The following is a 508,330-nucleotide window of genomic DNA, read 5'->3' as shown; positions in this document are numbered from 1 at the left end:
GAGCTGCGCGTGCCACGTCCAGCACGAGCGCCCTCTTTCCTCCCCCGCACCCGGGCGCCTTTGGGTCTTTCCCCATCCCGCTGTGAGTTCTCCCGCTCAGGCCTGCCAGCCTCCCGGTGGGACCTGGGGATCTCCCGGAATGGCAGCTCCCTTCCAGAATGCAGAAACCAGTTGCCCTGGAGACAATGGTTGCCTTGGAGGGCGGTATCTGTGGCATTACACAACTCTCTGGTCCCACCCCACCCTCTGCAGGCGCCACCCCTAAAGTCTCCAGGTATTCCCCAACCTAGAGCTGGCAACCCTACTCCCACTGCCTGTGAGCCTTTTGCCCGGAGGCCTTGGGCAGTGAGGGTAGCTGGAGCCCACTGGCGTGTTAGCCAGGGGAGGGGGAGGGGGGGCTGTGTCTTGTAGCAAAGTGTCAACAGCTGAATCTGCACCTGCAGCCCCTGCTCCCACCACTCATGGGGTAGGGGGGTTGCTGGCAGTGCAAAAAGGGGCCATTGCTTTTTGCAGCGTGTGTGGCCTGCAAGGGGCAGCATTCAAAAGGGGCCCAGGGTCTCTTCTTTGGAGAGCAGATGTGCTAGGCAGATGCCAGGGGCAGGGGTATTGCCCTCCTTGGAACTTTAGGCCCAAGTTCTGATGTTGGCTTGTGGAGAAGTTCCTGCCTTCATTCCATGTCAGAAGGGTGGACTATAATCACGGTAAACAAAAATCAATATTTGTAGCAGATTATATGCCAATGACGTGGACTTCCATCCGACTTAAACACAGGACAAAGTTTGCATCCAGTGGCACCTTTTAAGACCACCAAGTGTAATTATGGATATAAGCTTTTGTGTGCATGCGAGCTTAGACCCAGAATTAAACTTGTTGGTGCCACTGGATGCAACCTGTGTTCTCTTGCTTCAGATCACCTGAATCTAAACTTGGGAGTTTTTCATGTTGGTTATTTGAAGGCTTAGCAAGTTCCAGGAACCTCTGTTATCATCTGTTTTAATCAAAATTTGCTCCAACTTGGAGGTTGCGCCCTGTAAACAAGATCTTATTGGTTAAAGAGAGAGAATTCCAGCTGCTCTTGCAAATGGTTCCTTCTTGAGAACAAAGAGGCAGAGCTACTGTCTGAGTAGCCGAGATTTTCCTGTTACAAGAAGGGCATCCAGAGCTTTTAAAACTCATTCTTCTGCCTCGCCCAAATTTCAGCCCGGGCTAAGAGCACCAAAGGACTTCTCTTGGGGTCTGAGAAGCTAAAGCCAGGTGAAATGCTAATTTCGCACTGTTCCTGCCCACACTTTTAAAATGTCAAAAGCAAGTGCAGGGTCAAATAGAAGTAGGCCAGCCTAGGAAATTTCTGGGGATTGGGAGTTAGAAGGGGGAATCTGGGGAAAGATTTCAACCGGGATTTATGGTATACCATAGAATTTGTCCTGTGAAGCTGCCATTCGCTTCCAGGAAACATAAATGTTGTCTGGGGATCAGATATAACTCCAGAAGATCTCTAGGCCTCACCTGAGGTGGTCAGCCCTATGTGGGAGAGGGGTCAGCCCTTTTCCCCATGCCGTGGTCTCAATGCAAACTGCACTGTTGCTATAGTGACTTGCTGCAGGTAACTCAGCTGCAGAATATGCTTTCTTTTGCTGGAAAAACTATAGCAAAAGAGCGTGATTTGCACTAAGAAACAGATTGGGCTAGAGATGTAAAATTTCTGGAAATTTTGAAGCCACGGGAAGGGGGATATGCTTTTAAAAAAATGCAGGCATGTGTGCAATATTTGCTTTTTTATGACCCCTAAACATATTTCACTTTTTATAGCATCATCTGCATATAACTGGTACTTTGACTTTTATATGAAATTTAGAAGCCTAAATATACCTTAGTTTTCAACAAGTAAAATTAGCAATATACCCAGTGGACTGCAGACTGCTGCATCTTTGGCTGCCTTTGCCCTTGCATCTTAATTTTTGTCCTCTGAGAGGCAGGCGGGAAAATAACATTGAAACTTGAAAACAAATGTTGTAGTATACCAAAGAAAAATGTATTACCGTATATACTCGTGTATGAGCCGTGTTTTTCAGCACAGTATTCACACTGAAAAAGTGTTCCTAGGCTTATACCCTATACCTTACGCGAGTATATACGGTAATTGAAATAACAGCCTGCTCCCAGCCAGCCAATCCTTACATTGCTTCTGCAAGCTTCCTGCAAGCTGAAGTTTGCTTGCTCTGGCTGCTTGTAGGACAGCAACGGTTTGACTGTCTTCCAAATCTTCCAAACTATTCTTTTGGTTTCTGTGGGCGAGGTGGGTTTTGGGGGTGCTTTGGGATTTACTGTTTCTCCTAGTATTAATTTCTTCTTTTTTCTGAGGGGCAGCATTGTTTGCCTTTTCTTCTTGGGGTTGTGTTTCTTTTAAAAGTTGATTTTACAGTTCTTTTAGTGTTGAGTTTTACAGATCTTTATTTCAGTGTTTTTGTTCTTGGGGGGGGGGGGCACTGTAGCTGTAGTCCATTCTCCCAGTTTGGTAGCTGTTGTACTTGTTGTAATAGGTTGCCAACCTTGGGTACTGTTGTTCTGCTCTGGTTTGCTGGCCCTCTTTTGTACCTACAGAGCTAGTTTACTGTTTTTTCTTTTAAATAAGTATTCAAAAACACTTAACATACTGGTGCCTCAATTAATGTAAATTTACCAGTAACTGCTGCATTTTCCACCCTTGGCTTATATGAGAGTCAATAAGTTTGCCCAGATTTTGTGGTAAAATTAGGTGCCTCAGCTTATATGTTGTTTGGCTTATATGCGAGTATATACGGTATTTGGACAGAAACAAGCTGCTTCCATCTGGGTGGTAAACTTAGCCATGGGTTGGGGGAGGAACCATGCCTTAGTACAGAGCATCTGCTTGGCCTGCAGAAGGTCCTAGCAACCTACAGCTAAAAGGGCCAGGCAGGAGGTGATGGGGAAAACCTCTGCCTGAGACCCTGGAGAGCTGCTGCCAGTCTGAGTGGACAGTACTGACTTTGATGGGCTACTGGTCAGACTTAGTATAAGGCAGCTTCATGTCTTCATGGCTTTCAAACTAGAGTGGTCTATTTTGGAGCAACATCCTTCCATCCTTCCTGTCTTCCTTCCATCGCATTCTGCGATTTCCTGTGGTCTGGCCCAATATTTTGCAAACCTTTTCTCTGATTGTTCTGGATGGATTGTTTTCAAAGGGCTGTGCCCACCATGTGCATGGGAAGGCACCTCCTTCCTCAACACCATTTCTCGGTTCCCTCTGTCCAATATATAGTGAGTAGGGTTTCCGACTGGGCAGGGGATAAGCAGAAGCTTGATAAGTTGACATTAACAGGTGAAAATCTTTAGGTGGGAGAAAGACAGAGCTGGATTAACCAGGATTCCTTTCTGAGTTCTTGGGAGCACGTCATCCCGAATGACTGTATATTCCCTATCATGAGTCAGAATATGAGGGAGGGAGGTTGTCTACAAGTCTCAAAAACAGGCCCTGAACTGGAGGTGTTTGGCTCCTGAAGGCGCCCAGTTGCTCCTCCCAACAGCAAGAATCCTGTGCTGCATGTGCCCCTTTAATTATATTGAAAACAGGCAGCTTCTTTCTTCCAAAAGAGATTTTAAAACTCTTAGCACAGAGGAAAGCCAAGAAGACTCTCTTCGATCAGAGATGGACCTGCTGCTAGAAGCTGTTGAGCTTCTCTGCAGCCAAAAAGGCACTCCGAATTGATGCGCAGAGAACCTCTGATTCATTCGAAGGCTGCCCCCCCTCCCAACAGCTGCCAGGCCGGCCTGTTCTCCAAAGGTGGACGCCGGCCAGGTTCGGTTCCCTCTTTACTCCCAAGCACATTCTTGAAAAATGGTCCAATTATGAGCATTGTTGTTTGTTTGGCTTTTAAAAATTAATGTAATCAGAAAGGGTATTTCTTTAAAAGGGAAAACATGTCATTAGCAGGCACCCTCCCCCCCAAAAACCACAGATGCACAACACTTGTACTTCCTTAGAAATCACTGCTAGTTCCTTAGAAATCACTCATTCACAGTTGAGTCCTGCCGTGAAGCTCAGTTTATTCTGGCTCCGTGAGGGCCCATTGGTACTTTCAGGGGCCCCAATCCCCAGTTGGTTCTTGTTCCTCCAGGGACACTCTCAAGGGTTGATATCGGGGAGGAGAGGTCTTTTCGACGAGACCTGAACTGTGGGGTTCCACAGGGTTTGATCCTCCAATGTATGCAGCCACTTGCTGAGATTGGCTTGGAGTTGGGTGCCATTGATATGCCAGCGACACTCAACTCTTCTCAGCATTATCCCGGTGCCTGGATGTGGTAGTCCAATAGCTGACTGAAGTAGAATCCATCCATGGCGGAGACTGTGGGGCTGGGAACAACGGAGATGCTAGCTCTGGGTCACTCCCGAGGCTCGATGTCGTAGACTCTGTAAGGAAGCTCGGGGTGTGGTTGGATCTGCGCTATGATTGGATAAACGGACGGTCTGTGGTAGCACAGTGCTTTTTCACCTACGCCAGGCCGACCAGCTGGCTCCTTATTTGTTTTGGTCAGACCTTGCCACATTAATCCATGCAGCAACCACTTCCAGATTGGACTATTGCAATTCGCTCAGCGTAGGACTACCCCTGAAAACGCTTTGGGAACTGCAGGTGGTCCAGAATGCAGCTGCCAGGTTGCTGTCAGGAACATCATGGACGGCTCCTTTTATTCCGGTTCTGTGGCACCTGAACTGGCTACCAGTTAGTCTCCAGATCCAATTCAAGGGTTGATGTTAACCTACAAGGCCATTAATAGTCTATGACTCTCATACTTCTGGGTCTGCCTCTCCCATTTTACAACCGCTGCCCTACCTTGGGGCATTGTCTAGTATTAAGTCAGTGATCAGACTCCAAGTCTTCAGAACAGCTTTTTTTATTTAGCAACTCCAGCAACAGACTACAACTACTGAACAGAGAAAAGCAGGCAAAGTCATGCATGTTTATACCTTTCAGGCAGCCAGCTGCTGCCTCTAATTGGCTCTAAGCAGAGCAATCCGATTGGCCCTTAACAGAGCAATCTGATTGGCCCTAAGCAGGACAATTGGATTGGCTCTAAGCAGAGCGATCAGGTTCCTTTGATTGGTTAGTTCCTTGGCTGGCAGAACGACCAGTGGTCTTACCTGTGAGAGGTCCTTCTCCCCAAAGGTACAGGAAGACATCTTGGGTTGTTTTCGTCCCTCGGTTCAGGGAGGCAGGCTCACACAAACTTTTCTTCCTCCCACTTCCTGTGTGGGCGTGCCTGTCTGTGCCAGTTCGAGACTTCCAGCGTAACAACCGAGGATTCTTCCCAAAGGGCCCACCTGACCAGCGAACTACCACTTGTACATCTAAACACTAGAAACAACTGGAAGGAAAGAGAACTTAAACAAATATAACTTGCTTGCTAACAGGAACAGAAACTTTTTTAGATAGCAACTTCTAAGGGAGGGATGAAGATGTCTTTCTGTACCTCTGGGGAGAAGGACCCCTCACAGGTAAGACCACTGGTCGTTCTCCCCCAGAGGCAGAAGACATCTTGGGACCTCCCCGAGCAGTGTCCCTAGGGTGGGAAGTTGCTCAAGAAATTACCTCCTGCAGTACTGCTCTGCCAAATGAGGCAGTTGCGGAACTAAACACATCTACTTTGTAATGTTTCGTGAAGGTAGAAATTGATGACCAAGCGACTGCTTTGCAAATTTCTTCTATTGAGATCTGATTATGTAATGCCGCAGTGGTCGCTGCACTACGGACTGAGTGGGCCAGAATACCCGTTGGAACTGGAACATTTGAAGCCTTATAAGCTTCTACAATACAGTCTTTTAGGCATTTACTCAGGGATGATTTAGACATCTTGGACCCCTTGTTTGGGGTTGACACTGAAATGAAAATACTTTCTGTCTTTCTAAAATCTGCCGTTCTAATCAGAAAAGCCTTTACGGCCCGACGCATGTCCAAGGTATGCCAAGCAATTTCTAGTGGGTGCTTTGGATGGGGACAGAAAGTTGGTAAATGGATCTCTTGGCTCCTGTGAAATCTTGAGTTAATTTTTGGCATAAATGAAGGGTGCAATCGAAAACCTGATCCTTATGAAAGATGCACAACTTTGGATTCACTGATAAGGCGCCTAATTCAGAATTGCACCTAGCCGACGTGACCGTGACTAGAAACAGTGTCTTCATCCTAAGAAATTTAAGACTAATATCCGAGGTTGGCTCAAATGGTTTCTTAGTGAGAGCATTGAGCACTAAGTTTAGGCGCCAAGTAGGAAACCTATGCTGAACAGGTGACGAAAGCAGAGACGCTCCCTTAAGGAATTGTATAATGTGAGGATGATGAGAAAGCCTCTTCCTCTTGATCTTCAGAATAACGGTGAAAATGGCAGCTATCTGCCTTCTTAAGTGTCCCAGCTTTAAGACCTTGGTCAAGGCCATCCTGAAGGAAAGCTAAAACATCCTTGATACCAGGTGACAGAGCCCGAACATGTTTTCTTCTGCACCAGCGTTGAAAGACCTTCTAGGAATAACCATAAATGCGATTGGTAGATTGACGCCTAGCCGCCAACAGGGTTCTGGTGACATTATCGCTGTACCCCTTCTTTAAGAGATGCTCCCTTTCAACTTCCATGCGGTCAAGCGAAACCACTCTGTATTCGGATGCCACAATGGTCCCTGCTGAAGAAGATCTGGTACTGCAGGTAGAAACAGAGGCTCCCTGGTTGCCATCTGAAGCAGAATTGAAAACCACAGCGTTCTGGGCCAGTATGGAGCAATAAGAATGACCTCCCCCTCCAGAAACCTTATTCTTCTTAGAAGTTTTGGAAGAATTGATAGAGGAGGAAACGCATATAGTAGGCCCTTTGGCCACGGTGTCAGAAGCGCATCCGTCGCCTCCGCTCCCTGTTGATGGAATCTTGAAAAGAAGTTTGGAACTTCGTGGTTCTGGGGAGATGCAAATAGGTCGACTATCGGTCTTCCCATCTTTCCAGTTACTAGATTGAAAACTGACTTCTTGAGAGACCACTCTCCTTCTGAAATCGTCTGCCTGCTTAGCCAATCCACCTGTCAATTTTGAACACCCTGTGTGTATTGTATGTATTCTGCTCTCAGAGATGTCAAGTGGACTTCCACCCATCTCAAGACCTTTAGGGCCTCTAGGTGCATCTGGGCTGATCACGATCCCCCTTGATGGTTTATGTATGCTCTGGTAGCTATGTTGTCCGTCCTTACCAGGATTGATTTGCCCTCCAGAGTTGAAGATAGGTTCGTTAGACCTAGAAATATCGCTCGCATTTCCAGAACGTTTATGGGAAGTGTTTTCTCCCTGCGGGTCAGGAGGACAGCTGGAACGGGTGTTTCCCATCTCTCTTTGAGGGAGGCAGGTCATTTGCATATTTTGCCTTCCGGTGGGAAACGCCCCTTCATCTCCAGTCTTCTTCCTGCCTCGCGAGGGAGCAGACGTGACCTTAAGGGTCCCGTTTGGCTAGTCAGCAAGGAGAGGAAGATAGAGAGTTGAGGGCTGCTTTAAAACGGCAGCCGCACATTCCGTTTTTGGGCCGCAAATCAGCTGCGCTTCGGGGGCCGCTTTCGACGGGCTAGAGCTCTCCCTCATCGGCTGCGCCGGATCGGGCAGCAGGAGAGAACTCCGCGGCGGTGACCGCGTGCTTGGCTCGTGCTCCGGCAGCCATTTTGGAGCGGCAGTCAGCGAAATGGCGGCAGAGCGCTGGGAGGGCGCCTTTTCCTCTGAGGAGGACGTCGGACTCCAGGAGCCCCCTGGTGACACCGGGGGTAAGGAGGCTGAGACGGGCGGGCCTGATCCAACAACTAAGGTGGCAGCGGAGCAAGGACAGCGCTCCAGGGCTGCCAAGGCCAAGAATCGAGCCCGTCGCCCCCCAAAGCTGTCTAACTCAGCGGCTAAGGATAAGGGGCCTGATCCAGACGTGCCTAGCGCATCGGCCAGGAGGCAAGCAGGCACTGAGGATTCCACCACTTCTATGCAGACCGGGGACCGGCAGGACACGGGTAATGTTGAGGCCAGTTCTGGCCAGATTTCTTTGCCTGCAGAATTGTTGTCCATGATTAAAAATACGGTGCAGACAGAAATTGCCAAAGTATGTCAACAACTGTTGCCTAGTGTGTCCAGGCCCTCATGTTCCAGGTCCAGATCCTCTTCCCCGGAGTCCAGAGCATCCAGGAGGAGCTCTTCCCATAGGAGGTCTCCCAGGGAGCAACGCCCCAGGGCTAGCTGGCCAACGAAGGCAGCGCAGAAGAGGCCTCATTGCTCTCAGCAATCTCCTTCCTCTGAAGAGGAATTGGAACTCAGGGAGAGGGAAGAAGGTGAATTTATCACAGATGAGGACGAGGTGGAGCCAATTCAGGTACCTCAGCAGACTGAACGTTTTTTCAATGCTGAGGATTTTCAGTTTTTGTTAAATAAATCCATTTCTATTTTGGAATTAAAACAGTCAGGCTCAGAGGAGCCACCTGCAAAACAGGCTAGGAAGTACTATGGCCCGTGGGGCAGCGGTGAATTTTTTCCTAAGCCTGAGACAAATTTAAGCCTCCGGGGAGGGCGGTATAAAAGTATGATAAATAAATAAAAAAAATAAATAAAAAACTTTCCTATGCCAGAGTCTTTTGAAAGAAAGATTAGGGCTGAATGGGAGAAACCGCTAGTGACAAAGCAATTTCCAGCGTTCATCAGAAAGATGTATACCTTACCTGATTATGCTGAGTCCTTTCTACAGGTGCCAATCATAGATGGACCAGTGGCAGCGCTCCAGTCATCAGGACTGGTTTCTGAAGATGGGGAAGGCTTCCTAAAGGACGTGATGGATCGCAAGTCCGAGACTGCTTTGCGTAAGGCGCACGAAGCGATGGCCATGGCCATTAGGGCAGCTACAACAGCCTTGGTGGTGGCCAGAGCGTCTATGGCCTGGTGCAAGAAGCTGACTTCCCTTATTCCAGAATCAGAGGGGCGACTGCAGGAAGGGACCAGCAGAATTCTCAAAGCTTCAGCTTTCAGTGCAGATGCCTCTTTAGATATCGTGGTTTTCGCAGCAAGAGCTATGGCATCGACAGCAGTGGCCAGGAGGCTCCTATGGCTCAAGGCCTGGCAGGCAGATCCCCACTCTAAGACCCAAGTTGTGGCTTACCCGTTCCAGGGAGATAAATTGATCGGGGACTCCTTAGATCGCGTATTGATTGAGACCAGGGACAAGAAGAAGGCTTTCCCTAGACGCATCCGCAGGGATGGGAAGCCCTTTCCATCAGCCTTCCGGGGTCAGGGGTCAGGTCCCAGGTTTAGACCAGAAGGCAGAAGGGGGTCCTGGGGTCAATCACGGCAGTCCTTCCGCAGGGGGACATTCAATAATAGAAACAGCAGATTCAGACAGCAGAGATCAGATCGCACAGAGGGTGACAACAAGGGATCTCAGGCGTGACGCCCAGAGTCTGCCAGTGGGGGGAAGGCTGGCGGAGTTCTCGCAGGAGCGGCGGGACTCCAGAATAGACAGCTGGTCTCAGGAATTGGTGCAACGGGGGTACAGAATAGAGTTCAGACAGGTTCTTTCCTTCCCCCATTTCGAAGGACCCAGTAAAGAGGGAACACATGATTCAGGCCATAGATCACTTAGTGGCCATCAGGGCGATAGAGCCTGTACCGCCAGACGAACAGGGACAGGGAGTTTACTCTCTACTGTTCACGGTGCCCAAAAAGACAGGGGATTGGAGGGCCATCCTCAATCTAAAGTATGTAAATTTGTTTATCCCGTTAAAGAAGTTCCGGATGGAAACGTTAAAGTCCATAGCAGAGGCCTTGCAAAGAGGGGAGTTTCTGACATCCTTAGACCTCAAGGAGGCTTATCTGCACTTCCCTATAGCAACAGAACACAGAAGGTTCTTGCGTTTTTGCGCCGGGGGGCGGCATTATCAGTACAGGGCGCTCCCGTTTGGGCTGTCCACAGCTCCCCGGGTGTTCACGAAGCTAGTGGTGAATATGGTAGCCATCTTGAGACAGGAGGGAGTACACATTCACCTGTATTTAGACGACCTGTTGATCCGGGGCCCGTCGCTCGAGCTAGCGAGCCAGTTCACACGCAGGGCGATCGTGGTGTTCGAGCAGTTTGGGTTCGTAGTCAACAGGGAGAAAAGTTCCCTGGCCCCAGCGCAGAGGCTAGAGCATCTGGGGGTGGAGATAGACACAGTGAGATGTGCCCTGTTCCTTCCTCAGAGCAAGCTACTGAAAACAATTCAGTTAGCGTCCCAGGTGATTCAGGCCAGGCGGTCGTCGCTGCTGCAGCTGGCGAAGGTTCTGGGAGTCTTGGTATCCAACACAGAGGCCATTCAATGGGGCAGAGCTTGGGCCAGACCTCTTCAAAAGGCACTCAGACCGTTCCAGGAGCGGATATCAAAGAAAAAGGACGTGTCCGTGACACTAGATCAACAGGTCAAGCTCAGACTGAGATGGTGGACGGTCAAATCCCATCTGAACAAAGGGAAGGTTTTCCTCCACGAGCAGTTGCAACAGGTGTTCACGGACGCAAGTCTCTCCGGCTGGGGGGCGATGTGCAATGGCACTCCGGCGCAGGGAACGTGGTCCCAGGCAGAGAGCAAGCAGCAGATCAACGTGCTGGAGCTTTGAGCGATTCGGTTGGCACTGAGGTTTTTCAGCGACAGCCTCAGGGGCAATCATGTGTTAGTAAGGACAGACAATGTAGCAGCGAAAGCGTACATAAACCACCAAGGAGGTTCCAGGTCAGGAAAACTGCAAAAGGAAGCCGAATTGCTGATGGAGTGGGCGGAGGCTCACTTGGCGTCGATCCGAGCAGAACATATCCAGGGCCTGGCAAATACTCAGACGGATTGGCTAAGCCGTCAGTGGATACAGGAAGCGGAGTGGTCTCTCAGCAGAGAGGCTTTCCATCTCATCACGGTACAGTTCGAGTCGCCAATCATGGATTTGTTCGCGACGGCGCAGAATCGACAGGTAGAGAGGTTTTGCAGCAGGTACTGGCATCCAGAAGCGGAACTGACAGACGCGATGACAGCAGTGTGGCCCAGGGGCCTTTTGTATGCGTTCCCGCCTCTTCCGGTGCTACCAAGATTCCTTCGAAGAGTCCAAGAATTGCGGGCAGAGGTGATCCTCGTGGCACCGTGGTGGCCCAGAAGATGGTGGTTCTCAACAGTAGTACAGCTGGCAGTCTGTCCGCACCTGTCGATCCCAGTCACGCCGGAGCTGTTGGCTCAGGGTCCTTGCTTTCATCCCCATCCGGGATGGTGGAACTTGACCGCGTGGCGACTGAGCGGGCAGCGTTGAACTCCAAAGGCTACAGCGCTGCTGTGATGGACACCATCTTGGCTTCCAGGTGCGATTCTACGACAAGAATTTACAATTGTTCCTGGAAGGCCTTCGTTAGATGGTGTAGGAAGAGGGCGGTGACGCCATCCAGACCTAGAATTAGTAACATTTTACAGTTTTTACAGGATGGCAGAACGGCAGGGCTTCGTTCCGGGACTCTGTGCAGGCAGGTGGCGGCCTTGTCTACGGTCCTAGGACTGCAGGAGGGTGCTTCGTTATCTAAGCATCCCCATATTGTGAGGTTTCTGAAGGGGGCCGCCAGCCTTGAGCCACCGCCTAGACACATGTTTCCGACCTGGCGGTTGGGACTGATTCTGTCATCCTTGACGAAAGAGCCGTTTGAACCCATTAGGGGCATTCCCTTGAAGTGGTTAGGCATGAAGACCATATTTTTAGTGGCTGTTACATCGGCCAGGAGGGTTTCGGAACTGGGGGCCCTGTCGATTGACAGGGAGTTGTGTAGGTTTCGCAAGTCCAGGGTGGTCCTGAGGGTGAACCCTTTATTCCGGCCCAAGGTAGATTCCCGGTTTCACATTTCGCAAGAAATCAGTCTACCCACCTTTTTTCCTAGTCCGGCTTCTGACCAGGAGAGGGAATGGCACAAGTTGGATGTCAGACGTGTCCTTAAGATTTATGTTAGGAGGACAGCCAGTATCCGGAAGTCGGATTCACTGTTCGTATTCCTTTCAGGGTCCAAGGTGGGAGAACCCATGACTAAGGCAGCCATCAGCAGACAGGTCAGGGCCTGCATCGTAGAGGCTTATAGGGCTGCGGGGGAGGAGATTCCACAGGGCATTACGGCGCATTCGTTGCGCAGTGCTGCTGCTTCAGCGGCTTTCGCCAGAAACGCCTTGGTGAAAGAGATGTGCAGGGCGGCTACTTGGGCTACTCCTTCCACATTTGTCAAGCGTTACAAAATTCAGGAACGAGAGGCAGAACAGGCGGCCTTCGGGCGCAGAGTTCTGTCGCACGTGATGGACCATGTTGGACCCTCCCTGGGTTAGGGACTGCTCTTGTAAGTCCCGTTCCAGCTGTCCTCCTGACCCGGAGGGAGAACGACCACTGGTTTACATACCGAGAGGGGTCCTTCTCCTCAAGGGTCAGGAGGACAGCTGGTCCCACCCATAGGGTGGTCCATCACTTCGCTTCACAGTTATTGTTCAAAATAAATAAATAAATGAATAACGAGAATCCTTGCTTACGCAGACTAGCTGAGATTTGGTGCATATGTGGCTTGTTGCCTTCCATGTTAAGGGTTGTGTTCAGGGTAATACAGATTGCCTTTCAGAGTAAGAAGGTGTTGATCAGATGTCCGCAGATGGACGGAATGGCGCTCCGGAAGTTTCGACTGGAGATGAAGGGGCGTTTCCCACCGGAAGGCAAAATATGCAAATGACCTGCCTCCCTCAAAGAGAGATGGGAAACACCCGTTCCAGCTGTCCTCCTGACCCTTGAGGAGAAGGACCCCTCTCGGTATGTAAACCAGTGGTCGTTTTCCTGGTTGGACCACAACCCCTGAGTCAGGCTCCCCAGAGCTGTGGCTCCCCAACCCTGGAGGCTTGCTTCCGTAAAGAGCTGTATCTCCTGTGTGATCAAGAACTTCTTTCCCGCAGAGAGATTGCTTGGAATTGTCCACCATTGTAGGCTGGTTTTGACCTTGCGAGGTACTGTCAGAATTAAAACTTGTTTTTGGATAATTTTGCCATGATATGGGCGGAGGAAGGTCTGTAATTTCTGGAATGTAGCCGAGCCCACTGCACATTCAAAATTTCTTCGACTGAACTGGGCGATTGAGTCACTTCAAATCCAATATGGCTCTCCATTCGCCGTTTCTTTTTGGAACTGTGAAGAAGATCGAATAGAAGCCTTGGCCCATCTCTTGTTGAGATATCTCCTCTATGACTTATATGTAGTAGGTGATTGATAGCGTCTAGGGTTCTTTGACGCTTGTCTGGGCGTTTGCTTAATGGAGATTGAAGAAATCTTGCTGGAGGTGTATATTTGAACTCTATTGCGTATCCTTGTTCTACCACCTCCTTTGCCCAATTGTCTGTGTTTTCATTGGACCAGGCCATATGGAATAGCTGTAGCCTGGCCCCCACCGGATCCCCGGCGTAGTCAGTCCTTGGCTTGTTTAGAGTCGTGTCTGTCATCAGTTCTCTGGTTTTTGTAGAACTTATTAAAGTTCCTTCTCTGGAAGTTTGGTCGAGACTGGTTCCACAACTGTCTTCTGTCCCGCCTGTTCCTAGGAAAGGAGGAGTTATTGCGAAAGGAATTATTAGAGTAAGGCCTTGTGTCATTCTGATGAATTTTGGCATTGCTCCTTTCTTCTCTTTGGAGTCTGTTAGGACTCTGTCCAATGCCTCGCCAAATAGTCTTTCTCCTTGGAAGGAGTAAGCGGTCACAATGGCCTTTGATCTGAGATCCGCCTGCCACGCACGCAACCAAAGGACCCTACGAGCCGCAGATGCGATGCTTCTGCCGTTGAATATGGCGGAATCTAATGAGGCATCAGCTGCAAATGATGCTCCCTATAAAATCCTATTAGCTCCTTCTAAAAGTCGCTTATCTTGGTCTCCTAGGAGTTGAATCATCTTGCGTGACCATACTATGGTAGCACACATCACTATGGATGCGATGGAAGAAGCTTTCAGGGCCATGGCTGAAGCCTCATGCGCTTTGCGTAGAGCGTAATCTGCCTTTTTATCCAAAGCATCCTTCACAGATCCCTCGCCATCTTCAAAAAGAAGCCCTGGTGCTTGTAAAGCCACGACTGCAGCATCCACAGCAGGAACTTGAAAGATTTGTTCTGCATAGTCCTGTAAAGTGTACAACTTTTTTGCATGAGAAGGGAATTGTTTATTGGCCATGGGTTTTAACCATCCCTTCCTAAATTGTCTCTCAAAATAATCAGGCATTGGGAAATTTCTAAGAGAGGTTTCCTCTAGAGGAAAAAAAATCTGAAGTGCCTTTAGGGCGCTTTGGTTTACTGGTACCCTCCTCTGGATCCACCCCAGGAAGAGGTTTCAGATCTAAGGCAGCTAATGATTTGTCTAGCAGAGAGAAGTCATCTTCTATTTAAAAAAAAAACCTTTTAGAAGGTTCTGGTAATTCTATGTCAACCTCCAGTTCTTCGTCAGTAAGAAAGGCAGTCTCAGCCTTAGAATTAGTGTCAGAATCAGAAGAGCACCTGTCCAGGTCCCTCCTGTCAGGGCTATGCTGTCTCTTTCTGGCTGCCTTTGTGGGCCATGAACATCTAGGGCAGGGGTAGTCAAACTGCGGCCCTCCAGAGGTCCATGGACTACAATTCCCAGGAGCCCCTGCCAGCGAACGCTGGCAGGGGCTCCTGGGAATTGTAGTCCATGGACCTCTAGAGGGCCGCAGTTTGACTACCCCTGGTCTAGGCTGAGAAACATCAGTGTCATAGCCTCTATTAGGTGGAGGGGAGGGTGAAGAGTCTGATCGGTCCCTACGCCTATCCCCCAATGCTTGCCATAAAGGGCGCAACTGAGCCTCAATAGACTTATTAATAATAGAGAGCAAATCAGTAGCAAGTAAAGGGTGCCCCTCGGGCCTTACTGTGCCTTGCTCCGATGTCTGCGAAGCTGCAAGAGAGCCCACCATTCCTGGATTCGCCTCAGGAGAAGCGCTGGACTCCTGCGCCGCAAGATGGCGGCCGCTGGCAGCCTCGCTGGAGGAATGGCGGCCAGGCGTAGTGACTGCTGTTTTAGCACGTGAATGATCCCGGCCGCCATTCCCTGCTCCGACCTGACACGGGATGGTCCCTGTGGACGCGCCCGCTGGCCCCGGGAGTTGCTGTCCTTCTAGGAAATGTGCTGCCACGTCCTCTTCTAACAGAAATTTCTCATCACGATGCGTAGACATCCTGTCCCCCACAAGTTCCCACCAAGGGAAAGGCAGTTAGAAGTAAATCTAGGCCAGGTCTGATAGGCCGCGATTTTAATGCTCTCAGCTAACAGCGAAAAACTACTTCAGGAGTGCCAAAAATAGAAGGGGGGGGGGAGATAGGAGTCAGGTTAGAGGGAGGAATAGAATAGAAAAAAGTATGTATGTATGTATATGTGTGTGTGTGTGTGTGTGTGTGTGTGTGTGTGTGTGTGTGTATGTATGTATGTATGTATGTATGTATATTTCTATACTGCCTTCCCCGAAGGCTCAGGGAGAAAAAGAATGGAGAAAAAGAAGAAATAGTGAGAAAGCCTGCTAGCATGCGAAAGGCTGCTCTCCCTGTTACAGAGGCAGGAAAGAACGGGCACGGACAGGCACGCCCGCACAGCAAGTGGGAGGAAGGAGAAAAGTTTGTGTGAGCCTGCCTCCCTGAACCGAGGGACGAAAACAACCCAAGATGTCTTCCGCCTCAGGGGGAGAAGCCCTCATTTGCATCAGTGGCCAAATGCGCACAGACATAACTTCTAGAGTAGCCTTTTGATGGTGGAGGAACCCCTGAACTATTTTTCAGGCTTTGAGGAACCCTGATAGTGGTGGCTGCCCCTTCAGAGAAGTGGGCCTGGAAGTAAGATGCGGGAGCCAGTCACTGACTGTTTCCCTTGTGCAGAAAGAGACTTGGCCTGTAACGCAGCAGGAGAAGTAGGTCCCAGTGACATTGAGTGATGTCAGCAGCCATCCAAACCTCTGGGCAAGGCTGCATGACCCCTGGGGAACTCTGGCGGAACCCCGGGGTTTCCAAGAACCTTGGCTGGGAATCCCTGGTCTAAACAGAAAAGAAACATTGTTCAGTTGTTTAAGACAACACATGTCTAACTAGTCAGGTAATCTAAAGTGTTGCAGGTACAAAATTTCTGTGCGGGGAAGGGAAGGGGGTATCTGGAGGGCATTTAAGTGTAATGAAGGAATAATGTTCTCCACCTCGCAGGTTCACCATTTTAGGTAGAGCATAAATGCGATTTTTCTCAACTGTTTCAAATGGAACGTTGGCTATCGTGCTAATGGGAAGAAAGCAGAGGCGCCAGACGCTGTATTGCAAATCCCACAAAAGTGCAGGAAAAGGAAGTGGATTCTTCTACACTCACGGGATTTGCTGCTCTGCTTTCAACTCTGCTGCAAATGCAGAGACATGCCTGGGTGTTTGCTGGGCACTTTCTCAATTTTTTTTTCTCTTCTCCCTATGGGCCATAGGGATTGCATTGGCTTTTGGTGTGTCGTCATCATACCATTGCTGATGTGGTGAATTCTGTGACGGAAGTTCTAAAACTTGGTAAGGTTCAAGAGTGCCTAGAGATGATGATGATGTCATCCGTTCAGTCGTGACTGGCCCTCAGCGAATCTATAGGAAAGTTTTCGCCATACGTTTCTGTCAATGATGGCTTCTTTTAGTTGGTTCATGGTCATCCGCATGTCGGCTTTGATCGTGTCAAGCCAGCAGGTCCTTTGGCAACTCCGTTTCCTTTTGCCGCTGATCATGCCGAGCATTAATGATTTTTCTAACGAGTTTGATCGCATGATGTGTCCAAAGTAAGTGAGCTTTAGCCGTAATATCTTGCCTTCTAATGACATAGTTGGTTTGCTCCTGTCTAAAACTGTCTTGTTGGCAACTTTGGCTGTCCATGGTATTCACAGCATTCATCTCCAACACCATAATTCAAAAACATCTATTCTCCCCTTGTCTTCTTTCTGTCTGCAGCAATCCAGATGTCCATGCACTACAATTCCCACGAGCCCCTGCCATCATACTGACAATTGTAGTCCATGGACATCTGGAGAGCCACAGTTTGGCCACCCCTGGGAGTGTCCGTCATCTTAGCTCCCTGGAAGCGTACCTTAGAATGGTGGCTTCAAAACTTTGTTGGGCTGCTATCCCCTGTGCCCCCTCCCACAAACACATACCTCTTTCCTGTTGGTAGGTCTACTGTAAATTCAAAACACACTGTATTCCCTACACTTTTTGGGTTGTTGTGCAATGGCCATATTTTAGTCTGGGGAAAAATTTGTAAGTTCCTTCTAGAAGTGATTTGTAATAGCCACTTGGGGTCCTTATTGAGAAGAAAGAAAGATGGGGAAAGAGAGACAGAAGGAAGCAAGCAATGGAAAATCGTACAGTCAGGAGCAAGCAGGAGGCAGCTTTGCCAGCCCCCCAAAGACTGAGACTTTTGGAGAAGGGTTGCCAAACCTGTGTTAAGAAATGTCTGGAGATCTCAGGTGGAGCCTGGGAAGGGCATAGTCTGAGGAGGGGAAGGAGCTCAGCAAGACCCATTCCGCCCCAGCGGCACTACGCTTGGTTGCTGCTGAGTGTTCACGCCAGGACAAGCTGCCCCACCTCCTCCTGGGTCTGTATGGGGGAGCACTTTCTGTGCTGGACACGGTCAGCCCCAGATTTGTGACTCTGGAACAAGGCAGCCGGGGTGGCAAGGTTCCACCATGCTGCGGGGCAGCAGGGCCAGGTTTTGATTTTCAAGAACAGGGAATTGCTACAACGCAATACCCCGTTCCTAAAAATAAAAATGGCCCTGTCACTGGACAAGTGGTCAAACAGGGCAAATTCCCAGTGCGGAAAAGGTGCAGGAATATGATCCTCTCCAGCTCACCTTCTGAAGCTATTGTTTTCTCCAGGAAGTGAAGCAGGGTTGGCCCTGGCCAGCAGTGGGATGGGAAACTACCAAGGAAGTACAGGGTCACTGTTACCCAGAGGCAAGCAATGGCAAGTCACCTTGGAATGTCTCTTGTTAGGAAAATGCAGCCCCAGCAGACACAGTCAAACTGCTGCCCCCTACTACCCCAAGTTCCTCACTCCCCCCCCCAGATCCTTCCACAGCCTCCTAGGGGGTGAGCCACCCACTTTGGGAACCCCTATCTTAGAGCAACCCCATTCATTGCCATTCCACATTGAACATCCTGGCAGACTTAGTTCCTTTTGGGCAAAAGATAGCCAGCTTTGGACCAGACCCCCCGTTCATGTAAGTTCAGAGCTTAATAGAGGCGGGACTGTATTTTACATGGCCCTGATTGGTAACAGTAGCCTCTGATATCTTTGCATGAGATTTGCTAAGGCAGAGTGTTACTCTTAGAAAGGATTCTGGCTTAGATCCAATTCCATCTGCTATAAATATCTGTGTTGGAATGAGCAACTCAGCATGCCTGGACATTGGTGTCGCCACAGCACTCTTTAAGTTGTCTAGATATTATCTCCTTGAATGAGATGTTTGTCTTTGTCTTAACTAGGACAGTGGTCCCCAACATTTTTATCACCGGAGACCGGTCAACGCTTGACAATTTTACTGAGGCCCGGGGGAGGTCGCCGCTGCCGGCTGAGCCCCTGCTCCACTTGCTTTCCCGCCGGCGCCCCTGGATTTCCGCCACTTGCTGGGGGGTGCTGCTAGCAGCAGCTGCGCAGTGCCACGCTGAGGGGGAGCCCAACCATGGCGGCCGCTGGAGAACACCAAAGGTGAGCCGGCGGCAGAGTGGCAGGGAAGCCCCTGAGGCAGCAGCCGGGGAGGAGGACAAGGAAGAGCCCGGTACCGACTGATCCATGGACTGGTACCGGTCCCCGGACCGAGGGTTGGGGACCACTGACCTAGGGAGCCACCCTCTAACTCTTCCCCTCTCCTCCTTTCTCCTCTCCCACACTCCACATGGCCTTCCAAGGAGACACATGTCTCTATGGGTCTCTTCTGTAGAGACTATGCCCTCGTACTCCACAAGCAGAATGCCGGACAAGCTGGTCATTTGTGACAGGGACAGGTTTCCCAGCAAGCAAAGACTTAATTTCCCCGTTCCTTTTGTAACATCTTCCAGCTCCCGCTTTGTTGTTTTCTATACACTCTCACACACATATACACAGACACTCACACTATAGTGCTGTACAAATGGTGTTGCTGTGTCTGAAGAGCCTTTTGTTTCCTTTGCCTGTTATGCTCACGAAGCTGGCTTTATGGTACCTGATTGTACAAAAATGTCTCAGAACTCCCTCCAGTGACATGGCAGGGAAACAAATGCAGAGCAAATGGCACCCATGTGGGCAATGTGGCAAAAAAAAAAAAAGCCCCTTTGTTGGGCTTTTGTTTTTCCATGGAGAATGAGGGAGCTGCTCGACCTGCCAGATCCCAGTGCAGAGCGGATACCTCTTCCGGTTTATCTGCTTATTCCCGTTCTTTTCCAGGGTTTGCTCTCTGCTGCCACTAGGCAGCCATTAAAAGAAGTGCAGGATTGAAAGCAGAGGAAAGCAGATGTTTGCAGAGAAGAAAAGGCAGATTTTCCTCATATGTGGTGAGACTGAAGAAGAAGAGTTGGTTCTTATATGCCACTTTTCTTTACCAGAAGGAGTCTCAAAACAGCTCATAGCTTTATCAGTGCTGTGATGAGCCCAAGGTCACCCAGCTGGCTGCATGTAGGAGAGCGGAGAATCAAACCCAGCTTGCCAGATTAGAAGTCAGCGCTCCTAACCACTACACCAGTCTGTATTAGGGCAAAATGTACTGGGAGACGGTGATTAAAATAATTTCGATAAGCTTAGAAGAAGGCATTTGTATGAAACCAGAGAGAGTTTTATTAAACTGTATTCCTGAACTGAAAGGAGAAATTCTATCTGTGGCCCTCCATATGCTAACAGCAGAAAGGACAAATTTTGCTAAAGTTTGGAAGAAGAAGAATCCACCCAGTTTGAATACCTGGGACAATAGCGTTAAAGAATCATAGAATTGGAAGCGGCCTCAAGGGTCATCTAGTCCAACCCTCTGCACAATGCGCAAATAAATATATTTATACTTTGATTAAATTGACATTATACCAGAAGCACAAAACTGTGGAGAGATTTGAGAGTATCTGGGGACCCACTATGAAGAATAGCGAAGTTGTTAAATGCACTAGATTTTGATGATCGGAATGTATCTAATTAGAGTTCAGCTTGTTGTTAAATGTGTATTTAAATAATTGTTTTGTTTTTGTGAATTTTGTAACATTGTGTGGATTACCAGTTTGCTATTGTGATGTGGATGGAATGTTCTTAATAAATAATTTCTTAAAAAGGAGAAGGGCTGGATGGCAGCAGGCTGCCAGACATACAACAGGCATTCAGTCTGCGAGGGGGGAAAATCATAATGTGGACAAGGAAAACGTTGCAGCAGCGATTCTCAGCCTGGGGGTCAGGACCCCTTTAGGGGTCCAACAACTCTTTCACAGGGGTTGCGGCAGGCCAAGCAGCTTGGCTGGGCGGGTGTCATCCACACAACAGCCTTGCAGAGTAGATCAAGATAGAGCGTTCGTCTGTAGTGGCAGAAAAGAGCGAGATCAGGATGGTGGGATAAGAGGCAGAACTGAACTGAGAAACTCCGGGGGGGGGGGGGGGACACAATCCTGAACCATGGATCTTCACGCCATTCGTTTCGGTTTGATTTCTATGAAAGAACCCTTGCATAATTTTATGGTTGGGGGTCACCACAACACGAGGAACTGTATTAAAGGGTCGCGGCATTAGGAAGGTTGAGAACCACTGTGTTACAGCATCTGAGGACAGAGAAAACCATATAGGTATACATGGGCAGATGTTGCTGACTGGCTCCGTGTTAGTTATTCTGGGTCTGTCCATCTCCGATTTACCTCTTCTCCAGGAGGCAAATCTCCCAGAAGTGCTTCCCCCAAATGCCTGTCTCAGGATGGCTGCCCCCCTTCTTGGTCACACAAAATGCCTCTTGTAAAAATACACCAAGGGAGAAAAAAGAGACGCTTAAAATCCATTGGCTGCTACTGCCTGCATCAGTGTTTCCCAACCTATGGATCGATTCAAGTAAGAAGCCGTGTTGGTCTGAAGCAGCAGAACCAGCAGCACCTTTCCCCACCAAAAACGGGTCACAAAGCCTCTGAAAGTGGGTCGTGGGTCAACCCACCCTGATAGCTGGCCCTGCTCCTTCCATTGCTCTCTTTTGTATTTTGGGAACCAAGGTCTAATCTGAGAAAGAGAGCCTTCCGTGCTATACCTCGGTTGGTATATTTCCTTTCCTGCATATCTACGATGATCATGTCCTGAGGGTCACTAGAACAGGGGTGGCCAAACTGTGACTCCCCAGAGGTCCATGGACTACAATTCCCATCAGCCCCCATTGAAAATGGAATGCTAAACGAGATGAGCACCATGGTCAGAATTTCAGGCGTGTAGCCATGTTGGCCTGAAACAACACAACCGAGTTTGAGTCCTGTGGCATCTTTAGAACCGAAAAAGTGTGCCCAAAAGCTTATAGCCAGGATTAAACCTTGATGCTCTTAAAGATGCCACAGGACTCGTTCTGTGGTCATAGATTGTCTGGGGTGCCAAGAACCCTTGGGAAACAGCTCCTCCTGTTGCACTTTCTCGTGCACCCCTCCTCGTGCACTTTCAGCCTCTAGATCAGCCTGTCTAAACTTTTTTACTGTTGAGAATTCCCTGAAACGTTCTTCAGGCTTCCAGAAATCCCAGAAGTGGCCCGATCATGCAGAATATGACTAGGCAGCTGCCCCACCCCGTCCCCCCTCCAGGCCCATCATTGGGTGAGCTGACATGACCATATATGTTCATATCATGCAGTAAATTTTAGCATTTTTAGAAATATATAACAATGAATTAACTCCCACCCATTCAGGAAACCCTTCCAGTACTGTCAAGAAATTCTGCTCTAGAAAGATGCTTCCCTTACACGAGTCTTTGATTGAAGTATCTTCTGGATGACCAAGACAACGGAGTCTCACGTGTCATAGAAAAGTTCTGTCATATGATGAGGATGATGTTATCCGTTCAGTCATGTCCAACCCTCGGCAATTCTATAAGGAAAGGCTGCGCCATGCACCCCTGTCTCTGACGGCTTCTTTTAACTGGTTCATGGTCATCCCTGTATCAGCTTTGATCATGTTGAGCCAGCGGATCCTTTGGCGATCCTGTTTCCTTTTGCCACTGACCATGCCGAACATTAATGATTTTTCTAATGAGTTTGATCACATGATGTGTCCAAAGTAAGTGAGTTTTAGCCGTAATATCTTGCCTTCTAATGCAGTGGTCCCTAACCCCTGGTCCGGGGATCGGTGCTGGTTCGTGGATCAGTCAGTACCGGGCTGCGGCTCCTCCTCATCCTCCTCCCTGGCTGCTGCCTCAGGGGCTGCCCTGCCACTCTGCCACTGGCTCACCTTGGTGTTCTCTGGCGGCCGCCATGGCTGGGGCTCCCCCTCGGTGTGGCACTGCACAACTGCTGCTGGCAGAGCCCCCCTCAGCGGGAGGACAGGGCGCTGGCAGGAAAGCAAGCGGAGCAGGGGCTCAGGTGGCAGCGGCGACGTCCCTTGGCAAAAGACTACCCCCCCCGGGCCTCAGTAAAACTGTCAAGCGTTGACCGGTCCCTGGTGATTAAAAGGTTGGGGACCACTGTTCTAATGACATAGTTGGTTTGCTTCTCTCTAAAACTATCTTGTTGGTAACTTTGGCTGTCCATGGTATTCACAGCATTCGTCTCCAACACCATAATTTGAAAGTATCTATTCTCCTCCTGTCTTCCTCAGGGTCCAGCTTTCGCATTCATAGGTTGTTATGGGGAAGACAACTACATTTACTAGCCAGCACTTTGTATTAAGGCATCCTTACTCTTCCATATTCGGTTCATGCCTAACATTGCGTTCTGGCCCAGTGTTATTAGCCGTTTGATTTCACAGCTGCATCCACCGCTTTGATTGATCATAGAGATCTGTAAACATAAAACACTCATGTGATAGAGTAACTGCCAACAACAATGCAGGTTTTGTAGTCTGGATTCCATTTTATACTCATGTTGACTATGCCGTTCGATAGACATTTCTTCATATGCATAGCTGATTAGATTGTATAATTTCTAATGTATGTTTTATCAGATTTAATGCCCGCTGGTCCAGAACTCACACAGCTTAGCATTGTAACTAAATGTCAAATGTGTTTTTATATTTGCATGTTGGAAATTTGCTGGTCAGTGACCATCATTAAATTGGAATAAATTGGAATTTGGTTCTATGGTCATCATTTGTCTGGGGCGCCCAAAACCCCTGGGACAGCCTCTTATGGCTTACCATACGAAGTCCATTTGGATCTGTTGGTCACCGTACTGAAAAGGCTGGGAACCTCTGGTGTGCCTGACCAGACCAGACCAGACTCCCGCCTCCCATCTCATCTCACATTGCAGCAGCTGGCTTCCTGGTTTCACAGCCTTTGTTCCTAGCTTGGAAACTGGAAGGAATCAAGAAGGGGAAAGAGAGAGAATTAGCTCCTTATTTTAACAAGACTCGCTGGCCGAGCAATTTGAGCTTAATCCCTATGCCACAAACCCATGGTTCAGTGTGCAAAGGAAAAAAATACTTACATTAGCCTTTGGTTGAAGAGTCAGGACATCAGGGGCAGGAACATGATGACCCATACCTTCAGCATCTTAATGCACCTGGACTGCGTTCTCTCCAAAAAGGCCTGAGTGGCAAGCTTGGGAGACGGTATACTTGATAAAAGATGGGATAGCCTTGGGGTAATATCCCAGCTCTCAGCAGGATACTCCACCTTCTTCTTCTTCTATTATTATTATTATTATTATTATTATTATTATTATTATTATTATTATTATTATTATTATTATTATATTTATATCCCGCCACTCCCTTGCGGCTTGTGGCGGGTAACAATATCACAAATCCCCATTAAAACCCCACAAAAACAATAGTGTAGCAGAGTCTGAAGTTTCTTCATCGTGGATAGTGTGGGTGTGAAGCTGAGTTGAATGGTTCCATGTAGATTTCTTCAAGTTAACTTCCACAACAGTATAAAAGCCATCCCCTCAGGAGAGAGGCAGAGCAGAAGAAAACGACCGTTCAACTGGAAACACACACAGAGGGGAGGGGCTGATTCCGGAGCAGAGCCTTCAGCCCCCCCCCCCCCTTCCTGGAATTTTAGAGACTCAAATTAGGCTCCCTACAGCAGGGGTAGTCAACCTGTGGTCCTCCAGATGTCCATGGACTACAATTCCCATGAGCCCCTGCTAGCGAATGACATCCATGCTCTAGATCAGGGGTAGTCAACCTGTGGTCCTCCAGATGTTCATGGACTACAATTCCCATGAGCCCCTGCCAGCATTCGCTGGCAGGGGCTCATGGGAATTGTAGTCCATGAACATCTGGAGGACCACAGGTTGACTACTCCTGCCCTACAGTACTGAGGAAACTGGAAACAGGCTGGTCAGAGACTCTTGTTGTCTGGAAGCTCCAGCTGCAAAGTCAGGGAGTAGAAAAGGCTCCACATAGAAGCAGCCAAAGTGATACGGAGGGAAAGCAGCGGTGTGTCCGGACAGAAACACAGGAACCTAGTGGCAGTGGGCATCAGGGCTTCCTTCAATATTCCCAATCTGTTGCTGCTGGTAGTGTGAAAAGGGAACACGTCTGCAATGGATGCTTGAGGCAGGTCGTGTCTTGGTGAAATGGCAGCCTTGGAAGGGGACTGTACAGAGCGTCGGACCCACAGATGGGTCTGCAGGTGAAGGGGCACTGGACTCTTGCCAAAGGATGTGGGCAAGACGGCCCCGATCCAGCCTGATGGAATGAGCTGCCAGCAGAAACAAAGGTCCTTATGGAGCTCCAGAATTCCAGAGGGTCTGCAAAACAGCACTCTTCGACTGGTTATTTGGTTGGGGGTCAGGCTGCACCTCAATTATCCATCTGGGCCCCCTGCCTACCCCTGTTTTTAGGGTTGCTGTGGATGGGCACCCCTCATCACACCAGGCCTTTCCGATATACCCGCCAGTTTGTTTGCCTGGTACTTCGGCATGGTCATCCTCAGAACAAAGCGGGATAGTGGGAGCAAACGAAACTGGTTTTAGTCTAATATTTAGAATTGTATTCAGATTTTTGTTTATTGTAATTTGCATTTTACTGATGTACCCCACCCTGAGACCAGTTCTGGAGAGGGATGGGTTAGAAATCTAGATAGACAGACAGACAGATCCACAGGATCTAAGTGAGAGTTTGGAGGCCCTGATCCCCTGTGCTCACCTTTTAGCTCACGTGTATTGCATCTAGCCAACTGCCAGCCATCATCCTGCTATTTATCCCCCCGCCTTTGCCCTCCGACTCCAAATTAGACCTCTGAAAGTGTCACACTGTGGACCTTACCGCATGCAAGAGTCTCCCAACTTAGTTTTCTAAAAAATGAAAAGCTGCTGGGCTGGATCGGTGGAGCAAGTCTGGAACCTTTTCTTTGCAATCTTCCATTCTGATCAAAATTGCACATACCTCAGCCCCAGGGGGTGGGGGAAAGGTGGCTTCCAGTTTCCGGCTCTCTCGTGGCTAGGAAAGCAGGGGACCTGAAACACAGGCATAGCGGCTTGTTCTGCTGTTGCTCCAATAACATTTATTGCAACTATTCTGTATTTAGACAAAACACCGTCGGGAGGCTGCTGCATGCATCTGCTGCATTATCTAAGAAAACAGGGGCCATGGAGGAGCTATGTAGATTGGATCCCACAAAGTAAACAGGTCTCAAAGAAGAAGGTAAAACCTGCTTCTCACTACCAAACTGGGGGACACTAGAGGCAGACTGGACTCCTCCTGCACTGGTAGAGTTGCCAACCCCAAGTCAGGAAATTCCTGGAGATTAAGGTGCAGGATTTGGGGTGAGGGACCTCTGTCTCTCTCTATAGGGGGAAGTGTTCAGGCCTGTTGGCAGCACAGAAAATACTTGGCAGTTTCTGCTTTTCTTAAAACAGGCCAGGAGGCACTGCAGACTATTCTGCTACAAGGAACGAATCATTGTCTCTTTGTCTGTTTCTTGACCACTGCTCTTGATCCACCTGGCTTGCAGTCGTTTACAACAATAAAAAACAAATAAAATAAAACCCAACACCCAATAACTCTCCCTCAAACAAACTACCCTACAACTAACTCAATGGACCCCATCTAGCCCAGGGCCTCAGGGTAGGTCCTCAGGTGGACAGAGGAGGGACCCAGTAGATCTTCCTTGCCCTGGCCTCAACTAAATGCTTGGTGGAAGAGCTCTGTATTACAGGCCCTGTGGAACTGCACTAGCTCCGCCAGGGCCCTTAGCTCCTTCCACCAACTAGGGGCCAAGATGGAAAAGCCCTGGTCCTGGTCAAGGCCAGGTGTACCTCACATGGGCCAGGGATCACCAACCTATTCAAATCGATTTCTATACCACCCTCCCAGCAGACTGGCTCATGTTAATATAATGACATTAAATAAAAACATAAAATAAAATAAGATTTATACTGTAATTAAATTGTACAAGAGAGTCAGCATTGAACCAACAAATATTATAGTGTTCAATTCTCTTTGAACTAGATTGCAGCCTGGAGGTGGCTTTGATAGGGGAGGCCCAGTAGATTCACTGGCCCCAACCAAAACCCTGGTGGAAGAGCTCCTTCTCACAGGCCCTGCGGAACTGCACTGGTTCTGTCAGGCCCCTGATGTGCCCTGTGAGCTCATTCCACCAGGTGAAAGACTGGACAGAAAGTGCCCTGGCCCTGGTTGAGGCAAAACATGCTTCCTAGGGGCCAGGGGCCACCAAGTGGTTGATATTTAAAGAATGGAGAGTTTTTCGGGGGGGGGGGGATAGGTAGGTGTTCTCTCAGATATGCAGATGTCATGGTGCTCCTTACCTGATAATTTCAGGCTTTTCTGGGGGAGACAGACTGTTCTACCCTACATCTATGCTTTCAGGTAAGAAACCGGAGATTTCATAAAAAGTGGCCACGTTTGGATGACCTGTAAAATAGGAGATCCTTGATAAACACCATTGATAAACAATTTTAATTTTCAGATAGTGGTTCTACATAGATACCTTTTATTTAATAGTATTTGATAGACTTTCTGGTTTTATATATCCTGTAACAGTATTTTAAAATATATATAGTTCAGTGTTGCTTGATTTGTTATGCGACTTCTATATTCTGGCCATGTGCCATAAATAAAATATATCTGTCTATCTGGGCCAGAGTGCTCAACCCTAAATGTTAATCCTTGGCAGTCTCCCATCCAAATACCAGCCAGAGCCAACCCTGCTTCACTTGCGAGATCCGACGAGATTGGGTTAGTCCGGTCCAGATCCAAATCCCATCTCAAAACAAAATTCAGGCCTTCCACAGATGGCAGGAAGCCACTGCTATCTTAAGGCCACATTCCATAAACAAGGTGACGAAAGAGTCACCTCCTAAGATGCTTCCTAAGGCCGCCAACCTCCAGCTGAGACTGGAGAAAGACCGTTGATCCAACAGAGATGTGAGCCGAGAACAGAATCGACAATGGCTCTCCGATAAAGATATTCATTTCAAATCAAAGTGAAGGTTCCCAAAGTTTCTTCATATACGTGATACACACCTTCCAAATGACAACGAAGAACGCCAAAACAGGTAACTAGGTTTCTACCACGCTTTCAGAAGAAACCCTTCCTCAATGGCTATTCCCTTTATAGATGTATAATAAGTTGTATAAGTTGTATAGATGTATAATAAGTTCAAAGCTTATCTGCAAAACATCTTTTTCCAGAAAGTATTACAGGGGCTCCAAGCTCTCAAAGTAACACAGAGTTCCACGTCTCTTGCTGGAGAGACTGCTTTAACAAGAGACACGGAATTCTCCGTTGTTGATTCTGCTCTTGGCTGGAGAGGAGACGGTTTGGGGAGGGGAGGGTCCAATGTCGGAGAAGCCATTTTCTCCAGGGGAATCAATCACTGTAGTCCGGAGATCGGTTGTCATTGCAGGTCGACTCGGCGCTTCACCTGAAGGTTAGAACAAATGTATAAGGCAGAGGTGGCCAAATTGTGGCTCTCCAGACGTCCATGGACTACAATTCCCATGAGCCCCTGCCAGCCTGCCAGGGGCTCATGGGAACTGTAGTCCATGGACGTCTGAAGAGCCACAGTTTGGCCTTTCCTGGTACGAGGGAATGCACAGAAAGAGCAAGCACCGGCAGAACCATGGGTCTGTGTCAAAACCATGAAATTGATACAAATAATTCATATGGGACAACCCTTTAATCCCCGAAATAGTTTTCATGTATGTTGTCTTCGGGATGAAATCTTATGGAAAATACAACGTAAGCAATACAGATATAACACCCTGACTTTCCCATGTGCATAGAACACTATTATTATCTCTCCTTGCTTGATAAAGCCCTCATCAAAGGAATGACAAGCTTGGTCAAGTGTTATGAAATCTCAGGAGTTTGAGTCCTTTGACTGGGAAAGGGACTTTGTCCTTCACAGAAGAGCCATGGGAGGTGTCTAAAAGAGAGAGAGAGAGAGAGATTTCTGTGATTTTTCCATGCGAAGACAGTTGGAAACTTGGAAGATCTGAGGGAGAGAGAGAGAGGAAGGAGGGGAAAAAAAGAAAGAAAAGTCTTTATCAACACTGGTTTTCGTTTCAATTGCATTGCATATGACTGAGTGTTATGAAAATTAGTCCTGCCTTGATTTCCCATCCCTCTCTTCAGTGATCACTCCCCTTGAGATAATGGCTCCTTTGCAGGGTAGACTTTTGGATATTGGACCCTTCTGAGGTCCCTTCCTGCCCTCCCCAGGCCACACCCCTGATCTCCAGGAATTTCCCAGCCTTGGGTTGGCTTTTAGCCACCAGGAGGAGTTCTCCTGCCCCCTGCTGGCTGTTCCCACTGTCAGTCAGCTGGCTGACAGGAGGACATGGGGTGGGGTGGGGAATGGGAGTGAATTGAAGTGGCTGCTGGTGTGAGAACGTTTCTTCCGGCACAACTGTTGCCAGCAGCACTATAGTATTTGACCTACACTGTGGTTAAATCGGCATTTTGGCAGAACACTACGGCATCACTGGCAATGCAACGAGGTCACTTCTGGATGCAAGACTATGTCACTCATGAGGTCACTTAGTTGCTGGCAAGGGTCCCCACCCCCCACTCCCTGGTGTGGCTACTCCTGCCCGTTGCCAGCCTTGTGTTGTGAGCCCTTCTCTCACTCTTCCTTCCCAACCGCAGGGCCAAATGAAGAGCAGATCGGAGGCTGGAGATGACAAATTCTGTTTCTATGACTGGTACTGGACATCTCGCTGAGGGATGGCTTAAGTCTGTGAAGATCCCCACCAGTAGAGAGCAAAACCTGATCAGGATCCCCACCCCCAAAGACACCAAATTGCCCTCACCTGGCCCCGGCCTGGTGGAACGCTCTTCCTGGGACCTTGGACAGTTCCGCAGGGCCTGCAAGACAGAGCTGTTCTGCTAGGCCTGCGGTTGAGGCACTAAAAAGAGTGCTGAAATCCTGGCCTCCCTCTTCAGAACCCCCCTCAAATCATGTCTGAGCCTGAATACCTTGTAACGGGAGCACTACAAGAACAGAGCTCCCTTGGACGAAAATGGCTGCTTTGGGGGTGGACTCTAAGGGCCCTTCCCTCTCCAAAGCTCACCTCCGCAGGCTCCTTCACAGGGCTGTTGCGGGGACAAAAAGGAGGAGCGGAGAAGACTCAGCTGCTTTGGGGAGAATGGCAGGGGATACACAAAGCGAGTTGCCCAGGTTCCAACAGCAGCAGAGGGACTGAATCCATGGGCAGGGATGCAGCAGATGCCTGAGTCCAAGTGCCCAAAAGGGGTAGTCCTTCAGGTCTATGGGACCCAGGCTTTCTGGGTCAGCACCAGCTTCTTGACTTGAGCTTTGATGTTCATCGAACTCCCCCAAAGTAAAACCGGGAAGCGGCCAATTCCTCCACCTTTGCAGCAACCTTGAGCACAGAGCCAGTTTGGTGTAGTGGTTAGGAGGGCAGACTTCTAATCTGGCATGCCAGGTTTGATTCTGCACTCCCCCACATGCAGCCAGCTGGGTGACCTTGGGCTAGTCACAGCCCTGATAAAACTGTTCTTACCGAGCAGTAATATCAGGGCTCTCTCAGCCTCACCCACCCCACAGTGTCCCTGATGTGGGGACAGGAAAGGGAAGGCTATTGTAAGCCACTTTGAGACTCCTTCAGGTAGAGAAAAGTGGCATATAAGAGCCAACTCTTCTTCTTCTTCAGTAATATCAGGGCTCGCTCAGCCTCACCTCCCTCGCGGGTGTCTGTTGTGGGGAGAGGAAAGGGAAGGCGACTGTAAGCATATAAGAATCAACTTCTTCTTCTTCTTCTTCTTCTTCTTCTTCTTCTTCTTCTTCTTCTTCTTCTTCTTCTTCTTCTTCTTCTTCTTCTTCTTCTTCTTCTTCACACTTTTGTACCCAGACAGCTACAGGACTGAAAATAGCAGAGGAGCTGAAAGGGCTCTTGGGCCACTGGCTGTGGCCCCAGATGGAAACATCTGGCTGTGATGCCAAGCAAGAGGGGACCAAGAGACAGCCCGGCCTGGGGTCACCAACTCCAGGGTGGGGCATTCCTGGAGATCTTGGGATGGAGCTTGGGAAACCTAGGGTGAGAATATGTGCCCAGCCCATGGTCTCCCAGTGTGCTCCCAAGGCAGAGTGGGGATTCGAGGTGGGCCTCTGAGATCTCCTCCAGGACTCTAACTGCTACACACACACCAACTCTCCCTCATCAGTTTTAGGAAGGCATGTAAGGCTGAGCTCTTTCATGAGATCTCGTTCTCATTTTGCTTGGGCTGTGTCTGTTTCTTGAATCTTTTGACAAATGATTAGCCCTGTGTGAGTTTGCCTCTTTATATCTGATGATAGATTGATAGATAGATAGATAGATAGATAGATAGATAGATAGATAGATAGATAGATAGATAGATAGATATAATTTTATCTGCATGCTGCCTCAGAGCCTAGGAGAAAGGTGGGTAGGAATACCGATAATACACAAAGAGAAGCACTGGAAACCGCTCATTCATTTTAAAGTTTCTTTCTTCTAAGGCTCCCTGGATTGTCCTGGTTTTACGCAGGGAAAACACCCTGTGAGTGCTTCTAACGGGTGTTTCCCACCTGCAAGCCCTGTGTGGAATGCAAACTGCATGTGGCTGCAACTTCCAAGGAGAATATCCTCCGGATGTATACAATGACTTTTATGTGCACTGTAAACACAGTTTTCTTTTTATTGCTTTCCCCTCTGTCTTAAAAGTTCTCCTCATAACTCCTTCATTGTCCCGCTGCAAATAAAGCTAGCAGCAAGGCCAGGTCTCTGTTTCAGTGGTGGTTTCTCTTTTGTGCTCCTCTTCTGCAGCAGGGAAACATACAAAACTATTAAAAGATTAATCCCCAACCAAAAAAGCAGTGTCCATTCCGCCCGCCCTAGCCTTGCTGTGGGGCACCCCTTCCTTCTTGGAGGGCACAGAAATGGTGACCTTTGTGCCAAATCTTTGTTGACCTAAACTATTCAGTAACTACAACAAAACCAGAGTCCAGTAGTACCTTTAAGACCAACAAAGATTTATTTAAGGCGTGAGCTTTTGAGTGCAAGCACTCTTAGTCAGAAGTTAGTCTGAAAGAGTGTCTGACTAAGAGTGCTTGCACTTGAAAGCTCACGCCTTGAATAAATCTTTGTTGGCCTTAAAGGTGCTACCGGACTCTGATTTTGTTGTGCTACTCAGACCAACACAGCAACCCACTTGAATCTATCCAAGTAGTAGTTTTAGCTGATTCATCAAAATTTCAGGAAATTAAAAATCATACCTACAGGAAGAAATTTTGGGATCTCACACTGACAGCTGTGGGTGGCAATCACGCAATTTCTCTGGGTAAGAATGCCAGCGGAGGATGCAGGGCGTCTGTAAAAGGCTTAAAAACATTAAAACAAAATTATAATGAAGGCTGAGCGAAACCATGCTCTGGTTAGCTAGGGCCCATTCTGCACATTTTGGATAATGCTCTTCCAATGTGGTTTTGCATCGGGATTTTCTTGTGCAGAACAGGAAAATCTACTTCTAAAGTACACTGAAAGTGCATTATCTAATGTGTGCAGGTGGGTCGTCATGTTGGTCTGAAGCAGCAGAACAAAGTTTGAGTTCAGGGGCACCTTGAAGATCAACCAAGTGTTGGCCAAGGTATAAGTGTTTGTGTGCTCTTACTCCTAGGACTAAAACTTATCTTGTGTAACAGCAGACCATAAAAACCAATTCATCGCTTGACCAGGCAAGCATAGGAAAATATCCCATTTCAGAGCTTTTGTGGATTTATTAAAAGAAACGTGCACCTGAAAATTAGGTTTTAGAAAATCCCAGAGAGCTCCGAGCAAAAAAACTCCCGAGGCAAGTTGACATGAAGGCTAGGGGTCATCATGATGTCATTGAAAATGGGGGAAGACACGCATAATGCTACCAGTCAGGGCCACTAGAGGGCACTTCAGGCACGGTCTTCTGGAACTGATTTCTTCCCAAAACAGAGAGCAGCAGAACAGCAAGATTCCACACCCCCCCCCCAACACACCCCTCTGACTCATTGTTGGCACAACTGTTAAAGAAATAAATTCAAAAGAAATTAGGGTAATCGTGCTTGAATGGGAAATCACTAGCAAGTTACAGAACACTTCTTTCAATCTTTTCAGTGAGTGCCATTTACCACCCGAACTTAAGAAAGAAAAAACAATGTTTTAATCTAGTGGCACCTTTAAGACCAACACAAGTTTTATAATGGGCGAATCTACATTAAAGCAAGGCAATATTAATTTTTAAAAACATGCAATCTCGCCCGTTCATCCTTTATCCAATTTGCAGTTTATTACAGCAATTTTGCACATATGATTACTGCTTACTGATTTGCCAAGGGTCATTTCTGTCAGGGATAAAACTCAGGTTTTGTGTGTGTGTCACGTGCTGTCAAGTTGTGGCTGACTGATGACAACCCCATAGGGGTAGTCAACCTGTGGTCCTCCAGATGTCTATGGACTACAATTCCCATGAGCCCCTGCCAGCGAATGCTGGAGGACTGCAGGTTGACTACCCCTGCCATAGGATTCTCAAGGCAGGAGACTGGCCATTGCCTTCCTCTATGCGATGACCCAGGATTCCCTTGCGGGGGTGGGGGGGCGTCTCCCATCCAACTACGCACCAGGCCTTAGCTTGCTTAGCTTCTGAGGGTGCACTCCACAAACAGGGGCTAATACACTTTCAATTTGCTTTTACAGCTGGATTTTCCTATGTGTAACAGGAATCAGAATACCTTTATTGACATAGAGAATCGACAAAACCAAAACATTGACATTAACATCTTATGCAGTTACAGAGCTCAAAGCCAAAAAGTTATCTCTTACAATCGCCAGGATTGAGGCAACTGTTATAATAGGCAGAAGATCTGTCTCCCCTAACATAATCTTTTCCCAATATTTCTCGTCTACACAAAGGAGGGTTGATTTCTTCAGATGGTTGGCTAGCAAAGGTCGGTAATGAGCAAATTTTGGGCATTCTAACCGTATATGAATTAGTGTGTCTGGGACTTTGTGCCTGTGAACCTGCCCTGGGATTAATTTGATGGGGAAATATTTAAACGGGCTAACAGGTGTGTTCTTTTGAATGAGTTGACATCCAAAATATGGAGATACATTGGCAAGGTTTTGTATAAAAATCGGATTTCCCAGAAACGGGGAGAACTGGGCATCTATCTCTTCCAGTCTCTGAGTTATTCGCTTTTGTAATGCCACTTCCTCATAAGTTGAAAGCATTGAGATGTCAAGGCCAATAGTCTGAAGTTTCTGAGTTATTTTTTTTAAACCAAAGGGATAAGTAAGAATCAAAAGTTTGAGTAATAAACTGTTTGGCTGAGCATGATAACAGATCTTTAGTCAATATTTGAAGCTGTGGTTTCTTGTCTTTGCTGACTAAGTTCTGCGACTAGGGATGAAACAGGAATCTCTGCTTCTAAAGTGCATTCCAGATCTACTCCTATTGCATTGAACGTGCATTATCCAAAGTGAGCAGAAAGATCTGAAAAGATCAGCCTAGCCTGGGTCATCCAGGCCCTGTTTTACTGTGTGGCAAAACCAACATTTCCCAGTGTCCATTCGTCACATTTTTGACTTGAGGCCTGCAGCTACCATTCCTCCACACAAACCACAGTTGGGAGGGGGGATTTCTCCCCTCTCCTCACCCCTGCTGCATGCTACCTTCTCTCTTGTTTGTTCAGCTTCACAAGTTGCTTCAGCATTTGACAGGTGGAGGAGAGGGCAAGGCAGCCCTCCCCCAGACCATGTTGCTCAAAGACTGGATGGCCAGGGCACTCTGCAACATCTGCTCACTGGGAGGTCTTCTTTTCACTGTTTTTCTCTGTCCTACATACAGAGAGAAGAAAAGACATCCGATGAACAGGGCCTTTATGAGAGTGGCAACCGCTGTGGAAGAGTGCCCAGTTCACGTATACTTGGAGGGGAAGGGGGGGACTGGGAGAGGGAGGTGGTGGTTGTGGTGAGTTCTGCATGTTCTGCACCTGCCTCTCCAGTCTTCCTCCTCCTTGATGCTGGTCTTGATGAACCTTTATCACCACAGTGCAGCAGCCTAAGAGCATGATACCTTTTACATGCCCTGACCTGGATGCCTGTTGAGGCCTCAATAAGCAGACTCATCGTGGGAAAAGAATGTCTTTATCATGGGAAACAAATGAACCGAGGGCAAGGCTTTTCCTTGCCACGATTGAAACCCCAAACTACAACCCCAAACTACAAGCCTCACAGCCCCTCCCCCCAGTTCAAATCTTGGTGGGCTCATAGCACCCCAGGATCTTGTTTTCCCAGGCCAATCTTCCCAAGCTTACAGTGCGTGTTAACTCCCAGTCACTACTTGGCATTCCTAAGGACACAGATCAGTTCCACAAGGTCAAGATGATAAACACCTGCAAGAGAGCTGTGAGAAACCATTGTTTAATTAGACACAGGTTGAAGATAGTTCAAAGGTAACATCTTTTAGCCAAAGCATAAAACAGGTCAAGCAGAACATGACATATTAAACAGATCAAAAAGCATTCCATGGCAAGATCAGAATGCAAGATCTTGACAATGGTCCTGCTAGCCAAATCTCATCAGATCTCCAAAGCAAAGCAAAGTTGGCCCTGATTATTATTTGGATAGAAGACCACCAAGCCCAGGGTTATTATTTAATGGAAGACCACCAAGCCCACAAGTCTGGTGGTTTCTGGAGTGATGCTCTACCTTCACATTTGAACATCCCTGTGAAATTAAGCCGTGGGACTTGGGGAGCAAAGGTTTGCAGTTGTATCCCTAGTATTTTGAGTGCCTAAGTATGAGACACTAAATAACCACAGCCATTGCAATTTATTTTTTAGTTTGTTGGTTTCATAATAGGCTATTCAATCAGAGAGGGCACATCCCAAGAAGAAAATGACTCTCCAGGCCAAGAAGTCACAACTGGAAGTATAGCGACTACTGGCCAAGGATTATATCTTGCAAACCGGAGAGAAGGAAAGTGTCAGAGAATTCCAGCTACAGGACATCCCCATCCGTGAGAAGGACTCACAATGGTCCAGCTAGCCAAATCTCATCAGATCTCCGAAGCAAAGCAACGTTGGCCCTGATTATTATTTGGATGGAAGACCACCAAGCCCAGGGTTGCTTTGCAGAGGCAGGCAATGGCAAATCACCTCTGGACGTGTCTTGCACTGAGAACCTTAAGGGGTTGCCCCAAGTCAGCTGCGAATTGACAGCATTTTCCTCCAACACCTTTTACATCATTACTGTAAGCTTTATAGTGCCTGTATATTGTCTGTATCATTAAGCAATTTGATAATCTAGCTAGGAAGAATGGCCATGGCACTCCTACAAGCCATAGATAAGACTGTGGCCAGAAAGGTTTTGTTAGGGGGACAATTTTTTCCCCGTGTGTTTGCACAGAAGTCTGAGCTTTCATGCTTATACGTTTAAATAATTGTTCAGTGATACGTTCCTGGATACCTTAGGGCAGGTGGTCCATACAAGGTAGACAACTCAATAAAGGAAGCCATGGCTCTCAGTCTGCAAGACCAGAGCAAGGCTGTTAAGGATAGGATGTTTTGGAGGACACTGATTCATAAGGTCACCATGAGTTAGAAAGGACAGAAGAAGAAGAAGAAGGGTTGGTTCTTATATGCTGCTTTTCTCTACACGAAGGAGTCTCAAAGCGACTTCCAATTGCCTTCCCTTTCTTCTCCCCACAACAGACCCCCTGTGAGGGGGGTGAGGCTGAGCCCTGATATTACTGAAGAAGAAGAGTTGGTTCTTATATGCTGCTTTTCTCTACCTGAAGGAGTCTCAAAGCGGCCTTTATTTTCCCCACAACAGACACCCTGTGACGTGGGTGAGGAGGCTGAGAGAGCCCTGATATCACTGCTCGGTCAGAACAGCTTGTTCAGCACCCTGGCGAGCCCAGGGTCACCCAGCTGGCTGCATGTCGGGGAGTGCAGAATCGAACCTTGTTCACCAGATTAGAAGTCCGCACTCCTAACCACTACACCAAACTGGCTCTTGCCCACACATACCTTTTATTGTAAGTAGGAAGGAGGGGCCTTTCTAGGGCTGTTTTGGCCCCACAGTATACTCCTGTCCTTCTTCCCAACAGCTTTGCTTCCCAGAAATCAAGGCTTAGAATGTTTGGCAGTACTGCTGTGGTTGCCTAGCAACCCCCCAACAGCCACGGAATCCAGTGGGCATACTTAAAGCGACAGATATTGTCTCTGTCCTTTCAAGGAGTTTTGATTCCACAACATAAGATTTTCCACTGCTAACTTGGGACTCCTTCAGGTTTGAATGAAAATCCCCACCCCACCCCCAGTCTACCACTGCCTACATTTTGCTGTTCTTCTGTGGCTTCACCAATGAAAGGCCAATGAACAATTTCTAGACATTCATGACCAAGACGATTGAGCCTGACTTGGCAGTAGTGGCTCTGGTGCCCGAGGCCTGAGCTGATAATAGTAGCAGCCACCACGCAACTGGGACCTGCCCTGGTCTGGCAGCCCCCATGCAACTGAGTCAGACTTTTTGTAGGGGGGCCATCATGAATAGGAAGGTGAGGGCAGCTCAAGACAGGGGAGCGAAGCAAAGTAGATTGGCTGGTGAGTGGGAAGAAGAAGAAAAGGAAAAGGGATGAGGCCATAGGGGTCTCTGCCTTTTAACCTCCATCTATAAGTCTGAACTGATTATTTTCATTCCATGATATTGTATCTGAGGAAGCTCATATCTTGAATGAAACATTGTTCTGCTGCTTCAGACCAACATGGCTACTCACTTGAATTTATTTTTATTGTGTTAACATTCTGCTTATATCAGTCAGTCAAATTTTATTATAGCAATTGCCAGTCATAAAAAAACTATAAAACAGTAAACTTAGAATAAATATTAATGGTTAATAAAACAGATCAACCAAGAGGTAAAAACTATACAGAAGCTATACTTGGTTGTCTGATATTAATTAAAATTGCACACTAAGGTGGTGGGAGTGAAATCTCCCATGAGGAGATTTCTAATCCAATCCTTGTAAACTAAACATGAGCAGGCAGTGTGATGCAGCAGTAAAAAAGGCAAATGCCATTTTGGGCTGTATCAACAGGGGCATCACATCAAAACCACAAGATGTCATAGTCCCATTGTATACAGCAGGGGTAGTCAACCTGTGGTCCTCCAGATGTTCATGGACTACAATTCCCATGAGCCCCTGCCAGCAAACAGTAAGGGGTGTTGGGGTGGGCTCAGTCCATGATGAGGAAGGGCAACAATTGGTCCCATGGCCCTGGACTGACAAGTGGAGGGGCCAATCGGAAGACACAAAGCGCCTTCTGATTGGCCCCTCACTAGGACAGACCAAAATTCCATCCAGCCAAGGGCAATCTGGAGACATGGTTGCCAGTCTGCTCCTGACCACCAAAGGGAGAGGAGGTCAGTAGGGCTGCCAAGTGGGATGAGAACAGAGGCTGCGCCAGCCCTTTTCACCCCAAGGCTGCCCTAACTGTCAAGTCCAACTGCCAATTGCCTCAGAACCCTGACAGAGCTGGCTGGAGGCTGCAGAGTGCTCCCCCTCCCCCCTTCAGGCCTGCTGCGAAGGAGCCTCTGACAAGCCCTGACTGAGGGGAGGGAGGCCTTTCCAAGAGCAATGCAGGGGAGCCTGAGGGCCTTCCTTTTCAGGGGGGGGGTAACATTCCCCTTCTGTCAAACAGTTGCCTGACAGGGAGGGCACAGAAAAGCCCCTTCTCACTTAAAATACTGCTCTGGCCGGGGGTTAGACACAGCCAAGCCATGTGTCTTTCTTCTTTGCAACTCTCTGCAGATTTGAGGCCACTGCACAGCGTTATTCTGCAGAGGAAACTTTTTTTTGTCTCCTGTTTCATCTGCACAACAACCCTGTGCAGTAGGCCTCAAGTCTTTCAATTCAACAACAACAACCTGTGTGGGAGGTCTTAAATGTTTCTTCTCTACCACAACCCTCTCCAAAGTAGCCCTTTCTGCCTGGGGAGCTGATCTTTATACTCTGCAGGTGAGCTGTAATTCCAGGAGCTCTCCAGGATCCACCTGGAGGTTAGCTACCCCTGTGTTGGAAATATTCCTGGAGGTTTGGAGGTGGGACTTCAAAATCGTACAATGCCTCAGAGTCCAGCCTTCAAAGGAGCCAGTTTTACCTGCAGTTGGGAGGGAGTGGTGCAGGAGTGTCCCTCCTGGGCTATGGGCTATGGCCAGCCCTTATCAGCAACTGTTTGTATTCTGGGGTGCAGACAGGCAGACCAGCATCAGTCCTGTGAGTCTGGAAAGTGCAGGAAGATCTAAATAAATACATCCTGAAACTGTAAATAGGGAGAGGAAGGGAAGATGCTTGGAAAATGCTTTGAGACACCTGCGGCCTGTTGGGTCACTGCGGCCCATTCCCAGTTCTCTCAGACTTCTCACAACCCCACGTACCTCACAGGTTGACTATTGTGGAGAGACGGATGGAAAAGGTGTTTGTGAACCGCTTTGAGACTTCTTTGGGTAGTAAGCAATAGGGTATAAAAATCCATTCTTCTTCTAAGGAGCAACCATGAAAGAAGCATGTGGGCACATAACATTTTATCAACAGTGAAAAAATGGAAAAGAAGGAGCAGGGTGGACACCTGTGTACTGTGACTACCACATGTGTATTAGGGCAGAGGGGCATTTCGGTGTCTGTGGCCTAATTCCCACAAGAAGGGAAATGACGCAGAACTGGGAGGAATTGGTTGCCATGTAATCTTCCCCTAAGAAGAGTCTCCAGTCTGATTTTCCCTTCACATATCTGAAGACATGGCTCTGGAAAGCTCATCTGTAACCACTATGCCACAATTCCCAAAGGTCAGTCTTCTCCCACACTCAATGAACATTCCAAACCACAGGTTCTTGACACCCATATCTACACACCCATGCCCTCATTTGCCACCACGCCACCACAACCTCCCACACAACACACACATTCAACCCCATGCCCTTACAGACTGGACAACTCCTCCCCTTCCTCTTCCCACTGCCAAGCTCTAGCACCCATTGTATTCTTGGTTACAATGGGCTTTGCCCCTAGTGTATGCCATCAAAGCCCCTTAGCACTGGGATCTACATGTGCATTTCTCCTGGGGAACCCATCGTTGGTGCAAGTAGCACATTAACTGGGCTTTAGACCAGGAAGCAGCAAAGATTCCCTCAGAAGACAGAGTCCCCTGAATGTCGGAATGCATGATACATGGTGGTCCTGCTCTTTGTTTCTCCACCAGGATGAGATGAGCTTGCAGGCCAACAAGAGAGGAGGAGAGCTAATACAGGGAAGAGGGAGATATGCAGATGTGTGGGAAAAGCAAGAAGGCAAGTTCTTCCACGAAAGCAGGAGGGCTTGCAGCGTGAGCAGGATGCTCCTGATGACATTGGCTGACAGAAGCTGTCAGCAGCTGCCTGGGGGAAATGGGATATCCATGGAAGGAAGCTGGGGGGGGGGGGTTATGTGTGGACAGAGAGTGAAAGCAAATGGAACTCTGTAGGCCCATCTGTCCAGTGGGACAGGGCTTGAGTTCTGGTCCATGCAGAAGAATGGAGTGCAGGGCTTGTCCCTTCAGATAGATGGAGCTGTCCCTTCAGATCAGTGGTTCCCAAACATATCTGGCCTACCGCCCCCTTTCCAGAAAAAATATTACTCAGCCCCCTGAAAATTAATTTTTTAAAAAATTTAATAGTTATTCATCGCCCCCAAATGCACCTGTGGCCCATCGGCGCCCCCTGGATTGCTGCAGCACCCACCAGGGGGCGGTAGTGCCCACTTTGGGAATCTGCTTCAGATGGACAAGCAGATGGATATCTCAGGGACAGTCTGGCAAGCTGTATTGACACGAGGAGGAGAAAGAGGAGGAAGGAAAAAATATTCATGTATTGACTGATTCAGTCTCACAGTGCAAATATCTGAAGGACAAGTTGTTGATCTGGGGAAGTCAGCATGGATTTGTGTCCAACAGGTCCTGCCAGACCAACCTGTGAGCGAATGGACAGGGTTTGAGTGCTGGTCTCTTCAGGTGGATGGGTCTGGGGTGCCTGTTCCTTCTGGTGGACACAGCTTGTTTGTGTATGGATGGGGAGTGAATGCGATGGGCAGGGACGGGCTCCAATTAGTTCACAAACCAGTTCATGATGAATTTTAGGCTATTTTGTCAGCCAAGTTTGTGGTGTCAGCCAATGTTGTGTCCACTGTCACAAACTTTCATGAGCTTTTCAAGTGTTCATGGCGGTTCATATTTAGAGCAGAAAGCAGGGGTGCAAAGGGACCCAGGGGCCTCCCCTGAAACCACTGCCTAGCTGTTTCTTGCAGCCTTCTTGGGGACCAGAAGACAAAGGCTGAAAGGGATTCTGAATCCCTTCAACTCGCTCACTTTGTCTACCCACCACTCAGCAGCTTCCATAGAGACCAGAAAGCAGGAGTTAAAATCCTTTTCAACCCCTTCTTTCTCCTTCCCACTGACCATCTGGTTTGTGGTTTGGCTTGTAGTCCCCTGGTTGGTTCCCATGTCAAGGGGATGAGCTGATTGGAGGTGTGAATGGGGGGTAAAGGTGGTGGCTGAATGGGGCATACAAGCTCCATTGCAAGAAAGCATGGTGCATGGTGTGTACAGTTGAGGGATGAAAGAGAACTAATGGACATACATGGCTTGAAACCAGTGCAGGTGGCCTGACAGCAGCTGCTTGATGTTGACCAGCTGAAGGCAGTGGAAGAGCTTGGAGGATGTCCATGCAAGAGCCAGTCTACTTACCCAGTGTTTGCCTTGCACGGATATCCGGGCAGGGGCATCTTGGTGGGGCACGCCTGCAAGCCATCAGGAGAGTCATGACGTTTAAGGCAGGTGAGCAAAGTCCCCAACTCCACCCTTTCTTTCTTTTCCTCCTGGGGAGCCCTGGTTCACATCCACACGAAACCATGTGGCCCCTGGCTCTGGGCAGTCTCTGTCACTTGGCCTGCCCTAATGGTCAGATGGCTAGGAGAAGCCCATTGTGGTGAGCAAGACCATGTGAGGGATGACATGGTAACCCAAAAAACGAGAATCAATGCATTCTGGAGTGCTGGGCATTCGTCTCATTGTGTACTCTTTCAGGGAGTCGGAATGGGAGCAGAAGGGTCACCCAGCAGGCAGAGGTGAAGTAGCCCACTTGTTGGGTGACACCAGTAGAAAACTGGAGTTAGTGATTAAACAAAGAAAAGAAGGTTGCATTTATCATTTCAGGTTTCAGTTACTGGAAAACGATGGCTCCCAGACTTCTTTAATACTGAAAACAATGTTAAGTCCTTGAGAGGACTTGGATTCTTCTCTAAGTGAACAAACACAGGGTCAAGAAACATTGGCAGGATCCCCGAGGTGCCCACAGGTGGGGTCCCTTCCCAGCATCTTTCCATCTTCACAGCAAACATCAGAACCTTCCCTGGGAATAAGATTTTTATGGGTTAGCATATATTAGCAAAAGGAGATCTGTGCTCACTTACCTCTGGACTGAAATTCCTTATTATTTGTCTCATGTTCCGTCATAAATATTCCCTCCAACAATAAGAGTTCTCTTGTCTCTGTGCTTTCTTTACTTTCTTCTGAGTCTGCTTCAACACCTTTTCCATCCTTTCATTCCTTAAACACTCTCTCTGGCTCCAGCATGCTTTCACTCTTCCCCGCCCCTGCAGGCTCTTCAAATCAGGACTCTTCGGCCCTGCTAACCCGCTAATTCTGTTCTAGACGCTCCTTCCTTTTTGACACAGGAAATTTCCACTTGAAGGATGGTGTGACACCAACCCCTCTAGCTCAGGGGTAGTCAACCTGTGGCCCTCCAGATGTTCATGGACTACAATTACCATGAGCCCCTGCCTGCTCATGGGAATCGTAGTCCATGAACATCTGGAGGACCACACGTTGACTACCCCTGCTCTAGCTGATTGGAGGGGCGTGAGAAACAACTGATGGGGGAACACCCCTTTTTGCAGCATCCTGCAATGGGTGCTGTTGAGGTCTGTGTTCTCAAACCTTGAGCATTGAATTCCGCACTCGTCCAAAATAGCACAATGGTTACAAATTGAAATCGCTACAGTTTTGCAGTTATGCACAACGTCGTTGACAATCTGCAACAATCCTGAAACCGATCCATAAAAAGCGCTTCATTGTAGCGCTTTCAGGGAAATCCCAAAAAGTGGATTAACCCTCCGGAAAGCGCTACACTCTTGGAACCAATCTGCAACACTAGCGGGAAAGTTCTGTGCATTACCATTGTTGCGGTTTCTGCAAAGTCCCTCCCCCTAGCTCTCTCCTCTGATCTTCCGGTGAAACGATCGCCATTTTTTTTTCTCCAAGCAAGCGGAGATCAACGCACCAGCGAGCCTTCGTTTACCCAGCGAGGCTTCCCTGGCTGCAGAGCTGTTTTAAGTCACCAAGCACGAAACAACACACAGCCCCGTTTGCTGGTTTATTTTCCCTTTATTTTTCACTGTATTTTCGGCCGAAAATCGCGCCCGTGCCGGGGGGGGGGTTAATTTTTTTTCACTCGGGGGGAGCGTGGCAATGATGAAACTGCAGCTCAAACACCACCTGCTACCTAGATGGGTCTCTCCGTTGCAACGAATCAACAGATTCGTCACAACGTGGTTTTTTTTTTTTAACTTCCTTAAAGGGAAAGAGGCTTTTTGGGATCATGATAATGGCCGCCCATTGGCTGCTTGACAGCCAGGGGTGGGACAAGCTCAGCAATATTGCTTCCTGGCTAACAATTTTTGCTGAGACCGGAAACCTGTGGGAAACGATAGAAATGCAACTGGATTCCACCACAAAGGCAGGTATGCATAACGACAAATTCCACTATTTAAAATGGAGTTTTTTCGTCCCGCAACCAATTTGCCAAATAGATCCTGGTGCGGAATGGCCCTCAGTGTAGGTGACAAACTCCAAGGCACAACACAGATCAAGAAAAAAACACACAGTGAAAATGGAAGGTAGGGGGTCTCCACTGGCTCACAGCACACATTTTTAGACTGCAGATGGAGACTGGAAAATGTTTTTAGATAACAGGTGTGTTACAGATTTTACTGTGCTTCCCCCCATATTTTAATGGCTTTTAGTATCTGCTCTGAATTTTTCTTTGTTTATTGTACATTATTATGTGCACCTCCAAGGCATAAAGGTGGGATCCAAATTGCCTCAGTAAATAATAGTCAGGAGGCAATAGATAAGGACAGCAAATGTGTCGTGAAAGTTCCTAAAGTACATGCCAAATCGAGAGTTAGAAGGGAACGGTAAGATATTCAGAAGATGGGACTCTTGATTGCCATCGTAATCATCACCGTTTTTCATTGTGTTTATTTCAGTATCATATTGATAAGCTGCCTTTAATCTGTCATCTTTCTTCTGATTGGGAAATAAAACCCTACACTTGAAGCAAGTTTCTTCTATGTATAATAGAGGCAGTTTTCCTAGAGCAGGCTGTCTCAACCAGGGTATCATGAAACCATGGGGTTTCTTGATGGCCCTGGAAGGGTTTCCTGAATGGGTGGGCGTTCATTAATGTTTAGATATGTTTTTTAAATTTGTTAAATATTTATCATGTGATATGTACATATGAGCCTCTTGTGGTACAGAGTGGTAAAGCAGCAGACATGCTGTCTGAAGCTCTGACCATGAGGCTGGGAGTTTGATCCCAGCAGCCAGCTCAAGGTTGCTCATCATGCCTCATCATGCATAGGAAATAAGACGGAACCAGAGTCTTACAGCATCTTAGTCTTAACTAGTTTTTATTCTAGACTCAGGTTTTGTGGACTAGGACCTAATTCCTCCCTTTCTATGTCAAGCCTGTCTTTGTGCATTGCCATATTTAGATAGCAGATGGGTGTGGTCACCCATTGACTGCATACTACATGCTGGGGAGGTGGGGGGGTGCGGTGAGCAAGCCCCTCACTACATGCCCAAGTCCTGGAATAGTGCTGCGTGGACAAAAAGATACAGGAAGCATCCAGTCTTGTTGCAGAGTTTGGTACCAGGGCAAATGTCTGTCCATTTTTACAGGGGAGTAAATATATTAGTATTAGTATTATTATAAGTAACTCCTGTGGCGCAGAGTGGTAAGGCAACAGAAATGCAGTCTGAAGCTCTGCCCATGAGGCTGGGAGTTCAATCCTTCCGAGGTCGGTAAAATGAGTACCCAGCTTGCTGGGGGGTAATGAGTGGGCAAGGGAATGGCAAACCACCCCGTATTGAGTCTGCCATGAAAACGCTAGAGGGCGCCACCCCAAGGGTCAGACATGATTGGGTGCTTGCACAGGGGATACCTTTACCTTTACCTTTATGTACATATATGGTCATGTTGACCCATCCACCCCTCCCAAAATAGCCAATGATGGGCCTGGAGGGGGTGGGTAAGGGAGAGGCCTTGGGTGGATGTGTCCACACCTTTGCTTCCCAACCAAATTCTGCAAGATTGTGCCACTTCTGGGGTTTCTTGAAGCCTGAGGAATGTTTCGGGGGTTCTCAATGGTAAAAAAGTTGAGAAAGGCTGACTTAGAAGGATTATGCCCACCAAAGAAATGAATATATTGGTATGTCATATTTTACAACTCTGCAGAGTATCGTTGAACAAACTGAGAAGGAGAAGAATTAATTGGAGTTTACAGATATAGGTCAAACACAGGGCTCAAACGATGTCTCAATATGAAACTCTTCTTAGAAAATAGATATTGAGATAACATTTCTCCATCTTTTCTCTCTGAATGAATGGAATTAGCACAAGTCAGTGTTAGTTTTCAGAATGTCAGTGGCTCAAATCCTTTTAGATGAAAAAAAACCTTCACTATGCACAAGAAAAACGATCCATGCTTGTATTTCTGCAAGAAATACATTTGACCTAATGTGATGCTTGCATGTAAGATAGTATTTTCATGGATGAACTGAATATTGAATTCCTAGAGTGAAAAAAAAGAAGCAGCTACAATCATCTGATGACAAAATATTGATCAGGCTTATCAGCATAAGGCTAAACCGTTTTGTTGGAAAATATACTGAGATCAAGTTGGATTTATAAAAGTCAGAAACACAGGGATGTCCGTGTCTTTGTGACAGAAGACTTGCTCTGCATATAGGAGAACTCATGTTTAAGCAGCACCAGTGCAAATCTTCCTGTAACAAATGCTGGGGTCAACAGGCTCAAACAGAAATATTTAAGAAATTAAATGTTGGTGTGATTTAATTTTAATCAAAAGATTATATGAGGATATATGTACATCATTATAAAAATGCTACAGAGTTTTTGGGGTCTGCACATGTTCCCAGTTCTTGGTTGGCTCTTGTGGCCCTTCACCACTACTCTGCATGACGCAACTTAGACGGACAGCAGTAGCTTCTTAGCACTTGAGGAGGACAACTTTCTACAAAAACAGGACCTCTATTGAGGAATTGATCTTCCTGGAGGATGCTAAGAACTAGAAGCAAAACCATGCACATTTTTAATCAAATGTATTCCCTGTTAATGACTTTGAATTTGGCCATTTTAAAAGATTTATACAAGTTCTTATGGGAAGAGGATTTAGTCTTCAAAACTGGCAAGAATCCTTGGGAAGGGTCTCTAAGGGTGCCAGCCTCCAGGTAGAGCCTGAGGATTGCCTGTAATTACAGCTGGTCTCCAGACTACAGGGATCGGTTTCTCTGAAGAAAATGGATGTTCTGGAGCGTGGGTTCTGCGGCGTTGGGCTCCACGGAGGTCCCTGTCATCCCCAGGCTCCATCCCTAAATCCCCAGGACTTTCCCAACTTGGACCTAGTAGCCCTACCCCCCCCCCCGCCCCATCCCCAGCTGGAGGGAGCTGGCAGCACTCTCTCTAAGGACAGACCAATTTAGCTATTGGGTAGGTTTTTACAACACGGTGTTCTTCCATTTGAGTTGCACCTGGAAAAGCCTTAAGATCGACTGGAGATCTTGAAGTACCCGTGGAAACACACCCATCATGGTAAGACGTGGCTGCGTTCTTGTGAATGGCAGGGTGTTCCTATCTCAGAGATAGCCGGGCTTCTAGCACCCCACAGGCATCCAGCCTGGATGTTATGCAGGCAGGAAAGATGTGGCAAGGTCTTCTCTTTCCAGGAGGGGGAGCTGCTGGCATATCAATCAAGGCTGGCAAAAAGAGGCTCTGAGCTATGGGGACCCCCTGCGGCTTGGGCGCCTGCCCAGCTCTCCTTTTAATTCTTCACTTTTTAGCTCACAGTCCCTGCTGACCTGGTTATTAGAGCCGATGAGTTGGTGGCCGGGGTTTTTGTGCGTTTATTTCAGAACAACACTGGGAGGCTGACTAATGCGGGGCCTGCACACGAAAGTATAGACCCAGAATTAAACTTTGCTGAGCTTGAAGGTGCCCCTGGACTCCCACTGTGTTCTGTTCCTCAACGCTTGCTGATCTTTCGTTTTCATATATGGAAATTTAACCCTGGAACATACTGGGAAAGCTTGGATAAGTTACCTAATATAAAACTTCTCTATTAAAAAAAAATTATTATCAGATTTATAGATTCAAATGGGTAGCCGTGTTGGTCTGAAGTAGCACAATAAAGACACAATAAAGTAGCACCCTCAAGACCAGGGGTAGTCAAACTGCGGCCCTCCAGATGTCCATGGACTACAATTCCCAGGAGCCCCCTGCCAGCGAATGCTGGCAGGGGGCTCCTGGGAATTGTAGTCCATGGACATCTGGAGGGCTGCAGTTTGACTACCCCTGCTCAAGACCAACAACGATTTAGTCAAGGCGTGAGCTTTCGAGTGCAACCACTCTGTGCTTGCACTCGAAAGCTCATGCCTTGAATAAATTTTTGTTGGTCTTAAAGGTGCTACTGGACTCTGATTTTATTAGATTTATAGACAGCCCCTATCAGATCTCTGCCGTATCGGGGCAGTTGACAGCTTTTAATAAATGCATTGAGATTAAAATCATTAAAAGTTAAAAACCATTCTACAATTGGTGACTTCCCTGTACCGTTCTTCTACCGTTCTGCAGCAGGGGAGGCCCTTGATGTTGGCATACTCCCTTATCCAAACTGATCTCAGTCATAGGCAGAAGAGCTCTATCTTGCAGACCCTACGGAACTGTGATAGTTCCGTTAGCGCTCTGATGTTCTCGGGGAGCTCATTCCACCAGGTAGGAGCCAGGACTGAAAAAGCCCTGGCCCTTGTCGAGGCTAATTGGATTTCTTTAGGGCCAGGGACTAGCAGGCAATTTGTGGCCGCTGAATGTAGCACTCTCTGGGGGACAGCTTTCCTTAATATTAGGCATATTACCCATGAAAGATGCCTTTGTAAAGGAAGTCTCACTGGTTCTCACCATGTCCTGTTTTGCTTGTCTGAGGTCCAGGTGGATCAAGTCAACCTCATGGCTCCTTTCTAGTGGACCTAGAGTATGAGTCAGCCCAATCAACATGCCAGAAGAAGAAGTCATCAGGGCCATGCATGGAGATGATCCCTGAGCTCAATGTGACTCACATGTTAAACCAAACATTGCGTTCTAGGGTGTGCGGTGTCATCACACAGAAGTGAGTATTGGTGCCCTCTGTTTTGCTGTATATAATAATTGGTCTTTTGATGCTAAATCAGTACCTGTAAGCATCATGCTAGGAAGAAGTATGTTATCATTCCCATCCATTCGTCCCCCCTCCCCGGCCAAGAGCTCTGTGGCAGGTCTGTATCTCCTTTGACCTTTCTCAAGCTGCCAAGCTGCAGCCCACTCACTCACGGTGTGATCCAGGAGGGGTTTAAAGGCAAGAGACAGTCAAAGGCAGCTTGCCATGTCCTGCCTCTGCATAGCAACCCTGGACATCCTGGGGGATCTCCCATCCAAGTACTAACCTGCTTAGCTTCCACGATCTGATGAGAATGGTCTAGTCTGGGTCCTCTGGTCAGGGCAAGACACAGTCACCGTTACAAGATTTGGCTGCAGGTTCCATGTTGCGGAGGGATTTAAAGTGCATCAGGTTTAAGTAGCATAAGGGGCAGAAGAGCATAGATGACACCTGCATGAGAAGGGTCCTTGCTTTCACACGAGCTGCCATAAGGGCCAGAGTTCAGAATCAAACTGCCCTGTAATTGAATCCTGCAGTGATTCTGAAGCTTTTAGCTTTTGACCACTTAATCATAGAATCCTAGAATTGCAGGGGGCCATACAGGCTATCTATCCCAACCCCCTGCTCAATGCAGGAGTAGGCTCAAGCATCCAGGAAAAGTATCTGTCCATCCACTGTTTGAAGACTACCAGAGTACGGGAGCTCACCACCTCCTTAGGCAGCCGATTCCACTGCTGAACTACTCTGAAATTCCCCCCTCCAATATCTAGCTGGTACCATTCTATATGTAGTTTGAAGCCATTACTGTTCTCCTCCAAGTGGCCACCTTTGAAATACTTAAAGACAGCCATCATGTCCCCTCTCAACCTCCTCTTCTCCAGTCTGAACATTCCCAAGTCTCTCAGGCTTCTGGTCCCCGAAGCCATAAAAAACAGCTGAGCATAGTCTGACTATGGCATTTTATGATTTTGATGTGATGCCTCTGTTGATACACCCCAGGACTGCATGTCTTCTTTACCATTGTACCACTGACTTCTCATATTTAGCTTACAGTGCACAAGAATCCCAAGATCTCATTTACCCACACTACTACCCAGAAGTGTGTCTCCCATCCAGTATGCATGCTTCTCATATTTGAGACCCACATGTAGAACTCTGCACTTCTCCTTGTTGAATTGCACCATGTTCAGATTTGCACACTTTTCAGGCATGTTCAGATCTTGTTGGACTGAACAGAGCTTTCCCACCCCTCTTCTTCAGTACGATGACTTGAGGTAGTCAGACCCATATTAATATTTGGTATTTCAGGCTGGCGGACTTCCAGTGATCTTGGAGGCTGAAGATAGAAGAGAAGCCAGCTTTGGTAGAATCTGTATTGGCTGTAAGGCAGGCAGATATCATGAGAACAGCTCTTCCTCAGTAGAGCTCACCTATACAACTCTGTGGTGACTCACAAGGGGTGACCAGCTAGACCAGTGATTCCCAACCACAGACCCCAACGGGTCCCCGAGTAATCTGTAAGGAGTCCCTGGCTTTCCCCCTCCAGCCTTAATGGATGTTTTCAAAACTTGGAAAACATTGCTCTAAAGCAGACTTTCTCAGCAGGGTTTCAGGAAATATTGAGGTTTCCTGGATGTACTGGAAGGGTTTCCATGTTTGGGAGGGATACATTAATTTTTTGTATTGGGTGAGAAGGGCATACGTGGTCATATCAATCCACCCCTCTCCCCAAATGGCCAATCATGGGCCTGTAGGCGTGGAAAGGGGAGGGGTCTTGTCCAAAAGCATCCTTGCCGGCTGAGGCATGTGGCACAACTAACGATTAAACTCCAAACAGAGAGATAAGTTGTTTTATTTACTTAATCTTAACTGCAGGGTGGGTATTCAGAGGGGCAATGAAGCAACAGCTACCTTCTCCTGGTGTGTTTGGGGACAAGGGTCTCAGTGGGCGATGCAGCCTCCTCCTCCAGCCTACTTTGCATATTTTATTGATGGGGGGGGGGCAAAGCAGCCACCTTCTCCAGGCCTGTTTCAGGAGTTAGAGGTGGGGGTGATGGAGGCTGGGTAATGCAGTCACCTTCTCCAGCCCCCTTCATGCCTTAGAAGGGGGTGGGCCTCAGCTACAGGGCTGTTTTGGCGATGCGTGGGGGTTTCTGTATGCTTTTGACTGGGAGCAGGAAATGGAGACAGGAGGGCGGGTGTGAGGGTGGGACAATGCTGCAGAGACTATCGTGCATCCCCCCCTCCATACGGGCTTACCCCTGGTTGCTCACTGATGGCATAAAGGTAAAGGTAAAGGTATCCCCTGTGCAAGCACCGAGTCATGTCTGACCCTTGGGGTGACGCCCTCTAGCGTTTTCATGGCAGACTCAATACGGGGTGGTTTGCCAGTGCCTTCCCCAGTCATTACCGCTTACCCCCCAGCAAGCTGGGTACTCATTTTACCGACCTCGGAAGGATGGAAGGCTGAGTCGACCTTGAGCCGGCTGCTGGGATCGAACTCCCAACCTCATGAGCAGACAGTTCCAGACAGCATATCGCTGCCTTACCACTCTGCGCCACAAGAGGCTCATACTGATGGCATACACGATTGTAAATCTAGTTTTGGTGAGTCCCCTAATTGCGATTTAAAAATGGCTAAAACTTGTCCCAGCTACTGGACAGCCTTGGGATACAGGCGGGATAAATCATACCATGTAGCTATGTGTGTGATTTAAAAATTTGGAAGTCGCCCTGAGCTACCTGCTGGGAGGGGCGGGGCACAAATCCCCATCTTTAACTGCTCCTGTGGAGTGGATATAATAAAACATTAAGAGCTGTGTGGGTGGAGAAAGGGCGGGGCCTGTCCGTGATAAAAACTCGGAGGGGCCAATCAGGAGCCTATGAGCGGGGAGCAGCCTCCACCGGCCGCCCCTGCTCTGCCCATTTTTATAACTGGGCTTTAATTCTAGTATAAATATAAATAAGTAAAAATCTCAGATCCCGACTCAGCAGTTCTTTCTCACCTATAGAGAGCACTGCTGTCCTTGCCAGCCTCTTGAATCTCACTTGCTTTACCGCTTATCGTCTCCCGGCACCCTGCATGTAGAACAGGCGGGCTTCCAGCCATGGGGGCGGGATACCTGAGATTCTGGGTTTTCCTGATACGCACAGCTCCATCTGCCTCTGTCTGTCATCTGCCTGCCAGCCACACACACATTAAGACTCCCTCAAAAAGAAGGTGCTCTAATCTGTGGATCCTCAAAAAGGAGGTGCTCTAATCTGTGGATCCTCATTAGGGTGAGGCACGGAGCCCAGACCCTACACCAGAAAGGTGGGCAATGGTGTGAGACTCACTGGGTTATTTTCAGTCTCCTTTCCAATAGACACAACATTTGCCTGAGCTGATGTTTTTGCGGAGTCTTTCACCTCCCCCAACTCCTTTTGATGTGGAACAATGGTCAGTTGTTTTACATAGACAGTATGTTCAGATCCCAACACTGTGCAATTGGGTTGTCAACCTCCAGGTAGCACCTGGAGATCTTTTGCTATTACAATTGATCTCTCGATGGTCCAGATCACTTCCCCTGCAGAAAATGGCTGCTTTGGAGGGTGGCCTGGATGGCAGAAAGACCCTTCCTCAAACTCTGCTCTCCCCCTAACATCTCCAGGTATTTCCCAGCCCAGAGCTTGCAACCCTACCCTGTAAGTATTACGCCGAATCTCATCTGTCGTTCTGTGACTCATTCATCCAGATGGGAGATATTATTTTAGAGCTGTTAACAATGTATAATTTTATCCCTAATCCTAAGAGTTGTCCAATATCCCATATTTCTGTTGGTTACTATCTTCATGGAGGGGTGTTTGCGTGTGTACATATAACACTAATACAAGGGAAGCAATAAATTACTCTTATCGCAAAATCGACACTGAGTGTCTCAGCCTGATCACAGGATATTGACCGTTTCAGAAGTAGCAGAGGGGGCAGGTTTTCGTGGCGAAGGCAGAATCAGCTCCTGTTCATTTGCTGATATAGACATCGATGCTTGCTGAAGTGCAGACAGAATATGGTCCCTGCCCTCTTACTGCTGTTGATTCTCACCTGCTATTCCCTGGCCCACACTGACCCCCTCCTTTTCCTTTTCCAGGGACATCAAGAAACAAACAAGACCTCTGGGAAAAGAAACAGAACTCCACAGCAGTGTTCGGAAGTGGCTCTACATGTGTGCAACCAGGTTGCGCAGCAAAAAATTGGGATCCCGCCCACCTAAAAACTAAATTCACATGAGATCCATGCATTAGCATGTGGCCTGGGTACATAGAGTCTAAATCCATATGATTATGACACCTCAATATTGGGGGGCAATGACTGCACTGATTGCATTTTAATTCTACCTTCTCATTTCTTTTGAAAGACAAAAGGCAAGGCATGCAATAAAAAGATCCAGGAACAACAGTAAAATAGAGAGGTTTTCCCATACAGTTACCATTTCATATTGGCATATTGTCAAATTGATATTACACGACAATAAGCAAGCATCTTCAGAGGTGGCCAGACTGTGGCTCTATAGATGTCCATGGGTATTGCATGTGCTGGCAGGGGCTCATGGGTATTGTAATCCATGGACATCTGGAGAACCGGGTTGGCCACCACTGGTAATACATCCTTTTAAAAACCTGCCATGAGCCTTACTGGGAGTGGTGGGTAAGAAATCTAATAATAATAATAATAATAATAATAATAATAATAATAATAATAATAATAATAATAATAATAATTGGGGAAGGCACTGGCAAACCACCCCGTATTGAGTCTGCCATGAAAACGCTAGAGGGCGTCACTCCAAGGGTCAGACATGACTTGGTGCTTGCACAGGGGATACCTTTACCTTTAATAATAATAATAATAATAATAATAATAATAATAATAATAATAATAATAATAATACTCTTCCTATATTTTGGGTTCCCGACCTTCAAATCCTACCATCCTAAAATTCCAGAAGAAAACAGGCTTAGGCTTACCCGGAACTGTTGTTCATCAAGGTCTTTCGTGCAGGGTGGCATGTCTGCACGTGTACAGTCCAAATGTGGGGCTGCACACAGAGATGGATGATGAAACCCAGTTCCAGCAACAGCAGAAATGATGTCTTGAATGATGCCTACTAGAATTTAAACCACAGATTTCTGAAGAACAGAAGTCATTGTTTATCAACCCTGGCCTATGTTGCTGTTCCATTGTATGAAATGGTAGGAAAATCTCTGGAGCATAATTTGAACAAGCAGAGGCCACCATGGTTCCAGGAGGGAAGGGGGCTGAAGGGTCTTGGTGGTCCAGAATCTGCCCCTTCCCTGTTGGTTTAGTTTAAGTGTTCTTTGTGGAGTCAACAGACCCCCTCCCCTCCCCCCTGGCCTCTCTCCTGGTGTAATGACTGTTTTATTGTTATGAGGTACATTTTAAGAAACCTTCTACGTGTCAATAGTTATTAAAGTCAGTCTTCTTGATTTTGCAATTGTGTGCTATATAGGAACTCATCCCCACTGAAGAAATCTGCAGACCCTGCTACATTTGTAAAGGAAGGTGGAATAGTTGGCATTCGGTGAATGCTGGGATATTACCCCAAGAGAAGAGTTCCTTTTTCCTTTCTCGAATCGAAACACAAGGCCACCGTACATTATGCAGAAACAAATGAAGAAGAAGAAGAAGAAGAAGAAGAAGAAGAAGAAGAAGAAGAAGAAGAAGAAGAAGAAGAAGCGAGCAGTGACATATGAAAAGCTCAAACCCGGCCATACATTTTGTTAGTCTTTATACTCTTGGATTCTTGTTCTTTTCTACTGCCACATCTTTAAACCGCCACGGATGAAATAAAAGGCTAAGGGATTCTAGGGCGGGATGTGTCCGTGATGAGGAAGGGTCCGGATTGGACCCTTCCTCCGGACAGACAATTGGAGGGACCTGCCGATTGGTCCCCCCGATTCCCAGCCCCCCAATTCCCAGCTCCGCGAGGCTGCCGGGGGCTCCCTGCACGGCGGCCTGACACAGCGAGAGACTGTGCTAACTTTGTAGCATGATTTCTTAGTTTTAAAATAAAATTCATGGTCTCACCCAGTCACTGACAGATCTTTTTGGCTTTAGTCAGTCCTGGAACTTCTGGGAAAGGTGTAGAGCCCCTTTTCTTATAACCCTTTATCAGAAAGGCATTGAGGTGTAACAAACAAATAAAATATTTTATTTCCCAAAGAGGAATAGGGAAATTGGAATGAGGAAATCAAGCGTTTTCTATATATTTTACAGTTAGAAGCTCTTATTTACATACGTTTCTAAGTTTTTCTTTCAGGTGTTAAGATTTCTTTTAAACTGAGAGGGTTTGTTATTGTGTCTATCTAAAAAAATGTCTGTTTCTCTTTAAATTTTTTTCTGTTGAGTTCTTCTGAACTCCCCTGGCTCCTAGAAAGTGAACACTTTCCCCTACTACCTCTACTTTTCCTCCCTAGATGAGCCAGCCTCCCACTGCCTACTGAGGAGCCTGAAGTGCTGTCTTTCATACACACTGGTCTTAGGAAACACACACACCAGTTTTTTTTCCTTTCTAACTGGGCAGTGATCCTAGAATCATAGAATCATAGAATCATAGAGTTGGAAGGGGCCATACAGGCCATCTAGTCCAACCCCCTGCTCAACGCAGGGTCAGCCCAGAAAAGTGTGTATCCAACCTTTGCTTGAAGACTGCCAGTGAGGGGGAGCTCACCACCTCCTTAGGCAGCCTATTCCACTGCTGAACTACTCTGACTGTGAAAAAATTTTTTCCCTGATATCTAGCCTATATCTTTGTACTTGTAGTTTAAACCCATTACTGCGTGTCCTTTCCTCTGCAGCCAATGGGAACAGCATCCTGCCCTCCTCCAAGTGACAACCTTTCAAATACTTAAAGAGGGCTATCATGTCCCCTCTCAACCTCCTTTTCTCCAGGGTGAACATTCCAAGTCCCTCAACCTATCTTCATAGGGCTTGGTCCCTTGGCCCCAGATCATCCTCATCGGTCTCCTCTGTACCCTTTCAATTTTATCGACGTCCTTCTTGAAGTGAGGCCTCCAGAACTGCACACAGTACTCCAGGTGTGGTCTGACCAGTGCCGTATACAATGGGACTATGACATCTTGTGATTTTGACATGATGCCCCTGTTGATACAGCCCAAAATGGCATTTGCCTTTTTTACCGCTGTATCACACTGCCTGCTCATGTTTAGTTTACAATCCACAAGTACTCCAAGGTCTCGTTCACACACTGTGTTACCTAGAAGCGTATCCCCCATCCAGTAGGCATGCTTTTCATTTTTCTGACCCAGATGCAGAACTTTACACTTATCTTTATTAAATTGCATCATGTTCTCATTTGCCCATTTTTCCATTGTGTTCAGATCTCGTTGAACTCTGTCTCTATCTTACGGAATATTTGCCAGTCCTCCCAATTTGGTGTCATCTGCAAACTTGATGAGTAGTCCCTCCACCCCCTCATCTAGATCATTAATAAATACGTTAAAAAGTACCAGACCGAACACCGAGCCCTGAGGTACCCCGCTACTCACCTCCCTCCAGTGATCCTCCTTCACTCTTGAGAAGAATTCTCCTAATTTGGCCTGAATTGGGAGTTAACACCTCTCTATCCATATTCCCATTGCTAAATATCTACCCTAGTTGCCAAGACACTTGATGGATTACCTCTCAATAGAAAACTCACTTCTCTAATTAAAATTTATTCTCAGAGTGAATGGTCAGCTTAGGATCTGTCAAACTGCCCTCTGAACCAACATCTGAATAAGAATAAAATCAGACACAAATCAGAATGACTATCTCATTCTACACATATTGGATAATGCATTTTCAGTGTGCTTTGCAGGTAGATTTTCCTATGCAAAATAGAAAAATCTACTTCTAAAGTATGTTGAAAATACATTGAAAGTCCATCTGTGTGCAGAATGTCTAGCACACTGCTAGAATATATTAACTTCTTCTCAGCTCTTGCTGGCCAATCAGAGGCTTAGAGTAGCCTGTTGCTCTGGATCTTTCTGCATAGTGAATATTCTTAACTTACTGTCACTGCAACTTCAGCACTTGGAACCTGACTTTAGTGCTGTCTGTCACACCATCTTTTGTACTTAAGACTGTTTTGTTTTAGTTTAATTTAGTTTTGTTTGTTTGTTTTTGCCCTAGCAACATCACATAAGGAGCTACACAACAGTGCTTTGATTGTGATAATTCCCAAAAGATCGTATATTGGGGGAAGCAATAGAAAGTGGACAATTAAAGATGCCGTTGTATGGATATTGAAAAAAAAAACAAAGCCCTGCCACAGTTTAGACACAAAACCAGAGCAAAACCTCCATCAGGAAGTAATCCCTGTCATATTTGGCAATGATGCTATCTTTTTCTATTTGCTTGTTTGCTTAAATCAGTGGTTCTCGATGTGGGGGTTGGGACCCCTTTGGGGGTTGAACGACCCTTTTGCAGGGGTCATAGCAGGGCAAGCAGTTTGGTCGGGGGTAGGGCACAACAGCCTTGCAGGGTAGATCGAGATAGAGTGTTCGTCTGTCTGGAGCAGCAGAAAAGAGTGAGATCGGCATGGTGGGACAAGAGGCAGAACTGAACTGAGAAATCTCGGGGATAAATCAATTTATATACAATCATGAGCAATGGATCTTCATGCCATTGGTCAGTTTCAGGTTAATTTCTGTGAAAGAACCCTTGCATAACTGTATGGTTGGGGGTCACCACAACAGGAGGAACTGTATTGAAGGGTTGTGGCATGAGGAAGGTTGAGAACCACTGGCTTAAATGATTTTGGCTTTCAGTGTTACTGGGACACTGTGTTGCACTGAATGAACAGACATCACTGGAATATTTGAGGATCTGCATCTGTCTTCACCTTGTAGCTGTACTTCAGCAAAGTTTGTTTACTTGCAGTCACAATGGGCTTCTGCATTTGGAACGTGCAGTCTGCAAATCCCAGGTGGATTCCTTTTCCTTGGCATTTTACCTTGAGTACACATTGCCCCAGTTGCATGAGGAAGACAGTATCAGTTTCTGTTTGACTTGGCCGGTGGAAATTTTGCTGCCGCATTTTGTATAATGTTCAGAAAGTCTGCACAACCCATTACATTAAAGGATGTATCATTGTCTGCTTCACATGCAGTTTCATGGTTGAGTTAGGAACCCAAAGTTTCTCAACAGGGTTCTATCACAGGGTTGTACAAACTATCTTGGTTAAGTATGCATCCTTCTGATGTCATGAATGTGGAAAAATGTCACATTCTCAACTGCTGCGCAGATCGTCATGACTCACGTGTCTCAAATGGTGGGTAAGTTTAGTCTGCTTAGAATATTTGTGAACTCTGATACAATGGTTCCTTCTTCCACAGCTCCTGCATATGTCAACGGCTGGGCATTGGTCAGGATTATGTTACTTGTTGCAGTATCCACAACTTTCGTTCTGAGATCTGCAGGATTCATCACTTTTCTTCTGTGATAGCTTTTGTTGAGCATTGTCCAGGGCTTTTTTAAAATTTGCTTTCAGTTCAGATGAGTAGAACATGCACATTTGTGCTTCAGCTTGGTCACTAGCTTTGCATATGTCAGGGTGGCCAAACTGTGGCTCTCCAGATGTCAATGGACTACAATTACCATGAGCCCCTGCTAGGCTTCCCAAACATTCTAATTTATATTTCTTCTCAATGCCTATAGTCACTTTCCCACTGGTCAATTCTTGTTTAGGAATGCCATCTGCACATGCGTCTGCTATTCAGCACAGACTGGCAATGTAACAAGTGGTTAGTTCAGCAGTTTCTTGTTCACATGTATTGAAGGATAACATTCATTATTTCTAGTAAACTGAAAATGCTAATGATTGGAAGAGATCTACTGCTGCCGTATTCAAATGCTGCGGAGGCAAGTGACATGCTTTTTCCATTTTGGACAGTTCTGCGAGCCTGACTCATTTGCCTTTGCTCTCTAATCCTGTCCCAGGTTCATAATTCTCCCACTTGGCCATGGGGGAAAAAATCCAATCACTGAAGAAGGCATCGGTCATGGCTGCCATTGCCAAAAATATTTGGGACTCCGGTCTGCCGATCTTCAGCCAAGCACCTTCATTTTTGACACTGTGGTGTAACAGTGCTTGTATGACTCAAAGAACTCATCACTCAAAGGTCTAGTTCCAGTGATTCCAGTTTCATTGATTTGGGCGGCGATTCTGACTCTTCCTCTAGCCTATGTCCTGGAGTTCTAGTTCCTTGCAATGGGAGCAGTTAAAATAAATCAGGGGACCCACGTATCATTGGAACTTTTAGGCCTGCCAGCTTGCAGCAGCTAACAACGGATAAAAATAATAAAATACATAAAACCCCCACAATCCCAGTTTCAACAATCATAACCAACCCAAATTCCTCCTCCCCTCCCCCAGCCTGCCTAGACTCCAGGGATGATGCTAATAGAGAGGAGCCCCAGAGGAGGGACAAGATCTCCTATCAGACTGGCCTCAACCTCAGCCTGGCAGAAGAGCTCCCTCTTGCAAGCCATGCAGAACTGTGTGTCAGCACCAATGCAGCTGCGAATTATGACCAATGATGTGTGTCTAATGATGTGCAGATCCCCTCAATATCATTGACATGTGTTTGCTATTTCACAACTTCTCCTGTTATCCTGAAACAGCATCCCAAGCAGAATTTGGAAAGATTCTAAGTTTGCTTAAATAACTTTTGGATGTCCCTGTCTTAGTACCCCTGCATTTATCTTTATGGTACTACATAAATCTCTAAGTGGAGTCAAATATTCAACTTTAATTTGTAGGTGTTAGGGATAAGGGTTAAAAATTACTCCACCCCAAATAGTTTGGGTGGAATAATTTATGTTTTATCTTCATTTTGGACTCTCTTGACATTTCTTGTTAGGAAATCTTATCAGTGTAATAACCAATGTAAACCATATTTTAAAGAAGTTTTTAAATGGTCTTTTAGTGGGGGCCAATTTCCTTACACTTGAACATTCTTAACAGCTAGGAATGCCAACCTTCAGGTGGGACCTGGGGATCCCCAGGAATTGCAGCTCATCTCCAGACTACAAAGATCAATTCCCCTGGAGAAAATGGATGCTTTGGAGCAGGGGTAGTCAAACTGCGGCCCTCTAGATGTCCATGGACTACAATTCCCAGGAGCCCCCTGCCAGCGAATTGTAGTCCACGGACATCTGGAGGGCCGCAGTTTGACTACCCCTGCTTTGGAGGGTAGAATCCATGCCATTGGACCCCACTGTCCTCCCCAGATCCCATCTCCAAATCTCCAGGAATTTCCCAATCCAGATCTGGCAACTCTCCTCCCCTCCCCCTCCCCTTGTCAGTGGCCAGGGAGTCCCAGCAACCCTATTAACAACATCAACCATGTTAACTTCTTTAGAATATTCTTAAATCTTGGATTCGTTTATAACCCTATTTAAATAATAGAATCAGAGTCCAATAGCACCTTTAAGACCAACAAAGGACGAAGAGTGCAAGCACTCGAAAGCTCACGCCCTGAATAAATCTTTGTTGGTCTTAAAGGTGCTACTGGACTCCGATTCTATTGTGCTACTTCAGACCAACACCGCTACCCATTTGAACCTATTTATTGTGCATTCTCCCTGTATTCTCTGCATTGGACACCACTATTAACTGTCCGAGCATATGGTAGCGGAAAATGGGTATACTTTATTGCAGCCCAAAGGGGCATGCCCAGTCTTCAGCTAATGACCATGTTATTGTCGATATGTTATTTCAGAAATAAAATTGGATCTTTTCTTCCATGATCTATGAGACTGCAGTAGTAGGATTTCTGTGTGGAAAGGGTGAAGTAAGACAAGGCAGCATGATATGGCTCACTCTTGTCAGAGCTTGGAGGCTAAGTACAGTTGGTACTTCGAAGGGAGACTGCCAAAGAAGAATCTGCAGAGGAAGGCAATGGAAAAACACCTCCACTTCTCACTTGCCTTGAAAGCTTCTCGTCTTGAGTCACCATGAGTTGACTGCAAATGGACAGTGCTCGATACAGACAGATGAGGTAGACCTTGGTACAAACTTGTACCAAGAGAAACGTTGCATGGACTCATGCATGAAGATTCACATTTCCTCAACATCTGTGAAGGCTCCTCAATGCCATCAGGAACAGATGATTCTACCCAACCACCCGAGGTCCTCCAGCTGTTATCTTCAGCAAGTACAGCCAAGTAGGCCAATAGCACAGCAGCAGAGGTCAAAACAAACAGTATTCTGAAGTCAGGCAATCACTTATGACTGGGCTAATTTTTCATGGACCACATTTTACGGTGGATGTTTTAGCATGACCATATACATTAAACGTGCTTCATCTTGTGTCAACTTAATTTCCTTTTCTTATATGGTATTTCTTGCAAACAGGTCTAGAGACTCAGCCGCTCCCATTCAAACCTACCAGCTGGAGCTAACTTTCCCAATGCCTATGTGAAGTCATTAAACTTTTGGAAGTAGGTGTTTTTATATTAACATCATTGTTGCTCTTTTTCCGTATCAGCATATTTTTAATTTTCCATTTGTATGCAACATAAAATAATATTTGAAATCCAGTCTCGTCCAATAACATAGCAAATCGTTCAGTGTCGCATAGATTATTTTAGTTACTGATGGGGAGGATTTCTTGAATACCTTTGGAATCACCACAGTGACTGTGACTTATGTACAATGAGAACTTACTATATCCAGTGTGAACTTATTAGGGACACTGAGAACCTGTGAGACCACCTCTCCTTGTATGTCCTCCAAAGAGCCAACTTGGTGTAGTGGTTAAGAGTGCGGACTTCTAATCTTGTGAGCTGGGTTTGATTCTGCACTCCCCCACATGCAACCAGCTGAGAGACCTTGGGCTCCCCACAGCACTAAGAAAGCTGCTCTAACTGAGCAGTAATATCAGTGCTCTCTCAGCCTCACTTCCCTCACAGGATGTCTGTTGTGGGGAGAGGAAAGGGAAGGCAAACGTAAGCCGCGTTGAGACTTCTTTGGGTAGAGAAAAGCGGTATAAGAGGACCAACTCTTCTTCTTCTTAAGATCAAGCAGATTGGCCTGGACCAGCACTACAAATGTGGGATGGGTGATCAACATGCAGAGCAGCAGAGAGTTCAATTTCCTATGTCCCCAAAGCTGTTTCCATTCTAACAGAGCATTGCTTTATCTACTTGCAGGTCTCCATTACAGATACCTGGAAACTGCCAACCCCACTTCAGCTATCAGACAAGTATTCTCACTTCCTCTACTAGGCACAGTTTCTATAGGCTCCTTCTGATCAAGAACTCTGTATAACGATCCAGCTACAAAAGGAGTTTTGGCAATTTTTTATATTAATCAAAAGGAAAATGAGGCTTGTGTGAAGGGCTTTGGTATCCTCAACATGACACTTAAATGCTATGCTTGGAGATCAGCCATTTTCAAATAAAAACACACTCTATGGCAGTGGTCCCCAACCTTTCCGAGGCTGGGGACCGGCAGGGCATCGGGCCGCGCCCCCGCGGACCGCGCCCGTGCGGGCCGCGCCCGCGGATCGGGCCGAGCGGGCGTGGCCCGCACAGGCGCGGCCCGGCCCTGATTCCCTCTCCCCGCCTCCCGCAGTAAGAAGCTTCCCGGGCCGCAAGCTTGCGGCCTGGGAAGTTTTTTACTGCGGGGGCGGGGCGGGGAGACGGAGCCGCGGCCCGGTGCCATGGCCTTTGCGGCCCGGCACCGGGCCGCGGCCCGCAGGTTGGGGACCACTGCTCTATAGGGTCGCGATGGGTCAGAAATGACTTCGTACCTAACAACAACAAATATTTTAAAAATCGTGTTCTACCCTATATAGGCTTACTATGTTCATTTCCCTTGATTTGACCTTTTTAGGAATTTGAGGAATCGCATTTGAGAAATCGCATGTACAGGGGGAAAGAGCATCCTGTGACCTCCATGTCTTCTGCTGACATACGTTTGCAACATGTGCAATCAGACGGCTCAGTCTTCTGCATGGAGCATAAATAATAGAAAAAAGTCAACACTCACATACCTCTTATCCCATTTGTGAGCACATTTTATGTCTGATACTTTTTTGGGACATGGTTTCCCATTTCTTAAATTTTAATCCTACAGCACTGTTTATTAGATATCATCCCGTTTGACTGTGTTATTTTATACTGAGTCTCCGTGAGGACGGCAGGCTATAAATGAAGGAAATAAATGAAGAATTGAAATAAATCTTGTCGTCCTTCCTTTGCTCTTATTTCAGTTTGTTAAACCCTTATTCAACAGAGAGCACCCAAACAATGCTAGTAGCAGTAATAGTTTATATGGCACATGTCAAGTACCCTATTAATTTAGTAATCCCCACAAGAACCTTTCAAGGCCAAGCAGGATTATTATCCCCATTTTGTACACAATGCCAGCCTGTGAGCATCTTTGAATGGGCCCCCCTGCCTGCCCCTGACCTCCCTCCATTTGAAACTTGGGGGATTGTAAAATCCGTCTGGATCTATTTACGCCAGGTTCATGGGGAGTTTCTATGACAGAGCAGTTTGTCTGACGTTTTTAGGATTTTAAAGAAATTCCCAACAGGTTTATATATTTTTAAGAATATTTGCCTTTGATTTTAACGATATCGGCTGCACCCAGCCCATTGTTGCAGAGGGGTGGCCTAAAAACCTCATAAATAAAATAAGAAAGAGCTGAGTGAGAGAACAACAGTTGCCTCTGGCACCTGCAGCTCTGAGTCGGAGTGCCTTTGAGACCAAGAGTTTCAGCGGATGAGCTTTCGAGAAATGATGCTCCCTTTGTTGCAAGAAGAGAGCTTTGAAGCTTGAAAGTTTATACCCAAAAAAACTTGCTGGTCTCTGAGGGCTACAGGACTCAAATCTAGCAGTTCTACTGCAGGCCAGCATGGCTGCCTTTGGAAACAGCAGGAACTCTTTAGGTCAGCTATGACCCATTTTCTGTGCACAGTCTCTTGACTTCACCATTGGGAAGCCCTGAAACATTCTTCAAGCTTCAAGGAACCCCAGAAGTGGTATGATACTGAATATGGTTGGGAAGCATAGCAGTGGACACCCCACCCAGGACACCTCCCCTTCCCACCCCCTAGGCCCATTATTGGCTAAATGGTCATGTCATTTGATAAATGCTTAACAAGTTTTTTAAAATATATATATAAAAATTAATTACAAAATTACATCAATAAACCTCAGGGTTTCACAAAACCCTGGTTGAGAAAACTTGGTCTAAAGAATCTCATTTGGAATGCATACGCCACCTTCCTCGTGTTTTCTTCTCCAAGCAGTCTTTGTAATTTCCCTTAATCAGTTTATAAATCATGAATGTATGCAATGATTTGTTATATTTTGTACAACTGAAAGGGGGGAGAGGGAGCAGTTAATCAAGTTGCTTATTACCTCCATAGCCTATAAGGCAGATCAATAGTTTTTTGGTTCTAGGAGATGGGTAGTCTTTTGCCGTATCTCTTTGTAAGAAGGGATTTGTTAAAGTGCTCGTGTCCAATCTCAAAGACAATTGAGCAAACTTGAAGCAAAGCAAAAACTTTTTTAAATGCTGAAGTTATTTTGATATTGAATAGCTGCATATAATCACCATGAGCAACTTGATCCATGGTATGGTTCCATTTCACCCCTCGGTGGATGTCCAAAGAGGAAGCCTGGAATGGGTACATGTGTTTAAGTTACTACTACTTTGATATAGAGCCTCTTGTGGCGCAGAGTGGTAAGGCAGCAGAAATGCTGTCTGAAGCTGTCTGTCCATGAGGCTGGGAGTTCAATCCCATCAGCCGGTTCAAGGTTGGCTCAGCCTTCCATCCTTCTGAGGTCGGTAAAATGAGTACCCAGCTTGCTGGGGGGTAAACGGTAATGACTGGGGAAGGCACTGGCAAGGCCACCCTGTATTGAGTCTGCCATGAAAATGCTGAAGGGCGTCGCCCCAAAGGTCAGAAATGACTCGGTGCTTGCACAGGAGATACCTTTCCCTTTACTTTTGATATGACATCAAGAGCATCAGACCAGAGGGAGGAGTCGACTGAAGATGGCGCCATAAAAAGCTGGACTTCTGTTCAGCTCTTCAGCCATGCCGAGGGTCAGGGGCTTCTGCACCTGGCTGACCTGAGCAGATATGCAAATCTGCTCGCCGGTCGCCCCAGGAACCGGGAACGGCATCCTGAGGGTCCTACAGATCCGTGGGGAGGTAGGGGGACCGAATTCCCCGGATTAATAGCAGCATGTGCTCAAGGTCACGATGGCGTCCTTGTCGCAAACAACTTTACAAGATTGAAACGACCAGCTGACCCTACATTCTTCCCAGACCATTTATTACCAGATTGACAGAAGCTGGAGTCTGCAACAGTAAGAATTGAAAGCTTTCTGGCTCTTCCCTTTCTTTTTCCACAAGCTCTTCCCCCCCCCCCCCCTTCCTCAACCAATTTACATGTGAATTCCCTCTTTCGCCGAGTGAGAGACTCCCAGCTAATTATACCCACTAACCAAACAAAGAAAAAACTTTGAAGTTTTGTTGAAAAAAGTTCAGTGGGGGTAACTGACTTGATACGGAGATTGACAAACTGATAATTTGGGATCGCCCGTGCTCCCGCGAGACCGTACGAGACTTTCTGTTTCTAATTTGTGACTGCCTGGAACTATGGAGAAATTAACTAAGGCACAGCTTTTCCATTTGTTATGCGAAGGGAACTCAAAGATACTGAAAGCAGTCAATAAGCTGGAAAAGGAAATCCGTGGGATTAAGGGGGAGCTTTTGGACGGAGAGAGAACAGCTGATACAGCTTTGCCAATAATAAATCAAACGAAAACTCAATGTCTGGAAGTTAATCAACAGGAGAGGGAGAGAGCCAGAGATGTAAAAACCCAAAGTACCTTTGAAGAACCTGGGAAAACAGATTCAAGGAAGGAAAGCACCGAAAACCTGGAGGTCTATTCAGAGCAGGAAATGATTTGGATCAGCAAAATAAAAAGAGTCTATTCAAAAGCGACAGCAACCAGGAAGCTATCAGGAGATATTCCTGTGCGACCAGAGGAAGAGATCCAGATTGATAAAATATTCAGAGCCAACTCAAAGGCGACTGGCAGCAAGAATCAAGTAAGAGATTTCTCTGGCCCTGACAGAAGGACAATCAGAAACACTCTACTATGGAAAAAAAACACAATTTCATTTTCTGCGACCACCTGAAGGATGAGTTGAACAATGGAGTATTCTCCTGACTTCCTGTGGGAAAGACAGCAGCAGTAACTTTTAGGACAGGACCAATATATGAAGGGAACTGATTTTATATCATCTAAGACAATAATAGAATATATCCTTATAATAGATTATACTCTCATATGTATCAACAACTACTTTGCTAAGAAAGATGGTAATAACTCCTAGATCAGGATTAATATGCGATGGGAATTGAATATGTATGTCAATATGTATGCTAAAAGAGGATGACAAACCATACTTCATAGGCATTAACAAGACGGCAGTAGTAACTCTTGAGTCAGGGCCAATTTATGAAGGGGACTGACCTAATATCATTTAAGATAATAACAGAATGTATTCTTATAACAGATCATACTCTCATATGTATTAACAATCACTTGGCTAAGAAAAATGGTAAAAACTTCTAGATTAGGAATAATATGTGATGGGAACTGAATATGTATGTTAAAAGAGATGGCAAACCATATCAGCTGGTTGCTTTTTCTTCTCAATTTTTCTGTAAATGCTTTATATAATAATAAACAAAATTATAAAGAAAAAAAAAAGAGCATCAGACCACGTCAAGTGGATTGGAAGAAAAGTCAATACGCGTCAGAAAATATCAAACATCTGAATTTAGCATATTAAGACTAACCCGAAGAAGTCACGGCTTATAATCAGCATATTGAAATATTACCATCATTCCACAAGTAACAAAATGCATATGCAACACAGATGCGTGCAATAAAAACACAATGATATAAAAATAGCTGTATGCCCAGGTATCCAGCAGGAGAAAAAAAAGGAAAAACTCAAAACCGCCCTGAGCCTTCGGGGGAGGGCGGTATATAAATATAAAATATAAATATAAATAAATATAACATACGGGGGCTCTTTCACAAGGGATAGCAAACCAAACCAAATCCAACCCCAACAACACCTCCTTCTAGTCTGGAACGCATCACTTGTAAATGGTATTGAGACCCAAAATGTCACCTTAGTCCGGGCTCATCAGATCCTGGAAGCTAAGTAAGGTTAGTCCTGGTTAGTACTTAGATGGGAGCCTACTAAGGAAGTCGTGAGTTGCTATGAAGCAGCGACCACCTCTGTCCATCTGTTGCCTTGAAAACCCTATGCGCTTGCCATAAACTGTATGCATCCATCAAACCAATGCTTCAGATCAACACTGCTCTACAACAAATCACACTATGCTAATTTAATACATGTAAGGGGGGAAATCCACAAAAAACTTTGAGTCTCATGTCTGAGTTTACTTGTTTAGAGACAGGGTGCTTGTGATCATCTTCCTGTGACTCTCCCAAAATTTTAAGATACACAACCCTTTAAACCCACCTATTGTAAAGCTGTAGCATCTACCATGAGGGACGAAGGTCCACCCACATCAGTATGGCCTTACCTCTTAGCAGTGGCTCTCCAGGGGCTCACGGATTACTATTATTATAATGATTATTTTACAAAATGCATATCCCACCTTTCTGTCCTCACAGAGAACTTCATGTCACCTACTACCCGATCCTTTTCCTTTAAGCTGGAGATGCCTGGGAGTGAACCTGGTAGAAAAACTCTTCGGTCAGGCAACGGTTGAAGGGCTTGCTTGTGTGCAGTGATTATTCAAATGCTCTGTTTTTATCAACACACTTAGCTTAAGGTGACCAGATTATCCCACTTTTGGAGGGGCCTCTGGGGGCACCTGGCAAATTGTACTTGTTGAAATTAAAAAATATATATCACAATACTATTTTTGCATTCTATTTTGTTGCTCCATATTGACCAATTTTTTAATCAAGACCCCCCCCCCCCCCCGGTCAATGGTGTCCTGCTTTACCAATGTTAGAATCTGGTCACCTTAGCTTAGCTTGCTCCTAATCTTTCCTTATTTGGAGTGAGCACGTCATCTTTTAATGATGGAAAATATTATTCCATAACACTGTCAGGGATCTTGCGGAAACATACAATTTGTGTCTACCCTCTGGCTCGATGTTAAGCAAATTCGAAACTTTAAATTGCATGAGCTGAAAGATGCTTCTAAACGTTCTTAAAAAATCATCACTAAGATCCATTTTAAATCAAATAATTTATTAAGTAATTACATGTAAACACTTTATATTGACTAGCAAATACATTGGTTGAGTACCCCCCAAAAGGAAAATACCCTCTTTATAAACAGATTGACTAGTGATATACATTCTACTGTACAGTGAATGTATATACAATCAACACCTTGATTTTCCTTATTTTATTATTCGTTTTAAAGTGCAAAGGAGATAAATTTGATCAGCATTGCATGACAGTGTCAATGGTAACTTTGGTCTATCGAGTGAAAACTAGATAAAATCCCTCCCACGTGGATTTTGAAAAAGCAGCTAGAGAAATCAGGCCTTGTAGGACAATCTTTAAAAAAAATAAACTTCTTTTCTCATGTAACGGAAAATATTTTTAGATGGGAAAGTTACTATTCTGAATAAATGAAACAAGCATGTTTCGTACTTACAATTTAGAATTAGTAGTTACATACAGACATTTACACAAATACATAATCACGTAATGTCTTAACTTTTGCCATTAGGTCAAAATACAACAGTTATGAGATGGTAGCCAGATATATTTAACACAAAAGAATAGCAGCTATTTACAAAAAACAACCCCCCCCCCCAGTGCAACACTCAAACCCTCAATTAAATGCAGTCTTACAGTATATGTTTTATGGTAATCATATAGTTACAGAAAACATAGGTCAACCAACAGAAATCAGCACATCTAATCAAGATAAACTAGCAAACTCAAGAAAAAGGAATATGCAGTCTTGAGTCATGTGTGAAAAAAGGTATCATAGAGTCTGCCCTTGTCTATAGTAACGGAAAATGATGTTTCAGGCTGGTTCTGGTGGTCAAGCCCCACCATGCAAACCTGTACAAGACACAGAGCCCTGGAGAGAATAGGGGGCACAACTTGGGGCTGCCTTTCCCCCAACAGTGGCATTCCTGGGGACAGCTAGTGGATCTCCACTTAGAGAAGAGCCTGGTCCCTTTTGCATGCAGTGCCATCCGAAGCATGCAGAACTCCCACCAAGTTCAGAGGGCCTTATTCCCGAATAATTGTGCTGAGGATGGCAGCCGTGGCCATCTACCTCCATCCGTGCCTGGCTCTTACAGCACCCTGTTATCAGAATACTAAAAAGTTGTGTGTGAGCCATCAATGCCCAGCATCGTAATAAAATAACAAACTTCGAGGATCGCCTCTGCAGAAACGTGATCATGCAAACACGGGACTTTCAGAAACTATTGCCAGGAGAGTCAGTGGAATCTTTCCCAATTATCAGCAATAACTAGGAAAGGTTCTTGATTAAAAAAAAAAAACACACAACACAATAAAATCCAGGTTTTATTTCCTTGTTCTGTGGTTCTTGAGTAACTAGGATATATAGTGGATAATGATAGGGATGCACACGGAGGGCTAAAGCTGTATCCAGGACGAGTGTGTTACGCTTGTGCAAAATTCACTGAATTAAAGGCTTTCCACTGGTAGGATATTTGGGAGACCAGAGGAAGCTCTTTCTAAACCCCAGCCACCTGCCACTGGACTGTTTGTAAAGGAAACTTATTGGTACAAGGTGAGCATCAAGGAAAAAACGGATCAGATCCCATACATCTGCTCTTCCAGCAGAAGTGCTTCTCTGCAGTGGATGGAGAGTTCTCCTGAAGGTTACATGTTTGGGAGAAGACTCCTTTCCCTGGACAAAAGTACCTTTGCTAGTGGAATGGATCAATGGGATCCAGCCGGCGGTCTTTTCTGATGGCTTCACTGGCCATGACCAAAAGAAAAGGCTCTCTTTTCATGACCCCACACAGTGTTCTAATCAGGCTTGTTAATATAGCTATTCCCATCGCAGTTGACACACAACAAGAGAATTCAATCAATTTGCTTTAGACTTTTGTGTTGGTTCCCTCCCCTCCCCAAATATCTTAGCCTGGTGAGAGAAGTTATTACGTACAGAACCACCTTCACCTTTCTAATAAAGAAATCTTATTTTGAGAATATGCTATACTCCCTGCAACAAAGAACATGGAAATGTGGAGCACCTTGGAATAAACGTTAATATACACAAATTAGCCACATTAAATAATTAAATATTGACAATATTACAAAATTACAATATTGACAGTAAAAAAATCCCCCAGACTAATATACATTGTTAATAGAATCTCCTCTCTAATTTGAATGGCAAAAGAATTCTTTAGATAGGAAAGGCTTATAGTTTAGGTTTTCTGCATTGTAATTGATCAATGCTGAAGATCATTTATCTTGGGTGTTTAAAATAAGTGGACTTCTCGTGGTGTGGGCTCATTTGTGTTCCGGGCAACAGGAGCTCTCTTCAAGTTTTCTGAAGATCTCGAAGAAGCACCAATGTCAACTGTTCAGATTAAGATGGCTACCAGTTTATACTGCGCAACCATCAGAACCCCAAAAGTTAGCTGAAAGAGGGGAGGAAAAGTAGTTTTCAAAGTGGGATAACATATATCCTGAAAAATTCAACAATTCTAGGGAAGCATTTTGAGTTGTGCAAACAGTAGATGCTAGAGACCTATTCACACATTCGTAAAACTGGGCAAGGGAAGCAGGGTGAGGAAGCCTACACAACCTAAATTGTCTAAATGGTGCAGACATGCATAGAAGCCTACGTATCACTGCCAGCACATGCCGCATAGGACACTAAGCATACACACAACATTTAGGAAGGATATCGGATATCCCTCAGCCCCACTTAATATTGGTTACCTTAACTGGCAAATATGTGAAGAGGTCTGGGAATGGCATTAGTAGATAGCATTAATAGAGGACGTTACAAGCCCTAAAAAAAGAAAAAAGTTAAGTTGATGAGTAGAAAAATGGTGGTTTCATTAATAATTACAGATAATTCAATCTTCAAAAAAAAATTCAATTATAGTTTTAATCTAATTAATTGACACTTTGATCTGTCGCCATTTGACCCCCAAATTCAAGCCACAGCACTACATGGTGCAACTCTGCAGAAGAAATCTACATGCCCCAATTCATATATCTGTGTAAAACATGTTTCAAAATTCTACAGAACTTGAATCCCAATGGCTAATGAGTTCTGAGATTTCACTAGCAGAATTTCTTTAATATTTCCTTAGGTAGACCTATATGAAGAGCCTCTTGTGGCGCAGAGTGATAAGGCAGCCGTCTGAAAGCTTTGCCCATGAGGCTGGGAGTTCAATCCCAGCAGCCGGCTCAAGGTTGACTCAGCCTTCCATCCTTCCGAGGTCGGTAAAATGAGTACCCAGCTTGCTGGGGGGTAAACGGTCATGACTGGGGAAGGCACTGGCAAACCACCCCGTATTGAGTCTGCCATGAAAACGCTAGAGGGCGTCACCCCAAGGGTCAGACATGACTCGGTGCTTGCACAGGGGATACCTTTACCTTTACCTATATGAGACATACTGAAAACAATTTCTTCTCCCCTCAGTTGCACTGACTACATGATCTTCTAGTGCAGAGTTGCAACTATAAAAATAAAATAGTTATGTTACTGTCAAATACACACACACACGCACATTCATATTAAAGAATCTATCATCATTTACTGGGTTTCTTCAGCACTGTTAGAGGGATGTAACAATTTCTAGTATTGACAAAAGCATTTCCAAAAATTTAAAAATTCTAGCTCAGCCAAATCCACAATTTGAAAAATGCTGCAAGTAAGCTAGAAAGAATACTTTGTATTTTCTGTTACCTGAACCACAACAGAACTTGTACATAGATAGGGACAAAAATAGGAAATGAAGACTGACCTTATAAACAAAGAAATGTTTAGGGCTTCTGGTTTCAGGAATAAACCGATATTTACTGGTAAAAGTCTGCCAAAAAAACAAAACAGAAAGACAAGATTACTGGTAAATATTGGTTTATATGGAGAAGAGATCTTATCAGTAAATTCCCTGTTTTCCTCAGAGTGTTCCATTTTTACTATTGTTGTTGTTGTTTATCCCTGAAATATTTTTGGCAAACAACGACCACAAACCAGAAGCCTTGTGCTGTCAGAAAAGAAAAACTACATATCTTCAGTTTGCCAAAACTTTAAAAATGAACTTAAACCTCTGACTAATGCTTGTGATGCTAAACTTTATCAATTTCAGGCTATCTGTGAAATTTTGAAAAATATTCAGAATATTCATGTTATTATTTTCATTATTACATATATTCAAGAAACCATCACTATAGCTTATTAAAGAATGGTTTTTCTTGAAATGGAGCACAATCCTATTCATTTTATTTGCATGTTCAGCTATTCCCTGAAACAGTGGGGGAAACCCTCACTTAAAAACTGGAAGTGCCTGCTCTTCTTGGATCCAGCAGTCACTTGGCCACTGCTCTAGCGTACCACAAGTCATCCATGCCATTCAGGAATTCCTTGTTCCTCTCGCTCCATACTTGTGCTTCACCCTCCCCCATGTCCCCTCTTTTCCCCTACTGCTACATTACAGAAGTGAAGGGTTACCCTTTCAGTGATTCATGTAGCTCATAAAGTGCTGCTAAAGATGTCAGTCCCTAATATTCTGTCCCACCCTAGCAGGACAACCCCCCCTCTCCACGGGGGTGATGAGGAGAAAGGGTGATTGATTTTTAGAAAACATGATCACCATTCCTAGGTAAGATGGGTATGATGTCCTGTAATCTGGGTCTCAGGAGCGAAGTATGCCAGATTAGGATCTGGGAGGTGCAGGTTCAGATCCTTACTCTGCCATGAGGGCTCACTTGGAAGAATATGGGCCAGTCACACACGCTATCAGTCTAACCTACATCATAGGGAAATTGATATGATAAAATAGAAGAAAGCAGACTGCTATAAACCACTTTGTGTCCCTATTAGGAATTTTAAGGGTAGATTTATCTCCTCTGCCAGTGTCCTTCTTTCTTCCCTACGGTTACAGGCATCCCTATGAAGAGGAGTAAAGTTATCCTTGGAGACACGCTTGTAGCAGGGGCAAAACCAAACCCCATTCCTCATCCACAGATATTCAACCCCCCACTCAGATACATGGAGGGACAGGAAGTGTACTACTCCTCACCTGGAAGCAGGTGGAGGTTTTGGGGTAGGCAACAGGCTTCTAGTGCTTTCCACCCATGCTGAAGAAGAAAGAGATACAGTTTTTAAGAACTGGAGGAAGCATTCCGTTTGGGTGTCAGGACACAATCCAGGGTTTTGAAAAGCAGAACTTGCTCTATGCTCTGGAATAATGTTTTTTTCACAGATAAATGTATCCTGTCCTTTGCCATTTATTGTGGTGGTCAGGAATTTGAAGAAGAGTTGGTTGTTATACCCTGTTTTTCGCTATTCAAAGGATTCTCAAAGTTTCCTCTTTCCACAACAGACACCCTGTGCGGTAGATGGAGCTGTGAGAGCCCTGGGGGAACTGTGACTAGCGCTGGAAGGGTTTCCTGAATGGGTGGGAGTTAATTCATATTTAATACATTTTAAAAAATTTGTTGTCAAGGACCTCATGTGGGTGTGTATGCAGCTATACCTCCTAACCATATTCTGCACGATTGCACCTCTTCTGGGATTTCTCGAAGCCTGAAGAATGCTTCTGGGGTTTCTCAATGGTAAAAAAGTTGAGAAAGGCTGAGCTGGTCTCAGACTGTGGTTCAAATCCCTCCTCTGCCATGGCCTTGTCAGATACTCTCTGGCAAGCCTCCCCCCCACATTAAGGGGATAACTATAGTGACCTTTCATATGGCACATCAATCTAACGTCTACCATGCACCTCGAATACGCACAAGTGTTATATCAATGGTAATTTTTTTCTTCAGAGACTAATGAGAAAAATCAACTTTAGCTATCCTAGTACTTTTTGTTTACTAGAACACGATATAAATAAATGAATATGGGCTTAACGTGGTTAATCATGGGCTGGATGCAGGGGACCATTCTGTTACCAGAAAAAGACATGCATCATCATGCATAGGAAATAAGACGGAACCAGAGTCTTACAGCATCTTAAAGTCTTAACTAGTTTTTATTCTAGACTCAGGTTTCGTGGACTAGGACCTAATTCCTCCCTTTCTATGTCAAGCCTGTCTTTGTGCATTGCCATATTTAGATAGCAGATGGGTGTGGTCACCCATTGACTGCATACTACATGCTGGGGAGGTGGGGGGGGGATGCGGTGGGCAAGTCCCTCACTACATGCCTAAGTCCCGGGATAGTGCTGTGTGGACAAAAAGACTCAGGTAGCATCCAGTCTTGTTGCAGGGTTTGGTACCAGGGCAAATGTCTGTCCATTTTTACAGGAGAGTAACTATATTAGTATTAGTATTATTATAAGTAACTCTTGTGGCGCAGAGTGGTAAGGCAACAGAAATGCAGTCTGAAGCTCTGCCCATGAGGCTGGGAGTTCAATCCCAGCAGCCGGCTCAAGGTTGACTCAGCCTTCCATCCTTCCGAGGTCGGTAAAATGAGTACCCAGCTTGCTTGCTGGGGGGTAAACGGTAATGACTGGGGAAGGCACTGGCAAACCACCCCGTATTGAGTCTGCCATGAAAATGCTAGAGGGCGCCACCCCAAGGGTCAGACACGACCTGGTGCTTGCACAGGGGATACCTTTACCTTTAACTATATTAGGTTAGGCAGCTGCACATAAGCACTGCTTGTCCAAAACCTGTGAGAAGTAGCATCACTATATGGAATGTACTGAACAGGCAGATATACTGAAGTGATTTTTGGTGGAAGCGGCAAATTACAAGAACCGTCTCGCTTTCACTTTGAGCCTGGCCTATAATAGACTGCCTCTGGGAGTCTGCCTAGCCTTGTCAATCTTCCCTTCACCGGCTAGATACTGGAGTTTTAAGAATGCCTGATGGCAAACTTTGAGGTTGGAGCCCTTTCCAAAGAATCGGAACACACCTGTCAAAAGTGGCAATATTCAGGAGCCCTGTGGTAGAACCTTTCAATGTCCTAAAAGTCACCATTCTTCAGCAAAGGAACCCCAAAGACCGACTCAAATGAGAACCTGCCAAATTTCTCCAGGTGGAATAAGACCAGCCACACACAGCTGACACTTTCACAGCCATGAAAGGCACTGCTCAGTTTAACAAGGTCAGCCCATAACCACCAATTAACAGCTGGTTGTGACGGATGGCTGTGTTTTTTTATAGCTTGGAATTTTGTACATAGATGTCTTGCCTTCCATTAACTATTAATCCCTGTTCACTTTTTGGGCCTCTCTATATAACTGAAGCTTTACCATGCAGCTGATGATCTGCAGTCCATCAAAGTTTAGAGGTCAGTACATGTTTAGCCTCTATGATGACCCAAATGAGATGTCAGGGCCGGGGCAGGGGAAGTCAGGATGTGAAAATGTGTCTGTGGGGACGGGGGACGGGGGGGACAGGACTTAAGCCCTTTCTCAGAATTGGGCCCTGTGAATTTAGAAGCATGGAATTTCCAGCACATATGTGATCCAAAGTCCATGAGGACTTTGTATCATGTGACTCAGCCCTCAGTAGTGCTGTGGGATCTCTCGCTCTGAAAAACAAAACCCTAAGAACCAAACCAGACACCACCCTGGGAGTTCTGAAGTTAGCAGTTCCAAGCATTTGTTCCTTTTAAAGTAGGAGGCCTATGGGACTCTGATTAGGATCACGGATATGATGGGCAACCCAGTTGTTCTGCAGAACTGTTTCAGGGGTTAACTAATTTCTGTTCCCCAAATGACAGCAGCAATCCGCATGGGGACTTACTATTTAAATGGCGGCGCAATGGGGGGCTTGGGAACTTGAGTTACAAAACTTGAAGCATCATGTCTGTTTTGGTCCTGAGTTGACCGGTCTGTCTCCACCAGCAAGCACAATACAAGCTGCCACCAGGAACAAAGGGAGGGAAAACTCCATTAGCCACCAGGACTGTTTCCACACTGGAGGCTCTGTGTTGGGCTGCAGGCTACAGTTTGAGACAGGGCAGGTTTCCCCACCTCTTCCGGCTTTCGCATGGGGGAGCATTTGGTTCGGTGCACCTTGCCTGCCTCAGATTTGTGCTCCCATATGGGAGGAGAGGCGGCAAAGTTCCCAGTGCAGAAGCTGTCCGGAACATAAAGCAAACACAACTGGTAGTATTGACAGACCAAACACATAGGGTCATGGCAGAAGATCTAAAAATCCATCTCCAAAACATTGTTTTACTGCTAAACAGCAGCAGTGGAGATTCAGATTAGAACTGTGGCATTGTGTGGGTGGACTCTTCCACCCAGTTCATTTACATCAGGAGTAGTCAAACTGCGGCCCTCCAGATGTCCGTGGACTACAATTCCCAGGAGCCCCCTGCCAGCGAACGCTGGCAGGGGGCTCCTGGGAATTGTAGTCCATGGACATCTGGAGGGCCGCAGTTTGACTACCCCTGATTTACATGGTTGCAAATGGTCCTTCCAGAATTTGCCATTTGCCCTCCTGGTGCGAACATATAAACTAGGCCTTAACCAGTGTTGTCTGGCTCTCAGAGCCAGCCAAACAATTTAGGCACCAGGCTCATTTTTCAATCTTGGGGCTTTCTTATAATAATTAACATATTTTCTAATTTTCCCTACCACAAAACCTTTAATTTTCTTGTCATTTATTAAAGCTAATGATGATGACAACAAAATCAGAATCCCGTAGCGCCTTTAAGACCAACAAAACCGTTGGTCTCTGGACTCTGATTTTATTGTGCTACTTCGGACCAACACGGCTACCCATTTGAATCTATGATGATGACAACAATTGTGTATATAAATAAAATATATGCATAGATAGCCCTGGTTATCGTTGCTACAACAAAAATCCCACCCTAACTTCTCCCTTAGTTCTGACAACTCCATTATTGCTTTAAAAGCTCAATTTCATGAAATATTAGAGCTAGTACAGAAAGTAAGTGCTTAAGAATGATTTCAACTGCCAGTACTGAATGATGTTGCATTAACATGCAAGGACAAGAACTTCAAGAATATGCATTTTTATGCCATACAATAAAACATTTTCTGATGTGGGATGATAAATAAGCTATGTATTTCTTAACGAATCAATAAAAACATTGCTCAAAAATACTAGGCACCACAGTGAAATTTGTAGATGCCATAGGATTTGTTGAGCCCTAATGTAAGCATTTTCTACTTTTTCTCCAGCAGTTGTGGGAGATGGGGATCCAAAATCAGGATAACCTCCTCCAATCCAAAACAGGGTCTCCCGGGGCTGCTCTTTCGCAATAAAAATGTGATGGAGAATGGGTTCGTGCTTCCTCAAAGATCCTGTTTGATTTTATCCTGAGAAATCCACTGATGAGACTACAATGACCCAGCTGTGGTAACATGAAAAGTCCATCCAGGAAATATGCTGGAAAAGGTTTCTTCATGTCCTCTATGCTGAAGTCTAAGAGAGGCCTGCTCTACTGACATCTGTCAAAAACCACTGGCACTTAACAGGAACTTCTTAGAGTTACTCTGACACAAACGCACAACACACGTGCTGCAAATCTACCTACACCCTCTTAATACAGGTCTCAAAACTGCTTTAAGTAATCAGCCCCAAATAATGACTTTCCAAAGTTCACCAACATGCAAATGCTTTCTGTTTTTATGTCTTTCCCATTGTCTTTATTACCTTTACTTTTCTATATTCACTTTTCTTTTGCTATAGCCTTGCCACCTTAAAGCAATTTAGCTTGCCTGATTGATGACACCAGTTTCCTTTTGATTTTTCAGTGCAGTGCTCTAGACTGGTTTTGTACTTTGCCCTTGCTGTTCCAGTACAACTCCTTGCACAACTGTGTTTTTGAACTTGGCACAATATCCTCCTCCACCTCCTGTAAAGACAACTGCTGCAAATGCACGGCACATGACACTGAAAATATTGCACCTGTGTTACTGCCATCATTCTTAGGTATACTAATTCTCACTGAATTCACTTCCACATAAATGTATGTATAATAAACCATATAATCAGAGGGACTGTCAGTCTAACACTCTGGACAATATTAAGTGCTGTATGACAGTAAAGGCCAAGGCAACTCCCTGAAATTGACCAGAGGGAGGAGCTAAATTTCATCAACTCAGATAGCACCCCAATACTCTCACTTGTTTTCTTTCTGATTATAGGGAAAACTCTTGTCAACCGCCTAATCACAGTATATGATGTCTGAGGAGTTCAGTAGTAAAACCAAATCATCATACACACTTTGGAGGGACAGAAACAGTAAAAGACACAGCTCTCACAAATACTATTAAAGGCAACTTTCATATTCTTCTCAACACTTCGACTCCTACTGAAAAATATTTGGAGAAGCATTCCTGCATTCAGTGTATTATATGCAGTGCATCAATGGCTGAGAATGCCTTAAAGTAATCAAAATTGTTCAGATTTAGGTAAAGAAGAGTTGTTTTTTTATACCCTGCTTTTCACTACCCAAAGGAGCCCTACCTTTCCCTTCCTCTCTCCACAACAGACACTCTGGGAGGTAGGTGGGGCTGAGAGAGCTCTGACAGAACTGCTCTGTGAGAGCAGGAATAGCCACTTGCTTACTACTTGCTTTTACCCCGGCACTCCTTTTAAAATCATAGAAGCATAGAATAATAGAGTTGGAAGGGACCTCATGGGTCATCTAATCCAACCCCCTGCACTATGCAGGACACTAAAATCCCAATCACTCATCTACTGTAACCTGCCACCCCTTTGCCTTCACAGAATTAGCCTCTCCGTCAGATGGCCATCTAGCCTCGGTTTAAAAATGTCCAAAGATGGAGAATCCACCACCTCCCAAGGAAGCCTGTTCCACTGAGAAACCTCTCTAACTGTCAGGAACTTCTTCCGGATGTTTAGATGGAATTTGTTTTGAATTAATTTCATTCCATTCGTTCTGGTCCGTCCCTCTGGGGCAAGAGAGAACAATTCTGCTCCATCCCCCTTTTAAATGATGGTTATCAGATCCCCTCCCAGTCGTCTCCTCTCTAGGCTAAACAGACCAAACTCTCCCAACCTTTCTTCATATGTCTTGGTCTCCAAACCCCTCACCATCTTTGTTGCCCTCCTCTGGACACGTTCCAGTTTGTCAACAGCTCTCTTCTACTGGGGTGCCCAAAACTGAACACAGTACTCCAAGTGAGGCCGAACCTGAGCAGAGTAAAGTGGTACCATCACCTCTCGTGAGCTGGACACGATACTCTGTTTGATACAGCTCAAAACCCCATTAGCCTTTTTAGCCACCGAGTCACACTGCTGACTCATGTTCAATGTATGGTCTACTAAGACTCCTAGATCCTTTTCACACATGCTAATGCCAAGACCAGACTCCCCCTTCTTATATTGGTGTATTTGGTTTTTCCAACCTTGTAGAACTTTACATTTGTCCCTATTGAACTTTTTATTCAGTTTAGCCCACTTCTCAAGCCTATCAAGATCATCCTATAGCGTGTCCAAAATGGTGGAGGTCTATGTGGCACAGTGAACCACTACCAGCACCAAAACTCATAAAGTATTTATTAAAATGAAAATGTTCACAAGTCTATTTTAGCACAGCACCAGATAAAACAAGCAATTCAAAAGAAATGGGATGAAATGCTACACACACACCATATATATATATATATATATATATATATATATATATATATATATATATATATATATATATATATACATATATATATATATACATATATACATACATATACATATATATACATACATATACATACAGATACACACACACACACACACACACACACACACACACACACACACACACATATATATATATATATATATATGTTTCCATTACTGCAACTATCTAGGCCAGCAAATGGTAATGGCCATCTCCTCCAGACCTCAGTTAAACATTCTGTCTGCTCTGATGGACACGGCACCAAAGAGAGCTTCTCCTTGCTCCCCTTTTATCCCCTTTCCAGGCCAAAGAGGATTTTCATAGAGAACTCCAGATCCTCCCTTCCCAAAGTCTCTCTAGTTTTATTTCTCCCAATCTCTGTTCCCTGCTTGGGGAGAAGGGTGCTTAACCATTCCATTGTCTAGACTTATTAGCATTTGTATGAAGGTGGGCTGAAATAAGATTGGAAAGCAACTGAACTGACTTTCCCCTTCTTGCCTGGTTTCTGCCCAAGGGGGGGGCATTTAAATTTCAGAAGATTTTGCTCATTTTAAGCCTCCAAAGTTTTAAAAAAAAATCCATTTCTTCACACAAAAGTTCTATTTCAAGGAAACTAAATTTCAAGGTAAACAAGAAGGCACACATGCTCAAGACCTAGAAACTATAATATATGAAACTCCCAAATTCAAGGTAGCCAATTTACAACCCAATCAAGTTAACGTAACTGATAATATTTAATCCAATTCCATCTGAAAATCTACAAATCCACTAATCTGGTTTAGATGGTGCAGTTATGTAGCATACAAAGATCTGCCTTAAGCTAAGCAAGACCACTGATCAATCTGGACCAGTACTGTCTATTCTGGTAACAAGAATAAAGACAACAACAAATTTGCCACTTTCATTTGATGTTTTCTACTACTTTCAAATTTGACAATAGATTCCCACAGGCCTTGTTACTTTGGATTTTGCAGACATCAAATTCACCCTCAGAATCATAGAATCATGGAGTTGGAAGGGGTCTCCAGGATCATCTAGTCCAACTTCTTACAAAATGCAGGAAATTGACAACTACCTGCCCACCCTGAGTGACACCAATTTCATTCCCAGGTGCCCCTCCCCCAGAAAACCCCAGAATTCCTGGCCAGTTTGGCTTAGAGAAATTCAGCTCCCAATTCCATAGTGATAATTGGCATTTCCCTGGCCATCAAGAAAGGGCCACAAGAGCCAAGCTTTCCTGCCCACCCACTCACAATCTGTTTACAGAATCATGATAATTACAAATTTAAAGTTCCAAATTGCGGTATCAAAATAGGAATATGCAGAAACCGGTGCTGATTACAGAGTTTATACCATCCTGGAGGGATATATGTTTAAAATTCAGTAGAAAAAACTTTTGCTAGGGTAAACTTTAGACAACTTCTAAGGAAAATAAATAAAAATGCTAACTTTAGGAAGTAGTTAATGTTGTTGTGAAGTGGTATTTCATTTCAGTGGCAAAGCTCTTTGAAGTATATATATGCTTTTTCCAGCACTTGCAAGTGGCAAACAATAAGACCTAAACAAATAAATCACAAATATCACAAGCTATTTATTCCACCTCTTGTGCAAATATTTCAATCAATAGTATTTCAGGGAAAGTGGAAATTAACTGTGGTACTAAACAAGGATGCCCTCTTTCCCCATTACTTTTTATTCTGGCTTTAGAGCCACTAGCAAATAAATTAAGAAATAATCAGGAAATTAGAGGCTTTAATTGTGGTGGGGTGGGAAAGTTGTTAACAATGTATGCTGATGATATGTTGCTATCAATAGCAGATTTAAAATCATCTATAAAACCTATTAAGGAAGAATTTCAAAATTTTAGTCAAATTTCAGGGCTAAAGATAAACTTTTCAAAATCTAGTCTGTTATGTAGTAATATTAGTCCTAAAATACAGCTAGAGGCTTCTCAGAAATTAACTATCCCATTAGTTCATAAAGGTTTCAAATATCTTGGTATAACAATTACTAAAAATTTGAATAAGATGTATCAATATAATTATAAACCATTGTGGAGACAAATAAAATTAGACTTGAAGAAATGGGAAAAACAGAATAGTGATACATTCACTCGAATTGCATGGGTTAAAATGTTTATTATCCCAAAATTATCATATTTATTTTATGTATTACCATGGCATCTTTCTGATAAGATCTTAAGGAAATGGCAAATACAAATAGACCAATTTCTTTTTAGATCCAGGAAACCGAGAACAGCAAAATTATTGAGATACCATTCAGTAAAAGAAGGAGGTTGGGGAATCCCAAATATTTCTTTATATTATGAGTCGGATCTATTAAGACATATAATTCCTTTCCTATCTCAAGGGAAATTAACAGCTCAAACTTGGATAATTATATTTTGGAGAAAATAGGAGGTTTCCAAGTTTTATTCGGCAAGATCACTGGTAAAAATTTAAACATAAACTCTTTGCTTACTCTTCACAGCCCGATTCTTGTATGGAAAAAATGGGAAAAGAATCTATACCCTGCAATCTCCCCATTAACACATATTTTCTGCCACCCAAAATGTTTAGCATTTAAAAGTTATGGATTAGACATTATAGGAGACCTTGGTAAAATCCTTCTTTAAAAAATATTCATACAAATTTATCAGAGGTTAGCGAGATATTAAGACATGAAAAACATTTTCCAGAGGGATGTAACTGGATGTTAAAACTTCAAATTTCATCCTTTCTGCAAAGGAAATAAATTCAAATCCAATTGGATATACCATTAATGGATTCTGAAAAATTAATCAACAACATAGATAAAATAGAAGGGAAACTAATATCGAAATTATATAAAATATTATTAGATCAGGAAAAATCAGCATCACAAACAATAAAAAATGTGGGTATTAGACCTAAATATCACTATTAATGGGATGGAGTGGAATAAGATATTTAGGCAAGTTCCATTTAAGTCAATATCAAGGAAAGTCCAAGATCATGCAATAAAGGTAATACAAAAATGGTATTATACCCCCATTAGGGTATATTGAATGAAGAAATCTGGGGATAAAATATGTTGGAGAGGCTGTGGAAAGGAGGGAACTTTTATTCATATGTGGTGGGAATGTCCAGCAATAATGAAATTCTTGGAGAAATTATTTTTAGAAATTAGTAAAATTATAAAAGTGAAATTGGAACCTTCGGTCCAGTTGGTTCTCCTCAATCTATTTCTCAATGAAAATGCTCTATGTAAGCAGAAAATATTGGTGAACTTTCTCATTGTAGCTGCCAGGATGTTAATTGCTACTAACTGGAAAAACGCAGATAATATTAGATAATTGGCGAAAGAAAATTAGGCAGTTTATGATGTTGGAAAAGTTAACAAATAACATTAAAGTAATTCAAGGGGAGAAAAAGATTGAGGATTTCAATATAATTTGGCTTGATTTGGCAAATTACTTAAGGAAATTTTCAGACTATAAGGTATGTGAACCAGTGTTGTAATGTGTGACTTGGAATTATGATGAACAGTTGAAATGTAATAGATGAAATAGACATTGTCTACAGGATTCAAATGGTTTATGAAGCTACAGAGTTGTGTTGCGGTGAATTTTGTTTTTGGTGTGGCCTTTCTGTTGATTGTCTGTTATTTATTAATAAAAAAATAAAATAAAAACAAAACAAAACAAAAACAAATATCACTTTCAACAACCAGGACTGTCCAGCAGCTGAAGGATTTAAAAATACAAGAAAGATAAATGGAATCTAAGATCAACTTGCTTAGCCCAAGGACATTTAGAAAAGTCTTGCAATCTTTCCAAAAAGTGAGGATGAAATACCGTCTAACCTAAGAACATAAGAGAAGCCATGTTGGCTCAGCCTAAGGGCCCCTCCAGTCCAATACTCTGTGTTAGACAGTGGCCAAAACCCAGGTGCCATCAGGAAGTCCACCAGTGGGGCCAGAACTTCAGAACCCTTCAGAACCATTGTGGCCCCCTAAGCACCAAGAATACAGAGCATCTCTGCCTCAGTCAGTGTTCCATCTATACCTTATGGCTAATAGCCACTGAAAGACCTCTGATCCATGTTTCTCCAGTCTCCTCTTGAGGCTGTCTACTAAACATTTAAATGTAACATTTCTAGGTACAAATGATCTAAGCAGGTCAATGAAACATCCTAGCAGTCAACATTCTAACCATAAGAAGTGAGACTTTGTGCAACAGAGCTGGTGGAACAGGGCCTGTTGGGGGGGGGGTTATCTACATTATTTATCTACGCCAGGGGTAGTCAAACTGCGGCCCTCCAGATGTCCATGGACTACAATTCCCAGGAGCCCCCTGCCAGCATTCGCTGACAGGGGGCTCCTGGGAATTGTAGTTCATGGACATCTAGAGGGCCGCAGTTTGACTACCCCTGATCTACGCATTTGTTGTAAGCTACCCCAAGACCATTCTGGGGAGGGGAGGCCAAGAAGGCTAACAAATGAATAAAATAAATAAAATGTGGATCCCAAGCTGAGCAAGGTTTTCAGAACTTGGAAGTTTGGAAGAAAAAGGGAGTTGTGTACTTGTTGCAACACATTCCACAGGTGTGTTTACCTGCCCAACACTCACTAGACGTGCAATAGCCTTTTACATGGGCTGCAGTTTCAGTGCTTTCAGGACAATCCTAAAGTACAGCACACTACAGATAATATAAAATTACTATCTTTGTCATTTGTAGAGCCAGCATGGTGTAGTGGTTAAGAGTGGCTTACTCTAACTTTGATTCCCCGCTCCTCCTCCACATGAAACCTGATGGGTAACCATAGGCTGGTCACAGTCCTTGCAGAGCTCTCTCAGCCCCACCTACCTCACAGGTTGTCTGTTGTAGGGGGAGGAAGGGAAAGGGGTTCATAATTTGAGACTCCTTTGGGTAGTGAAAGGCAGGGTACAAAAAAACCCATCTCTTCTAGAATACCCAAATGCACTTTGGGATCATCAAAAATCCTCTCCCAAGGTCCATACTGGTGTGAATTTCACAAGAGTCATTGGCCTACTCCGTTTTGATTTTGGGAGTTTTCAAACCAAGCTTCTCCACAAAAGTAGACTGGTGGAGAAATATTTTGCTTTTGGCCATCACAATCATACCCAATCAACCCCTGCTGATTAGACTTCTTTTTACATGGTCATTGTAAACACTGCCTTTTGCAAAGCCCCCTCTTTTGGCAGAATGTGCACATTGAAACAGCCTCCCGAGTCTCGGCAACAAAATAAAAGATCCCCCCCTCCGCCTTTTAAAACCCCACAAACAGGTTGCTTCAAGGTGGCTATCAATATACAGCAGTAAAGCAGTTGCTCCCTGTAACTGGACTCTCTCGGAATGGTTTCCCCGGGTCTTTGCGTGCGGAAGGGTGAGAGAGGTGCCGCTTCCCATTGTGACTTTTGCAAAACTTTGCAAAACTCAAATTTTGTATTGTACAGGATAGAGCAGACGTGGAAGGCAGTGGAAAGCTTTAGGGGCAAAGCAGGATGCTTTGCGAATTGTTAACTACTTAAAATCCCAGGGAGTTAAAACAAGCCAACCCCATCCCATATACTGTCAATTGTTAAACATCTGCTCTGAAGCAGACACTGTATGACCACTTCGATTACTGAAACAGAGTAAGAGAGAGAAATGTTAACGTTGAATGGAAAATGTGTAGGTTATTTTTCAAGAGAAGGTGCAGGGTTGGTTCCAGCCAGCTTTTTTCTCTCCCATTCTGAGTTGCACTGTTTGTTTAGAGCAGGGGTGGGCAAACTGTGGCCCTCCAGATGTCCATGGACTACAATTCCCATGAGCCCCTGCCAGCGATTCGCTGGCAGGGGCTCATGGGAATTGTAGTCCATGGACATCTGGAGGGCCACAGTTTGCCCACCCCTGGCTTAGCGTGTCAGATGCCTTTAGATGAGGTTTGAATCCCCACTCTGCCATGAAAGCTGGCTAGGTAACTGTGGGCCACTCACACTCTTAGCCTTGTGAGGATAAAATGGAGTTGGGGAGAAGGCTTGTAAACCACCTTGAGTCCCCAATGGGGAGAAAAATTGGTATAAATGAAATGAATTAATTTAACCACATGCTGCTCCCTTCACATATTGTTTCCATCTCACATGACCTCTGGCATTTTTGGATGGTTTTTGGATGGTCCAAAAGGACCTTTTCTTCCCCAAGAAATTTGGTTGGATCAATCCCAAAGCTTTAATCCTATGCAGAGTTACTTGGGATTGAGCCTCATTGAACACCATGGATAAATATGCACAGGATCAACAAACTGCATTTTTAAATCACATGTGGAAAGGCAAGGGGGGCAGGAACTCATTTTAAAAAAAACTCTGAAATGGTTTTCCAGACTTATTAGGTAACACCTGAAACACCAGATGAGAGGTAAAATAACCCAGGAGATTTTGTAATATGTGAGGCTTGCATTCTCTTCAGTTAAGCCCATAAAGCTATTTACCACTGAAGGCCTAGATCCACCACAACCATTTATATGCACTCAAGGAAGAAGTACTGGGCTTGCATGTCTCCAGCAGCAGACTCCCTAAGAGCACATGAACGTCTGCAATCCAAAGGAAAAAAAACCTAAAATATCATAAGTGTCCAAGACTTCGATATACCTACAGTAGCTCTCTGGATCTTGTCCAAACAGTTAACTATTTGAAATGGGCTAAACTCACAGGTACAACATTCATATAAAACATTCAAACAAGCGTGTTTTAGCATTTTTGTATATCAATGCCAGGATTTCCACCTTTTAGCCTTTCTGATTTTGGAAGAAACTTTGAATATGCCTCTGAAATTTGAAAGAGGAAGCCCAAGGTTTTATAAAAAGCAAGTCCCCATGCAAAAATTGCCAGCTGGGCAAAGTGTGGGTGGACCTAACTTAAGTCCTCAATTCAGAATTTCTGAGATTAAAAAAAAATTTAAATCAGTATATTAAAATTTGATAGGCTAAAACAAACTTTGTAGATGAGAACTTTTAAAGAGGAGGCAGTATATCCCTTAGAAGAGATTAAGACCTTATGTTCAAATACTGAAAAAAGGGATGTAAGGAGAAATTCCAACAGCTGCCTGGATGTCCCTAGGCTTTCATGCATAGAAATAAATGTAACTGAAAAACTTGAAGATTTGTTTCGGGTGAATATGAAAATATTTTAACTGATTTAATAAAAATAGGAATCCTGCTCGTAGTCATTGGCTGCGAGAGCTAGCCCACCCACTCTTGATCTGTAGCATACGTATTATCTCCATTGCCAGTTCTCTCTAGCTGTAGTTTGCCATATAAGAATCAAATAAAGCACTTATATTTAATACTGAATCTTCCCACTATAGTTAGTTAAGTTTACTTCAGACCAGAGCTTCAAAATCATGCCTGGGGGCCAGCACTAATGAGTCTCCCCAGCTTGGACTGCATAGCAATCTAGGGTTAAAGGAAACAGGGTTAAAGGTGGCAGGAACTGGCCGGGGAGGGAAGAATACGCAGCCTCTGCTCCAAGCCACAGGCTGGAGGATCAAAGCAGGATTTTTTAACTGGGCCATTAAGTATTAATAAATGTTACAGAAACTTCCAACACAAAAAAAAAGCATTTCAAATTTGTAAAGTTAGCATTTATTCTTTAACTCCCTGATTTTTCTACCCCTCCAGAGTCTGGCCTCCTGTTTCTCAGGACATACATTAACACCATGGCATTAGAACATACAAGAAATGAAAACAGAGGGTACAACCGAAACAGATCCATAGACTTTTTATTACAAACATACTCGATCACTTGGGTTCAAAAAGATATACCATAGCCTATTTTATGAATGTTGGTACAAAGTAAAAACTATTTTACAAATTAAATACTTCCAACTGACAAAAATAGTATTTTAATGGAATACAGTTATAAAATATTATAATCCCATTTGAGGAAGAAGTTTTACTCTTTCCAGATCACCAGAAATCAGGGTTTATAACATTTTACCCACGTAGCTGAATTCAGAATAGGTAGATTTGTTATAGTTTGATGTTAGCATTAAAAAGTCACACTAATACCTATAATTATATATATTCCAGTTAGTGCACAAATCCTATCCAATTGTTAGTTGATCACATTATACAACAGTTTGCATAGCTTAAAGAGGGACATGGCTACAGTGCTGTTTTGAGAGGCAAAGATATAATTGCTCTCAAATGACATTATTTGGCCTACTGTAGGCAGTGGTACATTTTCTTCATTGCCCGATATAGTTTTCTGTCTGCATAGCAGATAGATTTACTATATTTTTAAAAGTTCTGGGTGGTTCTGTTTCGCAGTACATCTCAAAGAGAGCTACACAGAGCAAGAATCAACCCCTGCAAGGGATACTTCAAAAAGCGACACTGTCAAGTATTTGTCAGTCAAAGTTTTTAGAAGTTCTCCACTGTTGGTATGCAAGCTCTACCTATGAAGATGGAATCATCTGTACCTCTGCCCTCACTAACTGCTGTACTCCCTCCCCCCTCCCGTTCATTTCCTCTGGCACATCCTCAAATTAAACAATTTCAGCACTATTAAGGTTTTGTCCTAGTTTAGCTCCCCCAGTGGCCGAAAGCTGCATTATGCAGCATAAAACAATAAAGAGGCATGAATCAACAGGGTCTAATTTTTAAGTTGTTTATTTAATTTCTCAGACAGCATTAAAAAAAAACAAGTGGATTTAAAATGAGAACATTGTTTGCCATGCTGTAATCACCTGAAAGGGTGGTCATGTTTTAAATGTAAGTTACTTGACAGTGTCCCTTTAGCGTAAAAAAAAAAAAAGACTTATGTTTCTATTGCAGTGGATTTCAAGTTTTCTTGTACTTTTTTATATAAAGTAGCATTACGACCTTGGATATTTCCTACAAGACACGGAAAAGCATTTTAAGGAAAATAAGGCATGTTTTCCAAAAGCTGGATTGCTTGGCACATTTGAGCATACTGTTTTTAGAACACGAAATATGGTCAAATATACCCTGACGTTTATTCTTCTGGCCTTATACAGGGGTTTCCCACTATCGCTCATCTTAAACACTGAGCAAAGGAATGAGCACCTCATATGGAAAAAATGAAGCTTTAAACAAGGCAATTTATAATCACGTAACATTTTATCATTGCCACTGATCAAGTCCTTGAATATCTACAGCATATCTGTAAATCAAATGTTCTCAAGCCTCAAGAAACAGAACTTTGCTTAAACTGTGGCAAGAAGTGATGGTACAAGCAGAACTGCACAACCCATGCACACTTTTGACCCAGCCAGATCAGATGTGTGGGTCAAAGAGAGTTCCCTTTAATCAATTTAGAAACTTGGGGGAAGCAAGTAAGCATAATGTGGACTATATTAACTTCTATGTATAAAGTAACCTCAACTTTGGCTGGAATCAAATGATAGTTTTTTTTCCCCTAGAGAGCTGAATGCAGTTTTTAAGAGTCCCGCCATTTTTGTCTTTGATAAACAAAGTTTTGGTATTGTTTCCCAAAGTATGGAAAATTGACAGGGAGAGGCAGTGGGACAGAATGAAAGGTACATGTACACAAAGGAAAGCAAAACCACTCTAAAATACTTTTAGCTCTCTCAAAAACTATTTGTCTGTTTCCAGCCTAGCTGGGTTTTGCTGTCTTTTTCTAAATTCACATCATTCCATAAAAAACAAAGAGTCACTTTGTGGCATATTCACTGACCCACGTAAGTTATTCCTTGAAAATAAAACTTTTGCCTGAATGATGTGTGCCAATCTGCAGGACGACAACTTTTAAAACTGTAGCAAACAGCAGAACCAGGACAACCAAAGAACAAAATCACAGCGATTTAACCTCCCTAGGTACCTGTAGCATGGTGAATGCAGTCCTTTCCACATCACAGCTGAAATACAATACAAAGCTGCTCAGCAAACCCTCCAAATTAAAACAAAGCAGATTTACCAATCAATGTTTACATGCAGTTGAGAACCATTTCAGTTACCATGTTATGCACTATGGAAGCTTATTTTTGCTATGTGGAAAAGTGCACCTTAAAAAACAATGTAATAAATTCCAGTGATCGTTAAAACAAAAATTCCTAACTGCTATAACATTATTGCACATTTGGTGCTCTATGAACACCAGTAGCAGGCTTGTTTAACGAGAAATGGGTGGTACAACAGAAACAGATTTTTATATTGATACTTACAGTACATCTCCAAAATAGGAATTATACTTTAATGAAAACAAAATACATTTCCTTTGAACAATCTCTTTGTCCTTCCTAGGCCCAACCCCTTACAATCAAAGCAAAGCATTGAAAACTTCTGTTCCTACAGGTGGCATCTTCTACATACAGCAGTTAGGTCTACATTGTTAAGTTTGTCAAGGATGTTAAAATATGATTACACTCCAGAAACTCAAACAGATTCTTGTTTTGTAAAACTCCTCCTACAGGTTTCCAACTATTTTTTTTCCTACTGTTTAAGGCATCATTTATAACATATTCTTTTCACTTGCAATGATGATAGTCATGCAGCAGTTTAATGATAAAAATATATTAATATTTTACTATACAGCAGCAAGAAGTTAGTCAATTAAAAGCACACAAACATTTTTAAAGAAAACTCTGTAAAGTGTATTACTACAAATAATTGCAATTTGGAGAACACCATTTGACAGATTAGTGTTCTGATAGACTCTGTTTTCATATCCTACAGTCTTAATATATCACACAAAGTACATACTTTTAACTGAAGGCTTGCACGAGGGGGAAGGGTGGGGAGGTCACTACTACATAAAATATGTAGCCAGCAATAACTAGCACCACAGCTACATGAAAATTTCTTTACAACACACCAACTTGGCTTTCACTTTTAAAGGAAACTCAAAATCCATGGCTCAGTAGGATTACTCAATAATCATGTTGCACTGATTTCTATGACAGGCCTACACAAATTAGTTAGCACTAGCATAAACTGGAGTTTCAATTCAGACTTAAACAACTTGGGGGGGGGGCAGTGCCAGTGGCCATAAAACAAAACAAAAAACCCCTCACCACCACCTGTTATCCAAAAACAGGTTTACTGGAAATTTCTGTATGTTAAGTACACATCATAAAAAAAATATATTATTAACAATACAAGTACATCTGATATACACAATAATGACAATATACCTACTTAGTTGTAAATCAAACAGGTGCAGAAAAATATGGGATATTATTTTCTCTCTCTCTCTCTCTCTTTTTACTATTTGAATAACTTTGGTTCAAACCGTAAAAATCACAAGTTAGCAAATTTCATTTAAATGCCTTTTTAATAATTTTTCTTCATGTTCACAGAAGTTTCACTGACCATTTTATATGTTTAAGGATCAGATGCAATGCATATTGTATAAAAGAGAGCACTTATTGTTTACCTTGCATGAATTAAACCTACGTACCTTTTAACTCTACAGACTTCTGCATAACATTTAGACAAAGCTCAGACACACAGCATGCCTAGCCCTCAAATATATATACACATCTCTAATCACAGGTATATAGGGTGTCAAATATACTATAATAACCTCCATGTAAGGTTCTGAAATTTGGTAACAAAATGAGAAGAAAAAACTAAAAATATTATTTTACGTGTTCTAAAATATCTCTTTTTTGTGCTAAAGTCAAATGTTAGCTCAACATGAAAAGGACATTTTCTCTTTTTTAATATAATTCAGCAATATTTTAATCTTGACCATTTTTGCAAACACTTTTTTTTAATAATAATAATAGCTTAAACGTGTACAAAAGTTCTTGGTTAATTAGGGAAATAAACACTCAGTTCTTTATATTTTTAATCAAGTAGGAAACACAGTTCATCATATATAATGTTATTACTTTTTTGTATTTTTTTTTGTTTTTGTTTTTTTTTGTTTTTAGCAGCTGCTTACTGTTTTATACGATGGGTAAGAGTGGAAGGAACAATCCAGCGATGGGGTGGAGAGAAAGAAGTTGCTTGGTCGGCTGTCAGTTTGGTGATGGGTGGTTGGTTGGTGCTCCCCTTTGGAGTTAGAGTAACAGGCATAGTTAACGGCATGTCTTAATTTCGGTGTGTGGGTGTCGGTCCTCTTTCTCTCTCGCTCGCTTACAGTATAAAGTCTCTCTCGGTGTGTGTGGCTGTTGTTGTTGTTGTTGTCATTATTATTACGAGTGTCTCTGTGCAGCAGGGCAGGGAGGAGGCAGCCAAGTGGGGGGGAGGAGGGGAGTGGGGGCGAGGGAGGGGGCAAGGGAGGGAGATCAATCCTCCTCGGGCTCCTCGGCCTGCAGCGAGGCTCCGGGCGGGCCGGGGGCGGCGGCGGCGGCGCTGCTGCTGCTGCTCTCGGTCTCCGGCGGCTGCTCGCCTCCCCCGGAGGACGACGAGGAGGCGGCGGCGGCGGCCGCGGCGGCGGCGGCCCGCTTGTCCCTCTGCTTCTCCTGGATCTTCTTCATCTCGTCCGAGTACTTGCAGAAGGTGTGCCCGAACTTGGCCCACACCTTGTAGGGGACGGTGATGGAGTTGCGGTAGGTGGGCTTGACCTCGCTCACCCGCATGAAGACGCCGTACTTGTTGGAGCCCACGTCGAAGAAGAAGCGCTTGTTGTCCACCGTCAAGGAGGTGCCCTCGGGCAGCTCGGCCGGCTCCTCCTCCACGCCGTAGTCGTCGATGAGCTTGGCCAGGGCGTCGCGGAACTCGATCAGCCCCTGGGCCGGCAGCGCGATGGTCTGGCCCTGCGTGGAGCCCAGGCCCGGGCCGCGGTTGACCGTCTGCCGGATGCGCAGGAAGCGCCCGCGCTGGTTCTCCTTCAGATCCATGTAGTACTTGCGGTTCTCGCGCACCAGGAACTCGCTCTTGAGGGCCCGCCGGGGCTCGTCCGCGGCCTGCGCCAGCTCGGGCGGCTGGCTGGGGCCCAGCTGCGCGTAGTGCTCGATGAAGTCGCCCAGGTAGTCGCGGAACTCCACGGCCACCGACATGGAGAGCGTGAGGCGGCTCTTGCTGCCCCCGGCGCCCACCTCGGCGATCTTCAGGAAGCGGCCCTTGGCGTTCTGCTTGACGTCCAGGTAGAAGCGCTTGTTCTGGATGTCCACCCGCTTGGAGGCCAGCTCCTGCGTCTCGTGCTGCAGGCCCACGCCGCCGCCACCGCCGGGCCCGCCGCCGCCTCCGCCGCCACCCGGGCCCGAGCCCGGCGCCCCGCCGCCGCCACCGCCGCCGCCGCCACCCTGCTCGCTGCCGCTGTCTCTGTCCGCCATGATGCCGCCGCCGCCGCCGCCACCTACTTCTCCGCCGCCTCCTCCGCCGCCGGGCCGCCCGACGCCCGCCCTCCCGCCTGCCTGCGCCCCCCGGCCGCCGCCGCCGCCGCCTCCTCCACCGCCCGCCGCCGCCGCTACTGCTCCTGCCGCCGCCGCGCCAACCCCCTCCGCAGCCACCACCGCCAGCCGGCCGCTCTCGCGAGATCTGTGGGGGAGACAGAAAGAGAGCGCGCGGCTAACATGGCAGAGAGCGGCGCGCGACGGAAGGCTTGGCGCGGCGGGGAAGGGAGGGGGCCGAGGGGGGGAGGGGGAGAGAGAGAGAGAGGGAGGGAGGGAGGGAGGGCGGCCCCCGGGGGCGCGAGGCGGCGTCCTGCGGGGCGGGCGAGGCCAGGCGAGGCCAGGCGAGGGCGGGGAGGCGCTCGCTCGCTCGCTGCGGCGCAGGCCCCACCCACCGGCCCACCGGCCCCTCAGCCCCTCGCGCCTTCTGCTGCCGCTGCTGCTGCTGCTTCCCCTCCGCGCCGCACTAACCCCGGCCGCCGCCGCCGCCGCCCCCTCAGCCCAGGCCGCCGCTCGCCCGCCACGCACGCCCCGCCCCGCCGCCAGGGACCGAGCGGCCCGCTGACCTTTCCCTCAGCGAAGCGGGCGGGCGGGCGGCTGCTCCCCTCGGGTGTAAACACGCGCGCCAAATTCGCCTCAGACCTCCGCTTGCCTCGCGCCCCGGGGCGGGGGAGGCGGAGGAGACGAGGTCACGGATGGAGCCCCCCCCCCTTCCCAAGGAGAAGGCCGGCCGCATTCCTGCCCCTCACGGCCGCCCGAGCAGCGGTTTCCTCACCCGAAATCACCTCAGAAGCCTCCCGGCGGCGGGCGACACGTCCGACGCCTCCAAAAGCAGCTTCTTCCTTCGGCGCCCTGCCCTGGGCCGGTGCTGCTGAGTCCGCCCTCCCGGGCCTCGCCCCTCTCGGAGGGCGGCGACGTTTCCCGCCAAGCCCCCCCCCCCCCCAACGCGGGTCTGGGATGCGGCGGGCTCGTGAGGACGGGCTTGGGGTAGCCGAGGCGTTCTGCGGAAGGGACGTGGGCCCCGGGCCTCGGCTTGTTGGCGGGCCGCTTTGGGCCTTGCCGCGGTCAGAATTTGCGCCACTTCTTTTCCTCACGCTGGTCAGCCTCCCACGAAGCAGGCCTAGGCCTCGTGGGGACCCAGGCGACCCCAACGGCGCTGCGGCCTGCCCTGGCCGGGGAGAAGGAGCATGTGCGGCCTTTCTTGGGTGTTCACACGAGCGCCGGGACGCCCGACACGGGACTGGCGGCTCGCGGCAGAAGCCTCCTCCAGGCTCCCTTGCGCGTATAATGCATTGTCCGTGTGCTCTGGCAGGCAGGTTCGCCTGCTGTCTAAAAGCGTGTGCCGAATGGGCCCGGAGAGGCCGGATCTGCACTGTCAGGGGGGTTCATTCAGCACGATTTGAGTCCATTCTGCACCCGTTGGATATTGCACTTACAGTGTGCTTTGGCAACTGGATTTTCCTGTGCGAAACAAGATGATTTGCTTCTCAAGTGCATTGGTAGCGTGTTATCCAATGCGTGGCAGAGCGGGCCTTGGGGTAATGGACTTGCAATGCACTTTAGAAGCAGGTTTTCCTCTCTTGCACGAACGGGTTGGACGATGCACTTCAGAAGCAGATTTTCCTGTTTCGCACAGGAAAAATCCAGCTGCAAAAGCATTATCCAAAATGAGCAGGATGTGTAAATCCAACCTGGGATGTATGCTCCTGCCAAAGCAGCCCCGATAGTGCATTCTCCTTGGTGTGCAGAATGTTTCAGGGACGGCCCGGCGTTACAGAGGAGAAGCGTAGGAAAAGCGGCGGGTCTTGGTCGAGACGGTCGGCTGCGCCGGATCCCGTGGAGGGCCCGACGGCGCTGCCCGGCTGCTTGCGCCCCTCGGACGGGAGGACGGGACAGGCAGCGGCGGCGCAGCGCCCTTCCGGGGCTGCGTCGGGCTTGATGGGCCCGGCCGGGATTCGGAGCACAGTACAGTCGCCCAGCACCCGCTCCCTGCGCCCGACAACACCCGATGGGGCTTGCAGAGACCAAGGCCGGCCAGCGACGCGTGCTCAGCCCTTGGCCCGTCAGCCCTGCCGACGCGGGCCCGACTGGCTTCGTTCCTGCGGCCCAGCAGGCCCCCCCCCCCCCCCAACGTCCGGGGAAGATGCGCCAAACAGGCCGGGGATGCCGACGCGCCCGTCAAGGTGCCTGCAAACGCGTGCAGCGCTCGAGAGGCGGGTCTCCGGGGAAGGCCGCGCAGCACCTGGAGCGGCAGACTTTCTTGCAGGGCCGGAGCCAAAGCGCCGGGGAAGGCTGCAGCCGCACCAAGCCAGGCTCGGGGAAGACGTTGGAAGGAAGGCCCTTTCAGGTGAGTCACCTTGTCGGTCTGGAGCAGCAGGGCCAAGCTTGGGTCCAGCGGCACCTTGAAGACCAACTAAGTCCACTTCTAGACAGCAGCTTCCGTGGGCATGCCTTGGGGGAGCTCCTGCAGCCGAACAAGCCTGCGGCACGCAAAACCTTACAGCCAGAAGGACACCTGGTTGGCCTTGCGGTGCTGCCGGACTCCACTTGGTACTTGGTACAGGTAAAGATAGAGGCTTTTAGGGACTGACAGCCTCCCAAGAGCTGCACCAGAGCCTGGACTTTCCTTAGAGCAGCAGCGGGCAGGCCTTGCTGGTCTAGAGTTTCGCTGGGAGGAAATATTTGCGGTCTTTTATTGAAAAAGCAAGAAGGGGAGGAAGAGAAATTCTTACGAATTTAAGAAGCCTTGGGTATACCCTTTTGTCCTCTCTTCTGAGCAAGTGACTAGCATTCTTAACACAGGTCTGTTGCTCTTTCAGGTACACTGAAACTGAGATTTCATCTATTGGGAACATAGTTTATACAGTTTAAATCATCATGTAATTTGCAACTGTCCTTTCTAGAGACACTATTTTAATGCCTGCTTTAAAAGTTTATTTCTAAACAAAGGAGAGGGTCTCCAAATGGAGTTACTTCAGAACACAAAACGATTCCATCAGGGTGCCTATTATAAAGAAAGCAGCAAATTCAAAGTTTTTAAAGACTGCTGGTAAGTTTAAAAAACAAATAGCAGACAGACAATAAGTAAAACAAGGAACATTGAAGAATACATGTTTGGAATGAGTTGAGTCCTGTTGCCTTACAATGCAGGAATAGACTAAACTGTGTTTTTTATACGTACTGTTTCAATAAATCTCTTAAAACATAATTGGTGTTGTATGAAGAAGTAGATGCTTCCGTACCTATTCTGTGCAGAAAAGTACTGAACACCTTCAGAAAAAATTCACCCTCTAATTCTCTTGAAATCTTTACTGAAATTCTCATGCTAAAATCAGAACTGAATCTAGCCAATAAACTCCTCTATTTATATTCTACTGTATTTAAAATAAATTATTAGAAATATCCTTCACTTTTTGCGTAAATAAATATTGTAAAAATAACATTCTAACTTCAGACAAAACCGGTTTCTTTAATTTTTATTCTAAGGCAGAACAAATTAAAAATTATTCCAATTAGAATATAAATTGTGAAGTGCATACAAGCAAGGCTAGAACTATACATTTCTGTTATCAAATAAGGCATTTATCTCCTAATATACAAGATTAAAATAATTTTGATATGCACTAAAATACAACATAATTTTTGTGTGCACATTTAAATTCTGGCCCCTGCCATACATTTAGAAAGAAAATTCTTTTGGACTTCCACTAAGACAAAATCTTCCTATGTCAACTTCAAGGGCTCAAGAATATAACTGAATAAACTGGAGACATGCTCATCTTAAGAAAAATAGTCCCCCATAAAACAATGTATGGACATAACCTGCAATATGCAAAACCATTTTCATAAACATATAAAATCATAATTTCTTTTGAACTTTTAATGGAAATTAGATTTTAAAAGAACTTTTCTCTGAATCTGCCAACCACTATGCCAGCCAAAGAAAAGAAGAAAGTGGGTCTACAGAAAAACAACAATTATTAAAGGACACAAACATGTGATTGTTATAAATAAGGGTATAAAATTTCTAAATTTTAAATAGAACAATTCTCACATGCTCAGTCAGCAACAAAAAATAGAAGAAAACAAGCTACAAAACCAATAATCACAAGTTACAGTTTTTTGTAATTCCGGCTGAAGTAGGGCATTGGAGATTTTGCTGAAACAGAAACATGTTTTAAAAACTTGAAAGAACACATTACTAGTGATTTGAAGATCCTTACACACAAAAATTGATTAAACATTGGTTAAAGCCATTGTAATAAAGTTTTGATTTCAGAACACTCACTGTAGTTCTGTGAAAATAATACTTTTATTTAAAATATTTCAGTGCACTTATTTTATTGGTAATGATTCTTTTAAATTGATTCTTCTAGGTTAGATGGAAAGAATATGTTGGAGATGACCAGAATTTCTCATGCATTCAAACATAAAACAATTTATATCTACTGTGTTAGAACTTCGTTTTAAGTCTTTCAGTATCATTTCTGAGGATATTTGCCTATGGATCTTGTGGCTGTATCAAAAGAATTCAGTTTGAAACAGGAACAAAAAGAAACAACAGGAGACAAAAAGAATGCAGTTATGATTTTTATATTTACAAATTATGGCAAAATTCATGCTACAGTAGAGAAACAAATGTATACTATGTACAGGGAAATGTAAAAAAATATTTTGGCTATATGCAGTGATATTGAATATGACAGTGTGATTCTGAGCAAATTTGTTCTTGGTTAAAATGAGACCATGGGCTAAAAGAGTGATATTTATCAGTACAGTTTGCTTTTAGTACTTCATCTGAATGATTGCAGCCACTAATAAAATAATATTTTGCAGGTATTAATGAATGCACCATCGAAAACATAATTAGAGTCCTGTCAGAAGAGACTCTCAACAGTGAAAGCTTACTATCAATTTAAACTGTGCACTTTAAACTTTTTTTTAGCAGTAATCTGAAATGATACAGTGACTCCCTCCCACACGAGGAGAACTACATAGATCAGTTAGAACATATTTAGAGTCCAGGTTTTATCCAAGGGATGAGCTTTGGTGTGCAGGCACACAGGAAACTTCATCCCTTGAATAACACTTGGTTGGTCTTAAAGGTGCCCCTGGAGTCTAGATTTGTTTTGCTGCTTCAGACCAACACTGCGACCCACTGGTATCTATCAGTTAGGATCATGTTCCTGTGAATGAAAAAGGTGCAACCCTTAGTACTTACCTCGGTGGAAGCCTCATGGAATATAATCAGGAGAAGGGTTTGCAGTTCAGATTATTTAACATTCATTTAATGCTAGATAAATTCTTTCCCAGCACCTAAAGATCTAGTGGCCTGCTTAGGAGTTAAACGAATCATTCCTATGTATAAGAAGTTAAAAAGTTTAAAACCAACTCGTTTGAATGTAGGGGGGGATAGGTATATTCCCTACCAACCGTTTTTTTAAGCCACACAGGAATCTGAAATTAAGGGCAAATACTGACCAAGGGTCGCACACGACTGAACGGATAACATCATCATCATCATCATCACTGGTGATGTTCTCATGGGATTGACATGGGAAGAGAATCCCACCCTTGGGCCACCTTGCAAGTCTGCCGGCTGCTTAAAAGGCGTCTGTTGCTCCCACGTTGCCCAGGGACTGGACACCCCCCAGCCCCGAAATGCCCCTCTCCCCCTTGGCGCTCCGTGCCCAGAGGGCAATGCAGACGGGCGCCCCTGGCTTCCCAAGGCGCTGGGCGACTCTGCCCGGTCCGACGCTTGGAGCGGGGCCTGAAGAGGCTGCGGCGGGGAGCGTCTCGCCTGAACGACCCTCCTCCTCCTCTCCCCCCTCCGGCGTTGCCCCCTGGGGGGCGGCTCCTGGGCAGCGGCCACCGGGCGCAGCGCGGGGACTCCCCGGGGCGGGGGTGGGGGGCGACGCCTGCCTTTGCACCGCAGCCGCTGGGTCTCCCCGGCCAGTGCGCGCCCCCATCGGAACCCATCGAGCCGGCCGGGCTGCGCTTTCCGCTGCGCCGCGGCGGGGAGGCTGTGGGATCGCGGGCGGCCCTCCTCCGGCGGGCGGGCGGGGTGTCCTCCTGCCTCGACGCGCTTACCCCGGGCTGCCCTGGCGAGGCGGCGCCAGCGAGCCAGTCTGCAACCCCCGGCAGGCCTGCGGAGCCGCCGCCTCCTCCTCCTCCTCTCCAGCGAGTCGTGGCAGGCGAGCGCGCGGCGTCACCCCGCACGTAATCCGCCGCTCCGTCCTTGGCAGCGCCGCCGCCGCCGCCCTCTCCGGCCGCTCCGCCGAGGCCTGCTTTTGTCCGGCCCGCCTGCGCGCTCCGCCGCGGAGCCTTTGTCTCCCCCGAGCCCAGCGGCTAAGCCTTGCAGGGGCCCCGCCCGCAGCCTCCGAGGCCCGCGCCAAGGCCGGTAACCCCCTCCCCCGCCCGCAGCTCCCGACACCCGCAATGCAAGGATCTGCGCTGAGCAGGGAGGCCGGCCTCCAGGTGGGGCCTGGGGATCCCCCGGAATGACAGCTCCTCTCCAGGCTACGGAGACCAGTTCCCCTGGAGAAGGTGGGGGCTTTGACAGGTGGACGCTGCGCATTGCACCCCACTGGGGTTCAGGGATGCCGGCCTCCGGGTGGGCCTGGGGATCCCCTCCGCTTGGAGCTCCTCTCCAGACTACAGAGATCTGTTCTCTTGGAGAAAGTGGGGGCTTTGGAGGGTGGAATCCATGACATTGCACCCCACTGAGGTTCAGGGATGCCAGGTGGGACCTGGGGATCCCCCAGAATTACAGCTCTTCAGACTATGGAGACCAGTTCCCCTGCAGAAAATTGATGCTTTCCCCACTGAGGTTCAGGGAGGCCAGCCTCCAGGTGGGACCTGGGTGGGGATCCCCTGGAATTACAGTTCCTCTCCAGAGTACAGAGATCTGTTCTCCTGGAGAAAATGGGGTCTTTGGAAGGTGGAATCCATGGCATTGCAATCTATAGGAATCTCTTGAGACTCCTTGTACCGGATATCTAAAAAGGATGCATTTGATTTAATTAAGCGCAGACTGCTAGTCATAGAACTGCAGGAACTTAGCAGTAAAGCTAGAAATACCTGCTCTCCAATGAGCTTGGGGATCTTACTAAATTCTCAGTCCCTAGCTGCATATTTCTATCATCTAATCATCCCGCCAACAGCGTAGCATTTATATTATCTAGAACTAAAGCTCTACCTTGTGCTGTGCTATATGGGAGATTTCCAAAGATTCCATATCCAGCTAGGCTTTGCCCCTGTGGACAATGCTGTATAGAATCAACCACATGTTTTTTTCCATTGTCCGTTTTATTTTGGGATCTGAGCTAATTTCTTCACTCGATGCTTTGTAAAAGAGAACTGCTTTTGGATGAATGTAAGATTCAGTTTCTTTTGACATCCCAGACCCCTGATCTAAAAAAGAGCCTCTTGTGGCGCAGAGTGGTAAGGCAGCTGTCTGAAAGCTTTGCCCATGAGGCTGGGAGTTCAATCCCAGCAGCCGGCTCAAGGTTGACTCAGCCTTCCATCTTTCCGAGGTCGGTAAAATGAGTACCCAGCTTGATGCTGGGGGGTAAACGGTAATGACTGGGGAAGGCACTGGCAAACCACCCTGTATTGAGTCTGCCATGAAAATGCTAGAGGGCGTCACCCCAAGGGTCAGACATGACCCGGTGCTTGCACAGGGGATACCTTTACCTTTACCCCTGATATAATTGAACCAGTTGCAAAGTTTTTATATCTTGCGATGAGAGATCATGGATGTATTTTGGACCACTCCAAAGCATGATATCTTTAATATTTAAATTTTAATCTTCATAGAGATTTGTTGCTCAACCTCCAAGTTCCTGACTTGATTCCTATCAAACATGACAACAATACAAAGCACTGGCCTTGACGTTACCATGCATCTGTAGTGGGGGGTCCCCAGCACAGTGCGCATGGGCACCAAAGACCCCACCCACACTTTCCTTGGTGCCTGCCAAGTATATTTAGAATGTGAATGGTACCAGTTGAGGCTTTGGCCCAGCAAGGCTTCTGGAGGGCCTGATTGGCTGGGCAGATTTCTTAAGAACAGCACTGTGATTGGAGGTCGATTGCATTGTGTGGCTGGCTCCACCTCTCATCACAGCCATTTTGTGGCTGTGCCAAAATTCCAAATGTACCCTAATGTTGGAAACCAGGGTGGGTGTCAGTGTATGGGGGAAGAGGGACCTGTCCAGTCCTGGGGCTTCTGGCAGAGCTGTCTGCTTTGGACATTTTTGCTAGCTCTTCCAGACTCCCAGCTACAAGTGCTGCGCAGTGCCACGGTGTGGCCAGCAGGAGTGCTCACCAGCTGGTAAGGGATGGTCACACAGGTATGTAGGTGGGGAGTGAGGGAAGGAGTGTGGGTGGAGGCCCGGTAAGGGTGGAAGAGGGGAGAGGACCCCGGGAACTCTCTGCTCAGGGCCCCTCGACACCTGCCCCTGCTGGGACCTCGGCTCTCTCGAATAAAAGCATTGGCCTGCCTGCCCATCTGGCCCCCAGAACTCATGATAGGCTAAAGCTGGGAGACTCAGAAATGGCCACTTGCTTTGGGGTGAAGAGGCAAAAGTGGAAGCCATGGGAGCATCCTGGCCCAGGTGACATCTGCTTTTTGCAAGGGAAGCTCTCTTTGTGAGAGCCAGAACTTGTCAGAAAATAAGGCCACCTGTTTGAAAACTGGCCACCGACCTCGGAACAACGGTGGAAGTTGCCAGTTGCCGTGCTGAAAACAAAGGGGATCGGAACACCCTGGGTCCAGGTGATCTTCACAACAGGCAGTGTGATAAGAGAGCTTGTAAGCAACCTGTCATGCTTCAATAATATTTCCACCCCAGTCTGCTAGGGAGGGTAGCTTGGTGACGTGCTCTTGGCCAGACCTACCCTGCCAAGGGGGTGGATAGGATAAAATGGAGGACGGGAGGACAAGGAAGCGTTGGGCTCCCACAGAGGAGAAAGACTGGGCATGACCTTTGTTATAAATCTGGTTTCTAGAGGACCGTCATCATGGAGTCAAAAAAGAAAAAGAAATGCCACTTTTCTTTCCCCGAAGGAGTCTCAAAGCAGCTTACAGTCACTTTCCCTCTCCCCACAACAGACACCCTCTGAGGTGGGTGAGGCTGAAAGAGCCCTGATCTTACTGCTTAGTCAGAACAGCTTTATCAGTGTTGTGTCGAGCCCAAGGTCACTCAGCTGGCCTCATGTGGGAGAGGAGCAGGGAATCAAATCCAGCTCACAGATTAGAAATTGGTGCTCCTAACCAGGACACCAAGCTGGACCAGTTTTCCTCCCTATTTCTAGATAAGCTGCCTGCCAAAAATGCCCTCTGCATCTATTTCATTTGCACAGACTGCACCTTTCCATATGACACTCTAGCACCAAATCTTATATTTACACACACAGATACCTACCAATATAAGTTATGCTTGTTACATCTGATGAAGTGGAGTCTTGTTTACAAAGACTTCATGTCGGTTGCAGTAATTCTTTAGTTAGTCAATCAGTAAGAAATCTGTTTCTGTTTACCCTTGGAACTTTACCTACCACAAAAACAGCAGCAAAGTGGGTTATGTAGGGGTGTAGGATGAGAAGTACTGGGACCAATGGAATTGATTTTACTGACATTAAGAAGAGTACACCGTTCGTCATATAGCAGAGTAGCTGTCATGAGTCAGCCTGGCACAGGAGGACTCCTTGGGAGACGAGGAATCTGGCTGTATCAGCCTGGATCCAAACAGCCTGAAGCACAGTATCTGCAGAGGGATTCTACAGAAGGTTCGTCTCCTAACGAACCTCCCACACCTGAGCCATCAGCCCTGCCAGAAAGGCAAGTACCCAGCCCACCTGAAGCACGTACACCATTACATCAAAGGAGTCAACAGCAAAGAAGAATGTAAAGAGAGAATATGTAGTGCTTGTCTACAGGTTGGCTATTGCAGGGAACTGGAAGAAGGAGGGACATCTTTGCAGGATGAGGGCTGAATGCAAGGACCCAGTTAGGCTTCTGCGCCTTGGCAACCGAAGCGCACAAGCCTAGACCCAGTTGCTGGAAGTCATTCCGGGATCAGGACTTGCCATGCCTTATATGGTTTGCAGCAGCAGGTCATTGAATGCAATGTGTATAAATACTGAGCCACCTTTGCAAGGGCCCATCTGGCCTGCTCTGGAACAATGGCCTTTACCTGTTGGATTGCTTCTGGATGATACCTTGACGACCTGCCTGCTTCAATGATTGGCCTAGTCTCTGCCCATTCTCCTGATTGCTGCCTGCCCTGAACTTGGACTGGATTCTGACTACTGCTGGTCCTGACCTTGGATTCCATCTATGACTTTGGATTGGAACCCACTGGAACTGTGCCTATCCTGCTAAGCGCTACAGTAGTCTTTACAAAGGGCAGTAAAAAAATTGCCTGCCAACAGAGCAACCATGATAACAACCCAGCACCTGAACCAGAAGTTCTAACTTTTGTTTCACATGTATAACGACTACAACAGATTAGTGTTCCCTTATTATGCATGCAAAGAGCCTCTTGTGGCGCAGGGTGGTAAGGCAGCGGTATGTTGTCTGAAGCTCTGACCATGAGGCTGGGAGTTCAATCCCAGCAGCCGGCTAAAGGTTGACTCAGCCTTCCATCCTTCCGAGGTCGGTAAAATGAGCACCCAGCTTGCTGGGGGGTAAACGGTAATGACTGGGGAAGGCACTGGCAAACCACCCCGTATTGAGTCTGCCATGAAAACGCTGGAGGGCGTCACCCCAAGGGTCAGACATAACTCGGTGCTTGCACAGGGGATACCTTTACCTTTACTATTATGCATGCAAAGAGTGGAGAAGAAAGGGAGCGCATTTTTATATTGGGTTAGATGATGGAGGGATATTAACACTTTTTTCATAATATTCACAAAGATTTACTTCTATAACTACTATAAAGTGCATTCTAAGTTGCCGAGCAGGATAGGCATGTGAAGAAGTTGAGACCAAGAATTGAAAATAAAGAGGAGAAGCACAGAAAAATACAATGGAGGAAGAAAACTGAATAAGAAAAATGTGGGGAGGATGTGAGAGAAATTAAGGAAAAAGAGTTGATTTATTTTGCTGCAACACACTACTTCTTTGCAAGATTTGCCTGGGCAGGCAAAATGAGCTAGGCGTAAGGAAAAGAAGAGGGAAGGATAGAGTACTAGAGACAATGACCTTGCTAGTAGGCTGGCAATTACTGTAGCAATCTTCATCTGGATTAGCTTGCCTTGCTCCAATGCTGGCTTGGCTGATGGATTTACCTAGATCTGTTACGCAAGTTCGCTTCAGTCTTGCAGACAGGTGAGTGTACCTTTAACTGTGGTCAGACTTCCTTGTGCCCCTAGTGGCTGCAGCCAGAACTGCACTACGAGTAAAAGAAATGGGAAAGCATTTGGTTTGCTGCAGTGGGACCCTGGTTTCAGGGGGCCACCAGCTGACTTGGGCCTTAGGAATTCCACCCCCCCCATCCCCCCTTCCACTTTTTGGTGGCCCTGTTGACTGCAGCAGGGACAAGAGCTTTTAATAACAGTGGCAATGTGCAGAATGCCCACAAGGACCCTATTTGTAACCCCACCCCCTGAATGATATGAAGAAATGCTGGTTATTCCTCCTACAGGAAAACAGGGAGCTGAATATTCTGCTAACATAAAAAACATAAGAGATGCCATGTTGGATCAGGCCAATGGCTCTCCAGTCCAACACTCCAGAAGCCCTCACCCTGTGCCCCTCCACCCCCCCCCCCCCCAACAGCACCACAAAGACAGCATGATTGCCAAGCCGGAATGTTCCATCTTTGCCTCATGGCTCATAGCCACTGAGGGACTTCTGCTCCATATGTTTATCCAGTCTCCTGTTGATGCTAAGCCTCCATTCACATTTAGAAGAGCTGGAATATGCTGTATGATATTCCTGTGTATGAAAAAGGACCCATTGTGCCCCACCAAATAGCTGCTAATTTGAAAGTATTTTCAAGTAATACCCAGCAGAAATAAATCAGAAACTTCACTTTATTGTTAGAAGAAGAATTGGTTCTTAGAAGCCGCTTTTCTCTACCTGAAGGAGGCTCAAAGCAGCTTACAGTCGCCTTCCCATTCCTCTCCCCACAACAGATACCCTGTGGGGTGGGTGAGGCTGAGAGGGCCCTGATATCACTGCTCGGTCAGAACAGCTTGATCAGTGCTTTGGCGAGCCCAAGATCACCCAGCTGGCTGCATGTGGGGGAGTGCAGAATCAAACCCAGCTCGCCAGATTAGAAGTCCACACTCCTAACCACTACATCAAACTGGCTGTTAGGATAAAATGGAGGATGGGAGAACAAACATTTTACAACATGCAGCAGTGAGTACATTGCTTGCTAAAACTGGGCTTCAGAAAGGCAGACCAGGGTGATCCTGGCAGCAAGGCTGGTCACTTGGGCCAGTGCAGTGGAGTACGCCCCCCTGAACTCTCCATGAAGCCAAAAGGGTAGGGAAGATGGGGCAACCATGGCGGAGCGTTCCTGGATGGCCCTTCCTGGCCTCCCGGTAGCCAGGAGGATGGGCGGGCTGGTGTGGGCACAGCAGTGTGTCAGGATGGCTGTCCTCAGGTCCCTGGATTATCTTCTGCCATTTCTTCCTCCTCATGCCAAGTGCTGGAAAGTGAAGGAGGAGGATGGGGGCGGGGAACAGCCTCTGATTGGCCCTTAGTGAGGGAATGCCATCACCCTATTGGGGGTATGTTCCCCAGTGAGGGCCAATGATGATGAGGCTGGCACATCATCAGAAGGACCAATGTTTTTTTATGAATTATGATGATGATGCTATAGAATGTGAATGTGAAAAGCTACATTGGCAAAACAACCAGGCCTTAGAAACAGAGGCTCTGAACATAAAAGTAATATTTCTCACAAACAAATTGATGCTCCTCTCGCCCGGCATTTCATCATCATAGAATATAATCGCAAACTCAAAGATTTCAGGTTTACTATTTAAAGCAGACGAGATGATATAATTTTATTAAGACAAGTTTATTAAGACAAGAAACGGCTTGGATTTTGAGATTGGGAACCTTATACTGGAAAGGGTTAACAGCAGCATTACTTGGTAGTCACTTTTATAGATACGGATTGGCAACTCCATGGATAGCTCATTCAGTTTAATATTTACAGAAGGGGAAATAACCTTTTACGGAGAACCTGAAGGTCAGTGGATGTATGTTATTTCAGTTAAACATCTAAAATTAATTGTAATATGATTATGTATAACTAAACTGTTTTATCATGCTTCGCTGATATGTTAAATTATGCTCTATACATGCTCTGTGTATCTGTTCTCTATTGCTGAATATTTTACATTTATTTAAATTTTATAAAATGTTGTATTGGATATTGTTTTTATTCTTATCTTGTTTCAGTGATATCCCCTGAGGAAGCTTGATGTAAAATGCATTGGAGTTTCACAAATGCTACTTATTTATCTGGAGATTTATATACCGCCCTTCTCTGATAGCAGCATTTTGGTTTCTCTTTGTAAAGTACACCGAATTCTATGGGATTGATTGGCTGTATTTGGTTGTGACTGTCTACTGATGTAACAGAATTGATTTTTGCTATATATTCACTGTCATGTAAAAAGATCATAGTCTGAGGAAGAGTGCATGCACTCGGAAGCTCACACCCTGAATAAATCTTTGTTGGTCTTAACGGTGCCACTGGACTCTGATTTTATTGTGCTACTTCAACACGGCTACTCATTGGAAAATACCATCCTTCTTAGTAATACCATTTTGGGAAGATTCATTCAATATAAAATTCGATAAAACCAATAAATGTAACAAATATAAAATTAAGATAATTTAGAATAGCAATTATAAATTTAGAATAGCAATTATAAATTAGATTAGACAATTATCAGTGTCAAATCAGCAGAGCAATAGGTAACTCGTAGCCAGCTTAATGTCAGAATTGGAAGAATTGGGGAGAACAGACAGTTCCTTCAGGGTCCGGCTCTCAGCTGGCAGCTCATTCCACTAGGCCAGAGTCAAGACCAAAACATTACAACCATTTGTGTGGATTTGGCCTCCCTTTTCAGACCCCCCACTTTACCCCTCATTCAGTTGCTTGGGGCTGCCAACCTCCAAGGGCAAGATTTTCAGCAAAGGCAGGGGGCAGGGAGGTCAGGATTTATCAAGGGGGTGGGCTTCTCCAGGGTTTGGGTCACCTCCCTCCCCACAGCACACAAAGGGCTGCTACCAGAGAATGAGTTACTCTGCTCTATGAGTGCTCTTCAATTGGGAATGAATGAATTAGTGCCATTAATCACTGATCTTGACATTTTTATTCTTGCTACTGTTTTTTGAACTGGGTTCAAGGACTGATAACCTGATAATCTTATGAATCAGACTTTCTCAACCACGGTTTTGTGAAACACTGAGGTTTCTTGACAGCCCTGGAAAGGTTTCCTGAATGGGTGGGAGCTAATTCATTTTAATATATTTTTGAAATTTTGTTAAGCATTTATCAGGTGATATGACCATATATGGTCATGTCTACCCACCTGACCAATGATGGGCCTGGAAGGGGAGGGGACAGGGGTGGGGTGTGTACACAACTCTGCTTCACAACTGTGTTCTGCACAATCATGCTATTTCTGGGGGTTCTTGGAGCCTGAAGAATGTTTCAGGGGTTCCTTGATGGGAAAAAGTTGGGAAAAGATGACTTAGAGTGGTGGTCCCCAACCACTGGGCCCCCTCCAGAAGGCCCTGGCACTGGGTCGCGGCTCCCTGCCTCTGCAACTTCAACAACACTGAACATTTAATCCAGGGATAGTCAAACTGCGGCCTTCCAGATGTCCATGGACTATAATTCCCAGGAGCCCCTGCCAGCATTTGCTGGCAGGGGCTCCTGGGAATTGTAGTCCATGGACATCTGGAGGGCCGCAGTTTGACTACCCCTGATTTAATCATTCACTATTTAGCCATTTAACGCTTGGACCATAACCCAATAGATGGGTCAGATTGGTCCAGTGGGCATATCTGACAGGAGGGGGTCCTGGAAGGCCCAGTACTTGCCCCCGCCAAAAGCTTGGTGGAAGAGTGCTGTTTTGCAGACCCTGCAGAACCGTGCTAGTTCTAGCAAGGCCTGGATCTCCTCTGGGAGCTCATTCTACCAAGATAAGGCCAGGACGGAGAACAACCTGGCCCGGTCGAAGTTTAAGACCAAAGTGCATGCAGGTGAAAGCTTCTACTCAGAATAAAACTCGGTTAGTCCTGTTGCTTCAGACTAACAGACCACCTGAATCTGACAAAATATAAAATCACCTTGGCCACAGCACCTAATATAAACAAGCAAGCGATTACAGACAATTGCTTCCCCCCCTCAGGTGTGTCTGCACACAAAAGCTTCTATCCCAATTAAACTCAGTCTTAAAGCTGCCCCTGTTGCTTCAGGCCAACGCCTGAATCTAAAGTTAGAGCAGTTAAAGGTCTTTGGGTTATTTAAAGATCTTTCAGTTTCAGAACCCATCAACAAGTTTTTCCGTTCTTGTCCGGTGGTTTCTTCAGTCACTGGAAAGGGCCTGCTCAAGCGCAGGAGTTTCGGATGGGGCTTCTTTGACATGCAGCCCCCCTTTTCTCTCTGTGCACCTGGCCAAGTTGAGGACAAGCTTGGTGATTTCCAGGGTGGAGTGACCCTCCCTTAATTTCTGCACTTCTCACTTTGGGATTCAAGATGGGGCCGTCAAAACACAGAGGCAGACAGATGGCACCCCCGGAAGGCAGGCAGCAATCCAGGAAGGGGGCCACGAGAGTCGTGTTTGAATGCAGCTCTCTCTAATGCTGGGATCCGAGAGGATGATGTGGCCCATGAAGAAGAAGAAGAGCTGGTTTCTTATACCCCACGTATACTACCTGAGGGAGTCCCAAAGATGCTTAGAAACACCTTTCTCTTCTTCTTCCCACAACAGATGCCCTGTGAGGTAGGTGAAGCTGAGGGAGCCCTGACAACTGAGCCTGGCCCAAGGTCCCCCAGCCGGCTGCTTGTGGAGGAGGAGTGGGGAATCCAACCTGGTTCTCCAGATTAGAGGCTGCCACTCTTAACCACCACACCATGCTGGCTCTCAAGGCAACGTGGAGGAGAAGCCGGCCTTGAGAGGAAGGTATTGCCCATTGGGCACCCAGAAGCTGCCGTCTAAGATGGATTCTGGCCCTGGCAAGTGGAGCAGTAGGACAGAATGAAGTGGAAGTGGTTAAGGAAACCCAGGGGGAAGTACACTTTCAGCACCACCAGTTGATAACCTGAACAGCAGCTGTGTAACCACATCCCATGTTAATGACTAGGCTCCCACCACCACTACACACACTCTGGTGCCATTTTGTTGGAATTTGCAAGATCTTCGGTGTGCATAATTGAGCAGCATACAAAGGGTGTCCTCTAGGGGGCATTGGAGGAGTAGTATATTTAGCATAGATAGGATAGGAACTTCCTGATTATTTACGAAGTATCTCTTCCAGGGTCCTGCCTGGCTCAAATGGAGACTTCCTGCTCTTTGAGTGCACCTTCTGCTTGCCTACAGAACAGCAGTTGAACAACAGAAGAATGGCTGCAGATAACAGTAGCTAGAGAGTCAGGTCTCTCCTCTTTCTGTCCATAATTGTTTCTCTTCTGAATAAAGACTTTTATTTTGTAAAGCAGCCTGGTGCTTCACCATCTCTGCATATTCAAACTCTGCCAACACATTCACCATCTGAGAATGTGGGACACATTGCAAGAGGAGGGAGGCTTTTGGCATGGGTGTGGGAGACTTCTCTGGTGGAAGAGGAGATGCTCAGGGGTACAGGGCTGATGGCGAGGAGCCCTCTAAGCCCCCCTCTGCTCCCTTCTGCAGGCTGCTGAGAGTCAGAAGCAAGACTTCTCTCCCCCTCTGTTCCTGGATAGGAGCCCCTCTGCCTGGAGGGAGAGCCCCACTTAGAAGACAGCTGTTATACAGGGAGGAAGATGGACCCCCCCCCCAATCTCATGGAATGGTCTGCAAAACTGGATTATTCAAGAGGGGCTTCTACACAGGCAATAGAGTAGCCCTGTGCAAAAGATGTCACAAAGTTAGTTGGACCAACCAGAACCAGCATAGCATAGTGGTTAAGAATAGCGGCTTCTAATCTGGCAAGCCGGGTTCGATTCCCTGCTCCTCTACATGCAGCCAGCTGGGTGACCTCGGGCTTGTCACAGTCCTGTCAGAGCTGTTCTCACAAAGCAGCTCTGTCCAAGCTTTCTGACCCCCACTTACCTCACAGGGTGTCTAAAAACCAACTCTTCTTCTATTGGGGATCGAGGTCTGTGCTACAGTGTGCTGCGGGTTGGAACCTCGTGTGTAGCTCTGCACCGTTTCCTGTACTTGGCTTCAGTTCTGTCTTTAGACTTCTGGTGGGCTCCATCAGCTCTCGGGGCCCAGGGTCCTACAACCCAAATCCTCTTTCCTGAACTCCCCATCTTGTGGGTCATCAGGATTCAGTCCGTTTTAATCTTCCTGGAGTCCATGTAAATCAATCCATTTGTATATAAACAAGAATTCTCCTGGCTGGTGGTCTTAAGCATCCTTGGAGGCCCACCACAGCTCCCCTCTGTGTGTGTGTGTAGCTGTTTGGCTTTATGGATTTTACACTCTGGAGGGCACCTTACGTCTGTGCTGTTTGACCCACACATGAAACCACTTGACAAGGTTATCTGAAGACAGGATGAAGTCCAGTCAGGATACCTACCTACGGGACTGCCTACCTCCTTATGCCTGCTGCAGGTACTCTGCTCTGTGAGTATGAATCTGCTGAGGGTTCCCAGAGTCCCGGGAGGCATGCCTGGCCTCGATCAGGGCCAGGGGCTTTTTGGTCCTGGCTCCTACCTGGTGGAACGAGCTCATGGACGAGCTGCAGGCCCTGACGGGACTCTCTGAGTTCTGCAGGGCCTGTAAAATGGAGCTCTTCCGCCAGGCGTTTGGTTCAGGTTGGGCAGGGGCCCTGGGGTTTGAGATGGGGTCTCCTCCTCCCCTTGGAGCCAGGAGCCCTGCTGTCATTCCATTCTAAGTACCAATCACAGCTTGTCATCTTGACCGATCCCAATGAGCGTGGGGAGAAGTTTTTAAGTTAAAATTGTGTACCGCCATGATGGTATGGTGTTGGGGACTGTTTTTAGGATTATTATTAATATGTGATTTTATTGGATATTGCTTGTATTCTTTTTGTTTACCGCCGTGAGCCAGCTTCCTGCGAGCAGCAGTATACAAGTTTAAAAACAAACAAACAAATAAATAAAAATACAGGTATTCCTTTGCTTCGTTTTGTTGTCCCCCTCAGTGTATGTGCAGAGAAAACATCTGCTGCTGGATGGGAGTGAGTGACACAATCTGAAAAACTGCATTTCCTTCCCTTTCTATCCTGCCTTACACCCCAGTGTGGGCCTAAATCAACTTACGTTGTTCCTCCTTGGTTTATCGCCACAACAGCCCTGTGAGGTAGGTTAGGCTGAGAATGCGGAACTGGCTCAAGGTCACCCAGCCAGCTTCTGGGGCAGAGAACCACCTGAGCCTCCCAGATCCTGGATCCCACCACTTCCCACGGCATGTTGAGGGTATGGCGACCAGAGCTCATGACCTGGATGCTATACTTGATGGGGGCACACTGGGCTCCATCAAGCCCCTGTGGGTGAGGGGGGCTATGTGCCCTGAGTGGCCTACACAGGATGGCTTGAGTGCCTGTGTGCTGGCCCCTGCAGCCAGCCCCCAAACCGACTCTGGGCATGGTGGCCCGGCATGAATCCCTGCAGCCTTTGCTCTGGTGTTCGCATCAGTGTGGACTGCCCCTGATGGCCTCTAGTCCCCTGTCCCTCCTTCTCGATGGCAGGATGAGCTGAGGGACTCCTAGGCTAAGGTGACAGGGTGTTGGGCAGCAGGGAGGAGGGCCAGTTTGTGCACAGAGGCCCCGCCCTGTTCGCCTAGCCGCTTGCCCCAGGTGCAAAGGAGAGTAGGTATGCCACTGACTGCTACAGAAGCAGAATCTAGAGAAGATCAGCCACTCAGGGATCGGTCAGCTGCACTCCCCATCCCCTGTTTGGTGGGAGTCAGGAAAGGGCTGCCGTGGGAAGCTCTCCGTGCACAGATGTGAAAAGCAACAGAGGAATTCTGTACTGCCTGCTTTTGTCTGTCGGGCACTTGACAAGGCTGAAAACAAAGAATATTTTATCCCAGATTTTGGAATGCAAGCGCTGTTTTCTTCAAGCAGGACATGCAAACAGCAACGCTTCTTTCCCAGTCATCACACGATAGCAGAGCCCTGCTGGGTTGGACCAGTGGCCCATTTTGTCCAGCATCCTGCCTCATGTAGCGGCCAACACAAGTGACCGGCCTGGGGGGGGGACAGCAGACAGGGCAGAAAGGCCAACCTGAGCTGGTTTGCTTGCACCAATATGGAGGCTCCCATGCTTTTGATCTGGATTTTTTTGGGGGGGGGGAGAGGAGTTGGCAGTGTTATACACAACAACAGACAAACCTCAAAAAACCAATTCATTTTGCCGCAACCAAAAAGGTTTCTCTGGAGCTGAAACAGGGAAAGACATCTAGAGAATACAGACCAGGGGTAGTCAAGCTGCGGCCCTCCAGATGTCCATGGACTACAATTCCCAGGAGCCCCTGCCAGCGAATGCTGGATTGTAGTCCATGGACATCTGGAGGGCCGCAGTTTGACTACCCCTGATACAGACGAATGGAGAGTGGTTCCAGTCCACAAAGCACTCTGGATGGCTGAGTCTCTGGAGATGCTGCCGATCTTTGGGGAAGAAGCACCAGATTCCTTCTCTGCATCTTCGGCAGGTGCAGGACTGCTGTGTTCACATTCCTGGCCACAAGCGGAGATGCTTTGAAGAGCAGGTAGGAGTGGTGCATTAGTGGCCATTAGCCATGGAGACTTCAGGTAATTGCCACATTCAGGGGTAGAAAACGGATGAATAGCCTCTGAATGTCTACGTTAGGAGGCTACATCATGGCCTCGATATCCTCTTTCTTGACCCTCAAAGGCACATGGCTGTATACCATGTGAAAGAGGATGGTCACCTGATCTTTCAGGGATGCTTTTATGTTCTGCTTGCAGTAAACCATTTTGCATCTAGTGGACTCCGATAATCTTTGGATCGTCCTCCCAACATGGCATCCACTGGGTGATTCCTGGGTTAGACCTTATAAAGAGGTCACTACTTTCGTGGTCTTCTTCTGTATCGGTCTTTGGTGATATTTATGTTTTCTTCTGGCCTTATGACTGCAGGGCCTTTCTTTCCCACATGTAGAAAAGTGGGTTAGAAATGGAGTGGTAAAATAAACACATTCACCATTCAAATCCATTTAAAAAGATCTGCCTTCCTTCCCTTTCAACCAATCGCAAAAAAACATAAAAGCTTGTCTCCTGAACATAGTGAGACAATTAACAAGGTTTTTTTTTCTCCCTTTAAAAAACATCGAAAAATAACCAGTAGCAGCAAAACAGAAAGCAACTCTGAGGAAATCGAAAATGTATATTTCAAAATAAAATTAAGTGTTTCTGCTACCCTCTAGTGGTGATGTCAAGAATTGCAGATTAGAATATTTCCATGAGAGCCAAGCCCAACAGACTTCTTCCTTACACCTTTTTTTGTTGTGGTTGTCCAAAGAAAGCTCTGTTTTTCACCATGTCTCCCCTGGGGCCATTCTGCCCACATTGGATAATGCACTTTCACCATGCTTTTACAGCTGGGTTTTCCTGTGCAGAACAGGAAAAACTACTTCGAAAGGGGATTGAAAGTACATTATCCAACATGTGTGGAATGGGCCATCTGGTCCTTTGGCAAGGTGGCATCTGAGCACCACTGAAGAAGAAGAAGAAGAAGAAGAAGAAGAAGAAGAAGAAGAAGAAGAAGAAGAAGAAGAGTTGGTTCCTATATGCCACTTAACCCAAAAGAGTCTCAAAGCGGCTTACAATCGCCTTCCCTTTCCTCTTCCCACAACAGACACCCTGCGAGGGAAATGAGGCTCAGAGAGCCCTGAGATTCCTGCTCGGTCAAAACAGTTTTATCAGTGCCCTGGCGTGCCCAAGGTCACCCAGATGGTTGCATGTGGGGGAGTGCAGAATCGAACCCAGCTCACCAGATTAGAAGTCCGCACTCCTAACCACTGCACCAAACTGGCTCTCTCTCAAGCACATCCAGGTTGGAAGAGCCACTCATGCTGACCAAGTGGCTCCTATCCCAGTCACTTTGGTTAGCAATTCCCCTGTGCTCTGCTGCACTCAGGGGCTTCCTTGCGACCACGTGCTCCAGTTCATCCCAGAGAACCTTTCCCTCTCACCTTCCCCCCCCCCTGCCATACAAGCTGCATAGGCGATAGGGCACCTGCAGCATTCAGGAAGCTTGTGTAACCTGAGCTGCCTTCTCGACCCCATCTGTGCAGTGGAGGAAGCCCTCTGTCTCTTCCTAGTGATAGTCCTGGGCTGAAGATTGTGGAGGTCTGTCAGAATCCAGGGGTGGGAGCTTATCCCTTTCCACCAAATCCCAAGCAAACAGACACACAGATGTGAAACACTCCATCCATTTACTGAACCTTGTCAGACCCCGAATTCTGAACACAAGAAGAGTTGGTTCTTATATGCCTCTTTTCTCTACCTGAAGGAGTCTCAAAGCAGCTTCCAATTGCCTTCCCTTTCCTCTCCCTGTGAGGGAGGTGAGGCTGAGAGAGCCCTGATATTATTGCTTAGTCAGAAAGGGCTTTATCAGTGCTATGGCGAGCCCAAGGTCACCCAGCTGGCTACTTGTGGGGGTGCAAGGAATCAAACCCGACTTGCCAGATTAGAGTCTGCACTCCTAACCACTACACCAAGCTGGCCCCCAAGGCAGATAAAGTGGATTCTCAGGGCTTGTTCTAGGTCTGAGGGCTTGGCCACTCACCAGTTCAACTCATGTCCTGCTTGTGATTATTTTGATGTTTGGTTTGGGGTGATTCAACAATTTGCCTCATGGTATTCCTTCCTATAACCGTACAGTAGATTGCAACTGACTTTTTTACATGCACAATCTTACACAGCTCAGTTTTGCAACCTGAAGAAGAAGAAGAAGAGTTGGTTCTTATATGCCGCTTTTCCCTACCCGAAGGAGGCTCAAAGCGGCTTACAGGTGCCTTCCCATTCCTCTCCCCACAACAGACACCCTGTGAAGGAGGTGAGGCTGAGAGAGCCCTGATATCACTGCTCAGTCAGAACAGTTTTATCAGAGCCGTGGTGAGCCCAAGGTCACCCAGCTGGTTGCATGTGATGGAGTGCAGAATTGAACCCAGCATGCCAGATTAGAAGTCCACACTCCTAACCACTACACCAAACTGTGGCCAGCAGGCCCTGCTGCATCCTGCTGTCTTGGGTTTTCCCAATACTGGTGGGTGGGTGGGCTTTCCCCCCTCTCAGTTCCATCCCCACCACAACCCAACCTTTGTAGGACTAGCCCACTGGGAGGGTGAGGTCTCCCAGCTTCTCATCCACATCTCTGTCTTCTGTTTCCCAGAGTCTGGTGACCACGAGAGAAGTAGCCGCTTGCCAACTGACTCTGCCCTCTTTAAAATAGGGTGTCCAAGATGGTGAAGGTCTATGTAGCACAGAGAACCACTGCCAGGGTCCAAAGTTATAAAGCATTTATTTAAAAGGAAACGCTCGCAGCAAGGGATTCAAATGAAAAGCATAAAACACAATTCTCTGGAGTTTTGTTCTGCTGTCTCCCCCCCTCACTGCACTACTGCTCCCCACAGCCTATGGTTGTTTAAACAGACAACTAAAACAGCCACAAATAATATAAATCAGTCATAAACATTGCAGTCTACACAGTCCCCCAGTCGGTGGGCTGTAAAGCCTCTGAAAGTGGCTCATGGGCCAGCCCTCCCTAATGGCCATCCCTGCCCTGTCCATGGCTCTGAGGTCAAGAGAGGAGCGTGGGAGCCATAGATTCCAAGTCACACATTAGCTGTCATTGTTCTTCTTCCCTACACATACGTATGGATCCAGTAAAACGTGTCCTGACTGTCACCAGAGTGAGTTTCTAAGCATCTTAAAGGAGAATAGAGGGGGTCATGAGGAAGGAGAGGGTAGCCAGAGGCTGGAATGTCACCTCCCCATGCAAAGGGTGGCGTATGTCAGGATGCCATTGGCTTGGGGTTCATAGTGGGGGCAGCTCTGCCTTTTCTGTGATGCTTGTTGGTTTATCAAGCATGAGATGGCTGCCCAGGAAATGGTTTACCTAAGACACCAAAAGCCTTGGAGCTTTGCCAGTTAGTCTTGACAACATGTCAAAGGGAAATCTTCACTAAGAAAGGTGGGAAGTTCTCTCCTACATCCTGGCTGTCTTGAGCTGCAGTTTCCTTCCGTCATCTTTCCTGCAATGTAGCTTGGAAAAGGCCTAGATTGCCTCATACCTCCCTCTGGCCTGAGGAGCCCTTCCTCCAATGGAGAGGCTCTCCTGCCATCGGTGGAAGTCTTGGGCTGTTGGCGGAAGAGCCACTTCCATGGGAGGAAGTCTGCTTGGACCAGAGGAAGAATTCAAACTTGGCTAAGCAGCATGGCAGGACACCAGCGACTGTGTTCAGGGAACAGAACAAGATTCCTTTACAGGTCTTCAAGGTAATCAGAAGACCTTGCTTCAATGGCTAAACCAGGGGTAGTGAAACTGCGGCCCTCCAGATGTCCATGGACCACAATTCCCAGAAGCCCCTGCCAGCATTCGCTGGCAGGGGCTTCTGGGAATTGTGGTCCATGGACATCTGGAGGGCCGCAGTTTCACTACCCCTGGGCTAAACTAACCAGCCGACTCCATAGGGAATCCCTGGAAGGTTTTTGGCAATGATGGGAGTATTTGCTGTCCCGCAAAGGAAAATCTCAACCAACCTCAAGAAGAGATGTTAATGCTATAAGGAGATGCTCAGGTCAGTGTGAAGGAGTCCAGTCTGGCTTGTCTTTCTCTTTTCTAGATCACTGGGGGCAGCACCAGGGCCAAATACGGAACAGGAAGGCTGCCAGACAGCAAGGATGTCTCCTGACAATCTTCTTCCAAGAAGGGAAGAACATATACAAGTGAAAAGGAGACCAAAAGATACCCAGTGCTGGACTGAGAAGAATCTCTCCCATACTACGACCAAGCATGAACTCAGCGGGTTAAAAGGACAGAATGGTGGGGGTATAGGAACTGAAATGCATCAAAGAAGACTCCAACAGATATATTTAATATATTTTTATTTAAAGGTAGTCTAAATGCACATTTTAATTTATGGAATCATTACAAAAACAACAATTAAAACATATTAAGAGGGGGGAAAAGATTCCTTTACAGACCAGTTTCCCAAAATTCCCCAAATTCCACCCATTTTCAAGGCCAACCGAATCCACTTGGGGCCAGTCGTCTGGTGGGAGGAAAGAGGACAAGAGCCACACACATCGCACTGAGCAGCAGCCAAAATGACAACAGCAGACATTATTTTGCCCACTTTTTTCTGGCCCCTCCTCCAAGAAGTTCAAGATACACTGTGCCCCTCCTCTTTTATCTCCCTAACAGCCCTGTGAAGGAGGCTAGGGTGAGAGAGAGCACGACTGACCCAGGGACACCCGGCAAGACTTTTGGCACGGCAGAGGGTCAAACCTGGATCTCTAAGCAGTGGCACTCCAGCCCCCCTGTGCATGGTTGGAGTTGTCTTCTTTGATTTCATTTTATTTATTCTTTTAAAACTGAAAGCATGGGATGGAAATATCTTAAAGAATTGAACATCTTTCTGAACAGTTACCAAAGCCATAAACTCTCTCTCTCTCTCTCTCTCTCTCTCTCTCTCACACACACACACACACACACAGCAGTGAAAGGAAAGGCCTTGGTATCAATGGCTGCCATTTTTGCCTACAAGAGGTCTGTTTTGATGGGATTCAGTCACTGTTGATTAGTCCTCCCCACATCGTGGTACCAATTCGAGGCATCAGTTTAGATCTCCCTCACCTGAATCACGTGACCTGCTATCCTGGCCCAGGATCCTGCCCTTCCCAGTGTCGGATCAGGGTGCGAATGATAAGGAGGGGTGGTGGTGGCATGAACCTACCCAATACAGACCACCGTGGAAGATGAGGATGAAGAGCCCCCTGCTCTGTCCACGAGGAGCCTGAGGATGCCCCCTACCCTAGTTGCTTCCTTACCCCATCTCACAGAAGCCCTCAGCACCAGGGAACCTCCCAGCCCTACCCAAGCCTGCGCCTCGCCCCCTTTAACCTGGGCAGGTCTGTCCAGTGAACTGGGGTCCTCCATGCAGGGCTTCTTGTCCTCAGCCAACCGCCGCACATTGTTGGAGCATCCCTGCTTGGCAGCCAGTCTTGCCGAAAGCTTTCTGTGCCTGCTCTGTGAGCTATCCATGGTCCTGACCCCTGACTTTGGGTTCTCCAACTCAGTGCTGGCAAAGAGGCGCTCACAGGCTCTTGTCTAGAACAGGAGAGCTTGCTCCAGTCCGAATGCATGGGAGGGGGCCCCTGCTAGATGACAACCAGGTCTGTCAAGCATGATGAATGACAGATGAAAATACAGTCACAGCTTCTGCTGGCCGAGTCCAGATGTAGGCCCAGTCTACACATCTTTGCGGAGAAAATGCTCAGTCAGTCCAGATCTGTAACATTTCTCCCCAACTTCCATTTTTCATTAGCTGGGCAGTCCCTTTCCTTCTTCTTTCTTTTGCTGTCCGTTCCACATGCTAGTTTAAATGCATGCAGATATATAGTGGCCCAGCCCAGGGAACTGAGGAACTGACCAAAATCCTTTGTCTGTATATGTCACATGATGACACAAGAGAGGCATATTGGAATTCAAAACAAAACTGCTTTCACTTTTGTAGAGGAAATGGTCAGGTGGGCATCAGGTTTGGAACTTGGCAAGTGAACAGGCAACAGGAATGAGGTAACTATGAAATTATAAGTATCCTTGAAGAATTCAAAGGATACCAAAGGGGGTTTCTGTACTATCTGGTTCTTGGAGTAGCTGAAAACAGAATTATGGACTGAAGGTTTCCTATTTGAAAGGAAATGTGCACATTTGTGTCACCTGAAACTCTGTGGGACAATGGAAGAGAATATCTAATGGCAGTAATGTATACTGCTTGTGTCATCTCTGTTTTCCAGAGCTGGGCCATGGCATTCACTGGCCCATCAGCAGCTCCACAAGAGCCATCAGGAAACCATTTGGATCTACCATCCTTCAAGGGTGTACCAATGCAATTGATCCCACAGTCCAGAGCAGGATCAGGCCTTTCCCAATGCCCCATGTTTTACTAAGGCACTTCAGAGACCGCAGCAGTGGTGGAGGCAAAGCAGAATTACTTCTCAGCCACCCTGGCATTTGTTCAAAGGCATTCAATGGAGCTGTTCAGGACTGAGTGTGGGTTTGCCCCACATGATGCAATCTGGGAATCTCTTGTGGCCCTTCTGCTAAGAACTACCCAGATAAATCCATTTCCATCTGCCACCCCTGAGATGTCACAATATGGACAGTGTTCTTGGAGTTTGTCTAATTCAGTTGACTGGGTCACCCTCAGTTAATGTGCCCTAAGAGTGTGGAGACATTATCTGGAGAGGTCCAGCCCACCTGGTCGGTACTCAACCCTCGCTCTTCCTGGTTTGTTACATCCAGCCAAAGAGATTTCCCAAAGAGATGAATGGGTTGCCAATGAAGGAGGAAGTAATCCCAGCCTCCTTGTAAAAGGCCTTCCGATATCTAGGAGATCTGAATAATTATCACCGCTTGCAGAAATTTGGCTCATTAGCCAAAAGCAACCAAGAACTTAGAAGGAGATCAAGACTGGTAAGGACAGCCATAAAGGGCCTAGAAAAGATTCTTAAGGGTAAGGATGTACCACTGGCATTCAAGATAATTCATGCAATCTTCTCTGCTGGTGACACTGACCTTCTGAGCCAGTTCCATTGAGACCATGCAATCCAGAGTCCCATCAGTCAAGGTGACCCAACCATATTGGAGTCTCAGTGGATATGCTTTGATAGTGCTGATACCTCCCCAGACATGTCTGCATTTGTTGGTATCCAGCAAATTGCCAATGGGCTCAGCTGGAACGTCAAGGCTGACCACCAACATCCCACATTTTAAGGGCCTTTCCACACCCGTTAAATGCAGCAAAATCCTTACATTAGGTAGTCATTATATTCTGGGCGCTCTGCATGACATCACCCACATCCAGCATCCAGGCAGCAAATGGCTGGCTACATCCTCCATTTAAAAGCACTAGTTGGGGAATCACATAATGTGGATTTTCCAACCTAAAAAGCTAGAGGAGAGCAACCAGCAGACTACCTACAAAAAAAAAATGTGTGGAGGTGAAGAAACACTACCTCTGCCTCCAATGTCCCGCCGTCGCCTCCCTCTCCCTTCTCCCGGGGACAGGATTTTTTTTTTTAAGCGAACTGCCTGGAGCAACGAATGGGCGGACAAGCATGCAGGCAAAGCCAAAAAGAATTTCCCCCAAAGTTGTCACATAAAGTATGCCTCTCTAAAGTCCCTCCCCCCAAAAAATCAGGAACAAGATTTTTCTTCTTCAGTATCAAGACTTGTGATTCCATAAGAAGTGGCATTATAAAAAGCACTATGCATCTATGATTAGATGCATAGGCGTTTCAATGGAGAAGTATTGAATTAAAAAAATAGCAGTCATTGCAAGCCCTTTAAAACACTGAGAAAGGGGATTGGCTGCCTGGCTTGATTGACAGGTGAGAGTCAGGCGTAATGTGTGCTGCTCTCTTCCGCCATTTCCAGCAGGCAGCGTGAAGTGTAAGGAGCACGAAAAGGCGGCAGACAGAAGCAAGACAGCAAGAAGGTGAGGAATGCCTGGAGGTGCAATAATATTTAGCATTATGCCATTATGCTGCCGTAGTGCTATTTTTTTTTGATGTGCGGAAGTGCCCTGACTGTAACTCAGGAAAATGTCCCATTGTTTTTTTTTTTAGTGTTCTCAAATACTCGATTGTGTTTGTAACAATTTTCAGCTGATTTCAGGGACATGCTTGCAAACGTCTTCTCAGAATTTATCAGGGGAAAACTCTGGATGGACCCCAGTCCTCACATGTGAGGGGGGGGGGGTAAATTTCTGGCCATGTTTGCTTTCCCTAAGTAATCTGGGGCCAGAGATCTATTCCAAGGGCCACCACGCCTGATCACCTGAAAGCACCTGGCCCTTCTGGAGCCTAATTTGAGTCTCTATGATTCCAGGGGGGAGGGGTCTGAAGGCTCTGCTCCTTGTGTGTGTGTGTGTGTGTGTATGTGTGTGTCTAGTTTAACTGTTCTTAACTATTCTTCTTCCTCTCTGCCTCTCTCTTGGGGTGATGGCTTTTATCCTTGTAAAATCAATTTGAAGAAATCGATATGTATATAATTATTTCAGTCAGCTTCAGTTTTCTTAATTATAAGTATGTGGGCCGTGTGTATGTTTGTGTACACACACACACACATATTCCTCACCCACTTGGAAGGAACTGCACTCTGCTACACTAAAGGAAGAAGGTGGACTGTCCTGCATCTGGTACCCCAAGAGAAGAGGCAGGCTAGTCCGTCTCAGCCTTCGGACCCAGCGGCCCACTGCCTTGGGCTAGGCCAGCTCTCTAACTCAAGAGCACGCAAGAAACGCCCAGCTGGATCAACCAGGGAGGGTCCATCTAGTCCGGCATCCCGGCTCCTGCAGTGGCCAACCAACAACACGGCCTTGCCTTGAGGTCACCTCCTGGCAGTGGGAGTCCCTCACAGGGAAGGATTAGGATGGCCAATCCCCCCCCCCCCCCGCCACCAACTGCGGTGTGTAGGGTAGCCAGATCCACTTTGGGAAATGGGAAATGTGGGTGTGGCGGCTGGGGACAACTGGGGCCCCGAAGGGCACGAGGCCCTGGAGCGATCTCTGCCGTCTGGAGGGGGGCTGTCTTGGGCCGGGAGGCTGGAAGCCTGTCCCCACCCCCACGCCTGGCATCCCTCCTCCCAGTGGGCGGCCCTCGGGGGTGCCCCTCGGGCAGGCTGGGCTGAGGCTGGGCACGACCGGACGGGCGGCCGCCTGAGGGCGCTTCCGGTTTGGCCGCGGGCGCCTGGGCGTCGCCGTCCGTGTGTCCCCCCCCCCCGTGTCCCCGATGGCGCGGGCGGCTGCGGCAGGGCGGGCAGCGGCGTGGTGGGGGCGGCGGGCGCGGGCCCGGGCATGAGGCGCGGGGCGACGGCGCTGCTGCTGGCGGGGCTGGCGGGGCTGCTGCTGGTGCGGCCGCCGCGGGGCGTGTCGCTGGGCTGCCCGGGGCCGGGCCGGCGGGCGGTGGCGGCGCAGGCGCGGGGGGCGGCGGGGGCGGCGGGGGCGGGCGGGCTGCTCGGGCGGGGGCTCTTCGCGGGGGCCCGGCGGGGCGGCGGCCTGCGGCGCGAGCAGCTCTTCCGCGTGGGCGGCCCGGCGGCGCCCTGCTTCCGAGCCCGCCGCCACGGCCGCTCCATCTTCTTCCTGGAGCCCCCCGACGAGCCGCGCCTCTTCGCGCCCCTCGACGCCGCCCCCGCCCGCGCCGGCAGCGGCAGCAGCAGCAGCAGCAGGGACCTCCAGAGGGACGCCGCCCGCGTCCTGTGCGCCCACTGCGGTGAGCCCCGGGCGGGAGACGGGCGCGGGTGCGGGGCGGGCGTCCCCGGGGGCGCTCCTGGAGACGGCAGGCGGGGCGCGGGCACTTGCAAGGCACTTTAAGAGTTGGTGCTCTGGTTCTGCGCAGGAAAAGCACGGTGAAAGCGCACTGACCCATGTGTGCAGAATGGGCCCAAGACACGTTGGGTCATGCCCTTCCAGGGTGCTTTTTGCAGCTGGAGTTCCCGGTGCGAAACCAGGAAATCTTCTTAGGTGCACTGAAAGCGCCATATCCAATGTGTGTGGAATATTGATGCCCATGCTCTGGCCGCCGGCGTCATGCGCCTGAGATGTTGGATGTGTCTCTGGGATCCCAGGAAGTGGTCATGAGGCCATCCATCCCTGTCCCCCCTTCTCTGCCAGGTGTGGGTGGCACAGGCACCTCTTCTCTTAAGTGGCTGCCAAAGTTCTAGGAAGCACCTGAGTTCAAAGGTGCCCAAATTGGGATCTCCCGGCTGAGCCTTTCAGGTTTGTGCTGGAGAATTTAGAACTAGTAAAGTTGTGTGAGGAGGTTCCCCTTTTAAGTCTTTGACTTTTAAGTCTTTGACTTAAAAGACGGAGCTCTGCTGAAATGGCACATCTGGTGGTGCAGAGGGTCTTGAACAGCGCTGGATGGCCACAGTTGCAGAACTTGCAACCTGTTGTGTGGGTTTGGGAACAAGGAAAAAGGTCAATGGTGCACAACTAAGTACAAAAATATTTGGCGGGATTTTAACTGAGCAACATGGTATATTTTTTCCTTTATTTTATACAATCAACCTTCTCTCTCTTAGTGACAGGTGGGTCCTTTTTATTTTCTCCTGAGTTCTAGAACAGCCTGGCCTTGATCCAGCTGTTGCTACTTGGACCCCCCCCCCTCCCCAGTCCCCTTCCCATGCAGTTCATCCATTATGGATTCATGCATTTCTGGATCTTGCTTGCTTGCTTAGGAGCTGTCCACCTAAAAAAAGAGACTCTGTATTTCAAGGTAGTTTTCCTTCTGTGTTCTTTCTTCCCTTTCTATCCTAGCTTGGTTTTTCTTCCAATGATGTGTTTGGATTTTGTGCTCAAGCTTCATTTCACTTTTCCCCATCCAGATTTTCAACAAAGAGTTTTTTTTTTGTATTGCACTTTTGCAGATCCAGTGATTCGTGGTTTTGTGTGTTGATGGTCACTGATATTCTGCGATGAATTATTCCAGTAAGTTTTGTGGAGTGATCTGGGTGGGGGTTCTACTTTCCCCAGAGGAGCCAAAGAACTCAGTGTAAGACGATAATTGGTTCCTGATTTTGTGCATGCTTACTTGTAAGTAAATGCCATTGATTTATAAGAATGTGCATCTTCTAAAGCTGTAGACTTGGGCATGCTTAGTTAGCTCTATCGGTCTCGCTTCTGCAAGAATATGCCTACAGTTGGGCAACTGATCTTAGCATCTGGAATGGAATTATTCATTTAGAAGATGCCATTCTGTATCGGATGGAGGGGCTGTCCTGCTGTGACAACGAATTGTCTCTGTATATAGTTAGTACAGGACAAACACAAACTAGTTCCTGCAATTGGTTCTGTCCTGAATGAGGCTCTGTAAACCTCTGGGACTTAGCTTGGAGCTATCACCTTGGTGGGTAAAAACAGTTCTTTGTTTGTGACATTTCAGCTTTGAAACTGATTCCCAGAGGAGCCCAACCTGACCCCCTCTTTGCCAGGGATGATGGTTTTACATTTGGCCAGTGATGGACCTTCTCCTGCTCTCCTTCACTTGGCCTTTTCTGCCCTGACTTCTGTAGTTGGTCAAAGATCGGTTTTTATTGCTGCGTTAAGCAAATGGATTGTTTGGAAAGGGGCCAATACTTTTGATTAATGAGGATACAATCCAGTTTAAGCATAGTCAACTCTTCTCATTGAAAGAATGAGAATTTGGCTGGATTGCATTCACTAATAATAGTAATCCCGGATGTTAATGATTTTCTAACAAATAACAGAAGTCAGTAATTTCTCTCTCCTGAGACAAACAGCTTTGCAGATCAGCAAAAGATTTTTTAACCATTTAATTCATGAAGAGACCTTCAAAAGAAAATGCAGAATCCTCTGGAGATATATTTTACTGCGGGCAGAATATGGCAGTCATCTGTTTTTAGGTTTGCTTTCTCATTAAGGGACATATAGCATGGCAGCTATATATGTACATATAATGAAAAACGTGAACACTGTAAATGCATTCGTCATTTGACAAGGCTGATCCTCGGTTAACTATGTCAGTTCTTTGAATACTAATTCCAGATGGTCCACTGGGTTTTCTATTGCTAGGAAGAATGAACACACGGTTGGGTGTGTGAATTCTGAAAACTAGCACCTCTTCCTAAAGCCAAGAGTAACTGTAATGTTTGGTTCGAGATAGGTTCTAAGGCAGGGGTAGTCAAACAGTGGCCCTCCAGATGTCCATGGACTACAATTCCCATGGGAATTGGGAATTGTAGTCCATTGACACCTGGAGGGCTGCCGTTTGACTACCCCTGCTCTAAGGTGATGTCTTTAAATCTTATCTGTATTTGCAGTCAGGTCTCTGATAAGCCTTTGAAAGTATGAATGGTAAAGTGGATGAGCTGCTATTCCAAGTGTAACAGGTTTCCAGGGTTCTGATGAATGAAATGTTTGGAATGTCCCCCAGGTCATTCATGGAAAATGCGTACATATTACCCTAAAAGGTAATATTATGAATACACGTTATTAATGGATGGATTTGAAAGGGCTCCCGTAATGAATTCAGTGATATGACATCACCCAGTACTTCCTGTTCTCCCATATCAGGGGAAATCCTGCAGTTTTGTATGACAGTCCCCAGTTAAATCAGCATCAGGAGGGACTGGGGGACTGAGCCAAAAATGCGAAATAGGCCACACAGTGTATTGTATTTATACAAAAGAAAAAAAGCTACTGTGTAGTAAGAGTACAACCAAGTAAGAGTTTATATAACATAGAAAAAGTTTATCCAGTGCTTTAAAAAGAGTTACACAATTTTGGAGTATTACAGTGTTATGTTCGTGCTTTTAAAGCCCTGGATAGACTTTTTTCATATTGTATAATATGGCGACTGAGGCAGCCGGCGAGAGAAGAGAGAGAATTCTGACGGTGACACCCCAGCACGAATGCCTTGGTTTTCTGCACTTCAGCAGTTTGACATGATGCCTCCTGGTCAAAACACTTTCTCATGAGAAGCATTGCTGATACCAGCATTTCCTTCTGCCTCCTTCATAGAGATTTGGGTTTGGGGGTGTTTTTTTTTTTTTTTAGCAATTTGAGGAGAATGGAAGCTTCTGCTCTACCCTTCCAATTGATTTCAAATCTTGGAGGTAAGCAAAGCTACCTGAGAACCTATGAATACCTTGGGCAGGACAATAACATGTGCCTTTGCTCATCTGGAAGTAGCTCTATAACTGGGGCTTCCTGCTTCCACAAAGCTAGCTGTTACAGCAAAGCTTGCAACTCAAGGAGAAATTGTGATTTTATTGTTGTATACAATACACACAATATAGGCAACATACACTAACCTCCAGTTAAGTACCAGGTCACAGGTGATAGACCTCCACGTGAGACCATGGAGAGCTGCTGCCAATCTGAGTAGAGGAGATTGACCCTGATGGATCGATGACCTGGGTCAATATGAGGTATCTTCATGGGTGTTTAGGGAGAGGCTGTGGCTCTGTGGGAGAGCACCGGCTTTGCAAGCAGAAGGTCCCAGGTTCAATCCCGGCACCAAAGAACAAGGAGGGGAGAACTGGTGCATGGAACAGAAAACAAAAAACCCAACGCAATGAGCTTGAACCTGAAAGGTTATATGTCTGTGCAATTTAGATAAAATCATATAAACGTTTATTGTGTACAGCTTAAAAAAATTCTTTAAGGTTAGAAATGCACACACAAAGCCATTATTGAAAAATTATCATATGCACTGTACAGTAATAGGCCTTAGACTTGACGTGTTTTGATCCTCACTGCAGTCTTCCTCAGAGGGAATTAACAGAAATGACAGGAATGGCTGCCTGGGTTGTAACACATTGATTGCAGTCTTCTTTTTGCTGTGTTTATTAATTTCTCCCTGGTCATTTTTGTCTCATTTGAAAAGTGTAGCTGTGTGTATTTCTCTCTGTAGTTACCGTGGGGTAGCCATTTTAGAAGGCCATTGAATCCTCCTGGCTTTTCCCCTTCATGGGTTTACAAAATCAATTCCTTTTAACATTTTTTTGGAGGCCAAAACCAGGAAAAAGTTAGTGCTATGAGTTTAATGCTAGTCTTGGGGGGCTGAAAAAAGGAATAAAACCCAGTGTTTGCGGGCCCCGAGAATGGATTTCAAGGTGCTTTGCGTAAAATGGCTGCCGCTGAAATTGTTGGAATTGCTCTTTGTCTGGCCCGTTTTTATACCACTAGAATCTCTGACTTGACCCGGTTTACAGTCCTACTCTTAATACGGCTCAAAGCAATGAAGGAGCCGTTGTAGGATTTATGGCTCTCAGGTCAAAGTGTGTCATCAGCATAGAGGAAAATCTTGGGTGCCATAATGTATAAATCCCTTGTGGTTGAGCAGGCTGGTAGCTCTGAGGCCACACATCTGTCCATCTGAGCTATGGAAAATTTGCATGAAAAGTTGCCCCCCCCTCCCCCAACGCTTCATGATGATATGAGAGAATTGGGGAAACAAGATGATTTATTAATCTTAGAAGATTAAATGGAGGAGAGTCTTGTTGGGGATGAGCCTGGATATGTTAGCAGTACTGTTTTTTCTTAATGGGCTCATGGAAGCTTACTTAAGACTATATGTGATGAGCACAGTGTGATGGACTGTCAAGGGTTAATTCCTCACAGGGTACAAGAACCTTCAGCTGACAGGCTGTTCAAACAGAATTCTGTGGTGAGAGCATCAGTTATGACGGGAACTGACAGTGGAAGAAGAGACAGTTTAGCACTGAGTTGGAGGATCACATAAGATCCCCATTTAAACTGGAAAGAGACAGAGCTTCTAGTCAAGAGAAGTTATCCCTGCCTAGTGAAAAGAGAGAACTCTTAAAAGAGGAGCAAACTCTGATCTGTATACATAGAGGGATTTTCGGAACTGCTTTCTAAAGCCAGTTTGGTGTAGTGGTTAGGAGTGCAGACTTCTCATCTGGCATGCCAGGTTCGATTCTGCACTCCCCCACAAGCAGCCAGCTGGGCTAGCCATGGCACTGATAAAGCTGTTCTAACTGAGCAGTGATATCAGGGCACTCTCAGCCTCACCCACCTCACAGAGTGTCTGTTGTGGGAGAGGAAAGGGAAGGCGATTGTAAGCAGCTTTGAGACTCCTTCAGTTAGAGAAAAGTCGCATATAAGAACCAACTCTTCTTCTTCTTTTAAGTGTGAGGTGTCAGTGAAACTCAGAAACCTATGCTTGTGAGTTAAAGCAGAAGCTGAAAAGTTTTGGAGACCTTATTGAAAACCTCCCACTTTTTGGCAACATGTCACCTGGATTTAATGTGATTACAAAATTACCCCCTTTTTATTATTGGTTCATCTCATAGATCCTACCTCTGTTTCCACCTGACTTTTCCCCAACTGAAGATCATTGCCACATTGGAGGCTCCGCACAAGGCTGCAGGCTGGAGTTTGAATGGAGGCAGGTTGCCCTGCCTCTTCCTGCTCCCACACGGGGGAGCATTTGGCCCATTGCACTTCATCTGCCCTGGATCATGCATGGGAGTCAGGGCAGCGAAGTTCCCAGTGCAGAAACAGTCCAAGTTTGTTTTTGAATTTTCCAAAGCCTCTCGTGTGCCATTGCAGAATTAAAATAGAGTTCCCGGGACAGTATCAAAACAAAGAAGGGACAGGGTAGGGCAGCCATAGACTAACAAAGAAGAAGAAGATAAATACATGGGCTGCTCAGCAAGCAAGCAAGAAGAAACAAAGGGTGTGTTAAGGAGGGGGAAAGTGTGAGATCCCCATACATGGTTTCTACAAAAACCAGTTTCTACCTTGCGGGAGCTCCACAGTGAGCAGTGGATGTCTGGAGCTCTTGCTTTGTAGATGTGAGCCCTTACCAGTCCATTCTAAGCTCTGTCAAAAAGAGGCCTAGCAAAAGGACTCAGCACTGTGCCCATCGTGGGCCATCCTCAGGGTCTTAGGATGGGATTACCATTCCATGTCTTTGGTCCTTCTCAGCAGGCTCCGCCAAATAGTTTTGAATTTCGGCTGTGTTGTGAACTGGCTCTTGGTGGTTGTGGCTCTGCAAGAGGTTCTTTTCTCAACATTAACTCCATGCTGGTGTTTGTTCTCTGTGTGATGCGCAAAGATGGCAGACATTTTCTAGGCAGAGGAGAGTCAAGATGCACCATGATGCGTATGTGGAAATCTCTCTTTTGCGTCACAGGCCATAAACGGTTTGGAGTGTATCCTTCCGGGAATGTTTCAGAGAGAATTTATTTTAAGCCTCTGTGATTCACAGCTTGAAGCTGGCAGAAGAGGGACAGCTCACGTGGTCAGACCCCAGGGTTTTCATGCCTCAGCCCAGCTTGCTTAGCGTGTGCGCATCGGTACCTATCCTCTCTTGTGTCTGCAAGGAGCAGAGACAGGCAGGATTTTGGGAGGGGGGATTTTGAAATGCGGAAGTGCTGGCCTGGGGCAGTCCCTCCGTGCTGAGTCTCCTTTGGTGGCATTTGAACAGTTAGTGGAGGCAGGGCTTGAATGATAAGAGCGGTCTTTTGTCTTTGCATGTGGGTAATGTTTCCGCATGATTTATTTCTTCTTGTCCCGGCTGAGCCTACGGAGTGAGGGCCTGGCACGGGGTATTTGTCGTGGGAGTAAGGAGGTGGCACCTCCTGGGAAACAGCCCAATTCCAATGCTGTTTGCCAGGTCCACTGCCAAGGCATTGAGCTGAAAGGCTCGTTTTTTGCCCAGGTTTAATCGCGGGCAGAATGCCTTCGTGTTGTCTTCTGTCTTTGCAAAGGCAGCCTGTCTGCTTTTCTAAACGGTTGGGGAGAAGCAGCACAGGAGATTTATACTAGCACCCTTGTATAAAAGGTCCAAAACGGAGCTTGCACAGATGTCCCTGTGAGAAAGCGCACGTGCTCTTCCCACATCTGGTTCGCAGTTCCATAGGCTGCCGGGTAAGCTTCATAGTCAAGCCTAAAGAATCCTTCAGTGGACATCAAAACTCCTTGCTATTTACGCCACAAGGGTCCTGGCAATGGCAGCAAGACAGTAGCCAATTAGGTGTAATCTGCTTGTCGCTCTCTCATCAGCAAGAATTTTTCCTAGTCAGAGTAGTTTGGCAGTGGAATGGTCTGCCTAAGGTGAGCTCCCCCTCACCGGCAGTCTTCAAGCAGAAGCTGGACAAATACTGATCCTATATCCTAAGGCCGATCCTGCATTGAGCAGCGGGTGGGACTAGATGTCTTGGATGGCCCCTTCTAATTCTAGGATGCTAGGAGTTTAGTTCAGCAGTAGAATGGGTTGCCTAAGGAAGTGGCGAGCTTCTCCTCACTGGTGGTCTTTAAGCAGCGGCTGGACAGAAATTTATCCTGGATGCTTGAGGCTGATCTGGCATTGAACAGGGGGCTGGACTAGACGGCCTGTATGGCCCCTTCCCACTATAAGATTCTGAGATTCTAAGAGGGGGCAGGTGGAAGATCAGGGGTTATGTAAAGCATATAGCCGCACATATTTCTGGACTGGAAGTATTTGTCTTACACAGGTGGACTGACAGGAAAGGGGAAAATAGCAGCTATGGTATTTTAGCATTAGAATAAACTGTGTGGCCAAAAATATTAAGGGAGTAGCAAGGGATCCTTAGTAATTGCAAGAAAAGTCTGGTTGCTATTAACCTCATAACAAGCATGTTCTTTGTTACGTTGTTTTTGAGCATTTTATTAGTTTCCATTAATAACATAGAAAGAACAAAAAAAATCAGATTATTACAGAATCCACCTGACCATTCTAACTCAATACGTTGTGGCATTGTTTCTGAAATTCTTCCGGTGGCCTTCTATTTGCTAAGCTTGTTAATTTTGCCATCTTACTCAGTTCACCAGTTTTGACAAGCCAGTCGGTCACTCCCGGTGTGTCTTCTTGCTTCCAATTCCGGGCTATTACCAGTCTTCCCGCAGCTGTAGTATAAAACCCCCCAACTCCTTGGTCTCCCCAGACAAATTCATAGTGAAGAAGCTTAACAGCATATCTTTAGGATTAAGCGGAAACTTAATTTTTAACATCCTTTCTAACATAGTATGAATTTTAATCCAGATTTTTTTAACCTTTTCGCAAAGCCACCACATGTGGTAAGAAGAACCAGTTGCTTCGTGACATCTCCAACACTTTCCGTCATTTTGATTTGACATTCTACTAATTCCTTTGGGTATCTATAAAATATTTTATACCAATTTTCCCTGAGTGATTGACATTTCGTAAGCTTATTATTTTCACCCCAAAGTTGTTCCCATTCTTCAAGAGATACCATATGCTTAAAATTTTGCATCTACTTAATCATGCATTTTTTAACCTGTGCACCCTCAGTCTCATACTCCAACAACTTAAATATTTGACCTTGCGTGTGGGGATTTCCTTGTGTAACAATAGTTTCAAATTCCGTCATGGCTCTGAATAGCTTCCCAGGCTCTTTTACTTCTGATTTAAGCTTCAAAACTATTTGTATAGCTGGGTGGTCAAGGGAAATCTGTTAGATGTAGCCCCAACCAATACTGGCATACTGTTTCTTTTCAGAGCCCTGCCTTCTAAGATAAGCTTGGGGGGAAGGGGAGAGTGGTTTGACCACAACAGTCCAGTAATCAGGCAGTGGGCTGGAGATGGGTAGGGATGGGTGGTATAACGAAAACCAAGAGAAATATTACGCACAAGGAAAATGCTGACTCAGAACTGGCTCCCATAAAAACACTGAGGTAAAAGCGGTCTTGGAACTTGAAAAAAGCTGGAGGAAATATCAACATGGGCTCAGAAGAACTGGCAGCACTTTTGGTTTTGGCAGGGGAAAGTGCAGACTAAAGGAACAAAAATGTGGGCACATGTAATATGCATGGGGCCAGGACCAGCAAGGAGCTCCATGCAGACAAGCCTGTGACAGAGGCCAGGTCGGTTTGAATGAACACTAGGTGGCAGTGCTGTTCTTGCCCAGTTTTTCAAACCAGCTTTTAAACTCTGCTCTCCTCAGCAAGCCAGATAAACTAGGTGTTTGTAGCACTAAAAGGTGCCTTTTTCTTTTTTGTTTTGACTCGTTTGAAGCATTTCAAACTTCACTTGTGGCACAAAGATATAATCAGTGAGTAGCTCTTTTAATTAAACCGTCTTTACTTTGCCGTCCAATAGGCACAAACTTGTAATTAAAAGGAATTTAATAAGCACTATGAAGTCTATTTTAATTTTTCTGTCGCTGAAATTAAGATGGAACTGTTACAACGCTTAGGAAACCATGTTCCTGCTGCCCAACTTGGCAGATTTGCTGGGTTTGTCTCACTGGCCGTGCCATGCAGAATTCCAGTGGAGTCTGAACTGGAACATGGTTTACATGATCCAAGACAATGTTGCTGTCCCTGCAGCCAGTGTTCTTTGTTGTTGATGGACAGCAAAGGAACCTCGTGTTTTACTTTTGCATTTGGTGCCACAGAGCCCCTCCACCTGAACTGACCTTCTCCTGAAGTTAAACTGCTCGAATCACGGAGCTGTGATTCAGGCACGATTCGGCCATGCAGAGATTGGACAGTTTAAAGGGACCAACATTTTCCTTTCCTGTCTATTCCACGGTGTGGGGGCTGGAGGGGGGGCAGGGGGGCTATGGTAGAGGCACCTAATTCACAGCGTAGCTGCAAGAGCCTCTTCTCAAAAGAATGGCCAAGTTTTAAAAACATTGGACCAGAGGGTCCCATTCTACAGGCACAATAGACCATAGATGGTTTGCCCTTGTACGCACACAGCATGAAAACAGCAATTTGTCTGTGGAATGTAACCCAGAAGGTGATCTGTCCCACATGGTTCTGATCAGGACAGGTGTGAAGCAAGGTTGCATCCTTGTTCCCGCTGCCATGGGGTAGTAGTTTAGAGTCTGCTGCTCTTATCTGAAGAACAGGGTTTGATTCCTCACCCCTCCACTTGTGGCCAGCTGGATGACCTTGGAATAATTACAGTTCTCTAGAGCTTTCTTAGTGAGCCTCTTGTGGCGCAGAGTGGTAAGGCAGCCGTCTGAAAGCTTTGCCCATGAGGCTGGGAGTTCAATCCCAGCAGCCGGCTCAAGGTTGACTCAGCCTTCCATCCTTCCGAGGTCGGTAAAATGAGTACCCAGCTTGCTGGGGGGTAAATGGTAATAACTGGGGAAGGCACTGGCAAACCACCCCGTATTGAGTCTGCCATGAAAACGCTGGAGGGCGTCACCCCAAGGGTCAGACATGACTCGGTGCTTGCACAGGGGATACCTTTACCTTTACCTTAGAGCTTTCTTGCACAACAGTTCTCTTAGAGTTCTCTCAGCCCCATCTACCTCACAGGGTGTCTGCTGTGGGGAGAGGGAGGGAAATGTGTTTGTAAGCTACTTTTGGTAGTGAAAAGTGGGGCATAAAAAAACAGCACCACTTCTTCTCTTAACCGCTATATAACTCCATGGTGCAGACCTCATGCAATACAGAGACTTCTGTCCAATCAGAATGGCAAAGAGACCAACCTCCACATGGTTATATGCAGACGATATGTGTTATTTTATCTTCCACTGAAGTACAGCTCAGAGGAGCCCTCTGGGCATTTGCCGCTCCCTGCAAAGAGGAGCATGTAACAATCGATCTTTGAAAGACCAAAATCCTTCTTTTTCTCTAAAAGATCTTTTTTCCAAGCACAGGTGGCAGACTGAAGACCAAGAAATCAAACAAGTTAGAGAGTTTAGACATGTAGGTGTCGTGCTCCAGTCCTCTGGTTCATGGACTGCTCGGCTTTCCCATGAAACTGAATATGCCCAAAGAGCGACTTCAGCAACTTTAAATTTCTTCTGTACAGAAGGGGGCTCTCATGTCCCATATACATTAAAAGTCTTCCAGGGCAAGGTGGTTTCCCAGTTTATGTATGGTCTACAGACATGTCTGTACAATGACTACCATAAAGTAGAAGCAATTCCGATTCCTCAGATCCCCATTGGGCATACTTCGCTGTGTACCCAATGCCTTGCGTAGGCTAGAAACAACACTAGAACAGCCTTGCTCAATTTTTTTTCCATTGAAAACCCCCTGAAACATTCTTCAGGCTTCAAGAAACCCCAGAAGTGGTGCAATTATGCATAATATGGCTGGGAAGCAGAGCTGTGGACACACCAACCTGGGGCCCCTCCCCTTCACCCACTCCAGGCCTATCATTGGCCATTTTGGGAGCGGGGGGCAGGTTGACCTGACCACATATGGTCATATCACCTGATAAATGTTTAACAAATTTTTAAAATATATATAAAATATTAACTCCCCCTCATTCGGGAAACCCTTCCAGGGCCATCGAGGAACCCCTGTTTGAGAAAGCCTGCATTAGAAGTATAGGTTTGATTGCAAGCTATTCATTCATTCATTCATTCATTCATTCATTCATTCATTCATTCATTCATTCATTCATTCATTCATTCATTCATTCATTCATTTCGATTTCTATACCGGCCTCCCCTACGGCTCTGGGTGGTTTACATTCTGGCTCACATTCAGCCACCCACCCCACCCCACCTGGATTAACTTCACCAGTCCTTTCAGGCAATTTTCACTCAAGGTGGGGGAAAGCAATAGAGGTTAAAATGACAATTGTTTCTTCTGCACAGCTTTGGGTACCCAGGATGCAGAGCATGAATCAAACAGAGATGATGAGACCCTGACCTCCAAGTTGGCAGATCATGGGCCCCCTCTGCCCTGGCAGTGGAGAACTGTAACAAAAACTTGGTTCCATCGAGTCACCTGTATACATTCAAATTCCTCAAACACCGCAGGCTGGCCTGGTTTAATGCCCTTCTTGAAGCGAGCTTTGCACGCATCCCAAAGAGACAAAGTCTCAGCTCACGTCAGTCTGGAATGATAGAAACAACTGAACATGTCCTCCCACACTGTGGATTTTAGCAGGATATTCATTAGCCCAATTCAATCCAAACATCCAAGTAGATCAAATTATTTTTATATTTCTTCTTGGCGTGTTTAACAAGACAGAAGAACATGGTCTAGTGTTTTACTCATTTTATTATTACTATAAATTGTTTATTGTCTGTACAGAATATCTATTTTATGCATCCAAAGTGTATTGTTGGTATTCTTGACTGCTTGTCTTGAATCATGATCAGCAACAACTAAACGTATGCATTGATTTATTGTATAACTTGTCTTCCTCCTCGGTGGGGAGCCAAAGCAGCTTACATCATTCTCCCACAGGTGGGCGTGTCCATAGCTCTGCTTTCCAACCATATTCTGCACAATCATGTCACTTCTGGGGTTTCTTGAAGCCTGAAGAACGTTTCACGGGTTTTTCAACTCCAGTTATTATACAATTGTTCTTTTAGTAGGATTTGTCTATTTCATTCTCCTTGGAGAGTGGTTGTGCTGAGAATTTACCCAGATCAGCACAGTCCAGCCAGATTCTACCTATTAGCCTGTGACCTTTTAATACTGTCCTTTCTAGTATCTACCCTTCTTCATCTTATTCTCCTAGCACAGCTTTCTGATGCCGCAACCCCTACTTGGGCGGTGGCGGCATGTGCGTGCACAGGCGCACAACAATCAAGATGGCGTGGAGGCGGCCAGTGCCATGGCTCTGCCACCTCTGCCCACCTTCGCCGCCCGCCAGCCGTCACCTCCACCCTTTCCTTGAGGCGTCTGGGGGCTGGAGGCGGAAAAGTGGGCTGCAGACTGGAGGGGGCCCTTGTCCAGCTGGACAACCACCTGCCACCACCACCCGCCTCCCCCTAGGCAGCCAGCAACCTGGCGACCCCGGGGAAGGGGCCAAGCAACCCCAAATGGGGTCGCAACCCCAAGGTCGAGAACCACTGTCCTAGCAACCTTGTGAAGTAGGTTTGGCTGGGGGTGTGACCGTCACCCAGTCAGTTTCATAGCTGAAGCTGGATTTGAATCCGGTCCATGGGGTCAAGGCATCTTAATAGTGCTGCTGTAACACTGAAGTGCTATCTTGGTTTAGAGCTGTAGCGCTCAATTTAGAAAATACAAAAAAAGCCATTGGAAGATCGTGCACTCACAAAAAGGGGTGGGAAAAACACCACTGTAGGAGGTGCCGTGAATAGGGTTGTGTGCTTCAGCCACCGAAGTGGCCATTCCAGCCCAAATGGAACGGCTGTTTCAGCGGCCGAAGCGCACAACCCTAGCTGTGGACATTTTAAACAGCACACCACAGCAATTCAGAAGCGCAACGAAGGGTAGAAAACGGACAAAAGTTGTCTCCCTCCAAAGCGGCTCTGCCACACTTTGCTAACCCAACGCAAGAGGTGGGAACAGGAAAATAAATTCTGCTATTAGCTGGTTAGTAAAACGGGTTTGTGTGAAATGACAAGGAAAAAAATCCATTAGCAACCAGTTACTAAAATGGAATACAAAGACAGTTTGAAAATGGCAACACTTGCGGGAAAAGGCAGAAATGCTATAAAAAGTTGAAGAAGAAGAGGTTTTTGCTACCTGAAGGAGACTCCAAGTGGCTTACTATTGCCTGCCCTTCCTTTTCCCACAACAGGCATCCTGTGAGGTGGGTAAGGCTGAGAGTGCTCAGAGAGAACTGTGACTGGCCTAAAGTCACCCAACTGGCAGCATGAGGGGTAGGAGTGGGGACCCAAACCCAGCTCTCCAGATGAGAGGCTGCCATTCTTAACCACGACACCAAGCTGGCTCTCTGAAGGCAGCAGGAAAAAGCAGACCCAACATGAGATGGGCTGGCTTCATCAAGGATGCTGCAGGCCTCAGTTTGCAAGGCCATTAATGCAGGGACGTTTTGGAGACCGTGAATTCATGGGGTTGCCATAAATTGGAAGCCACTAGATGGCACCTAACACGCAGACGTGTGCGCACCCCCACCCCTCACACCTGCATGATCTTCTACACATTGCTCTGTCAGTTGAAATCTGAAGCATCTGGCCACAGGCCAACTATTTTTAGAAAACAAGGATAAGTTTTAAAGCAGGCGTGTTAATTACTGGTCACTGGCACACCTGGGTTCACTCAGATTACTAACCGTTCTCTTTGACGGTTCCCTTCAAAACAATTGCTCAGTAGAATCATAGAGTTGTAAGGGACCTCCTGGGTCATCTAGTACAAGGGTAGTCAACCTGTGGTCCTCCAGATGTTCATGGACTACAATTCCCATGAGCCCCTGCCAGCAAATGCTGGCAGGGGCTCATGGGAATTGTAGTCCATGAACATCTGGAGGACCACAGGTTGACTACCGCTGATCTAGCACTATGCAGGACACTCACAACCGTATTGCGCCTCCACAGTGTTTATTCTCTCTTCTTCCTGCTTGTCTGGTGCAATTGCTGCTTGTACAATATAGATAGATACACACACACACACACACACACACACACACACACACACATATACATAGATGCTTAGCAAAAGAAAGCACTCTAGGTAAGTGTGCTGGGAATTGGGCCCTTGATCCTGGCCTTCACAGGCAAAGCCACAAAGCTCCTTTTTGGGTAGCAGCCCATGAGAGCTGTATTTTTCCCCAGGATCGGGGTGGGGGTGGGGGTCGGGGGCATCAGGTAACAAAGGAGGTCTTGGGTTGCTCAAGAGTCTTCTTGCGTGTGAAGCCACCTGTAGATATTTGTTCTGTTGTCTGGGGAAGAGTGCCTGCACTCAAAAGCTTCCGCCTTGAATAAAACTTTGTTGGTGTTAACGGTGCTGTTGGACTCAAATTTTGTTGTCGAGTACACAGTTAGCTTTTCACCCCCCTGAGATCTACATCAACTATAATTACAGGTCTGAAAGCTGGGAAGCCTCCTCTCCATCACGTGCAGGGATTGTGGGTGTCAGGCTCAAGTTACAAAAGGCAGTGAGCCATGCAACATCTTTCTCCCTCCATCCTCAAACAAGCACACCATCAACAGATACTTTAGGAGGGAGGAAACATAAGAATAATTCTAGCTTCTGGCTCTACATTGAGAGTTTTGCTAAGCAGGCTGTAAGAACCGTGAGCCAGTGACATGGGCTCCATCTAACCTACTCCACAGGGTTGTTGCAAGGAAAGAGAAAGGGAGAATGTTGAGAAAGCTACTCAGGGGGATAAAAGGTAAAGGTAAAGGTATCCCCTGTGCAAGCACCGAGTCATGTCTGACCTTTGGGGTGACGCCCTCCAGCGTTTTCATGGCAGACTCAATACGGGGTGGTTTGCCAGTGCCTTCCCCAGTCATTACTGCTTACCCCCCCAGCAAGCTGGGTACTCATTTTACCGACCTCGGAAGGATGGAAGGCTGAGTCAACCTTGAGCCAGCTGCTGGGATTGAACTCCCAGCCTCATGGGCAGAGCTTTCAGACTGCTGCCTTACCACTCTGCGCCACAAGAGGCTCTGTTCAGGGGGATAAGGGGATCAATAAAGATGTGCTTTAGAACCAATGGCAGACAACATTCCACAACAAGATGGATGAATTCTGGCCCTCTTCCTAAGGAAAGGATATGACCTGGAGATTGGAGTTCAGTGACACTTGCAAATTAGGGGCTAATCAGTAGGCAAGTTAGCTACAAGGCTAAATATTCAACCAATGGTAAAGGGAAGAAACAGCTACCTGTCAAGGAATTTCCTACCTATCACTATTGGGGCATTTCTTGGGTGCAAAGGATGCATCTGTTTCTGGACAGAGAATGGGATGGAAACTACCATCCAGGCCACATTGCCTGTCTCTCCTAAAAGGATGCTCTCATAGATACTTCAGGGTTAATTTTAATGTATGCATGCATAGGTGAATGTCTCAAGATGTATGTGAAAACTAACACATCGGCCTCAGAGGCTGACAAATGAAATGCATGGAAAAGCCAGCAGAAGAAACAAAAAGGGTACTGAAACATTAAATCACGAATGAAAGATCCCTTCCTGGCAGCTTTGAGACTCCAAATGCCATGCTATATCAGTTTCACATTAATAAAATCCAGGCCATGCTTCTTATTAAGGCCTCCAAAATAAAAACAAAACAGTTCATAAATGTCAGGATTCATTTTAAACCAGGTTGCTTTTTTAAAAACCAGCTTTTTATAGCTGCAACTTTTTTTAAGGGAGGAAGTATTGTATTGATCATCATATCAGCAGCAACAGATCCTACATAAAAAGTGCAGGGTCCTTCCAATGATGTGTCAGGCCTCTGATTGGCCCTCACTGGGGAACATGCCCCCAATAAAGGTAATGGTACTCTCCCAGGCCTATTATGCACGACCACCGCAATGGCGATTTCAGGTCACATGGAAAACGCGGAAGGGGAAGGAGCGAAGCAAACCACTTATGCATGGGACAGGACGCAATGGCGGCAAAACCCAGAGTAACCAATTATGCACACGGCGACTCTGGCGCCGCTTCTGATTGCGCCCCGGTCACCCGGAAGCTGTGCTTTCTTCTGTGTTTCGCTAACGTGGCTTTTTCAGCAGCCTGCACCGAATCTGCGGCTGGTTGCAGCCGGCGCAATGTGTTATCGGTGATTTTAGGTGACGCTATTCCACCCCGAATGCACACTATCCCCCCGTGCATAATGGGCCCCACTGATGGCTAATCAGAGGCTCTTCCCCACCCCTGTCCTCCTCCTCCATGCCACTTTCCAGCACTGAGCATGAGGAGGAAGAGCTGGCAAGAGGTAAGCTGGGGGCACCACCGTACCCTCACCATACTCCCCACCCACATGGTTACCATGAGGGCCATCCATACACACCACCGCGGTCGCACCACACTCTCAAGCCTTCTGGCTGCCAGGAGAGCTGGAGGGGCCTATTCGCTCTTTGTCCATGGCAGCCCACCTCACTGCCAGACCTGCCCTGGTCCGTAGGGGCCCTTCTGCCCTCCCTCTACCTTTCTACAGCCCATTTTTAAAATGGGCTTTCTGTCTAGTTTTTTTTTTAAATAACTGAAAACAATTGCACAGACTGACTTTTTTCCTATTTAGGAGGTAGATGACTTAAACAGTGGACCATGTTATTATTTTTGATGATCACATGAGTTACGGAAGAATAACATTAAAGCCCCAGCACTGGCTTTGTTGCCATGACTTCTGGAAACACAGAGAGGGAATTAACAGATGAGTTCAGAGGTATGCCAGGAGTTCGCAAATAACCCTGGAGGCTCTGATCCTGCTGTTCTTACCCGGGCAAAATTCCGACTGTTTTCCATGACGACGACAGGTTCAGGCACCTACCAAATGCCATCCAATACAAACAGTTGCTATTATGGATTGCCCATCATCCTGGGTTTGATGCCCTTTAACTACTGGCAAGCAGACATTGCCATGGGTGAAATGAAACCATAAATCGGCAGAAGAGAATATCCTGTTCATCCCTGTACCAACACATAGCCTACCCATCCAAGAAGGGCCTGAAAAGGGACATTCCCCTGTAAGATCATGTGGAGGGGAGAAAGCCAGGCCAGATGCCAGAACAATTTTGCAAACCGTGAAGGGCCACCATTAGAACTGCCAACTTCCCTGTGGAACAACGAGATCTCATGAAATTATGAGAGATAGAGACAAACTAGAAAATTACCAGTTCAGGGGTACCCAAACCCAGATGACCCACCCCATCAAAACAAACTGGTCTTTTGGGGGCTGGGCCATTTTGATTTCCCCTTCTTAAATTGGGGGGGGGGGAGAGAAATGGGGAGGGAGATGCAACTTTTAGCTTGACAGCCAAGAGGCCCTTGGACCCCATGGTCAGGCCAAACTAGCTGAAAGTCCTGCCAGCAAATCAGATCACTCCCACCACCCCTGAAATGGCTTGGAGCAGGGTATGTTGTCAGCCTGAAATGGGGGGGGGGGGATGAACTGGCCAAATTCATGATGACTTTGAGGTGGTGAACTGGTTTGTACCCATCCCTAATTACGACTAGTCCCCAGGCAACAGAGAAAATCACTTCTTTGGAGGGTTGACTCTATCCCACCCCTCCTTCAATGGGTTCAACACCCCAAATCTCCACATATTTCCAGCCCAGAGTCGGTCCCCCTAGCCACCATGATGTTCAAGAAGTCCCCGTGGAATCCAACGGTCCTTTTGTGAGAAAAAGAGTCTGGGCTACAGGCAACTTCCCGGGTCCATCCCATCCTACAGATGCAGCATTTTGATGGGTTATTGCAGGGGTAGTCAAACTGCGGCCCTCCAGATGTCCATGGACTACAATTCCCAGGAGCCCCTGCCAGCGAACGCAGTTTGACTACACCTGGCAGGGGCTCCTGGAATTGTAGTCCATGGACATCTGGAGGGCCGTAGTTTGACTATCCCTGGGTTATTGATATCGTGGGTTCCCTGTTGCCTCTTACTGCGTCTCATTTGACAACGTCTCTGCAGGAATGAGTCAGGGAAGTGACCAAAAGTGAGTTGAGAAAGTGGCCCTTGGCTACCCCCCTTGCTCCTCCCTCCCCACATCCAGCTGGCTTCACGGCTGTTCTAGCTACCCTGGTTTTCCTTCCGTGCCTCTGCTTGTCAAACACAGGATGAGATGACCTTCACCCAAACTCCCCGACAAAAACTCTGATGCAAACAAAGTACTGAAATCACAAGCATGGCTCATAAAACCTGGCGTATCTATGGGGGAGGGGGAGGTGTGCTATTCATTGGAATCTCTTCAATCCGGCAGAGGAAGGAGCCCAACAAAAAAATGCCTGGGAGGCACAGGTGGACGCAGCCTCACAATGGCGTTGCGTTCCAAAGGCCAGGGAAGCCCCATACTTCGTTCCAGCTGGAACTTGTCGATAGGTTTGAGAAGCTCCGTGGGAGAAGCAGCAAGGTGGGCGAAGGCAAAAGAAGTCCCCATAAATATCAGCTGGGCCTGTTAGCAGCCCTCGTATGCATATTCTTCAGCACTGCTGGGGGGGCTCTGTCTCTCAGAAGCCGAGAGGAGAAGGGGCCAGACCCAGCCAAAGAGCTTGTGTCATGCAGGCACCGGACTCCTCTCTGTCCCGGGGAGAGAAAGAAATGCTCTAAGTGGGTAGAATTCTGCCAGGTGCCCAGATGCTTGAGGAACAGGGGAGACTGCAAGAGAGGAGTCCTGGGGGAGGTTAGAGAGAGGACTCTGTGTGCAGAGAGTGGGAATTGTGGGTCTGAGCATTGTGGGAATCTGTAAGCACCCATCTCTCATGATCCTTGGCCTAAGATAGGGTTGCTGGGTCCCCACTGGCCACCAGAAGAGATGTGGGGGGGGGGGCAGGTTAGGGTTCCCAATAGGGATTCCTGTAGAGGAAGACCTGTTCTGTAGAGACTGTGTGGCATTTGCTACAATGCCAGTCTAGGAACTTGAAGTGGAAGGAGCTGCATGGGGCTGCTTTCACATGGAGACAGTTCTCCATGTAGCTCTCATTGGTGCTCTGAATGCAGAGGCATTTAAAGTTGTAATGAAGAATCTGTATTTCCCGGTTTTACAGCTTATCTCTAGGCGATGGACATCATTTCCCCTGGAGAAAATGGCTGCTCTGGAGGGTGGGCTCCCTAGCACTGGCCTCCATTGAGGTATCTCTCTTTCCACCGTATTCTGCACAATCGCACCACTTCTGGGGTTTCTTGACGCCCCTAGAATGTTTCAGGGGTTTCTCAGCAGTGAAACAGTTAAGGAAGGCTGACCTAAGGTGTAAAGCCCTTTAGCAGAAATGGCATTAAATACCAGACTCAAATAACGTCATGTTTCTATGCTCCGCATACAGATGCTTTGCTTGCATTGTCGCTCTGATGCTTTGTCCCTGGGACTTTCTTACTCACCTTTACTGAAAAGAGAGACCCTCTGAGTTCAGGAAGCGCGTGGCTAAGGCTGCCGTCACATGCTTCAGTCATGTCACCAGGAGCACCAGTTTTAAGAATGGAGCACTACAGTCGGGAATTAAACAGCGGGACCGCACCAGATCAACTCTCGCCCTTGGCAGCAGAACAGGAACACGCGTTTCCCCACCTCGCCTGCTGGCCAGACTTAAACAGGGTTCCACAGAGCTCCGTTGGGCTTAATTGCATCAAGAATACTACGGTCGGGTGATTTGCGGTGGGGGCTGGAAGTTGCTACGTTCAGAGCGGTGCTGATGTCTCCTACCCCATCGCCCGTGCACACCTGCTAAAGGAGATGTTAGGGGAAGAAGAAAAAGAGAAGAGTTGGGTTTTTTATACCCTGCTTTTCATTACTCAAAGGAGTCCCAGAGTGGCTTACAAGCACTTTCCCCTTCCTCTCCCCACAACAGACACCCAGGGAAGTAAGTGAGAGTGAGAGAATTGTGACCCAGTTGGCTGCATGGGAAGGAGTGGGGAATCAAAAACCCCTCTGGAGTCTGCCACTTTTAACCACTGCACCACGCTGGCTCTCCAGAGAACAAAAGACCCCGAGCAGAAGGGGCAGAGGGGCGTGTAGCAAGGAAGGAAACGACAGTCTGGGAGCCAAGGCAAAGAGGAGTGGAAGAGAGAGTTTTAACACAGCCATGAGGAGGATAAACATTTGCAGACAGTCTCTGCTGTGGCCAGGGCCGGATTTTCCTATAGGCTAACTAGGCTTCAGCCTATGGCCTCAAGATCAAGAGGGGCCTATATTCCACATTTGTATAAAGGTTAGTACCAATCACAACATGCTTCATTTAACACAGGGGTAGTCAACCTGCGGTCCTGCAGATGTCCATGGACTACAATTCCCATGAGCCCCTGCCAGCAAATGCTGGCAGGGGCTCATGGGAATTGTAGTCCATGGACATCTGGAGGACCGCAGGTTGACTACCCCTGAATATTGATATATTTCACAGTAATGATGTATTTTATTATCTCTCATGTAATTTACAAACTTAAAAATGGGAGGGGAAAGGGCCACATAAGTGGAATAGCCTAGGGCCTCTTTTCATGTAAGTCCGGCCCTGGCTGTGGCCTTTGGTTTTTAACTATTTCATTCATGCTTCTCATGTGTGTTGGCTTCTGGTTTCTCTTTTGGGGATGAAAATGAATACATCCTCCCCGGAAACATTTTTTTTTTACCCCACCCTTCAAGGACCCCAGGCAAAATTCATTGGAATTATCCCATGTCATCCTCACAGCAACCTTGCGAGGTAGGTTAGGCTGGGAGGTTATGAGTGGCTCAAGGTCATATAGTAGGCTTATTGACTGCACCAGGATTCAAACCCAGGCCTCCTTGCTCAAGACCATCCTTGGTCCAATGTAACCTCCTGGACTTGTGTTTGAAAAACACTCAACAGAATCCTTTTGGAGTGGCTGCCTGTAGTGGATGACCCGTTCTGTAGAGAGTGTGCGGCATTTGCTACAATGCCAGTCTAGGAACTTGGAGTAGAAGGAGATGCATGGGGCTGCTTTCACATGGAGACAGTTCTCCATGTGACTCTCATTGGTGCTATGAATGCAGAGACATTTAAAGTTGTAATGGAGAATCTATCTGTATGTTTCCCCCTTGCTTTCCTTGCCCTTGATCCTGGCCTTACATTGATGTACTCCTATGGCTGCCATGGAATGCTATGAAGGGTAGACTCTGTGGCATTGCACCCCACCGAGGACTCTGTCTCCCCCAAGCTCCACTCAGAAATTTCCCAACCTGGAGCTGGAGAGAGCCAGTTTGGTGTAGTGGTTAGGAGTGCGGACTTCTAATCTGGCATGCCAGGTTCGATTCTGCGCTCCCCCACATGCAGCCAGCTGGGTGACCTTGGGTTCTCCACGGCACTGATAAAACTGTTCTGACCGAGCAGTGATATCAGGGCTCTCTCAGCCTCACCTACCCCACAGGGTGTTTGTTGTGGGGAGAGGAATGGGAAGGCGACTGTAAGCCGCTTTGAGCCTCCTTCGGGTAGGGAAAAGCGGCATATACGAACCAACTCCTCTTCTCCTTCTCCTTCTCCTTCTCCTTCTCCTTCTCCTTCTCCTTCTCCTTCTCCTTCTCCTTCTCCTTCTCCTTCTCCTTCTCCTTCAACCCTACTCCCTTGTCCCCTGCTGGTGGCCACGCTAAATGATATAGGGATATAGTGTGAGATTTCTACCAATTGCCACAATAAGACCGATTATGCACAGGCAGGGAATGCTGGACCAGTGCCTGCATGACAGTGGGGCTAATCCCCGCTTATGCATGACACCACTGCCATCCAGGCTGTCTCTCGCCACATTAGGGTCTCTGATAGCCCGTGGCAAGGGAATGCAGATTCTTCCGCATTTCCTATCTTACCATGGTGGCCATTAGAGGCCCAGCCAGGACAGGCCCATGCACAAGGGAAGAGCTAGGCCTTTGAGGCCTGTCTCTCTTCCCCCCCCCCCCACCTATGGTGTCTCTACAGGGACACAAAATGCCCTGCTAGGTTTTGCGGTGCTGTGGACCTGAATGGGGTGTTTGTACATCCCCATGATGTACATGCCGCTATCCCACCATGCCGCTCTCGCGCCATCCTGCGGTGGGACCCCCATACTCCCCTGCCTCCCTGACACTACCGCCATGAGGTGCAGCAGAATGCTCTTGCCTTGGAGTTGTGTGCGCACATGCACAACTCTGGGGCGGAACTTGTGCGCTGAGGATGTTATCCCCTGTGCCTACACAGGAAGCGGTGGGACATGCTGCCCCACCACTAGGAATCACCACTAGGAATCACCACTAGGCCTGGCACACCCAGCTGCGGGTATAGTCCATCTAAGAGACCTTGGCTTGTTGCAAAGATCACTTTATTGGAGTAGACCTGATCAAAACGTTGCCAAAACTAAGGAATGGTAGTACTGGGGTTGCTTATATCACTTTCCCCTCGCCAGCAGTGAAACAAGCTACAAAGGAACAAGGACACAAACTCACAGTGAGGAACAAAATAAAAGCCAAAGGGAAGGGAATTCAAGGGCAAATCCCACCACAGGATCCTCTCCCCCATCCATCCGCTGGAGAATAGGCACAGGACATGATCAAAGGGCACACAAATGGTGGGATACAACCCAAAGAAAAACAAAGATTCCCAAAGGCCTATTAGGCACTGCCACTGAAATGGCAGCATGGAGAACGCGGAGGAGGAAGAAGTGAAGCAAACCGCTTACGCACGGGATGGAACACAACGGCGGCAAAACCCAGAGTATCCGATTATGCACGCAGCTACTCCGGAGCTGCTTCTGGTTGCTCCCTGGTCCCAGGAAGCTCCATTATCTTCCGCATCTTGCTAATGTGGCTTTTTTGGCGGCATACGTTGACTCTGTGCCTAGTTGCCGCCTGCAGCGTGCATATTGGTGATTTTAGCCGCTGCTATTTTACCCCGAATAAGAGCCTCTTGTGGTGCAGAGTGGTAAGGCAGCCGCCTGAAAGCTTTGCCCATGAGGCTGGGAGTTCAATCCCAGCAGCCGGCTCAAGGTTGACTCAGCCTTCCATCCTTCCGAGGTCCCAGCTTGCTGGGGGGTAAATGGTAATGACTGGGGAAGGCACTGGCAAACCACCCTGTATTGAGTCTGCCATGAAAACGCTGGAGGGCGTCACCCCAAGGGTCAGACATGACTCGGTGCTTGCACAGGGGATACCTTTACCTTTACCTTTATTTTACCCTGAATGTGGACCTTCCACTCTGTGCATAATGGGCCATAGAATGAACACAGAGCAGGATAATACATGGCAGAATTAGTGACTTCTGACACCTAGTGCTGTTTTTTTTAAAGCCCACAAAAAGTTGAAGGGAAGAGATGGCCATGGAAAGGACTGAGGACAGGAGATTGGGGGCAAGACCTGAAACAACGAGCACCTTTCTGTTCACATGGCGGCCAAATTGTTTGGTCTATTTCCAAAAAGATAGCATCAAACCTGGTTTGGGTAAAAGCACAGAGAAGTGGGGGGAAGTTAGAGAAGCAGGGCCAATGGAGGACTATGTCATAGGAATGTCCCTGAAACAGGGCCCCTGGAAAGACGCCACGGCAGAGCCAAAGCCTTCAGGACCACATGTGGCCAGGTTGCCGCTGTTGGTGCTGGGCAGGGAAAGGTCATGATATTGGGAGAGGTGGTGCCATGAGCCTCTTGGCCCAAATGCTCAACAGCAATGCAAGAAACCCACAACGCTTGCCAGCCTTCCGGCATCTTCAGCGCTGACATACATGTCCTTGGGATCTGTTCCAAATTTTTGTTTCCAGTTCTAATTGCACCTGTAGATCAGCCAAACCTTGTGTTTTACTCTTCCCGAGTCATTTTTATTGATGTGCCTTTGCTGGCGCCAGACTGTCCCTACTGTGTGAGGCTTAGTTGCTCCTCCAGGAACCCATCAGAAGAGCATGTGGAACATAATGAAATGCCCAAGGGATTGTGCAGAAGAGTAGCCCGGGGCAGAGGGATCGTCTGATCTTTGGGGCTGTCTTCGATGGTGTAGAGCAGGGGTAGTCAAACTGCGGCCCTCCAGATGTCCATGGACTACAATTCCCATGAGCCCCTGCCAGCGAATGCTGGCAGGGGCTCGTGGGAATTGTAGTCCATGGACATCTGGAGGGCCGCAGTTTGACTACCCATGGTGTAGAGAAACAGGAAAGAGAGATGTGGACAGAAACAAGGTGGGGAAATGCTCGGAGTTGTTCTCTCTGTGCACGCCAATGATGGGAACAGCTTTCTATCTCCCTTGACATCTCTCTGACTGTCAAACGTTAAGTGCAAAACTTTGTATGCATGAAGGCTGTACTCCCAGGGGTGGAATTGCACAACTCCTCACCCTCCAAGGATTCCTGACTTCTAAGCAGTGTTCTTAAAATAAAAATATACGTCCTCGGTAATTATGCTAAATTTCCCTTCTGCAGGGTAATCCCTTCCCCTCCAATTCCAGTCCCTTTCAAATGTTCAGTGCTTAAACAGACAACTTTCCAGTAAATGATGAAAGAACAGTGTTTTATTTCCCCCCTTCTTTCCCAGGTTTTTTGATCCAAGCCCAATCCCCCATCACTAGAAGGATCATGCGAGGGGATTAGGTGGGATCCGTAGGATTAGCTAATAATAGACCCGTTCTTCATTAATGTAGAACTTGTGACGGGATAATAATTGTCAGGAATATTGCCAAAATGTTGAATTAATTATCTCTTTCCATACCGTGCTTTAACCCCTTAATGTTTACTGCCTAAGGATTTCAGCGGACATCGATACAAGGATCCTCATTGGCTATTTGAATTGGAAATCAGTTAAAACACTTCAGCACGTAATACCACCTAATGTGCCTGGGATAAAAACAACCAATTGTGACCTGTTTGGAATAAACCGCTAGCTGTCTTGATCTCCTTTGCTCTGCTAACTTCACTGATTCGATCTGGGGAGAATAGATGAATAGGCATAACTCGAAATGACCTCTTTGGGTTTTTTTTTTTTTAAAGCAGTGACTGATTCTTGCTGAAGTAAATCAAGAGGCAGGTCAGACGCCTTCCTCTCATAAGGATCTTGCTGGGGAACCCTTCAACCACCCCCTCTGCATGATGACCCAGTAATCATGTTCAGTTGTAACCACCTGATGCTTTCTGGACTGGCTCACTTTGTACACAAGTCTGGGATCAGGATTACGATGACCACCACATTTAGGACACTGTTGCAAATACTGTCCCTGATTTATGGCAAGGGGCACCCGTCCAACTGCAGGAACAAATTTTGGATAACCTTTTTAGATTTGGCCCCGTGCATGTAAAATACTCCCAGCCATATCTCTGGAATCTTGACCTGGCATAGAGATCTGTGTCTGCTGCTTAGAATCATAGAATCTTTAAACTGCTCCGCGGGAGCGGTATAAATAAAACAGTAAGGGCTTGGAGGGTGGGCGCTGTTTGGGATGGGGGGGGGCAACGATTGGCCCCTGGCCCTGGACTGACCAGTTGGGAGGCGCTTTGCCCACCCCCCAACGTGGGCCACCTTCGCCCCACAGCCGCCATTCCCACGCTGGCAGCCGCGAGGGAAGGTCAGGCCCGAGGCCCTGGCATCCAGCGGGACCTGCCGACCTGGGGAGCTCTTGCTCCGACTACAGGGGCCTCGCCCTGGCCCAAAGCCCCGAGTTCGCCTGCGAACTGCCCTGGCCCAGAGGCTTCTGCCAGGCCCAGGGACAGCCTCTCCCTGGGCCTGCAAGAAGCCCGGAGGAAGCTCACTGCCCGGGCGGGGGCTTCTGCTGGGCCCAGGGATAGCCTTGCCACATCGTACATGCGGCGAGGCTGCCCCTGGGCCCGCCAGAAGCCCGGAGCAAGCTGCGCAGGCGGCCGAGGGCTTCTGGGACAACCTCTCCACATCGTCAAAGCCCACTGAAGAAGCCCGGGACGCCTGGATCAGGTTAGCTGGGGTGGGGGGAAATCCCTCCTCTGTCCCTTCCCCTTGCCCCTTCTCCCCTTTCAAAGCCCCATCTTCCAAGCCCCCCCCCCATCCCCACTCACCACCACTGCCGGTTTTCCTCTCCCCTTCTCCCCTGCCCGATCTTCCAAGCCCCCCCCCCCGCATTGTCACTCACCACCACCGCCGCTTTCCCACCCAGCCATCCACCCTTCTAAACCCCCATTTTTACCCACCCATCGCTACTTGCCCCTCTCCCAACTAAACCTCCTCCCCTCTTCCTCCCATCCCTGCCCCGTCCCCTTTCATGGGACCTTCCTGCCTGCCTTCCTCCCAGCATTCATTTCCTCCTTCCTTCCTTCCTTCCTTCCTTCCTTCCTTCCTTCCTTCCTTCCTTCCTTCCTTCCTTCCTTCCTTCCTTCCTTCCTTCCTTCCTTCCTTCCTTCCTCAATTTCTCTCTCTCTCTCTCTCTCTCTTTTTCTTTCTTTCTTTCTTTCTTTCTTTCTTTCTTTCTTTCTTTCTTTCTTTCTTTCTTTCTTTCTTTCTTTCTTTCTTTCTTTCTTTCTTTCTTTCTTTCTTTCCTGCCTTCCTGCCTTCCTTCTGCCCAACCATCCACCCACCCTGCTAGCACCTGCTGTATTTTGGGTACAGTGGGCTTAGTATCTAGTCATAGAATCATAGAGTTGGAAGGGACCTCCTGGGTCATCTAGTCCAACCCCCTGCACTATGCAGGATACTCACAACCCTCTCACTCATCCACTGTAACCTGCCACCCCCTTAAGCCTTCACAGGATCAGCCTCTCCGTCAAATGGCTCTCCAGCCTCTGTTTAAAAATTTCCAAAGATGGAAAACCCACCACCTCCCAAGGATGCCTGTTCCACTGAGAAACCGCTCTAACTCTCAGGAACGTTTTCCGGATATTTAGACGGAATTTCTTTTGAATTAGTTTCATCCCATTTGTTCTGGTCCGTCCTTCCAGGGCAAGAGAGAACAATTTTGTTCCATCCTCTACATGGCAGCCTTTTAAATACTTGAAGACGGTTATCGGATCCCCTCTCAGTCTTCTCCTCTCCAGGCAAAACAGACTTGCATCCCACTGTATGAAAACATATAGCAAGTAGGTCTCAGCTCTTGGATGGCGGTGCCCCCCTCTCTGTGTGGGATTACTGTATGAGTAATCCAGGTTCCTCTTGTTCTGACAGGTAGTCAGCTGTGCATACCATACATTGTTTGCTTGGTTGAACACCTCGTGTCTTCATGAAAGCCAGTTTTCTGCCTCTTTTAATTGCTGGTGCCAGAGCGATTGGCCAATTCTTCCATTTTTCTTGTGCAGCTTTTTGTGATAAGTACTGTGGCCACAGAGTGTTTTGCCAGTGGGCCCGGCCGTTCAGTGGGGTTCCATGGCCACACAGAGTTGCTTACTTTGAGTTGAGAAGTGTCTGGATATGTGGAGCCCAGGGTGGATGGGAGACCTCAGTAATGCATGCTGCCAAAGAGCCCAGCCGCCACTTTCTCTGTGGAGTGGATCTCTGTTGTTTGGAGATGTAACTGCGGGAGATCTCCTGCACCCCTCTCTGTTGGGATCTCTAGCCAAACTGCTGTTTTGTCTCTGCAGCCGCTGTGACAGGGCTCAGTTCACAACTTCCTTCGTCTTCCTTTGTAAAAATGGGCTGCAGAAAAGCAAGTTATGGCATGACCCCTATTTTGAAAGAGGGAATTTTGGTTTCTCCTGAACTTTCATGAGAAAGTCCCACTTCAGTAAATAAACACAGAGGCTTAGTCTATGGAGCAGGAGGAGTTTATATTGTGTGGGTGTTGATGTATACAGAATAACCTGTCCTATTCACGAGGAGACTGTTTATCCTCACAGCAACTGAATTTCTTGTTTTGCAATGAGGAGCAACAGCGGAGAGCATGACTTTCTCCAGGCCGTCCTCTGAGTACCAAGGTGAGCTAGGATTTGGACAGGACCCAGGGAGCATGTGTTTTGCATGAACAGGCTGAGCTTTCCCAAAGCCCAGTGACCTGGCAGTCTGTGCTGGATCAGTCCAAATTTTTGTTTTGAAGGAAAATGTTGTGCCCTGGCACTGTTACACAGAGAAAGGGAGTAGGGTGAACAAATGATCAGTGCTGGGCAGCGCTGGAGTGGGTGGTCGCCCACCAAGGCATGTAGCTCTGGCAAGGTGTGGAACAGGGCTGGGGAAGGGAGTGGAATGGAGAAAAAGACGGGGTTCTTTCTGCTTTATAAAAGTGCAGCTTAGGGCAGGAAAAATATTAAAACCGCAGCAAACCAGTCTTGTGAATCCTGAAGAAGCCACAAATGGAATACACCCTGACACCTGAATGATGGGGAAACGATGCAGAACAGCAACAACCAAACCGAGGCACATCCATGCGGAAACAAACGAGAACTCAGTATGAAAGCAGAGCAAAACACTGGTGCAGAAAATGCCCTGGTCTGAGGTGGCAGAGCTGTGACACTGGCTTTCCATGAAGCCGCTTTCTCTCTCCCCATGGGTACAGATCTAAGTTCTCAAGGTCTGAATTCATCACAATCCACCAGGCTATCTTGTCTACCAAATAAGAACCCTGCACAGAATTCCTCAAGTAAATCTATCAGAGCATCCAATTGGAGTTCCGTTAAACACGCATCACCAACAGTACACCTTCCTCAAAGGTATTCTTTGAAACAAGGGCTCCTTAGCCATGGTTATCAAGTAGGAACAACAGTATTTAGAACAGACACTTCATTTTTGAGTGTCTAGAATACTTGGGGTTATTTGGACAATGACTCAATAAAGAAGAAGAAGAGTTGGTTCTTATATGCTGCTTTTCTCTACCTGAAGCAGTCTCAAAGCAGCTTCCAATTGCCTTCCCTTTCCTCTCCCGACAACAGGCACCCTGTGAGGAAGGTGAGGCTGAGAGAGTCCTGAGATTACCGAAGAAGAGTTGGTTCTTACATGCCACTTTTCTCTACCAGAAGGAATCTCAAAGCAGCTTCCAATTGCCTTCCCTTTCCTCTCCCCACAACAGACACCCTGTAAGGGAGATGAAGCTGAGAGAGCCCTGAGATTACTGAAGAAGAAGAAGAGTTGGTTTTTATATGCCGCTTTTCTCTACCTGAAGGAGTCTCAAAGCAGCTTCCAATCACCGTCCCTTTCCTCTTCCCACCACAGACACCCTGTGAGGGAGGTGAGAGAACCCTGATATTCCTGCTCAGTCAGAACAGCTTTATCAGTGCTGTAGTGAGCCCAAGGTCACCTAGCTGGCTGCATGTGGTGAGCACGGAATCAAAATCGGCTCGGCAGATTAGAAGTCTGCACTACACCAAACTGTCTCAGATTATTTTGCTTTCCCCGTCCCCCACCAGCAAGCGGCAACCCTAATGATAGAAATAGCTTTGAGTGCAAGAGATACGGATTATAACTGGAAACCTGAAAGCCTGTCACAACAGCCTTTTCCACCTACACAGTGCATGCTGCCTGCCACAAGCCTCTGCCTCACAGGTTCAGGGTAACTGGTAGGTAGGGTTGCAACGTCCCTCCTGGAAACGGGTGGGAGGTGGGAGAGTGTTTACTGGAAGCGGGAGAGACCCCCAACTGGTTCCCGGACATATGGGAGGCTATTCAGAGGTATTCTGCACGGAGCCAAATAAAACAGTTTAAAAAACAACCAGTTTAGACCACTTTATTATATTACAATCGTTGTTCTGTATTGAATATAGTCTGTTGAAAAACTACATTGCAATACTCTCTGCATGAAACAATTCATAGCCCTGCCCCCTGTAGTTTTGCAAACTCCGCTTTGTTCTCTAATGCAGTCACTAATCTGCATAACTAAGGAGCTTCTCTGCATGACTAATAGTGCATCTCAGGCAGGCAGGAGAGAAATGAATCGGTGAAAAGCATCTTTCAGATACAACGCTTAAAAGACGCTTAAAGCACCAAAGAGGCAGTTCCCCATGCAGAGCAAAATTAGTTTTGTGGAGTAAATTCACTCTGCTGTGCAGAGATCAGAAAAACAATGATGTATTTAGTGAGTTTTCATCAGCTTATCCATCATGCAGAAGAGGCTCAGGGAAGGCAGAGAACGTTCTGCTCAGCCATCTGCTTTTGGGATCTTTCCCGCTGGATCCTACCTATCTCCTATACATGCCTCTTAAACCCAGTTAGCATGCATCAGAAGTCTCACAGTTTTCGTTGCAGCCCCCCCCCCCCAAGAATGTGGACAACCAGTTGCTATGATAACATTTTTGCCAGATGAATGTTAAATGAGACAGAACAAGGAATGTTTGAGATAATTGACCACACCAGCAGAATTACAATATTTGGGTTGAAATTTTAGTTTCTTAGGTTGCAGCAGCTTCCTTAATTGGAAGTATTTTAAACTAATTAAATGGAATAGTGTAGAACAGACGTGCAACACCAGCGAAGGAACAAAATGATGCACTTCTTTCCTCCCCAAATAACTCTGCTTCAAACATCTGGTTTCTGTTGTGTCTCTGAAAGGAAGCAAAGGGATGATCATACTGCAGGGGTGGCCAAACTGTGGCTTTCCAGATGCCCATGGACTACAATTTCTATGAGCCCTGGCAGGGGCAGGGAGACCACACCCTATGAAGAAAGGCTGAGAGATTTGGGAATGTTCAGGTTGAGAGGGGGCATGGTTGCTGTCTTTAAAAGGTTGTCACTTAGAGGAGGGCAGGGCAAGGTTCCTGTTGGCAGCAGAGGATAGGACCAGCAGTAATGGCTTCAAACTATGTGTAGAATGGTATCGGCTAGATCAGGAAAAAAATTTTCACAGTCAGAGGAGTTATCAGTGGAATGGGCTGTCTGAGGAGGTGGTGACTAAAGAGAAACACAACCCCTCACAGTTTTTCAGCCCATGGTGGAACATTCTACTAAATTAGATTAGAGCACTGCAGGACCAAAATCGGTTCTGTAGGGGTTGTAAAATGGAGCTGTTCCACCAGGGTGTAAACTGCACAGAGCTTTTATTCCAATCCCAGGTCGATTCAGTCCCTGCCGTCTACACAGAATGTGATTTCCGTTTTGATTTTGGCTGATTTAAATTTTCCTTCTGCAGCAAGAAGGATTGATCCGGAGTGACCCTACCTTTATTGTGCGATATCTTAGTGCTTTTAAACCTCAGTATTTTAAGATTCAGATTGGGAAAGCAGGCTGTTTTGAATATGGACTCCCCTCCGTAGTAGAGATGGCCTGATTGGCCAAAGGTGGCCATGTGACAAGCTTGCCTTAAAGGAGAAGCCCCTAATTTCTCTCAACTTCTTTCGGTCTTGGATTTTTTCTCCCTCCTTTGCCTTCTTCGATCCTCTCCTCCCCCCCCCTCCAAGAAAAGAAAGAGGCTCCTTGTTTGGCACCTCACCCCCCCCCCCTTCAAGAAAAGAAAGAGGCTTGGCTTCCCCCCCCCTTCTGAACTACCCTAACCACCAAATTTGCTCCTGCTAAAGGGTCTTATGTCCCTTCCCCTCCCTGTTCTGATAGGATAGTGGAAACTGGGCAATATTTGGTAATAGGTTTAATGGGTTTCATTAATTAAATTACGTTTTATACTGGATTTTATCTTATTTATGTAATTTTGACTTGTAACCCATCCCGAGTCACCAAAGAAAGGGCAAGTAATAAATACATTATTGTTATTGTTATTAGGTTATTAAGTTCAGGTCCCAAGTGAAACCAAATTGGAGTGTAAGCACATGTTTTGGAGGCTAAACAGATGTTTGGACTGTTTTTATTAGTGGTATGGCACCAGCTACATATTTGAATAGTTTAATATTTTAATGTCAATATTTTATATTTGTTTTTATGGCTTCTTTTAAAAACCTTATTGGTTTTAATGTATGCCACCAGACCTTTTGCATGAGCTGCAACTAAAAAAATAAAATAAATAAATAAATGTACACAAAAAATGGGACTGGCCATTAATTCTGCAAGCCACCCATGCATGAGTAACTTAGAGGAACATTTGATCACACAACCCCTAGGTCTGCAAAGGCCAGTGTTCGTGTAAGAACATGCGGAAGAATTTGCAGGAGGAAATTAGGCAATGAGGGACAAGAACTGCCTTTGTGTTTTTTCCTGCTGCTGTTTATGCCTGTCCTTCACTTTCACTCCACGCCCTGCTGTGATGCCCACTGGATGGTGTGGGGAAGGCTGAGACAGTGAAACAAGAGAAGAGAAACAGTTTGTTGAAGTTTCATGGTTCAGTGATCATTTAAATGCACTTGTTTCCGGTGGACGCAAAATCAAATCAAGAAGTTTGGTACGTATAAGGAGCAATAGGGAACAAGAAAGTAAATTCTCTGCTTAAATCCTTTTAAAAAGGTAAATATTGATGAATCTGAGAACAGAAATTAGAGATGTGCAAAATTAGTCCCTTTATTTTCAAGTATATTCCACCATACTAAGCTACAAAGCAGATCCAAACAACAATCTCGTGTCAAGTGCATGATGTTCTCATTCCTCATTCAGAAGCAGAAATACTAGTACAGATTATTTCTTGTTGTGTGCACTGTTAGTTCACAAAAGAAGACTTCACAAAAACAGCGCTACAGTTTAATACCCATGGGTAGTTGTGAAATGATATACGGTGTACTATTATGAATTATCAATCCTTTTAATTTTTAACTTGGGCACTTTATTGTAATAAAATATTTGCATTTTAAAATGAATCTTGTAGCTCAGCCTTCCGGTTCCTAACTTGTTTAGTTAGGTTGGGTTTTGGTCCCCTTTTTGGTTTGTCAAATGACCTCCAAAAGAGTAATGCATCATCAAAAGGGCAATAGCTTTCATGTTATATTCTTAGCATCCAATGCAGAGCTATGGAGATCACATACAGATATTATAAATGTGCTACAGATGATGTTTTGAGTCCCAAAAGTAAGACCTCTGGTGGGCAAACAAGGTCAAGACAATTAGCAGCAAATCTGGTCAAGGTCTCAAATTACCATAAAACCACTGGAAATGGTAGGGGAGTGACTATAGTCACACCGTCAACTGACTAACATTTAGTCAAATGAAGCAAAAGACCAAGAGCACCTGGAAGACTTAAAATGTTTATTGCAACATTGGTCTTCATGGTGCCTCTGGACTTCTGCTTTGTTTTGCTAAATCAGACAGGCAAGTTTATTGCTCTAAAACTAATGTCCAAGCCTGCGTTGGTTTCGTCTGAGTGAGGTGTAACATGTAATGAGCCCCTAATGGCTTTGCCACCTCTCTGTGTCGGCTGGATATCACAAACTGTATAAGATGACTTCGTAATCGGGACTCTAGCTCATGTGCGGTTGTTTTGCATTTAGTGCAAGCAGAGAACAAATAATTGCTCCATCTTCTGTTGGGCTGGGCTGTTCAGGAACAACCTATAGACCCTTTTGCTGTGGCCAAGGTACATATTGTTAGAAAAGGCTGCTTTGTCGAATGTACCCCTTTTGACTTGATGAGGCTAGCGAAGGGATGGTATTACGCAAACAAATACAAATGCTATAAATTATTTGTTTTAATTGCTAGAATGAGAGTGGTCAGTTGGCTATAATAAAGAGAGGTTTATAATATTGATTTCTTTTGATGAGTCACAGAGAAGTAGTGATGCTAGTGGGGTCTGGGGATCCCCTGGAATTACGGCTCCTCTCCAGACTCCAGAGATCAGATCCCCTGGAGGAAAGGGCTGCTTTGGAGGGGGGAATCTAGGGCATTCTACCTTGCTGATAGGGATGCCAGCCTCCAGGTGGGGCCTGGCGATTCCCTGGAATGATAGCTCCTCTCCAGACTAAATAGATCAGTTCCCCTGGAGAAAATGGCTGCCTTGGAGGGGGGAATCCACAGCATTGCACTCCGCTGGGGCCCCTCCCCGCCCCAAATCCTGCCCACTCCTGACTCCACCCCCAATTTCCCAACCCAGAGCTGGCAAATCCTGCAGGGAGGGCGACAGCCTCCAGCTCAGCGCAGGATTGGCTTATTGACCATTCTGACCACATGGCATTCACGGAAGGGTGAGAATACTTGGCAGTCTTGAGGAGCTGCAAGGATGTGCCTGCTCTTGTCTTCTTTGGAATGCGTATGCTCAAGGCGTGCCCCACCAGACCTCCCCGAATGCTGGACAGCTATAGACATGTGAGTTTTTTTTTGGGGGGGGGGATGGAGTTGAACGGGTCTGAAGAGAAGACTACACAGCAGGGAAATTAAGTCTGTACAAACATACTGTGTAGATCTGTGGGTGGGAGCTGAGAAGAACGTGGGCATGCGGGAAGTTCTTGTCCTGCTAGCTTTGAGCTGTGCAGAGCTGATTGTTCCCCTGGAGCAGGGATAGTCAAACTGCAGCCCTCCAGATGTCCATGGACTACAATTCCCATGAGCCCCCTGCCAGCGAATGCTGGCAGGGGGCTCATGGGAATTGTAGTCCATGGACATCTGGAGGGCTGCAGTTTGACTACCCCTGTTCTGGGTGTAAACTGCACGGAGCTTTTATTCCAACCCCAGATCGATTCAGTCCCTGCCCTCTACACAGAATGAGATTTCCATTTGGATTTGGGGCGATTTTAATTTTCCTTCTGCAGCAAAAAGGATTGATCCTGAGTGACCCTGCCTTTATTGTGTGATATCTCAGACTGTTTTTAATCCTCAATATCCATTTGGGAAAGAAAGCTCCTTGGTAGAGAACGTCTGATAGGCTATACCTGGTCATGTGATACGCTTGCCTTAAAGGAGAAGCCCCTAATTTCTCTCAACTTCTGTTGGTCTTGGATTTTTTTTTCTGCCTTCTTCGATCCTCTTACCCCCCACTTCAAGAAAAGAAAGGATTTTTTCCTCCCTCCTCTGACTTCTTGGATCCTCTCATCCCTTCAAGAAAACAGAGAAAGAGTCTCCATTTGCCTCCCCCCCTCTTCTGAGCCTCCCTAACCACGTGCAGAAGACTTTCCTGTTTCAATGGGGGGGGGGGGAGAGAAGAAGACCCGAGTTCAAAGCGATCTGAATTCAACAGGACTGACAATGGAATAAAGGAAGTAAGTGCAGACTCTGCCCTGGAGAAACAGGAGCACATTCTCCACTTTCAAGTATCAAACCTCCTGATTAGAACTTCATGGTTTAATGCAGGCTTTCTCAACCAGGGTCTTGTGAAACCCTGGGGTTTCTTGATGGGCCTGGAAGCGTTTCCCAAATGGGTAGGAGTTAATTAATTTTTAAATATATCTTTTAATCTTTGTTAAACGTTTATCAGCTGATATGGCCATATATGATCATGTCGACCCACCCACCCACTCCCTCCCAGAGTGGCCAATGATGAGCCTGGAGGTGGAGGAAAGGAGAGGGGATATGGGTGGGCGTGTACACATCCATGCTTCCCTACTGTATTCTGCACGATTGCACCACTTCTGGGGTTTCTCAAAGCCTGAAGAATGTTTCAGGGGTTTCTCAATGTTGAAAAAGTTGAGAAAGGCTGGTTTAGTGCCTGGACGGGAACTGCCTGTTCAGTGCTTTGAGTTCTCTGCAAGCTGGCAATGTGAATGGCATAAATAGTTCACCAAAAATCATTAATAGTGGGATGGGATGTGGGAAGCCTCCTTTTGTTTGTGTGCATGTGTGTGGTAGGAATTCCTAATTTCAGGCCCTCATCCCTGTGGTTCTAAAGAATTCAATGGAGATGTTGGCTTGTATTCTTCCACTCTGTTCAGCCAAGTCTGAAGCCTTCCTCAAGGCCAGAATTTAAGGTTGCCTGGCAACAGACAGGAGGGTTGGAGGAATTCAGCTTTGTAGGAGGTGTGTTCCCCCCCCCCCCCCCCCCGGTAAGGCAACTTCATGTACTTACATCAGTGCCAAGTAATTCCTAGAGCTAATCGGGAATTGACAAAGGGTAGCTCTAGGAGTCAAAACTCTGTGGTAAATTAGTGGACCATGGAACCTGTGTGCAGCAGGCAGGGATGCCCTTCCCCCGCCAAGGATCCATCCTCCAGCAGAATTGGTGAAGCCATTAAGCTTACTAGACCAATGGCGGAGGGCGATATATAAATACAATCAATCAATCTAAGAGAAATATTGACTTCTTGCCTTTTGGGAAGATTACATAAAAGATGAAGGGTAAAGTTTTGGAAGATAATTGGCAGTGCCCAGCATTTTAGGGCTTGCCTTGTATAGAGCACATGATGTTCACGGATTGAGCATTTTGAAACTGGTGGGCCTGGGGAATGGTCAGTAAACTAAAAGGTGTCTCAGGATTATGTCACTTTTGTCCTCATCCTGTGATGCCAGCATGAAATCAGTTTTGCTTAAAAGGGTGAGGACATGAGATCATAATCAACTTGTTGGGCTTATTGTGGAAATAAGGTAAATACCTGGGATGCCTTTGAAATAAGGGGGATTTTATAGAGTGTTTTGCCCATGTTTAGAACCTTGCAATACACAACAATTGTCAGAGTCTAGGGAAGGGCACAGTGTCATGGGATAGCTATAAAAAAATCCTTGTGTCCATACTGGAATTTGGTACAGGAAGTGACAAAGGGTAGTTGTAGGAATCACTGGAAGTGCTATGGTTTCTGACAATTCCTAGAGTTACTCTTTGTCACTTCCTGTATCAACTTCTGGTTAGTACACAAAGATGCTTAATTCCCACCCACCCCCATGCCACCATTCTGAGTAGCAGCAGTCAGGGGAACCTAGTATTTTTAAAATTAAAAATAGTTCTTTGAAATTTAAATTGGACCCTCCTCCAAATGCTTTTTGAGGAAAAAAACTATGTAAGGCAGTGGTTCTCAACCTTGGGGCGGGACCCCATTTGGGGTCACCTGCCCCTCTTTGGGGTTGCCAGGTTGCCTGCCGCCATGGCGGCAGTGGCGTGTGGAGGTGGGTGGTGGTGGCAGAGGTGGGCGGAGGTGGTAGAGCCATGGCAATGGCTGCCTCCAAGCTGCCTCAGTTGTTGTGTGCATGCACATATACGTGTTTCCAGCACCCCACTGGCTCCTTCGGCAGCTGCCCAGCCTGCTCAGAGGGTTGCGCAAGCGCCTGCCAAGGAATGCACCAAAACACTTCGCTCAGCTCTTTCAGAGCTGGCAGGAAAGCGACCCTCTCCCCCTGTGAGTCCAAAGTCACCCCACCCCACCCCACCTGACTCCATCTAGCAAGCCGCTGCAGAACCCCCTGTGGTTAAAAGAAGGGAGAACGGAGAGAAGTGGTGAGCCAAGGGAGCAAGACTTGCGCCCAAACCCTGCCTGGAGCGGGAAAGTGAGCAATGTGGATGTGGTGGCGGCAGGGCCCTCGCCCCCCTCCAGTCACTTCCTGCGGGGGGATCGCCCATGGTCATGTGTGGGGGGCGCCTCCGCAGCACTAAACTGGCAGCTCTTCTGGCTAGGTCCGTGCTGGGCTTTGGCGCCGAAGTTGGGGTTGCGGCAAAGAAAAGGTTGAGAACCACTGATGTAAAGATTAATTTAGATCAAATATGTCTTGCAATGGAATAGGGATTATAAAACTAAAAGTCTTTTAAATGCGTCTGGGAGCCTCATTTCCAGAGGCTTCTGTAACTAGCATTTAGGCCGTGATTTATTCTCAGTGTGGTGCCACAGGTACTTCCCCGGTTCCCACAGAGCCTTTCAGGAAAGTAGGCGGGACCGTTGTGAAGGCCAGACTAATGACTGGTGGCCACCATGAAGAAAAGGACGCTTCAAAATTATTGTAACAGAAAACAGAACCTATCCTGGGCTATACTAAACAATTTCACAATAAATATAAATAAACGTTTCTTATATCTTCTTTTATATGTATATGTATATTAGAACAACCAAAACGGCCTCTAGATTGAACCGTTTTCAAGTGGGTTTTCCTCAGTGGTTGTTTTTCAACTTATTGTATTGTTAATGAAGTCCTTCAAAAGGATCAAGTTTTCCTCTCAGAATTTAAATTATATATATGTGGCCTTTGGCTCCCAAGTTCGGGGAGGTCTAGTCAAAAGACTCTTCCCACTGGGTTGTAAACTGCCTCTGGTAATGACTGGCGGCCTTCAGGCAAATAAGGGAGCTTTTCACCTGGCTGTTCAATACCACTCATTGAGCTAGAGAGGATCCAGGATTGTGAGCAGAAAAATAGAGGGCGCCTAGTAATGTCTAGATTAAACTGCATCAATGTGCTGTATGTGGGGCTGCCCTTGAATACTGTTGAGAAACAGTTGATATTGAATACAGAGGCTAGGGTTGCCAAGTCCTCCCCGTCCACCAGCGGGAGATGGGAAGTAGCACTGTGAGATCCAGGCTGCACATCTCCTGGAGATTTGGGGATGGTGCCTGAGGAGGACGGGGACCACAGCGGGGTACAATGGCACAGAGTCCATCCTCCAAAATAGCAATCCCCAACCTGTGGGCAGCGGACCACATGTGGTCCATCGACTAACTGGAGGTGGGCCGCGAAGGATGCCCTCTCCCCCCCCCCCCGGCCCTTTACTTCATCCACGATCCGGCAGGCGCACATGGGACTCTCTCGTTGCAGAGAAACAAGCTCCAGGTTCCCACTGATTTGTCATTGTCATGAGTTAAAATTTCCATGAAAATAAAATGTTCCTTATGTTCATTGTTGTGGCGTGTCTGTATCTTATTTTGAAGGGATGTTTAAACATTACCATAGCGATCAGAGAGCGTTAGGGCAGTGGTTGAGAGTAGAGGAGTAAACTCCCCCCCCCCTCCCACCGGGCCTCAGTAAAATTGTCAAGCGTTGAGCGGTGATAAAAAGGTTGGGGACCACTGCTCCAAAACATTCATTTTCTCCTGGGGAATTGGTCTCAGTGGTATGGAGATGAACTGCAATTCCAGGTGATCCCCAAGTCCACCTGGAGAGTGACATGACTAGAAGATTGACTGGAGTGGGTTCTAGGGACTGGATCACGGAAGTACTGTTTCGCTTATGCTGGCTCCCAGTTTACTTTTGGGGTATATTCAGGGTTCTAGTTTTAATCCTTAAATCCCTACATAGCTTGGGACCAGCATGCCCTATATGGCTCAGGACTGTCTACTCCCATCTGCACATTCCCAACTACTCTAATCCTCTTCAGAAGCCCTGCCCCAAGTGCCCTCACTAACTGAGGCTAGATAAACCACCATCAGCCGGCTGGGTTGAGAGTGGCAGTCTATAAATTCAATAATAAAAAATAAGATAGAATCATAGAGTTGGAAGGGGCTATTCAGGCCATCTAGTCCAACCCCCTGCTCAATGCAGGATCAGCCTAAAGCATCCAGGATAAGTATCTGTCCAGCCACTGCTTGAAGACTACCCATGGGGGTGGAGGAGCTCATTCTCTCCTTAAGCAGTCGATTCCACTGCTGAACTATTCCCACTGAAAAAATTTTTCCCTAATATTTAGCCAGTACTGTTCTATATGTAGTTTAAAGTTATTATTGCTGTTCCTATCCTCTGCTGCCAACAAGAACCTTTTCCTGCCTTCCTCTAAGTGACAACCTTTCAGGTACTTCAAGAGAGCAGTCCTGTCCCCTCTCAACCTCCCTTTCTCCAGGCTGAACATTCCCAAGTCCCTCAGCCTTTCCTCACAGGGCTTGGTCCCTTGGCCCCGGATCATTCTTATCACTCCCCTCTGATGCCTCCGTTGATACAACAGCAACTCAAGGCAGGGCCTTCAAGGTCATGGCACCAAAACATCAGACTCTCCTGGGAGAGTCATCTGCATACTGTTCTCAGTGGGTGAAGACATTTTTGTTTTGTCTGAAGTACCTCAGGAAGGATAACCCCTTCCTCTTTTGTGTTCTTATGCAGGTTTTTATATCTAACTCCCATATTAATTGTCTAGTGGGGGAAGAGGGGGAGTGGGGGCGTCAGCAACCGACCCATCAACTTTTTAGTGGGGGAAGCAACATGTGGGCTCCCTGCTCAACCACCCAAGCACTGCACAAGAAAGCCAAGTGCTTGTCAGAGACTGTTTCCACATTTGAGACATACCTTGTTTTAGACTTGCTTTGGATTTCCATTGGATGTTGTGAGTTGACACTTTGCTTTTCACATTTGGGCAAATGGGATTTGGGGCTGTATCAACCAGAGTATCGTGTCCAGATCATGGAAGGTGATGGTACCACTTTACTCTGCTCTGTTTCGGCCTCACTTGGAGTACTTTCAGTTTTGGGCACCCCAGTTGAAGAGGGACGTAGGCAAACTGGAGCATGTCCAGAGGAGAGCAACAAAGATGGTGAGGGGTTTGGAGACCAAGACGTATGAAGAAAGGTTGGGGGAGCTTGGTCTGTTTAGCCTGGAGAGGAGATGACTGGAGGGGATCTGAGAGGAGGGGATCTGATAACCATCTTCAAGTATTTAAAAGGGTGCCATATAGAGGATGGAGCAGAGTTGTTCTCTCTTGCCCCAGAGGGACATACCAGAATGAATGGGATGAAATTAATTCAAAAGAAATTCCATCTAAACATCAGGAATAAGTTCCTGACAGTTAGAGCGGTTTCTCAGTGGAACAGGCTTCCTCGGGAGGTGGTGGTTTCTCCATCTTTGGAAATTTTTTAAACAGAGGTTAGATAGCCATCTGACAGAGAGGCTGATTCTGTGGAGGCTTAAGGGGGTGGCAGGTGACAGTGGATGAGCAATAGGGTTGTGAGTGTCCTGCATAGTGCAGGGGGTTGGACCAGATGACCAATGAAGTCCCTTCAAACTCGATTCTATGATTCTATGATTCTATGGGCTTTCCTCATTTCCCAAGTTGAAACTTACCTTGTTTTCCACATTGATAACCGGAAGGAGACAGCCTCCTGTGATTCTTTCTCCCTTTTCCTTTTCCTTTTTGTTTTGCAAAATGGTGCCTGCTTGCACCTTTCTTTTCATTGTGCCCCTTAATTCCACCATTCTGCCCCCTCAATCGCAACCCCTCCCCCTCAAGTACATTGTATGTTTTTTAATGTAGGGTATCCCCTTACAACACTGCTACAGTGTAATGAACAAGACTGCTGTTATTTTTTATTATTAGCCAGTAACAATATCAGTAACACAATCACCACTTTATTATTTTTTGAAAGTCAGATTTTTGGAGGGGGGGTGGAGAGAGGGAAGGGGGAGGGAGGATGGCAATAAGGAAAGGGGTATGCACAAATGACTAAAAATGGCGGATGTGGGAAAAAATTCTGAATGCAAGCATTTCTCCATTGTGCAGCCTCAACTTATTCTGCCTTGAAGTGAGAGGGTGATTAAGGTCTGCGCCCTGAAGTCAGAGGATGATTCAGGTCTGCGCCTGAAAGAGTGGATTTTAATGCGGAAATGGACTGAAAAGTTGGCCCTAAAAAAATGCAAGTCTGAGCAATATCACGAGTGTGGAAACAGTCCAAGATGGGGCAGAGAATAAAGCACTTTTAGTAAATAACCAAACAATCGTCATTTTTCTGATATAGCTGTAAAACTAACTGGAAAGTTTCAAAATAAATCTCTCTGTAAAAAAGTACAGTCCTTAGCTTCTAAAAATGAAACCTGCACCCGTTTCTGAGCTGTGAATATGTATTAAGGTTGTAATAACCAGCAGGAATGAACTTTTTATGTAGGAAATCATGATTTAAGTCAAGGTTTCCTGACTGGCGATTTAAATCATGGTGTAAATCAGTTTGATTTAAATCAAGCCCATCCTATTTAACAGCACCAAATGCATAATTTATAACAGCATATAACATTGTACTATTTGGCATTTTTATGGAATTTAGAAGTGTAAATGCCTTACACATTTTCCTAGCAAATGGTGAACGTCCGACCTTCATGCACACATTTTAGTTTTTGCCATTGGAAAGACTGGGGGGGGGGGGGGGCGGAGGAGCTGAAAATACAAAGCCACTTTTATGGTAAAGAAAAGGAAGTGTATTATGTGGACAAGACACCTTTTTATACAGTCACGACAGGACAAGCAGCAGATGTGGATGCCAAATTCAACTTCATAACATTGAAAACCCTGAACTCGTCAGTCGTATATTATCCTACACAGATTTAAACAGTAAACATGCCCTTGACAATATGTTTTGTAGTCTGCAGTATACACAGGCATTGTCTTGCTGCAGAAATCCTCATTCCCCATGCTCCAGATTTACATGAAAGCCTTTCATTGATCTTGGAACAGAAAATATTTAATAGGGAGGTTTCTGTTTTCCAGAACTTCACAGAAAGTTCCACGGAAGGGTTTCTTCTTTCCCTCCCATGATGTTTTCCCACTCCAAAACAACCATGGAGGGCCTGTTTCCCCCACAATGAGGTTTTCTGTGTTTTGACTGCAGCACACGCTGCCTATTAGGGGACAAAACGAGCCCCTAGAACTCAGGAAAACTGCGTGGGAAGGAAGGTGGAACCTCTTTCCCTATGCCATGCTGCCAAGCCAAACTTGGCCCTGGATAGCTTCGGAACTTCCATTTCCTAATGTTAAGTGGGACTGCAAGACAGGGGATTTCTGACCCAAATTTATTCCTCATATATCATCTAGTTTGGCCCTAAGCTTCCCAAATGGCTACAGAGCAGCCTCTGACAACTTTTTTACCGTTGAGAATCATAGAATCATAGAGTTTGAAGGGGCCATACAGGCCATTTAGTCCAATCCCCTGCTCAACGCAGGATCAGCCCTAAGCATCCTAAAGCATCCAAGAAAAGTGTGTATCCAACCTTTGCTTGAAGACTGCTAGTGAGGGGGAGCTCACCACCTCCTTAGGCAGCCTATTCCACTGCAGAACTACTCTGACTGTGAATTTTTTTTCCTGATATCTAGCCTATATCGTTGTACTTGAAGTTTAAACCCATTACTGCGTGTCCTCTCCTCTGCAGCCAACAGAAACAGCATCCTGCCCTCCTCCAAGTAACAACCTTTCAAATACTCAAAGAGGGCTATCATGCCCCCTCTCAACCTCCTTTTCTCCAGGCTGAACATTCCCAAGTCCTTCAACCTATCTTCATAGGGCTTGGTCCTTTGGCCCCAGATCATCTTCGTCGCTCTCCTCTGTACCCTTTCACTTTTATCTACGTCCTTCTTGAAGTGAGGCCTCCAGAACTGCACACAGTACTCCAGGTGTGGTCTGACCAGTGCCGTATACAATGGGACTATGACATCTTGTGATTTTGATGTGATGCTCCTGTTGATACAGCCCAAAATGGCATTCGCCTTTTTTACCGCTGCATCACACTGCCTACTCATGTTTAGTTTACAATCCACAAGTACTCCAAGGTCTCGTTCACACACAGTGCTACCTAGAAGCGTATCCCCCATCCAGTAGGCATGCTTTTCATTTTTCTGACCCAGATGCAGAACTTTACACTTATCTTTATTAAATTGCATCTTGTTCTCGTTTGCCCATTTTTCCATTGTGTTCAGATCTCGTTGAACTCTGTCTCTATCTTCCGGAGTATTTGCCAGTCCTCCCAATTTGGTGTCATCTGCAAACTTGATGAGTAGTCCCTCCACCCCCTCATCTAGATCATTAATAAATATGTTAAAAAGTACCGGGCCGAGCACCGAGCCCTGAGGTACCCCGCTACTCACCTCTTTCCAGTCTGATGAAACACTATTAACAACAACTCTTTGAGTGCGGTTCTCTAACCAATTCCCTATCCACCTAAGTATCTGAAAATCCAGATTGCAGTCCTTCAACTTATCCATCAGAACATCATGTCAAAAGCTTTACTAAAATCCAAGTAAATGAGAGAAACCCCTGAAACATTCTTCAGGCTTTGACAAACCCCAGGAATGGTGCAGTGGTACAGAATGTGTTTGGGAAGCAGAGCTGTGGACATGCCTACCCAGGGCCCCTCCCCTTCCCACCCCCTCCAAGCCCATCATTGGCCACTGAGGGGCAACAGCTCAACAATACCGTATATGGTCATATCACCCAATCAACATTTAAGTAAATTTTAAAATATATTAAAAATTAATTAGCTCCCACCCATTTAGGAAACCCTTCCAGGGCCATCAATAAACCCCAGGGTTTTGCAAAACCCTGGTTGAGAAAGCCCGTTATAGAGTTACCAAAGACCACTCTTGAAGAGTAGCCTCCATTTTTGTTGGTTTTGTGTTTTACTTGGCATGGATACCTTAAGCTGGTCAGTCAAGGAGGCAACACCTGACTAATAACCATTAGGGAACCCTCTGTGTGTCTAGGGGCTCTTTGAAGTATAGCAATTTCCTTGGGGAAGGATCAGTCTTTTGAAGTCCCAGTTCCAACCAAGAATGAATTTAATATAAAGCTGAAACCCCGAGGGGGTCAGGGAGGGAGGGAGGGAGGGGCAGGTTGGAGATTTGATTACTGCCATTAGCAGATGTTGCCATGGGGACTGAGTCAGATGCCTTAAAGGCAAGTTTCCTTCCCATTTTATTCCAAAAATCGGAGTCTGGAATGGGTGATAATCATTTCAATTGAGGTTTGGGGAGGACAGTGTGCAACACGCCTCTAGGGCGAAGGCAGGATTCTCATTCCTGCCTTATTCATCTAATAAAGGGACTCTCATAAAGAGAGGTTTCTGTTCTGAAGACGTGTGGTGAAGGGGCAATGTCTCAGCTTGCTCCCCAGCTCATCAGTCATCGGTTATGAATCCTTTTGGATGAGAAATCTCCACTGTTATCTGCGAAGGGAGTTTGTGGTGAAGACTGGCTGAGGCTCTGGGATGTGATGGGATAAAACTCTTCTGGGAACACAGCTCTCAGCAAGCAGGACATTCTCAGTCCAGATCCTGTGAGGAGGAGGAGGAGAAGAAGAAGAAGAAGAAGAGTTGGTTCCTATACGCTGCTTTTCTCTACCCAAAGAAGTCTCAAAGCAGCTTACATTCGCTTTCCCTTTCCTCTCCTCACAACAGACACCCTGTGAGGAAGGTGAGGCTGAGAGAGCCCTGAGATTACTGAAGAAGAAGAAGAGTTGGTTCTTATATGCTGCTTTTCTCTACCAGAAGGAGTCTCGACGTGGCTTACAATCGCCTTCCCTTTCCTCTCCCCACAACAGACACCCTGTGAGCAATGGAGAAAGTCTGGCTGGGAAAGAGTAGAACCTCACACATATTCATGGGACAGGAACAGAAAAAGAAGAGTTGGTTCTTATAGGAAGCTTTCCTCTACCTGAAGGAGTCTCAGTCGCCTTCCCTTTCCTCTCTCCACAACAGACACCCTGTGAGGTGGGTGAGGCTGAGAGAGCCCAGATATTACTGCTCCGTCAGAGCAGTTTTATCAGTGCTGTGGTGAGCCCAAGGTCACCCAGCTGGTGGAATGTGGGGGAGGAGCAGGGAACCAAACCCAGCTCACCAGATTAGAAGTCTGCACTCCTAACCACTACAGCAAGCTGGCTGTCTACACCAAGCTGGCTCTGGGTGTAGCTGAGGAAGAAGTGTAGCTTAAGAAGAAGAGGAAGTGGGGTTTTTTTATACCCCACTTTTCACTACCCAAAGGAGTCCCAAAGCGGGCAACAAACGCCTATCTCTTCCTCTCCCCATAACAGACACCCTGTGAGGTAGGTGGGGCTGAGAGGGCTCAAATAGAGAGACCTGCAAGAACAGCTCTAGGATGATTGTGTCCAGCCCATGGTCATCCAGCTGGCTGCATGTGTAGGGGTGGGGGGATCAGACCTGCTTCTGTAGATTAGAGTCACCTGCATTTCACCACCACATACATAACATCTCTGCCCTGGTGGCTGTGGCAGGAGCTTAGAGGAAGGAGAGCTGCAGAGCAGACAGTGGTCTTAGAAGGAAATCCAGAGGGTGGGGAAAAGTAAGGCCAACCGAGTTGAGCAAAGTCATGGCCAAAAAGAGGCAATGGTTGTGTGAAATATTCTAGGAGTTAAGGACCTAAGAGACTGTATGATGCTGGTGGGAAGAGGGAGAGAAGACATGACTACTTGAGGTAGGTGAGTCAGGAGGCCTAAAGAAAGCGCAGAGGCCGCCTGGGAAGGGGGAGTTGGATGACAAATCGAGGGCAGATGTTTGCCAGTTAATTTTAGGGAATTTTTTTCCCCTCTGACATTTTAGCCAAGCAAAGGGGGGATCTTTGGTTTTAGTAACCTGTTTGACATTCTGCTTGAGCACTGGGATGCCCAAATGAAATGCAACACACGTTTTCAGCTCACCGTTATACAAATTTAAGTTTCAGCTCTTAACCCATTTCCAGGAGTCCCGAGGAAGAGCAAATTTACTGCAGTGCAGTTTCTGCTACAGAGACAGAGATCAGAATGACTGTGGATCTGCCATTTAGGACACCATTTCACTTTTCAAGTCAAGTGCTCAGGAACAATCTTGGGTGTGCCACAGGGTGGCATTGCCTTTGATCGCTGAAATACTGGAATGAAATTTGGCATGGTGATTTGCACTACGTCTGGAACCTCTACCCTGTCGTGATTGGCTGAAGATCGGGGAGGATTGGGGACTATGTGGCTGTCTTGTGTTTATGCTTTTAAGTGGTTGATTGGTTTTATTGGGGTTTTATTGTTTTATGCGTAATCCGCCAGGAGTCTACGGAAAGTGGCGGGATAGAAATCGAAAGAGTAAACAAACAAACAAATACTCAAATGCCTGCTTTCTGGGGGAGAAGTTTCCCCCTGTTATTCTCATTCCTGCTGTTACTCGACCTTCTCCCTGGCACTGGGCTGCGGCTCCCTGCCTCCAGGCTGCGCCCGGCCGCACATGCGTGTTTGCGCCATGCACGGCCGAAAACGGGCATTTGCGGCACTCCCGCGCGGGGAGTGCCACACATGCGCGTTTGTGGCCGTGCATGATCAATCACGCGTGCGCGACCCCGGCAGCGCATGCGTGCATGCATGGGATTGCCACGAATGCATGCCATGCGCGGCCGGGCGATCGCCCTCCCCGCCGCCGCTGGTCCGCAGCCTAGAAAAGGTTGCGGACCACTGGTTTAGCGGACTGGGGGGACAAAGACCAAGACCATAACTGTTAGCCAAAAGCAGCCATTCTCAACGGTGGCCATATGACCCCTTGGGGAGCCCTGGCACATCTGAAGGGGGCCACAGGCTGGAAAATGTGAGAAGGGGAGCCCGGGCCCTGGTAACTGAATTGATGAAATGCCCTTTTTGCCACCTATGACGTCATAATAGCTAGAAAGTTTGACCTTCATCAAGGGAAAGAAAAACAAATCATGTAATATGTTCCTATTTATGTGCTTGAATTAATCCACTCAAGGGGGAGAAAATGAACGCGCTTGCTTCTGTTGGTTGAATGTTCTGAAAATCTGTCTCACATAGATATAAGGCATGGTATGTCAAGCATAGTTATTTCACTCCTAGCTTAGGCCTTTTTTAGCCTAGCTCAGTGCTGCGAATACCATGGACAGCTGAGAATACCATGGACAGCCAGGCCCATTCCGCACAAGAATCAATGTGGCCAATTGTTTACAGTAAGCAATTCCGGAATTTAAAATAGTGGAATTTGGCGTTATGCATACCTGCCTTTGAAGTTGAATTCAGTAGTGTTGCAAGCGTTTCCCACAGGTTTCCGGTCTCGCCAAAAATCGCTAGAAAGGAAGCAATTTTTTTCTGTGCTTTGTCCCGCCCCTGGCCGTCACTCAAACGAACAGCCAATGGGCAGCCGTTATCATGCTCCCGAAAAGCCCCTTTCCCTTTAAGACAGGTTAAAAAAAAACACGTTGCAACAAATCTGTGTTGGTTCGTTGCAACGGAGAGACCCATTAGCTGGCAGGTGGTGTATGAGCTGGCGATTCATTGTTGCCATGCTCCCCCGAGTGAAACCCCCCCCCTCCGTGCACGGGCACGATTTCCGGCCGAATATAAAGGGAACTTGCAAACGGGGCTGTGTTGTGCTTGGTGACTGGAGGCGAGCTTTAAAGCAGCTCTGTGGAGGGACTGCAGCTGGAGAAGCCTTGCTGGGTGAATGAAGGCTCACTGGTTCGTTGCTCTCCGCTCATTCCGAGAAAAAAAATTGGCGATCGCTTCACCAGAAGATCAGAGGAGAGAGCCAGGGGGAGGGACTTTGCTGAAACAGCAACAGTGGTAACGCACAGAGCTTTTTTGCTAGTGTTGCAGATTGGTTGCAAGAGTGTAGCGCTTTCCAGAGGGTGAATCTACTTTTTGGGATTTCCCTGGAAGTGCTACAACAAAGCGCTTTTTGCTGATCGGTTTCAGGAGTGTGGCAGATTGTGTACGACAAAGTGCATAACTGCATTTTAGTAGCGATTATAATTTGCCACACTCCTGCTACAATAAACCTGTGCGGAATGGGCCCCAAAGTTACCAACAAGATAGTTTTAGAGAGGAACAAACCAACTATGTCATTAGAAGCGAAGATATTACAGCCAAAGCTCACTTATTTTGGACACATCATGTGATCAAACTCGCTAGAAAAATCATTAATGCAGCTCTTTAAGACATCTGGGGTGTCTTAAGTGGGGTCTTTGACCTACCTGTCAAGTCCCAGGTTGTCCCATGCCTTGGTTACTGCCGTGAAACTGGGGTGTGCAACATAATTTGTTTTGCTTCCACTCCCCAGAATGTACTGTAGAGATATTTGACATTTTCAAGGGCATGTTCAAAGGTGCCTAATTCCCTTCACAATTAGTATGTTGAAACGTGTTTGAGGATAATGCACAATTCTTTTTTTTCCTCTTACATTACATAATACTTCCTGCCAGATTGTAAAGCATGAACTGTACATCAAATTCTGATTATACCATAAGTATATTACTTACCTTTAAGATTATGAAAACAATTTTACATTTACTTTCTTTATTCTTCAGAACTATAGGTTCTCCAGTCATTTTATTCTCTTTCCTGCAAGACGTTAATAAAAGATTTCCAACATGTCAATAAAGGAAGTTATTGTCTTTTCTCTAACCCAGTGGTTCTCAACTGGGGGTCGGGACCCCTTTGGGGGTTGAACGCTCCTTTCACAGGGGTCGCAGCAGGGCAAGCAGCTTGGCTGGGGGGGGCACAATTGCTGCTGCTCCTGAAAGCACCCGCCAAATTATACACAATTTATAACCAATATATATACAATTATGAACATGCCATTGGTCATTTTCGGTTTAATTTCTGTGAAAGAACACTTGCAATAATTTTATGGTTGGGGGCAACCGCAACATGAGGAACTGTATTAAAGGGTCGCGGCATTAGGAAGGTTGAGAACCTCTGCTCTAACCAATGCTGCCAGTTATCCATTTCAGCTAATTCTAACAATTTTAAGATTGAGTCATCTATTGTAGGTATATAATTTAACAGTTCTGAGCATATAAGAGTCTTGCAGCCATTATCATATACATAAACAAAGTAGTATGATTTTTTTTAAAGCTCATTATCAATCAGTCCCAACAAGAATACTTCTGGTCTCTATCAAAAAATTCTGTGTTCTGTTACAAGTCCACCACATATGGTAAAATGTTCCTAGTTGTTCAGATTTCCAACATTTATTTGGTCTGTTCTGGTACATTTTGCTCAGTTTGTCTTGTGTCATATACCATCTGTATATCCTTTTATAGAATTTCCCCTTTAAATTGGTGCTCAATGTAAATTTGATAACTTTCTTCCACATTTTTCCCATAGCTCTATTTGAATATTATAACCAAATTTATTAATGCTTCTCTTGATTTTGATTTAGCCTCCTCTTTGGAGAAGTCTAATGTATCTTTAATAGTTAAGCATCCGCCCTTCATTTCCAGTTCTTTGTCTTAAAAAAGCTTCTTATATTAAAATCCATAACTAAATAATCTGTAAATCGCTCGAGGAGTGGTATAAATAATTTGCTAAGGCTAAGAGGGGTGGGCCGAGTCCAGGATAGGAAACAGGGGCCATTGGCCCCTTGGCCCCAGACTGACAATTGGAGGGGCCAATTGGAAGGCACTTTGCGCTTTCCGACTGGCCCCTCTGTTGTCAGCCCGGGACCAAGGGGCCAATCGGTAGGCGTGCGCAGCCTTCCGATTGGCCCATCCGATCGGGCCATCGCCTTCCGATTTGCTCATCGACTGATTGCCTCCATTTCGAGACGGTCGGAAGGTGCAAAGCGCCTCCCATCCAGTCCACCCGAGACCGTTGGCTACAGCTCGCTACAGTTGGAGCTGTTTCATGAAGTGTCCCCCCCCCCAGAGCAGGAGAAGACAGCCCTTCTCAGCTGGCCCTCTCCTGCAGCTGCAAGTGGCGTGGGGACTCTCAGGCCATTGCCCGCTGCTCCATGGTGCCCATAGCGCCGGAGAGGAGCCAGCCCACTGCACTCCTGCTGCCCTGTCCAGTGCTGCTGACATCGGGCCCAGCTGCCCGAGCCGGCCCGTGCAGGCTGGTAGACCTCGCCCCTCTCAGGGCCACTCAGAGGAGCAGGTGCACTGTCCAGAAGCACCAGGGGACTCTGATTGGCCCTCTGAGGGCCAATTAAAGGTTTGCTGCATCAGACAAAGGTTCTTCTCCACTTCCCATGCCTGAGGAGGACGAGCCGGCACCAGGTGAGGCTGGGAGCTGGGAATGGCTGTCCAGCCATACTCCAGCACCCCTTGCTGCATGTCCACCCTGCTTCCTGCCTTCCTAGCTTGCTTTCTTGCTGTGTTTGTTTGTGTGCTGAGCACCACGCAGCCTACCCTGTTCTTCCTGGCCCCCGAGAGGCCATGGAAAGATGGACTGCCATGCTCCACACTGCCTGCAGCATTCTTGCTGGAGTCCTGGGCATCTCACCACCCCGTGCTCTCTGCAGAGTCCAAGCCAGCCCTCCCCTTCTTCCCCAGAAGCCTTGTTGGGGCTAAGAAAGGCCGCGCTGGGCCTTCTTGGGATAAATGGCAGCCCTGGCTGGGACTGGAGGAGGTAAGTCCCAGCCAGGGCTCCCGTTCACCCTGAGAAGGCCTGGCGCAGCCTTTCTTGGTCTCAGAGTGCCTGGCAGGGGTGTTGGGGCATCAGAGTCCAAGCTAGCCCTCCCCTTCACCCCAGGAAGCCTGAGCCTTCCCAGAGGGGGGGAGCAAGGCTAGAGCCCATTGTATTTTTAGGTACAACAGGCTTTTTTGCTAGTAAACAATAATAATAATAACAATAACAACAACAACTTAGGGATAAGGAAGCAGGAACAAAAGAAAGTCTTGAACAAAAGAAAGTTTGGTTATTTCTGGGGAAACAATTCCCTTTCATGGACAGTCTGATGGTTCTGGCAGTGGTCCTATTGTCCTCCTGTAACTGTCCGTTTAGCTTAAGGCTGTTGGAATAGCCTAAAGGAAATGGAGGAGAAAGGAATTTTTCTATCTTCTTCTAGATGAAGATCTGGCCTGGCCTCCTAGTCCAAGAAATGAATCTAATGACTTGCAGAGAAAACGGCTGTCTATAAATAACATAAATAAGTGCATCAGTATGGGTAAGACAATAAGGTGCTTATCCCAAAATCATTCTCACAATACTTTTGTGTCTTTTTTGTTTTTGCTTTTTGCACATCAACTCATAGTTGACTTATTTATTTATTTGATTTATATCCCACCACTCTCCGTGGACTCATGGCGGTTTACACAAAAGACTAAAAATCCCCCATACAATCAATCACAATCCCCTAATACCATTAAACCCCATAAAAACAGCGATATAGTCCCCATTCTTCCCCAGTCTACAGTTGAACAAACATCACAGGTATGGATTCGCAGAATAACATAGCGTTGGCCAGAGGAGGGGCCCCTGTTGGCCTTGAAGCCCGGCCTCAATCCAAGACCTGGCAGAAGAGCTCCGTTTTACAGGCCCTGGTGACCCTGTAGGTCAGGTGTAGTCAAACTGTGGCCCTCCAGGTGTCCATGGACTACAATTCCCATGAGCCCCTGCCAGCGTTCGCTGGCAGGGGCTCATGGGAATTATAGTCCATGGACATCTGGAGGGCTGCAGTTTGACTACCCCTGTTGTAGGCTTTACTAGGGCAAGAGGTGTTCAAAGGTGATTGGCCAGTGCCTATTTCTGTGTCGTGATCCTGGTATTCCTTGGTGGTCTCCCAACCAAACACTGACCAGGGCTGACAGGACTGGTCACGATCTTACCTGTCGCACATCAGTAGCCAGCAGCATTTCAGGGTTTCCGGACACATTGTGAACATCAGTGTGCGTGAATCTTAAAAGATTTAAAAGATACCGAAAGAGCGTAGAGCAAAAGAAGTGATGAAGGGCTGAGGAAGAATCCGCGGTGTCATGTTTCCCAGGTCACTGCATCATACACTCAGACTCGGGGAGGTTTCTCCATTTCATTCCTTTCTTCTGAGCCCGGAAGAGAGTTTGAGCCTTCCTTTGCTTCTTGTGTTCACCCTCACCCTGTCTGTGGTCCCTCCCTGGTACTTCTGCCAGCAGCATGCAGGGGGGGGGGGATTGGTTGGTTAGTTCTGAATGGAAATAGTTAAACGCAGCACCTCTCCACCCAGAGGTGGGTCTTGCTTGAGCCAGGAAGAGTATAAGTAAGCGTTTCAAGAAAGAAGTTTCAGCCGGTGGAAAGCGATCCTCGAAGCAGGACAGCAGGGCAATTTCTAACTGGCAGGGATTGCCTCTTCCTCGGGACTTTCTCCCTGTGCAGGATGCCTGAGCTCAAGAGGAAGGGGAGAGGAAGGGGGAAAAAGAACAAAGAAAGGGGGACCAAGGATAAAGAGCCAGACTCCAAAGAAGGTACTTAAACTTTTAGGGTGTTTTACGGCCTCTTCAAAGCCTCCTGACGGAGAGAGTGTTTGCTGGCGGGATGCAGGTGTGTGAAAGGCGAGACGATTCCCCTCTTCTTCCCTGTTGCCTCATCACATCTTCTTATGCTTCTGACCGGCTTAAAAAATGACAGGGTAAATATCAGCCAAAATCAAGGGATACGTGTCCTTTCTGGGGACCTTCACAGTCCTGACCAGTGTAGAGCTGCCTTGCGGAAGGGAAAGATGGGCAGCTGCCCATTCCTGTGCATTCTCCATGGTGTCCCTCACCTTCCGGCATGGCCTGACAAAGGAGGACGGGAAGGCCCTAAGACTTCAGCCATGCTGCGGAATGCGCAAAACGGTCATGATCTCATTTTAAAGAGAGATCGGAGCAGTGGTAGAATCCGCAAGCCTTTATGATGGAACCGGATTGCAGCCTGGCGTGAGGTTGATTGTGGGCAGTGCCTTCTTTTGTCTTGCAGTCCACTTTATGCCCTCTTGCTCATATCCCTGCCTGAGGCTGTTGTCCTCATTCTTATCCAATTCTGTGATGGGAGTCCTGTTGCTTTGAGCCGTGGCGTCTTAGTGAGAAAGGGAACAGTGTGCAACATAGAGAAATAAAGGGATGTGCTGCGGACCAGGGGACTCCCTGCAGCTGGGCTCTTTCCTTGCAGCCACGGACTTTTTCCTTGTAAGAGAGAAACTGTAACAGGCCAAACAGAACCTGATTCTGATGGCAGTCCTGTGAAAGGGGTTGCCATTTGTGATTTGTGAACCAAGGGCTCGTGCAGAGACCTTCTGTTCTCTCCAAGAGCCAGCTTGGTATAGAGGTTAAGTTGCGGCGGCTACTAATCCGGAGAACTGGGTTTGATTCACCACGACTCCCCATGCAGCCAGCTGGGTGACCTTGAGCAAGTCACGGTTCTCTCAGAGCTCTCTCAGCCCCACCTACCTCCCAGGGGAGGTGTGCTGGGAGATGAAGGGGAGGTGACTGCAAGCTGCTTTGAGACTCCTTTGGGTAGTAAAAAGCGGGGTACCCCCTCCCTCCCAGCTCTTCTTCTCTTCTTCACTGTGATGTCACTGTTGAGTGGCTATGATCTGCAGAGTTATTTGACTGAGCTTGGGTGCTAGAAGTGGGTTACCGCTTAATGGCTGTACAGATAAGAGGCTACTGCATTACCTGTGATTGTAGTCAGTGTTCCTGGAAGAACACTTTTGATGCTGTCACAACCATCAGACCAATGCCGCAGGGTCCCGAATGGCAGTTTGCTTCCGGGCGATATTTGTACTGATGATGAGCTTGCACTTCTCTCTCACACAGGGACCCATTTGTGTAATGATTCTTCCAAGTCACTCTTTCTCTGGCAGCTTACTTGCATCTTGAAGGGGCATTCAAGTACATTTAGTAGGTACATTGGTCTTTTGCCTAAGGAGGCTAACTCCAGCTTGAGAAATTCCTGGAGATTTGGAGGTGGAACTTGGGGAAATTTGGGGAGGCGAGGGAGCTCAGTCAGAGTCCACCCTCCAAAACTGCCATGTTCTCTGGGGGATATGCGCAAACAGGAATTAACACTGTGGCTCAGGAAATCTTGCAGGTAACAGAAAAATGCATGTGTTTCGGCTAGAGGTTAACAGTAAACACAATGAGAAGTTCTTGTCTTCAGTCTTTACCAATTAGCAACCAAACAACCTATGACTAGAATCCTAGATAATATCTAATTTTGTCGTTGGACTTCCTCTTTTGACATCCTCAAGCCAAACTCAAGGTCTCTTGGAAACAGAACAGAGGTCTATTGAATTGAGGTCTGCTTGAATTTTGTGGTTACAGGCAATCAATATTACAAAGCTGAGGAAGTCTAACAACGAAACTAGACTTAACCTAGGATTCTAATCTTTTGATTGTTTGGATGATGATTAGCAAAGAGTCTGAAGACAAGTATTTCTCTTTGTGTGTATTGTTAACCTGTATTTGGAACACACAAATTCTGTTACCTGCAAGATTTATTGAGCTACATGCCCCCCCCCCATTTGCATACATCTTCCCATGCGTATTTCCACTTTGTTCTCTCTGTTCTCTAGGGGAGCTAGAGAGCAGTTGTACTTCTGGGAGAACCCCAGCCTCACCTGGAGGTTGGGAATCCTAATTTGGACTTTCCTGCAAGGAACTAGCATATAAGACACCCCCCCCCCCCAATTTCCTGTGATGAAAGGTATGCTGAGAAATAATGACTGCTCCAAGGTCACCCTGATGCAGAACTGGGACTTGAACCCAGATGTTGATGGGTCTAACCATAATACTTGAGTCACTGCACAGCACTGATCATTCTACAAAGCCAGGACTCCTGCATTTGAATGTCTCACTGTGGATCTGCAGGTGCAGTGTTCGGCTGCCCTCCCTCCCTGGTTCTCTTTATCAAAAAGAAAAGACCCCCCCCCCAAGGACACATATGTGGGAGTGCTTAGATTGAGACCTGCCTGTAGAGTCCTGCTTTTGTTTTATTGACAGTGAAATACCAGATATTACTGATGACTGGAATGGGGGGGGGGTGTCATGCAAGAGTTGCCCTCCCAATTCTGGGAGTGGGAAATTATGTGTGTTTAAGCATGTGACGCTCCTTCCAAGTTAACTGTGTTGATTCTGCGAGCTCGTAAGTAGATTGATTTAATTCAAGGTGATTTAAATCACCAAGACGTAAAGCCAGCTGAAATAATTGAGATTTATGTAACATAATTCCTATTATTATTCCAGTACTTCCTAAAGAAGAGTACATGTTACAACTGCTTTACAGCTACAGCCGTGACGTGATTTTGTAGACAGATGAGTCAGGAATGAATGTTACCTGGAACAGTTTCATTCCAGGGTCCTTTTCCGCTTGAGTCTGACCTCTTCCTTCGTGCTGTGACAATATATAATTATGTAGCCCTGCCCTGCCTCACCCCCCTCCTGTTCTCCAGAAAATTAATTAATCTCAACCAGGAGTCACTGGGTGGATCTGGAGTAAACAATCCCCTTTTGGTATGGCGCATGGCTCTTGTGGTGACTTGCCAGTTCCTGGCCTGGTCACCCAGTATCAAGCTGTAACATAATTTATTAGTTAAGCTTGTTCTAAACTTTGTTGACCCTGCAATTCTGCCCCATTAGAGCCCTCAAGGGGGCAAATAATTAGAATCTTAGAATCATAGAGTTGGAAGGGGCCTCCAGAGTCATCTAGTCCAACCCCCTGCAGAATGCAGGAAATTCACAACTATCTGCCCACCACAGTGACCCCAGTTCCATGCCCAGATTATGACCCTCCCAAAAACCAGACTTAGAGCCCAGTCAGGCCTGGAAGAAATTCACCTTCTGATCCCAAAGTGATGATGGGCATTTCCCTGGGCGTGCAAGAAAGGGCCACAAGAGCCAAGCACTGACATGGTCCCTTCTGCCCACCCACTTACAATCTGGCTAAGTTCACAGAAAAAGGCAATTAACAATCATATTTCAGTCATAGAATCCTGGAAGGGACCATACAGGCCATCTAGTCCAACTCCCTGCTCAGTGCAACCACCAATTCATGTGAGACAAAAGAACAACAGACCGCATGCAAAATGTGCTCTGGGGCACATAGCCAATTTGGGGGCCAGGTGCCAGAGATCAAGCCCACTTTCAAACAGGAGGTGTTAACACATCAAAGAGCAAGTGTTTTCCTCCTGTTGGGAAAGGATGCTATTTATCCAGGAAAATCCCCTTCCTTCCCCGCTTCTCAGCCACAGACATGCCAGGGTCCGTAACAGGCACAGCAGCTCTTGTCCGCTGCCTCTCAGCCCATGACAACAGTTTAGAGTGGTCAGTCACAATAAATTAGAGCTGCCAATCTTCATCTTTTAATCCGGCTCAGGGTGGTTTCCAACTTTCAACGTTACGACTTAATAAAATCAACAACACAATAAAATTACATTCATCTACAATTTAAATTATATAATAAAATCATAAAATTGTAATTAAAAAAAACCCTTCACAGTAGCACCAAATGATTGTTGCGGCACATTCCAATTTTGACTTGACTTCAGATTCAGGGGGATCCATGTAGAGGGAGCCTAGTTGATGTTTACTCAGTCATCTTGGTGTTCATTGTCCCCGACCAAATGCCTTACAGATTCTGCGGAACTGCTTCAGTTCCATCAGGGCCCTTAGCTCTTCCCGGAGCTCATTCCACCAGGTTGAGGCCAGGGCAGAAAAAGCCCTGGCCCATGTCGAGGTTAGAGTCCTTCTGCTAAGGTTTTACCATAAATTTATGGCGATTGCTGGTGCTGTAGCCATCCCTATGATTCTGCTTCCATTTGTTGCCAGGTGCAGCCTGATTAATGCCTGAGACTCCCAATTCAGTATCCAGGCAAATAGGTGTCCAGGTTGACCATGTAAGCCTTCTTTGAATGTCAAAGGTGATAGGTTGAACAGGTATGGCATGGTTTATTCACTAACTTAAGGCAATATGAACCAGAATGTTGGGGGCCCTCAGTTTTATGGGGGTCTTGGCAGGTTGGTTACATTTGTTGCCATCTCACGCATATCAGCTGTTGTTGGATAAATATCTAGTATGTGCAGTTGATCTAGAAAGTTGATCATCCGTTGCCACTACAGGCTATGTGGATGATTGGGATGACAATTTTGTTCAGCTCAGGGTTCCAAGCTTATTTTGTCAGATCTCATGCCTACTGATGGTCTCATGCAGGTCTCATTCCCCTATACCTGGGAGGAGAGAGGAAATGGCAGCCTATTCCGATTGTTCAGACCTATGTGCCCAGGTGAGAGCATAGGAGACCTATCATCTGCTTCACCTATGGGTGATCTCTATATGTACAGAGAACAAATGATTTGCAGGGCCTAGTCTTTGGGGATTGAAGCTATCACCTCATAGCACAAACAAATAGAGGAAATCTTGAAATGGTTGTATTCCATTTCTCCTGACATTATCACATTTCTGGTTCTGGAAGGGTTGGGGCTTTATGGGGGTATATTGTTATGTGCTCTGCCTTGAGTCCCAGGAGGAAGACGGACTACAAATCTATATAAAAATAATTATAAAAAAAAACAACTCACTTTGCTTCAGCCTACTTTCAGAAGAGCTGAATGTTTTTATAGGATTAAGAAAGAGCCTTTCAACTACCTACCTTCTCATCCTCCACCATAATTGTTGGTTACAGAGGAGATTCAGGCCAAGGGTCAACAAGGCCACTGATAGGGAGGGATGGAAGCCTGATGGATTAGGTCAAAAAGTTTACTGTTCTGCTGCATTTGGGTTTAAAATCGCCAACTATGAAACTATTATGGCGAGTTACCAACTTTTTCTCTGGAAGTGACTGTTCCCCTTTCTGGAGCTTCTCCCAGATGACAAGTGACCTCCTGCCAAAGTACTTCAGGCAGAGGCCGTCCAACTTTCAAAGCAACAGAACAGCGCTGGAAGGCATTCTGCGAGCTCTGCACTTCGTGCCGTGGTGAGCTCCATTGTCCTCAGACAACACGTCTGGCCGAGGTCAACTGCCTTGCCTGACCTCTTGAAACTAGACAAAAGACAGAAGCCCCGCCTTTCGAGGATTCTACATTGCTTTCCACTAAGACATATGAGGTTGTTTCCCAAAGAGTGGCCATTATCCATAATTAAGTTTGGTTCTAGGTTGGAGTTTAAGTTGATACCTGCATGTTCATCCCTGTGGGAAGCTTCTAAACCAGCAGCACCTGACTTGTTTCAGGCACTGAGTCCACTGATTGAAAAGGTGTAATTGAGGAGGTGCCAGAGCCCCATGCTTCAGAGGGGTTCTTTTCCACAATGTTCCTGGATGATGGGGGAATTACACCTGTTTTGAATTTCAGAAGTCTGAATGGGTTTCTATAGGTCTCCAAGTTTTACATGGTTTCTATTCCCCTAATTTTACAACTATTAAGGTTTAATTGTTGGTTTATTATTGCTATTGATGATCTGAGAGATGCTTACTTTTTTGTTTGCATTATTTATTTATTTATATTTATTATTTGTATTGGAATTTATACCCCACTTCTCCCAGGCTGATTGAATATTTCAGCTGATATACCATCAGACATTACTGCCTTTAATTTCTGGTTTCGGGGGAGTACAGCCATATATGTTTTAATTCAAGTCATCATGATGTTCATTGGCTGCGACCAAATGCCTGGCGGAAGAGCTCCGACTTACAGGCCCTTTGAAATTGAACCAGCTCTTGGAGGGCCTGCAGCTCTTCCGGGAGCTCATTCCACCAGGTCAGGGCCAGGACTGAAAAGGCCCTGGCCCTGGTTGAGGTCAGATGTGCTTCTCTAGGGCCGGGGATCACCAGTTTGTTTGGATTGGATGATCATAATTTCTTTTCCTAAACAGTCCCTTAAATAAGCTGGGCCCAGACTGCGATCTGGGATTGAACTGGGAGCAGTGCAGCTGCCTCAGTGCAGCTGCCATATGGGAGCCCTCCCTAGAGTTCGAGTGAGGACTCTGGCAGCTACATTCTGGACCAGCTGCAGTTTCCAGGTCAGCATCAAGGCAAGGCCCATGTAGAGTGAATTACAGAAGTCTAATCTAGGTGTAAACTGCACGGAGCTTTTATTCCAAACCCAGATCGATTCAGTCCCTGCCCTCTACACAGAATGCGATTTCCGTTTGGATTTGGGGTGATTTAAAATTTCCTTCTGCAGCAAGGATTGATCCGGAGTGACCCTACCTTTATTGTGCGATATCTCAGACTGCTTTTAAACCTGAATATCCAGCTTGGGCAAGAAAGCTCCAGATTGGGAAAGAGAGCTCCGTGGTAGAGAACCTCTGATAGGCTACACATGGTCATGTGACACGCTTGCCTTAAAGGAGAAGCCCCTAATTTCTCTCAACTTCTGTCGGTCCTGGATTTTTCCTCCCTCCTCTGCCTTTTTCAATCCTCTCCCCCTCCCCTCCAAGAAAAGAAAGAGGCTCCCTGCCTGGCTCCTCTCCCCCCCCTTCAAGAAAAGAAAGAAAGAAAGAAAGAAAGAAAGAAAGAGGCTTGGCTTCCTCCCCCCTTCTGAACTACCCTAACCACGTGCAGAAGACTTTTCTGTTTCAATGGGGAGGGGGAGGGGAAGAGGAAGATCCGAGTTCAAAGCAATCTGAATTCAACAGGATTGACAATGGAATAAAAAAAGTAAGTGCAGACTCTGCCCTAGAGGTGATTGTAGCATGCATCACTGTGGCTAGGTGTTCTGGGGCCAGGTAGGGTGCTAGTAGCTTTGCCTGGCAAAGGTGGTAAAATGCCAGTTGAGCTCTCTTAGTAATCTACACCTCCATTCATCCTTATTATTGAACTTTTTACAATTTGTGTGCGGAGCAAGTGTTTTTAGTACACAGTTCTTCTCCCAGCTTCCAGTTTACTCCCAGTTATTGCCCGTTTGCAAATTTGTTATATATTTCCCTATTTAGATGATTGGCTTTTGGCAGCTGATCCCAAGGACTAATTAATGATATGTTGTTCCCTAGTTCTGGAGATTTGCCACAGATTGGGACTTCTTGTTAACGGAGAGAAATCCCATTTAATTCTATCCCAAAGGATTCAGCTTGTTGGATTCAGTAAAGGGAAAAGGTTTCTTGCCTCCCAGTAGAGTATGAAATATTTCTCTGTTGATTCTGTTGTGCCATCAGCTACAGCTAACCAACTGGTTGTTCCCAGACCCAAAGAAGTATGGCTAGCCTCAACCAGGGCCAGGACTTTCTCAGCCCAGGCCCCCAGCTGGTGGAATGAGCTCCCAGAGAACCTCAGGGCCCTGGTGGAGGTGACACAGTTCCTCAGGGTCTGTAAGATGGAGCTCTTCCACCAGGCATATGGTCAAGGCCGGTACTCCTGAAGAGTAGAATGACATATGGGCCTCCCCTACCAGTTTGGGGTCTCTTACATCCTCCCTCTTAAGGGGAATTAATAGCAATGACTCGGCATAGGATATTTAGTGTTAACTTTAGTAGTTTATTGTATTTTACGATATTTATGTATTTTATTGGTTTTTATCTACAATGCTATATGCTGCCCCGAGATGATGGGCTCAAGAGGGGTGGCTTATAAATCTCAATAATAAATAAATAAATGATCCTTCCCTTGTTGGGTTAAATGGCCTCGACAACAGCTGTGCTGGTGTTTGCCAGATTGCACGAGACCCTTATAGATCTTCTTCTTCTTCATAAATCCACCCATCCATCCATCCATCCATCCATCCATCCATCCATCCATCCATCCATCCATCCATCCATCCATCCATACATACATACATACATACATACATACATATATACATACATTTGTGCCCACCCAGAAGAATGATATGTAATTGTCACTTACCAAGCTCATTATCAAGGCTCATGTTTTCAGATCAAATGTTTTACACACTTTTTTTTTGGGGGGGGGGGAATCCTCTACAATGAATTTTTCCAGTTCTTCCACTTCCAGTACCAGGTTCAGCCTTGTCCTCCATGAAGAAAAGTTGTCTAGCTGTCAACTTTCCTAGCTGTAGCTTTCCATCCAAATAAAGTGATTGTTCCAATATTTTCCTGTTTTCTTATCTAGCTCTTATTTATGTGCTTATCCAGCACATAAACCTTTAAAGCACAGCAGCTGGCCTTTTTCTTGGCTAGTCACTGAAAACAGGTTTAACTCCTTAGTTGCTGGGCCCATACTCTGAATCTTGGATTATGTGTTTTGGCGGCCGAAGTAGCCATTCCAGCCCAAAACAGCCAGCACAGAGTCAATTTATTATTTATGTAAGTCATTCCTGTTCTGCGTGATAACTATGTCATGCAAGAATAAAACACTGTTTTATCTCTTGGGGGGTTGTAGGAGGAGTGGGTGGGTCATGTAGAACAGGGGTAGTCAACCTGTGGTCCACCAGATGTCCATGGACTACAATTCCCATGAGCCCCTGCCAGCATTAGCTGGCAGGGGCTTATGGGAATTGTAGTCCATGAACATCTGGAGGACCACAGGTTGACTACCCCTGATGTAGAAGAATTCTCATTTAGGTTTCAGCCTGGCAAAGGGCAGAGAGGTCACTGGTTTCTGATGTTACTTTGGCCTCAGTCATTGGCCTGGCAGAGCATCTTATAAGCCCTGTGGGCCTGTTGAAGATCCCCCAGGACTTTGATCTCATTTGTTCCACCAGGTTGGGGCCAAGGCCAAAAAAGCCCTGACCCTGGTTGAGGCCAGTGTTTTTTTCAGACCTGGTCCCAGCCTGGTGGAAGCTGTTAAACTATTGTAACAATTTAGTTTAGTTGCTGATAAAAGTTAATATTGTCACAAAGAACCCCCATGATAAATGAAAAAAATAAATTAAAACAAGGAACAGAACCAGGAACATATCCACAACAATAAGTTAGATTGGCCATTTTCTGCATTCCCAGCCTTCTGAGCTGAATCAGCTTACTTAGCAGTGTCATCCTGTTCCCATTCTCTCCCTCTGGAATTCCCAACCAAGGGCCCACAGACCCCTGGGAATCCGTGGGAGCTCTGTAGGGGGTCTGTGGCCTTTCCCCTCCTGTGACTTGGCCAGAAGCTAGGGAACCAGCCCCTTCTATTGCTCCCCCTCCCAAGCATGAGAGATTTCTCTTGTGGTTTCTGTGCCTGAGAGGGGGCAGAGCCTGCATGTCTACTCCCATCTTAAAAGGCCTCCTGTCTCTCCCCACTTGGTCTTTCTTGAGCCTCACAGTTTATTTATAATGGGCTTTTACCTTGAAGTGGTTGCTTCATTGCTATTTTTTAAAAGTTTTTAAATAGTTTTAATCTGCTACTATTCGGTACATTGATTATTGTTGCCACTTTTTAAAATTTAGACTGAAGTCCCGAATCACCCACCAACAGGATTTTTGGGGGCATAAGCTGTCAAGAGTCAAAGCATCTGACAAAGGGATCTTGAAAATTCATACATAGAATCAAATCTGGCTCTTCCACTGCAGGTCAAACATGCCAACCTTCCTAAAATGCCCTCTCACATTTAGTCTTGTTTGCTTGTTTTGAAGGGTATCTATTGAACAAACCAGAAAAGCAGGAGAGTGAGATTTATGCAGATAAATAAAATAAACCAAAGGATCACAAAATGCAAGGAAGGGGTTTTTGGTGGTGGCTGAATCCAATCAACAGTCCAGGTTATTCCATTGCTTATCTAAAACTGATGATCCTCAAACAGAGAAGCTTCAAGGGAAGATTATAATGTGAAATTGCTGAATTTGACTTCACTCACAAGTTCAGAACAATGGACCCTCAAGGCTCTATAGGGTCATAGGATTCTTATTCCACTCTGGTCTGTGAACAGAAACAGCCAAATGCTCTACTTCAAAGATGCTGATGCCCTAAGATGCTTCCATGCTTGAGAGCACAAGCAGGGGGCAGAAGGGCAAGATCTTAGCTAACTGTTGTCAGTAGTTGATTATCTAGTTGCTCATTATTCTCTTGATGATGATGTTATTAGTTCAGTCATGTCCGACCCTTGGGATATTCTGTAGGAAAGTTTTCCGTCATACGTTTCTGTCAATGACTGCTTCTTTTTGTTGGTTCATGGCCATCCCTGTATTGGCTTTGGTCATGTCCGGGCCCAGAAGATCCTAGTGTGGCATATTTATGGTACACAGATGTTTCCCATGCGATTCAGCCTCAAGTGGACACAAACAAATCCAAATGGCTATTTTTCTTATTTATCTGTTAATCATTTTCAATATGCTGTATGTTAATTTACTGTCACTCTTGGCCTATAAGTTTGAACTAATTACTTTCATTCCATGATACTGTATCTGAGGGAGTGTGCATACCTTGAATAAAACTCTAAATTTGTTCTGTTTTTTGGGGATAAAGAGCCAGGAGCCTCTCCAGCAAAATGCGCAATTTATCCCAGCAGGTATCGTCCAGTTTGGGGGGGAGATAGACGTTGATACAAAATACAATGCCAGAACGTTGGGTTTTTTAGCCGCAGTACTACTACTATATTCATAAACTCATGGGCGATCCATTCAACTTCCATAAGCAAGTTCACTTTAATGAGGGTTGGCAAACCCGCACAACCCCTCCCCTTGGTATGGGACTTAATTGCTGGGCTGCTAAAGGTTCCAAAACCATCACACTGCAGGGAGGGGAGAGGGAGAAGGACACCTTGCAAGAAGAGGATATCAGAGCCACTTAGAAATCTACAGTATCCCTGGGTTTATTCCATCAGCCCCTTACATTCCAGGATAATTTTTTTTTTTAACTGACAGGAGTCCTTACTGATTTTTTCCAAATCCCTTTCCCGAACAAAGTAAAATTTTCTCAGGGTTGTTTCTTGTCCATCAGTCTTAAAACTAATCACTGGGTCCTCACTGGGGTGGAGGGCACTGGGCTTTCTACCCTAAACTGCTCCCTGAGCTCCTGAGCCCTCGTGCTCAGTTGACCAGTCAGAGTAGATTCTCCCTGATGTTTGGACCTCTCCATCCTAGAGCTTACAAAGTCCAGTCTCTCAGTAATGACTAATTGTTCCTCTCCAGGCAGATTTTCAGGAGAGCCCAGAAGATCCTCTTCAATAGAATTTGCCAGGTACTGATATCCTCCTCTCCTGGTTCGGGCTGCTCTTCCAGATTCCCTGGGTCCTGGTAACACTTTGGGTTCTTCAACAGGCTCCCTGGTCATGGTGCTGTTTTCTCCGGGTTTAACACAGTTTTTTGCGGTGGGTCTGCTTCCATCTCAATCTCTACCAGTGGCTGACCATGTGGCACAGGGCCTCTTTGCGCAGAGGGGCACTGCCAACCTGCTTAAAAACACATTTGCCAGAAAAACTCTCCTGGCACAAAGCTGTGCCTTCCATCTTTGGATGACTGGAGGGATTCTGGGTGACGCGGAAGTGAGCATGGCCTTTTGGAGCTCGATCGGGGGCTTAAGGAGTTCAACCACCACTGAGTAATGCAGAGAGCTTGGAGCTCCAACAGGCGTAATTTATCCTGATATCTTTCCACCTTGGAATCTGCCCCCTATACCTGCGGATGGTCAGGCATGTGTTTCTAGCTGAAGGTCTAATCGCTACACATTTAAAATTAAACATACTCTTCTCATTGTCTGCAATCTCCTGGCAGTGAGTTTTAACATTATCAAGGGTCAGCTGATATCAGTCGTTAGCTGGTTGACTTGCTGGCTCAGATCTCTGATACTCCCCAATATGCAGTTCACTGTTCTGGCAATCAAAGACAGCTACTTGCTCTCTGTTGAAGAATCCAGCTCCTCCTCCACCACCCTGGGGAGTTTCTGCCACTCTGTGTCTGCATTCCACACCCTTTGCTCTGAGTTGTAATCTGCTATAGGGGATTTCTTCTACCCTCCCGGTCTGAGTTGAGTGGGTCAAAATGATTCATCGTTGGGACAGAAAATACACTGTCCACACTCTCATAGGTAGAGCCTGGAGATAAAAAAAAATCCTCTATCTTTAATTGCTTAGAGGCTGGCAAGGAAAAAATGCATCTTCCCTGCTTCTCTTTGACACTTCTCTGAACCCATACTAGCAATGCTTGGACCCTGGAGCTCCCCTCAAGTGATAAAAATCATGGAACACACTGGTCTCACCACCAAAAAGAAGAGATATTTAAAACTTTCCCAAGGCCAAACCTGCATCACTCCTCACTGCCTTCTTCTCTGGTAGCTTCAGATAATAGCAAGAAGGAGACAACCCCTGGAAGGCTAATAAAACTAAAACAATGCAGGTGAAGACCTGCAGCTAATCTAAGAACTGTTGTGGCCAGCTGGCAGCTAAGCAATCTATCTAAAATAAATAGATAACATAGATAAAACATGGAGCTCTGCGTGTAAGCATCTGGCCAGCTGCCACCAACTTCCAGTATGGGAATTAGGATTCGGGGGTGTCGAGTACAGCTAAATTGATTTAGCCACAGCATGACAGCTTCTCTCCACAGATCAGCTGTTTGGGGCATTTAAATCCCTCCCCAGTGCAAAACGGGACAAACAACCCACTCTCCACAGATTCAGAGCAGTCTGTCAGGGAGACATTTAAAGACCCTGCCAAACAGCTGATCCTCAGGATGGGCTGCTTTGTGGGGTCTTGCGGAATCACAACTGAAAATCCCGAATCAATTTGGGCCTCTCTGATTCGGCTCATTTAAACTAATGGGATGTGTGATTCAGCTCGGAAAAGCCTGAAAAATACCCGAATCAGCATTGATCCAAGTCCTTATGGGCTTCTCTGAGCCAAGTTGCACATCCTTAGTTACAACAGTATATTGATGCCGTCGTATTCTAGTGTTGTTGTTGCTACACCTAGTTCTGTGGGAATGGGTCCGAGAACTGTGGAGAAACCAGCCACATGGAAACTTCCTTGCTGCTGTATTTTATCCGCAGGTGCACCAGCAATGGGGAAACCAGAAAATCTTGTCCCCATCTGGAAGACACCTCACTCTTTAAACAACAGACACCCACATCCTAAACAAACAAAAGGATGTGATGGCACCACAGGGTGACATACTTTAGGTTACACACTGGCGGAATCAACCACACTAGTTGAAATCCAGTTGAACAGTGGTCCCCAACCTTTTTATCACCGGGGACCACTCAACGCTTGACAATTTTACTGAGGCCCGGTGGGGGGGGGTAGTTTACTCCTCTACTCTCAACCTCTGCCCTAACGCTTTCTGGTCGCTATGGTAATGTTTAAACACCCCTTCAAAATAAGATACAGACACGCCACAACAATGAATATAAGGAACATTTTATTTTCATGGAAATTTTAACTCATGACAATGACAAATCAATGGGAACCCTTAGCTTGTTTCTCTGCAACGAGAGAGTCCCATGTGCGCCTGCCAGATCATGGATGAAGTAAAGGGCCGGGGGGGGGGGGAGAGAAGGCGTCCTTTGCGGCCCATCTCCAGTTAGTTGACGGACCACATGTGGTCCGCAGCCCACAGGTTGGGGATCGCTAGATTAGATGGTCCAATTCAATAGCAGGACAACACTGTGCCTCATCTCATGAGCTAGGGTTCCCCTTCCCCCAGCACATCTGGCTTTGCTTCACTAAGGCAGGGGCAGTCAACCTGTGGTCCTCCAGATGTCCATGGACTACAATACCCGTGAGCCTCTGCCAGCATTTGCTGGCCAGGGTTCATGATAATTTTAGTCCATGAACATCTGGAGGACCATGGGTTGACTACCCCTGCACAAAGGCACATTTAATTGGGAACAATTCCTGTTGAATGCACCGGTACTTAACTTCTTTCAGAGAATCGGACTGTGTGTGCTAACTCTCTTTTCTACAAGTCCTTGTGGCATCTTGCTTGCTCCTTCTTTACTCATAGCTTCTGTCACAAAGAAGGCTGGAAGTGAGAATTGACCACACCCCCAAATTCCTGTCTCTGATTACATTGCGGGAGCTAGGAGCAGATTTGGCAGCCTGCAGGTATAGACTAGCCCTGCAGTTCATTTCTCCTTTAATTCTTCGCTCCCCAAGGATAAATTCTTTGTCATGTAAACTATACTGCAAGAGGGTGAAAGAATAACTGTGTTTCTTTTCTTTTTTGGAATCTTTGAATCTGATTTCTAGCAGAACATGTGCTTCTATTATTGTTTGCTTAGCCTAACACTTTCTCCCCCTCACCAGCAGTCTTTAATCAGCAGCTGAACAGATACTTATCCTGGATGCTGATCCTGCATTGAGCAGGGGGTTGGACTAGGTGGCCTGTCTGGCCCCTTCCAACTCTATGATTCTGTCATTCTTGTCCTCCAGTGTGGTATTCTGGTGAAGGTGTCAGTCTGGGATCTGTGAGGCCGAGGTTCAAATCTCCACTGTGCCATGGTGACCTTGGGCCAATCCCATCCCCCCTCTTGCCCACCTCACAGGATTCTTATGAGGGGAATATGGAGGGCAGACAAATGTAAATAAATAAGTAATATTCAACTTGGGGGAAGCAATAAAGTTTGGGGGAGGAAGTGAGCAGGTGAATGGAGACAAAATGCCTTTCTTCATCTCACCTTCAGTCAGGGGAAACAAAGAATCCACTGCCAAAGGTGGTTGTGGAGGAGGGTTTTGAAGAAGAAGAGAGCTAAAGTTGTGGAGGTGTTTTCAGAAGGGGTTCCAGGAATATGGGATCCACAAGGAAGAAAGGCTGGAGCTGTTTAAGGGAGAACAGGAGAGGATATTCTTCAACAGGAGAGTTGAAGAAATGACAGTCGTGGGCGATGAAGGAGGAGACACAAAGTTCCGAGGTGGACTTTGAAGCAAAGGTTGACTAGATTCGGCTGGATCCGAGGATGAATATTTAGCCAGCCCAGGGATTTACGCTGGAATGGCAGATTGCTTGAGTTCTGGGAGAAGGGAACAATTTTTGTTAAACTTTTCATAGTATCATATAATCATAGAGTTGGAAGGGAACTTGAGAGTCATCTAGTCCAACCTCCTGCACAATGCAAGAAACTCACAACTACCTGCCCACCCATAGTGAACTCAGTTCCATGCCCAGATGATGCTTCCCCCCAAAAACAGAATCTCTGGACATTTATGCCAGGATGAAATTTGCCTTCTAACCCCAAAGTGGCAATCAGCATGTTCCTGGACATGCAGGAAAGAGACACGAGAGCCAAGCACTGACACAGTCCCTTCTGCCCACCCACTCACAGTCTGCATAAGTTTACAGAATCAGCATTTCTATTATTATTATTATTATTATTATTATTATTATTATTATTATTATTATTATTATTATTATTATTATTAGATTTGTTACTCGCCTCGCCTCTCTTCTGTCAGGTGACTATCTAGCCTCTGCTTAAAAACTTCTAAAGAAGGAAAACCCACCACCTCCCAAAGAAGCCTGTTCCACTGAGGAACTGCTTGAACTGTCAGCAACTTCTTCCGGATGTGTAGCTGAAAATTCTTTTGAATTAATTTGAACTCATTTGTTCTGTTATGACCCACTGATGTTGAAAGCTTTTGAGAGTCAAAATTGCCTTCCTCAAATAAAGGATGAATGGAGATTCCAAAGTCCTTCTATCCTAGTCAGAGGATGGGAGGGGTGTCGCAAAGAAAGAAGACGGGAAGTAAAAAGTATAAGGCAGAATGTCATCAGCTTGACTAGTTGCAATGAATTATAAACACAAAGCAACTTCTGTGCATAAACTTCCCAATACGATGCTACAAACTATTTGCTTCAATATTATAAATATATATTTCTAAACAGGGGTATTTGTTTGCTAATCAATACTATAAATTTCAACATTGAGTATTGATACACAAGTACAATATCATCAGACAAGCCACTGGTTAATGCTGGGTTTCAAAGTGTTCTTCATCAGCGATAAACTTTCTATAATGCCTCACTCACTCACTCACTCACTCACTCACTCACTCACTCACTCACTCACTCACTCACTCACTCCCTTTATTGGCATTTTGTAGCATTACAATGTATAAGTGAGAAAAGGTCAAAAACAGGGATATCCTTATCCATGGTTCCTCTATATATTTGTGAAACAGCCTGGGGGTGGAACGTGTCCGGCTGTCCGAGCTGGAATAGGGCCAGTCAGGGTGCAGCCAGCAACGATGGCTGCAACCTGATTGGCCCTGCCCCTACAGTTCCCACCCTCCCTCCCTGGACGCTAGCCATGTTCCTCTCAGATGCGCCAGAGACAGAGAGAGACACACAGAGCCCTGCCAGACTGAACACGAGCCCTCATTCCCCCCTATCGCTCCTGCTGGGAGGGAGGCAGAGAAAGACACAGAAAGAGCTGCCCCAAGCTGCTGACTAGCCCTGCTTCCCTCCTAAGAACGAGCCCTAATTACCTGCAATAGTTCCTGCTGCGACGGAGAGAGAGACACAGAGAGAGCCGCCCCTGCTGCGACAGAGGGAGAGAGAGAAAGAGAGACAGAGAGCTGCTCCAAACTGCAGACCAGCCCTGCTTCCCTCCTACAAACCAGCCCTGATTACCTGCTCTGCCTCCTGCTGCGAGGCACACCAAGAGACACGCAGCAAGAGGGAGAGAGACACACACACAAAGAGAGAGATCTGCACCTCCCGGTGGCCCTGAGTCCTAGCGCCCATTGCATTCCTGGTTGCAATGGGCTTTCTTGTTAGCATATATATAAACAACAAGTGAACAATTGCAATGAAATACGCTAAAAGAGCTTAGTACTAACTATTAGAACCACCAAAATTTTGCAACTGTGCATGTAATGTCAGGTAAATAATCACTTAAGTATCAAAATACACTTCCTCCAGATTCCTTAGAACAGGGGTAGCCAACCTGTGGTCCTCCAGATGTCCATGGACTACAATTCCCATGAGTTCCTGCCAGCAAATGCTGGCAGGGGATCATGGGAATTGTAGTCCATGGACAACTGTAGGACCGCAGGTTGACTACCCCTGCCTTAGAATACAATAAAGGGAGAAGTTCTTCACGAGGAACCTCATGAAGCTGGCAGTCTAGAATGATGTGTTGGGTTGAATCTGGTAAGTTTGCAATGTTGAGGGGTAACACATTTTTCACCCTTCAACCTTGCAAGCATGCATGTGGCCTCATAGAGAGTTTGGTTGCATAGATAAATTTTGGAGCCATTTGAGGTTTCAAACACCTTGAACCCTTCGAAACACAGTGTTGAAATGTATAGTATTGATTCGCAAACAAATGCCCCTCTTTCAAAATATATGTTTATAATATTGAAGCAAAGTTTGTAGCACCTTATTGGGAAGTTTATGCACAGTGTGCTGGTAATTCATTGTATCAATTTCTACCATTATTAATTTTTTATTATTATTATTTAGATTTATAGCCCCCATTCCCCTAAGGCTCATGGCGGGTAACAGCATATAAAACCCCCCAATAAAACCCCCTAATACATAAAAACCATCCTAATACATAACACATCAACCAACCCAACATGGCAACATTACCCAAGGAGGAGACCAGGGATAGCCTGAAGGACTGCATGGTTCTGTTGGTTTGATCAGCTTGACTAGAGCAGAAGAGCAATGCTTAGGGGCCGACCGCGGGCGCCGCGGTCTAAATAATTCATTAAGTCCTTGATGGGAGGGCTTTGTCCGTGATGAGGAAGGGGCCTGATTGGCCCCTTCCTCCGGACAGACCATCGGCCGGGCCAATCGCGCCTGCCGATTGGCCCAGCCGATTCCCACCCTGCTGACAAGGAAGCAACTGCGAGCCGCGCGGTTGCTCCCTTGATGGCGGCCTGATGCGTCAGGAGGCACCAAGCGCCTCCGACGCGTCAGGCCACCAGCAAGGGAGCCCCTGGCAGCCGCGCAGAGCGTGGCTGCTGGGGGCTCCCTGCCCAACGGCCTGATGCGGCGAGAGATGTGAAGTGCCTCTCGCCGCGTCAGGCCCCCGACAAAGGGAGCCCCTGGCAGCCGCGCTCCGCGTGACTGCCGGGGGCTCCCTGATCTAGCGCCCACTGTATTTAGATTACAGCAGGCTTGATTACTAGTATATTATAAAAAGGTAAAGGTATCCGCTGTGCAAGCACCGGGTCATGTCTGACCCTTGGGGTGACGCCCTCCAGCGTTTTCATGGCAGATTCAATACGGGGTGGTTTTATATACATAAATTATACTACTCACAAGCTTCATTCAGTGAGAACTTTGCGCCCACAGCCAACCGATTAATGTTAGGCTTGATGTCTGTTTGCCGTGCGCCACATTTTTATCCTGGGTGGTGGGGTGGTGGAAATTATGCCACCTCTCCAGGAACCTGCCTGAGGGAGATTGCAAATTAAAAATAGTAAAAACAAAACGTTAAAAATATATTAATTAAAATCCAGCATTTTCAGGGAGATGGGGAAGAATGGTAAGATTTTATCCTCAGGGCAGGTGGGCAATGCATCATAACTCTGCTGACAGTCAGAAGCTATTGCAGGGGGGTGGGCATTCCTAAAATCCCAGCTGCTCCTTGTTGCAACCAAATGCTCTGAGGCTCTCCCCCTCTTGATCTGTAGCTCACTCCCTGGGGGGCCCTTGTGTGGTCTCCCGTAAGAATCTCCGCTTTCACTAGGGTTGCCAGCTTTAAGTTGGGAAAGTACCAAGAGATGTAGGCAGATTGTGCTTGGCTCTTCTGGCCTTTTCTTGCATGCCCAGGGAAATGCCGATCACCACTTTGGGACCAGGGGGCAAATTTCTTCCAGGCCAGACTGGCCAGGGATTCTGGATTTTTTTGGGGGGGAGGGCATCATCTAGGCATGGAATTGGGTTACTTGTGGGTAGGCAGGTAAGTTGTAAATGTCCTTCACTGTGCAGGGGTTGGTATAGATGACCCTGGAGGTCCCTTCCAACTCAATGATTCTATGATTTTGTGATTCTGAGTAGAGCCTCGGGAGGGAAAGGACCTCAGCAGGATACCATGCCCTGGAATTAGGAATGCCAGACCCGGGGATTCCCTGGAATTACAGCTTATCCCCAGGCAACAGAGAATGGTTCCCATGGAGATAATAGCTGTTTAGAAACTGGACTGTATGGTATTATACCTCACTGAAGTCCCTCCCCTCCCCAAATCCCACCCACTGCAGGCTCCACCCCCCAAAGCCAACCCAGAGCAGGCGACCCTACATGCAATCTACTTTCCAAGCCCAGCATTTTCCCCATTGGCAGGGATCTCTTTTATCTTGAAGTCCGTTGCAATACCAGGACAATTCCAGGCCCTGCTCAAGCCCTTGTTGCTCCAGAGATAAGGCCCCAAATGAGCTTGCAGTATCTCTCCCCACTATTAAGTGAGGAGCAAACTTGCCGGCTCTCTTGGGTTTTTCTAGCCCTTGAGACAAGGCCGGGCTGGGTGATTAAGAGGCTTGCTTCATCTTTCCCGGAACAAAGAAAGCAAATCCTGACACAAGCGGATGCTCAGGGCCAAGTGTTTCCACAGCTCCTTCCCTCAACTCCTAGAAGTTGCCCGGAGCAGTCATAAAACTCCTGATGGATAAATGCTTCATCAGTTAATTAGCTTAATTTGTATAATTAGCGAACAGTCTTCATCAGCGCAACTTATCTCAGACATGGGTGGGTGTTGCTGGAAGGCGAGGAAATGACTGCACGGGGCAGGCTAGCTTTTGGAGTGCTTCTGAAGATTTAACTTCAGATCGACTTATTCATCTTGTGTGCCACTGAAAAAAATGGGGCTGCAACGGGCTGTGGAAGGGCCTCCAGTTGTTCTTGAATTTCAGAGTTAACAATGCCCAACCAAAACAGGAAGGGTTAGCATCTCTTTTCAGGCAACAGTTTACAATTATATCGAAAGGGAGGCAAGGGAGGGGCAGAGTATACCACTCTCCCCTTTGGAGCCAGCGTGGTGTCGTGGTTAAGAGTGGCGGCTTCTAATCTGGAGAGCTGGGTTTGATTCCCCGCTCCTCCACATGCAGCCAGCTGGGTGACCTTGGGCTCGTAACAGCCCTGATAGTGCTGCTCTCACAGATCAGTATGTTTCAGAGCTCTCTCAGCCTCACCTACTTCACTGAGTGGTCTGTTGAATGACAAAATTCCACTATTTAATATAGCGTTTCTGCATTCTGTGAACAATTGGCAACATTAGTCTTTGTGCGGAATGGCCCTGGGTTTCCTGCATGGAACAGGGGGTTAGACTTCAACCGTGAAAACCAGGGGTAGTCAAACTGTGGCCCTCCAGATGTCCATGGACTGCAATTCCCATGAGCCCCTGCCAGCGAATGCTGGCAGGGGCTCATGGGAATTGTAGTCCATGGACATCTGGAGGGCTGCAGTTTGACTACCCCTGATGAAGACTCTAAGAAACAGGAAAAAAGGGTCAAGAGAATTGGTGTGGAAAGGAAGAGTGAGACAAACAATATCTCCTGCCCATCAATTCTCCCCTTCCACACGCAGATAGTTGGGTGACCTTGGGCAAGTCACAGTTCTCTCAGAGCTCTCTCAGACTCACACGTAGTAAAAGGAGGATACAAAGAAACCAGCTCTCCTCCTCCTCCTCTTTTTCTTCTTCGACAAATTATTGTTAAGGCTGCGTGGAACGGCAGCACAGTTGGTCCTCCCACACAGCCAGCCTCCAGCTCTTGAGCTGTATCACAGTGTTGAATCAGGGCAGGCAGGATTATCCCTTCCACAGCTAAGCGGTGGTTGGGGCAGGCTTTAAACAGATCACCCGGGCAAGTCTGCAATAAAACAAACCCATTAAAAGTGCCTCTAAGTGTGTGTGTGTGTGGGGGGGGGGATGGGCTGGGACAAAAGAGACGGATGGCATGCGGGGACGAGTGAGTCAGCCCTGGCATGCCTTGCCCGGGGCTATCAATGCCCAGGGTAGGTCCCCAGTGCAAGCATGTAGGAGCGTGGGTGGGACTGTTTGGATGGCAGAGCAAAATGGGATCAGTGAGCATGTCTGCCTCTTAAACGGCACTTGCCATGTTCAAAGCGTTTCCTAAGTCTCAAAAATGTCCTTGGCAGGCAGAGTCGGACAAGGACCTTCTCCCTCCTGGGGAAGAACAGCAAAGGCGTGGAGTCTGGTTTTCATTGATTGGGGGAAAGGATGCCATGTTGTGGTAGTGGGGAGGGGAGGGATTGCTTTTGTCGTTAAAGTTTTGTTTTTGTTTTTTACATAATAAGAGCTGGAAAATGGAAACCACAGAAAGTTCAAATATTCATGCCAGCTTTCTTGAAATTCTTCTAATGGTCTATGACAGCCTTTCTCAACTTTTTTAACATTGAGAAACCCCTGAAATGTTCTTCAGGCTTCAAGAAACCCCAGAAGTGGTGCAATCGTGCAGGATATGGTTGGAAAGCTTAGCTGTGGACCACCTCAGGGCCCTCCCCTCCCCTCCCCCCCCTTTCCATCCCCTCCAGGGCCATCATTGGCCGTTTTGGGAGGGGTGGGTGGGTCGACATGACTATATATGGTCATATCACCTGATAAAAGTTTAACAAATTAAAAAAACTATATACGCAATGAATTAACTCCTCCCCCCTTCAGGAAACCCTTCCAGGGCTGTCAAGAAACCCCAGGGCTTCATAAAACCATGGTTGAAAAAGCCTGGACTGGGCATTCCGCACCCAATAAATATTCAAAAAGAAGAGGCAGGCAGGCTGGCCAGTCAGCACGCAGTACCCTTGTCCAAGGGAGAAAAGACAAGCAGCACCGTTGTCTGAGGGAGAAATGTCCACCGACTTCTTTTTCCTCCTGTTGGTTTTCTCCTCTAGCTCCCTCTGCTGATTCTTTTCTTCCAGTACTTTCACGGACGGACGTTTTCATACCATGGTTTCCTTATAGTGGCTTTGTACAGAATTTTTTTCTTCTTCCCCTAGTAGGGGGCTCCACAAAGTCTTGTCTGGCAGAAACTTAGGGCCTTTTCGCACGGGGATCTTTGTTGCAAATTGTTTGCGGAAGGAAAAATCGCCATTTAAAATAGTGGAATTCGTCGTTTTGCACACCTGGCTTTGTAGTGGAATCAGTTGCGTTTTTTAGCGTTTCCCACAGGCTTCCGGTCTCGGCAGAAATCGCTAGAAAGGAAGCGCTATTGCCAAGCTCGTCCCGCCCCTGGCCGTCAAGCAGCCAATGGGCAGCCGTTAGCATGCTCCCAAACAGCCCCTTTCCCTTTAAGAAAGGTTTTTTAAAAAAAAAACAGACCCATAGCAACGAATCTGTGTAGATTCTTTGCTATGGAGAGACCCATCCAGCTGCCTAATGTGAGCTGTCGTTTGATTGTATGATCGTTTGCACGCTGGCTCGAGTGATAAAAAAAAATTCCCCCCCCCCCTTCTCACGGGCTCGATTTTCGGCTGAATTTATGTGTAAAAAATAAAGGGACTTTATTCCAGCAAACGGGCTTTTAAGTGGTTTGTGCTTAGTGACTAAAGGTGAAGGAATGAAGCCAGGGAAGCCTCTAAACAGAAAGAGGCTCGCCGGTGCGTTTATCCCCGCTCGCTCCGAGAAAAAAAAATGGCGATCGCTTCGCCGGAAGTTTGGAGAAGAGAGCCAGGGGGAGGGGCTTTGAAGAACCAGCAACAATGGTAACGCACAGGTCTTTAGCGCTACTGTTGCAGATTGGTTGCAGGAGTGTATCGCTATCCGGAGGGTGAATCCACTTTTCTGGATTTCCCTGAAAGCGCTAAAACGAAGCGCTTATTGCTGATCGGTTTCAGGAGTGTTGCAGATTGTCTACGACGTCGTGGGTAATGCCAAATTAGTAGCGTTTTCAATTAGCAACCATTGTGCTATTTTTAAGCCGTGGGAAATGGCCCTTAGTTTGGGAGCATTTACCCCCTGGAATCCCACCACCTCAGTAATATCTGTGGCAGAAACGATGGTCTCAGTACCAGACGGTTGTCACTGCCTCAAGAGGAGCGATCTGAATGTTTTATTACTCTCCTTGAACTTGGCAGCAGCTTCAGGCCTTCAAAATGCTTATCTAAACAAAATAGTAACAAAAACCCTTTAAAATCACACCTTCCGTGCTCTTGGGTTTGGCTGTGGATAGTTTTCCAGTTGCACGCCTTCAGGATGTGTTTGTGTCTCCTCCAATTTTTAAAATACATTTTTATCCTGCCGTTACTCCAGGGAGGTCAGGAGCTTCAAGCAATTTTCACAACAGTTCCGTTTTATCCTCGCAGGATTCCTGTGAGGTAGGTTGGACTGACAGAATTATTGGCCCAAGGGCTACTCTGTGAGTTTCATACCCAAGTGGGGGTCTGATACTGGGTCCCCTAGATCAGGGGTGGCCAGACTGTGGCTCTCCAGAGGTCCATGGACTACAATGGCAGGAGCTCATGGGAATTGTAGTCCATGGACTTCTGGAGAGCTATATTAGGGTTTGAGGGGAGAGGGGAGACTTGCTGTCATAGCAAAGCAGTTGTTTCCTATTCTGATTCCAAATTGCAGTTCTTTCCAACCACATCCATCTGGGGCAGTGGGAGACCAGCAAATTCCATCTGCCTACCACCTCCCCAATGAACTTGCCAGCAGCTGCCTGGTTTGTTCCTAGCAGGCTGGCCCAGAGCATCGCTTGTATGAGTGAGCCAGCCTACCTCTCCATGTTGTAGAGAACATCAGTGCGCTGTTCTAGATAGGCTTGCGTCTGAGGAACTTACTTTTTCTTCAGGTCACCCTGGCCAAGGAAGTGCCAGAGGGGGACGCCAGTGGGTTGGGACCGGATTAGAAAGGTTAGTTTTCAGAAGGTGTTTGGAGATTTGGCAAACTGGGACTGTAAATCTACAGAAGTGCCTTGCACCTTTTTTTCATTGTGACCCTTAATACCACTATTCAGTGCTCTCAATCACCTCCCCCTCCTCCCCAAGAGTACTGAATGTAATTTTTAAAAGTCTTTGTTATTGCATTAGAACCCTGCCATGCAAGACTGCTTTTTTAGTATTTAGAAACAGCGTTGTAACACGATCACCTCTTTTTAAAAAAAGGCAGATTTTTCAGAACAGGGGGAGGGGGAGGAACGGGAAGGGAAGGAAAATGGTGACGAGGAAAAGGGCGTGCACAAACGGCTCAACATGGCAGGTGTAGGGAAAAAAACTGAATGTATGCATTTCCTCATTGGGCAGCCCCAAATTAGATTCTGCCTTGACAGATGAAATCAATGTCACCGGGAATTTCCAAAATGCATGGTAAGTCAGAGGGCAATTTGGAACTGCATCTGGAAAGGTGGATTTTAATGTGGAAATGGATGGAAAACTTGGCCCTTTAAAATGCAAATCTGAACGATATCGCTAGTGTGGAAACAGTCTGAGAGAGGTTGGTTAGCAGAAGCCCTGTTTCCTTCTAACCAATACCAAACTGCCACAAACATCTACCTTATTCTGGTGCCTCCCCTGAGTGTAGCATCTGGGAAATGGCACAAAATGCACAGTTCAAAAAATGCAGATCCTGTCTGTTGAAAATTCCATACTCAGATGATGGTGAAAAATGCCTCCTTTGCCTAGGGTTGCCAGCAGTGTGCATGCATGGTGTGTGTTCATGTATCTGAAGAAGTGTGCATGCACATGGAAGCACATCCCTTGAATAAAACTTTGACGGTCTTAAAGGTTCCTTACTGGAGTCAAACATAGTTCAGTTGCAGAGAAATGCAATCTTGTTTTCCATGCCGCTGTTGCTTCTTCTTATTCAGCAATATTACTTCGGAGTGTGATGGATGCCCTGGCTGGAATCGGTTGGATTGAAATTTGGCAATACATCGTGGCATTCCTGCTCTCCCCTAAAGATCGTTAGCAGATACAATCTCTCTTACAGGATCAAAATGCTAGGTTGCTTGCCAATCTGGCGAGAGAAGTTCCCGTAACACCGTTTAGTCAGGTGGTGAGGGATAGATTCAGACAGGTCCTTCCAATGGAGGCTTCCAGGATTCTTGGCCTTGTGAAGAACCCTATTGAGAACCTGGACTTAGGGTTGCTGTAGGTTAGGAAATACCTGGAGACTTTGGGGGTGGAGTCAGGAGTGGGCAGGATTTGGAGCAGGGAGGAGTATAATGCTAAGGAGTTCACCCTCCAAAGCAGCCAGGGGAACTGATTGCTGATGCCTGGAGATGAGCTATAATTCCAGGGGATGCCCAGGTCCCACCTGGAGACGGGCACCCCTACCTGAGCCTCTAGCATTATGTCATCCCTCCTTTCTGCCCCTCCTCATAAGACAGTTAGGAGGACACCAGGAGGTCATTTCAGAATCTGGAGCTTTCTCTGTGACAGTTCAAGAGTTCAGTGGAGATGGGAATTGCATGCCCCCTCCTTGTTTTCTGCAGGCTGAGCAAATTGTTCCTGTTTAAAAGGGCTTTTACTTTAAATGAATCAATGGATTTGATTGATTGGTGTTGCTGGGGTTTTTTAGAATGAAGAATTCTTGTTTTTAAACTGCCTTCGCTGTCTGATTCATGCTCGTGGGCTGCATTGATTCTGGACAAACGGTTTTACATGAACTACCGAGCCCCCCTTTGGGTGAAGAAAGAAAATTTGAGGGCCTTTACGCACGGGGATCTTTGTTGCAAATTGGTCACTGAATGAAAAATCGCCATTTAAAATAGTGGAATTCGTCGTTATGCATACCTGCCTTTGTAGTGGAATCAGTTGCGTTTTTTAGCATTTCCCACAGGCTTCCGGTCTCGGCAGAAATCGCTAGAAAGGAAGCGCTATTGCCAAGCTCGTCCCGCCCCTGGCCGTCAAGCAGCCAATGGGCAGCCGTTAGCATGCTCCCAAACAGCCCCTTTCCCTTTAAGAAAGGTTTAAAAAAAAAACAACAGACCCATAGCAACGAATCTAGGTAGATTCGTTGCTACGGAGAGACCCATCCAGCTGCCTAATGTGTGCTGTCGTTTGATTGTATGATCGTTGCCACGCTGCCTCGAGTGATAAAAAAAAATCCCCCCCCCCTCTCACGGGCCCGATTTTCGGCTGAATTAATGTGTAAAAAATAAAGGGACTTTATTTCAGCAAACGGGCTTTTATGTGGTTTGTGCTTAGTGACTAAAGGTAAAGGACTGAAGCCAGGGAAGCCTCTAAACAGAAAGAGGCTCGCTGGTGCGTTTATCCCCGCTCGCTCGGAGAAAAAAAAATGGCGATCGCTTCGCCGGAAGTTTGGAGGACAGGCTCAGGAGGAGGGACTTTGAAGAAACCGCAACAATGGTAACGCACAGGTCTTTATCGCTAGTGTTACAGATTGTTTGCAAGAGTGTAGCGCTTTCCGGAGGGTGAATCCACTTTTTGGGATTCCCCTGAAAGCGCTACAACGAAGCGCTTTTTGCTGATCGGTTTCAGGAGTGTTGCAGATTGTCTACAACGTCGTGCGTTAAGGCAAATCAATAGCGTTTCCAATTAGCAACCATTGTGCGATTTTGAAGCCGTGCAAAAAGCCCCTGAATTTTTAAAAAATGTGAAAATGGATTAGATTGGATCTCAAGGAGATTTTGATCCCCTTGTCCATTTATTCTAAAACCATGAAGAAGAAGAAGAGCTGGCATCCTAGAGCTACTGTTTCTCACTTCCGGTGAGCCCATGAAGCTGCATGCTTTAATAGAACAATTTTTGCTGCCGCTGCTGCTTCAACAGTGGTAGGCAATGGGACCCAGGGGTGGGGCAAGGAGGCCCTAATTGGAATGTCAAGTTTTTTACTGATTTTAGAGACTGCTTTCAACATAGCGTTTGCTGGCAGGGACTCATGGGAATGGTAGTACATGAACATCTGGAGGACCACAGGTTGACTACCCCTGGTCTAAAAGATTTCCAGTGGAATCATCCTAGCCATCTTGGACAGTCCTTCTCCAGATGTTGTCTTCATCTCTGGACTCCAGAAAGAAAAAAGGATTTCCAGCAAGCAGCTTTTCCTGTCTACTACTAAAGAAAATGACAAGGCAGGAAAGGTGCATGCAGAAGGCGGGGCACTGTTCTGTGGAGAAGGGCTTCTTCTTTCACATACAAAACAAGTCTTTCCCATTTTTCCCAAGGTAGGATGGGCTTCTGGGTGTGTGTTGCTGAGCAGGGCCAGTGGTGGCCAAACTGTGGCACTCCAAAAGTCTACGGACTACAATTACAGTGAGCTCACTGAAGCAGTGGGTGTGAACTTAAATGGACTCCGGGGAATGGTAGAGGACAGGAAGGCCTGGAGGATCATTGTCCATGGGGTTGCGATGGGCCAGACACGACTTCGCACCTAACAACAACAACAAGGACAATTCTGCCCAAACATAGCTCTGGGCCCTATTGGAACCATGCTGGTAACTGGTCTCCCCTGGTCTCTCTTAACGTCTTTCAAGAACAGTGGAAAGGGGCCATGACAGCACACGAGGAAATGAATGTGTGACTGCTAGGCAGTGATACTGGTATCACTCTTTGAAAACCTCTTGCCTGCACACAGGGCAGAAAGCTGGCAAGAGTGTTTTCTCCTTGGAGACAGGCATGGCGTTTCCCTGTTGCTTCTATAGCAGCTAATTCCACACAGCAGGTTTCCCTGGTAGGTTGGCTTCAAGTCAGTGATTTAATAGTAGATCATTTCTTTATCATATGGCATATGTGTCATATAGCCAGTCTGGCAGTTAGGCAAGAGATATTTGCAGGTAGCTTGCCATTGCCTTCTCCCACATCGTAACCCTGGGATTCCTTGGGGATCACCCTCAGTTATATCAAGACATTGATATACTAGGGGTAAAGCCCGCTTTAAAGATGGACTATGAGTAAGCGGCCATCCCCCCCCCCCCAGCTCCCAAGGCGTGAGGTGGTGGACTTGGTGGAGGAAGCATCCAGTCCCTGCAGTCTCCACCATTTGCATGGAGGAGTGTTAACCATGCAGCTTACATCCTGCCAGCTCTACATGGTTGAAGTGGGAGGTGGAGGGGGTTGGGAAAAGCCTCTGACTGGCCCTCAGTGGGGGAAGGTCCTCCCAGTGAGGGCCAATCAGAGGCTCCAGTATTTCTTGACAGTACGCCAGTCTACCTGAGTGGACCTCAGAGGGAAGGCCCTCCCCCTGAGGGCCAATCAGAAGATGGGTATGTCATCGGAATCATGGCCATGATTTTGTGTGGTTTGATACCATTATGCTAAAATATGCACCAAGTTCTCCGCTGTGCAGTGTTTTTTTTAAGAAAGAAAGTCTAGAGCCATTTTATTGTAGAGATATGCTGCTCCCCAAAACTCCACAAGGAAAGGACTGAGAGACTTAAGCTGAGAATTCAGATAATCTGATATGTTTTTTGCATAATACTGTTAGGTTTTTTTTTTAAAGGGGAACTTTCTGCAGTAGGGAGAAGAACTGGCTAGTGTGCGGAAAATGGCTGTTTTTCCGCCCAAAGGCAGCCACCCAGGCATTGGTGAGATCTTTTCCATAACTTTGCAACAAAACAGGCTTGGGAAAAAGCAGCGGAAAGCCAGAACATCCCCGTAAGGTTCATGAATGTACCCCAGTGCTCTCAGGAAGCAGGGGAAAAACCCATTTCCCTGCAGCATTGAACTTTGGCCAGATAACCCATGGACTCTTGTTAGCCATGTTGAGGATATGAGTTAAAGGTTGGTATTTTATGGTACAGAGGGATATGGAGATATTGAGAGTGGGCTAAAAGTATTTTTGATGTGAAAACATCTTATGCCGCAGCCGTAGGAGAAATCTTTAAGATATGGAATGGAAATCTATTTTGGAAGTAATTGTTGACTGGCAAAATTAAAAGGGTACAGAAGCACAAACTATAAACATCCAGGAGGCTGGCCATTAGATGCCTGCTTCACCAGTGAGCCACACTCCATAGGTTATGGCCTCATGCAGCCAGCGTATCGCTCTAGTGTTGCATCATAATATCAGTTATTTTTTGGACAATTTCAAAACAGTAAAAACCAGCCATTTCATCTTGTCAAGATTTTAATCTGACATAACAATATGACATTAAAAACAATGATTTTAAATTTTGAAAAAATACATAGTTTTAATGTTAGCTGTTTTCACACACATCTTACACAACAATCCGATTCTTGCAGCTTTTAGAAATGGATTAAAAATGGGCTTCAGAAAGAGACTCAAGCCAAGCGTAGCGCATTGGCTACTGATGTGTGTAGTCTAGAAGAATCTCTTACCAAACTCCCACTGGCCAGAGGTAAAGTACTCTTGTCAGCTTGTCATTCGTCTTCATGTACTTTGGTTCTCTGGATGAGTTTGTTTACAGATGCCTTCGTACAGATCAGCCGTCCCTCAGGAGGTGGAAAAACAAACCTTGTGCCAGTGTTCATTTCGGGTTGAAATGAAAGGGAGGCAAAGATTGTGTCTGCTCAGCCCATCCTCAGCTCCCGTGTGTGTTGCATTGTTCATGAATTGTGGATCCCCAAATGCAGGCAAGCTCCTTACAAGCCATTTGTGCCCTCAGTTGTGGGGCAGATTGCCCATGGATGTGCCCAGGTTCTTTTGGCAGCCAATGCTGGCAATGCACAGAGGTTGGTGGAGGTGGACAGAAATTACATTTCCCCATCCCATCCCTCCTCTGGCAGATACTGCTGTCCCATATGAACATTTGCACAGCTCCATTGAAACAGTCTTGCTGTGGACATTTTTGCTGTTAAGGAATTAATATCTGAGCACAGCCAGGGATGAGCAGAATTCTCACCATATTAAAATGTATTGCAAACTTGACGTATGTATGTCATCTCCCAAAGCTCACCAAACCCTCAGTGTATGCATGAGTTATCTTTCCTTTCTTCCATGAAACTTAGAAGAGCACCCAGCTTCAGTATTAGGTGCCCTCAAGCATGTGTTCTGGGATGTCTTCAGATTAAGGGACTTAGATGCCTGGAAGGTAATTTAGGAGCCTTTCCCACTTTTCTCTACATGGTAAAACAATACAATGCTGTGTTGCTTATGTCACACGAGATGCAGTTCGGAACTTAGATCCTGCTTATGTCATTGCCTTCCCAGATGACAAGAGGGTGGTGGTGGGGAGCCAATTAAAATATTGGATCAGATTCCAGGTTTCTATTCTTGCTCTGCCATGGAAACTTGCTTGTACCCATTTTGCACTGTGACACCCATGGCAGCCTTCTGGCAGTTCTTTGCGATGGGGCACTTTGCCCCGTCACTTCTGGCCCCCCACAGGGACCATTTTTGGTGGCACACACAGCAGCCAGGGCAGAAAGGTTCTGCTACATGGGGTGGTGGTGGTGGGGTCCTTTTTTTCCTGATTATGAACGTGGTAGTAATACTGTTAGGAGTATGGGCTGAACGTGGGTGTTCCACAGTGTTTCCATGAGAACTCTGGCCACTGCATTTTGGACTAGTAGTTCTGGATCAGGGATAAAGCAGGCCTGCATAGAGCGAGCTGCAGAAATCCTCTCTAGTGGAGACCATCGCATGTAGCTAGGTGTTCCAGGGCCAAGTATGGCACGAGTATTTTGGCTTGGCACAGGTGGTGGCATCCGCCTCATGATATCCGGCCCTCTCAAATCCTGGCAAATAGATGGGGAAGAAATTGAGGTAGTGACAGATTTTATTTTCCTGGGCTCCAAGATCACTGCAGATGGGGACTGCAGCAAGGAAATTAAAAGACACTTGCTCCTGGGGAGGAAAGCTATGGCAAATCTAGACAGCATCCTAAAAAGCAGAGACATCACCCTGCCAACAAAAGTGCGTTTAGTCAAGGCTATGGTATTCCCAGTTGCAATGTATGGCTGCGAAAGTTGGACCGTAAGGAAGGCCGAGCGTCAAAGAATTGAGGCTTTTGAACTCTGGTGCTGGAGAAGACTCTTGCGAGTCCCTTGGACTGCAAGGCGAACAAACCGGTCAGTCCTAGAGGAGATCAGCCCTGCTTGCTCCTTAGAAGGCCAGATCCTGAAGATGAAACTCAAATACTTTGGCCACCTCATGAGAAGGAAGAACTCCCTGGAGAAGAGCCTAATGCTGTGAGCGATTGAGGGCAAAAGAAGAAGAGGACGACAGAGAATGAGGTGGCTAGATGGAGTCACTGAAGCCGTAGGTGCAAACTTAAAAGGACTCCAGGGAATGGTAGAGGACAGGAAGGCCTGGAGGATCATTGTCCCTGGGGTTGCGATGGGTCGGACACGACTTCACACCTAACAACAACAAGGTGGTGGAATGCAGCTGTGATACTCTTGTGATCTGTGCCTCCGTAGAGAGGGAGGTGTCCAGGATTATGACCAGGTTTCTGGCATAATGAGCAACTGACAGCTGCACCCTGTCCAGGTTGGGCAATCGCACATCCTCGCTTGGACTTTTCCTGCCCAGCCATAGGACTTCTGTCTTTGAAGGGCTGAGCTTCAGATGACTCTGCCTGAGCCATCCCATCACTGCTTCCAGACATCTGGCTAAAGATTCTGGGGGTGAACCTGGGCAGGCATCCACCAGGAGGAAGAGCTGAGTGTCATCTGCATAATGATGGCAATCAAGCCCAACCTCCACACCAGTTGGGCAATAGGGTGCATAAAGATGCTGAATAGGATTGGAGAGAGGACCACTCCCCGCAGAACTCTACATATGAGTTGGTGGTGGCTTGATTTTCTCTCTCCAATTGCTGCACTCTGTCTGCAACCCCATATCCCGGCATTGGCGAGGCGGCGAGCTAGGAGCTCATAGTCAATTTTGTCAAATGCTGCTGTGAGGTTGAATTACACAATCAGCACTGACCCGCCCTGGTCCAGCTGGTGGGGGAGATTATCCATTTGGGTGACCAGCACTGATTCCATCCCATGGCCAGGATGGATCCCTGACTGGGATGGATCTAGGACTGAAGCTTCATACAGGAATGCTGATATTTGGTCTGCAGTAGCCTTTTCCACTACTTTCCCCAGAAACACTAGATGTGAGATGGGTTGGTAGTTTGCGGGTTCTTACAGATTCAGACATGGTTTTTTGTTCAGTTCGTTGGATTCAGAATTTTCGCTCTAATGCGGTGGTTCTCAACCTGGGGGCTGGGACCCCTTTGGGGGTTGAATGACCCTTTCAGAGGGGTCACGGCAGGGCAAGCAGCTTGGCCAGGGGAACACCATCCACATAACAGCCTTGCGGGGTAGATCGAGATGGAGTGTCTGTCTGTCTGTAGCAGCGGAAAAGAGCGAGATCAGCATGGTGGGACGAGAGGCAGAACTGAACTGAGAAACCCTGTAAAGAACACAATTTATCTACAATCATGAACAATGGATCTTCGTGCCATTAGTCAGTTTGGTTTAATTTCTGTGAAAGAACACTTGCATAATTGTATGGTTGGGGGTCACCACAACATGAGGAACTGTATTAAAGGGTCGCGGCATTAGGAAGGTTGAGAACCACGGCTCTAATGTCTGACCTGAAGCAGTAGTTGTGAAAGGACAATGATGTAACGTTTCCATCTAATATTAAAATACCATATTTTAAAATATGTTACCTGGAATTCTTATAAGTTGCCATTTGTTTATAGCATTGCAAAGGGTCTGGAGTCTCTGGAGCCATGCTGGACAGGGGCCACTGGTGACGTCAAGAGATGGGATTCCAAGACTGTGATGCTGTTCATTGGAACTGCTAGCTTAGCAGGCACAGTTAGCCAAAACTTTCATGTGTGTTAATTAAAAGCTCCAATGAAGAGAATGGAAGGGCTTGGCCAATTGTCATGTACTGCCCTTAGGAAATTAAAAATATGCGTTGTGTTTTCCATGTTGCATGTTTTTCCTCTTTTTAAAAATCAGATTAGTGGCTGTGAGAATGCCCGGTCATCTTTTCACACAAAACGGAAATATAATTTGCCCAAAGCACGAAACATAGATTCCATCATACATTTTATGTTCTATAGAGTCTGTAGTTACCTACAAAGTTGCAGTGGCATTTGGGCTGAGCCTTAGGGGAGGGTGATACATAAATGTAATAAATAACATAAATCTAGGCACATTTAATATTTCACTATTCTCCAACATTGATTTGGGCAGGATGTGCTGATTCATGTATTAATGCATTAATGTTGGAACATGCAAGATCTGCAGTATGCATAATTGAGCAACATATAAAGGGGGCATAAGAACTGCAGGGGGCATCGGAGGAGATATATATTTAACATAGACAGGATAAGCACTTCCTGCTGATTTTCAGATTATTTCCTCTGTTCCCTGATTGGCTTATCAGGAGATTTCCTGCTTTTTGAGCACACTTCCTTCCTGTTTGCCTCCAGAACAGCAGTTGAACAGAAGAATGACTTCAGACAACAGTGAGACTTTAGGTCTCTGTCTATCTCTTTCTATACATAGCCGTTTCTCTTCACAATAAGAACTAGTTTATTCTTTAAGCAGCCTGGTCCCCTGTTCTGTCAGCATATTCAAACTCCGGCAATATTGGAAAGGGTGAGATCCATTTCATGTGTAGCTGGACGTGCACATAGGAAACTTTCTCAACTTGCTTGTGCAGTGGAGAAGGTAAAGTGCAGGATGGATCCCAACCTTATCAGCATATCCCCCATTTTTATTTTTATATTTCAGGTCACAACTGAATTCTGGAGACCAAGTAGGTGTCCAAGGCAAGAGATGTTCAGAGATGGTTTGCTGCTGCCTGCTCCATGTAGCGAGGCTGGTATTCCTTTGTGGTCTCCCATCCAAATACGAGCCAGGGCTAATCCTGCTGAGCTTTTGAGATTTGACAAGATTGGCTAGCCTGGGCTATCCGGGGCTGATTCTGCGCTTATTTTGTTTTTTCCGTTGTGGATCGTGCTGAATTCAGATCAATTTGAACTTGGGTCTTCCTCTGTCTCCCCCCCCCCCCCACAAACCAATAAAAAAAGAAAGTGTTGTGCACTAGATTGGGGAAGCTCAGAACGGGGAGGGGAGTCAAGCGCAGCACAAGGCTCTTACTTTTCTTGAATGGGGAGGAGGGGAGAGGATTGGAGACAGCAGAGGAGGGGGGAATAAATCCAAGAGGCAAATCTCTGCTGAAAGACGTTAGGGCTTCTTGAGCGCAGTCACTTTAAGCCTTGCAACCAGGAACCAGGAAGTCTTTGACCTGATGCCCTGGCCAATCAGGGGGCATGGGGAGGGGAGTTAATTTGCAAAAAGCAGAAATCTGCATGCTTACTAATGGCGATTTTTTCAAATATTGAGGGTTATATTCACTTCTGGATATCACGGGAGAAAGGTAGGGTCACTGCGGATTAATCATGCATATTTCAGAGGGCAAATTTAAAGCGCCCAAAATCAAAATGGAAATTGAATTCAGTGTAGACAGGAGGGATTTATTCGAGCTGGCAGTTGGTAAAAAGCCCCATGTAGACCACACCCTGGTTAGGGCCTATTAATGTCTGCAGTTAAAGCATCCAACAGGCATCCTCCCTTCATGAAGTGTGAAGGACATCTCTAGCATTAGCTGCCTTGGAGAAGATTTTCTTCAGCTCAAGTTCACATCTCCATGTATTGTAGACTCCGTAGTTCACAGTCCTCATTGTGAGGTGTGGTAGGTTCAAATTTAGATGCATTGTGTGAAGAGATGGAGCCGGAAGAGCCCTTGTCCTCTTTTTCTTTCCTTCCCATATTCTTTTAACTACGAGATATTCAGTAAATGACAGGAGACGTATTTGGTTTCATCGTGGGCAGAATCTAGTTTATGGCTGCTGTTTATGAAAAGCTTTCTAATGGCAAAACGCTACAATGAAAATTGATCTTACATTTATGGCAAATTATGAAGTTTTTATGTGAAATTTCCCTTAGCAATTATCTCCCACTTAGAATGCCCTCCAAGAGGGAAAACTACCTTGCCCTGTGAGTTAAACGTCTGAGGTTCACTTTCTCCTGATCAGCTGCCAAGAGAGTGACAGTAAATCACTGTGACTCCACCCATCCGTTGCTGATGCGAGATATTTAAAATCAGGAAACGGTCGGACAGGGTGTACGCGTGTGTGCGTGGCCCGTAAAACCAACGTTGTGATTTTTCATGGAACTGCCTTTGTTTTCTGCTACAGTTGTCCACCGGTGTTTTGCAAAATAGTTACTCGTGCAATTCTTTTAATGAAAAACTGGCCATGGAATCGTTTTTAGGAAAGGTTGGTGGTACCGCCGGGATTCTGATACGTTGCCTGATTATTGCTTCTGTTTCATCTATTGACACTCACAACTTGGCCAATAACACCTGTTTTTTCAGTGACTGAATGTGTGAAACTGTGATTTCCTGAGAAAGAAATGAAAAAAACACTGTCCGTTCTATAGGAGATCAGATGGCACAACAGTAATGGAGTTGTGATCTGTGATTACTCAGAGCTGCTCTTCTTGGGTTTTTCTCACACTTCTAGGTTGTTTTGTGCCAGTATGAACCCTGTTCTCAGTTATCCCAGCATCTGATTTTATGAATATTTGATAAATAACCTGCTGGCTGGGATACAACCTCTGATACTCTTCCTGCCATTAAACGGTATATAGGCAGATTGCCCGTTCGTACTTAATTATGCTTTTAAGTTAAATTATGCCTCAAAGCATCTATGTTATACTATGTTTTTGTCATTAAGGCTCTTAAATTCAGTATCAAGTGTAATCAAAGCTCTTCTAATTAAATACATAAAAGCCTTCTTAGGCAGACTGTAGAGTGCAGATATTTAGATCTGCGGTTCCATTCCTCTGCTCTGCGCAACAGGCTGTGTTTGGATGTAAAACTTAAAATTCTCGGCAATGTCGATCAGGAAAATAACTAGCACACCTTCAAGTTGGGTTAGATTTATTTCTTTATTTAAAACATTTTAAGCTTGCTTTCCGGCCAACTTTGGTCCCCAGGATGGTGAACAATAAATAACATTAAAAGATTTAAGAACACATAAATATATTAGAACTGAACACACACGTGTTCAATAAGAATCAGTGAGGGAATGCTAGACAAAGCAGAAAAGCGGAGACTGACTGGGGGAAGATAGTGGCAGGAGGACACAGACAGATTGCCCTAGAACAGAGGTGGCCACCCCTGTCCAAGAGAGAGGGCCTTTTCGCACAGGGATCTTTGTTGCAAATTGTTTGCGGAAGGAAAAATCGCCATTTAAAATAGTGGAATTCGTCGTTATGCATACCTGCCTTTGTAGTGGAATCAGTTGTGTTTTTTAGCGTTTCCCACAGGCTTCCGGTCTCGGCAGAAATCGCTAGAAAGGAAGCGCTATTGCCAAGCTCGTCCCGCCCCTGGCCGTCAAGCAGCCAATGGGCAGCTGTTAGCATGCTCCCAAACAGCCCCTTTCCCTTTAAGAAAGGTTTTTTTTTAAAAAAAAAACGACCCATAGCAATGAATCTAGGTAGATTCGTTGCTACGGAGAGACCCATCCAGCTGCCTAATGTGAGCTGTTGTTTGATTGTATGATCATTTGCACGCTGCCTCGAGTGATAAAAAAAAAAATCCCCCCCCCCTCTCACAGGCACGATTTTCGGCTGAATTTATTTGTAAAAAATAAAGGGACTTTATTTCAGCAAACGGGCTTTTCAGTTGTTTGTGCTTAGTGACTAAAGGTGAAGGACTGAAGCCAGGGAAGCCTCTAAACAGAAAGAGGCTCGCCGGTGCGTTTATCCCCGCTCGCTCGGAGGAAAAAAAATGGCGATCGCTTCGCCGGAAGTTTGGAGGAGAGAGCCAGGGGGAGGGACTTTGAAGAACCAGCAACAATGGTAACGCACAGATCTTTAGCGCTACTGTTGCAGATTGGTTGCAGGAGTGTATCGCTATCCGGAGGGTGAATCCACTTTTCTGGATTCCCCTGAAAGCGCCACAACGAAGCGCTTTTTGCTGATTGGTTTCAGGATTGTTGCAGATTGTCTACGACGTCGTGGGTTATGTCAAATTAGTAGCGTTTCCAAATAGCAACCATTCTGCTACTTTGAAGCCGTGCGAAATGGCCCAGAGAATTCCATAATCTTAGTGCTAAGACCAAGGAGGCCTTTTCTTGTTGTTGCCACTTGTCTAACCCCGATGATTGGGAAAGCCAAAGCAGGGCCTCCCAAGATTGGTTGAGAAAGTTCATATGGGAGTAGGTAGTCTTTAAGATATCCCAAGCTCCGAAGGGCCTTAAGTTGGTTCTGAAAGCACATTCGGAACCAGTAGCTGAAACAAGACTGGAATGATACAGACCCTATGACCTACTCCAGTCAGTATTTTGGATGCAACTTTCTGCACTGATTGGAGCTCCTAGGAAGTCTTCAAGAGCAGCCCGATATAGAGTGCATTGCAGTAGTCTAATTTAGACATCTTCTTGAGCCTCCCAAAGCTGCTTCTACTAGCATGGGCTCTGCTGCACTAGGATCTTTCCCGTCTACTTTTAGTTCAACCCTTCTGTTTCTTGCAATGGCAATTCAAGGTATTTATGATACTCCAAGAAAGGCCAACCAAGCTGTATAAGGATTGTGTTGCTGATGGTAGGATCCAACCCAAGCTTTGGCTCAGACTTGGTTGATGATGCTGTGGTCTCAGGAGGGGATGCAAGTCTCTTCCTATTATACTGGTGGACGAAAGTGAGCTGGGCCCGTCTCATGCATCAGCATTATGGTGTGCTACCCCAAACAGACATTGGGTTCTCTCTTGACCTTGTGCATGTGGTAAACTAAGCCCATTTAGCATCTCTTCCATGATTCACCTCAGGGTCCCCAAAGTGGTGCCCACGGACACCATTGTGCCCCCCAACACCTTGTCTAGAGCCTGCCTATTGTTTTTAGGAGCTTTGGTGATGATTTTGTGGCTAGCTCCACCTCCTGCAGCAGCCATTTTGTTCATACGCCCACCATGCTGTGTCAGAATTACAAATGTATCTGCAGTCTCAGAAGGCTGGGGACCTCTAGTCTCATTCCATGCAGAGATGCTCCATGGGGATGCTTTGTTGCCATGGTAAGACTGCATTTGCAATGACATCGGCCTTCACTGCAAATGCATTCTTCCCGTGGCAACAGAGTACCCCCACAGTCATTTTCCTTCTGACATTTATTCATTTCTGCCTTGACTTTCTCTCCAATGAGGACTCAAAGCAGCTTACATTTTTCTCTTCACCTCCATTCACCTCTGAAAAACTGCGAGGAAGTATAGACTGGCCTAAGGTTCAAAGGCAGAGGGGTATTCGTGGGCAGAGGTGGGATTTGTGGTGTGGTGTGGTTTTTAATTATTGAAACTGTCTTCTCATGTCTAAATAGAGCTTGCTGCATTCTCAGTGTGTGGTGAAGACCTATTTATGGACAGTTAGATATATTTTGCTTGTGTTTTTATGTTAGGTTTTTTTTTTTTTGGTGTTTTGTATTCTGTGACGGCTTTTGGTTTCAGTTCCCCTTGTCTTTTTCTGTTAGAATTAGGGTTGCCAGATCCCTCCTGGCATCTGGCAGAAGAGAGGGAGACTTACCTGGAGCAACAGAGAGGTCTATATGATATATAACAATGTGATCCGGAAATGGCGTCATCATGCCGGGGATAACTGGGCAAAAATTCTATGGCAAATATGGCCTCTACCATAGATTGGTTGCCTAAATGCCTGAGTATCATCCTGAAATGCAAGATGTGATGATGTTATTTCCATGTCACATTTGCAGTGGCACAGATATGCTGTTGTAACTGCAATCAGCAAATAATTTGTTGAAGTAAACCTTGAAGGGCTATTGTTAAGCTGTTTAAGCAGCTGAGCTGTACCTGTGTGCTCATTAGTGCATCAAGTGGCCACAGGTGAGTTTTTTAAATTTATTTTTTAGTTTATTCACACATATATACCGCCTTCCCCGAAGGTTGCAATGGAACTCCCCCCAGCACATGTCCTGGGGTTTCCTTTGTTTAAGGTGGGCTCTCAATGACTTCCTCTTTCCTCAGCAAGAGAAAGAGAATATCAGTGTGTGCATGTCCTTTGCAGAAGCAAGAAACAGCATCCTCCATTAAGGCTCTCTGCTGATGTGTAGGCATGTAGTCTGCTTGAGCCAGCCATAGGGGCTTGGAATGCATTTTCTTTGTAACTATCTTTTAAGCTTTTGTACTCTGCGTCAGTAAGGAGATTGGAGCAGATGAATATGATATATTTTGCACATAATCTTTCCCTGTAAAGATTATCTCTTTTTTACACCTCAAAGTGCTGTGCTTCATCCACATAGATAATTAAAAACTGCATACTTTCAAAATGCTCTGTTACTCTGTAGCTCTATTTTTCTGGAGAGACCTAGGACTGAGACTAATCTAAAAGTCCCAGCACATGCCACTGCACGTTAGATGGATCTCTCTCTTTTTGAGGTGCCTATAATAGAAGAAGAAGAAGAGTTGGTACTTATATGCTACTTTTCTCTATCCGAATGAGTCTCGAAGCAGCTTACAATCCCCTTCCCTTTCCTCTCCCCACAACAGACACCCTGTGAGGGAGGTGAGGCTGGGAGAGCCCTGATATTCCTGCTTGGTGAGAACAGCTTTATCAGTGTTGTGGCGAGCCCAAAGTCACCCAGCTGGCTGCATGTGGGGGCTCGCTGGGTTAGAAGTCCGTGCTCCTAACCACTACACCAAACTGGTGTATAGGATATTAGTTTGTTTGTTTTATTAATTTACTAGATTAAAAGCCCATTGTATGGTAAAATACAATGGGCACTAGCAGAGCTGCCAACAGAGTGGCCAGCAGCGCGGCGCACGCCCTGGCCCCCCAGCTGCCGGCCCGGTCACGGGAAGGTGGTGGCTGCGGCTGCCACAGAGGGAGTGCTCACGGCTCCGTGCTGCTCCGGCCACCTCACATCAACGCCATCCTTCCAGCAGGCTAGCTGCCTCCCTCAACCAGGCATCCCCCAGCTGCCGCTGCTTCTCCTCCTCCTCCTCTGCCGCCGCCTTGTTCTTCCTGCAGCTGCATAGAGCAGAAAAGGAGCCTGAGCCGGAGCTCCCCACTCGCGCTCTGCCGTGGCTCAGCCAGGCCGGCCACAAAGAAACAGACCTGCTGCCAGCCCCCCCCCCCATGCCACCACCACCGCGCCCCTCCCCCTTGAGGCCCCGGCTTCGGCGTGGGGAAAGGCACAGGATTCCTGCCCTTTTCCCCACGCCGAAGCCTTCTCCTCCATCCCCCTCCCAGGTGAGGCCCCGCTGCGAAGCCTCAGCCAGCCGGCGCACTTACCCCCCAGTCCGGGACCAGTCTTGGGTAGGCCAAGGAACCAACCAGGAGTTGCATGCTGTGCGGCTCCCAATTGGCCCCTTGGCCCTGGACTGACACTCAAACGGGCCAATCGGGAGCTGACTCACCCTGCCCCTTTCTCCGCTCACAATGCCCTTATTGCTTTATTTCTACCACTTCTGCAGAGCGGTTGCAGATTTGTATTCCATCTTTCTGTTCACAAGAACACTCGAGTTAGCTAACAAATGTTAAACATCAAATTATAATATAGGCATAAAATAATAAGCTATTAATTAACTAATTTGTTTTTGTTCAAGTTTCTTTGTTCGTTTTAAGGGCAGACAGCTGGGAGGGAGGGGGGGATTGGGAAAGTAGAAAAGTTCAACTCAGCTGGCTCGGACACCCCAGGGAGAAAGTAGCAACCCTCCAGGTGCTCAGGGCTGGTGGATTTTACAAAAGTGTCTCTATGTTATATGAGGTTTTGAACAAAGTTTTTATGAACGACAATTGAACCCAAAGTACTGATTTGCTTTTCTAGGAAAGAATGATCATACTGCATATTTTAGGTGTTATGATGTTGTTTACTGATTTGCTACTAATTTATTTTCTCCTTATATCTGTACTCTTACGATCCCTGTTCTTAAGATCCTTGTCAATGGGAGTGTGCATGAACACAACAGCTCACAACTTGCATAAATCTTTGTTGGTCTTAAAGGTGTTTTTGGACTCGAATTTTGTTGTGCTACTTCAGACCAACACGGCTACCCACTTGAATGAGTCTGTTGTGTCACTGAACTGAAAACGCATAATAGATTCATTCAGGCTCTCTGGCAGATCAAAGAGCTTAGCTAGGGATGAGCTGGAGAAATAGTAAAGGCTCATGTGTATAACTGAGCCAGTAACAGCCGCTGCTTTTAGCCACGTTGCTATTGGATTATTTTGTAGATGAACTTCATTCATATCTTTTACCACCACCAACATGGAATGATACATAAAATGGAACATACATAAAATCACCATATTCCAATGAGGATTGAATTGATTCTCCCCCAAAATGAAGACCATAATCTATGAACATTATTCAGTCTGTGCAGTTATTTCTTGTAACCAGCCTTTCTCAACTTGTTCACCCTTGAGAACACCCTGAAAGATTATTCAGGCTTTGAGAAACCCCAGAAGTGGCATGATCGTGCAGAATATGGTTGGGAAGCACAACTGTGTACATGCCCACCCAGGGCCCCTCCCCTTCTACCCCCTCCAGGCCCGTCATTGAGGGGGGGAGGAAGGTCAACATAATCATGTATGGTTAGGTAAAGGTATCCCCTGTGCAAGCACTGAGTCATGTCTGACCCTTGGGGTGACGCCCTCTAGCGTTTTCATGGCAGACTCAATACGGGGTGGTTTGCCAGTGCCTTCCCCACTCATTACCATTTTACCCCCCAGCAAGCTGGGTACTCATTTTACCGACCTCGGAAGGATGGAAGGCTGAGTCAACCTTGAGCCGGCTGCTGGGCTCGAACTCCCAGCCTCATGGGCAAAGCATGTATGGTTATATCACCCAATAAATATTAAAAATTAAATTCAGGAAACCCTTCCAGGACTGTCAAGAATCCCCAAGGTTTTACAAAACTGGTTGAAAAAGCCTTCCAGTAACTAATAAATCAGGGGTAGTCAAACTGCGGCCCTCCAGATGTCCATGGACTACAATTCCCAGGAGCCCCTGCCAGCGAATGCTGGCAGGGGCTCCTGGGAATTGTAGTCCATGGACATCTGGAGGGCCGCAGTTTGACTACCCCTGTAATAAATGGATGCCACTGCACCAGAAACATTTCTAGCTTAAATATTTTTTTCTCCTTTAGATATTTAACAGCTGTGTTTTTATTCATAAGTATTAGGTGCCATAATTTACAAAGACATTCATGCATATATCTGGCTGAATTTCCATTTTCACGACTGAGCAATTAAGATTCTCACCGCTGTCAACATATTTAGCATCAATAATTTACATTTATGTGGTACTGCTGTAGATCCCTTTAAAAAGGTAAACTGAATTGTTATGGTTTGTTTGCTCAAAATCTTGCTTATACATTAGAATATTTTAACCCAGTACCCTTGGACCTCTGAACAGTTCCACCAGATATGTAAGAAGGTTCCTGTAATCAGACCAACATTAACTAGATACCAAAGTGAATATTTGTGCCACTGTAATGGGGTGCAATTCCACTTATAGCAACATAATCCTCTTCTCTTGAAATCCTACATTCATAGCAAATTGTACGAATTACTTCAGTTAGTACCATTCCTGTGTTGACACAGTGATAGGCAACTCCTTTGTCACCGGATGACAATACTAGTAGGGTTTCTAACACTGGCAGGGGCTCACGGGAATTGTAGTCCATGGACATCTGGAGGACCACAGGTTGATTACCCCTGCCTTAAAGGACTTGATTGGGCACCTCCAAAATGTACTAACTTGGTGGAACCATGTCTTGTGCATGTATTGAAGTTGTCCATTTGTCTGGCCATTTTAAAATCAGTGCAATCAACAATTGATTCCATTAGGACATTAAAGGCACAATCTGTGGCCTATTCCTCCCATCTAATCAATTAATTAGGTATCTGTTCAGTCATAACTTCCTTTGTATCCTTTCCCCAAGTGAATAGTATAGTACAGGGGTGGCCAAACTGGGGTTCTCCAGATGTCCCTGAATGCTGGCAGGGGTTCAAGGGAATTGTAGTCCATGGACATCTGGAGAGCCCCAGTTTGGCCACCCCTGGTATAATATCAATGCCCATCTGTTTGATATTCCAAACTGTGCCTGAACTATCTTCCCTGAGCCATAATGGTAAGACTGCTGGTCTCAAAGCTATATTTCAATTTTGGGAACTGTTTTTTCTTCTTTAAACTGTTACTTATTGATTCCCTCCCCCCCCCCCCCATTGAGGAACTACAGTGGCTTACATCATTCTTCTTGCCTCTGTTTTATCCTCCCAACAAACCTGTGAGGTAGGTTAGGATGAAAGTGTGTGGCTGGGTACGACTTTGAACCTGGGTCTCCCAGCTCTGGGTCCGAAACAATAACTCCTACACCACACTAGCCCACCCTGTGATAGCTGAAGCCCCTCCTTTCCTTTTCTATGATTCCAAATAAATTTATTCATTGCTGTCTGGATTTTATCAAGTAATTTAAGAGGCTATGGAGAAATGCAAATACATTTCTGAGCCATATTTCCATGTGTACCAATGTTGCTTTTCCAAGCCACACAATTCTGAACTTTGCCCATGTTTCTGGTATCAGAAATGTGTGTTGCAAATCTGTTTTCAGAAATGTGTGTTGCAAATTATCCAGCAGTCTATCTGCTCTCCTTGCAGAGACATGCAGCCCCAGATGTTTCAGCCTGGCTGGTAGAAACGATGGTAGGATGATCTTTTAGGCATCCTTCAACAAACAAGTGGGAAGGCCATGTCAAAGCAACTCCAATCAGTCGTGCCAGGCTTATGTGAATTTCAGATTCTATCTTGGATATCTGGGAGACATTTAGGAAAATGAGGCTGTACCATATTTGGGGGGGGGGGATAGGAAATCCCAGCTCTCCCAATGAAGAGGAATATCTCACTGGTTGCCAAGCTCCATACTGTGTGTGACACATTGGTTGAGAAGCCTTTGCTGGATGCTGCAATGTTGCACAATCTTTTCTGATGCAAGGGGGTTAATTTTGCTTTGCTACTAAAGCATCCCGTAAAGGTCACGGTTTACAGCAGCAGCAGCAGCAGCAGACACCTGGCGTTGGGGGCTATTTACCTGAAGAGGCTGGGAGTGTGTGTGTGTGTGTGGGGGGGTGTCTTCTAATTCTCCGCTAGCTGGATTCGGCTCTCTCCCAGCCTATGGGCTCTCTTTCCCTCCTCCCTTTCCCTTTTCGTGGACCTTTCCTTTTAGGGACCTTGCAGCGACTGCTTGATGGGGAAGGCTGTCATTTCGAGAGGCAGAATGACCTTCCGTCTTGCCTGTTGTTTTCCTCTATGGGGCGGCATTTGAGCATTTCCCCACTTGGCAGCAGAAGAGTGAGCGTACAGTACATTCCCAGAACAGATAGGCAGGCACATGAGCATCAAGGAAGGGGGGGGGGGATCTGCAGTGATTGTAGCTGAACTGTAAGGAAGAGAATACTCCTCCCCTTCTTCCTTTCCTGTAGCCCAATGCTGCCCGTCAGATCAGCAAAGGCTGTGGAATCAACAGCATGTCTGCCTCCACCACCCGCAGCATCAGCATCAGCAGCAGCAGTGGCGGTAAGGGAGACGGCTCGGCAGAGGAGTCGGGGAGCGCAGGAGCTGCAGGATGAGGGCACAGAGACCTCCTTCCAGAATGGCCTGCCTGAGATCATGGCGCTGTCCTCCTGGATCTTAGCTTAGCTTCCCCCTCGGATGGGCATCTTGTGTGTGTCTCTCTCTCTCTCTCTCTCGTGCCTGGCCTGGAGAGCGATGGTGCTGGCAGGCATCCGTGAGGGGAAATGGGCATGATGAGCAGCAGGTGTACCGGGGCGGGAAGAGCTGCAGTGGACGCAAGTGAAGGGTCTCTCTTGCTGCTGAATTTAAAGAACTGGATGCGAGGGAGCGGGGAAGGCGCTTGCTTCATCTCTGCTGTGACATTTCCCCAAAAAAGCGGGGGGGGGGGAGGGGGAGGCGACGGTGACTCGGCCTGTGGCGGTGGCGGTGGTGGGGTGGAGAGATGCTAGCAGGAAAGCTTGGACCTGGGGGTGGGATCCAAGCAGTGCTGGTGTTCCGCCTGTCCCCCAGTGCTGAGAAAGGGCCTTCCAAACGGCTCGATTCACCCTTTGCTTCCCTCCCTCCCTCCCTCTTTTGCAGCTGTCCCTCCCAAACTCAAGAAACTGAAGAGCCTCAACGTGGAAGTGGGGGCGAAGGTTTCTTTGAAATGCGAGGCCAGCTCGGGGAATCCCCAGCCCTCCTACAAATGGTTCAAAGACGGCAAAGAGCTGAAAAAGAGCAAAGATGTCAGGATCAAATACGGGAATGGAAAGTGAGTATTGAGACGTTTGCTGCCTAGAAATGTTTAATTTTCAAACATTGATGCGTTTGCCTTTTAGAGGCTTTCTCTGAAGGAATCCTGTAGGAATGGCTCATTTCTAAAGGGAGGGGTGTCAGCTGCGAAATGTACCTTCATATAACATTGGCTCCTGGTCCTCCCCCTCCCCCATGTTTGAAGTCAGCTTGTGATTCTCTTTAGCACTCAATTAATTACTTCCTGTTCCCTCATACTGACATATCTGAATGTGTTCCTAATGAATTCCTTTGAAGGAGGGGTCCTGGGGAATGGGATTACAGACGTTCTCTTGGCTGCAAAGTGTGCTTGCTGTTTTATTCATGCCAAAGGTTTCTATCCTACATTCCCCCCTCCCCGAGGCCTAAGGTGGGGCATCAAGCATGGTAACGGAACTCAATAATTTCAGAAGTTCAAACAATTCGTGATTACTTGCTGTAAAACCCCTTCATCTACCTTGGAAATCCTGGCTGGTGCAGAGGTGCATTTGGAGAGCAAGGGCTCTCCAGTCATGGGGGCTCTGGATCAGGAAGGGTTTTTAAGTTCAGCATCAGTGCTCAACACATTTGCAGCTGCATTGGGTACCGATTTAAGTTTTGGAGTTGGCTTCAAGGGCCGTAGTCTCCCATTCAGACTGAGAAAAAGATGGAAAAGCAGCACCCAAAATCCTGGACTGCAACAGGGCAACTACCGTGCTTTCTAGATCTGTAAAAGCAATGTACACTGACCATAGAAGTTCCAGATTAAATGGTCACGTGGAAACAACTGGAGGGATTTTTGTGCCTTTAATTTTCCTGTAATTTTTTTGCCCCCTCCCTCCCGTCGAAATAATCTCAAAGTCCCAAAAGTCTTTGAGACTTTGAATCATCCCCTCATTTTTTGTGGTTCTTTGGAAACCACTGTTAACCTGATCTTTTTCTGAGGCCAATTTTCAGTCAGCTTTTTCCTCATGCATAATTAATTAATTTAAAATTTTTATTTTATTCATTATATTTATGGGCCGCTACGCTTGGCCCAGCCAGCTTGTGATGGCTAACCACAAGTTTAAAATGCAGATTTAAAATTAGAAAGCTACAAATAAAAGCTAAAACAGAAACTTAAATCCCCCCATCCCCCATAACCTCCCCCCGGCCACCATTCCCAGGTATATGTTGATATTACATAATTTGAGGATATCAGAGGATGACCCCAAGATATTCCCTTAGCCTGGCCACAGTCTAAAGCAGGGGTAGTCAAACTGCGGTCCTCCAGATGTCCGTGGACTACAATTCCCAGGAGCCCCTGCCAGCGAATGCTGGCAGGGGCTCCTGGGAATTGTAGTCCACGGACATCTGGAGGGCCGCAGTTTGACTACCCCTGGTCTAAAGCTTGGTGGATAAGCTCCATCTCACAGGCCCTGTGGAACTGCATTAGCTCTGGCAGGGCCTGTAGCTTTTCTGGGAACTCATCTCACCAGGCAGGGGCCAGAGCTGAAAAGGCCCTGGTGCTGGTTGAGGCCAGGGGAATTTCATGCAGTTCAGGGATCACCAGCCTATTAGTATTCAAGAGCAAAGAGCCCTGCGAGGGGCATAGGGAGCTGGACGCTCCCTACACTGGACCCAGACCACTAAGTTTCTGTCAGCTTTCTTTATCCCACCTGCCTCCAGCCCACTTTTAAATGACAGGTCTGTCATCTTTGTCCGATCACTCCTTCTCCTCTCCCCTGAAAATAAGTGATTTTCGTTGTGTTTTCTTTTTTTTTTAAACCCCAAAATATTGATACATTGATAAAGAATTACTTAATATATAAAGATTCAAGTGGAGCGCTGTGTTGGTCTGAAGTTGCACAACAAAACTAGAGTCCAAGTGCACCTTTAAGAACAACAAAGATTTATTCAAGGTGGGAGCTTTCGAGTGCATGCACAGCCCTAAAATCTTGATACATTGATATAGAATTACTTAATATATAAAAATTCAAGTGGGTCGCCATGTTGGTCTGAAGTAGCACAACAAAACTAAAGTCCAAGAGCACCTTTAAGAACAACAAAGATTTATTCAAGGTGGGAGAGTGCTTGCACTCGAAAGCTCACGCCATGAATAAATCTTTGTTGGTCTTAAAAGTGCTATTGGACTCTATTTTTGTTAATATATAAAGAGATCTTTATATCTCCCAAAAAGGAATGGCTAGAGACTTACTTAAAAGGAGATCAGTGAGACTGCTTAAATTATTATTACAGCTCTATATCAACATATTGATATTTTATATATCAACATATTGATAAACAAATGGGGTGCTATGATACCACTAATGACAACACCACGATGACAGCAGCCTCTCTCCTGGTTATTTAAGTCACATGCAGAAGAAAATAAACTGATTCCACAACTGTGACGTGGCAGAGGGAGGGCAGATGCGCAGAAGTGCATCCAAATGGATTCCGACGTGTGTGGATTGGCTGCAAAGAAAATCAGGAGTCAGTTGAGCGTGAGGAAAATCCCAGAGTTGAGGAAAACGGGGATGGCCAAGAAATGAGACCAACACAACCACCACAAGAATTGGCCAAAAAAGGAGCAGGAGAAAAGAGGGTGGAGAAAAGCGCCAAACATGCAGCTGCATTTTACGCAATTTGTGTTTCATGCATCTCTATGAATGGAGAATTCTGCAGGCCACTCAGCAATTCCTATCCCAGACAGGCATAATCCTGGTGTTCATTCATGTTAGGCATTTTGAAAATATATTGCATGCCATAAAGGAAGAAGGGTGTTCAATGCTGGCTAGAAAAAATGAGGTCTTAGGCACATTACTAGGTACAAAAACAGTGTGGGATTGTTGCTCAAAGTCAGAGGTGACTTGAGATCACTATTTACTAAGCTGATTAGGTTAAGAAGACATTATGCATACTTGCCGGCCCTCCAGATGTCCATGGACTACAATTCCCATGTGCCCCTGCCAGAAAATGCTGGCAGGGGCTCATGGGAATTGTAGTCCATGGACATCTGGAGAGCCACAGTTTGCCTACCCCTGGCTTAGACCCAGAAGCCTCAAGACTTTGTTGGTCTTAAACGTGCCACTGGATGCAAACTTTGTTCTGTTGCTTCAGGACAACAACAGTAGAGAATACACCGTTGCCTATCATGTTGAAGTGACTTCAGGTGGTGCAAAAGCTGCAGTTTTTAAAGCCCCTCGTTCCTGTATGTTAGGATTTCGGCAGAGTTCTAAAGGATAGGGCAACTTTAAACATGCACAGAATATTATAGTGTCTCCACTGAGAAATTCCAGGCACACATATGGCAGAAGGACTGATGCGACTCCCAGAAGAAGTTAAGCCTCCTCACCTTGTATTTAGGAAGTAAGCTGTGAAGGACTGGTGTAGTGGTTAAGAGCAGCAGCCTCTAATCTGGAGAACCAGGTGTGATTCCCCACTCCTGCCCCACATGCAGCTGGCTGGGTTACCTTGGGCCAGCCCCAGTTCTCTCAGGTCTCCCTCAGCCCCACCTGCCTCACAGGGTATCCTTTGTGGGGAGAGGAAGGGAAGGCAATCGTCAGCCACTGTGAGACTCCTTCAGGTAGTAAAAAGCAGGGTACAACCCCCCCCCCCAGCTCTTCTCTACTTTCCTTTTATTCTTTATTTGCTTCTCATTAAGTTTATTTTGCTAATGGTTGTGATAAGTATCAGGGAGATAGTTTAAGATCAGTGTAAGAAATAAAAACGAAAGAGACAATTGCTTGGAGGTCTAGAGCAGGGGTAGAATGCTGGCAGGGCCTCATGGGAATTGTAGTCCATGGACATGTGGAGGGCTGCAGTTTGACTACCCCTGGACAAATCTCAAGACAGTTTTGACAACTGAACTTGAGGGATGCTCTCACTCAGTGGTCCCCAACGTTTTTTATCACCGGGGACCGGTCAACACTTGACAATTTTACTGAGGCCTGGGGGGGGGAGTCTTTTGCCGAGGGATGTCGCTGCTGCCTGAGCCCCTGCTCTGCTTGCTTTCCCGCCAGCGTCCCTGACTTCCCACCACCTGCTGGGGGGCGCTGCCAGCAGCAACTGCGCAGTGCCCTGCTGAGGGGGAGCCCCAGCCATGGCGGTCGCTGGAGAGCACCAAAGGTGAGCTGCCAGCAGAATGGCAGGGCAGCCCCCGAGGCAGCAGCAGGAGGACGAGGAGGTGCCATGGCCCAGTACCGACTGATCCATGGACCGGTACCGGTCTCCGGCCCGGGGGTTGGGGACAACTGCTCTCACTGATCAGTCAAGATCTGGGAAAGAGGGCCTAGTTCTGTAAACAAACTGAACCCAAAAAAGTAAGGAGAAAAAGAGCTGAAGCAAAGCTGTCAGGAAACCAAAGGAGGGAAACGAGGAGAAATCTTCACCAGAGAATCTGGCTTCAGGAGGAAGGGGGGGACGGAGGTGGCCTAAGAAGGGAACAGAACTGAACCGAAACAAATTTGTTTTAGTATCTGGCAAGATGGAGAATAAGCTGAGCTGGACGAATGAAAGCTACTGCATGGGCTATAATGTTCTTGAATCTATGCCATTTTCAAAGAACACTTGCACATATGCTCCAGGACTGTGGTCAGGGTGAGATCAGCAAGAGTAGTAGGGGATATTGGCTCTGTTCATCCAAGAATTTTTGAGAACCAGCCTTTTGCAATTCATGACAAAACAATTTCCATTCAAATAATCAGGTGGATTTTCCAAAACAGTATCCCATTTAAGCAATCCTGGGAGGAAAGAAACCAAACAAAACCTCCCTCTAAACCTTATTAATCTAGAATGGGTTGCCAGCTCTGGGTTAGGAAATTCCAGGAGATTTGTGGGTGAAGCTTGTGAAGATCAGCCTCCAAAGCAGACATTTTTCTCCAGGGATCCAGAGATCACTTGTCACCCCAGGAGACCTCCAGGCCCCACCTTGGAAGGGGTTATTCAAATTCTTTAGCCTGGAGGTTGGAACATCTTCAAATGCTGGGGGCAGAGAATAGACTTCCACTGTGTCCCTTTCCTGGCTGTCAAGGGAGCTCTCATTTATCCCCTGACTGGAAGGAACACAGAGAGAAACTCTTTGCCTGCTCTGCATGTGAGAATTTTCTGGCCTATACAAAAAGGATACTTTTCTCCTGTCCATCTGAAATGTGGGAAAGAGAATCCCCTGTGTGAGGCAGAACCACCCTAGATGTTTATCCTCTTGGGGGTTTATACCCAGAACTGTGTTTTTCATTATCCTGTACAAGTGACTACTTTCATTCTCATGTTAAAGAAACTGGCTCAAGTTTGAATAGGAGTAATGTGGATATGGTTCATCTTTTACCACATTCTTCATCCTCGTCTTGTTTAGTAGCTGGAGATGGGAGAATTTGAGGCAGGCATGCAGTGCAGCCTGCAACAGCCGGTCCAGAATATTGTAACCTACATTTTTTTCTGTGCTATCTGTCATGTGGTATATATCTGAGTCTCAAATTAACTGAACAGGATGTGGTAGGTGTCTTTGTTGCCTTAAGCTCTGCTCTCAGCATCTGTGGAGTGATTCTCCGCTGTCATGCTTTCTCACCCCCAAAGGATAATGTATGCGTGACAGCTACTGTCTTGTACAGAGGTTATGTGACATATATTTTTAGTGATTCAAAGCAGCTGAGAAGATTCAGCCTGTGGTGAAGGAAGTCTAGAATCAAGTGTCTCAGCATGAGCAACGTATTTGAATAACTTTAAACTTGTAAGCTACAAAGTAGTTCAACAAATCTGCTGTCACCAGATTGGAACTAAGTGCCCTATGGACACAGACTTCAGGCCCACAGGAGATTATTTCCCTGTGATTCATGAGAGACTATGCTTTGCACAGAGAGTGATTAAAATGTGGAAATGTCTGCCAGAGGATGTACTGATGGCCACAAGAATAAATAGCTTTAAAATAAGGTGACCAGATTGTCCCACTTTTGGAGGGACAACTGGGGGCACCTGGCAAATTGTACTTATGTTGAAATTAAAAATATATATATTACAATACTATTTTTGCATTCTATGAAACTTTTTGTTGCTCCATATAGACCAAATTTTAAATCAAGAACCCCCCCCCCCCCCAGTCAATGGTGTCCCGCTTTACTAATGTTAAAATCTGGTCACTTTACTTTAAAAGGGGGTGAGATAGATTCATAGAGGATAAGTCTGTCAGTGTCTACTAGCCACGGTAGCTGAGGGGAACTTCAGGCAGCAACATTGAGAGAAGGCCTCAGCCCCTATGCCTTGTTGTTGGCCCTCCAGAGGAACTGGTTGGCCATTGTGTGAGAGAGGATGTCAGACTAGATGGACCACTGGGCTGATCCAGCAGGGCTCTTAGGTTCTAATGAAGGCCTCTGCCTCTGTGCCCTTTTGCTGGCCCTACAGAGGAACTGGTTGGCTACTGTGTGACACAGAATTCTGGACTAGATGGACCATTGGTCTGATCCAGCTGCGTTCTTCTCATGATCTAATGAAAACCTTGGCCTCCATGCCCTTTTGTTGGTCTTCCAGAAGAATTGGCTGGCCATTGTATGAGAGAGGATGATGGACTAGATGGATCATTGGTCTGATTCAGCAGGGTTCTTCTTTTCTTATCAGGGCCTCTATGCCCTATTGTTGATCCTCCAGAGGAACTGGCTGGTCACTGTGACCTACTCCACATGTGGCGGCCACACCCAGCTGCCAGCAGTTTCTTGCGATGGGGCAGTTAGTTTCGCTGCTTCCCAGGTCCAGACAGGAGAAGATTTTCTCCACATGAGGCCGCCAGAATGGAAGACCGCTGCCGTGCTTCGTGGTGGTGGTGGTTGTGGGGGATTTTCTATTTTCACAAAGGTGGGATTGCATTACAACACAATCCCACCTTCATGAAAATAATTTTAAAAAATGCCCCAGTTGGATCTGCACCGCCATGAAGCACCCCAGAACCAACTGGGGCAATTTTGTCCCTTCCAGGATGCCATAGGCAAGGGGGAAACTGGGCTTGGAAGGTTTGACTCTTCTCCTTCCACATGGGCCTGTCCTGAGATAGGCCTCTATGGCCCCCGTGGGAGCAAAAGGAAATACGGAAATATCCATGTTCCTTTGCTGGAGGGCCTAACGTGGGCCAGGGATGAGACAGTGCCAACGTCATGTGGAAGTGGGGATTAGTCCTGCTTCCATACAAGTACTTTCCTGGCCCCTTTTCCCCATGCAGAAAAGGTCTGTGTGAGGCATGATGCTGGACTTGATGGGCCATTGGTGTCATCCAGAAGGGACCAGCTTGGTGTACTGGTTAGGAGCACAGACTTCTAATTTGGTAAACCGGGTTTGATTCCCCGCTCCTCCCCCACATACAGCCAACTGGGTGACCTTAGGCTTGCCACAGCACAGATATAGCTGTTCTGACTGAGCAGGAATATCAGGGCTCTCTCAGACTCACCTCCCTCACAGGGTGTCTGTTGTGAGGAGAGGAAAGGGAAGGCGGGTAGATTCCAGGTAGAGAAAAGAGAAAATATAAGAACCAACTTCTTCTTCTTCTTCTTCTTCTTCTTCTTCTTCTTCTTCTTCTTCTTCTTCTTCTTCTTCTTCTTCCACCACCTTCTTATGTGGCAAAATAGTCTCCTTCATTATTTTGAAATAGCTATATTATGGATTTTTTAAAAAAGATCAGAAAACGTTTTGCTAGAGGGCAGATCACAACTAAGGATGAGGGGAGCAGGAGCCTGAACGTGGACTTATTTGTTTGTTTTGCAAGGGTGAAAAAAATAATTATTTTCAGTCCTGTTGGTGCTTGATATTGTAATAGCACCACTAACGGATCAGTTCTCTTTAAACAAATTAAACAAACAGTAGGATTGGAAAAAGGAAATGAGATCAGGAAACTGTTAATTAAATGGCCCATTACATTAATGATGCTTGTGTTTTGGTGGTAAGGGAAGTGTCAATTGGTGCAGTGGTTAAGAGCAGCGGCTTCTAATCTAGCGAGCAGGGTTTGATTTCCCACTCCTCCTCCACGTGCAGCTAGCTGGGCGACCTTTGGCTTGTCACTGCACTGATAATGCTGTTCTCACAGATCAGTCCTGTTAGGCAATCTCAGCTTCACCCACCTCACAGTGGGTCTGTTGTGGACAGAGGAAAGGGAAGGCGACTGTAAGCGACTTTGAAACTCCTCCAGGTAGAGAAAAGCGGCATATAAGAACTAACTCTTTTTCTTCTTGATGTGGGGATAAATGTTTGTGTGTGGAAGGCACAGGAGCAGACTGGGAAGGGCAAACAGCCCTGGAAGAAGCTAGACAGAGTGATGGGTGAGGCCTGACTATGGCCAGTGAAAGGTCTGAGTCAAGAGGTCCCAGGGCATGAACAGAGTTTCTGGGGCTTGGCTTTGCTCCGTTCTCACCATTCCTGGGCACCAAGGCAATGGCATTTCCCCGTAGTTTAAATGGGCCATTCACCCTAAGTGGAAACTACGGTGAAATCTCATGTATGTCACTTAGAAAAAGGGTCAAGCGGAACTTCCTGAAAGGGATTAGCCTGTAGTAGAAAGTAACATGCCCCAAATTGACTAGAACAATGCCCTCTTGGCGAAGATGGACAAAGCAAATATTTTGTCAGCTCCCCCCCCCCCCGTGCAGATATATGATTTGCTAAACAGGTGAAGGGACAAGAGCTCTCTTTAACTCCTCCGCGGCTGAAAGTTGCGAATACAACAGGGAATGGAGACAGGCCAAGCCAGCAGGCTTCCCTGACCGGCTTACTCTGGGCAGATCTTCAGTAACCCTTTTGCAGCGAGGGTGGCCCCCGCAGGATGGTAATGGGGAGAGTGTTCTATATTAAGTGCCATAATTATCATTCCGCTTCCATCTGACAGCTGAGGATTAGCAGTGCTAAAAATATAAATAAAGATCCCAGTGTAGAACGGACTAAGCCAGGAGCATCCAGGGTTTCAGCTGGAAGGAGAGAAGAAGAGCTGGATTGTTGGACCCTGCTTTTCACTACCTGGAGCTGTCTCCAAGTGGCTTACAATTGCCTCCCCTTACTCGCTCCACAGCAGACACCTTGTGAGGGAGGTAGGCGATGTTGAGAATGCTTTGAGAGAACTGTGACTAGCCGAAGCTCAGCCAGAAGGCCTCATAAGTCTCCAAGGGGCTTAAAATCACCTTCCCAGAGAGCTCTGCGGGAATTGTGACTGACTCAGAGCCACCCAGCAGGCTGTGGGTGGAGGAAGAGTGAGAAATCAGACCCAGTTCTCCAGATTAGAGGCCACCACTCTTAAACCCACACCAAGGACTAGGCTCGATGGGGGCAGGGAGCTGGAAAGAAGAGAGACACATCTGCTGGGCTGCAGCAGCCACTTGCACAGAGAGAGCTAAGAAGGACTCGGATAGACATATGCTGCTGTTTGTTCTATGTTTGCAAAATTCATGTCCTGCCTTTCTGCCGTCACAAAGGCCACCAAGGCCACTAACAAATTAAAACGCATGTGATAAAATTACATTTTAAAACCGCGAGCCAGCTGCAGTTCTCTCAGAACTCTCTCAGCCCCACCCACCTCACAAGCTGCTTGTTGTGGGGAAAAGAAGGAGATTGTAAACTGCTTTGAGACTCCTCAAGGGAGAGACAAGCAGAGTATAAAAAAACAACTTGTCTTTCCCTCCTGCTTCTTCAAAATCAACCCCCACTGAACACAAAAATAAAAACAATGAAAGACAAGAGTTATTAGAATACATAAAAACACACGTCTGCAATTAAAACATTGGTTAGGAAGGAGGAACCACGAGGGGAATGCCAAAGGAAAACCAAAAAGTTTACACTTGCTAGCAGATGAGCAGAAACAGACTGACAAATCTCCATGGAGAGAGAGAGTTCCAGATCTTTGGTCCCATCACTTATAAGGCCCTGTCCTGGGTTGCCACCTGCCTGATCTCCAAAGCTGTGGGCACCTGAAGCAGGACTTCTGAAGACAACTTTTGTGGTTGGGCTGATTCATAAAGGTCTAGGCATGTTGGTTCAGGTATGTTGACCCCAATCTACACCAGGCTTTGAAGGTCAACATCAACACATTGAATTTTTCCCGGAAACAGATTGGGAATAGCGATGTGTGCCTCGGCTCAGACCCCCACAGCAATCACCGAAGCCCGAGGCGGTGCGTAGGAGGGCAGCGCCACGGCACAGAGAGCAGGGGTGGCAGCAGCTGCTGCCACCCCTGTTCTCCCTGCCGTGGCGCTGGCCTCCTACACACCGCCTCGGGCTTCAGTGATCGCCGAGGTAGCCAAGCTGAGCCGAGGCACACATCCCTAATTGGGAGTTAGCTTGGGTGGGCCAAGGGATACGGTCCCTACAGCCCAATCCACTCAGCATCCTGGCTGCAACATTCAGTACCAATTGATGTTTCCAAACACTTCTCAAGGACAGCCTCACGTAGAACGCATTGCAGTGATCTGATCTAGCTGTCTTCGGGGAATGCTCCACAGTGGCCAGATCTTTTTCGCCCATCAAGGCCACAACTGACTAACCATCTGGACTTGGTAAAAGGAGCTCCCGGCCACAACTGCTGCTGTCATGTTCTGTGAAAGGGGGTGCAGCCCCATCCATTAGAGGTGATACCTTAAATCCCAGGTCAGACCTCCTGCCCACCAGTAACAGGAGAGGTGCTAGCTTGACTTGGAGCAAAATGATCATGGTATGTTGTCGGTGGCCTACGTGTACCCAGCACTGAGGGTCTCCAGCCCTGTAAACATGACGAAGAGCTGAAAAGCAGCAGTGATATATATTTCATATATATATATATAAAACTCTGTTTAGGATTGCACTGCTATTTGCTGTAACACCTTTCTATGTCTGGTGTGAATTAGAGGTACAGGATAGGGATACCAGACCCCCCTTTGGCATTGCTCTCCCTGATTTGTGGGTTTCAAAACATGAGGGGAAATCCCCCCTCCAAACAACTGTTTTTGTGGTGATTGTTATCCCCCCCCCCCCCGGCACTTTCCCTTACCCGCACTGAGACCGGGAAGGTCCAGTGTGCTGATGTCACCTGGAAGTTTGTCGGGGATGACGCTCTGGGTTTTGGACAAAACGTATGGTTCAGGACCAGTTTTTTACCATAGAGTTTTCCCAAACACCAGGGCGTTGTCCCCAATATCTCTGATGTGTCACTTCCGAGTGTCATCAGCACACTGGATGCTCTTCTGGGTTTGAGTAACAGCGTTAATATTGCTGAAGTCTTACCGTTGTGTAATGCTATTTTTTTTACGTTATGCACAACGTCGTACACAATCTGCAACACTCCTGCAACACTCCCGTAAAAATCGCTTCTTTGTAGCGCTTTTCGGGGGAATCCACAAAAGTGGATTACCCCTAATCCATAAAAGTGGATTCCCCCTAAGAAAACGCTAGACTCTTGAGAACAACCTGCAACACATCTGAAAAAGACATGGGCATTCTCAATATAGCGGTAGCAAGCCTGTCCCTCCCTAATCTCTCACACCCGAGCTTCCGGCGTCGCGATCTCCATTTTTTCCCCTTTAAACCGGCAAAAGCAACGAATAAGCGATGCTTGTTTGGCTGAAATCTCTCCACAAGCAATTGTCTGTAAAGTTTCTGAGCACAATACAGCCCCCTGTTTGACACTGCCCATAATTTCGACCAGAAATTGCACCCGGGGGGGGGGGGTTAACTTTAAGAGCATGTAAACAATTAAGCACCAGATCCTACGCCAGCGATAAAGGTCTTTCTGATACATCGAATGAACAAATATGTGTTGCTACAGGTATTTTCGGGTTTTTAAAAAACAGTTTTTAAAGGGAAGAACAGACACAACAGTTAATTTGCTGTTCTGTTTGATTGACGGCCAGGGGCAAGAGGAAGCGCAGAAAAATATCGCTTCTTTTGTTGCGATTTCGGCAAGACCGGAAACTTGTGCGTTACGAGAACAGTGCTAGTGGGAGAGCCTTTTAAACGAGAAAAATGGCTGTGTGCGTTACCGAGACCTGCCGCTATTGATTGCAGCGCTTTTCAATAGCGCTCAGATTTACCTACATTGGTGGTTGTGCGGAATGGCCCCCAGTTTTTCTCCGCCCTGACAGAGAAAAGGAAGGACAATCCTCTTCCCTTCCTCTCCACAGGAGGCCTAATAAAAGAAGGGATGAATCATTTGAATGAATTTTAGTGTGATGCACATTTAAAACTTTAGAACATTTTTGTAGAGTGATTTTACAAGCTGGTTTTCATGCAAGTTTTTATGGGTAAACCGTTATTAAAAAAATAAGAAACAAGTAGAGGCCCTTGTAAGTTTTCTCAATCATACACCGCTGGTTCCTTTAACCAGGGAATATGTCCCCTTTCATTCGTGTCAGAAATACTAAGAGTTATCAGAACAAAGTTTGAGTCCAGTGGCTCCTTTAAGACCAATAAAGATTTAGTCTAGCTATAGGACTTCTTGTGCAGGCACACTTTGTGGTTCTTAAAGGTGCCACTAGACTCCAATTTCGTTCTGTTGCTTTGGACCAGGGGTAGTCAAACTATGGCCCTCGAGATGTCCATGGACTACAATTCCCATGAGCTTCCAGGGGCTTCCAGGGGCTCATGGGAATTGTAGTCCATGGACATCTGGAGGGCCGCAGTTTGACTAACCCTACTTTGGACTAACACAGCGACCTATCTGAATCTATCTTTAAGGCTCATCGGTCGCTTAAGAAAGAGAGGGATAAATGGTGTCCTCCTCAGCCTTTCCCCATTTGTTTCCCAGTGCTCCGGATGAGCTGAGGGTCATGCCCTTCTGCCAGCTGTTTGATGGTAAAGAACAGGGGTGGCGAAAACGTGGCTCTCCAGATATCCATGAACTACAATTCCCATGAGCCATTGAGCTTCTGGGAATTATCATCCATGGACATCTGGAGAGCCACAGGTTGGCCACCCCTTGTATGGAAAGTTATAAGAGGCATCTGATTAGTTCCCCATTGTATTTGGCAAAATTTGCCCTTGACCTAAATACTTTTGTGTATGGAGGAGAGGGATCCATTTATATATACAATCATCTACTGAATGGGCCTGCTAGCTATATTTTTATCTTTCTTTATTCCTTAGAGCAGTGGTCCCCAACCCCCGGTCCAGGGACCAGTACCGGTCCGTGTATCAGTCGGTACCGGGCCGCAGCTCCTCCTCGTCCTCCTCCCTGGTTGCTGCCTCGGGGGCTGCCCTGCCACTCTGCTGCTGGCTCACCTTTGGTGCTCTCCGGTGGCCGCCATGGCTGGGGCTCCCCCTTGGCAGGGCACTGCGCAGTTGCTGCTGGCGGTGCCCCCCAGCGGGCGGTGGGAAGTCAGGGGCGCTGGTGGGAAAGCAAGTGGAGCAGGGGCTCAGGCGGTGGCAACATCCCTCAGCAAAAGACTAACCCCCCCGAGCCTCAGTAAAATTGTCAAGCGTTGACCGGTCCCTGGTGATAAAAAGGTTGGGGACCACTGCCTTTGAGCACCTGTTTTGTCCCAAATGCCTCTTCCTAGCATGTAATGATATGACATTTTATCAAATATACTCCCTGCTACCACCTTGGTATCTTTGCCATGCCTAAAATGGCCTTTTAAAAATCAGTTCTACTGTGTTGCCTTGAAGTCACTGTTGTGTAGGGCCTAGATCCGTAGTTAGGGCCCTTATACTGCAAGCCTTAACATGATGCAGATTTGAGAGTTACCTCTAATTTGCAAGACATTCTGCTTATGCAGCATTGGGCATCAAGAGCATAAACAGATTTGCAGGTAATACTGGCAGGCGTGCAAAAAGTTGCCCCTTGTTTTCTAGAAAAGGTTTTCCTTTTCTCCTGTGACTTGCTAACTGAACCCAAAAACTCTGAATCATTCTTCTGTGTTTGCTTAAGTACTGACAAGTTCTGAAATTAATGCCATACAGTAATTGCTAATGAGTATTAATGTTTTCTCAGATATTTCTGTTTGTAATAAATCTGCACATGCTAAATTCTCCAGGTGACAAATAAGAAAAATGAGAAGCTTAAGCTCTTCCAGCCCAAAGTAATTCCAAGGCAAACACTGTAGCACAGGGGATGTCAAACTGCGGCCCTCCAGATGTCCATGGACTACAATTCCCATGAGCCCCTGCTAGCATTTGTCGGCAGGGGCTCATGGGAATTGTAGTCCATGGACATCTGGAGGGCAGCAGTTTGACTACCCCTGCAAATCACAATCAGGCTTTTAAGTCACAGCAAGTACCCTGTTGCTACCGGTTACAGCAGGCTTTGTCAACCAGGGTTTCATGAAACCCCGGGGTTTCTTCACGGTCCTGGAAGGGTTTCCCAAATAGGTGGGAGTTTATTAATTTTTATATATTTTTTAAATTTGTTAAACATTTATTGTGTGATCAATCTTTATTTTATAGTCATTTAGACCAAAATTTCAGATGTACTACGATACAATTGCAATTTATAAAAAGGTAAGGTGATACATAAAGAAAGGTTAGAAATGCATCAGCAGTAAAACCTCATAACTTTTAAACCATAAAAGTCAACATTTAAAAAAGCATTAAATACCATTGACTATTTTACAAAAACAGAATGAGACATGAAATCAGTAAAACTATTAAAACTGTTAAAATACAAAACAAAAAACAAGATTAAGAGATGTACCATAAAACCTGTACCAAAAGAGACGTACCAAAAAACATAAGAAATTCTGTGGACCTATCAGCAAAGTTATAATGGCTATACATCAGTGACCCAATCTTTTCTAGTTCTTAAAGCGAGCCATGCAAATTTTGCGTGATAGGCCCATAAATGGTCATGTTGACCTGCCCACCCCCATTGGCCAATGATGGGCCTGGAGGGTGTGGAAAATGACCTTCAAAATTCATCCAACCCACTGGAACAGATTCTCCAAATTCACACAAATTTGTATTGTTGTATAGGTTAGTGTAAAACCCATCAGGCCAAGCTCCATGTTGATAGCACTGCGAAGTCACATTCCAATCTATGTACGAAAACTAGTAGAAGAGCAATTAGAATGTTTAGAAAGATTCAGTATCGTTGAGAAGATTCAAGGGCCCACTCCTTCCTTCCTTCCTTCCTTCCTTCCTTCCTTCCTTCCTTCCTTCCTTCCTTCCTTCCTTCCTTCCTTCCTTCCTTCCTTCCTGTCCTGTCCTGTCCTGTCCTGTCCTGTCCTGTCCCGTCCCGTCCTGTCTCATCTGTTTTTGGGCAGATTATAGCATATTTAAAATTACATAAAATACTAAATACAGTCTAAAACCAGATTTAAATTAAAATTACAGAATAAGTTAGATTCTAATATTGCCTGTACAAAGTCCTGTTCTGGGATTGGCGAGGGCATGCTGTAACTTCAACCGATTGGTGGATGTGAATGCAGGCAGAGAGGTCTAAGATATCTGATTTCAGCTCTTGTTAGACCTTGAATGGAACAGTCCAGGTTTGCAAGCCTAGCAGAACTGTCCTAAGTGGCTGTTTCCAAACCCAAACAACCAGGAAAAATCCTAGTGTTTTTAAAAACTCAGTTTAGTTGCAATCTGACATTAAATTTTGAAATGTGTGAATACAACAAGAGAAAATGAGATTTTGGGGAGGATATGCTTGTCTGCTGAGGGATATCTTAATGAAAAGAAAGTGGCAGGCATATAGGGAGCAGCAGATCCAAGTATTTCATCTGAACATAGACATTTACTTGGCCTTGCAACATTATATGGGCATTTCATCCATTGCCTTGACAGGAACTCACCAGCAAGAATAAAACATGGGCAAGGATGACTGAACATCCAACTAGACTTGAGACATACGTAATAGACAGTTAATAGCTATTGTATTAACCTGGTCTGAGAACCTTGATTAAAAGGGGTTCAAATGGAATTCTACAGTTGAAAGTGGCAGTTAGAACTGTTGAGTTCAATGAAGAAGGGAGTTAAGCAGAACAAATGATCAAGATTGGCTCCTGAATTAGAAAAATCGGACTAGTAGACCTTCCCTGAGGGAAGGAGCTCCCAGTACAAGTTATCCTGAGGGAAGTAGCTTCTAGTATCAAGTTTTTAAAAAGGAAAATTGGAACTTTATGTATGTTCCTGCCTTTACGAACTTAAGTAATTTGAGACAAAGAAAATTATGCCTGTTTATTTAAGCAGTGACTGCCAAGAGATGTCTCTCCATAATTATAAAGAACTGTCTGTAGAACCCAACAGCTACTTTATTGTGACAAACTATCTATTGTTTATAATGATACAGTTACCTCATTCCTTTTGCCTGCTCACCTGCCAAGTTCCAAATCTGATACCTACCTGTCCATTTCCCCATAAAAGTGAATGAAGTCATTTGGTTTGTATTACTATCAGCCTCTATTGTGCCATAATCTGACACAAACAATTTTTCATCGTTTCAATTATCTAGGCTGTGTCAGTGCATATCTATGTGTATTTAAACAACTGGGTTGAACAAACAGGAAAACTAAGAAGAAAAAGGATTGTCCAACTAAGAAAAGAAAAAGGAGAAAAAGGAAACATTATAACACATTCTCCATTGATATAATAAATTGCATATTTTGTCTTTATCCTCATTGCCAAAGAAACATACAAGGAGTGATCAATATACCGAGGGTCTTCTTAAGTAAACAGAGTACAACTTTATTCAGAATACAGTAACTTGAAATGGGCAGAAGAAACTGAGGTCTACTAGAGTTCTTCATAACAGCTTGCCTAGCATTGCTCTGTAGAAGATAAAAGCAAAGTAAAACCAAGCCTAGAACTTCACCAGATTCTCATTGCCTGGAATGGTCTATTTCTGAGCTGGAAAACTGAAGACCCATAAATGAATAAGGACTTCATTATAATCTTTGCGATCATCACTTCCATCTCAGGGAGGAAGTTTGATAGCCAGTGTGTATACCAAAAGCATCCCTAATCTGTCTCAGTTATTCAAGTTCAAGATTTTGGTTTTTACCTTTAAGGCTATACGCGGCTTGGGTCCTGCCTATCTGAGGGACTGCTTATCTGCCTATGCCCCCTGCAGGGCTCTGTGGGTCTGAATCTGCTGGTTGTCCCAGGCCCCTGGGACATTTGCTTGGCCTTGACCAGGGCCAGGGCCTTCTTGAATGAGTTCCCAGAAGAGCTAAGGGCCCTGATGGAGCTATCAAGGTTCCACACAGCCTACAAAATGGAGGTCATCCACCAGGTGTTTGGTTGAGGCTGGGGGGGAATGCCCGGACTTACGAACTGGGATCCTGCCCAAACATTAAGTGTTGTATATCTGGTGCAGAAGATCCAAGCCTGGGTGAGATTTGCTTATGTAGATACTGCAGTAGATACAAATGGCTGGAGTAGGGGGCAAATTGTTGATTTTTTACCGCCATCTGTAGAATTATGCTTATGATAAATGTTGTTGTATGGAATTTGGGCTTTTGAGTTTTATGGGGTTTTATGGGGCATGCTATTTTACTCTTGTAAGTCACCTCGGTGATTTAGTCAAGAGAGGTGGGATACAAATCAAATTATAAATAAAATAAAAATAAATGCTAGGAAGGCATGTATAATCTGAATACCATAGACTTGGGTGTAACTCTGTTGGAAAGTGGACTGCAAAATGCATCTTCAATTCTCCAGTACATATTTTTAAATGCCTGATAAGATTGTGAATTAACAGCATAGATTGGCCAGTGATTTTCTGCAGGTGGGCAAAAAATCAAGAGTTAAATTGAAAACTCTCCAGGGAAAACAGAGGTGGTCAGATTCCACATATATGATTATATTGTGCCACAATACAGTATGATCATGCAGTAAGACTAGCACATGCAACAGAATTATTACAGGACAACAGGGAATCTACTTTTACTATCCTAAAACATGCCCCAGTTAAAGTCCTATCACAATCCTTGGTCCTACCATGCATGAATAAACTCCAACGTCAGCATTCTTAAAGATTCAAACAATTCAAAACATTCCACACAAAACTTTGCCTCCCCAAGAGTAAATTCAAATGTTGCGACCTTTGACCCTGTGGTATCTGAACCTACCTTTACAGCAATTTTTTCCTTTTATAACTTAACTCAGTTTTCCAGTGAGGAACTCCCAAATTTGAATTTGGTTGCCCACCATGCTGCCATTTTGTATTGTCAGTGTTGCATGTTTGCCCCACCGGTTGCCCTCCCCCTCCCCCCTCTTGTTTTCCCCTGAGCAATCTGATATATTTTTTAAAGTATAATGTTGATTGCATTACCACACAGTTTTTAAAACTATTATAATAGAGCAATGTTTTAATATTGGGACACACAGGCAGTGAGATGTCATGTAGCCTTTCTTTCTTTCTTTCTTTCTTTCTTTCTTTCTTTCTTTCTTTCTTTCTTTCTTTCTTTCTTTCTTTCTTTCTTTCTTTCTTTCTTTCTTTCTTTCTTTCTTTCCTTCCTTCCTTCCTTCCTTCCTTCCTTCCTTCCTTCCTTCCTTCCTTCCTTCCTTCCTTCCTTCCTTTCCCTTTCCTAACCTTCCCTAACTTTCTCTTCCATTCCTTTCCTGAGCCCTTTCTTCTCTGTCTTTTTTCGGTCGGTAGGTTTTGACGCCATGCACTTGTATTGATGATGACTATTTGGCCATCGTTGTCCTTCATTCTCCCCTCCCTTTCCCCTTCCCCTGTCACTCCTGGTGTATTTTCTTTTTTTCCAATGTTATGATGTTATAACATTGCTGCATTTGCAAAAAAAGGGAGGTTCCATCACTGATTAAATATACAAGGAAGCATTTATGCCAATAAAGGTGCTTTGAGTCTTGAGACCTGAGAGGGTGGAGCTGTAATCACAAGGTCTCTCTTTACTTTTTAGGATGAGGCTTTCTCAACCAGGGTTTTGTGAAACCCCGGGGTTTCTTGATGGAGTTTCATGAATTGGTGGGAGTTAATTAAATTTTAATATTTTTAATTAGTTAAACATTTATCAGGTGATATGATCATGTATGGTCATGGTGACCCACCCACCCCTCCCAAAATGGCCAATGATGGGCCTCGAGGGGGTGGGAAGGGGAGGGGCCCCGGATAGGTGTATACACAGCTATACTTCCCAACCATATTCTGCACAGTTTTGCCACTTCTGGGGTTTCTCAAAGCCTGAAGAATGTTTCAGGAGTTTCAGGAGCAGTAAAAAGGTTGAGAAAGTCTGGTTTAGATGATATCCATACCATTGAGAAGTTTGTTGATTTATTTTAGTTACAAAGTTTAATGAATGCTCTTGGGTTTTAGATGCTAGAAATGAGTTGATATTTTCTTTGATTGGAAAAAATAATTCTCTCTGGAGGCCAGTGTATCACAGTTACTAAGTGACAAAGGACAACAATCACTTTGAAGGTCACAAAATATTTGATAGCTGTGGTAGCTCCTTGGAACTTTAATTTCTGTTAGTGTTTTAGTTGTGCTTTCCTGTTCATGGTGTTGGTTAAAGGATCGCGAATACAAAGCAAGTCACAAGATTTGGATACCCTGCCTTTTTGCCTTGATAAGGGTCATCATGGCGGCTGACAGATTTTTAAAAATGCATAATAAAATCACATCTTAAAAACCATTAAAACCAACAAAAACACATGGTTTAAACAAGAGCTAAACTAGAAAATCAATGTAAAAACATAAAATCAACAAAACGTGTGGGATGGATGGAAGGATCACTGAATTCAGTTCTAACAGAGACTATCATGTTGGACATTATTATTATTTATGCATTTGTCATGTGGCATGTGTGGTTTTTAGTTAGGAGATCCGAGAATTGTCTGGCAGCCAGGCGAGAGATGTTCAGAGGTGGTTTACCATCGCTCTCCTCCAAGCGTTTCTTGGAGGAGGTCTCCCATCCATATACTAGTTGTACCTGCTTTCTGTATAATTTCTGTTCTTGCGGGCTTTAGCTGTGTTGCTGTTACTTCTGCAAATGATGCTGGCTTCCTTTTGATCTTTTGAAATACAACTTATTAGACTAGAACTATTCACTAGCTTGGCCAATACTGTGGAAGTCAGAATACCTTGGCTGCTGCTTCTCATGAGTGCTTGTCTGAATTTCTCTTGCTGAAAACGGTTAACCGTGCTTCTACGTCTTAAGGGTGTGTGATTTCTATGCACGGTGAATGTTATCTAACTCCCAGCTGCTGTTTGTATTAAAAGACCTTTTCCATTTCCAATTTCCTCAAGCTAAATGAGCTTAGGATTGTTTTCAGTGATGATGGGCTGCATAATGAAATAAACTCTAGGATGTAGCAATTACCAGAATGTCTAATCATCCACTTTTCTATCCATTTATTTCCCCCTCCCCAAACTGCTTGCGCAGCTGCCTGGCGCCACTGGGCAGGGGAGTTGTCCTTTTCAATGAAAGCCGCTAGAGTAGAGGGGAAAACTCCTTACTTGTGAACTGGCCTGTTCTGTCACTAATTAGAAGCAGGCAGGGGCAAGTCTGCCTTGCTTGAGAAGGAGACAGATCTTGGAGAGGGGGGTGGAGACATTTCCTACTGTTCAGTTTACCTCCTGCGAAATAAAATTCCAATAAGAAAGCCAAAGGTTTGAGTGATCATAATAACGCCTCTGTCATCTCGTGCTGGTGTAGTGTGCTACAGTAGCCCTGGTTGACAGAGGAATCCTTATTATCTGGGACTGAAGTCAAGTTACCCAGATTCATGGTCTGCCTCTTCCCTTTTATCCTGATTTCTGATTCTCTCAAAATTGGGTACATTCTTGTTAACAAATCTGCTTTAATGTCAGACCTTTACCGTTTCCACACTGGAGGCTTTGCGCCAGGCTGCAGACTGGATTTTGAGCTGGGCCAGGTTGCCTCGCCTCTTCTCGCTCCAACATGGGAGAGCATTTGGCCTGGTGCCCCTTGTCCACCCCAGATTTGTGCTCCCGCGCGGGAGCAAGTGCAGAAACGGTACTTGTAAGCCCCTCAACATCTGAAGCAAATGAGTTGCCCCTTCAGGATAACAGAACTTCCACCTTTGACGCGGCAGCCCTGCTCCTTTCCTGGTGGCAAAGGCTCTTCCTCAGACCCCATCACCTCCCGGACTGACACTTGGAGGCGCCAATCAGGATCCGCTTCGTGGCTCCTGATTGGCCCCTTTGAGTTTTTATCCCAGACTTGTCCCGCCTCATTCTCCTCCCACATTGTCCTTAGTGCTTTATTACTACTGCTCCCATGGAGAGGTTTACAGATTTTATGAAATCTCCTAGGAATTTTTTGTTGGCATCAGTACTTGTTGCATAGCATGATTGGTTTTCTCTCAGCAACCAGCAGTGTGACATGTTCCATTTTCATTGCTACATTCAGGGCATTTGCATATACATCAAATGCTGAAATTTAACAGCAATCAAATCACATGAATTGGTGAATCTCAGTTTAAATGGCCCTCTTCCCACATAGGCCACAATTCAAGTCTTTGTCTTTCTGTCTCTTTATTTTGCAGAAAAAATTCCAGATTGCAGCTGAATAGGGTGAGAGTGGAAGATGCAGGGGAATATAGTTGTGAAGCCGAGAACGAGATGGGCAGAGACTCAGTCAAAGGCACCATCAGTGTGAGAAGTGGTAAGTTGGGAGTTATAAGCAGAGTTGAACCAAAGTCGTTTAATTGGGATTATTTGTTTTCCTGTATGGAACCTGGGAGCATTTCCAGCCAAGTCTGGCAAAGTGTCCTTTTGTATCCCCTCAGCGAGAAAGAACTCCACCACTACTTTAGCGATTGTGCAGGATCTATACAAAAATATAGAAAATAAATACCTAAGTAATCCGCATTCTTGCTCTGCTCCCATAGGCAGGCAACGGCAGACCACCTCTGAATGTCTCTTACCTGGCAGCCAGACAATCTTAGGATCCCTTGGCTATATTATTATTAATAATAATAATTACATTTATTCCCCACCCTATTTCTGGGGACTCAGGGCAAATTACATCACAAGTAGAATTACATACAAAAATAGAATACACAATAGAGATACAATATACAGATGATTTTTTAAATCAAATTAATAAATCGTATACTTCACAGTCTTAACATTAAATTTGAAACCAGCCAGTTGCCTGGTTCTCTCTACTGATGGGAAAGGAGAGGGGGGGGGAGTAAGGGAGGGAGTCATTTTGGTGGTTAGGAGTGCGGACTTCTAATCTGGCAAGCTGGATTTGATTCCACACTCCTCCCCCACATTCAGCCAGCTGGGTGACCTTGGGCTCACCAAAGCCTTGATAAAGGTGTTCTGACTGAGTAGTAATATTGAGGTTCTCTCAGCCCCACCTACCTCACAGGGTGTCTGTTGTGGGAAGAGGAAAGGGAAGACAATTGGAAGCCACTTTGTGATTCCTGGGTAGAGAAAAGCGGCATATAAGATCCAAATCTTCTTCTTCAGTAATAGCAGGGCTCTCTCAGCCCCGCCTCCCTCACAGGGTGTCTGTTGCGGGGAGAGGAAAGGGAGTAAGCCACTTTAAGACTCCTTTGGGTAGAGAAAAGCGGCATATAAGAACCAACTCTTCTTCTTCTTCTTCTTCTTCTTCTTCTTCTTCTTCTTCTTCGGGGAGGGACATGTAGGCTAGCACATTTCTGATGTTGTTTTTAGGCCTCAACTGTAGGCGTGATGGAACAATTCTGTCTTGCAAACCATGTGAAACCATTCACAGTACTGCAGGGCTCTATTATTCTATAACTCTATGATTCTATGATCTCACTTGGAAGAGCGTTCCACGTACCATATGACCAACAAAATATAAATAAATAATTGTGTCCTGCTTTCAGGATAAGGGCAGTGTTCAGGACTTAAACCACTGGTTCTCAACCTTCCTCATGCCACGACTGTTTAATCCAGTTCCTCATGCTGTGGTGACCCCCAACCATAAAATGATGCAAGTGTTCTTTCACAGAAATTAAACCAAAACTGACCAATGGCGTAAAGATCCATTGTTCATGATTGTATATAAATTGTTTTTTCCCCCAGGGTTTCTCAGTTGAGTTCTGCCTCATGTCCCACCATGTTGATCTCTCTCTTTTCTGCTACTCCAGACAGATGAACGCTCTATCTTGATCAACCCCGCAAGGCTGTTGTGTAGATGGCACACCTCCGGCCAAGCTGCTTGCCTGCTGTGACCCCTGTGAAAGGGTCGTTCGACCCCAAAGGGATCCCAGCCCCCAGGTTGAGAACCATTGACTTAAATGAAAAAGAAAAATGTTGCCTGTTAGCAGGAGTGTTTTAAGGACTTGTGGGGCTTGTGGCTCGAGAGCCTGTTTAAGGATTTGCAGGGCCCTATCAGAGCACATTTGTGGCAGGAGCAGCCAGCCTGGGGCAGAGGGACCCCCAACCCGCAGTGGAAAGGGGTGTTATTCTGAGTGTCCTTTAAGAGGGAAAAGGGGTGAGAAGAGAGGCTATGGCCCTGATCCATGGGGAGGGAGGCACTCCATGGGGCCTCTGGAAGTGCGGGGCCCGTAGAACATGCTGCATGTGCTACATGGGTAAACGGGCTCTGCCTGTTGTTTTTCCCCATATATTATGACATAGGAAAACTGGAAACTTACACAAATTCCCATCAATTCTGCTCTTGATTTAAATCATTTTATTTCTCTGTAGCCAGTCAGGCTTGTTGCCTGTGGTGAGAACTGATCAATATCGTTCCGGCATAAATTTTGACCTCAAGAATAGGGCATTTGTCTTGGGATGCTGCAAATTTCTCTATGAACCTCTCCAGCTGGGGAACTGACCTTGTTCGACCCTCACAATCAGACTGCGAGTCTATCAGGGACATGCTCGGATTGCATCAAGCTACTTGAACAGCTGCCAAACAAATTTGCAGCTGCCTTTTGGTTAGAAGCTGACTCCTAGTTGATTGGAGAGATCAGCTGGGAGTTCTTGTCCACCCAGCGACCTTAGCAAAGTAGCTTCACAGTAATGTTGCAAATGGGACCTTTTCTTCCCCTCCAAGTTGGGCAGGGGCAAAAGTCCTTTTAATGTCTGCATTGCAAAATGAAGAGGTGAAATAGTGGATTTCTCTCCTTTTCTCTGCAGACCAAACCATCAGCTTGAGGGGGAGGGGGGGAAGGGAAATCAGTTCAGCCTCTGATCACTCCCTCCCCATTTGTGGCATCTCAGCATTTTTATGAGGCAGCAAAGCTTCCAGGACAGTAGAGCCAATGGGCTTCCAGCATACCAGCAGCTAGCTGCAGATTCCCTGTACCCCCAGCAAAACGTCCGTAGCAGATCAGCCCCAGCAGTCAGGATCACAACACCAACCATGGGCTACTATCGGTGCACCCTGTGATGAGGATATGTAAGCTAGACGTGTCCCCCCAAAATGGTAATTTCGCTGTTTGGCATTTCCTGATATTCCCAAATCCCAGTACTGGTATAATATTGAGACTTAGAAAATACCTGGGAGAGATGAATATTTTGCCTCTGAGGTATTTAAAGGAACCAAGATCCATTTAAATGCCTTGGCATCATACTGAAGAATGCAGTTTAGAGTGAAATCTGAGTCCATTTAAATGTCTTGGCATCTCAGGAACTGCGCTGGGCTGGGAGACATGACCCCCTTCCCACTCACACCCAGCTCCCTACCAGGCTTCTGTTCCCAGGTGTTTTGAAACACTTGGCAGCAGAACTTGTCCTAGGAATCTGAGACCCCCTCCCCACTCAGACCCAGCTTCTATGAGGCTATTGCTCTCATGTGCTGCAACGCGCCCGAGACCAGAAGCTGACTCTGAGATCTGAGGGTCGGCTGGGTGGCTGGCTTGAACTGGGCTGCCCAAGAGACCCAGCCAAACAGCCAGCTCTCTGCAGGATACGCAAACTCTCTGCAGGATTGACTTGGAGACTTGGGCTGATCCTGGGCTTCCTTTTTGTTTCCCCCCTTCCAAACAGAGGGAAGAAAAAAAGATTTCCAGCCTTTTGGAAGCGGGGGAAGTGAAAGAGAGGATTTCAATGGCTGCTGGCTATTTAAACTTAACATCTGATTGATGGCCCCTTCAAGCTGCTGGGTTTAAATGGCTGGCAGCCATTTCAGCAGACCCTTTTTCTCCCTCCTCCTTGGAAGTGTATGTGGGGAGAGTGAAAAGGATTCTGCATAGCTGACTATGACTGACCCCCCTCCCCATCAGCTTTTAATCAGGTCAGTTATTCAGTAGCTGAAATAGATTAGAGAATCTGTGCTCAGCTTTAAAATATATCCCCATATATATTTGCAGATATGGATCCTAATATCGGAGAGATCTGAACTACCCTTTCTAAAAAAGTGGTTTTTATAGAAGCACCTGAGCACAGGTTCCCTTCTTTTCCTCCCCCCTTTGGGAGAGCAGCTTGCTGGCTGAGGAAATTGCTGCCCTTGATGTACAACTTTCTCCCTCTTAGAGCACTTCTGTTTTTTCCAAGATATGTAAAGTTTTAGAGGCAGATTTGGGACACATGTAAACATGCAGTTTTGCTTTGGAAAACAAAATCCAGAGATTCTTGCTGCATCTTCACTTTAGGCCACCTTTTGGTTTGCACAATAAGTCAGAGGCTCAATTTAAACATGAAGCTAGCAAGGAAAAGGTGAAGAGATTCCTCATGGAGTTCCCCTTTAAACAGCACTGCACCCTGGGCAAGTTGCCCCCATGGGCTTAGTTAGCATTTCTGTGGGTTCTCCATCATGGCTAGTGATCTCTGGCACGCAAACTAAGCACGATGAAATTGTTTTGGACAGACCAAAGCAATTTCAGTGAGATGCTGAGGCTACGTGGTTCAGAGTCGCCCAGGGAAGCTCTTCTGCCTTGCCAGCATGACAGACCCAACGTGAAGCTAGAAGGCATACTTTCAGTGCATACTTATGGATTCTGTGTCAGTCTCAGTTTCTGTTACCAATTGATTACTCAGGATTGTTCTTAGAATCGCTGTTGTAGATGAGAATTGCCCCTCTGGTTTCTAGGAAGTCTTTGGAAGAGTGGAAGAACTCAGTATTTTTCTTCCTAACTTTGTAACCATAGCAACAGTTCTTTTGCTTGCCGTGTAGAAAGTTATGCATTAATGCACAGCTTTGGAAATTTAAACTTCGATTAGAAACTAAAGCAGTGTCTGTACCTATGGCTTGGATGCATATTCACGGTTGCATTATTTAAAATATTTGTATTCCATCTGTCCTTCCGGCAAGGGCTCAGTGCATATTCATAGGTATGCTACTTTGGTGTATGTGTGCTTGTGTCCGCATACGCTCAGGGACAATTTTGTGTTCACAGACAGGGGCTTCAAGAGACACTTGGTGTTAGTAGTAGAGATTGTAACCTAAGCTGTGGCTAGTGCTCTTGGTGCTACAGTCTCAGACATTATACCTCCCCATTTGCATGCACAGTGGTCCATTTGGCTATAGACATTAGAAGCATCAGTGGTGGGACCTCAGCAAGATCTGATTTGTGACCTCAAAACAAGCAAGCAAGCTGGGGATGGAATCTGAATCTTCAGACCTGCTTTGTCAGCTGGTTTGGGTCATACCTCATGCACAGTCCCAGAGGACTTGTAACCTGAACTGCATCAGGCCCCTGTCTCATGCTAGTTAGCACTCACAAAAATGGTCTTGGCAGGAGGTCCTCCTGTATCACATCAATCATAGTTTAAAATGTGCAGCACCACAAGCTTTTCTCCTCTTTCCTTCAGGGTGAGAAGACAGGAACCACTAAATATAGTTTTGGTGGGGAGTTGTTTTCTACTTTCTTATTTTCCTTGCTTGTAAGTTCCTCTGGCTGTTTTTCTTCCTTGGGCTATTATGCACTCACAGTTTTTCACCAAAGTCAGTACACTGACCCTTTTAAATCGTTGTGTTTTTTTTAAAAAAACAGTAGTATATATGCATGTGCTCTGACACTGCATTGTTATGTTTTTTTTTTTTGCAGCATTTATGCATTTGAAACAGTTGCCACTCTAACTCTTCAAATGGGAGGGGGAACTTCTTCCAATGTGCTAGATGCTGCAATGTTACCTGACTGCCACTCTGACACATGCTGCTGGCAGGGCGTCATGGGAATTATAGGTCATGGACATGGAGGCTTCAACAAGAAATTTCTGTGGGGGCACAAAGGCTTTTGAATGCCAAAACTTCCACCTTTCCCCCTCCGAGGTATGCCGTTCCTTGAAGAGAGTGTGCAGGATGGACCACAGCAGTCCATAGGTTCCCATGCAAACAGAAAGTCCCCACCACACTTTTCCCCTTTTTTACTTACTGGTGAGCCTGTCCAAAACAGGAGCCTCCACCCATAGTCTGAAGCAGCTCTGTTTTTCATTCTCCTGCAAGAGGGAACTGGCATTTCAGACAGCTACAGAGCCCAAGCAAGGCAGCACAGGGAAGATACCTCAGTTTATGGGATCCTCTAGAGCTCAGTGTACGTTTTTGGATCAAGCAGATATTTTGATATAAATCTGTGCCCAGGCAAGAACTTGCTGCTCCGTTCCTGAAAAACAGAAATAAAGACAAAATTGGGGGGGGGCATACCTAGACATGTGAAGCTTGCCCTTCAAGGGGATTCACTCACGGGTTCCCTGACCCATTGATCAGACCCACGATAGGACAAAGGGCCCAACTTGGCCGGTAAAGTCTCTCCGGCTACCTGTCAGAGTCCTTGACTTTCAGACATGTAAACTTCTATTTTAGAAAGTCTCTTTATTCAGCAGCATAGACATCCAACAAAACCAGGACTCCATTATACAATAAATCATGTAGTACCTAATTAATTAAGTTCATGGACACCCCGGCTGTACCGGACAAACCAAATGGTATCGCAAGGTATTCAAACTAACTCAGAGGGGTGTTAAAGGCAGTAAAATGTTAATGGCCCTTTTGATGCATACTTGGTAATATGCCTCTCTTTAATCCAATTTTGTGAACACCTTTTCCGTGCCCAACTGCCCCAATAAATCCTTTATTAGTGGGTGAGAGTACGCATTGGAGGTAGAGACTGTGTTCAAACCTCTATAATCTGTGCACAATCTTAAAGAACTGTCTTTCTTCTTTAAAAACAACACCAGGGCAGCCATGTGGGAGGTCACGGGGTGGATGAAACCCCTTGCCAAATTCTTATCTAAAAATGCTCTCAATTCGGTGATCTCATGGGAGCTCATGGAATAGATGTTTGCTTTGGGCAGTGGCTCCCCAGGTTTCAATTTGATGGCACAGTCTGTTTTTCGATGTGGGGGCAGCTTGTCACACTCACGCTCCTCAAAGGCAGATCTCAAGTACCAATATCTCTCAGGGAGCTCTGCATCCACTTTCTGTCCCACCCTGGCATGGTCCCAATTTTGTCCCTGCACAGGGTGGGATGCTGCTGTCCTACAATGGGCTGTGCATCCTGGATTGCTAAACATGAGGACTCTGGCCATCCCCTGCACACTGGAGTGATGCTTTCTCAACCAGTCCAGGCCAAGCATGAATGGGAATGCAACATGGGTTGAATTCATTCCCAATTCTCCTCTATGTCCAGGTTCAGCAGGGCCGTGTGATTGACTGCCAGTACACCTTTTGAAAACTCCCCACCCATTTGGACAAAACAAATGGGGTGCTTTAATGGCTCAAACCCCACACCCAGATTTGGGCCGCAAGGCACCTGAATTCTCCCATGTATTGGGAGACCGTCTTGTCGCCCTGGTGCAAACTGTGGAGTTCTTCTCTGGCCATGTCCCCTGCCAATAGGTCTTCAAAACGGTTGCAAAATGTTTGCATAAACAACTCATGTCCAGCAGCTCGGGGGCTTCAAAATCAAACATGCCGACATACTATCCCGCTGCTACACCTTCGAGAAAATCCCCAACAAAATGGATCCGCTTGGCCCCATCTCTGAACTGCTGACCGTATGATATAACCCATGCAGTTGTATCAAGAAATGTGCCCTCAAATTTCACTTGAAATTGCGCATTTTCATCTGTGGTACCAGGGCTGGAACCAGTGTGAGGAGCGTGGCCCCTTCCTGCTATATCCGGCAAGGGGTTCCCCCTGCCACCACAACCAAAACAGTCTGGGTTGCAGGCGCCTGGCCTCCTGGCCTCTAGTTCTTGACCGCTGATGTCAAACTTGCCATCTGTTTCTGGTGGAGCAGGGGAGGGGAACTGACACCTCTTGCACCTTGGCTTCCATTGGAAGTCAGTCCTCTTTCATCAGAAGCTGGCCCCATCTCCACTTACAGCAGCCAGTGACACCACTTCCGTATAGTGAAGGCAGCTCACCTTCTTCAGCAGAGAATCAGCAGCAGGCGTCTTGAGCTTGCATTGGTGGATGAGGGACTGTGAGCAGAAAAGTGGCTGTCACAGGGACTCAGGGGAGGAAACAGAAATATGCTAAAATTTATGCATGAAAAAAGTACCATTCTCGGCACCATCATAAAAGAAAAGTCATTGCAAAGCTAGTTTTAAATACTGCCCTGAAAAGCTGCAGAATCTCCTGAGAGGGGGGAGTGCCATGTAGAATCAAAAATACTGCAGTGGGTTTTCCACAGTGAAAAGGGTCCCGGGTGCAGAAATGTAAAAACAGCGTATTTGGGGGCAGATTTTTGGCAAGGTTTGCTCTCTTAGACCCATTATGCACGGGGGTTTTAGCGCACATTCGGGATGGAATGGCGGCGACTAAAATCACCGATAACGCACGGTGCCGGCTGCAACCGGCCGCAGCTTCGGTGCATGCCGCCGAAAAAGCTGCGTTCGCGAAAGAAAGCGCAGCTTCTGGGTGACCGGGGCGCAACCAGAAGTGGCGCCAGGATCGCCGCGTGCATAATCAGTTACTCTGGGTTTTGCCACCATCGCGCCCCGCCCCGTGCATAACCGGTGTGCATCGCGTCTTCCCCCTCCGCGTTTTCCATGTGACCCGAAATCGCCGTTTCGGTGGCCGTGCATAATGGGCCTACATGGTACATGGTTTGCTCCCATAATATTATGCTGCTTTATGTCTGGCATATTTCCTGCATATGCTAGACATATAGCAATGTAAAATGGGATGATGTGCTTGTGGGTTGGTTTGTTTTTGGAATGGCACACTCACATTAGGACTAGTACTGCTTCATGTAGGATAGTACATGTAGGGCAGTACCAGTGAGATATCAGAGTAGTTCAGCAGTGGAATGGGTTGCCTAAGGTGAGTTTCCCCCCATTGGTGGTCTTCAAGCAGCGGCTGGACAGAGACTTATCCTGGATGCTTTAGGCTGATGCTGTATTGACAGGTGGTTGTACTGGATGGCCTCTATTGGCCATTCCTGATGTCTGATTCTATATTTCATATTGCTTCATCCTGCATGGTACTGTCAGAATCTAAACTTCCTTCTCACGCCGCTCTGGTCATCTGCTGCCTTGACTGCAAAACCTTCTGGCTGGCTTTCCTGTATTCCATTTCAGTCCCCCCAACTCTATCCAGAATGCTGCTGCAAAAATAATTCCCTTCAGCTGTGATATGCCTCAGATCTCTTTGTTTGTGTTCAGCCCCAAATCTTTCAAAAACTCTGTAGGGCTTGTCCCACTTTAACTTTCTGCTCTTACCATCCTACAGCCAACCTTGGCCTCTCCCACCCCACCCTCTCTTTTTTAGCTCATTTATTATACCTTATATTATTCCCACAGCCTCTTGCTGAGTGCTCCCTATTCCTTCTTTTTTTTAAATTCTTCCTCCCCCCCCCCCATGAAGACTTTTTGTTTAATTCTTGAATCCCCATCCTCGTCTGAAACAAAGGATTGATTCAGATAGCGATCTGGAAGATCCACTGCATGTTTTCCTTCCTTATATTGGATCTGCAGGCAGGACTATTTTCCAGGGAACAGGAGGTGTCATTTTGTGACCTCAAGACTTGTTGTCCCCCCAAGCTGCTCCATGTCCTGCTTGAGAAAGAAAATGACGAAATTATAATGTAGCCTATTTGATTCCCCCAGAAGAGAAATGGCACTTCCATTTGCCATGTGACATTGAGACAGCGGCACAGAGGGGAAGAGCCGTCTCCTTTCTCCCTGTACCGTGGCCTTAATCGGAACAGAGGAGGGGAGGTTCTGTGGCTGCTGTGCTCAAGGGGAAAAAATGTGCCAGAGATACATTTATAGTTCTAATTAAGCCCAAAGCCCGAAGTGTACAGAGCTGTGTTCTCTCCGATCCATCCCTTGCATCTGCTTCCCGTGTTGTCTCTGCTCACTTGTGCAGCACAGAAACAAAACAGGAACGGTTGTCTCTCCAGCTGCAGGCGTTTAGTTTGCAAGCTCATGACGGTTGTTATTTGGCCTTTTGCTTCTATCTCTTCCAAACACCATGTAGATTAATAATAATAATAATAATAATAATAATAATAATAATAATAATAATAATAATAATAATAATAATAATAATAAACCCAGAACCTGCAGGGACCCATGGGAGGCATCTTGATTTCCAAGCCCCCAGAGTCTCTCTCCTTTCCCTGCTTCAGGTAAAACGTATCAACACATGAATGCATATAAGGACTCAGCCAAGTTGGGGTGCCAGCAAGAGTTACTGAGGGCATACCAAACAGAATGAACAACTCTTCATGCTTTGGCAGAAGACAGTGACAGAGGGAGACAGACAAATCACCCTTGGGAAAGATTCCAGGGTTGCCACCCATCCTGTCTCCTATAGCAGGAGCACCTGCAGCAAGGCCTCCAAAGAGGACCGGGAGCAGATGCATAGGTTCATGTGGGAGGAGGACAAATGAGAGAGCCAAGACCCTTGCTGTGTTCTTGAGTACTAAGGCCATGTCAGACACACAACCTGCATATACTCTGTAATCGTAGCAGTGGTTTGTTTTTAGGCTTTGGACTCAAGGGCTTCCCAGGCCCCTCTTTTTTAAATTATGTGTGCTTCACATGTGAAGCTACAAGTTGCTTTCTCTCCCGAGCCCTTGAGCAAAGACCATGGACTTGTGTCCCAGGATCTGGCCCCTGGGACTGTGGGATCCTTGTGTCTCCTTTTATGACATACTAAGAAGCAGGGCTTCCCCATCCCTCAAAGCAGACAGTTCAGTGGTCAGGGAGAAGGAAAATGAGAAAGGTTCCCGTGAGAAGAATGCCAGTCTCCCAAAACTGAATGCAAGAATATGAAGTTTGTGCAAATAAATTTACTACTTGGAATGTCCCTCTGACGCAAGGCAGAGTCGAAACCAAAATTGTTGTGGTTCATCAAGGTGTCAAGATAAGACAAATAATTTTATCTCGCCATCCATTGGTAACTGGTTGAAACGTAGTGGCGGATGCCAGCCATCCGTCAGTGTGGTGAAGGAAATGCTGATGTGTTATTTTATTGCATTGTTGGACCACCAAAAAGGCTTTGGTGAAGCAGGGTTTCTCCTGAGCTAGGTTAAGCCTGACAATATGTTCTTTACATAATTCCTGTGGCAGCTCCTGCTGAGTATATTCAACATATGTCAAGCTGTCGAGTTCATCGTCCTTCTGTCGGCAGTAAACTCCAAATGACCTTAGAGTTGGTAGTTTTCAGTGGCTTCCTGTATATCAGAAATGTCTGTCTCCAGATTTTATATCCTCCTTTGCCTTCAGTAACTTAATGAGTCTGCATTTACAGCCCAATAAGTGGAATAATAAATTCTGGTTGATTACGGATGTAGCTTCCAGTCTTCACATTATTTAATGATTTTAACCAATCCACTAAATTTAAACTAATTTTCTTACCTGGTAACAAAAATGGCCTAATTGGAGGCCAAGACACTTTTAGGGTTATGCGTGGCGGCGTCCGAATTGGCCGTTCCAGGCTGACGTAGCCAGCGCTGGGGGGGGGAGTGAGGGGAGGCGTGGGCACCAGTGCATAACTCAGCGCACACACGCAGGCACGGCACTTAAGCCAGGGATTCCCAACCGGAGTTCTGGGGAATCCTGGAGTTATGCAAGAGCCCCCCAGGTTTCTATGGCCTTTCCCAGACATTCGGATGGCTGCTGACATCAGTGGACGTCACTAGAGCCCACTTCCCCTGTTGTTCTCCAGGCCTAGTCTCTTTCTCCACCATGGAAACGGTCAATGATCGCTTGATCGATTGATTGGCTTTCTTCCGTGCCCAGTTCTCTGAGGGGCGTGGTGCCATTTCCAGGGTTTCTCGGAGCTCAAAAAAATGTTTCAGGGGCTCCTCCATGGTTGAAAAGGGCTGTCAAGCATTTCTCTCATTCAGAAGGCACCAGGAAGCTAACTTGACCATTGTCTTCTGCTGCCAGGAGGGGCATTTTTTTTCACTGCTGTCTTGCCTTAATTTCTCTAGGAACAACGACTGAACCACCAGTTTTGCCCACTTCAGAATCTAAATTAGTTGTAATGGAAGAAAAGTGTAAGTACCGTCCCTCCCCCCCGATCCTTTCTCTGTTCAAAGATATTTTATTTCATTTGCTCTTATATTACATCTCACTTCAGTACTTTATTAACCTCTTGATATGGGCATTGCCATCAGCAGAAGTTTGAAGAAAGGATCTCTAGTTAAGCCTCCATGTAGGAGTATTTATGTTTTTGCTATGCAGGCTGCAGAGAATCTAGACCAGGGGTAGTCAAACTGCGGCCCTCCAGATGTCCATGGACTACAATTCCCAGAAGCCCCTGCCAGCATTCGCTGGCAGGGGCTCCTGGGAATTGTAGTCCATGGACATCTGGAGGGCCGCAGTTTGACTACCCCTGATCTAGACCCTTTCTCTTGGAGAACAAGTTGCTTTTCAATATGGTAGCTTCCTCATGAGTTATAGTGTTCAGACTGCTTGTGAAAGAGTAGTCCTACTGGTACTTAGGGAACGCTTTGAAAGGGAAAGTGGTGTGAGCTTTAAGGTCTTTCGTCATGCATGTCCATGGTGCTGAGATCTTTTCATTCCATGCATCTTTAAAATCCCTACCGAAGGAATATGCAGGTGCAGTCGCAGACAGAAAGAAGAATTAAAGAAGCCTGAGATGGCATTAGTGGCTGAGGAATGCATAGTAATGCATCACCCAATGTTTTCACAGAATTACAACAAACAAGCAGAATTGCTGGAATACAAGATTTAATTTTGGTTGGTGACGCTATTCCCCCATTGCAACCTACAGCATTCTCTAAAAGTGCTTCCCCATGTCTTCAGGAGACCCCCACACCCCTGGAATTTATAGTGGTGTGATGTGGGAGTCTGCAGTAGCAGCAAAGAATTGGTGCAGCTCTACCCTCTGCAGGCAGGAAACAAGCATCATCAATTGTGTTATTTTCTTTTGTTATTTTTAATTAAATTAGAAGCCAAGGGAAAGCAGGATGGCCAAAGATGTAAAACAACATGCCAGATTTTATAGTACCTACTTTAGGCTCCTTGAACATGCCAGGTGATTATCACCTCCACCATCACAAGCACCTCCACCAACACCACATGTAGAGGAGCATTGGAAGATCCCAGGATATACAATCTTAGATAGGGTGTTACAATCCAGGTTCAGCTGTTTCTGTGGTTCCAGAACCACTTTGTAGGATGGGGGAAAGCTTGGGGCCAAGGGACCAAGCCCTATGAAGATAGGTTGACAGACTTGGGAATGTTCAGCCTGGAGAAAAGGAGGTTGAGAGGGGACATGATAGCCCTCTTTAAGTATTTGAAAGGTTGTCACTTGGAGGAGGGCAGGATGCTGTTTCTGTTGGCTGCAGAGAAAAGGACGTGCAGTAATGGGTTTAAACTACAAGTACAACCATATAGGCTAGATATCAGGAAAAAAAATTCAATCAGAGTATACACACTTTTCTTGGATGCTTTAGGATGCTTTGGGCTGATCCTGCGTTGAGCAGGGGGTTGGACTAGATGACCTGTATGGCCCCTTCCAGCTCTATGATTCTGTGATTCTGTGATTCTGTGATTGGCTGAATGGAGTGGTAGGATCCAGGCCAAGATTGTCATCACCATGTCCTTTTCTGCATGGAGGATTCACCCAGCTGTTATGCCTCACTGTCCCCTGAATTTTTGCCTCAGGACGGCTCTCCTGATCTTCTTCCATGTCTGTTTACCCCACCTGTTTGCCCCCAGATTTGTATCCGCATGTGATACCCGAGTGACAAAAATTGAAAACGTTTTTTAAAATTAATTTTTTAGAAAGAGTTATTGTGTAATAACAAACTAACATTTAAAAAAAATGTAAATGCTCCCTGCGGCTCTCCCTCAGCTCCACAGCGCACCTCCGCCTTGCCGACCCAGAGTCACGCTGTGGAGCCTCTAGAAAGCCACGGGGAGCATTAAAAAAAGTTTTAACACCATTATTTCGTTATTACTCAATAACTCTTTCTAAAAAATAAAGTTAAAAATGGGCCGGAAGTCACTTCCTGTCCTTCGAGTATGGCATGCGGACACAAATCTAGGGAAAACAGGGGGGTGGAGGGAGAGGAAGGGGAAGGGGGGCGAGCACCATGTGGCCGGTTGGGAGATGGAGAAAGAGCAGCTTCCCAAAGGCCTGTGCCTGACGCTGAATTTCAAGGGGGGGGGGGGATTTCGTGACCTCCAGCTTTTAGTTGCTGTGTTATTTTCTTTATTATTTATTTAGGAAGTTTCTTTCCTGGCTTTCTGCCCCATAAGGGGCAACCTGTGAAGTTGGTGAGGCTGAGAGAGCTCTGACAGGACTACTTGGTCAAGAATAGCATTATCAGGACTGTGACTAGCCCAAGTTCATCCAGCTGGCTGCTTGTGGAGGGGCGTGGAATCAAACCTGGCTTACCATATTAGAAGCTGCCACTTTTAACCACTAAATCATGCTGGCTCAGGGGTTGAAAATTTTTGAGATAAAACCAGTACATGTACAGACTTTTGTTCTTATATTTCAAGCTAAGGGGAGTTTCCTGAGCTCTTCACAGTAATGTAAATCTTTATATTGACAGGGTTTTATTCTGATGTTTTCCCAAACATTCTAGTATACTTTCTTTGGGCATTCTCTGACTCTTTTGGTTTCCAGAAGCCTAGTATACTCTTTGCAGTAAACAAACCCCTTCTCTTGAAATACCAGTACTCATCTTGAATTTTTAACTGATTCTTAAGACCTTATAGGCAATTTCTAAACACACCATACCAGGGATCTCTGCACTCTTCAGAGCTAGCTCCATGTTTGACTGGGTAGGGAAATTCTTTTTCTCTGTAGAAGATCTATCCCATTTCCTTGGCCCTTGTGGGAGTCTCTGTCTACTTCCCAAATTTCCTTACCAACTTTCCCCAGTTCTCTGTCTGTGTAAAACTGCTTTCAGCTAATGCTGAAATCTGACTCAGCTCAGTCAAGGCAGAAGCCTTACTGACTGTCTCCTCAGCATACAGCTCTCAAATCTTTCTCTGTTCAGCTAATGCTAACCATTCACTCCCAATGAGACAGTGAAAGCCTCACTTCGACCCATTCTGCACCAGGGGCACCAAGCTGGGCTGCCACTGGGTGTGAAACTATGACTACTGTTTATTTTTCACAAGTGGACAGCAATAAAAGATATGCCAGAAAGTCAAGAGAAACAGATTTCTGCTTGGAGAGAGACCATTTGGCTTACCTGCCAAAGGGAAAAGATGGATCATGATAATAGAATCCTGATTGGGGTATGGAGATGTAGGCTATGTGCCACATAACCTGGTTGGAAGAATTTAGGTGATCCCCCATGAGGTACCAGAATCTTAACTTTGGATTGGAGGGAGATTTCCATCCAAACAGGAAGGGAAATTTTAAAAGGTGGAATCTTCCTTGTTCTTTGTTTGAGTACTATAACCTATGCTGGGACCCAGAGTTTGGGGATGTATTAGTTCTTGTTTTGGTAATTTAACTAGACTTGTGTCTAGTTTCTCTTTCTCTTTGACCTGTACTCACTGGGCATGAGTACAATAAGATCAGTATTTTAGCTAGCCTTGAGGATCAAGATGCTTTAAGAAACCACTGCATAGTCCTAACTAGCTGGATCTCAATCAGCTTGTAGATACTGAGCAGAGCTGTATAGGCTTAGGACTTGGATGGGAGACCACCAAGAAAGACAGGTTTCTCAGCAAAGGAAGGTCCTGGCAAATCACCTCTTGCTTTGAAAGCCCTATGGTCCTGAATTGCCATGAATCGGTTGCAACTTGATGGTGCACAATTATTATCGTTAGTGTGAAGTCTCCTGGGAGTTCTATGTTCTGCCTCATTTTTAAGCACAGTATTCTCAGGCATGCAGTGGGCCCAGTATGGATCAAGGCCACAAGAAGGGAATATTCAGTACTGGTGAAGATTTAAAACGGTCTTCCCTGTAGTCTCATCCTGAGCCTGGCCACTGCACCCCTGAAAATTAAATTTCAAAAATCACTGGGAGTTCTGAGCACAACTAGAGGTGCCTAGTGTCACCCATACAGAGTGAGCGATTTGCTGTTTTCAGTGGTCTCACTTTCACAGCTGTTTTGTCTAAGAAGGATGCAAATTGCTAAATCAGGCTTTCCGATGGCCCTGGAAGGGTTTCCTGAATGGGTGGGAGTGAATTAATTTTTCATATATTTTTAAATCGGTTAAACATTTATCGGGAGATAAGACCATATATAGTCATGTTGTCCCGCCCTCCTCTCCCAAAATGGCCAATAATGGACCTGGAGGGGGTGGAAGAGGAGGGGCCACAAGTGGGCGTTTCCACAGCATGCTTCCCAACCGTATTCTGCATAATCATGTCAGTTCTGGGTTTTTGAAGCCTGAAGAATGTTTCAGGGGGTTCTCAGTGGTAAAAAAGTTGAGAAAGGCTGTGCTAAGCGGTCATTTCAACCAAATGCTCTGTGTTTTCCCCCCCACAGTAAGTACGACTTTGTCCCCTGGGCCTGGACACACGAGACAATGCAATGAAACTGTCAAGTCTTATTGTGTCAACGGTGGAGTGTGCTACTACATTGAAGGCATCAACCAGCTGTCCTGCAGGTAAGCAGACAGGTTTCTCTTCCCTAGAGTTCTTGGAATCCAGCAGGGTGGCTGCTGTTGCGTGCAAGAGAGGAGGAGGAGGAGAAGGAGGAAGGACCCTGGCTGGATGTTCCCCTTGGCACTAGCACTGGCTGAGAGGCAAAGCGGGCTGAGCTGGAAGCTAGTTTTGGTGGCGAGCCTTTGATTTCCATCCTTCCCTGCTTCTTCTGCTTCAACCTTCCTCCGCATCAAAGCGCTGCTTGGTTTGTCCGGGATCTTCATCACTAGTCTCTCTGTCCTTTCCTCTTCCAACTGCATGGAAGTTTGACCCACGCCCCCTTCGCTTCGGCTCGTACTGCTGCCATTCTCCTCCAAAAAGGGAAAACCTGGACATTAACAGCTAGACATGCCAGAAATGCCAGTAGCCAAAGGGAGGGGCTGCTTAATTTATAGCTGCTAACAACCTGGGTAGTTAATGAGTGAAAGTAGAGCTCACTTTGATGGGTGAGGAGAGTGAAAATCAGAAGAATAAGAGACAACAAAGCATTCTTGACTTGCCACTAGACTCTCACTGCTCTCTGCCAATATGTGAGTTTGTGTGCACATGCCCATGTTCAGTTTCCACAGCAGGTCAGGCAATTCTGCTTATCCTCTCCAGAATTTCCTCAGAGGACTTCCTTCTCATGTAGGGCAAAGTTCTCTTGGTGATTTTGGTGTTGACCTCCAAGGTCAATTTGTGTTACACTCCCAACAGGAAGGAGTGGCAGAACCTTTCTTTTGTATGTTGGGAAAGCCACTTCTCTGCCTGAGGCTGGGCAGGGGTGCTGTTAGGGAGACTAGTTAATGCTGTGCTGGATTGACCAGTGCTCTGACTCAGATTAAGGCAGCTTCCAAGAGGTCCCCAGGCCAAGAGTTTCAGCCCAGAATTTTGATCACAGGCATAGACAACTTTAAAAAGGGATAAGATTGGTTCATGGTGGCTAAAGGTATCCACTGTGTTCAGAAGCAGCCAGCCTCTGAATCCCAAAACCAGAAGACAACATCAGGGGAAGGCCTCAGGTTTTCTGCCCTGTTGCTGGCTCTCCAGGGGAACTGACTGTCTACTGTGTGAGGCAAGATGCTGGACAAGATGGACCCTTCCTGGTCTGATCCTGTAGAGCTCTTCTGATGTTCTTATCATGGGAAGGCCCAGGCCTCTCTGCTCTGCTGTTGACCATCCAGAGGAACTGTTTGGCCACTGTGTGAGAAAGGATGCTGGACTAGATGGACCACTGGTCTGATCCAGCAGGGCTCTTCTTGCCTTCTTATGTTCTAGTCATGATTTTGGTGAATAGACTTGAGCAAGCTGCCCCTGAGGAGGCAGCATTCTGCAAAAGGCAAGACTAACCAAACCTAGCTTTGCTGGAAACAGAGCAAAGGCCACTCTTGAAGCTATGAATTGAGACGTGGATATGAAAAGTATACCCACCGCTGTATGGAATGCTTTTCTGGCTTAATTTTATGGCACAGAGATGCCTGCCAGTCCTTGGCTTTTATGACCCGCAGCTTTTCATCAAGAAGACGGAAGGAGAGACAGTGGAGACAAACCTCCATGGCTTGGGTTAACTAAGGAGTCACAATCCCAGCAGCAAGGCAGTGGCCTCCAGCTGGATTCCAGGAAGGCAGGCAGCTTGGCTAGGCTAGGCTGACTCCAGGCAGGCAGGGAGAAGGGGAAGGAGGGCCAGTCCTGCCAGTGGGCCTTCACTGTTTGTGCAGACCACATGGGCGCTGCTACATGTCGGAGTAGAAGGCTATGGGAGGTTGTGGCATGATCACAGTTGTAAGCCTGCAGCAGATATTTTCAACCAAATATTTTCAATATTTTCAACCCCTGAAATATTTTTTCAGGCTTTGACGAACCCCGGGACTGACATGCCCCTTCAGAGAAGTGGGTGCTGAAGTAAGAGGTGGGAGCCAGCCAATCAATTGATCAATCTTTTACCATTTCCATTGTGTAGAAAGAGACTAGGCCCGTAGAACAATGAGGGAAGTGGGTTCCAGAGATGTCTAGTGGCATTGGCGACCATCCGAATTTACAGAAAAGGCTGTGTAACCCCTGGGGAGATCTTGTGGAATCCCTAACCTACAGTCTATCCTGTGAAAAGGACCCGGTGATCCAGTGTGGTTAAAAGTGCAAGGATTTCACCACCAAAGAGCTTGTCCTTTATTTTGTGTGGATATGGAGATGGGCATAGAGGTTTCAGGGCTGCTTGTCATCTGGAGCAAGCATGCCAGCTGGCCAGAAGAAGGACACCGGCCCCTGCCTCCTAGAGAAAGAAGTCTGATGTGCAGACATCAGCCGGCAAAAGTGTCCATGGCCTGGACAGATCACCTGCTGATGGCTGCAGACCACACTGTGGCTGAAGGGGCTATCGGGGGCAGTGCTGGCAACTTGGCATTTATGGTAGGTGGCTATTTAATTATCTGGGTATGACGAGAGCAGCCAAACTCTGATTTTAGGTTTGCTTCTTAATTTTGAGTATCAGGGTAGCCTTTCCTGAGGCAGTTGATGTGTGTGTTTGTGTGTGCATAGGGGAGGAACATTAAGGGATATTTGCAAGGTAATTAAAGATTAGGAAATAATTTTTATTTATTTTTTATTTATTTATTCGTATTTATATACCGCCCTCCCCGAAGGCTCAGAGCAGATTACATATAACTGAAACTATACAAGAAACCATACATATAATAACATTAATATTATTAATTGATAAACCGGGTGACAGTATAACATAACAGTATATCATAACATAAACAGTGGTAACTCGAACAGGTCCAGGAGTCTTAGTGGGTTTCTGGGGGGAGGGTGGGCAGGGGCCCTGCAGATGTTGGTTGGTTGGCCTGGCCTCAGCCAAATGCCTGGCGTAAGAGCTCCCTTTTGCAGGCCCTGCAGAACTGTTTTAGTCCCGTCAGGGCCCTGATCTCCTCTGGGATCTCGTTCCACCAGGTGGGGGCCAGGACAGAGAATGCTCTGGCCCAGGATGAGGCCAGGCAGACTTCTTTTGGGCCCGGGACCAGAGCAGGAGCCTCTTCTGTGGCACTTGCCAATGCCTTTAGCAGGGCGTGTCAAGTATTTTAAGAAAGTCGGTGGGGCCGGGGGGGGGGGGAGCTTGGTGACTGGAAATCTGTTGGCTGAGCAGATTTATTTTTTTTAAATCCTATTTATTTATCTATTCAGTTTATATACTGTTCCTCTCTGTGAAGCAGGATCAGAGCAGTTTACAATAAATAATAAATACGGATAAGACCAATTCCTCTCCCTCACCCACTAGATACCCTTGCCAGGCCATTCACATTGGAGGATCTGAGACGGGGGAAGCCAAGGCGAGGGAGGGAGGCCTGTATTACTAGACAGCCCTAGACAAGATGTTGCTGAATAAAAAAGACAGCTTCAGATGGAGGGCTAGATGGTATCAATATTCCTGCGGAGTCCCTTCCCCTCCTCAGACTCTGTCCCTCTCAGCTCCACTCCAGATCTCCAGGAATTTCTTAACCCAGGGTTGGCAACCTTTTCCAAAAAGTCTCCATCTTTGGGAGGCTGGAAAAGCCTTCTCCTGATTGCTCCTGGACATGGGATTTCCCATTGACTGCCTCTCTCTCTCTCTCTCTCTCTCTCTCTCTCTCTCTCTCTCTCTCTCTCTCTCTCTCTCTCTCTCTCTTTCGCTGTCTGTCTTTCTTCCCAATGAGGACCCAAAGAGGCTAGGGAGCCAAAGGCCAATGAGGACCCAAAGAGCCAATGAGGACCCAAAGAGGCCAGGGAGCCAAGGGGGCAGCAGTCCGAAAAAGTCTGGGCACCTTTGAGTTAAAACCTTCACCCCCTTTCTTCCTTACATAGCTCAATGTCACAACATAGGCCAAATACATAGAATAAAATACATAATCAATGTAAAACTGAAAATTTAAAATTGCAGTTCAGGACTGCTAGTAAACATAATGAAATCCACTTCTAAGTAAGCTTGTCTTCAGCTGCCTCTTGGAGATCCAAAGCCAGGTGCCCCTTTCAGGGGAAGTTTCTCCATAGTGGCAGGGCTGCCACTGAAAAGTTTGTCTCTCTCTTGTGCTCACCAAACAAGCTTCTCTGATTGATGGGATGATCAGAAGGGCCTCTCCCTCCCAAGATGTACAGCAGGGGTGGCCAAACTGTGGCTCTCCAGACGTCCATGGACTACAATTCCCATGAGCCCCTGCCAGCACGGACATCTGGATAGCCACAATTGCCCACCCTGATGTGCAACTTTAAAGGCCAAAAACAGCATCTTTCCTATTCCAGAGAGTAGTCAAGGTCTTGGTGCAGTGGTTATGAGAAGAAGTCCACTGCTTCACATGCAGCCCACTCCTCCACCTGCAGCCAACTGGGGGCTCTGAGGCCAGTCACAGTCCTGATAGAGCTAACAGAGCAGTTCTGTTCTCTCTCAACCTCACCTTCCTCACAGGGTGTCTGTGAGATTCCTTGGGGTTGTAATAAGCAGGGTACCAGAAACTAGCTCTTCTTTAGTGTCATCAGCAGCTGAGGCGGGAAAATCCATATGCGCTGATAGGAAATCATGAGGATCTATCATGCTGGGTCCAAGATATGATTCCTCTTCGTTTATTGTTATCTGAGGAGGTAATCAATCCCTCTGTCCAGTTAAAATAGCCATAGAAGAGACCTCACTGTCCCAAAGACATATGAGCCAAGTCAACGATCTAATAGGGTCATCCTTTTCCATTCTTTGCCTGTGGCTTATCACCCTTGCCCATTAAGGTCAGACACAATCACTTTATTTTTCTTAAAATGGATATGAAAAGCAGAGGTCATCCTTGGGTAAATCTAGCTATGCTTTTCTGCCCCTTTTCAGGCTTTATGCTATCTTTTCGGAGGTGTGATGGCTATAGGCAGCATTACAGGGGTGGCCCAGCTGTGGCTCTCTAGCTGTCCATGGACTACGATTGCCTCGAGCCCCTGCCAGCATGGCCAGTTGACAGGGGCTCATGGTAATTGTAGTCCATTGATGTCTGGAGAGCTGCAGTTTGGCTGCACCTGCAGTGAAGTTGAAGGCACCGTTCTGATTTCCAGCTTACCCTTCCAGCCAAGGGTTTCCTCTCCTGTCATTTCCAGTTGACTTGGTTTGAGGGGCTCCCACTGCAGCTTGTCTGTTCTTGGAGAGCTCTGCTTTTCTGGATGCTGCTGCTGCCATTTGCAGAGGGCATTGAAACAAGGGGCTATTCTGCACACAATAGATAACTCACTTTCAATGCACTTTAGAAGTAGATTTTTCTGTTCCGCACAGAAAAATACAGCTACCAAAGCACATTATCCTATGTGAGCAGAATGGGCCAAGAACTGGTATTCCTCCCCACCATACTGTTCTCTTGCCTGGCATTCAGAAAGCCAGCATGGAACAACTGGCCCATAGCCGAACTCACTTCGCAGCAAGTGTGGCTGATCTGGTCAAATTAATGTTTATGGGAAAAGATTGCATGGATTTGCAGTAGGCTTATATAGTATGTTTATATAGATATACACACCCAAAGTGACATGCAGCCACCTAAAATATAATTGCAGTAAAATATGAGCAATAGAACAATTAAACCAGTTCCCCATAGAAAAGGAGGCTCATGAATGACTACTGGTCCCACAGAGATCCGGTTTGTTGCTCTCTTGAAGATCTTGAGTCACAGTGACCGTTTACACACTGGGAACTTCACTGCCCCAGCTTCTGTGCAGGAGCACAGATTGGGGGCGGATGAGGTGCACCAGGCCAAATACTCCCCTGTGTGGGTACAGGAAGAGGTGGGGCAACCTGCCACATCTAAAACTCCAGCCTGCAGCCTGGCATGAAACCTCCAGTGCGTAAACGGTCAGTGAAGGGCAAAGTAAGGAGGATCATTGGGCAGTTCAGAAGGTCAGCGTCTTGGGAAATTCGGGTAACAATATTGGGAAATTCTTGGGAAATTCTTGGGAAATTCGGGGTAACAATATTGCACTGAGAAAGGTCTACAATCGAAATGGGACCAAGCCCTATGAAGATAGGTTGAGGGACTTGGGAATGTTCAGGCTGGAGAAAAGGAGGTTGAGAAGGGACATGATAGCCCTCTTTAAGTATTTTAAAGGTTGTCACTTGGAGGAGGGCAGGGTGCTGTTTCCATTGGCTGCACAGGAAAGGACGCGCACTAATGGGTTTAAACTACAAGTACCACGATATAGGCTAGATATCAGGAAAAAAAATTCACAGAGTAGTTTAGCAGTGGAATAGGCTGCCTAAGGAGGTGGTGAGCTCCCCCTCACTAGAAGTCTTCAAAGAAAGGTTGGATGCACACTTTTCTTGTGTGCATCCTTAGGATGCTTTGGGCTGATCCTGCGTTGAGCAGGGGGTTGGACTAGATGGCCTGTATGGCCCCTTCCAACTGTATGTTTCTATGTTTCTATGATTCTATGATTCTATGAAATGTCTGCCATTATTTCTACATTGTCTATGTTGTCAGTGTGAGCTTTCAGCAACCATTTCCACCTTTTCTGTTGCCTGTAGAATCTCTAAGAAGAAATAAACAAGAATTGATTTTGAGACCGGACTTTATTTCATATAGTATCGTAGTCCATGACACGGGCAGATTTTGTTGTTGTGTTTCCTCTGCCGTGTCTCCCTTCCTGTTGTTGCTTGAAACCTGAGCATTCACAACAGGCATTATTTGTGGCTAGTTCACTGGCTCCAGGTGTGTGAAACAAACAATCTGCCAGAGAAAAAATGATGCTGTTTGAGGAGGAGGAGGAGGAGGAGGAGAAGAAAGAAGGGATGCTGTTTGAGGAGGAGTTTGGGGAGGAGGAGGAGGAGAATGAGAAAGAAGGGATGCTGTTTGAGGAGGAGTTTGGGGAGGAGGAGGAGGAGGAGAAGGAGAAAGAAGGGATGCTGTTTGAGGAGAAGGAGGAGAAGGAGAAAGAAGGGATGCTGTTTGAGGAGGAGTTTGGGGAGGAGGAGAAGGAGAAAGAAGGGATGCTGTTTGAGGAAGAGGAGGAGGAGGAGGAGGAGGAGGAGAATGAGAAAGAAGGGATGCTGTTTGAGGAGGAGTTTGGGGAGGAGGAAGAGGAGAAGGAGAAAGAAGGGATGCTGTTTGAGGAGGAGGAGGAGGAGAAAGAAGGGATGCTGTTTGAGGAGGAGGAGGAGGAGAAAGAAGGGATGCTGTTTGAGGAGGAGGAGGAGGAGAAATAAGGGATGCTGTTTGAGGAGGAGTTTGGGGAGGTGGAGGAGGAGAAGGAGAAAGAAGGGATGCTGTTTGAGGAGGAGGAGGAGGAGGAGAAAGAAGGGATGCTGTTTGAGGAGGAGGAGGAGGAGGAGAAAGAAGGGATGCTGTTTGAGGAGGAGATTGGGGAGGAAGAGGAGGAGAATGAGAAAGAAGGGATGCTGTTTGGGGAGGAGTTTGGGGAGGAGGAGGAGGAGAAGGAGAAAGAAGGGATGCTGTTTGAGGAGAAGGAGGAGGAGGAGAAAGAAGGGATGCTGTTTGAGGAGGAGTTTGGGGAGGAGGAGAAGGAGAAAGAAGGGATGCTGTTTGAGGAGGAGGAGGAGGAGGAGGAGGAGGAGGAGGAGAATGAGAAAGAAGGGATGCTGTTTGAGGAGGAGTTTGGGGAGGAGGAGGAGGAGAAGGAGAAAGAAGGGATGCTGTTTGAGGAGGAGGAGGAGGAGAAAGAAGGGATGCTGTTTGAGGAGGAGTTTGGGGAGGAGGAGGAGGAGAAGGAGAAAGAAGGGATGCTGTTTGAGGAGGAGGAGGAGGAGAAAGAAGGGATGCTGTTTGAGGAGGAGTTTGAGGAGGATGTCAGAGAGAGAGAGAGAGAGAGAGAGAGAGAGAGAGAGAGAGCAGTTGTACAAGTCTGTCTCTGGCTACTGAGGCTGCTCCTGCTGCTGCTGCTTTGGGGCTGAGCCTGCTTTGGGATAAAACTGGCTGCCTGCTCGCTTACCTCCTTGCTCAATATGTTTGTATAGTAAATAATAGTAAACAATAAAGAAACAGTATTCTATGAACACCAAAGTCTCCACTGCTCTCCTCCCCAAAGGAAACTCACTGACCATATAAATGTCTCACTCGCTTTCCTCTGCTTGTGGAAAAGAAATTGCGCAAAACAAAGCAAAACGCAGCACTTGAGAATAGCTTTGATTCCTCCGATGTGCTCATCCCAAACAGACTTGTAAAAATGGTATAAAGCATGGCAGGTTTTACTATTACATCCTATCCTTTCTGCATCTATTTTTTGTTCTTTGGCTTTTCCGCATTTTTAATTTTCATTTCTTTGGGGTTGGGAGGTGCAGGTGGCATCTATATGGGAGTTCACCACTTGGTCACCTCTGATCCTGGCATGTCTTCCCTTATAGTAGTTCTGCAGGCCACCTCTTGGTTTTGGAAGATTCAACAAGGGCGGCCAGTGATTTCTTATCTAAAGCAAAAAGAAAAGTCAATTTCATTATTCTTCCTCAGCCAAAATAACTGAGACACATTTGCACCCAGATTTTAACCCAAGAGATGGCAGAGCCAATGTGGACATTCTTCCCAGCAAAACATCTGCATTTCCAAAGAAAAGAATTTTGGTGACCAGTGCAATTTCTTTGGGCCTCTGCACCTCTAAAAACATTTGAACTGATGTAGATTTCTAGAAGCATCCCCCACACACCTTTCCATCTTTCCTTTTTATTGCTGAGAAGCTCCAAATCTGACAGCTTTTGAAAGAATCTGAGCAAACCTATAGGCAGGAGTATGCTATGGGCCTCACGGTTTCAGAGCTCCGGTTAGAGGGTCTTTACACTGTGCTTTTAGGAGGCTTTCATACATATGCAGCTCGTGGACTGCAAGAATGAAAAAAAGGGGCAATATGTGTGCTCTGTCAGCAACTGAACATAGCTCATTGAGTTTGTGTGCAGACCACAATCAGTGTGCGACGGTCCCCTTAGTCCCATAGCCACCCTGAGCCTGTGGGGGAAGGGAAGGGTATAAATGTAAAATGTAAACATTGATAAATGTAAAAAGAAATAAATATATAAATGCATGTTATTGGGGCACTGTGCTTGCGTGTCCTGCCAAGGTTCGAGAAATGTTTTCAGCAAAGTGAAGCTGTCTGTTGCTTTCAGCGTTCCAACTATCCGTGGGGAAGGGAGCCCTGCAGTTTCTTGTGCAGCACAAGGAACAGTGCCAGCTGTGTGCTCTGCTAATGCCCTGTGGATCCTTAAAATCAGGGGTAGTCAAACTGCGGCCCTCCAGATGTCCATGGACCACAATTCCCAGAAGCCCCTGCCAGCATTCGCTTAAAATGGTTCTCATGCTACAGGCCCTGCAAACCCATAAACCGAGCTCTCCACAACTCCATTCTTGGCATCATTTCATGTTCTGCTTACTATTTAGTAGCACTCCGCTTCCTTGGGGTTCCCCACTCACCCACCCACTCACACACCCACTCACACACATTTATCATATCACTGTTATCTCTACAATTTTACTTTTCAATTCCAGCCAAGCCTGCCCTTCCCGAATTACAGGAAGTGTGTTTGGAACAAAAATGAATGCCCTTCTGATCAAATACAGTTGTGCTTATTTATATTTCTGCTAATTGTTTTTGACTTTGCAACAATACCAGGTACTTCACAATCTCCCCGAGGTGGCTCCCATTTGGGGCACACTGCATGCACATGTCAAGGGGCTGTATTATTTTTAAGATCTCAGTTCACATTCCTAAAGTGAGATTATTATCAGAAATGGGTGGAATTTAGTACTGACTTAGTACTTAGTAAAGGTAAAGGTATCCTCTGTGCAAGCACTGGGTCATGTCTGACCCTTGGGGTGACGCCCTCCAGGGTTTTCATGGCAGACTCAATACGGGGTGGTTTGCCAGTGCCTTCCCCAGTCATTACCGTTTACCCCCCCAGCAAGCTGGGTACTCATTTTACCGACCTCAGAAAGATGGAAGGCTGAGTCAACCTTGAGCCAGCTGCTGGGATCGAACTCCCAGCCTCATGGGCAGAGCTTTCAGACTGCATGTCTACTTCCTTACCACTCTGTACCACAAGAGGCTCTTTAGTATTTAGTACTTTGGTTTGTAGAACCAAAGAATGAGCAAGTGTGACCCATGCTTCTTACCATTACAATCTCGATTAAGGGGAAGTGCCCGTTAAGAAGAACAGGCAGGAACAACACAGCTGGGAATGAGTAGTGCCACGGAGGGCAGGGCTTACGTATCAGGTTGCTATGATTTCTACCCATCAGCACTAGGGAGCTATCCAAAAAGGGATCAGCCCTTAGTACTAGTGAGCACCGGCATTCAAAAAGCCCAGAGAATGATGAGAACTAAGATTAAGTCAAATGCTTCAGAGACAAGATGGGTTTCGAACAGGAATTCGGAAGATTCATGAGTAGAAATTCTTTGGGGTGATTCTCTCAACTGTTTAAGAGTCACTTCTTCATCATGCATGCCAGGTCAATGAATTCCAAAATCATTTGGTTCCTGCTCGTTGATTTACATCTCCATCTTTCTCCTTGGATTTAGGTCACAGGACAGCTCAAGGGGCATCTCCAAGTCTACTAAGAGTAGTGCAGTGCAGCATTAGGACAGGGAAATAGAAACCACTTTGCTGAGCAGCTACTCCATCCCCTAGTTTTGGCTGCCAAATCCCTCCCTGTTTCTGACTCGCATCTCTTATTGCTTTCTTTGAGGCTGTAACATAAAGAGGTCTCAAACGGAAAGCTGGTAATTTGTTTTTAGAGCATGAAGGCTATTATGCACTTGAGGTTTCCTGGATGTTGAACCATTTGAGATACCATCTTTCCTTATGTTTCCACTTGGGCTTATATACATGTAATATAACAGCCACCACATCAGTTTGACAAGAAAGCCAAGGGCCATTCCGCACAACTGCCAATGTAGCTAATTCTGAGCGCTATCGAAAAGCGCTGCAATTGATAGCGTCAGTGCTCGGTAACACACACAGCCATTTTTCTCGGAAAAAAGGCTCTCCCACTAGCGCTGTTCTCGTAACGCACAAGTTTCCAGTCTCGCTGGAATCGCAGCAAAGGAGGCAATATTTTTCCGCACTTCCTCCTGCTCCTGGCCGTCAATCAAACATAGCAGCCAATGAACTGTTGTGTTCGTGCTTCCCTTTAAAAACTGTTTTTTAAAAACCCGAAAACACCTGTAGCAATGTATATTTGTTCATTCAATGTATCAGAAAGACCTTTTTCACTGGCGTAGGAGCTGGCGCTTAATTGTTTACACGCTCTTAAAAAAAAAAATCCCCCCCCCCCCCGGTGCAATTTCTGGTCGAATTTACGGGCAGTGTCGAACAGGGGGCTGTATTATGCTTGGAAACTTTACAGACAATTGTTTGTGGAGGGATTTTATCTGAAGAAGCATCGCTTATTCGTTGCTTCTGCCAGAAGCTCGGGTGCAAAAGGTTTTGCTACCGCTATATTGAGAACGCACATGTCTTTTTTTGGATGTGTTGCAGGTTGTTCTCAAGAGTATAGCAGTTTTTTTTCGGGGGAATCCACTTTTGTGGATTCCCCGAAAAGCGCGACACTGAAGCGATTTTTGAGGGAGTGTTGCAGGAGTGCTGCAGATTGTGTATGACGTCATGTGTAATGTTAAAAGAAATAGCGTTACACAATGGTAAGACTTCAGCAACATTAACGCTGTGCGGAATGGACCCCAATTTTGGTGCTTCACTGAAAAGTGAAAGTTCAGGGCTTTTCCTCTTGACCAGAACTCACACAGCAGAAAAATTTTGCATGCAGCTAAATACAGACACCAAGACTATTATATTCCTTCCAGCTTTGCCCTAGGGATAGATGGTTCAGATAAGCCAAAAAATACTGAAATCAATGTTGAATCAATGTTGATTCAAGTACTTCTCAAACCTATCTGAGACAAATTGCCCATCCCCGTACTTTAAACTGGCCTAATCAGCGGTATCCAAATTGTGATTTTGTGATTCAGCCACAATTTGGTCAGTTTAGAGGAAGGGTCAGAGAAGGGGGAAGAGAATGCATCAAACAGCTGACCTGTCATAATCAGCTGCTTGATGGGCCCTTGAAATGCCTCCCCCCTAGCCTTCTTAGGTGCTGCCTGAGAAAGCGGGGGGTAGGGAGGCAATTCAACAGCATGCCAAGCAGCTGATCATGATCAGATCAGCTGCTTGGTGCATGCTTTAAATGCCTTCTACCCCCCCGCCCCCATTTTTTCAGGCAGCACATACCTATTTTATCCCTGTACACATGTCTACCATATGCAAACTGTAGAAGGGGCCTATACATCTATACAATCTGATCTTTGACAAAAATGATTTTGTGTGCAGATTACCACAGCAAATGGAAATGTGAGAAGTTAATTAATCAAGCAGTAGTGAGAAATCTGACACTGCTAAGCCCTTTCTGCTTTATAGGAGACAGTAATTTGGACCCAGGGCATCATAACTGTAGCTAATTGCATGCCTGACCTCCCAAGATAAAGGGATGTGTCAGGTTCTTAATGAGGTCTGCTCTTGCGTGAGTTATTTGACTACACTGCAGAATAAAGGGCTTAATGGTTTGCGATGCCTGTCAACAGACCCTTCTTTGATTCTTAACCGTGGCAAGACTAATGTTTGCCATAAAGAGTCATTCCAATATGGATCTAATACAAGCCACAAAGAGCCTCTTTTTTTCTTCCTCTTTGTAGTTCTCTATCCAAAACAGGAAGGTTTCCAGCTTCTGGAAAAACCCTACCCAGTTTCTGTTGCGAATGTGGCACTTTCCCTTTCAAAAAGGAGCCAGGGGAAGAGGGGTGGGGGGCTGGCAGCTCCACAGGGCAGGGGTAGTCAAACTGCGGCCCTCCAGATGTCCGTGGGCTACAATTCCCATGAGCCCCTGCCAGCATTCGCAATGCAGGGGCTCATGGGAATTGTAGTCCATGGACATCTGGAGGGCCGCAGTTTGACTACCCCTGCCACAGGGTCTACCTGACTTGGGCATTGGATACAGTGACCATGACCATCTCACAGGTTTTTTCCTGTCACCATCATTGCTGCAGCCCAGGCCCAAGTCCAGTGGCCTCACAACTCTGGCCGCACCCATAGAGACCAGTGGCTCTTCAGAAGAGGAGCCTGCCAGGAACTTCCTCAGTAGGTCAGAGACCCAGTTTGGCCTCTGAAAAGGAGCTCCTGTTCTACCGCCTCTTCCCAAGAATGTGCTGAAGAGCCCGTGTGGATGATCCTACAGCACAGGCTAGCATTGCCCTGACAGACCGAGGCTGAAGTTTAGGGTTGCTCCTGGGCATAGATGGATTAATAGGGGGTGGAGGAACAGGGAGAAACAATGCACAGAGGGATATGGGATGCCTGTCCACAGCAAGTACAGAGGAAGACAGGGAAAATCAAGAAGTCACCACTTTTGCATAGAACTGTTACTGCCACTGCTGTGGAAAGTGGATTAAGTGTAAAAGCATCACCAATTTGGACTGAGTCCTGTTTCTAAAGATACACAAAAATATACCCAACTTTCCCCCTTTCATTAATTTTGTTTTACTGCATTTGTACTCTGTTTTTCCCCTTCCCAATAGGGGCTCAAATTGGCTTACAACATTCTCAGTTTCTGTTTTGTCCTCACAACAACCCTGTGAGGTAGGTTAGGCTGAGTGTGGGGCTCATTTCCTGTACTACATGGCTGTTTTTTCAGATAATTCTTTTTAACATGTCAGAGCCCTTATGCTTAGAAGATATGCCTAATTAAAGGCATTTGATTTTTCCCTTTTGACAAACAGCACACTTTCACCTGTTGCTTGATCTATGGCCAAAGGAGATTGCAGCTGATTTTCTTGGCCATTCCATTCTTTTGCAAGATGATCAAACAAATTATCAGTCTAACTTGTTTTCAGTTGTTCATAGAGCTTTCCCACATTCTTAGTTTTCTTGCTTGTGTGTTCCTGTTGTTTCAGGAAGAATTTATCACCCCCTAGTGGTCAATTCAATATTACATCATGGCGTGTCAGTCATAAAAATCTGCCGTTAAATCTACAGGGAGATATGCTGGATATAAAGCAGTGTAATATTGAATCATCCACCCAAGGGAACAGAACACATGTGGAACAGAACCCACCCCCAATGCAATAGGAACACACAAGCAAGAAAAATGAGAATCTGGAAAAGCCTACTGTCTTGTTAGCTAGTTGATTATACTGATGGTTTGAAATCCAGCATCACACAATCTTAGCATGAAACTGGGAAAACCAGAGCTCATGAGTGCATTATGTGTCATATGGATGAAAAATTGGAATCAGTGCATACCACTGTGCACCCCAGTACTGCCTATCCGAATCATATTAATTGCTGGATATGGGAGAGTAACTGGTATTCCCATTTCTCGTTGGGTGATTTGGCCCTTTAAGCTGACCAGTAACAAGCCTTGGAAAGCATGGCTTCCAGAGTGGTGGGGCGATTGTGATAGACAGCAGTTAGCATTTCCCTTTTTAACCCAGCAAAGATTATACCCAGGTATCTTCCATGGTGCTTTAAATTTTTCTTTAATTCATCGCTGTGCACTTTTATTTCTAACCGTCGCCTCAAGGATGATGCCAGCCTTGTTCTGTGATTTGTCCCCTTTTCCTCCTCCAGATGTCCAAACGGATTCTTCGGACAGAGATGTTTGGAGAAACTGCCTTTGCGATTGTACATGCCAGATCCTAAGCAAAGTATGTTTGAAGATATAAAAATTGCACCATACTCCTTAAAATCTCCTGGGTACAGCACTGGATTTAGAGTGGCATAGCGAGGGTGTTCTTTTGAGTTAATCTCTGGGTTAAGGTTTAGGGCACGCAGGTAAGGGACCAAGGCTGAAAGCTACGGCAGGAGAGCTCAAAAGGGAACCGAGTCGACAACGGAAAGAGCCTCGTTTCGGTCTGTTTGGATGTCATGCTATCTCGTTTCTCTCTTTCTGGTTTTCTTTCTTTCGTTAGGTGTCCGAACGAATTCACAGGGGACCAGTGTCAGAACTTCGCAATGGCCAGCTTCTCCAGTATGTCTCCTTCCACTTCTCTCTTTCTCTGGTTTGTTGTAGCACGCTGTGTGACGACTTTAAAGCTGTTCCCCCCCCTCCCCCAAGCTTTGGAGCCTTCGCTCTCTCGCTATGCATTGAAGGGGTACTGCTCTCCGATCTGATTTGATCACGACATACAGTTCGAGCCGCGTGTATGCTGAGTCAAGTGAATTTGTCAGCCTGAACACTTTTGGGGGGAGGGGGGTTAAGTTTCGGATCCCATGGCGCAATGCAAGGGGACTGGCTTTTCTGTTGGCCAACCAGTGGAGCCGTACGTTTTCTATAAATCTGGTTAAGCATGGGAAGTCTGCACTCGGCCCACAACCTCCTGTGTTTTGGGCCTGACCACATTGCATCCTGAACACAGACTGCAAATTTCAGCAGAGCAGTTAAAGCCATGTTTTAAAAATACAGTATTTCGGAAGGACCAAACATGGTCTCCTCTGCCACCAACTAGCACTGCAGTGTGTCATGCACTGCAGAGCCAGGAGAGGGGTGGCCAAACAGTGGCTCTCCAGATGTCCATGGGCTACAATTCCCATGCTGGCAGGGGCTCGTGGGAATTGTAGCCCATGGACATCTGGAGAGCTGCAGTTTGGCCACCCCTGATGTAGGGGCTAGAGTGTGGAGGCCTTCCATAGCCCATCTGTTCTGGGAAGCAGATAGAAGTAAATCCACAAGTCCCCTTGATCTGGCTTTGGGATCCAGCAGCTCAGCAGTTTTTAGACCCAGGCAGCTCACAGCCTTTGCTTTTCAGAACTTCCTAACCTGATACCGAAGCCAAGGAGAATGCCGATAGGGCACCCTGTCTCCTGTGCACACTTGTGCGATGGCTTCCATGTGGGGTTATGCCTCAAGGTGTGCACATGGAATCCTACATACACGTTCCAGTTGGGTTTCGCTCCTGCAGAGCTGCAGTGTTGGGTGAGCTTTCATCACTGTGCCATTTCTTCCAAAGAATGACCTTTTAGTCGTAGGATGACAGACGTACTGACCAGGCCTTAGGCATCCTGTCCAGAGACTTTTCTAGAACTTTCTGTGATCAAAGAGTGTTTCTTCCTTCCTTCCTCTCCACTTTAATTCTGCATTTCGAAATGGGAAACGACGTGGGCCCGTCTTGGAGGGCGGTTGTGAAGGGAACTGAACTGATATTACAATCCACCCTGAGCCTTTGGCAACGTTGCGGGCTGTAAATATAAATCCATCCAATTAGAAGTAATAATTGAACAATGTGGATAGAACAGCTTTCTGCTTGGGTCTGTCTTTTTTGGATGCTACGGGGGCAATAGAAGCATTTATACTAAACTGTAGTTAGCAGCTCTCGTGGAATGTCCAATTATGATTATTTATTAAGTTTGTATTCCTCCCCTTGCCACAAACAGGCTCAGGGTGGTTCGCAGCATAAAAACAAGCATCAATAAAACTTCAGTAAAACCACAAGCAGTATTAATGCCCCCTCCCCCAACCATCCCTCTATATATTTCTAACCACCATCAGGTTGGTCTGTTGTTGGTCATCCCCTTGGAGAGGGGGAAGAGAGAATGGTATAGAAACAAAAAAGGAGGAGGGGGGAGGGAGGGAGGGAGGGAAAGAGGAAAAGGGAAGGCCCAGCTGGGTTTTAGGCTGCTAGGGTCTCATACCCCACCCCACTTACTTAGCCTTGAAGATTATCTCATGTGATGCTGCAGGTAAAACCTCTGAGGACCTTTGGGTCAATTCACAAGGATAAAGGTAAAGGTAAAGGTATCCCCTGTGCAAGCACCGGGTCATGTCTGACCCTTGGAGTGACGCCCTCTAGCGTTTTCTTGGCAGACTCAATACGGGGTGGTTTGCCAGTGCCTTCCCCAGTCATTACCGTTTACCCCCCAGCAAGCTGGATACTCATTTTACCGACCTCGGAAGGATGGAAGGCTGAGTCGACCTTGAGCCGGCTGCTGGGATCGAACTTCCAGCCTCATGGGCAGACAGCTTCAGACAGCATATCGCTGCCTTACCACTCTGCGCCACAAGAGGCTCTTATTCACAAGGATATTGAAGCCAAATGCCAAGTTTTCAATAGAGTTGGAGAAAATTCACCTTAAAAATTATGTTTAAGCAACCATGTTTAAGTCCACAAGTTTTGGTCAATGCTCTTTTGGGTTCCTTGATTATGCCCTGCAAAAATTAAGGACACTCTTCCTGGTAACATCAGAGCCCTACAGGACATTGGACAGTTCCACAGTTCCACAGGGCTTGTAAGACAGAGCATTGCCTATGATTGAAATTAGCATCTGAGATCCCACTGACCTCCATACCTACCCTCCTAATTATGCCACCTAATTCTATTGAGAGAGAGAGAATCGTTTATTATGCAACCGCAGGCCTTTACAAAGTACAAAAACAACCATACGCAATAAAAGCAGGTCACTGGATAACGGCGCATCCACTGGAATCCGTACAACAGAATAAAATAAAATTATATTATCTGGCAGCCCTTTTCCTTTCCTCTGAGCAAAAGATGGCCTAGGCAAATTGGTACTAGCTTTAATCTTTGGCCTTTAAACCTGTAACATTCTAGATTTTATTTTGTATATTTATATTATCTTATGTTTTTTAATTATACATAATCCTCCCTGAGCCTCCAGGGAAGGGGCAAAGCATAAATACAAGAATACAGCCGCCAGCCTCCTTCCCCCATCTGCTGTCTTTGCCTGTCTCCGAACCCGAGTGCCCTACAAGCACACCTCCCTACCTGGCAGAGGAGGAGGAGATGAACTCCCACTTGCTTGCGGGAGGGGGGTCATAGTGGGGGCATCTGGTTTGGTGGTTTCTCACAGCACCTAGTTGGGTATTGTAGAAAATGGAATGCTGGAATAGATGGGTGCTGAAGTCATGGTTTGCCCGGGATAGCAAAAAAAAACCTGCCCCAGCTCTGGATGGGGCACTTTAAAACATTAGATTCAGGTGGGTCGCCATATTGGTCTGAAGCAACAGAACAGAGTTTGTGTCCAGTGGCCTTGAATCCAGTGGGCTTATAGCTAGAATAAAACTTTGCCGGTCTTAAAGGTCCCACTGGACTCAAATTCTGTTCTACTGAATGTAAATTTGGACTTGTGGGTAATTGTATCTGAAAGGTTGGAAACCACTGCTGTGAAGTTCCGAATGAGCCGTTTGGCTTGGTACAGAAACAGACTGGGAGCCAGTGTACTTTGCAGAGCATTAGTTTGATTTGCTTATAATGATGAATTTGCAGATACTCTTCCCTTTTGGAAATCTACCTTTCTGCCACTTACCCAGCCCCCCCCCCCCACATGTCTCGTCTCATCACATCTGATTTGCTCTTCATTTCTCTCCAAAAAGAAAAGTGCTGGTTTCCGTTACTTTCCTCTAGAGCCTTTCTCTGTAGTTATGGGAAGTTCTCTAATGTAGGAAATTAACACAGAAGAACCATAGACCAAACTTTCTCAACCGGGGTTTTTTGAAACCTTGGCATTGCCTGCCTGTCCAGCAGCCAGCCAATCACCTTCCATCCCCCACCCCTGACCACCCCTCCTCCCTCCACTTCCCTCTGAGGCTTGGAGGCTGCAGATCCCTGTTGCACGAGAACTGCCCATGCCAGAGAGTTCCATAACAGTTGCCTGCAGGCTTTCCACGTCCTGGGGAGGAGGGGGAGGCTGTCCGTAGAGTTCTTCCATAATCTAGTGCCCATTGTATTCCTGAATGCAACGGGCTTGGCCCCTAGATTTCTGTATATTTTAAAAATGTGTTAAACATTTATTGGGTGATATAACCATGTATGGTCATGTCGATTCCCCCCCAAAATGGCCAATGAGGGGGTGAGAAGGGGAGGGGCCCCAGGTGGGTGTGTACATAACTATGCTTCCCAACCAGATTCTGCACGATCATGCCATTTCTGGGGTTTCTCAAAGCCTGAGGAAATTTTCAGGGGTTTCTCAATGGTAAAAAAAGTTGAGAAAGGCTGCCATAGACTGTTGCAAACAATCTTGTGCTCTCTCTGTGTGTGTCTGTGCACACAGGTGTCTACTGGGACCAAGATATTGTTTGCTAAATGGAAATGCAGCCAACTCAGGCTTTTATTTCGTAAAAGGCAATTTTCCTCACCCCTCCAAATCCTTCCGAAGAAGTCCAGCTGAGCTGGCAAGTTTGGTAGGTTTATTCGTTATTTATTCATTTCATTTTTATGCCACCATTCCGCGAGGGCTCAGGGCGACTTACAACATTAATCCAGCAATTGGGCAGTTAAGACACGTTAAAACATTAATTTGTAATCAAAACCAATCTGTCTTAAAAACCCAGGGGCTCACCACCTTCCCTACCAGTGGGAGGGAGAGGGACCAAAGTACTGGGATGGAATTTGCTATATGGTGTCCAGATGTTATTGTCTACGTAGGGAATTCCTTTATTGTTGATATTTCTATGGGCCTCAACTGAGCCCTGCTGGAACAGCTCTGTCTTACAGACCCTGTGGAACTGTTAGAAGTCCCGCAGGGCTCCGATCTCACTTGGGAGAATGTTCCACCAGGTCGGTGCCAGAGCAGTGGAAGCCCTGGTTCCGGTTGAGGCCAGTTCCACTTATCTGGGGCCAGGGATCTTGAGCAGATTTTGCGTGATCAAGCGCAAGTTCCTCTGTTTCACCAGCGTTCTCCCGGATCAGCTGCAGAAAGAGGCAAGGAAAGCCCTGAATTTTTAAAAAGATTTTCCCTGTCTGCTTCTACTGGGAGATATGAGTCAGGAAGAACCACACGGGCTGTATCTGCTGGGCCATTCCAGACATACATCTGAGATGTGAACGGGAAGGGTGTCTACATGTGTTTGCTTTCCCTTCACAGTGTGGCTCCTCTCTCTCTCTCTCTCTCTCTCTCTCTCTCTCTCTCTCTCACACACACACACACACACACACACACACACGTTCTTCTAGTGACTTCAGTTAGACTCAGCCAAGCCATGTATCTTTCTTCTTTGCAACTCTCTGCAGATTTGAGGCCTACTGCACAGTGTTATTCTGCAGACGAAACTGGATGCTGTTGCAGCGTTTCTTTTGTCTCCTGTTTCATCTGCACAACAATCCTGTGCAGTAGGCCTCAAGTCTTTCAATGCAACAACAACCTGTTTGGGAGGCCTTAAATGTTTCTTCTCTACCTCAACCCTGTCCAAAGTATCCCTTTCTGCCTGGGGAGCTGATCTTTATACTCTGCAGGTGAGCTGTAATTCCAGGAGCTCTCCAGGCCTCACCTGGAGGTTCGCTACCCCTGGGTTGGAAATATTCCTGGAGGTTTGGAGGTGGGACTTCAAAATTGTACAATGCCTTAGAGTCCAGCCTTCAAAGGAGCCATTTTTGCCTGCAGTTGGGAGGGAGTGGTGCAGGTGTGTCCCTCCTGGGCTATGGCCAGCCCTTACCAGCAACTGTTTGTATTCTGGGACTCAGACAGGCAGACCAGCATCAGTCCTATGAGTCTGGAAAGTGCAGGAAGATATAAATAAATATTTACAGCCTGAAACTGTAAATAGTGAACAAGTAAATGGCTGGAGAGGCATGGGAACTGACTTGGCTTTTTCCAACCTTGGCCTGGCAAATAAAAAAACAGTATAAAAAACCTAACTAAAGTCAAGACTGCTGTGCACAGAGAGTCTTCCTCTTAGGGTTGCCAGCTTCCTTGTGAGGCTCTCTACCCCACCTCCCTCATCGGGAGTCTGCTAAGGGGAAAGGAAGGGAAGACAATTGGAAAATGCTTTATTCATTCCTTCATTCCTTCATTCCTTCATTCCTTCATTCCTTCATTTATTTATTTATTTATTTATTTATTTATTTATTTATTTATTTATTTAAGATTTCTATACCGCCCATTTCTTTGCAGCTCTGGGCGGTTTACACAAAACATTATAACTTACATGAAACATTATGCAGACTATAACATCAAAACAACTTTCAAAAAACCTCAAAAGATTACAAAACCGTAATTATAATATAATAACAATTAACAGTAACTTGCGCAGAGTCATGCGCAGACGTCTGGTCGGACCAGCAGGTGTTCTGAGTCGGTCGGCCTCAAGCAAATGCCTGGTGGAGGAGCTCCCTCTTGCAGGCCCTGTGGAACAGTGGAAGTTCGGGCAGGGCTCTGATCTCAGGGAGCTTGTTCCATCAGGTGGGGGCCAGGACCAAGAAGGCTTTGAGACACCTGAGGCCTGCTGGGTCACTGTGGCCCATTCCCAGTTCTCTCAGACCTCTCACAGCCCCACAATCCTCACAGGTTGACTATTATGGGGAGACGAAGGGAAAAGGTGTTTGTAAACCGCTTTTAGACTCCTTTGGGTAGGAAACATTCTTCTTCTAAGGAGCAACCATGAAAGAATCATGTGGGCACATAACATTTTATCAACAGTGAAAAAATGGAGACAGAAGGAACAGGGTGGACACCTGTGTACTGTGACTACCCCATGTGTATTAGGGCAGAGGGGCATTTTGGTGTCACAAGAAGGGAAATGATGCAGAACTGGGAAGAATTGGCTGCCATGTAATCTTCCCCTAAGAAGTGTCTCCAGTCTGATTTTCCCTTCACATATCTTAAGATATGGCTCTGGAAAGCTCATCTGTAACCACTATGCCGAAATTCCCAAAGGTCAGTCTTCTCCCACACTCAACGAACATTCCACACCACAGGTTCTTGGCACCCATATCTCCACACCCATGCCCTCATTTGCCACCATACCACCACAACCTCCCACATAACACACACATTCAACCCCATGCCCTTACAGACTGGACAACTCCTCCCCTTCCTCTTCCCACTGCCAAGCTCTACCGCCCGTTGTATTCTTGGATACAACGGGCTTTGCTCCTAGTATAACAATAAAACATGCATTAAATAATTTAATTTAGGTTTTAAAATTAATTAAATTAGATTGAAAGCCATCTCCTCATTATAGTTAAAATCTTTCTGAGGCGGGGGGGGGGGGGGAGGCAGTTTTCTTCATAGAGCACAAATCAATTTAATTTTCGGGTAGGCCGGCCAATGTTTTGTTGGCATTCGTTTCCATATGCCTGGTGGAACTGCTCAGTCTTACAGCCCCTCTGAAATGGTTTTAAATCCTGCAGGGCCCTGATCTCACTAGGCAGAGCATTCCAGCAGGACAGGGCCAAGGCTGAAAAAGCCCTAACCCTGGTCAAGGCCAGTTTTACTTCCATTCTGGAAAAGGTAGTTTTGATGCAGTATACCAAGTCACAAGAGCTTCTTGTGGCACAGAGTGGTAAGGCAGCTGTCTGAAAGCTTTGCCCATGAGGTTGGGAGTTCGATCCCAGCAGCCAGCTCAAGGTTGACTCAGCCTTCCATCCTTCCGAGGTCGGTAAAATGAGTACCCAGCTTGCTGCTGGGGGGTAAACGGTAATGACTGGGGAAGGCACTGGCAAACCACCCCATATTGAGTCTGCCATGAAAACGCTGGAGGGCGTCACCCCAAGGGTCAGACATGACTCGGTGCTTGCACAGGGGATACCTTTACCTTTACCTTTACCAAGTCACATGCAACTTCCAACATTTAAAACTTTTAACCCAGCCGTTCTAGACTTTTTTACTGTTGAGAATCCCCTGAAACATTCTTCAGGCTTCGAGAAACCCCAGAAGTGGCGCAATTGTGCAGAGTATGGTTGGGAAGCAGAGCTGTGGACATGCCCACCCAAGGCCCTTCCCCCTTCCTACCCCCTCCAGGCTCCTCATTGGCCATTTGGGGAGGGTAGGTGAGTTGAATGACCATATATGGTCATATCACCTGATACATATTCAACCAATTTGAAAAGTTTATAAAAATTATTGAACTCCCACCCATTCAGGAAACCTTTCCACTGCCTTCAAGAAACCTTAGGGCTGGAAAGCCCACCACAACCATCTCCAGATCTAACAGGGAAGTTAGCTGAATCAACGCAAACATCTCTGCTTTACAAGGGCAGAGACCATTGCTCTTCAATGATATCTTAACATGGGTGTTCCCATCCATTTCTTTGTACAGCAACTCTTCCATTATCCATCCTGTTTCTATAATGGTCGGTGGATGAAACTGCTTCCACACCAAGCTCTTTCTGTGCCTTGTTTTCCCAACAGCAGAGAGGTTCTTTCTGAGAGCTTTCACAGAACCCGGTTTTCTCCTTTCTTCCCAGGTTTTTCCTGACTCTGCCGTTACTTTCCCCGGACGTGCTTTGGTAAAGCCCGTCTATCCAAAGAAGGCCAGGGGGGAGAGCGGAAGAGAGGGTGTGGGCTTTTATACCTCCCCATCCACACCCACTGCCCTTTCATTTTTGGCTGCCGTCCCATGCCCAGTGGGTGATTTGCCGTTTCATTTTCAAAAATGGCAATAAATCTATTTCCACTGTGTTTGAACATGACAGTGATACATGGACTACCATTTAAAAAAAAATGGCCCCCCATTTTTAATTAATTTTGGAATTAAATTGTGCAGAATAAAGCAGAATAAATAAAGACTAGGAAATACAAATATAAATCAAAATTTAATAAAAGCAGAGTCAACTGAGAAAATAAATTACAGCTGTTTCCTTAGATGCAGCATTTCTATAGTCAACATATAATATCAGCAGATTGGTAGATATCCCAGGTGTAAAATGGATAAAATATGAAAGCGGTAACTGGGGAGATAAAATAATGGAAGAGAAATGAAAAATCTTGTCACGAAGGCAAACACTCTGGAAGAATGAAACTCGTGTTTCATAAAGGGGGGGAAACAGGTTCCCTAAATACAGCCATCTCTTTGGATAACGCTTTTCGTTTGTCAGTCAGTTTCATATATTTTGAGAAGATGGCGATTTTCTGTTCTACCAAATAATTTAGCCATCATATATCTTCTGTGTAATCAGGTGATTTCACTGAGGTGTTTACAGGTGGGAAAGAACTACAAGAGGGGAAAAGAAGGTTCCTCCTCGATCACCTAGGACAGGGGTGGCCAAACTGCGACTCTCCAGCTGTCCATGAACTACAGTTCCCATGACCCCCTGCCAGCTGATAGGGGCTCATAGGACTTGTGGTCCATGGGCAGCTGGAGAGCCACAGTTTGGCTACTCCTGCCCTAGGATATACTTCTATACATCCTTCCCAAATGGAATTATTAGTTTATATCTCCGGATCATATGGGCAGTTGTACCAATTAGAGAATTATAATTCATGCCAAGAAGAGAGTCAGAAGAGACCATCTCTTTTTTACCAATCTCCTAACTCTGTACTGCATGTGTTGTCATATTAACATTTAAAAAAACATAGAAACTATAGTGATCAGTAATTGCTATTCTATATTGGCCTCTGTGCTGTGAGGGTATTTCATATTCTCCTATAAACAGTCACATCCCAGGACAGAGCATTTAAGCATGGGATAGGCATACAAGATCCAGATCAGGGGTAGTCAAACTGCGGCCCTCCAGATGTCCACGGACTACAATTCCCAGAAGCCCCTGCCAGCGAATGCTGGCAGGGGCTGCTGGGAATTGTAGTCCATGGACATCTGGAGGGCCGCAGTTTGACTACCCCTGATCCAGATGGAGAAGCCAGATCGTACAAAAAGTTTATTCTTAATGAAGTCACATCACTTGGCATTTTTGCAACACAAAAGATAAGATGGTAGTCCTACAAGGGCTTTTCTTCATTCTTGTTTTTCTTGCTTGTAAGGTCCTGCTTCTTTGGATAGTGGGGAGGTGTCTGTTTTGCTCATGTTCTCCTCCCTCTGGTGGTCAATTCATTGTTTTATATCATAACATATAAAAAATAAACAGTAGTTCCAATGGCATGCTGGCCCTGTGATTGGCCCTTGGGACCTCTGCTGCTAATCAGAACCTTTCCCTGTCCTCCTCTAAATGACAACCTCTCAAATACTTCAAGAGGGCAGTCATATCCCCTCTCTGCCTTCTCCTCTCCAGGCTAAATGTTCCCATGTCCCTCAGCCCTTCCTCATAGGGGTTGGTCTCCTGGCCCAGATCCTCCCCGCTGCTCTTCCCTATACCCTCTCCATTTTGTCCACATCCTTTTTGAAGTGAGTCCTCTAGAACTGCACACAGGGCTCCAGGTGGGGTCTGACCAATGCGGTTCACAGCAGGACAAGGACATCTTGCAATTTTGACGTGATGCCTCTGTTGTTACAGCTCAAGACTACATTCAGTCTCTTTACCACTGCATGACACTGTCTGCTCATATTTAGCTTACTTGATGATCATCAAGTACCCCAAGATATCATTCACACACACTGCTACCCAGAAGTGTATTTCCCATCTGGTACATATGCTTCTCATTTTTGTGACCCAATAACACTCCCTGACCTTGAATAACTCTTCCCATTGATCCAAGTGGAATGCCCAGATTGTGCTACTAGTTTCCATGTCACTCCAGCTTACAGAACAGTTTGAGTCCAGTGGTACCTTTAAAGACAGGTGTAGTCTGCGGCCCTCCAGGTGTGCTGGCAGGGGCTCATGGGAATTGTAGTCCATGGACATCTGGAGGGCTGCAGTTTGACTACCCCTGCTTTAAGACCAACAAAGTTTTATTCTCATGTGTAAACTTTTGTGTGCATGAGCCACTGGCCTCAAACTTTGTTTTGCTGCTTCAGGCCAAAACAATGACCCACCTGAATCTCACACCAACTAATGAGTACTGTACACATGTCAAACATTTTCTGGATCATTTGGATCTCTTTGCTAGCTATACGAAATCTACAGTCCTTCTTTAATAGCTAATTCATCAGCTGATGCTTGCAGTGTATTATAAGTAAAAGTAAGGTAGTTCGTATGACTGTAATCCAAAGACTTAAGCAGACTTCACACCGGAAAAGAGCAAGAGTCCAGAAGCACCTTAAAGACTAACAAAGCATTCTGCTTCTGTAGTGGCTCACGAAAGCTCCTCCCCGGCCACAAATGTTGTTAGTCTTTCAGGCGCTCCTAGATTTTTGTTCTCTTCTGCTTTGTTCCCAAGTACCTGTGCAGAACAGAACAGACTAACATGGCTCCCCATCTGGATCTGACTCCGCACTGTCTTCCTACCCATTCTGCAGTGTTTGTTGTTTGCTTTAGCCTTTTGAAAACTTCATCGCATATTTAAATGAGCAAACTGTTTTGTTTGCTCAAGAGTGACTAGCGGTATGCCAAGACATGATTATTGGAATCAGCCAGAATGTATCACAGTTGAGTTCTGAGTTTTTATTTGTTTCCCCCCCCCCCTTATAACCAGGGCCCATATGTACACATTGGATAATGCACTTTCAGTGTGCTTTTGCAGTGTGCGGAACAGGATAATCTACTTCTAAAGTGCTTGGAAAGTGCATTATCCAATGTGTGCGTGGTCACCCAAACTCATTCTGCACATGTTGGATAATGCACGTTCAATGTGCCTTTGTCCAGTACATTCAGTAACTGGATTTCCCTGTGTGGAATGGGAAAATCTGCTTCTAAAATGTATTGAAAGTGCGTCATCCAACGCATGTGGAATATGTCCTACAGACAAAGCTGGGTCTCCACATACTCAGGTGACCCCCTCAGATATGTGGAATGGTGTGACTTCTCACAATGCCAAAACAATGCCAGGCACTCAATGAAATGTAAGAGCAGTAGGCTGAGAACAGAGAAACGGAGGTACTTCTTTACCCAAAGAGTCATTAACATGTGGAACTCTCTGCCTCAGGAAGCAGTGGCAGCTGCAAGTACAGACAGCTTCAAGAGGGGATAGGATAAACACACGGAGAAGAGGTCCATCAGTGGCTCTTAGCCACAAGGTGTAGATAGGACACACTGTCTGAGGCAGTGATGCTTTCTATTCTTGGTGCTTGGGGGGCAACAGTGGGAGGGCTTTTGGAGTTCTGGCCCTGCTGGTGGACCTCCTGATAGCATCAGTTTGGGGTACTGCATGACACAGAGTATGGGACTGGATGGGCCATTGGCCTGATCCAGCATGGCGTCTCTTATGTTCTTAAATTAATGTAAACAAAAAGAAACTCTCTTCCCTCTAGAAAAATGGTCAGATGAGGCCTGCATGCATTTCACCTGGGAAGGGAACTGCAAGTTAGCTAACTTGTGTCAAAAATATTAATTTAGTCGCAGGGGAGGGGGAGATATCCCTGACCTTCCTACCCCCAAGATAACATGTTTCATTAATAACTCAGTTCCCTCTGCGTTGAGCATGCTTGCCCTAATTTACTGAAGAGGAGTGCAAAAGGCATGGCCCTTTCCAAGCAAGCTGGCCTCTAGGACAGTGATAAAAGAACACATTGGGCCCACAGGCCTTCCATTTTGGCGGCCATATTGTGACATTTGTGGTGCCCTGTGAGGGCATCCTCAAGAGGGCCTTTGTCACCTGACCAGTATAGGTAACATTCTCCCCATTTGAAAAAAAAACAACAAACATCTTTGATAGTGGTGTGTGTGTCTCTTATAAAACCTTTTTAATGATAAGAAACAAAATAAAGTCCACTGTTACCGTGTTACTACAGAGCAGCCACAGCACACACGGCCCATTACGTAACACTGACGGTTAACAACAGGCAGGTCCCTGCCCCCAAGGAGCTTACAGTGTCAGCTGGAAGGGTTTCAGATTATTTATTTAGCGCTCTTTTGAGACTGCCTTGCCTACTGAGCCAATGCAATCGCAAAAAATGGTCCAGCTACATTCAGTAACCGATGCATTCGGATTTGAGAAGTCTGGGACCACCAAGAAGAACTGAAGCCCACCTTGCCAGTAATTGGTATAGAATCTATATAAATAGATCACAGTCCTTAGTCACTATCCAAAACCCTTTTGTATGCTGCAACCTGTGACCTGGGCCTAAAATTTCGTGGAGGGCCGTTGCGTCTCTTCCTGGGAGGATTTTCTCTAAGACAGCAACTGGAAGCATTGCACCTTTCCCCATGCTGCAGGTCATCGAATAGGCTAGCCCCCCTGTTGTTTTCCTGAAAGATGGTGTGCTATTTCTGCGTAGGGGTGGATTGGAATGTTACAAAAGCCCTGGAACAAACTGAGCTGCAGGGTCCCTGCAGTCCTGGTAGCGTGGCAAGGTCCCCTAAAACCCTTGTTGTGGTTGTCCACAAGACTGCATGACAGTTGCTGTAGCCCAAGTTTTATGGGACCTTGCCACACTATCAGGACTGCAGGGACACTGCGGCTCAGTTTGTTCCAGGGCTTTTGTTGTGGTTGTCGCTGTTGTGGTTGTCACCCGGGTCCGAAAGGAACAGACCTGGCATTGCTGCCAGTACTGCTGTGAGGGTCCGCTTCAGCTTGCTCCTGGGCTGCCAGCAGCCCTCCGAGGCAGTGGCCCACGGGGACCATCCCCCAGTAAATTCAAGGGTCGGGCAGCCCTTGCCGTGAGGTCAGACTTCCGAGGATGCGGAGTAGCTTGACCTTTGTTTTGGAAGTTGTTGAAGCTACATGTTTGGGGCTGTCTTGGCCTTTAAGGGAGCCTCCCCCCTCCCCAAAGCACCATGGGAGTGGCTTTTCAAAGTCTGGTGGTGCCTCTCTTGGCATGCTTCCTTTCTGCTCCTGCCACAGTGAGGGGGCCAAGTTCAGCTGTGGTCAACTTTAAAATGTGTTTTGCGTTTTAAAAAATAAAAAAAAATAAAAATATATATATATAATATAAATATTGGCAAGGCTTTCTCTGACAGATCTTGTTTTTCTCTCTTCTCTCTCCCTCCCCCCTTTTTGTCCTTTTTCTGCACTGGCAGAGCATCTTGGATTAGAATTAAAGGGTATGGAAGAAACCATTCATTTGTTAATCAGACACCATTAAAGAGCTGGCCCTCAGTCTTTCACAATGTATTTTGACAGCCTGAATGGAATGAGTTAAAAAGAAGACGAACGGTTCTTTATTAGTGCCATTTGGGGGTGGGGAACGGGCCCCCAAATTTGTATTCTGAATTTTGATCTAAAACCTTCTGTGTATATGTTTTGCAGCATTTCTTAAGTGGCCTTGGTGGGGCACCGGGAGATCCCGAAGCATTTCTTGGATGGTCTGAGATGCCTTTGTGCCTCAGTTATGTTTGGAAACTGAAAAGCTGGTCTTTGTGTCTGTTTTGGAAGGTCACCAACTTGTCCAGCCATGGTAGAGGACAAACACGCCAGGAAGGAACAGCCTGGGATTGATGGAATTAGGAAGCTTAGGGGGTGGGGTAGGGTGCTGCAGTGATTCCACAAAGCTAGCTTGGCCCTGAAGCAACAAACACAAATTCTCTCCCCCTCCCGAGGGGTGCCACCCTCCAGGGGATAACTGGAGATCTCTTGGGATTGCAACTGATCTCCTCATGTGATAGAGATCAGTTCCTCTGGGGAAAATGGCTGCTTTGGAAGGTGGAATCCAGGATGTTGTATCTCATTGAAGCCCCCCCTCCCCAAACCCCCCCTCCTCGGGCTCCACCCCCCAAATCTCCAGGGATTTCCCAACCCAAAGCTAGCAGCCCTCCCCTCCCATCCAAGCAGATTTCATTCTTGGCCTGAAGAAAGTCACTTAAGTATCTAAATGCAGATAAGTTTGCAAAAAAATAAAAATCAATAAGTGACAAAGAATAAGGTGGCATATTGAGGAGACTGAGGTTTAGACTGTGCCACACCAACATGCAATGTGTGTGTGTGTGTGGGGGGGGGCACACAGAGTGTCTTCTCCTCTGCTTCCAGCAGGAACTGTTCCCTGCCTTCCTTTAAGTGACAACCTTTCCAATACTCAGAGAGAGCAGTCCTGTCCCCCCTCTTCTTCTCCAGGCTGAATATGGCCAAGTCTTTTGGCCTTTCCTCACACAGCTTGGTCCCCAGGTCCCAGATTCTCCTCGCTGCTCTCCTCTGCACCCTCTCCATTTTGTCCACGTCCTTTTTGAAGTGAGGCCTCCCCAACTGCACAGGTACGATCTGACCGATGCCATATGCGGCAACTAGCCCGAGGTCCCCCGGGGAACCGCCTGCATGTGGAGGAGCGGGGAATCAAACACAGCTCTTAACCACTGCACCAATCTGGTTTTATTTTTTCATCGGTAAATGGGAGAGATGTGAAGCAGTAAGGAAGCCAAAATCACAAATGACAGCAGACTCAATTAGAAAGCTAGAAAATCCCAAGCTGACAAGAAGGTGTTTTGTTTTAAACTAAACACTTCCCAAATAACAATAATAACAACATTAGATTTATAACTTGCCCCTCCCTAATAGGCTCCGGGCGGTGTCCAACATTAAACATTCCCCATAAATATAAACACTGATAAAACAATCAAAACAGTAAAAATAATAAAAACTATAAACCCGAGTGACCCCATTGTTTCACTTCTTAGGCCTTGTTCTTATTCCTTTGTCTTCAGGCCTCTGTGTTATACCCTGGAGGGGGTTTATTTGTTGCCCTGCCCTCGGCCAGGTGGCTGGTAGGGTTGGGCGCTTTGGCTAAGGTGACCAGATTTTTACCAAGATAAAGCGGGACACCATCCGGAAGGTGGCCAGCCCGGCCCAAAGGTCACAGAGGTGGAGTTGGCAGCCCGAGCCCAGCTGATCCCCCTCCCTCCTTCCCTCCAGCTGGGCTCACCTGGCCGCTGGTGAGGAAGCGACGGAGCGGCGGCCCAAGACTGGCTCTCATGATGGCTCAACCGGGCGGGAGAGAGTGGCGGTGGCGACATCCGGCCGCCATGGGCTCGCCTAGCATGGGGATTACAAGTACTATGGTGTCCTGCCGCTGCCGCCCCCCTGGCCTCACCAGCTGCCGGGCTCCCCCCCTTCTCCCTCGCTTGCCCACACCCTCCCTACCTGCCTGGCTGCCCTCCCGCATCCCCCAACACCATAACGCCCTCTCCCGTTTCCTCATGAGAAGCAGGAGGAGCATGCCACGCAAGCCTCTCTGGCAAAGGAGCCAATCAGTCCCCAAAACCCAGCAGCCCCCAAGGGCCTCTCTGCCGCCCCCAGCCCCACTCACAGCATGGCCGTCGGAGGAACCTCACAAAGACTCCTGCTCAGTGGCAGCAGCAACACTCCCTCTCCTCTCCTCTCCTCTCCTCTCCTCTCCTCTCCTCTCCTCTCCTCTCCTCTCCTCTCCTCTCCTCTCCTCTCCTCTCCTCTCCTCTCCTCTCCTCTCCTCTCCTCTCCTCTCCTCTCCTCTCCTCTCCTCTCCTCTCCTCTCCTCTCCTCTCCTCTCCTCTCCTCTCCTCTCCTCTCCCCTCCCCTCCCCTCCCCTCCCCTCTCCTCTCTCTCTCTCGTCTCCTCTCCTCTCCTCTCCTCCACTCCCCTGCCCTCCACTCCACTCCACTCCCCTCTCGCCCAAACAAAGGGGCTCTCAATGGTTGCCGCCCCCTATGGTCAGTATAGCTTTGGCGGCCAAAGTGGCTGTTCCAGCCCGAAGCGGCCAACGCTGTGGCACTGGTTGCTTCTTGCTGGAACAGCCACTTCAGCCTCCAAAGTGCCCAACCCTATGGTGGTAAGCACCATTTTACAGGCCCTGCAGAACTTTGGCAGTTCCATCAGGGCCCAGGTCTCTGCAGGCAGTATAGTCCATCAGCTGGGGCCAAGACCAAAAAGTCCCTGTCCCTTGCTGAGGCCAGTCACACCTCTGTTAGACCAGGGACCATCTAATGGTTAACTGTCTTCGCTCCCTGAAACTTTAAGCACCTTAAAAAAACCCACTTTCCTCTCATGGTGCAGGGAACTGCATCTCTCCTAACAACATCCATCAGCCAGCTTTTCTGAGCGTACTCCTGTCTGTAGAAGGAAGTTCAAATGGTTGATAACCCTGCCCTTCTCAGTTATGATAGTAACAAAGATCTCCAGCATTATTTTTGACAACAAGAACTTTATTTTTATAGCCCGCCCTTCTCAGTTGGCTTAGGATAGGTAAGAAGACATATATAAATAATTTTACATTGATAAACAGTTTTTATATGCTTTAAATTAAATATTTTTAATGTTTATTATTTATTAAATTTCTATACCGCCCTCTCAAACGGGCTCAAGGCCACCTTCTAAAAAACCTTACAAGGGGGAACCCATTTCTGTTGGATGGGATGGTGTTTGTGCAGATGGCCCATTGCTGCTTTGTGAGCAGGGAGATCAGCATTTCCTCAGCAAGTCCTCAGTTTTAATTTCCTGGCCTCAACCGCAGGCCTGATGGAACAGCTCTGCCTTGCTGGCTTCTGGAACTGTTGAAGGTCCTGGAAGGCCCTAATCTTCTCCTCAGGGAGATTGTTTCATCAGGTTGGAGCCATGACCAAAAAGACCCTGACTCTGGTCAAGACCAGTTTAACTTCTTTTAAACACTCAGCAGAACAGCAGACATTCATTTCAGTCTTAAAGCTGGTTTGTAATTTAAGTATGTCAACTATATCCAGTGCAGATTAGCGTTAACCACCACTGTCAATTAGAACTGGGGAACTGTATCCCTGGCGCTCTCGTCACACCCAAGGAACCGCCCTCTGAATCCATTTCTCTAAAATTTGGGAGGAAGAGCATTCAGTGAGCTGTGTGTGAAGGACAGTCTTGGGCTGCATCCCAGGACAGTGTTCTACAGATGTAAGAGCACCTCAGTGGATGGAGCAGCAGTAGCTGATTCACACCAAACCCAAGAAAGTCAAAAATGGTACCATCTTTGTACAGTTGAAATATGACAGGTAGAAGAGCAGGATGGGCTGTAAACCAGCTCATGGTTTTTCTAGCAACTTTTGCGCTGAGAGAAAGGAGGGCTCAGGGGGCCCAGTAGAGCTAAGGGGTGGAGTGGACGTGTCCTTTGGAGAGTCTGCCCAAAAAAGAGATCCCAATGAACAACTGGGAAATGCTAGAGAGGCTTAGGGGGGTTGAGAAGGGAATTGGAGAAAGCTGTGGCTTGATTGGATTTGAAAAGGAAGGTGAAACCTCAACCACATCACTAGTCCGACATGCCAGAGTTTGTTTTCCTGCATTTTGAAATGTCCTCCACTTGCACAAGGGCTCCTGGCCACCTCCAGTGTTTCTGTGGATTGGGTTGTTTAGAGAAGACCTCTGTACATTTTATCATCTATAGAAATTAATTTAATTGAGCCTTTTCCCCAGCTGCCTTTCTGCCTACATGCATTCATTTTTTCATTTCACTGAATCACAGAAGAATGTACAGGAGAGGGCAGGGGTGGCTAGACTATGGCTCTCCAGATATCCATGGACTACAATTAACATGAGACCCTGCAAGTATGCTGCTGGCAGGAGCTCATGGTAATTGTAGTCCATGGACCTCTGGAGAACGACAGGGGAGAAATCAATGGCCTTAGCCCTACTCTGCTTACCAGGATAGCACCCCAAAGAACCCTACAAACATTCCGTTGTTTTTTTCATAGCCCCTCTGTCAGACACAGTTAATGCTTAGTACAGCCTTTCTCAACATTTGTATGGTTGAGAAACCCCTGAGACATTCTTCAGGCTTTGAGAAACCCCAGAAGTGGTGCAATTGTGCAGAATATGGTTGGGAAGTGAAATTGTGTACACACCCACTCGAGGCCCCCCTTCCCATCCCCTCCAGGCTCACCATTGGCCATTTTGGGGGGAGAAGGGCAGATAAACACAACTATATATGGTCATATCACCCAATAAATTTGTAACAAATTTTAAAAATATATTAAAATTAATTAGCTCCCCTTCCCCCCATTTGGGAAATCCTTCCAAGGCCTTCAAGAAACCCCAGGGCTTCACAAAACCCTGGTTGAAAAAACCTGGCTTAGTAAATGAAAAGGGTGATGATGGAGCCCAAAGTCAGCTGACCAGTTACAGAAATGGCTTCCATCCAGCACAGAAAACAGGACATTTTAGGTTCATTGAGGACTTTGTGTTACATGAATGAGGTTTGTAGACCATCCCTGGACATTCCAGCCCACAAGGCTAAAATGTTGACAGGCCTAAAAAGTTGTGATGGGACTCACCCAATATTGACCCAAGAACATATCTTCTGCACCGACCAGGACACAAGCCTTATGAATTGCCCACCAGTGGGCCTCCCTCTTACTGGGGATTAATGCCCCTGGCATCTCTGGTCTGGGAGATTCAGATGAACAGGCAGGTCTGCAAGGTAGTGAGACCAGCTGTCCTCTGGAGATGCAGTGGGGGGGAATGTCCAGAGTTGGTCTAACCCAGGCTTTTTCAACCAGGGTTTTGTGAAGCCCTGGGTCCTTGGTGGCCCAGGAAGGGTGGGAGTGAATTAATTGTTTATATATTTTAAAAATCTGTTAAACATTTGTTGGGTGATATAACCATATATGGTCATGCCAACCTCCCCCCCCCCCCCAAATAGCCAATGTTGTGCCTGGAGGAGGTGGGGAGGGGAGGGGCCCAGGGTGGGCATCTCCAAAGTTCTGCTTCCCAACCATATTCTGGACGATCACACCACTTCTAGGGTTTCTAGTAGCCTGAATTTTACTTAACAGTAAAAAAGTTGAGAAAGGCTCATCTAATCCAATAGCTCAGGGCCCGGTTTCTTCTCCCTGCCTGGAGGCTCATGTATATTTTATCCTATTTCAGTGTAGTTCCAATGACACAGTGCAGGGCCAAGAAAATGTATTGAAAAGGAAGAAGAGTTGGCTTTTATACCCCACTTTTCACCACCAAAAAGAGTCTCAAAGCGGCTTACAATTCCCTTCCTCTCCCCACAAATTAAAATTAATAAATAAATGTTTTATTCCTATACCACATCATCCTATTAGCTTGGGGCAGTTTGCAACAATATAAAATCATACATAATAAAAGCATACCATGTTGCAAATAAAAACCTGTCTCAGAGTTTGGAGGCATCTCCATCGATGGGTGTTTCTTGATGCTGGGGAGGGTAATAAGGGCGGACACGGTGCCAAAGATACAAGGCTCCCAGGCTGTTTAGGGCCTTGATTTTGATCTGGTCTCCCATCTGGAGCCAGTGCACGTGGGAGGCCACAGGTGCAATATGTATTCTCCATGGGGCTCAAGTTGAGTTGCTCCATTATGGACCAGCTGGAATTTCTGGAGCAACCTCAAGGGTAGCCCTGAATAGAGTGAGTTATAGAAGTCTAATCTGGAGGTGACCGTTGCATGGATCATTGTGGCTAGGTTGGCTGTCGTCAGGTATCATGCAAGCTGTCGCACCTGGTATAGATGGAAAATCGGCCAGTGCACAACATCTGTGATCTGTGCCTCCCTGTGAGGTGGATGGGGCTGAGAGAGCTCTGACAGAACTACTCTGCAAGAACAGCTCTAATAGGACTGTGACTAGGTCCCCCAGCTGCCTGCATGTGGAAGAGTGGGGAATCAAACCCAGCTCTCCAGTTTAGACACTGCCACCTTTAACCACTAAATTAGAATTGCAGAATGTCAGATATTTAAGGAAGAAACCATGTCATTCTCATTTGGTTGTCAGTGCAAATCAGTTGCTTGTGTTCAAATCGGTATCCTTAACATGCGCCCACACAGAAAACCCCCAACACATGGCAACTAAAGCTCTTTCAGTTATGGCATCTCCTCCCACACACATATGTGCTAGGTACTCACCACCGTTACTACTGCAAGGCCTTCTGTGGAAGTTGGGAGTCCTCCGCTCTCTTTCTTGGGAGTCCTCCGCTCTCATTTCCTAGGAGGGAGCATGCTCATTGTCTAGAAGGAAAGTGTAAAAGATCTAGTGGGTTTGCCAGAACCAGACTGGTCCTTATGGAGTGTTTGTCCATGCTTCCTAATGGCCACAAAACCAACCATACAAGTGATTTGGCTCTCTGGATCCCAAATGGGCCTCTGAGAATTGGTTTTCTGCCCTCCTGATTTGCTTTTCTTTGTGATGGGCACATGCAAAGATTTGATTTGTAGGAATGCTTGCGACCACCCACTCCGCTTGGCTGACAGGAAACGGTGAGCGGTGCTCATGCATCAGGCGCAATCTCCAGTCTCCCACAGCATGGATCACACTTCTCTGAAAGGAGAGTGTCTTGTGAAATGCGATCTTGATGGTAGAATCTACCTGGGTTTATTGACTCAAATACACTGTGAAATGCCGTTGGCACCCTTCCTTAGTGTATGCATCGTTTATTGCATTTTTAAAAGCCTTTCCTTCTAGGTTTACTGTTTTGCGGTTATGCTCCTCTACCATTCTGTCGCTCCCCTTCACCCCTTTCCTGCTCCCTGTGTTTTTGTAGCACCCGTGGGTGACATTATTTTCCATGTGCTGATTTGCTCTTGTCATACGCTTCCTGCCACAGAATGATAAACGTATTGGCTAGGAAATTACAGATATAGCTAGATCTCTTCAAAATGTTACCGGCTTGCTTCCATCACCCCCCATCCCCCCCAAAAAATAGAATGTTAAAAAGACTGATGTGGTTTTATTCATAGCTGGATGGACGTTGACTTGTGTTATCAATGGGATCGGGCTGCCTGTGGAAGTGTAGCAACACATTTCACTCTTAACTTTCTAACAGCATTCTGTCATTCTGAAGGGACATTGATGCGTGGTAACGAGCACTGTCAAGAAATGAAGTTCCATTCTGCATCTTTTGCTGATGCTGAAAATGGCAGAAAATTGGAATTTTTCTGCAGTCCTCAAGTGGAAGATTGATCAGTGCACATATGCAGCCTTCTGGCAGGTCAGAGATGAGAGAGGAATAGTGGCCAGGGAGGGGAAAAGACGGTCTGAATAGCCTTTATCTTTACCCAAAGAAAGCGACAATGAATGAAAATCCTCACCCATACATTTGAGGCTGGGTTTCATATTTTCAGCTTGAAGAAGTACATTCACCAATCTGAGAATGGACATGCAGGCGCATTCTTCACCCTTTTGTTCACTCTGACAAGTTTGGCACAGGCTCTGGCTTCCTTTATGCGGCACTTCGATGCCAGCCGTCTATTGGGGCCAAGCTTGTGGACCTCAGATTGACAGGATCTCCAGTTGCGAAAAAGAGAGTCCCCGATCAACTGTCAGCAATTAGGCTGACCTCAGCAAGGTGGATAAAAAGACTGTCCTCTAAACAAACCATACTGCATCTCTCAGGGCGATGTGGGTACAGTCTGAGTGTTCTTGCTTTCCAGCGTGTATCATGGGCTGTGACGGGCTGAAATAGGGCCAATACTGCCTAAAATCCTTCTGATTTTTGCAAAAGCATGGGAGGACTCTTCCTCTTAAGAACTTGCTTCTGAGTAGGCAGAAGGTTCTGTAGACAGTCCGCTGCACACCAGAGCCATCAAACACAAAGGAAGGAGCCTCATATTTTGCAAAGTGCATCCAGATAAGGCCTGGAGGATCATTGTCCTATGAGTCGGACACGACTTCACAACTAACAACAACATCCAGATAAGGTTTTCCTGGCCTCTCACTTTAGAGAATCCTAAGCAGTCCATCTTCCAGTTCCAAAGGAATGTTCATGCTAGGCAGGATTGCCAAGAAAAACCACAGGACAAAACCCGGACCTGCCCCTCACGAATGACCGTGAACCAAGCCAAATATCAGGACAAATCAATGTGCCACAGGTCTGTAACCATACAGTGATCTGCATGTCCATTTGTGGCCGGAAAAAAGCACCTAGGAATCTCAACATTGGCTATCAGCTTCAGGAGGACCATGGGTGTTTCAGGGCCCATGATGCAAGGAACCCGAATATCCTGGCCCAGGTTCTCTCCAAACAGCCCCACCTCCACCCCCCGCCCTCTGCTCACAATCAAAGCTAAGCTTGTGAAGTGGCTGAGGTGTCGGATTTGCTTCTGGGAAAGCCAGTTCAGAATCCCCACCCACCAGGTGACTTGGGGCCAGTCACCTTCTCTCAGCCTGTCCTACCTGTCATTGTGAGGATAAATGGAGGAAAAGAGAGAGGTGTAGGCTGCTTAAGGGACCCCACTGGGGACAAAGGCCAGATATAAATCAAGTATATACATAAATAATTTATCATTTCCATCCCTTATTACTACTGAGGCAGATTAATATTTATTATCAAGCCTTGATAGAGGGGACACATCCTTGTACTATTTTGATAGATTATGGGGCAATATTAATTCTTGTCTGCTGGTTGTAATATTAACAAAGATTTGCCCTTATACTACTATTCAATTAATTAATTTATTGATTTATTAATTAATTTATTATTATTATTATTTATATGCCATCGGCCTGGCCAGCTCATAGTGGCTCATAGCAGTTAAAAGAGTACCAGTTAAAATGTGCATAATATTAAACCTAAAACAAGCTCCCAATCCCCTAATTCCCCCATCCCGAGCTGCCAACCATCAACCCAGGGGATGTAGATGGATGTTAGATGGACATAGTCAGAGACTATCAGAGGGACCCTTAACCTGACCTCAATCAAAAGCCTAGCGGAAGATCTCCATCTGCATTAGTTCTGTCAGGGCCTCTCTTCCGGGAGCTCATTCCACCAGGTAAGAGCCAAAAAGGCCCTGGCCCTGATTTAGGCCAGGTGAGTTTAGCGTGGGCTGGGGACCACCAACCTATTAGTACATTCTAAAGTGCCAACCTGGATGGATGAGAAGTTGAGATTAAAAAAAAAAAAGAGGGAGGCTTTAGAAGTGAAGATAGAGGCATGGGTGATCATGAAAGAAAGAGCAAAATAAAGGAAGAGAAAAATGTGGAAGGGAATTAAAGAAATGTAGGGAAAGGCTCCAAAGGTTGTTGTTTTAAATTGCTACCATACACTAGCATCATACACCAGCCTTTTTTTCAAGATCTTGCTGTGTGGAAGGAAAGGAAAAAAGGAATCATGGATTTCATCCTGGCATTGAGTGTAGCTTGTCCTGGTGGGTCTTCTTTGCTCCACTGCTGGCTTAGCAGGTTCTGAGAAGCAAGGGTCTCCCTCAGACTCCTGATAAATTTTGCAAAACAGATGCATTCTTTATTAGGGCTGGACAAAAAACCCGCAAACCCAATATTTTTAGGGTTCTGCTATCCTTTACCCACAAACTATCAATAGTTTCCAATGTTCCTGAATTGGGAGTCAGAAACAATCATAAACGCTGCATTATTTTGGCACCACGAGTCCAAGGTTGTAAAGGCACCGTAGTTGGGCAATAGGAATTTTTCTAGTGTTATTCTGTTTATGTTGGCGTTTGAATAGAGCAATAGATTTTAAAGTGTTAGATTTTTTAAAAGCTGCCATGGCTGAAAGATAAGGTGGAATAGACATTTAAAAATAAATTTCGATTAAAAAGTGGGTTTAACAAAACTCCAGCAGGTACTCTTGATGTGCAAAAGCTGCTTCAGGAGATTGCAGTTGCTGGTAGAGAAGCACCATGTTCCAGCTTCATTCCTGGCTCCTAATCCCCCTTCTCGGACCTTTGCCATACCAGCAGCACTGCACCAGCCTACCGCCAGGTGTTTCGGCCTCTTCCTGGGTCCGTACGGGGGGGAGCCTTTTCTCCACCTGACCTCGTCCACCCCATATTTATGCCTCAAGATGAGGCAACCTAGGCGGCAAGGTTCTGCCATGCGTCTCTGCCACCGGGGGGATTCCTTTTAATTTTTAAGAAGGTCTTTAAAATGTCTTAAAAATGAAAAAGTGCCCTAGGTGTCTTCGCGGTGCTGTGCAGCGCCACGGATCCACCTGGTGCATTTTATGTCCCTTCCGGGATGCCGTAAATCAGGTGAAGGCAGGGAGAAGTCGGGCCAGGGTGGCCTGATTCTTCCCTGCCAGATGGCCCTGGTGGCACCTGCAGCAACCAAAGGAACGCATCATCTGGAATTGGGCATTTGCCTCGCCACCAGCTGAGCGCCAGCCTGGGCCAAATCCCATGTGCGGAAAAGGTATCAGTGTCTTTTCTATAACAGAAGGAAATATCAGTGTTTTGTAAACATGGCTGCCTGTAATACATCATCTTATGCTGGCGGCCTCACATTAGAAAGCTTTATGGATTTGCCAAAGAGAGAGCATACAAAAGAGAAACAAAAACAGATTTCGTTTGGCTCGTGTCTAAAAATTAAATTGGGTTCTAAAATGTTCCTGAGAAATGTAGTACTGAAGCTCATGAAGTTCCAGTAATGTGAAATGTATTATTAGGGAGAACATCTGTCCTCTGGTAAAAACCCTCTCTGGGTGTCTGGCAGCCTTTGACAAGGTCTGCCTGCAACAGCCCTTCTCTTTTGCCAGGAGTTGGAACTTGCAAATTACTCACAGGTGCCTAACTGGAGCAGCTTGGGAAATATTTGGCACAAGGAGAGAACCAAAACTCTTCTTGGATCTTTGTTTGACTGATCAATTGACTGATTGATTCCACTTTTATGCCACCGCTCCTAGTCCTGCCAGCCTGCAGCAGCTTACAACAAATAAGTTGTGAGTAAAAACAAGAAAAGAGATTGTAAAACCCCTCCCACCCTCCCTACTCACTCTGCCCGAAGCCCAAATTACCCCCAACCAAGCCAGCAACAACTGCCATATGAAACCAGGAGGTGTAACAAGGCAGACACCAGCACCAAGGAAGGAAGCACCAGAAGCACCAAGGCAGGAAGCACCAGCCTCAACTGAATGCCTGGTGGAAGAGCTCAGTCTTGCAGGCCCTGTGGAACTGCAGAAGCTCTGTCAGGGCCCTCAGCTCTCCTGGGAGCTCATTCCACCAGGCAGGAGTCAGGGCCTGGCCCTGGTCAGAGCTAGGTGAACCTGTCATGGCCATTAATTCGTGGGTTGGTCTAAGTTGGAAGCAACTGGATGGCACATGACACACAATATCTTCTCTGCAACCATTTTCTCTTTATATATCTTATACTGAGACCCTTCAGTTACACATACAACATATACCCTTCAATCCCTGCTCACATACTTCCCCTATGAGTACAATTTGCATAAACACAATATACACACACCAAGACCCACCTTTCATACATCCAGCAAATGTCCTTCCTCCATACTAGTAGGTAGCCAAGGAAGTGAAATAGATCCATATCATCTTTTGAAGAACAAGAAGAGTTGGTTCTTATATGCTGCTTTTCTCTACCCAAAGGATCTCAAAGCGTCTTACATTTGTCTTCCCTTTCCTCTCCCCACAAGAGACACCCTGTGAGGGAGGTGGGGTTGCGAGAGCTCTGATATTACTGAACAAGAAGAGTTCGTGTGAGGGAGGTGAGGCTGAGAGAGCCCTGATATTCCTCTTTGGTCAGAACAGCTCTATCAGTGCTGTGGCGAGCTCAAAGTCACCCAGATGGTTGCATGTGGGGGAGCAGGGAATCAAACCAGATTAGAAGTCCGCTCTCCTAACCACTACACGAATGAAATGTAATTGTTCTTAAATATCTGTGGCTGCATGCCCTTGGAATATTTTGAATATGTTAATTCTGTGGGTTGGGTAGATACAGACGACAAGTTCTTCAAAACACAGTTACTTCCTTGAATCCAAACACCAACCAAACACCAAACAAAGAACAAAGGAATGACACGAACCTAGCTAGCTTGCCAAAACCCCTGACTGTTCTTTGGTCTGAGTTCATACAAACGGAGTTTCTGATTGGTTGCCTTTACAATCCTTTCATTGGCATTGTGGCCCATGTTAGCACAGCTTGGATCGCATACGTAACAGAATGGCTCATCCATTTCTTGATATTCTTCACTGTTCCTCTCTCTGATGCATCTATCTGTCAGTGGCTAGCAAGTCCTCCCTCCAGAATAAGGGATGTGCATCACTCTGAGCAATTATGGAAACCGAATGCTGTCAAAAAGTTAGGAGAAGCTGAAATGTGACCTTGAGTTTAGAAAGAAGAGAGTGCATGTATTGCTCTTCAGGCTTTTTCTTCAGAAAAATACGGCTCTGAAGGATTTCTGGGATTTTTTGGTTGCCTGTTAATGTTCTCAAACATTCAAATGGTACTTGTGGGCTTGAAAAGATGCTAAACAGTCATGTAGGATCCTCACTCTTTGCTGGAGTAATCTTAGTACGTGTCCTGAGAGTGTTAGAAAGGGAAAGGAGATATGAAGTGGGGGCCATAGATATGAAAAGGAGCCCAGAATGGATTTTGTTTTCACTCAGAAGGACAGGAAGGTGGAGAAAGGAAAGGATGGGAGAGATGCACTACAGCAGGGGTAGTCAAACTGCGGCCCTCCAGATGTCCATGGACTACAATTCCCACAAGCCCCTGCCAGCATTCGCTGGCAGGGGCTCATGGGAATTGTAGTCCATGGACATCTGGAGGGCCGCAGTTTGACTACCCCTGCACTACAGCATGTTAGATGGGCAGCAATTGACAGGCAGCACCAGGAGAGAAAACTGATATAGATTTGTTTCCTAATGATGGGGTATGTAGTTTGGGGTCCAGAATTCACCCTTCTCACGTGAAATGTATTTTGACTGTGGATTGTTTTTGTGTGTCCTTTGCAGAAGCGGAGGAGCTGTATCAGAAGAGAGTTCTAACCATTACTGGGATCTGTGTTGCATTGCTTGTTGTAGGCATCGTGTGTGTGGTAGCTTACTGTAAAACCAAGTGAGTGATTTTTATTAATGTTCCTCTCCCAGCCACTCAAAGTCCACTCTACATCATTCTGATAGTTTCTGGTGCTTACTGACTAGGATCCTTAGGGAACATAGCCAAGGTTAGGCAGCCAAACCATTTGGTGCTAGATATTCCTCTTGGCCCGGCATCCAGACATGGGGCTTACACATTATAATCACTCGCCATGTGCCTAAGGTTAGGGTTGACCATCAAGATTTGGGGATGGAGCCTGCAAAAGGTAGAGTTTGGGGAAGGGGGGAAGCCCACTGGGGATTAATGGTATGCCAGTTCTCTGGGACAACTGAACTCTGTTGTCCGGAGATGAGTTGTAATGCTAGGAGACTTTTAGGCTGTATACTGTCGCCTTGCCTATTTAACTTGTATGCGGAGCACATCATGAGAAAGGTGGGGTTAGATGAGTCACAAATTGGGATTAAGATTGCAGGGAGGACAACGTCAGATATGCAGATGATACCACTCTAATGGCAGAAAGCGAAGAGGAACTAAAGAGCCTCTTGATGTGGGTGAAGGAAAAGAGAATGAGGTGGCTGGATGGCGTCACTGAATCAGTAGGTGCAAACTTAAATGGACTTCGAGGAATGGTAGAGGACAGGAAGGCCTGGAGCATCATTGTCCATGGGGTTGTGATGGGACAGACATGACTTTGCACCTAACAACAACAACAACAACAACAAAGTTCCATTGAGTAATGAGATGCAGCTCCTCACAATTGTGTGTAGGAGTGAAACAATACCAGGCAGTCTAAGGGACCGCGTAAGGATTCAGCACATAACACACTGCAGTCACTAAGACTGGCATTGCCAACCATGAATTGGGAAGTAACTCAAGATCTGGAGGAGGTGGAGCCTAGAGAGGGAAGGACATCAGCATAGTATAATGCCGTGGAGTCCACTCTTGAAAGCAGCCATTCCCCCCCCCCCCCACTGGATCTGATCTTCGTCGTCTGGAAATCAGTTGCAATTGTGGGAGATCTCCAGGTGGCAACCTTTTGTAAAAGAGAGAAAGCTCTGGCATAAAGGGCGCATGTCAATCATGAACATATATTTTCTAGAAAATCAGTAGGAGCAGAGAGAAAGTGGAATTCCATCACTCTGGTGAAGCTGGATCTCCCTATATTAAGCTTCCTCAACCAGAGTTTCATGAAACACACACACACACACATTTGTTGGGTAATATGTCCATATCTGGTCATGTCAACCTGCTCTCTCTCCCAAAATAGCTAGTTATGGGCCCAGGGAGGATGGGAAGGAGAGAGGCCCTGGACGGGCGTGTCCACAGCTCTGTTCCCCAACCATATTCTGCATGATCATGCCACTTCTGGGGTTTCTTGAGTCCTGAAGACTTTTTCAGGAGTTTCTCAGTAGTTAAAAATTTGAGAAAGGCTTCCCTACGTCCATAGGGAAGCGCCCCCCCCCCCCATCTATAGGGAGTGGCAACATCTCAGCCAGCAGCACACGGGGTTTCTGTGAAATTAGCCTTACAGTTTCTTGAGGGCCAGTGCAATCCATGAGGCTTGGAACTGTATGGAACTGTCTGTCACTTCAAAACCCTTTGAAATGCAAATCTGAAAATTGCTATAATTGTACATGTTAAATGTTATTGAAAGCATTCATTTAGTTGGGGGAGGATTTGCAGCGGAGAAGAGAAAATAATAAAAGTCCGCCTCAGGCGGGTTTACGACAAGAATCTCCAAAATTCACAGTTCAGCATTCTAGACTGTTTAAAAAATAGAAATAGCTTTGCTTTGAATTAGTTATGAGTGAAATCCTTTCCACGCCAGTTGGAATGGGTTCAGCACTAAATGTTCATGGAGACTTTTCAGATAAAAGCCTATATTTTCCCATGAGTTTTCTCCTTGGTCATGACGTTGTGTGCTACGGCGTCCGAATTGGCCATTCCTACGTGTGTACGCTGAGTTAGGCACCAGCACCCGTGCCTCCCCCCCCCACGGAGCAGCGCTGGCTGTGTTGGCCTGGAACGGCCCATTTGGCCGCCGCCACACACAACCCTAGTTGATACCAGCAAGGAGCGTTTGCTACTCTGAGAACTGAAATAAAGAAAATGCTCTCTCTCTCTCTCTCTCTCTCTCTCTCTCCCAACCATTTTCTGCATGATCATGCCACTTCTGGGGTTTCTTGAAGACTGAAGAATGTTTCAGGGGTTTCTCAATGGTGAAAATATACGTAATATTTTGGCACTATTGTTTCCTATAAACTAGCACTCTGTCTGTAAACCGCTCCTGTGGAGCGGTAAAAATAAAACAGTAAGGGGTAGGTGGGAGGAGAAAGGGGCTGGGCAAGTCCATGATAAAAGCTCAGAGCGGCCAATCGGGAGCCACGAAGCTGCTCCCGATTGACCGCTCCAAGTGTCTCTCTGGGGCCAAGTGGTCAATTGCGCGCAGCTCCCCATTGGCCACTTGGCCCGTCCTCGACTGCCCAGTGAGTTGGCCGGGGGAAGAGGCTTCGCCTCCAGGAAAGGAAGACGCGGCTGGTCTGTTCCTTTCCCGCTGGCGAGGCCGGGACCCTGGGCAGGGAGCGGGGTGGCGGGAAGGCTTCGACGTGCCCTGAAGAGCAGGCCTGCCGCATCAGAGACGCGGCGGGCCTGCTCTTCTGGGCTCACTGTCGCCGGGACCTCGGGGGGGGGGGGAACCCAACACTGTGGCGAGAACAGCAGGCCCGAAGCATCAGAGATGTGTCGGCCCTGCTCCTTTTACCGTGCTGTACCTGGGGGGGGGAGAGCCGTGAAGGCTTCGCCGCACCGTGAAGAGCAGGCCCGGCGCGTTGGCAGTGCGTCAGGCCTGCTTCTGGTGCCGGACCGAAGCAGGCAGAGCAGGGGGGGAGAGGGTGGGGCGCAAGCAGCCCTGCGAGCCCCCCCCCCACCCCACCAGCGCCCATGCTAGCGCCCATTGTATGTTAAAACAGTGGTCCCCAACCTTTTTATCACCGGGGACCGGTCAACACTTGACAATTTTACTGAGGCCCAGAGGGGGGGTAGTCTTTTGCCGAGGGATGTCGCCGGTGTCACCTGAGCCCCTGCTCCACTTGCTTTCCCATTGGTGCCCCTGACTTCCTGCTGCCCACTGGAGGGCGCTGCCAGCAGCCATGGCGACTGCAGGAGAGCACCAAAGAGCTGCGGACCAGTACCGACTGATCCATGGACCAGTACCGGTCCCCGGACCGGGGGTTGGGGACCACTGTTTTAAAATACAATGGGCTTCACCCCTAATTATAGTATAATACAGTGATTTTTCCCCCGAAGCGTTACTTAAATTGGGAGAGGGTATTTCAGGGGAGGAATAATTTTTTTCTTATGTGGCTTTCTTGCGGCAGGACAACACATTTCAAGTGGAGAGAAAAATAATTTAAAACATAAATAATAATTTTTTAAAAGCCCACAATCCTTGCTTCCCCACCAGAACTTATATGCCTGAATAAAACTTGGTTGGTCTTAAAGAGGCCACTGAACTCTAAATTTGCTTCAGACCAACCCAGCTACCCACCTGAATCACTCTTCTAGAAGAAGAAGAAGAAGAAGAAGAAGAAGAAGAAGAAGAAGAAGAAGAAGAAGAAGAAGAAGAAGAAGAAGAAGAAGAAGAGTTGGTTCTTTTATGCCGCTTTTCCATACCCGAAGGAGGCTCAAAGCGGCTTACAGTCCTCTCCCCACAACAGACACCCTGTGGGGTGGGTGAGGCTGAGAGAGCCCTGATATCACTGCTCGGTCAGAACAGTTTTTATCAGTGCTGTGGCGAGCCCAAGGTCACCCAACTGGCTGCATGTGGGGGAGTGCAGAATCAAACCTGGCATGCCAGATTAGAAGTCCACACTCCTAACCACTACACCAAACTGGCTCTCTAGGGCCAGCTGGAGAAGACCTCTTGGAGAAATGGTGCTCAGTTCAGAATATGGGGGGGGGGGGGAATAAAGACCCCGTCAAGCAGCTTGTTCAGTAATGTAGAAGTGTACACTTTTTGCCACATTGAAAGAACAGAATTGTGCCTAAGTGCAACCAGAGTCTTGTAGGCATCTTCTAAGAGACCACTTTTGAGAAATTTGTGTTTACTGTTTGAAATGCACTCTGTGATCTATTAGAATTCTTGTGAGGTCTTTGCCACTGAGGAAAATACTTTGAAAGCAGCTGTTACCAGACCAAACGGCGCTTTGGTAAAGCTTACAAATAAATTAGAAATAAGAAAAAAAAGACAAAAATCATCTTCTTCCACCAGTTTTCTGCTTTTACTGGAACTCCATTCAGCCCCTGTTCAGGATTTTTTTGTGTGGTTTCCATTCAGAAGAGGAGCATTTTGAACCTGCTTTCTTTACTTCACCCTAACATGGTTGATTCTTTGCTTTTATGTTTATGACTTTGGAGCATGATCTGTCACTCTGTCGGTGGAGCTGTGCATGCACCAGACGTTTAACACAGGGCACCATTGCCTTTCCCCCTCCCTACACTCTCCTGGCAATCTTTTGTCCACGTGTGCCCAAATTAGTGGCTTGTATCTACCCTTGACTGCTCTGCTGAGTTTAAGAGCTTCCTGTGAGCTAAGGATCCATCAGGAAGTGGCTCCTGATTGGACGATTCATTAGAAGTTGTGCAGTGGCCCTGCGGCTCGTGATTTAAATCTGCCATCTGCATTCAAGAGATCTAAAGCTACCTTGAAGCAGGGAAATGCTTCTGTTGAAACTCTTTTGACACATTTTGAGACACATTTTGAGACCAGCTGCACCTTGAAGACCAACAAAGTTTTATTTTGGGGTATCACCTTTAATGTACATTCACATGTCTTCAGATACAATGAAACAGAAGTTGCCAACTATTGGAAGGTGGGGGATGTGTTGCCAGGAAGGACTAATCAGAGACCAGATGCATAAGTAACAGAGCAATAAATATAGCTAGGACTGGACGAAGATGATTGGTAAGACCTGTGAATAGCCGCAGATTAGTATGCAGGGATAGCCAAACTGTGGCTCTTCAGGTGTCCATGGTGCTCATGGAAATTGTAGTCCATGGACATCTGGAGAGCCACAGTTTGGCCACCCCTAGCACAGCATAACAAAAGAGTCTGCAAACATATGCGAGAACCAAATGATATTAGCATGTGTAGTGAGATAAGAAACCAATATCTCTGTTAAGCTCTGGGGGTTCCATTGGCCTGTGTCTATAGTATACAGTCTGAAAATTATCCTTCCCCTTTCTCCCTTGGCAAGGGAGAAAAGTGTGGCTGGGTACCAGGGCAAGCCGGCCTTCAGGATTCCACCATGTCTTTTCCTCTGCAGAATGCATAGTGTTAAAAATCTTCAAATTCCAGTCGCTCGCAGACTCTGCAGGTGTAATCCTTGAGGAGGAGGAGACCCACATCCTCCTCAGTAGAAGGAAGGGTCCCATCACAGCCAGCTTCGGGATTTCCTGGTTCTTACCTGACTGCCTTTTGGATCGGAAAGTTTGTGACTTTTATTCATCTGCTTATTCTTTAGAAAACAGAGGAATCAAATGCATAACCATTTAAGGCAAAATATGTGTCCAGCTCATCAGAACAGGAACCTTGCAAATGGACCAAGCCACCCCCGGCTGGACCCCGAGGAAATTCAGATGGCTGATGTAAGTGATGGTTGTTAGTTCTGCATGGGGTAGGACGGGCAGAAGAGCCGGAGCACAAGAAGGAGAGACGTCAACCTTTCTCTTTCCTCTTCTCCCCTGTTCTCTCTTTTCTTGACCCCAGCTTTCTCCCCCCTCCCCCCTCTGGATTCCATTTAGGGATGTGCACACACACATTCAGTATATTTTTGAATTGGCCTGAATTGATTCATTGGCTCAATACAGTGATTCAGGTTCCCTGATTTGGGCTTGGTATAGTGGCCTCTAACCTGGAGAGACGGGTTTTATTCCCTGCTCCTCCACATGCAGCTAGCTGAGTGACCTTGGGCCCCTCACAGCTCTGATACTGATGTTCTCACAGACCAGTGACGTCAGGGCTCTCTCAGCCCCACCCTACCTCACAGGGTGCCTGTTGTGGGAAAAGGAAAGGAAGGCGATAGTAAACCGCTTTGAAAAACCTTAGTTATTGAAAAGTGGGGTTTAAAGCCAACTCTTCTTTACCCCAATTCATTTGGCTCTATTGGAGCCTGACAAACAGCTGATGCTGCAAAGAGTCTGCTGGAGACACATTTAAAGACCCTTCCCCTGTCTGAGGCTTTCCACAGCTGTCAACACTGATTTAGGTTATTTTGGGGTATTGTCAAGATGAGCCACGATTCTCCCTTTTATTCAAAAGCTGAACCGCTGCACTTGAATCAATTTGGTTTCCATGAAACACTGCTGGAGAGATGTTTAAAGATCTGATTCAGAAAGATCAGCTGTTTCTTTCCCCCCAGAAGATACGTCTTCTGATACGTCAGAGAGCCAGCTTTCCGCAGCCTCAGAAAATGTTCTGGCGGTGAGACATTTGCACTCCACCAAACAGCTGATCTGCAGGACCAGCTGTTTGGTGGGTTCTTTCTCAATAGCAGACCGTGTCTGATGCTACAGAGAACTGGCTCTCCACAGCAGCAGATGGGGTCTGTTGGAGATACATTTAAAGACCCTGCCAAACAGCTGATCCCTAAGATCAGGTCTTTAAACATCTCTCCAGAAGCCATTTGGGGAAACTGAATTGATTCGAATTCAGTAATTTGACTCCTGAATAAAGAAGATAATTGCAGTTTGGCTTAACAATACCCCCAAATAACCTGAATCAGCACTGATTTGGGTTTTTTTCTGGGTATTTTTATGCTGCACCACACATCCCTAGTTACATTCATGGCATCTCCTCCCAGCCTCCTCCTCCTTGTCCATCTTCTGTTGGCTGGGAGGAGATGCCATGAAGAGGCCTATGAGCAGCCTTTTTAGAACAGGTTTTTAGGAGCAGGGCCGTTATCTATTCTGACGCATTCTACTTGGCCCAGAACAGGGAAAACACATCTGGCTTTATGAACCACTTAACATGATCATAATTAGTTTTTCTCTGTATAATTGTTTTGGAAATTCTGGAGCTGAAGGCCTAAAACCTGAGAGGCACAGGTTGATCTGAACTGTCTGACCTCATTATTACCTCTGCAAATGGTATCTCAGGTTTGTATCCATCAGCTCAGCAAATGCTCTTACAGCAGAACGGCTTTTCCACCTGTGGGAGAGTGGAGGGAGATTCCCCTCTCTGCCTCTGCAGGCTCCCAGTTGGCTCCCCACACCGTTCTTTGCAGACCACTGACCCACAGTTGCACAAGTTGGGGGGGGGGGTGGGGAAGCACCAGCTGCACCAGAGTGTGCATCTTCCTCTTGTGCAACTCTGTTCTTGGTGCGTAAGATCCAAGCTATAATGTATAATGTTTATGTCAATCCTATAAATCAATCAGCGTTGTCCTCTTCAGATTAATGTGAGATACCTATCACTCTTTCCCCAGTATGTCTCCAAAAACGTCCCAGTAACTGAGCATGTCATACGAAGGGAAACAGAGACCACTTTTTCAGGCAGCCATTCCTGCTCTCCATCACATCGCTGCTCCACAGGGACTCCGATTTCAAGCCAAAGGTAATGGGGCTCAGCGTAGTCTCCACCTGTCTGCGTCGCAGCCTCTGGGCATTTTCAGTGGTGTCCTGCGCTATGGCGGTGCACAAAAGCATCCCTCTTGGTCTTTCTTACAGTACCAAAGAACACCTAGAAAACACTCTTTGCAACCATGTAGGAAAATCTAATTACAGTAATGTTTATCTTTGACTTGCTTGTATGCATCAGCTCTTGAGTTCAAATACCCCCCCCTTCCCAGTGCCAGAACCGTGCTCCAGCGTGGTTCGACCACTTCAGTGGGCTTTGATGATCTCTGAAGCGGCCGAATCGTGCCGGAGCACGCAGCCCTAGCCAGAAGCTTGCCAGGGCCTCCACGTTCCAGAAAGGACATTTATCTGATGAACCGAGAGGATCAGATACCTTTCTTAAGGCCCGTAAGCACCATTCTCTTCCGTACGCTTTCTCTTTGGAGTTATATTCAGGTGGGTGGCCGTGTGGTCCAGAAGTCACAGAACATGGGCACGAGTGTTTATACCCATCATTAAACTTTGGTGGTATTAAAGGTGCCCATGGACTCAAGATTTGTTCTTTGGAGGGATGTTTCATCATATCCAGTGGGGGAGCTTTTGTCCTACTCACTTTGGAAGTTTCATTAATCCGTTTAGCATTTTTCCTTGTGGGTTTTGCCATTCTCTCATACACTCTGTTGCAAGGATAAGTTGGAGAGAGAAGGTCCCCCCCCCCCATGGCCTGTGATGAACCTGGAGGGAGTGGAAAGGGCACCCCGGTGGGTGTGTGCCCAGCTATGCCAACCATATTTGGCACAATCACACCACTTCTGAGTTTCTCGAAGCCTGAAGAAAGTTTCAGGGAGTTCTCAATGGTAAAACAAATTGAGAGATTCTGGGTTAAGGATGAGCACGACACCTCTCCCCACAAACTGTGAGACCCCAGCTACATCTTGACTTGTGCCCTTGTGTGTGCGTGTGTGAGTAAATTCCTCTAAGTTCGCAATCTGTGGATGTCAGCAAAATTCACCAACCACCATTCACTGTAGCATGAATGCACATGAGAGTGTGGCCCTCTGCACCATTCCCCTAACATAGACTAATGTTGATGTTCTTTTATGAGCTATGCTGACAGAGTTGAACAAAGCCGGTGATTTTCCTTCACCTCAGCATTGGCAACCACACAGTTAAGAGCTCTGGAACGCCCTTCAGTTTTCTTTGGTTATGCCACCAAAATTTTCTCTCGCAACCCACTGAGCTGTTCCTCATCCCTGCTCCCCTCAGCGTGCAAATGTTATTTCCAGGGGCAGCAGCCCCTGTACTGGCAGCCTCTTCATAAGAAAACTTGACGTTTTCTGGATTCAGGCCTCCCTAAGAGAGCTGGGGAAGAGCAGACGTCAAGCCACTCTTTGATGCCTCTTCTCCACTCACACAGAGTCCCTATTTGTGGTTTGGACATAACATGGAAGTAAGTAAGGCCGATGGTACTACTCTTTGTTTCCAATTGCACTTTTGAATTGTTCCCCTGTTCCAGCAACTGGGACCCTTGGTTACAAATTGAGAGCCATTCCACACCCGATAAAAATAGTGAAATTCTTATATTTTGTAAACGCCATATTTTTTGGCATTTTGCACGATGTCGTGAACATCCTGTGTCCCAGCAGCAAACCTCAAGTAACATCCTCCATTTTAAAGCACTTGCAAGGGAATCACATAAACTGGATTCCCCCTGCTATGTAGCGCAAGCAGGATGAGAGCAGCCAGAAAGCCACTTGCAAAAGACACGTGCATTATCAAAGTGGCCAAAGTAGTGAGGTTTCCAGCTCCAGTGCCGACCCTTGAGCCTGCCTCCCCTCCTGGAAGGGGGCTTTCTTTCTTTTTTTTTTTAAGTACTGCCTGGAGTAATGAATAGGCACACAATCATCCAGGCAGAGCACAAAATAAACTTTTCCCCGCCAGTTTGCCCATAAAGCATGCCTCCTCCCCACCCACAGCCCACCCCCAAAATTGTAAAAAAAAACTTTTTTTAAAGCTTCAAGGCTCTGGATTGCAAGAGGGCTTGCAGTAAAAGAAGCCCTATGCATCCATGAATAAAAGCATATGCATTTAATGCATAAGTCTCACTAAAAATAATTAGCTGGCATTGTGATCCCCCTAGAAGAGGGAGAAAGGTGACTGGCTGCCTGTCTTGAATGACAGGCAGAAGAGAGGAGCATGTATAGCATGTTCCCCTCTTCTGCCATTTCAAGCAGGCATGCAAAATGGCAGGAATCGCAAGACAGCAGCAGAGAAGCCAGCAGGTGAGGAATTCCCGGAGGCGCAGGGTTTTTTTAGCATTACACCATTGCACTGGTGTGAGGCTATATTTTTCCGTGAGGAATGGCCCTGACTCTTTTCAGCCAGCTCTAAGTAACTCTTCTCCAAGGTTTCCCTCTTTTTCCACTCAACTCCCCAGCTCGTCATGTGCCACCCCTGGCCCATGCCAGGTTAGCTGTTTCTCCTGTCTGGGAGTCGAACTGTCCTTCCCGAGGCCTCTTGCAGCTGCCCATCCTCCCAACCTCCAGCTCTCCCTTGCTTTTTACTCCAGAGAGACGTCATAGTGCAAAACGCTTTTATCTCAGTTCTTCTTGGTATGTTAAACCAGGGGTAGTCAACCTGTGGTCCTCCAGATGCCCATGGACTACAATTCCCATGAGCCCCTGCCAGCATTTGCTGGCAGGGGCTCATGGGAATTGTAGTCCATGGACATCTGGAGGAACACAGGTTGACTACCCCTGTGTTAAACAATGTTTTTGCACTGCTTTGGCACCAACATCGACTGTCGGAAAGGGAAACTGGTGCCTAAATCTGGGTTTAGGGGGTGGGGTGATGGAGGGTATATCTGTTTGGAGTTTTCTATTGTTCCTTGTTTTCGACAATGCCTTTCTGCGATGTTGACTACCTGCAGAAGCTGCCTTGCCGTAATAAAGACTGCCTTAGGTTTTCCCAGTGCCTGGGACTCCTGTCTTTGAGGGTCTGCTTCAGGACTGCTCCCCAGGGTAGTGACCCAGCTGCCCACTCCCAGTGGCCTTCTGAGCGGCCATTTCCCAACGCTCTCTCGCCCCAACATTCCATCGTGCCTCATTGGTCGTTTGTGGGGAAAGGAGGACCCTACCCTGTCTGTCACATGTTCTTTATTGCTTGGCTCGATTTCACAGACATGAAAGCCACACCTGGAGCATGGAACGGACAGAAAGTGTGACTTCAGACTGTCAGTCGGGGATCATGCTGTCTTCAGTGGGGACCAGCAAATGCAACAGCCCTGCCTGTGTGGAGGCTCGTGCTCGGCGGGAAGCCGCGTTCTGCATTGAGGACCAGCAGAGGCCGATGACCCAGTACAGAGACTCAGTGGATTCCCTTCGAGATTCCCCACACAGTGAGAGGTCTGGTTCCCTCTGTTCCTCTCTCTTATTAATTGGAGGGGGAGGTGTTGCTGTGCAGAGCTAGAGAAAAGGCCTCCCCTTCCACAAGTCAGTTAGAGCAGGGGTAGTCCACCTGTGGCCCTCCAGATGTCCATGGACTACAATTCCCATGAGCCCCTGCCGGCAAACGCTGGCAGCGGCTCATGGGAATTGTAATCCATGAACCGCCCTGAGCCTCTGGGGAGGGTGGTATAGAAGTATGATAAATAAATAAATAAATAAACATCTGGAGGACCACAGGTTGACTACCCCTGAGTTAGAGCCTGTATGAGGACATTGGGGTGGGAGAGACAGCAAGAGAGATAAATAGAACTGTGAGCTCTCCACCCTCCAGGCAACACCATCCTGAGCTGGTCTGGGAGGGCAGTATATAAATTAAATAAATAACAAATGATAAGAGTAGCACAGTGGTGAGAGGGGGTGGGCTGGTTCTCTGTCCAAGTTCCCCCTTTGGGAGCTCCAGTGTGGTGGATGCTAATGTTCTGCAGGAGCCCAGCCACCCCCAGCCCTTAGCTGTGTGGGAGGAGACCACCAGTGATGTTGAAATGAATCTCCTGAGGCAGGACTTGGGCCTGAGTCAATGCCAGACAATGCAGCAAGACATTTTTTAAAAAAATTGTATTCCTCAAGGATCCCTACAGGTTTTGCATGTTGCTTCATCAAGGGATCTGTAAGGCAACCGTTTCTCAGAATGTTCCTGCTGTAAGAAGGACTTGGTTCAGAGCTCGGCTCTGTTGTAAACTCAGTACACATTCTCAGGAAAGCTAATTTGCATCAGAATGCCGCACCATGGGATAGTAATTTCAATTTCCCTATCGGGGTCAGCAAGATAGCACAGTGGCATTCAGCCCCATTCTCAGGACCCTCTGGCGGGTAATTTAGTGCTCCCTGCTGGGTCCTAAGCCCCTATAGAGATACTGCCATTTTAGCTGCCTTTTGAAAGGTGCTTCCACAAAGGATACCATGCCTCCTGCTTCTCTTGGCATGCCTGGACATTCAGAAGCACTTAGCCTCTGCATCCCAGAGCCAGGAGGTAATATCAGGAAATGATGCCATGTTGTTGGTTCGCCAAAGGAACTGGTTGGCCACTGAGACAGGATGCGGGACTAGACAGACCACTGGGCTGATCCAGCAGGGCTCTTCTTATGTTATTATCAGGTGATGCCTTTGCCTCTGTGCCCTATTATTGGTCCTCCAGAGGAACTGGTTGGCCACTGAGTGAGACAGGATGCTGGACTATTCTAGAGGTGAGCACTTTGGCGTGGTTCGGCTGCCTCGGTGCTCACCAAAGCCTGAGGTGGCCAGTGCTGAAGTGTGGAGGAGTGGCATCGGCATTGGTGCACAAGCTGGCACCACATGCAGGCGCAGAGCTCTGTGCGTGTGTGTGGGCGCCAGCTGGTGCCACCCCTCCTCTCCAGTCCACAACACTGGCTGGCTCGGGCTTCGGTGAGCGCCGCGGTGGCTGAACTGTGCCAAAGTGTTCATCCCTAGACTATACAGAAAACTGCTCTGATCTAGCAGGGCTCTTCTTATATTCTTGTGTTATCAGAGATTATTCGGCACTTTAAATTGTCCTTGACTTGTCCAAAGGGAGGATCCCATTGAGCCAGAAACAATCCCTAGACCTACAAATCATCCTAAGAGCTTTGAACCTCCTTCCTTTTCACAAGGGCCAACATATTTGGGCCAAGAGAACGGTCATTCCAGCGGCAGGAAGAAATAGGGTCAGGAGTTAAAACTTGTTTTGAGTTACGTACTATTTCTTCATGTTAAAGGCTTTGGGTCAGATTTGAAGTGGACCCTGATGCTGTCTTCTCCTCTTCTAGGTATGTGTCAGCTCTGACCACACCTGCTCGCCTGTCACCGGTTGACTTCCATTACTCTACATCAGCCCACATGCCCACCTTTGAGATCACCTCCCCGAACTCAGCACATGCAGTCTCGTTACCCCCTGCGGCATCCATTAGCTTCCAGGTAGAAGAGCAGCAGCCACTGCTTAGAAGGTACCAGGTCCCTTTCCAAGAAATGCAGAGATACGACAGTTACTACCAAAGAAGCAGCTACCTGAACGAGAGCACGGGGAGCCTGCCCTCCAGCCCCTTCCGCATCACAGAGGACGATGAATACGAGACGACACAAGAGTACATCACCGCACTGGAACATCCAAAGAGAATAGGCAGCAGCAGCAGGCGGTGGAGGAAATCGAAACTCAACGGACATCTGTCGCACAGGGGCAAAATGCTCAGAGACTCCTTTTCGGTGAGCAGCGCCTCTTACAGCGAATCTGATGAGGAGCTGGTAGCAGAGAGCACGCCTTTCTTAAGTCTCCGGAACACGGAAGTGATGGACACGGACTCGCCCCCCCTGTATTGTCCCGCGGAGAGCAGGACTTACTCTTCCTTTGACCGACACAGCGCCCAGGGAGACCGCCGCCTCTCGCACCCCACCCGCTCCAGCCAAGAGTCAGCACCACCCTAGAGGCCCCACGGACGCTTCCTCGCAGCTGCTCCCCTCCCCCCCCCAAAAAAAACTATCAGAGCCGAGGCGGACAAAATGAACAGAACAGACAAATTTTTATTTTATATAAAAGAGGAAAAAAAATATAACAAATGAAATGTTTTATTTTCATTTTAGCAATGGTGTCTTATAATAGCTAATGGCAAAGACCGTTTTATAAGGAATCTCTATTTATATGGAACATCTTGATTTACAGCTTCTGAGAAAAGAAGAAATCGACAAAAAAAATTTAAAAAGAAGAGATGGGCCAATTTTTGACTACTTACAGATCATTAAAAAAAAAAGATTTCGTGGTGCCTTTTTGCTGTATGCTAATGCCAGAGTCCACTCTAAAGATTATGTTTAAGCATCCTTGAGCTCATAGGTTTTATGTTCAGGACAACTTGTTATGGAATATTTTAACGGGCACTTTTCCATTTGAATAATAACAACACTCTTAAATTGCCTGATAACTGGATGTTGGTACTCTCGTGCTTAAATATTGTGCGCTTTCTCTCTCTCTCTCTCTCTCTCTCTCTCTCTCTCTCTCACACACACACACACACACACACACAAACTCACTCACTCACTCACTCACACACAGAGAGACACATGAATGGATGTTTCCAGAAGTACCTTTCTCGTACAGGGGAAACACTACATACTATTAAGGGGGAAAAAATCATAGTTTTGTTGCACAGATACGTAAGCAGTGAAAAAGCACACAGTCGTACCAGCCCTTCCAATCTGTCTCTTGACCTGAACTGATCTATGAACAAGGCCAAACCCACTTATGTTGTCACAACATCTCAAGGGTCAAATCCCACCAATCTAGAATCTCAAACCAATGTGGTTAACGAATGCTACATCAAGTATGGCTACCTAAAATCTGCTTCTGCACTACCAACTGAAGACTAGCAGCTCCTTCATGACTCTGAGCCACCACTGTGCACTTTGCAGAGCAAAAAAAAAATAAAAGGCTGATGCTTAGGGTTGTGCCAAAGCGGCCGTTCCATCCCGAAGCTGCCAGTGCCGCGGCGTGGGGGATGGCGCGGGTGCCGGCGTGCCAGTCGGAGCCCCCCCCCCCCGTGCCGCAGCGCTGGCTGTTTCAGGCTGGAATGGCCACTTTGGCGGCCAATGGGCACAACCCTAGCTTGATTATAAAATGAGTGAGCCCCATGCTGGAGCATTCAGGATGTGTCAGGTGCTGTCGATGAGATTTGCACACCGCACGTATTTTTAAAACTCCAGATTAGGTAAGGGCCTCATGCATTTCATCTCATCCCCCCCCCCCCCGACTGCCAGCTCTCCCCTTTTCCTCTTCATTACACCCGATACCATGCCATCCCATAGAAAGCAAGACCCTAGGAAGGGCCTGGGGTGTCACGTGCCCATGTGTAGCATTTGGTCAGGACAGTTGTCCCTGTAGCATCCTAGCATTCCAGAATGACTTCCTGTTCAACAGCAACCAGGAATAGCTGTATTGTTGGTCCCAAGACAGCCACCTGTGTACAGGTTGGCCAGAAAACTCCCTTGAAAGAGAGAGAGCCTCTCCCTTGTCCCTTTCAGTTCCTTGTGGGCCCCTCCTCTTTACATCCTAGCCTGGCCTCTTTCTTTTCTCGTCTATTTTGACTTCTGCATGTCCTTTGCATTTCAGATACTGTAGATTGGATGCATGGAGAAGCTGTGATTGAGAAGATAAAATACAATTGCCAGTGTATTTCATTTTAACTTTTAGCAATAAAAAATACTTTAAAACCCTTTGTTCCTCACCCACAACAGGGTCTAATAGAAACGCTGCTAATTTGTCATAAAGATGATTGTAAAAAAAAATGCTCTGGATTGTCTGAATGTCAGAACTCTTGACTGTTTAACACTTGAACTTTTTTATATTATAAATAAAAGTAAGAAATGACTACCACCATTCTTAAAAAAGATCAATCTCGTATTCACTGGTAAGACACGCGGTGAAAGAAAAGTAGATAGACTGCCCCTTTGAGAGATTATTTTGGGGTCAATCAGGATGCGTATGTTGTTTGATCACTTTTCGACAGAGTCTTCCTGGGATTGTACCATTGTGAAATCTGCAGATTAAGCTGCCTCAGTATTCATCCCAAGTTCTCGATAATTCACAAATTAACGCCAGTCCCGAAGCTGATTCTTGGGGGCTTGACTAATTTTTCCCGTCCTTTATGGAAATTGTCAGTTCCTGTTATTGTCCTTCCAATAATCCATTAGTGGACCTGCTGTCGAAGAAGAAGAAGAAGACTTGGTTCTTATATGCTGCTTTTCTCTACCCGAACGAGGCTTAAAGCGGCTTACAGTCGCCTCCCCTTTCCTCTCCCCACAACAGACCCCCTGTGAGGGAGGTGAGGCTGAGAAAGCCCTGATATTACTGAAGAAGAAGAGTTGGTTCTTATATGCCACTTTCCTCTACCTGAAGGAGGCTCAAAGCGGCTTACGGTCGCCTTCCCTTTCCTCTCCCCACAACAGACCCCCTGTGAGGGAGGCGAGGCTGAGAGAGCCCTGATCTTACTGCTCAGTCAGAACAGTTTTATCAGTGCCATGGCGAGCCCAAGGTCACCCAGCTGGTTGCATGTGGTGTGCCAGAGGTATCTTATCCCATGACTGCTAAGTTTATCCAGGAACCTTTGGTCAAGGAGCTTGTTAGAATTCCGTGTCTATGGTCATGTCCACCAGATCATCTCTCTCTATGTACTTGTGAATTCTGAAAGGTCAATGAGGCAAAACTTTGATTGCAGAAGTTACCTTGATCCTTCCTCCTCTAGGAGTTTTGTGATCAGGATTTAATTATTCTTGTCTAATCAAGAAGAAGAGCTGGTTTTTATATCCCAGTTTTCACTACCCAAAGGAGTCTCAAAGTGGATCACAATTGCCTTCTCTTCCTCTCCCACAACAGACCCCTGTGAGATAGGTAGGGCTGAGAGAGTTCTGACAGAACTGCTCTTCAAGAACAGTTCTATCAGGACTAGTCCAAAGTCGCCCAGCTGGCTGCATGTGGAGAGGTAGAGATTCAAACCCAGATCTCTAGATTAAAAACCACCACTCTTAACCACCACATCAAGCTGGCTCAGTCAATCAATTTATTTGGAACCAACATTTAGTTGGTGACTCACAAATTTTCTCGATCCTTCCACAACTTTTTAAAAAGTCTCCATTTTCAGTCCTCTTGCAAGATGCCTTGGTGCCTATTGAGCTTTCTCCTCTTCACACAAGCCTCGCTGTATCAGTTCCGAAATATAAATGTCTGTGTACTTCTCCCCAGTTCCACTTGACCCTGGGGACAGCTGGTTGGCTAAGAATGCTCCCCTGGACTCTGTCCACTCACACAACTTTGGGAAAGGTACGCACAAGTCTGATGAGCTTTCCCCCTTTCCTTGGGTCCCTCTCAAGGGGTGTCTGATGGAGCCTACATTCGTTTCCATGTGAGGACCAGTGGGTGAGATGAGCCATCTGTCCTGTGAGGAGCATTTCTGTCAGCCAATGTAAAAGGAATGGCCTGATGCGTCATGGGAGAGGATCAAGAGAGGCAAGGAACAAAAGGTGCCAGGGGTATCAAGTGACGACACGTTCCAGCTCAGGGTAATTTTTCAGACCACATTTCTTTAATGGCATGAAATTTCTGCAAATACTTGTCTGTACTTCACACACACAATTAGTGCCTGACTCTTCAAAGCCACACCAGTATATCTTTCAAGCATTGCCCAGAGTCAAGGAATTGGATGGGCAAATGGTTTACACTGAGCTGAACTCTCTGTGATTTCCTGCCAACAAAACTCACACACTCATGCATTCTGCAGACTTCAGAGGTATTCCGTGTACACTCTCCACAGAAAGCACACACACTTGTCCCAGATTCCTTCTCAATGGGAGACGGGAAGGAATACAGCAGACTGTACTTGCCAAAAAGCCGCCTTCATAAATCTGCAGGATTCTGGTTTGTAACATCAATAGGGTTAGATCCAGCCAGCGTCAGATTCCTCCTGTGGCTGGAGCCCATGATGCAAACTGTTCTCCACAAGAAGTTGTCTGCTGAGGTTCTTCCATCGGAGAAAGAATGCTTGTTGCGGAAGTGGATGACTGAATATTCTTCCACCATAGCCCTCTTTGCTGCCACTTGGAACTGAGATCCTAAAGCAGGGGTGGCCAAAGTGTGGCTCTCCAGATGTCCATGGACTACATCTGGAGAACCCCAGTTTGGCCAAACTAGTCCTAGAGCAGGGGTAGTCAAACTGCGGCCCTCCAGATGTCCATGGACTACAATTCCCAGGAGCATTCGCTGGCAGGGGGCTCCTGGGAATTGTAGTCCATGGACATCTGGAGGGCCACAGTTTGACTACCCCTGTCCTAGAGCATGCCAAATCTTCCCTTTGGGTTGCAAACTGAAGAAGAGTATTGATTTATTTAAAACATTTTTATGCTGTCTGTCCACCCCATAAAGAAACCCCAAGGTGCAAACATTAAATGGAAACTAAAACATCTCAGATATTAACGATTAAACTGTTTATGTTTTACATAAACATATAAATACATAAAAACTGACAGGGTGAGAGGCTAAGAAATGTTAGCGATGGACCAACAAACCAAATGAAAAATCTTTACCTGCTGAGGGAAGGCACTGACAGAGGGGGAATCAAAATACCTGGGGAGGGAGTTTCTGTAGAGATTCTTGTTAGGACCCCCTGAGAACAAATAGTTGGAATGCTGCTAATACATCATTTCTTATGCGTAGCATGTAATGGTATTTTTAATTAAGTCCAAGATTTGATGAATAGCATTTATTTTGTATCGAACAACATTTGATTCAAAATTTGAATTTGAGATTTAATACAAGTAGCATACAGAAACCAAAACAACCAAACAATGTGCATTTAAATTTTTAAATGTTTCGTTTAAAGCATTATATTTTAATTTTTGAATTTACTTTCTGAATTTCTGTTTCCAAAATTTGAATTTACAAACCAGAAATTCCTACCATTCATTCTGTGCAAACTCAGGAGTGAGGGAGGAAAGCCCCCAGGACATTGCTGATATACGTAGCACAGAGCATGCAATATAGGCAGGCCATATGCACCATTGGTACCTTTTCAGAGAAATCTTCAGCAGCTACAGTGCCTGCTTCCAGAAGCACTAGCCTACTGTGAGTTCTTCTGTATCCTCATTTTTGTCACTTACATGTCCCTATTACTTCAGGATTTTTTCTTTTTTATATGTTTTACTCACTCTAGTGGTCAATTCAAAATTACATCTATATTCTATCATAGCTCCTTGCTTAAACTCCCACAGGTTTTTTAAAAAATATTTAGTTAATATTTATTGATTATATAAAAAACACACATAAGATTGTCATTGATTAATTGGTTCTCTTGAGAGATTCATCCCCCCTCCCTCACCTCCATTCAGTCATTGGTTAGTTTGATAGTCCACAAAAAGCTTCCATTGCTTCTAGAATTCATTTTCCGGTCGGCTATTGACTAATACTGTCAGTCTCGCCAATTTAGCAAACTCCCATAGGTTTTAATGCCAAGCGTACAAGCAAGTAGTATTGAATGAATAGAGGGAACAAAACGTGCAGAAAAGGAAAAAAATCTCAAAGCAATAGGGACTCCCAAGCACAGAAGCACCCTACATTAAGAGAAGCTTGCTGTTTGGTATCCTTCAGCGTGTTATTTTGGTCTAGATCCTTTGCATGAAAGCTCCCTGCCAGCTATTTCTTGGGGTGACCCTATTCTGCTGCCTGCATTTTATTTTATTTTATTTTATTTTATTTTATTTTACGTTACGTTACGTTACGTTATTTTATTTTTTTTCTTGGATTTATATCCCGACCCTCCCAGCTAGGGTTGGGCACTTTGCCTGCCCAAGCGGCCATTGGTGCCTGAAGCAGCCAGCACCGCAGCGCTGAACCAGGACAATCATAGCATCTTGGCTTTTCAGGGGTGGTGGTCCAGATGGTGTTATATCAAGGTGTTCACTGGCCATAACCAAATGCCGAGCAGAAGACCTCCGTTCTACAGACTCAGTGGAACTGGATTCTGTCAGTGCCCTCAACTCTTCCGGCAGCTCATTTCACCAGGTCAGGGCCAGGACTGAGGATTTCCCTCATGTTTGTTGAGTCTACCCACCCGTACTGCATATTCCAACACAATATGTTCCCAAACAACACTTACGAACCCTAGCCGAATTGGGTCGCAATTCTGGAATATTTCCCTGAATTCTGCTATTCAGTTTCCATTCTTAACATTCAAGTTTTCACAGAGGAAAGTGAATGGCCCCATCCGTTTACCTGGAAGGACACATTCCAGTTTTCAAGGGAAGCAATATAGGTGCTTTGGGATTCATTCAAAATCATGTTTATTCTAATATAGTGGTCTCAGTTCTTCCATAGTTTTCTCCCCCTTTCCGTGGTAAGATTATAAACTAGATCTCTGAATTACATTAAAATAATTCCACAAATATTAGAGGCAAATGTTATTAGTATAAACTTACAGATTTCCCATATAGAGCCTCTTGTGGTGCAGGGTGGTAAGGCAGTGGCATACTGTCTGAAGCTCTGACCATGAGGCTGGGAGTTCGATCCCAGCAGCCAACTCAAGGCTGACTCAGCCTTCCATCCTCCCCCACCTTCCCAAGTGCTAAGGTGTGTGGAGGGAAAAGAGCCCCACACTGCAGGTAGCTGAGCCCTTGCAGCGTTTTAAAATGGCAATGGCATCCTTGTGACACTATCGTGTCTACTTTGGCCCTAAAATACATGAAGAGACCTGCGCATTTGTGAGGTCCTGTTTTTAAATCCATCTAAGCTGGAGAACCTTGATGCATCTTGTGCCAGTGATTTCCGTACATAAGTATTGTTTCATGTCAAGAAGCGCCTTCTCCGGCTTGCCCTGAATCTTACACCCATCAATTTCATCAAGTGACCCCAAGTTACTTTTATGGGAAAGGGAGCAAAAATCCTTCTCTACCTGTACCACACTTTAACTCTGTAAACTCTATTATATCCTCCCCATCTTTCATTCTCTGTTAAAATTCTCCCAACATTTCAGGCTCCTCTTGTAGATCAGTGCTCCACTTTCTTGATCATTTTGGTGGCCATTCCCCTCACCCCGCCCCACGACCAGCACTGTAACATCTTTTTAAAAGAGGGAGCCACAAAAACAACACATAGTATTCTGAAAGTGTTAGTGCCATAGATTTACACATGTTTTATAATAATGGCCCTATTTTCATCCAAGTCTCAGTATTTAACCCAGCTGGATGTTCAGTTCTTCAGTTATGGGATCTCCCCCCACCCCGATTTTGGGGAGCGGAATAATTGGCTCAGAAGCAGTGGAAATCAGAGGCCAATGGGTTTCTCTCTGGGTGTGTAGGGAGCTCCGAGTCCCCTGGTGCCGGAAAGTCTGGGGGAAAAGCGATCAGAAAGGGAGTTGGCATTCCTGGGCTCGCAGCTCAGGCTGAGCTCACGTACATTTATCCTGGGGTGTGGAAGACGAAGTGGGATGGGGGAAGGAAGGAAAGAGCAACCACATGTCAGAGGGAAGCAATTCAAACCCTAGGGGATGTGGGGAGTCTGGGAACAGAATCCAGAACATGATCAGACAGAAATCAGTGTGTTTCTTTGGAAGCCCGAGACAGGATGAAAAATTAAGAGCGCGTGAATGCTTCTCTTTGTGGAGTTGCTTGTACTGTGCACAAACTCTCTCCTTCCAACCTGTGAAACATAAGCAGGGAAAGATAAGGTTAAGACACACACAACTGTTCCCAGTGTGGATGGGGGGGGGGGTCATCCGAGGGCTGGGGAAGGCTTTGAGGCATCCCATTTCAGTGCTGTGTGAGGAAGGCAAGATGGCTATTCCCAGAGTTAAGTATGTGCCTTATGCTCATTCTTCCAGCCACTGTGCCTGAATATTGGAGGATTCGGGACAATCACCCAGTCCCAAGATTATTCTGAGTAGTTTGGGGCTGGTTTATGTCTCAGAATCCAGAAAACAGAACAGAATAAACTTCTCCATGCAATTGCTGTGGGTTCATATACCAGGTCCTATGTATAAATTAAAAGTGAGGATGCACCACCCCAAAAATACTCTTACAGAAAGGAGGTGACCCGAGAGGCTCAAACTCCTACCACTTTGACTCACATTTTCTTCAGTGGTTGTAAACGGGGGTCCCCTTCTTGGGTAGTTGGTTCCACTGTCTGCTGACCCATTTGCTGCTGTTTGGCAAGTCACTTTGCCGCATGTCTTCTTAAATTCGAGTTCGAATTGGCTCCCAGTCGAAGTCCTGATCTAGTTCAAGGCTTTGGTCATAACCTTTAAGACCTTACACAGTCTGGGCCCCGTGTATCTTTGGGACCCTCACTCTGAATAAGTTCCCCAGAGAACACTTCATTCTAATAATACCAAGCAGCCAGGGATCCCTAGCTCTCAACCAGAGTCAGGGCACTTTCAGCCTTGGATTCTGCATGGTGGAACGAGCTCCCAGAGATGAGGGCCCTGATGGAGCTTGCCAAGTTCCACAGGGCCTTCAAGATGGAGCTCTTCCTCCGGGCTTATGGTTGAGGCCAGTTGCAAAGTTGAAAATAAACCATGCCTCCCCCATCCCATGCCCCCTCCCCAGACTTCTAGTGAAACCTATCCTGGCAAAATTACTACCTATGCAATTAATGTAATCTACTACTGGTACAGACAGCTGCTTAATTATATTGTTTTAATGTTTATGAATGTTGTTTTATTGGTTTATTGACAATCCGACCTCGAGACTTGTGTTCACACCCAAGATGGCTAGACTGAGAAGGGCGGTATACAAATCAATATAATAAACAAACAAACAAACAATGCAATGTAGCACCCTCAGCTTTTTGCCCAAATGTGTTGTCACACAGTCTGCACCCTCTCCCAGTCCTTGCTGCCTGACTGCTCCTTCAAGCAAACATTTAAATAAACAATCAAAACAGTGACAAATTATATACGTCAGAACTAAATGCTGTGCTTCAGTAAAAGCCTACCTTTCAGTGTCTGGCTGTGTACTCTCTAGCAATGGTAATGGACAGTATTTGGTAAGCATCAGCAGTCCTTTGACACAGAAGCACTTGTTCAGCAGGTGTTTGCAGTTATTTAGCACAAGCCAAACAGACCAGAAGATCGGCTCACATCTCATCAACACTGTTAAATATGGTAAATTCATCTGTCAATCATGTTTGCAGCAGCAAAACTCCTAGCATCCCTAAAGATTATGAAAGCAGCAAATGTGGTCAGAATGGGTGACTTCAACGACCCTCACACCAATTTGCCAGTTGTGCACTTGTGTCCTGACATAGAGAAAAGGTTTCTGGAGCTCATATATTACTGTGCATCAGAACTATGGGTCCGAATGCCAACCAGAGGGGTAGCGGTCTTGGGCGTGATCCTGAACAGGGCTCAAAACCTGGTGCCAGATGTGAACGTTGTACCAGTTGGGTGTAGTAACTACAATAGTATTAGGCTTGGTATTCAGGTCAATGGATAGTAACCTCCCAAGCTCTGAGCACTTAACTTTTATTTCACAGATGGAATTTCACAAAAATAAACGGACTGTAGAAAGTAAAATGTACATTTGTGTGATCAATTTCATGAGGACTAAATTCACCCCTTGCCACCAGTGATTCTGTGGTCACAGGTAGGTTTTTGCACTACCTACAGTACTTGTAGCATAACTTGGGCAGAGTCTGCACTTACTTTGTTTATTCCATTGTCAATCCTGTTGAATTCAGATCACTTTGAACTCGAGTCTTCCTCTTCCCCCCCCTCCCCATTGAAACAGGAAAGTCTTCTGCACGTGGTTAGGGAGGCTCAGAAGAGGGGGGTTGAGGCAAATGGAGACTCTTTCTCTGTTTTCTTGAAGGGGGGAAAGGATCCAAGAAGCAAGAGGAGGAAGGAAAAAATCCTTTCTTTTCTTGAAGGTGAGGGGGAACGAAGAAGGCACAAAAAAAAAAAAATAATCCAAGGCCTACAGAAGTTGAGAGAAATTAGGGGCTTCTCCTTTGAGGCAGGCTTGTCAAATGACCACCTGTAGCCAATCACGGGTCCTCTACCACGGAGGAGAGCCCAGATTCAAAACAATGCGATTTTCTGAATATATTCAGGATTAGCAGCAGTCTGAGATATCCCACAATAAAGGTAGGGTCACTCCGGATCAATCCTTCTTGCTGCAGAAGGAAAATTAAAATCGCCCAAAATCCAAACGGAAATCGCATTCTGTGTAGAGGGCAGGGACTGAATCGATCTGGGGTTGGAATAAAAGCTCCATGCAGTTTACACCTAGGTCTGAACGAATATAATAAAGTTTGAATCTGAATCAGTACTTGTAGCCAAAAGTGGTAGCACCTGGGACTTGGAATGTATGGTAATTGATTGTTGCAGTATTGAAGATGGATGGCTAGCTATGTCATCTTGGCTACTATAGCCTCAAAGCTCTGCAAGCAGCAACCCAAAGACTGGGCGCTGGAGGCAGAGGACAGATGGTGCAAACGGTATCCAGAGTTTCACGTGGCTGATGCTGGAGGCCCAAGACAGTTCTGCAACCAACCTGATGCTTAGCAAAGTGGTGGTGGCTTGTTTGAAGGCTTCCAAAGCTACACAGACATTATTTGGGAGGGCTGTATCCGACATGCCACAACTGACTCTTAGGTGGATTTCAATACTTTGTGTTCTTGAGTTATGCCCCAAAGAATAACAGTGCTGATGCACTAACATGGAAATAGGTGCCTTTGTCAGAGACGATCTTCAGGTAAATAGGGGAGGATTTTATACTGAGTGGCTGTTCTCTAGAACTGGGCAGGACCTGGTGTCATCCATGGCGATACCAGAGCTCTCGCAATTTGTTGTTGGCCTCATCCACCAAGCAGGTCACACCCTGGATTTCATTTTCAGTGTGGGTCTGAATGTGGATCTGGTCACAGCAACTGCCCTGCCAAGGTCAGACCACTATGCCCTGAAGGCTCAGCTAAGGCTACCACCCCTCCTCAGTTGGGCGCCAACTAAATTTTAGCTCACCAGAGGAGACTTATGAATCCAATTGGATTCCTCAACGCTCTGGGGGAACCAATGCCTCTCGGCACCTCTCTCAATGGCCTGGTCAGTGACTGGCATGACAGAATTCTGGCCGCCATTGACGAGATAGCTCCCCACCGGCCTCCCTCCCCCCATCTCAAGTGAGCCCCCTGGTACACCAAGGAGCTTTGCGGTAAAAAACAGGAACTGAGATGGCTAGAACGAGTTTGGAGGAAGACTCACAATGAAGCCTAGAGAACGTCTTATAGAATGCAGATGAAGGCTTATGAGATAGTGGTGAAGTCAGTAAAACGCAGTCATCGCGCCTGCAGACTCACACCCAGAATTATTGTTTAGGATAGTTCAATCTCTCACTGCAACAAAACAGTAGCCAGTTGGATATCAGCTGTGAGGCATTCGCAAGTCATTTCACAGACAAAATCTTGACACTCTGCTGTGACCTCCCTCCACCCTTAGACACAGAAAGTGAACTTAAGGCCCCTTGGCCGTCTTTGGAGAAAACACTGAGTGACTTCAGATGACTCACGCTGACTGAAGTGGACAGGATGCTAACAGCAGCGAGGCCAAAGACATGGCCAATAGACCACCTCCCTGCCTATGCCCCTCAAAGAGCTTTACGCTTGACCACCACCAATTGGCTAATGAACCCTGGCCCTATATAAGCCCGCCTGACCTCAACCAGGTCCAGAGCCTTCTCTGTCCTGGCCCCCATCTGGTGGAATGAACTCCCAGAGGAGATCAGGGCCCTAATGGAACTAAAACAGTTCCGCAGGGCCTGCAAAAGGGAGCTCTTCCGCCAGGCATTTGGTTGAGACCGAGTAATACCAGCAACATCCACAGGGCCCCTGCTCCCTCCCTCCCAGAAATCCATTCGTGCTTTATGCCCCTGGACCTGTTTGCACTATTACAGTCTGTTACCTCTGTTATAGTTATTGATGTTAATATTATTATTGTTGCAGTTACTTATAGGTTATGGAAAAAAATAAGTTCCATGTATTGTTTTTTACGTTCCATGTACACCACCTGAGCCTCAGGGGAGGATAATATATAAATAAAATAAATAAATAAAATGAATAAGACCTCTTATGTGTGTGTGGAAATGGGAAGACTTAGTCCTTGGAGCATTTTATATTTGAGTGCATACTGTATAAGCACATTTTTGATACTCTCATAGAACCTTATGCACAGACAACCCCAGAGAATATAGGTTTTTAAAATCATTGCAGAGTTTTAGAAGAATGAAGCGATCACATTCAAAGTGGCTAAGTATGGTAGTTTGACGATAAAACTCTGGAAGGAATGGTTAAAATGTAGATATATAGATTCGGGGTAGCCAATTATAACTGCTACAAGGATGTATGAGGTTTTATCAATTTGACATTAAGGGGCTTTTATCTGACATATATCTTTAAACAGCCCCGTGGCACGGAGCGGACTGAATACAAGAGTAAGGGCTGTGTGGGAGGAGTTAGGGCGGGCCCTGTCCGGGATAAAAACGAACCGGCTCCTGATTGGCCCCTCCGAGTGTCCAGCCCAGCCCAGCCCAGCCCAGCCCAGCCCAGCCCAACCCAGCCCAGCCCAGCCCAGCCCAGCCCAAGCAGCCAAAGGGGAGCTGCGCAAAGCGCGGCTCCCCATTGGCTGCTTCGCCCAGCCAGGGAATCACCGCATAGACTGGACTGCCAGCCGATGCAGTGAGTTCTCTGGGGGGCCGCGCCGCCTTCTCCCGGCCGCTGGGGCGAGGCCGCTCCAGCGGCCGGGAGAAGGCTCACGAGAGACGCCGGTGGGGAGGGAGCCGCGCCGCCTTCTTCCATCTTCGGGGAGGGTGGGGGGGCAGGAGCCGCCATTCTCTCGGCCCCGAGAGCGGCCTCGCGTGGCAAGGCCACTCCCGGGGCCGAGAGAATGGCGGCTCCCGACCCCCACCCTCCCCGAAGAAACAAACGGCGTTCTCTCGGCCCCGGGGAGGGTGGGGGACGGGAGCCGGCCTTCTCTCGGCCCCGGGAGCGGCCTCGCTGTGGTGAGGCTGCTCCCGGGGCCGAGAGAACACCAGCTCTTAGCGCCCATTTTATTAAATAATAAAATGGACTTTATTTCTAGTTGTATTATATTTTACATTTGCTTGGATGGTATTTTCTGATGGTCTTGGACCATACAATAAATGACTTGACGAACACAGAACTGTGCTGTTTCCCTAAGATCAAGCATGGCACAGGGAGCACTTCTTCCCTCCCAGAGGCTCTGGCTGCCTGGCATGTTGGCCTTTCAGATCTCTGAAGAATGGGAACTGAAGCTCAGACAGAAAGGACCACCATCAGCCATAGGCCGGGGATGGGGAAATTAAAGAGCCCTGGGGAATGTCTCAAAGACACATACATGCCTCTGATCAGCTCAAAGAGCAGGGCCTGGAGGAACCACGAGGGCGATGTTGAGTGAACCTTGGCTGTCGCTTCCTCTTTCTGTAGGACCACAGCAAGTTGTCAGCAGCAGGAACCCTTTGGCTTGGACCAAGACTCCAAAAAAGAAGCCAACAGATGAGCCAAGGTCAGTTTGGGGCTGACCAGCTTGGAGTCGTGTTGCTGAATTCTGGCTTGGCTGACAGTCACCCTTCACGATATCATCCCACAAGCAACTTCACTTGTAATTTAAAGGGTTAGATTGTCCCAGTCAGCAGTAAAATCCTCTTTGAACACATGATACGGACAAATACCGAATCAGACCCTCAATCCATCAAGGTCAGTATTGTCTACACAGGCTAGCAGCCTCTCTCCAGTGTCTCAAGCTGAGGTCTTTCAAATCACCTACTGCCAGATCTCTTAAGTGGAGATACTGGGGATTGAACCTTTGACCTTCTGCATGCCAGGCAAATGCTCTTCCACTGAGCCACAGCTCCTCCTTTGCAGGCAGAATAGACAGAAAGGACCCAGATGGCTCCTGCTGAGCCAGAGCATTCATTTTTTGTCTTCAGGTCTTACCTGACTCCTGGCAACCCCATGGGATTGTCAAGACAAAAGAAGCCCAGGAGTGGTTTGCCATCATCTGTTTCTGCATTGCAACCCCAGACTTCCTTAGTGGTCTCCCAACCAAATATGAACCAGAGCAGTCGATGGCACTGAATTAATTATCTTTATTAACAGGTTCATCTTTATTCATTTGTACACGATTCTTAGTGCATCCTTTCAAATAAAACTATCAAACTGTACCAAAAAACCCTAAAGAGATTTTAAAAAGGGAGTGGCAGAACAGGGCGGTGGCTTCTCAGTGGTAAGAAACATTATGGAAACTCAATCGTTTATAAACTCTTAAAAGCCGTGAGAATCCAAACAAATCTCTTTGTTCTCCTTTTTTCTTAAAAAGCTGCAAAAATATAACCTGTAAATTACTGTAACTAGCAGCAACAAGATCCTGTAAAACTGGAACTTGGTCAACTGTGGACATGACTAGAAAAAGAAGATGAAAATGAATCAATTTTGTAAATAAAGTGCTGGAGGCCTTGAAAATGCCGCGGGAACCACTTTGACTGCAGGGAGAAAGGAAGAGAAGCACGACGTCCTATTGAGCGAGTCTAGCGATGCAGGCAGCGAAATGGGAGTTATGTACATCTATCTGTGACCAGCAGCTCAATCCCTCCCCCCTCCCCCCCCCCCACATACATGTAGCAACGCTTGCAATAGCCTGGATGCCTGGAAAGCTGAAGCAGAAGGAAGAGGCACAAGAGACAGCAGTGAATTGGCTATTTATGGCACTGGAGGGCACAGCAATTGGAGCGCCTGGAAGCAGCGAAGCTAAATGGGATTCTCTTGTTACAAAACAGAAGCAGAAATGTTTAAGCGATCACATTTTTTAAAAAGAAAAGAAAAACCAAAACATCATTGCTTAGCATTGCTAAGATCCCTGTATACTGAAGTGGATTTCTTCCTGCCTGTCTCTCACCTCTGCAAGGTAGTGTGTTTGGCACTTCCTGTAAAAAAATGTATATCCGTTTGGGCTGGTAATGCAGTTATTGCGAGGCCACTGAATGCAGTTTGTGGGATGGTGGCCACTGGAGTCGACTTTACAAGCGCAGAAAGTGGCCGGACCCTGTTATCGTTGCACTGTGGAGAAATTCTGTACATTTGCTGCCCTCGCATTTCTTGTCTGAGACAGCGTAAGATGCTGCGATCCCACCGGTAGTTCTTGGACATGAAAGAACAGTGTTGGTCATGTCTCCAGGGGTTGCTCAGGGAGGCCCAAGAAAGAGCACCAGCAAAAAAAGAGCTACTCTGCTCTCCTGAGTGGGGCGGGGCCTTTTATTGCACACCCTCTTCAGCGAATGTCATGTGAGGAAATGGCTACAGTGATAATCAGTGTGATCCTGAAACTCTGAAGCACCCGGAGAGAATTCGTGTAAACTGAAGTTTCTTGGCATTCTTTTGCTGTAGTATTTGAGCCATGTACGTTGGGTATGTCTCAGAAATAATTGTGCTCATAGGTTGTAGGTTGAGGAGGACCAGGTATCTCTGATTGGCTACTTGCACTTATTGGTGGCCAGAAGTGCTTTGCTCCGTAACATCCTTCTCTGCTTTGCTTATTACAGGCACCGGTCCTTGGCTTATGGACGGGCTGGAATACGTCTTCCTCAAGGAAATGTCATCCGTTTCCATTGTGAAGATACCGGCTTCGATTTTTTCCAGGTCATCTGTCCCAGCCTTTATCTTCATGCACAGGAGGCTGATGTACGTCTCATAGCGGCTTTTCTATAGAGGGTATTGAAAAAAAAGAAGGATGTGCCCAAGCATCAAGAATGATCACAGCAACAGAAAGAGGCAAATTATGGCTATTACTCTTTGTGCCTTCGGGGAAACCCATAATCTGCACACCAGAGACCAAAAAGTTTGCTCCAGGGAAGGCCAAGCCTTCAGCTCATTTTGGACCCTTTGAGATCTGACAGCAGCAATTTCTCAGTTGCAGATATAAATGGGACCCTGAAGGCTGCTGACGGAAAGTTAGCAACAAGGGCATGTTTTTGTTGTGGTGCACCAAACACAATAATCTACCCTTGAATGCTCTACAGAAATATTGTTTCTATCCATATGCATATCCACATATTCACCTCTTCATATACTGGACTCCTCCCATTAGTTGCCCCTTCCATAGTCATAAGACCTGACAAACATTGAATTATAGCAGCTGGGTTCTTGATGCCAAAGAGTGCCTGGGTGGGGTGAGCTCTAGGGCAGCAATGCGCTAACTTTAGTTTTGGCAAAGAAAGTCATGTACCCTGTTCATTAACCCTTCAATAAAGAGGTTTCTTCAACCAAGAGTCCGCTTATTGTGGGAAATTGACTGACAATTAAATATGCTGCTGTTAGGGGAATTATCCAGTAGCTTTGCAGGGATTCCATTTTCCGAGAGGCTTTTGTGACTGTAAGTCTGCAAAATGAGATTGCATTCAGCATTTATAAAACTGATTGTAATAAATATGGTACTGCCCAAGACAATTGGATCACAGCTGACATTCGGAAATGGACTCCAGCTAAATTGTTAGCTCCTGTGACTCTTGCCAGCCTTTTTCAACCCTTTGACCATGGAAGAGCACCTGAAATATTTTCAGAATTCAAGGATCCCTGAAATTGATGTCAGCTGGCCACACCTCCCAGCCTCTCCCCCGGGAAGTGACATGTCACCAGAAGTGACATCACCACCTGCACTCTTCCTTTCACTCCCTCTTCCTGCCATTGCTACTACTACGGTGGCTCTGATTCATGTTGATTGGAAAGAAGGGCAGTAGCTGAGAAGACAGCCCAGACGAGGGTTGAGTGCTCCGGCGTGCTTCAGCAAACATTTTGAGCAGTTTGAGAACGCCTCTTTCCTTGTCACCGTCCTCCCTCCCACTTCCCTTTTTAAAAAAGGGGTGATTGCATTACAATGCTGTTTCTAAGTTTTAAAAAGCAGTCTTGCAGTCTTACACAGCAGTGTTACAGCATTATAACATTATAACCTAGGGTTGTTGTTTTTTTTAAATTACATTTGGAACACTTTGGGGGGAAGGGGGAGATCAAGGGCGCAGAATGGTGGGATTAAGGGGCGGAATGAAACAAAGGTGCAAACAGGCAACATTTTGTAAAAAAATAGTTTTGGAAAAGGGGCAGGGAGCAAAGCATTTTGGGAGGCTTCCTCTGTTGGACTCAGTGCGGAAAGCATGTTGCAAATTTCAGCCTGGGAAATAAGGGAAAGCCCAAGTGCAGAAGGCTGGAGTCGACGTGCAGCATCCAAAGGAAATCCAAACAGGCTAAAACAAGGAATGTCTCCTAATGCAGAAACGGTCTATGGCCTTATATCCCACTGAAGTCAGTCCCCTCCTCAATCACTCTCATCTGGCTTAACACCCAAAATTGGCAACCCAAACAAAGGAAGTTGGCTTATCATGCTTTAACCATTACAGTTCTCTTTATTAGTTATTGACTTGACTTGTGATCATGCTGGGTTCAAGTTATTGACAGATCTGGTGGCAAAGAAAGGTAATTAAGAGAACTGTTTTTAACACGGGTCCGATCACTCACAATCGGATCCAGCCTTAACTAAGTTCATGAGATCGCTGTACTCTATTTAATCTGTTTAGAGACGATATATGCTGCCTCGCCAGAGAATCTGCTCAAGGTGGCTTATAGCAGTGGTCCCCAACCTTTCCGAGGCTGGGGACCGGCAGGGCATCGGGCCGCGCCCCCGCGGACCGCGCCCTTGCGGGCCACGCCCGCGGGCCGCGCCGCGCCCGCGGGCCGCGCCCACGGATCGGGCCGCGCCCGCGGGCCGCACCCACGCCGCGCCCGCGGGTCGCGCCCACGCCGCGCCCGCGGATCGGGCCGCACCCGGGCCGCGCCCGCGAGCCGCGCCCGGGCCGCGCCCACGGATCGTGCCGCGCCCACGGATCGGGCCGCGCCCGCGGATCGGGCCGAGCGGGCATGGCCCGCACAGGCGCGGCCCGGCCCTGATTCCCTCTCCCCACCTCCCGCAGTAAGAAGCTTCCCGGGCTGCAAGCTTGCGGCCTGGGAAGTTTTTTACTGCGGGGGCGGGGCGGGGAGAGGGAGCCGCGGCCCGGTGCCATGGCCTTTGCGGCCCGGCACCGGGCCGCGGCCCGCAGGTTGGGGACCACTGGCTTATAGTATATGAAGAAATGAAAAAATGAAAAATGTTTTTTGCCAATTAGCTGACAACTGATTTTTTATCATCTAAGATATCAGGGTTGAACATTTGTACTTTTTCTCATTGCGTATAACTGTAAAATTAAGAACATAACAAGAGGCACCTTGCTACATCCGATCAGGGTCCCTCTAGCCTCCTGTCTTACACAGGGGCCAACCAGTTCCTCTAGAGGGCCAACAACAGGGCAGAGAGGCTGAGGCCATCCCCTGAAGTTGCCTCCTGGCATTAGGATACTGAGGTAGAATCACAGAGTTGGAGGGGACCTCCAGGTTCATCTAGTCCAACCCCTTGTACAATGCAAGAACTCACAACTACCTGCCCACCCACAGTGACCCCAATTTCATGCCCAAGTGATCCCTCCACCAAAAATCTTCATCATCATATCCCTGCCTGCCCACCCACTCACAATCTGCCTAAGTCCATAAAATCAGCATTTCTATCAGGTGACTATCTAGCCTCTGCTTAAAATTTTCCAAAGATGGAGAACCCACCACCTCCCGAGGAAGCCTGTCGCACTGAAGAACCACTCTGACTGTCAGGAACTTCTTCCGCATGTTTAGAATTTTTTTTAAAATTGATTTCATCCCATTGGTTCTTGTCCGACTCTCTGGGGCGACAGAAACACCTCTTCCACATGGACTGACTCTGAATGTGGAAGTTCTCTGAATGTGGAACATTCCAAGTTGCTTTATTTCAGAGCATTCTCTCTTGGATGCCTTCCTGTAGAAACATGATCTTTTGGGGACACAATTACATGGCAATAAATTTGAGTCTGACATTCTCAGACACCAGGAGAGGAGCAGCATCTAATTCTGGCTCCCTGACAAGCTTCCCTGTATGATTTGTGTATTTTCTGACACCTATTTGTAACAGACACAGACCAAGGTTGCCAAATCTCCCGTTATAGCAGGAGAACTTCCAGCAATCTGTTGTGTTGCCTGTAGGTGGCTGAAGCACTGGAAGGAAAGAGGGGGAGTGGGGAGAGATTGGTGTGCATGCCAACATGGCATCAGCATGCTAGCATCACTCCTGGGAAAAGTTAGAAGTGATATCATAGACACTCTAGGATTTTCAAAAACTCTATGGTAAAAACCACAGAGTTTTTTGTGAATCCTAGAGCACTATATGATTTCATTTCCGGATTTTACCAGAATTAATGTCAGCACACCAGCTTTATGCCAGCAAACCAATCCCTGGCCACTTACTTTTGTGATTGTGGACTGTCGCTTGGCAACCCTAATACACACACACACCATAGCTGTACATCTAAAAGAGTCATCTCATAGAACATACTTGTTGGTCTCAAGCATAACAAAGCTGTTTTAAAATGCTTTTCCACAAATGTTTTGGGCTGCATCCCATGCTTACCTTATTTAGGGTTGGCAGACACTGCTTGGGAATGAGGGTTGGTGGGGACACAGGATAATTATTCTTAAAAATACAGCCTCATATATTTACCCAAAGCTCTTAACATAAATGACAAGGGGTAGCTCTAAGAATCATCAGAAACTTTGTGGTGAAATTATGGGTTTTCCAGCAACTCCTTGAACTACCCTTTGTCACTTTGGATAATTACACAAGTCTGTATTTAAAAAAAATCCTTGCCTCTGCTGAAAGTCATGGGCAACCCGACCGAGAGATTTGGGGAATTCGCCACCCCCACTGGGGTTAAATCACATAGGTTGTGCTTAAAGAAACAGGAAGACAGAAAGAAGATCATCTGTAACAGCAGGAGCTGTTATATATTTCACTAAGGGCTAAGTGGGCAGAGTGGGTGTGGCCTGTGAGAGGCAGGGCCCAACCGGTACGTAAGAAGTGTGTCCCGATAGGGCCCTGCCTCAGACAGGTCACGCCCACTCAGGACTTTGGCCCAATGATTGGGCCAAAGTTCTGACAGGGCGCGCCCACCCAGGAGCAATATGGAGACATCGCTGCCAGTCTGCCCCTGACTACTGCAGGGAGAGGAGGTCGGTAGGGCTGCCAAGGGGGATGAGAACAGAGGCTTGGACAGGCTGCGCCAGCCCTTTTCACCCCAAGGCTGCCCTGACTGTCATGTCCAACTGTAATCTCCCTCCCTTTTTCTCAGAAAACTGACAGAGCTGGCAGGAGTCTGGTGAGTATTCTCCCCATCCTCTTTCAGGCCTGCTGCAAAGGAGCCTCTGACAGCCCCTGACTGAGGGGAGGGAGGCAATTCCAAGAGCTACGCAGGGGAGTCTGAGGGCATTCCTTTTGAGGGCGGGGAGCTTTCCTCTTCTGCCAAACAGTTGGCTGACAGGGAGGCCACAGAAAAGACCCTTCTCACTTAAAATACCACTCTGGCCAGGGTTAGATGTAGCCAAGCCATGTGTATTTCTTCTTCGTAACTCTCTGCAGATTTGAGGACTACTGCACAGCGTTATTCTGCAGACGAAACTGGATGCTGTTGTGGAGGTTCTTTTGTCTCCTGTTTCATCTGCCCAACAACCCTGTGCAGTAGGCCTCAAGTCTTTCAACAACAACCTGTGTGAGAGGCCTTAAATGTTTCTTCCTGTCCGAAGTAGCTCTTTCAGCCTGGGGAGCTGATCTTTATACTTTGCAGATGAGCTGTAATTCCAGGAGCTCGCCAGGCCCCACCTGGAGGTTGGCAACCCCTGGGTTGAAAATATTCCTGGAGGTTTGGAGGTGGGACTTCAAAATGGTACAATATCTCAGAATCGGGACTTCAAGGGAGCCATTTTCCCTGCAGAGCTGATCATCCTTATCCATGGTTCCTCTATATATTTATGAAACAGCCTGGGGGGGTGGGATGTGTCTGGCTGTCCAAGTTGGAATAGGGTCAATCAGCTGGCTGCACCCTGATTGGCCCTGCCCCTGCAGCTCCTGCCCTCCGTCCATGGACTCTAGCCTCTTTGCTCTCAGACGCGCCTCAGTGCCTGGAGTCAGCAGCAGGTAAGGGGAGAGGGCCCTGGGCAAAGGGTCGTGGTGGAGGGCCTGCTAACAAGGGCCTCTTGGCCTGCTAAGCAGTGTCTGCTAACGAGGGCCTCCTGGCCTGCTGACTGCCTGCTAAGGAGCTCTGTCCCACCCCTGCTAACGAACTGGCCAGCCCCCCACCCGCCCCATTTGATTTGGCTGCAAGCTGTGGCTCAAAGCCTCCTTAAGCTGCCTGACTGGGGGCCAGGCAAGGGGGCCCTTTCAAGGCCTGTTCTTGGGAATGGGCTTTGAAGCTAGTAAAAGAATAAAACAGTTACTTCCCATGAAGACAGCCCCACAGAATAACGAAGAATTAATAATAGATGCAGATTGGTTGCTGTGTTGGCTTGAATCAGCAGAATGAAGTTTGCTTCCAGTGGCACCTTTAAGACCAACTAAGTTTGATTCATGGTACAAGCTTTTGAATGCACCTTGAATATACCTTGAATAAAACTTTGTTGGACATAAAGGTGCCATTGGATGTAAACAGCATGACTTTTATATCAACCTGGTGTCATATGCCACGTTTTGGCTCATCTCCCAGGCTAGAGTTGTACTCCTGGTCAACACCCCTCCCTGACCCATGTCTCTGGTTATTCTCTGGTTCTCTGAAGTGCAGAGTACGTGTTTGTTATGTTAATGCATTATTGGTTTGTTCCTGGCTCTTTTGCAGCTTTCAGCACCTGGCTGTATCTTAGACTATCTCTTTTCACACTCTTCTGGATCAAACAGGTCAACGGTGGGAACAGATTTTTCCCATTTGAAACATGGTGGGTGTGTAGGAACCTCCTCTCTGCTGGGAACAATCATAACAGAACGCCTCTGGGCAGAGATGCAGCCCCATTCGTTCTCCTGGCTGCCACTCTTCCATCTCTCTGGGGAATTCGGAGTTTTTCCTAGCTCTGCCTAGTAATGTCAGCCCCCAGGTGAGACCTGTGCATCCCCTGGCACATCTTCAGAATAAAGAGATCAGCTCCCCTGGCGAAAATGGCTGCTTTGGAGGGTAGACTCCACAGCATTATACTCTATTGAGGTCCCTCCATGGCCCAAATCTTACCCACTTCTGGCTCCACCCCCAAAGTCTCCAGGTATTTCCCAATCCTGAACTAGCAACCCTAAGTCCACCTTCCAAAGTGGCCATTTTCTCCAACTGTACTTATCTCTGACCCTGGAAGATCAGTTGTCATCCTAGGAGATCTCTAGCTATCACCTGGCAGCCCTGTGGGAGAATCCTTTTAGCAAAGTCATTCAGGAAAAAAATATGACAAAGAGGTGTCCCTGCTCCTTGTGTTCTATGCCTGCCTCAGCCCCACTATCCAGGGCTGATTCTGCACTTACTTTGTTTATTCCTTTGTGGATCCTGCTGAATTCAGATTGATTTGAACTTGGATCTTCCTCTATTCCCCTCCCCCCTTGAAACAGAAAAGTGTTCTGTATGTGATTAGGGAAGCTCAGAAGGGGGGGGAGTCGAAGGGGGGGGGGAGTCAAGCGCAGCAGAAGCCTCTTTCTTTCTTTTCTTGAAGGGGGGGGGGAGAGGATTGAAGACAGCAGAGGAGGGGGAATAAATCCAAGAGGCAAATCTCTGCTGAGAGAAGTTAGGACTTCTGGAGCTTCCGCTGAGAGAAGTTAGGGCTTCCCCTTTAAGGGAAGCCTTGCAACCTGGGAACAAGGAAGCGTTTGAACTGACACCCGGGCCTATCAGGGCTTTTCTACTGTGTTGGAGGCTCAAGGCAGCAAGTTAGTTCGGGACAAGCAGAGAGCTGCACCTTTACTCATTTTTCAAATGTCAAGAGTTATATCCACTCCAGGATATTGCGAGGGAAAGGTAGGGTCACTCCGGATCAATCATGCTTGTTGCAGCTGAAAAATTTAAATTTCCCAAAATCAAAATGGAAATTGCATTCTGTGTAGATGGCAGGGACTGAATCGACCTGGGATTGGAATAAAAGCTCTGTGCAGATAGAGCCCAGGTTTCTCTGCCCCGCTCACTTTTCCTCTCCCAGAGGATGTGTCAGCTGGAACAGGGACAAAGACTTACCTCAAATATTAAGTAATGCTCTTTCAAGCAATATTCTTCAGCCTCTTTGGACTTGAGGCCCTTCACTATTGGGTGCAGCTTATGCTCGGTTAACTCGTCTGCAATCTGCCTCATTTTATTCTCGTGAGACTGCAGCTGCTCCTCCTGGAGAGAGAACAAGATTATTTATTTAAAACGTTTCCATCCCACCCTTCTGAAAAAGAGGGAGAAAGGCTCGAGGCAGCTAATATGACAAATCGCTGCCAAAGGAGCCTTTGAAAATGCCATTATCGCTATTTTGGTAGTGTATTTACATAATGGCGTGGAGCAATGATTACATCTCTTATGAGCCAATAAATCAGCTGAATGTGTGTTGGAGAAAGGAGAGATTTATTTGCAGAAATGGCCATTTTTCTTGGAGGAGAGGCGTGAAACTTTGCAACAGTGTCTTCAGGGCTTCTGAAAAGTCATGGGCAGAGGTATTTCCTTGGCAGCCAGATGGAGAATTGGGTGTTCCCCCACAAGGACGCTTCAGACAAACCTCTGCATAAGCCCCAGGGAGATTCCCCTCCTTACAGCCAGGAGTTCACAATGTGGTCCCTTTCATGACGCCCATCAAATGTTGCGGGTGGGGCTGGAGGGAGGGAGATTTGGCCCTGCAAAGCTTCTGACTGGCCATTTATGATCTGGATTGCTGTGCAGATCTTTAAAAATGTTGCTTGGACAATAATTGCCCCCCCCCCCCCCCCCGTGTAGCACAAGGATCTTCTTTGCATGACTAAAGGTAAGCCATGGCTATGCATGAAAACATTTCAAGAAGTTATTTTCAATTTAAAGGCATCCTGTGAAGCAGAACCTCTGTCTGATATGTTGAAGAGTTACTGCCTTAGTTTTTGTGGTTGCAGCCTACAAATTCCCAAGGTGCCCACGGGCTCAGAAAGGTCAGGGACCCCTGCATTAGCCAAATTGCCACTTACATGTCAATGGTTAAAAAGTTACCAGTTTAAATGTTTGATAATGTTGATACAATTCAGTTTGATTTTTGGAGTACCGTAATTGGTGTTGCAATGGAACTTGTTCACTGTCCTCTGCTGTAAACTGCCCTGAGCCATAAGGGAGGAGGGTAGTATAAAAATGCAATAAATAAATCACCCAAGTATCCACACTCCCACACCTTGGGATGTGCTATTTCATAATTCAGCAGGTTCGATGTTCAACCTTTTGTTATCTGGCCTCAGGGGTTCCACACTAGCAAAAAGCCAGCCTCTTTTACTTTGTTCCTGCCACTGAGTTATGGAGCTACAGAACTGGGTGTCCAGAACACTACATCACCCAGTCTTGAAGCAATGCTTCCCGGCAGCACCTGAACAAACATGTCGTTACTGAAGCGCCTTCCATCCTGCAGGACTGTTGCTGGAAATGGTGGACACACCCTGGGAGGTGTCCTTAGGGAGGCATCCAATGTCCTGTAGCCCTAGACTTCCCCTTGGCAAGAACTCAGCCCTTCTCCCACTGAAGATGCCATGGAATGAACTAAGGACCTGCCGAGATCTTCCAGCGAGCCATGAGGTTTATGGCTAAGGTTAGTTCTAGATTTTCTTTCCATTCTTCTCTTGTCTTAAAATAAGATATTTCATAGAGCCATAAATTCTTTTGCACAGAACATTAAGGAGCTGCTTAAAACAGGACCAGGCTTCCTAATTAGGCTTGTCAGCCTCTAGCTGTTACCTGGACATTTTCCATTACTAAAGTGCGTCTCCATATGACCAAGAACAATTCCCCTGGAGAAAATAGCTGCTTTGGAGGGTGGGGTATATTCCACCCAGTATATCCTGCAGAGGTCCCTTCCCCCCCCCCCAGCCCCACCCTCTCCAGGCTCCACCCCCAACATCTCCCAGAGCTGGCAACCCCATTCCAATTTATCATGTAATATTTCTGAAGAACTGTCTTCCAGTAAAGGAATATCATCTACCACCAGAAGCAAAATTTAAGAAATACCATTTGGTCACAAGCTACTAAGCAATTAACTTAACCATGCCGGAAACTGCCGGACAGCTAAGCAAGGCTGTAACCGTGGAGCACTGTTTGCAAGTGCAGGTATTTGGGGAAGAAAGGCTTTGAAAAAATGCCTTTTTTCTGGGAAGATTTGAATTGAGTGTTTAAACAGTTTAAACAGGGAAGGGGAAGTCAGTCCAATTACTCACCTGACATACCTCAGCTCAACTTCATACAAATGCTAATTGGTCTAACTAGAGGCAAGCTCCCCCCTTTCCAAGCAGGAAAGAGATCTGAAGGACTAGACAGTCTCCAGGTATTATATTCTTTTAAGAATTTCACCCAGCTTGACCTGGTCAGTGGGCAGAGAAAGAGATGTGATAAAAACTTTAGACAGCAAGGAAGAAGTTCTCTTTTGTGCCATGTCCATCATAGCAAACACAGTCTCGTGATGTGGGTGAGCACTCCTCCCTCAGTTCTCCATCTACCATCATGGGAAGGTAAGTATCAAACCATAAGCATAAGCCCACAGTGGGGAAAAGAGGGAGGGATGTGTGTCTGCACAGAAGACCACCTGATGAACAACAGTTAAAGGTAAGTACAACCCTGTTTTCATCTTTGTGGCTTCTGTGCTGTCCCACACGGGAGAATAGCAAGATCACTCACCGTGGAAGAGGGGGTGGACTTAAACAGCAGAAAAATAGGTTGAAGTGCCACTCTACCCAGCAACCTCTCTCCAGGAGTTGACTTCTATGGCATAGTGATGGATGAATCTGGCTTATTAGAATCATAAATCATAGAATCATAGAGTTGGAAGGGGCCATACAGGCCATCTAGTCCAACCCCCTGCTCAACACAGGATCAGCCCTAAGCATTCTAAAGCATCCAAGAAAAGTGTGTATCCAACTTTTGCTTGAAGACTGCCAGTGAGGGGGAGCTCACCACCTCCTTAGGCAGCCTATTCCACTGCTGAACTACTCTGACTGTGACATTTTTTTCCTGATATCTAGCCTATATCGTTGTACTTGTAGTTTAAACCCATTACTGCATGTCCTTTCCTTTGCAGCCAATGGGAACATCAACCAGGTTGACAGCATCCAGCATCCTGCCTTCAACCAGGTTGCCTCACTGCACATATCTATCAGAAGCAATCCAACCATGAAGGCTGCAGAAAAGAATTCTGAGCACATGTGTAATACAGAGAGATACTAATAGTGCTATCTACCTTAGGCAGAGATTAAGCCAGTTTAATGGATGACATCATCCAACATGGTAGTTTCTGTATCTGGCCCTTCTATCCTTTCCAAGGTCAGTAAAGGGATTAAGACATTCCTATACAGCATGGATCAGCCCACTCCATGAATCTAAAAGAGTAGGGCCCTTAGAACATCTCCTATATGCAGAGACCTCTCTACCTCTGAGCCAAGTGTGGGGAAAAAAGGTTGGGAGACCTTTGACCTAGGAGTTACTTAGACACCACTTGGGGAAGAAAAACCACACTTTTAGCATGAAATCTTAGAAAAAGAGGGCCACGGGATAAGGTACAAGCCCCCCCCCCTTCATTAGAAAAGGATATATTGTGTGAAAGAAAAAGACAGACTGTAAACACCCCTGGTTCAAACAGTATATGCATTAATATACTCTGAAGAAAGGCAAATATACAACACCACAAAATGTTGTGAGGAGAAAGTTGAGGCTCACTGCCATATGGAGTGTCCTGGGAATAGTGAGTTTCACCAAATGGGGATCCCTTAAGGATTCTTTTTTATGTGTGGGGAAAAACCTGTTTTACAGGGGGATAACCTCAGCAGTCCTTTCAATGGAAAACATTGCAAAAATTGTAGTGGAATCCATACAGGCCCCATGAATTCCACACTTCAATAGGGAATGAGCACAGATTACTCATGTGCCTTTTGCCTACACTCTTTAGTATTATTATATTTACCTATATACAAAAATACACAAGTATACAGCAACACTGTCATTGAGGATGGCTGCCAATTCATCAATCAGGAATGGTGAATGGTCAGATGGAGGCTAAACCAAATGCTCCGCATCATAAAGATTATTTTTGTGGCTTTTTGCCTCTTGAAGCATTCGATCGCCACTTTTCCTTTGAGCCCTTCAGCCACTATGGCCTTTGTCAGTGGACTCTTATACTCAGGAAGACACCAGTGACAGACCCTTGTCCCAAAGGGACCTTTGATACATCCTCATTACTGACTTGCAGTCCACTGCCCCTTATGCCCATGGCACCTAATAAGTAGGTCTTATGTGCCATAAAATGTAGTTTCCTTTCCTCCATTTCAAAGGGAAGGGAAGCAACAGATTAACTATTGCTGATTGTACATCCAAAATAATTGGGATACTAGCTCTGCAGAAACCTAACTCAGATCCAGAATCTTTTCTGTTATAATAATCAGTCCTGAGACTGTCTCAGATCCTCTGCCAGCAAGTGTGCCAAAGATTCACTTGTGGTAGCAGCAGGCGATGGCATCTATAAAGCCTCAGACCCACGTCCAACCTTCTTCTGAATCTGTCATGAGTGTTTGGACTGCGGGCAGAGCTGATGCTTGATGCTGGGAGGGTGGGTGCACCACTGCCTAACCCTTAAATTTCCCCCACACTTTGTAGTGATACTTGGTAGTGACGCTCAATGGTGCTGCTTGGCAGTGACTGTTGGTGCCGATGCTCAGCAGCACTGAAGTCTGGCAGTGACCCTTGGCATCAATGTCCAGCAACAATGTTTTGGTGGCAAGCGTGCTTGAGGGCAGCGTCATTGGAGAACTGACAAAATGGTGAGTTGCATCTTAACACTGATGGTGTCTCACGTGCTTGAGGACTCATGGTTCTGGGCAGCCCTTGAGTTACTGGCATTGATCAAGAGAGTCCACCAACATCATCAAGGAGACAAATTGCCTCTACATAGTGACGATAAACAATCTGATCCCCAACTTCTTCTTCTGTCTCCTTCACAGTGGGCTAGATGCAGCCCTAGTCAGGGCAGATTTTCCTCCTCAAATTAGGCTGCATGAGGACCGGGGTTGGGCTCACTGAGGTGGCTCCTGGACCATAAATCAGCCACTTGTGCTATCTCTTCTTGTGGGTTTGAGGCACTGAGGCCATTTCTCACAGAATTTCCAGATGAACTGCTCTTCCTTTCCTCAATTTCTGGGGTGATTTGGCAGCAAGGTTGAGTTACTGTCAAAGTCCTGTGTCAGGAGATAGGTGACAGACTCAGTGCCTTTACCTGGGGCCATTTGTGCCCCGCCTTTATTTGATATTTGTTTATTTATTTAAGCAAGGCCATGTTTTCACTAACAGTAGCCGAAAATATCTTTAAACCGCCCGTGGCGCCACGGGCGCCACGGACTAAATAATTCGGTAAGCGGGGTAGAGGTGGGATTAGTCTGTGATGAAGAAGGGTCCGGATTGGACCCTTCCTCACGACAGACAATCGGAGGCACCAATTGGTCCCTCCGATTCCCAGCTCCAGGAACTGCGAGCTGCGCGCAGCGCGGCTCGCAGTTCCTCCCGGCCTGATGCGGCGAGAGGCGCGAAGCGCCTCTCACCGCGTCAGGCCACCGACCCAGGGAGCCCCCGGCAGTCACGCAAAGCGCGGCTACCGGGGGTTCCCTGCCTGGCGGGCTGACTCGGCGAGAGGCGCAAAGTGCCTCTCGCTGCGTCAGCCCACCGCCAACAAAAGAAGCTCGCTGCCAACCAGCGCGCCGCCGCCGACCAGCCCGCTGCCGACCAGCGCGCCGCCGAAACTGTAAGGCCCTAGCGCCCGCTGCATTCCCCTGCAGTGGGCTTGATTACTAGTAAGAATGATAAGTTGTTCAGCTCTCATTATGTATGTGAGGTAAATATTTTTTCAGCTTGCTAAACAGTCCCCTCTCTGTGGCGGTATAAAGAGACCTAAGGAGTGCTCGCCCCTCCCACATCACGTGACTTTTGGGCGGGAAAGTCAGACTCCTCTGTGTGAGGAGGGGTAACACTCCTGGGATCTAAAAACATTTTTTTAAGCTTGCTAGCTCTTCTCAGCAGCAGGCCTGCAAAAGCCATGAAGGTGAACTAACATTTCCAGACTTCCTGTCAGGATTCAGATTCAGATTCAGAGTACCTTTATTGGCATAAAATTGCAAAGCATAAAACGAACATTTCAAACAGTTTCAGATGTAAAATCTATTGTAAAAGATTTTCATTTAAAATTGCCAGTAAAAACTTTGCTACTTTTATAATCGTTGCTGAGTCCCTCACATTTAGTACCATTTTAATCCAGTGTTTCTCATTAACACAGCTGAATTTCAATTTCTTCAGATAATTAGCTAACGGGCGATGAAATACTTCAAACTTAGGACACACCAGAATTATATGGTACAACGTGTCTGGGACACTACATCCATTTAAACAGTATCTCTCCTGAGGAGGGATCTTCAGAAATCTACCTCGGGTGACATTTGAAGGAAAGATGTTTAAGCGAGCTACTAGAAATGCTCTTCTTAACTGGTGGCTTCCTGCCAGGAAATGGTCCCTTAAGACAGCAGCCTCCACTGCTTGATTCATCATACAGTGGATCCCTGACCTGGATAGCCCAGGCAACCCCGATCCTGTCATCTCTTCAAAGTTAAACAGGGTTGATCCATACTAGTATTTGGATAGGAGACCTCCAAGGAGTCGCATGGTAGTTCCTCCGAGGAAAACTAGAGGTCACGACACAGAGGCAGGCAATGGCAAACCACCTCCGAACATCCCTTGCCTAGCTGCCAGACAATCCTTGAATCTACTGGCTTGCCACACACACCATACAATAAAAGAATAAATACACAGGGGAGTCTAGGAATGGGAAGGTTTGGAGCCTTTTGGAAGATCTGATGCTAAGTCGCTTTGTGCTGGGCCAGAACATGGGCAGGGATTTCAGCCCACAGAAGACTTGCAGGGAGGAAGAGTCTTGATGTTACCCTTCAGATCTCCCAGGTACAAGATCTGGTGCCATCACTAAAGCTGACCAGATGCTTACCCAGAATTCTAGATGTGGAGATGAAGAATAAAGATGGGGACTTTAGAAATGCAGGAAGAACTTTGCAAGGGATCAAAGATGAAACCAAGATAGACTGACAGAATACTGATCTTGTTAATCTGTAACTATTATATCTGGGAAACACATCCGGTGTCCACTCCCAGATTGGGTCGGCCCCTGCAGCGACTGCCCCAAAACACGGCAGCGAGGTGCACACCGCCTCGCAGCCACACAATCCCCACCATTTGCTGAGCCCTGCCCAGCCTGCTGCTTCACATGGTTGTTGTTGGTTGCTGCGGCTGTGGTGTGCCGCCGTCAGCCCCAAGGAGGCAGCGCACCCAGGGAGGAAGTGGCGGCTGTTATGAGGTGGAGCCGGCCCCAAGCAGGCGGTCCCAAACAGGTGGCAGTGGCAGCCACGAGGAAGCCAAGGAGTCCATAAGGAGCCACCAGCCCTGTGCGCGAGGACCTACTAGGTGCGGCCCCCACAACAACCTGGCTGCCACCACGAGGAGAGGCGGCTGCCCTGAGCTGGTACCACCACCCACAAGGTGGGTGGCCGCTAGAGCAAGTTGAAGGAGGCTGCTCAACGTGCACGCAGAGGCAGCAAGAAGCTGCTGGCCCCTAGGGGGTGGCGACAGCCCTGGGAAGCAGCTGGCTTTGGCAGCCCCAAGCCAGCTGCCAGGGCCCCGCACTGCGCCTGCTGTCTGTGCCCCATCACTCCCTACGTGGCGGTTGAGGGGCTGCTGCCAGCCCAGTGGAGGAGCGCCCGATCAAGGACAGCCAGCTCCAGCCCCATCACCCGCTTCCCACGATGCATTCTGCACGAACGGTAAGGGAGGTCATGGGAGCCCGCTTCACCTTCCCAGCCCTTCCTCCCTCTGCCTACCCCCAAACTCCCCCCCCCCACTAGCGCCTGCTGCATTAAGGCATACAGCGGGCTTTTTGCCTAGTACATTAATAAAACAGAATGGCTTAAGAAGGTGAGAAAGGAGCACTTTCGTTGGGGACATATTGAGTTCAATGTAACCGTGTAACACTGAACTCTAAATATTAGACAGGTCAAATTGAAGGGGGGGGGGGTTCAGAAGAAAAAATGAAAGGAATCAGAAAGATACATGTCTTTAGTGTATATCTTGTGCTGTATTGTTAAGGTTTGCTCAGGACTTTAGTAGAGAACAGAACCAAGAACAGAATCATTGCAGGAGAGAGGGTGTAGGTAGAAGAGGAGCTCCCCCCAGTGGAATCATTGAACTACAGGTTAGAAGTTAAGAAGGCCGAGAAAAGTGTTGAGGATATCTAAGATATGGAGGAAGTCAAGGAAAAAAGGAAGATCCATAGGCATGCTCAGTCTTCCATCAATTCACCTCACATTCTACTCACCAACCATGAGCAGGGAGCTGATTGTTTGGGTAGCTTCTGAATGCATGAATTTAGGTACTTCCAGTTATCATGATTACAGGCTGCCCTACCACTCTGCCACCGGCTCACCTTTGGTGCTCTCCGGCGACCGCCATGGCTGGGGCTCCCCCTCAGCGTGGCACTGCGCAGCTGCTGCTGGCAGCGCCCCCCAGCGGGTGGTGGGAAGTCAGGGGCGCTGGCGGGAAAGCCAGTGGAGCAGGGGCTCAGGCAGCGGCGGTGACGGTGACGTCCCTCGGCAATAGACTACCCCCCCCCCCGGGCCTCAATAAAATTGTCAAGCTTTGACTGGTCCCTGATGATAAAATGGTTGGGGACTGCTGCTTTACAGAAGGCAATCATGAGGAAATGCATGTCTCTTCTCCAAATAAGGCAAAAGCAACTGCAAGCTCCAGCAACATGGCCATGTGACACAAACAGCTACTGTGCCGGCACAAAGCTGTGGCACAGTGAATTTCACCATTTTGACCCTGTCCCCTGGTTGACTCCAGAGCGATTGGAAATTTCATACCAGATCAAAGTTGTGAGAATGCAGGCCTCATGAGGAGGAACCCAAGGCCTTGAATACGAGAAACGATTTGCCTAACAACACAGCATCGGAGAGAACAAAACCTGGTTTTATGTGGTTCATAGGACACATTCATCCACCAGGACTGTTTGTGAATTGTACAGTCTGACATTCAGAGCCCTCATGTTTTTAATTTTGTATGTACAATGCTATAACATTAATATTTTAATGTTTTCTTGTCGTTTGACACAAACTGGAAAATTTGGGACTGAGTTTGTTCCGCTCCTTTTCTTGTTTGCTTGAATTTCACCAAGGAACAAGAGGGAACCTGCTCTGGAGCTTCCCCTGCATGTGGTTGAAGGAGCCTGAGCAAGCTAAGTTGGCCCAGCAGTTGTTCATGTTGAACTTAGTGGTATCCTTAATGATCTACTGTGGCATGCTTAACGATCAAAGGAGGATGAAGGCACAGTCTCTTATTCCTGACTGTGGCCTCACCCCATTTACAGTGTGTGCAATATACTATAAATACATGAATCTTATGAAGGGCCAAGACAGAGGTAGTCAAACCGCGGCCCTCCAGATGTCCATGGACTACAATTCACATGAGCCCCTGCCAGCGTTTGCTGGCAGGGGCTCATGGGAATTGTAGTCCATGGACATCTGGAGGGCCGCAGTTTGACTACCCCTATGCCAAGACATTCAAGTCACTGGCTACTGCTTCTGACATTACTGGAATTTGGGGGATGAGGCCTGGGGAAGGTGGGGCGTGGGGAAGGCAGGGAGCTCAAGACTCACAGTAATGGGATAGGAGCCACAGTAATGGCTTTAAACTATGCATAGAACAATACCAGCTAGATATCAGGGGGAGAAATGTTCACAGTCAGAGTAGTTCTGCAGTGGAATCAGCTGCCTAAGAAGGTAGTGAGCTCCCCCTCACTGGTGGTCTTCAAGCAGAGGCTGGGCAGATACTTTTCATGGATGCTTGAGGCTGATCCTGCGCTGAGCAGGGGGTTGGACTAGATAGCCTCTACGTTCCTTCCAACTCTATGATTCTGTGATTCAGTGGGGTATAATGTCAAAGGGCCCACTGTCCAAAGCAGCCATTTTCTTCAGAGGAACTGATCTCTGTGACCTGGAGATCAGTTGTAATCCCAGAGGAACTCCAGGCCTCACCTGATGCTTAGTAACTCTACAAGACATTGATGCATCCCTGGGAGCTAGTATCCTGTGGGAACAAGTCCCATCTGTCTCTTCCTCTCAGACAGACATAAGCATGACTGTATTTTTACCTGACAGAGTTTAGTCGTTGAAGATGGCAAGAGGGGCCGGCAGAACTTCTTCATGGAGCAGATGGCTGCTGGGAAGGCAGGAGCGGAAAAGATGGCGGCCACCAGGTTGATTCTGAGGATCCAGGACAGCATCTCTGCTTTGCTTCTATGGAAATGGGGAAGGGTCAGAAGAAAGAGGAGCATGGTGAGAAGGAAGAAAAGAATCTGTGTGTGGCGGGAAGTCTGAGAAGGGCCTGAAGGCCAAGTTTATGGCAGATTTATAACACAGCCTGTAGGAGGCAACCACGAAGCTTCTCTTTTGCCCTGGCATATTCTATTTTGAAAGCTGAAATGAGAGTATTGGTGTCAGCCTATTGCCTGTGTGAAGGAATGAGGACGTGAACCCATGTTTAGACATCTTCATGCGATATTCCCCAATACTTTGCAGTTTATCAAGACCCTTGAGGAGCATGCTGTTTGCTCTTGTGTTTAAAATGTGTTTAAAAGAGGGGTTTCTCTTTGACAATTCTCTTTGAAGAGCAATCAATGCACCCTTTTTTAACTTTAGCCCTTGAGGTTCTTTCATGGTACACGTTAAAAGGAGGACAGGCAAAGATTTGGAAGACACTGCCTGCCTCTGAACATTTGAAGAGGGAAATTCTGAAATTTTGCAGAACCCCCCCCCCTTCCTGTCCTCTTTAGATTTCTGTTGTATCAAAATGGATTTGATTAGATAATAAACTGCAAATTCCTAAAAGGAGGAAAAGAAAACAGATTGATGGAGTTCATGGAGAACTGGGTAAAGAAGAGTTAAGAGAATTTCTCTTCACATCACTACAAGGTGCACACAGATATAATCTCAACTTGGGTCCAGTGGCACCTTTAAGACCAATGAAGTTTCATTCTGGGCATAAGCTTTTGTGTGCATGCGCACTTCTATACCCTGAGAGTAAGGAAAGGTTGATGGCAAACTTGTGCCCTTCCAGTGCAGAGGCGGGGGGCAATGGGCAGGGGAAAAGATCAATGCTAAAAGTCTAGTCTGGGCTACTTACGGGGCTTGGAAGAGGAACACCCGCCAATCTGCGGTCTTCAGCTTCAGCACATTGGATTTCTTGCTATAATCAGAGGCTTTTGTGGCTAAGGCATGATGGATGCGGATAGCATTCTTGAGGTCAACTTCAGAGAGATCTTTGTCCGGTTTATATTCATCCTGTAGTGGAGAAGAGCAACAAAGACAAGGGTAATGCTGACAGGATTAAGCTCCGGCACGCACTTCTCCTTTAAAAGTATAAAAAGCATAAAAGTATAAAAGGGAATTCTATGTCTTCTCTGGGCTCTCCATTCTAAATACTATCCAATTGCTTCCCCAAATATTTAATCAAGGGCTTTGATCACTGCTTCTTTTCCAGAATAAGTGGAAAAAGCGGGATTGTTTTGCTCCTGCTAGAGACATCATTTTCTTTTCTTCTGGCTCAATATACAGATTGCCTAAAGATCCATTATTATGTCCAGCCAAAGAGTCTGTTACTCAAACTTTTGGGCGATTCTTAGGGCCATGTCGCACAGTAAAAAAACTAGCAATAGGCCAGTGCAATGGTGCTAAAACGCTAAAAACCTAATGCTAAAAAAAAAAAAGGCATTTACAAAAGGTAAGATTTTCACTTTTTTAACGGATGCAGAATGGCTCCCTTTGGTTTAAAAAAAAACTTCAGACTATCGGCCTTGACATCTCAATGCTTTCAACTTATGAAGAAGTTGCATTACAAAAATGAATAACTCAGAGACTGGAAGAGATAGATGGGTTATTCATCAAACAGTATATGTTTTCTGTTTCTAGGAAATACCATTTTATACAAAATCATGGCAATGTCTCTCCATATATTGGATGTCAACTCTTGAATAATCATATCTGTTAGCCCATTTAAATATCTCCATTAAATTCAACCTGGGGCAGATTCCCACAAATTTCTCCCTCTGACTGTGCCTCCATGGGTGCAAAGTCCCAGACATGCTAGCTCACATACTACTAGAATGCCCAAAATTTTCTTATTACTGACCCTTGCTAGCCGACCATCTGAAGAAATTATCTTTTGTGTAGATGAGAAACATCGAATAAAGATTACGTCAAGTGAGACACATCCTGCATCTACTGATGTGGGACGCATCTTCTGGCACAGCCCCAGGAATAGAAATGGGTATGGACGTGATGCCCGTAGCCCCACCCCAGGGAATGCACCAGGAGAGGCTGGGCCAGTGCAGGCCGTTTAGGAAGCAGGCCGGGCCACAGCTGCACTGCCAGGGAACATTGCGAGACAGCACTGAGGCTGGGTGGGCCACTGCCACCACAAGGTGAGGATGGGGGGAGGGGAGAGAGCAGGGAGCTTGGGTGGTGTAGCGGCCTCTAGAGACCAGGGTGGAGGCCACACAGCTTGCAGAGGCACTGCCCTGGAGGCCTCTGGGGGCTGTTGCAGAGGCTGTGCAGCTTGCTGAGGCAGAAGCGCCAACCCAGGGTCACCAGTTTGCCCACTGCCGCAGTGGCAGGTGGCAGCGTGTGGAGGTGTGTGGTGGTTGCGGACGGCGGTGGTGGAGGTGGGCGGGTGAGGCAGTGACTGGCAACTGGCGACTGTGGGTGGAGGCGGTGGAGTCACGCCACCTCGACTGTTGTGCACATGTCAGCGCACACGTATTCCCAGTACCCCATTGGCTCCTTCTCCAGCTGCCCAGCTTGCCCGGAGGGTTGCGCTGGTGCCTGCCAAGGAATGCGCCAAAATGCTTCGCTCAGCTCTTTCAGAGCAGGCAAGAAAGTGACCCCTCCCCCCACAGGTACAAAGTCGCCCCATCCCGCCTGACTCCCTCCTGCAAGCCCCGCGTGCTCTGCAGCAGGGCCACCACGGAACCTCCCACGGTTAAAAGAAGGGAGAAAGGAGAGAAGTGGTGAGCCAAGGGAGCAAGACGCACACCCAAGCCCAGCCCAGAGAGGGACAGTGAGCAATGTGGAAGCTGTGGCGGCGGCAGCAACAGCCTCCTCCCCCAGGCAGGGCTGTCGCCTCCCTCCAATCACCTCCTGCGGGGGGGTCACCCATGGCCACGTCTGGGGGGGGGCTGGCAGAAGCGCCTCTGCAACTCTAGCTGCCAGCTCCTCCGGCTGGGTCCCTGCTGGGCTTCAGTGCCGAAGTTGGGGTCATGGCAAAAAAAAAAAAAAAGGTTTAGAACCACTGATGTCGGGGAAGGCAGCTGTATTATTCATGTCCATTTGGCTGTTCTTTCCATTTTCCCTGAGACTGCTACTGCTAAGAGCAGCTGCAGATATTATGTAATATATAGGCATGAGCAGAAGGGATAAGCATGTCCATACTGCAGCATTAGCATCTCTTCGACTTCCTGGAGAAATGCCCAGCTTTTTGGTGTAGGGACAGCTTGTACATCTCACCACGGAGAGAAATGTAAAAAGTCCAGCCAGCTGTAAGCCAGCAGATGCAAGGAAGTAGAAGGCAACTAAGTGTCTTGTTTCATCACCCGTCCAAAATGTCCAATGCTCCTGAGTTTAACTTCTTCCAATATTCCATGGATTTAAGTGCAGTTATCCTTTTCCTAGTTGAACCGTCCACTGACATTATTGGCAGGTGAATACCAAAATCCATTATGGGATGCCCACTCCCTAAAATACACCCAGATACTTGGGTGTAGCCTGGATGGACATCTAAAGCCGTATCTAGTACCCAGCATGGTGTAGTGGTTAAGAGTAGCAGCTTTTATTCTGGCAAACTGGGTCTAATTCCCTGCTCACCCACATGTAGCCAATCTGAAAAGTTTCTGGGGAGGGATTTAAAAGGAGCAGTGCACTGTCATTATCTGCTGTCTGGCAGGCAATCTCCTCCCCCCCCCCCCACTCAGGCACTGCCTGAAAAGGTGGGAAGGAGGCATTCAAATGGGCCTGATCATGGCCAAATCATGGCCGAATTGCTGCTGGGGCTTCCCTCCCTGCCGGTCTGACGCTGCGAGAGGCGCTTTGCGAAGCGCGGCTGCTGGGGCTTCCCTCCCTGCCGGTCTGACGCTGCGAGAGGCGCTTTGCGCCTCTCGCAGCGTCAGACCGCCGCCCGAGGGAACCCCCAGCAGTCGCGCGAAGCGCGGCTCCTGGGGCTTCCCTCCCTGCCGGTCTGACGCTTTGCGCCTCTCGCAGCGTCAGACCGCCGCCCGAGGGAACCCCCAGCAGTCGCGCGAAGCGCAGTTCCTGGGGCTTCCCTCCCTGCCGGTCTGACGCTGCGAGAGGCGCTTTGCGGCTCTCGCAGCGTCATACCGCCGCCCGAGGGAACCCCCAGCAGTCGCGCGAAGCGCGGCTCCTGGGGCTTCCCTCCCTGCCGGTCTGACGCTTTGCGCCTCTCGCAGCGTCAGACCGCCGCCCGAGGGAACCCCCAGCAGTCGCGCAAAGCGCGGCTGCTGGGGCTTCCCTCCCTGCCGGTCTGACGCTGCGAGAGGCGCTTTGCGCCTCTCGCAGCGTCAGACCGCCGCCCGAGGGAACCCCCAGCAGTCGCGCAAAGCGCGGCTGCTGGGGCTTCCCTCCCTGCCGGACTCACGCGCCTTTCAAAACCCCTTTTTATAAAGGGGCTTTGAAACTAGTTTAAATATAAAATGTGGAACCCAGGAATGAGAACATTCCCCCCCCCCCTTCAAATTGCTTGGTGGCTGTCAGAATTCTCAGGTCTTCTGCCATGTTATTCTGTTTGATTCTGTTGCTTGTTAGAGTGGCCTGCTTTGCCCTGATGTAACACAGATGTTGTAGTTTGACACCCCAAGGTTGATTTCCTGCCACTATAGTTTATGCCTCCTCACCCTCCTTCCACATTCCTTCTCCTCCCTTCTTTTAGTGTCCTGTAGTTCCCAGACCTGGTGTTCCCAATGGCCAAATGGTTATCTCTATGTTTTGACTCCTTTGAACAGTGCCTGGTTTGAGTTCCCAGGGGAGGGGGGCACAAACCTCTATATTACTTGTTTTATGCTGGGTGCCTCAGTCCTGACTCTGCCTTCGTTGTAGATGCTTTCATTGTTCTTAAATAAAGAAACTTTCATTCTATGAGGTTCCTTATTAGGAAATTGAAGTTACTCAGTTAGTCACGACTCCCTAAGAGTGCTTCTCTGTTCTCAACATGCAGTTGGAAGTTAAAGCCTCAGAAATTACCACAATGGCTGATGCCACTACTGAATGTGAGGTTGATCACACTCATGTCCCTGAGATGGATGGACAGAAAATTGGAGGAATCCTGTTTGACCATATACAGAAAATCCAGCTTCTTAGGAGCAGACATTGCTGAAGCCAGCTTCCTCCAAATTGTGGCTGTGAGGTTTGAATCTCTCAAGGATGGGTAGTGCGATCGAAGTTGGGGACTCCTAATAGTGTTGGCTAAGCACCTTGTCCTTTGGGTAGGTAACCAAAGAGGAGGCATCCAAGTCTGGGGCCTTCACCATACAGAGGAGCTGTTTGGAATGGAGCTGGTAGTCTTCGGATGGAGATGAGGGAGAGGGATCCCCAACAGCATCGTCTGGGGAAGAATTGGAAGCTGTGCAGGGCAATGGGGGAGGGTGAGCAGGTTCACCCTCCATTTCCAGTAAGGGTGAGGTTTGTAGAAACCAAAAGCCACCTGCAGTTCCTCCAGGAATCGACGATCCCACTGTCCCACATAGACCAGGGAAGGATCATATGAAGTGTTGGAAGCAGAATGCCGTATGGTAGGTTGGTGCTCTGATCTAGAGAGTGGAGCTTCTTGACTAGGAACCAAGGGTGGTATATGCTGTGTTAAAGGAACCGAAGATGCAGACAGAACTGAAGGGTCCAGAGATTTGTCTGCCGAACCGTAGTCAGTGACTGGAACGGTCCTTGTGCTTCTACTTCTTAGACCTCTCGGGATGAGGTTCGGAAGGCTGAAATGGCGGAGCTTGTTCCATAATGGCCTCCTTAGCCAGGGACAGAGTCTGAGAGACTGGTCTCTTCTCACAAAGGGCTGAAACTGATGCCAGAACTGAGGCCATCGAGTGAACTGAAGCGGCTCCAAGTGTACAGGCAGGAGCGGAAGTTGGCTCAGATGCCAGTTTAGGGGGGCCTGTCAAGAGGGCCTTCTCCCACAGCATGGCCTTCAGCCTTGAAGTGTGATCTGACCTGGCCTTTGAGGTAAACTTCTGGCAAATGCAGCATGTGCCAACATTCTGTGCCTCCCCCAGACGCAGAAGACATCAGTCATGTTCATCCGTGTGGGGGATCTCAATACCTCAACGGGAGCACTTCTTGAAAATGGCCTTTGAGGCTGTCAGTGAAAACAAGGAACTGTTCGAGACTTCGACTATAATTCATGGCGGCAAAAAAGGAACTGAGGGTAAGGGGGGCGCTCTGCCTCTAATCATGTGTGCGTTCCAGCAGGAAGCCGCATGCATGCACACCGTGTTGGGGTGGTAGGGCCCCTCGTAGTAAAGACTTTCTGTGGCTGGCCTGCACTTGTGGAATCCCAATGTGGGCCTGCATCACAAGATGGATAATGAATATTTATGAACAGCAGTGTCTTCTGAGGGTTGCAGAATAGATTCAGGTGCTCACACAATCTGATGGAACAAGCTCCAAAGACTTTTGGGGAACTTTGCAAATTACCAGGGCTCTATTGTTACTATCAAAAGTTTACCCCAGATTTTTTTGCATACCGAAACCTTTTTCTGATTGGCTGACTTCTTCCATGATCCAATACAAATGAATCTCACAGATCAGCCCAGAGAAGGAAGCAAACTGTTGAATGAAGTGGGATTTCTGGACATATAATTTCCACTCAACTAGTAACGTGGACTAAGAAACACCAGAGTATATTAAATGAACTACTTGGCCATTAAATATGGCCTTCACTAATGGCATACCAAATATGTCATTACCTTTTATTCTACATATGGATACCTCTAATGAAGGACTTGGCGTAGTTCTCTGTCAATGGCAGGAAGGTTAACAAGAGTTATTGGTTGTAGTTCAAGGACACTCACAGCAGCAGTGAAAAAATATAATTTGCATATAGGGAAACTGGAATTCTTGGCCTTGAAGTGTGCAGCCACAGATAATTTCCATGACTACCTCTATTATGTGCCCTCATTCTTGGTGTACAATGATAATAATTCATTAACAGACCTCTTCACATCTGCAAGACTTAATGCTGTCAACCACTTCTGGGTAGGAGGATTAGTTCATTTCAATTACTGTATAAAATTTCACTCAAGGAAGTCAAATGTGGGTGCCACTTGACACAGACAAACATATAGCTAAGTGTACCAAAGAAGCAACTATAGATGTAATGAGTGCCATTTTTACAATGTACTAGGTAACAGCTTTTACTTTCAAACCCTAGTTATGGAAGATTTTGCAAAAAGATCCAGGGCACAGCGGATCTCAAAGAATGATCTACAGACAGCCCAGAAAGAAGATCTTCAGATCTCCAAAACTCTACAATATAAAACTTTGGGTCATAAACACACTAACTATACATACAATGAAGAATGTTCCACTCAGCTGCAAGAATGGAGTAGACTGTGTGCAAACAATGACAGCTTGCTTTATTGGAAAAACTAGATTTTAAGCCCATTTTAAGAAGCAATAAAATGGGCGCTAGAAAGGGGCAAGGGACGGCACGGTGTCTAAGGCGAGGCGGCTCCGGCGGCCGGGAGAAGGCTGCCCTGCCCACCCCCCAGCCCAGACTCCGCCGAGCCTTCTCTCGGGCGGCGGAGCGGGCTCGCCGTGTTTCTAACGCGGCGAGGCCGCTCCGCCGGCCGGGAGAAGGCTGCCCTGCCCACCCCCCAGCCCAGACTCAGCCGAGCCTTCTCCTGGCCGGCGGAGCGGGATCACCGCATTTCTAACGCGGCGAGGCCCCTCCGCCGGCCGGGAGAAGGCTGCCCTGCCCACCCCCCAGCCCAGACTCAGCCGAGCCTTCTCCCAGCCGGCGGAGCAGCCGGGCACATTCCCTGGGCTGGTGAAGCAGCCAATGGCTGCTTGGGGCGGGATGGACTCTCGGAGGGTCCAATCAGGATCCGCTTCGCGGATCCTGATTGGCCCCTCCGAGTTTTTATCACGGACAGGGCCCGCCCTAACTCCTCCCACACAGCCCTTAGTGCTTTATTCAGTCCGTGGCGCTCAGCACCACGGGGCTGATTAAAGATAAGTTCAAACACTAATTAGTTTTATCTGCAAAATACAAGCCTTCGGTATTTTGTGAACTGCATGAGGAATAAGGCCACCAAGGTGGGGAACATGTCTTCAGTGAGGGATTGGGTTTCATTGACCTCACATGAACAGAGACGTTGAACATTTATTGCTTCATCAAAAAGGAGTCATGCCAGTTGGATATTGCTCCACTGACCAACATAATAACAAAACTTTTGAATTTGTATCCATTCACTTCTTGCATTTATAGAGGAGCAAGGGATGATTTGAATATAACTTAGTTTTGATCATTTTTCAAGGTTAGTCCAGACTTGTCCTACATGCAACAAAACTGGAAAGATAGCAGTAGACCAAGGGTTTCCACACCCATTAAATGTAGTGAAATGCTTACCTTATGTAGTCATTATATTCCGGCCCTCCATATGACCTTGCCAACATCCAGCGTCTGGGCAGTAATCAGCCAGCAACACCCTCTATTTTAAAGCACTAGTTGGGGAATCATATCAAGTGGATTCTCCAATCTATTTAGCGTTAGCTACAGAGTGAAGGTCTGGAGTCTCAAATGTGCTAAAGGCACCTGCCTCATCCCACCCTCACACCCACCTCCCTCTCCCTTGTTCCCGGACAGGAATTTCTTTTTTTAAATGGCTAACATCCTGGAGCAACTAATAGGTCGAGAAGCATGCAGGCAATACCAGAAATAATTTTTCCCCAAATTTGTAACACAAAGATTGCCTCTCTAAAATCCCCCCCCCCCAAATCAGGAACAAGATTTTTTAACAGTATCAAGACTTGTGATTCCATAAGGGGTGGCATTCAAAAAGCACTATTATTATTATTATTTATTATTATTTATTATTATTCGATTTATTTCCCGCCACTCCCTTATGGCTCGTGGCAAGTTACAGTGTCTTAAATTCCCCATTAAAACCCCATTAAAAGACATAAAAACATTACCAACATGGCGGAAATCAGTAAACTCAACTCCCGCCCCCCACTACTAGCGGGTGGAGAAGGAGGTCCCGATGATGTTCAGTTCAGGTCCCAGATCCCAGGGGGGCGTAGATCTATCTTACCAGCCCTGGCCTCCACAATATACCTGGCGGAAGAGCTCCGTTTTGCAGGCCCTGCAGAATGTTGAAAGATCCTGCAGGGCTCACAGCTCTCCTGGGAGCTCGTTCCACCAGTTCGGGGCCAGGACCAAAGAGGCCCTGGCCCTGGTCGAGGCCAGGCATGCTTCCCTAGGGCCGGGAACGACCAGCAGATTTTCACCCGCAGAACGCAAGGCCCTGCAGGAGGCATAGGGTGACAGGTGGTCCCTCAGGTATTTGGGTCCCAACTCACGTAAAGCCTTAAAGGTTAAAACCAAAACCTTGAACCGGATCCGGACAGCAATTGGCAACCAATGCAATTGCCTCAGCACCGGCTGGATGTGGGCCCTCCAAGATGTGCCGGTGAGGACCCTAGCAGCTGCATTTTGCACTAGCTGAAGTTTCCGGATCAAGGACAAGGATAGGCCCGCGTAGAGCATTATGCATCATAGATAAGATGCATGGGTGTTTAAATGGAAAACTATGAATTAAAAAAAATAGTGGGCATCGCGGGACCTTTAAAACAGGGAGAACAGTGATTGGTTACCTGGATTCATTGACAGGCGGAAGAGAGTCACGTATAAAGCGCATTGCTCTCTTCCGCCATTTCCAGCAGCAGTTGTGGAGGGTGAGGAGCGGAAAAAGTCCGCAGACAAGAGCGAGACAGCAAAAAGGTGAAGAGGGGCTGGGAGGCACGATAATATTTAGTGCTACGCTATTAACAATCACTTGGCTAAGAAAAATGGTAAAAACTTCTAGACTAGGAATAATATGTGATGAGAACTAAATATCTATGTTAAAAGAGATGGCAAACCATATCAACTGGTCGCTTTTTCTTTACAACTTTTCTGTAAATGCTTTATATAATAATAAACAATAAAATTATTATAAAAAAAAATATTTAGTGCTACGCCATTCAGCTGGCATAACGCTATTTTTACCGATGTGTGGAAATGACCATTGGTTAACTTACCGTGAGATGGTCCTTCTCCTTGAGGCCAGGAAGACGTCTCCTGTTAAAGTGGCGGGAAAACACCCACCGAGACGTCCTCCTGGATCTCAAGGGAGAATGCCCCAAATCTTCAATGATTTTATTCTGCTGTTTGGTTTTCCCAAACAATTGCATCATGACTAAGGTGCAGAATTTGAAAACCAACTTTTCAAAAGACTGCAGCAGGATTGCAATATTAGCCCTTCCCGGCTGACTCCATATCATCACCAAGATAATGGCCAAATTGAGCGAATGAACCTGATGCTGCTGGCTATGACGGAAACTGCCTGAGAAACAAAAAGGCCCGTTGGAAGGACTCCCTTGATGCAGACAACTGAAGCCATAGTTTTTGCTTGTTGTTTGGAAGATCACCAAGCTTGCCCGTAGAAGTTGCATCACCAAGACAACAATTCATGCGTAAACAGATGGGAAGGACAGAGAAGAGAAGCATACAAGCTGGCATCAAAATATTCTCAATCATCTGCATTACAGGGAAAGGGAAGTTGTGAAAGCAGACAGCACGGTGCTATCCTTGCCGCAGGAGTCAGCGCTAGTCAACAACTTGTCAGAGGGAGCGGGCCCTGGCACGCTGTGAGCTTATCGGGAAGACAGGACACACGTGGCGCTCCAGAGGAAGGGGGGCAGGCCTACATTTTGAGTGCAAGCAGAAGCTGCTAGCAGAGATGTCAGAGTCCTTCATTGCTCTTACATCCCTGTGATTTCTTAGATCCTTGATCGGTGCTCAGAGACACACAGAAACAAATCTCCACAAAGCACATACCAGGAACAGATAGACATTGGACAAAAGCTGCAGGTTCTTGCTCTGAGGACTTTGTCACTGACTCCAGCCCCCCCAGGTATGGGACACCACACAAATCTTAGATGCAGAGATATTTACTTCCCAGGATCAGAGGCTCCTCCTGCCGCTTCTGATGGCACCACCACATCTCAGCCTGAGCCCAACACTGATGAGAAGAGCTGTTTTTTTGTTCCCCACTTTTTACTATCTGAAGGAGTCTCAAAGTCACTAATCGCATTCCCTTCCTCTCCTCAAAACAAACACCCGGTGAGGCAGGTGAGGCTGAGAGAGTTCTGAGAGAACTTTGACTGGTCCAGGGCCACCCAGCGGGCCTCATGTGTTTCAAAGGGGCTGACAATTGCCTTCCCTTCCTCTCCTCAAAACAGACAGCCTGTGAGGTAGGTGAGGATGAGAGAGCTCTGAAAGAATTGCGACTGGCTCAAGATCACCCAGCTGGCTTCATGTGGAGAAGTGGGGAATCAAACCTGGTTCTCCACATTAGAGGCTGCCGCTCTTAACCACCATACCAAGCTGGATCTAGTTGAAGGTCCTTTTTTACCATGGAGAACCCCCTGAAACATTCTTCAAGCTTCGGGAAACCCCAGAAGTGGCGTGATCATGCAGAATATAGTTGGGAGGCATAGCTGTGTACACGCCCACCTGGGGACTCTCCCCTTCCCACCCCTCCAGGCCCTTTTGGGATCGGGGGGGGGGGCGGAGGGGGTTGACATGACCATGTATAGTCATATAATTTGATCAATGTTTAACAAATTTAAGAAATATATATAAAACTTATAAATTAACTCCCACCCATTCGGGAAACGCTTCCAGGGCTGTCAAGAAATCTTGGGGCTTCACAAAACCCTGGTTGAGAAATCCTGAGTTAGAGAAAAGGCACACGATCACTTAAGGACATCCACTTATCAGCATCTTCCTTCAGCTGTGGCACAGATTCCTGTTCCTTGCTATTTCTTGCAGTGCTATCAGCCATTGTAATTGTTTGCCATATGCTGTGGCCTATATAGATAAGAATGTTTTCACTGGGGGGCGTAACTGTGTGACAGGGAGAAATAGCTGATTGACTTGTTTCTATTTGAAGAAGGTCCTGCTGACAGAGGGGAGCCGAAGACCAAGAGGCAGGTGCAGGTGGAGATGAAGCTCCGGATCGCTCTTCCTCCCTCTTTATAAGTTTTCTTCTAGGGAAGACCCATGGTTTGAAGAGAACGCACTGAGAGGAAGAACAGGCAGCATTGCAAAAACAGAGCAGTCCACCATCTTTACCTTTTGCAGATACAGAATGGTTCCTTTCAGCACTGCATAAAATTTCTTCCATCCTCGTCGTCCCCTGGGAGCTGAAAAGCAAGGCAGTAGGTATGCCCCGAGACTTAAGCAACAGGGAGACAAATAATGCATCGCAGGAGAAACCCGTAAGAAATACCCTTCCATGCAAGGCTACAATAGGGATAGGGGAGAAAATTAAGCAGGGGCCTGGGACTTGTAAACTCCATGCTCTGAGTTTGTGGTGGGGAAGCTACCTGACACCAAGCAAGTCCCCCTGCGATGGTGAAGAAGGAAGAGGCCCTAATCTACAGGCCAACGCCATAGCAGCACTGTTCCGATGGCACACTATAGCCCAAAGCAGAAGAGCAATGCAAGAGGATTAAAGGAAGGGCAGAAAGGTAACTTAGCATCCTTCTAAGCAGAGGTGGTGGATTTTAAAGGATGCCGATCTGTTTAGGATGGCACTCTCAGTCAGTATCCTCTGCTCCCTCATATCTCATTACAAGCACCAAACAGGGTGCAACTTAATTCCAGAAATAGAGGGCATGCTGGCACTTCCCCCTGTGGAGGAGTGAGGAATCAAACCCAGTTCTCCAGATTAGAGACTTTTAACCACTAAACCAGGGATAGTCAAACTGCGGCCCTCCAGATGTCCATGGACTACAATTCCCAGGAGCCCCCTGCCAGCGAATGCTGGCAGGGGCTCCTAGGAATTGTAGTCCATGGACATCTGGAGGGCCGCAGTTTGACTACCCCTGCACTAAACCATGCCAGTGAAACTCCTTCTTAAAGTGTGCCGGAAAGCCTATACCCAGAATTAATCTTTGTTGGTCTTGAAGGTGCCCCTAGACTACAGCTTCCTTTCCCATCCTCTTTTGGTGCTGTTGCTATATCATGGGAAGTCACTTGAAGCCAAGAACAACACAATGTTGGGAAAACCTTTCTGGGAGGAAAGCAGAATTGCATCTAGAAGAGAAATTGGCTGAACAGAACGTTGATTCCCTCAAACTTTTTTTTTTAAGTCAGTGTTTGGAATACAATAAAATCAGTCCAGTAGCACCTTTAAGACCAATGAAGATATATTCAGGCCGTGAGCTTTCAAGTGCTTGCACTCGAAAGCTCACACCTTGAATAAATCTTTGTGCTACAGGACTCTGATTTTATTGTGCTGCTTCAGACCAACACGGCTACCCATTTGAACCTAATGTTTGGAATAGTCACTCAAAAATGCCCAGCCAAGAGTCGAAAGAGTATCCTTCTCTCCTTGCCCGCACGCTTGTCACCTACTTCTCTTCCCATCCATGTCAGCGTGGGTTTTCCGCGTGAGGATGCCATGCTTGTAGGTGACAGCATTCTGGGCCTGCGGGACATCCAGGAAAGGGTTGCTTCCGTCCACGATCCTTGGCGCTTTCTTGGCTCCAGCGCCAAATTTGTCATCAACCAGTTCTGACAGTGATTTTCTGAGTTCATCTTCATCTCTTGGAGAGAAAGCAAAATAAAACAAAAATCACAGTGCCAATGAGAAATCTGCTTTTGAAAATACCTGGTCTCTCTCACTCTCTCTTTCTCACTCTGTATATTTAGCACAAATGAGAGAGCTGGTTTTTTGTACCCTGCTTTTTACTACCCGAAGGAGTCCCAGAGTGACTTACAATCAGACACCCGGTGAGGCCAGTGAGGCTGAGAGAGCTCTGAGAGAACTACTATGTGAAAAAATCTGTGAGAGAACTGTGACTAGCTCAAGGTGACCTGGGGATTTCCTGGAATTAAAGCTCACCTGCAAGCTGCAGAGATCAGCTGCCCTGGAGAAAATGGCTGCTGTGGAAGGTGTAGGCTTGCCATGTCCCTCCCGGGGCCTAGTTGGGGGTGAGGGAGTAGAAAGAAGGCCTAGGTCACATTGCTGGTGTTGCAAAGGAAGTTGCATCATTACACCAGCGATATCCAGGCAGCATTCTAGTATTGGGGCAAAAGCTCTATGCTAAAATTTGCTTCTACCATAGAGGTTTTGCCCAAATACCAGGCAATCACCTAGAAGTCACTGGTGTGATGATATCACTTCCTGTACGATGTCAGCAATATAGCCTAGGCCTTCTTTCTACTGATAAGTCATCCACCAGCCTGCTAATTAGTGATTGGAGGTCAAGGGCTGGGCAGGGGATCCCTGCCTCCACTAGGGGGTCTGGCTACCCTAGGAGGGTGGACTATAGCAATGTACCCCATGAAAGTTCCTGTCCTCCCCAGGTTCTGTCTCTGAATCTCCAGTTCTCCAATGTGGAAGCCAGGGAGGATCTGACAATCCTAGTAACGACACCCAGGAGGAGAATTCATGCTTTCCATTCTCTGGGAGTTGCTGCTATTTCACTTGGCTAAATGCTTTTGTGTTTGTGTGGTCCAGAAGCGGCAGCAGATGCCTGAATAGGTCCCACCCACCAATTCATAAGAGGTGGCAGCTCCAGGACAGAGCAAAGCACCTGTCAAGAAGGCAGAAGCAGCCTGAGGGGCCCAGCAAGAGCAAGGGGGTACCACCTGTGGGAGAGGCTGCAGGTGAGCACAGCAGCAGGGGGCGTGGTTAGTCAACCCAGGCCATTAGCCTTTGGCCAGCCCTAGTGCAGAACTGGATGGGATGGGGCAAGGCACAGAAAGAGCCAGGAGGATCTGAGGAGGGAGGGGCAGGGCTGGGCTAGGCTGCAGCCCCAGGGAGAAGAAGGGAGACGTCAGGAAGGTTAGGGGAGAGGAAGGCAAGAGAAGGGAGGAAGAGGAATCTAAGAGGAAGCTGGGGCCTGAGGCAAGGTAAGGCTACCAATCCTGGCAGAATGGCCCCAAGACAGGGGGCATAGTTCAGCTCCCTGAAGCTTGGAAGGGAAAAACTGTGAAGAGATCCAGGCTTGCGGGGAAGCCTTGGGATACATTTCTCATTGTAATCAAGTCACACTTGGTGGTGGTAGAAAGTGTTGTCAAGTCACAGCTGACTTATGGAGACTCTGCAGAGTTTCCCAGGCAAGAGACATTCAGAGGCGTTCTACCATCGCCTGCCTCTGCAACACGTCCCTGGAATTCCTTGAAGGTCTCTCATCCAAGTGCAAGCCAGGGTTAGCCTTGCTTAGCTTTCGAGATGCGATGAGACTGAGCTAGCCTGAACTATCCAGGACAAGGCAAGGAGAGGCTTGGGGAGTGTTATAGCATCTGGGGCGTCTCTGCTGCACATGGAAGTTGCTTATGATGTCATGCTGCCCCCTGGTGGGACCACATTCCAGGGAAGTGCTTTTCATACAGATGGTGCAGGAAGCATCTTGAAGGTTGTCTGGAGGAAGTTCTGTTGGAAACACTGGGGAAATTTTTGAGAGAGGTGGGAAAACACTGGCCAGTGACAGGGAGGTATTTGTGTGTGTGTGTGTGTGTGTGTGTGTGTAAATGAAACGGATATTTGTTAAAAGTGAAAATTTTGGCTCAACCTTAGTAGCATGGTATGGGGGAGGGATATTTAAACAGAGTTTGAATTCCACAGCACCATAAATTGTCATTCTTGCACGTGAAACATCCAGAGAGGTAAATACTGTTCGGTCTTCTGCTAGGATTAACCAATGGCTTGAATCTATGTGGATCAGCACAGATGTGGAAACACATAGGGCAGGATTTGTTCCGACTGATCCTTGCAGAATTGAGCATTTTATCTCTGCCTTAAAGGAACTTGCTCTTTTGACTGGCTTTGTGTCCATCCTACTTTGATGAACGCAACAGATACTGCTCTGAAGATAAGCCTCCAACACTAGAAGGCAGACTATAGGGAGGGCGTGGATTGAGGCAAGCCCTGCCTCAGACCATTCAAAACATGCATCTCTGACACCATTAAGAGACATTAGGTCCTTTGATAAAGACATTTTCCCATAATCATAATATAAAATACTTCGGAAATACTTACATAGCCCATTCAAGCTTTTCATTTTTAATGGAGTTATACAGGCTCTGAAACAAAGACATTGCATCAGTTCTTAGCAGATCCTCAGAAAAAAAACTATGACACACATTATATCAACTGCTACTGAAGTTCTACTATAGTAAGGTATTCTTAGTGGAGTCCTCCCTTATTGGTCTAACATAGGGGTTTAAAAAAATAAAAACAACCTATCTCTAACATGCAGCAAATTAGTTTAACAATGGGCTTTTCTGCATTCTCATTTTACTCACTGCTATGTTCCTGTTTATCTGGGACCAGCGGGGGTGGGGGGTGTTCCCCTATTTGGCACATGTTTTACTCATAGTGGTTAATTTGACACCAAATAGCTTTATTTCAAGTTCCTCTTCTGCAGGCTGTTAGATCTCACATCAATGAGCAAAACAAGAACTTAACAGCAAGCTAAATAAGGATGTGGAAAAACCTAATGAAATAATAGTTCCTGTGCAACTTTGATTTTCTGCCCACATTTTCAGAACTCATGAGAAGGTGGAAATCGTATCCACACATTCCATCCATCCATCCATCCATCCATCCATCCATCCATCCATCCCCCTCCTCTTGCAGGCCTTGATCTTGACCTTCATAGCCTTGCTTTCAGGAAATCTAAAACAGCCACCAAAAGGAATGCCTACTCCAAATGCCAAAGTCCACTTTAAATGCTATTCTTCTTGGCAATACCCGGATGTGCAAGATCTCCAACCCATGAACATCTATGAGAGCGTTTCTCATCTTTTTTAATCATTGAGAAACCCCTGAAACATTATTGAGGCTTCGAGAAACCCCGGAAGTAGCGAGATCACGCAGAATATGGTTGGGAGGCATAGCCCACCCAGGGCCCTCCCCTTCCTACCTCCTCCAGGCCCATCATTGGCCATTTTGGGACCCTATATGGTCAGATCAGCCAATAAATTTTGAACAATTTTTTTAAAAATATAAAAATTAATTAACTCCCACTCATTCAGGAAACCTTTCCAAGGCCATCAAGAAATCCCAGGGTTTCACCAAACCCTGGTTGAGAAATCGTGATCTATGATAATAACAGTGTAGACTAAAGGACCGATCCCACATTTTACTGTATAAATGAGATCAGATGGGTCAACCTTTGATATTGTAGGAGAAAATAATTTGGGAATGATCCTTTCCCACCATGTGCAAAAAATAGCAAGCAGTATTATGGTGAACTGCTGTTTAGGGATGGCAAATCCCACCCCCCCGGCTCACTTTCCAGTCTCCAACTATTACATAAAAATATGTGAGATGAACAACACATAGGGTTGAAATTGTAAGACTCATCCTGATTTTACACACCAGATCTGGGGTGGGTCACTCCAGAGCCTTGTTCCAGGCTCCATCTGAGCTTTTAGGGAGAGCCGCTTGGCTAAATCTTCTCTGCAGCACCGCATTCTCAAGAAGGCCACCAGAGGAAAACACCCTGACTAGGAAGGAGCCAATAAGAGTGGCAGCAAACAGCTGATGGTCCTGCTTCCAAGCTTGCCCTTTCCATTTGTGCTGTGATGGCTGTGCTAGATTTGGACAGCCTGGGCTGAATCTGCCCAGAGCTTTTATTCCAATCCCAGGTCGATTCAGTCCCTGCCATCTCCACTGAATGCGATTTCTATTTTGATTTTGTCCAATTTAAATTTTCCCTCTGCAACAAACATGATTGATCCAGAGTGAGCCTACCTTTTCCCTATAATATCCTAGAGTGGATATAATCCTCAATATTTGAAAAATCGGTGTGAGAAAGCATGCAGAGCTCTGCGTATTCCGAGCTTGCTCCGTGGTAGAGAAGCCCTGATTGGCCAAGCTTCAGTTCCTCGTTCCCAGGCTGTAAGCTTGCCTTAAAGGGGAAGCCCTAACTTCTCTCAGCAGAGGCTCCAGAAGTCTAACTTCTCTTGGTAGAGATTTGCCTATTGATTTTTTTCTCCTTCCTCTTCTGTCTCCAATCCTCTTGCCCTACCCCCTTCAAGAAAGGAAAGAGGCTCCTGCTCTGCTTGGCTCCCCCCTCCCCTTCTGAGCATTCCTAACCACGTGCAGAACACTTCTCTGTTTCAATAAGGATGGGGGGAGAGAAAGACCCGAGTTCAAATTGATCTGGATTCAGCAGGATCCACAATGGAATAAACAAAGTAAGTGCAGAGTCATCCCTGGTTCTGCAACACCCTATGGTCCTGTCACCTATTTCTGGTTTGACTGGGATGCTTCCCTCCTGCCCTGCCTCTGTTGTCATCTGGCATGCTGAGAAATGAAAACCTGGTTGCTATGGGGCATCGACATCACAAGCTAATGCTGGGAACCTGTTTGGAATAGGGTAGGACACACAGCAAGGAACGAAGGAGTTCTTATCCCCGTGAGCGACGCTTTTCATTTTCCTAAGCCAGGGGTAGTCAAACTGCGGCCCTCCAGATGTCCATGGACTACAATTCCCAGGAGCCCCCTGCCAGCATTCGCTGGCAGGGGGCTCCTGGGAATTGTAGTCCATGGACATCTGGAGGGCCGCAGTTTGACTACCCCTGTCCTAAGCAATCGATTGTCTCTCCAAATTCTGCAATGCTGTAAATTATCCAGGAAGGCTGCTTCTCTCATAGGGAACTCCCTGCACAGCAAAAAGAACCCTCCAGCTTGACAGACGAATTTCACATAGTCAGTATTTAATGCTTAAAAGTATTCAGTGATGCAGTCCCCTGCCTCAAGTGATCAAGTGGTGCGGGCCCCAGGACACTAAACCACATGTGGCACATTGCCAAACTTCAAGCTGGAGATCTCTTAGAATTACAAATGATCCCCTGATGACAATTATTGACTATTTATAGCTTCTTTATGTAAAACGTTTAGTCCACTCCTCCCAGACAGCACGGCTGCTTTAGAAGGCGGCCTGCCTGGCACTGAGGTCTGTCTCCATCATCCCAGCCTCCAGCCTCAAATGTCTGTGGCTGGCAGCTCTGCAGGCATGAAGAAGAAGAAGAAGAAGAAGAAGAAGAAGAAGAAGAAGAAGAAGAAGAAGAAGAAGAAGAAGAAGAAGAAGAAGAAGAAGAAGAAGAAGAAGAAGAAGAAGTTGGTTCTTCTATGCCGCTTTTCTCTACCCGAAGGAATCTCAAAGCGGCTTCCATTTGCCTTCCCTTTCCTCTCCCCACAACAGACCCCCTGTGAGGAAGGTGAGGCTGAGAGAGCCCTGATATTCCTGCTCGGTCAGAAGAGATTTATCAGTGCTGTGGCGAGCCCAAGGTCACCCAGCTGGTTGCATATGGGGGAGAATTGAACCCGGCCCGCAGAATCGAACCTGGCCCGCCAGATTAGAAGTCCGCACTCCTAACCACTGCACCAAACTGGCTAAGGCTGAGTCCACCTAGCTTTCTGGTTCATTGGGTAGGATTTCCTCAGTGGCTCATTCTTATTTCTCATCCTTTCCAAGGTTCCTCAGCTGCAGGCATTTGCTCTTCTAGCAATGCTAGGGATGCCAATCCCTGGGTGGGACTAGGAGCCCCCTGGGATGATAGCTCCTCTTCAAACTATTGGAGACCATGTCTGCTTTGGAGTGTGGACTTCACAGCATTATATTCCCTCCTCACCCCAAATCCTGCCCACTCCCAGCTCCACCCCCAAAGTCTCCAGGTATTTCCCAATCCAGATCTGGCAACCCTGGGCAATGATGCACCTTTGTTCCTATATTTCTCCCTTTGTTCCTATATTTCTCTGATTTCAAAGTAGGTTTATCAGCCTCCAGTTGGGGCCCAGAGATCTCTTGGAATTACAAGCTAGAGAGAAGAGGGTTTTATACCACGTTTTTCATTAACCGTCTCTCATAATGGCTTACAATCACCTTCCCTTCCTCTCCCTATAAAAGACCACCTGTGAGGTAGGTTGGGCTTAGAGAGCTCTGATAGAACTTCTCTGTGACAACAGCTCTAACAGAACCGTGACTGGTCCAAGGTCACCCAGCTGCTCCTAACCACTATACCAAGCTGGCTCTCAGAGATCAGATACCCTGCTTTGAAGAGTGGACTTCATGGCATTATACCCATAGAGGTCCTTCCCTTCCCTAAACTTCATCTTCCCACAGGCTGCATCAGCAAATCTTTAGGAATTTCCTAATCCTGTTTCACAGATTTACCTTTAACAGTTCCTTTGGAAAATCCTTCCCGTCATTTAATCCATCCAGGTTAGCCGTAAATTGATGGCAGGACATTTTCTTCCCGATGTTCTGCAATGCAGAAGACAGATAATCATGGGGATGCCTTTATGTTTTCATCAGACATTTCTGAAATGCTGGGGGCAAAACTTAAAAATGCAAGGCAAACATTTCTCAAACCAAACCCTTGGATCGAGCACATCTGGGCAGAAGCCTTGCGCAGCTTCTCTGTCGAGTTTGGTACAGCACAGCAAATTTCTAAGTAAGCAAACACAAACGGAAAAGAAAGACAAAAATCGATGGTTGCTGAAGCAGATGACTATTGACATTTTCACATACGTTGACAAATGTTCATTCAGTGTCCTTTGCAACTAGGTTCTACTTAGGTGAAATGGCAACATCCACTGATAAACAATCGCCTAATTGCATTGGAAACGGGCTGGAAATGCATTATTTTGCACACGTGAAAGTGACCTATGTCGGGTCCCCTTGTGACTCTGGGGGTTGAGCACCACTGCTGTGGGCCAGGCATCGCTGGAAGCCTTGTTTGTTCCGAAAGACCTTTCAGGAAAATCACAAGTCCTTAGATCAGGGGTAGTCAAACTGCGGCCCTCCAGATGTCCATGGACTACAATTCCCAGGAGCCCCCTGCCAGCATTCGCTGGCAGGGGGCTCCTGGGAATTGTAGTCCATGGACATCTGGAGGGCCGCAGTTTGACTACCCCTGCCTTAGATGTTCTTCTTGTTTTAAAACCTGGTATCTTTTTAAAAATTCAGATTCTATCTTATATGAGCTGCTTTGAGCGTACTTGAATGGAAAATTGCTATGGAAAAGTCGAGCTGATAAGGCAGGAATCCCCAGCGATGTGGATCCTGCAGCCACAAATGGAAATCTGGAGAGAGGGTTGAGGTCCCACCACAGAGTGACTGACCCAAGGGCGGGGGGGGGGGGGGCTATCATAAAAGGCTGGGAAGTTTCAAGCCAAGGTGTTCCCCAATGGATGCTCCCTACAGAAGTAAAGGTGATGCCTTCTGGGCTCATCCGAAGGGTCTCCTACTCCAATGAGCTGGACAATGGCAGGAACAACCCTTTGCTTTAGGATGAAATGATTTTGGGAGAGATAACAGGAAACATATTGGTGGATGGCACATTTGGGAACACTGAGAAAAGGCCTTACACTGTGAACATCTGGACTGCAGTCTCCAGCATTCCTGCAAACCTGTTTTGAGAATGCACACAAAGCTGCCTTATACTGAAGGGGTTTGGAGTGGGTGGCCTGTATGGCCCCTTCCAACTCTATGAATCTATGAATCAGACTATCAAAGTCTGTGTTATGTGCTCAGACTGGTAGGGGCAGAGGCTCTGAATGGTCTCAGGTAGAGGACTTTGCATCATCTACTACTGGATCTTTGAACTGGAGATGCTGAGGATTGAACCGGGAACCTTCTGCATAACAAGCAGATGCTCTACCACTGTGCCATGGCCCCAGAAATTGTTTTTCACCCTGGTGGTACAGATGACATCTCACCGACCTTTCCCCCCATAAAGCCTGTTTGAAATATGCCAACACTGGCTTGAGGAATTCCTGGAGATTTGGAATCATTGGAGAGGAGGTCTGGGGAGGGATTTCACCTAGACTCTATGGCAGAGGTGGTCAACCTGTGGTCCTCCAGATGTTCATGGACTACAATTCCAATGAGCCCCTGCCAGCAAATGCAGTTTCACTACCCCTGAGCTAGAGGACCACAGGTTAACTACCCCTGCTCTATGGTATGCCACAGAATTTGCTCTCTGAAGCTGCCATTTTCTCCAGGGGAACTGATCTCTGTATTCTGGAAACCAGTTGGAAATTAGATCTCCAGATCCCACCTGGAGGCTGGCAATCCTAGTTATGGGGCAATGGAGTGTTGTTGGTTTTTTAAATGCTATGTAAGCTTTTGCCATCTTTTTTTGATCATCAAGCCTGAATGGCGGTGATAAATGGATTAGTTGGTGTCTTGTAAAACATTATCAAGGTGGGAAAGCCCTAATAGAAGCAAACTGGGCAACTTTAAATATATATATATTATGAATCACACTGAAATGGAGGTTGATCCTGAGAAGTCAGGACAATTGTCTCTGGTTTTGCACGTTCATATTATTCTGACAACACTTGCGTAAGTTAACTAAACAAGCATCACGTAGTAATCACGCACAGAAAAGTGAAATGCAGCGAAAGAGTGATGGAATCATGACCAAAGATTGTAATAGATGATTTCCCTTTAGGTTTGGGACAGCAACTCTTTTTAGACCTTCTATAACCACACAATGAATAATTCTGATCAGAGGGTGGCATTGACTCATCCTAAAAAGGTTGCATTTTATTTATAGTCAGCTTGTCTAGTCACCCCTGGTAGGCATGAGAAGATTGGGGTACCAAATCCAAGTTGGGAAACTCCTGGAGATTTGGGGATGGAGCCCAGGGAGGACAGGACCTCTGTGCAGTACAGTGCCACAGAACGCAACCTCCAAAGCATTCATTTTCTCCAGGAGACCTAATCTCTGTAGTCAGGACATGAGCTCTAATTCTCCAGGTCCTATGTAGAGAGTAACACAACAGACCAGAAATCACTGTGCAAGACAGCCCTCTGTGATTAACTCAAAATCAGAAACCATTTTTTTTACACAAAATGCTATATTCAATGTCTTAGAAAGAATGCACATAAATATCCATTGTTGTTCCTCTATATATTTGTGAAACAGCCTAGGGGGTGGGACGTGTCCAGCTGTTCAAGTTGGAATAGGGCCAATAAGGGTGCAGCCAGCCTTGCCCTGATTGGCCCTGCCCGTGCAGCTCCTGCCCTCCGTCCCTGGACTCTAGCCTCTTTGCTCTCAGATGCCTCAGTGTCTGGAGCCAGCAGCAGGTAAAGAGAGAGCCCCTGGGCAAAGGATCATGGTAGAGGGCCTCCTATTGAGGGCCTCTTGGCCTGCTAAGCTGGGCCTCCTAACGAGGGCCTCTTGGCCTGCTGACTGCTCGTTAAGGACTGCTAAGGAGCTGACTAGCTGACTGCTATGGAGCTCTGTCCTGGCCCTGCTAACGAGCTGCCCAGCCCCTACCCGCCCCACTTGATCTGGCTGCCAGCTGCCACCCAAGGCCACCTTAAGCTGCTTGGCTAGGGGACCCTTTCAAGGCCCGATCTTAGCAACGGGCTTTGAAGCTAGTACAAAATAAATGGTTTCTGGGACCCAACTTGGTGTAGTGGTTAGGAGCACGGACTTCTAATCTGGTGAGCCAAGTTTGATTCCCCACTCCTCCCCCACATGCAGGCAGCTGGGCGACATTGGGCTCGCCTCAGCCCTGATAAAGCTGTTCTGACTGAGCGTGGACAGCCCTGATAAAGCTGTTCACCTCACTCACAGGGGGGTCTGTTGTGGGGAGAGGAAAGGGAAGGGCACTGTAAGCGGCTTTGAGACGCCTTCAGGTAGAGAAAAGCGGCATATAAGGGCCAACTCTTATTATTATTATTTCACGGTTGTCCAAACAAAGACCTGGTAAAGCTTCCTTTTGCCCAGTTGTTGTTTCTTCTTTCCTGAACTTTGGGAGACAAGATGTTTTTGTGAGCTGGAAAAGCTGCGCTGACACTGTGGAGAATTCTTCTCAGACATCTGTCAATTGTGAGGGTCCTTTATTTCGGCACCCATCTAGACATTGTCTCGGGTAGTTCTGCAAGTCCACAGAAGAAGCAAGAACTGGTCGAAACGACGGTTTATTGGGTCTTTGACTGTTTATGCACTGGAGGTTTCATGCTGGGCTCCAGGCTGGAGTTTTAGTCGTGGCAGGTTGCCCCACCTCTTCCTGCACCCACATGAGGGAGCATTTGGCCAGGTGTGCCTCATCTGCCCCCAATTTGTGCTCCTGCACAGGAGCTGTGGCAGTGAAGTTCCCAGTGTATAAACAGTCTTTGCGTGGACAACGTGTGACATCAACAGTTATTTTGTAAATTTACATGCATTCTTTCTAAAAAATTGAATATAATATTTTTGTTGTAGTAGTAGTAAAATTTATTTGTATATAGCTGTAGGCCTTTACAAAATAAAAAGACTAGTTGTTATAAGAACTGCTTTGGGCTGATCCTGCGTTGAGAAGGGGGTTAGACTAGATGGCCTGTATGGCCCCTTCCAACTCTATGATTTTATGATTCTATGATAAGAAATAGAATAAAACCATAGAAGACACAAAAATTTAAAACCATAGAACTATAAAACAGAGTGTAAAAATGCAAGAGTGTTAAGAGCCTGCCTTAATAATGACAGCATTGGCCCTTATTTTCCTTGCAGCCAAAGCGAATAATGAGGTTTTATATGTAACACTGTCGACACAGTCGGATAAGGGGTAAGTTATCTTTTCAGCAACAGAATGGAGGTTAGAATTTGACCCTGGGTTGAGTGCAAAAATATTTTTGGAAGAAACAAAAAATAAGTTGATTTCTGGTTTTGAGTTAATCATTTAGGGCTCTTTTGGTTGGTTGTGTTATATTCACACATGTGCCCCTCGTTTGTTCCTTCCTACCTGGAGAATGGCATCCCTTGCTTTAAGTATTGCTTTAGCTGCATATTAGGTCGCATTTCCAAACCGGCCCCAGCTGGCAAACCTAAAGTGGATGTGGTTGTGAGGACCCATTTTGTGCTAGGAAAGACCCCCCCCCCCCATGCAAACGCAATGGCCATCAAGATGGCAGCAATGGAAACGGCAGCTTCTATAGAGCCTAGATAGTCTGCAGCTAAAACCTTCTCAAATCTGACCACTCCTGCAAACCCCTTATACGATGCATCAAACAGTTAAGTGGTAGGGAAAGGCTCAGACTGCCAACTCTGGGTCAGGAAATACTTGGGAGATTTGGGGGTGGAGCTAAGGGAGAGCAGGGTCTGTGGAGGGGGGGGACAAAATGCCATTTTGTGCACCTTCCAAAGCAGCCATTTTCTCCAGGGGAGATGGGGGTCACCGTCATCTGGAGATCAAAACCAGAATGAGTAATTCTGGGAGTTCTCCAGATCCCACCGAGAGGTTATCAAGTCATAGGAAGCCTGACTTTCTCCAGCTTTGATACTTTGGAACCCATTCATTTTGTCCATGATGGGACTTTAGGCGCAGATATATGCTGGTTCAAAGGACTGTAGAATATGTGTAACTGATCTCTGTGTTGCTTCATCAAGTTTTCTTTGATGGGATTCGATCCCTGTTACTGTGAGGAAGGGGAAATCCCCACTGCTTCTTTCTGTCTTGCCCCTCGTTCTGGTTTTTCTCACACTTACTTCTGGCTTGCCTTTCTCACTGCCAGCTCTGCTGGCTTCTTCCTTTTCTTGCTGTGGTTTCCTCCTCCAATGTACTTTTGCCTCCCCCCCCCCTCCAAAATTATGTAAAATGTGCTTTCTGTTGTGGGGATTGCTGAATGTTGAGAGCCCTTTAAAAGGGTAATCTGCTGATCTTTATGAGTGAACAGCTTGTGGTGCTCCATAGTGATAAGGATGCCAGATCCCAAGTGGAACCTGGAGATCCCCTGGAATTACAACTTATCTCCAGACCAAAGAGGTCAGTTCCCCTGAAGAAAATGGCTACATTGGAGGATGGACTCTATGGCATTACACTCCATTGAGCCCCCCCTGCCCCAAATTCTGCCCACTCCCAGCTCCAGCCCCAAAATCTCCAGATATTTCCCAATCAAGAGTTAGCAACCCTACATAGTGGTAGTATGCAAAGTTCCACTTCCAACCCCATAGAAACGCCCTAATTACATCTGTACAGATGTGAAAGCCATGATAAATGGAGTTGATTGCTGTCCACAGGCTCATTGTGAACCCTGAGGGAGTCAGGGCCATGGCTCAGTAGGAGAGCATCTGCTTGGCAGGCAGAAAGTCCCACACTCCATGACTGGCCACCTCCAGGAAGGTTGAGGTTGCAGGTGATGTGAAAGTTCTCAGCCTGAGACTCTGGAGAGCGACAGACAGTCTGAATAGATAATACCGACTTTGATGGACCAAGGGCTTCAACCCATCTGAGGCAGCTTCCTGCATTTGTACTCAATAGAATTGTTCAATCTTCTTATGTTCTTACAAGTGGACATGAAACATTCAATGAGCATAGGTCTATCAGTGCCAACTAGCCATGGTGACTAAAGCAAACTTCTACATTCAGAAGCAGTAAAGCTTCAATCTCAGTGCTAGAAGGCAATACAAGAGGATGGCCTCAGCCTGTATGCCTGGTTGTTGGCCCTCCAGAAGAACTGGTTGGTCTCTGTGTGAGACAGGAAGCTGGACTAGATGGACCTATGGCCTGATCCAGCAGAGCTCTTCTGATGTTCTAATGAAGGCCTTGACCTCTGCTGTAGGCTGTCCAGAGAAACTGGTTGATCACTATGTGAGAGATGATGCTGGATTAGATGGGCTCTTCTTATGTTCTAATGAAGACCTCTGCCTCTTTAGGCTCTGTTCTTGGCTCTCCAGAGGAACTGGTTGGCCATTGTGTGAGGCAAGAGACTGCACAAGATAGACCTCTTATCTGATCCAGCAGGGCTTTTCTTAGGTTCTTATGAAGGTCTCAGTTTCTATGGCCTATTGTTGGCCCTTCGGAGGAACTGGATGCTAGACGAGATGGACCACTGGTCTGATCCAACAGGGCTCTTCTTATAATCTTATGAAAGCCTCGTCCTCTATACCCTGTTGTTGACCCTCCAGAGGAACTGTTCAGCCACTGTGTGAAACAGAATGCTGGACTAGACCTCTGTTGTAGGCTGTCCAGAGAAACTGGTTGGTCACTATGTGAGAGATGATGCTGGATTAGCTGGGCCACTGGGCTGATCCAATAGGGCTTTTCTTATGTTCAAAAAGTAAGTGCATTTATTGCAGTTGCTTAAAAACTAATTCTGAGGCGTCAAAGCTTTCACTCTAAAAGCTGCCTTGCAATATCCTGGGCACAGTCGCTTTCTTAACTGGAAGAAAGCTGATGGACAACTGGTCTGGAAGAACAAAAAGGATTTTGTACAGTATTTAGCAAGGGCTAGAAGCTTCCCCACTGGGCATGAAAGCCATTAAACTCTGCTGTTAGAATTACCAGCACTGGGTTGGAGAATTCCTGAAGATTTGGGGTGGGATTTGGGGAGCATAGTATTTGGGGAGGGGTAGGACCTTAAGTGAGGATGTGGTGCCATACAGTTGGTCTTTTGCCATTTCCTTCAGGGGAACTGATCTCTGTAATCTGGAGGTCAGTTATCATTTGGAAGAGCTCCAGACCACACCTGAAGGTTGTCACCCCTGCCTACTATTGCATCTGGGTCATCCAATTAGTCACAGCAAATAACTCTTGTCAAGAGAGGGGGGAACCCACTGCAGAGAGGCCATTTTCACCAGCATCCATGAGGAAGGGGGCAACCTAGACTGAACTTGACCTCAGTTAGTCTTACGACAACATTGCAATGCAGATGACAAGTGGGCTGGGTTAGCCACTTACCTTGAAGCCCCCCTTAGAAGCCTTCTTGGCCATAAAGCTGTGCACAAATAACTGTCCCCAATGCCTGGTCCCTGAATAGCTCAAAAAACTTCTGACATTGGGGGAGGGAGGCAAATTTCTTCCAGGACAGACTGGCCAGGGATAGTCTTTGGGGGGGGGCATCATCTGGGCATGAAATTGGGGTCACTGTGGGTGGACAGGTAGGTGTGAGTAGGTCTGTGCGCTTTGGCCGCTTTGGTGGCCATTCAAGCCCAAGGAGGCACTGGCCACCTTGGGCATGAATGGCCACCGAAGCAGCCGAAGTGCACAAGCCTAGTTGTGAGTTTCCTGCATTCTGCAGTGGGTTGGACTAGATGATCCTGGACATCTCTTCCAACTCTACGATTCTAAGGAATAATACTATTAGGGATAAAGAATGCTAGGTACCTAATATACCAGGCTGGTTTGTCTTAAATAATTGTTGGCTGTTTATATCCTTTCTTATAAATAGGATGTTTTTTTCATAATAGTTTGAATTAGGAATAATTATGTAAATTCCAACTGTGAAATTGCAGGAGCGGTGTAAATTTTTGCAGCCTTTTTTGGGGGTATTAATCTGTAACAATGTGTCCCTTATCAGCGGTCCCCAACCCCCGGTCCGGAGACCAGTACCGGTGCGTAGATCATTCGGTACCAGGCTGCAGCTCCTCCTCATCCTCCTCCCCGGCTGCTGCCTCGGGTCTGCCCTGCCACTCTGCCGCTGGCTCACCTTTGGTGCTCTCCAGTGGCTGCCATGGATGGGGCTCCCCCTTGGCGTGGTACTGCACAGCTGCTGCTGGCAGTGCCCCCCAGTGGGCGGCGGGAAGTCAGGGGCGCCAGCAGGAAAGCAAGTGGAGCAGGGGCTCAGGTGGCAGCAGTGACGTCCCTCGGCAAAAGACTACCCCCCCCCGGGCCTCAGTAAAATTGTCAAGCGTTGACCGGTCCCCGGTGATAAAAAGGTTGGGGACCACTGCCTTTTATCATTGATTCGTTCCTTGAAGAGGGCTGCCAGCCTTCAGGTGGAACTTGGGGATCCCCTGCAATTCTGGCTCATCTCCAGGTGACAGGGATCAGTTCCCCTGGGGAAAATGGATGTTTTGGAGGTGGACTCTGCAACGTTGCCCCTCATTGAGGTCTCTGTCCTCCCCAGGCTCCACTCCCCACTTGGACTTGGCATCCCTGTCCTTGGAGGATGAGAACACAAGTCACTGTCCAACTGGATCCAAGTATAGCGCTGCCCTGATTTCATTGAGATGAATTTACCACGACTGACGAAGTCTTGAAGGACGGTCATGGTGCAATAGAAAGGTTTAGATGACAAACATGCTTTTGGAACAATGGCCACTTATAACGGGGCTCATGGGACCTCTCAGTCTCTGGGTGCCGTGGACAGCTGTGAGATCCTTTTTGCAGAATCTGGCAACTGATCTACTCACAATGTTTCTGCCTGTGACGTTATGAACTGTGGTAGAGTTTGAGAGGCCGTGCAAAAACGGAGAAAAGATGCACTTTAGGAGTAGATTTTTCTGTTCCGTACAGGAAAATCCAGCTGCCAAAGCATATAGAAAGTGCATTATCCTATGTGTGTAGAATGGGCCCAAGGCCTAAGGCCCATTCCGCACACATAAGATAATGTACTTTCAATGTGCTTTGCCAGCTGGATTTTCCTGTGCAGAACAGGAAAATCTACTTCTAAAGTGCATTGAAAATGCATTATTGTGTGCGGAATAGGTCCCAGTAATAGCAATCCAGTATCCCTTTGGAAGAGGATGGAATGCGGTCTGCACATGCGGCTCGTCCTGTGTCCTCCCTCCCTTCCCCTGCTGCAGCTTCCTTTTGCCAAGCCAGCACTTTGCACAGCTGACTCACCGTCCAGCATTGATCAAGGAGCCTAAAAAGTATACTTTCATCCCAGAGCTAATAAAAACTGACAAAGGATACCCAGTTTTTCCCCTTCAGTTATGGGCTCTAAAATCCACCCATATGCTTGCATTCAGAGCAATCTTTTGCTTAATCATTCGGAGTTAACCAAGCCTCCACTTCTGCCACTTTAATACTGTGATTAAAAGGGTACTGTAGAAGCCTGCTTCTGGAGCAGTTTTACAATATAGTTGTTTAAGAGAGCAATGCAAAATACTTCACAAATACATAACTGCAGAGGCAGATGGGCAAACTGGAGTGGGAGGGGGACTGGTCTGTGGCTCAAACTATGTATTACATTTTCTATGCATCCTCCTTGGGGCTGCCCAAAAGGCTCTAGGTCAGACATGCCTCATGAGTTGCTCGGTACTCATTTTCCGGATGCGTGGAGCCCCAATTTGGATTGAGATCACAGCAAATGGTGGGTGAGGGGCCCCCTCAAAACCTTTCATCTTACATCATTTTCCCAAACTGAAATGGCCCTGGGAAGCTGCTGTACACCACAGTGGGGAAAACTACATGTAGCCCATTGGTTCATGGATTATTTATTCCTCCCCTGAGGGAAGTAGTAGCACCTGCGGCCCTTTCCAGTCAGGAAACCAGTGCAGGAGGGAGGGCCGGTTGGGCCCTTGCACAGCTGGGAAAGAAGTTCTCAGTGGGGAACTGACAAAGCGCATCTGATCAAAAGACTGAGAACAACATGACATGCAAGAGACGAGAAGAAAGAAGGAGAGTGGATGGATGAGTAAGAGGGAGATGCTAGACAGAAAGTGTGCAAAGACAATTTGAAAACAGCCTAACTTTTGTTGTTTCCCTGCAGGCCTGGCATTTTGTTTGGGTGCTTAGATATGGGCCTGAGGGGCAGAAGGCGAGGGAAGCCATGGACAGCAGGCTTCCTTTCCCATACTGCAAAGGACAGCTTTCATGATGAGCGCAAGCACGCACATTTTAATACACACACAGTCCCATGAATGCAAAGAAACGTACTGCAATGGCTGCACTTACCACCTGAGAAAGTAATAAAGAGCAAAAACAGAGGATCCAGGAGCAGGAGGAAGAGCAAGACAGAGAGACAGAGAGAGAGAGAGAGAAAGAGAGAGAAAGAAAGAGAGAAATGATGGGAAGGAAAAGACATCGTCACTCATGCTGTCAAATGTTTAACCACTCAAAAAAACCACCCTGAAGTCTTACTCCCAGGAAACTCTCTGCACTGGTCATGCCACTTTACTCACAGAAGGACTTGGGACCTGAGTAAATAGTTAGTTACCTCCACAAGCCTCATCCAGATATAACCGTATGGCCTATTGCACACACAGCTTTTGCAGCTGAATTTTCCTACGTGCACCACAAAAATCTACTTCTAAAGTGCATTATCCCACATGTGTGAATGGGCCTAGAAAACATCTTTCTCCACATAGCAATCAAATCCACACAAGGAGACGGTCTTCATTGTGCATACTGTGCCAAGATAATCTGCATAGTTATCTGATTTCATATGCTGACTTTATCCCATTGTTTAGCGTAAGATTCTGCAGTCCATAGCTGGGCTGTGGATGAATGTATCATCCTTTCCAGTGGTCCCCCTGCAAAGATTGAAAGACGCTGTGTGGTTGGCCTGACAAATTCATATGAAGAGAAACAGTCCTTCAGAGATTTAGGTCCGGGTTCAGAAAGGGTCTGGCACTAAACTCAGAAACAAACGGGCAAATGAGGCCACCCTTCAATCACGGTCTTCATGCACGTTTATCTGCAGGCTCCAGCCATTGTGCACTAATTAATTCTGAGTAGTCTCAAGGACGGCATCACACAGGGTGCGTGACAGCCGTCTGACCTTGAGGAGACAGGAGTGCTGATCAGAGCGGCCATGTCAGCTGAGCCTGAAAGGGGAAATATTTTCCTCAAAAGGTGTACCAGAGAAGAAAGTGTTCCTAGCAATGACACCAACTGGTTCAAATAGCAGAGCTCGACCCTCCGAAAATACTCACATCATCAGTAAATGTTATGCACACCCAATCAAAGGTTGGCATGTGGAGCTCTAGAAAAGGGGCCCAAACCTTTTTGAGCCTGAGGATACATTCAGAGTAGTAACAAAATGGCTGCTGCAAAATGGCTGCCACAAGGGGTGGAACCAGCAACACAATGTTTGCCACAACTTAACTTCAGTGACATGGTGTCGATCCTTGTCCTGTGATGGCAGCTGCACAGTCAGCCAAATGTCCTACCTGGCCCCACCCACTTCCTAAAAACACGTGCTAGAAAAACTTTCAGTGGGTGTCATGGCATGTTCTCAGTCTAGAACATCCTCTTTACCAGCTCACATCACCTCCTGTCTGGTTCAATTTAACTGGTTTCCCCTCAGTCGCTTGATCGAGCCACGGGCTCAGACTCCAGACTGCTGCTTTTGAAGGCTTAGTTCAAGAGCAGAAAGTGGGTTGTTATCAATGTATTCATACCAGTGATACTCAATATTCAAGCTATGGATGATCTCATCTGAAGGTCTAATGCAGATATTAAAAATCATTGGCAAAAGTACTTGAAACAAATCCCAAGCTATCTGCCCAGTATCCCTGATCCCTGACTTATTTTGCCATGTAAAGCTTATTATGCTTTACAGTCTCAATGGACTTTTGTTTCATTTTCCTACAACAGATTAACATAGCTGCCCCTTTGTAATGACCATGTTCTACCCAAGGGAGGTAGAGGGGAATGCATCATGAGATAGCCCAGTGGTGGCTAAACTGTGCTCTCCAGATGTTCATGGACTACAATTCCCATGAGCCCTTGCCAGCATGGCTAATTGGTATGGGCTCATGGGAATTGTAGTCCATGGACATCTGGAGAGCCACAGTCTGGCCACCTCTGGCAAAGCCCGATCCCATCTGATCTTGGAAGCTAAGCAGGGTTGGTACTTGGATGGAGGATGGCCAAGGAAGGCTCAGCAGAAGAAGGCAATGGTAGACCGCCTCTGCTTCTCACTTTCCTTGAAAGCCCTTTGCTGAGGTTGCCATTCATCCCCTGGGACTCCACAGCACTTTACACAAACACACAAACACACATGAGGGAAGACTGAAACCATTGGAGAGCTATTGCTATCACTCCTACCACTGATCCTAGAGGTGTCAAAACTGATTGGTCAGCAGTGCCCATAGAAAAATTTTAAAAGAACCAAAAGTTATGCATGACGCCGTTTAATTGCAGCCAGAAATATAGAAATTCCTCAATCAGATCTCTGCATCTGAATTTTGAATGCTTCAGCAGAAGCCCCAAAGGTCTCACTGCTGCTATGTAGCCAGCCATCTGCCGAGCAGCCATAAGCTTCCTCTCCCAACATGACTGGGCTTTCTTACACTCCTGCCAGGTGGTCTTATTATTTCACTGCCAGAAAATGTCTAATAATCTTCAAGCTTCTTAAAAAAATCAAGGGCATGTATTACCATCCATCAACAATTGTAAGACGGCTCTTTCTTCAGCGAGAAAGGGGATGGGAGGAAGAGAACAATTCCCCATAATTCCAGATAAAACAAAAAGAGATTTCTCTGGCCCTGCATTTACTTATCATCTCAACTACTTAGAGCAGGGGTAGTCAAACTGCGGCCCTCCAGATGTCCATGGACTATAAATCCCATGAGCCCCTGCCAGCATTCGCTGGCAGGGGCTCATGGGAATTGTAGTCCATGGACATCTGGAGGGCCGCAGTTTGACTACCCCTGACTTAGAGCACGAAGAGAAACGGATTCCTCTAATCACGCCGTTCTATCCAATACCCACAGCACGGCACAAGTATTCTGTAAGCTACTCGGAAGGCGCACAGAAATAGCCCAGCAGGAGTTGTAACAAACATGGACTGGAGTATTTAAATGAGAAGTGGGAATTAGTTCTTCTATCCAGACTCTTAAATTATGTTCAGGCTCTTTTCATTATATGTTCATTGCAAATGTATCTTCTGGCACAAAACAGCAAGCGGACTTTATCAGATCAAGTCTAACTAATTGGATTTGCGGTATTGATGTAGAATTCTGCTGCTTTATGAGATGCAATAAATCATTTGGCTTCCAGTGTCTTAACCATGATCTTTGGTGAATTATAAACATAACTTGAGTGAGCAGATCTCAGATCTCCCCCCCCCCTCCCAATGAAACTATGTTTTTAAGCAAATGGCAATCTTGCTCCAACCAGGATACAAAGTATTTCTTCTTGAGGGGATGTGGGAAGCTCGTTTTACACGACTCCACAAAACTACAGCAGATGTTTAAAGTAAACAGATATCTATAAGGTAGGAGGTAACCCTGCCATTTTCTGCATTCTCATTTTGCTCCCTTGTAAGTTCTGGTTGCTTTGGGGATTTCATTCTGTTCTGCGTGTGTTTTGTTGCCTCTAGTGGTCGATTTGATATTACATTGCAGATTTAAACTGCAGATTTTAATGCATGATGCAATAAAACTGACCACTACAGGGAAACAGACCCCCCACCCCAACACACGCAAATTACAGGAAAACACAAGCAAGCAAAATGAGGAAATGGCTTAGTCCGCTGACTAATAAAGGTGCCAGGCTCCCAGAACTCCTAACTGTTGCACAACAGCACTTTGGAAATGTGGGGGAGGGGGCATGTGCCAGAAGTGACCTCATGGATATTCCATGAGGTCACTTCCAGTTTTTCCTAGCAATGACACCTGTGTCCCAGTCCCCACCTGGAGTCTGGGGGAGGGGCAGTGTTTGGGCAGTGTTTGGGCAGTAGAGAGATCTCAGCACGGCATAATGCTATAGAGTCTACTCTGCAAAAGAGCCCATTTTTCCACTAGGGGAACTGATCTCTGTAGTCTGTAGTTCGAGGAGAGCTCCAGGTCCCACCCGGAGGCTGGCATAATGCTATAGAGTCTACTCTGCAAAAGAGCCCATTTTTCCACTAGGGGAACTGATCTCTGTAGTCTGTAGTTCCAAGAGAGCTCCAGGTCCCACCCGGAGGCTGGCAACCCTCTATTCTAACCCTGTTCCCCTGTCCTCTATCAGGATGTTATTAAGCAATAATGGAATTGGTTGCTGCTTCTGGTATCGGGTTCCTTCTAATTGAGGGGAGAGGTTAATTAGAATTCAGGTCATTTGCCTTTCGAGCCTGGCTCCATAGACCAGCCTTTTCCAGCCATACAGCTGAAATATTTTCTGGCTTTAAGATACAAGGAAGTGATGTCAGCTGGCCATGTGTCCCTGCCAGCCCCCCCCCCCCAAGTGACAGTAGCCTTGGGTGGCAAAGGTTTACATGGCTGAAGGTCCTCCTCTTCCTACCCCACCCCCAGCCCATCACTGATGACTTTGGGAGGGGGTGGTTTGACCTGCCCAAATAGGATGAAACTCTCTGCAGGACCTGCACAGCTTTTCTGTGCACTTTGAAAGAAGCCTGCTCGGTAGGGTTGGGTGCTTCGGTGTCCAAAGTGGCCGCTAGCGCCTGAAGCAGCCAGTGCTGCGTTGTGGGGGGGGGGGGAGGAGAGGGGAGGTGCAGGCATTGACACCAAAGCACCCAAACTTACTGCGCAGCATGTTGTGGGTGCCAGTGAGGGATAAGATGAGGGCTGGGGGTGGAGGACAACTGATTTAAAACTGAAATGGGGTCCTTGGGTGGCTAAAATTTCAAAACCGTTGACCTACAGAAAGCGGAGGCCAGTGCTGGCGAGGGATGGGGCAGGAAGGGGCACAGTTTTACCACCAATTCCTCGAATGACATGAGGTCACATCTACGGCTTCCCAGAAGTGACTTCATGCTGTGCACAATTCGAGGTCTTGGGTGTTCTTAAAAATTCTAAAAAGTGAAATACTGAAGGCACAATAACAAACAATTCCCTTGAGAAGGAAAAATGGGAGGAGCCTAGGGAAGCCAGGGTAGTTCCATAAACCACTTTCAAAAGATCTAAGTAATAAAAGAGACTCATTTAGGAAATGCAAGGAGGATCTTATAACCAAGGAGGAAATTTTTTTTAAAACCCAATTTTTGTAGGGAGAATGTTAGAAAAGCTAAAGCTCAGTATGAACTTAGGCTAGTGAGAAATGCTAAACACAACAACAAAAAAAAGGTTCTTTAGTTATGTATGAAGTAAGAAAAAGAGTAAGGACATGGTTGGACCATTACAGGGACAAGAAAGTGAAAGTGTAACAGGTGGAGAGAGGGCTGAACTGCTCATTTCCTACCTCTCAGTCTTGTGTGGGAAACTGAGCTCAATATGGCAAAATCATATCACATTACGAGGGATGGGAGTTGCAGCCTAGGATCACTGTAGGGCTAGTTCATATACATCTAGTTTCCTTAAATTAAATGAAGTCCTCCAGTCCAGATGAATTGCATCCAAGGGTACTAAAAGAACTTGCAGATGTAATTTCTGAACCTCTGTCCATTATTTTTGATAAATCTTGGAGAACAGGTGATGAGCCAGAAGACTGGAGGTGGGTAAATGAGGTCCCTATCTTCAAGAAGGGAAAAAAGGAGGATCCAGGTAACTACTGACCTGTCAGCTTGACAACTATAGCTGGCAAAACTTTAGAACATATCATCAGCCAGTCAGTCCTTGAGCAGCTAGAGCAGATGGCTGTGATTACAAAGAGTCAACTTGGCTTTCTCAAAAACAAGTTATGTCAGACTAACCTTATGTCTTTTTTTTTTAGAAAGTTACTAATTTGCTGGATCAGGGGAATGTTGTGAATATAGTTTACCTCGATTTCACTAAAGGTTCCACATTATATTCTTATTGACATGTTGGTAAAATGCAGTATAGATTCTATTACTGTTAGGTGGATCGATAACTGGTTGATAGATCACACCCAAGAGGTGCTTGTAAATGGTTCGTCATCTTCTTGGAGAGAACTGATGAGTGGACTGCCTCAGGGATCTCTCCTGAGCCTTGTGTTGTTCAACATATCCATAGATGATTTAGATGAAGGAATAGAGGGGGTGCTTATTAAATTTGCAGATTATACTAAACTGAGATGGGTAGCAAACACACCAGAAGACAGAATCAGGATACAGGATGATCTTGACAGGCTGGAAAACAGGGCTAGAATGAATAATATGAATTTCAATAGCGAAAGATGGAAAGTTCTGCATTTAGGTTGTTGTTGTTAGTTGCAAAGTTGTGTCTGACCCATCACGACCCCATGGACAAGGATCCTCCAGACCTTTCTGTCCTTTACCATTCCGCGGAGTCCATTTAAGCTTGCACCAACTGCTTCAAAAACCTCATTCTTTATCATCCCCTCCATCTTTTGCCCTCAATCGCTCCCAGCATTAGGCTCTTCTCCAGGGAGTCCTTCCTTCTCATGAGGTGGCCATTTAGATAGGAAAAATCAAATGCATTATTATAGGATGGGGGAAACCTGTCTTGGCAGTAGTATGTGCGAAAAGGATCTAAGAGTTTTAGTAGACCAGACACTGAACATGATTCAGCAGTGTGACTCGGTGGCTAAAAAGACCAACGGGATTTGGGCTGTATAGTGTCCAGATCACATTAAGGTGATGTTACCGCTTTACTTCTTTCTAGTTAGACTTCATAGAGGTCCCTTCCAACTCTATGGTTGTCCTCATTCTCCAGAATATTGTTTCACCTAGCATCGGGGGGGGGGGGACAGCACTCTATATCTCATGCCCCCATGCTAAGTCTTATTTTAAGTCATTCTATAATGACAAGCCAACGTGACCCTCGAACAGATCGACCTTTTGTAGGCAGGAGAAGCGTACGTTCTTGTTGAGAATGATGCACTTCCGCTGCCTACTCATCGTCAAAACATCCAACCGGAAGATTTACGCTGTGTTAAAACCACCTCCTGTCTCTGCTTGTTCCTGCTGCCATCAAATAGATTCCCAGCCCACTCTAGCTCTCCCAACCGCAGCACATCTACTAAAAGGGCTGGGGGAGAGCCTCAGTTTTTCTGAGAGCTGTACTTACATGTCCATGCAGGTCTGTATTGAGCAGCATCAGGGCACAGGTAAGGGTATGAATTCCATCTGGAAAACACAAGAGAAATCACTTGCTTTTAGGATAAATAGTATTACAAGTCTTATTCAAAATATTGTGGGTCCATTCCCCACTTAGCTCTGGAAGCGAGACGGCATTCAAGGAGACGAGAACAGAATTTGAGGAGTGTGCTGATAGAGCCTGCTAGCTTCATTTGGTGCCGGAGTTGGGTATTTTGCTGACATTCAGTGATGGACTCAATTAATTTCCTTCTTTATCCCAGTCTCATTATCAGTGCTGATTCTAGTTAGCATTATATTCCTCTAAACCATGTGGTTGTTCTTCCCACACAGTGTTTGTTTGCTAAAGCACACGCCAAGAGTTCAGAGAAGGGCAACTAGAATGGTTGATCCCTGCCTTGTGAGGAGAGGTTGAGAGAGTTGGGGATGTGCAGCTTGGAGAAGAGGAGGACAAGGGGTGAGAGGAGAGCTGCATTTAACTATGTAGAAGGTGGATATGTTGAAGCTGTCAACTTGTTTACTGCCGCTTTAGAGACAAAGACTAGGAGCAAGGGGTTCAAGCGATGGAAAAGGTTCCGCTGTAATATTAGAAAGCATTTTCTGACGGTGAGGGCTGTTCACAGATGGAATACGTTGCCTTGGAGGGTGATGGAATCTCCGTTAGACGTTTTTAGGAGGAGTTTGGATGAGCACCTGCCAGGAATGTGTGATTTTTATGTCCCGGAGAAGGTGGGGGGGGGGTCTGGACTGGGTGACCCTTTGCGGGCTCTTCCACCTCTAGGTGATTTTGATTGTGATTCAATATGTTTCATGTACATTCTCTCAGGATATCTAAAACACCTCCTATAGCCAGGAAGAGAGGGAAGATTGCATGCCGGAACTAGTCTTGCCAACCTCCAGGTGGTGGCTGGAGATCTCCTGGGATCACAATGGATCTCCTGGCAACAGAGATGGCTTCACCCCCAAGATCTCCAGGCATTTCTCAACCCAAAGCGAGCTGCTCAAGCTGGGACTATCCCCCAGTGAATGGATAGAATTCCTCACAATGTTAGCCTGCTAATTAAATCTGAAAAATCTAGTTGCTTTTTCTTTCCAAAATTCTGCTGGATAGCATTTCCATTACAAGACTGTTTACCCATAATTCCATCAAGTACACTGACGTCCTACTGACTACTTTCAGTTCAGATATTTCTATGAACAAACACGGTCTTTCGAAGTCTTGCTCCTGATTCCAAAATGGCTCATTTCAACTCATAGCAAGATTGCAATGCCTGATGAAGGACATCTTCAAAAACCAGCCTCTTTGGGGGAGCCTTTCAAGCTGTGCCAAACTGACAGCCAGAAGAAACAGGATGAACCATGAAGGGCTGTTATCACCCACGCCAGACACAGCCTGCCGCTTCTGAACGGAAGCAAGGAAGAATTCTCCCCCGTTTCTACACCAATTTTCTCGGCCCGATATCCCCCTTTTCTCTATGGGCTACTGAATATTTCAGGCAGGTTGCCAACCTCCAGATGGGGCCTGGAGATCTTCTGGAATTATAACTGATTTCCAGGTAATTATCAGCGCAAATAGCGGCTTCCTGGATTAATTTCAGGACATGGCATGGGAGTGGGGCCTCTGCCCTCTCTTCCTGGATGCTAACCTTCCCGTCCAAGGGTGTCCTCTCACATTTGGGTGTGACGTTTAAGGAATTTCTTGGAACTCCCAATACACAGCTGATTTTGACCAGACCTGGGCCATACCTGGGAATGCTGCAATGTTTGAAGCAGCAGGTAGAGCATACACCACTGTGTCTGATCAACAAGTGATCCTCCATCAGGAGGGCCACAGTTTGCCCACTCCTGGTCTATGACAGCTCGTGTCAGCTAACCTCCCACCCCAAACTTTGCCCTTCCGGGGCACTGCCCTCAAATCTCCAGGACTCCAGGACAAGGCAGTTATCAGAAATACAACATATAGTTTTAAGATTATGGCATCGGTGGGCTGGGCTGAGGGTAGAACTGGGGCACGTGCTGAATGAACAAGAGGCAGAGCCAAGTGACTCTTTGGTGGAACCCAAGAAGGTATAACATTAAACTTAGAAACTCGGGATCGCACAGAAGAAGAGCTGTTTTTTTGTACCCCACTTGTTACTATCCAAAGGAGTCTCAAAGCGATTACAATTGCCTCCCCTTCCTCTCCCTTCCTCTCTGACGGTACACAGACACAGATTAGCAGTTCCCAACCTTTGGGGTATAGTGATCCCTTCAGGTTGGGCCAAGGTTTCTTAGCACCCTTGGCAAACTATGACCTTGGCACCCATGTACTGGCGAAACTGCATGATTTTGCCATTAATTCCTCAACTCTCTCCAGGATGTTCTGTCTTTCATCATGTTTATTGATGTTTGTTTATTACTTTCACCTAGGTTAGGCTGTTCAAAGGCTTTGAGCTGGAGGTTAGATGGGGGAACTGCTATGGGGGTGTGAATTATAGTATCTGCTTCCCTTTCATTTTAAGCCATGCTGTCTTATCTCTTCTGCCCCTGGGAGAATGTTTTGTCTCCCATCTGGAGCTTGGGCTTGTTGTGCTCAACTTGGTACTGGGGGGGGCATGTGGGCATGGAGGGATAAACACGAACTTGCGGCCATTTCCCCTTTAGCCCTGGCAAAAGGCTTGTGGGAGCAGCTCGTTAACTTCCAATAAAGTAAACCTTTCTTCAAACTGAGATATGGCACGGAAGGCTCCCTTTCCAGGATCAGACCTTGGTTCCCAAAATACAAAAGGGAGCAATGGAAAGAGCAGGGCCAGCTGTTAGGGTAGGCTGGCCCATGACCCACTTTCAGAGGCTTTGTGGCCCCACAAGTTGGGAAACACTGACACAGACTATCCTGCCAACCCTCCCCCTCTGTTCCGTAGGCATTTAATTAATGTAAGTAACCGATGCTATACACTCAACCTTTTAAGGTTTTGCCAGTTGGGTTTTGTGGTTCTGGTTCCAGATTCCCCCCACCCCCTATGGCTCTTGGGACCTGGAGATCCCCTGAGGGCCAGTTTGGGGTAGTGGTTAGTGTAGTGTAGAGTTCTAATCTGGCATGCCGGGTTCGATTCTGCACTCCCCACATGCAGCTAGCTGGGTGACCTTGGGTTTACCACAGGGCTGATGAAGCTGTTCTGACCGAGCAGTGATATCAGAGCTCTCTCAGCCTCACCTCCCTCACAGGGTGTCTGTTGTGGGGAAGAGGAAAGGGAAGGCGACTGTAAGCCGCTTTGAGCCTCCTTCGGGTAGGGAAAAGCGGCATATAAGAACCAACTCTTCTTCTAGTCCCAGTCCTGTGAGACTTACACTGAAGATGTGTGGCTCTTGAGTCTATCTGCAGGCAGCACCGTGCTCTGCAGAGAAAAGCAGCATATAAGGACCAACTCTTCTTCTTCTTCTTCTTCTTCTTCTTCTTCTTCTTCTTCTTCTTCTTCTTCTTCTTCTTCTTCTTCTTCTTCTTCTTCTTCTTCTTCTTCTAAGACATCCACAGTCTAAAGAGATCAGTTCCCCTGAAGAAAATGGCTGTTCTGGAGGGTGGACTCCATAGGATTATGCTCCACTGGAGTCCCTCCCTGCCCCACCCACTCCCGGCTCCTCCCCAAAGTCTTCAGGTATTTCCCAAGCCAGAGCTGGTGACCCTATTGGGAGGTCTAGTTACTACAAATGGGTCTGTCCTACAACCTAGACATACATGGAATTAGGGTTGGGGGGCTGGGTGCTTTGGCGCCCGAAGCAGCCTGTCTCTCCCGGAGCAGCCAGTGCCACGCCGTGGTGGGGGGGATGGGAGGCACGGGCGTCAGCGCACCCACGCCTGCATGTGTGTGCCCGGCGGTGCACTGATACCCACGCCTCCCATCCCCCTCCCATGGCGTGGCACTGGCTGCGCTGGGACAGACTGGCCACTCTGGGCGCCAAAGCCCCCAACCCTACATGGAATGGCAGGGAAGCCAGACTCTCTATGACAGTTAATATGGAAGATATCACATCAAAGGGCCCTGAGTAGGGTTGCCAATCCTCCAGGTGGGGCCTGGGGATCTCCTGGAATTATATCTCCAAACTACAGAGATCAGTTCTACCCCACTGAGGTCCCTCTCATCCCCAAACCTCATCTTTTAGGATTATAAGGTATTTTAAAATGAATTTTGGACTAGGTTTGTGATTTAAACCAAAATCCTTGTTGAACATGAGAATAAATCTGAGTGAAAGTCTTTAGATTTCACAGAATCCCAGGCAGAGTAAACAGGCAAGTTTTTGTTTCGAGACCATATTGCTGCATTGGTTAAGGTCAGCTGTTTTTAAATTTAAGCAGTTTTTACTTGAAATAATCATTCTGTTTCCTTTGAAGGACTGTTAAACAAGTTTACTTACTTAGATTCCTAATAACAATTAGAAGATAGGGATGCCGGTCCCCCCAGAATTATAGCTCATCTCCAGATGACAGAAACCAGCTTCCCTGGAGGAAATGTCTGCTTCGGATGTGGGACTGCATTGCATTACACTCTGCTGAGGTTCCTCCCTGCCCCAAATCTGGCCCATTTCTGGCTCCACCCCCAAAGTCAACCCCCAAAAAGGATAGTGCTACAAAAAACAAGAAGCAATGAACCTAACCAACAAGTAGTTAGGCCCCAAAAGGTTTGGTGACCACAAAATGTCAATAATCAAATTATATTAACATTGATTGTATACAACTCATAAAACAAAAATTTAAAAACAGACACAGCCCATAAGCTAATCACTGAAATAACATAATTGGCATCATACAGTATGTTATTTCAATGATTAGCCTATGGGATTTGTCTATGTTTTTAACTTTATGAGTTGTGCACAAAAACTGTTTCCCAGCTCAAAGTTGGCACCCCTATTTGTGGAGCTGGCAGGCTCTTTTCTTTTGGTTCCAGGTGGTGAAGTTATAATAACAAAGCAAATACAGAATCAGTCTCACACCTGCTGATGGAAGTCCATTTAAATGAGGACACGCTTCTTTTGCTACCGTAACTCACTCACTCTGTCTCAGGCACACAAACACAGAGAAGGAGAGATGCTCACAGACTGACCGAGATGGCCAGTTAACTGACAAAACGGATGGAAAACAGAATCATCACCGTTAGAGATTCTCCCAGCATGCACCACTTCCCTTCAATATGAAGACCATTTCCACAGAAGGAATCTGCCCCTGGAAAGCCTCTGGTTGCTGGCAGGTTTTAGAGTCCCCCCCCCCCCCCCCACATGATGTCACCTGCATCCCAAGGCTGTCCAGGGGGCTGGTTAACGTTTTGCCCAGATTTGCTTTGGGATGAGGGAAATCGCAAAAAGTGGATATTCCACTTTTTATCTCACATCCCATCGGTGAGCAACTAGTGAGCAACCAGGGGCAAGCCCGTATGGAGGGGGAAAGGCGCTATGGTCTCTGCAGCGTTGTCCCACCCTCACACCCACCCTCCCATCTCCATTTGCTGCTCTGAATTTTTTTTAAATTGGTGCAGTCCATGTTGCAGCACGACCGCAAAGCTACATTGTCAAAGGTAAAATAAAATCTTATGCAAAGTGTCAGGCAGGCAAAACACAGCCCCGTTTGTGTTTTCTGGAGGTGGGAAATGATCTGGGAAAGGAGGGGGTGGGGTGATTGAGCAGCCTTCTCCTAATCATGCAGGGGTCGGAGCGCTTTGTTTTTAAGCCAACCATCTACACAAAATGACTTTTTGGGCTCCAGTTACCATATTCAGCGTCTCAGAAATCCACCCAGATATAAGGTCCAAAAGAGCACAAATCCCAAAAAGGTGTGTGTGTATGGGGGGGGGGGGGGAGTGATGCTGTATTGTTCTGGCATTTCTCCACAGCAAAGGAGAAGTGTTAATTTTTAGTAAAAATGCATCCGTGTTGTGGCAATACCACATAGCAACACAGAAGTGCCTTTTAAAAAATAAATTAATTTTGGGGGCCAGGGGGGGGAGTTTCAGTCCACGAAAGAACTCCTGTGCTGTGCCTGGTGTCTTGCTATGATTCACAAGCCAAGGGGTGTGTGTGTGTGGGGGGGAATTTGGCCTGTTTTTCCTTGCCACCTCATCGGGAGGCAAAAAGCTGTGACAGGACAGAGGGAAAATGTGGGAGGGGTCTCCCATGAGAGGAACTGCAAACGTGAGGTTTTCCATCTCACGTTTGCAAGCAGGAGGCCATGAGCATTTTACCCCTCCATGTAGAAACGGCCTAACAGTTGCTTGTATGCAACAATGTAAAATCCAACATGAGAAAGGAGTGCAGAGCAACAGTTCCATACAAGGTTCTCTGTGATTTCCATGTAGACAGTATCTGAAGTGAATCAACCTAGGTAAGCGCTAGCCACCCCCCCCCCCCCCCCAACAACTTGCCAATTGGAGACATTTCTCTACATTTTCTAGGGTGGTTTTGTTTTGTCTGATGAAGCATTTCTCCTATAAGCACTCTAAGCCCAGCAAAATTTGTGGCCCAGTGACTTAGGCTGGAAGGAAGTCTTACCTTCAGACGTGCTCTCCTCTGGATTGCAGTGACAGTATCTGTGTGAGAAGTGGATGAGGACCCGTTCCCGCTCCTGCGTCTCTCCCATGAGGGGGAAAGCTTTTAGGAATGTTCTAGAAAAGGGGGAAAGGGCAGTGAAGGACAGAGTGACCTTGACAGATAGGATGCTGCTAAGACAGGCAGTGGATCACTTAATTCAGAGGACTGTCCCAGGAGGAGCACTCATTATCGTGATTATGATGTCCAGTTAGGAGCAATAACTACTTAAAACAGGGGCCCCCAAACATTTTCACCCTGCGGCCACCTTTGGGATTCTAACCCAGGGTGGTGCCCTGCCCCAGAAATCATGGTGAAACAAGGGAGCATTGTTTACTCCTCTTCCCCATACAGACTATGTTATGTAAGAAAACAATGCAGATTACATTAGAGAGGTCTAACAGCCAAAGAAAAGGTAAGGAAACTTATAAATGATGAGAACCCCCCAACCGCCCTCTGTACTGCGAGATTCTGTGCTGCCGCTATTAAGATGCACAAAATTCTCATGGGGAAATAAATCTTTGTGTATATTTTATAATAGTCACACGTTTATTATTTTTATATAGCTTTCAGTTTAATTATGATTTTGTGATTCTTAGTTTTAAACGCATTCAACATTTTGCCATTTTTTTGATATCCCGGCGTTTATTGTACTTTTCTAAATTCATTGTTGACACAGGATGGTGTGCGCAACCACAAAGCAACTGCTGGGAGCAACTACCTTAGAGGCACAATAGGAAAGGGAGACTGCACATTGCCCCTTCCCACCTCAGGGTCAAATCCTTGGAGGGCAGATCTTCCCTCAAATTCCAGCAGTAAGACCAGCACTTCTGGGTGGTCCATAGACCTGGTGGAACAGCTCCATCTTGCAGGCCCTGCGAAACCAATCAAGGCCCCAGAGGGTCCTGGTCTCTCTTTTGGCAGAGCCTTCCACCAAGCTGGGGCCAAGACTGAGAAGGCCCTAGACCTGGTTGAGGTCAATGTCATTTCCTTTGGGCTGGTGATCCTGAACAGGTTTTGGTCAGATGTCCTTAATGCTCTTTGGGGGAATGGTGAAGGAGGCAGTCCCATAGATATGCCAGTCCCAGAGAGTTTAGGGCTTTGAAGGTTAGTATCAAAAACTTGAACCTGATCCGGTCTCCAATGTGGAGCCAATGCAGCTGGGTGAGCACTGGTGTTGTTTGTGACCCCCACTGGCTCCCCAGGAGTACCCATGCTGTTGCATTCTGAACAGTTGGAGTTTTCGGAATAGCCTCAAGGGAAGCCCTGTGTATAGCCAGTTGCAGAAGTCTAATCTAGAGGTGACTATTGCATGGATCACCTTAGCTAGATCCTTCCTGACTTCCTTATGATTAGGTGTGTTAGAGAGGGTGTGAAATCAGGCACACATCTCAAGGAAAAAGGGGCCAGCGCACAGACTGTAAATTGCTTGAAATGAACAAGGTAATAAGCAAAGATGCAAAAACAAAGGGCCTCACCTCCTGTGCACGAGACCCCCTGCCCTTCCTACTCACCTGAGTGCTTTGTCCAAGGTGAACCCAGTGAAGTCGAAGAACCGGAGATATTCTTCTGCCACCAGCTTGCTAAATTCATTACTGCAATTAAAGAGACCACAGTCAGAAATCTTGGCAAGTGCCCTGAGGCCTTAATTGATGAAATTTGCCCAAATCAGCTGCTTAATTTGTCAGCTGTTTTGCCAGGGTAGATGGGCCGGATGCTCCCTTGGTGATGGGCACACAAGAGAGGAATGCTGGACATGCAAGAAAGGAATAGACTTTGTTTAACCCTCCCCCAATGAAAACGAACAATGTTGCTTCTGTTTTTATTTGTCATACATTGAGGAATATGATTCTAAAAGAGGAACCTGCTAATTCACTGCCATGTCAGCATCACTGGCAAGTGAGATGCTCAGAATGACTGAAAAGAGGGAGGGGGGGGAGGGGAGGGGAGGGGAGGGGAGGGGAGGGGAGGGGAGGGGAGGGGAGGGGAGGGGAGGGGAGGGGAGGGAGGGAGATAAAAAAGCAAGGAGGGAGGGAGGGAGGGAGAAAATAATGGAGGAAAGGAAAAAAGGAGGGAAGAAAGGAGGGAGGAGGGGAGGCGGAAGGAAAAGTGGTAAGGAATGGAGGGAGGGAGGGAGGAAAACAGGAGGCAAAATAGGCAGTGGACTTCCTATTGTTCTCAGTGGAGTCACATCTCCAGAATCATCTCACAAATATTTCTTAGTATGTTCTTGGCCTCTCCCGAAATGGCAATCTGAATAGAGAATAATTTTTGAAGTGCTAAGGGGCAGGAACATGCCTGAAGGGGAGCAGAAGATGTTGAAATAATTGTTGCATTCAGTTCTTGTCTACATGCCAAAAGATAATGTTGAGAAGAATTCCGTTTTGATCTGGCCTTATTGAACTTTGGAGTTCGGCCCAGTAACTGTCCCTTTTAAATGAAAGTAAAAGGACAAAGCCATAGTGAAACTGTTGTTCAGAAAGTCAGCTTTGGAGGATGAGTTATGGCTACTAGTCTTGGTGACTCAGGGGAACATCCACATTCAGAGATACTATGAATCCCACTGCCAGGAGGCAACATCAGGGGAAGGCCTCAGCCTCTGCAATCTAATGAAGTTGGCCCTGGGTGAGACAGGAGGCTGGATTAGCAAGACCACTGGGCTGATACAGCAGGACTCTTATTTTCCTTATTTTCATGCTGTGGAAGGGTCCAGAACACAGCAATAGGGATTGTCCCTTTTCCATCTGGCAAGTGTTCACTTCCAGGAAACTCATCCCCATTAGGGGAAGTTTTTTCTCCTTGCCTAACATTGTGCATTCGGGACCTTTAAACAAGAAAGTGATTTTCCCTATTCTTAGGGAACAGTAGGTATATTCAGAATCCTATGCAGGTCTATTCAGGTAGAACTTACTCTCAGGAAAGTGCTCTCAGAGAACTTACTCTCACTGTTAACAGCACTTCTCCTTGGTATTTCAAACTACTCCCAATTACAAACCAATTAGTTCCTAAAAAAAATGGTGTTTTGCAAATAGAAACAAGACTAAGAATCCCGAGAGCCTCTAGAACCCACATTTCTAAGCATGAGTTCACCTCACTGCCCCCAACCTCAGGGGTCTTGGCATGCAAAATTTTCCTGCTGAGAACAGGAATTTTGCTGTTTCTTGAGTTGCTTGATTTTAGGTAAGAACTACGGGTGACTTCAGTTTCCCTGATGTGTGGTGGGAAACAAACTCTGCTAAATATCTGGAGTTGTGCAGCTTTCTGATCTGCCTGACTGAGAATTTCATTTATCAAATGGTGGAAGAACCCATGAGAGGTGGCGTCCCTGGGAGAAGTGATCATGTCCCCCTAGAATTCCTTTTGAGATGGGGGGGGGGGAAGATTTCATAGCCAGATGTTTATGTTTGACATTTTTAGGGCAGACATCAATAAACTCATAGAAATGATGGGAGTCATTCTGTGGACAAGAATGCTGGAAGAGAAAGGAGTAAGTGCCAGGTGGGCTATCCTTAAACAGGAGCTATTGCATGCTCAAACCATGACTATTCCAGCAAGATGGAAACCTGGTAGGGGATCCAAAAAGCCTATTTTGATAAACAGAGAACTTCAGGAAGAGCTAAGGAAGAAAAAGGAAATGTTCAAGAAATGAGGAGAAGGATAGACCTCTAAAGAAACGTATCTGCAGGTTAGTAGGTGGCACTGTAGATCAGCCATCGGAGAGGCCAAAGCTGGGAGTGAGCAGAGACAAGGAAAGTCTCAGGCGGGAAATTTCACAGTCAGTAGTTCAGCAGTGGAATGGGCTGCCTAGATGGGTGGTGAGCTCATCCTCACTGGCGGATATTTATCATGAATACTTTAGGCTGATCCTACATTGAGCAGGGGGTTGAACTAGATGGTCTGAATTATTCTGTTAATCTAATTTATCAGGCTTCTACCTGACCTCAGTTCCCAGTTATCTCTTGAGTATGTCAGATTCAATGCTGCTTCCCTGCTCACATACAGAAGAGATCCCCAACCTTTTTGAGCCACGGGGTTCCTTTGGAATTCTGACACAGCATGGTGGGCACAGGTAGAGAATGGCTGCTGCAAAATGGCTGCTGCAGGAGATGGAGCCAGCCACAAATTGGCTGCCGCAGCTTACATTCAATCACCAAATGAAGATTCTTGTACTGCGGTGGCAGCCGCTGCCAAAGCAGCATTTTCAAAAACTGCACAGTCAATCAAATCTCCAATGGACAATCAGAATCCTTGCTGGGAAAAAGCCACCCACTTTCTTAAAAACTCTTGGAGGGCTCCAGAAAAAGGTATCATTGGATACCCACAGGGACCTGAAATACCGAGATTGTGCAACTAGTCTACACACATTAACTTCCAATACATATGATGGAAAACAGCGCAGGAGAAAGAGACTATAGCCCACTGTAGATTTTATGTCAGTGTTCAATTTACACATTGTGGGAACTTGCCAATCCTGCATTTCAGGAGAGTGAGATGCCCTACCACAACATGGGAATGAGGCAACACAGGTGTCTATGCAGGCATAGCTTCAGGGTTCAGATTTCCATGAATGGGAACTTTACCTGCTTGGATATCTGAATATTGCCAGTTCACACAACACATGGATTATGTGCAGGGGTAGTCAACCTGTGGTCCAGCGTTTGTTGGCAGGGGCTCATGGGAATTGTAGTCCATGAACATCTGGAGGACCACAGGTTGACTACCCCTGCTCAAGGGGACATGACCTCCTGGTCAGCCTGACTGATGAGCTCTTGCAGTTCATGAATGGGGCATCACTGTAATGTCTCGCTGCTATTAAGGAGGTTAACTCAGCTGGGATGAAAGATCTTTGAGGTCAAAAAGTATGGCTACCGTGGAGATTTGAGTCCCCCCACCTCTTCAAAATCATCTGTTTTCTCACTTTTATCAACACCTGTTGTTTCCCTAACAGGCCACTTTGGTATTATAACATGTGCAAAACCAAGGCATGCTCTTGACAAACATTTCACTCTTTCAGAGCTGCTTGAAGAGGAACTATAGACATGTCCATGTTGTCCAAGTCCAACTCAGCTGAGAGTCTCCAACCCAAAGGACATTTTGTTTTCAGCTTTAATTGTCATTTGCCTTGGGAGTGAACTGCTTTAGGAATTAACGTTTCATTGACAAGCAGCCGTGACATTTAATTACTTAACTGCTTAGGGATGAATGTTGCTGGAGGATGTTGGAGGAACAGTTTTTAAACTGGATTAAGGCTGTCTGGAATTTTTGGCTCTGGAAACCCTTCCATAAAGTAAAAATAAATGTATCCCAGTTGGGCGGTGTTAAGTGTGCTCCAGTCATAGCTGACTAGAGATGTGCAAAAAAAAAAAAAAAAAACAGCTTGTTTTGGTATATCTTGATTCACCTGAATCTCAGTTTCAGAACTGGGGTTCGGGATCAGCTTGATTCGGGAAAGGTGAATTCTTCAGCTGCAAGGCTAAAAGGACCTAGGTCCCCCAGGGGTAGTCAAACTGCGGCCCTCCAGATGTCCATGGACTACAATTCCCAGGAGCCCCCTGCCAGCATTCGCTGGCAGGGGGCTCCTGGGAATTGTAGTCCATGGACATCTGGAGGGCCGCAGTTTGACTACCCCTGCTCTAAATGCCTCCACAGCCGCCAATCAACTGATCTCTCGATGTTTGTTGGGCTGTGAGGTGGTGGTGGTAAGTTTGACAGCTGAACAGGTTCGCAGAAAAATCATCAGCATTCTCAGACCAAGCTGTAGCCGAGTATGGTAAGGATGGCAAGCTGGGCCAGAGCAGACGCACCTGCAAATCCACATCCTACTGAAATTAATGCAACACACATATGGCAGCATGGCCCCACACGCATTCTGACCCCGGGGGGCCAGCATAAGGAAACACTGGCCTCCTGCCTCAACATCAGGAGCAAATACTTTCTGTCCTCTTGCAAACAGTTTTGCAAAGGGGTGTGACAAAGAACAGGAAAGAGAGGTGAGCTTCACAGGAGTGGAAATACCTATTTAGAGCCCCGCCCTGCCCCTGTCCCTCTGCTGGTGCCCCATTCTGCTCTTCCAGGCCGTTCTTTTAATCCCACCCCCCCCCCCTTGTTTCCATTGCTTACTTCTTCCCCAGCTGGCGTGCCACATCACAGTGCTTGAATCCTTCGAGGCGATAGAGCCTTTTGGCCAGCCTCTTAGCAGCCTCGCTGTCTGCCCTGCAGCCATTGGCCAGAGTGTCCGTACTTCCCTGGTCCAGTTGCTCTGTGCTGCCCATGTCGGAATCCGAGTCAGAAAGAGTGTCTTTGATGCTGGCTTCGCTGCAAGAACAAAACATGAGGAAATAAGCAGACACTCAGCAGGAAGGACTGCAGAACAAAAGGAATTCTCAGGCACCCCATGGAGAAATCACAAAAACTGGTGCGGGTTAGGCTCCCCCCCCCCCACAGACACCTACACACAAGAGCCCAGCAGCACAAAGACCAACAAAACTGGTAGCAGGAGATGAGCTTTCGAGAGTCATGGCTCACTTCTTCAGATGCTGCTAGAACGCGAGTCTATCTGTCATTCTTTCTTAGAGAGTGGAGTGATTTCAGATGCCAAATGACAATACCAGGCAAATGACAATAGTAGGTGAATGGCAGCAGCAGGTGGGATTGCATTAAGCATGATATGCAGAGGGATCGTGGGCATTAGAGATGTCAGCTCTAGGTTGGGAGACTTTGAAGGTAGAGCTGGGAGTGGGTGGGATTTGGGGCAGGATCTCAATGGATTATAATGCTATGGAGTCCACCCTCCAAAGCAGCCATTTTCTCCAGAGGAACTGATCTCTGTTGCCTGGAGATAAGCTGTAAAACTGGCAGATTCCCAGGTCCCACCTGGGACTGGCATGCTGGTGGACGTGGAGAAATCAGCATTGGTAATGAGACAGGAAGCCTAGGTCTTGATTCAGTCCAGGAGGGTGGATGACTCTTGAGCTTCATGATCAGTTGCAATTCAGCAGTCTTTCTAATCTCTTTGCACAATTACTATGTAAGAGAACTGTTACTCTTAGGTCAGCTACAGAATGTTCTACAAGGTTAAAATGTCCATCCCACACTGATTTTGAATGTTCTGGTTTTTAATGTCAGACATAGGTACATTCTCCCGCCGGCCGGGAGAAGGCAACCAGGCCCACCTGCCCCCCGAGGCTCTCTCGAGCCATCTCCCGGCCAGCGGAGCAGCCTCGCCGCATCTATGACGCGGCGAGGCCACTCCGCTGGCCGGGAGAAGGAAGCCAGGCCCACCCGCCCCCCAAGGCTCTCTCGATTGGCCCCTCCAAGTTTTTATCCCGGACAGGGCCCGCCCTAACTCCTCCCACAATGCTCTTACTGCTTTATTCAGTCTGCGGCGCTCTGCGCCGCGTGGCTGTTTAAAGATTAGAATCACCGTCTCTGTCACCCTTACAGTTCCCAGGGCTTAAATTCTGACTTCTGGGTCAAGGGCTTGATAGGCTTGTTCATGTCAAGATCATACTAATTAGGGATGAAAATAAACTGTAGGAATGATCTCAAACTACAATTTGTCTTCAAGAAGAAAAGCACATATTTACTGCATCTACTGTGAAGGGAACTCTCAGTGGTAAACGACTGCTTTATCCTCTAAGGGACAGGTGAACAGCAGCCTCGAATGAGCTCATGAAGGCCCACAACTACCCTCAATGCAGCCCAACTCTTTGGCCCCTCCACAGCTTAACTGAGGAGTCATTTCAGCTCAACAAGTGTCAACAGTGAAATAAGAGGTTAAAAATTCTGTCTTCTTACAGGTCAGACTCCAGGCCTAAGGTTGCCTCCTCTGGGGATTTCTGGAGATTTTGGGGGTGACGCCAGAAGTGGGCAGGATTTGAGGGGAGAAGAAACTCAGTGGGGTATAATGCTATGGACTCCACACTCCACAGCAGCCATTTTCTCCAGGGGAACTGATCTCTGTTGTCTGGAGAGGAGCTAGAATTCCAGAGGATTCCCCAGGTGCCACCCGGAGGCTGGCACCCCTATCCAGGCCTGCCCCCAAAACCATGTTAAATATAAACGTTTCAAAAAGTATTTATTTACAACTAAACAGCAGTAAGCAATATAAGGCAAAGAAATACTCTCTGGTGCCCCTTAGTGCCCTGAGCACATGCCTATTTTGCTTAATAGTCAATCCAGAGCTGAGCTGAACTACTGCCCACACAATGTCTGTTATGGGGAACCATGCACATTTTCGGATGTGAATGCCCCTCACTTGATGTGGCACATATCTGTATAGGTGAGCATCTCTGTGTACCTGAATATAAAATGTAGTATAAGAAAACAGCTCCAGACTCTTTTCAGCTCTAGCCTGCCAAGTCTCTGATTGGCTGGGAGTGACATACATCCCAACTGACCTTCAGCCATTTTTATATATGTCCTTTCTGTACAACCTCCGCAGCAGCTCTGGGGATCTAACCTGGTTTCTTGCCCTGGTTTCTGTACTGGTCTTACCACGTAGCTTATTATTATTAACAATTACTCATCTTTATTTGGCACACCGAGCATTTGTGATGCTTTGCAGAGTAACATAAACCCATCACCCAGTAGATCCCTCCCGTAAACATCACACTCTCTCCAAGGAGGGAAGCATGCAATGAAGTCGCAACACAAGATCCTCGAATTCCCATCCTAAAAACGAAAAATTCAGTCTGTTTCGAATCTGTAATACTGTAACATCACTCATGTACAAGACTCAACTCCCTCAGAATCTCTTTGGGTCTCCTGTTACTATCCAAAAAAGAGATTCGAAACAGAATGAACTACCGGGAATGTCTATCAAGCCACAGAGCCAAATGTGGATTTAATGCAGCTCTTCAGTGCTATGCTTTACATGCAGAGCCAAGCCTGTTTAAGGTACATTTCTCCAGGGATATGAATACAAAATTTTCAAGTGTCAAAAAGGAAGTGCTGAGTGGAAGACGCCAACCACACTATGTAGAGCTTAGGATATAGTGACCAGATGTCCAGAATATCGCGGGACGGTCCCACTTCTGGGCCAAATGCCCCACATCCCTCCGAGGCCTCTGAATGTCCCGCGACGTCTCATAGCTCCACTCGCTCGGAGGCCAGGAGGGAAGGGAGGAGGCGTGTCCCATCCAGGGCTTCCCGCTCGTGCCCTCCCTTCTCCTGCTGCCCTCACCCGCCCCTGCAAGCCATGAACTATGGGCGGGGTCAGCAGCAAGGCAGGCGGCTGTGAGGGAGGCGTGCAAGGCGGGGCAGGTCTCCTCCCCGGAGGCAGAGCGCTCAGGCAGGCACAACCCAGCGAGTTCCGGGCTGGGCAGCAGTTGTGAGCTGAGATGGAGGGGGGAGGGGGGCCGGGGGCCATGGGGAGGGGGGAGGAGGAGACGTGTCACTGGCCCTCCCCCCTCCCTTCCCCGTGTTTTGTGCGTGAGGGAAGGTGGACATGTGTGTGTGATGTGCACGTGCCAAGCGCTTTCTCTCCCGCCTCAGATGAAGCCAGCACGCGCCCGCAGGCGGGAAGGAGGAAGGGAGCGGAGCGGAGCGGAGACGCAGAGTGGCCAGAGAACCGCTTCACACACCCTTGGGGCCGGGCAGGGCCCTGGCAGGCAGACATGGAACTCTCTCGACTTTCTGAGGCAGTCGTGGCGGCACAATGGCAGCAACGGCGCCGGTGAAACGGCAAGCGACCGAGGCGGACGGTCCCTGGCTCGGAGCGGTGCTGCAGCTGCTGATCATGCTGGTCCTGAATGTGGCCCGGGCCGAGAAAGAAAGTAAGGCAGGTGGGGAGGGCAGTGGTGTGGAGCCCCAGGCATCCCCTGGCCAGCTCTCCTCCCCCCCCACCTCCGATGGAGACTCGTCTCTGCTCCCCCCACCTCTTTCCCGCGGGCGTTTAAATCCCTCGCACAGGGGAGTGGGGGTGGACGCAGATCCTTCTCTTCTTGTCTGGCTAATGTAGCAGAGACTCTTTCCTCTCTCCCCCCCCCCCCACCTCTTTGAGTAGGGGGGCGGCGGCAGCATGTCCCACTTTTCGGTCGGTTAATTCTGGTTACCTTAGCTTAGGGACGCCCATTCCCACTTGGGAACAGGAGATCCCCCGGTTTTACAGGTCATCTCTGGGCGAGAAAGATCAGTTCCCCTGGAGAAATGGCTGGTTTGGAGGGTGGACTCCGTAGCATTATACTCTCCACCCTAAATCCCACCCATTCAGAGCTCCAACCCCAAAGGCCCCAAGAATTTCCCAACCCAGAGCCAGGCACCCTAAAGGAGCACCTAGCTGACATTTCACCCCACCTTTCCCTGCCTCCTCTGCCTGCAGGATGGCCAACCTCCACGTGAGACCTAGAGGTCTCCTGGGATTATAACTGATCTCCAGACTACCAAAATACGTTCCCTTGGAGAAAACTGCTGCTTGGAGGGCAGAGACTCTATGACACTGCAGCCTTGCTAAGCTCCCTCACCTTCCCCAACACCACCCTTCCGGGCTCCATCCTCAGGTCTCTTAGAATTGCCCAACCCAAAGTGGGCCAACCCTCTCTCACTGTGCTGTGTCTCCTAGTGTCAATATCAGAGAAGAAACTCCTTGGGCTACAAGAGACTGTCATTGTCCATATTGTTTTGCAAAGGACATGGTACCAAAGCAATAAGGCACACGTGGCCAAACTGTGGCTCTCCAGAGGTCCATGGACTACAATTCCCATGAGCCCCTGCCAGCATTCGCTGGCAGGGGCTCATAGGAATTGTAGTCCATGGACCTCTGGAGAGCCACAGTTTGGCCACCCCTGCAGTAGGGCACTCCACCCATTAATGGCCTTTAATTGATGAGTGATCTGCTTCTTAAAGGCAGCAGCTTGGTAGGGTCACCTATTAGCGTCGGGTTATGGCTCCCTCTCACCACCACCCTTTTGGGATGTTCATGGGGGGGGGGGGATGGATAGTTGTTTTATACCACCATGTTCCTTCTTCATGTTGTAAATTTATGTCCTGTTTTAATTTTTAATGGGGTTTTATTGGAGGGGTTTAAACGGACTGTTGTAACCTGAAATGAGCCGGTTCCGGGAGTGATGGGGAATACAAATCTAAATAATAATAATAATTAAGCAATTACAATTATTGTTGTGATTATCTTCATTTTTAGCCTCCTTTTCCCACAATAATTAAAGGGAGATTACAAAAGCAATTCAACCAGAGAGCAAAGACATTTAATAAACATTGAAATAGGACTAGGATTAGAGAATTGGAAAACAAAGCCAACATGAAACTGTCTAAGGGCAACAAAAATTATTGGGGCATTACATATCATAATGCTGAAGGGGGATCACACATGTACAGGAGGACACTATGCATACAATAAACATGGCAACAGACTACAATACTTTCCTTTTTAGAAGCATCCTACTGAGCTATTCAATTATAGCTAAAAGGTAAAGGTAAAGGTATCCCCTGTGCAAGCACCGAGTCATGTCTGACCCTTGGGGTGATGCCCTCCAGCGTTTTCATGGCAGACTCAATACGGGGTGGTTTGCCAGTGCCTTCCCCAGTCATTACCGTTTACCCCCCAGCAAGCTGGGTACTCATTTTACCGACCTCGGAAGGATGGAAGGCTGAGTCAACCTTGAGCCGGCTGCTGGGATCGAACTCCCAGCCTCATGGGCAGAGCTTCAGACAACATTTCTGCTGCCTTACCACCCTGCGCCAAAAGAGGCTCATCAATTATAGCTACTGAGCTATAATCTCTATACCAACGCCCTCCTGAACATTTTCTGTTTTGAACTTCCTGCAAAACATCCCATGTCTGCAGGGCCATCCACATAAAAAAGATATTTTATATTACCAAACTCTCAGCTGGAGAGAGATACTGATGGAGCTCCTTAACAATGTTAAAAAGAAAAGCCGTTTTTAATATTTCTCTGCAACACTAACACGAAATAGCCTCTAAAACTGGGTTTTAGATGCAGAATCCCATCAATCAACACTTCTCCCTCTTCCCAATTTACTCCCCCCCAATTACTCAACTGAATTTTCAGTTGACGAATGGAACCAATGAAGTCTGCAAAGTTTAAAATGATCATATTGTGCATAAGTACGCTATTACATGAATCCACCGGTCAACAATTGGCTAAAACAGCATAGCTAATTGACTTCAAAAGTGCAATCGGTCGACAGCAGTAGCTCGAAAAAAACATTTTTACCTGGCAGAGTTAATAAGCTTTGAGGTTTCTTCCTCTGGTCGTTCGACGTGGTACCCATTTGGGATGTTTTTCAAGTACGCCCTGTTGAGCACGTTCTCAGAGCGACTGCTGGTGATGGAGTGCTTCAGCGGGCTCCCAAAATCGCCGTTGGTTGCCTTGGCCATGGCATCTTCTGGCCCGTCTATAGCCGCGGGCTCCTCCAGGGCGTCCTTCTGATGAGTGACGAGTTTCTGTTCCGAAAGTTCAGAACTTTCCTTAGTTCTTTGCTGAATGAGAGGGGTGAGCGGTGCCTCAAAGCTAACGCAGCTGTCTGTCTCGTCTGTCAGCGAGAGCACATCCAAGGAGTCCAGACTGCTGTAGTAGGTGCCCTTCATAAGGTCAGACTCCACGATTTTTTCAAAGGTAGAGCTGAATCCATCCCTGATGTCCTTCAATGCAAAATCTTCCCTGTCATCATCAAGGCCACTTAGCTGGGCTTCTGTAACAGCAAAGCTGAAACAGAAAGACACAACGGAAGTATAAAAAAACACTGCATCTTCCTGCTTAAGGTGTAATTTGAAAATTGGGATGGGATTCTGAGATACAAACTGTAGGACCGAGAGAACCTTTTGCCAAGGGACGTACCTGATCCTGGAATTTAGGGATTTATGTATCTAGAGAATATATGTCTCTTCTCTAGAACTTGCTCAAGGTATCTGACAGTTAAAACAAGAGAGCCCAGGACAAACCAATAAAACAAAAGCAGGCAATAAAACAATAAAAAACAAAACAAGTCCATTTTAAAAATCAACAAAAAGATGAAAAGCCAATAAAAACATGCCAGGGCATAAAAGCGGCTTAAAACTACTGGACGGTCAAAAACAAAAATAATAATAATAATCCTCTGGCTTTAAAATTCCCTTAAAAGATTGAAACTGCTCTGTTGAAAACTTGGGCAAAGAGAAATGTCTTGAGCTGGCCTCTAAAGGAAAGTAAGGGAGGTTCCAGGTGAACTACAAATGGGGTTCCCTCCAAAGATAAGGTGTGTCCTCCAGAAATGCCCCGTCTCCCTACGCCCTGGCTTTTAAATGATCCTTCAGACAAAGATGAAAATGTCCAGAGAGCTCACTTTTCCCTGCAATTTGCTAAGGCACTTTTCATTGACCCTGAAGAGCACCTTACCCCTCCTGCAGTCTAAGCAGGAGAGACCAAGAATGGAAGGAAAAATACCCAGTGAACCACTGTTAGGTCAGGATTCTTTAGAATCCCAGAACCATAGAGTTGGAGGGGGCCATCCAGGCTATCTTGTCCAACCCCCTGCTCAATGGAGGTTCAGTCTGAAGCATCCTTGATCTATCTGCTGCTTAAAGACAACCAGTGAGGGGGAGCTTCCCACCTCCTCAGGCAGCCAATTCCACTGTTGAGCTACTCTGACTGTATCCATTTTCCCCTGATATCTAGCCGATACCATTCTACATGTAGTTTAAAGCTGTTACTGTGGATCCCTTCCTCTGCTGCCAACAGGAACCTTTCCCTGCCCTCCTCCAAGTGACAACCCTTCCAATACTTCAAGACAGTAATCTTGTCCCCTTTCCACCTCCTCTTCTCCTGGCTGAACATTCCCAAGTCCCTCAGCCTTTTCCCCAAAGGACTTCGTCCCCAGGCCCCAGATCATCCTTGTCACTCTCCTCTGCACCCTCTCAATTTTGTCCACATCCTTTTAAACCAGATTTCTCATGCCCCAGAATCCTGGGACTGGCTTAGACTGTTCTTCCCAATCTTTTTCAGCCTGCAGGCAGCTTTGGAATTCTGGCACAGCATGCTGGGCATAGCCATGAAATGGCTGCTGCAGGAGGTGGCGCCAGCTGCAAAATGGCTGCCACCTCTTACCTTCAGTCACACAGTGAAGATCTTTGTGCTCTGGTAGCAGCTGTTGTGAAGGCAACATTAAAAAAATCTGCTCAGCCAATCCAATCTCCCATGGCCAATCAGAAGCCTTGTTGGACAAAAGTTCTACCTGGCCCCTCCCACATTCTAAAACACATGGCGAGCACAAGAAAGGTGCTGGTGGGGACCCCTGGGATACGGCATCTGAGGTGTCTGAGCCAGACCACCAAGTACCCCTGGCCGTTCACCCTCCTGTTGGGAGAAAGTGGAGGATGCCGTGGTGCCAGAATACCAGAGCAACACCCCTTTACATTAAACTCTGATACAGGTTGGGCCAATTGTACTTGTGCAAGTGTTAACTTTGGTGGTGGTGTTTCCAGACTTAGGGGCAAGAACGCCTGCCAATCAAGCGGCTACGTGAGTGCCCCCCCCCACAGCCAGTTCAGTTACCTTAGCTGTTCGTCTCCATCCTCTGAGTCTAGCAGCTCTGTGCCGCTGCCTGTCTTGCAGAAGAGCAGCTTCTTTGCCAAGGCAGGGCTGCCTGTCCTTGGGCTGCCCTCAGGCTCTGCCTCCGCTCTCTCCTTGCTGTCAGCCTCGCTCTCTTCCCCAGGCTCGGATTCTCCACGCAGCCCGTTCGGCAATCCCAGGCGGCTGGTGCTGCTGTCTGCAGCACTCCCCAACCCCTCAGCTTGCCCCCTTCTTCTCAGCTTCTCGGTCTCCTTCTGGGGGTCTGCCGCAGCTCCCTGGCCTCTGTCCACAGGGTCACTGGCGGGATGGACGCTCGTCCTTCCTGTGGCAGGCTCTGCATCGTTCTGGGGGCTGGCTGTGAGGTCAGGACACTCTGCCTGTTGTCCATCGTCGTCCTCATTAGCAAAGGTCGTTGCTAGCTGCGTGCTTGAGGTCTGCGGCTCAATTTGCTCGGCGGGCAACTGTGGTGGGGGAACGTTTCCATTCATGTTCTGCAGATTCTGGCTCAGCTCCTTCACTAGTGCAAACCCGGTCTTACCTACAAAAGGGGAAGGAGCCAGAAAACCATCAGCATCTCAAGCGGGTCGTCCCAAAGTCGCTTTGTGAATATCGCAGTAATTATATCAGTAGTAACAGTAACTCTCAGCAGGGATCACAACTTCAATCATTTCAAGGACTTTTTAAAAGTGTAAACTCAGCAGATCAGCTTTTCCACTTTTCAGTTTTTTAAAAAAGATTCAGACCAGCACAGGAAAATCAGAAATAAAATAATAAATAAATACATAAATAAATCGTTATTTTTATAGCCTTGCTTCCTACATAGCTCAGGGTGGGCGACAACATGGTTGCACAACAGATTAAGTCATAAAATGGTTATTCATTTCAATGACCCCCAACTAATTTTGACCCAGAGGGGGCTGTTCAGAGTTCTCAGAGCAGATCTTCCCTCAGTTTCCAATAGTGAGGCCAACACTTCTTGGTGGTCTCTCAGGGCCCGGACCATAGGCCTGGCGGAACTGCTCTGGGGCTGGGCCAAGACCAAAAAGGTCCTGGCTCTGGTCGAAGCCAGTTTCACCTCCTTTGGGCTGGGGATCCTGAGCAGATTTTGGTCTGATATGAACGACCATCCTGAAGTGGCATAAATCTCTCTGGGGAAACACATGTAATCGTCTCTCTCAGGCTGAAATAAAAGGAACTTGGTTTCCACTTCAGCACACAATCCAAGCAACGATGATCACTCGGGAGGGGTCCTTTACTGAAATCAATCAGGCTCAAAAGCAGGGGGGCAAACAGTGGCTCTCCAGACATCCATGCTAGCAGGGGTTCATGGGAATTGTAGTCCATGAACGTCTGGAGAGCCATTTGGCCAACCCTGCTCTAAAGGGTCTCACTTGTAGGGTTGCCAGTTCTGGGTTGGGAAATTTCTGGTGATTTGGGAGTGGAGCCTGTTGAAGGTGGGGTTTAGGGAGAAGATGGACCACATCAGGGTATATGCCATAGAATCCACCCTCCAAAGCAGCCATTTTCTCCAGGGGAAGTGATCTGTGTTGCCTGGACTTGTAATCCCAGGAGATCTTAAACTACCTCCTGATGGTTGGCAACCTTACCCACTTGACTAGATTGAGCTCTTTACGTTTCGAATGCATGTTATGCTCATGTTGCATCTCACAAAGACCTTGGGATTTTAAATCTAGTTTCAGTAGCTGGGATGCTCTGTAGATCACCTTATCTGATTCTGTGATTGACGGATGCCACTCAGAAATGTCTGGATTACACCTTCCATGAGTCAATATTAACTCCTTCTCAGATCACGTGCAGTCTCCTTTTTGTGCTGGTAGACACCAACTGAGAAACAGCATGTTCTGTAGCCCGATTCTTAGCACCTGCCGTTTTTCTGTGACTATAAAGAAATGGGCTTTGATGTATTTTAATGTTTCCTGCTTTGTATTTTTATCTTGTATCTGTACTGACTTTGCCCAAGACCTTTGGTCAGAGGAACGAAATAATAAAAAGAAGGAACTGGGAGGCTGTATTTCTTGAATCGCTCCCATAAAGGTTTTTAAGGTAGAAAGGGGCCTAGATATTTTTTTAATGAATAAACTCAGCAGTATCAGTCTTGGTGCAAATAATGTAGGCATTATCACGGACAGTGGAAACTGTCAGATGTGTAGGAGTTTTTGGCTGCTTGATTCAAATGATATTTGAGAACAGAGAACATTTCAGCCATATGTGCCTTGAAAAATAATTTTGGCCTTTTATCAAGAAGGGACTGGACATGAGTACCTGGTGATTGGGGGAGGCAGGACCTAGGGAAGACATGGTTTGGGGAGGGAAGGGACCTCAGACGGGTAGAATGCCATAGAGTTCATCTTCCAAAACAGCCCTTTACTCCAGGGAAATTGATCAACTACAATAGCTGGAGATCTCCAGCTGCCATCTGGAGATTGACAACTCAGAGCTGGCAACCTTGCCTTCAGCACTTTGCTTGGTCCATCTTCCAACAACACTGTGAACTCCACCAACATTGTGAACTGGAAAAAGTGCTTGAAGGAGTTCTTGTAGGAATGCCAGACCCCTGCTGAGGCTAGAAGAACCCCCACTTTGGTACCTACCCCCATTTTAGGGGTTTAAAAAGTGGGGGAATCCCCCCAATCCTCTCAGCCAGACCCAAAATTTGTGGAGCCAACTTTTGCATGTCTGCCCTCACTGTTGTGCATGCCATGTCATGTCTGCTCTGCATTACAACAGCGCTCCAGTAACTTGTGCAGATAAAGGCCTTTCTCCAGCACCTGCTATTAAGCTCCTTGGAGATACCAAGGATCAAACCAGGTTTAACCAAAAGACTAAGGGCTTCTCTGGATTTTCATTCTCCTCACTGGTAAGTTCCTGTTTCTTTGGGGGAAGGTTCCTCAGGTGTTTTGCTCCCTCCTGTGGTCGATTCAATATCACACAGGCTTCTGTCTGGCACAAAAACCTGCAGTTTAAATCTGGAGGGAGATAAGCCAGTCATAAACCTGTGTGATATTAAAGCAATTATTAGAGGTAGCAAAACATGTACAGACCCGGACCCACACATACACAAACATACATACATACACAATACAGAAACAGGATTTTACCAACAAGGAAGAGAATGTGAATAATCCTGGGAAAGTTAAAAATCCTAGACTTATTCCATTGATTGCAACAGGATTTAGCTACAGTTAGCTTGTATTGGAATGGGGCCAAAAAGGCCTACTTCTAGATACCCTAGATTGATTCTAGCAATAAATTAACTTCAAAACATTATTACGCCAGGCGCATATCCTTTCAAGGGTAACTTTGAATTCAATCTGCTTAAACAACTCATAAAGATTCTTTATATTCTCAGGCCAGTACAATAAATACTGTACCCAGTATGAATTAAAATAAATCACTATTTAAATGGAATATTTAGACATTTCATCACACAATGCTATTAGATTGATGGATTAATTCAATTGCACCAATAAATTAGTTCTCACAATAATAATTTTTTGGGGGAAATAATAACAGTAGCAAGCTCACAAAGTGGGGGAGGAACATAAAGAAACCTTGTTATTACATACTTAGAATCTAGATATAAAAACATGCAAAACAAAATGACTATCTTTCTAGATTTCCACTTCATTCCTACGAACATTTTTCTAGGAGTAAGCCCTTTTGAATAAACCCAACGAGGGTTCTTAGTAGAACTTCCTTAGAACTCTCTTAAGGGCTTTTACAAAAGAGGTTATTTTGTGCATCATTTGGTAGAACCTCTGAGAACTACTCTAGTTTTAGACCAGAGGGATAGTTGGATTAATATTTTGGGTGCCTCAAGACCCTGTTTCCTTTGAGGAACTGCTTCAAAAAATTCTGGTTTGTTGGGCGCATTCCTTCTCTGGAAAATAATGGGCAATACTCTGACCAGAAAAAAAGGCTCCAGGGTCTGTTGCAGCCTAACAACATCAGGGGTAACAGTCCTCGGCCTCAGGCTGGGGGGCCCCTGACTACCTACAGCCCTGCCTCGACCTCAGCGGAGGGAGAAAAAAGGGAAAGTGGCTGGATTCCAGGTGGCAGCTGGCCTGCTCAGTGGCTGCTATGCAGGGGTAGTCAAACTGCGGCCCTCCAGATGTCCATGGACTACAATTCCCAGGAGAATTGTAGTCCATGGACATCTGGAGGGCTGCAGTTTGACTACCCCTGCTGCTATGCATCCTCACTCTTGCCTCCTCTGGCAACAGCTGGAATCACATTAATTAAGTGGAAGAGGACTCCGGAAGAGAGTGGATGGGCCATGTGGCCAGGATTCTGGGTCCCCACTCTGCACTTTTGCCCAGAAGAATTAAGGCTGCCTCTTCCTGAACCTCCCTACTTCCATCTACCTGTAGTTCTTGCTAAAAGAAAGCTTGTGGCATTTGGCTGGTGATGACTTCCGCAGCTATGGAATTTGCGTCAAAGTCAAGGTGGATATACTCATTATACTTTTATTGTTCAATGGCCTCGTTTGAATTTGATGTTTGGGCAGCCCTCTTTTCAGCTCAGGCAATAATTTGCTTCTCTTTGCTATCAGAGAAGGTTGCTTATGATGGTGGGGAAATGACTTGGGCTGTCGTGGAAACCCAGTGCATGCTAGAACATTATAATATTTGGCAAATCCACAAGGATATTTTGCTTTAGGATCAAAAAAAATTTTTTTTAATGTGTCGGAATGGGAAAGCTTTCAAATGAGACAGGGTGCTTTCTGAAATTCAGTAAGACCGTTTACACACTGGGAACTTCATTGCCCCAGCTCCCATGCAGGAGCACCAATCAGGGGCAGATGAGGCACACCTGGACAAATGCTCCCCCGTGTGGGTGCAGTAAGAGGTGGGGCAACCTGCCATGACTAAAACTCCAGCCTACAGCCCAGCATGAAACCTCCAGTGCATAAACAGTATATGGGAAGGATCTAAAGGGATCCTGTGATGGAGCTAGGATCCAGGGTTAACAACATAAGAGAAAGCATGTTAGATCAGGCCAATGGCCTGTCTGCAGTGCCCATGAAAGACTACCGTTTTCTCCAAACTTAAGCAAGCAGAAATGGACAGGTCTCAGCTCTGATCACCATTCCATCAATCCAGTCCAACACTCTGTGTCACAAATAGTGGCCAAAACCCAGGTGCCACCAGGAGGTCCACAAAAGCCCTCCCACTGTTGCCCCTCAAGGACCAAGAACATAGAGCATCACTAACGCAGCCATAAGAACAGAAGAGAAGCCATGCTGGATCAGGCCAATGGCCCATCCAGTTTAATACTCTGTGTCACAATGGCCAAAACCCAGGTGTCATCAGGAAGTCTACCAGCAGCACCAGACCTTCAGAAGCCCTTCTACTGTGGCCCCCCCAAGCACCAAAAATACAGAGCATCACTGCCCCATCTATACCTTGTGGCCAATAGCCACTGATGGACCTCTGCTCCATATATTCATCCAATTCCCTCCTGAAACTGTCTGTACTTGCAGCTGCCACTGCTTCCAATGGCCAGGAGTGCCACATATTAATGACTCTTTGGGTGAAGAAGTACTTCCTTCTATCTGTTCTAAGCCTGCAGTTCATGAGTTTCCTTAAGCGCCTGCGAGTTGTGAGAAAGAGAGAAAAGTACTTTTTTTCTCTGCCTTCTCTATCCCACACATAATTTTTTAAACCTCTGTCTTGTCACCCCTCAATCGTCTTTTCTCCAAGCTCAAGAGCCTTAATCTCTTTAAGGGTTCTGGAAGTGCTGATTTAAACCAGTCGCAGTCACTTCAGAAATACTAAATGCATTCACTATCTACTTGCCGGGTAGAAACCCTTCTGGTTAAAATCGAAATGATTTCTTCATAGCACGTCTTCCAGCGGGCTACGGAGCAGATGGCAGCAGTTTTGTGTCAAAATATAGATAAAACCACTATAGATAAAACCACTAGGGATGCCGACTCTGTGGAGGGAGGGGGAAGAGTTCAATTTCCGTAACACCTCAAACCACAGCAGGGATGTGTGAAGTTGCAGGCCTGTTACAGCTGATAATGCAGTCAAAATATATTTTTCAGTGCTAGAGTAACACCTCCGGCTTCCCAGGAATACTGCTGGAAAGTATCACATCCATGAGGTCTGTTGGAAACGTAACCTTTATGAGCGCAAAGAGAGACACAGCCTTTGGAGCCAAGAAGGGCTTTCTTGGGATGGGACCCACAATGCCCCCATTGTTGCTGCCTTGGTTCCATCTCACCCTGACCTGAAGGGCCCAGGCTAGCCTGATCTTAATATTTGGATGAGAGATCAGCAAGGAAGTCCAGGTGGTTTATGCTGAGGAAGATAGTGGCCAATCACCTCCTATTGCGTTAAGGTGACCAGATGTCCCACCTTTGGCGGGTCAGTCCTGCCTTTGGGAGCATTTTCCCCATGTCCCGCGGCATTTTCAAGATGTCCCGCAGCATTCTCCATTTTATTAATTTTTTAAATTTTTTAATAAAGACAGGCCGGGCTCAGGAGGCCCCCACGCAGGCCCTGCCTCCAGGGCGGGGCTTGCGTGGCGCCGCCATTCCCGCCGGCTGACAGTGACAGTGGGGCCCTGGAGGGTAGCGGCAATGCCTCGTGTAGTGCAAGCCCTGCCCTGGAGCCCAAGCGCCTCCTGAGCTCAGCCTGCTCCGCTCTGCTCTCGCGCTGCCGCCATCACTTTTGCTGCCTTCCTTGTTGGGAGAGCCCGCCTGCTGCCGCCGTCGCTGCCACTGCCACTGCCACCACTGTTGCCGCTGTCGCCCCGCCACCCCGCCGCCACCCTTCTGAGGCCAGTCAGGGGGAGGGGGGGAGGGCCCGAGTGCTGCCGCTGCCACCGCGAGCAACCAGCTTTCTCTCGCCCTTCAGGCAGCTCTACAGCAGCGGCGGCAGCAGTGGCACAGTGAGTAAATCGAGGAGGGAGGAGAGGGAGGAGGGAGAGGAGGGAGGAGAACCGTGTGCAGTTCTGGAGGCCTCACTTCAAGAAGGACGTAGATAAAATTGAAAGGGTACAGAGGAGAGCGACGAAGATGATCTGGGGCCAAGGGACCAAGCCCTATGAAGATAGGTTGAGGGACTTGGGAATGTTCAGCCTGGAGAAAAGGAGGTTGAGAGGGGACATGATAGCCCTCTTTAAGTATTTGAAAGGTTGTCACTTGGAGGAGGGCAGGATGCTGTTTCTGCTGGCTGCAGAGGAGAGGACACGCAGTAATGGGTTTAAACTTCAAATACAACGATATAGGCTAGATATCAGGAAGAAATTTTTCACAGTCAGAGTAGTTCAGCAGTGGAATAGGCTGCCTAAGGAGGTGGTGAGCTCCCCCTCACTGGCAGTCTTCAAGCAAAGGTTGGATACACACTTTTCTTGGATGCTTTAGGATGCTTAGGGCTGATCCTGCGTTGAGCAGGGGGTTGGACTCGATGGCCTGTATGGCCCCTTCCAACTCTATGATTCTATGATTTTAGGAGGGAAGCCCACCCACTGCTGCCGCCGCTGCCGCCGCCCTTCTGAGGCCAGTCAGGGGGGGGGGAGGAAGGGGGAGGGCCCGAGTTCTGCTGCCGCTGCTGCACATCCTGCCTTTGTGTCCCCAGAAATCTGGTCACATCATATTGGGTCGCCATAAGTGTTGGCATATGCATATATGTAATGTGCATGATTCAACAGTATTTATGAAGAATATATGTTACAGGAGGCATTGGTGGAGATGTGGCGTTAGCATATCTAGATCAGGAGTTTGCTGATATATTTCTAATCATCTCCTCCTATGTCCTGATTGGTTCAAATGAGTAGCCATGTTGGTCTGAAGTTGCACAATAAAACCAGAGTCCAGTAGCACCTTTAAGACCAACAAAGATTTATTTAAGGTGTGAGCTTTTGAGTGCAAGCACTCTTCGTCAGACTATGAACTGACCATCATGACAGTAGGAATATATAAGCAAGTTAATCGTGTTATATTAGTAAACTGTGTCACAGCATCCAAACACAGCCACATGATAGCTCCCTGCCAAATCAGCCAATCAGACCCCTCGAACCATTTGTAGTTCACGGGCATATCAGAAATAAGCAGCCATTTTGTGGCTAGCTCCACCTCCTGCAGCAGCCATTTTGTGACTTGCTCCACCTCCTGTGGCAGCCATTTTGTGGCTGTTCCCACCACACTGTCTCAGAATTCCAAAGGTTTCTGCAAGCTCAAAAAGGACTGTGGACCTGTTGTGTACTCTATAACCTTTTCCTGTGTAAAAGATTATTCCAGATGTAAGATACCCACCCCCCGGAAAATATCATTGCTTATTTTCAAGACCTCATCTACAGTCAAACCCCCCACCAACCCCATTTTTCAGTCTTGTGATCAAACTAGGTCATTTGGGGCACTTTCTGTGCTTCAGACAGCGGAGCATTAGGAGGACTCAGCCTGGGATGACCTTGTAAAGAAGGGCTGCCAGTGAAATAAGAATCTGGCCCCATTTGACTAGTAATTGGGAACAACACAGTAGCTCTTTTAGAAGCTTAGTTTGGACCCACACCAGCTTTTACAGAAACTGAATAGCCAGCAAAAAAACTGGCTGCGTGGTTATTATTTCTCGCTTTGTTTCAGTTCTGGGAAGGTTCCCATTGGGGGGCATTTTGGCTGCGATGTTGCACCAGCAAACAAGCTTTGCCCTCCATTGCGGAATGCATATCTGTTTGTGATGGCACGGCAAAGGTGAGGTTGTCCAAAAATATGGTCCAGGGTCAGCCAAGATGATGAAGTTGTCTTGCATTTCACATGAGCCCTTCTGGTAGGGGTCTAAGATTTGTGATGGGAAGAGGAAGGGAAAAAAGCTGCTTTTGTATCCCACTTTTTATTGCCCGAAGAGGAGTCAAAGTGGCGTATAACTGTCTACCCTTCCTCTCCTCACAACAGATATCCTGTGAGGTAGATGGGACTGAGAGAGCTCTAAGAGAACTGATTGGCAAGAACAGCTCTAAGAGAGCCGTGACTGACCCAAAGTCACCCAGCTGGCTGCATATGGAGGAGTGGGGAATCAAACCCGGTTCTCCAACTTAGAGGCCACTGCTCTTAATCATTCCACCCACATGGCTCTCAAAAGAGGAGATCCCATAGGGATCAAAACAGGACTTATTTGTAGAATTGGAACCCATCATGAAATACAAGAGCGCTAAATTTAAATCACAACATTATAGGAATGTATAATGAAGGTTATTTTTTTATGTTGCCCTTCCTTCAAGGTGATCAGAGTGGCCGACACATTTCCCTTCCCTAATTTGTTTCTTATTGCTCTGACCTGGATAGCCCAAGCTGGCCCAAGCTCACGAGAGCTTGGAAGCAAAAGAGGATCAGCCCTGGCTAGTATTTGGAAAGGAGACCACCAAGGAAGTCCAGAGGCAGGCAAGGGCCAACCAACCCTAAATGTCTCTTGCCTGCAAACTGACGGGGTCACCATAAAGTGGATGCCACTTGGCAGGGCTTCCCACCCCCATTCTTATTCTCACGGTGACCCCGTGAAGCACAGTAGGATGAGAAAACTGGGCTGACTGAGGGTTGACAGATCTGGGTTGGGAAAGCCAGGAAAGGATGGGATTCGGGGCCGGGAGAGACCTCAGTGTTGTATCATGCTATGAAATCCACCCTCCAAAACAGCCATTTTCTCTAGAGAAACTGATCTCTTTCATCTGGAGGTGAGCTGTAATTCTGCAGGATCCCCAGGTCCCTCCTGGAGGCTGGCATCCCTGGAGGCTGACCCAAGGCCAGCCAGACTGATTACGCACGATGACAGCTGGGCTGGGCCATCGCCGGCAGAGGGAGGGGTTTCACTTCACGAAGGTGAGATAGCGTCACAATGCCATCCCACCATTGTGGGAGTGAAAAAAATACCATGTTCGGCTCCATGGTGCCACAAAGCGCCTGCTTGGGCACTGTAGGTGGGGAAGTGCTAGTGCAAAACGCAGCTGCTAGGGTCCTCACTGGTACACCTTGGAGGGCCCACATCCAGCCTGTACTGAGGCAGCTGTACTGGTTGCCAATTGCTGCCTGGATCCAGTTCAAGGTTTTGGTCTTTATCTTCAAGGCTTTACACAGTCCCACATACCTGAGGGACTGCCTATCGCCCTATGCCCCCCGCAGGGCTCTGCGCTCTGCGGGTGAGAATCTCCTGGTTGTTCCTGGCCCTAGGGAAGCATGCCTTGCCTCACCAGGGCTAGGGCCTTTTCGGTCCTGGCCCCCACCTGGTGGAACAAGCTCCCGGGAGAGCTGCGGGCCCTGCGGGATCTTTCAGCATTTTGCAGGGCCTGCAAAACGGAGCTCTTCCGCTAGGTCTACAGTTGAGGCTGGGGCTGCCATGGTACATCGACTGCTCTTCCCCGGATTTCTTATTGAACATTGCTGACCTCCTTCTCCTCCGCCCCCCCTTAAGGAATGGGGGTAGGAAGGGGATTTTGTTATTGCGCCGCCATGTTGTGATGGTTTTAAGTCTTTTAATGGGAGTTTTAGTGGGGTTGTAACTCGCCACGAGCCATTTGGGAGTGGCGGGAAATAAATTGTAATAATAATAATAATAATAATAATAATAATAATAATAATAATAATAATAATAATAATAATAATAATAATAATAAAGAAGATGGGCCTGGAAGGCCGGGCCCTGTATGCCTGGGCCTGGCCCCAATGGTGCCCATGTTACAAAAGGGAACGCCGGGCATCAGAGGCCCTAAAGCAGGCCACGGCCAGGAGGAGGCTCAGCTGATGGTGACGTCATGTGGCAGCAGAATTTGCCCCGCTGCCATGCGAGCGCCGGCCCAGCTTATCCCTCCTGTGCGTAATCAGTCCCAGTGAACTTCACAGCAAAGTGTGCTGTTTTTGAAATGTGTATTCCCTACTCCCAGTTGTCAGGAACCAAGGAACCAAGATATCGCTATCAGGCTTCAAGATGAAACGTTTAAGTAAAAGTCTTTTAATGGAGAAATAAGCGTTCTTTGCCAAAATAAGTACTTTGCCTATGCTCACAGATAGTCTTTGACGGAGATAATGAGGGATGGGGTGGCCTGTCAACCTTTATACTAGAGGCTGAGAACCTGACAACAAACTCCTTGGGAATGAACTGGGCTTTAACACCAGATCACAAAATTCCTTGAGATCTCCTGATGGAGGGAATGTGTGAATACGCTTTCCGGCTGCTGCTATTTAACCTAGCCGATGGAAGCATCCCTGCAAGCAAGATAGCAGAAGAGCCGGGACCGAGTGAGCCTTTGAAATGCATAGCTCAGGTGGGCGGGGGGGGGGGATTTGAGTGGCATGCTTTGTGTGACAACTGGTGAGTGGGATTTTTTTTTGTTCTGCCTCTATGGACCGATGTGTATTCATTGCTCCAGGCAGCTTGCTACAAAAAAAAAAAAGCTCCGTTCCAGGGGAAAGGGAAGTGGGCACAAAGGCGGGCACTGGAGACAGAGATCACACTACTTCTGGCCACTTCGGTTAAGCATAGCCATTTCGCTAGTGGTTGCTGGTTGCTCTCCTCCCACTTGTGCAATATAGTTGGAGGAATCCACTTTTGTGGATCCACTTTTGTGGATTCCCCAGCTAGCACTTTAAAATGGAGGATGCAGCTGCCAGTTTGCTGTTGGAACGCTAGATGCTGATGACGTCGTGTAAAACATTTTTTTAAAAAAAGCATCTGCAAGAGGTTACCCTTTCACTACATTTTCTGGGTGCGGAATGGCCCCAAGTAAAGAATTGAGGGAAACGTTTGACCCAGCACTGCCCTCTGTGTTTCCAGTCAAAGTCTTCAACAGTCTGCATTCTGCACCTCACAGGGCAAACTAACCTTTAACGACGATCCTGCTGTCTTAAACTGTAGTACTTTGCAGTCTGTGTTGTGTTTGTGGCACACCACAGATAAGACAGCGGTATTCTTAAAAGTATGTGTAATTTGTTCTGCATGTTCCTGATGACTAGTTACCTATATACGCTTACACTTCTGTCTGTAAACCTGTCAGGCTCTTGACCTTTTGCAGGGTTAGATACTTTCCTTGACCACGATCAACTAAAGACTTTGCTTATGCTGAATACAGATTTACTTATTTGGACGCCTTCAATCGGATCCAAATTTCTCCATCAGCAATAGTGTTGCTGACTTCCAGCTGATCTCCAGATCGCAGATATTAGCTCCCCTGAAGGAAATGACTGCATTGGACAGGGGACTCTGAGACCCAACCCCTCCACCCCTGATTTCATCTTCAAATCTCTAGAGTGCTGGGAGCAAAACATCACAGAGCATGAGCAGTAAGTAACGCTGCTCCTTTACTCCCTGCTGCAAGAGCTCTGTTTCCTTAGTCGGGCTGAGGAGGAAAGGCTGGGCGGAGGGAACTGCCAATTTCTCTACAGGTCACACCAGAGAAACAAAGCATCAAGAGCATCAGCAGGAGCAGTTGGAGGCACCCAGGGAAAGAAGCAGCCCTGCATGTTTTTGAGTGAACATTTGGGACTTGCTGTTTCTTTGTGTTGCTGGAACTTGCCATTGTAGTAGTACTGCATTTATCTACAGTCAAAGACCAATAAAATGCGCTGAAGATCTACCTCTGCAAATGTTGCAATGCTCTCAACAATACTGATTTAGCTGCAGTTAGAGTTGGGTTTATGATAAATGTTTCTTGCCTTGAAAACTCTCAGGCTTTGAATGTTTTCTTTTTGAAGCAATTTCATAATTGTTTGGCAAGCTGCAAGGGCACTGTCATTTCTTGACTTGAATCCCCCCCCCCCCCCGGGAAAAGATAATTTAGAAGAGGAATGTAACTAAGAGCCTGCTGGGTTACGCTTGAACAGGGTTGCCAACTCTAGGTTAGGAAATTCCTGGAGATTTGGAGCCAGAGCCTGGGGAGGGTGGGGTTTGGGCAGGGAGGGTCTGAAGCATTGGAATCCACCCTCCAAAACAGCCATTATCTCCAGATGGTCAGATCTCTGAAATCTAGAAAACAACTGTAATGTCATGAGATCTCCAGGCTGTACCTGGAGGCTGGCAACCCTATAGACCAGGGGTAGTCAAACTGCGGCCCTCCAGATGTCCATGGACTACAATTCCCAGGAGCCCCCTGCCAGCGAATGCTGGCAGGGGCTCCTGGGAATTGAAGTCCATGGACATCTGGAGGGCCGCAGTTTGACTACCCCTGCTATAGACTGTCAGCAGCAAAAAGGAGAGCTGCTGAAAGCCAATTGAAGGGAGTCTAAATGTTAGCATATGGCTTTCTGGATTGCAATTCTGGGCACCAAGAAAGATTTTCAAAATTCTGTATCTTGAGCATGTCAAAAATTCCTCCTTAGGGCTAAGGGCTAAGTGTAAAGGCAGGGCAACGAAATCAGCATTGAGCTTAGATGATGCAAAGCAAAAAGGTTAGGTTGAATACCAGATCAATTTGAGGCTAAGGATCTGTCAAGGCCATTTGTGAAAATAATAGTGGGAAGAGCACACAGAGCACACAGAGACGGACTAGTTGAAACGGTAAAACAAAAATTGAGTCCAATAGCACCTTTAAGACAAACAAAGATTTATTCAAGACGTGAGCTTTTGAGTGCAAGCATTCTTCCTCAGACAAAAATAGAACAAGGATCATAAGAGCACAGATATACGGCAAAAGTAAATCAGTGACAAATCTGTAAACTGAGTCGTAAGATCCAAATTATGCAGTATGGTAATTCTTTGCTAAAACAGCTAATCAGTCCTTTTGAGTTCAGTATGCTCAAGATACAGAATTTGACATGCCCAAGATACAGAATCCATTTTGGCTGAGGAAGAGTGTATGCACTCAAAAGCTCATACCTTGAATAAGTTTCTGTTGGTCTTAAAGGTGCTATTAGATTCGTAGCAATCTAATGCATGTGGTCAGGATCTACTTCTTTCCCTGCCCTCAGCATGCTTTCACTCACCTGCAAGCCCGCCTACCTGCTTCTTGACCTCCCGTTTCACTCCTTCTGCACCCTGAGGCCTTTTATTGGGAGGGGGGGGTATTTCTGGTTGCGTTAAGAAGCATGATCGTTGTTAGAAATTACCGCACCCACAAAATAAAATCCCTTCTCTCCATTTAGTGACTAAAATCAGCTAAGGATGACCACTTAACGTGTGTTTGGAACTCTTAGGAACCCCTTTAATTTCCCCCCCCCCCGCCATGGAACTGGATTTAGGGCAGTGGTCCCCAACCTTTTTATCACCGGGGACCGGTCAGGGCTTAACAATTTTACTGAGGCCCGGGGGGAGGGGTAGTCTTTTGCCAAAGGATGTTACCACTGCCTGAGCTCCTGCTCCACTTGCTTTCCCACCGATGCCCCTGACTTCCCGCTGCCCGCTGGGGGGTGCTGCCAGCAGCAGCTGCCCAGTGCCATGCCGAGGGGGAGCCCCAACCATGGCGACCGCTGGAGAACACCAAAGGTGAGCCAGTGGCAGAGCAGTTCCCGAGGCAGCAGCTGGGGAAGAGGACGAGGAGGAGCCGCCGCCCGCTACTGACTGATCTACGGACCAGTACTGGTCCACAGACCGGGGGTTGGGGACCATTGATTTAGGGGATCTAATAAACAATTTCTTGTGGTCCTTTTTTCTTTCTTTCTGATTGCATTAAGATGCATGATTGTAATTATGATTATGTCCCCCATCCAAGAGCTTCCCTGAAAGTATTTGTGGCACTGCATTTGTTGTTTTTGATTCAGCCTGCCTTCTTCCCGCCCTTCCCTTTGCGGGGCAAGCCAGACATGACATTATTTTCCCACTCTGTCTTTTTCACCTTCTACCTGAACAGGCTCCCACCCCCCACCCCTACCCCCCAATCATTTCAGCATTAAAGACCAACAAAGTTTTTTTCAAGGCATGAGCTTTCGTGTGCACGTACATTTCCTCAAATATAAAGAAATCACAAATGCATTAAATCGAATGTGCAAACTTGCATTATTGCGCATGTGCAAAGAAAAAAACTGGGGAAAAGGAAGGGAAAGTTAATGTGAATAGCATGAAAAGAAAGCAAATCCACAGTATTGCCATTTGGAAACTACATGTGTGGGTAGCCACGTACAAACGTGAAGCCAACCTCAAGAGACCAATATGCACGGGACCCGATGAACATGGACAACTGCAGAAACGGCCCCAGAATTGGTGTAAACATGTTGGGACAACACTCTTATTTGGGGGCAAAAACTCTACAGTGTCACCCCCAAAACCTCAACATGCCTACGTCACTAGCAGGTAGCTTCAAAGTCATATCAACCTGCGGCTGAAAAGTCAAAGTTTTCCCTGTGAGCACATCAATGAAACATGCAGTGAAACTCCGAGTTCCCAGTAAGGCCACTCCCCATCCCCCACCGGATGTCCAGAGGGATCTGGCAATTCTAGTCATGTTTAATACTCAATCAGGAAACCACCAAGGAAGCCCAGGGTTGCTTTGCAGGGGCAGGCAATGCCCGGATTTCTGTTCAGCTCTTGCCTTAAAAACCCTACGGCAGTGGTTCTCAACCTGGGGGTCAGGACCCCTTTGGGGGTTGAATGACCCTTTCACAGGGGTCGCGGCAGGGCAAGCGGCTTGGGGGGGCGCCATCCACACAACAGCCTTGCAGGGTAGATCAAAATAGTGTTCGTCTGTCTGGAGTAGCAGAAAAGAGCGAGATTGGTATGGTGAGACAAGAGGCAGAACTGAACTGAGAAATTCCAGGAGGGGGGGGGGAACCAATTTCTATACACTCCTGAACCATGGATCTTCACGCCATTAGTCAGTTTCGGTTTGATTTCTATGAAAGAACCCTTGCATAATTTTATGGTTGGGGGTCACCACAACTGTATTAAAGGGCTGAGGAAGGCTGAGAACCACTGCACCACAGGGTTGCACCAGGGCTATACCATCTACCTTCCAGAGCAGCCATTTTCTCCAGGGGAACTGATCTCTGTTGTCAAGCTATAATTTCAGGGGATTCCCCGGTCCCACCTAGAGGTTGGCATCATGGCTCGTAGCCAAGTGCTTGTTGACCTAAGATCCCACATCAGGGGCATCACTGCGAATTCCACCTTTACAAATGGTTTAAGGCAGGGGTAGTCAAACTGCGGCCCTCCAGATGTCCATGGACTACAATTCCCATGAGCCCCTGCCAGCGAATGCTGGCAGGGGCTCATGGGAATCGTAGTCCATGGACATCTGGAGGGCCGCAGTTTGACTACCCCTGGTTTAAGTTATTTGTAAGTGGATGAATAATGGAAAGAAAAGGAGGATCTATACGGTAAATGACATTAAAAAGGACATAAAATTGCGTTTGATGATCTTGAGACTTCTGCAGTCCTGTGATTTTTTTTTATCATGGTTGCTTCCATATGATTAGTCGTGTGTCGGTCTGTTGGGCAAACTTGGTGTTGGTCCTGCAGCCTTCCAATAAGAGTAACGGTGGGAGGGCGTGGCAGTGCAGTGCTGAACAAAGTTCCACAAAGAAAAGAGAAGCTGGCTGTGCCTTGACAGCACTTTCCGCCTCCCTGTTACAGCTGAGGGAAGCATCTCCGCTAGAGAAACCGTGGGATCCAAAGGGTACAATCCACAGTTCTGAAAAATTATTTGACAATATCATTTTTACTACAAGGGACTGTAAAGGGACTGTAAAGGCAACCCCATTCATTTCCTCAAGTGCTGATCAGTGTGGGGTCGAGGGCTTCCAACTCTAGTTAAGGACATTTCTGGAAATTTTAGGGTGGAATGCGGGGAGAAGCCGAAGGAGCCATTTTCTCCAGTGGAATAGGTATCTGTAATTCAAGATCTATAATTCCAAATCTAGACAGCATCCTAAAAAGCAGAGACATCACCCTGCCAACAAAAGTGCGTTTAGTCAAGGCTATGGTCTTCCCAGTTGCAATGTATGGCTGCAAAAGTTGGACCATAAGGAAGGCCGAGCGTCAAAGAATTGAGGCTTTTGAACTCTGGTGCTGGAGAAGACTCTTGCGAGTCCCTTGGACTGCAAGGCGAACAAACCAGTCAGTCCTAGAGGAGATCAGCCCTGACTGCTCCTTAGAAGGCCAGATCCTGAAGATGAAACTCAAATACTTTGGCCACCTCATGAGAAGGAAGGACTCCCTGGAGAACAGCCTAATGCTGGGAGTGATCGAGAGCAAAAGAAGAAGGGGACGACAGAGAATGAGGTGGCTGGATGGAGTCAATGAAGCAGTAGGTGCAAACTTAAAGGGACTCCGGGGAATGGTAGAGGACAGGAAGGCCTGGAGGATCATTGTCCATAGGGTCGCGATGGGTCGGACACGACTTCGCACATAACAACAACAATTCCAGATCACCAGGCCTGGAAATTAAGTAGGGCTTAACCGTGTGATGACACCCCTGCCTAATTTCAAGGAAGAAAAAGTCACAAATAGATCACTAAAATCAAAAGGTCAAGGAGATGCGGGAGTTGGGGTTGCCAGTCTCCATGTAGTGGCTGGAGATCTCCTTCCATTACAATTCACTTCCTGGCAACAGAGATCTATCCACCTGGAGAAAATGGCTGCTTTGGAAGGTGGTCTCTTATGACATTGTAACCTTTTGAAGTCCCTCCCCTCCCCAAACCCTGCCCTTCTCAGGCTCTACCCCCAAATCAAGAACCTAAAAAGGTTAACACAAAGGAAATGAACTTAAGCCTATACAGGGTCGAACACAATTTTAAAAATATAGCAGCAGTATTTATTAATTGTTACAATCCAAGGCTTTTATCATAGCCCCAATAAAATCATAGAATAATAGAGTTTGAATGGACACTCCTGGGTCATCTTGTCCACCCCCTACACTATGCAGGACACTCACATCCCAATTGCTCATCTACTGTAACCTGCCACCCCCTTGAGCCTTCACAGAATTAGCCTCTCCGTCAGATGGCTATCCATCCTCTGTTTAAAAATTTCCAAAAAACGAGAACCCACCACCTCCCAAGGAAGCCTGTTCCACTGAGAAACCGTGCTGTCAGGAATTTCTTCCGGATGTTTGGACGGAATTTCTTTTGAATTAATTTCATCCCATTGGTCTGGTTCTTCCCTCTGGGGCAAGAGAGAACAACTCTGCTCTATCCTCTATGTGGCACCCTTTTAAATACTTGAAGATGGTTATCAGATCCCCTCTCAGTCATCTCCCCTCCAGGCTAAACAGATCACGCTCCCCCAACCTTTCCTTATACATCTTGGTCTTAATACATACATGATAGCAATCCCTCCACTGACCAGACACGTTTTGGCATAACCACCTTTATCAATGGTCAGACATCAAATAATACCAGCATAATTAAAATATACAATACAATAATTGTTGTAGCCAGTTGGCTCTTTTCCATGAAAAAAAAACATATTGAGGACACTATGGACCTACAATCAATTCTGTGGACCAGAAGGCTAGATAAAATTATTTGACGCCGCTAATATTTCAAAAACAGGCCCTGGTCAAGGCAAGCACTTTCAGTGTCCCATAATTGTATTGTAATCAGGAACCAATCATCATCACGCGTATGCTGAATCCATTATGGAAAGAGGAAGTGATGCAAACCCTTGAAGCCTGGGTCACTCTGGGCCAGCTTCCAATGAAAGACTCTATGGTAGGTCAGTGAGAGTGCCCTTGGCAACATGTAGAAGCCCCTCCTCCCAAGGAGGGCTGTTTGGTTGAGGAAGAAATTTTATTCTGAGCAGGCCTTCCCTTCTTTTCCTGTTTCTGGGCTGCAGCCTGCACATGGGCCAATGGAACTGCCTGGGTCCCTATTTTATTCTGTAACGTGGTTCTTTACATTTAATTTGCCTGAGCTATCATGCAGATACAGAGCGCCATATTATACTGATTGGCCAGCCACAACATTGGGTCTATCCTACCAATTAATGCTGTAGATGTTATAATTACAGCGGCATTTCCCGTCTAATGGGCTCTCCTCATCCTTAAATAGATGGCTAGCATGAGGCTAGAACAATAAAAAATGGGACAGAATGGTATTTTGCAGAGACGACGCACGTGTTTCTCTACTGCATTTCAGTTGCCTTCAAATTACACATTCATTGTGTAAGCACACAATGAGACCAGATTAAGCGCCGGACTAAACTGGGGAGCCACCCAATACAAAAGGAGAAGCTGATTTGGTTCCAGCAACTGGTGATGACATATCTGTGACACGAAGCGGAATGCACTGGGGGAACGGCACGAGTTCAGTTTTCGGGGGAACAAACCTTTGAATTGCCACTTGCCTCGGGCAGGAGAATTCCTGCCTTATCCATTATGCATCCCCTTCAGTCGCTGACATGTTTCCTTTTTGCCGCTTGCAAAATGTCACCCAGCTCGGCTGGTAAAGGTGAAGCGAGCAGACAAAATGGCATTGTGAAAATTCAGAGCCCTGGGAAAAATCAGAAAGCTAATCTGGAGGGCAACTGTAACCTCTCCCATTTCATCACCTGAACATAACTCTGCAGATGTGCCAGCTGGGACCCTTCTGCAAGGTGGGTTCGGGGGCCAAACCCAGGACCAGAAGAATTTCGTTTCCTGTGTCCTCTCCATATACAGTCTGAAGCCCCCCCCAAAAAAAAAGAAAAGAAAAATCAGGATGGCACAAGCATGAATTAGGATGTTATTAGGATAACGACCTGGTACCGAAAAAGCTGGCCACTTCCATTAAAAACCTTGACAAGCTTATTAATATTGCCCTGTGCCTCCCAGCATAAAAGAGGGGGGTTGGAACCCAGCTCATAACCCCCTCCCCAAATCTCTAGGTGAAAGCAAACGGACAGCAGCGGCAGCAGTTGATCCTTCCCTGGTCCAGATGCAGCCGTATCACTTCACCTTCTCTGTACCATCTCCATGACAACCATGTAATTTCGATGCTACAATCACGGCTGAAAGGATGCTTAAATGTAGCCGGGTTGTAAAATACCGCAATACTACACCAGAATCCCTAAAAAAGAAAGGTAGCCGGGTAACACGATCGGTGCTGACTGATTTCATTATTTTCAATATAAATATGGGTCACTGAGAGGGATTACCTTGTGGGTTACCCTGTCCAGAGGCTTTGAGGGCAGGGCAAGCTAGACACTGAAACCATCGCCCAAATTCTTTTTCATCTGCCTCTTCTACACTTCTTCATCTCCAGGGGTGGCTGCCCATCCCTCTCTCCCTCTCCCTCTCCCGCTTCAAGAACTGCACTATCCATTCTTTTAAATGACAATTGCGCGTGATGGCGAGGGGCAATCTCGACATTCCCGATTCTCCGTCCGGGGAGCCAGGCAGGGCATAATCATCGGGATCCCCACCCCAACGCACCCCTATTGAAAGCGGCCAAGCGGAGCCATCTGGAGAGCAATCCCGCCACCCTCCTTGCAGCCCCCCCAGGACAATCATGCCAGCGAGGGGAGGGAAGCCTCCGAGGCAACCGGGGCGCGTTTGGCGATGCCACTTACCCGAGGCGGCGGGCTTTGCTCCTCAACGATCCGCGCCGAGAGGAGCCGGGGCCACGCAGGGGGAGGCGCCGGCCCCCATGCCGCCCCCCGCCCTCCTGCCCCGGGGGTCACGCCTCCCCGAGCTTTCCTTCAGGTGTCCAAAGCGCGCTCCGGAGTCGGAGCGGCAGCTGGGAAGCCGGGCGGGAGGGCGGGGCGGGGAGCGAGGGCGCTCGCCTTCAGGGGAGGCGGGGAGGGAAGCCTCTGGCCAGGCTGCAGGCGCCCGAGCAGCTGCCCGCCGGGGTGGGAACCACCATAGCAAGTGCGAGGCAGCAGCAAGGGGCTCGCCGCGCTTCTCCCTGCCAGCTCTGAGGGATGGCTCTGCCTTGTGGGAGCCAATCAGGCACTTGGAAACTGCAACTTGGACGTGTCTGCCAAACAGGCCAGCCGTCTTTAAGGAAATGGGGTGCGTGCAGCGGGAGAAGAAAGCGGTTCTCGTGGCCTGCCCGCCCTTACTCCTCCTCCGTCGGTGCGAGCTGCGGTTTCAGCACACCTTCTTTCCGCCTAACTTTTGAAAGCTTCCATTTTCTTTTGCTTGGTCGAGACCTGTCAGGGTTGCCTCTGTGAGCCTTGCCAGGGGTTCTCAAAGCGTTTGCATCGAGCAAAGATGCTCGCGCGGAACACTCAGTGCTCCAAAGTGGGTGTGTTGTGCATCTGCCATGACGTGTGTGGGGTGGACTCCGCCGTGGTGTCACTAAAGAAATGATTTATCGCTGCAGTTAGCAAAGAGTGCCTTGATTTTAGTGTAGCACCAAATCTAGAGCAGGGATATTTTGAGGGTTGGTAGTTTGTAAAAAAAGGACATTGTAATGTGAAGTGGCTTTTCAGCCTCTGCTCCATTTTCTCCTTTCTCTATCATAGCAAAAAGCCAGTTAACCCAACTGGATCGTAACCTGCGTGGTTGACCAGGGATGGGTGGAGATTGCCTGACTCTGCCAGGGGTCCTCAACCTTTTCAAGCCTGTGGATACCTTCGTGTGGTGCATGCAACCCGATCACAAAATGGATGCTAAAGGAGGTGGAGCCAAGTACAAAATGGCTTCCAGCAGAGGTAAAGACACACAGAGACAGGAAGTCTGAGTGCAGGGGAGAAGAGAGGACATTTATTATTATTCTGCTTTGATTTGTTAACTGCACCTCTTTGCAGCCAGGCTTCGGCCGGTCTACAACATATATTTCTACAATAGTGCTAAAATCAGAAAATGCCTGGGGGAATAGTGCCATTTTGCAGGCCCTGCAGAACATTGATCGTTCCGTTAGGGCCAGCGTCTCTGCCATCAGCATGTTCCACCAGGCTGGGTTCAGGGCCTTTTTGGCCAAGGCCAGTTGAACATCATTAGGGCCAGGGACCCCCAGCATGTCAGCATTCATAGATCCTAGAGTTTGTCTGTGGGTATATTGGGAGAGGTGATCCCTAAGATCTGCAGACCACAGAAGGCCTTAACAGTTAAAACCAACACTTTGAGTTTGACCCGGAATTCAACTGGCAACCAATGCAGCTGCATTTTAAAAATGCACTATGAACGAGAGAGGATAAATTCAGCAAGAGCTGAAACAATGCAGTTTTAATCTGCTCAGTCAATCTGATGTTAGAAGTTCTGCTGTTCAAATGCCCCACTTGGCCCCACCCACTTCTAAAAAACTTGTTGGGCACCAGGTACAATGGTGCCCATAGGCATACTTGAGGACTTCTGGTCCAACTGAAGCGATTTGCCCAAATGTGGCTTTTCTTCCATTAAGCCAGAGTCAATCTTTTGCTTGTCAAAAGCATTGGTGGCTTCTGGGCCACCACCTCTACGGAGAGATTAGCCTCAAATCCACCACCCTACTTGACCATCTCCACACCTCTTGCCCTGACCATACTATTTTCTCTTCCGCTTTTGCATCGTAACAGTCCCTGTTAATATGGAGGAGATATTTTAAATAGATACCAGTTCAGACTTCTGTCTTGGGGGATGGGAGGTGGTCTTGGCTGGAGAAACCCATTTATCCTGCTGGGTGTTTATAAATGAATGCACAGCTCAGTGATGACAAGGCATCATAGAATCATAGAGTTGGAAGGGACCTCTTGGGTCATCTAGTCCAACCCCCTGCACTATGCAGGGCACTCACAACCCTCTCACTCATCCACTGTCACCTGCGGCCCCCTTGAACCTTCACAGAATCAGCCTCTCCGTCAGATGGCTATCAAGCCTCTGTTTTAAAATTTCCAAAGATAGAGAACCCACCACCTCCTGAGGAAGCCTGTTCCACTGAGAAACCGCTCTAACTGTCAGGAACTTGTTCCGGATGTTGAGACAGGATTTCTTTTGAATTAATTTCATCCCATTCATTCTAGTCTGTCCCTCTGGGGCCAGAGAGAACGATACTGCTCCATCCTCAATATAGCACCCTTTTAAATACTTGGTTATCAAATCCCCTCTCATTCGTCTCCTCTCCAGGCTAAACAGACCAAGCTCCCCCAACCTTTCTTCATATGTCTTGGTCTCCAAACCCCTCACCATCTTTGTTGCCCTCCTCTGGACATGCTCCAGTTTGTCTACATCCCTCTTCAACTGGAGTGCCCAATCAGAAAGCTGGTGTGCAAGTTGTGCAAACCATACTCACATTTTCTAAAATATATGTAACTCTACACCAGCCTTTTTCAAATGTTTTACTGTCGAGAATCCCCTGAAACATTCTTCAGGCATCAAGAAATCCCAGAAGTGGTGCAATCATACAGAATGTGGTTGGGAATCATAGCTATACACACACACACCTGGGGCTCCTCCCCTTCCCCTCCAGGCCCATCACTGGCCCTTTTAGAAGGGTGGGGCCAGGCGACATGACCATATATGGTCATAGGGTAGGTATCCCCTGTGCAAGCACCGAGTCATGTCTGACCCTTGGGGTCACGCCCTCCAGCGTTTTCATGGCAGACTCAATACGGGGTGGTTTGCCAGTGCCTTCCCCAGTCATTACCGTTTACCCCCCAGCAAGCTGGGTACTCATTTTACCGACCTCGGAAGGATGGAAGGCTGAGTCAACCTTGAGCCGACTGCTGGGATTGAACCCCCAGCCTCATGGGCAAAGCTTTCAGACAGCTGCCTTACCACTCTGCGCCACAAGAGGCTCTATATGGTCATATCACCCAATAAATATTTAACAAATTTAAGTAATATATCAAAAATTATTTAACTCTCACCCATTCAGGAAATGCTTCCAGGATCATCAAGAACAGGGGTAGTCAAACTGTGGCCCTCCAGATGTCCATGGACTACAATTCCCAGGAGCCCCTGCCAGCTTTCGCTTTCGCTGGCAGAGGCTCCTGGGAATTGCAGTCCATGGACATCTGGAGGGCCGCAGTTTGACTACCCCTGATCAAGAAACTCGAGTTTCATGAGATCCTGGTTGGGAAACCCTGCTCTACACAGTAGGAACAGTGCTGAATGTTGGATCCCTTCAGGGTTAAAGGACTTCAAAGGAAAACCTGGGCCTCAGATTAGAACAGAAATGTCTTGTTGTAAAGACCATACCCGTGTTCTCACAGGCAGGGCATAATGACTCCCTATGGAAATCATGATAATATGTGATAAGACAATAATATTTTTTAAAGGGAGATCATATGTGCAAATACATGTTTAGGCTTGGATCCTTACCCTTTCTTTCGTTTCCATCACATTTCGGTTGTGTTCCTCTGGCATCTCCTCTTTGACTGTTTCTGTACCAGCAATAGTGTTCAGATTGGCATTTTTAAAGGGCTGAATGTTGCATCCATTTTGGCATTACAATTCACATTTTCAGGTGCAGACCCAAATAACTCTCTGAATTACCACATGTTTTGGGAATTCTTGGTTACAGTGATTTCATCGGTCACCAAGGAATCTGATATGGGGCTGCCCAATGGAGAAATGCTTGCGTTTGGGTTTTTCCCTATGCACCCCATTTTGAATAATTTGTGCATACCCCTTTCTTTGTCACAATCTTCCCTCTCCCTTCCTCCCCCTACCTACCTCCAAACTGAAAATCTGGCTTTTTAAATGGTGTTATAGCATATAACTCTGTTTCTGGAAATAAAAAAAATAGTGGCAGTCTTCCACATTGTGCTACATCAGCGATAACTGACTTAAAAAAATAAACGACACCCTGTAAATCTGGGGGGACATTATAGAGGGCACAGGGTGGTAGAATCAAGGGGCACAATGAAAAGAAAGCTGCAAGCAGGCACCATTGGGGGGGGGGAGGACTGAAAAGAGGGGAGGAAAGCCCAAATGTGGAAAGCCTAGAGTCAACTCACAGCATCCAAAGGAAATCCAAAGCGAGGCTAAAACAAGGTAGGTCTCCTAATGTGGAAACGGTCATGGGAAGATACTGAGCAGAATGTGCTTTACCACGAGGAGCATGCACTGTGCAGCGGAGGGCCTCCATTGCACAGAATCAGAAGAAAGGGCTAAAGAAGAAGAAGAAAGGGTTAAAGAAAGAACCTGCAATATCTGAATGGGACAGGTAGGTCCTAATGCAAAACCTTGGTTAGTAAAATAAACAAAGCCAATAAGTGGCATCAGGAACCAATATTATAGGATCTGATTTTTGGCAATCCTTCCTGTTATTCAAGAAGTTAAACATCATTAATTCTCAATGAGTTATTCATGGAATATCATCTAAATATTTGATATTTATATTCCATATTCTACGATATTTCAACATTTGGCATTTGAGGCTTGGTGTATGCCAGCATTTATCTCTGTCCATATTTGCTAGACGAAATGGTATGATGTTTATTATATGATATCTGTGATCTGATATGACATTGTTTTGTGGATCCTGATACTGCAGTCAAGAGAGGCCTACAAAACAAAAAGGTTGGAATTTCGGATTCTGAAGTAAAATTTCACATGCCACCTTTTCAAATTATCCATTGTGGCACAAAAACTGGACAGAGCAGTGGAAAACTATTTACAAAACTTAAGGAGGGAAATCTTGACCACATGAGCTCTGAGCTGTCTGGTTGTATCGCTCCCATGGAGGACAGTGAAGACGACAAGCTGTCACAGTTCTGCGGGGCCTGTAAAATGGAGCCCTTCCACTACGGCAGGGGTAGTCAAACTGCAGCCCTTCAGATGTCCATGGACTACAATTCCCATGAGGCCCTGCCAGCATTCTACCCCTGCTCTAGACCTCCAAGCAATTGTCTAGACCAGGGGTAGTCAAACTGCGGTCCTCCAGATGTCCATGGACTACAATTCCCAGGAGCCCCCTGCCAGCATTCGCTGGCAGGGGGCTCCTGGGAATTGTAGTCCATGGACATCTGGAGGGCCGCAGTTTGACTACCCCTGGTCTAGACCTCCAAGCATTCGCTGGCAGGGGCTCCTGGGAATTGTAGTCCACGGACATCTGGAGGGCCACAGTTTAACTACCCCTGCACTACGGGTTTAGTTGAGGCTGGGTTGAGTAACTTCTGTTGGGTGCCTCCCTCTGAACACACTCCTTCCTGAGACATGAGGCCGGTGTGGTCCATTGAGTTCGACAGGAGGAGAGAAGGGTGGGTGAGTCTAGTGTGGGTGGGTATTATGGGATTGTATTTTTAACTTTGATGTAAGTTGCTACAAGCAGGCTGGACTGGGAGTGGTCATCAATACATATAGTAAATAAGTAAACATCTCAGATTTATGGAGGATGTCATATTGCCTTTCTTTTCGTAAGGACAACTTTTCTTTCCTGGAAAATATATATATTATAACTTGAAGAAACTAAAAGCAGGTTGAAGATTTAGAATGCAAAAAAGAAGCTTGCATGTTTAGCATGTTGGTGGCATATTGTTGTTCTGAAGATTTTCTTCTTAAAAATCTGTTACTAGATTATCTGTTATTTGAAGTATAGTCTCAGCAGTTGTGTGAGTTGAACCAGTTCAGTTTAAAAAGAACAGTTTGTTCGAACTTGCCAATATCAATGAGTTTTCATCCAGGAGAAAACATTTTATATTGTTTATTTTTACATGATTGATGTCTCACAATTAATTGTGTATTTGTGGCTATGTATTTTGATATTTGGACATATTGGTACAAAACTATAGCCTTTAGAGCAGCACGAAAGGTTTTGTGAAGTTTCAAAACCTGACAAACTTACACATTCCAATTGTATTTTGGTTTCGGGAAAAAAAATTAATTTTGAAAAATTGATGTTCAGACTTTGCATTAAAATGTGCAATTTGACTGGTTTAATTAGTTTTATGAATGGAGCTGATATACTGACTCCAATAAGTTGTACATTGGTTATCAGATACTACCAAATGGAAGGGAAAAACTGACCATTACAGTGTAAAGTTTCCAGAATCTTCAAATGTCAGATGCAGATCTTTAGTATTACTTATTGGTGATTATCTGCCAATTAACAGCACAACCAGAGAATGTTCAAAGAATATGCACAATCAAAATATGCCAATTTAGGGGAGATAATTTAGTCTTTAACAATATGCATTCCTGAGGTTGGATCCACAGTTTCTATGAAGCATAGAAGGCAATTCCTGCTGAGTATGCATGTATAAATGAATACCTTGGTGACAAAGAAGAAGAGTTGGTTTTTATACCCTGCTTTTCATTATTCAAAGTCATCTCAATGCGACTTATGATTGCTTACCCTTCCAGTCCTCACAACAGGCAGCCTGTGAGGTTGGTGGGTTTGGGAAAGCTCTAACAGAACTGCTAATAGGACTGTGACTAGCCCAAGGTCACCTAGCTGGCTACATGTAGAGGAGCTTTCCAGATAAGAACCCGCCATTCTTAACCACTATATCACACTGATTGTCTTGGTGCTACTCAAGGAGAGAAGCAAGTTAGTCTCATCCCTAAGACAAGAGCGTTAGCAACATCATCTTTATGAGAAAGTACGCCTGTCTGCATTTTTCCATTTTAGAGATTATGATTTAATTTCTTCACTTTACTTTCCAATTACAAAGGACCGAGTGTTCTCTTTGGTGTACCCCACGTCAGGCCATCCACAGTAACTGCTCTTCTGTGCATCGTAAAGCCAAATTCTGCATTGAGTGCTTTCCTGTTTAAACAGCAACTACAGATAAGGAGGTGATACTCATGGGAGCCCTGACCTAGATAACCCAGGCTAGGTCAATTTTGTCAGATCTCCAAAGCTACGCAGTCTAGTATTTGGATGGGAGACCACCAAAGCATCACTATTGTGAATGTAGAGGCAATGGCAAACTACTTCTGACTATCTCTTATTTTGCAAACCCTACAGAGTTGCCATAAGTCAACCATGACTAGACAGTAGAAAAAAAGAAAGTATGTTTCTGTCCTGTGTGAAAAAGTCCCACAACAGAGAATGATAAGTACAACTAATTAAGAAGAACAAAGAAGGAACCTGGGCATGATCCCTGATGCCTCCCTCTCTATGGAGAGTCATGTACCAAGCCAAACTACTAGCACCCTACTTAGCCCCAGAACACCCAGCCACAGTGATCCAGCCACCTCTAGACTGGACTTCTGCAACTTGCTCTATGCAGGCCTGCCCTTAACCTTGATCTGGAAGCTACAGCTGGTCCAGAATGCAGCAGCCAGGATCCTCACAGCAGCACCATGGAGATCCCACATTCAGCCCATCCTTCAACAACTGTACTGGCTTCCAGTTGAATTCCAGATCAGACTTAAGGTTCTAGGAATCACCTTTCAGGCCATACGTGGTCTGGACCCAGTGTACCTACGGGACCACCTTTCTGCCTACACCCCTCAAAGAGCTTTAGTTGAGGTCTTCCCTCTTTACGGGCACTCAGAGACCGTTTATGCACTGGGAACTTCACTGCCCCAGCTCCCGTGCAGGAGCACAAATCAGGGGCGGATGAGATGCACCAGGCCAAAGGCTCCCCCATGTGGGTGCAGGAAGAGGTAGGGCAACCCGCCACGACTAAAACTCCAGCCTGCAGCCCAGCATAAAACCTCCAGCGCGTAAATGGTAAAAGTGGCACCCCTTCCCACTGTGGGGGCCCTTCTGCCCCCCCCCAGTCTGGTTGCTCCTGCTGCAATTATACTCTGCTAGGGCCCCAAAATCCTTAAACTGGCTCTGGTGCTACATGCCCCACAAACCCTTAAACCACTCCTGAGGCAGATCATCCAGGGATATAATTTGAGTAGACAGGCTCTACGGTGTAATGGGAAGGATGGGTTTCGATAGCTAATATCTATTGGCAGAGTTTCAATATGCACCAGGCTACTTGAAAGAATAAAATAGTCTTATTTAGAAGAGAAACAACTCTGGATAGAAAGGGGAGAGAATCCTGACTGTTCTCTTGTCTTTATTTGGTCGGTCTGTTCTAGAGGCAAGGCAGGGAGGAAGTATGTCAAAGGGCCAGGAAGTCTCCCAATCCAGACACTGGAGGAGACTATTTGAAAAATACCAGGAAGTTCCAAATCTAACTATGCTAAATACACATCGCCCCCAATGCCCCCTGTTGGACATTCTTCAGATGCTTTTAAATAATGTACACCAGGGGTAGTCAACCTGTGCTCCTCCAGATGTTCATGGACTACAATTCCCACGAGCCCCTGCCAGCTTGCTGGCAGGGGCTCATGGGAATTGTAGTCCATGAACATCTGGAGGAGCACAGGTTGACTACCCCTGGTGTACACTACAGATGTTGCATATCTAACAATAGCTTTAGTTGCTGTTTATAGGGGAAAGCGCACAAAGAACAATTTGGCTTTAAGATACGAGAAAGAGCAGTTACACTGGGTGCTCTGACCAAAGAGAACACTCAGTCCTTTCTGATTGGCAAGCAAAGTGAAGTAAATAAATTGCAACCTTTAAAATGGAAAAGGCACACAGGAATACTTTCTCGTAATAAAGATGCTGTTGCCAATACTCTTGTCTTGTTGATGAGGTTGGTTTTCTTCTCTCCATCTTGGCATCTGGACAGTAAACACTCAGACATATTTACTGCTTTTAGCCTGAAGTCGGTGCAAAGAATACAATTAAAATAAAAAACCCACATAAACAAAATGGTGTAAAATATAATGCATCCAAAGCGTTGTCATCAATACTACCCAAGACAGAATAATCTTAGAATCTGCCTTTTAAATCAATTACACAAGTCTTGTAACTACCTCTTCCTAATTTTAATAGCAGATAGCTGAAAGAGCCACATACACTGAAAGAGCCATATCAACTAAGAAATGAAAAAGTAACTTCTAATGGATTGTGATAAGAAAGAGTATTAATGAGGAGTACAAGAAGTTGCATAAAGGCAGCCTTTCTCAACCTTTTTTTACTACTGAGAAACTCCAGAAGTGGTGTGATTGTGCAGAATAGGGTTGGGAAGCTTAGCAGTAGACATGCCCACCTGGGGCCCCTCCCCTTCCCACCCACCCCCAGGCCCATCATTGGCCATTTTGGGAGGGGTGTGTTGGTTAACATAACCATATATGGTCATATCACCTGATAAATGTGTAACAATTTTTTAAAAGATATAAAAATTAACTTCTACCCATTCAGGAAACCCTTCAAGGGCTGTTAAGAAACCCTGGCGCTTCACAAAACCCTGGTTGAGAAAGCCTGGCTTAAGGGATCATTTTACAAATATCATAATAAAAACACCAATATGACTCACTAAGGCCAATTCCACATGGGTGGGAAAGGCTGAAAGCAAGCTCATATGGATGCAGGGCTAATCCCTACATCCATATTATGCAGTTCCCAAGCGGGCCCCCTCCTGGGCCTGGTGCATGTTAGGTCGCTGTTGCCCTGCTTTAATGTAACTCAGATAATTTCCGTGTTCCCTTAAGTGTTCCGGGGGGCAATGGGGCCTAGCCAGAAGGAAGCCAATTTGGATGGGAAGAGCTAGGCCTTCCATGCCCAGCTCCTACCCATCCTACAGAGGCCCGGGGGGAACACTCAAAATGCCCCACTTGGCTCCGTGATGCTTTGCAGTGCTGCAGGGCCAAATGGGGCATTTGGGAGGGGGGGTTGCAGGAAGGTGGGATTGTGTTCTTCCGCAATCCCACCATCCTGCACACACATACTTCTCAACCTGGAGGTTGGGATCCCTTTGGTAGTCGAACGACCCTTTCACAGGGGCCATGGCAAGGCAAGCAGCTTGGCCAAGGTGGGGGCACCATCTACACAACAGCCTTGCGGGGTAGATCAAGAGAGTGTTCATCTGCCTGGAGCAGCGGAAAAGAGTGAAATCGGCATGGTGGGACAAGAGTCACAACTGAACTGAGAAACCCAGGAAAAAAACAATTTATATACAATCATGAACAATGGATCTTCACGCCATTGGTCAGTTTCGGTTTAATTTATGTGAGAGAACACTTGTATAATTTTATGGTTGGGGGTTACAACGACATGAGGAACTGTATTAAAAGGTCACGGCATTAGGAAGGTTGAGAACCACTGAACTAGAGGATAACATTAAACATTAAGAAAGTTCTTGTCTTCAGTGTCTTTAATAATCATCATCAAAACAAAGACTAGAATCCTAGATAGTATCTAGTTTCATTGTGAGACTTCCTCAGCTTTGTAATAATGATGGTATATGACCAAAGCATTCAAGCAGACCTCAAGGTCTCTTGGAAACAGAATAGAGGTTGTTTCTCAGCTTTTTTACCATTGAGAAAGCCCTGGAATATTCTTCAGGCTTTGAGAAACCACAGAAATGGTGCAGAATAAGATTTGGAAGCATAGCTGTGTACATGCCCACTGGGGCTCCACCCCCTCCTGGCCCATCATTGGCCATTTGGAGTGGGGCAGGTCAACATGACCATGCATGGTCATATCACCAGCTAAATGTTTAACAACTTTAAAAAACATATTAAAAATTAATTCACTGCCATTCACTCAGGAAACCTTCCAGAGCCATCAAGAGACCCCAGGGTTTCACAAAATCCTGATTGAGAAACCCACTCCAGTATCTACCCTGGTCCTTGGCTCTTTTAACATAACATAGATCTTCAAAAAAATAGTTCACCCTTATTTCCATCCAAATAATCATTTCCTCGATTTTTCACTTGATCCTCCAATAACAGCAGCCTTGCCTATTGTCTTTCTTCTCCTTTCCTTCAGATCTCACCACCAACTGCTATTCCTTTAATAATTCTGCTAAGGAAAGCGAGTCCTCAGACAGACGAGAGGCCATGTTTTGTTTTTCTTCTCAGCAAATGCAAGCTTCTTAACCCAGTTTTCAGTCACCCTGGGAGTCGGTGTCATTCCTACATCATTTATGAGAGAGGCGGCATTCCTCTTCAGTTGGCCTTTAGATGAACTCCAGTCTGCATCTCTTCCCCACCCCCCACCCCCGTCCGCCTTCATCTTCTTTTTTGATATATCTATTGGGATATTTGATCCATATAGCAGTTCTGCCGAGTCATAAAAAGTATGAAGCTGAGTGTAGTAAATACATCTCCAATAAAGTATATTGCAAAAAAATACACAACAAAAATTGAGTCCAATAGCACCTTTAAAACCAACAAAGATTTATTCAGGGTGTGAGCTTTCGAGTAGGGTGGCATGCTCCGAAACACTTCGCTGGTTTTAAAGGTGTTATTGGACTCAATTTTTGTTGTGCTACTTTAGACCAACACAGCTAGTCACTTGAACCTTGCAAAAAATAAATAAATGGCAGACTCACATTTATTCAGGTAGATCCAGTTAACATTCAGGTTGCAGTCATGAAGGAGAGAGAGAAGCCTAATCTAAAGAGTACTTTCCCTGTCAAAAATGACCAGCTTGTCAAGCATCCTGTATGCAAGATATGAGGGCATTGTCTCTAGTGGACAGACTGCAGAAATGTGGTTCTCCATGGAAGGCCATGTGGAATGAGTGAGAGGACAAAGCAGGAGAGGAGGAATCAGAGAGCATCTGTCAGGTTAAGACAAAGACCGTTTCCACATTGAAGGCTTCTCGCCAGGCTGCAGGATGGACTTTGAGTTGGGCAGGTTGTTCCGCCTCTTCCTGCTCCTACACAGGGTAACATTTGGCCTGGTGTACCTCGTCCACCCCGTATTTCTGTTCCTGTATGGAAGACAGGGCAGCAAAGTTCCCAGTGCGGAATCAGTTGAAGAGAGGTATCCCATTCAAGCAGAACACCTATAACATCCTTTGATATTATCCCTCCCCCCCCCCAAGTGCAGGGATGCTGTGCCACTCACTTAGATCAACATTTGACCCTAGCACTCTGAAAGGAGGGTCGGGAAATGCTCCAGCTCCATATCTCACAAACATCCCCATAGTAAAATACTGTTGAGCCTTTTCAAGAGCACGTTTTAACTAATTCCCCTCAGCTTTACTCAAGGGCAGATTTCTCAATTGCCCGCCGGAGCTAAGTTTATGCCCTTGTGATACTGTCTGACCCGAGACAATTTCACATATCTTATTATATTGTCCCTTTTACAAAAGCATTTGAAAATATTTAATCCTACCTTTACTATCCCATTATACTATTCATCTTTGTCCTCCCATGATAGTGACACTCTAGTTAAATTTTTGCTAAGGGATAAAAACCCACTTATTTCTAATATGGCAGCAAAATTTCTTTACATTTCTACCGGAATAAGATTGAAAAGAATGTCCAAATGATAGTAATGGAAAGGTGAATGCCATCTTATCACTTGGGTTAATGGACTGTTCAAGAAGGTTCCTTGATTCTTTGTCCCTGCAGTTAACTTCTCTGAGGTTTCTTCCCCCTTCTTCTTTACTTGTTATGACCCTTCTTTTTTTCCTACCCACAATAACATTATTCTTGTTCCCAACAATTCATTGTTTTACTATCTTAATATTTTATGTAGCAATATTCTTGTATTTTTTTCACGACACCATATTTATTAACTTCTATTATTAATTGTTATAGTTTCCTGCAGATGTATCATTTATATGGGTCAATTGACCGAATAAATATGCTTTTTTTGTCATGAGGGGAGGCCAAATCCCAAGTGCAATACTTGCAGCGGATTTCACTTGTTTCTAGTTATACAACCAGTCCAACTTCTAATAATAACCATATAAAAATCAATTCAACGCTATACTTCAGAAGAAAAACAGATCATATTATTTGGATGAATAAAAACCATTTGTCATAATACTGCCAAGCTGAGTCAGCTTATGGCTCCTCTCCAGCGCTGTGTAATAACACAGTTCATATACTGTTCTGTAAAACCACAATTACACAATACTTAATTATTTACAATAATCAGGTTATAAGCCCTAGCCAGCCCCTGGCAAAGTTCCTGACAGACAGGAGCCCTTTGACGCTTGGCCAGGGTTTGCACCTTTCTGGGCTTCTTCTGGAGGAGAACTGGCATGTTATTGTGCCGATGGAGCAGGTGAGACATATTGTGCAGCCCCTTCCAAGCCGATCGGTAGTTTTTCGTGAAGCAAAGAGAGGCCAAATGCTGCAAGTTGCAGTGAGAGAAAAACCCACCTGGGGTGAAATAAATCTAATAGTCAAATGACTCTTTCTGTTTCTTTCTTATTTTTTGCAGAGGAATGTGTGCAGTAAAATCAATCAACCACAGCCGGTTACAGTCAAAGCGGTTTCCAGAAAAAGACGTTTCCAAAACAGCTTTGTCAGTACTGATGTCCGGAATTAATATCCACATCTAATTAGCTTCTTTTGTAGGCAAATGCCTTACTTTGAGCCCCGGGCATCTTGATGGATGGATTTCCTTGAAATCTTAAAAAGGAAGCAGAAAGTAATGTTATTGTCAAAAGATTTATTTCCTCTCAGTTATCTCAATTTCTGGCAACTGCTGCCACAAAAGAGAAGAGAAACAGCCGTGTAGTGGGCCCTTGGCCACTGTGGCCCCTTCAACTGGCACAGAATAAAAGTTGATTCAAAAGGGTAGCCATGTTGGTCTAAAGTAGCACAACAAAATCAGAGTCCAGTGGCACCTTTAAGACCAACAAAGATTTATTCAGGGCGTGAGCTTTCGAGTGCAAGCACTCTGTTGGTCTTAAAGGTGCTACTGGACTCTGATTTTATCAGAATAAAGGTTGTCTCTTAGATCTGCAGGTTCAATAATACAGAAGATTCTTTAGAACAACTCTTTTATTATAATAACTAAAATCAACTCCAACTCAAACTGAACAAGAAACAAGAGTCCAAATCCCAATTTATCTACACTCTCAACTGGCACGCCAAGAGCTCCGATTGGCCTTTAATGGAGTCCACAGATTGGTCCATAAGATGAGCCATTGGGGGATTTCTCAAGCCCTGTTCTGCATAATGTCCCTGAAATCATAGTTCTGTCCACAGTCTCCGGGAAGGGGGATTCCATTGGCCAAAGGTCTTTTAAGATCTCTTGACTTTTTATTCATATTGCCAAAACAATTCCTTATTGATTAGCCTTCTGAAATCTGTTTTGGTTTTCACTAAGAGTTGGAACCCAAAGAAATGGGTGCTGGGGAACAGGACAATTGACCAAGTAAAAAAAATTTGTTATTTAAATTCAAATTCAAATTCAAATACCTTTATTGGCATAGTCCTAGCAAAACATCTATATAAAAGACAAGGCAATTCAGATCCCAGATGGCTTGGAAAAAATCTCGTGGAGGAATTTTGCAATGCCTTTGGTTACTTGCGGGTTATGATCCAAGGTTATTTAGGTATCGCATTTAATTATGATCTTAAGTCCATCACGAGTGCTCTTTAAATCTAGCTAAGTGCTCTTTGGTACAAATCAAACACTTTTTTTATTTGGAAAGAAACCAAAATGTACCAGCTGGCATTAGAACATTTAAAGCTAAAACTTGAACCCAATGGATATATGGATAAAAGCTTTTAATAGCAATACCGAAGGGATCCAAGGTGCCTTTTCCCAACAAATTCTTGGTGTGCCCAAATGTGTGTCTTAGTCTGTACTATGTGCCAAGTTGGGTCAATACTCCTTAGAAACCAAGCCTGGCTGATTATTTTCAGATTTTGGCTCAAAATATTCTTCAGATCTGAGCCAAGTAGTTTAATCTCTTTTCTAAAGTCAGATCCCCAATGTAGATCAGGGTTTCTCATCATTGAATCAAAGAATGCTCAACCTGGATTTTCAATTGGCTTTTTAAAAATGCCCAATGAGCGTGAGATCATCAATACTTTGAAACAAAGGCTAGGAGAGCGGGTTCTTATATGCCGCTTTTTTCTACCCCTAGGAGTCTCCCCACAACAGACACCCTGGGAGGGAGGTGAGGCTGAGAGCCCTGATATTCCTGTTCAATAAGAACAGCTTTATCAGTGCTGTGGCGAGCCCAAGGTCACCCAGCTGGTTGCATGTGGGGGAGTGCAGAATCAAACCCGGCTCCCCAGATTAGAAGTCCACACTCCTAACCACTACACCAAGCTGGCTCTTTGATCTTGAACAGTTAAAAATGTTTATAACCACATGCTTGTTCCCCTGCTGCCTTGGGCATCCAACAAACTGGCATCCAACTACACCAGTTTGGTGTAGTGGTTAGAAGTGCGGACTTCTACTCTGGTGAGCCAGGTTCAATCCTGCACTCCTCCACATGCAGCCAGCTGGGTGACCTTGGGGTAGAAAAAAGCGGCATATAAGAACCAGCTCTTCTACCCTTTGTCTGTTGTGGGGAGAGGAAAGGGAAGGCAAATATATACCACTTTGAACCTCCTTCGGGTAGAGAAAAGCGGCATATAAGAACCAACTCTTCTTCTTCCTCTAAATCCCGGGAAAATGGCAAAATATTTTTACAATCTTGTCAACCCATCTCTTCATAGAGCCTTTATGCTGGTGAGAATGAGTTCACTTCCCTCTAATGTTTTAGCAGGTAGATACCAACATATTCCAAGAAGGGAAAGACTATGCCCATGCTCTGCCAATTCTCCTGACTCAACTGTGCATATAATTATGGTTTGCCAGCTCCATGTGATTCCTCCTAGAGAACTTCTCCTTTCCTTATTGTCTTCTTGCAGGCTTTCAAACAATGACGCTTTACTCCAGTTTCTTCTAAATAGGCACTCTGTGGAAACCACATTATGTGTAGCCAGGTTCTTAATGGCCGTATTTCAATTTAGAACCAAGATATTTTAATATCACATTTTTAAATTGCATCCTTGTCAGAATCACATGATTGCTGCCCTTGGATTTGTGAACCAAAGTGTAACCATCCTGAATTGTGTATAACCAGCTTGTCTGCTTTGGCTTTCTGTAAGCTGTCTTTCTGAATTGCTTTGTTTGTCTTTGCAACATTACCAGAAAGTCTTATCTGTGTAAGTGGCTGTAGCTAGTGGAACCAAGGTTGGGAGGTTTGGGTTATTGTCTTGGCTGTTTTCCCAGACAGCACCTGGACTTGGGAGGGGGCAGCCTCTCTGGGAGTGAGAACATCTTTGAGCGGGAAACTTTGGGGTAAAAGAACTGTATTTTGAAAGTGCAAGCCACTTTTGGCTTTGAACGTCTAAGGCAGTGGTCCCCAATCTTTTTATCACCAGGGACCAGTCAACGCTTGACAATTTTACTGAGGCCTGAGGGGAGGGTAATCTTTTGCCGAGGGACGTCGCTGCCGCCTGAGCTCCTGCTCTTCTTGCTTTCCCGCTGGCTCCCCTAACTTCCCGCCGCTCACTGCGGGGCACTGCCAGCAGCAGCTGTGCAGTGCCACACCGAGGGGGAGCCCCAGCCATGGCGGCCGCCGGAGAACACCAAAGGTGAGCCGGAGGCAGAGTGGCAGGGAAGCCCCCGAGGCAGCAGCCAAGAAGGAGAACGAGGAGGAGCCGCAGCCCGATACAGACTAATCCACAGACCGGTACCAGTCCCTGGACCGGGGATTGGGGACCACTGGTCTAAGGTATCGATCTGCTTGGAAAATAAACGCTTTCTTCTAAAGAAGTAGTTGTTTCCAGTCTGTCACCCTGACAATCCTTTTTAAACGTAGGTGTTTTATACTCACCATACGTTAATACCTCAAGTTAGAACTAAGATGTCTTAAAATTAATTTTATATGCATCTTGCTCAATTGTCTGCGTTTTATACTTGCTGTATGCCAATAAAGGTACTATTGCAATTTCAATAACCCCTTTTTTAAAGTCAGATGTTTCAGGAGGGAGGGAGAGAAGGAGGGGAGGAAGAGAGGAGGGAAGGAGAATGGGTGTGTGCACAAACAACTCAAAATGGTGGACGGGGGGGGGGACAAATGAAAACATTTCTCCATTGGCCAGCTCTGAATTAGATTCTCTGTTGAAAAATGAAGTTGTTTTAACTGGGAATTCCTTAACCCGTGCGGTAAACAAGAGGGAGAAAAGTGGATTTTAGTGCAGAAATAGACAAAAAAATCCAGCCCTTTAGAAAAGCAAATCCGAATGATATTGCTAGTGCAGAAACAGTCCCAGAGAAAACTTGTTAGAAGACAGACCCAAATAGACAATAACAGATCAGTAATAGAGGTCACATATAGCTCTCAACTTAAAATAGTTCTGCACATCATCAGTGATTTACAACTTCTACTATGAAATGACAGTTCTCTTTTACAAATACTGAGGGGGACAGCAAACCTTTTCTTGCACACAGACAACCCCACTCTCAAACAACTCACCCACAACAATGCCACATCTAATTGTAACCTGGACACTGGTACCAGAGCTTGAAACAAACCCACATGCCAACTTTGCTGCCACATATACTCAGACAACACAATCACTGGACCTAACAACATCAACTACACCATCATAGGATTATTCACATGCTCATCTTTGTATATGCCAACAATGCCCTTCTGTTCAATACATAGGGCAAATGGGTCAAACACTCCATCAAAGAATAAGTGGACACAAGTCTGACATCAAAAATCACAGGACTGAGAAACCTGTGGGAGAATGTTTCAGGGTCCCAGGACACTCAATTAGGGACTTCAAAGAAGCTTCAAGAATAGACTGGATGGGGAAATTGCTGAGATGCAAGATTGCAATATCCAAAACAATGGAATCCCAAGGTCTCAACAGGGATAGTGGTTTCTTATCTCACTACATTAGCCTAGCCTCATATCCTTGCAATCCTCTCTTCATTTTTATTTCATTTGGGATAATGGGACTGTAATGAAGTATGTAATGCAATGGTACCACTTTACTCTGTTCTGGTTCAGACACATTGAATGTTTATGCACTGGGAACTTCACTGCCCCAGCTCTCGTGCAAGAGCACAAATCAGGGGCAGATGAGATACACTGGGTTAAATACTCCCCTGTGTGGCTGCAGGAAGAGATGGGGCAACCTACCACAACTAAAACTCCAGCCTGCAGTCCAGCACGAAACCTCCAGTGTGTAAACGGTCATTTGGAGTACTGTGTTCAGTTTTGGGCACCACAGTTGAAGAGGGATGTAGACAAACCGGGGAGAGTTCAGAGGAAGGCACCAAAGATGCTGAGGGGTTTGGAGACCAAGACGTATGAGGAAAGGTTGGGGGAGCTGGGTCTGTTTAGCCTGGAAAGGAGATGACTGAGGGGGGATCTGATCACCATCTTCAAGTATTTAAAAGGTTGCTATATAGAGGATGGAGCAGAGTTGTTCTCTCTTGCCCTGGAGGGACAGACCAGAACCAATTGGTTGAAATTAATTCAAAAGAAGTTCCTGCCAGTTAGAGCGGTTTCTCAGTGGAACAGGCTTCCTTGGGAGGTGGTGGGTTCTCCATCTTTGAAAATTTTTAAACAGAGGCTGGAGAGCCATCTGACGGAGAGGCTGATTCTGTGAAGGCTCAAGGGGGTGGCAAGTTACAGTAGATGAGTGGTAGGGTTGTGAGTGTCCTGCATAGTGCAGGGGGTTGGACTAGATGACCCATGAGGTCCCTTCCATCTCTGTGATTCTAAGATTCTCTGGTCTTAGGACAGGAGACTGAATTCAGCCTGCCTTGTCACTTGTGGGACTGCTTCCATGCTTGGTGGAGATGGGCGGGGCTCTTTCGGTTTCTTCTTTTCACACCTGGGAAAGCATCTGCCATTAATCACTAGCTTTAGCATTTTATTCCCCTTTGTTTGTTATTTTTGCAAGGCATTACTTGTCCCTCATTATGCTGCATATTTGTTAGATATCCTCATGAAGCTGTTTACTAATTTACTGCTAGTTTACTCTCTCCTTATATCTGCCTGAGTAAGTGGGCATGCACATGAAAGCTCACACCTTGAATAAAATTTGGTTGGGCTTAAAGGTGCCCCTGGACTCTGATTTTGTTCTCATTTTTACAGGCCACAGTACCGGGTCTTCCAGCCTTTCTCCCCCCCAACCCCTCTGTGGATTCTGCTGCAGTCTCACTGTTCTGAAGGCAGCACTAGACTTGCCATGTGCCCTCTGGCTGCGGTAGGGTGGCCATGCCTTCCGCTGTACCCCTTGGCTGATTTGCTCTTACTTTGCTTCCTTCCCCCTCCTCCTTCCCCTTCAATTCCATCTAGCTGGGAGGCGAGGGTGAGCGCTATTGTGCCGATAATGGCTCTTTGGCTCCATCTAGTGTCCCCTCCCTGAACTGGCACCCTCCTCAGATTGCCATGGTGACCAATTTTCCATGCAGGGGGAAAGAAGTTCTTTCCTCAGGGATGTCAAACTGAAGGAAACGTTCCCCTGCCCCCACACCCCCATGCAGGAGACAAAACAGAACCAACTTTATGATGGAACGGTCACGAATCTGCACAGGATGTGGATCCCACAACAAGACAGATTTTGCTTCCTAGACAAAATAGGCAGAGAAATATTGTGGCAGATTCTCCTGGCCCTCGTACTCCAAGGGGTAGTAACCAGAAAAGGAGTAACCGCCAAGCAAGAATCTGCTTTCTTGGGAATATAACTTGTTGGCTTATTCTAACCTTCCCCAGGGCAGTAAACTCTGCAGTAACCTTTTGGGTTTCCTCAAAGACAGTCACACAAAGGGTGAAGAGCTCAGGTTCTGATGGTGGTGACTCTTAAGACCAACTGACCAGCTGTTGGTGAATCATAACACCTCCAGACCATTCTGTTGGCTGTCCTCAATTATGAGCTACTTCCCATGTTAGTTCTCTTAGGGCGGTTTCTTGCGGTAGCGGAATTGGAAGACAGAAGGCAAATAAGTGGTTTGACAAAGCTCGTTCTGCCAACAAAAAGGAGCAATGAGGGAATGGTGTTTAAAGGAAATTGTTACAGCCTTCCGCTTATGGGAAATTGGCTTTGGTTTCATATTGGAAACCAAGATCCGATCTCTCTTCCTTCTCTGCATTAAGAAATGCTGCTTGCTATGTAACCTTTTACCTACAATGGAACATGGGGAAATGGCTCAGAGTGCCTTTCAGATATGACTAGAATAGAAGGTCACTTTAACTCTTCTAATAGCTTGGTACAAGGAGGAGATAGAGGTAGAGGGTTGTTTAGAAATATGCTCTGTTTAGTATAAGCTGATAAGGACCCATTCCGCCTACACTAGATAATGCACTTTCAATGCACTTTAGAAGTAGATTTTCCTTTTCTGCACAGGAAAATCCAGCTACAAAAGCACATTGAAATTGCATTATTAAATGTGTGCGGAATGGGCCCTGGTCACCTTGCCACATCAGACAGATGAGATCAGGGCTCCTGGACTGGCCTGGAGACTTTGCAGGAGGACCAGAGAGGACCTCGAGATGACTCTGGAGGAGTGGAATCATTCATGGGTCCAGGGCTCTGAGCCAGCCCTATGAGGTATATCATAGAATCATAGAATAATAGAGTTAGAAGGATCCTCATGGGTCATCTAGTCCAACCCCCCATACTATGCAGGACACTCATATCCCAATCGCTGATCTACTATAACCTGCCTTCACAGAATTAGCCTCTCCGTCAGATGGCTATCTGGCCTCTTTTAAAAAATTTCCAAAGATGGAGAACCCACCACCTCCCAAAGAAGCCTGTTCCACTGAGAAACCGCTCTAACTGTCAGGAAAATCTTCCGGATGTTTAGATGGAATTTCTTTGGAGTTAATTTCATCCCATTCGTTCTGGTCTGTCCCTCTGGGGCAAGAGACAACAATTCTGCTCCATCCTCCATATGGCATCATTTTAAATACTTGACAATGGTTCTCAGATCCCCTCTCAGTTGTCTCCTCTCTAAGCTAAACAGACCAAACTCCCCCAACCTTTCTTCATATGTCTTGGTCTCCAAACTCCTAACCATCTTTGTTGCCCTCCTTTAGACACTTTCCAGTTTGTCAACATCCCTCTTCAACTGAGGTGTCCAAAACTGAACACAGTACTCCAAGTGAGGCCGAACCAGAGCAGGGTAAAGGAGTACCATTACCTCCCGTGATCTGGACATGATACTCCGTTTGATACAGCCCAAAATCCCATTAGCCTTTTTAGCCACTGAGTCACACTGCTGACTCATGTTCAATGTATGGTCTACTAAGACTCCTAGATCTTTTTGTGCACATGCTACTGCCAAGACTGATCTCCCCCATCTTATATTGGTGTATTTGGTTTTTCCTACCTAAATGCAGCACTTTACATTTGTCCCTATTGAACATTTAATTAAGTTTAGCCCCCTTTTGAGCCTATCAAGATCATCCTGTATTCTTTTGCTGTCTTCAGTTGTGTTTCCTACTCTTCCCAGTTTAGTATCATCCGCAAATTTAATAAGTATCCCCTCTAATCCCTCATCCAAATCATTTATAAATGTTGAACAACACAGGCCCCAGGACTGATCCTTGGGGTACTCCACTTGCCACTCTTTTCCAAGAAGATGCTGAACCATTAACAAGTACCCTCTGGGTACAATTTGTCAACCAGTTATTGATCCACCTGAGAGAATTAGGACCCATGCCACATTTTACCAACTTGTCAACAAGAATATAATGTGGAACCTTATCAAAAGCTTTACTTTTGCCCACCTCGAATCGTCTGGCACCTCACCTGTTCTCCAAAAAGTGTCAAAAATAATGGACAGAGGTTCAGAGATGACATCTGCACATTATTTTAGTACCCTTGGGTGCAGTTCATCTGGCCCAGAAGACTGTTTCATTTAAAGAAACTAGATGTTTGTGGACTGCCCCAACAGTGATCTTAGGCCACCATTCCCATCCCCCGTGTTGTGTTACGTTTTTGCCACATTGATCACTATTTCCCTCACAAGAGAAGACTGAGGAGAAATAGGAGTTAAGCAGTTCAGCCCTCTCTTCATCATCATCTGTTATAATTTCACTTTCTTGTCCTCGCAGTGGTCCTATGGGGTCCCTGTTCTTTTTCTTGCTTGAAATATAACTAAAGAAGCCCTTTTTGTTATGTTTAGCATTTCTTGCTAGCCGAAGCTCATACATGTATTAAATTCTATGCAAATCACTGTTCTGGGCACAGGTTTTTGTGACATGAGCCTCCTGTGATGTTTTGTTTGTGCTGCAACTTAAATTTAAAAAGAACATTAAAAGTTTTTCCAGTCAGGTGTGTTTTTGGGTAACTCACACTAAGCAAGGGCCCTGCTGGGCTCTAGGCCGACAACAAGAAGGCTGCGTGTGGGGGGGGGGGGGATCCAGAATCATTGAGGGGGCAGAACAGGTGATCACCGGAATATGAATTCTGCCCGCCAGCCCATCACGGTCTTTGCTGAAACAAATTTTTCAAGATGTTGTCTTCACTGGAGCCCATCTGGTGACAAGTTAATTCACCCCAAGGGAAGTAATTGTTGACGTTTGTGGCCAGGGCAGGGGCCCTTTGCCATAGAAAGGCTGTTCCCAGGCAAAATCTTCCTAGTTAGCATCAGGTGTAGAGTGGTCTTAAGAAGAGAACCAGGATGGCGGTAGAGACATTGCTTCCTGGAGTATCGGGTCGGCAACAGGAGATATATAGCGGCGGGTGTGGGGAGGAACAATTTTTCTATACTGGAATTGCATTGTAACACAATTGGGGATGCTGTAAAAATAAAAAAGGCAAAAAAGGAGCAAAAAAATAAAAAAAAAGGGGAGTGTTCCGGGGCAGCAAAATGGCGGTGGCAGACGATTGGCTGTTTTTGCCATGTGATAAGTTTCCAATCCTATGGCAACCCTATTTACGACTCCTCCTCTGGGGTTCCAACTTCCAGGTAGGACATAGGGGTCTTCCAGAATGACGACTACTTTCCAAAGATCACTTCCCCTTGAGAAAATGCCAGCTTTGCAGCGTGGCTTCTGCAGCATCAGACCCTGCTGAGGTCCACCGCTGGGTCTGGCATCCCTTTCTTCTCCATCAGGAGCCAAGAGGGATGGGGCACCGCTCCCTTTCCCTTTGTGCATTTCTCTCCTGGCTGTGAGAGGAGAAGCAGGCGTCTGATTCAGAAGGGACCTCTGTGTTCCGCAACCAGGGTTTACCGTCCAAGCCTTTTCCCGTTCTGCTTCTCAGTCTCTGGCGTCTTTACCAAAAGCTGCCAAGCGGTTTTATCCCCTCCTGCTGACACAAAGGGATCAGCGTGCGGGCACCGTCGGCTCCAAGGGGATGCTGTTGCTTAGCAACCGCCCTTAACCAGAAGGAAACGGTGGAGGCCGTTTCTAGCCCAGGGGTGGGCAAACGGTGGCCCTCCAGTTGTCCATGGACTACAAGTCCCATGACTCACACAGTTGCAAAGCCGTGACATTTCCGAATGTGAATTCCTCACCGAAAGCCAGACTGAACTCCCGGATTGGGTTTTTTATTTTTGTCCATTTTTCTCATCTGAATTGCCTCTGAAGATTTTCTTTTAAAAAATGAAAACAATTGCTGTAGGCAGTGGACATGCAACAACAAAGCATGCAACAACAGCAAGGCTAAGGTTTGCCTCTCCTGTCCTTCTTGACCCCTGGAGGCACCTCTGGGCTCACCTGTTTCTGGATCAAATGACTCCCTATGTGACCCCCTGGGTTGGGCTGTGCTTCTGCCACTGGAACTGGGGGGAGCTCTGCAGTAGCCAAGTTTGCAGGCGACACAGAATTAATCAGACTGGCGAAAACTGAGAGGGACTGTGCAGAACTCCGGAAGGATCACTACAAAGTGGTGAGTGGGGAAAAGGGTGGCAAAGGAAGTTCAGTGCAGGTAAGTCTCAGGAGATGCCTATTGGGAAAAAATCCAGCAGGGTGGCGTAGTGTTTAAGAGCAGCTGGAAAACTGGGTTTGATCCCCCACTCCACATGCAGCCAACTGGGTGACCCTAGGCTAGTCACAGTGCTCTTCGACTCCTTCTGGTAGAGAAAAGTGGCAAAAAACAACTCTTCGTCTTAGGGCTGTTCTTAGAGTTCTGTCAGAGCTCCCTCAGCCTCACCTCCCTCACAGGGTGTCTGTTCTGGGGAGAGGAACAGAAGGTGATGGCTGCTTTGAGACTCCTTCAGATAGGAAGAAGCAGGGTACAAAAAACCAGCTGTTCTTCTCAGGTAGCACTGCTGCTTCAGAGCCCTGAAGCCATTGAGCTGGAGGAAACTGGGGCAAATGGGGACATTCTGGGTCCCCGAAGGCAGCTGAGATGTTTACCGGATCACCATGATCTCCAGGCTTGTTCTTTTTCTCAATGAACCCCAAAAGGCTGGTGAGGCACAACTTCCCTTTGCAGAAGCCATGCTGATTTTCCCTCAGCAGGCTTTATCCCTCCATGACCATTTACACACCAGCCTTAGTTTTAGTTGCGGCAGGTTTCCCCACCTCTTCCTGCACTCACATGGGGGAGCATTTGGCCCAGTGCACCTCATCCACCCCCCAATTTGTGCTCCCGCACAGGAGCTGGGGCAGTGAAGTTCCCAGTGCGTAAACGGTCCATGTGTTTAATTTTCTCCAGCATGGGCAGTGGCCTCTAATCTGGTGAGTGGGGTTTGATTTAGGGTTGAGCGCTTCGGTGCAATTTATCACCGAAGCCTGAGGCGGCCAGCAGCACGGCATGGAGAGGAGGGGTGGTGGCAGCAGCAGTACACCAGCTGGTGGCCACATGCAGGCACAGCCTCCTACGTGTCGGCTCGGGCTTCAGTGATCGCTGAGGCGGCTGAACTGCGCCAAAGCGCTCAACCCTAGTTTGATTCCACACCCCTCCACCTGCAGCCAGTCATAGTTCTATCAGAGCTCTCTCAGCCCCACCAATCTCAAGGGTGTCTGTTGTAGGGAGAGGAAGGCAAGGCAACTGTGAGCCACTTTGGGACTCCTTTGGGTAATGAAAGGTGGGATATAAAAAACAACTCTTTTCCTAATCATCATCTTCATCATCATCATCATCATCTCACATTTTTGGGTGTGGGCCATCAGAGCCTGGAAACTTATCAGTTTTTAATTGTCCCGTAGGTCTGGAATCTTACAAGGAGCACCAAGTACAAAATATACAGTGTGTGTCTAAGGGTAATCAAAGATGAGGCCGTGGACGGGATTCAAACAACCAGCGTGGTGTAGCTGTTAAAAAGTCAAACTAGGATCTTAGAGACCACGCTTGAGTCTCCACTATCCCATGGATGCTCACAGGACAGCTTGGCTTGCCCTACTTCACTGGACTGTTGTTATTAGACTAAAATAGGGGAGGGGAGAATAGGGTTATAATCCTCCAGGTGGAGCCTGGAGAACTCCCAAAATTACAAATGACCTACAGACTACAGGGATCGGTTCTCCCGGACAAAATGGCAGCTTTTGAAGTCAGATTCTATGGCAGGGGTGGCCAAAATGTGGCTCGGCCGTTGTCCATGGACTAAAATTCACATGAGCCCCTGACGTGCTGGCATCCCATCTCTGCTGAGCTCCTTCCCCTCCCCAAGCTCTGCTCTCCCCAGGCGCCAACCCAAAACCTCCAGGAATTATCCAGTCCAGATTTGGCAAACCTGGGGGAGAACAATGTTGTAAGTAGGGTTGCCAAGTCCCTATGGTTACCAGTGGGGGGTGAGGTCACCTGGAGATTTGGGGGTGGACCCTGGGAATGACGGGGACCTCAATGTGGTACAATAGCTATTTAGAGGCCACCCATTTTCTCTAGGTGAACTGATCTCTGTCACTGATGAGCTGCAAAACTAGGGGATCCCCAGGTCCCACCTGGAGACAGGCATCCCTAGCAATCAATGCCATAGTGTCTCCCCTCAAAGTCGCCATTTCTCCAGGGAAACTGGTCTCCCGTCACCTGGAGATAAGCTGTGATTTTGGGGGATCCCCAGGTCCCACCTGGAGACAGGCATCACTGAACCTCAGTGGGGTACAATACCACAGAAGCCCCCCCCCCTCCAAAGCATCCATTTATCCAGGGGAACTAGTCTCTGTAGTCTGGAGATGAGCTGGAATGCCTGGGGATCTCCAGGTCTCACCTGGAGGCTGGCATCCCAGTCCCTGTATAGAAATGAGCTGGAACGCTGGGGGATCCCCAGGTCCCTCTTGGAGGCTGGCATCCCTAGCAGTCTGATACTTTGGGTCACCCCTGAGGAGAAAAATGGTGTATAAACATCTAAATAAATTCCTGGGGGGAAAAAAACCCTGATGAATTTAAAAAGGACTCAAATTCTATGTGTACAGGCAAGGACACAAATTCTGCAGATTGCTGGAAGCGAGCCAGCACGAGGGTAATAGATTACCAGAAGAAATGGATGAGGGCAACGTAACCCCTTTCGGAGAAATCCTCATCAAGAACCAATTTCCACCAACCCCATAAAAATACTTCAAAGGTATTTACAAAGCTGTGCAATAAAAGCATCCTTGATGCCGGGAAAACGGAGCTGCTTCTCAAGACTTCACAAAGCACGTTCTGGGATTCAAAGCTTTTAACCCCTGAGAGCAAAGCTTCCTCCAGGGAGACTCTCTGTGATTTCAAACGCCTGGATTTCTGCCTCTCCCAACAATGCCTGGCCCTGCCCAACTGATCTTGCACAGGAATGGATGAGGAAGAAACCCGCATGATGCCCGACTTGGGCAAACCGTTGCTGGGGTGATCTATGGGCGTCTGTCATGTAAGGAAAGTGGATTAAGACTGTCCACTCCATGGTGGGGAATCCCCGGAGATTTGGGAGTAGAGACTGGAGATGGTGGGATTGTGGGACGGGAGGGGCCTCAAACTGTTGTGACCGAGCAGTGATATCAGCGCTCTCTCAGCCTCACCCACCCCACAGGGTGTCTGTTGTGGGGAGAGGAATGGGAGCCTCCTTCGGGTAGGGAAAAGTGGCATATAAGAACCAACTCTTCTTCTTCTTCTTCTTCTTCTTCTTCTTCTTCTTCTTCTTCTTCTTCTTCTTCTTCTTCTTCTTCTTCAATGTGGTACAATGCCATGGAGTTCACTGCCAAAAGCAGTCATTTTATGCAGGGGAGCTGGAGTTTGAGGATCAGTTGTCGTTCCAGGAGATTTGCTGGCCCCACTTGGAGGTTGGCAACAGTAGAATGGATTACAGGTACATTGTGGGTGTCTTCTGGTTTTGATAATCCTTGTTTTATTTACGTTGTAAGCTGCTTGACTTCTGCCAGGTATGAAGAAGAACAACAACAACAAGAACAAGAGGTGAGTAGCGGGGTACCTCAGGGTTCAGTGCTCGGCCCGGTACTTTTTAACATATTTATTAGTGATCTAGATGAGGGGGTGGAGGGACTACTCATCAAGTTTGCAGATGACACCAAATTGGGAGGACTGGCAAATACTCCGGAAGATAGAGACAGAGTTCAATGAGATCTGAACACAATGTAAAAATGGGCAAATGAGAACAAGATGCAATTTAATAAAGATAAGTGTAAAGTTCTGCATCTGGGTCAGAAAAATGAAAAGCATGCCTACTGGATGGGGGATACGCTTCTAGGTAACACTCTGTGTGAACGATACCTTGGGGTACTTGTGGATTGTAAACTAAACATGAGCAGGCAGTGTGATGCAGCGGTAAAAAAGGCGAATGCCATTTTGGGCTGTATCAACAGGGGCATTACATCAAAATCACAAGATGTCATAGTTCCATTGTATACGGCACTGGTCAGACCACACCTGGAGTACTATGTGCAGTGCTGGAGGCCTCACTTCAAGAAGGACGTAGATAAAATTGAAAGGGTACGAAGATGATCTGGGGCCAAGGGACCAAGCCCTATGAAGATAGGTTGAGGGACTTGGGAAAGCTCAGCCTGGAGAAAAGGAGGTTGAGAGGGGACACGATAGCCCTCTTTAAGTATTTGAAAGGTTGTCACTTGGAGGAGGGCAGGATGCTGTTTCTGTTGGCTGCAGAGGAAAGGACACGCAGTAATGGGTTTAAACTACAAGTACAACGATATAGGCTAGATATCAGGAAAAAAATTTTTTACAGTCAGAGTAGTTCAGCAATGGAATAGGCTGCCTAAGGAGGTGGTGAGCTCCCCCTCACTGGCAGTCTTCAAGCAAAGGTTGGATACACACTTTTCTTGGATGCTTTAGGATGCTTAGGGCTGATCCTGCGTTGAGCAGAGGGTTGAACTAGATGGCCTGTATGGCCCCTTCCAATTCTATTATTCTAACAAGAAGAACAAGAACAAGAAGAACAAGTGTTGGTTCTTGTATGTTGCTTTTCTCTTCCTGAAGGAGTCTCAAAACATACACCCTGTGAGGTAGGTGGGTCTGAGACATGCCTAAGAGAACTACTCTGCAAGAACAGCTCTCAGAGTACTGTGCTAGCTCAAGGTCACCCAGATGGCTATGTGTGGAGGAGTGGGGAATGCAAGCTGGTTCTCCAGATTAGAGGCCATTGCTTTTAACAACCACACCAACCACCACTAAAAATGGAGCAATGTTCCACTATTTATTTAATTTATACTCCGCCCCTTTCGGACCCGCCATCTTGGGATGGTTACCAACAGAATTTAAAATCATATTATGTTATAGATTTGGTAATGATACAAGCAATAAACTAACATAGTAGAACAATATAAAATTAAACATTGTAAATAAAATATGGACTTTCATCACCAATGATGGAAAAATTTCTGGCCTGTCAGAATTTAAAAGATGATGATCTGGTGGGAGATTGGGGGGAGGGTAGAAAGGCTGGAGGGGGGGAAGAATTGGCTGCAGAGGAGAGGACACGCAGTAATGGGTTTAAACTTCAAGTACAACGATATAGGCTAGAGATCAGGGGAAAAAAATTCACAGTCAGAGTAGTTCAGCAGTGGAATAGGCTGCCTAAGGAGGTGGTGAGCTCCCCCTCACTGGCAGTCTTCAAGCAAAGGTTGGATGCACACTTTTCTTGGATGCTTTAGGATGCTTTGGGCTGATCCTGCGTTGAGCAGGGGGTTGGACTAGATGGTCTGTATGGCCCCTTCCAACTCTATGATTCTATGATTCTATGAATCTTTTTACTACTTTGTTAGATCATAAGGAAATATTGACTCTTCCCCCTCCTGCTTTTGTTCATAATATTAACAAAGGTTTGTGACAGTATTACTCTTTAAGTGCGTTCTGTCGCCAAGCAGGATACAGCTGAGAAGGTCTGGAGACCAAGAGGTGAAAATAAAGTGGGGGTGGGGAATGGAAAAATTAGGTGAAGGGAGATGGAAATGAAATGAGAATCATGTGAAAGCCAGGGAGAGAGTGATTAAGAGAGGGAAAGGTCGTTTGATCTTGCTGCAAGCAACACCCGTTTGCTGAGCTGCATGCAAGGAAAGGGGGTCTGGGTGAGAGGAGGCGAGATTATTGGAGGAAATGCTACTGGCTGGCCATAAGTGTGACCACAGGCAGCACCCTGACTTCTCCGCTGTTGGCTTAGCAAGCACGCACGACTGCTTCAGTCTTGGAGAAACAAAGTGTAGGCTAGCTGACCCTGCCCCTAGTGGCTGCAGCCAGACTGCACTTTAAAAATCAAAATAGATTCAAGTAGATCGCCATGTTGGTCTGAAGCAGTAGAACCAAGTTTTGAGTCCAGGGGCACCTTGAAGGCCAACACAGTTTAATTCAAGGTGCAAGCAAGGGTACACTCAGGGGTAGTCAAACTGCAGGCCTCCATATGTCCATGGACTACAATTCCCATTAGCCCCTGCCAGTGAATGCTGGCAGGGGCTCATGGGAATTGTAGTCCATGGGCATCTGGAGGCCCGCAGTTTGACTACCCCTGCTCTAGCTTATCCTTGTTGTTCCTCTATATATTTCTGAAACAGGGTGGGACGTGTCCAGCTGTCCAAGTTGGAATAGGGCCAATCAGGGTGCAGCCAGCTTTGCCCTGATTGGCCCTGCCCCGGTCCTGTTTACGCCAATGGCCGAAGGAACAGTAACTGGATTGGATGGGGTCTTATCCAGCTCCAACTGTTTTATTCCTGTGGCTACAGCTTCTCCTTGAGTGAAATCTTCCATTTTGAAGAAATATTTTTTAAAAAATTCAGGAGATGGTGGGTTCTCCATCTCTGGAAATTTTTAAACAGAGGCTGGATAGCCATCTGATGGAGAGGCTGATTCTGTGAAGATTCAAGGGGGTGGCAGGTTACAGTGGATGAGCGATTGGGATGTGAGTGTCCTGCATAGTGCAGGGGGTTGGACTAGATGACCCAGGAGGTCCCTTCCAACTCTATTACTCTATGATTCTATGAAGCAAAGTGGGGCAAGCATATACTTCATAAGAACACAGGAAGAGCCCTGCTGGATAAGACCAATAGTCCATCTAGCCCCGATTCTGTCTCCCACAGACCCTTTCCACTCAAGTGCAAACTTCCACTTGTGGTGTTCTTAAATAACTGAAGTTTGTAAAATGTTCCACACAACTTTTTGCCTCCTCATTAGTAGATGTGAATTTAATGCCCTCTTACTCTGCTTTTTCCAAATCTACTTTCTTGCAATTCCTCCCCCTAAACTCAGAGTTTTCCAGTGTGGAATCCCCGATTTTGGTTTCCTGCCACCCTTTTCTGTCATGAGTGTTGCATGTTCAGCCCACCTGCCACCCTCCTTCCCCTCAGGTGATCCAACTTTTTAAAAAGTGTAGTATAGTTTGCATTACGCTGCAATTTTTTTCATTATAATATTATAACATTGGGACAAAATGGGCGATGAGATTTCCATGCATCTTTCCATTAAGTTCCTTTATTTTATTTTAGCTGGGTAGGTTTTGTCACCTTGCACTTGTATTCATTCCCCCGTCCTTTCACCTGTAGCTCCTGGTGTGTTTTTGATGACAATGAAGTCTTTTAAACCTCTAAAAATAATGGAATTGTAATCCTGGAAGCTCAACATGTACAGGGCTTATGTTTAGCATGCTTCAGAATTATTAAATAGCATTGTAATGAATTGCTGGGGGACTTTGCAATGGGGGCATCCATGCTGTCCCCCGCGATATATCCAGCACTTTCTTTTTTCTTAACAGTGTTATGATGTTACAGCATTACTGCATACGTACAAAAAGAAAGGAGATTCCATCACTGAAGAAGTCCATGATGACTGCGCCACACAACTCTTTTCAAAGGAAGTGGAGAGGGCCAGATCCGAATTCAAGGGGGGAAAATCCCTGAAATGAACACCCTTTTGTGAAAGGGGTGCCACAGTCAAAGCATCAGCTGGTGATTCAGTTCGCTGAGAAACATGGAAGCCGTTTTTTTTGCAATTTTTTGCATTCCGCAGAGCCTGCAAAACAGAGCTCTTCCACCAGGTCTATGGTTGAGGCTGGCACGACAAGGAAGATCTGTCTGGCCCCCCTTCCAGGATAGAGTGATGTGTTGGCAGCTGTGGGTTTCATCTGCCCCCCTCTTCCCACCTCCCTTTATGAGATCTCTACTGGGAGAAGGGATAGGTTTTGAACTTTTTTCCGCCATATTTTTCCTTTTTTGTTCTATTGTGATGATTGGATTATGATGTTTTTATCTTGAATGGGGGTTTTATTGGGGGGGGAGGAGTTATCCAGACTGATGTAGTGGCCTCACAGTTCCTCTGGATGGCCAGCAATAAGCCTTCCCCTCACGGTGCCTCATGGCCCTGGGATTCAGAGGTTTGTGCCTCTGAATGCGGATGTTCTTTTCACTCAGGGCTAGTAGCCATTGATAAGACTCAAGGAATATCTAAGCCTCTTTTAAGGCTGTTTATATCTGTAATCCTCCCTACATCCTCTAGCAGCCAATTTTAATCACACTCCTTTTGTCCATCCTGAACCTCTTACCCATCGCCTTCATTGGATGCCCTCAAGTTCTAGTATTTGGGGAAGAGGGAGAAAAAGGTTCTCTTATAGAATAATGCTATAAACCTCTATCATAGCCTTTTTCAATTTTTTGTACCATTGAGAACCCCCTGAAACATCCTTCAGCCTTTGAGAAACCCCAGAGGTGGGGCAATCGTGCAGAATATGGTTGGGAAGCAGAGATGTGGACACGCCCACCCAGGCCCCTCCCCTTCCCACCCCCTCCGGGCTCCTCATTGGCCATGGGGGGGGGGAGAGAAAGTCAACCAAATGTGGTCAGCTGATAAGTGTTTAGCAAATTAAAATATATATATACTAAAAATTAAATCCTACTCTTAGTTGTCTCTTTTCTAAACTGAAAAAATCCCAGATTCCTAGGGAAGGTGTTTCAACCCCCCCCCAACCCCCCTCCCCCATTCTCTGCACAATTTCCAGCACTAATATATGCTGACCGGTTGTGAAGTTGATTAATTGCATTAATTAAACCTGAATGTATGGCTCATAATGTCACATATCATGAAAGTGAATGCTACATCCACTGTGTCTATTTATTAGTTTATACATTTCCAAGATTTTATTCATATCCATTCTAGCAGGTGTTCCCACAGTGGGGTGTCACCAATAGGCTGCTGTCATGATGACAATGTGTTGGGGGACACCCATCTCTGTCCTTTGTATCTTGATGCTCTGGTCACATTGCAGGGTCACCAAGTCTCCCACTACAGCCGGAGACTCTTGGAGGCAACCTGCTCTTCCTGCCGTTGCTGCAGAAGAGGGAAAAATAGATCACCAATGTCACATGTGGTGTGATGTCATTTCTGGAGGTCGAGGAACCCAGAAATGATATTATGCTGCTCTAGTAATTGCCAGAAAATCTAGTGCCCCCTTCTCATATAGTGTTGGCGGTGTTTATAAAACATGGCAACCATTTGGCAAAAGAAGGTTCTGATAGGCACGGTTCTGTCTGTTAGGGCGGGATAGTAACATCCTCTTTTCTCCTCCTCCTCCTCCTTTCTTTCTTTTCTAGGGTTGCCTTTGAGGCATATTCTCTCCATGTCAGACTCTGCTGTGGGAAGACAGGCATGCTGGAAGGGAAATGTTGAAAGCATCAGAGAGGAGCAAAATAATTCATGGATGTATTGGGTATTCCACCATTAGGCCATCTCCCACCAGATCCTGGCCAGACCCAGACCTGGGCAGAGTCTGCACTTACTTTCTTTATTCCATTGTCAATCCTGTTGAATTCAGATCGATTTGAACTCAGGTCTCCCCCCCCCCCATTGAAACAGGAAAGTGTTCTGCACGTGGTTAGGGAGGCTCAGAAGGGGGGGGAGCCAAGCCTCTTTCTTTCTTTTCTTGAAGGGGGGGGGAGAGGAGCCAGGCAGGGAGCCTCTTTCTTTTCTTGGAGCGGAGGGGGAGAGGATCGAAAAAGGCAGAGGAGGGAAGAAAAATACGGCACCCCTGACTTCCCACCACCCACTGGGGGGTGCTGCTAGCAGCAGCTGTGCAGTGCCACACTGAGGGGGAGCCCCAGCCATGGTGGCCGCTGGAGAGCACCAAAGGTGAGCCAGCAGCAGAGTGGCAGGGCAGTCCCCGAGGCAGCAGCCAGGGAGGAGGGTGAGGAGGAGCTGTGGCCTGGTACCGCCTGATCTACGGACTGGTACCGGTCTGAGGACCGGGGGTTGGGGACCACTGCTCTAGACAGCCAAAAACCGGAAGAGAGGCCAAGACCTTGTTATTGCCTCCAGGCTCTGAGATGTGGAGGCTTGGTATCTCTGAATGTGGGGGCATGGCTGGCCTAATAGATTTATAGTCCCCCAGGCAAAGTAGTACACTGGAACCCTACCTATACAACCACGCACAGGAATAAAAAAGTAAATTATCCAAAAAAAATAAATTTCTATTAATACTTCCAACAAAATCAGTGTTTAAACATTTAAAAACATGCTGTGTGGCAAAGATTAATCCACTTGAACGTTTGGACAATATAACATGAGCCTTGAACTTGAAGAACAAAGATGTCAAGATGTAAATGGTACTCAGTTGCTAGATCATACAGATCATACGAACACTGGCAGGGGCTCATGGGAATTGTAGTCCATGGACATCTGGAGGGCCACAGGTTTGCCCATTCCTGCATTAAGACAATCCTGTGTGGAGATTCCCCTCGGTCACCATGACTAGTAGCCACTGATGTATCCTCCATGGATCTGTCTAGACCCCTTTTAAGGCTATCTGTGCCTATGGCCATCACCACATCCTCTGGCAGCGAATTCCCTGCATTTCCTTTTATTCATTCTGAATCTCCTGTCCATCAGGAGAGGGAGAAAAAAAGTTCTCGTCGTCAGCTCTCTCCACCCTGCGTAGAATTTCATCAGCCTAAGAGGAAGAGCGTGACTCAGAGCAGAGAAGTATCCCCCACGGGGTCCTGGAAGCCGCGTCACTCACTGTGGGGGCAGCCAGAATTCCATGATGGGAGAAAGCAGCATTGAGCAAATAAATAAGGAATCGGCCGAGTGTCTGTGGATCAGGGCCACTGCCTTTAAAAACAATCCCCATGCCAAGTGCAAGTCAAGGGTCTCCGTGCCGGGGACCCTGAGCTTTGTCTGTGACATCTATTTAGCAGGAGGAGTGATTGCAATGGCCAATTATTCTCATTCCGTTTCAGAATTGAACGATTCGCCTGATGGGGTCATTACAGCATCAGCAATTGCGTCGGTGTGTGCGTCCGTGTGTGAGCATGTGTGTGTGTGTGAGGATCCGCTGGAGTTTGCCTCCAGTGAGAATCCAAGGCTGCCCCCATGCGGTGCTTTCTGGAAATGTCCTCTGCACGTATTTAATTGGCAGCCTAAATCCCCGTTCTTTTTATTTGCTGCTTTTGCAGGTCAGAAAGCAAACAACATTCTGCCGATGGATTGCTTTGTGCCAAGGCGGTTCCTTGGGCTTTTGCGGAAAATTATCTCCTCTTTGTCATCGCCACTGCAAGATGCTGCTTGGGAAGATGTTCTCGGAATGGGGGCTGGGTAGGGGGGGGGGGTGCCTTGCTGGGCTGTGAGAACAGTCTAAATCAGCTGGGCCTTTCATGATGAAGCAATTCCTCTTATCTGTCAGGGGCCCATTGCATGCACTGGCCTTAACAGGAGGCCGGCAATCTTGCCCAGGGCTTCCCCCTTAACTTTTTCTTTTCTTTGCAACTGACCCTCGCAGGGCAGGCATGCTTGCTGACCACCTATTGCAGGGGTGGCCAAAATGTGGCTCTCCAGATGTCCATGGATTACCATTCCCAGCTGGCAGGGGCTCATGGGAATTGTAGTCCATAGACATCGGGAGCGCCACAATTTGGCCACCTCGCCCTATTGCTTGGAGTTGGGGTTGGGCAGTGAGCCTGAATGTAATCTGCTCATCAAGGGGGAGGGAGGCAAATCAAGGGCCTCACATCTGTTCTGCCTGCCAGCAAGTACAAGCATACCTTCATCTTGACCTATCAGGCACAACCCCTAAGGACAAAATACTGTGTGCAAATGCCGAGCTGGGTTTACATGGGACCCGAAAGCCCACTCCTGTTCTGAGGCAGAGCTGTGCTTGGCAGAGAGTAGACAGCTGTGCACAGATATACCAGCTGGGATGATCCTGCTGGATGGGAAGAAATGCGAATGTCACCTAAACCTAATTCTAAGAGAGTGGGAGGGAGCCTAGCCCTACCAGGGCCTAGTCTGCACACATAGGATAATGCACTTTCAATGTGCTTTGGCAGCTGGAATTTCCTGTGCAGAACAGGAAAATCTACTTCTAAAGTGCATTGAAAGTGCATTATCTATTGTGTGCAGACTACGCCCAGGACTCTTTGAAATAATCCAGTCAAGGAGCTTTCCTCATAATGCCTGCTGTGGAAGGGTTTTGGGAAGGGGTAGTCAAACTGCAGCCCTCCAGATGTCCATGGGCTACAATTCCCATAAGCCCCTGCCAGCGACTGCCTCCCCCTGGTCTAGGGGATGGCTTAGTGAGATGCCTTCTTTTTAAAGCATTTCTGTCTTGCTCATCATGCAGCATTCTTGGGGAAAGTCATGTTTTAATATTGCTCCGTTTTGTTTTTATCACGTTTCTGTGAAGCAAATCATGTTGAGAGACAAGATTTGTCCATCCCAAGAAAGCCCCAAGAGTCCTTGTGGCAAAAGCCCTGCCGGTCTGCCTGAAAGGAGTCAACAGCAAAAAATATAGTTCGTATTCTCATAAATATGCGGTAACACAACAATATAGAATCAAATATTTTAAATCCTGTTTATTGTCCAATCTAGGGTTGTGCGGAGTGGTCCCGAACTGGACCACTCCAGGTTCGGTCGAGGCTGCCTCAGACTGAGTCAGCCTTGGATGAACCTCTTCGGACTGCTTTGCCTCAGCTGAGGCAGCCGAGGTGCTTCAGCCAAGGCGCTGAGGGAGAAAGGCAGTGCGCCATGTCGGCACACCACAGGGGGTGGGGAGGGGGGGAGACATCTGTGCTGGCATGATGTGTCGGCAGCGCACTGTGCCAGTGTAGCATAGTGGGGCGGATGGGGGGAGGCATCTGGGCCGGTGCGTTGGCAGTGCGCTGTGCTGGCGTGGTATGGCGGGGCGGGCAGGGTGAGGCCCCTGTGCTGTTACAGTGCACTATGCTGGCCTACATCATTGAGCTGAGCCAGACAGCTGAGGGTAAGTCCCCCGCTCTTAAGCAGTTGCCTTGGCACCGGGGCATTGAAGGAGGCTTCTCCAGCTCCGGCTTTTCCGGCGGGGGGCAGTTCAGACCACCCCAAACCGGTCTGTTGCTGGAGTGGGCCTGATCCGGTGCTGAGGCAGCTGCTTTGGTTCAGAGCACCCAACCCTAGTCCACTCCTTGGAAGCCAAAGGAGAAATTGTCTATGATACGTGCTGAACAGGAATCCGGTATAACAAAGCCGGTTTTACAATTTTCTTCAACCTGCGGGGAGAGGCAGAGAAAAGGAATAAGCAGAGCCACACAATACAAGAAAGCATCCCATGTAACTGTTGACAGAACCAAGACAACTTCGTTTCTAAAGCAGATTTTTGGCTGCTGATGTTAAATTTGAATTTCAGATCTAGTTTTCAGAATTTGAAGAGCTGCTTTCATAAGAGCAGCTTTTTTCAACCTTTTGACCATGGAGGAGTCCCTGAAATATTTCCCAGGCTTCAAGGAGCTGCGGAACTGGGCCGGAGGTGGGGCCGAGTCCATTAAGGCAGGATAGAGGGGAAAGGCTGGGGAGCCCCTGGGGAGCTCTCCTGGTGCCTCGGTGCTCCAAACAGCCCTTGATGGGAATCCTGCATTAAACAAAGGCTCCTTAGGCTGGAGGAAGGCCTCCGCTAGGATGGCTGAGCAGGGGGTAGGTTATAAGACTGAGTCCAGGGTAATTATCATAAAGCTGCTGGTGGTGGCTTGTCTCCAAAGCAGTTTTTGGAGTCCTCAGAAGATGGCAGCACCGGTTCCCCGCAAGGCTGGGGAAAGAGAAGCCGCCCTTCAGTGCGGAAGTCACAGACTCCTGTCACCCTCTCCCTCCTGAGGCCACCAGGTGAGCTGCTGCTAGACCGGCCTGCCCTTTGTGAGCGGAAACTCCATCCGTCGGCTTGGCATCGATGAACGTATCGTTTCTCAAGCTGTCCTAGATGGGGAAAGTGCCCCGGCGCAAACTTGTGGTTTGCTCCTTGTCACATAATCAATCCTCCGGCCCAGTACTCAGCTGCACTCTTATTTTATGAGGCATACCTTCAGGCTTAATTAATGCAATTAATCAAACTTTTACTTCGGCAAGCATTATCTTCATTTGTCCAGCGACACTCTCCTTGGAGAGCTGGGTGGTTGCCGACACAGTTGGAATCATTTGGCCATTTCATGGGAGTCTGGGGCGCAGGGCTTGTGTGGGGAGGGAGTGGCATGAGGAGGAATCAGGATAAAGGGGTGAGGGGAAGGCTGCAATCAAATTCCAGAAAGCAGCAGGTGCAGGATCCAGCCTGGGTTGGGCGGAAGTCTACAATGACCCACCCTGCTGTTGTTAGTGGAATTATACTAGCCAGGGGCCTTCCAGACCAGGGTTCACAACCACAGTACCAAGGTACCATATGGCGTCACAAAGGCTCCTCAGTACCATGGCGTGGGGGGCTTCAAAATGGCAGCTGGGGAGAGGCCTTCCACCCTGTGAAAGAAAAAGAATCTTCCCTTATTTGGGTGGATTGACCCGCCTCCTCCCAAAGTGGCCAATGATGGCCCTGGAGGGGGTGGGAAGGGGAGGGCCCCCAGCCATTAAAAGCTTTGCCACCCAAGGCTCCGCTCACTCTGTGGTGTGTGGCAGGGAGGTGTGAACAAGTGGCATCACTTCCTGGGGATCCCCTGGAATTGCAGCCTCTCTCCAGACGCGAGAGATCAGTCCCCCTGGAGAAAAGGGCTGCTTTCGAGGGTGGGCTCTATTTATTTCTTATTTTTTCATTTATACCCTGCCCTTCCCCAGAGTCTCAGGGTGGCTTACGGAAGGCTCAAAATACACAGCAAGTCAAATATTTATTTAGGCTTTAAAATTTGAAAAATTAGTAGTTAAAATAACCTCCCCCATTAATTCAAAGCCCATGGTTAATGAACCGGGGGGGGGGGCATATGGAGTCCTTTTGTCTAACGGGTGGACTCATCAGGGAGGCCCACATCTTGGTGTTATTTCTTGGTTTCAATCATAGGTGTAGCAGAATAGCTCCATTTTACGGGCCCTGAGGACCTGGGCTGATTCTGCACTTACTTTGTTTTTTCCGTTGTGGATCCTGCTGAATTCAGATCAATTTGAACTTAGATCTTCCTCTATTCCCCCCCCCCCCATTGAAACAGAAAGTGTTCTGCACTTGATTGGAGAAGCTCAGAATGGGGGGGGGGAAGCGCAGCAGGAGCCTCTTTTCTTTTCTTGAATGAGGGTGGGGGGAAGAGGATTGGAGACAGCAGAGGGGGGGAAACCAAGAGGCAATTCTCTGCTGAGAGAAGTTGGGTCTTCTGGAACGTAGTCACTTTAAGACAGGCCCTGCAACCAGGAACCAGGAAGTCTTTGAACTGCGCCCTGGCCAATCAGGGAAGACTGCTTTGCTACAGCGTTGGAGGCACGAGGCAGGAAGTTAATTCACAAAAAAGCAGAGATCTGCACATTTACTGATTCCGATTTTTCAAATATTGAGTTTTGTATCCACTTCTGGATATTACAGGGGAAAGGTAAGGTCACTGTGTATCAATCATGGATGTCGCAGAGGGAAATTTTAAAGCGCCCAAAATCAAAATGCAAATTGAATTTGGTGTAGACAAGAGGGATTCATTCAAGCTGGGATTGGGTAAAAAGCCCTGTGCACACTACACCCTGAGATCTTCTGCATAGAAATCAGGTATTTTGCCACTGATTCAGTTATAATAGCATGATTTTGTTAATATTATACAGGCCTAAGAATAACTTACTGTTATTTTGGAAGGTATTACATTGAACATAAGGGGATTATAAGTTTGACAACTTGGGTTCCTTACCATAGAAGACAATACACATTATAATTTTTGTTAATTCAGTTTATTTCTTCCTTTAGACTTGTCACGGAAGAAAATGATTATGTGGAAGCGTTTATTGAGCCAGGGAGTGCTCTGGCAAGTCTTCCGCCTGTAAATAAAGTTGAAGAGGACGAGAAGAAATGTGTTTGTTGCCACTCTTCGGTCCAAGATTGTCTTATGTTGTGTAGCTTTTGTACTGGACAGTCTCTGCTTGTGTGCTTGTAACCACCTAGGGATTTGCAACCCTTCCATGGCTTCTGCCCTCCTGGACTTGCCAGCACCTGTTGTATTTCACTGGGCATTACCCGCAAATTGAATACCGGATCAGGTTTGTGGTGCTGGTGCTCACCTTCAAGGCCATACATAGCCAATGTCCTGCATACCTCAATGACCATCTTTTTGTCTATACTCCCTGAAGAGCGACTTGTGTAATCCCTGGCCCCAAAGAAATTCACCTGGCCTCGAGCAGAGGCAGAACTTTTTCATCTGCGGCCCCAACCTGGCAGAATGAGCCCCCCAACAAGATAAAGGCTCTACCAGAACTCAAACAGTTCCGCAGGCCCTGCAAAATGGAGATCTTCCGCCAGGTTTTTGGATAGTGACAATGACAACCCAAATCCGACCCAACCCCCAGGAAACTGCAGCACCAGTGACCAAATGGCACCCCATCATCAGACTATCCTCTGCAATCTGCTGTATGTTATACGAGTTATACCTCTTTATTTCAATTTGATTACAAATGTTATAGTGTATCTTTTCTAGTTTCTATGTCCCATGTACACTACCCCGAAATGCCAAGTGAGGGGCAATATGGAAGTCAAAAAATTAAATAAATATCAATTACTGGACAAGTGACGATACAGATACAGGTTTTTTTTTTGTTGTTGTTAACTTCTGCTAAAATTGCATAGCACTATTCATAGAATCATAGAGTTGGAAGGCACCTCCTAGGTCATCTAGTCCAACCCCCAGAATTTTGCAGGACACTCACAATCCTATCACTCATCCATCACAACACAATAAAATCCCCAATAAAATCCATCCCTAAAACCCAGCATAACCAAATATATAACCCACAGTGGTGAAAAAGACCTCTTCCCCCACCCTCCACTCATCCCCAAGATATTACAGGGGGTGGACTACATGTGAAAATAGTTGGTCTGGGGGGAGGGTCCTGAGAACTTCCTGGCTCCGGCCTCAACCGAAGACCTGGTGGAAAAGCTCCGTTTTGTTCTGTTCTTCCTTGGGGGAGTCTTCTACATCACTTTTCTTGGCCAGGACTGACTGTTCCTGGTAGTCTGTTGAGTAAAACTGACACTCTAAGTTTCCACCGGCAGGCTGGCATCCTTAGAAGCGTGCCTGGAGAGATCTTGCACATCTCAGTTGGGAGGGCCCCGTTTGAGGAAGGGCCCCGTTTGAGAAAGCTTGGGCCACCATAGGATCCGATCTCACTGTTGGTGCCACCAGACCATTGTGATAGGCCAAGTGCAACTGATGGTGCACTGAATTACAGTGCTGGCAGGAATGAGCCCAAAATGTTCCCAAGGGCCTCAGCATGCAACAATATGTATGCAGCATAGGAGGAAGACATGGAGGGAGCTGCAAGACAGGAGATGAGTGCCAGGTTGGCAGCACAGCACCAGCTCCTCACCAACAATGCAGAGGAGTGTTTGCAGGAGCAGGGCTGAGGAGGCCTACAGGTGCTGAGCGTGATGTTTGAAAGCAGCCAACAAGGAAGTGGCTGTGTGCGTCACTGGCCTTGCAGCCTGTATTCAGAACTGGTACCCTCATCTTGGACCCAGGCTTGGGGTCAACTCTTCTCTTGGATGTCCCCTTGGGCTTGAAGCCAGGACTTGGGATTCACTGGCATTTGGACTTTGGACTTTAGCATTGGAAGAAACTTGCATGGCTTGTTTCGTCCTTTGTCTTCCTGCTGGGTGTCTGTAATCAGGACAACCAGGCAACTTATTGGGAGGGTTCCCAGTAGGGTTGGGCGCTTCGACATCCAAAGCGGCCGTTTGCGCCCGAAGCAGCCAGTGCCGAACAGCCGCTTCGGACACCAAAACTCCAACCCTAGTTCCCAGGTTCTAACTGGGAAAAACCTGGATATTGGGTGTCTTGTGGGGGGGGTGGAGTCTGAGAAGGACGGGCATGCTTTGGGGAGGAGAGGGACTTCAGTGGGGTATAATGCAATAGATTGGGACACCACCAACCTCTACGGCGTGGAGGCGAGCGCCTTGGCTCCCAAAGTATTGACGTGTTTGTGTGTGCGTGGAGGGCGGGGGGCGGGGGGTGGGGGAGAGTTCTAGTTTCTGCTGAATCTCCTGCCGAGGCTTGGCTGAAACCCGAACCTGTTTTGCTCGCTCGGCCTTCAGCAGGGAGTGTTAAAAATAGCAAGGTCAGAGGGTTGGTCTTGAAAGAAATTGCCTGACAACAGTGGTGGTGCTGGCGGCCCGGAAGGCTGCAACTAATCTCTCTCTCTCTCTCTCCCCATTAGTATTCTAAGAGCAGCCGCACGACACGGCAGAGAAGCATCGGCCTCATAAACCTAATGAGGGAAGGAGATAAAAACCCTTCGCGTGGGACAGCCGCAGCTCCGGCTCAGGTGCCTCTCTGCTTCCCTCCCAGGCTGGCTCAACTCTGCAGCAGGCCATGCGGCACCCCACAGCCTATCGCAGCCCTTCCTGGGGAAAAAAGGCCGCTCCGGCTGATTGGCACTGGCACCGGCTCCACAAAGGTTAATTGATGCTCTCACACTCCAGAAGTCTCCCCGTCAGCAGTCTGCCAGCAGCCTCCCCCGGCCTGCTCGGCCTTCCCTGCCAGGGCCGGTTCTCCCTCACGACAACCTCTCTCCCCTTCTCCCTCCCTCCCTCTCCCTGACTTCTGCTGTCCTCAAATAATTCCCTTCTCCGTGTCCAAAAAAACAAGTCACGGGACTCGTTGGGGCTTTACAGACTCTTTGTCTTCCCAGCATGGCCAGCTCTCATGGGAAACGGCTGTGCTTCAAGCAGCCACATCCCCACTGCCCCCAAACTACCCCTGTCTGTTTTCCATGCCTCTGACCCCAACCTCCAGCAAGCAAAAGACCTTCTGGGAATGTTTTCTTGCTCTCCATAGATCCCTCTCCCCAGCCACAGCCCATCTAAAATTAATAGAGGTGGTATGTTTGTGCTGCTTGGTGGGGTCCAGGGAATTAGGACATTAGAATAGCCCAGCTGGATCAGCCCAGTGGTCTATCTAGTCCAGCATCCTTTCTCCCATGGTGGCCAACCAATTCCTCTGGGGGGCCAACAACAGGGCAGAGAGGCCAATGCCTTCAGAATAACATAAGAAGAGCCCTGCTGGATCAGACCACTGGTCCATCTAGTCCAGCATCCTGTCTCTCACGGTGGCCAACCAGTTCCTCTGGAGGACTAACAACAGGACACAGAGGCAGAGGCCTTCATTAGAACATCAGAAGAGCCCTGCTGGATCAGCCCAGTGGTCCATCTAGTCTGGCATCTTGTCTCACATAGTGGCCAACCAGCTCCTCTAGAGGGCCAACAACAGGGCAGAGAGGCTGAGGCCTTCATAAGAACCTCAGAAGAGCCCTGCTGGATCAGCCCAGTGGTCCATCTAGTCTGGCATCTTGTCTCACATAGTGGCCAACCAGCTCCTCTAGAGGGCCAACAACAGGGCAGAGAGGCTGAGGCCTTCATAAGAACTTCAGAAGAGCCCTGCTGGATCAGCCCAGTGGCCCATCTAACCCAGCATCCTGTCTCACTCAGTGGCCAACCAGCTCCTCTAGAGGGCCAACAACAGGGCAGAGAGGCTGAGGCCTTCATTAGAACATCAGAAGAGCCCTGCTGGATCAGCCCAGTGGTCCATCTAGTCTGGCATCTTGTCTCACATGGTGGCCAACCAGTTCCTCTGGAGGGCCAACAACATGGCCCTGAGGCTCTAATGTTGCCTCCTAGTTCAGGGATGCAGTGGATTACTGTCTCTGAACATGACCGTTTCCTTTAGTCACTATGGCTAGTAGTCACTGACAGAATTATCCTCCCTGAATCAAACTAATTCTCTTTTAAAGCAGTGCCCATGGACCTCACTGCAATCTCTGACATCCAATTTGACATTTCAAACATTCTCCATGTAAAGAAGTATTTCCTTTTGTCCATCCTGAATCTACTGCCCATCAGCTTCATTGTATGCTCCAAAGTTCTGCTGTTTTGGGAGGGGGAGAAAAAGGTCTCACCAACCAAGTAGTTTCTGTTGCCAAGAATTTTGCAGGTCTGATATTTTTTGTATAGGAAACTTCTTGCTGGCACAGCCTGTTGGTTCCTTCAGAGAAATACTCAACCCTAAAAAGTTACGGTGAATTGCTGTGAGAAAAGGGATGAAGTGTTTGATCCTTTAGAATGGGGGTCATCAACCCCTGGTCCACGGCAGCCTTGGCAGCGGGCCGTGGCTCCCTCTCCCCGCCCCCTCTGCAGCGAGAAGCTCACCAGGCTGCAAGCAAATCAGCCGCCAAAATGGCCAATTAGCTCGCGGTCCGGCAAGCTTCTTTCTGCGGGGGGGAGGGGGAAGCAAGCCAGTGGCGCAAACGTTTATGCGTGGACCAGCCGTGCATGCGCGGTGGGTCTGTATATGTGCATTTGTGCTACGCCCCGGGTCGTCCTCTCCCCCCACCCCTTGGCAACGGGGTCACAACTTTTAAAAGGTTGCGGACCACTGTTTTAGAACATTCTGCTGTGGACCTGTGAGATTGCCTCTGACATGCCTACTTTAGAGAAAATCCCCCCATAGAGATCATCGCTTAGGATTGTTCGGTTCGGCTCGGTTCGGCTGCCTCAGCACTCCGCTTCGGGCTTCGTTGATCGCCGAGGCGGCCGAACCGAGCTGAACCGCACAACCCTAAAGAGGATGCAGACTCGAGTCTTGAAGGAGTGTGGCCGACCACTGTTCTTGTGGCCTCCTCCTTCTCGTGCCTATCTGGAAGAGATGGTCTGCCTGGATCAGGCCCTGAGATTTTAAAGGCCTGATCCCTCTTCGGTAGTCTGACAAAGACTGGTGGGTGCAGCTACAAAATGACTGCCACAAGAGGAGGAGCCAGCTACAAAATGGCCGCAGCAGGAGGCTCAGCCAACTGCAAAATGTGAGGGAGAAAGATAAGGCATAACTTTAATAGTTATCCTTCCACATTTCAGGCAGAAGTTCTGTTTAACAGGATCCCTTTTAAAATAAGCATATTGTTTAAAACAATTTTTTTGCATACACCTTCAAGTATGCTGGGAAGAACCTTGTGCTATAATGGCAGATTCTCCCAAAGCAACATTTGAAAAATCTGCACAGCCAATCAGTGGCCCTGTAGGGCAATAGGGTCACCAGCCCCCCCCCTTTTCAGAAAGCACTTGGCAGGGGCCAGGAAAGATGTCTATGGGTGTGGTGACACCCTGGAGATTCCCTGGCCTAGATATGAGTGGGGGACAGGATGCTCAAGTTGGGGGTTCTTTAGTTATCTCCAGGAGTTCTTTAGTTATCCAGACCCATTTTGGCCCAGTTTCTGGCTGACCTTTGTAACTTTTGTGTGTGCTTGGAGGGAGACAGGGAAAATTTGACATCTGTGATTTTTCTGGATTATTTTCAGCAGCTTTCAATGTCACCAGCCGTGGTTTTCTGTTTCTCCGGCATAAGGCACCTCCGTGTATTCATTAGGTATATAATAACGGTACAATATTCTAGGATGTCCCCCTTAAGTTGCAAGTATTGTAGATGAACCCAGAGCTTGCATTATGCATTATTCAAAAAAGCAACAGAGGCAGAGCGAGAGGGTGAAATAAGGGCCTGAAATTATCTTCTGGCTGCAGATCCAGTTCTATAGGCCAAGGTCCCAGACAATTTGGTAGCTAATACTTTAAAAAGTAGAGCCTCTTGTGACGCAGGGTGGTAAGGCAGCAGAAATGCTGTCTGAAGCTGTCTGCCCATGAGGCTGGGAGTTCAATCCCAGCAGCTGGCTCAAGGTTGACTCAGCCTTCCATCCTTCTGAGGTCGGTAAAATGAGTACCCAGCTTGCTGGGGGGTAAACGGTAATGACTGGGGAAGGCACTGGCAAACCACCCCGTATTGAGTCTGCCATGAAAACGCTGGAGGGCGTCACCCCAAGGGTCAGGCATGACCCGGTGCTTGCACAGGGGATACCTTTACCTTTACTTTAAAAAGTAGTTTCAAGGGCAACTTTTCTGTTTACAGGATAGTTATAGCCTTGAGTGGAAGGAAGTTCTTCTTGTTTCCGCATTAGGAGATTTATCTTCTTTTAACCTTGCTTTGGATTTCCTTTGTATTCTGCAAGTCGACTCTAGCCTTTCCGGATTTCGGCATTCCTCCCCTTATTTCCCAGGATGAAAGCTGGAACTTGCTTTCCACATTGAGGCCATCAGAGACAGCCCCCCATCATGCTTTGCCCCCTTCCACTTCTTTAAAAAAATGTGCTTTCTGCAAAATGGTTCCTGCTGGCACCTTTGTTTTCATTGTGCCCCTTAATCCCACCATTCTGTGCCCTTGATTGCCTCCCCCCTTCCCCCAAAGGGTCCTGAATGTAATTTTTTTAAACTCTATTTTTAATTTTTTTTTAATGTTAATAAAAAGTTTTATAACTTGATTGATTGATTGATTGATTGTGTATCAGTCAGCCTGCAAGTCAGTTTCAGAAATTTGCTTGTCTGTATTCCACAAATGCCCGCCCATTCTGGGATGCTTCCTGTTCTTGAAAGCAGGGTTTGCTGGCATGACAAGTGCAGTTGCCAGCTCTGAGCTGGTAAATACCTGGAGACTTTGGGGATGGAGCCAGGAGAGGGCAGGATTTGGGGTGAGGAAGAACCTCAGTGGAGATAAATGCTCCATTATCTCCAGGGGAACTGATCTCTGTCGCCTGGAAAGGAGCTATAATTCCAGGGGATCCCCTGGCCCACCTGGGGACAGGCATCCCTAATGGATGCACCCACGCTTTCTAAGAAAACAGAACTGGGTATTTGGAAGAACGGAGCCCCCGAAATGCATTTGGCAGCATCAAAAAGGGACTGTTTGACCCCAAAGAGTTTGAAGTTAAAATTTGCCCTTTCATTGTGCCGCCAAGACTTTGGTGAGGTCGTCTGTCTAAGTCGAGAACAAAGCCGAAGGAAGCAGAGCATCAGGCAGCACATGGCTGCGTTTTGGAAGGGGATTTGCAGTGACCACAGAAGGGCGGACGGGCGGGAGAAGCCGTTGCAGGGGTTTGCGGCAAAAATGGCTGCCGCCGTTCCTCGTCGAAGGAGTGCGCACAAAGGCTTGGCTGAGCGGGCTTCCGCAGCATTCGTTTCACAGCTGAATGCCAGGGGTTAGCCAGCAGAGCACAGAGGTAATTAGAAAGCAGTCCAGCCGGATGCAGCATTGCGGTGGCTGAGGCAGAAAGGGAGGCTGGCGGAGAAGGAGAGGCGGCACAGCCTGGAAGGAGAGGGGCAAGGACTCTGGGCTGGGCCAGCCTGCAGCCAGCCACCCTGGGGGAGTGCCAGGGAACAAGCCCCCCTTCACTCGGGACGTTCTCAGAGGCACGTTGCATCCACAAGTGCAAAGGGCTGCATCACAACTCGATGTGTGCAACAGTCGCCAGAAAGCCCAACTTCAGAATTAAAACCCGCTTTGGTAGTAGAGTTGCCAACCTCCAGGGGGTACCCAGAGATTGCTGCTATTTCAGTTGATCTCCAGGCAACAGAGATCCGCTCCCCTGGAGAAAATGGCTGTTGCTTCAAAGAGCCAACTTGATGTCACTCGACCCTGCTGAAGACCGTCCCCTCCACAGCCCCGCCCTCCCCAGACTACACCCCCCAAATCTACAGGTAGTTCCCAAACCATAGTTGGCAACCCTATTTCATAGGGTGAGGGAGGTGGGATCAAAGAAGCAGCAGAGTGGACAAGCTTACCCAGCCCTTGACATTTAGATCTAGGATTGCCAACTTCCAGGTGGGGGCTGGAGCTCTCCTTGAATTACAACCGATCTCCAGAGTACATCAATCATGATTCATGTATTTGTTTTCTTGAAACATTTATTCCACTTTTCATGGAGAAAATGGCTGCTTTGGAAGGTGGGTGGCCTGGCATGACCCCCTACAGAGATCCTTCCCCTCCCTAAAGCGGGTCTTCCAGGCTCCATCCCCAAATCTCCAGGGATTTCCAAACTGGGGATTGGCAATCCTATTTGGAGCCCTAATCCAGACTGGCCTCTCAGCAGCCATTCATTTTGCAGAGCTCAGCATTCATGTTCCGCACTCACGAGAGGCCCCTTAGGGAGAAAGCAACTTTGGAAATATTTAAGGGTGAGGAAATGACGGGCACGGATGCTGCTAAGGATGATTTGTCTATCGGACGCCTGTCACTGTCTCCAGAAGAGGGTTTCCATCTGCAAAGGAGAGAACTCCCAAGCTGGGGCCAGAAATTCCATACTGAAAGGGCAGAAAGGTACATGGACTGATGAGATCTTATAATATGAAATAACAACAACAACCCCTAAGTATGTTTGATGTGCTTACTTAATTGATCACCGTGAACCCAGCTGGATGGTGCTGTGCCAGGTGACCATGTACTAGACCAGGGGCGGCCAAACTGTGGCTCTCTCAGATAGCAGGCTGGGTTCCCATTTTTGATGTGGAGCATCTACTGGAGCACTCCCTCCAACGGAAGTCTATGGACATGGCGTCCTTAGTCCCGCCCCCGGGGGACCGTGCCAGAAGATGGACCGCAGCGAGGTGCCAGAGCACTGAGGTACACTCATTGCTCCAGTAGCCTTGCCATCACTTCCAGGTAGTCTTCCAAGGCCACTCCCACCCCCCAGAGAGTGGGGACAGCCTCAGCAGACTGGTGGGGGTGGGGACAGCCCAATACGACACAGCGCTGTGCATTGCCAGGCTATAGCCGCTTCCGCTATGCCTCTGAGGCCACTTCCGTCCTCCGGAGATTGGTGAGGGTGTGGCCAGCCCAAGGACGCACACCACTGGCCCCGCCCCCACCAGTCTCCTGAGGCTGCCCCCGCTCTCTGTAGGGCAGGAGTGGCCTCAGAGGCATAGCAGAGGCAGTCCCAGACCAGTAATGCACAGGACTGTGTCGCACTGGGCTGGCTCCGCCCTGCCAGCAGACATGCCAATGAGTAAGAAGGGGAGGGGGGAGGGGGGAGGAGGGAGGGGGAGCAAGGATTCGCTCTCCTTATTTGGGTGTTCCATATAAGGGGCGAAAATCCTTGCCACTTGATTTATTCTTTTCCTGTTCGTCCCTTCCCCCCATATATACACAAGGCAACCCCCCCTGGTATAAATCTCACTCAGATTTTATCTACCTGCAACTCACTTTTCACTGCTGTCATTCAAGTGGGAAGGCAGAAAACAAAGAAGGAATGAAGGGAAACAGAGGGAGGGAAAGGAAGGGAGGGAGGAAAGAAGGAAAGAATGAAGGAAGGAAGAGACAGAGGAAGAGGGAGGGAGGTTACAGAACAAAGCAAGAGAGAATTAATTCAAGAACTGAGGTCCAAACTCAGGGCATGAATTCCAGGACTGTGTTGTAGCTTTTCTTTCAGCCTTTCCTCAGCTGTAAACAACTTTTACATTTCCCCTTCTATCTCTATAAGGAAAAGGGCTGAAGATCCCTTGTTGCTGCCTCCCCCAAAGCTGGACATTCAGAGAGGGAGACAGGATGCTTCCAGGGGTGCATCATCCCCACACAACCCCCAGCAGATCTCATTCCAAGAAGTTGTCAGCATAGGCATGATCTGCAGTGTGAATGATTCAGGAGCATATGAAGAAAATCCTACAGGTGGCATCAGAGGAGATGTGTGTTTAGCATAATTAGATAAGGAACTTCCTGGGTCCCCCCCCCCCCCCAAATAATCTCCTCCCTGTGTCCTAATTGGCTTGGTTGAAGACTTCCTGTTCCTTAGAGCAGGGGTAGTCAACCTGCCAAATGCTGGCAGGGGCTCCTGGGAATTGTAGTCCATGAACATCTGGAGGACCACAGGTTGACTACCCCTGCCTTAGAGCACGCTCCCTCCCTGACTGGCTCAAGAACAGACCAAATGAATGTGGAACAACAGTTACACTGTTCGCTAGGACTCTCCTCTCTCTTTCTGTACAAAGCTGTTTCTCTTCTAAATGAAACTATTTCATTCTTTTCAGCAGCCTCATGCATGTCTGCATGTTTAACCTCTGCCAAGAGAAGTAAGCCCAGTCCCCAGAAGCTGAGTTAAATAAATTCCTTTGGCATCCCAGACGCTTCCCACCCTGATGGCTGCGCAGAAATAAGGGATGGCGGAGGGGGCGGGGCAGGGCCCAGGGACAATCAAGGCCAAGGGAGGGGTGAGGGTTGCAAGAAACGCCCGCGCCAGCACATCTTGGCAGCCGCACTGGGTGGTCCCACACTAGCCAGATGCAAGGCTCCCTCCATCGTCTGGTCTCCTGGCCACGTAAAAGAGGAGCCACTTGAAGCTGGCACAATTACATCATGACACCCTTGAGAATCGATGCTACTTCTACCAGCAGATGATGTTTCTAGCATCATGATGCAATAGCACACATGTCCATGAACTACAATCACCATGTACAAGTGCTGGCAGGGGCTCATGGTAATTGTAGTCCATGGACATCTGGCGACCCATACGTTGTCCGCCCCTGCAAAAGCACTGAAGTGCTCGCCCTGCGAGGGGGGGGTGTGCAATAGTACAGATGTCCATGGACTATAATTACCATGTGCCAGTGCGGGCAGGGGTTTTTGGTAATTGTAGTCCATGGACATCTGGCAACCCAAAAGTTGGCTGTCCCTGCAAGAGTACTGAAGTGCTCACCCTGGGAGGGGGTGGGGGGAACAGCCATATATTTCTTCCAGAGTCAGTAAGCAGAGGGGGAGGAGAAGCAGATTCCTAAAGGAACTGAACCAGATGTGGATGGGGAAACCCAGGGGGTAAATGATTTCACATACTCCTCAGCGTCCTCTGATGTGTGAATCCTCCATTGAAGGGGTAGTCAAACCGCGCCCCCCCAGATGTCCATGGACTACAATTCCCATGAGCCCCTGCCAGCAATCACTGACAGGGGCTCGTGGGAAATGTAGTCTATGGACATCTGGAGGGCCACAGTTTGACTACCCCTGCTCCATTGAAATGTCCCCCGTAGCTAATGGTGGGGCAATAACTTTGTGGTGCAGAATGGCCTCCGTGGGGAACCGTCCGCTGTTTCTTCATCAGTTCTTCTTATGCAGCTAGATGGAATGCAGCTGCTGGATGGGCTGGTGGAGGCCCCTGGAAGAGCTTGTGTTCTCCTGAGAGATCAGGGTTGCCAACTTTGGGGGAAGGCACCTGGAGATCTCCTAGAATTGCTGCTCTCCCAGAGAAATGGCTGCTAGGGAGGGTGGAGTCTATACTTCCACTGAAGCCCCTCCCCTCCCTAAACCCCGCCCTTCTCAAGCGCCACCCCAGCTTCTTCAGGAATTTCCCAACCTTGTCCATCCACGTGGGTTGTTTCATGAAGTCCTGGGTTCTAGTCCTGCCCCACTAGTCCTGTTCCCGCTCACTGGGTTGCCTGCGACTATCTCACTTCTCTTAAAGCAGGGGTAGTCAAACTGCGGCCCTCCAGATGTCCATGGACTACAATTCCCAGGAGCATTCGCTGGCAGGGGCTCCTGGGAATTGTAGTCCATGGACATCTGGTGGGCCGCAGTTTGACTACCCCTGTCTTAAAGGATTGTTGTGGCTCGACAATGGGAAGGAAGCTCCATGTGGCCATCCTGCACTTCTCAGAGGAAGGGTGAGATAAAAACGCTTTAGACCTCCTAAGGATATTGAGGAGAAATTCTTTGGTTCTTCCTTCAGCAAGACTTCCCTATCCTTTCTGTGTTTTATTGCAAATGGAGGGAAGCAGAAAATCCTCCCTGTTCGGGAGGCTTGGGACACAGCTAGCATTTCATCCATCTGTGATTGGCCCTTGGACCGTCATAGCCAATTTATTCTGCAGCCAAAGTTGTGCAGCCATCTGCTCAAGTGGAACCGCTTCCAGCATCTCTTCCCCGCAGCGCTCCTCGGAGAGCAGGTGGATGTTTTTCTCCCAGTGCAACAGCGTTGCTGTTTTCCAAAAAAAGCCACTCCACCAATCCAGCCCAGAGAAGCCCGCTGTCTCCAGCGCAACCTGACCTTGAATTTTAAGCAGTTGTTCAAGAAAAGCACGCGCAGCTTGTCCCTCCGGCAAGAAGAAGACTTCGAAACATCTTCACTGCAGAGCCGCTAAAGGATTTGCCTCTGATTTTGGAGCATGTCAATTGGCATTCCTGCTTGTGTGTGCGCACACATAGACACACACAAATACATACACAACTGACAGTCACTTGTGCAGGAAAAACCCTTTGCCAGCCAAAAGAGCTGACGTTGATTCACGTTCTCTGTTTTGCTTGTAGCTGTATCCCTTGGCCTCCCTGCTGGTTCCATATACCAGTTTCTGTCCTACCACTTTGCTTAGCAAAATCTCAATGACTCAATGATTATCGGTCACATGGTGACCCACATCTGAGATGTGCTGTTGCCCAGTCCTGCCCGTGCTAAGTTGCATCCAGTTGGCATTGTGATCTTGTGAAGCAAATGATTTCTGGAATGGTTTTTACACTGACGTTTCTACAAAACACCATCACTGGGTTTTGAATGGCTGTTTCCCCAGTGGGATCCCAGGTATAGCAATGGAAGGAGTAGAGCACAGCAAAACATCTAGGGGAGTGAGATCGATGCTAGGGTAGGACTTCCCAAGGCTGAAAGAGAGATGAATATTACCCGGGAGGGAGGGAGGAATAATCAAATGCCAAGAAGCTGCATTAGGAAAGGAAGGCCAAGAAAGAGGCATCTCAAAGGTCCATGAGGAAGAGGACTTATGAGGGCTCACTCTTTTTGTGTCTCAGAGAAGCACTTAGGGATGCCAGCCTCCAAGTGGGATGTGGGAATCCCTGGGAAATGCAGTCCATCTTCAGACTAAAGAGACCAGTTAGTTCCCCTGGGCAGAGTCTGCACTTACTTTGTTTATTCCACTGTCAATCCTGTTGAATTCAGGTCAATTTGAACTCGGGTCTTCCTCTTCCCCCCCTCCCCATTGAAACAGGAAAGTGTTCTGCACATAGTTAGGGTAGTTTAGAAGAGGGGGGGAGGCAAGCCTCTTTCTTTCCTTTCTTGAAGGGGGGTGGGAGAGGAGCCAAGCAGGGACCCTCTTTCTTTTCTTGGAGTGGGGGGGGGAGAGGATCGAAGAAGGCAGAGGAGGGAGAAAAAAATCCAAGACCGACAGAAGTTGAGAGAAATTAGGGGATTCTCCTTTAAGGCAAGCTGGTTACACGATCAGCTTTGGCCAATCAGGGGTTCTCTACCACGGAGCAAAGCCCAGATTCAAAACAGCCTGCTTTTTCAATCCGAATTTTTAAATATCGAGTTTAAAAGCACTCTAAGATATCACACAATAAAGGTAGGGTCACTCCGGATCAATCCTTCTTGCTGCAGAACAAAAATTTAAATCACCCAAAATCAAAACAGAAATCGCATTCTGTGTAGACGGCAGGGACTGGATCGACCTGGGATTGGAATAAAAGCTCCGTGCAGTTTACAACCTGGAGAAAATGGCTGCTCTAGCATTCTACTCCACTGAGTATAGCATTATCCTCCATAGGATTATTATTTTATTATTATTACCTTTTTATACTGCCCCCCTTGCAGCTCAGGGCGGTTTACAACAAGAATTCACAGCTCATAATCCATTGTGCTATTGGTACAGTACAATGAATTTGTTAACAATTGTGAACTCATAATTTTATGAACATTGCAGCACTATAAACTGTTCAGCATTTCAAGTTTAAACCTTTTATAGTCCCTTCTCCAAACCCCTCCCTCTCCCGGCTCCAGCATAATCTGAAATCTTCTTTTGGAGTCCAGTGCGGGAAGTCTCCTTTGCGAAGAGGAAGGCTTCAGCCTTGGCTGGGCAACATGGCAGGAGACCCCCAGGAATCTTTGTAATAGAATTGGAAAACACAGAAAGGACAGAATGAAATTTAAGGTACACACTGAAAGGGATTCCAGCCTCCAGGTAAGACCTGGAGATCCCCTGGAATTACAGTTTAGCTCCAGACTACAGAAATCAGCTCCACTGGAAAAAATAGATGCTTTGCAGGATAGACTTGATGACCTTGCACCCCACTGAGATCCCTCAGGCTCCAAACCCAAATCCCCAGGAGTTTTCCAGCCTGGATTTGTCAACCCTGTGTACCCATCTACTGTCAGTGTCCAAGGGGAACCTGGCAACCCTACGACCTTTGTAGTGCTCCACTATTAATTAATCCATTTGTCACATTCTGATGTTTGAAGATAGTGCAAGCTCTTTGAGGAGGTCATCCAAGAGTTCTCCTGGACATTCCTTTTGAAACTCACTTACATCTGGGTTAGCAGGAACTGATGCAACCCCTTGCTGTTTCTAGCAGTGTGAGAAAAGACAGATCAGGAAGCTCCACAAATCACCAGTCGGGGAACCAGTTATGTCACGACACAGAGCAGGCTCCCTGACCTTTCGGAGCCTGTGGGCACCTTTGGGATTCTGACCCGGTGTGCTTGGCACAACCACAAAATGGCCACCCCCAAAATGGTTGCCACGAAAGATAGAGCCAGCTACCACGGTTTATGTTCCTTGAGCTTTGGTCGCAGCTGCAGCCAAAGCAATGTTTTTAAAAATCTGTGGTGCCAATCAAATCACCAAGGGCCAATTAGAAGCCTTGGTGAGCTAAAGACACATCTGCCCCTTCCCAGTTTCTAAAAACACTTGGCTGGTCCCAGGAAAGGCATCAATGGGTGCCACAGAAACCATGTTGGAAGCCCCTGGCATACAGGAAGTCTTTTTTTTTTTTTTTGAAAAATCTGTATTTTGAAAAGTTATGTACAGAGTAGTAATGTTCCAAAGGGGTACCATTATGCAGATTTTAGCCACTTGTTATGAAGGCTGCCTTCACTGGAGAGGAACCACCAGCTGAACAGATGGACAGGATCCAGGTTGGACCCATGGGTCTTGCTGTGGGCCCTCTGCCGCCAACCCCCACATCTTGTTACCTTTCCTGTTTTTGCCCATACTTCTGTAGAAGGCTTTTGCCATGAATGCTTGTCAGACACCTTCACTGACATCTTATAGGGCCATTCCACACCTGATAAATGTAGTGAAATACTCACCTTATGCAGACACCAGATATTTGGCATTTGGTACGATGTCACCAACATCCAGCGTCCAAGCAGCAAACCAGTAGCTACATCCTCCATTTTAAAGCGCTAGCTGGGGAATTGCATAAACTGGATTCCCCCAACTAAAAATCACAAGTTAGAGGAGAGCAACCAGCAAGCCACACGCTAAGGAAATGTATGGAGCGGAAGTAGAGCTATATCCACTTCCAATTCCTGCCCTCCCACCCGCCTCCCTCTCCCTTCTCCCGAGAATGGGGTTTTTTTTAAAGCAAACTGCCTGGAGCAATGAATGTGCGTTAAATTGTGCAGGCAAAGCAAAACAAAAATTTTCCCCAAGTTAAAACACAAAGCATGCCTCTCCAAAGCCCCCCACCCCCAAAAAGAAATCCGGAACAAGATTAATTTTTAAAAGATTCAAGGCTTATGATTCCAAAACGGTTGGCATTTAAAAAAGCACTATGCATCTATGATCAGATGCATAGGCATCTCAAGAGAGAAGTTTTACTTTTAAAAAATTAGCTGGCATTGCAGGCCCTTTAAAACATGGAGAAATGTGATTGGCTACCTGGCTTGATTGACAGGCAAAGTAGAGTCATGTATAAAGTGTGTTGCTCTCATCCACCATTTCAAACAAGCATGCAGAATGCTAAGAAGCACGAGAAGGTGGCAGATGAAAGCGAGAGAGCCAGAAGGTGAGGAATGACCAGAGGCTCGTTATTTTTTAGCATTATGCCGTTTCGCTGGCGTAATGTTATTTTTTTCAATGTGCGGAACTGCCCTCAGTCAGCAAGAAAACACCTGTATTTTTTAATATAAAAAACCCCCAAGACTTATGATTGATTGCATTTAAGGAACTTTTCAACACTCTTTACACTAAACTCCTGCTCTTTCTGATGGAGACTTTGTGTGATGGTTTTCCTGGCTTTGTATCATCCTAACTATAAAATACTAACTATAAATGCAAGTCGATGGCAACCAAACTGGCAGACTCAGACCTAGAGACAGATCTTGGAGTCATGGTAGACAATTTACTGAAAATGTTGACTCAAGTGTGTGATGACAATAATTTTTTTTCGATAATCAGATTGTTGCAGATGATGTGGAAACACATAATCTGCAACAAACTGATTCTGGAAGGAGTGCAGTGGTTCAAGTGCTGAACTAGGATCCAGGAAACCCAGGTTCGCATCGCCATGGAAGCTTGCTGGGTGACTTTGGGCCAATCACACACTCTCAGCATAACCTTCCTCATAAAGTTTGTGTGAAGATACAATGGAGGACACAAGAATAATATAAGCTGCTTCTGATCCCCAGTGGAAAGAGTATAAACATAGGAACTTAAAGAAATAGTAAATGGTGTGTGGAATCCAAAGCATTTAAAACACAAGGGAAGTATCATGCCCAGTCCAAGGCAACCAACAGCTATGAACTCAGAGGAGAGAAAGCAGTTCTCAAAAGAGCAATGATCCTGCCACAGATCTTGACAGAGGGAAAGAACCACCATACTGCTGCATAAGGTCTCTTAAAACTAGCAATTACCTAGGAATCTAGTCTGATGATATTAAAGATCTAAAGACAAGAACTTCATTTATGCGTAATGCTTACCTCTGGGAATTCTTCTGTTAAGATTTATTGACCCCCCCCCCCTGTTTTTTTCCCTGCTTCGATTTATCCTCCCACATGTATTTCCATCTTGTTAGCTTGATCCACCTGGATGTCGCCAATGTAAAAATAGGGGTCCCCAACATGGTGTCCATGGGCACCACAATGCCTGCTGACAATTTTCTGGGTGCGCAGCTGCTTCTAGCAGAAGGGAGAAGGTGAGAACATGGCACTCCATGGACAAAAACCCTTTCACCCATGGAAACATTTACATCGGTCCCATCCTGTGCATCTTAGCACTCTGCTCATCCAAGGCTGAAGCCTTTATCCAGTCCATGAAACCTTCCGAGGAAGACACATCAGTAATATTTCCAAGCCTGCAACTAAAAATTACCTGAATGAGGAGTGGCTTAGATCATCTTTAATATGAAAAGCAATTAAAATATCTTGTGCAGTAAACTCTAGGTCTTGTTCTAGAACAAACAAAGGTCCAGTGATCTTAGGTCAAGCCCACAGCTGACCAGCTCCTTAACACTGTAACACAACTATGACTTGGGAAATTCCTGTAGATTTGGTGGTGGAACCAGGGGGTGGCAGGGCTTGAGGGCAGGAGAGGGACTTCAGTGGGGTTAAATTCCTTAGTGTCCACTCTGAGTAAATGAATAATAAACTAATATGTTTCTGCAGGAGGAAAATCTATTTCTAAAGTGCAGTGAAAATGCATTATCCAACATGTCCAGCTTGGCTGAATTCAACAACAGGGTGATAGGAGTTTCAAAGGTGGTGGGGAGAATGCACAGATATGAGAAAATAGCATTTTAAAAGCTGTTTTCAGGTACATGGTGTCAGCAAAATCATTCCTAGGGGATCCCGAGGCCATAAACTGATCATCTGTGAAGATTGTGGGGAGGAGGGGAGGGTTATGGGGGGAGAGGGCAGCCTTTGTCCCTCTGGTCTGCACTTAAGAGACGAAGGAAGATTTTGTAGAAAGGTCAATACGTTGTTTTGAAATGCAGTGGAGGGCAAGAACATGGCACTGTCATAGTGACCTTGGACAGAAGGATCTGCTGCACTCAACACAATAGTTTTCTGACTGGTAATTAAAAAAAATTGTCTTCCCAAATAGTAATGCATCTTGACCGTGAAAGCACTACCGGTGAGATGCCAGGCTGCTGTTCATAATTCACAATTTCTATGAAGTCATCTTTATCCTATCAAAGGGTAGAAACAGAGGACAACATAGCCTATGAGCTGAACTTTCTCCTCTCTCTTTAAAAAGTTGCGCAAATCCAATTCTCGCGTAAGATCTATGTGAAAGCATCAAGGCTCCTACGCCCAGTTACCAGATCTGCTAGTCTGTACGGTGCTCCTGGACTCTTGCTCTTAGCTGATCTGAAGAAGTGAGCAGTGACCTACAAAAGCTCTCTCCACCATCCACGCTGAATCTTTGATGGAACTCGCGGCAGCTGCAGAGGAGATAAAGCAGGTCGGAGCTGCCCTTGACCTGCTTTTTGTCTTCCTCCAGCATGTGGCTCACCATCCTCTGAATGTGGCTCAGCACATCCCTGCCCAAGAGCCCTGGCCCACCTCCTCTGAGGATGGATCTGACCACCGGGCTATAGCCAGACCTGCTTCCCTCCCTGGCCTCCAGTCCCCGTCCCCCCCCCCCGGGTGTCAGCTCCCCCATATTTGCATTGAGTGGAGAGCCAGAGGGTGCACCTTTTGCAGTTCACAGTGCATGCATGCAAGGGGGGGTTACCTCTGGGTGGCCATTCTTCCTCCTTCACCTTGGCACTGACTGAGGAGGGCAGGTGAGTATGCAGGGCGTGGGTGGGATGTGGGGAGGCAACTCCTCACCCCTCTCTCCCTGTAGCACATGAGCTTCCACCTGTTGAAGGTCTCCTAGCAACCATGCAACCAATAGGGTGCCACATGGGGATGGGGGAGGCAAGTACTTCCATTAACAGACTTCCATTGCATTTATCTTGCCTGGTGCCAGATAAGATGTTGTCACATCAAAAATCCCCAGTCCGTATTCAGGACAGGGTCTCTAACGGACAGTTTCTCCAATATTGTCTGGCCTGTCAGTGAAGATCAGCACCACAGACCCTGCTTGCAGAGACGATAGAGCAGGGGTAGTCAAACTGTGGCCCTCCAGATGTCCATGGACTACAATTCCCAGGAGCCCCCTGCCAGCATTCGCTGGCAGGGGGCTCCTGGGAATTGTAGTCCATGGACATCTGGAGGGCCGCAGTTTGACTACCCCTGCGATAGAGGATTGAGGCAGGATTTTTTTCAGAAGTGGCCCCTGATTGTGCAATACCTTTCCCCTGGAGTCTCACCTGGTACTCACATTGCTTTCTTTTGGGTGCCAAACCAAAACCTTCATGATCATGCAAGCTTCAATTAAGGAATGATATTGAGAAACTATTTTTGGCTGAAAAGTTGTTTTAAACTGTTTTTATGATCAATATTTTTATACTGGGCTGGAGATTTTGAAATGTTGGCATTTACTCTTTAATGTTTTGTTCCCTTTTGGTTTGATTTTGTAAGGCACTCTGAGCACATTCCTGGAGAGGCGGTGTCAAAATGTTCTCAAAACATAAATATTCAACATATTTTAATGAAGGTCCTTTCCAAACACACAGCACAGTGTGGTTAACATCCAGCGTGGTGTAGAGGTTAAGAGCAGCAGAGAGGCGGACTTGATTCCCCACTCCTCCACATGCAGCCAGCTGAGTGACCTTGGGATAGACACAGTTCTCTTAGGGCTGTTCTTACAGAGAAGTTCTTCTTCAGCCTCCCCTACCTCATGTGGTGTTTGTTGTGAGGAGAGGAAGTGAAAGGTGTTTGTAAGCTGCTTCAGGTAGTGGGGGAAAAAACAGCCCTTCTTCACACACAATTGTTTCCTTTTCCAGTGACATTTCTGGTTGTGGAATTCCCTCATAAAGAAGTCAAAGGAATTGAGAGAATTTTAAGTGATCTGGCCTAAAGGCCTCAGCTAGAGATGTCTGGAAGCTCAAGCCATAGAAGATGCCGGAAGGAAACGGGACCTTGACTGAATTTCTCCTAGAAGTTCTGGCTTGAGGTATTGTTTATTTTATTTGTTTATCCTTTTTTGTGCTACTTCTCCAGGAATCCATCCAAGGCAACTTAAAAATAAAATATAATGAAAACAACATATCACAAGATACAAATTAAAATCCAGCATTAAACCCCCAGCCCAGCATAAAAACATACACGGTAAAAACAGAACACAGACTGCTGAAAACAGAACAATGTTTCCAGTCTAAAATGCTGTTCACAGATCAACCCCTTAATCAAAAGCCTGAGTGAGCAGAAATATGTTGGCCTGGTACCTGAAAGAGAACAGTTGCCAGTTTCCAGGTGGCGGCTGGAGGTCTGGAATCACAGTTAATCTCTAGGCCACAGAGATCACTTCCACTGGGGAAAAATAGCTTCTTTGGAGGGTGGAGTCTATGGGCATCATACCCTGCTGAAGTCTCTCCCCAAACTCCATCCTATCCAGGCTCCACCCCACAAAAAATCTCCAGGAATTCCCCAACCCAAAGTTGGCAACAGGTGAGCTGTAAGATGAAGCAGAGTTTTTTTTTTAATATACCTCACTTTTCACAACCCAAAAGAGTCTCAAAGAACCTTTTCCTTCATCTCCCCACCTACCCTATGAGGTAGGTGGAATCATAGAATCATAGAATCATAGAGTTGGAAGGGGCCATACAGGCCATCTAGTCCAACCCCCTGCTCAACGCAGGATCAGCCCTAAGCATCCTAAAGCATCCAAGAAAAGTGTGTATCCAACCTTTGCTTGAAGACTGCCAGTGAGGGGGAGCTCACCACCTCCTTAGGCAGCCTATTCCACTGCTGAACTACTCTGACTGTGAAAAATGTTTTCCTGATATCTAGCCTATATCGTTGTACTTGTAGTTTAAACCCATTACTGCGTGTCCTCTCCTCCGTAGCCAACAGAAACAGCATCCTGCCCTCCTCCAAGTGACAACCTTTCAAATACTTAAAGAGGGCTATCATGTCCTAAGAGAGCTCCAAGAGAACAACACTGAGAGAACTGTGACTAGCTCAAGGCAACCCAGCTGGCTGCACGTGGAGGAAGAGAGGAGGATCAAGCTCAGTTCTCCAGATTAGAGGCCCACCCACCCTTCCCAGGATGAACAATGAGGGGCCTGGAGGAAGGAAAGGGAGGGGCCCAGGGTGGGGAGGGGCCCAGGGTGTCCACAGCTCAGCTTCCCAACCATATTCTGCACAATCACACCACTTCCGGGGTTTCTTGAAACCTGAAGACTCTTTCAGGGGGTTCTTAATGGTGAAAAAAGTTGATAAAGGCTGGATTATACCTTAGATTGTCTCTGACTCAGAACTTTGTAAGCCACTCTGAGCCTTGTGTTGTAGGAGGAAAGCAGCAGATATATATGTGAAATATAAAAGAAATATACATATCTATAATAATTCTAACAATAATATAAGTTTGACAATAATATAAGTTTAACAAATTACCATGATTAATTCATTGAACAATTTTCAACAGAACAACTTTAACAGACCCCCTAGGAGGTCAGCATCATTCAGATTATGGAGGGACCACTGGATTTTTTTAGGTCGGGTTGAGCTCAGTCAAATGCTTGGTGGAAGAGCTCCCTTTTGCAGGCCCTGCAGAATTGTGGGGGCCATTCCACACGAGTTCAAAGTAGCAAGAGTGTGGCAAATTGTAATCGCTACTAATTTGCAGCTATGCACGACGTCGCACACAATCTGCCACAATCCTGCAAACGATCAGCTAAAAGCGTTTCTTTGTAGCGTTTAAAGGGAAATCCCAAAAGGTGGATTCACCCTCCGAAAAGTGCTACACTCTTGCAAGCAATCTGCAACAGTTCCATAAAAGACCTGTGCGTTCCCATTGTTGCAGTTTCAGCAAAGTCCCTTCCCCTGGCTCTCTCCTCTGATCTTCCGGCAAAGCGATCGGCATTTTTTTTTCTCGGAGCGAACGGAGAGCAACGAACCGGCGAGCCTTCATTCACCCAGCAAGGCTTCTCCGGCCGCAGTCCCTCCACAGAGCTGCTTTAAAGCTCGTCTCAAGTCACCAAGCACACCACAAGCCCTGTTTGCTACTTCCCTTTATTTTCGGCCGAAAATCGCACTTGTTCACCGGGGGGGGGATTTTTTTTTCACTCGGGGGAGCGTGGCAACAATGAATCGCCAGCTCATACACCACCTGCCAGCTAGATGGGTCTCTCCATTGCAACGAATCTACACAGATTTGTTGCAACGTGTTTTTTGTTTTTTTAAACCTGTTCTTAAAGGCAAAGGGGCTTTTTCGGAGCATGGTAACAACTGCCCATTGGCTGCTCGTTTGATTGACGGCCAGGGGAGCGACAAAGCACGGCACATATCACTTCCTTCCTAGCAATTTTTGCCGAGACCGGAAACCTGTGGGAAATGATTGAAAGGCAACTGGATTCCACTACAAAGGCAGGTATGCGTTACGCCGAATTCCACTATTTAAAATTGCGTTTTTTCTTTCCGAAACCAATTTGCCACATTGATCCTGGTGCTGAATGGGCCTGGGAGTTCAGACAGGGCCCTGATCACTTCAGAGAGCTCGTTCCACCAAGTGGGGGCCAATACGGAGAAGGCTCTGAATGTTGTTGAGGTCCAACGTACTTCTTTGGGGCCAAGGATTACTAGCCAGCTGGCAGTGGCAAAGCATAGTGCTCTTTTCGGGGTAAAGACAGAGAGACGGTCTCTCAGGAACACTGGGCCCAGACCATGTGTGGCCTTGAAGGTAATTAACAGAACCTTAAGCCTAATCTGGAATTCAGTTGGGAGCCAGTTGAGTTGTTGGAGTGCCGGCTGACGTTTCTACTCTTGGTGCCCCCTGAAATGCTTTTTTATTTGAAAGCGCTTCTTCCCATGGCAGGGCATCATGCTGAGCCCTAAGTGACAAAGGGAATACTTTCAAATGAGCATGAGGTCCCTTGGCCCCAGGGACCTCATGCTCAAAATCACAAGAGGTCATAGTCCCATTGTATATGACACTGGTCAGACCACACCTGGAGTACTGTGTGCAGTTCTGGAGGCCTCACTTCAAGAAGGATGTAGATAAAATTGAAAGGGTACAGAGGAGAGTGACGAGGATGATCTGGGGCCAAGGGACCAAGCCCTATGAAGATAGGTTGAGGGACTTGGGAATGTTCAGCCTGGAGAAAAGGAGGTTGAGAGGGGACATGATAGCCCTCTTTAAGTATTTGAAAGGTTGTCACTTGGAGGAGGGCAGGATGCTGTTTCCATTCGCTGCAGAGGAAAGGACACACAGTAATGAGTTTAAACTACAAGTACAATGATATAGGCTAGATATCAGGAAAAAAATTTTTCAGTCAGAGTAGTTCAGCAGTGGAATAGGCTGCCTAAGGAGGTGGTGAGCTCCCCCTCACTGGCAGTCTTCAAGCAAAGGTTGGATACACACTTTTCTTGGATGCTTTAGGATGCATTCCAAGGTTTTTGACCTCTACAATCTGGGGAGGAAGACATAAGATGTAAATTCTTAGTGCCTGATCAAGGGGGAGACTTTTGCCCAAATGAACATGGCCATCATAGTAGCAGCGCACTGTACTGGAGGGCACACTGGCAGAATTATCTAGTTAGTCACAGGTAAGGTTGCCAATCCCCAGGTAGGGCCTGAAGATCTCCCAGAATTACAATGGATCCCCAGACTACGGAGATTGGTTCTTCTGGCTCTCTCTTTCACTGGCCACATTCAAACTATTTTTTCCAGCCATCGAAAGTAATTGATGGTAACCTTCTAGCCATCAAAGTCCATTCATACTCTATTTATTGATGTCAGAGAAATGGTTCTTTTCTCTTGACAGAACAGGATGGCTTTCCACCTCCATTCCTTGTATCTCTTCAGCTTGTAGCCCTATCCTACTCTTCCCATTCTAGTTTTTTTTTTCTGGGTGGCATGAGGATTCATTTGTTAACATCACAGGAGCATAGGAGGAGCCCTACTAGCTTAGGCCAGTGGTCCAGCTAGTCCAGCATTCTGTTTCACACAGCAGCCAAAAATCTTTCCCTGAAGGCCTGTGGTGAACTGGGGGTGAACTGGACCCTTCGTCCTTCACACTTCCCTGCTGTCCTGTTGTCCTCTGGTTGCTGCCACCAGTAAGACCCTCTTTCTTAACCATGAGGAGCCCTACCTATGCCCGGGAAAAATAGAAGTGGTTGTATTTATTTAGTTTTTATTTATTTTTCCTTTGGCCTAGTAGCCCAGTCAGCTATGGGATGGCATGTAGCAGCTAACTGACTCCTAGAACTGATATTCTCTTGATTTAGTCACTCAACAAAGTAGCAGAAACACTAGGCCAAAACCCCACAACAATTGATTTATTAAACTACGAAAAAGAGCATCCAGAATGCAAAAGGGGTAGCATGAAGGAACAGAGTAACAATTGCAACTTTTACCTCAGGAAAAGAAAAAAGGAAAAAGAAAGGAAAAAAAAAAAACCTGCTCTCTTTGCTCCTGCACCCTTTCTTTGATGGACCTCTACTCTATGAGGCCGTCTCATCCCCCATTAAAAACCGTCTCACTTCTTCAAGATTCTTCTCCCATCTCAGTCCTATATGTGCAAGAGTATCAATTAGGGCTTCTGCCACAGACTCATGGGGAGGCCTTTTAGCCAGTCACTTGCTTTCCACATCAGTTCACCACCTCAAAAGCCAACAGGAAAGATAGGAAAGGACAACCATTTATTTTCACTTGGATCCATTTATATCCTACACCCTCCACTACAGAGCTTGATGTATCTTACACAGATGGTTTTGTTTGAGCAAGCATGGCCCATTCATTCATTTTCTTCAAATGCCTCAAGGAAATGATCAGAACCGTACAAAGGTGACCCAGGAAATAGTTGCTAGGGAAGTATTGTTTGTGGAAAGGGCCATGTTCTCATCTGCCATCTCAGGAAAAGTCAATAGATTATCTGGGGGACCACAGAGCTAATTGACTACAGAAGAAGAAGAAGAAGAAGAAGAAGAAGAAGAAGAAGAAGAAGAAGAAGAAGAAAGAAGAAGAAGAAGAAGAAGAAGAAGAAGAAGAAGAATTGAGATAATGAGTACAGTTCTATAAGGCAGTGTGCCATCAACCTTTCTAGGCCCACCTTGCATGGGACTCACTTCAGGACTGAAAGAAGCCCAGCTAGTTGTTGCTCTGAGAGTGATGAAAAACAGAAGGGCCCCAGCATGGATTCCACCCTCTGGCAGACTCCAACTGTGAATACAGAGCAACCTTGGCATTTCCAAGATGGCGGCCATTGAGCATCTTGTGTGACCCACCCATTTATTAATCTTTCATCCTTTCAAAAGTTATTTTTCTTGAGATGGATTTTCATACATCAGTAGAGTTCCCAGTCAACGTCAGGATCAAAGAAGATTGTCAGCTGTTCTCTCCAAAGTCACGTGCAGCCAAGGAGAGGTTTGATCTCCATTTTGCTCTTCAAAGACAAAACCCCGGTGTCTCCACCCACTGTAAACAGGGTTCCTAAAGCCAGCAAGCTTGCTGAGTCTACAAAGCTTCTAAAGATAGACAGGGAAGCAGACAATGTCACTGACAAAATACAGTGTCCCTTGTCCCTTTTTGAAATCCATTGTGGATTGGCTTCTGTCTGGCTCAGGCATTTGCAGGACATGTGGGTGGTGCTTTTTTCCAGCCCGGAGTTCTTGGAAATGAATGACTCAGAAGTATTTTTTTAAGCCAGCTGGTCTTAAACAGAAGAGTCATGTTGCACTCCTTGGTGGCTCAAGACCTTTGAAACGGGCTCGGTGACACTCCAGGTGCCAAAGAGGTGCCAGCTACGGACACAAACAGGCCAGTCGGTTTCTCTCCCACCCCCATCCCCCAAGAAATCCCTGGTGGGTAACATCCTCCAAGTTCCGTGCCTGCATCTCAGAGAATAGCAAATAGTGTTTTTGACCTGCTACTGGAGCTCTTTATTCCAGACCCCTCCTGTGAATGAAATTGGCTAAAACCAGGGTGGTCCTAGCAATTTCACTCACAGTGGGAGCTGCAGGTAAAATGCTGTTCTGCGCAACAGAAAGGTGCCGGGCCGAACTTTCCCCACTGAACTTTGGGGAAGCAGAAACGGTGGATCCGCAGTCAAGGAGAAGGAGCAAGAGGACCCCCCAAGAAGAAAAGAATCAGGAGGAAATGGGCTGAGCCATGGCCTGGGCTTGCAATCTGGTGACTTCAAGGAGGCCAACATATCTCCTTACCTGTCTCCTTTCACAGTTTCGCTTGGGCCAGGAGTGGATCAGGAAGCGAAAACGACCCGTTTCATTCTTCCCAAAACTGGCAGTCGTGCAAGAGGAGACCGTTGGTGAGCTGAGACCAATTGACGTGCCTGATGAAGGGTGTGAGGGTGGTGGCCAACCTGCCGGAGGTAGCTGGAACTCTCCCTGTATTACAACTGATCTCCAGATGACACCGATCACACCTGGAGGATTTGGAAAGTGAACTTCGTGGCATCATACCCCAATGAAGCCCCTCCCCCTCCTCAGGCTCCAGCCCCCAAATCTCCACATATTTCCCGACCTGGAGCTGGCAAGGTCCGAGGCCAGTGACCCCTGAAGGATGGTCAGAGATGCTGGGGCTTGATTCCACTTGCTCCTGGCCAGCAGCATCGCTCCAGGATGGTGACCCACCACGAAAGTTAAATGGCCAATTTGCCACAGCTTGTGATTTTTCTTTTTACTGCCTGATTGGCTGCTGGGTTCCTCTGAGAGATGTTATCATGCCACGTAACCAATCAGAGTTGGCAAATATGTAACAAAACTAATTCCGAGGGAGGGCAGCAAGTGTGGCCCACAAGCGGACATTTGGTTACCACTGTCCCGGCCCCCTGTGCTGCCCTAGCTAAGATTGGGAATACTCTTCACAAGTCGCAAAACGCTTTCATGGAAAGTGTTCCTCCCCTATTTTGTCTGAGTCCTGCTGAGAGAGAAGGAAAGAAAAAAAGGAAGGACTCACTCACCCTAGAAGAACTTTTTACAATTTATTTATTTTTTGTTAAAGCCCCGTTTGATCTGCTTTTCCAAATATTACATTTCCTCAAGGCATCTCGCAATTCAAAAGCGTATCACAACAAGGAGCAAAATAGTCAACCAGTTTTGCACAGCAGGTTTTCTTTCTTTTCTTTTTTTTTTCCCCCAGGTGGAGCCTGGGGAAGAGAATTGCACAGGTGGGACACCACAGCTCCCAAAACCCCTGCTTGGCGCCTGCTTCATGTCATAGAACAGGGGTAGTCAAACTGCGGCCCTCCAGATGTCCATGGACTACAATTCCCACGAGCCCCTGCCAGCGAATGCTGGCAGGGGCTCGTGGGAATTGTAGTCCATGGACATCTGGAGGGCCGCAGTTTGACTACCCCTGTAATAGAAAAACCCAAGAAAAGCCTTCAAAAACAGTCCCATTGAATGGGCAGGTTCATCAAGTGAAAGATTATATCATACTCAAATTTAGATCAATTTAAAAGCATTGTGGTTACATTTCATATTAGAGAAGGACATCTGCAAGCACCAGTCACTCATTTTCATCAGGCGCTCCCTCCTGCACAGGCAGTGAGGAGGAGAAACACACTAGCAGGTTAGGGGAAAGGTGTTAGCATCATCTTCTCCCTGGTGTGCTGGCTTTCCATGTGCGGGGAGGTTCTGACGTGGGAAATCATGTGAGCTGTTGACCCTCACCTCCAGTTTTTAACATAGCATCGTCCCACAGGCCCTGTGCAATGCGATTCTTCACTTCAGCCTGTAGGGGTTTTGTCAAACCATCAAGCAAAAGAGACACGTGAAAGGAGGTATTCATCAGAATGGATTATATATATCGCAAAAGTTTTCCACTGTGAAAAGCAACAACCACCCTTCTGCAGTGTGCAAAACAGGTCCTGTTCCAGTGATGGTGAAAACGTTGAGAGTGGTGTAGTACAGAGAATCACCACAAGGAGGCAGGAAAAACTGCAAACAGATTTTTTAAAAAGTAACTTTGATTGGTGTTTGCAGTTATGCCAAATGCCCCCCAGTTTGGACAGAGTTTTCTGCTTTGGGTGAAGTAGTGGACTATGTCCTTTATGCTGTGGGTCAGCTACGCTGGTACATTTACAGGGCCGAGAATCAAACGAAGACAAGGCCTCAGGGGCTGAATTCCATGTTTGATAGGGTCGGCGACTGAAGCCTGGGGAATTCTGGAGATTTGAAAGGGTGGATCTTGGGGAGGGGAGACGCGTGATGTCATTCAAGTGCACCTTCCCAGCCTGCCATTTCTTCCAGGAGAACTGGTTGGCCACCCAATGACGGACTGTGATGCGGAAGGAGAAGAAATCTGCCCACCACTGCAGCTCCTCACCCCCATGGGAAACAATGACTGGGGGGAAAGCTTTTCTGACCAGTATGAGGACTGCACAGGGAACAAGGTGCCCCTCCTTTTGAGTGAAGATGTCACTGGCACAGAGTGGACAACATTTAAAAAAATATTTCTTTGGGATTAAAAAACCCCAAACCACTGGGGAAGATTTGCAGGAGGTTTCTCGTCACAACACTGTCAGAGTTCACAAAACATACAACTTTGACTTCCTCCCAAACTTCTTTCAGCGGTTCGGTCTCCTCCCACACAGACAGCTGGATGGAAGACAGCCCCCCCCCCCACAAAAAAACTATTTGCAATCAATGTACTTTCATTGCTTGCTTTACCTAGGCATTGCCCGAAATTAATCACTAGGAGAGAAGGGCTACTCTGCGCTCTGGGTCTTATAAGGGAGCTGAGCATTCTGGTGAGTGCGTAGGAGACGTCTCATTAATGCAGGACTTTCTATCTGCAAAGGGAGAGCAGCCATTTTTCTTCTCTGTCCAAGCAGCCCCAACGCTGCCTAAATCGGCCTGCGTGTAACATGACTAATCTAATTAGCTCTCCAACACATCCTGCATTCTGTCTTCAAGTGGCACACACAGACGGTTCTACAGTGCCCTGAACCAGCAGGTTTTCTGCTTCACAACAACACTGTTTTGGGTTTTGGTGTTTAGCACTGAATGTCTCAACTGATCTAAGGAACTGGATTTTGCAGTGAACATTCTTTTGTGACATTTTGATAGGTTCTCATAAAAGATATTCAATAATGTTTGCTTTTATTTGTTTACAAATTCCCACAGTTCTGCTCTCACTAGATAAAATAAATTAAATAAATAAAACTTTGTGTCCCACCCCCTTTCCTAACTAGTTCAGAAATAAACAGATCAACATTAAAACATTCAGATCCACATAGGTGACTGAAAGATTAAAAACACTCATAGTGAAAGCATCTCTTAAAAGGTAAAGGTAAAGGTATCCCCTGTGCAAGCACCGAGTCATGTCTGACCCTTGGGGTGACGCCCTCTAGCGTTTTCATGGCAGACTCAATACGGGGTGGTTTGCCAGTGCCTTCCCCAGTCATTACCGTTTACCCCCCAGCAAGCTGGGTACTAATTTTACTGACCTCGGAAGGATGGAAGGCTGAGTCAACCTTGAGCGGGCTGCTGGGATTGAACTCCCAGCCTCATGGGCAAAGCTTTCAGGCGGCTGCCTTACCACTCTGCGCCACAAGAAGCATCTCTTAAGACCCAGTAAAACAAGAGTCATTTGATATCCTCTGCTTTGGGAAGTGTCTGTCATCTTTCAGGCTCTTTTTAAAAAACTTATGAACCTGAACAGGAACATGGCTAAAAGCTCCAGACTTCTCTCACTATAGGCATATTGTATCCAGGATGGAAAGAACTGATTACATCTCTCCTGAGTGGTAGATCCAACTGATCGGTGAAACCACTGGGGAGGCTGATTTACTCAGACTTCACTTGGGTTCTGATAACATTACAGTCAGCACAGAATATGGAGGCTTATTTTCTGGCAAAGGCCCACTCTTCTAATTATATTTTCTTTTCTTTTAAATCTCTTTTTAATAAATCTGTAATCTTTTGTCTTGTTTTTTAAAGAACTGCTTTGGAATTATAATTTATCTTGGAAGGCTGGCAACTTCCCAGTGGCATCTGACTTCACTGCTAAGATAATTTCCAAATAATATAAAGGACTACAAACACGTGGACTACAATGCAGAGATATACTAATGAACTGTGCCTAATTTAACTATTTATTTCAAGAAAACTTCAATTTAAAACAGAGCAGAAACATTTGAAGCAGATGAAATAATTTGTATTCCTGTTTTCCGGATAAATGTTCTCACTGCACACATCTTATATTCTCTGTGGATTATTCTCTAACAATTGGTTGCTCTTGCCTCCCCCCTTTTGCCCAGTGAGGGGTGTTTATCTAAAGGGATTAGAGCTCTGGCTTGGCAGGTTCAACAAACAGACAGCTAATATTGTCTACCAGAATACTATCTCTGATAATTTCCAGCATATTAGAAAAGGAGAGAAGTCTCTGGACTTTGGACTATTTTTTTTCCTTCTGACCAAAGGAGCCATAGATGATTCAGCATATTGGAAAAGAAAAATACAGCTACTGGGTAAACCCCCCCTCCTTTCACTTTTTTTTTTAAATTTCTCAGCCTTCTCTGGATAATGTATAAAAGATTATTATAGACAACATATTATTTTCCTTACTTTTTCTTTTTCCTAATATAATTTTCAATAATAATTCATATAATTTTTTTCTGGCTTTGTTTTTTGTTTTTATATATTCTCCCCTCCATTCTCATTCCCCCTTTCCAATTCCCTTTCCTTTTGTTATTTCTCTCCTACTTTCCTTGTTAAATATAATCTTTAATAGTAGACATATAAGATTTTTCTGGTGATATGATTATGATAATGCGATAAGTATAAATTAAGCTATATTTTCTCTTTCTTTTAGTCTTATTTAGAATGTTTCTTAAATATGATGAGTATTTTTATATAATGATTTAAGACAGCATCTCTCCCTATTATATTCACTACAGTTAGTTCATATCTATATCTATAGATAACTGTAACACCTTGCACATTTTATGCGGTATGATGATATAGGAGTTTACAAATATCATATATGATATTACAAATATCATATATACCACATAAAATGTGAAGGGTGCTTCTGATGATGTGCTGGCCCTATGATTGGCCGTTGGGGGTAGGGCCCTTCCCTCCCAAGGGCCATTCAGAGGAGCTGGTGCACCATCAGGAAGCTCTTGGGGGGATCCTCTAATTGAATGTCACTGGGAGACATCCCTCTAAAAGGAAGATAGCCCTCCCCCAGTGCGGGCCAATCAGAGGGCTGCTGCATTGTCCGAAAGCTCTTCAGCCTGATGAGCTGCCATCATGTGAGGCTGGAAGCTGGACACAGCCATCCTGCTGGACTCCATTTAAATAAACATTTATAATCATAGAATCATAGAATCATAGAATTGGAAGGGGCCATACAGGCCATCTAGTCCAACCCCCTGCTCAACGCAGGATCAGCCCTAATCATCCTAAAGCATTTAAGACAATATCTCTTCTTATTATAATAGATATTCACCAAAGTTTTTTTTTTAATATTGAATGTGATATTTATAAACTTCTATTTCATACCACATAAAATGTGAAGGGTGCTTGAGATGATGTTCTGGCCTTCAGGGCCACTCAGAGGAGCTGGCACACCATCAGGAAGCTCCAGGGCGGCCTCTGATTGAACCTCAGTGGGAGACATCCCCCCAATAGGCAGATGGCCCTCCCCAATGAGGGCTACTCAGAGGGCTGCCACATCATCTGAAGGCTCTTCAGCCTGATGAGCCACCACCAGCTGAGGCCAAGAGCTGGACACAACTGTCCTGCCATGCCCCGCCATACACCCACCCTTCTTCTTGACCTCCTAGCCTCATGAAGGATTGCAATTGCCAGCCAGCCTTCCACTCCCCCCCCCCGAAGAATTGGTGGAACAGTTATTGCGAATATCTTTATACAGCTTTCGCTGTATTCATATTTGGCTAGTGTCTAAGTGGGCGGAGAGTGGGCGGGGTCAGTCCAGGTGAGGGGCCAATCGGAAGGCGCAAAGCACCTTCCAATTGACCACTCACCGGGACAGACAGCAGTTCTAGCTAATCAGGTGAGGGCATAATCTAGGCTGTCACCAGCACAGGCCAGAAAGGCTTATAGGCCCTCACCAAGGTGTAAACTGCACAGAGCTTTTATTCCAACCCCAGATCGATCCAGTCCCTGCCCTCTACACAGAATACGATTTCCATTTGGATTTTGGGCAATTTAAATTTTCCTTCTGCAGCAAGAAGGATTGATCCGGAGTGACCCTACCTTTATTGTGCGATATCTTAGAGTGCTTTTAATGCTCAATATCCGGATTGGGAAACCAAGCTCCGTGGTAGAGAACCTCTGATAGGCCACACCTGGTCATGTGACAAACTTGCCTTAAAGGAGAAGCCCTAATTTCTCTCAACTTCTGTCGGTCCTGGATTTTTCCTTCCTCCCTTGCCTTTTTCGATCCTCTCCACCCCCCTCCCCCTTCAAGAAAAGAAAGAGGCTCCCTGCTTGGCTCCTCTCCCTCACCTTCAAGAAAAGAAAGAGGCTTGGCTCCCCCCCCCCTTCTGAACTACCCTAACCACGTGCAGAAGACTTTCCTGTTTCAATGAGGGGGAGAGGAAGACCTGAGTTCAAAGCGATCTGAATTCAACAGGATTGACAATGGAATAAACAAAGTAAGTGCAGACTCTGCCCTGAACAGGCCAGAAAGCCACAGAGAAGTCGCAGGACACTGTGAGTAAAGACGGAGGCCTTCCCCTCGGGCCTAGATGCACACCTGGGGCCTCGAAGAGGCCTCGGGTCTGCTTCTAGGGCCGGAAGGCCACACCGACTCCGTGGGAGAGAGGGGGAGAAGCAGGCTAGAAGCACAAACGGGCTTTGAATCTAGTTGATTAATAACATGCAACAATTTCAGGAAAGACCTCTTTGATGGACCACACACACATCTCCGCACTCTGAAGTAAAATTTTCCCTCCAAAATAACAGTTGTTCCCTTGTAGCATGGTTTCTTTATTATAAGATGGAACTGACTGTCCCAACCTATCTGATGCATCTTTTAGTTTTACTAAACACCTAACAAACAAAATTTTGGGGATTGTTTACATAGCGGGATCATAGAATAGAATCATAGAATAATAGAGTTGGAAGGCACCTCATGAGTCATCTAGTCCAACCCCCTGCACTATGCAGGACACTCCCAACCACTCATCCACTGTAACCTGCCACCACCTTAAGCCTTCACAGAATCAGCCTCTCTGTCAGGTGGCTATCCAGCCTCTATTTAAAACTTTCCAAAGATGGAGAACCCACCACCTCCCGAGGAAGCCTGTTCCACTGAGAAACTGCTCTGTCAGGAACTTCTTCCAGATGTTGAGATGGAATTCTTTTGAATTAATTTTATCCCATTGGTTCTGGTCCGTCCCTCCAGGGCAAGAAAGAACAACTCTGCTCCATCGTCTATATGGCAGCCTTTTAAATACTTTAAGATGGTTATTAGATCCTGTCTCAGTCATCTCCTCTCCAGGCTAAATAGACCAAGCTCCCCCAACCTTTCTTCATATGTCTTGGTCTCCAAACCCCTCACCATCTTTGTTGCCTTCCTCTGAACACACTCCAGTTTGTCTACATCCCTCTTCAACCGGGGTACCCAAAACTGAACACAGGACTCCAAGTGCAGCCAAACCAGAGCAGAGTAAAGCGGTACCATCACCTCCCGTGATCTGGACATGATACGCAGTTTGATACAGCCCAAAATCTCATTCGCCTTTTTAGCCACCAAGTCACACTGTTGACTTATGTTCAATGTGTGGTCTACTAAGACTCCTAGATCCTTTTTGCACATGCTACTGCCAAGACAAGTCTCCCCCATTGGCGTATTTGGTTTTTCCTACCTAATGAAGAATTAAAGTTTTAAAATACAAATAATATACAGTTAGATGTTCTAGTTACAGGCTATTGGGAGGTTTCTTAAGCTTTATTTAGTTTTCTTAGAACTGAGAGGTTGTAGCCACTGTGTTTATCCAAAGCATGTCTGTTTTGTTTTTATCTTTGTGAGTTCCTTTGAACTCCCCTGGTTTCTAGAAGGCTGGTACCTTATGCTAGTATCTTCACTTTTCATTCCTAGAAGTACCAGTTTTCCTCTTACTGTTGAAGAGTCTGAAGCAAGCTTTTTCTCACATAGCTCTAAGGAAATCCTCACATCTGATTTCTCCTTTCCCATACCTTAGAACAATTCTCCCCTTTCCCTTTAGCCTGAATTGGGATCATCTCACTGCCCAAATTTCTTCTGCCAAAATATCTGTCCCAGTTATCTAGACACTGTATAGGTCAGCTTTCAACCTATAGTAATGTTTCTTTCCTTTAACTAAAATTTCTCCTCTGTGCAATTGTTCAACTAAGCACAGACAAGGTTTGTCGGTATGCCAACTAGAATCAGAATTAGACTCCCTCCAGCACCCAGTTACTATATCTATTACCTCTCAGCTGTTGCTGGCCAATCAGAACACTTGGAGCAGCCTATTGCATAAGTTCTCTCTACCTAGTGAGGAATTTTAAGCTTTCATTTACTGAGTCCTATTACTTCAGCACTTGAAACCTTCTTTCTAAAGTGCTGTCCAACCACAGAAGAACATTTAGAGTATCCAGGAAAATATCCAAAAATCTGAGGCCAGAAGACTATTCAATAAGAATGTCAAGAATTATTGGGTGGACTTTCAGAGATTAATGCAAAACTACAAGATTAAACACAAGAAATGTTAATTATTGAAAAGCAGAGGGGATTCATCTAGAAAGACAAGATTCCCAGGCTGAGAAAGCAGAACAAAGAACTGAAGTCTTGGAAACCCATTGCAGATCTAATAATCTGAACTTTAGAGGCATACCAGAATATTTTGGGAAGCTAAACTTGGAAGAGAGATTTCAGAAACCACTCCAAGATTATTAGAAGATACAAGGAGATTTTTCCAACATTGACCAGATTTAATTCAAGATATGCATTCAAGAATAATACCTTGAGAAATACTGGTACACCTCACTCATAAGAAAACACGAGGTGCAAAGAAAATCTGCATTTATAATAATAGAAAAAGAAGTGTGGATCTTTCAGAAACTGCCAAAAAGTGTGTTAAAGGGAGAACAAAGATTTTGACTTTTTGAGACAGATTCTACAAAAGAAGGAAATAAAATACCACTGACAGATACCATTCAAAAGAGAGGTATATTTACCAAAAGGAAGGTAATTGACTGAAGAACCACAAGCATAGGATTCACAAAGAGGAGCTGAAGGAAGTGTTGCAAGCAACACAAAGCAATGTTCACCAAAGAGCTCAAGAAAAGAAATAGATGTGGCATCAACATCAGGACAAAATGGATAAATTAGTATCAGTAAATATTAATTCACTGAACTCTCCTATAAAACATATGAACATATTCAATCAACTTAAAAGCAAAACACAGATATTTCATGCCTGCCAGAAACACACATAAAGAGCATATTTTAAATAATCAAAAGTTAGGTAAAGTATATTTTGCTTCAGGCCTAAACAAAACGCTATTTATATAAACAGCTCACATTTAGAAGCAATAGAAGAATTAAGAGATCCAGAGGAAAAATAGTTACAGTATGCAGAAAAAGAAATACAAGAGCAATTTACCAATATTATATCAGGGCTCTATAAAAATAAGTCTCAGAAAATGGAATATTACAAGAAGAATTAAACATTTCCCAGGCAATACAAAAATATGAAAAAGGACAAAGCATCAAACCTGCATGGGCTGACAGCAATGTCTTACAAACATTCTGAAGAAGACTTAATGATACCACTACAAAAAGTTGAACAAGATAGAAGGAAAGACAATACCACCAATGTAGCATATATAACATTAATATATAAAGAAGCCAATGATGCAACATTACCCCAATCATACAGACCTATCTCTTAACTTAATGTAAAAGGCACAATAATGATAGAAAGAGCAAGAAAATGCATGACAAAATTAATACATTTTGATCAAACAGGTTTTGTCAAAGTGAAAGACAATACATTGTGAAAGACAATAGTAAAGGTAAAGGTATCCCCTGTGCAAGCACTGAGTCATGTCTGACCCTTGGGGTGACGCCCTCCAGCGTTTTCATGGCAGACTCAATACGGGGTGGTTTGCCAGTGCCTTCCCCAGTCATTACCGTTTACCCCCCAGCAAGCAAGCTGGGTACTCATTTTACCGACCTCGGAAGGATGGAAGGCTGAGTCAACCCTGAGCCGGCTGCTGGGATCGAACTCCCAGCCTCATGGGCAAAGCTTTCAGACGGCTGCCTTACCACTCTGCGCCACAAGAGGCTCTGTGAAAGACAATACATAATTTATAATGGATGCAACTGACTTTATGAATAAGAAAAACAAAACAGTATTTTATTTTTGGATCCAGAGAAAGCATTTGATAATCTAACATGATCTTTTCTACTGAATGTAGTTCAGAATATGGGCTACAGCCTGAAATTCTGAAACTGGATTCAAAGTATATATTTGATACAACAAGAAAAGATTTTAATAAATGGAAAAAGAACAGGAGCAATTGTTATCAAAAAGGAACATGCCACTGTTGTCCCCTGTCACTTCTATTATTTATCCTAGTGATAGAAACTTTAATTATAAAGATAAGTCAAGAAACAAGGATCAAAGGAATACCACAACTTTATGAGTTCAAGGCTTAGTGTGAGTTTTTTTCCCCCATGCAGGAGTTTTATTTACTTTGAAAATCACATGTTTTTAAAATGGTGAATTTTTAAAACACAAGCTGTTTAAAAGCAAAATAAATAAATAAAATCTGCGTGGGAGAAAAAGGACTCACAGCCAACCTCATGAAGCTATGGTTTCAAGGCAAATGCTTTACATTGGCCCATTATGCACGGCCGCCGAAACGGCGATTTCGGGTCACGTGGAAAACGCGGAGGGGGAAGACGCGACGCACACCGGTTATGCACGGTGCGGGGCGCGACGGCGGCAAAACCCAGAGTAACCGATTATGCACGCGCCGATCCGGGCGCCGCTTCTGGTTGCGCCCCGCTCACCCGGAAGCTGCGCTTTCTTCCACGTTTCACTGACGCGGCTTTTTCGGCGGCATGCACCGAAGCTGCAGCCGGTTGCAGCCGGCTCCGTGCGTTATCCGTGATTTTAGTCGCCGCCATTCCACCCCGAATGTGCGCTAAAACCCCCGTGCATAATGGGTCTAACTGAGCTATCTTGGTACTGGATGCCTAAGGCCCTATTCAGAATATTCACTGACTTTTTGCAAGCATTCCTTCCCTCCTTCCCTCACTCAAATGTGTACAGAAGATTGGGAGAAGAGATGGCAGCTGAAGACCACCGCAGGTTTGTCTAACTTCTTCTGATAGGAGTGATTTCTTAAAAGGCCAGGAAAAGCAGAAAAACACTTCCACAGCACAGAAGTTTAGACACAATCCAGCCAAAGCTGAAATGGATGAACAGAACCAAGGGGCAGCTCCTGACATATACCAGCCAATCAGGAGAAACCTCAATACAACATCAGTGCCAGAGGTACAGCTGCAGTGGGTGGGGAGAAGAAAAGCCGAACGAAGCAGCCAATCTCTGCACCCACAACAGAGTGCCATGGTCTTGCATTTCTCTGATGAAGCGGGGAAAATCCACTCTTGGGTATGCCAGGGAATAAGTAGCTTGACTCCAAGGTCAATGCTCACGTGCAGATGAGGGGGGAAATCCCGACTGGAAATCGATATCAAGTGTAGAAGGCTTTTGTTTATCTGAACCCAACTAGCTTAAAAAGCCCAGTGCAGCTAAGTCTTTGGACAGTTTAGGGCTTTGATGGTTAATACCAAAATCTTGATGTTGATCCGGTCTCCAATTTGGAGCTAGTGCAGTTGGGAGAGCACAGGTTGAATATGTGCTCCCCATTGGGTTCCAGTAAAGACCTGAGCAGCTGCATTCTGGACCAGTTGGAGTTTTCAGTGTGGTTTCAAGGGAAGCCCTGCATAGAGTAAGTTACGGTAGTCTAGCCTGGAGGTTACTGCTGCATGGATGCCAATAAATACGGCACAGGTTGTTGTCCTTGGTGGAGAAGAGCAAATACCTGGCAGGCAATGTTTGTGATCTGGGCCTCCATAGACAGAGAGGTATTCATAATCATACCCAGGCCAATCATGGTCGATGGTGTCAAAGTGACCTATCAAGAGCTAGGAGTTACACCATCTCCCCTGTGCCATGCTGCTCCAGCCAGAGGACCTCTGTCTTAGCTTGGAAAAATCATAAGCGCAAGACAAGGAAGCAGGGATTGTCTTGAATTTATGCATTTTCCTGGACTGACTCACGATCCAGGTTTCCTGTCTCATTACCAATGCTGATTCCTCCATACCTACTGCTCCTCTGCATATCACACCTAATCCAGTTACCACAACTATTGTCATTCACCCACTCTTGCCATTCAGCACCTGAAGTCACCTCCAAACTCTCCAGATATTTCTCAACCCAAAGCTGGCAACTCTATCCTGAGCCGAATGGGCCTGGTCAGGAATTCAAAGCAACATTGCCAAGATTTACCAGCTTCGGGCTGGGAAATTGCTGGTGATTTGGGTGCAGAACATGAAGAGGGTGGAGTTTTTCTTGGGGGAGGGGAGCTCATCAAGGAGGTGTGCCACCCTAGCTCACATGTACACTCACTGAGCCAGGGTTTCTTAATCAGGGGTTTGTGAAACTCTGGGGTTTCTTGATGGCCCTGGAAGGGTTTCCTGAATGGGTGGACATTAATTAATTTTTAATATATTTTAAAAATTAAACATTGATCATGTGATATGATCATATATCAGGGGTAGTCAAACTGCGGCCCTCCAGATGTCCATGGACTACAATTCCCAGGAGCCCCTGCCAGCGAATGCTGGCAGGGGCTCCTGGGAATTGTAGTCCATGGACATCTGGAGGGCCGCAGTTTGACTACCCCTGTCATATATGGTCATGTTGCCCCACCTTCCCTTCCCCAAATGGCCAATGAGGGGCCTGGAGGGGGTGGGAAGGGGCAGGGCTCCGGGTGGGTATGTATGCAGCTCTGCTTCCCAACCATATTCTGCATGATTGTGCCACTTCTGGGCCTTCTCAAAACCTGAAGAATATTGCAGGGGTTTCTCAACAGTAAGAAGGCTGAGAAAGGCTGCACTGAGCCATCGATGGCCCCATCTAAGCAGGGCCATTGCTGTCAGGTCCATGTCTCAACTGGGGACCAAATGAAACGTCATTCTGCAGCTATCCTTAAGGCCTCCCATTAGTGGGGGAGAGGCTGTGCTTTCCTTCCCCTCCCCACAGCAGGGACCTTGTGAGGCAGAATTTGGAGAGAACTGGGACTGGCCCAAGGTCACCCAGCTGCCTTCTCAAAGAGGCTCACAGTCGCCTTTTGCTTCCTCTCCTGACAACGGGCCCTTTGTGATATAGATGGGACAGAAAGAGCTCAGAGGGAACTGGGACTGGACCAAGGTCACCCAGCAGGCTTCACAGGGAGGAGTGGGGAATCAAGCCAGCATTGTTAGCCATTACACCTCACTTGCTCTCAGTGCACCCCCTGGAAGTTTCCTCCAGGGCCCCAAACCCCACCTCCCTCAGGATCCACCTCCCTTAACTCCAGGTATTTCCCAGCCCAAAGCTGGCTGCTCTACCCTGAGCTGCATGGGCCTAGTGCAGGCTTTCAAAACAACATTGGCAGCTCCAGGCTGGGAAACTGCAGGAGATTTGGAGGCAGAACCCAAGGAGGGTGGAGTTTCTTTTTTGGGGGGGGAGAGCTGAGCAGGGAGGTGTGCCATCCCAGCTCACACGTGCTCTGCCCAAAGAGGGTGCCGCATGGCAGGCTGTTGTGGCAGGAGAGGCTGTGCCCAGCTCCTCCGGAAATCTCATCTTCTCCCTCTCCTGCCAATGGCACAAAAGCTCTCCCTTGCAGGGACAGAAAGCCCTTTTTGTTTGGCCATCCCGTTGGGCGGTGGTCTTCTTCGAAGGAGGCCGCGACGGACAGCCCTTTTTAAGTCCAGCCAGAGAACAAAACGACGCAGGCCCCGTCTCACAATTAAGCCCAGCCTCAAACTGAGAAAGGATCAATTGAGCCGGGAGGAGAAAGCTCCCCATGTGACAGATTCCAGAAAGTACGTGATACACCCTGCCCAGAGCGAGTACACGCCTGCTGTGTTTCCCAGTACATGATTAATTTGACTCAGGGCAGCAGGCTGCGGGCAAGGAATCTGCAGCACCGGCTGGAAAGTTTTAACTCTTGCGGGGCTGAATGCGCAGCGGAACAGGAGGAGACAGGAACAAAGAGAGTGCTGGAGAGACGGGGAGGGGGGGTGAGAGAGAGAGAGACAGGGAGAGATTTTCCTCTTCGCCTGACCAAGCCTGAAATGGAATTTTCCCAGCCAAAGTCCCAAATTAGACACAATCTTCTTTTCAGGACAGCAGCTTTGGCCTTCACTTCCCCCCAGGCGGTCTCTTCCCGCTGGAGGCAGTTGGCTTTGCACAAAGAGACTGGGCACGGGTCCTTTTCGGGGCCACTTGTCTGGCTTCCCTCCACCCTCCGCTGAGTCCCAAAGCACCTCCCGGTTTACTTGCCCTCAGACTCAGAGCCCTGACAGCAAAGTTGATATTCGTACTCTGCCTGCTGCCTAGACACAGAGACGTGGAACGGAACGCCTGGTTTAGCCTCTGGCAAGGAAGGGGCACAGAACTTTTTCCTAGACTGGCAAGGTTGCCAGCTCCAGATGGGGATATTCCTGGAGGTTTGGAAGGGGAAGGGCCTCAGCCAGGTCTAAATGCCCTGGAGTCCCCCATTCCAAAGTGGCCATTTTCTCCAGGGGAACTGATCTCTGTCACCTGGAGATCGGCTGTAATCCCAGGAGACCTCCAGCGCCCAGCCCCACCAGCAGAACTCAGCTAAGGCAGAGCTGGGCAAATAGCTGCTGGCTACTGTGTCATAAACATGTGGGTTTTGTGGTGGAGCCTTTGATTCTGATTGTGGAGCACTGGAAATTTTTCCACTGTGGCTCAAAGCAGGAAACACCCCCCCCCCCCGCTGCCCCTATGTGTCGTTATTCAGGAGGGAATGCTTGTGGCCCACCTCATGACTCGGCCACCACCGGTAACAGACGGCTCTGAAGTTATGTGGGGAGGGGGGATGCAGAACGTGGGAGGCGACTAGCGGCAATATCTCTGTCCCCCTGGGCCATCCTACTATCTTGCTTTCCAGCTTGATGCGAGAGATCCTTTGATCTTCAGCCCTGTTCCCAGCAGCAGAGAGAGAGAGAGAGAGAGAGAGAGAGAGAGAGAGAGAGAGAGAGAGAGAGAGATGTAATCTGAGCGAGCTGCTGTGGCTGGAGGGCTTGGTGGCTCCCTCTACAAAAGGACCACAGAGTGAATCAGGCCCTTGGTACATCCAAGTCAGTCTAGTCCACCAGACGGACAGCAGGTCTCCAGGGCCTCAGGAAGAAGTCCCTAGATCAGGGGTCCCCAACCCCCAGTCTGCGGCCCGGTACCGGGCCGCAAAGGCTATTGAACCGGGCCACCAGCGGCCGCGCCTGCCTCCCCCCCTGCAGCGAGAGGGGGGGGAAGAGGCCGGCACGGCAGCCGGTGCAGCAGCCGGCGCGCCAGCGACGCTAACACACATGCACGGAACTGCCGCACGTGTGCGTTTGAGCCCCCTGGTGGCCAAAACGCACATGCGCGGCAACTCTGCGCATGCGTGTTAGCGCCACCTGGTGGCCAAAATGCACATGCGTGGCAGTTCCGCGCGTGCGTGTTTTTGAGCGACTGCGGCAGCCGGGCCGCTGACTCTCCCCCACCCCCGGAGGCG

The 508,330-nt window shown here is 46.8% G+C and overlaps 3 protein-coding genes and 2 long non-coding RNA genes across 20 annotated transcripts; 2 read left to right on the top strand and 3 right to left on the bottom strand.

Moving 5' to 3' along the window:
* Positions 1-31,362: 31,362 nt before the first annotated feature.
* On the bottom strand, positions 31,363-36,824 carry LOC143823863 (uncharacterized). 4 transcript variants are annotated; one of them, XR_013226616.1, is made up of 5 exons: positions 36,725-36,824; positions 35,009-35,097; positions 33,314-34,529; positions 31,940-32,044; positions 31,363-31,484 (listed from the first exon to the last, which is right to left on the bottom strand). It is a non-coding gene; the product is annotated as an uncharacterized LOC143823863 (long non-coding RNA). The 4 variants fall into 4 exon arrangements; XR_013226618.1 differs by having other exon boundaries at positions 31,944-32,044; XR_013226617.1 differs by having other exon boundaries at positions 34,365-34,529.
* A 51-nt stretch (positions 36,825-36,875) lies between these two features.
* On the top strand, positions 36,876-53,971 carry LOC143823596 (uncharacterized). 4 transcript variants are annotated; one of them, XR_013226517.1, is made up of 6 exons: positions 36,876-36,986; positions 39,956-40,043; positions 41,387-41,563; positions 48,075-48,252; positions 52,407-52,572; positions 53,787-53,971. It is a non-coding gene; the product is annotated as an uncharacterized LOC143823596 (long non-coding RNA). The 4 variants fall into 4 exon arrangements; XR_013226518.1 differs by lacking the exon at positions 53,787-53,971 and having other exon boundaries at positions 48,069-48,252; positions 52,407-53,082; XR_013226515.1 differs by lacking the exon at positions 53,787-53,971 and having other exon boundaries at positions 52,407-53,075.
* Positions 53,972-67,602: 13,631 nt separating this feature from the next.
* On the bottom strand, positions 67,603-93,357 carry PURA (purine rich element binding protein A). 5 transcript variants are annotated; one of them, XM_077310883.1, is made up of 5 exons: positions 91,100-92,593; positions 72,635-72,692; positions 71,357-71,422; positions 70,320-70,392; positions 67,603-70,015 (listed from the first exon to the last, which is right to left on the bottom strand). In XM_077310883.1, exon 1 carries the CDS (start codon positions 92,433-92,435, stop codon positions 91,446-91,448), a length of 990 nt encoding a protein of 329 aa, XP_077166998.1. In that variant the 5' UTR covers positions 92,436-92,593; the 3' UTR covers positions 67,603-70,015; positions 70,320-70,392; positions 71,357-71,422; positions 72,635-72,692; positions 91,100-91,445. The 5 variants fall into 5 exon arrangements, with proteins under 5 accessions (XP_077166998.1, XP_077166997.1, XP_077166999.1 ...); XM_077310882.1 differs by lacking the exon at positions 72,635-72,692; XM_077310884.1 differs by lacking the exons at positions 70,320-70,392; positions 72,635-72,692.
* Positions 93,358-122,144: 28,787 nt separating this feature from the next.
* Positions 122,145-316,263, top strand: NRG2 (neuregulin 2). Of its 4 annotated transcripts, XM_077310088.1 has the most exons (13): positions 122,149-122,169; positions 123,326-123,386; positions 220,474-220,645; positions 242,029-242,147; positions 253,801-253,866; positions 258,299-258,419; positions 273,376-273,434; positions 287,149-287,172; positions 300,716-300,818; positions 306,323-306,446; positions 308,285-308,412; positions 311,594-311,818; positions 313,684-316,263. In XM_077310088.1, the coding sequence occupies exons 2-13, from the start codon at positions 123,374-123,376 to the stop codon at positions 314,333-314,335; spliced, it is 1,806 nt and encodes a 601-aa protein (XP_077166203.1). In that variant the 5' UTR covers positions 122,149-122,169; positions 123,326-123,373; the 3' UTR covers positions 314,336-316,263. The 4 variants fall into 4 exon arrangements, with proteins under 4 accessions (XP_077166204.1, XP_077166205.1, XP_077166203.1 ...); XM_077310089.1 differs by lacking the exons at positions 123,326-123,386; positions 253,801-253,866 and adding an exon at positions 219,804-219,897 and having other exon boundaries at positions 122,145-122,169; XM_077310087.1 differs by lacking the exons at positions 122,149-122,169; positions 123,326-123,386 and adding an exon at positions 219,603-219,897.
* Positions 316,264-328,520: 12,257 nt separating this feature from the next.
* PSD2 (pleckstrin and Sec7 domain containing 2) lies at positions 328,521-427,687 on the bottom strand. 3 transcript variants are annotated; one of them, XM_077310043.1, is made up of 15 exons: positions 427,079-427,687; positions 406,632-407,187; positions 404,316-404,807; positions 398,242-398,436; positions 393,636-393,716; positions 392,086-392,198; positions 385,544-385,602; positions 368,176-368,265; positions 364,029-364,072; positions 361,397-361,587; positions 360,110-360,180; positions 348,821-348,978; positions 347,790-347,934; positions 337,583-337,726; positions 328,521-330,149 (listed from the first exon to the last, which is right to left on the bottom strand). In XM_077310043.1, the coding sequence occupies exons 2-15, from the start codon at positions 407,135-407,137 to the stop codon at positions 329,931-329,933; spliced, it is 2,508 nt and encodes an 835-aa protein (XP_077166158.1). In that variant the 5' UTR covers positions 407,138-407,187; positions 427,079-427,687; the 3' UTR covers positions 328,521-329,930. The 3 variants fall into 3 exon arrangements, with proteins under 3 accessions (XP_077166158.1, XP_077166159.1, XP_077166160.1); XM_077310044.1 differs by lacking the exons at positions 406,632-407,187; positions 427,079-427,687 and adding an exon at positions 404,940-405,492 and having other exon boundaries at positions 368,176-368,266; positions 385,542-385,602; XM_077310045.1 differs by lacking the exons at positions 392,086-392,198; positions 393,636-393,716; positions 398,242-398,436; ... (1 more) ...; positions 406,632-407,187; positions 427,079-427,687 and adding an exon at positions 390,538-390,665.
* Between the last annotated feature and the right edge of the window lie 80,643 nt (positions 427,688-508,330).

This window comes from Paroedura picta, chromosome 14, assembly GCF_049243985.1.
Source record: "Paroedura picta isolate Pp20150507F chromosome 14, Ppicta_v3.0, whole genome shotgun sequence".
Taxonomy (NCBI): Eukaryota; Metazoa; Chordata; class Lepidosauria; order Squamata; family Gekkonidae; genus Paroedura; species Paroedura picta.
The sequence above is the reverse complement of the archived record's forward strand: the minus strand, read 5'-3'. Positions and strand labels throughout refer to the sequence as shown.

Excerpts from the sequence above, each read along its gene's own strand:
- PURA (XM_077310886.1), bottom strand. The coding sequence starts at position 92,435 with ATGGCGGACAGAGACAGCGGCAGCGAGCAGGGTGGCGGCGGCGGCGGT.
- NRG2 (XM_077310087.1), top strand. The coding sequence starts at position 219,849 with ATGTCTGCCTCCACCACCCGCAGCATCAGCATCAGCAGCAGCAGTGGC. Across the intron at positions 258,420-273,375 it reads ATCAACCAGCTGTCCTGCAG|GTGTCCGAACGAATTCACAG; the intron begins GTAAGCAGACAG and ends TTCTTTCGTTAG. Across the intron at positions 311,819-313,683 it reads GATTCCCCACACAGTGAGAG|GTATGTGTCAGCTCTGACCA; the intron begins GTCTGGTTCCCT and ends CTCCTCTTCTAG.
- PSD2 (XM_077310043.1), bottom strand. The coding sequence starts at position 407,137 with ATGAATGGAAACGTTCCCCCACCACAGTTGCCCGCCGAGCAAATTGAG. Across the intron at positions 398,437-404,315 it reads AAGCTTATTAACTCTGCCAG|CGAAGCCAGCATCAAAGACA; the intron begins GTAAAAATGTTT and ends TTGTTCTTGCAG. Across the intron at positions 392,199-393,635 it reads ACCTTGGACAAAGCACTCAG|AACATTCCTAAAAGCTTTCC; the intron begins GTGAGTAGGAAG and ends CCCCTTTTCTAG.